At 42.7% G+C, this 576,716-nt stretch overlaps 8 protein-coding genes, 2 long non-coding RNA genes, 1 other non-coding gene and 3 pseudogenes across 20 annotated transcripts; 6 read left to right on the top strand and 8 right to left on the bottom strand.

The window, feature by feature from the left end:
• Nucleotides 1-21,010: 21,010 nt before the first annotated feature.
• Nucleotides 21,011-36,400, top strand: LOC125360596 (annotated as a pseudogene).
• Nucleotides 36,401-53,122: 16,722 nt separating this feature from the next.
• Nucleotides 53,123-115,429, top strand: Mtdh (metadherin). 7 transcript variants are annotated; one of them, XM_048359294.1, is made up of 13 exons: nt 53,123-53,864; nt 71,323-71,427; nt 77,669-77,753; nt 81,201-81,377; nt 82,722-82,787; nt 84,820-84,906; nt 88,576-88,665; nt 92,299-92,397; nt 99,442-99,566; nt 107,133-107,240; nt 109,615-109,755; nt 112,402-112,558; nt 113,537-115,429. In XM_048359294.1, exons 1-13 carry the CDS (start codon nt 53,484-53,486, stop codon nt 113,605-113,607), a joined length of 1,692 nt encoding a protein of 563 aa, XP_048215251.1. In that variant the 5' UTR covers nt 53,123-53,483; the 3' UTR covers nt 113,608-115,429. The 7 variants fall into 7 exon arrangements, with proteins under 7 accessions (XP_048215251.1, XP_048215248.1, XP_048215250.1 ...); XM_048359291.1 differs by having other exon boundaries at nt 84,820-85,056; XM_048359293.1 differs by lacking the exon at nt 92,299-92,397 and having other exon boundaries at nt 84,820-85,056.
• LOC125361064 lies at nt 79,244-80,132 on the bottom strand (annotated as a pseudogene).
• On the bottom strand, nt 90,484-94,778 carry LOC125361065. Its single transcript, XR_007212867.1, has 3 exons — nt 94,745-94,778; nt 94,384-94,388; nt 90,484-90,653 (listed from the first exon to the last, which is right to left on the bottom strand). It is a non-coding gene; the product is annotated as an uncharacterized LOC125361065 (long non-coding RNA).
• Nucleotides 115,430-140,235: 24,806 nt separating the features above from the next.
• Nucleotides 140,236-211,127, top strand: Laptm4b (lysosomal protein transmembrane 4 beta). Its single transcript, XM_048358744.1, has 7 exons — nt 140,236-140,530; nt 167,718-167,829; nt 192,024-192,097; nt 192,425-192,547; nt 193,791-193,889; nt 195,574-195,669; nt 210,544-211,127. Exons 1-7 carry the CDS (start codon nt 140,432-140,434, stop codon nt 210,622-210,624), a joined length of 684 nt encoding a protein of 227 aa, XP_048214701.1. The 5' UTR covers nt 140,236-140,431; the 3' UTR covers nt 210,625-211,127.
• LOC125360699 lies at nt 205,716-225,591 on the bottom strand. Its single transcript, XR_007212793.1, has 3 exons — nt 225,448-225,591; nt 213,120-213,124; nt 205,716-205,725 (listed from the first exon to the last, which is right to left on the bottom strand). It is a non-coding gene; the product is annotated as an uncharacterized LOC125360699 (long non-coding RNA).
• Nucleotides 225,592-235,008: 9,417 nt separating this feature from the next.
• Matn2 (matrilin 2) lies at nt 235,009-361,475 on the top strand. Of its 3 annotated transcripts, none has more exons than XM_048358619.1 (19): nt 235,009-235,134; nt 257,360-257,530; nt 288,388-288,957; nt 300,230-300,352; nt 317,057-317,179; nt 324,539-324,661; nt 332,242-332,364; nt 337,993-338,115; nt 341,619-341,741; nt 342,021-342,143; nt 348,313-348,435; nt 348,809-348,931; nt 349,605-349,727; nt 352,874-353,287; nt 356,181-356,333; nt 357,915-357,977; nt 358,374-358,451; nt 358,742-358,840; nt 361,184-361,475. In XM_048358619.1, exons 2-19 carry the CDS (start codon nt 257,386-257,388, stop codon nt 361,237-361,239), a joined length of 2,808 nt encoding a protein of 935 aa, XP_048214576.1. In that variant the 5' UTR covers nt 235,009-235,134; nt 257,360-257,385; the 3' UTR covers nt 361,240-361,475. The 3 variants fall into 3 exon arrangements, with proteins under 3 accessions (XP_048214576.1, XP_048214575.1, XP_048214577.1); XM_048358618.1 differs by having other exon boundaries at nt 358,317-358,451; XM_048358620.1 differs by lacking the exon at nt 348,313-348,435 and having other exon boundaries at nt 358,317-358,451.
• A 6,814-nt stretch (nt 361,476-368,289) lies between these two features.
• Nucleotides 368,290-370,877, bottom strand: Rpl30 (ribosomal protein L30). The gene is made up of 5 exons (XM_048358617.1): nt 370,773-370,877; nt 370,618-370,670; nt 370,106-370,251; nt 369,067-369,197; nt 368,290-368,393 (listed from the first exon to the last, which is right to left on the bottom strand). The coding sequence occupies exons 2-5, from the start codon at nt 370,636-370,638 to the stop codon at nt 368,344-368,346; spliced, it is 348 nt and encodes a 115-aa protein (XP_048214574.1). The 5' UTR covers nt 370,639-370,670; nt 370,773-370,877; the 3' UTR covers nt 368,290-368,343.
• On the bottom strand, nt 368,592-368,723 carry LOC125361119. Its single transcript, XR_007212903.1, has one exon. It is a non-coding gene; the product is annotated as a small nucleolar RNA SNORA72 (small nucleolar RNA).
• A 5,808-nt stretch (nt 370,878-376,685) lies between the features above and the next one.
• Nucleotides 376,686-396,170, top strand: Erich5 (glutamate rich 5). Its single transcript, XM_048358456.1, has 2 exons — nt 376,686-376,743; nt 395,771-396,170. Exons 1-2 carry the CDS (start codon nt 376,686-376,688, stop codon nt 395,878-395,880), a joined length of 168 nt encoding a protein of 55 aa, XP_048214413.1. The 3' UTR covers nt 395,881-396,170.
• A 5,914-nt stretch (nt 396,171-402,084) lies between these two features.
• Rida (reactive intermediate imine deaminase A homolog) lies at nt 402,085-417,449 on the bottom strand. Its single transcript, XM_048358455.1, has 6 exons — nt 417,290-417,449; nt 411,066-411,171; nt 407,074-407,128; nt 406,817-406,885; nt 405,514-405,569; nt 402,085-402,553 (listed from the first exon to the last, which is right to left on the bottom strand). The coding sequence occupies exons 1-6, from the start codon at nt 417,352-417,354 to the stop codon at nt 402,491-402,493; spliced, it is 414 nt and encodes a 137-aa protein (XP_048214412.1). The 5' UTR covers nt 417,355-417,449; the 3' UTR covers nt 402,085-402,490.
• Nucleotides 417,450-417,586: 137 nt separating this feature from the next.
• On the top strand, nt 417,587-449,707 carry Pop1 (POP1 homolog, ribonuclease P/MRP subunit). The gene is made up of 16 exons (XM_048358454.1): nt 417,587-417,651; nt 421,755-421,898; nt 422,994-423,161; nt 424,233-424,408; nt 425,085-425,333; nt 427,703-427,790; nt 428,679-428,866; nt 429,515-429,771; nt 429,896-429,989; nt 432,294-432,405; nt 433,293-433,412; nt 437,432-437,547; nt 439,090-439,281; nt 441,537-441,691; nt 446,566-446,919; nt 448,118-449,707. The coding sequence occupies exons 2-16, from the start codon at nt 421,757-421,759 to the stop codon at nt 448,764-448,766; spliced, it is 3,060 nt and encodes a 1,019-aa protein (XP_048214411.1). The 5' UTR covers nt 417,587-417,651; nt 421,755-421,756; the 3' UTR covers nt 448,767-449,707.
• Nucleotides 449,708-462,769: 13,062 nt separating this feature from the next.
• On the bottom strand, nt 462,770-462,849 carry LOC125361096 (annotated as a pseudogene).
• A 12,390-nt stretch (nt 462,850-475,239) lies between these two features.
• Nipal2 (NIPA like domain containing 2) lies at nt 475,240-556,772 on the bottom strand. 2 transcript variants are annotated; one of them, XM_048358931.1, is made up of 11 exons: nt 556,586-556,772; nt 535,528-535,596; nt 533,669-533,840; nt 514,977-515,036; nt 501,888-502,009; nt 494,615-494,711; nt 486,709-486,844; nt 484,589-484,677; nt 479,235-479,298; nt 478,050-478,144; nt 475,240-476,443 (listed from the first exon to the last, which is right to left on the bottom strand). In XM_048358931.1, the coding sequence occupies exons 1-11, from the start codon at nt 556,718-556,720 to the stop codon at nt 476,331-476,333; spliced, it is 1,152 nt and encodes a 383-aa protein (XP_048214888.1). In that variant the 5' UTR covers nt 556,721-556,772; the 3' UTR covers nt 475,240-476,330. The 2 variants fall into 2 exon arrangements, with proteins under 2 accessions (XP_048214888.1, XP_048214890.1); XM_048358933.1 differs by having other exon boundaries at nt 533,669-533,837.
• Nucleotides 556,773-576,716: the final 19,944 nt, after the last annotated feature.

Raw genomic sequence — 576,716 nt, 5'->3', positions numbered from 1 at the left:
AAGCTCCAGGACTGGCAACAAACAAAACAAACAAACAAAGAAAAAGGGCGTAATTTCACATGGTATGTTGAAAATAACAACAATGATAAGCCACTTGTTTCCGTGACACATAAGATGATGCAAAGCGAAATGAACTCCAAGTTAGGGTCAAGTTTTAAAGGGCTTAAGAGGACCCACTGAGTAGGTTTATCAGTATAGAGAATAACAACAATGAGCATTTAAAAAGTGTGCATATGCCAGATGCCAGAAGCTCATGCCTGTAGTCCTAGCTACTCAGGAGGCTGAAATCTAAGGGTGACAGTTCAAAGCCAGCCCAGGCAGGAAAGTCTGTGAGACTCTTATCTCCAATTAATCATCAGGAAACCAGAAGTGGCACTGTGGTTCAAATGGTAGAACACTAGTTGAACTGAAGATCTCAGTAACAGGCCCAGGCCCAGAGTTGAAGCCCCACAACCAACAACAACAACGACAAAATTTGTGCATATCTTATGAACCAGTAACTCAAAACCAATTCTTATGTCTGTGTGTGTGTGTGTGTGAGAGAGAGAGAGAGAGAGAGAGAGAGAGAGAGAGAGAGAGAGAACCCTAGTACGAAGACTTGAACTCAGGGCCTCCATCTCTCACTTGGCTTTTTCTACTCAAAGTTGCCACTCTATCACTTAAACAACAGTTCAACTTTCAGCTTTTTCCTAGTTAACTGGACCTACGAGTCGCACAGACTCTCTTGTCTGGGTGGGCTTTAAACTGTGATCCTATGATCTCAGCTTTCTGAGTGGCTAGGATTACAGATATGAGCCACCAGTGCCCGGCTTAAAACCAGTTCTTTAGAGGTGGTATGTCAGAGTGCAAGTCCCAAGCCAAATTAAACAGATGACTTATGGTATAGGTTTTAAAGAAGCTCTGTGAGCATAAAGTTAAAGGCATATGCTTGGGACCAGCCAACAGAAAGATGAGCCTGCAAGATAAAGAACAGTGGGCGGGGAATATGGCCTAGTAGCAAGAGTGCTTGCCTCGTATACATGAAATCCTAGGTTTGATTCCTCAGCACCACATATATAGAAAAGGCCAGAAGTGGCACCGTGGCTCAAGATGGAAGAGTGCTAGCCTTGAGCAAAAAAAAAGAAGCCAGGGCCAGTGCTCAGGCCCTGAGTTCAATCCCCAGGACTGGCAAAAGGAAGAACAACAACATCAGCCCAGAAATGAGTAGATGTTTACCTTCAATTATGATTTACATAAAACACTGGCTGCCAATTTTCTGTAGAAGTCAAACAAATGCAAAGTGTATCATTATTCTGTAAAACACAGAAGCGTATACCATTTCACTTCCCAGTTGTTGTAGTAGCTTTTTGATAGCTTCAAACAGATGATTTTTACATTTCATCCAATTTTTCTTTTTGGTTCTTTTGTGGGGGTTTTGTGTGTGGTACTAGGCTTTTCTGGCAGAGTCTGGCATCAGGGTCCTCTGGGGCACTAACCAGATGTTAGTCTCATTCATTGTACTGGCTTACAGACAGTTTGCAAACTCTGTGAAGGCTCCATCTGGTGGGAGAAACCAGCAAAGAAGCAGCAAGTATAACAATCAGGGAAATGCAAAATGAGAGCAACATAAAACGTATTTTATGAGCATGAAAAGGAGCAACCACCTCACTCTAGACCTGCACTGTCTAGTATGATAGGCAGTAATAACATGTGACCATTATATTTGAACTTAGTTTTAGTTTAGTGGTATGAGGGCTTGAACTCAGGGCCTCAAGCTTAATAGGCAAATGCTCAACCAGCCCTTATTTTCATATTGGGTCTCTCACTTTTGGCCAGAACCATCCACAGACCACAATCCTTCCATGTCCACTTCCTGAGAAGCTGGGATTACAGGCATGTACCACCATACCAAGTGAGCTTTTTTTTTTTTTTTTACTATGTATTCATCACTCCTAAAACAATACAACTTCTGTGTAAACCATCATGTTTTAAATTCTTTAGAGGGCTCTACCACTTGAGCTACCCAACCCCCCGTCTACCTATTTAACTTCGATTAAATTAAAAATTTGACTAGATGTGGTAGTCCATACCTATAGGAGGCTGAGGCAAGAGGGCAAAGGAAAAAATCAGCATAACCAAAAATAAGAAATGAATCTAGAAATTCAGGCAGGAGCAGCTCATTCAGGTTGGTGTGCCATGTAAATGAGCCTTCCCTTATGTAGGAGGGCCCCCAAATTAACTCTCAGTTCAATTCAGCATGCACAGAAAACAGGCTTAATTATGACTTACATAACATTCCAGTGGCAGCAAAAGAGGCTGTCAGATCAGCATCCATCAATCACTCGCAAAGATCTCAGAGAATGAGAGGGATGCCCTGCTAAAGAGAGGGTGGTCCTGAATAGAAGGTGGGAGAGACCCGCCTGAATACCAGGTCAGAGGACTGTTCTTCCTGAGAATGGAGGTGCCAGAGTCAGGGGGAAGACAGCGCCGCCCCTTTCACCTCCTCCAGCAGTGGTCCTTGGATGGAGATAGTTAAAGGTCAGAGAAGGCATGATCTGGAAGACTAGCATAGCGTTTTATAAAGGTCAGGAGGGAGAGCACGAAGCTGAAAATCACAGGAGAGGTGGAAGAGTTGGCTAACAATGGAATAAACTTGGCAGGGTGTAGTGGGAAGGGAGTAGGAGGACCCAGAGCTATGAAAGCCCAGAAGTGTAAAACAGGAAAGGTGCAGAGAGGGTAAGGGAAAAGTGAACCAGAGGCAAAGAAGGTGGATTTCACCTCTGTGGTGGTAAAGCCTCTCAAAGGAAAACCAGGTGAAAGGCTCTAGCAGGCCTAGGGTGTGGATGAAGCTAGTGGGGCTCTTGTCTGCAGTGTAAAATTTAAGAGGGTGCTCATAAATTTATTAACTAAATATTTTAGTGCAATTTTTAAAAAACCATGATAATACACATTTCAAAATGTTAAATACAAGCCAAGTGCCAGTAGCTCACACCCCTAATCCTCGCTACTCAGCAGGTTGAGATTTAAGGATAGTGGTTGGAAGCCAGCCTGGACAGAAAAGCCCTCATGAGACTCTTATCTCCAATTAACCAGTCAAAAACCAGAAGTGGCTATGTGGCTCAAAGTGGTAGAGCCTTGAGCAAAAGAGCTCAGGGACAGCCACCAGGCTCTGAGTTCAAGCCTCACAATTGACCAAAAAAAAAAAAAAAAAAAGTTAAATACAAGCTATTTGTGTTACAATCCTGACTCACTGTGCATCATTTCCACCCCGTTGTTCCTGCACCTGGTCTATCAAGTCCTCAACTGAGTGGGTTTATGAGAGTTAATGGTGGTACACAAGCAAACTGATCAAGGCAGGACTTTGTATATCGTCAAGTTTGGGGACCGTTCACATATGTAGGAAAACTAATTTATGACAGTTCCAACTTGCACATTGCACTCCAGGTACTGGGCCTTCAAGGGTGAAATCTGCTAGCTGAAGACTGCCCAGACAGGTTGATGATGTGGCAGGCTAAATGTTGCCTGCCTCCAGGATTTTTTTTTAATTTTTATTTTATTGTCAAATTGATGTACAGAGAGGTTACAGTTTCATACGTTAGGCCTTGGGTACATTTCTTGTACCGTTACCTCCTCCCTCGTTCCCCCCTCCCCCCTCCCTTTTTCCCTCCCCCCCCCCCCATGAGTTGTTCAGTTGGTTTATACCAAATGGTTTTGCAAGTATTGCTTTTGGAGTCATTTGTCTTTTTATCCTTTGTCTCTCAATTTGCCTCCAGGATTTCTATCCTGCAGCATTTACTGTAAAAAGCTTGCTACATGCAAAGGTTTCATGTCCAAATGCCAACATATTAGAGATCAGGAGATCAGCAGATCAATGTTTTTCTGTGTTCATCCTGGGGCTTGAACGCAGGTCCCTGAGCTTTTGTGCACAAGGCTAATACTCTATCTACCACTTGAGCCACAGCTCCACTTTTAGTGGTTAGAGATAAGACTCTCATGGATTTTCCTGCCCAGGTTGGCTTCAAATTGCAATCCTCGGATATCAGCCTCCTGAACAGCTAGGATTACAGGTGTGAGTCACCAGCACACAGCCCAGCATATCAGTTTTTGTTTTGTTTTGTTTTTTGCCCATCCTGGGCCTTGGACTCAAGGCCTGAGCACTGTCCCTGGCTTCTTTTGGCTCAAGGCTAGCACTCTACCACTTGATCCACAGCGCCACTTCTGGCTTTTTCTATATTTGTGTTGCTGAGGAATTAAACCCAGGGCTTCATGTATACAAGGCGGGCACTTTACCACTAGGCCATATTCCCAGCCCCCACCATATCAGTTTTAAGGACAAAAATATTCAGTCTATAATGCAAACCTGTTATGTTGAAACATGTAATCAATTACTACTTGATATAAAACACACTACCAATTACTACAGGTGTAATTATATGTATTAAATAAGCTCTAGATCTAATAGCTGCTATAATCTGAAAGCAAAGACAAATAAATGATACTTTGAGGTATCTGTAATAGAACTGAAAACATCATGACTCCTGCTAATAAGAAACTCTCAATTGCACTAGTTGTCTTATACATAATTGAAGAAAATACCAAATATCACTTAGAAGCTAACTCAAAGGGGCTTGTGAACCCCCATTACAGACCATGTTGCCACATCCTTTCCTTTTAGAAGTAAAGTGTCAGAGATGTGAGGCCAGAGGTAATATCCAGTCCCCCTACTCTCAGAGAGGGCAAAGAGTATCAGAGGAACACAGTGGACAGAGCAGATCTTGAAGACTTGACAAAATCACTTTATTTCGAATGAGGAGTGAGTCAAGCAAATGGGAAATCAGTCATTTCCGAATTTGCTAAAGAATCTGTTTGCTGGCATCAGAAATCTCTATGGAGCCAGGCACTGGTGGCTCATGCCTGTAATCCTAACTACTTAGGATGTTGAGATCTGAGGATCACAGTTCAAAGCCAGTCCTAGTCAGGAAAGTCTGTGACTCTTTTTTCCAAATAACCACCAGATAACTGGAAGTGGAGCTGTGACTCAAAGTGGAAGAGTGCTAACCTTGAGCAGGAAAATCTCAGGGACAGCAACCAGGCCCTGAGGTCAAAGCCCTACCACAGACACATCAGAAAAAGAAAGAAGGGGGGCTGGGGATATAGCCTAGTGGCAAGAGTGCCTGCCTCAGATACACGAGGCCCTAGGTTCGATTCCCCAGCACCACATATACAGAAAACGGCCAGAAGCGGCGCTGTGGCTCAAGTGGCAGAGTGCTAGCCTTGAGCGGGAAGAAGCCAGGGACAGTGCTCAGGCCCTGAGTCCAAGGCCCAGGACTGGCCAAAAAAAAAAAAGAAAAAAAAAAAAGAAAAAGAAAGAAGGAGAGAAAGAGAGGAAGGAAAGAGAGAAGCAAGGAAAGTGGAGAGGGAGGGAGGGAGGGATGGAGGGAGGAGAAACTTCTGTGTTTTGAGGCCACCACTGAGTCACATTTTTCTTCATCTCTGTACTGAGTTTCCTCATCTGTAAAATGAGACTGGTAACACACTTAGCATTTAGCATAGAGGATTATGGAGCCATTTAAAATCATACATTGAGGGCTGGGAATATGGCCTAGTGGTAGAGTGTTTGCCTTGTATACATGAAGCCCTGGGTTCGATTCCTCAGCACCACATATATAGAAAAGGCCAAGAGCAGCACTGTGGCTCAAGTGGCAGAGTGCTAGCCTTGAGCAAAAATAAGCCAAGGACAGTGCTCAGGCCCTGAGTTCAAGCTCCAGGACTGGCAAAATTCAATAAATAAATCATACATTGAAAGCTCTTATTACCACCTTTGAGAAGGTTTGTGAGATCAATAAATTATCCTTATTATATTACTTTATGTTTTCTTACTCCTAAATTCACACAACCTTCAGGTTCTGTTAGCAGCAACTTAGAGATCTGTTTCTATCTCATTCAAGGTACATACATTTGACAAATTTGCTAACTTTCCCACCTGGATAGCCCATGAACGAGGCTGAAAGAAACCCCAGAATTTAGATAACAGGAGGAGTATTTGGTGGGAGCCTCCAGTGAGTTGACCCCTAGAGTAGAAGATACCAAATAAAAGGGCAGAGCCCCTTTCTTTTCCCATCTATGCCAGAAGTCTTTTCTGTCTCTTATCACATCCCAGTCCCTGTCAAGAACGAGGTATACAATTTGTGCAGCACAACTCAAAATGAAAATATGAAACTTCTTTACCAGAAATTCCAAGATGGAAAAAGCAGAGCATTATAAATAAGTTGGAAAAAATAAAATAAAATAATAAAAACAAGTTGGGCTCACATAGCTCTGAAGCTACTGATGCTCCTGCCTGACCTGCTGGTGTCTCATTTCTCACTCAGTGCCTCTAAGGATGCTGAGATCTGAGGATCCCAGTTCAAAGCTACCCAAGTAGGAAAGCTCTGAGATTATTATTTCCAAATAACCACCACCACCAAAAAAAAACAAAAAACAAAACAAAGGGAACTGTGGCTCAAGTGCTAGAGCTCTAGCCTTGAATAAAAGAAACTCTGGGACGCGCGTGCACGCGCAACCACACACACACACACACACACTTTAAAAAGTTGTGGAGGGAAGATGGCGCCGCCACTGTAGGGAGGCACCCCAACTCACTCCAACTGAATAGTGAGCTTGGAACTCCAGCACCCAACACCCCATCAAGAACCCAGCAAACCCAGCAGCCAGAAGCAACAGAGAAACGCAGGAAACAAAAAAGAACAAAAAAAGAAGAGCCTATAACCTGCATGGAGCCGGAAAATCTCGGGGGCACCCCTCCCCCACCCGCTGACCCTGGCCCGAATAGGGCCAGGCTAGGAAAGGGGACACGGTGCCAACAAACGACAGCCGAAAAGTCACACCAGGAGCACAGAGTCCAGACAGCAAGAGCTCCATGGACCCAGACGGAGTGCAGACCACCAAGACAGACGGCAGCAGCGAAGGAACAGAGGTACAGGGACCAAGCTGGGATCAGACGTAAGCAGCAGGGGAACCCAAGGTGCAGACGGGGAGAGCCGGGGCTGCCACCACCAAACCACCGATCGCGACACTCCACCACCACAGCCCGGAAAAATCCACAGCAGCGCGGGACACACACTCAACCCAGGACCAGTAAGTTCCCTATTACCTCCCCTCCCAAATGAGAGACCAGCTCTAGCAGAGACCCAAACCCAACAAACAAGCTAGAGCTTCCTCCCCACCCACCCCCACCCCAAGGGAATAAAGCAGCTCCATAGCTGGCAGAGCTAAGACCTCTGGGAGGATGCTGGAACTAACAGAGGCAGAGCAGCGCCAAGGCATCCACCCCTAAAGCCCCAGCAAAGCCGCCGGAACCTGGCCACACTGGCCGCACCCCCTCCCCAGCAGGGGCCCGGGAACTGGTAGGCTTTGGAAGCCCAGGCTCCCTGATGAGCAACACCCAGCACAGCAGGGTCACCTGGGCCCGAACACAAGCCCCCCCTCACAGTGGAGGCACAGAGAGTCTGCAGGCACCAACCCGCACCCAGACACTTGATCCTGCAGGGGCCCACACATACCGCCCCCACACAGCAAACTCGCAAGAGGACACAAGCACCCTCCAACAACTCAGGCAACTCATCCCCAAATGAAGCACTAGAGTGCACACACACGTGCCCCCTGGAGGGCCAGCGTGGGCCAGCGTGCTAGCCCCCTAGCAGGAGGACCTCTTGCCCAAACCCCTGCAGGAGCGCACAAGCGGGCACAAATGAGGGTGGCCACCTCAGCAACAATCGAGAAGGTCATGCTCACCCATTGGGCAGTAAAGTTCAATAGCCAAACTCAAACCCAGAGCCAGGACACAAACAAGTCTCCCACTGACGGACCAGCGGGAACCAGCACAAAGCCAAACCAGGGAAGCCACCCACAGATCTCCAGATGTGTAAATCACAAAGAAATATAACAAATTTCATCAAAGGGCAGCCAACTCGCCAGCTCCAAAAAGCAGCACGACTGAAGAGGAGATGGAGAATTAAAAAAACAACTGAGGCTATGATAGCAGAAATGATGAAAAGCCTCAGAAACGAAATCAGAAAACAATTCCAGGAGTTTAGAGTGGAAGACTTGAAGGACCTCCAGGAAGCCAAGAAAGAAATGGAAGCAAAAATGGATACAGTACAAACCTCCGTTAAAGAAGACCTTAACATCCTGAGAAGTGAAATGCATGAAAAAATAGATTTAAAATACAACTCTTTAAAGGAAGAAATTTCCACAATCAGAGCTGATCTGGCAACCATAAATAGCTCTCTGACATCCATAAACTCCGCACTTGAATCCACAACACAAAGAATTGACCATATGGAAGCCAGAATCTCTCTCTTGGACGATGATGCAGCCGATAAGAACCAGACTCCGAGAAACGGTAAAGCTTCAGGGCAGACTAATCCAGGAGCTAGTGGACAAAGACAAGAGATATAATCTGTGCATAATTAAAATAGAAGAAGGAGCTGAATACCAGAGCAGAGGGCTTCAACATATTTTCAATGAAGTAATTGAAGAAAACTTCCCCAATCTCACAAGGGACCCCATCCAGGTAACCGAAGCCTATAGGACACCTGGCAGACCAGATCCTAGAAAAGCCACACCAAGGCACATAATATTCAAGACTTCAGATCTCAAGAATAAAGAGCAAATTTTGAATGCAGCCAAAGCAAAGAAAGAAATTTATTACAACGGGAAGAGGATCCAAATAACAGCAGACCTCTCCACACAAACCTACCACGTGCGAAGAGAATGAAAGAACACCATCCAAGTCCTACAGGCCAACCACTGCCAACCTAGAATAAAATATCCAGCAAAGCTGGAGTTCATATTCGAGGGGAAAATCAGATCTTTCCATAGCAAAGAGGATCTAAAGAAGTATGTGAATAAGAAACCAGCCCTAGAGCGAATTCTAAGAGGGGAATCCCACCCAACAGAAATCTTACAGGACACACAGACAGAAACAGAAAGAAACTACAATAGCCAGAGCCCAACAGAAAGCGCAGCTCACTAAAGACAAGAAAAAAAAAAGAGGAAAAACAGCCCAACAAGAAAATGGAAGGAGAAAAAACACTCTTATCCTTGATCTCTTTGAATATCAATGGTATAAACTCTCCGATAAAGAGGAGCAGACTGGCAGAGGATCCGCAAACAAAAAGTTGCCATCTGTTGTTTACAAGAGACCCACCTAACAGCAAGGGATAAAAACAGGCTCTGAATGAAAGTATAGAGCAAGATCGTCCAAGCAAACGCACCTACCAAACGGCAGGTGTAGCCATCCTGATCTCAGACAAGCTGGACTTTTCATTAAAATCAACTGAAAAAGACAAAGAAGGTCACTACATTTTAATACAAGGAGAAATCCAGAATCAAGACATCACGGTGATAAATGTATACTCCCCGAACAAAAGAGGCCCTACATATGTCAAGCAAATTCTCACAGAACTACAGAACAAGATAGACCCAAACACAATCATAGTGGGTGACTTTAATACCCCACTCTCTCCAAGAGACAGATCCAACACCCAGAGGATCAGCAAGGGAGCTGAGGACCTAAGTAACACCATATCCCAAATGGATCTTGACAGATCTATACAGAATCTTCCACCCTACAGAGACCCAATACACCTTCTTCTCAGCAGCCCATGGATCATACTCCAAAATAGACCATGTCATAGCCCACACAAAGAACCTCAGCAAATACAAAAGTATTGACGTCATCCCATGTATTATTTCTGATCACAGTGGATTAAAGGTAGCCCTCAATAACAACGGTTACCACAGAGGCTATACACATTCTTGGAGGCTAAACCCCACACTGTTATCCAACACTTGGGCCACAGACCAAATTAAAGATGAAATCAATGAATTCATAAACCACAATGACAATGAAAATACATCACAAAGAAACCTATGGGACACAGCTAAGGCAGTACTGAGGGGCAAGATCATCACCCTCAACACTCACATTAAAAGAATGGAAGCAGAGCTGGTGAATAATCTCACGATGAAACTAAAACAACTGGAGAAACAAGAAATGATCAAATCTAAAATGACTAGGAGGGGAGAGATCACAAAGATTAAAGAAGAGATAAATCTGATTGAAAATAGAAAGACCATTCAACAAATAAATAAGACTAAAAGCTGGTTCTTTGAGAAAATAAATAAAATTGACAGACCCCTCTCAAGACTTACAAAAAAAAAGAAGAGAAGAGACTCATATACGTAAAATCAGGGACTCCACCAGAAAAATTACAACAAGTACACACAATATTCAAACAATCATAAGGAGCTATTTCCAGAACCTCCACTCACTAAAAAACAATAATTTTACAGAAATGGATCAATTCTTAGAGAAATATAAACTGCCCAAACTAAACCAAGAAGAAATAAATCCACTAAATAAACCAATAACTTACAGCGAGATACAGGGGGTAATCAAGAACCTTCCAATGAAGAAAAGCCCAGGCCCAGATGGATTCACCAATGAATTTTATAAAACCTTTAGTGAGGAGCTAATACCAATACTCCTCAAACTCTTCCACGAAATAGAAACAGAAGGAGAAATCACAAACTCATTCTATGAAGCTAATATCATACTCATTCCCAAACCAGGCAAAGACCCAACAAAAAAAGAGAACTACAGGCCAATATCAATAATGAACACAGACGCAAAGCTCCTCAATAAAATATTAGCTAACAGGATCCAGAAACTGATCAAGAAAATTACACATCAGGACCAAGTAGGCTTCATCCCACAGTCACAAGGATGGTTCAACATCCATAAATCAATCAATGTAATTCACCACATAAACAGAACTAAAATCAAGAATCACATTGTTATCTCAGTCGATGCCCAAATAGCCTTTAACAAAATACAACATCCATACTAATTAAAAGCTCTGGAGAGAACAGGAATAGATGGAACATTCCTAAAAACAATAAAAGCCATATACAACAGACCAACTGCTAACATCATATTAAATGGAGAGAAACTTAAATTATTCCCCCTAAACTCAGGAACAAGACAAGGATGCCCACTCTCCCCACTTCTTTTCAACATAATGCTGGAATCCCTAGCCATAGCAATGGGGCAAGAGGAGGACATCAAAGGGATCCACATCGGCAAGGAAGAAATCAAGCTATTTCTACTCACAGACGACATGATCTTATATCTGAAGGACCCAAAAAACTCAGTCCCCAAACTCCTACACCTAATAAACCATTTTGGCAAAGTAGCAGGATACAAAATCAATCCACAAAAGTCATCAGCTTTTCTGTACACCAGCAATGTACAAGCAGGAAAGGAAATTATGGAAATAATTCCATTTACAGTAGCCAAAAAAAGAATAAAGTACCTAGGGATCAACCTAACCAAGGACGTGACTCTTACGGTCAGCTGATATTCGACAAAGGAGCTAAAGACATACAATGGAATAAACATAGCCTCTTCAACTACTGGTGCTGGGAGAACTGGGCAGCCATATGCAGAAAACTCAAAGTAGACCCAAGCCTATCACTATGCACCAAGATCAACTCAAAATGGATCAAGGACCTCAATATCAGATCTGAATCCTTGAAACTACTGAAGGACAGAGTAGGAAAGACGCTAGAACTTATAGGAACAGGAAGAAACTTCCTGAATATAGTCCCAGGGACACAACAAATAGGGGAGAGACTCGACAAATGGTACTACTACAAAATAAAAAGTTTCTGCACAGCTAAGGACATAACCACCAAAATAGAAAGACAGCCAACCATATGGGAAAGGATATTTACCAGCACAGCAACAGACAAAGGCCTAATATCTGTCATCTACAGAGAACTCAAAAAACTAAGCCCCTCCAAGCCCAGTAAACCAATTAGGAAATGGGCAAAGGAGCTAAAGAGAGACTTCACAAGAGAAGAGATAAAAATGGCAAAGAAACATATGAGGAAATGTTCAACATCCCTGGCAGTAAAGGAAATGCAAATAAAAACAAGCCTGAGATACCACCTCACTCCAGTTAGAATGGCCTGTACTCTGAACTCAGGCAACAACATATGCTGGAGGGGGTGCGGAGAAAGAGGAACCCTTTTCCATTGTTGGTGGGAGTGCAAATTAGTACAGTCACTTTGGAGAACAGTATGGAGGTTTCTCAAAAAGCTCAATATAGACCTACCCTATGACCCAGCCATACCACTCTTAGGCATCTATCCTAAACAGCAAAATCCAAGATATCAAAAAGGCATTTGTACTTCCATGTTTATCGCGGCACAATTCACAATAGCCAAAATATGGAAACAACCCAGATGCCCCTCCACAGACGAATGGATCCAAAAAATATGGTACTTATACACAATGGAATACTACATAGCGATTAGGAATGGTGAAATATTGTTATTCGCAGGGAAATGGTCAGAACTTGAACAAATAATGTTGAGTGAGACAAGCCTAGAACACAGAAAACAAAGGGGCATGATCTCCCTGATATATGACTGTTAACAAAGGGAGACAGAGAGACAGTAGAGACCAAGTCTGTGAATACTGTATATGTTCTTGATACATTGTATATTGCATATATGTCAACCTGACCTAGACAAGGGATAGAAAAACAGGTCGTGGGCTGGGGATATGGCCTAGTGGCAAGAGTGCCTGCCTCGGATACACGAGGCCCTAGGTTTGATTCCCCAGCACCACATATACAGAAAACGGCCAGAAGCGGTGCTGTGGCTCAAGCTGCAGAGTGCTAGCTTTGAGCGGGAAGAAGCCAGGGACAGTGCTCAGGCCCTGAGTTCACAGCCCAGGACTGGCAAAAAAAAAAAAAAGAAAGAAAGAAAAACAGGTCGTAAAATATCACAAGAAATGTACACACTGCCCTACTATGTAACTGCACCCTCTTTGCACAACACCTTGTAAAAAAATTTATGTCCAATTAATAAAAAAAAAAATATGGTACCTATATACAATGGAATACTACATAGCGATTAGGAATGGTGAAATATTGTTATTCGCAAGGAAATGGTCAGAACTCGAACAAATAATGTTGAGCGAGACAAGCCTAGAACACAGAAAACAAAGAGGCATGATCTCCCTGATATATGACTGTTAACAAAGGGAGACGGAGAGACAGTAGAGACCAAGTCTGTGAACACTGTATATGTGCTTGATACATTGTATATTGCATATGTGTCTACCTGACCTAGACAAGGGATGGAAAAATAGGTTGTAAGATATCACAAGAAATGTACACACTGCCCTACTATGTAACTGCACCCTCTTTGCACAACACCTTGTAAAAAAAATTTATGTTCAATTAATAAAAATAAAATAAAATTAAAAAATAAAAAAATTGACCTCTCAGTGGAATACAATAGCTCAAAAGCTATGTATGTGCAGGCTGGGGATATAGCCTAGTGGCAAGAGTGCCTGCCTCGGATACACGAGGCCCTAGGTTCGATTCCCCAGCACCACATATACAGAAAACAGCCAGAAGCGGCGCTGTGGCTCAAGTGGCAGAGTGCTAGCCTTGAGCGGGAAAAAGCCAGGGACAGTGCTCAGGCCCTGAGTCCAAGGCCCAGGACTGGCCAAAAAAAAAAAAGCTATGTATGTACATTCGTATGTACATTCATATAAGACTACTGTCGACATATTGTCTAATATCGACATGACATTTAAAGCCCTAGGCGAATTTTCTTTGGCGTAGGCCACGTGGCTACTGTATATGTTCTTGGTACATTGTGTATTGTATATATGTCTACCTGACCTAGGGAAGGGAAGGAAAAACAGGATGTAAGATATCACAAGAAATGTACACACTGCCCTTCTATATAACTGTACCCTTTTTGCACAACACCTTGTCAAAAAAATTTTTTAATTAATAAATAAGTTACACAAAAAAAAAAGTTGTGACTACAATTAGTAAAGATTCCACTAGAGGGCAATAGGGAGCCAGCCATGTGAGTCAGTTTCTCAGCTCACAAAACTAGAGCCTAGGATGAGGAATGTTTACTGAGAATCTTTCTCAAAATGATTTCACAATGTTAATCCCCAAAACTGAAGGTGTATTATAATACCTAATTAATGATAAATATCTGTGTCAACATAGAAAGATATGTGTTCTATGCTGTTTTTAAGTGAAAAGAAAACTGATTACAAAAACACTAACATGAAAAAGTAATTCATTTCTATCAAAGTGAAATACTAGAATATTAGAAGGGCAAGCAAGACCTACAGTCAAATAGTCTAGATTCAAATTCCAACTACTAGCTCTGTGACCTTTGGTGAGTTTATCTTTCTTGAACCTTATTTATAAAATTGAAATACTATTACTACCTTCCCGAATTGTTATGAAGACTAGATGAAGTATTAAAGGTAAAGAATACTTTTGGATATATAAGTTCTCAGCAGCTGTTATACCCTTATCATATATGATTCCTTTTCATTTTTCTGGTGTCCCCAGGGTTTGAACTCAAGTCCTCCTATTTGCTAGAAACAGACTCTACCACTTCATACATATTCCAAATCTTTTTTCTTATTTATTTAGATACAAAATTTCCCTATGTACCCCAAGTTGGGCTCAAACTCAGAATCCTCCTGTGTCTGACAGTGCCAGGATTATGGTTGATATATATCAGATATTTCAAAAACATTCCATATGTGGACACATACATTTTCTTTTTTAAAGCATTTTTTTTTGCCAGTCCTGGACCTTGAACTCAGGGCCTGAGCACTGTCCCTAGCTTCCTTTTTGCTCAAGGCTAGCACTCTACCACTTGAGCCACAGCGCCTCTTCTGGCCATTTTCTTTATATGTGGTGCTGAGGAATCAAACCTAGGGCTTCATGTATTCAAAACAAGCACTCTTGCCACTAGGCCATATTCCCAGCCCCAACACATACATTTTCTAGAAAGACATAAATCCAAACATTACAATATCTAGATAGTGAGATCTCAGATAACATTTTAATCCAAGTTCTTAATATTTGGGAGGAAATTCTTAAAGTAGTCCTGTATATTATTTACCAGGAACAATAACTATGACTTAAGTATCATGTTTCTAAGAAAGCTTTATTCAGAACTATGTATTTAATAACAAAAATATATATAATTGTCTTAAAAGTCTAAATTACCGGGGCACTGGTGGTACATGCCTATAATCCTAGCTACTTGGGAGGCTGAGATCTGAGGATCAAGCTTCAAAGCTAACCCAGGCAGGAAAGTCCATGAAACTCTTATGTACAATTAACCACCAGAAAACCGGAAGTGGTGCTCTGGCTCAGAGTATTAGAGCACTAACCTTGAGCAAAAGAATTCAGAGGCAGCATTCAGGCCCCGAATTCAAGGCCCAGGACCGTGTGTGTGTGTGTGTGTGTGTGTGTGTGTGTGTGTGTGTGTGTGTGTGTGTGGCATATCCCTGTAGTAGTCTTCCTTTTATTAAAACAATTTATTCCACTGGGCATCAGTGGCTCATACCTATAATCCTAACTACTCAAGAGGCAAAGATCTGAGGATCATGGTTCAGAGCCAGCCTCTACAGGAAAGTCCATGACACTTCTATCTCCAAGTAACAGTATTAAAACCCTGAGTTCAAGTCCTGGGACCAGCACCAAAAAAAATTTTTTTTAATTATTCCATTTCTAATCTCAGTAGAGTTTTTTAGTTTTTTGGTTTTGTTTTGTTTTGTTTTTGCCAGTCCTGAGGCTTGAACTCTGGGCCTGGGTACTGTCCCTGAGCCTCTTTGTGCTCAAGGCTAGCACTCTACCACTTGAGCCAGAGTGCCACTTCTAACTTTTTCTGAGTAGTTTATTGGAGATAAGTGTCTCACAGACTTTTCTGTTTAGGCTGGCTTCAAACTGCGATCCTCAGATCTCAGCCTCCTACGTAGCTAGAATTACAGGCAGGAGCCACCGGCACCCAGCTCATTAGTTACTTTTTTTTTTCTTTTTTTCTTTTTTTATTGGCCAGTCCTGGGCCATGGACTGAGCACCTTCACGGGCTTCTTCCCACTCAAGGCTAGCACTCTGCCACCTGAGCCACAGCGCCCCTTCTGGCCGTTTTCCATATATGTGGTGCTGGGGAATCGAACCGAGAGCTTCATGTGTAGGAGGCAAGCATTCTTGCCACTAGGCCATATTCCCAGCCCTTACTTTTTTTTTTTCTTGGCCAGTTCTGGGGTTGAACTCAGTGCCTGGGCACTGCCCCTGGCTTCTTTTTGCTCAAGGCTAACACTCTACCACTTGAGTCACAGTGCCACTTCCGGCCTTTTCTGTTCATGTGGTGCTGAGGAATCGAACCCAGGGCTTCATGCATGCTAGGCAAGCACTCTACCTCAAAGCCACATTCCCAGCCCCTAGAGTTACTTTTTAAAGAACTCTTATATAGGACTTTTCTCCCCAGTCCAATCCTACTCCACCAGCACAGCCCTGCTAGAAAATAGTGTAAGATAGGATCCTCCTGTTTGACTCCTACTTCCTTTCTTCTAACCACAAGCACCCAAACCACTGCTAGTTAGAAAAAGTAATTCCCCAGTTAAGTTGCTCCATTCCTCTGCCTCTCCACCATCATTTCCTTTTTTGTTCCCCTGAGATAAAAGAACAGCTCTTTGATCCACTCCACCCTGTCAAACCCCCTTCCTTTTTTATTGTCTGTTTGGCCACAATACAGATGTCAAGGGGATGGAAAACCTCTCAGCCCTTCTCTATAGACATGCCAGTTCCTTTAGAAAGCCAGATTTCAGTTTCAAAACCCAGGCACATACCAAAAAGTTGATAGAACTCACAGTAAATTAAACTACTTTCATTATTCAAATTCTTGGTATTATCTTTAAGTCTACTACCACTTAAGTGCTAACATAAACTAGATATTATCTCAAATGCTTTTTTTTCCCTACCTAAGTCCTAATGCTCAGCACTATGAACAAAATAAACAGCCTTGGAGAGCAACCTCTACATTTGAACCTTTGAAAGTAAAAGCCAAGGAATTCTCCCTGGAGAGGAATCAAAACTGAGGCTATTCCTCTCTTCTGTTTTTCAAAGTCCAGCACTTTGCTAATACTAGGAATTTACGAAAGCAGGTACTAGGTACTTCCTCTTTGCACCAAACAATTATTTTGCATTGGCTTAGTGATGCTGTTGTAGAGCTGACTCCATCTTGATTAGGGAAACATGGTAGGAAATGTTGGGGGGAAATAGAGCTGACTCCATCTTATTAAGTCAACCTGACCCCAAAATTCTACTTCTGTAAAAGGCTTGCTTGTTTGTTGCTTGCTCCACCCCTTGTGTCAAGCCCCTACATCTGTGCTATTCTTATACCTTTATAAACCCTGCTAACTGAAGGGTCAGGGCTCTCTCTCAATCCAGATCCACTGTACCAGTGACAGTTGTGAGTCCAAGCTCAAGCTTGCAATAAAAACTCTCATGCAAATGCATTAGAATCGGCGCCTTGGTGGTTTTGGGGGAACCCCAAATCTGGGCATAACACTGAGGGCTCGTCCAGGATCCCCCAGGCCCCAGGACCCCTGAACCAGAGAGTCTTACACCAATCGGTGAATTTTTGTTTGTTTGTCTTGATTTCTAATTTGGGTACTAGAATTTGTAAGGGTGGCATTGGCCTAAGTGGACACGCTGATGGGTCATCAACTGGAGGTCGTGGAAGACGTTCCAAGCCCTCGTTTTGGGGTTCGAGTCCCCCTTGTATTTTCTGAAGGGCAGCTTCTCCTCTCGAGAGTTATGCAATTGCATTTCCAATCCATGCTGGTGCTGTCTGTTTGGTGTATTGTTTTTTGTGTCCTTATCCCTGTGTTGTGTGTGGACTGCTAACGTGAGAAAAAGGGCACAAGATTTGAGTGTGGAAATTAAAAGAGGTAAACTAATTAGACTTTGTAGTGCAGAATGGCCCTTTGAGGTCGGGTGGCCGGCGGAGGGAACTTTCCATCTCGCCGTCATTAACGCGGTAAAGAATGTGATTTTCTTTTCAGGAAGAAATGGCCGCTCAAACTAAATTCCGTACATTTCTGGTTTGGCAGGATCTGATTAAAACTCCCCCTTCTTGGTTAAAACCCTATTTGCCTCCCCAGGGGCAATCGCCAGAGAAGATCTTGGTAGCCCGGGACCGCCCCAATAAGTCGCAACAAAACTAAACTAAAACTCCAGCCATGTCAGCACCCCCTGTCTGGCAGGATGGTGTTGACGAGGAACTAATTTTTCCCCCACCCAACCAGAGCAGCGGCTGTGAAGGGAAGGGGAACCCGAGGGAGGACTAACAGGGCTGCTTCTGTGATTTCCCAAGGGCCGGCAGACTCGACTGTTGTTCTTCCCCTGCCTGCTGCGGGACCCCCTGATGAAGCTGGTAACTTCTGGCCCTTTGTTACTAGTGACCTGTATAACTGGAGGACTCAAAATGCCCGGTTTTCTGATAACCCTAAAGACTTAATTAGCCTTTTAGATACTGTTCTATTTACCCATCAGCCCACCTGGGATGACTGCTAGCAGCTCTTACAGGTGTTCTTCACTACAGAGGAGCACGAGAGGACCCGGGTGGAAGCCCGGACATTGGTTCCGGAAGACAATGGACAGCCTTCTCTGAATCCTGATATTATAAACACCATCTTCCCGCTCCCTCGCCCCAATTGGGACTCTAACACAGCTGAAGGTCAGTAGAGGCTATGGGTCTATCGCCATACTCTAATGGCGGGTCTCAAAGCGGCTGCTCAAAAGCCCACTAATTTGGCCAAGGTTAGGAGATGTACAGCAGGGTAAGGATGAGAGTCCAGCTGCATTTCTGGAAAGGGTGATGCAGGCTTTTCACCAATATACACCAATGGACCCCGAGGTGCCTGAAACTAAGGCGGCTGTAGTCTTGGCATTCTTAAATCAAGCAGCTCCGGACATTAGAAGAAAGTTGAAGTAGAGAGACTAGGAGAAAAGAGTTTACAGGATTTGATGGAAGTAGCAGAAAGAGTGTACAATAATAGAAAGACTCAGGAAGAAAGGGAGGTGAGAGTGAGGACTGAAGGAAGAGCTAGAGCAGCAGAGAGTGCGAGACAGACTCGAGACATGGCAAGGATTCTCTTGGCTGTTACAACCGGCACCCCAGAAGAAAGAAGACGCCAACTGTGAGGCTTGATTCAGGACCCAGGTAAGGGTGGGAACCCAAGGGAATGGGAACGTTCCAGATTACAGACAGATCAGTGTGCCTATTGTAAAGAAACAGGGCACTGGGCCAAGAATTGCCCTAAGAATCCAAGAAGAGACTGTGACTCAGGCTCAAGGTGTGGTTCCTGCCGTGTGTTAGTCACAAAAACTGGACCTCAGTGTGGGCCGGGTATCCCACTCGTTCATGGTTATCCCGGAGTGCCCATATCCCTTGCTGGGATGAGATCTACTTACCAAAATAGGGGCCCAAATTCATTTTCATCCAAACCAGACATCCATATTGGACCCAAAAGGGCGCCCTATCCATGTCCTGACTATTGACTTAAATGACGAATACTGCTGTACAAACAACTATGGCCACCAGAGATTGACATGGACTATTGGCTGCAGGCTTTTTCAGAAGCGTGGGTAAAGACTGGGAGAATGGGATTGGTGAAACACAGGCCAGCGAGTTAAAATCTGGAGCAGACCCAGTCAGGGTCCCACAGTACCCCATGCCACTTGATGCTCGAATGGGAATAACTCCCCACATCAGGCGCCTATTAGAACTGGGGATACTAAGGCCCTGCCAGTCAGCCTGGAATACTCCCTTACTGCCAGTCCACAAGCCACGCTCAGCCGGTCCAAGACCTGAGGGAAGTCAATGAGGGTAATGGACATACATCCAACTGTTCCTAACCCCTATACTCTCCTAAGCTCCTTGCCCCCAGACCAGCAGTGGTATATGGTCTTAGATTTAAAGGATGCTTTCTTTAGTCTGCCCTTGGCTCCCAGAAGCCAGAATCTGTTTGCTTTTGAGTGGACTGATAGGGAGAAAGGCATTAACAGACAACTAACTTGGACCAGGCTGCCTCAAGGGTTCAAGAACTCACCTAGCATCTTCGAGGAGGCACTCCAGGAGGACCTGGGTGAGTTCCATTCTAATCACCCTAATATGACACTTTTACAGTATGTAGATGATCTCTTGATTGCCACTGAAAACTGTGAGGCATGCCTGCAAGGGACTAAGGACTTGCTCCAAACTCTGGGAAACTTGGGATATCACACATCTGCCAAGAAAGCCCAGATCTGTAGGCCTGAGGTAATTTATTTGGGATACCTGTTAAAAGAGGGACAGAGATGGCTGACACAGGCAAGAAAAGAGACTGTGTTAAAAGTACCCCAGCCGCAGAACCCTCACCAAGTGAGGGAGTTTTTGAGGTCGGCTGGCTTCTGCAGACTGTGGATTCCCAGGTTTGCTGAACTAGCTAAACCCCTCTATGAAGCCACCAAAAAGGGACAGCTGTTTCAGTCAACTGAGAATATGAATCAGTCTTTTTTGCAGATTTAGACTGCTCTTCTGTCGGCCCCGGCCCTAGGGCTGCTAGACATGACCAAGTCCTTCTACTTGTACATGGATGAGTGCAAAGGCATTGCCAAGGGAGTGCTCGCTCAGTATTTGGGCCCTTGGCAAAGGCCAGTAGCTTATCTCTCTAAGAAACTGGACCCCGTTGCAGCTGGGTGGCCACCTTGTTTGCGGATGATAGCCACTACTGCCTTGCTAGTCAAGGATGCTGATAAGCTCACTTTGGGATAAGAACTACGTATAACTACCTCCCCCCACCCCCCGCCCCGTGCTGTTGAAGGGATCCTGGAACAACCACCTCACCGCCAGCTCAGCAATGCCAGGCTCACCCATTATCAGAGCTTGTTGTTAAACCCATCCACAATCTTCTTCCAGGCACCATTTGGGTTGAACCCCACTACCCTGCTTCCTGACCCAGATGTGGGAGCGCCTCTACACGACTGTACCAACATCCTGGCACAAGTACATGGTATTGGGGCAGACTTGAGAGATTAGCCCATACCAGACACTGAACTCACTCGGTACACGGATGGCAGCAGCTTTGTCCAAAACGGCCACAGGTATGCAGGGGCAGCAGTGGTGACACAGACGGAAGTCATATGAGCCGAACCTCTTCCCACGGGGACATCTGCCCAGTGGGAAGAACTGGTGGCACTGACTAAGGCACTAACTTTGGGAGAAGGCAAGAGACTGACTGTCATTATGCCTTTGCCACAGCTCACATCCATTGGGCCATATATAAAGAAAAAGGGTTGCTAATGGCTGAAGGAAAGACTATTAAAAATAAAGAAGAAATTCTAGCACTGATAGCAGCCCTGTGGCTACCAAAGAAATTGGCTATTGTTCACTGCCCAGGGCACCAAAAATCTAAAGATCCTGCGGCACAAGGGAACAATTTAGCAGACAAAACTGCCCAAAGAGTGGCCCTCAAAATAGACCCAGCCATGGTCACCACCTTGCCCAACCCAGGGCAGAGACCGTTACCTGAAATCCCCATTTACACCAAAGAAGATTTGGATTGGATCAAAAAGCTGCCTATGACAGGAAGGAATTTCCTGAATAGAGTCCCAGGGGCACAACAGATAGGGGAGAGACTCGACAAATGGGACTACTACAAAATAAAAAGTTTCTGCACAGCTAAGGACATAGCCACCAAACTAAGACAGCCAACCATATGGGAAAGGATCTTTACCAGCACAGCAACAGACAAAGGCCTAATATCTGTCATCTACAGAGAACTCAAAAAACTAAGCCCCTCTGGGGATATAGCCTAGTGGCAAGAGTGCCTGCCTCCGATACACGAGGCCCTAGGTTCGATTCCCCAGCACCACATATACAGAAAACGGCCAGAAGTGGCGCTGTGGCTCAAGTGGCAGAGTGCTAGCCTTGAGCGGGAAGAAGCCAGGGACAGTGCTCAGGCCCTGAGTCCAAGGCCCAGGACTGGCCAAAAAAAAAACCAAAAAAAAAACTAAGCCCCTGCAAGCCCAGTAAACCAATTAGGAAATGGGCAAAGGAGCTAAAGAGAGACTTCACAAGAGGAGATAAAAATGGCAAAGAAACATATGAGGAAATGTTCAACATCCCTGGCAGTAAAGGAAATGCAAATAAAAACAACCCTGAGATACCACCTCACTCCAGTTAGAATGGCCTATACTCTGAACTCAGGCAACAACAAATGCTGGAGGGGTTGCAGGGAAAGAGGAACCCTCCTCCATTGTTGGTGGGAGTGCAAATTAGTACAGTCACTTTGGAGAACAGTATGGAGGTTTCTCAAAAAGCGCAATATAGACCTACCCTATGACCCAGCCATACTACTCCTAGGCATCTATCCTGAACAGCAGGTCCCAAGATATCAAAAATACATTTGCACCTCCATGTTTATTGCTGCACAATTCACAATAGCCAAAATATGGAAACAACCCAGATGCCCCTCCACAGATGAATGGATCCAAAATATATGGTACCTATACACGATGGAATACTACATAGCGATTAGAAATGGTGAAATATTGTTATTCGCAGGGAAATGGTCAGAACTTGAACAAATAATGTTGAGCGAGACAAGCCTAGAGCACAAAAAACAAAGGGGCATGATCTCCCTGATATATGACGGTTAAGGTAGGGGGTGGGGGAGACGGTAGAGACCAGGTCTGTGAAACCAAAAACTTCTTGTCAAATGGTATTTCCCACAGGTTTGTGTCAGAACCCTACATTATGTAACTAAAACCAAACAACTACTCAACATATAAAGGTCAAAAATTGACCTCTCAGTGGAATACAATAGCTCAAAAGCTATGTATGTACATTCATATAAGACTATTGTCGACATATTGTCTATTGCCGACATTACATTTAAAGCCCTAGGCAAATCTTCTGTGGTGTAGGCCACGTGGCTACTGTATATGTTCTTGGTACATTGTGTATTGTATATATGTCTACCTGACCTAGGGAAGGGAAATAAAAACAGGATGTAAGATATCACAAGAAATGTACACAGGGCTGGGGATATGGCCTAGTGGCAAGAGTGCTTGCCTCGTATACATGAGGCCCTAGGTTCGATTCCCCAGCACCACATATACAGAAAATGGCCAGAAGTGGCACTGTGGCTCAAGTGGCAGAGTGCTAGCCTTGAGCAAGAAGAAGCCAGGGACAGTGCTCAGGCCCTGAGTCCAAGCCCCAGGACTGGACAAAAAAAAAAAAAGAATGTACACACTGCCCTACTATGTAACTACCCCTTTTGCACAACACCTTGTCAAAAAATTTAATTAATAAATAAATTACTTTTTTTAAAAAGCTGCCTATGACACAGTGCTTGCACGAGTGGTGAACGGCTGACTGTAGGGTTATTCTCCCCGAGAAACTGGGGGAGCAAGTATTACTTAAGATGCACCGTTCCACTCATATGGGCACCAAGAAGATGCAGGACCCTATGAGACATGCAAAAATAAAAATCAAGGATGCTAGGCTGGGGATATGGCCTAGTGGCAAGAGTGCTTGTCTCTTATACATGAAGCCCTGGGTTTGATTCCCCAGCACCACATAGAAAATGGTCAGAAGGAGCTCTGTGGCTCAAGTGGCAGAGTGCTAGCCTTGAGCAAAAAGAAGCCAGGGACAGTGCTCAGGCCCTGAGTCCAAGGTACTGGCAAAAAAATTTTAAAAAATCAAAGATGCCATTTCCAAGAATGAACAGATTGTGGCCAAATGCAAAGCCTGCCAGTGGACAAACGCAACCCGGAAAGCACCAAACCCTGGGTCCAGACAAAGAGGCGATAAGCCAGGGACATACTGGGAAGTGGACTTCACTGAGGTAAAGCCTGGAAAGTATGGTTACAGATATTTGTTAGTTTTCATACTTTTTCAGGATGAGTAGAGGCGTTCCCTACCAAGCATGAGATGGCACATCTGGTAGCTAAGAAGCTGCTAGAAGACATCCTACCCAGGAATGGCCTTCCAGTAATGATAGGATCAGATAACTCACCTGGGTTACAGTTTTATACGTTAGGCCTTGGGTACATTTCTTGTTCCCCCAAGCTTAAGTTGCACCACTTCCCCCAAACGACATAATGGTGGTGGTGTTGGTTTTTATCGTTTTTTTGTCTTTAAGCCATGCAAACCTCTTCAGCCCCTTAATCTCACTTGGCAAGTTGTTAGCTTGGCAACCCGGAAATTCTGAACTCCACTTCTAAGATAGCCCCTCCAGGTACCTGGTTCCCTGACCTGACCTTTGACCTGGCCTACATGCTTAGACTAGAATGCAACGATGAATTCTTACAGGAACAAACTGCCTATATTCTAATTCAGTGATAATTCGGTTTACTGAAGCAGGAAAAAAAGATGCTTGCTGGGGAGGAGGTCTCACCTGGGGCGTGCGCTATATGATAGAACAGGACCCAGGTGCCTTGTTTGCTGTCCGCCTCTTCACAAGGCCTCATTCAATCTTGGGAAGCAGAATAGGACCAAACAAGGTCAATGCCCCTGAGTCAGACTGAAGAAGTTATAGATGAATGATCTTCACCCATCAGCTCCCTTTAAGGTCAAGATACCAGAGTCACTTTTGGGAAAATAGGATAACTTACAGGCATGGAAACAGTGGTAACAAATGTACAAAAGTGGAGACTTGCACTTGTGAGAGGTGCTTCTTTAACCAGTCTATGCAGAAAGCTGCAGGCAACCTAGCAGAAGGTGGGACATTCTATTGGAGCCATAAAACTGATGGTTTTATGCACCCAGTACACACCCCTCAATGTAAACGAAATAAGTCAAGGGTTTGACTAGGCTGAAAGAAAAGGGGCGATGTTGACTCCGTCTTGATTAGGGAAACATGGTAGGAAATGTTGGGGGGAATAGAGTTGACTCCATCTTATTAGGTCAACCTGACCCCAAAATTCTGCTTCTGTAAATGGCTTGCTTGTTTATTGCTTCCTCCACCCTCTGTGTCAACCTCCTACATCTGTGCCACTCTTGCTCGTTTGTTGCTTACTCTACCCCCTGAACCAAGCCCCTACATCTGTGCTACACTTTAACCTTTATAAACCCTGCTAACTGAAGGGTCAGAGGTCTCTCTCAATCCAGAGCTGTTGAGTCGGTGACTGTTGTGAGTCCAAGCTCAAGCTTGCAATAAAGACTCGTGCGTTTGCATCAGAATCAGCTCCTTGGTGGTTTTGGGGGACCCCAAATCTGGGCATAACAATGCAAGCAATCAGAAGCAATCAGAAAATGTGCATAAAGCTCATGTTGAGGATTTATTCATTTATCGAACACTGGCTTTGAACCACTGGGCATATGAAGGAGAAAAGGTAGACTATAGAAGGACTTCCCTTTCAAAGAGTTTGTAATCCACTCAGCCACATACATGCCTAAAAACAACATAATAAGCAAGTGTGCCAAAGTTTGGGAATTATTTACTTGTCTGTTGGTACTTGAATTTGAATGTAGGAGCTCACATTTGGTAGATATTGTTACTACTTGAGCTCTGACCCCAAACCTATTGTTCTGGGGCTCCTGGCTTTTGTGCCCCAGGCTGGCCTTAGACCATGATGCTGTTCTGTAGCTATGTTACACATATGCTCCACCATGCCCAACATAAATTATTTGGAGTTTTGTTCTGTTTGTTTTGTTCTGTTTCATTTTGCCAGTTCCAGGACTTGAACTCAGGGCCTTTAGCTCAGCTTGCTTCAGCCATGCCTCTAGCCTGGCTTTTGCTGGTTAATTAGAGATGGATTTTCAGGGATTTTTCTGCCCTGGATAGTTTCAAATCATGATTCTCAAACTCCTGCATAGCTCAGATTATAGATGTGAGGCACCAGAGCACAAAAACTTATTTGGTGGTTGTCTTTTTACCAGATAAAACCCCAGTTACATTTGAAGTTCATAAACAAATACATTCTTTAAAATTTAATTTATTTATTAATTGAACACACATTTTTTGACAAGGTGTTGTGCAAAAAGGGTACAGTTACATAGTAGGGCAGTGTGTACATTTCTTGTGATATCTTACGCCCTGTTTTTCTATCCCTTCTCTAGGTCAGGTAGACATATATACAATATACAATGTATCAAGAACATATACAGTAGCCACGTGGCCACGCCCAAGAAAGTTCACCTAGGGCTTTAAATGTAATGTCGATATTAGACCATATGTCGATAGTAGTCTTATATGAACGTACATACATAGCTTTTGAGCTATTGTATTCCCCTGAGAGGTCAATTTTTTACCTTTATATGTTGAGTAATTGTTTGGTTTTAGTTACATACTGTTGGGTCGCTGCCCCAATCCTGTGGGGAATACTATTTGACAAGCAGTTTTTGGTTTCACAGACTTGGTCTCTACTGTCTCTCTGTCTCCCTTTGTTAACAGTCATATTATCAGAGAGATCATGCCCCTTGGTTTTCTGTGTTCTAGGCTAAACAAATACATTTTTAGGATAAATTGTTGTAGGGAGCAGAGCTGACTCCATCTTGACTAGGGAAACATGGTAGGAAATGTTGGGGGAGTAGATTAGGTCAACCTGACCCCAAAATTCTGTTTCTGTAAATGGCTTGCTTAACTTGTTGCTTGCTCTACCCCTTGCATCAACCCCTACATCTGTGCTACATTTTTACCTTTATAAACCCCAATTTGATGACTGTTTGGGGTTACGGTGGCAGCTCCCGGGTCTTCACTGTGTCCCTGGCCGGTCAGGCTGCTTTTCACTATCGCAGTTTCAGCTCCCGAGTCTGTGCTGCATCCCTGGCTGGTCAGTTTGCTTTTTGCTTCCCCAGTAAATCCATCTGTTTGCTTGAGACTGTCTCTAAGTGGTGGACTCTTGGAGGGATGGGAAGTCCCCTCCCTCAAACCCCATAACATATCTCCCATGTTTCAAAAGCATTTGTGATTTATTCAAAATTCAAATTTAACAGGACATTATTATTTGCCAAAACTTGATCATTAACTTTGAGTCATATGGGACACAAAAAGGATTCTAGCAGGCTGGAGCTGGCTACATAAACTTAAGTTTCAAACCAACTGCTGAGGAAAGCTGTGGATGGCAACAGAAAACATTCCCCATGTGGGAGTGTGTGCCTGTGCCACTGAAATTAAGATGAGCAAGTAATTCCTGGTTAGGACAGCAATCAGGCTGCCTTATCTGCAGGAGGACAAGATAAGAGAACTGCAAAATACTACCAGTCTGCATGATCATTGTTTCTGGTTTTATTTTGTTTTCTTTGTGAGTGATCATGCTTCTTTTGAGATTGCTTGAAGGATAATATTTCTATTCATCAGAGGGACCTTACTTATTATTTTCCCTATATAAGCCATGAATACAGATTTCAATGGTTTGGACAGAGAATATAAATTATATGGGTAAGCCAGGTGCCAATGACTCACACCTACAATCCTAGCAACCCAGGAAGCTGAGGTCTGAGGATCAGGGTTTGAAGCTAGCCCAGGCAGAAAAGTCCATGAGACTCTTATCTCTAACAAACTACCAAGAAAAAGCAGGAAGTGGCTCTGTGGCTCAAGTGGTAGAACACTAGCCTTGAGCTCTTACAAAGGGGCTCAGGGACAGTACCCAGGCCCTAAATTCAAGCCCCAGGACCAGCAAAAGAAAAAATTATATGGGTATTTAAAGTTATGTACACAGATATTACTATCGGGATTAGATATGTAAAGTTTAAGAAATGCCTTATATACACAATGCCAGTGACTTTCAACAGTAGAATCCTGACATTCAAGGGATGTGTGTTCATTCCTGTAAGGTTCACCAGAAAGGAAATCTGCCCCATGGTTCAGGCAGAAAGGAGTTTATTGGGGGGAAAGCAAACTGCTGGCCCACACCCACAAGATGGAGGTGTGGAGAGACAGAGGGGAAGCAAGAAGAGAAAAAGAGGAAAGGAAAGAGAAAGGGACTGTGTTGAGCTGGATTATATAGGGAAAGGAGGGAGATATGGCCAGTTGGATTGGATGTGACCTCAGAGAAGGAGGTAACTGCCTCCAAGTGTGCCAGTTACCTAAGTAATGCAGGTACTGGGCGCAGACTTAAACAGGTGGGGGGCATCTGCATGGAGCCCTCCCAGGGGTCGACCTTACAATTCCATGCAGACTTAGTACCTATTTTGTGAAGCAGCAGGTGAGCTGGCACTTCCCATAGCTGGTAAATAGCTCAAGGAAGAAGTCAAGAGATTGCTGAGATTGAACTCATAAATGCTGAGCATTCTACCACTAGTGTTCTTCAACTTGGAAATAACTTTATACTGTAGGTATATATTATCATCTTTATTTAAGCATGAGGAAACTGAGTCTTAAAGATAATTTGTATTGAAAGTCAGGCAGCCAGAGCAAAGTTTTACCTCCACCATTTTATTTATTTATTTATTTATTTATTTTAAGTTTTTATTATAAAACTGATGTACAGAGAGGTTACAGTTTCATACGTTAGGCATTGGATACATTTCTTGTACTGTTTGTTACCTTGTCCCTCATACCCCCCTTCCCCTCCCCCTTACCCTTTCCCCCCCTGAGGTGTTCAGTTCACTTACACCACAGTTTTGCAAGTATTGCTTTTGTTGTTGTTTCTCATTTTTTACCCTGTGTCTCTCAATTTTGGTATTCCCTTTCAATTTCCTAGTTCTAATACCAGTATACACGGTTTCCAATATACTCAGATAAGATTACAGAGATAGTGTAGATACAATCACAAGAAGGTGATACAAGAACATCATCAATAGTAGAAGCTACAGATACACATGGGATGTTGAAAGTAGTTACAACTGTGATATAACAATCATTTCCATAAAATGGAGTTCATTTCACTTAGCAACCTCCACCATTTTTAACCACAATCCTATAAGTGGGTTTTCTGGAGACTGCATAATAGTGCCCAGTTATGTGCCTAGATCTGCATAAAGTGAAAACAGGAGGACAGTTGGCTTCTGAGTTTAAAACATTTAAAAAAATTTAAGCCTCTAAAATACATAGCAAAAATAATCAGTAAAACAATAGACTGTCCAAGGCATGCCAAGGAAGACATTGTTTCTATTCATAGTGAAAAGCAAATTTAGACCAACATATGGCCAAGAAAAGTATTACTAGCTTTTCAAGGAATGACAAAGTGGGCACAATACTTATAGACAGGCAAAAAGACTTAAGGTCCTTAGGGGAATATGAATGTGAATAGAAAAATTGTGGACAATGGAGAACAATCTGCTTCTTAGATTTCCTGATGTATGAAGTTTGGTCAGTTTCCAGTAGTAATAAGAAGATTCTGGAAGTGGTCCAGCTGGCCCACCAGAAGACCATCTGGAAGGAAAGGTAGTGCCTACCACACCAGCCATGGAATATTTGTTCATTTCTATGGTACCTGTGAAACCACCAGATAAAACTAGGGAGGATGGCACCAACTGTAAATCATTCATGACTCAAAAGGAACTAAAGCGTCTGCTGGAGATATCAAAGGAGACTGCAGACACAATGAATCAGGCTAAGAATGACTTATTACCAACTTTTAAAACATTGGCCTAGACTTCATCCCTAGTCTAATTAAGGCAAATGTTATCTTTTTCTCCTGAATGTAGCTCAGGAAAACTATCTTTATCATTCTGCTTGTATCTGACAACCCAGACACTAAGTCTCCGACTTGAATATATAGCTGTGAGGCTGAAAACTATTATCTCCCCTACACATTCTGCTGTGGGAGGAAATCACTTTTTATGCTGCAAGAGATTAGACTAATTTCTTCACTTTTCCTAAGAAACAAAGATAAACATTTACAAGGATTCCTCAGACACAAGACTTAAAATATTTAAGGACAGAAAGTGTGATTTATTTTTAACATCTTACTAGGTGCACAGGGAGGCAAAAGTGGGTTTGAATGATAAACAACCAGATTGTACAACCAGATTGTATATACGAACTCTAAACCCTTTAACATGGTATTAAGGGATAAAGAAATTAAAAGGAAGCTCCAGCTGTTTCCTCTCCTGCCACAGTCATGGATTGCATTTGTTGAGATGAAGTTCACAAGATAGAAGCAGCCTAGATCATCAAGTTCCAAGATAGACAAGCACATCAGCAAGTCACAAACTTTTGTCAAACTTCATGAGAGCAAAAGATGAACTTTTACAAAGTCACTAAGAATTAGAGATGCATTTCTTACCACAAAATGGCTGATCTTTTTTAACGACAGACAGAAATTTCCTTCATTCTGACATCTATGCATTTTACTAGTAGAGAAATAGAAAAGGTGGAAACATTTATGAGTTGCCTAAACATTAGTCATTGCTGAAGTAGACGTCTTGTCTTCTGGGTAGGAGTTGTATTCAAAACACAAGGACTTCTCAAAAGCAGATTGAGATTCACCAGCTTTAAATTTTATTTACTGAGTAACAATGAGGACTTTTTTTGTCAGTCATGGGGCTTGAACTCGGGGCCTGGGCACTATCCCTGAACTCTTTATTCAAGGCTAGCACTCTACCACTTGAGCCATCGTGCCACTTCTGGCCTTTTCTATATATGTGGTGCTGAGGAATCGAACCCAGGGCTTCATGCATATGAGGCAAGCACTCTTGCCACTAGGCCATATTCCCAGCCCCGAGAAGCCACATCTTGAAAGTCCCAGTTTTGGAATCTTTATTGGGACACTAGCAAGTGGCTAGCAGTCTGCAGGCTAGCCAAATGCAAAAACCTGCGGCTCTGAACAGAGCTTGCACCAAGCTTTTAAAGACAAAGGTTACACAGTGGGTGGACACCAAGCCTCAGCAAAGCCTTATACAGAAACACAGCACAAGCAGCAGAGCTCCCCGGGGCTAAACAATACAAGGTGTCTACATATTCCCCAAAGAAGGGCCATCCTGACTCTATTCTTAGAGCCAGGCATCTGCAATTCAAAAGATGGCTAATCTCACCTCTAGGCCTTGCATCTGGGTGAACAGCCTCCCATCTCATGGGGAGGTTCCAGGATGTCTGTGAAAGCAACAGCCACCTGCACCTGGCCAGTCAAGGGATGGCTGTGACTCAGTTTCTACATTACAGATTTACTATTCCATGATAGAAAATATCAGACAGCATTTCAGCAATCAAGTATTGTCTTAAGAAACTTTCACTAATGAATGAGTTAAAATTAAGAGGATATTGATAATTATTAAAAAAGAAACTTTCATTAATACATTATACATACAAACACAACATACATTGCATGAATGAATCACCATGTAAAATAGATTCATACTGTGTCATAGATAGAAGTTGGAAACACAGTTCTCTAGACTGCACAATGAGTCATTCATTCAATGAGTGTCATTTAAATGCAGATAGATAGATAGATAGATAGATAGATAGATAGATAGATAGATATACTATTGAGCCAGGTGCTGGTGGCTCATGTCTATGATTCTGTCTACTCAGGATTGCAGTTCAAAGCCAGCCCAGACAGGAAAGTCCATGAGACTCTTATCTCCAATTAACCTCCAGAAAATCAGAAGTGGCACTGTGGCTCAAAGTGGTAGAGTACTGGCCTTGAGCAATAGAGCTCAGGGACAGTGCCCAGGCCCTGAGTTCAAGCCCTACAACAAAAAATAAATTAAGTAAAATAAAAAGAATACGATTGAAGTGAGTACATTGTTGTGCTACTACCATTTAATCAGAAGCCTTGTTATGAGGGAAATATAGGTATCAGAAGAATTTCAAATTGATTTTAAAGGGTCAAAAATAAACTTCAAAAGGTACTATTAAATATTTAAGTAAAGGGCTTAGAGGTAGAGTGCTTGCCAAGCATGCATGAAGCCCTGGATTCCATTCCTCAATACCACATAAACAGAAAAAGCGGGGGGCTGGGGATATGGCCTAGTGGCAAGAGAGCTTGCCTCCTATACATGAGGCCCTGGGTTCTATTCCCCAGCACCTCATATACAGAAAACGGCCCGAAGTGGCGCTGTGGCTCAAGTGGCAGAGTGCTAGCCTTGAGCAAAAAGGAAGCCAGGGACAGTGCTCAGGCCCTGAGTCCAAGGCCCAGGACTGGCCAAAAAAAAAAAAAAAAGCGGGAAGTGGTGCTGTGGCTCAAGTGATAGAGTGCTAGCCTTGAGCAAAAAGAATCTCAGGGGCAGTGTCCAGGCCCTTAAGTTCAAGACAACTGGCACAAAAAAATAAATATCAAGTAAATTTAAATGTAGGAGAAATGAAAGTAGATCTGGGGGCTGGGGATATGGCCTAGTGGCAAGAGTGCTTGCCTCCTATACATGAGGCCCTGGGTTCAATTCCCGAGCACCACATATACAGAAAATGGCCAGAAGTGGCGCTGTGGCTCAAGTGGCAGAGGGCTAGCCTTGAGCAAAAGGAAGCCAGGGACAGTGCTCAGGCACTGAGTCCAAGGCCCAGGACTGGCCAAAAAAAAAAAAAAAAAAGTAGATCTGGGTAGCAAGAAGATGAAGATCAGGATTTAGATTTATTCATTATCAACCTATTCATTCAGAAAACATTTACAGAGAATCAGCCCAGAGCCATACACTGAGTGAGGCTCTGATAAAATGGAGAAATAGGAATGTTCTCTGCCCTGGGAAATTCATACTCTAAACAGAAGCATACATCTAGTTTCTGAGGTGTGATTGCCATGAGTGCTAAGAAGACAAGGCCAAAAGCACTGCTACATGGCTCACAATCTTTCAGCAGGCAAAAACTTGTGCCCATGGCTATATATGCTATCTCTTTTACTGACATAAAGGATATGTATGTAGCACACAATAATTATTACATATACAATATTGGAAGTTTTTTGCAGAAAACTGATTCTTATAGAAGGCTTTTACCAGGTCTCTTAAATGTGTTGCCAACATATGGTATAATTGTGGGAAGACACATAATATAATTCTAATAAGAGTTATTCACAGGTGGAGAAATTGGCCTATACAACAAATGGCAGGATAAGCCAATAAATCAAAACCTGGCAACAATGAAATGGGGGAGGGGACTAGAAAAGGGAAAGATATGTAGATCAAGAATGGAAAAATTGGGCTGGGAATATGGCCTAGTGGTAAAGTGCTTGCCTCGTATACATGAAGACCTGGGTTCAATTCCTCAGCACCACATATATAGAAAAAAAGACAGAAATGGCGCTGTGGCTCAAGTGGTAGAGTGCTAGCTTTGAGCAAAAATAAGCCAGGGACAGTGCTCTGGCCCTGAATTCAAGTTCCAGGGCTGGCAAAAAAAAAAATAAAAGAATGGAAAAATTGTCAGAACAGGGGGTCAGGGCATTTATGGCTTATGGCAGGATAAACAAACTTGCCTGATGACAAAATAGGAAGGAGTGGGGAGGGGAGGACTACAAAAACTAAAAAAAAAAAAAAAAAGCGCAAATAAAGAGATCTGGAAGCATGACTATTGTTAAGAGTACCTGACTGCCCAGAAAACATAAGGCTCTCAGTTCAAATACCAGTACTGGAAAAAGAAAAGACAGAAAGGAAGACTAGCTATTACCATTCCTCTTCATCATCTTTATTAATCTATTCTTCATTGTCACTGTGCAGAGTTAGCCATAGATGGCACTATCCCCAACTGCATAGCCAGTTGCAAAAATACTTGTGTTAATGTACAAATTTTGCACTAGCACAATTTTTTTTTAAGTATTGGAATCCAAAGATCCTGACATTTTTGTTACTCAACTTCAAGCCATCAGGAAATAGATCTGAAAATTTGTCAGTAAGAATGAATGAATGGGATTGATTTACTTCTATAACAGAAGAGAAACAGTGACTTCCGGTTGTTGAGTGCCTACTTTGTGACCCAAAGTCCTTATGCTAGAGATTTTCCTGATATCTCATTTAATTTTATAGATAGGGGCCTGAATCAATGGGATAGATAAGACCATAGGGTGGTCCTGGGGAAGGGCCATTAGTCACAGTAACTATTTCCAAACATTTTTTTTAAAGGCTTAGCAGGCAGCTCATGTCTATAATTCTAGCTACTCAGGAGGCTAAGATCTGAGGATCACAGTTCAAAGCCAGCCAGGGTAGGAAAGTCTGTGAGACTCTTATATCCAGTTAACTACCAAAAAAATCCAGAAATGGAGTTGTGGCTCAAGTGATACAGAGCCAACCTTGAGGGCTGGGGATATGGCCTAATGGCTAGAGTACTTGCCTCCTATACATGAAGCCCTGGGTTCGATTCCCCAGCACCACCTATATAGAAAACGGCCAGAAGTGGTGCTGTGGCTCAAGTGGCAGAGTGCTAGCCTTGAACAAAAAGAAGCCAGGGACAGTGCTCAGGCCCTGAGTCCAAGCCCCAGGACTACCGAAAAAATAAATAAATAAATAAATAAAACAGAGCTAACCTCGAGCACAAAAGCTCGAGGAACATGCCCAGGCCCTGAGAAGTCTGAGGACCAGCACCAACAAAAAAAAAGGGGGGTGGGGGGCTCAAAGGTATTAAGTCACATAGCTGAGCATAGAGTCGTGAGACTCTAGCTGATTCCAAAGCCACTCTTTGCACTTTGACCTTGTCAAGAATACTTGAGTAGGGCTGGGGATATGGCCTAGTGGCAAGAGTGCCTGCCTCAGATACACGAGGCCCTAGGTTCGATTCCCCAGCACCACATATACAGAAAACGGCCAGAAGCGGTGCTGTGGCTCAAGTGGCAGAGTGCTAGCCTTGAGCGGGAAGAAGCCAGGGACAGTGCTCAGGCCCTGAGTCCAAGGCCCAGGACTGGCAAAAAAAAAAAGAATACTTGAGTAGAGATGGGCAGGGAATGTGGCTTAGTGGTAGAGTGCTTGCCTAGCATCCATGAAGCCCTGGGTTGGGTTCCTGAGCACCACATAAACAGAAAAAGCCAGAAGTGGCGCTGTGGCTCAAGAGGTAGAGTGCTAGCCTTGAGCAAAAAGAAGCCAGGAACAGTGCTCAGGCCCTGAGTTCAAGCCCCAGGACTGGCAAAAAAAAAAATAGTTGAGTAGTGAGGTGACATGCTAAAGCAATGTAGGAACTCACTGGCAGCTACATACAACTGGATAGCAGTGAATATATTGAACAGTTAGGATCAGGTGAAGAGACACAGTGTGCTACCGCTTGACCAAGATAACCTCCCCAGGTGCCCAGCATGAGCAGGACAAAGGGGTCCACAAACAATAGGTGATACAAAAGCATCCCTTGATATTAAAGAGTTCCCTGGTTCTGAGGTACATCAGACCCAAGTGATAACCCTGGAAGAATGGCAAAGCAAGTAGGTGAGAGGTGACACTACATTTCATGAAGAAAAAGGAAATTGGCTGGGTACCAATGGCTCACACCCTAGCTACTCAGGAGGCTGAGATCTGAGGATCACTTTTGAAGTGAACCGGGCAAAAAAGTTCATAAGACTCTCATCTCCAAAAAACTCTTAGAAAAAGCTGGAAGTGGCACTGTGATTCAAGTCGCAGAGTGCTAGCCTTGAGAAAAAGAATCTCAGGGACAGCACACAGGCCCAGAGTTCATACCCCCAGACTGGCAAAAAAAAGGAAATCAGCTGTTAAAGAAGCATCTGGAGACTTTTCTTAATTGCCAGAGTGAAATGATGGTATATTTCCGCTTTAGGGAAAAGCAGTTGAGATGCAACAGATTGAAGACTGGGGCCACTGTGGTTGGTGTGGAAATCAGTGAACTTAGGATACAGAAATTTTTTCAGAAGCAAAATCTTTCTTACTCAGAAGAACCAATCACTAAAATTCCTGGTACCACAGTATTTAAGAGTTCTTTAGGGGGCTCGGGATATGGCCTAGTGGCAAGAGTGCTTGCCTCGTATACATGAGGCCCTGGGTTCAATTCCCCAGCACCACGTATACAGAAAACGGCCAGAAGTGGCGCTGTGGCTCAAGTGGCAGAGTGCTAGCCTTGAGCAAAAAGAAGCCAGGGACAGTGCTCAGGCCCTGAGTCCAAGCCCCAGAACTGGCCAAAAAAAAAAAAAGAGTTCTTTAGACACCTTTCATTGTACTGTTGCAGCATTTTGACCTTCCCGAGCAAATATTGGCCAGTTTCACAGAATTTGGGATAGAGGAGCAGTAGTGACTACTAATCCAGATGATTGCAAACTTATACAGACGGGATATTATCTCTCTTGAGAAAAGGGTTCACTACCTCCTAAATGTTTTGTCTGATGATCTAACAAAACATGTAGATCTACCACTTTATGTTACAGATGCTGAAATTAGAAGGTTGTTTGGGACAAAACCTAACATCAGTTGCCTTGAGAAAATTGATGCTTTTGAAGAACAACATAAATGTTGGGGAATTGACTACATTTTTGAAAAATTATATCTACTTACAGCAAAGTAAAGCTGGTATAGATGCAATCAAGTTACCATCAATATAATTTTGAACCAAGATCCTCAGATCTCAGTCCCCTGAGTCGCTAGGATTACAGGTGTGAGCCACTGTCACCTGGCTAGAATGATATCTTTTCATCTGGACATGCTACTGATCTAACCTCAATGGGTTTTCTGGGGGGGAAAAAAATAAAGGACCAATATAGGGAAAGCAACAGAGCCTGCTCATCCACTGATCTTCAGAGAACCCCAGACATATTTAGAGTTGACAGAAGCATAGAATCTTAGAATTTTAAAAAAAAAAAAGAAGAAGAATTCTGGGCCTGGTGCCAGTGGCTCACACCAATAATCCTAAGAGACTCAGGAGGCTGAGATCTGAGGATCATAGTTCGAAGCCAACCAAGGCAGAAAAGTTTCCATGAGACTCTTATCTCCAATTAACCACTCAAAAACTGGAAGTGGGGGCTGGAAATGTGGCCTAGTGGTAGAGTGCTTGCCTTGCCTGGCATACATGAAGCCCTGGGTTTGATTCCTCATTGCCACATATATAGAAAAAGCCAGAAGTGGCACTGTGGCTCAAGTGATACAGTGCTGGCCTTGAGCAAAAAGAAGCCAGGGACAGTGCTCAGGTCCTGAGTCCAAGCCCCAGAACTGGCAAAACAAAACAAAACAAATCAAAACTGGAAGTGGTGCTGTGGCTCAAGTGGTAGAGTGCTATCTATAGCTGTGAGCAAAAACAGGCTCAGGGACAGCACCCAGGCCCTGAGTTCAAGCCCCACTGCTGACAAAAAAAAAAAAAAAAAATTCTGTAATCACTGGTTTAGTCCAATTGCCTGACTACTGAAGGATTTGCTTCTACAACTTCCTAACAATTAGTACATCATACAGACTGCTGAGTACAATTAGCACTGTCTGAATGTTTGACATTAGATACAAGAGAATAAGACTTCAGAGTTCTACCAAAGCAAGCATAGGTCTGTGATTACTAGGGAAACGGATGTGGATCTGCCCGCCAATACAGACTTTTCTGATCTTTAAGAAAAGGAGGTTAGGGGCTGGGGATATGGCCTAGTGGCAAGAGAGCCTGCCTCTTACACAAGAGGCCCTGGGTTCGATTCCCCAGCACCACATATACAGAAAACGGCCAGAAGTGGCGCTGTGGCTCAAGTGGCAGAGTGCTAGCCTTGAGCAAAAGGAAGCAGGGACAGTGCTCAGGCCCTGAGTCCAAGGCCCAGGACTGGCCAAAAAAGAAAGAAAAGAAAAGGAGGTTAGCAAGTTCGACTGGTCGCGGGAGCGGAGAGCGGACCGCAGAGAGCCCTGAGCAGCCCCCCCTCACCCCCCCCCCCCCGCCGCCCCCGGCCTTAGTTACCATCACATCCTGGGAGGAGCGAGGAGCCGCAGCTGCCGCAGCAGGCCCCAGTCACCATTACCGCAACTATGAGCAGCGAGGCAGAGACCCAGCAGCGCGGCCCCCGCCCTCAGCGCTGCCCATCCCAAGCCCGGCACCACGGGGAGCGACGGCCCTGGGCAGCCTCACATTGGCGGCGCCTGCCGGCAGAGACAAGAAGATCTGAACATTTTAAGTGCTTGCTTTTTGCCCATTGGCCAGATAACTAGAACTCTCTGCATTATCTATGTATGCAGCATGGGATTTTTATTTTTATCTAAAGAAGTCTGTTTTTGGTAATGGCAAACGTTTTTGAGTTTTTTGTTTGTTGTTGTTTGTTTTTTTTAAAGCCTGGTTTTTCTCAATACACCTTTAAAGGTTTTTAAATTGTTTCATATCTGGTCAAGCTGAGATTTTTAACTTCATTTTTAATTTGTAATAAAAGTTTACAACTTGATTTTTTTCAAAAAAGTCAACAAACTGCAAGCATCTGTTAATAAAGGTCTTAAATTTAAAAAAAAAGAAAAAAGGAGGTTAGCAAATGGTTCACCCAATAACTCTTCAAGTAAGTCCTATCTAAAAGAAGCTAGTAAAGATATGCTAAAATTCCTAGGACTTGACAAGCTGGTGGCAAGTCCCAGTATCCAGTAAGCAGAGCATATGCACATCCAGAATGATCCTACACTGACCTTTTGGTTCTATGGTGCCAAGGACCTAGGTTCCAGATTATTTAATCTCTGTAAGGAGTCTTTGCCCAGCAGTCACAGCAAATCTGGGCATGCACAGATGCACATCTGCAAGCTATGCTTGTCAATCACCTGTTCATCAGAGTTCCAATCAAAGAAATGCCTACACCTAACCCTGACCTGAACGAAACTCTAGCCAAAGCATTAGGGCTCTGGAGCTCCTCTGAGCTTCTCTCAAGCCCACTATTCCCTCACTTGAATTCATCTCTCATAAGACAAAACAATCAAGGTTTAGTCTCATGAATTTCCAGTAGTACTGAAAATAAGCTGAGTACAGGATTGTAGTAAAGAACAACAAAAAAGTATAACACCAATGTACTCCAATTTGAAAGGGTAGTATTCAAATCTAGCTAAGAGTTTGCAGAATTCAATGAATTTCAATCACAAAGTGAAAAGATTTCTATCTTCCTGTATCAGGCTGGTTAAATGTCAATAATTTTGATTAAGGATGAACCCTAACAGACATAAAATGAAAGGCATGATTTACCCCATTGTTTCAGGAGACAAACTGTAGGAAAATGCTAAGCATGGCCATTTGCAACTTGGGGGGAATTATTCTGATAGGGAGCATCCAGGTCACACCTGATCATCTAACTCAGTGGTACGCAATGTGACACTGGGTTTGTGGGAATATCTGAGGCCCTTTCAGAATGATCCATGAGTAAGCTATTGAGCATGCTAAGAAATTTTAGCCTTTTTCTTTCTCATATCTCACCAATATAGAGTTTTCCAGAGGTTGCACAACCTGAGACACTACCACAAAGTGAATGCAGAAGCAGATACAAGAATCCAACTCTCAGCAAGGCACTGATGGCTTTTACCTATAATCCTAGCTACCTGAGAGGCTGAGAACAGGAGGGTCACATTCCCAGAATCTGTAATTCTTTGTAAACTACTTAATCTCAGGTCTCCTGCTGCAATATCAATGTTCTGGTGTCCATCAGCTGACCCTCTTAAAGCCCTATCAAGATACAAAGAAAAATAAGTCCAGTTGCTCTTCGAATGACCAGCTCAGCCTCTCCAGCTAGGGTAAGAACTTCCCAACAGGAACTTAGAGCCAATCAGCTGTTTCTTTTGGCTTCACTTCTGTCCCAATCTGCACTCTATTTAAAGGATCGAGAGTTAGATTTGAGCCAAAGAAATAGCTAGGAGGTGACAACAGCTAAGCCCCTAAGGTTTTAAATAGTACAAGACACTGCTTAAGGTGAAGTTCTCTAGGGTACTCTTCCATGATGACAGGACTCTTTCATGAAAGTCATTCTCTGTATCACTCATGCTTGCACAGGAGTCAAAAGGCTGGATCAGAGCTAAATTGGGAAAGGTAGAAGTCACAGATTTCTGTTATTGCTGAGTATGGGAAAATAACATTAGTTGTGTTGGAGAAAAGTGCATTTAACCAAACAAATGAGAGGAATATATGTATTTGTCAATTAGCATTTCATCGTAACCAAAGAATTACTGAACTATAATAAGTAATTATTCATCACAGGACCTAATAGTGCCTAGAACTTTGTGTGATGAACAGAACAGACAAATAAGCAAACAATTTTTAAAAGCTGGAGTAATTGCCAAGTGCACGCCCACCTAAACACACTGAGATTTGAAAATATTGAAAGCATTGGCCACAGGCCAATCTGGGACTCAAATGTGGGCTGGCTTCTCCTTTCTCAGAGCCCCAACATCATCTCACTAGTGGAAACTACTGGAAAGCGATTATGAAAATCATAGGTCTGCAAGAGCTTTCTTTTTTTCCTTTCTACTATGTGCTTTAATTTTACATAGTATGTGTTGGCTCTCTGCTAAGAAAGATGAGGTAGTAACATTCTTAACAACTCTTCCTACCTACATCTTTTTCCCCCTTTCCATTTTAGTTCTTATTGTTTATATTTTACTCTTCTAGGTTATAAACAAGCACATTGTGTTCTGTAATTTATGATAGTCCTGGTTATTTGGTTTCATTCTATTTTTTAAATACAGCCAATGCTCACTACCAAGGTGAGTATGTGAAGGGAGAGCCATATCAAATCCAAAGAAACTCTCATTTACCTTTGTTAAAATTGTTATCATAAAGGTGATATACAGAGGGATTCGTTTACCTTCCTAAAGACCAGTTAAACTCTCATTCTCCCAGCTCAGCAAAGGGCCCTGGAAGAAGAGAGGCCATGGAAGTCCTTCTGCCTCTTTCTAGAACCACAGAGGGAAAGAAGGTCTATTACATGTGAGACATTTTATTTTTCCTACCTATCTCTCCATCAGACTCCTTCCCAAAGTGAAAGATATTAATATCAATAATCACAGTTCTCAATATCAGACCTGAAGAACAAGTGTGAAAAAGGGGGGTATACCATGATCTAGTGCTTTCATTGGCCATGGGTTTTGTTTTGGTTTGGCTTTTGGTGCTAGAGACTAGACTGAGGGCATAGCACCTGACAAGCCTGCACTCTTCCACTGAGCTACACCCCAACCACCATCACATCTTCAGTTTGTGTTATAAACTCAGTTCTCTTTTGCTATGGTTTGGATGCTGCTCATAAATAGTTGTCTTTTTTTTTCTCCTAACAATTCTATTCTTTTGTTTTTAGTTATATGTTAGAGATTTGGGTCAAATAACTAAGGCTTTTCTTTTCTCTTGTTATATTTTTTTCTCCTATCTTACATATCTTTATTTTTATAGAGGCCTATGAAATGTTCATGTATAGACATAAAATAAAAAAGAAAAGTTATTGGGCCTTTAAGAAAACACATTACAGGGGCTGGGAATATGGCCTAGTGGCAAGAGTGCTTGCCTCCTATACATGAAGCCCTGGGTTCAATTCCTCAGCACCACATATATAGAAAATGGCCAGAAGTGGCACTGTGGCTCAAGTGGCAGAGTGTTAGCCTTGAGCAAAAAAAAGCCAAGGACAGTGCTCAGGCCCTGAATTCAAGGCCCAGGACTGGCCAAAAAAGAAAAGAAAAGACATTACACTGAAGAGACATATCATTAAATATCCAAATTATTCCTGAGATACAAGTGTCCTGTGAAGATACACAAGCCCATCAATGCTTGCCTTTGTTCATCCTCACAATATAGAAGTTTTTACCCATACTCATAATTCTTTTTGTAAATTTATTTTATGTATGTGGTACTGAGGAATTGAACTCAGGACCTCATGCATGCTAGGCAAGCACTCTACCACTAAGCCTCATTCCCAGCCTTGTGATTCTTTATAAAATATCCATTTAAAGATTATAGGAATCGGGCTGGGAGTATGGCCTAGTGGCAAGAGTGCTTGCCTCCTACACATGAAGCTCTCAGTTAGATAACCCAGCACCACATATATGGAAAACGGCCAGAGGGGGCACTGTGGCTCAGGTGGCAGAGTGCTAGCCTTGAGTGGGAAGAGGCCAGGGATGGTGCTCAGGCCCTGAGTCCAAGGCCCAGGACTGGCAAAAAAAAAAAAAAAAAAAAAAAAGATTATAGGAATCTAAATGCAATATTATAAAACTACCTTAAGAAAATCATGAAATCTTAGTAGAAAAAAATTTAATATATCAGATGACAGTGACTTGGACCGTCATAATAATGAATGTTGCTTCCAACCTAGACACTCTTAGAGTAGAAGGACTCAAAGAGGCAGCAGCCTTGGAGAATAAGTTTCATTGGATAAAATTCACATGCCAGTCCTACTTTTTTTGGTGCACAGCCACCATGTACTGTTCTTTAAACAATGCAACAACCCAACCCTGATCTCCTTAGCTCAACATCTTCCATATGGCCCCTAGTCTTTTAGACAGTACTGTTGCTGACATAACTTATCACACTATTCTACGCTGAAATACAGATGCCATTATTCAAATCTTACTCCCAATGTAGCAACCAGTTCAATCAGATAAACAGGTCAATTTTAAGTGGTTATGAGATAAAGAGGACTAGAGTTACAACATCCTACTTACCCCCCTCAGGACATAGATAGGAGACAGATTTTCAGAGAGTGTAGTTTTCCTTACTATCTTTATTGCTTAACTAAAAGAATGTTTCTAGTGGTAGACAATTCATGGCACTGAAACAAGAAATAATTTATCAGCAGTACCTAAAGACTACCATCAACTAGATGAAATACAATGAAGTTTGGTGAGACCTGGAAAACTCAACAAAACACAAGCATAGTACTTAACATCTTAAATCACAATGGCTCTACTATTACAGGATATGTGGATATGTCCCCCTTAGTCACTCTCTCCCTACTTGCTGATAGTCCCAAATGGATCCACATCAAGCAGTATCATGAGACCTCTCCCTACTAACCTGGGACCCCTAGCTGTTTGATGATCCTTTTCTCTGGTCCACATGGTCCCCGGCTAGAGCACAGTACTCTCTACACCCTGGCACATGATTTTCTCACAGGCTGCACTCTTCTTCCCCTTCCCAGACAGAGCTGAAAGTACACTGAACACTAGATGGGAGCAGCTCTTGTTTAAGCCCAATTTTTCCCTGTTAGGAGTCTATACCTGAAGATTTTACATCCATGAATTCAACCAACTATTGATGGAGGAGGGGACTGTAACTGTACTAAATATGTACATTTTCTCATCATAATTCCCCACACAATACAAAATAGCAACTGTTTACATTTATATTTACATTTAAATTGTAGGAAGTATAGGTAATCAAGATATGATTTAAGGTATATGGAGGATATGCTGAGGTTATACACAAATAGTATACCATTTTATATAAGGAACTTGAGCATCTTCCAATTTTGAGTAACAGCATCCCAGGATCAATTCCCACATGAATACCAGGAAGCAACTTACTTTCTAAGGCTCAATAGAGAAGTTCTTTCTTTTTTTAATTTTATTTTTGTTATTGCTTTGGGGTTTCTGAAATATGGTCTTGCTATGTAGTGTAGGCTGGCCTAGAACTCACTAATGGCATTGAATTTGTAATCCTCCTGCCTCAGCCTCTCAAGTGCTGGGATGATAGGTGATACACCCTAACACCCAAAGAGAATGAGGAACATGGGGTACTTTCAATACTTTCAGAAAGTACTGAAACCTACTATGCTGGGTTGTTTTATTTTTGAGCCAGTCCTAGAACTTGAACTCAGAGGCTGGGAACTGTCCTTTAACTTCTCCCCAAAAGACTGGCATTCTGCCACTTGAGCTACAGCTCCCCTTCTGGATTTTCTTTTTGGTGTCTAGTTGGAAATAAGAGTCTTAAGAATTTTCCTGCTTGGGCTGGCTTCAAGCTGTAATCCTTAGATCCCAGCCTCCTAGATAGCTAGAATTACAGGTGAGAGCTACCTGCATCCCTCCTCTTCCTTCTCTTCCTCCTCCTCCTCCTCTTTCTTCTGCTCAAACTCTGGGCCTGGGCTCTATCCCTGAGCCTCTTTTGCTCAAGGCTAGTGCTCTATCACTTCAGCTGAAGTGCCACTTTCAGCTTTTTCTGAGTAGTTTATTGGAGGTAAGAGTTTCATGAACTTTTCTGCCTGGGCTGGCTTTAACTGTGATCCTCAGATCTCAGCCTCCTGAGTAGCTAGGACTATAGGTCTGAGCCACTGGTGCCCAGCTTAGACTTCTTTTTTTTTTTTTTTTGGCCAGTCCTGGGCCTTGGACTCAGGGCCTGAGCACTGTCCCTGGCTTCTTTTTGCTCAAGGCTAGCACTCTGCCACTTGAGCCACAGCGCCACTTCTAGCCATTTTCTATATATGTAGTGCTGGGGAATCGAACCTAGGGTTTCATGTATACGAAGCAAGCAGTCCTGCCACTAGGCCATATTCCCAGCCCCCAGCTTAGACTTCTTAACAACAATTTCTCAACACTATGCTAGCGATGCATAATTTTGCTTTTTTTATTTAGAGTTGGAAGTTCAGTCCATCAACTTAATGCAATGAACTTTCATTTGAGACCGAGTCAACAATTGACAGGCAATATCCAAAGTTCCTACATTCACTTATTGAACAGAAACTAGTAGATATGATGGCATAGATCTGTAATCCTTTTGATCAGGAGGATTGCAAGTCCAAGGCCAGCAAAACAAAAACAAAAAAATGAAAATCACAACAAATCCACCAGAATCTGAATTTTAGCTGAGGATATTGCTCAGCCACCCTTGTACGTAAGGATAACCATATAACTCAGGTTTGTCCAACAGAAGCTAAGCAGAAATGCCCATGTAACTTCTGGTTTGTGTCTCCTAAGTGGAGTATAACCTTTAATTCTGCTTTGTGTCCCCCAAACTTTTGTCTGGAACTTTGACTTGGTGACAAGCCATCTAGGACCAAGCAAATAAGACCAATATTACAGGAATCCTTAGACTTCAAGATGTAAGGAGCACTATGTAGCAAAATTATTTAAGAAATGAATAAAACTATTCCATGGGAAGCGAAATTTTGATTTGTTTAAATTCTTGGTCTTCATTAAAGCAGCTGAATCTTTAACTGAAAGATCTTATCATGTCTATTCCAATTGTATTACATTTAGAATCTATGCTTGTGTTACTATTCATTTATCCAAAGAATTATACAAATTTGTGTACAAAAAAGGGTGATTACTTTGCTACAATTGATAGCATTAACATGCAATAGTAGAAAATGGCCATTTTATCAGCTCATTACAAAATTCAAATCTAGTAAACACTCCTATATTAGGGTTATACAAAATGCTGCGTACTTACAAAGAACAACATAGTGTGTTAGGGGGGTGTACTTGAACACTTAATTTCATTTCTTGGCCTTGTAAAGAAGCTAGGAAAAGAACTAGAGAAAAAAATTTCAGTTATCCACAATAAGCAAATGATTTCCTAGTGCTAAATCCTGTTAGTAGTTATAATCCAATTACTTTCCATCTATATTTAACAACATTTTGAGTTTCACTTTTAAAGCTGGCTAATAGCATGTCCAGAAGAGAGAATGAACATGTTCAAATGCTTCTGATATAAACTTGACATGAACTCTTTCCGCAAATAGACCACAAACAGGTGCAAAGTTTTGCTCCTCAGTAACTCAGCTATGAAAGTAGGAAAGTTTTGAGTCATTTTACAAAACTAAAAGATAAAGAAATGATCAGGAAAAGAGAAATGATTTTGAAATAAAGAGCACTATTGCCTAGAAGGCAATTACCTATCTGATAGGACTACCACAAATAAATAGTATTAGTCCCTACAATTTTTTTTAACCAATCCTAGGGCTTGAACTCAGAGCCTGAGCACTGTCCCTGGCTTCTTTTTGCTCAATGTTAGCACTCTACCACTTGAGCCACAATGCCACTTCTGGTTTTTTCTGTTTATGTGGTGCTGAAGAATCAAACCCAGGGCTTCATGCATGCTAGACAAGCTCTCTACCACTAACCCACATTCCTAGCCCCTACAATTTTTTTTTTTTGGATTGCCAAAGTGAGAGCGTAGTTTTCAAATAAATTGGAGACTGAATGGTGCTAGAAGAGAAAAAAAAATCACACAATTTCAGAGAACTCTCAAGAAACATCTGGGAGAAGGTATGATGACTTTCAAATTATGAGTAAGTCCTGACTGTCCTCGCACTTCAAAAGAAAGATCAGTAGTGATACACTAACTTCTCTCAACATCTCCATTTTCACAATGAGATAGAGCCCAAGTCACAAAATCCCAGTTTATTAGGTATCTATGATTTGTCCCATCTCCCTACTCCACAGGATTATTATGACTCGCTAGTACTGTTTCTCTTCATACCTTCCACCACTAAAGTTCAAATCTCAGACCATCGAAACAGCTTCTTTCCCATTTTACTTTCCAGTCACTATCCCTAATTTGTTAGCTCAACACATATTGGTCCTTAAGTAAATGCTAAAAGTGTCTCCTAAGATGATCATTTTGTTTTTGTTTTTTGCCAGTCCTGGGGCTTGGACTCAGAGCCTGAGCACTAACTTTGGCTTCTTTTTGCTCAAGGCTAACACTTTACCACTTGAGCTGCAGCACTATTTCTGGCTTTTTCTGTTTATATGTGCTGAGGAATCAAACCCAGGGCTTCATGCATGCAAGGCAAGCACTCTACCACTAAGCCATATTCCTAGCCCACGATGATCATTTTTTTAATAATAGTATAATTTTTCCCTGGGAAGCACTTTGTAAGAGTACTAGGATCACTGTATTTCATCAAGACTCATTTTGCTGACTAGTGGCATAACTGTTAAAATAGGCCAATCTATTGACCTATTTTGTTGTTGTTTCTTGAGCAACGGCATTTTTAACATACCTCATGGCTTCTACATTACTAAATTTTTAAATGTTTCATTACTGAAAGGAAAAACTTATTTTCAGATGCAATAAATAGGCTTTCCTGGAAGAGAAGAAAAAGCAACACCTGAATCCTCAATAGTTCACAAAAATGAGTAGATATTGTAAAGACTGAGTAGAAAGAAGCAGCTGTCCCTGCTGGAAAAGACCCAAGTGTTTATGTAAATTAGTGACCTCAGATGCTCAAAAACTAACAAAAGAACTGAGTGTGTCATCTAAAGTAAATTTTGTCAATTAGCAAATTCACAACCAACCCAGCCTTGCTATAGCTAATAAACTGGTTGGTGTTTGATAAAGATTACTGGAACTCAGTGACTTGATCTTTCCCCTCCCCTCCCATTCCCTTCTTCCTTCTTGCCTGCCCATCCTTCTTGCCCTCCCTTCCTTTTCTCTTTCCTTTTTTTTTTTTTTTTTTTGGTTTAGCATATAGTACAAGTGAATTCCAGGTATGATTACTATTTGAATAAACTCACTATGCTATGGCACTCTTTTCTTTTTTTTTTTTTGGCCAGTCCTGGGCCATGAACTCAGGGCCTGAGCACTGTCCCTGGCTTCTTTGTGCTCAAGGCTAGCACTCTGCCACTTGAGCCACAGCGCCACTTCTGGCCGTTTTCTATATATGTGGTGCTGGGGAATCGAACCCAGGGCTTCATATATACGAGGCAAACACTCTTGCCACTAGGCCATATTCCCAGCCCTGCTATGGCACTCTTAACCTTGATGAACCATTTTGTGAATATCCTGTGGGAGCTTCAATTGCTTCAGCACAGACCTAACACCATTACAAAAACAATAAAAATAAATTTTAAAAAAACAACGGAAAGCATAAAGTGGATTGGTAACATCTTTTGCAGACAAATGTTAGGATATCATTTTCTACAAAGCATAAAGATTATAATATAGACTACTTAATTACCTTAAAATAAAACTTCATTTACTTGATAACAGAAGTCACAGAAGGGGGCTGGGGATATGGCCTAGTGGCGAGAGAGCTCGCCTCGTATACATGAGGCCCTGGGTTCGATTCCCCAGCACCACATATACAGAAAATGGCCAGAAGTGGTGCTGTGGCTCAAGTGGCAGAGTGCTAGCCTTGAGCAAAAATGAAGCCAGGGACAGTGCTCAGGCCCTGAGTCCAAGGCCCAGGACTGGCCAAAAAACAAAAAACAGAAGTCACAGAAGTATCTTGTAGTCAAAGTAAAATCTATATGAATGTGATAAGGGGTGCAAAGCAGCAGTTACTTTAGGACTCTTGTTCCTAAGAGGCTGTTCCCTAATGCCTGATATATAGCTTTGTCTTCCAAATAGCTCAGACTTCAAACAGACCAGAAGATCTAACAGAATTAAGAACTGCTTAAAATTATACCCTAAGAAATAATGGGATTCTTTATTAAAACAGTCAAGTCTAGTAATGATGGTAAGAAATGAGCAACTTGGGTAAGAATTTGGAATAGAAAAGAAGTGGTATGTCTCTTACTTTAACTGGGGCTAAGGGATGATTATCAGCAAACAGAACCTATGTACGGAAACGAGTGACAGGATAATCAACTCAAGTTGCTATAGAATAACAATGCACACAGGGTGGCTTAAACAGTCATTTTCTCACAGTCCTGGAAATTGGCAGCCAAGTTCAAAGTACTGCCAGGGTTAGTTTTCATTGAGCCTCTCTCCTTGGCTTATAGATTACATCTTCTATGTCCTCACATGACTTTTCCTTTGGGACTCCTTGGGGAGAAGTGGGAGGGGAAGGGGAATCCAGAAAGGGGGAAGCAGGGAGAGGAGAGGAGAGGGAGAGAAAGATAGAGATGTCTCTGGCATCACTTATTTTTCTCCCAGTACTGGGGTTTTGAACCCAGGGCCTTGTGCTTACTAGAAAGGCACTTTACCACTTGAGCCACACCTCAGCCCTCTTCATGTTCTTATGAGGCCACTCCTGTCATATTATGGCTTTACCTTTATGACCTCATCTTAATCTACTTAAAGCCTCTATCTCCAAATATAGTCATATTGAAGAGTAAAGACTTCAGCCTATAAACTTGAAAGTAACACAAGTCAGTTCATAAGACAAAATCTGGGATTCTTGATATCTGAGGACAAGAATATCATAGGACTGGACTGCTAGTATACCTTGTTACAACATAAACTCCATGGGAACAGACAAGATGTTGATCTTGCCAACTCTGGTACTTCTGGGGGAATGGAGCTTTTGGCTCATGTAGTAGAGAGCCAACCTTGAGCAAAAAAAAAAGAAGCTAAGGGATGACCACAACCCCCCCCCCCCACACACACACACATCTTTTTCAGGTAAGCTCTCTACCTTGAGCTCCCATTGATATTACTGAGGAATAGCACCCTTAAACTTCATAGATGAACTATGGTTAGAATAAAATATTCCATTTTGGGGAGTGGGAGAAGAGTCTTGTATGATTCATCTTCAGTTCTAAAATTTTAACAAGGGGCTGGGAATATGGCCTAGTGGTAGAGTGCTTGCCTCATAAAATTTTAACAAAAGCTCACATCCATGGGCTTTTTCTTTATGCCACTTTAGACCCTATTCATAGCTGTTTCTCTTCTAGCATGTTCTCCCATCTGAAAAGCCTGAGAATTCTCAAAATCAAGTAGACTTTTTGTTTCATACTTCTCTCAACTGATGCCTCCTTTTGAGAAGAACACCTACATTTGGAAATATCCATCACTACATATCCAAGTTCATCACTCCCATGTTCTGCTTTTTATCTAATTGCAGGGTAGATACAATTATATTTTCCAATCTGTGGTATTTTGTTATGACAGCCATTGCAGAATAATACACGTACTAACTCCAAGAATTGACTGCACAGGTGTCAAGAGCAGTGGGCTGGATTCTAAGCTTAGCTTGCCACTCTGACTCTATAGGTACACTTAACCCTACTATGTACAAAATAACTAGCTGTAAGTAGCACTTCTTCAGTTCCCTTAAAACATCCAAACTGGGGTTGGAGGCATGGCTTGGATGTAGAGTGCCAGAAAATGAGCAAAAGGATCAGCACCAAGTTCAAGTCCTGGTCAAAAAAAAAATAGGCTGGAACTGGTGGCTCACGCTTGTAATCCTAGCTATTCAGGATGATCACAGTTCCAAGCCAGCCCAAGCAGGAAAATCCATGAGACTCTTTTTTTTTTTTCAAGCTTTTTTTATTGTCAAAGTGAAGTACAGAGGAGTTAGTTTCATAGTAAGGCAGTGAGTACATTTCTTATCCAACATGTTACCTCCTCCCTCATTTCCCTCCCCCCTCCCCCTTCATGAGACTATCTCCAATTAACCACCAAAAAGCTAGAAGTGTGGAAGTAGAGCTGTGACTCAAGTGATAGAGGCTGGGAATATGGCCTAGTGGTAAAGTGCTTGCCTCCTCCACATGAAGCCCTGGGTTCCACTTCCTCAGCACCACATATATATGGAAAAGCTGAAAGTGGCACTGTGGCTCAAGTGGTAGAGTGCTAGCCTTGAGCAAAAAGAAGCCAGGGGCAGTGGTCTGGCCCTGAGTTTAAGCCCCAAGACTGGCAAAAAACAAAAACAAATGATAAACTGCTAGCTTTTAAGCAAATGAAGCTCAGAGACAGTGCCCAGATCCTAAATTCCAGCCCCAGGACCAGCTGGGGGGGGGGAGGGGGCGGGAAGGAAGGGGGAAAAGCCAGCACTGGAGTGGGGGTGGGGACATCTTCAAACCAAGTGTTTAATTCATACATTTGTGGGCCATAGCTCAAGCATTATAATGGCAGGATCCTATCCTCAGGAAGTAATGAGAGTTTCAAAGATTTAGAGAAGCATGTTCATGATTGAATTGCATTTGATGGCAAAACAAAACCTGTAAATAGTCTATCCATAATAAAGTATATTAAATTACAGCAGAAGACATGAGAATAGAGACTGTTAAAGTTATAGTGAGAATATAGTGTAGACATGTATACATGTAACAATGAAATTCCCCTCTTTTATAATGACCATAAACCAACAGAAAATAAAATGATTGGGAAAATTAATGTGTGTTGTACAAACAACAAACTGCTTTGGTAATAACAGCAAGCTCTATTAAGAAATATGTGCCATATTTTAAAACCTTTTTGAAGTTTTATTGATGTACAGTTGACATAAACTACAACTACTTGAGTATACGGCTGATGTTTTGTAAAAAGTATATACCTATAAAATCAACATCTCAGTAAAGCACATAATCATCACTCCAATTCCTAGTACTTATTTAATACTTCCCTCCCTCATCTACTCCCACATCCTCAAATAACCATTGCTTTACTCTCATCATAGATTAGTTCACATGTTCTCATTTTACACAAGCGGAATCATATACTGAATTCTTTTTTTTTTTTTGGTATAGGTTCTTTCAGCCTAATTAAGATGCACTCATGCCATATTTATAGTTCATTTTTATTTCTGAGTGGTATTCCCTTATATGTGTCATTCGCAGAAAAGCAGTTCTTATTCCAAACCTGAGCTTCTCATCAGGGGTTTCAGACCCATTTTACATTTATCTTAACTTTGCTGTTTATTAGGGAACTTGGATTCTCAGTGTACTTAGATCAGAGCAGGTATTAACAGCATTCCTCACAGGCTTGCTTTTTTTCAATTTTTTAAAATTGTTTGCTTCAATTAAATCTTACCTAAAGTCCATCATGATGCAAATTAATAAACCTAACTTTGTGGAACTACAACTCTATTCTTGGTGATCTTTATCAGATGAGTTTTATCAACATACAAATGCTGACAACAGTATGTAGAAAAACAATAAATGCATGGCCTTAATTTTTGTTTGTAAAATACACATACAAGGAAATACAATGAGTATATGTTATTGCCAAATACAGTAAACATTGGTCCTCCATTTTTAAGAGTTACAGAAAACAAAAACAAAAAGGTTATGTCAGTGTACTAAATTGAAGCTTGTTGCTTGAAAGGATTTGCATATGCCTTTATTATTGCAACAGTTTTTTGTTGTTGTTTACTTGTTTTCTGTTTTCTTTTTAGTCTTGGAGATTGAACTCAGGGCCTGGGTACTGTCCTTGCGCTCTTTCCATCAAGCTTAGAGTTCTATAACTTTGAGCCACTGCTCTACTCCGGTTTTCTAGTGGTTAATTGGAGATGAGTCTCACTCACAGACTTTCTTTCCCTGGCTGGCTTTGAATGGTGATCCTCCCATCTCAAGTCTTCTGAGTAGCTAGGATTACAGGCTGAAAACCACCAGGGCCCTGCTATTTCAATAGTTAAATTCATAAACCCACAGATGTTAACTTAGAATGGTCAGACAAACTTGTTAGGAAAAGCATATCTGGAACAAAAACGGGTAGGATTATAAATCTTATTTTTAAAATATGAATGGAATTTGTTATTTTTAGAGTTAAAACAGATGCCAATAACAAATTCTGAGTCTTCTACAATTTAGTCTTTAGTCATAAGCCTGCATAAAGTTTACCAGGGGTAGTTCGTTTTTATTATTTACAGAACTCCCACCCACGCAATGACACTGCTGCAAAGTAGGTCAAAATTCTCCTTAGCTCATTTTTGGTATTCGATGCTAGTACTTAGTTCTCTTGCTTACATGCTAATTATTTAGTGTAGGACAGGAGGTTTCCTTATAAAATGAAACTCTAAAACCCCAAAGCATCTCCCAATCATCTTCATTAAAATCTGAAAAGCCCCTTCTTTTCCTTCCAGTGCTACATTCCGCAGTTGGTCAAAGCAGATTTCTCCCTCTTTTTTTTTAACTCGTTTAGCGACGTCACAGAAAAAGCTTTCAAAGGAAACACGAGGAAGATCCCTCTATAAGCAAATACCAACGAATGCGCTTCCTCTCATTATTTCCCATTACAGCTACAAATTAGTAGGGCAATAATAGCGCCGCCCACGAGTTTCCCGACTTTGAAATGTGGGACTAACCGCCGACAGCAGGAGGGAATGAATGGGCCGAGCGACGCCGAACCGCACCTCGGTCCGTCGGGCCAGGAAGGTGGATCCCACGTCTGTGAATTAACCAGTGGGCTTCAGCCTCCAGCTGACCCTGACCTTCGGGGAGAAAAGGCCGCTCCCACTCCCACCATCTACACACACACAGAAAACCGCCCGACACCTGCTTGGGGGCGACTCGACCTATCACCCCACGAGCCGGTTTCCGGCTCTTCACCCAGCGCCCCCGTCCTTTCCTCGAGAGCCCCACCCCGGCGCTCCCAGCGAGCGCCACGTCTCCCAGCTCGCGCCCCCAGCGGCCCCGCGAGGCTTGGCCCCGCTTTAAGCCATCCCGCCGCCCGTAGAGTCACAGGCTCCCCGGCCACGGCGTCTGCCTCAGGCCGGAACCAGCAAACGCCAACCTAACTCCTCGCGCTGCGCCCCGGCCCCGCCCACGTGACACTTACGGCCCGCCCAACGCGCTCACGTGACTACGCACTTTCCCCTCCCCCCTCCCCCCGCCGCTCCTCCGCCCCCGCGCGCGCGGCGAGGATCGCGGCCCGAGCCGCCATTGTTCCGCCGGGGGAGGCCAGCGGGGCCTGGCGCCGGCGCCGAGACGCCGCTTAGCGGCCGCCACTGGAGACACTCCTCTCTCTCCCACCTCTCCTCCTGGTGGTGGTGGCGGCAGCGGCGGCGGCGGCGGCGGCGGCGGCGTGAGGCTGACGGTGGGGGGGAACCCGGGAGCCTCCTCTGCCCTCCCCGTGGCAGCGGCGGCAGCAGCAGCGGCCGATCCCCGGCTCCTGCGCGGGGCGGCCGCGATGCGTTGGGCCTGAGGCGATCCGGCCCTCGCCGCCTCCCTCGCCTGGTGCTCGGCGTCTTCGCGCCCCGGCGTCATCCCGTGAGTCCTTCTGACGGGGAGGGAAGATGGCTGCACGGAGCTGGCAGGACGAGCTGGCCCAGCAGGCCGAAGAGGGCTCGGCCCGGCTGCGGGAGATGCTCTCGGTCGGCCTCGGCTTCTTGCGCACCGAACTGGGCCTCGACCTGGGACTGGAGCCGAAGCGGTACCCAGGCTGGGTGATCTTGGTGGGCACGGGCGCGCTCGGGCTGCTGCTGCTCGTCCTGCTGGGCTACGGCTGGGCCGCAGCTTGCGCCGGCGCCCGCAAGAAACGGAGGAGCCCGCCCCGCAAGCGGGAGGAGGCGGCCGCCGCGCCGGCCCCGGCCGCGGATGACCCAGCCCAACTGAAGAATCTTAGGGGCGAGGAGCAGAAGAAGAAGAACCGGAAGAAGCCTCCCGAAAAGCCCAAAGTGAGTAGGGGCGAGGGGCTGGTGCGGTGGGTCCGGCCTGGATGCCCCGGAGCCAGGAGGCCGAGTCTCCGCCTGGTAGGGAATCCAGTGTGAGGCGACAGGCGAGATGCAGATCTGCCAAAAGTGGAGGCGGTGATGGACGGACACGTTACTTGGGGAATGGGAGAAACTCAGGAAGTGTAAGGGCAGACGAGTGGGCAAGACCAGTTTCCAGGAAAGGAAGTTAGAAGATCTGGGGAGGAGGGTTACCCAGACTTCAAGTCTTGACCTTCCTTCTGGCCTACGGGGTAGGTTGTAAGGGGAGGGTAATGGGACCTTGGAGTGGTGTTAGGAAGTTCTGGGAAGACTGCACCTGAAAGACAGATTTCTGCCCAAGTCACATTGTGACAACGGCTAGTGGAGAAAATAGGGTGACCTAAAAACTCAGGCTTAGAGAGGATTAAAGGTGTCTATGTCTAGACGCGCTTCCATTTTAGTTGGGACTGGAAACGGGAAATGGTTGCCCACTCTTGGTCTAGTGAATGTGGTCAAATAGAGACCGGGAACAGCACTGGGCAAGAGGGAGTTAGAACCATAATATTCTTGTGAGCTATTTGGCCCCATAAAAAAAGAGCTAAAAGCAAGTTCTGTGAACGGGCTGGATTTCTAGAAAAAAAATCAAAAGGAATGACAGGGCAGAAAGGTGAAGATTGAGAGGTTTCAAGCAGCACGTGTGAAAATGAAGAGGCATAGCCTCCGCTTTTTCTTCCCGTACCCGTACTGGGCTTAAACTCAGAGCCTCATGCCCTCACTTGGCTTTTTCCACTCAAGACTGGAGCTCTACCTCTTGAGCCCCACCGTGCTTAGGGCTTTTTGCTGGTTAGTCTTAAGACTCTCTAGGTCAGAGTTCTCCCTTTCTCCTCTCTCACCCATCCTTAGATCACTGTGAGCCACCAGCCCCGGGCTACCTAAACATTTTGCATTGCCTTTTCCTATGGTTTTCCCATGATGTGTTTCAGGTATTTTTAAAGAGGCTTTACTGTTGAGAATGCGGAGGATTCTCAGTGCAGAATTAGAAACATCTTCTAACCTACTTTTCTATTAACTTCATTAAATGATCTTTTGGGTACAATGTAGTAGCCAATTTCAAGGCCTTAACTGTATGGAAGTACACTCTGGTGTGTTTTGTGGTTGGTGCAAGGTATGCCCATAAGACTTAGAATCAACAAGGAGACAAAGTGTAGACCCCCTTCTAAATAATAGTAATATCCATAGGCTCATTGGTGCTAATAGAGGCATGTACAGAGTGTTATTGAGGTTTGGAGAGTGGGAGATTTAGTTCCATTGAAGGGACTTAGGAAAGTTAGTGCAGGAAGTGGAGCTTCACACCAAACAAATGAGAATGTTGTTGGTAACCATAAAAAAAAGAAGGCCATATTAGAGATATGACAGGTCACAGTGTATTAGGCCTGGATGAACATTCAGCTTTTTGCCTACTGATTAAGAAGATACAAGATAGGGAACCTAGAGCATGGTGAAGAATTGTCAGTGTGCTATTCCTTTAAGGTAGAAAAGCAGAAAATTTAATCAAGTTAGAACATATATGAACTTCTGTAGACATTGTCGAGAGTTACTGGAAAGTAATGGAAATAATAGAATCCAGCTCCAAGGTAAAGAAGGTGATCTTGGAGATGGGGGAGGACTCCCAGACATTAATCTTAAAATCTTTGTGGGTATGGCAAGTTGTGAAAATTACAAATCCCTATTTAGGACGTGTAGAGTTTCAGATGGACTTGAGGCGAGGGACAGGTGCTCCAAGAGCCTATGTGAAGTACATCATAACATTCAAATGACTCATCAGAAGAAGAAACAGACTCTGGTGTACACTTGTACTATGAAAAATACCTATTAGATTTAGGACTTACCCTCCTTTTCATTTGAGTTAAGCAAGGAGGAAATGAATGAATAAACCTAATATAAGTTTTGAGGGGTAGAGAACGGGATACAGACTGGATGGCATAAGGACCGTTAATTGGGTGAAAAGATGTATTTTTATTTCTAACACATTCACACAAAATTGTTCTCTGTGTTTTGACCCACAGAATTGGTTTCACATTTGATTGTGAGACATGACCCCCAGTTACTAAAATGCAGCTTTCTAGGGCTAAGTATAAACTGCCATTTGTCTAGTTCTCATTATATGCCTTCCACCGTGCTACATATTTACTTGGAGAAAAACAATATACTAGCTATATAAACTGAAGGCAGGAAAAAGGAATACAGTATTGTCAGTTTCAGTGTGATGGAAATACAACAGTAGAGGCTCAATTTCTCCCTAGACAGCCTTTTATTCCAGTTATGGGAAAATATATACAATCAGCCTACCTATTTGTGGGTTCTGTATCCACGGATTCAGCCAAGGATCAGAATTATACCTTTACAAAATTATGACTATCCTAATTGTGTACTTTTTTTCTTGTGATTATCCACTAAACAATACAGCATAACTTTTTATAGCATTTACTTTGTACTAAGTATGATTACTCAAAAGATCACTTCAAGAGTATTACAAACCACACATAATTTTATTATATAGGGATTTGGGCTCTGCAGATTCTTGTACTTTTGGTAGTCCTTCAACAGATCTCCACAGAGATACTGAGGGAGTACTTTGCTGGAAAAATATAAATATAACAATACAATCCTCCTGGGGGCCCAGGTGGACAAAAAATGCCGAATCACATCATTTGCTTTTAAAGTGAGTAGGAGATTAAAGTAGTGGGGGAAGCCTGAGAAACAGCAAAGGCCGAGGGTTGGAGGAAGACAATCTGTCTGCATGGCTGGCTGGTAAGGGGAATTCTAAACTTGAGTAAAGCATTTAACCTTATCTATTAGCTTATCTTGTGTGCAGATTAAAGATCTCAAATGTGTTAAAGTACTGCAGGAGTCTCCCTTCCAGAATGTTTACAATATAGTAAAAATTCGTAGCTTCCCAGCCTTCCTCTGATCTTAAAAATTCAAAATCTCCAGGACCATATTTAAGGTCTCTTGGCTTCTTTTGTTCAGACATGGTCTGGCTAGTCCAGGCTGACCTAAAGGGGTCCTCCTACCTGAGCCTCCTCAGTACTTGGGGCTCAAGTTGTAGAGTGCATACCTGACAAGCACCAGGTCCTGAGATCAATTCGTATTACTGCCCTAAAAAACCCACAGTCCACTGTGGTGGTACACTGTTGAAATCATCCCAGGGCTTGAGAAGAACAGGAAAGAGGATTTTGAATTCAAATTGACTTGAGCTTCTAAACAAGGATCTTTAAAACAATGAAAATATTAAGTATAGTACGTCTACTAATTCATTTGTTCATTATCACATTCTATTATTTAAGTGGATTCAGTGATGTAACCTGAAGTTCCTATAAAAATATTCCATATATTTTCAGACCCATTTTGGCTAAACATAATTGTACTTTTATTCCATCATTTTTAGCTTTCTCTTGTATTTCAACTTTTGGAACCTTTGTTTTCAAATTTTGTTTCTATTTTTATTTTTTTAGTAAATAGAGTCGAATAGAGTCTAATAGAGTAAATGTATTTAGCTTTTTGAGCTCATAAACATAAACCATTATAAACATTTTTTCAAATTGTTTTATTAATTTAGTTTTTATCTCATGATAAAATCTTGCTATAGGACTTTCAGAATATGAATTGCAGATGTTCCACTTTTATGAGCGAGGGGGACACTTTTCACTGTTGGCATTTTTTAAAAAATCATTACCTTATATGTATGTTCTATGATAGTTCAATGTGGCTTTTAAGTAGGTAGTAAGACTTTTTTTACTTGACTTTCAGTCCAAGTAATGATTTTGTTGGTTTTGAGATATCAGATAACCCGCCTATTAACCATTGTGGCTTTGAATTTCAACTGGAAACCCATGTGCATCAAAAAAAGACTTGTTTATATATTAGTTATTTATAAGTTAGTTTCAATTTTTTCATAAATACTTGCCATAGTGTAATTGTCTATTTCTAAGCTCATTGAATTAAATAACTTTGGGGTGGTTTTTTTGTTTTGTTTTATGTTGAGTATAGGGCTTGAACTCAGGGCCTGGGCATTGTCCCTGAACTCCTTTGCTCAAGGCTAGTGCTCTTCTATATAAGCTAGTGCTCCACTTTGGGTTTTTGAGTGGTTTATTGGAGATAAGAGTCTCACAGGAACTCTTCTGCCCAGGGTGGCTTCAAACTATAATCCTTAGATCTCAGCTTCCTGAGTAGTTAGGATTACAGGTGTGAGCCACCAGCACGGGGCTGACTTTATATAGTATTTTATCTTGCTTCCTGTTGGATAACTTGCACACTGCTTAGCACTCAAAAAAGTAGTGTACTGGACACATAATTTAGTACTCTTATGTTTATTCTTCACACCACATAAATAAAAGAACTACCTCTTAATTTTAAAGTGGAAAATGGCTATGTGCCTCTTTTGGCCATAATTTTGTAAGGTCCATCCTTTTTATTCAATAAATTGTTCCAATGATAGGGATTTGTAGTCACTACTTTTGTTTCAGTTTTAATGACCGTGTCCTACTTTAGGGATTTTATTATCATTAGCATAACCTATTCTCAAAATACTCCAACTGGTTTTCCTGGTTCTAGTCTCTGCCAACGTTTTCTACCCATGCATGCCTGTTGAAGCCTAAACCTAACTATGTGGCTCTCATAGTTACATCTTTTCAGTAGTTTCCCATCACATGTTAAATAAATGATAATGGACTGAAACTTTCTCATGATATACCTTGGTTTGTCTCTCACCAGTAAGATAAGAAATAATTCTGGTTAGCTAGATTTCTATGTCTCTGTTTGAATTGTCTCTTAAAAGGCCTTTTCTACCAGTTTTTGTTCATGTGTTTTGTTTTGTTTTGTTTTGTTTTGCCAGTCCTGGGCCTTGGACTCAGGGCCTGAGCACTGTCCCTGGCTTCTTTTTGCTCAAGTCTAGCACTCTGCCACTTGAGCCGCAGCGCCACTTCTGGCCATTTTCTGTATATGTGGTGCTGGGGAATCGAACTGAGGGCTTCATGTATACGAGGCAAGCGCACTTGCCACTAGGCCATATCCCCAGCCCCTGTTCATGTGTTTTAAGACAAGGTCTTGGTATGTAGCCCAGGCTTAACCTTGAACTAACATTCTTTCTGTCTTCAGTTCCCATGTAGAGATATGTACCATTCTATGTGGCTTCTTCTTAAAAACACTTAGCCATCCTTTGAGGCTCTGCTCAGTGCTGCCTTTACTTTAAAGCTTTCTCTTGCTCCATAGTTAGACATGTGTTCCTTGTCACATTTAGCATAATATTTCATGTTTAGTGGAAACTACAGTTGCTATTTATAAAAATCAAATTGGTCGTTTAGTAAATATTCAAACATCTCTATATGGGCAGCATAGAGCACATTGCTAGTGGTTATATATGTAGGTGATACTATATACACAGTGATAGAGACCAGTATAGTTAATTTTCATTGCTTTACAGTAGTTATGTTCTGTAAAGTCAGTGTAAACATTGAGTTGGTAAGTATTGACTATATCTCCTAGGGAAAATGCAAGTTTGGGTTTCTGTAAACCGTTGGTCACATTATTTTCAGCAACCAATTAATACATGGCCTTGTTTTATGGGTGTTTCCATTTAAATATACCTTTTTTGGTTTTTTTTTGGCCATTCCTGGGGCCATTCCTGACCACTGTCTTCTGGCTTCTTTTTGCTCAAGGCTAGCACTCTACCACTTGAGCCACAGCGCCACTTCTGGCCTTTTCTATATATATGTGGTGCTGAGGAATCGAACCCAGGACTTAATGTAAACGAGGGAAGCACTCTACCACCAGGCCATATTCCCAATCCCTTAAATATACTTTATTTAATATTATTAATCCATTTAATTTTAAACTCATAGTACTGGAATTCAGGCCAAATGAAGCTTATCTAATATGCATATTTTCTCTATGTGGTACATTGCTGCCTTCTTGGAAATCGTTTAGGAACATTAGAGAGCTCTTCAGTACAATGATTGGGCACCATTTTAAACAGTGAAGTCACACGGACAAAAAATGCAAAATATGTGGCTCAAAGTAGATCTCAAAAGGCATGCTTGTTTGTAGTTATTAAAACTGAAATAAAGGCAGAAAGTTATCTTGAGCCTCAGGTGAGAACATGCCTTTAATTTTTTCGCAACACTACATACCCTCAAACACCTGCAGAAGTACTTTCTATATTGATTGTGGGGCTACAGTTAGTAAGTAGGCAAAATTGTTAATGTAGAATCTGAATAGTTAAGATCAACAGAGTCTAAGTGTATACTTTGTCCAATTGGAAGTCTCATGTTTATTTCAAAAATTAACATCTCCAAAACAGAACTTAGTTTCCTGTCTTCTCCTAGCCTTCCCTGTCTCTGTAAATTATCATTTGCTAGTTATTCAAGCCAAGTCTTCAGAATCATCCTTGGTTTTAACCTTCTCACCTCCTATCTAATCCATCAGCAAATTTATCATCTGATAAAAATATCAGATTTATCGTATGTGGGTGTGGGGGAAACAGATATAGAGAGAGGTGGTGGGGAAAGAGAGAAAGCTATTATGCTTTATTTTTGAGACCCAGGCTGACCTTCATTTCAAGATCTCTTTGTCTCTCTGCTTCAGTCTTGGAACTGGGATTAGAGACAAATCACTATGTCCACCTGCTAAGGAGCCTTTAAAAACAAATAACCAGGGCTGGGATGTAGCTCAGTGGCAAAGCACTTGCCTAGCAAATGCAAGGTCCTGGGTTAGATCCCCAGTACCAAAAAAGAAAAAAAAAAAAACCCAAACAACCATCTGCAGAAAATCAACACTTCGATAGCTTTTGCATTAAAAAAAAAAAAAAATCTCTTAGCTTTACCATAACTGTATGGCCCAGCACCTGATTTTGTTTCAAAGCTGATTTTGAGTCAGTTTCCTCTTATTTGCTATTTTTTTTTTCCACTCAGACTTGTTTTGTTGGGCTGTGGAGGTTGGAGGGCAAGGTAAGGGAGGCTTCCCTCCATGGTCTTTCCTAGGATCGCTGGGGAGGTTTAGGGGAAACCAGTCTGTTAGATGCCACTTGGCTAAGCACTACCTGCGCATGCACGTGTGTGCACACACACACACACCTCCAGTGTATCAGATTTCTACAATGTTCTCTCAGTTCTTTAAAAATACTTTCACAGTCCCATTGCCTTTACATGACCTAGTACTAAAGCTTCTACAGTAGTTTCCAGTATTCCTATCAGCTTTTTGACCTCACCTTAAAAATCACATTCCTATAAGATCCTTTACTGGGGCTGGGAATATGGCCTAGTGGCAAGAGTGCTTGCCTCATAATACATGAAGCCCTGGGTTCAATTCCTCAGCACTTCATATATAGAAAATGGCCAGAAGTGGTGCTGTGGCTCAAGTGGCAGAGTCCTTGAGCAAGAAGAAGCCAGGGACAGTGGTCAGGCCCTGAGTTCAAGACCCAAGACTGGCAAAAAAAAAAAAATCCTTTACTGATCTTATCACCCCATTTAAAATAGGCATCCTCTTCTATTTTCTATCCCAAGGCTTGTTAGGCTTCATCGCAGTTTGTATACTTTCCCGTTTATTTTTGGAGGGGCTTTTCTCAGAGTATTCTAGACTATTCTTGGACTAGATGGTGACCCAGTGGCAAACAATGCTTGACATATAAAAGCTTTGTTACTTATTATTTGTCAAACTAAATGCTGAATGAAGTGACTAAAGTGGCATAATTTAATTGGATTTTTTTTAATATCTAGGTAGTGGCTTTGTTGATAGTATTAAATTATATCACTTGCCACATGGGTTTTTCATGTGTGGGTATGTGTGTGAATACATCCCAAACCTTACTGGTGCTAGGCAAGTGGTCTACCCCGAAGTTATATCCGTAGGCCTTCTCCTTAACTTGAAGCTACTATTTCTCTAGTGTTAATTCTAAAAAGATTAAGAATCTTCAAATGATAGGTAAGACAACTATTCCTAATTCCACAGAAGAGGATTTTTGAGATTAAATGACTTATTGAAAGTCAGACAACAAAGTTTTTGTTGCTTTTGGTTTTTATTTATTTATTGTCAAAGTGATGTACAGAGGGGTTAGTTTCATATATAAGGCAGTGAGTACTTTTTTTTTTTTTTTTTTGTACTGGGGATTGAACCCAGGACATTGCACTTGCTAGGCAAGCGCTTTGCCACTGAGGTACATCTAACCCCATGAGTACATTTCTTACCAAACTTGTTACCTTCTCCCTCCTTTCCCCCTCCTCCCCATGAGTTGTACAGTTGGATTACAGCATATAGTTTTGTAAATATTGCTGTTGCATTGGTTTGCCTTGTCTCCCCCCCCCTTTTTTGTTTTTTGTTGTTTCTTTTTTGCTCGTCTTGGGACTTGAACTCAGGTCTTGGGCACTGTCTCTGAGCTGCTTTTGCTCAAGACTAGCACTCTACCACTTGAGCCACCACTTCCAGTTTTTTCTGTTTCTGTGGTACTGAGAAATCAAACCCAGGGCTTCATGCATGCTAGGCAAGCACTCTATCACTAAGCCACATTCCCAGCCCTATACTTAGCTCTTAAAACAATGATCTAGAACATAATATGGTTGCATATGCATAATATGGTTGCATGAAGATAAGTCAAAAAAAAGATGATAGGAGTTTTTATTTTTTAACTGTCATGCATTTATACTTAATTATGGAATGTATATTAGTATAATAATCTAATCAAAGTGATTAGCATTATCTTTTTAGGTATTATCATTTTTATGTGTTGAGAACCTTTAACCTCATTTCCTCTTGTTACTTTGAACTGTGTAGTTAATGTTTATAGACTTAATACCTTTAGTGCTATAGAATATCAGAACTGTTTTCATCCCAACTCTATTTTTGTGCCTATTATCTACCCTCTTATCCACCCCCTTCACCCTGCCCTTGCTAGTCTCTAATGAACTCTGTTTTGTTTTCTGCTTCTATTTTGTCAGCTCATTCACATTTTACAAATGAATGAGAACATGCAGAGTTTATCTGCTTTTTTGTGGCTGGTTTATTTAATTTATTAACATAATATTCTCCAGTTCTATTGGTGTTGTCATTTCATTTTTTTTTTTTTGTATAGCGGGTAATATTCCACTCTGTATATATGCTGAAATGTTGTATCCACTTGCTCATCAATGGACATCTCAGTTGATTGATTCCATGTTTTGGAACATGTATCAAAGGAATCACTTTGATTTCATTTTCTTAGGATATATATGCCCAGTAAAGGATTAGTAGAGCATATGGTAGGTCTAATTTCAACTTGTCTCCGTAGCTTCTTTGTCCATAGCCTCACCGGCATTTTTTTTTTCACCAGCATTTTAAAAAAAATCTTTTTGTAATAATTATTCGGTCTGGGTATCTTAACTACATGAGATCTCATTGTGGCTTTTACTTGCATTTCCCTAATGATGTTAGGGATGTTAAGTGCTTATATACTGTTGGCTATTTCTTTCTTTCTTTTTTTGCCAATCTTAGGCACTGTCCCTGAGCTTCTTTTGCTCAAGGCAAGCACTCTACCACTAAGCCACATTCCCAGCCTCCAAAGAGTTCTAAAAGTAGATTTTTTTTTCTCATTTCTATTCTAGTCTGAGACTTCCCTATTCTATCCAGCATTTCTCTTTGGTTTTGATGGACTTACAGTCAGATCAAGTCAAAACTTTACAACTTATTTCATTTTAACGTATTTCATGGCTTTTAAATTTTACTTTTAGAGTCAGAAGTTTCTGCTCAAACGTATCAAGGTACTTAAAAAAGCTTCAGAATATTGGTTCTGTTGTATGATAGGACTTTTTAAAAATCTTTTCATTTTATTTTGCCATAGTCCTAGTGTACATAAAAGGCCATTAATATTCTCATATTGGATATCAAGAACAAATAAATGCTTAGAACATTTTTTTTTTTTTTTTTTTGCCAGTCCTGGGCCTTGGACTCAGGGCTTGAGCACTGTCCTGGCTTCTTTTTGCTCAAGGCTAGCACTCTGCCACTTGAGTCACAGCGCCACTTAAAAGTATTTTTAAATGATTATTTAAGCAAGATCAAAACATTTAATAAGTGAAGAATTGGTATTGTTTGGCTAGTTTTTAGTTTACTTTGTTTTCTGTCCAATTCTACTAGTAGTTTTGAAACAATTTTGGACTTTGAGAAGGCATACATTAGGATCCAAGAAAAATGTGCACAAATATGTGTCAGCTTTATCACTCATACTCCTCAGTACCTGTCAGATATAAAAACCAATGTGTCAAAGTGCTAAAGCACTAGCCTTGAGCCCTCAGGGACAGTGTCTAGGCCCTGAGTTCAAGCCCCACAACTGACAAAAAAAAACTAAAAAAACAATGTGTTTCTCTCATATCATCTTTAGGAGAATTTTAGCCATGTGACAGGTATTATCAACTCCCTGTTCCATAATAGGAGCCCTGTGCTTTCTTGATGAAGTTAGTGTCATTTGATATCCTTGAATAGAGTTGAACTTTTGCTAAGTTGTTTAGAAAGCACGAAGATGTAAATGAAATACCTTGTGGTACATAGCAATATTTGAGTTGCATAGCAATGTTTGAATTGTAGGTCAGATTTGTTAAGATTGTTGTCTGTTAGGAGGAGTTTAAAACTAGGATTTTAAAATAGGTAAATTACTATGAAGCTATAATTTAATGTAGTTGGTAATCTATACAACATTTATCAGTGAAAAACAGTTTGTGCTTTCAAACAAACGGGCAAATTATTCCATCTGAAGTTTGTATCAGAACTCTTCAAAACTCAAAGAAATTGACTAAGGTAAGGTTTTGCTCATTAGTGAAGAAATACATGCGTTAGCAGAAGTCTGGCACTAGTCAGATATTTAGAAATTATTATTTTTAGGCTATCTTGTAGTCTAACATACAAGTTTCAGCTAAGCAAATTCGAAGTCTAATTAAATAATAACTTGTCTAACACATTTGGAATTCCAGTTCTGGTCTGTCAACTTGGCTTCAGAACCCTTTTCATAGAGGAAGAGTACTATTCTACATATTACTCTACTGAGTTTGCTTACTGAGTATTGAATGAGAAACTACTATGTAATTTTCTTAGAATATAGTAAAATTATAAGCAAGATTTTTTAAATTTAGTTTATTTTTTTGTTTATTCAAGCTCCAGTTGTGGAGCTTGAATTTAGGACCTGGGCACTGTTCCTAAGGGTTTTTTTTTGTTTTGTTTTGTTTCCTTAAGATTGGTGTTCTGCCTCTTGAGCCACAACTCTGCTTCCATCTTTTTCTTTTTTTGCCAAACCTGGGGCTTGAACTCAGGGACTGAGCACTGTCCCTGACTTCTTTTTTTTTTTTTTTTTTTTTTGGCTCAGTACTTTACCATTTGAGCCATAGCACCCCTTTGGCCTTTTCTGTTTATGTGGTGCTGAGGAATCAAACTGAGGACTTCATGCATGCTAGGCAAGCACTCTACCACTAAGCCACATTCCCAGTCCTAACTTCCAACTTTTTCTGTGTGTGTGTTAGAGATAAGAGTCTCATGGACTTTTCTGCCCAGATTGGCTTTGAATCATGGTCCTCAGATCTTAGCCTCGGATACACGAGGCCCTAGGTTTGATTCCCCAGCACCACATATACAGAAAACGGCCAGAAGGGGCGCTGTGGCTCAAGTGGCAGAGTGCTAGCCTTGAGGGGGAAGAAGCCAGGGACAGTGCTCAGGCCCTGAGTCCAAGGCCCAGGACTGGCCAAAAAAAAAAAAAAGAAAGGTAGAGCAGGGCCTAGTAATATAGCATAGTGGTAAATTGCTTGCCTCACATACATGAAGCCCTGGGTTCGATTCCTCAGCACCACATTTATAGAAAAAGCCAGAAAGGGTGCTGTGGCTCCAGTAGTAGAGTGCTGGCCTTGAGCAAAAAGAAGCCAGGGACAGTGCTCAGGCCCCAGGACTGGCAAAAAAAGAAAGGTAGAGCAATGCCGTATTTATTGCTGGGCTGGACCTTGCGGGTCTAGCACCAGGAATGCTGAGTACAGCATGTAGAACTCAAGTAACTGGATTGTTCCTGGCTCAGAATCTGACCAAGTCTGTATCAGACAGTGCCAGCAAGACCTTTCCAGTCCGGTTTGAGCACTCAGTCCATGTAGAACAGAACACCTACACTGCTAGCACTGTCCTGGATTTCAGTGAGCTCAGTTACTTTAGGCAGGAAGGGATAAAAGAAGAACGGTTTGGCAATGTGGCTTTCCGGTTCCAGTGCTCCTCAGACAGCACCAATGGAACTTGGAGTCCAGGGTTGGCAAATCCTGGAGTTCATCTTCTATGCATGAGGCCATAAGAGAACTTGCCACCTGCTCTTCCTCTTAGGGAGGCCACCCAGTAAGTAAGTGGGAGGTGCAGGACCCTGCTGACTGCTTTACTAACACTGTTAAGCTTCTTCCCAAGCAGCCAGGGCTTGATGGCTAGTCCTAGGTGTCTCCTGTACCAATGTACAGGAACATGCCTCAAGAAGGTAGGCAGGCCCCACATACCTGCCTAGTTGGCACTAACAACTTTGGGGGTACTTGGATATTTCTTTTACCCTGTTGGATTCTAAATGGCTCTAGGCTTACCTTGAGTGAGACCTTTTCTTCCAACCCCAAATTGCTGAAAAGTAACTTAAAAATAGTTCATCTAATTAAGTGGATTTTCATAATAGAGGTTTAACAAACCCAGGGGGGAAAGAGGTGGAACAATGTCCTACACTTTTTATTTAGCCCCTGAGAGAGAATGTATTTGCTTACCACTTGTAATCTATTAACTTCCAAAAAGAGTTTGTGTCTGAGCATTGGGTCCAGGACTAATGCCTGCCAGGACTTAGTTCTTGCTATTTCTAGTATAAAATTACTTTAATGCGTACATTTTGGTTAGTGGAGCTTTGCTGCTAGAAGAGAAGAAACTTCTTTTTTTTTTTTTTGGCCAGTCCTGGGCCTTGGACTCAGGGCCTGAGCACTGTCCCTGGCTTCTTCCCGCTCAAGGCTAGCACTCTGCCACTTGAGCCACAGCGCCGCTTCTGGACGTTTTCTGTATATGTGGTGCTGGGGAATCGAACCTAGGGCCTCGTGTATCCGAGGCAGGCACTCTTGCCACTAGGCTATATCCCCAGCCCGAGAAGAAACTTCTTGAGCAGTATGCTTTCATATACTTATTCAGTATTCTTTTTATTTTTGCCGGTTTTAGGACTTGAACTCTGGGGTTGGGCACTGTCCATGAGCTCCCTTTTGCTCAAGGCTAGTGCTCTACCACTTTGAGCCCAGCGCTATTTCTGGTTTCCTAGTGATTAATCGGAGATCAGAGTTTCATAGGCTTTCCTACCTGGGCTGGCTTCAAACCAAGATCCTCAGATCTCAGCCTTCTTAGAAGCTAGGATTGCAGGCATGAGCCACTGGCTCCTAGCTCATTCCATACGTTCTAACAAGAACTCTGTAAGACAAGTTCACAGTTTTCTCATGTTTACAAATGATGGAATTGAGTGAAATCGAGGAAAATTGTTTTTAGTTACAGTAGCAGATTTTGGTTTTAATTTTTAAATTTGTGTATGTGTGTGCATGTATACACATGTGAATGCACGTGTGCCTGTCCTAGGGTTTAAACTCAGGGCCTGGGCACTGCCCCTGAGCTTTTTTGCTCAAGGCTAGTAGTGTCCTACCACTTGTACCACAGTTCTGCTTCAGGTTTTTTGATGGTTAATTGGAGATAAGAATCTCTCAGACTTTCCTGCCTGGGCTGGCTTCATACTGTGATTCTCAAATCTCAGCCTCCTTAGTAGGTAGTATTAAAGATAAAAGCCATTGGCACCCAATGATGCCTGTTTATTTTTGTGCTAGTACTGGGGCTTGAATGTTAGGTTCTCCCTCAATATGTTCTGCTCATGGCTGGTGCTCTTCCACTACAGCCACGCCTCCAGTTCTGGCTATTTGCTTCTTGAGATAAGAAGTCTTCTGAATTAGTCTAGGCTGGGCTGGCTTAGATTTCAGCATCTTGAGTAGCTAGGGTTACAGGTATGAGCTACCAGCACCCAGCTCTGGCTTCAAATGTATAAGCTTTTTATAAATGTTTACCTTGGATACTACAGACTACAGTCTTTTGTAACTTTAAAATAGTTAACTAGTAAAGGCTGCTCAAATGAAGTAGTAGAAGTCTAAAGCATATCTGGTTATTCTGAACTTTTAAACTCCTTGAAGGTTAATTCCTTTTATGGATCCTTGTTCCCATAGTCTAAGTCAAAGATTGAATAACATTGAACAGTTTCATTTCCTTGGTATCAGCAGTCATGAAATGAGCTCCAACTCTCCTGCTCTATCTCCTCCCCGCCCCCACACACATACCTTCTGTTCTGATTGTCAGTTCATTCTAGTTTACTGACATCCTTGCTGCCACACATACATTGAAACAGTTGTTTATATTTTTTTTTAAGGATTTGAGCAGGACTTGGGAAGTCATAACAAAAAGGTAAACATAACAGTGTCTAACAGGAGTTTATCCATATACATGAAATGATTATATCATTCTTCTATACTGATTGATTGACACAAAATTTGAAAGACATCTTTGTTCTGCCTTAACATACAGACTGTATATTATATATATGAAATTAATTTTGATTGGTTCTAAAAAGGAAGACCTCAGAATTTAGAGCTAGGTTGCAATAAAATGCTAATCTGTAGAACCACTGTATAGAAAGATCCACAATCAGAGAAAACAATTTCATATGAAGCCCATATTGACAGTCATGGGGACAGATAGTTGGACTTGAAGTGCTGCCTTCAATCTGTATAATATGCTGTTTAGTGATTTTCTACTTTAAACACTTCTCAAGTGCTGGTCACTGGTGGCTCACACCTGTAATCCTAGCTACTTAGGAGGCTGAGACTAAGGATCTTGGGTCAAAGCCAGCCTGGGCAGGAAACTCCATGAAACTCTTATCTGCAATAAACTACTAAAAACAGATATGAAGCTATGGCTTCCATAGTAGAGTGCTAGCCTTGAGGGAAAACTGTGAGACAGCACCCAGGTCTAGAGTCCAAGCCCTACAGACCAGCACACACACTATACAAATGTGTATGTATATGCGTGTATGTATTACTCATTTTCAAAACAAAACATTCTGCTTTTTCTTCCTTTTTTTTTTTTTTTTTTTTGCCATTCCTGGGGCTTGGACTCAGGGCCTGAGCACTGTCCCTGGCTTCTTTTTGCTCAAAGCTAACACTCTGCCACTTGAGCCACAGCGCCACTTCTGGCCTTTTCTGTGTATGTGGTGCTGAGGGATTGAACCCAGGGCTTCGTGTATACAAGGCAAGCACTCTTGCCACTAGGCCATATTCCCAGCCTCCAAAACAGGACATTCTGGACCAGCTAGTGTAAGGGAAGGATAGATTTGTGTTGCTGTTTGATAGGACAGCCACTGTAGTACATCCTTTGTTTCTACTACTCATGAATTCTATTGACTTAACTCTTGGGATAGGAGGCTTATTGTTTAGTGGCATCAGATGTATGTGAACAGTTGTTAATTATTTCTGAAATCCCATTAGTGATGAGAGATGCATAAATCCCATGGGTTAAATGGAAAATTGAGATCTGCAATAGGCAACACACCTGCAGTGACAGACATTGAGTAGATTGATGTCACAAAGAAGGAGCTAAAACTGTCACAGGTGGGAACATTCCAGTACCTTTGGCTTGCTGATCCTTTCAAAGTCTAGGAAATAAAAATAGAGTGTTCCCAAGCCTCTACTAATAATGCTGTTGATCACTAATTAAGGACTCAAGGCCTTGTTTGGGAGGCTATATCAACATGGCATTGAATTTTCTGATACTTTTTTTTTTTTTTTTTGGTCGTGGGGGCTTCAACTCTGGCCCTGGACACTGTCCCTGAGCTCTTCAGCTCAAGTCGAGCACTACCACTTTGAGCCACAGCACCACTTTCAGTTCTCTGCTGCACAATTGGAGATAAAGAGTCTCTCAGACTTTCCTGCCTGGGCTGGCTTTGAACCATGATCCTCAGATCTTAGCCTCCTGAGTAGCTTGGATTACTGATGTAAGCCACCAGCACCTGGCTCTGATATAAGACCATTTTTGATTGCTCATTTTTTCAGTTTTTAGCATTTAGTAAATAAGATGATTGCATGAGTAATGTGGAGATGGTATAAAGTGACCATGATAGAGTTTTTTAAAAGTACTAGTTAAATGAAAATTTGCAGATAAAACAGTTCTGAGCTACCAGTTGAAAAGCTCAGAGACTGTGCAATAGGAACTGCAAGATTGTTCATTTACTGTTGTAAAACTTAGGCTTACCACAGGAAGTCTGAAAAGGTAAATGTACCTACAGAGGATAGTTGTGTACTAAGTAAAAGCATATAACAGGTGTCATGTGCCTCTGTAGTCTATTCTTGAGAAAGTGGTTGAAGCAAGAGGATTACTTGAGTCCAATAAATTTAGGACAGCCTAAGCAACAGTCAGATCCTCTATTAGAGAAAAGGAAGTACTACACAAGAGTATAGATAAGTTTGTGATACTGCAAGGTAGATTTTACATTGTTGATGTAGATCCAGCTCTAATTCTGTCTGCCTTTATGAGATTTCGTGACTGTTTCCATGCTCCCTACCCTTCCCCCAAGATGGATGTGCACAAATACAGAATGACAGATTAAAGAGGCAATATTAAAGTGGCAAAACAGTACAGAAGATAGAAAACCACATCAAGAATGAGAAAACTTGGCCAACCGTGGCTTACAACTGTAATCCTAGCCACTTGGGAGGCTGATATCCGAGGATTGAGGTTCAAAGCCAGCCTGGGTAGGAAAGTCCATGAGAGTCTTCTCTCCAGTTAACCACTAGAAAATCAGAAGTAGTACTGGGACTCTACCACTTTGAGCCCACTGAAGGGGTACAGAGACATGTCTATACCATTTGTTGCTTGCTGTGATACACCAAACCAGTTTATAAATATAAACTGCAGCAATCCTAATACAGCAACATGAGACATTTGAGCCACCTATAAGTGGCCACCAGTGGTGCAATGACAAGGAAAGACCAGAAACATCAGTCATAACACCACACCAACTCTTAAGAGAGCAATTACTCAAAATTCATGTCTGGTGAATCTGGGCCAGATTAAATCTCCTTTTAATTGCCTCTGTTTTGTTGCATTTGGTAGAGAGACCTGGGTGAGAACAGAAAATCTATGGTACAGAATTCTGTTTAAAAATTCTTTGTATCACAAAATCTTGTTATTAAGGACAATAGTCCAACGAATCCTAAATAATATTGCCATACCAAAACAACCTTGTTAATTTGGGACTCAGAGTAAAAACTGATTGTAATATACATTGCTTCCTGATTATAAATCTTTGGTTTTACCTGCCAAGCCAGTTTGGTTATGTGATGTTTTCTTTCTACTTATGCAGCCAAATGGTCGGACTGTTGAAGTAGCAGAAGAGGAAACTACTGTTAGAACTCCTCGAAGTGTAGCAGTAAAGCAGCCACCAGAGACAGATAAGAAAAATGAAAAGGTAAGTTTGAAAGCATGTAACATTATATAAGAGGTTTTTAGTAAAATATTTTCTGTTTCACAACATTACATGTGTATCTTCCATTTAAGGAATACTCTGAAGATAGGTGGTTGGTAAAAGTTTAAGGTTTCCTTTTTTAAAGCCTTTCTTTGGTGATACATCATTAATCTTAAACATTTCTGTGGTATTAGCAGATATTCATTTTGCCAAAAATAATTAATTTATGTTTAGATATCTTTTGTATGAGTAAGATGCCAGCTATAGACAGATAAATGCCCCCACACACTTTACCACTTAGTAAAAATGGAATAATGTTACCTTTGTTGATGATGTGCCTGTGATATAAAAAAATGCTTAGCAAAATTATCCAGTGGTATTGTCAAAATGGATTTCTGTTACAGTGAAAATCTAATTGTCTAAAAAACAGATTCCCATTACAATTAAAGTCTTAATCATCTAGTTGCTAGATTTTCTTTTTATAAAAAAAAATTCTGTGCTTAGGTGATTACTAAAAGATTTGTGTATTCTTTGTTTTGGATGTGAACTTTCCAAATAAGACAGTTTTATACCCCATTAATGGTACATTCTTGGTTTATTTGTTTTGTTTTTTGTTGCCAGTCCTGGGGCGTAGACTCAGGGCCTGAGCATTGTCCTTGGCTTCTTTTTGCTCAAGGCTAACACTCTGCCACTTGAATCACAGCACCACTTCTGGCCCTTTTCTATATATGTGGTGCTGGGCAATCAAACCCAGGGCTTCATGTATACGAGTCAAGCACTCTTGCCACTAGGCCATATTCCCGGCCCCAATGGTACACTCTTGGGATTTCATTAATTTTCAAGCTGATATAACTGACTCATACTTGTTTTAATCTTGTTTGGAAGTAGGCAAAATAAACAAGAAACTTGATTTATGTCAATAGATTTCAATATGGCATTTCATACATAAATACAATATACTTTGATCATAGCTCCTCCCCCTCAGCCTCTTTTATTTCCCTTAACAGTATGAAATGGTTGCTAGTTTCCTCCCCCACCTCCCCTACCCTAGAGTTTAAATTCATGACTTGCACTTTGTACACAAGCACTCTACCACTTGAGCTATGTCCTCAGCCCTTTTTGCTTTGGTTTCAGGAAAGTCTCACTGTTTTTGTTTGTTTTTTGGCGGGGAGGGATGGTGGGAGGGCAGCATCAGACTGCAGTTCTACTAGGCCTCCCACGTGGAATTACAGGCGCATACCACCATACATGGCTGGTTTGTTGAGGTGAGGTCTTATGTTACAGTTTTTCTTGTTCTTGTTGTTTTACAGTATTGGGGTTTGAACTCAGAGCCTATGCTTGCTAGGCCAACCACCTATATTATTATATACCTATATTATTTGAGCCATTCCCATAGCTGTAATGCTGAAGTTTCTTACAACTTGCAGTTTCAGAACATCTTTAAAGAATGAGCAGTTCTTCCTTCTAACCTGGTGAAATTGGTCTAGATTTAAGGCAGCTGAAGGTAGAATGGCTTGAAACAAAGGATAGTTGTAGGAAAGAACAAAATTTATGTCTGACTCTGACAGAAAAGTAAATCATAAATGACTTCCTTTAACAAATAAGCATATAACTAAAAGATTGTGAGATTATAGAGTAGATAGTTGAAATAATTAATACAGATTTTCCACCTGTTATTTCCTGGTTATAGACTCTTATAAACTCAGTCCTGCTTCCCTTCTTAAATGATCCCGAAAATTTTGATAGTATAATGAACTATTACTGGGGTGGGAATATGGCCTAGTGGTAAAGTGCTCACCTCATATACATGAAGCCCTGGGTTCAGTTCCTCAGCATATATATAGAAAAAGCCAGCAGTGGCACTGTGGCTCAAGTGGCAGAGTGCTAGCCTTGAGCAAAAAGAAGCCAGGGACAGTGCTCAGGCCCTGAGTTCAAGCCCCAGGACTGGCAAAAAAAAAAAAAAAAAAAAGAACTATTACTAATCTGTTTAAAGTTAATAGTCATTGTTTTGTTGGATTTTTTTTTTCCTTTTGGTGCCAGTTCTGGAGCTAGAACTTAGAGCCTGGACACTGTACTGAACTTGTCTGACCAAGGCTTGCACTCTACCACTTGAGCCACAGTGCCACTTCTGAGTTTTGGTTTGGTTTTTTTGTCAGCTGTGGGGCTTGAACTCAGGGCCTGGGCAATGTCCCTGACCTTTTTCCCTCAAGGCTAGTGCTCTATCACTTTGGAGCCATGGTGCCACTTTGGGCTTTTTCTGAGTATTATTGGAGATTAGAGTCTTACAGACTTTGCTGCCCAATCTAGCTTTGAACAACCATTCTCAGATCTCAGCCTCCTGAGTAGCCAGGATTACAGGTGTGAGCCACCTGGGCCTAGCTCAAATTTCTTCATGATAGGAAATAGAATAGTTGACATTTGTTATAAATGTACAGTATATTAGGCACCCTGCAATGTAAGATATGTATATGTATGAATATTTATATAGTAGAGACAATTTATTGGCACTTAGTAGCTGAACTTCCATAACTTTAAAGACATTACTAAAATGTGGTTTATAGGAAGCTAGAAAGATGCCTTAGTGATAGAGTGCTTGCCTAGCATGCATGAAACCCTAGGTTTGATTCCTCATTACCACATAAATGGAAAAAGCCAGAAGTGGTGCTGTGGCTCAGGTGGTAGAGTGCTATCCTTGAGCAAAAGTAGTTCAGGGACAGTGCCCAGGTCCTGAGTTCAAGCCCCAGGACTGGCCAAAAAAAGGGGTATATACAATCATTTCTCCTCAAAACAGATGCAAGGAGTTGGCATTATACCTGTTTTATAAGTGAGAAACTTAACACTTAAGTTACCTAAACTAGAAGGTAGAGTTAGTTCTAACTCCTACCCATGACTTCAAAGTGTATGTTTTTCTTGCCCTCTATTATTTATAATCAGAACTCTTCAAGGCAGATATTAACAGTCCTTTTTTATAGATAGGGGCTCCAAAGCCTAAAAGTAGAAGAATTTTGTGATTTGGTTTAATCATATGCAGTTGGGGGTCTTATTGGTTTGTTGTTTTTGTTTATGTGTCTGCCAGTCCTGGGGCTTGAAGCCAGGCTTGGATGCTGCCCCTGGCGCTTTTGCTTAAGTCTAGTGCTCCCACTTGAGCCATAGCTTCGTTGCCAACTTTTGGGTGGTTAATTCAAGTTAAGAGTCTTTGTCTTGTATGTAAGTTTATCTGATTTGCGGAAAGGATGGAGAATTACAGCAACAGCAGAACAAAGGGTGAACCAATGCAACAGTGATACTCACTCGACACTATATTGTAAGTGATCTTTACAACTTTGGAGGGAGGAGAGTTGGTGGGTGGAGGGGGTAACAGAAATACGCTTATTACCTTATTTATGTAACTGTAACACCTCTATACTTCACCTTTACAATTTAAAAAGAATCTTGTCTTTCTTGCCTGAGCTAGCTTTAAACTGTGATCCTCAGATATCAGCCTCCTGAGTAACTAGGATCAGAGGTAGGAGTCACCTGTGCTTGTCTAAAATAACTTTTAATAAATGGACTGCAAAGAAGCTTCAAGTAGCCAATAATAATAATACAAGTATAATGAGGAGGGTCACTATTCCTACCAAGAATCTGTCATCCATCATCATAAGATGATTTAATTAGATCTGATTAGTTGGTCCAAAAAAGTTGAAATAAAAAATGGCTTTTGAAATATATTTCTACTTTCATAAAGAAATGTTACAGTAATTCGGCAGAGGGGACCATAGCTACATTGGACACCAATGAAAGGGAGCTAAGCAACTCATGGATGGGAATGGGAAGGAAGGAATGAATAAAAAAGGGAACAGATGTTGCTAAACAAAAGGATTACATTACTTGTACATATCATCCAAAATAGAGAAAATGATTTTATTGATAAAGTTCATAGACTTCATAAGCTATGTAGAGTAGAATGATAATTTTCATCGCTGTGAAAGTTAAAATGTATACTGTGAAATATAAGTTATAGCTTAAACCCAATAAAAATGTTTAAAGAAAGAAAGAAACATTGCCTAATTATACAATCCTTGAAATAGAGATATTATACAATATTCTGTTTGACAGAATTATACTTGATATGGTAATAAATGTTTAGAGGACTTTGTGTTTAAATAAGGAGGGAGATCCATATAAAAAGTTTTTGCTAATTTTACCATGAGCACAAAGAACCAAGTTCCCTATGCTATGTCCCTCCTTATTATGTCCCGCCCACATTTTTCTTTTCTTTTGTTGGTCGTGGGGCTTGAACTCTGGTCCTGGGTGCTGTCCCTGAGCTGTTCAGCTCAAGGCTAGCACTCTACCACTTGAGCCACAGCACCACTTCTGGCTTTTTCTGTGTATACGGTGCTGAGGAATCAAACCCACAGCTTCATGCGTGCTAGGCAAGCATTCTACCGCTAAGCCACATTCCCAGCCCAGGAAAACAACTTTTAAGAAATAATTTTTATATACTCCTATTCTGAATCCCTTGTGGGGACAGTTTTTAATCACTTTTAAGAGCTCATGCCACTTGAGAGTGCAGTTGTCCTTTGGTATGTGTAGAGTACTGGTTCTTGATACCAAAATCTACAGGTCAAGCCAGGCACTTGTGGCTCATGCCTGTGTAACTACTCAGAAGGATCTGCGGTTCCCTATTTAAAGCCAGCCTGAGCAGCAAAATCTGTGAAACTCTTTATCTCCATGAGAAAACCAGAAGTGGCACTGTGGCTCAAAGTATCAAAATGCTAACCTTGAGCAGAAGAGCTCAGGAACAGCACCCAGGTCCTGAGTTCAGGACCTATGACCAACAAAAAAGAAAGAAAAAAATCTATGGGTTCTTTAAGTCCCTTTGTAATCTCATAATTGTATATAACCTACAGACATCCTCACATGTTTTAAATAATGTCTAGATTTTAGTATAATGCAAATGCTATGTAAACCGTTTTCATACTGTTTATTTAGAAAATAATGACAGAAGTCTATATATGTTCAGTACCGATGTGTTTTTTTTTTCCCCTCAAATATTTTCTGAAATTGATTGAATCCACACATGGGGAACATACAGATAAAGAGGGCCTAACGACATTTATAAGTTGTTTACTTAAAAAAGCACTGAGCTGTTATTTATTGCTTACTCACACTGTCTTAACTGATTACCCATAGAAAAGGCTTATAGTTAAATACAATATGTTTCTTTGCTGTAAACTTAATTACAATAATATACAATAACATGAATAACCAATCACAATAAGTAGCTAAATAAGAGAGAGAGGCCATGTGTATATGTTTATGAATATTAATTCTCATCTGGAAGAACTTACCTGTTTTATGGAGGGGTTTTTTTTTGCAAGATTTTGAATGGAAAAGGAGTTAAAAACCTATTCCATATTATTCATACCTTGCTTTGTGTAGGTATTTTATCTTTATTGACTTGTTAAATATATTCAAATCTTAGGGATTTTTCACATTGCTTTGAAGCTGACAACCTAAAACTTGCTTCAGTTGATTCATTTAATTTGTTATGCATAGTTTATCAACAATGTGTCAAAAATCAGTAATCCATACCTAATTTTCCTTCTGAACACTGGCAGTGGGTTTTAATTTTACTGCTCTTGAAAACACTGTGTGATGACACTTAATATGTACTATAGAGTAGGCATGTGTGAGAGCATAGGTTTTGGATCCAGATGGACTTAATTTGTAATTACAACTTAACTTACTAATTTAATGTGACTCAATATACCATATGTAAATAATATCCCTGTGTCCATTTTCTTAATTTCAAAATGAAAGTAATACCTTCCTAAGGTTTTTAATCAGAAAATAAGTTTTAAATACTTAGTAGATAATTCACACTCAATAACCTTATATTTTTGTCCCTTATTAGTTTTGTTTTTGTTTTTGTTTTTGCCAGTCCTGGGCCTTGGACTCAGGGCCTGAGCACTGTCCCTGGCTTCTTTTTGCTCAAGGCTAGCACTCTGCCACTTGAGTCACAGCGCCACTTCTGGCCATTTTCTGTATATGTGGTGCTGGGGAATCGAACCCAGGGCTTCATGTATACAAGGCAAGTGCTCTTGCCACTAGGCTATATCCCCAGCCCCTTGTCCCTTATTAGTTTTTAAAATCAAACTTACTGAAATCTTTTTGTTGTCAGCATCATGCATTTTATTGTGTATTTTACTAACTCCTACTTTTCAAAAACATAATAAGTAACATTCTATTTTACTTTCAGTCAAAGAAAAATAAGAAGAAAACAAAAGCAGATGCTAAAGCAGTGCAAAACAGTTCACGCCATGATGGAAAGGAAGTTGATGAAGGTATTTGAACTAGGGAAAAAACTAGAAAAGTTGTAATTTTTTAAAAAATACTAAGATGCGCTATATTGTAGCTGCATTTGTTTGACTGATCTTGTTTCCAGCTCTTCTTTTTTTTTAATACAAATATATTTTATTTGAAATAAAATGCTTACATAGCTTTCACTTAGGAACAAACCGTTGCTTGACTGTATAACAGAGCAAAACAAAGCTGAAGCACAACACCCTTCTGTTTTGACAATTATTTGAAGACAGGTAGGAAGACACTACTTGGTTTTTAAAAAACTGACCATCCCTTAAGACCTGGTCATAGAAGTGTAAACAATGTAAATGAATCCACCATTACCAGTTGTCATATCATATCTATGTTACCTGCATATTCTGAGATCATAAATGTACCTGCCAATATACCTGGGAAGGGTTGCTTATATCACAGTTACATGAGTTCTTGGCAGGTTGGATCAAAGAAGAGTAATTTGGAACAAGTTTTACACCTATTTAGAAGAAAATACTAGTATTCCCTTAAATAACAGGTTACAATAGAAAGATACTGCCTGGAAGTTATCCTTTTCACTTTGGTTCATTTTTAGTTTCTGTAGTTTACATAGCTGTCTGTTTCATTTGCTTATATTACAATCCTGCCACAAAATCTTAAAGCACAAGATACCTACTATTCCTTCAACATCTGCATTTTTCAAGTTTCATACTCTGTCACATCCACAATATGTCAGCACTTCTTGAAGAGGAAAACAGAAATATAAATGGGTAGAACTTTCCTAAAAATGTAGATGTTTTGAACTACAATGGTACTTAATGAGAAGACAATGCAAGAATGAAAAAAGAAAGAAAGAAAACATTCAGGTGCAGGGAATGTGATTTAAGTCTTTGGATTTAAAAACAAGATCCCTCAGATAAGTTGAGTATTGTGGAATTTCTAAACGTTTCCTCTGCGCCCCCTCCCCCCAATAGACCTGAAAAGCCCCAATCTAAACTTCTGCAAACTACGTTTGTGAGATGCTATAGATGATGATCAAAGCAGTCAGAGGGAGAAAGATGAATGTGTCTTCCAATTAGCTAGTTTGTAGCATAGCCTCTTTAGCTGTTGGTGGATCCGTTAAAAACTACTGGTACCAGAAGTGCTTTGAAGAATAGGGGTTAAAAACAACAACAATAATAATAATAAAAAAAACCCTACTGACGATATTTTCTGTTTAAATCAATAACTGGAATTCATGGCTAGGAAATTTTTCTAAATGGTAAAGTGACTCCAGGATAGATCTCTCCATTAAATGTAGCAGGGAGGAAAAAAAAAGATTTATACAAATAGATATAGTGATAACATAGAACTACAAGGTAGAGAACACACACACAAAAAAAAATCAAGACAATGCTATAGGTTCAACAGTATTCCATGAGGCTAGTTAATTTTGAAAGCCCTAGCAAAATATCACTCTTGTTTATAAATCACTTATTTATCACATGACCATGTTGAATCCTTTTCCTTTCATACACTGAAGAATCCTATAGTCAGCTTTTAAGCATTCTGCATTTCTTTACCAATCTTGTAGCTGAGTATCTTGTTCCAGTCGATTTTGGTGCGGGTAACTGGAAGCTGCCGGCGCAAGGCTTTGAATGTGGTATCTGACATTGTTTGATAGTTTTCACTAATTGCTGTCCGATACTCATTTTCTGCACTCTCTATGATTTTAATAAAGTCCTTGGCAGTTTGGACTTCGTTAGAAACAGTTACTGAATCTTGTACATCTTTATGACTTACCAACTGAACATTGCCATCTTCATAATAGTGAACCTGAATCTTTAGCACTCCAACTACCTGGGCTGTAGGTGGTGTGATTGTGAACTTCCACTCTGATCTCCAACAACCATTCCAGAAGTTTTTAGGCTTTCAATACATGCGATTATAGTCTGTTGCCCATCTATAGTTTTAGCATAAACAGTACAGAAGCCGTTGGAATAATGATCTTTCACGTAGGCTCTTAAAGCACTGTCACAGGATTCTCTCCAAGACTTCAAACCTCCATCTACTTCCTCTGGCTGGGGGTCACTTGCTTCTTTCTGTAAGTGATCAAACTTAAAGGAAATTTTGTTCCTTGGATCTAAAAATCTGCTATTACCCAGGTCACCGTGCTCTGTTATTAGGACCTGATCTTCATATCCTTCTATCTTCACAGGTGTGAATTGATCCATGTTATACTAGGCAGATGCATGTGCTGCCCCTTCCCTGAGGAGATTGTCATTATTAAGTAGTAGCCGAACATCATTGAATACTTCATTAAACTCTCCTGGGGGTGCATGGGTGATGAATTTAGCAGCTATGCGTACCTTCTCCTCATCTGACACCTGATCCTCGAAGTTGGCCATTTTGGGCTGCTCTCCCAGCTCTTCTTTTTAATGACCATAGAGTTTCATATCCAGTTCTGTGACATTTTGAGAAATAGTTTTATCATTTAAATTATCTAAATTAGGAACCCAGTCATGCTTTTCTTAATGAAATTTAGGTTGACCTCAAAATGTTGAGCATTTGAAAAAATACTCATTTTACTTTTGCGGGGAGTGGGGGGGCAGTCCTGGGCCTTGGACTCAGGGCCTGAGCACTGTCCCTGGCTTTTTGCTCAAGGCTAGCACTCTGCCACTTGAGCCACAGCACCACTTCTGGCCGTTTTCTATATATGTGGTGCTGGGGAATCGAACCCAGGGCTTCATGTATATGAGGCAAGCACTCTTGCCACTACGCCATATTCCCAGCTCCTCGTTTTACTTTTGTTTCCTGAAAGTATGATTTAAATTTTTTCCCATTGCCCATAATACATATATTGTCCCTGAAAGACTGTGTGCATCATGCTTCCCTTCACCCCCCACCCAGGTTAGTTGTGCGGCTTGAACTCAGGGCCTATGCTCTGTCTTTGAGCTGTTTTTGCTCATACTTTGAACCACAGCTCCACTTCCTGCTTTCTGGTGGCTAATTGGAGATAAGAGTCTTAGGGACTTTCTTGCCCGAGCTAGCTTTGAACCATGATCCTCAGATCTCAACTTCCTGAGTAGCTAGTATTAGAGACATGAGCTGTCTGTACCCAGCTTTGCAAAATTCTTAAATAAGCCATTTATTATTATAACCTAATAAGACCATTTATCAGTAATATATAATACTCTTCCTGCCTCTTCTACCCAGCAAAATAAAAAGATAATGTAAGATGACTTCACTTTTTCTAAACAATTCATGACAAATTAGAATTTTAAATTATTTGACTAATAACATTGCAAAAACACAGTGAGATTAGAATAATTTCTTAGGGTAGTTTAATATAATTGTATGCTTAGTATCTAAATTTATTATATCATGTGTGTCCCACCCATTTTTTTCCCCTCAAAACTACAGCTTTTTTTTTCCCCCCCTTACTGAATAATTTTTTTCTTCTCGGGCTATATCAGGAGCCTGGGAAACTAAAATTAGTCACAGAGAGAAACGGCAACAGCGTAAACGTGATAAGGTGCTGACTGATTCTGGCTCATTGGATTCAACTATCTCTGGGATAGAAAATACCATCATGGTTACCACCGAGCAACTTACAACTGCATCATTTCCTGTTGGTTCCAAGAAGAATAAAGGTATATTAGTGGAAGATAAGAGTGGTACATCAAATAAAATTCCTTTAAATCAGATGTACAAAATATCATTATGTCCAGATTGATTTTGAACTGCTAAAACCATAGTGCTGATATACCCTTCTTTGTGAAAGTATTGTGAACCATATTGGTTTACCTAATACCAACAGTGTTGTTACATTCTTCCAAATGAATGACTTTTTAAATTAAAATTTACCTTCCTTCATTGAGGAAGATAAGATTACATGAGAAAATGATGTTGCTTCTTTTCCTCATGTGCATTGCTTTGCCCTGACTCTCTTGCATTTCCATTTCTTACAGTGGATAGACATTTATTAAGTGGAATTATTTTTTACCATTCTGCATGTTGAACACTTTCATTCCAATATTAAAGAAGCATGTCTGGTTAGTGCAGGTTCTGTCTGGATTTCCTACCACCTCAGTTGTTGTAGGTATTTAAAAAAAGGAAGACCAGAACTTCCAACATGATTAAATTCTTCCAAGAATTCAGATACCCAAGCTGTCCGGTATTGGTCGCATCTTGGTAGCATCATGTCACCATCATTTTCCCCTGAATATACCAGCCTGCAATTGTAATTCTGTTACAATTCACTTCAAAGGATTAGCTTTATCTTTTTGTTAATGGTGTCATCTCTTATTTGCAGATCACTTTCTTTGCCTTGTTACATTTTTGCTTGATAACTTACTGGAATTTATTGCCATGGTACAGCAATGAGGTCTGCTTACCTGTTTTCATTATCACATATTAAATGTGCTTTAGTGATCCTTCTTTTCACTGTCATGTGCATGCCTTCCTTGTTCAAACATTCCTGTATCCTGTTTCATGCTAGTTTTTTTTTTAATACATTGTGATCATTATGCTTTGAAGTTTCAGAATTGTTCTATTTTTGTGCTAAAACATGTATTCTCACCTCTTGCCATATTTCCTAAGTTCTGATCCCAAATACTGGCAAAAGTTCTTGAGTTGATATGTTTGCTTCCAGGATTGTTGGAAAGGTAGCTGGTATTGAGAGGTGACAAAGTTGAATCCAATTTCAGAGCCCAGTTAGTTCTACTGTTTCTACTTTAAAGAATCCTTAATAACCATTGCAGAATAGCCAAATGTTATTTATTTATACTTGGGTAGTTAGTATGGTAACTATAGGGAACTCAATTCCTTGTAGACATGTGAAATGTGTTATAAAATTAACTTTTCCAGTGTCATAATTTGACACTTAAGTAGCTTTTTATAAGTAATAAGTAAATATAAATGTGTATGTTACTACTGGTTTTAAGTGCATAATAGCCTACTTCATATTAAACAAATTTTATTTCTATTTCAACCAGGTGAATCTCATCTAAATGTTCAAGTTAGCAACTTTAAGTCTGGAAAAGGAGATCCTACAATTCAGGGTGAGAGAAATTACATGTAACTTAAATTGAAGGCCTATCAAATGGAAACTTACACACATGAATAATGTGGAAGGAAAGAAAAAGGCTTAAAATTATTTTTAGTTACTAAAATAATTACATAATCTATGGAACATAAAAAGAAAAATATCACTCCCACTTCTAATAGTTTCTGATATGTGCATTACACACACTTACGCGTTTAGTAATTTATATATAATTTTTATTCTTGGCTAAAACACTTAAACCAATAGGGAAGGGTCTTTGTTTCACATGAGTATACTCTGAGCATATAAAGGACCTAACCTTCATATACAGGAAAAGGCATTAGTTCTTACAATTTAAAACTTTTTAAAGTGTTTAAATAGTTATTTAAAACTTTTTTTTTTTTTGGCCAGTCCTGGGGCTTGAACTCAGAGCCTGAGCACTGTCCCTTGCTTCTTTTTTCTCAAGACTAGTACTCTACCACATGAACCACAGCCCCATTTCCAGCTTTTTTCTGTTTATATGGTGCTTGAGGAATCGAACCCAGGGCTTCATGCATGCTAAGCAAGCACTCTATCATTAACCCACCTCCTATTTAAAACTATTTGACAGTGTTAAATATTTGTTTTTTTGTTTTTGTTTTGCCAGTCCTGGGGCTTGAACTCTGTGCCTGAGCACTGTCCCTGGCTTCTTTTTGCTCAAGGCTAGCACTCTACCACTTGAGCCACAGCGCCACTTCCAGCTTTTTCTATATATGTGGTGCTGAGAAATCGAACCCAGGACTTCATGTATACTAGGCGAGCACTTTATCCCTAGGCCATATTCCCAGCCCTGACAGTGATAATATTTAACAATAAGTGGACTATAAGGTTTTATGGTGTTTCACACATTTATTTATTTATTTATTTATGCTGGTTGTGGGGCCTGAACTCTAGACCTGGGTGCTATCTCTGAGCCCTTCAGCTCCAGGCTAGTGCTCTACTAGGTGAGCCACAACACCACTTCTGGCCTTTTCTGTTTATGTGGTACTGAGAAATTGAATGCAGGGCTTCATGCATGCTAGGTAAGCATTCTACCACTAAGTCACATTCCCAGCCCAAGGTATATTTTGTTTCCTCATTTATGACAATAATTGTAAGTAGAGTAGTATACCTGACATATAAATGCAAGTGTTGTAGGAAACAAATTTAGAAATGAGGAAAGCACCTTATTTTAGGTTTGTCTTTAACACTGTCAGCTTCCTATGTAGCCCTGGTTCTTAATCCTGATTACATATTGCAGTTATCTAGGAAGCTTACACTCCTACACAGACACAAAACAACGCACATACTTATCCACATCACTTGTGTGTAATTTGTATATTAGTATATATACAGACATAAACCTATGAGGCCTGGGGCCCCATCTCAGATTTCAAATTGGTATGGGTTAAGGCTGTATAGTGTAGTTTTTATAGGCTTTCTTAATGTGCATCCAGGTTTTAGAATCACTGCTTTATTAAGGAAAGAACATATAACTAAGTATAAGTCTTCATATTTTCTTATTCACTTTGTCACTTTTCATATGAGCCATTCTGTTAAGAGGGTGTGTGTGTATGTGATTCAGACCTTTTTGTTTTTCTGGTTTTTTGGTGTTTTTTTTTTTGCCAGTCCTGGGCCTTGAACTCAGGGCCTGAGCACTGTCCCTGGCTTCTTTTTTGCTCAAGGCTAGCACTCTGCCACTTGAGCCACAGCGCCACTTCTGGCCATTTTCTGTATATGCAGTGCTGGGGAGTTGAACCCAGGGCTTCATGTATACAATGCAAGCACTCTTGCCGCTAGGCCAAATATCCCCAACCCCAGACCTCCTCTTAATGTTTAAAAGGGACTTGAGGTAACCATACTATCAAGTTCATTTTTTTAAAGCTCAAGTTGTTTGAAAGACAGGAGCAAGAGTGGTAAAAGGAACGAGAGTGGTAAATGTAAGCCAAGGCACCACAGAGATTTAAAAATAACCCATTTTTAGCAAGTCACATTTCTTGTTTTTTCATCTTCATATTCTTTTCTTTAAGCTTCTTCAGGATTGAATGAAAACCTTACTGTCGATGGAGGAGGTTGGAATGAGAAGCCTGTGAAACTCTCCTCACACATCAGTGCAGGTGAGGAGAAGTGGAATTCTGTTCCACCGGCTTCTGTAGGCAAGAGGAAAACAGAGCCATCTGCTTGGACTCAAGATACTGGTGATACTAATGCAAATGGAAAAGACTGGGGAAGGAATTGGAGTGACCGTTCAATATTTTCTGGCATTGGTAAGAGCTGTTAGAACATATTTTATAAGTTCATTTTAATGTGCTAATCTGGTATATGTTGAATTTGTCAGGAATTGAACCTAGGCATCAATAGAAAAATTAGTCCTTCTATTCAGAAATACTAGTAATAACTATCTCAGCTCCTTTGCATGAAGTAGGAACTAAAGTGAATAATAAAATGATTGCTTTTTTTCCTATGTTGAATTTTTTTTTATTATTAGTGTTTGCATTATACAGCATTGTCACTTTCAGAGCATCTTCACAAACTTTTTTTTATCATATTTGCTTATCAGTGTAACTATTTGTATAATTGTGTGTTCTTAGTTATATGAATGGTATGTTGAGAAGACTTGATTGATTTCTATAGTTCTGAGTCTATGAAAATAGTAAATGGAAGTACAGTTTAAATCATCCATTCATAGAGCATTTTAGAACCTACAAATGCTTTTTTGTAATTACATTTTTCTCTGGACTTTAATGATAAGTACCGTTAGTTGAGAAGCTTAAATTAGATTAAAAACTAAATTTAATTTGGGGGGGACAGGTATAAGTGAGTATGTGTGTGTGTTGTGTGTGTTATAGAGAAGAAATCATGTTAAACATAGGAAACTGCAAAAAGATAAAGGAAAATCCACTGTTATACAGCTTAGTGACAGGTTTTATTTGCTTATAGTCTTTTTTTTCTACCCTGTGCATGGTTTTTGTTTTTGATGTAATTTGAATTTAGTATGTATTTTATGGTCCTTTTGCTCACCTACTTGGAAAATTATAAGAAAAAAAAATTTTTTTTTTGCCAGTCCTGGGGCTTGAACTCAGGGCCTGAGCACTGTCCTTGGCTTCTTTTTGCTCAAGGCCAGCACTCTGCCAACTTGAGCCACAGCGCCACTTCTGGCCTTTTCTATATATGTGGTGCTGAGGAATTGAACCTAGGGCTTTATGTATACAAGGCAAGCACTCTTGCCACTACGCCATATTCCCAGCCCCTTTCTTTGCTTTCTGTAAATATTTTTACTTAGTGGCTCTATAATAGGATTATATTGTGTTAAGAATAGCATGATACATTAGATACATTAGTTTGAAAATTGATTGTTTAGGATGAATTTCTGAGAATAATTTTGGTTAAAGGGAACATGAATGATTATAATACTTCATTCCATAGTGAAGTATTTTTAAGAGAGTTATTTCCAGTATACGCTTAACAGTATAAATGCTTTATAAATCAGTATAAATGCTTCATTTACTTGAAAGGTTGTATTTTTTTTCCAATTTGATTAGCAAAAATACATTATTTTGGTCAACTTTTTTGAATCATTAATGAGGTTGGATATTTTTTCTACAACTGTCTTGATCATTTCTATTTCTTTTTTTTTTTTGGCCAGTCCTAGGCTGTGAACTCAGGGCCTGAGCACTGTCCCTGGCTTCTTTTTTGCTCAAGGCTAGCACTCTGCCACTTGAGCCACAGCGCCACTTCTGGCCATTTTCTGTATATGTGGTGCTGAGGAATCGAACCCAGGGCCTCATGTATATGAGGCAAGCACTCTTGCCACTAGGCCATATTCCCAGCCCCTCATTTCTACTTCTTTTATGAATTGTCTGTTCATGTTCTTTGCCATTTCTCCTATGGTTTTATCTTTTTAATCAGATTGTAGTTTCTTGTGCATTAAACATACTTTTTTTCTATTGTGATATAGCAGATACTTTTGATAGCTTATTTTTTCAATTCAGGAAGTAATGCACACTAGAAGTTTATAGTTTGTAAATAGAAAAAATGCCCCTTTGTTCACACCCATTACCTTTGTTTTGATGATGCCGGTCCTAGAGCTTGAACTCAGGGCCTGGGCACTCTACCTGAGCTTTTTAGCTCAAGGCTAGTGCTCTACCACTTGAGCCACATTGTTCTATTTCTGGCTTTTTGGTTTAATTGAAGATAAAAGTCTCACAGACTTTTCTGCCAAGGCTGCCCTCAAACTGGTCCTCAGATCTCAGCCTCCTACATAGCTAGGATTGCAGGTGTGAGCCACTGGTGCACTCACCCACCACCACTTTCTTTCTTGTTTTGGCCAGTCTTGAGGCTTGAACTCAGGGCCTGGGCATTGAGCCTCTTTGTGCTCAAGGCTAGTGCTCTAATATTTAAGCCACAGTACCACTTCTAGCCTTTTTGAGTCATTTTGTTGAGATAAGAGTCTCTCAGGGACTTTTCTGCCTGGGCTGACTTCAAACTGTGATCCTCAGATCTCAGCCTCCTAAGTAGGTAGAATTACAGGCATGAGACACCGGTGCCAGGCCTCTTAAGAATGTTAAGCTAACACTCTTAAGATCAAACTTTAGGCGTTTGCTAATACATTCTTAAGCTTGCTCTCTGTTCTTTCTTTCCAGTAAAATGTCTAAAATATTGTGTGGAAATAGCAGAATTTCTTTGAAAGAGACATTCTCTAATTTCCTACTCTCACTTTTAGTAGAAAAGAAAGCACAAAATTTCTGTGCTAAAAACATCCTTTCATATTTGGTAAATGAAATTGGAGTATTGTTTTAACCTACTATAACATTTTGGAATATTTTCAATTTGCCTATAAGAGCCATGCACAGTTTCATAATTGCGACATAGGTTAAGTGGTACTTGCTTAGTGTTACTATAGATAAAATTAAACAGCAAATTAAAGTTCTTCCTTAGCTGAATCAGGACTGAAATAGAATTATATTAAATTAGGCTTTCTGGGGAAGGGGGCGTTGTCATTTAGAGGAGACAGGTGTTAATAATTACATGGAAGCATGTGCTTCTTAAAATATAGTCACATGTAGCAGAGTGATGGGGAATTTTTCTTAAAACAAAGTTGCCAGGTGATTGTGTCATTTTGTGACAGTATAGCATGTACTTAAACTGCTATGATACTGGATGATAAACTCTATAGGACCACATATGTGTCTGTCCATTGATCAGAGTATAATTTTGTGGTATATGAGTACACTCAGCTGTCTTAAAAATTAAGGTAATATGGTATTATATACTAAGTAGAATGAGCATGTAATAGTTCAGAGAGACCTATTAAATATGAATGTCTATTGTAGCATTTATAGACATTAAGTTATTTAACCTGTATGAAGCTCATATTTTAAGTGATTTGTGAGGGTTAGTTATAATGATCGTCAGAAAACAAACAAAGCTCAGTGCCTGGCCCAGAGCATTTGCTTAATTGGGATAGATAATAAGGTAGTTCGGTACAGTGGAAAGAGCATGGGCTTAGGAAATTGACAATTTCCAGTCATGAGCTCACTTGTTTTCTAGGTGTCAGCGAGTCACTTAATTGCCTGAAACTTCCTATGAGGGTTACCATAAAGATGACAAGTGTTTGGGTGTAAAGGGCCTAACAGTATAATAGACATTCATTAGCTATTGCTGTATTATTGGTTCTCATTCCTAAAGTTACCTTAAAATATTGTTACCATAGTTTTAAATCTGTACATATCTTTCAAATTTTATTGCAAATTAAAGGTTCCAAGTGACGTTCTTTATTTTAACAGCTGCTTGGTCTAGTGTGGATAGGGGGATGAATACCTCTGAACAGAATTCTGCTTCTTTTGCATCTCTCACACTTAACTCTGCTGTTTCTGGTATGTGAAAAAACAGTCTTTCATTGAGTTAACAAGAAAATATTTGTGTAAATTAATTTTAGCACTTTTTGAAAAAAATTATCACCATCAAGTACTATTAAAATAAATAGTAGGTAAAGTAGCAGAGCCCTAAAAAGAGTTGGGGGTAAAGGAAGCCTAACTTTATGTGCAAGTGGCTTAATTCCTTTCTACAGAGGAGTAAAGAAAATTCTGTCATCTAACATCACTAACAGCTTATTGGCACATAGACAAATACTTTGAAAGTCTTTATTTTAGGTAAGGGACCTTTTAGGTAATAGTCCTACCGTGCTTATTGTTGTGATTTGACATCTTATTCCTATTCATTTTCATTCATTATAAGTTTCTAAGTAAGAATTTCAGGCCAGGCATTGGCAGCTCATGCCTGTAATCCTGGCTACTCAGGAAGCTGAATCTGGGGAATCACTGTTCAAAGCCAGCCTGGGCAGGAAAGTCCATGAGACTCTTGTCTCCAATTAACCACTAGAAAACTGGAATTGGAATTGTGGCTCAAAGTGGTAGAGCACTAGCCTTGAAAAAGCTCAGGGACAGCACCCAGGGCCTGAGTTCAAGCCCCATGACCAACAAAAAAAAAAGTGCCACATTATCTAGAACACTAATCTAGAATACAGTCAACAAATATTTTCTGGAAAAGACAAGTATTTTAGGCTTTGTGGGCTATATAGTCGCTGTTGTAGTTCCTCAGTTTTGCCATGATAATTCAGTCAAGTCATCAGAGGAAATAGCAACCATTTAAAAACTATTATTGACTTTTAAGCATACAAAAACAGAGTGATTAGTTTGGCCCACAAGTTGCAGTTACTAAACCCTGGTCTTAGAGACCACATTTGAATTCCAAAGGTGCATGTTAATTGCTTCTCTCATTTGCTGACTTTGTAGTACAGACATTCTGCCCTTCATATCTTCCAAGAAAACAGCATAAGCTACTGAAGTAGTAGTAGGGTTATAGTTATGCTTTTAAACAGCTAGCATTTCTATATGTGTGTTGTGTCCCTTAAAAAAGCAGTATATGTATATATAGTATAAGTACTAATACTACTAGTATATATGTATATACTAGTACTACTACTAGTATTACACAGTACTACTAGTATTATATATGTATATAATTATAGACTATATGTATATATTGTACTGTATATAGTAGTATATGTGTATATATACATACTTGCAATATATACTACTTTTATAGGGTTATTTTATTTTAAATATCAGGAAGTTACATTAGTGAATTCTAATAAAATCATCTACATCCAAGTGACAATTTATAAATTAGTGAGGACTTTGAGAGGTAGAATTGTGTGTTAACCTTCTATGCTAATCATGTCTCTTTCCTTCTTAACTATTTCTTTATATTTAAAACCAAAAGTGAATATTAAAGTCAAGTATGAGCCAGGCGCTGATGGCTCACACCTGTAATCCTAGTTACTCAAGAGGCTGAGATCTGAGGATCACAGTTGGAATTCAGTCTGGACAGAAAAGTGCAATTTTTATCTCCAGTTAATGAGCAAAAGACTAGAAGTAAAGGAGTGGCTCCAGTGCCAGAGTACCAGCCTTAAGCAGAAAAGCCAAGCAAGAGTACGAGGCCCCGAGTTTAAGCCCCAGTACTGGCGCACAAAAATTAAAAGTCATGTACGGATTCTGATACACATGGAAATTTTGATTCAGAAAATATTTTAAGTATGTATATATGCATATCTGGTGGAGAAACACATTAATTTACATGCTAAAATGAAGTGAATGGCCATAGAGCAAAGAGTTCAACCTGGCATTTTTGATTCAGAAAATATTTTAAGTATGTATATATGCATATCTGGTGGAGAAACACATTAATTTACATGCTAAAATGAAGTGAATGGCCATAGAGCAAAGAGTTCAACCTGGCATCTATCAACTTACGTGCATCTCTCCCTCCAATCTTTATGTAAAGTTTAGTTGGATTACCATGGCTTTCATAGGTTTTGTTTGTTTGTTTGTTTTTGTTTTGCCAGTCCTGGCACTTGGGACTCAGGGCCTGAACACTGTCCCTGGCTTCTTTTTGCTCAATGCTAGCACTCTGCCTCTTGAGCCACAGCACCACTTGTGGCATTTTCTGTTTATGTGGTGCTGAGGAATCAAACCCAGGGCTTCATGCATGCTAGGCAAGCACTCTACCACTAAGCCACATATATTCCCAGCCCTTTCATAGATTCTTAAAGGACCTTGTAACTTCTCCATTTCATCCCTCGCCCACACCCACCCCCCCCAAAAAGAAACAGAACAAAGTTTAGAAAATACTCTGTTCTCTTAAGCCTAATTCTCTAAAACTCTAGCAACCTTCTTGTCTCCTTGGCTTTTCTCTGTCTCACTGTAATTATTTATTCCTCCTACATTTCTTGCTCAGAAAGTTCAGACTTATTTGAACAGACATTTTCTAGTTCTCTTTCATAGGCATACCCTGGAATATCCAGAACTAAAATAACCAAGTTTTTGTGTTTTATTACTTTTTATTAAGAAGAAAAACTTAGCTGGGTGCTGGTGGCTCACATTTATAATCCTAGCTACTCAGGAGGCTGATATCTGAGTATTGTAGTTCAAAGAAAGCTAGTCCTGGCAGGAAAGTCCATGGGTATTTTTTGTTGTTGTTTTTCTTTTTTGTCAGTCATGGAGCTTGAACTCAAGGCCTGTGTGCTGCCCCTGATCTCTTGCTCAAGGCTAGCACTATACCACTTTGAGCCACAACTACACTTCTGGTTTTCTGGTAGTTAATTGGAGATAAGAGTTTCAAAGCCGGGTATGGATGGCATATACCTGTATTCGTAGCTACTCAGAAAGCTGGGATTTGAGGATAACGGTTCAAAACCACCCTGGGTAGAAAAGTCCCTGTGAGACTCTTATCTCCAATTTAAAACAACAACAACAACAGAAGTGGTTCTGTGGCTTCAAGTGGTAGGTAGCATGTCAGCCTTGAGCACAAAAAGGCTCAGAGCCAGCTCCCAGGCCTTGAGTTCAAGACCCAGGATGGGGGGGAAAAATCAGACTTTCTTGCACAGGCTGGCTTTGAACCATAATCCTCAGATCTCAGCCTCCTGAGTAGCTAGGATTATAAATGTGGATCATAGGATCATAGGTGTGAGCAACTGGAACCTAGTTCTGTGATACTCTTATCTCCAGTTAACCACCAAAAAGTGGAAGTGGAACTGTGGCTCAAGGTGATAGAGCACTAACTAACCTTGAGCAAAAAAATAGTAATAATTCAGAGATGGCACCTAGACACTGAGTTCAAGCCTCATGATTGACCAGAAAAGAAGAAAACTTTTTTCTCATTTAAAAAAATTTTAGATAACTAGTTTGAAGTGTATTTCAAAAGATAAAATCTAATAGATTGGTACTAAGAAAAAGTATTTGTAGTCAGTAAACTAGATCTAGTCGTTATATCACATTTAATTTAAAAATATCCTCAAATTTGCTTTTCCTTTAACTCTAATGTCTGAATTTTTTTTTCTTTTAGGAAAAATTAAAAAAAGTCTCCGTGTGCAAAGTATAGAGCTATTGTAATGAAACATCATTAGGAAATTCCATTTTTAATTTTTTTGCATTCGTTTTTTATTTAAGGGTCTACTGCTGAGCCAGTTTCTCAGTCTACCACTTCTGATTATCAGTGGGATGTTAGCCGTAATCAACCCTATATCGATGATGAATGGTCTGGGTTAAGTATGTCCTTTTCAAAATTATCAGTTATTTTCAGAATTTTCTTTTTAGCACCCTGAATTCATGCTTTATGTTTTACTTTTAATTCTAACTTATCAAGCCTTTAGAGGTCATAGTAATATAATTTAATATCAAATGTACTTCTTGAAATCTGATTACAAACTTTACAGAATTAAAACATTTTCATAATGATTGAGGCAATATTTAAACGTGAAATTTTCTTATTGCTAATCTAGTTCTTTTTAGATTTTTTTTGTTTTTAATGAATGTTCTGTCTCCTCTAGTTGTGGTATTAAAGAGGCAATAGATTATACTGGAATGGCTTTGGATTTGTGAAGTGTGAGTGTCTTGTAATAGTATATAATCAACTTTGTTAGCCTCATTTCCAGTACAAGCATAAGGAAGCCCAAGGCAAGAGTTATTTTTTTAAATAATAGGAGAGAAACAAGAATATGTTTTTCATCTTCAGAGAGCTCACAGCATTTTCATTTAAAAGTATATGATTTTTATTTCAGAATTTGTTCTTTTTACTATGTTCTTCTTTCCTAAGCACCAGAGCTTCAACTTAGGGCCCTTGTACTTGCTAGATTCTCCACTTACTGCTGAGCCTTAGTTCTAGACCTTTTTGTGCTGATTATTTTTAAGAAAGAGTCTTGCTTCTTCCTCCACCACTATGATCTGCCTGTTTGTAGAATTCTCATCAGAATTTTCAGAGAAACGTATCACTGTACTCAGCTCTCCTTTGAGTAGTCTCATGAGCTTTTCTGTCTAAGCTGGCCTTGAACTACAGTCGTCCCTCTACCACCCCCCCCCCCCCAAACCCCCGTCTCAGTGTCCCAAGTATTTATTTAGGATTTACGTGTGAGCTGCCTGCAGTCAGTCCACTTTATTTCCTACTCTTATTTTTTAGTACTTATATAACTACCTATGAGATTTCATACCATTTTTATGTTTTTATATATCAGTTTAAGAATAAACAAAAGGAAAAAGAGAAGATTAATGTTTAGAAAGATCTTTACATCATATGAGTTGTGCTCATCTATAGATTCTAGATTAGTCACTGATACAGAATCTAGATTAGTCAAGCTGCAAAATGCAACAAGTAATTATCTATTTCTGTAAGTTAGGTTTTATTAAGTTATTGGATAAAAATAAAGCTCTATATAAAGTATTCTCTAAACCCATAGGATGTGAAAGTACTAGTTTGGGGCTCTATATGTGCTTTGGGAAAAATAACCGGCTATTCTGAAGAGCAGAATTGGGGATTATTGGAGAATTGCAGTGATTGCAGGAAAACAACATGAGATGGTGTGTTGAGAATAAGGAAACCTGAGCAAATGGGATCCAGGCTTCCCTGCTGAGTGAATGGCTCCACTTTAATTCTCAGATTCCTTGAATATGGTAAAAAAAAAAAAAAAAAAAAAAAAAAAAAAAAAGATTCTGTACTTACAGAAATAAGTATCAGGAATAATACATCTTTCTCAAGTTTTTTATATTTGGCTATCTTTTAAGTCTAAACTTTCTCTTTAGTCTCTCTTTCACTATAAACTTTATGTTTTGTGTTACTGTTTTTAGTGGAGCTATTTTTTTATTGCTCAGTAATTTAATTAATCTATATTGTTAGAGTCCATAACTTAATATTTATGATGGTCCAAATCATTTTACATTTATAATGTGATATGATTAACATATTGTCTCTTTGATTTGAGGTATAGACGTTATTTTGTGCCAGAAAGGCTCTCAATTTACCCAAGTTCTTGAATATGAGTAGAAGGGTAAGATGTTAAAATATAGTTGGCAAGACATCAAAAGACTGAACCATGGAAATTGTGGTTCAAAGCTAGTTCAGGCAGAAAAGTCTATGAAGACATTTACTTTTCAATTAACCACCAAAAATAGCTAAGAGACAGACCTAGGCCCTGAGTGCAAGCCCCAGAGCCACCCATAAGATTTTTTTTTTTTTTTTTTTGCCAGTCCTGGGCCTTGGACTCGGCCTGAGCAGTGTCCCTGGCTTCTTTTTGCTCAAGGCTAGCACTCTGCCACTTGAGCCACAGCGCCTCTTCTGGCCATTTTCTATATATGTGGTGCTGGGGGATCGAACCCAGGGCTTCATGTATAGGAGGCAAGCACTCTTGCCACTAAGCCATATTCCCAGCCGCCCATAAGATTTTTATAAAAATCAGTCTTTTAATATTCTTGTAGGAGTTAAACTATTGGCTACAGTTATTCATCAAAAGGCCAGCTAAGCCTTTTAAATAATCCTTTCACTATTTCATTAGTTTGGTTGTTGTTGTTGTTTGTTTTTGCTTTCCCTGGGGCTTGGACTCAGGGCCTGAGCACTATCCCTGACTTCTTTTTGCTCAAGGCTAGCACTCTACCTCTTGCCACAGCACCACTTCTGGCTTTTTCTGTTTATGTGGTGCTGAGGAATTGAACCCAGGACTTCATGCATGGTAGGCAAGTACTCTACCACTAAGCCACATTCCCAGCCCTTCATTAGATTTTTATTCCTGAAGCCCATCTCTCTACCATTTTAAGAAAATGGGCGGATGTGAATTCCTGTCTGATTGCCTACTTTTTTCCTGTTTCTTTTCTGACAAGCAAACTAATAATGGACAGCAGTTTTCCAAATCTGAGTTTCTTATCTGTGAGCTTTAAACCTTGTAGTGGTGCCTCTGGTGTTTGTCTCCTAATAGTTCTGTTAATGAATGCTTGATATGAGTTATTTGTTCCACACATCTACCTGATCACTTTGCCCATTTTTTGTTTTTCTTCTTTGCCAGTCCTGGGGCTTGAACTCAGGGCCTGAGCACTGTCCCTAGCTTCTTTTTTTTTTTTTTTTTTGCTCTAGGCTAGCACTCTCCCACTTGAGCCACAGTGCCACTTCTGGATTTTCCTATATATTGGTGCTGAGCAATCAAACCCAGGGCTTCATGTGTGCGAGGCAAGCACTCTACCACTGGGCCATATTCTGAGCCCCCAAACATATTACTGATTAATTTTTTTTAATTATACGAAGTTTGATCATACAAATGGTCTTAAAGTATCAATTATGATGATAAAAACAATAGCTACTACTAATTGAGCATATACTGCATTACTTGCTTGAACTATTTACGTATATATATTATATATACATACATATGTATCTTAAGTGATCCTCTCAGAATTTCATTGGTATTTAGCCCATTAAGATTAAGAAATATAAGCAATGCCTAGCATGCATGAAGTCTTGAGTTTGATTACTCAGTACTACATACACAGAAAAAGCTGGAAGTGGCACTGTGGCTCAAGTGGTAGAGTGCTGGCCTTGAGCAAAATCAGCTTAGGGATGCTGCCTAGACCCTGAGTTCAAGCCCTAGGACTGGCAAAAAAAAAAAAAAAAAGTAAGCAAATTGCAATGTCAATAAGTTGTAGAGGACTGTGCATATGAACATCTGTTTGAATGTGAGGTCTATGCTTTGAACTTTTGTGCTAATACTGTGTAACACTGTGAATGCCTCTCGTGGTACTGAATTCATAAATATATGGGCTTTGTTTTTGCACGTTATATTTGCAGTCACTTTTTCCTTTCCCTAATTTTCCTCACTGAACTATAAATTGTATATGGTTTTTAGTTTTGTTTAGCCGGTAGTGGGGTTTGAACTCAGCGCTGGGCACTATCCCTGAACTTTATCACTGAAGGCTAGTGCTTTTCTACTTTGAACCACCGCTTCACTTCTAAAACTAGAAGGGGGTTAATTGGAGAGTAAGAGACTCACAGACTTTCCTGCCCAGACTGGCTTCGAACCAAGATCCTCAAATCTTAGCCTCCTGAGTAACTGGGATTACAGGCATGAGCCACTTTATCACTGAAGGCTAGTGCTCTTCTACTTTGAACCACAGCTTCACTTCTAAAACTAGAAGGGGGTTAATTGGAGAGTAAGAGACTCACAGACTTTCCTGCCCAGACTGGCTTCAAACCAAGATCCTCAAATCTTAGCCTCCTGAGTAACTGGGATTACAGGCATGAGCCACTGGCACCCAGCTGAATTGTAATGTCTTCTACTGGTTTAGCAGCTACTTTCTATTTCACAACCCCTGTGATGGAATCTAACACTCTTCTTATTTGTTATGATTATATCCTTCCATCCCTAATTAGACAGAGTGTCAGCCAGCTGCTTCTGGGGATAGATTCTTTCTCACTTGATTTTGGAAGTTATTTAGGTCCATTTCTACTATATAGTAAGTAATTAAAATAATTTAAAAATAACGAGTAAATAAAATTCCTGTAATTCAACAAAGGTACAATTATTTTTAATGTATCTGTTACTTTCTCACACAAACTTGGGCTTTTAAAATGCTGTGTGGTTTTGGGGTGGCTTTTTTTTGTGGGGGTGTTACATTATATTGTCAGGCAAAATGTAGGTATTCAAACCTTCATACAGATGTGTCATAATAGCATCTCTTTAAGCAAAAATAATGCATTAGAAAAATAGAAAATAAACATAAAAGAAAGGGCTGGGAGGGGCTGGGGATATGGCCTAGTGGCAAGAGAGCTTGCCTCATATACATGAGGCCCTGGGTTCGATTCCCCAGCACCACATATATAGAAAATGGCCAGAAGTGGCGCTGTGGCTCAAGTGGCAGAGTGCTAGCCTTGAGCAAAAAGGAAGCCAGGGACAGTGCTCCGGCCCTGAGTCCAAGGCCCAGGACTGGCCAAAAAAAGAAAGAAAGAAAGAAAGGGCTGGGAATGTGGCTTAGTGGTAGAGTGCTTGGCTAGCATGCATGAAGCCCTGGGTTCGATTTCTAGGCACCACATAAACAGAAAAAGCCAGAAGTGGTGCTATGGCTCAAGAGGTAGTGCTAGCCTTGAGCAAAAAGAAGCCAGGGACAGTGCTCAGATCCTGAGTCCAAGACTGGGGACTGGCAAAAAAAGAGAGAGAGATAGGAAAAAAATGAGTTCTAAGTAATAGTTGTATATGCTACTGTCTCAGGAATAATTTAACAAAAAAGAATCAATTTTTAAAATAGATTAAAGTGTATATTAAGGAATTTAGTTTTTAGAACTAGAAGGAAACTTTTTACTTTTTATTGAGCAATGTTAGGATGGGATGTCAGTAGTGAATATTATAGAAGTATATTCTATATACACATGAAAATAGTATAATGAGACCTGCTAAAAGCTCTTAAAAAGAGGAGTAGGAAGGGATTTTAAAAAGCAGTATAGGGGGCTGGGGATATGGCCTAGTGGCAAGAGTGCTTGCCTCATATGCATGAGGCCCTGGGTTCAATTCCCCAGCACCACATATACAGAAAACGGCCAGAAGTGGCGCTGTGGCTCAAGTGGCAGAGTGCTAGCCTTAAGCAAAAAGAAACCAGGGACAGTGCTCAGGCCCTGAGTTCACGGCCTAGGACTGGCCAAAAAAAAAAAAAAAAAGAGTAAAAAGCAGTATAATCCGGTACTGGTAACTTGTACCTGTGATCCTAACTACTACTGAGAGGCTGAGATCTGAGAATCACAGTTGAAAGCCAGCCCAGGCAGGAAAGTCTATGAGACTCAACCACCAGAAGTGGCACTGTGTGTGACTCAAAGTGGTAGAGTGCTATCCCTTGAACAAAGCAGCTCAGGGACGGACAGTGCCTAGTCCCTCAGTTCAAGCCCCACAACTAACACCTCCCTTCACCTCCACCCCCAAAAAAATCAGTGCATTCTAAGTGAAAGAAATGGATTTGGAAATCTAGAATAAAATTCATTTTGTATCTGGGATGATTGAAACCCTCAAAGCAACTCTCAAGATACTTTTGGGTGTATCAGATAAAAGAGGTATGGAGTAATCTGAGGGAAGAAATTGCATATTCTATCATGACTTGGTAAATTTGAAGAAAGCATAAGGATGGGAAGATGTATATATAAATGATAGGAGGTAGAGTATAATTTTAGTCCTGCCATTGAAAAAGAATTCTGCACCCTAGAAATCAATGACATTACAGATAGGAATAAGGGTGAAGATTCAGGAGACGAATAGAGAAAGAGAGTGAATTAAATGACTAATTAGTATATTCTCTGGACTGTTTACAAATTAATCATGTACCTAGCAAAGTTTGGATAAATATTTACCATTGTAAATTATTGTTACATTGTTTTGGCTTTCTAGCTCTTGAAATAAGCTTGGAAGGGCTGGGAATATGGCTTAGCAATAGAGTGCTTGCCTAGCATGCTTGATGCCCTGGGTTAAATTCCTCAACACCACATATATAGAAAAAGCTGGAAATGGCGCTGTGGCTCAAGTGGTAGAGTGCTAGCCTTGAGCAAAAAGAAGCCAGGGACAGTGCTCAAGCCCCAGGACTGGCACCAAAAAAAAAGGGGGGGGGGAAGGGGCTGGGAATGTGAGTTAGCGATAAAGTGCTTGCCTAGTGTGTATGAAGCCCTGGGTTTGATTCCTCAGTACCACATAAGCAGAAAAGGACAGAAGTGGTGCTGTGGCTCAAGGCTAGTGCCTTGCGCACAGAGAGGCCCAGGATGCCCTGAGTTCAAACCCCAGGACTGGCCAAAAGAAACTTGGAAAAAGAACAACCATTTAAAGTTAGTTTAGAAACTGCTGTAATGGCCAGCACCCACCTGTAATGGTGGCTCACACCTGTAATCCTAGCTACACCGGAGGCTGAGATCTGAGGATCACAGTTCAAAGCCAGCCTTAGCAGGAAAGTCCATGAGACTCTAACTCCAGTTAACCACCAGAAAACCAGAAGTGGTGCTATGGATCAAAGTGGTAGGAGCACTAGCCTTGAGCAGAAGAGCTCAGGGACAGTGCCCAGGTGCTGAGTTCAAGCGCCATGACCAACACAAAAAGAAAAGAAATTGGTATGGTGAAGTTGCCTGTAATTCCAGCACTCAGGAGGCTGGGGCCAGGAAAATCTTGAGTTTGAAGCCAAACTGGACTAATATAATGAGACTATGTCTCATATGTGTATAGCTTAGTTGAACATAAAGAATTTTTAGTTTTTGTATTTTAGTTTGTGGAAGAAATTATAGATAAATAATTGATTGACACTGTTAAATTTTAGATGGTCTATCTTCAGCTGATCCCAGCTCTGATTGGAATGCACCAGCAGAAGAGTGGGGAAATTGGGTTGATGAAGAAAGAGCTTCACTTCTAAAGTCTCAAGAACCAATTCCTAATGATAAAAAGGTGAGTCCAAGGGATTCGAGTGGGTATTTACTTATTAATGAAACAAGTAGTGGGCAGTGGCTAACAACATCAGAAACAATAGAATGGTTAGGACTGAAAAATGATGCTGGATTTGCTGATAATTTGGAGCATTTTTATTAAAAATCTTGTATTGGAGGGTGAGAGCATAACTCATATGCCCAACAGTATGCATGAGAACCTGGTTTCAGCAAAAAGAAACCTTAGAAGCCATATTTCAGAAAGTTGAGTGAATAAGGGATTAAAATGTAGGAAAAGCCAACATAACTTTTTTTTTTTAATTGTCCCTTAGTTTTTTCACTCAAGGCCAGAGCTCTATCACACAGTTCCACTTGCAGCTTTTTTGGTAGATAGTTGAAGATAAGAGTCTTGTAGACTTTTCTGCCCAACTGGCTTCAAACCCATGATCATTAGGTCTCAGCCTCCTAGGATTACAGGTGTGAGCACCCAGCTCCAGTGTAACTTTAAAAAAAAAAAGGGGGGGGGCTGGGGATATAGCCTAGTGGCAAGAGTGCCTGCCTCGGATACACGAGGCCCTAGGTTCGATTCCCCAGCACCACATATACAGAAAATGGCCAGAAGCGGCACTGTGGCTCAAGTGGCAGAGTGCTAGCCTTGAGCGGGAAGAAGCCAGGGACAGTGCTCAGGCCCTGAGTCCAAGGCCCAGGACTGGCAAAAAAAAAAAAAAAAACAGTTTGGCTAGAAATGGAAGGACTTTGTACTGGGGAAGTGGTTGTTGTTTAATGGCAGAGATTTTAATGCAAGTTTAGTAAAATGAAAGAGCCATTCAGTACGATATAGTACTCGTACTCTTGCAAGCAGCCATAGTTGATGTCGAAATTGAACTTTTAAAAATCTGATATTGGAATGAATTTGTAGTTTGTCAAATCTTGCTTTAAACACATTTCTTACTTTCAAAAAAGCAAAGTATCTTAGGTGAAGTGAGAGAAAAAATAGCATAGCTGCCTTGTAGGATTGTGTGCATGTATGTTGATAGTGGGGATTAAACTCAGGAACTAAACCCTGTCCCTTAGCTTTTATGCTCAGGAACAGTGCTCTACCACTTGCTCCACAGCTCCACTGTAATTGCCTCCTAAAACAAGTACAGGGTGAAAAGAAGCCACGTAGACTCAAGTGAATGGATTGTTAAAGTGTACCTATCAGCTTTGGACACCCAAGAAAAGGAGAGGTACTAATGGGAAGAGAAAGGAATATGAGTGTAAAGGGGTACAGTTAATAGGCAATTGAAAGTTAAGTTGGGAATACATGTATTACATTTATATAGTGATGTATTAGGAGTTAAAAGTAAATGAATTACACTGGAGGTGTAGCTCTGTAGTAGAGCGTCTATTAAACACTTGTAAGGACCTGGATTTGATATTTTATTCCTCAAGGAAGGGTGGAAAGACCCTTATCTCAGAAGTGGCACTGTGGCACAAAGTGTGTAGAGTGAAAAGGCTCAGAGACAGCATCCAGGCCCTGAGTCAAGCTCCACAACTGACAAAAGAAAATAACTTATTTCAGCCTTCTCATTAACAAAAATAATACTTTGCCATGGGAAGCTACATTTTTTATATTGTTGGATTCTGGTAGACTGAGGAGACTAGAAATTGAAAGGAGTCCTTGTGGCCTGAATATCTTATATCCTTCACAAGGATGCATTGATATGTAAACAGTATTTTAACTTTCACAAACTTTTACAACACTAAGAAGACTAAAGCAGCGGACGTGGGCTGGGAATATGGCCTAGTGGCAAGAGTGCTGGTCTTGTATACATGAAGCCCTGGGTTCAATTCCCCAGCACCACATATACAGAAAATGGCCAGAAGTGGCGCTGTGGCTCAAGTGGCAGAGTGCTAGCCTAGAGCAGAAAGAAGCCAGGGACAGTGCTCAGGCCTTGAGTTCAAGCCCTAGGACAGGCAAAAAAATACAAAAAGGCATCAGACTCTTCCCTCCCCCCACTCCCCACCAAAAAAAAAATCATAGCCCAGTGCTGTAATACTAGCTCAAACCTGTAATCCTAGCTACTCAAGAGGCTGAGATCTGATGATCAAGATTCAAAGCCCTGTCATGAAAGGCCATGAGACTCATCTCCAGTTAAACACCAAAAAAGTCAAAGTACAGCTATGGCTCAAGTGGTAGAACCTTAGTCTTGAGCACAAAAGTTCAGGGATAGCTCCAAGCCCTGAGTTCAAGCCCCATTACTGGCCCCAAAAATAAACCCCCCAAAAAAAACCAGAATGTGGTGCTGGTGACTCACACCCATAATCCTAGTTATGGGAAGATGAGAATGAAAAGATCATGTTTTGACACCAGCCCAGGTACTGAAAGTCTTTGAGACTACTCCATCTCAGTGGGAGAAGCTGGGTATGGTTGTATGTGATAGTCATCTCAGTTAAAATAGAAAGGAGCCATGGCACAGGATTATACCAGGCAAGAACCAAAACTCAAAAATCTCAAAAATAGCCAGTGTAGCAGGCACAGGTGGCTCACACCTATAATCCTATCTACTAGGGAGGCTGAGATCTAAGGATGACAGTTTGAAGCCAGCCCTAGCAGAAAAGTCCATGACACCCTTATCACCAGTAGACTACTTAGAAAAAGCCAGAAATGACGCTGTGGCTCAAGTGAGAATGCTAGCCTTGAGCACAAAGAGGCTCAGGGACAGGGCCCAGGCCCTGAGTTCAACCCCCAGGACTAGCCACAAAAAAAAAAAAAAAAAGCCATTGCAAAGAACAGATGGAGGGGAATGGCTTATCAGTAAAGCTCTTGCTAAGCAAGTGTGAATCCCTAAGTTCAAACCCCAGAACTTTCATAGAGGTTACTCTATAACTGGCAGTCAGCTTGGACTAAAAATTGAATAGTCAGGTTTATGCCTGATTGATTTATTTTTCCATTTGTTAGTAAGTAATTTCTGTAAGCTATTTGATGATTCTTGAGATCATCAAAATCTTCATGACTGTGATTCTAAGCAAGTAACTGAGAAATAGATGAAACAGATCATCCTTTACTGTGATAGTCTAGAAATCTAGGTTGTCATCTGAGTATACATAAGAAACTTTTTTTTTCTTTCTCCTCTTCAGCACTTGGCAGATTTGAAGTGAATAGTCTTTTGTCACTTGCCGAAAGCAATGGAGCTAATCAGTCATGCACTGAAACCTTTAAAATTGCATACCAAAACAAATCCTACTCTTTTATTTTAATTTACTTTATTGTTATATAGATGATATATACAGGGGTTATAATTACACTCAGGTAATGAGTACATTTCCTTTTGTACAGTTCACTCATTCTCTCCCAGTCCCTCCCTCCCATATATTTACAAAGAGGATTTCACTGTGACACATGTATACAATGTATTTCAGTGGTTCTCTAACCCCTCTGTCACTCTCCCATTACCCTCCTCCTCCCTTTCTACTATAGTTTCACCATATTTCATTGTTCTCTGTTAACTTTAATTACTTTCAAAGAAACACTAAAAAGGAAATAAAAGCAATATCCTATACTCTTCACTGAGATTTCCCCCATTCTTAGCCTTTTGAAAAACAGCACTACAAGATCACAACTAGGATACTGACATTGATGCAATCAAGTGATAGAACATTTAGCCACCACAAAGTTTCTTCATGTTGTTCTTCTGTGTAGCCTTCCTTTCTTTGATGCTAATCCTGTCCCTTCTCTATCCCCTTTCCATCTCTGTAATTATCTTATTTCAATAGTTTTTTGTTTTTTGTCAGTTGTGGGGCTTGAACTCAACGCCTGGATGCTGTTGCTGAGCTTTTCTACTCAAGGCTCTACCACTTAGAGCCACAACTCCACTTCCAGTTTTCTGGTGATTAACTGGAGATAGGAGTCTCACAGACTTTCTTTCTTAGGCTGAATTTGAACCATGATCCTCAGATCTCAGCTTCCTGAGTAGTAGGTTTACAGTCATGAGCCACCAGCATTCAGCTCAGTAGTTTCATGTTAGATTGGTATAGTGATACATGTAGTCCTAGCTCTTTGGAAAACTGAGGAAGTTCTACTGAACCCAGGAGTTGAAGGTCAGCCTGGGCAACATAATGAAGACCAGTTTCAAAAACAACAAAAAGGAATGCTCTATCACCTAGTGTAGAACCTTTTAGTTACTGATATTTGTTTTGATTGTGTGTGTGTGTTTGAGTTTTGTTTGTTTTTAAGCTTCTTTAAGATTTCTGAGGTACATACAAATGGGTTAATTATGATAAATGGGTTAATTATGATATATCCGTACTACTTTGTTTTTTCATTCAGCAGATCTGGAGAGTTCATCTAGTTTGAACATATCACTAATTTGTCCCTTTTTTGTATACTATTAATATTCTGTAATCAGACTGTATCCAAGTTTGTTTAACCATTCTACTGTTTATTCAACTTATTTATTTAGCCAGTCTTGGGCTTGAACTCAGGGCCTGGGCACTGTCCCTGAGCTTCCTTTGCTCAAGGCTAGGCACTATACCATTTGAGTTACAGCACAACTTCCAGCCTTTTCTGTTTATGTGGTACTGAGGAATCGAACTGAAGGGCCCCATGCATGCTAGGCAAGCACTCTACCACTAAGCCACATTCCCAGCCCTTAAGTTATATTTATTATGATGAAAGCTACTAAATACATTGTTCCTTAGAGGTTTTTGTGTGAACCTAAGGTTTCATTTCTCTGGGATAGAATTACTCAAGTGTATGATCACTGAGTGTGGGGCACGCCCACCTGGATGTCTTGCATCTAGCTGGCCCCGCCTCCCAGCCTTGGAACCACATGTAGCCAAGATGGCACCTGGTGATGAACCCTGAGGCATCCTGTGGGCTGTGATGTAGATGTAGGCCTCCCCTTAGGGAGGTCCCTCGGAGCTCCACCCTGATGGACAGCTCAGGCATCAAATCCCAGCCCCTACGTAGGTACATGTACCCCTCCCCTTCCGCTGCCCTGCGGCCCCTTTAAAAGAACAGCTCATTGCCACCATTAAGTCTTAGCGCTGACTGGCTCCCAGGCTGTCTGTGTGTCCTCCGTGGAGAGGGGGGCTGGGTAGCAGTCTGTCAGCCCTCTTTTCCTCTTCCTGGCCCGTCCACGTGGGGTGTGTTTTGTCTCTCCTGCAGGACGGGAGAGCCGGGAAGCTAAAAAACCCCGACAATTGAGTGGTATGATAATTGTACATTTAATGTTTTTAAGGAACTTATTTTAGAAACTTTTCTAAAATAGCTATATTTATTTTCACTTCCCATACTTACATTTGTTTTTTCTCATATTTATATTATCATATGGAAATATTTATTCTCATGGGCTGTATATATGAATTTTTTTCTGTGTTCTCACTAGCATTTGCAGTTGTCACTATTATTTTACCCATTCTAATAAATGATAAATCATTGTATTTTTCATTTTGCCTCCTCAATAGCTAATGGTGTTGAACTTTTTTATGTTTTTGCTTTCTGCCATATTTAGCTTCTTTGAAATGTGTGTGCATGTCTTTCACATGTTTTCTAAATAGATTTCTTTAACTGTTAGCAGTGTTCTTTTTTTTGTTTTGTTTTGTTTTGTTTTTGTTTTGTTTTGGCCAGTCCTGGGCCTTGGACTCAGGGCCTAAGCACTGTCCCTGGCTTCCTTTTGCTCAAGGCTAGCACTCTGCCACTAGGCCATATCCCCAGCCTCAACAGTGTTCTTTATATAGTCTACATACTTGTTCTTTGTGGGAACTACTGTATGTTTTTTTTCCATGTGAAACTTTTCTCTCACTTTCTCCCATAAAAGTCACTACATTCTTTTAACAGAGTCAAAATAAGTTTTACAAGGCAAGCACTCTACCACTAGGCCATATTCCTAGCCTCTCAAATTAAGCTTTAATACAAGTAACTTGGGCTGGGAATATGGTCTAGTGGTAGAGTGCTCGCCTCATATACATGAAGCCCTGGGTTTGATTTCCTCAGCACCACATATATAGGAAAAGCCAGAAGTGATGCTGTGGCCCAAGTGGTAGAGTGCTAGCCTTGAGCAAAAAGAAGCCAGAGGCAGTGCTCAGGCCCTGAGTTCAAGCCACAGGAGTAGCCAAAAAATAAAAATACAAGTAACTTGGCTGTGTGTGTATCAGTCATGGGTCCTGAACTCATTTTTGCTCAAGGTTAGCCACTACCACTTTGAGTCACAGCTCCACTACCAATTTTTGAGTGGTTAATTGGAGATAACAGACTCACGGGGATTCTGTGTGGGCTGGCTTTGAACCAGGATCCTCAGATCTCAGCCTGCTGATTAGCTAGGATTATATAGGCATGAGCCACTGGCACCCAGCATAACTTAGCTTTTTTTTTTTTTTTTTGGCCAGTCCTGGGGCTTGAACTCAGGGCCTGAGCACTGTCCCTGGCTTTTTTTGTTGTTGTTGTTCAAGGCTAGCACTCTACCACTAGAGCTGGAACACCATTTCCGGCTTTTTGTATATGTGTATTGCTGAGGAATTGAACCTAGGGCTTCATGTATACAAGGTGAGCACTTTACCAGTAGGCCATATTCCCAGCCTATATCTTAGCATTTTTTTCTCCACAATAAAATCAGAACTACCTATTGAATAAATTTTTTAAAATTGTCATTGCAAGGAAGGATTACAGTTACATTGAACAGTGTCACTGCTTCCCTCTGAAACTTTTGTTTTGGGGTTGGTTTTGTTTATTTTAATGATAATACCAAAGATTAAACTCAGGGCTTCAGTGCTTACTCGACAAGTACCCTACCACACATGGAGCCATGCCTCCAGTGCTCATTTTGATTTTTGAGGCAGGATCTCTATATAGTTCAGGCTGGCCTACAATGGGCAATCCTCCACCCTCTAACTCCCAAGAGTTAAAATTACAGATTACAATTACAGATATGTAACACCATGCCCAGCCTTCCAGTAAAATTTTAAAACGATGAAGGTTTACACAGCTGTCATTGTCTTATGAGTGATTTAAGGTAAGGGGGCCACTATACTAGATCTGGTCTGTTGTTTTGCATATCTGTAATCCCAGCTACTTGCAAAGTAGAGATGGCAGGAGATTTTTTGAGTCCTTCCTTGATGTGGGGATTACCTGAAAAAGCAAACTGGGTTTAGTGATACACTGTAATCCCAGCTACTTGGGCAGAGATAGAAGTATCTCAGCCAACGCCAGAAGCAAAAGACCCTGTCTGAAAAATAAGAGTCAAGTGTACAGCACTTACCTAGCAAGTTCAAAGCAAGACTAAACCTTAATGAAATGTCATAGTAATTTTTGAGTAATAGAAATTTAATACATCAACCCAGGTGCTGGTGGTTCATGTTTATACTCCTAGCTATACTCAGGAGGCTAAGATTCGAAGATCATGGTTACCATGAGATTCTTATCTCCAGTAAACTACTCAGAGAAAACCAGAGTGGTGCTGTGGCTCAAGTGGTAGAGAGCCTTGAGCACAAAGAGGCTCTGGAACAGCGCCTAAGTCCTGAGTTCAAGCCCTAGGACAGGCAAAAAAATAAACCAAAAAACAACGAATATATTGATTCACTTCATGGTTTTTGTTTTTATCATTAGATTTCAGATGATGATAAAGAAAAGGGAGAGGGAGCTCTTCCAACTGGAAAATCTAAAAAGAAAAAAAAGAAAAAGAAGAAGCAAGGTGAAGATAACTCTGTTGCACAGGTGAAGTACCAAAACAATAAACATTATGCATACTACTATAAATACAAAAAGATGGTGTGTACAAATGCTAGTAACTGGGGCTGGGAATGTGGCTTATTTAGTGGTAGAGTGCTTGCTTCGCATGCATGAAGCAGTAGGTCCTATTCCTCAGCAACACATACACAGAAAAAGCCAAAAGTGGTGCTGTTGCCCAAGTGCTAGGAGCTCTGGCCTTGAGTAGAGAGGCTCTGGGACAGAGCCCAGGCCCTGTGTTTAAACATCAGGAATGGCAAAAAAAAAAATTGCTAATAACTATAAGATATCAAGTTTACTGGAAAGCATTTTTAGTCAGTCATTTTAAGGAGGTTTTTTTTTTTTTGTTGTTGTTGTTGTTGTTTTGCCAATCCTGGGCCTTGAACTCAGGGCCTGAGCACTGTCCCTGGCTTCTTTTACTCAAGGCTAGCTACCACTTGAGCCACAGTGCCACTTCCGGCTTTTTCCTTATATATATGTGGTAATGAGGAATGGAACCCAGGGCTTCATGTATACTAGGCCATATTCCAAGCCCAGAAGCCTTCACTGTTAAAACCTTACATACATAGTTCCAACACTATCCTGGTAAGCTTACATACACATAATTTAATTACTGTCTAAACTCAACAATATCTTAAGTATTACAGAATGGCAGTGTTGAAAGGTAACTTTAAAAATCATCCTAATCAGTTGTTAAAACATGAAAATCTAAGCTGGATGCTGGTGGCTCATGCCTGTAATCCTTGAGGATAACAGTTCAAAGCCAGCCTAGGCAGATCAGTCTGTAAGATTCTTAACCTCCAATTAACCACCAGAAAACTGGAAGTGGCGCTCTGGCTCAAAGTAGTAGAGTGCTAGCCTTGAGCTATTATTGAAAGAAAGGAAATCTAAGTCAGGTACTGGTGGCTCATACCTATAATCTTAGCTGCTCAGAAGGCTGAGATCTGAAGATTGCAGTTCATTCAAAGCCAGCCTAGGCAGAAAAGTCTGTGAAACTCTAACCTCCAGTTAACCACTAAGTAATACTTCCCATGCCTTACACTTTGTGTGCTCTTGTTAAAAAGCAACAACTGTTCATATGTATGTGTATACTAACATAATACAGGATGTTCCTATTTTATTCTAGTTGATATATTTACTGCATGTACCTAAACAGAATGTAATTTAGAATTCTTTGTTGAAATCTTTTAAAATGTAAGTAGTTGTACAAAGATATGTATGTGTGTGTGTATGTTGGTCCTGGGACTTGGACTCAGGGCCTGAGCACTGTCCCTGGCTTCTTTTTGCTCAAGGCTAGCACTCTGCCACTTGAGCCACAGCGCCACTTCTGGCCATTTTCTGTATATGTGGTGCTGGGGAATTGAACCCAGTACTCCATGTATACGAGGCAAGCACTCTTGCCACTAGGCCATATTCCTAGCCCCCTGACTACTTTTTGTTCAAGACTAGCATTCTACCATTTGAGCCACAGTTCCTTTTTTTGGTAATTAATTGGAGTAAAAGTCTCATAGATGTTCCTGCCCAGGTTGCCTTCAAACCCTGATCCTCAAATATCAGCCTCCTGGGGCTGGGAATGTGGCTTATTGGTAGAGTGCTTGTCTAGCATGCACAAAGCCCTGAGTTCAATTCCTCAGCACCACATAAACAGAAAAAGCTGGAAATGGTGCTATGGCTCAAGTGGTAGAGTGCTAGCCTTGAGTAAAAGAAGCTCAGGGACAGTGCCCATGCCCTGAGTTCAAGCCCCAGGACTGGCAAAAAAAAAAAAAAAAAAAAAAAAAATCTCCTGAGTAGCTAGGATGACAGGCGTGAGCCACCCATGCCTGGCTTGAAATGGCATTTTTTTTTTTTTTTTTTTTTGCCAGTCCTGGGCCTTGGACTCAGGGCCTGAGCACTGTCCCTGGCTTCTTCCCGCTCAAGGCTAGCACTCTGCCACTTGAGCCACAGCGCCACTTCTGGCCGTTTTTTGTATATGTGGTGCTGGGGAATCGAACCTAGGGCCTCGTGTATCCAAGGCAGGCACTCTTGCCACTAGGCTATATCCGCAGCCCGCTGAAATGGCATTTTTAACGTTTTATTTCAGGTGTCTGTTTCACTAAATACTTCTAATAGAATACATATTAGTTTCTTTTCTGAATTAGTCTATTACATTAAAATGTTTCCCGTTTTGCAAAGTGTGGGTGTAATATTTTATTCACAATTGATAGCAACTCCCTAGAGAAGCAGAAGTGATGAACATATGCTTCAAAGGTGACTTGACAATTTCTGAAATGAAGTTATTTTCTGACATTTTCAGAACAAGAAAAATAGTAATTTGTAAAGAATGAATATGTTTAATCACCTAATAGACTGCTTTCCTTTGTAGGACACAGAAGAAATAGAAAAAGAGATTAGAGAAGAGCTTCCAGTGAATACCTCCAAAGCCCGTCCAAAACAGGAAAAAGCATTTCCTTCGAAGACCGTAAGCACTAGTGATCCAGCTGAAGTACTTGTCAAAAATAGCCAGGTAATTTTTAAGGATTAACGTTTTGTTGGCTTGAGAATTACCTCATAATTAATTTCTATTGCTGAGCTAATCATTTCAAGTACACTGATCACAAAACCCTAAGAGGGAGGGAGGTAGGACCCATTAAGTAAATGAAGCCAAGGCCTTGTGTAAAATGGCCCTTCTCGTACATTGGTATTTTTCATAGAGAGCATTTCATTTGAAAACTCACTAAAATTATATTTAGAGATTGAACTGGTTAAATTATGAGCATGCTTTGAGGAAATAAGAGGAAAGAATCTGAATAGGCTTAGTAATTATCTGACATTTTGATGTTATATTTAAATCATCTTTAGAAGTCATCTTGTACAAACAAAATTTGAACTCTTCTGTGATTTTAATAAGTAAAAAAAATAGAGAGGGCAAAGGATTTAAAATACGTGATCTTTGTATATAAAATAAATGCAAGGGCCAGGTGCTGGTGACTGATGCCTATAATCCTAGCCACTCAGGATGCTGAGATCTGAGGATCACAGTTCAAAGCCAGCCCGGGCCAGAAAGTCCATGAGACTCTTATCTCCAATTAACCATCAGAAAACCAGAAGTGGCACTGTGGCTCAAGTGGTTAGAGCACTAGCCTTGAATTGAAGAGCTCAGGGACAGAGCCCAGGCACAGAGTTCAAGACCCACAACCACCAAAAAACAGATAGATAGAGAGAATGCAAGAAACATTAAGACAAAGTAATAGAAATTTGACTTCTGATACCTCGAGTAGGTAACAAGTAGTTAGCTTACCTAATAGCAGTTTTTTTTTCCCTCTCTCATTTTTTGTTTCTTGTGGTACTGGGAATGGAATTTGGGGGCTTTGGGCATGCTAGGCAAGTACTCTACCACTAAGCTAGCTACATGCCCTGCTCAATACCACTTATCTTTTTGTTTTTGTTTGTGCTGGTCCACCAGGGACTGGGTGTTATCCTTGAGCTTTGTGCTCAAGGCTAATCCTGTACCACCTGAGCCACAGCTCCACCTCCAGCTTTTTTGGTTGTTAATTGGAGGTAAGAGTCTCATGGATGGGGCTGGGGATATGGCCTAGTGGCAAGAGTGCTTGCCTCGTATACATGAGGCCCTGGGTTCAATTCCCCAGCACCACATATACAGAAAATGGCCAGAAGTGGCGCTGTGGCTCAAGTGTCAGAGTGCTAGCCTTGAGCAAAAAGAAGCCAGGGACAGTGCTCAGGCCCTGAGTCCAAGCCCCAAGACTGGCAAAAAAAAAAAAAGGAGTCTCATGGACTTCACTGCCTGGGCTGGCTTTGAATTGCCATCCTCAGATCTCAACCTGAGTAGTTAGTTACAGGCATGAACCATTGGTGCCAGACTTAGCTTATAGTCTTAAGGAACTACAAATACTAGCCCTTTTTGGGGGGAGGGGAACAGTCCTTGGGCTTGGACTTAGGGCCTGAGCACTCACTCTCTGGCTTCTTTTTGCACAAGGCTAGCACTCTACCTTTTGAGCCACAGTGCCACTTCTGGCTTTTTCTGTTTATGTGGTGCTGAGGAACCAAACCCAGGGCTTCATGCATGCTGGATAAGCTCTCTACCACTAACCCACATTCCCAGCCTCAATACTAGCATTTTTAATATTACTTAGTCATAACTATGCAAAGGTAAATTTACCTACTTCTCCCAGGCTGGGAAAAAGAAGCAAGGCTCAAGAATCTAGGTCCTACCCCCGAGCATTCTAATTTCATTGCCAGATCGGATAAACATATCTGCCTGAGTATCATTTGTTGCTGAAACACACAGAATAGGAAGCAGAAACCATTACTATTCTGCACATCCCTCCCTATTGGGAAGGAAATAAGAGGGTATCAGCAGCTGATAGTTCAGAAATTTGCTATTTTCTTTTTTCCCTTTCACGAAAAGTTTTGAAGCTGGTAATGTGGCTTAATGGTAGAGTGCCTAGCATGCTCATGAAGCCCTGGATTCAACTCCTCAGTACCATATAAACAGAAAAGGCCTGAAGTGGTATTGTGGCTCTAGTGTTAGAAGCTCAAGGACAGTCCTCAGGCTGATGTTCAAGCCCGAGGACTGGCCAAAAACAAAAAGTTTAAATGAATTCAGAATTGGTAAGCTGAGTTGCTTTAGAAAAAAAGATAAAAAGATTGCTATAAATAATGAGATTGGAAAATAATGAAAATCAGTTAAAATGGAATCTGACAGTATTTATAGTTTTACATCTTTATATCCATATTCATGGGTGTTCCAGGCAATGGTTATTTAGTTATAGCACTAGAGGGCAGACATGAGTTGTTGTTTTTCTGCTGATAAATTAGTTGGAAACCATCTTAGTATTTACTTGTTATTTGCCTCTTAGCCAGGCGCTGGTAGCTCACACCTGTAATCCTAGCTGCTCAAGAGGCAGATCTGAGAATCACAGTTCAAAGCCAGCCCAGGCAGGAAAAACCTGAGACTCTTATCTCCAATTAACCACCAGAAAACCAGAAGTGGAGCTATGTCTCCCAAGTGGTAGAGCACTATCCTTGAGCAAAAGAGCTGAGTTCAAGCCCACGATGACAAAACAAAGCAAAAATAATAGCCTCTTAATGTTTTGATACTTAATTTATAAGAAATTTTATTTTAATCTGAGGCAATTTTATTTTAAAATAGCCTATCAAGACACTTCCACCTGCTGTTTCTACCGAGCCATCTGTTAGCTTATCAAAAAATGATTCTGACAAGAGTTCTTCCCAAGTGCCACCGATGCTACCGGAAACAGATAAATCAAAGTCAAATACCAAGCAAAATAGTGTGCCTCCTTCACAGAGTAAGTAATCGTCCTTTTTTTTGGCAGGGGAGAAGGGGTCCTTTGTTTGGTTTTGGTTTTTGTTTTGGTTTGGTTTTTGCCAGTCTTGGGCCTTGGACTCAGGGCCAGAGCACTATCCCTGGCTTCTTTTTGCTCAAGGCTAGCACTCTGCCACTTGAGCCACAGCGCCACTTCTGGCCATTTTCTATGTATGTGGTACTGAGGAATCGAACCTAGGGCTTCATGTAGATGAGGCAAGCACTAGGCCATAGTCCCAGCCAAAGGGTTTCTATACTTCCATGCTGTTCATATAAGTGTGAAGGTTCTGATCTTATAATTCTAGTGGGTTCCACAAGAAACCATTCCTTCCTCTTCAAATGCTAGCTTGCTTGAAATCAAGTAGACTTCATTGCTAAAGTCACAGAGAATGAATGGCTGAAAAAGGCAGACTTTGATCTGCTTGCTTGCCTATCTCCCAGTCCCTTTGCACATCTTCCTAAACTATAAGTTGTTTCGCTTCTGATTTTCCCTCCTTTTTTCCCTTCAGCTACCTCTAGTGACCACTTTATCCATTTTTCTCTTGTGTTCGTTAGCTCAGCCACATTAAACAGTGTCTAGCTGGCACCATGGCATGCATCTGTACGATTATTCTAGCTACTCAGGAGGCTGAGGCAGAAAGAAAGGACTGCTGGTATACAGGAGTTAGGGATCAACCTGAGCAATATAGCAAGATCCTATCTCAAAAACAGGTAGTTTCTCTAGGTCAAAATAGGTTACGTACAGGTCAGTTCCCTGTGTATACACCTGAAAATGCATTGAGATTAAGAGAAAAAGGGAAGCAGATATAAACTAACTTGAAAAAACAACTAGGAATTCAAAACTTAAAATTTGAGGATTTTGAAACATTTTCTCATAGTTACTGCCTTTATATTGCTAAAATGTAACAATACTTATACTATTCTCCTGCCTTTTTTGTCTCCTTGCATATTTTTCTTTTAGCCAAGTCTGAAACTAACTGGGAATCTCCCAAACAAATAAAAAAGAAGAAAAAAGCCAGACGGGAAACGTGAATATTTTTATTTCCTGAATTGGACATGTGTTTGCAAACACTGTCTTGAAGATTATGCTGTTTATGCAATAATTTGTGAACATGTACAGAGTTTTATATAAATTTAAACCAATTTTTAAAACAAAACTGTGAACTCAAACACCATAAAAATGGAATCAAAGGAAAGTTAATTTGTGAAATTAAGAGGTCAGCAGAACATACTACAGTGCTGGAAGACACTTGGGAAAGTCTTTTCAATTGAATGAGAGTGATCTTAATTTAAGAATATTATCCTGGTTTTACAACAGTGCCCTGTTTACAACAGATTGTGCCCTATCTCATCTGCAGCTGAAGAATAATGGATTCTGATTAGAGAGGGCTGTCTATAAATTAGTGGGCAGCTCCTTGGATCTTATGCACGAACTTGTACCATTTGAATCTGTTTTATGCTTAAATCAAAGTGCTTTGATCAAATGCTTAATCTGCCATATCTTTGCATATTTGTTGGTAGCAATTTGTATCAAGGAATCACAAGTGCAAATAAAAAGTCACTTATCATTTAACTAAACTGTCATGGTTTAGTTTACAATTTTTTAAAAGTTCTTAATTAAAACATTGAAAATGCAATTGACACTTATGGCTTATGAAGTTATTTTTGATAGTCTTACATTACTTGAATTGTTCAAAATACAGTATATTTTAAATTAAGAAAGGTAAACTATATGTATTTGTTTTATACATTTAAAGCTCAGACTAACAAATGTTCTTTTTATGATTTGAAATTCTTCAGACAAAATCCAACTTAGTATTTTTCCTTTCCCTAGCAATTACTTTTTTTCAGTACCAACCCTTATTAGTTGCTGATTTCTTTTTTTACTTAAAAATGAAATCTTTCACAGACTTAAGTATATGATGGATAATGAAAACCTAGAGACAGCTTTAATTGACATTGTCAAGACCTCCAGTTATCAGGAATACATTTTTTTACTGCCTTAACCTGTAGTATGTAGAATATGCATCAATTTCTTGAAGAAGATTCATGTTTTTATAAGAATTTTCATGTAATTATTGCAATTGTGGTCAGATAAGGAACATTTTCTGCTTGAAACTATTGATTTAAATGATGTGTGAGATGTTTTACCATTTTCAGGCACTGTGTAATTCTATTGTAATAAACTGGCAGGTATCTTTGTAATTATAAATAGTGCATGCTCGGCCATGTACACTGTAAATAGCCTTTACCAAACGTGTTTGACAAGGACCATAATTAACATCACTTAGTGAATTTGTGATAAAGAAAAAGCCATGATTTATCTGATGTGATTGGCTTAATTGTTTTTATGTGGCAACAAGAACGAAATTGTTTAACAGCTGTAACCAATGGTACTGATCTATCCATCCAATGTCGTCTTTATTATATATGATTGTGGTTTAATAGTATTCCATTGTCAGACTAGGGAAGCGAAAGAAACAAAATGATTTTAGTTGTGCTGAAGACTGGCCTTATTAATGGACAGCTTTCCTCATAAGCAATTATTAACTTTTAAGGTGTTAACATCTGTTTCAGGAACATGGCAGTCTGTTTACATGTCATAAGTTTTGTTTAATTTTATGGTATTTCTAAATTGATTTGTTTAAATAAATTCAGCAAATGGATAGCATTGTTTTTATTTGCTTTAATATGGGGGTAAATAATTGCTGAAGTGCCAGGAATGGATTTCTTCAAATGACATTATTCTGTTACTTTACATAGTGTTTCCTACGTAGATCTAAGGTTCCTAAGTTGTCAGCACTTTGTAAAGGTATCAAAAAGAAGAATTTGATATAAAGAGTCTTTAATTTTGGAGTGTGCCAAAAGGTCTCTCTGTTGAACTCTCTCAACTCTACCTCACCATTTCTTTGTCTTAGAATTCTGATTGCTATGTCAAATATGGGACTTTATCCCTCCCATTCAGTATCTCCCTGTTCAACCACTTATGCCAGATGTTAAAGTCATGATTTGTTGAAGTGAGATACATTGTGCAGATGGAGAAGCACACTGATGGATTGGGTTGGATCCAGTATGGAGATAATCTCTGGCACTTCTCTCTGGCACAGGAGCCGAGAACATGAGTTTTGTGTATTGAAGAGGTAGCAACTATGACTGAAAACTCCATTCTCTACCTGCATGAGGTAGAAACATTTGTACAGTATACTCATTACTCTTTCCCTGATCATAGGATTTTGATGCAACATCACAGCAGTTTCTGGTACCTGAACTGGTTTCTATCGTTACCTCACACAGCACAGAAATCTAAGTAATTCAGAAAGAAGGGAAGAGGCTGGGCCTAGCCTATGATGGTGTGGATTAGATGCTGCTAGACTGCCGCCTTCAGGCCTTGCCAGTCCTGTATTCCTTTAAGCAAACAAAAAGTCTTCCTGATCCTGGCTTGCTCCACATGCAACTGGAAATCCTTCCTGTTCTCAAGCAGGAATTTGTGGTTTCAGACTTCTCCAGACTGAAATCCTACCTATCTATATACCCTGCATTGAGTTAAACAACAGTTGAGAGAGTCCAAAGCAAAAATAGAAGTAAAATGTGATTAATGTAACTTACCATGTTTACTTTGTGCATGCATTTTATTGGGAAGGGAAGTCAGAATAATTTATCCGAATCTAATGCTATTATTTCACAGGCTAATCCAGTTTGTATTTGGGTTAAAATACCAGAGGGAAATATTTAACTACAGAGTTTAGTTTTTCTTAATTAAAAACAGTCTTCTATTAATGTAGTGTTACATATCTTTCAAATTTTAGGATTTAGGTTTAAGATGTCTAATAGATGTCTTAAGATTTTCCTGTAAACTCATTGCACAAACTGGAATTACTTTCCAAAAAGCTTAGGGAATGAAAATGTAATTTGTTAAATGCATTGAGTATTGTAAATAAAACAAACCGTTTTTGTTTTGTTTAAATTGCTCGTTCTAATTCTCTTTGGGGGAAGGGACTTCGTCATCTTATATCCTTAGCTAGTCAACAGGCAGCTACTTTGCATTATTCCTGGTTTTTCCTGTTAAGTAACATGCAGATTTTGCCACCGAGGAGTCAAATATCTGGAGGTAAGCTACACAGTGTTCTTGACAGGAAAGTCTTTTTTTTTTGGCCAGTCCTGGGCCTTGGACTCAGGGCCTGAGCACTGTCCCTGGCTTCTTTTTGCTCAAGGCTAGCACTCTTGCCACTTGAGCCATAGCGCTACTTCTGGCTGTTTTCTATGTATGTGGTGCTGGGGAATCAAACCCAGGGCTTCATGTATACAAGGCAAGCACTCTTGCCACTAGGCCATATTCCCAGCCCCAGGAAGATCTTTTATCTCAAGTCATCGTAGCAGATGTAACTGTTGCCAGGTAGAATATAATATATCATTTAGAGATTCCTTTTTAGGTTCAGAAAATGAGACTAGGCTGGGTGCTGATGGTTCACACCTATAATTCTAAGTACTCAAGAGGCTAAGATCTAAGGATCATGGTTCAAAGCCAACTTAGAGCCCTTAGACCACTCCAGTTAACCACTCAAAAACAGGAAATGGAACTGTAGCTCAAAGTGGTAGAGCACTAGCCTTGAGCAAAAGAGCTCAGGGACAACACCCAGAACCTGAGTTCAAGCCCTGAGACCCACAGAAAAAAAACGAAAACTTTATATGATTCAGGGTTGTTTTTTTTGTTTGTTTGTTTGTTTTTGCCAGTCCTGGGGCTTAGACTCAGGGCCTGAGCACTGTCCCTGGCTTCTTTTTTGCTCAAGGCTAGCACTCTGCCACTTGAGCCACAGCGCCACTTCTGGCCGTTTTCTGTATATGTGGTGCTGGGGAATTGAACCCAGGGCCTCATGTACACAAGGCAAGCACTCTTGCCACTAGGCCATATCCCCAGCCCTATGAATCAGTTTTTAAATTGTATTCCCAAACAATTTATGTAGCATATTTAGAAGATTTCCTCTTGATGTATAAAGTTCAGGCAAGCAGTCCAGGACTAGTATAACGCTTTGCCAGAGATTGGGGTCCAGGTCCCTCTATATTACACCACATCTTTCTCAACACCAAATTTAGGTTTCAGGATTCTATTACTGAGGGAAAAAAAAAATACTTGACATTGCTGGCAGTCTCTGTCATTTTCACAGTCTTTATCTGCTACGCCCATGTATTTTTGAAGTCAAGTTTTCATTTAGCTAAGCAGAAATCGTAAAGGTTCTTAGATGCTATTCAGATAGTCAGTTGTGGTCCTATATACACATGGATTCCGGGAGAATTTTCTGCTAATCTGCCTTAAATTCTAGGCTGAGAACAGTACCTCCAAGTGTGGCTTACAACAGGTTGTAGAATAATCACCCTGTCACATAATCTAGCCAGGTGCCTGGGGCTCATGCCTACATGTAACCCTAGCGATTCAAGAGGCTGAGATCTGAAGATTGCAGTTCTAAGCCAGCCCAGGGCGAAAAGTCTGTGAGACTCTGATCTCCAATTAACCACCAGAAAGCCAGACGTGGTGCTGTTACTCAAAGTGGTAGAACACTAACTAGCCTTGAGCGAAAAAGCTCAGGGAACAGTGCCCAAGCCCTAAGTTTAAGCCCCCCATAATCTTTAGAAATGATAAGCCAGGCACTGGTAGCTCACACCTATCGCGTAAATACTCAGGAGGCTGATATTTGAGGATCTTGGTTCAAAGCCAGCCAAGGCAGGAAAACCAGAAAAATCTCCAGTTAACCACTGACAAAAAAAATGTGACATCGCATTTTCACTCTTCTATTCCTAGATGATTTTGACAGAGACCTTAAAAAGGGAAGATCACTGACAAGGCCTATATCAGAATAGGAAGTAAGGCCCTTTTCAACAAGTTCAGGAAATGGCTGGAATTGTGGCTCAAGTTTTGAAGTGCCTGCTTCAATGCAAGGCCCCAAGTTCAAACCCCAGTACTGGAGAGGGTTTATTGGTTTGAAGGCTACTCTAGAATGTGTAACTTGACAAAGGTCTCATGGGGTGCTAAAAGTGACCAGGGTATCAGGAAAGGAAACCTCTAGCCTAGTCTTGAGAATGTCATAGCCTCATTACTAACCTTTCCTCAAGCCTTTCCACTGGTACATGCTATGAGGATGTAATAAATCCATTAAGCACAATAGCAAAATATTAGTGTACAAGCACATAGGCAGCCTTTCCATAAAGGAGAGTAGACAGCAAGACTCTCCTTTGGTGGTCAGATGCTGTAGCAAGTACCTTCTAGAGTACCTGTGAGGTAGGGAGCCTGAAGACATTCTGACAAATGCCAAAGGAGGTTGTGTCCTAATAGGTCCTGTTTGAGACTTCACATAACATTTTAAATGATTTTTCTCTTCTAAACTGCCTTTAATAATTAAAAATGATAGATTACTGGAAAAGTTTCAGCTATTCCCATGTCTAGTCAAAATTGAACTGGCCAAAATCATGGAAAGTGAAAGAAAACTTTCCTGAACACTGGAATTAAGAAATAAGGCATCCCAATGCCAGAAATGTGGGCAGTTTGTTACTAGCAGGACAAAGGTCCAAGTGTAGGCTGACAACAGGAGATCTAACATTCTATCACAAAATTAAAAGTAAAAAAGGTATATGATTGTAATGTTACTTTGACGATGTGTCTAACAAACGCTGGCAGGGATGCAGAGAAAGAGGAACCCTACTGCATTGCTGGTGGGAATGTAAACTAGTACAACCACTCTGGAAAGCAGTCTGGAGGTTCCTCAAAAAACTAAGCATAGAAATACCCTATGACCCCGCCATACCACTCCCAGACATCTACCTTGAGCAACAGGATCCAGTATATGACAAGGATACCTGTACCTGTTCATCACTGCACTGTTGACAATAGCCAAAATACAGAAACAACCCAGATGCCTCACTACAGATGAATGGATCTAAACAATGTAGTACCTTATATACAATGGAATTCTACACAGCCATTAGATATGATAATGGACGGCATTCACAGGGAAATGGACAGGACTAGAACAAATCATGTTGAGTGAGACAAGTCATGAACAGAGAGAGGAATAGCTCATGGTCTCCCTGTTATGTGAGTGTTAGAATCAAATTGCAAAGAGACATGACAAAGCAAACAGGACCCAAGATACCAATACACAGACCTAAAAAGGACAGTGTTGGGAGAAATGCACCAAATAAGACCAAAGCATTAGTTCATATGTACTTAAAACAATATACAGACTGAAAAGAACTGCAAAGATAAACAAAGGACCTCTCAATTAGTCCTATAGTATTTAGAGGATCCTTTATTCTTTACATATGGTGTATACACTACACATCTGAGGGAAGAGGGAAGATGGGAGGAAGGCACAGAATGAATGGAAAGTGGGTGAAAAAAATACAGTACTGGGGGCCCAACGGCGCAATGGACATTAAAGAAAGTGAACTAAGCAACTCAAGGGCAGCGGGGAGGGAGGTGGGGGTGAAGGGAAATGGAACAGATTATGCTAAGCAAAAGGAAAAATGTACATAGCACCCAACCTGGAAGAAGTTGTTTTATTAATGTTCATAGAGTTCATAAGCATTGTAGACCAGAATGATGGTGTCCATCATTGGGAAGGTGAAAAAGATGAAAGCAAGGGGGGGGGAGGGAAAGTGTGAGAAAAATGAGGAAGAGGGTAACAAGTATGACCTCTGTACATCATTTTAACAATTCAAAAAATACAGCCATTCACTGTTTACATTTTTGGTGGTGGTGGTGGTGGTGGTGGTCCTGGGGCTTGAACTCTGGGCCTGGGCACGGAAGCTTCTTTTGCTCAAGGGTAGTGCTCTACCACTTGAACCACAACATGACTTCTGGCTTAACTGTTACTTAGAAAATCCAACGGACCTTAGGGGAAAAAAAAACTAGCACCGAAAAATATCAAAATACAAAAATTAATGAATTTTACTGGGGCAGACACCTTAAATGGAAAACAATTCAGTTACATTGCATCTTAAACCATATTTAAAGAGAAATTTCAAGAAAAACAGAACCAAATAAAGACAATAAAAGACTACCATTATTTGAAGAATACAAATACCAAAATATCTTAATACACATACTTGAGTGCAGTTCCAAGTAGAAGCCATCAGAAAATTTTCACAAATATTTCAAAAATATAAACAATAAGCTGGAAGTAGCATTGTGGTCCAAGTGGCAGAGTGCTAGCCTTGAGCAAAGGTTCAGGCCTCAGGACTGGCAAAAAAAAAAAAAGAGAGAGAAAAATAAGCCAGGTGCTAGTGGTCATTCACACCTGTAGTTCTAACTACTTAGGAGGCTGAGATCTGAGGATCATAGTTCAAAGTCAGCCCAGGCAAAAAAAAGTCTGTGAGACTCTTATCTCCAATTAATCACAGAAAAAGCACTATGGCTCAAATGTTAGAGTTCTGAGCATAAAGGAGCTCAGGAACAGGGCCCAAGCCCAGAGTTTGGGCTCCAGGACAAGCAAAGAAGAAAGGAGGAGAGAAAGGAGGGAGGGAGAAAGGGAGGGAAGAAAGAGTCGAAGGAAGGGAGGAAGGAAGGAAGGAAGGAAGAAAGGAACGAAGGAAGGAAGGAAATAGAAAAATAAGCTGGATGCTGGTGACTCACAATCACATAATCCTAGCTACTCAGGAGGCTGAGAGCTGAGGATCCCGATCTGAAGCCAGCTTGGGCAAGAGATCTGCAAGACCCTTATCTCCAATTAACTATCAAAAAAGCCAGAAGTGGGGGCTGAGAATGTGGCCTAGTGGCAAGAGTGCTTGCCTCCCATACATGAAGCCCTGGGTTCGATTCCCCAGCACCACATATATAGAAAATGGCCAGAAGTGGCGCTGTGGCTCAAGTGGCAGAGTGCTAGCCTTGAGCAAAAAGAAGCCAGGGACAGTGCTCAGCCCTGAGTCCAAGCCCCAGGACTGGCCAAAAAAAAAAAAGCCAGAAGTGGAGTTGTGGCTCAAGTATATAAAAACTTATGTAGCTTCTCCCACTCATTGAGTGTGGGCTAGGCACAGTGGCAACCCTCCAGAAAGCACAGTGGGAAAAGAAGCTGGGAACTGACCAGAGCATTAACCTTGAGCAAAAAAGCTTAAAGTCAGTACCTGAGCACAGAGTTCAAGCCCCAGGACAGGAACCAATGGCACCAATGGCTCATGCCTCCAATCTCAGGAGGCAGAGATCTGAAAATCTGAGGCCCAAAGCCAGCTAGGGCAGGAAAGACCATGAGACTCTCTTTTTGGTCATCATAGGGCTTGAACTCAGGGTCTTGGCATTGTCCCTGAGCTTTTTCACTCAATACTAGAGTACTACCACTTTGTGCCACAGCAGGACTTCCAGTTTTGTAGTGGTTAATTGGAGATAAGGGTCTCAAGGACTTTCCTGCTGGGGCTGGCTTTGAACCATTATCTTCAGATCTCAGCCTCCTGAGTGGCTAGGATTATAGGAGTGAGTCACCACCACCACCCAGCCCATGAGACTCTTATCTCCAATTAACCGCCAACAAGCAAGAAATGGAACTATGGCTCAAGTGTTAGAGCACCACGGAGAGACAGTAGAGACCAGGTCTGTGAAACCAAAAACTGCCTGTCAAATGGTATTTCCCACAGGATTGGGTCAGCGACCCTACACTATGTAACTAAAACCAAACAACTACTCAATATATAAAGGTCAAAAATTGACCTCTCAGTGGAATACAATAGCTCAAAAGCTATGTATGTATGTTCATATAAGACTACTGTCAACATATTATCTAATGTCGACATTACATTTAAAGCCCTAGGCGAATTTTCTACGTGGCTACTGTATATGTTTTATTTATTTATTTATTTTTTTTGCCAGTCCTGGGCCTTGGACTCAGTTCTTAGTACATTGTGTATTGTATATATGTCTACCTGACCTAGGGAAGGGAAAGAAAAACAGGGTGTAAGATATCACAAGAAATGTACACACTGCCCTACTATGTAACTGTACTCTTTTTGCACAACACCTTGTTAAAAAATTTTTGTTTAATTAATAAATTACCAAAAAAAAGTGTTAGAGCACCAGCCTTGAGTGAAAAAACTAAGGAACAGTGACCTGGCCTTGAATTTAAGTACAACTTAAGGCACCAAAAGAAATGGAATAGGGGCTGGGGATATGGCCTAGTGGCAAGAGTGCTTGCCTACCATACATGAAGCCCTAGGTTCGATTCCCCAGCACCACATATACAGAAAATGGCCAGAAGTGGTGCTGTGGCTCAAGTGGCAGAGTGCTAGCCTTGAGCAAAAAGAAGCCAGGGACAGTGCTCAGGCCCTGAGTCCAAGGCCCAGGACCGGCCAAAAAAAGAAATGGCATAACATTTTATTTTATCCCAATAACTGATTAGATGTGAACTTATATTTTCAGGATCTAGGCTGAGGGAACCAACTCTTAGAAGAGTCTGGAAATCCTGCAGTAGCTAGAGTCCTTCATACCACACCAGAATTTGAATGCTAAGCATCTGGGACCAGGAGAGCTGACACTATGTGCTATGATGTGGCTCAGCTGCCTTTGAACACCTCTTCTACATAAATCTCTACGCCATACCACATCCAAAGGAGCAGAATAGAGTGTTGCCAAGATAAGTTACCGGAAAGGGAATTGGAATTTATACCCAACATTTATTATCCTCATTTCTTTGGGGTTATAAAACTTAAAAGGGAAGAATGACCAAGTGGCATTTTTGAAGATAATGAGGCCATTTAAAGTCTCCCACTCTCTCCTTGTTCCAACCTGAGACTCAATTGAAATTTATTGAACACTTTCTGAAGGAAAAAGGAAGGTGAACTCAGCCAAGTTTAGATCTGCTGCCAGAAATTTATTCTAATTTGCTCTGTATAAATGATTGAATCTGGCTAAGCATCCTGGTATGTGTATGTCATTCTAGCACTTGGGAGACTGAGGCAGAGAGGACCATGAGTTTGAGGTTTGCCTGGCTACATAGCAAGATTCTATCACAAAAAACAAACAAAAAAGTGACAAGAAAAAGAAGGAACAGATTACACTAAGCAAAGGGAAAGAATTATGTACATATCACCTGACCTGGAAGGAATTGTTTGTATTATTAATATTCATACAGCTCATAAGCATTATAGACTAGAATGATGATGTCCATCACTGGGAAGGTTAAAAAAAATGATGAAAGGGCTGGGAATATGGCCTAGTGGCAAGAGTGCTTGCCTCCTACACATGAAGCTCTTGGTTCAATCCCCAGCACCACATATATGGAAAACGGCCAGAAGGGGCGCTGTGGCTCAAGTGGCAGAGTGCTGGCCTTGAGCGGGAAGAAGCCAGAGACAGTGCTCAGGCCGAGTCCAAGGCCCAGGACTAGCCAAAAAATAAAAAATAAAAAATGATGAAAGCAAATGGGGGTTGGGGGAGGAGAGGTGGGAGAAAAATGAGGAAGGGGGTAACAAGTACGACAAGAAATGTATAACTGTAACCCCTCTGTATATCATCTTGACAATAAAAAAAGAAACAAGTATCCTTTGCTACATCTTAATAAACATGTACTTCAATGCCAAAAAAAAAACAGTGACAATGTGGTACAGTGCTTGCTTAGAACAGGCAAGGCCCTAGGTTTGACCCACAGCTGAGAGAGAGGAAAGAGAGAGACTATTGAGTTTGCCACTGTATCTCCTGCATGACAGCCTGATGTAGGTAGGTCCTCACAAAATGTTTATTCATGACCACATACATAGATGCCAGAGGTATCCCATTTTATAGGAAGTGTGTGACATGTGGCACCTCAGTTTCTAAGGACAAAAAGCCACCCTTTCCATCTGCAGTGTTGATGACCTGCAACAGTCCACAGATTCCTATTCCATTGCAGCACTAGTTTTGGCAATTATGGAGTCAAACCTAAGTATCTATCAGTAGATAAATGGGTAATGAAAACAGAGTTTAAGCTGGGCACTGGTGGCTCATGTCTGTAATCCTAGCTGCTCAGAAGGCTGAGATCTGAGGATTGTGGTTCAAAGTCAGCCACAGTCCACGAGACTCTTATCGCCAATAAACTATTCAGAAAAGGCCAGAAGTGGTGCTGTGGCTCAAGTGGTAGGGTGCCAGCCTTGATCAAAAATAGACTCTGGGGGCTGGGGATATAGCCTAGTGGCAAGAGTGCCTGCCTCGGATACACGAGGCCCTAGGTTCGATTCCCCAGCACCACATATACAGAAAACGGCCAGAAGTGGCGCTGTGGCTCAAGTGGCGGAGTGCTAGCCTAGAGCAAAAAGAAGCCAGGGACAGTGCTCAGGCCCGGAGTCCAAGGCCCAGGACTGGCCAAAAAAAAAAAAAAAAAAAAACGAAATAAAAAGAGACCCTGACAGCACCCAAGCCCTGAGTTCAAGCCCCAGGACTGGCAAAAAAAAAGGGGTGGGGGGAGGTCTATACAACATACACAGTGGAATACTACTCAGTTTTTGAAAGAGATAAAATCCTGTTACTTGTAGCAACATGGATGAATCTGGAGAACATTAAACAAAAGCCAGGAACAGAAAAACAAATACAAGATGATGTCTCGTGGGATCTAAGGACTCAAGCCACATGCTGCTGCGTCCTCCCTCTCAGAGCCTGTCCTACCGCCACCACCATGCCCAAGAGAAAAGGCTGAAGGTGATGCTAAAGGAGATAAAGCAAGGGTGAAGAATGAGCCACCGAGAAGATCGCCAGGATGTCTGCTAACGTGCTCCTCCAAAGCCAGAGCTCACACCTAGAAAAAGCCTCTGCAGAGAAGGGAAAGAAGGCACCCAAAGGAGGGAAATACTGATGCTGGCAAGGATGGCAATAACCCTGCAGAAAATGGAGGTGCCAGGCTGGGAATATGGCCTAGTGGCAAGAGTGCTTGCCTTGTATACATGAAGCCCTGGGTTCGATTCCCCAGCATCACATATATAGAAAATGGCTAGAAGTGGCGCTGTGGCTCAAATGGCAGAGTGCTAGCCTTGAGCAAAAAAGAAGCCAGGGACAGTGCTCAGGCCCGGAGTCCAAGGCCCAGGACTTGGCAAAAAAAAAAAAAAAAAGAAAATGGAGGTGCCAAAACAGACCAGGTCTGGAAAACTGAAGGCACCAAGGATGCCAAGTAAAGTGTACATATTTTGTTTTTTGCCAGTCCTAGGGCTTGAACTCGGGGCCCGGGCACTGTCCCTGAGCTTCTTTTGCTCAAGGCTAGCACTCTACCACTTGAGCCACAGCACCACTTCTAGCTTTTTCTGTGTATGTGGTACTGAGGAATCATCCCAGGGCTTCATGTATGCAAGGCAAGCACTCTACCATTAGGCCACATTCCAGCACATGTGCACATTTTTGATAAGTGTGTACTTCTAGGGCCTGCACGGTTTCAAATACTGTTTTTTAATCAAGTTTTCTAAAAAGTGCAGAATTTTGTTTTACTTTTTTTTTTTAAGCTATGTTGTTGGCACAGAGAACACTTGTTTTGAGGAAAGGAGCATCTGTCACTGATAGAATGTCTCCAAAGCTGGATAAGTAAGCTAGTTCTGAGAGGCTTCCTGTTGGCTCCTAGGAGGAGGAATTCCCTCGTGTTGATACACAGCCACCTTGGCACAAACATCCTGTGATGTGGGAAAACTCAGAGTAACTTTTGTCTTCCTCTGGCTCCATCATCAGTAAAGGGTTAAATTAAAGCGACTCTGTTCTGAGGTGTTAGTCAGTTTGTTGTTTACATTAAAATATAAATGACCCTGAGCATGCATAAAACCCAGGCTTGTTTATGCTGAAGCTGTTGAGCTGCAAATTCCTTAACAGCCCTAAAGTCAGACTCCCCACCACGCTTGTAAATTCCTAGAACAGAGCTATCTTAAAGTCAGGCTCCACTCTGTGCTATGCCTGGCCTTGGGAAAGACTGTCAATCACCCCATTTGGCAGGACAGCTTGTAAAAACCCAGACAGCCGGGAAACTCCCTTGATAACCTTTGACCGTCCTAGAATGCCCCTAGCCCCGAGCCAATCAGCCTTTGGTCCGTACCCTAATTCTGCCCAAACACCTGGTTGCTGTAAATTTCGTGGTTTTTGCCCTTATAAGCCCTGTAAAAATCCAGCTCAGGGCTTCCTCCCTATCTCTGCTGCGTCTGTGTAAGGGACGAGGCCCGAGTTGCAGCTTGCCTGAATAAAGCCTTGCTTTTGCTTTTCGGAACATCTGGCTCTCGGTGGTCTTCTTGGTAGGTTTCTCTTGACTTGGGCATTACAATCAGCATAGACTTAACTTCCTTAAAACTGGAAACCAGTTGGGACCTTGACCCTCCCTGCCCCCCAGGGCCCGACCTGGTTTTTCCAATGTGCCAGGCAATCTGGACTTTGCAGTGGCATCATCAAGATGGTGTTCCTTAAGAGAACAGTGGTTTCCTCTTCTAAATTGTGGATTTTCGGGTTGAGAATTCTGCCATTTTCATTTCATTTCCTGAAAGTCAGGGTCAGCTAGTGAAAAGTTGTTAAACAACATGCTTACTGTGAAATGTCAACCCTCACTCTAAACTTCCCCTACTTAGAGCTTCAAATGAAGAAGTCACTGGGTTTTATAATGGCTTTTTGATCTTCCTAGTCCATTCAGGAAGGGAGTTTGAAAGCTGTTGTATACTGTTGGGGGGAAAAAAAAGAAAGAAAGAAAGAAAAGAAGATTGTCTGGCTATGTCCTGTGTGAAATACCATGAATTTTTTTTTTTTTCCGTCCTGGGGCTTAAACTCAGGGCCTAGGCACTGTGTCTGAGCCTCTCTGTGCTCAAAGCTAACACTCTACCACTTGAGCCACAGTGCCACTTCTGGCTTTTTCTGTTTCTATGGTGCTAAGGAATTGAACCCAGGGCTTCATGCATGCTAGGCAAGCACTCTTACCACTAAGCCATAGCCACAGCCCCAATACCATGATTGTTTTTGAAAAGTATCTTTAATAAAGCTGGACATAGTTTGTCCTGGAGAAAAACGACCAAATACTATTTGCCAAAGGAGCCAGGTGCTAGTGACTCACTTGTAATCCTACTCAGGAGTCTGAGGTCTAAGGATCATGATTCAAAGCCAAATCAGGTAAGAAAGTCCATGAGGTTCTTATCTTCAAATAACTACCAGAAGAAAACCTGGAAGTGGCACTGTAGCTCAAGTGGTAGAATGCTAGCCTTGAACAAAAGGAGCTGAGGGACAGAGCTCAGGCCCTGAGTTCAAGCCCCAGGACTAGCAGGAAAAAAACAAACAAGAAGTGTTTTTTCCCCTATTGGGAAAACAGTACAGGCTGCTAAACATTTTCATGAACAAAGTACCCTCTACCCTGTTAGAAGTTCAGCTTGGGAATGGGGCAAATCTATGTAGCCGGGCACTTGGCATAGGGAGGAGAAACTGGTTCATGCAATCTAACATGGTTGACTCAGTAAATAAAAAGACTTCCCTGACATTTGCTGAATCTAATCTAATCCTTCCTTTCTAAAAGGAAAGGAAACTGAAAAGGAATCTTTGTTGTTGGTTGCTTTTGATATCATAGCAGAACAGAAACAAACTCAGGCCAAAAAAAAAAAAAAGGCATAATCTGCCTTAGACTATAAAAACAAAAAGGAAACCAGCTGGGCTCTGGTAGCGCAGGAAATTGAGATCTGAGGATTGAGTAACCACCAGAAAACCAGAAGTGATTCCCCAGGACTGGCAAAAATAATAATAATAATAATAATAATATACAAGAAAACCAGAAGTGAACCTGCGGCTCAAAGTGGTAGAGCACTAGCCTTGTGCAAAAGAGCTCAGGGACAGCCCGGGCCCTGGATTCAAGCCCCACAACTGATGAAAAAAGGAAGAAGAAAGAAAATCTGCCAAGAATTCTCACAGGCAGTGTGGTCTGAGAGAAAAGGAGGGAAGGCCACCTTCTCACAAGGCTTCCTTCCTGGGCCTCAGGGTCCCGAGGAGCCAACACTCAGCTTCCTGACATGTCAGTCAGGTGAGCAGGGAAGCTTCTGGCAGTCAAGATGATCCAGCAACAGGCCTGCAGGTCACTAAACTAGAGGATCTGGTCTTGGGGGGTAGTCAAGGGTTTCCCCTGACTTCCTAGAGTCTCCACCCTCATGGCAGGAAGACAAGACCTCCCAAATGACCTGACTCCCTTTATGGCCACCACCTCCCACCGGAGTCATGGACAATATTACGGGGTTAGAAATGTTATGGGGTTCGAGGGAGGGGATTTCCCGTCCCTCCAAGAGTCCACCACTCAGAAACAGTCTCAAGCAAAAAGTTGGATTTATCGGGGAAGCAAAAAGCAAACTGACTGGCCAGGGACACAGCACAGACTTGGAAGCTGCCACCCTGACAGTGAAAAGCAGGCTGACCGGCCAGGAACACAGTGCAGACTCGGGCGCTAACACTGTGACCCTGAGCTGTCCTCATGTTGGGGTTTATAAAGGTAAAAACATAGTACAGATGTAGGGAGTTGACACAGGGGGTAGAGCAACAAAGCAAGCATGGAACAGATGTAGGAAGTTGACACAGGGGGTGGAGCAAATAACAAGCAAGCAAGTCATTTACAGAAGCAGAATTTTGGGCCCAGATTGACCTAATAATCAAGATGGAGTCAACTCTATTCCCCCCAACATTTCCTACCATGTTTCCCTAATCAAGATAGAGTCAGTTCTACAACATACAATACCTACAGAAGCTGGTCTTCTTCACTTGTCTGTCTCTCTACTAGTTGTGGAAGAAATGCTAGGGGAGGATAAAACTAGACCTGCCATGAATTACTGATGTGACTTAGGGTATCACTTGACCTCTCTGGGCTTGAGTTCCTCAAATGTAAAATGACTGATTCAAGTTATCTCCAAATAATGCCTCTTTTCTTTCCCTTTCTCCCTTCTTCCTTCCTTCCTTTTCCACCCTTCTTTTGCCTGTCTGACAGCAGCCGTGTCTCCTCTGCTGGTGGCTCACGCCTGTAATCCTAGCTACTAGGAAGCTGAGTTCTGAAGAAAATAGTTCAAAGCGAGCCCAGAGAGGAAAGGCCATAAGACTTGTATCCCTAATTAACCACCAGAAAACTGGAAGTGGTGCTGTGGCTGAAAAGGTTGAGTGCTAGCCTTGAGCAGAAAAACTCAGGGACAGCACCTAAGTCCAACTACATAAAGATTCTTTTAGCCAAGCACCAGTGGCTCACCCTGTGATCCTAGCTACCAAGGAGGCTGAGATCTGAGGATCTGAGGTTTGAAGTCAGCCTGGGCGGGAAAGTATACAACTGTTGGCCCAAGAGCCTCCTCTCCCATATCTTAGCATGCTCCTTTCCTAGGCAACATGAGGCCCGTTTAATGAGGGCAGTAAATAATCAGCCTCCACCTTCCTTTACTTTGAGATGGCACTCCTTTGGGGCAGCTACAACCATATAAAGCAACAAGATCACTTTATTTTTTTATTTTATTTTTTTGCCAGTCCTGGGCCTTGGGACTCAGGGCCTGAGCACCTTCCCTGGCACTCTGCCACCTGAGCCACAGCTCCCCTTCTGGCCATTTTCCATATATGTGGTGCTGGGGAATCGAACCGAGAGCTTCATGTATAGGAGGCAAGTACTCTTGTCACTAGGCCATATTCCCAGCCCCAACAAGATCACTTTAGAGTGACCTTCAGGCCTGAGCAGCTGCAGGCCCCCTGATCTACCATTTGGTAGATTTATGGCAGTAGCCATTATGGCTACTGCTGTAAATTCTAGCCTGCCATGATGAAGCCCCTGGTCCACAAGTCCACGCCAAGGTTTCAGCCTCCTAGGTTATATAGGTCACCCCACTTCTCCCTTCTTCTCACTTCTCCCTGTGAGAAGGGGTCTTGCTGGTCCTTTTGCTGGCAATAAACCTTTCCTTTGTTCTTCTGTACTTGGATGTCTGTGTGGTTTCTGGCAAAGTCTAATATATCCTAACATTCATCTCCAGTTAACCACAAAGAAGCCAGAAGTGGCACTGTGGCTCAAGTAGTAGAGTGCTAGCCTTGAGCAAAAACAGCTCTGGAACAGCGCTCGCTCAAGCCCTGAGTTCAATCGCTACTACTGGCGCGCGCGTGCACACACACACACACACACACTTTTTTTTTTTTTGGTCCATCATAGGGCTTGAATTCTGGGCCTGGCACTGTCCCTGAGCTCTTCAGCTCAAGGCTGGTGCTCTTCCACTTGAACCACACCACTTCCCGTTTCTTGGAGGCTAATTGAGATAAGACTCTCACGGACTTTCCTGCCTAGGCTGGCTTTGAACTGTGATCCTCAGATCTCAGCCTCCTACTGAGTAGCCAGGATTACAGGTGTGAGCCACCAGTAAACAGCACTATTGTTTTATTACTGAGACACAACACTCAAACTGTTGAATCTCAGAATTCAGGCACAGTGCCATATGGAATGCCACCACTCAGGACCACTAGAGGGCCCTGGAACAGTGCTATGGCTTCAGGAAGCCAAGGTGATAGGTTCCACAGGCTACCTAGAGAATGGGTATTTTGAATCATTCCCTGGACCCCAAAAGATGGGACACTCCCATGTGTGTAAGAGCCTGATCAGGGCAGCAGTTGGAGTTAGCACAATTGTTTTCATTCATGCCTTCAAACTGGGGCAAATGGCATTTGTGAAATAATCTATCACAGCAACCATTACACTCCCTCTCTTTGAAATATCTAGAATGGCTCCTGAGACTAGCCTGATGGACTCTGACCAATACAGATCTATCTGATTGCATTCCAAAATTTTAAATATTGATATGGAGTGCCATATTCATGTCACTATTAATCAGGATCTGTTGTTTTATTGTTAGCCACACTATCTATCACTAATGATTCCCTCTGCCTATCTCAGTCCCTCTCATTATTTTGAGTTTCTTGGAGGGAGGCATGAGTCTTAGGAACGTTGTTTCTTCCGTTCTGGCCCAGACCTGACCAATGCCTGAATGTATGCTTTAGTAACTAGGTGATTAATTACAGAGGCCTTTGAGGGCATCAATCATGATTCTTGACTTATACCTTGGCTGCAGTATGGGTCTAAAGCCAGCTTCCACACTCTGACCTTCACAGTCCTAACCCCAACTGGGACAAGATCCAGATTCTTTAATGAATCATCTGGTATATTACTTATTTTCTTCCTATAAAATTGGCATTTATCAGAGTTTGTGAAACAACTCCTTATGATCTGACAGAGACAAAAGACAGCTCTCAAAATATTTGGTTATGGGGCTAGGAATTTGGCTTAGAATTTGGCATGCATTGAAGCCCTAGGTTCCATTCCTCAGTACCACATACACAGAAAAAGCCGGAAGTAGTGCTGTGCTCAAGTGGTAGAGTGCTAGCCTTGAGCACAAGAAGCTCAGGAACAGTGCCCAGGTCCTGAGTTCAGGCCCCAGGACTGGCAAACAGTAATATTGTTAAGCTCACATCTGTAATGGTAGCTATGCAGGAGGCTGAGATCTGAGGATCTCAGTTCAAAGCCAGCCTGGGCAAGAAATTCTGTGAGTCTATTATCACCAATTGTTGTGCCGTAAAATATACTTTAAATGAGATATAAAACTAGTCATGAGAAAATAGAGAAGCCACATCTTGAAAGTCCCAAGTTTGGAGTCTTTATTGGGATGTTAGAGGTCTGCAGGCTGGCCAATTACAAAAGCCTGCAGCCCCAAACAGAACTTGCACCAAGCTTTTAAAGACAAAGGTCACATGTTGGGTGGACACCAAGCCTCAGCACTGCATACAGAAACACATCACAAGGAGCAAGGCTCCCCTGGGGTTAAACAACACAAGGTGTCTACAGAGTCCCCAAAGCAGGGCCCTCCTGGCTATACCCAGAGAGCCAGACATCTGCAACTTAAAGATGGCTTGTCTTACCTCTAGGCCTTGGATCTGGGTGAACAGCCTCCCATCTCATGGGGAGGTTCCAGGATATCTGTGAAAGCAACAGCCCCCAGCACCTGGCCAGGCAAGGGATGGCTATGACTCAGTTTCTACATTACATAGGTGTGCACACGCACACACACACATACACACACACAGCTGAAAGTGGAGCTGGTTCAAGTGATACAGCACTATCCTTGAGCAAAAAAACCTCAGGGGATGGGGCTGGGAATGAGGCATACTGGTAAAGTGCTTGCGTAGCATGCATGAAGCCCTAGATTTGATTCCTCAACACCATATAAACAGAAAAAGCCAGAAGTGGTGCTGTGACTCAAATGGTAGAGTGCTAGCCTTGAGTACTCTCCCTGAGTTCAAGCTCCAGGACTGGCAAAAAAAAAACAAAAAACAAAAAACCAACCCAAAACCTCAGGGACAGGGACCAGGCCCTGAGTTTAAGTCCCAGGACCCAGGATGCAAAAAGAGAGACAGACGGACAGACAGACAGAAAGATAGAGGAGTGGGAGAGAGAGAAGGGACAAATAGAGAGAGGAAGGAGAGTGAGAGAGAACCTATCATCTCAGAGCCAACAACATGGGCCTATGACTTGTAGTTTAACCCCTTCCCCCATGAGGGCAACCAATAGGTTAATGCTCAGTAGTCACTCTCTCTTGAAATTACTTTTTTTTCTGCCAGTCCTGGGGTTTGAACTCCAGGCCTGGGCACTGTGTATTTCTTTTGGTCAAAGCTAGAACCACTTGAGCCACACACAGCGCCATTTCTGTTTATGTGGTACTAAGGAATTGAACCCAGGGCTTCATGCATGCTAGGCAAGCATTCTATCATTAAGCCCCATCTCCAGCCCTGAAATTCTTACTTCTTTTTTTTTTTTTTGGCCAGTCCTGGGCCTTGGACTCAGGGCCTGAGCACCATCCCTGGCTTCTTCCCGCTCAAGGCTAGCACTCTGCCACCTGAGCCACAGCGCCCCTTCTGGCCGTTTTCCATATACATGGTGCTGGGGAATCGAAGCGAGAGCCTCATGTGTAGGAGGCAAGCACTCTTGCCACTAGGCTATATTCTTCTTAAACAAAAGATACCTCATTTTCATTTTGCACTACATCCCACGAATTATATAGCTGGTCCTATGTATCTCTTCAGTATGTCCTTTCAGCCTGATGAAGGGGCCAGTCTAAAAGCCCAGGTATTCCATTTTTACCCCAACTTAGAATGAACTCAAAGTGACCCTGGTCGATGTAGTTTTGCTGGAATTTAGCACAAACCAGAAAACCAAGTGTGCAGAACTGCCCGAAAAGGGAGTGACAATCATTTCCCAACACCTGGGCTGGCTCCTTGGCAGCAGTCACAATAGGTAATATCTAAAATAATTAACAATCAGGGCTGGGGATATGGCCTAGTGGCAAAAGTGCTTGCCTCGTATACATGAAGCCCAGGGTTCAATTCCCCAGCACCACATATACAGAAAATGGCCAGAAGGGGTGCTGTGGCTCAGGTGGTAGAGTGCTAGCCTTGAACGGGAAGAAGCCAGGGACAGTGCTCAGGCCCTGAGTCCAAGGCCCAGGGCTGGCCAAAAAATAATAATAATAATTATTAACAATCAACTAAGTAACAGCAACAGAGCCATGGTGAAATTCTCCTTGTATGAGCCGATTGTGATCTAAGGTCAGGCATAGCCCTGTGGTTTGCGGTTTTTCCCTATAAAATTAGCCTGTAAGATCAAGTCCGCGCTCCTGTTCAGGAGTGGCCCTGATCGGTCAGTTCTTTCTTGATGCTTGGTGCAAAATAAGCTTTACTTAACTTTTGCATTTTATCAGACTCGTTCCTTTGTTCACGGTCTTAACACCTATCACTTTTAATAATTATCAAACCGTCAATAGTTTATCTACTTTTTCTTTAGAAAATACTTCAATGATCTTACTATTTTGTTTGTTTCGTCTTTGTTACCAGTCCAAGCAATGTCCCGGCTTCTTTTTGCTCAAGGCTGGCACTGTACCTCTTGAGCCACAGCACCACTTCCAGCTTTTTTTCTATATATGTGGTGCTGAGGAATTGAACTCAGGGCTTCATGTATACAAGGCGAGCACTGTACCACTAGGCCATATTCCCAGCCCCAGATCTTACTATTGCAAGGCATGAAAAGCTTTTTGTTTTTGGATACCCTTCCCCACAGACACCCATTTAACACTTCTTTACTCCTCTTTTAACTCTGCCTCCACTTCAAATGTAAACTTCCAGCCATTGAACTATTCACTCTTTGCTCTTTCTATGTTAATAGGTCTGCCACCAGCTGTCTTGCATATCCTGCTTCTGTTCTGCCTGAGGAAGTCTTTATTCTCTTATTTTTCTCTTTTCCCAGGCTAACCCAATTTATCAAGTCTGAAGCTAGATACCACCTCCTAGGCAAAGAAACTGAGTCTTGAGGGTATTGGGATAAAGAAAGGGCAGAAAATGAACTCAACAGACCAACAGACTTTTGTTTGGGGTTGAAGTCTGAAAGGGTCACTAGAGTCTTCTAGCTAGACTACAGAGATAATGGATGCACTCACTCTCTCACAACTGAGGTCTCCTCTTATTAGGCAGAGAGAGTAAAGTCTGCAGGGGTCTGTCGCTGGTCATGGGAAAGGGGACAAGATGGGAACGAGATTTAATCTCTGCCCAGAGATTAAATAGTCATAGAGGAAGCTTCAGTTTTTAGGAGATAAGCCTACAACACTTAGGGCCACAGACCACAGGCTATCTCTTTTACAACTGCAGGGTAAGTTTAGGAAAAGGGAAGAGGGTGGGAGATCATTCAGATTCAGGCAGATTTGCCACCAGGGCAGTTTTAGTCATTTTCCATCAACCTCCAGAAAGCCTTACCTGATCTCCTTAACATGGACTTGTGGACTCCCACAGTACCCTGAATTCAACACAGAAATGAGGTAGGATAGATAAGGAGACAAGAAAAATTGTTACTTCTAACAAATACCAAATGGACTAGGCTCAGAAATAGAAACCAGGAAGTAAACTGAAAAAGCTGTTAAGCTCCCCTCCACCCCCCATACATCCTTTCAAGGATTAGGAATCCAAAGTGGGCCTTTGAATATGCCTTTTTTGGAATGGTAAAAAGCTGCCAACTCTTCATGAATAAGAAAGAAGCATATTTGAGGAAAGGAAGCCCTAAAATTCACCTATTGTCATTTTGGATAGGCCCAGACACATCTCCATATTTTATTACAATAAACAGTCCATTGTCTAATGTTTGGGGTTGCTAGATGACATGACCACATATATTCTCCTAGCTAGAAATTATAAAGGTTGCAGATTAAAAACATCATTTTCAGTCTTTTGTTGTGGGGCTTGAGCTCAGGGCCTGGGTGCTGGCTCTGAGCTCTTTCAAGGCTAGTGCTTTACCACTTTGAGCCACAGCATGGTTTTCTGGTGGTTAATTGGAAATAAGTCTTATGGATTTATGGACTGGCTTTGAACCATGATCCTCAGATCTCAGCCTCCTGAGTAGCTAGTGTTAGGAAACCTGAGTCACAGAGGATTAGGATGAAGAAAGAGCAGAAAGCAAACTCAATAGACCAGATCAAAGCACTCTTACCACGTATACATGAAGCCCTGGGCTCGATTCCCCAGCACCACACATATAGAAAACAGCCAGAAGTGGCGCTGTGGCTCAAGTGGTAGAGTGCTAGCCTTGAGCAAAAAGAAGCCAGGGTCCCTGAGTCCAAGACTGGCAAAAAAAATAAAAGTAAAATTTAATGGCCTTCTAGAGGGAGGCCATGATGACCTGAGTTAAGAGACAGCAGGCATATATTGGGGGCAAGTGTGATGCGGAAACTGAGTCATAGCCATCCTGGCTCCTGGCCAGCTGTTGGGGGCTGTTGGTGTCACAGACATCCTGGGGGTGGGGGGCGCTGTCCTCCCAGCTCCAAACCCTAGAGGTGAGACAAATTGCAGATGCCTGGCTCATTGGGTTGAGTCAGGAAGGCTCGGGAATATATAGATTTATTCTGTTGTTTAGTTCAAAGGGAGCACTATTCCTTGTGCTGTGCTTCCATGTAAGCTGTGTGTAGGCTTGGTCTCCGCCCAGACATATAACCTTTGTCTTTAAAAGCTTGGTGCTGTTATATATCTGTAAATCTTGGGAGTTTTTATTAGAGCATTAGCAGTCTGTAGGCAGCCAGTTGTTACAAAGGCCCTTAACACTATCAGGAAACAGGCCAGAGAGGGAAGAAAGAACAAAAACCATACCAACAAACCAGTTCAGCTCCAATGGAGAGCTTACTTGAGAGGCCATGGTGCCAGGAGACAGGATACAGGACAGGAACACGAAGACATGTAGCATGGCATGATGGCACCTGGGCTGATCTGACCCTAAATAGGATCAGGCCGAGGGCAGGGTCACAGGAAGCTCCCAGTCCCAGGCACTTGACAGGACCACCCCTGTCTCTAGGGATTGAGGAACACCCATCACCTGGGGATGGGACTTCCCTTCCTCTAGGATTCCAGGCACACCCATCAAGACAAGATGCCAGATAGTACAATTTGCCTTATGGCTAATGATGGTGCTAGCCAGATCTGACCTCCACATTACAGTGCTAGCTCAGTTCAAGGCTGCAGGTTTTTTTTTTTTTTTTTTTGGCCAGTCCTGGGCCTCGGACTCAGGGCCTGAGCACTGTCCCTGGCTTCTTCCCGCTCAAGGCTAGCACTCTGCCACTTGAGCCACAGCGCCACTTCTGGCCGTTTTCTGTATATGTGGTGCTGGGGAATTGAACCTAGGGCCTCGGGTATCCGAGGCAGGCACTCTTGCCACTAGGCTATATCCCCAGCCCTGCAGGTTTTTTTAATTGGCCTGCCTGGCAGACCTCTAGTGTCCCAATAAACACTCCAAAATTGGGACTTTCAAGATGTGGCTTCTCTATTTTCTCATGACTGCACTTATATCTGATTTGAGGGATATTTTACTGCACAACACAAGGGTAGAAGGACTTAAGTAGGGTTATGGGTGGGTGACAGTGTCTCAGGTAGCTTGAAAGTTGCAAGGAATTTCAGGACTTACCTTTAGAGTTCTTAGTAATGGCCTGGGGTTCCAGGAGCCTATTGTGTAAGTTGAAAGCATCCATCCCAGATGACCATGTGGAGACAGTCACATACATGAGAAGGAGGTTATCAGAGGGGTGACAGCTATCTTCCTCATGGCAGTGGGAGCAAAATGGTGTCTGTTCCTATCCAAGCACATCGTTGCAACAAGGGACTAGATAGAGGTGGGAGGTACTCTGTATGCACAGCTAGGTCTGGGCAGAGAGTGCGAATGCCAACCTATTCTGGGAATGTTCTACGGCAGAGTGGAGTTCAGGTTTAGTTGGAGGGAATCCCACTGATGCAGCTGGGGGCAGAAAAAAATTTAAACCAAACCCTTTTGTTTCTTGCTCCAAGTCTGATACAAAACTTTCACATGGGGGCTGCAAATGTGGCTTAGCCGCAGAGTGCTTGTCTAGCACAGCACGCATGAAGCCCTGGCTTCAATTCCTCAGTACTACAAACACAGGAAAAGCCAGAAGTGGCTCTTGACTTAAGTGGTAGGGTAGAGTGCTAAGCCTTGGGCAAAAAGAAGCCAGGGACAGTGCTCAGGCCCTGAGGTCAAGCCCCAGGACTGGCAAAACAAACAAACAAAAAACTTTCACAGGGGCTGGGGATATGGCCTAGTGGCAAGACTGCCTGCCTCATATACATGAGGCCCTGGGTTCGATTCCCCAGCACCACATATACAGAAAATGGCCAGAAGTGGCGCTGTGGCTTAAGTGGCAGAGTGCTAGCCTTGAGCAAAAAGAAGCCAGGGACAGTGCTCAGGCCCTGAGTCCAAGTCCCAGGACTGGCCAAAAATAAATAAAAAAATAAAATTAAATAAAATTTAAAATAAAAACTTTCACAGGGGCTGAAAATCTTTTCTTCTTCTTCTTTTTTTTTTTTTTTGCCAGTCCTGGGGTTTGAACTCAAGGCCTGGGCACTGTCCCTGGCTTCTTTTTGCTCAAGGCTAGCACTCTACCACTTGAAACACAGTGCCACTTTTGGCCTTTTCTATATATGTGGTGCTAGGGAATTGAACCCAGGGCTTCATATATATGAGGGCAGGCACTCTTACCACTAGGCCATATCCCCAGCCCGGGAAAAACCTAACCTTATCTGAGATTCCTGGCTTTCACTGTAGCCAGCTACTAATTTTGAATGAGGGCCTTCAAGAACAGCTGGGAGGAAGTAAACTCCCACTTGTAGTCCCATCAGTCCTCCCAGCACTGTATTTTGACTTGCAGAGATCCCATAGCAGCATTTTGAGAGCTTCAGTAATGATTAAAAAATGCTACCCAAGCACACCAGGATGCCACTGACACACATTCGATTTTCTGGGAAAAGATTACTACTGTTGTAACCCAATCAGCAAGAAAACAAAGGATACCATAGTTAATAAGCCAAATTGAGTCTTTATAGTCGCCTCCACAGACCAGCGGCTGCTCGGGCTTACAGGCTTCCCAAATCATGCAGCATGAGACTGAGTTAGGCTTTTAAAGACACAAACCGCATTTCCCCCCCTTTGTGCTGCAAAGCTTACACAGAAAGGAAATAAGGCATTGTTAGTATATTTAGATTTACTTCCTAAAATAGTGGGGCAGCTGGGACAGCTTGGGGGATTTTTCTGCAGAACTTGCTGAACAAACACTTTTATTTGCAAAACCTGCTTGAGCAAGCAACAGTTCTGGGGTCCCGGGGCCTTTCTCCTTGGGGAACAAAAATTGGTGTTACTTCTGTCAGGCTTCAGGCCTAAGGAACCTAACGACCACCACAGTCGTAGATGGAGCCCGGGAGTTGTTCGGAGTAGGTTGGGCAGAGGTTCCCTGTACTGCAGCAGACTGAAATCACACCACGCGGTTTCCCTCCCTCTAGTTTTGCAAGGTAACTGTTAGGGATTAGAGTAGGGGAGAGTAAGAGTGACTCCATGTTAAATTCACTGGGAACTCACCCGCCTTTGAGAACTCAAAACAACTGACTAGCTTGTTGCTCAAATGTTATCTCCAGTAACCTCATCCCTGTTGGAAAACAGCCAGTTTTGGTTAAGTGTTAGGTTTTTATAGTAGGTAGCCGGTAAAGGAGAATGCTACACTATATTCAGGCAGGACAGAAAAGTTTATTACCAAATTGCTGGCCCATGGCCAAGATGATCCCAGGCCGAGGGAAGGGGCGACCCCCACACGCCCCTGCCTTATTTAGGACAGGGGCAGGGGGTTGTGGCCAGGTGGATTAGGATGTGACCTCAGGGAAAGGGAAGGTAACTGCTTCCAGGTCTGCTGGTTACCCAGGTAACTTGGGTGGAGACTTAATGAGGTGGGGGGCATCTGCCTGGAGCCTTCCAGGGACAGACCTTACAGTGAGCACCTCGGATTCCAAGAACTGTCAAAGCTACCCAAGCTGTTCGGATAGTCACCGCTTACTGTACTAAGATTGTGTAGTCTGCTTGACCACCGGCCGTTGTACAGTAACCACAGTGCACTTACAGGATCGTTTACCTGACAGAAGTGGGGAGAACACAGCCAACTGCGCTCCGTACGAATCCATGCAGAACAATCGCAACCAAGGCTAGATGAAAGCTGGGAGACCACAGGAGCTTTCCACCTATTTTATTTACTCTGAGCTCGTGGATCCCGCAGTGGGCCGGATCCCGCGGTGACGTCACGACCCCGGGCCGACCACGTGACCCAAGAGGCCCCGCCCCTCCATCTTCTCGCTCCTCCCTCCTCCCGCGGGCGCCGCCTGCCTGGAGCTCAGCGTCCCGCCGCAGCAGTCGCTCGAGGGCTCCGGGGCAGCTGGCAGGCGAGCACGTCGGCGAGTCGGGTCGGGAGCCGTAGCGGCCTTGGAATCGGCAGCCCACAGCGCAGGGGCTCCGAGGGGGATCGCGGACCAAGCTCTCGCAAACTTGGGACGTGCGTTCCGCGCGCCACGGCCAGAGCCATGAAGATGGTCGCGCCCTGGACGCGGTTCTACTCCAACAGCTGCTGCCTGTGTTGCCATGTCCGCACCGGCACCATCCTGCTCGGCGTCTGGTACCTGGTGAGCGCGGCCGCGCCCGGGAACGCACCTGCGGGGCCCGGAGCAGACGCCGGGACCGCTCCCCCTCCACCCCGGGCCCCGCTCCCAACCTCATCCCGCTCCCTCTCCGCCGCGGCTCGCTCCCCCACCGCCGGGCCCCTTCCACCGCCCTTTACCTCAGGCTCGCTTTTCCCCACCACCCCTGGGCCCACTCAGTCGCCCTCACTCTCCGGCTCGCACCGCCTCCCCCCCCATTCCCGGGCCCGCTCCCTCTCAGCCACCCGCTCCCTTCGACAGCTCTCCCCTACCACACACTCCATTGCCCGTTCCCCTCACCGCTTCCCCACCTTCTCTGGGTCCGCCCCCTTTAGGCTCGTCCCCCCCCCCCCTTCCCGGCTCGCTCCTCTACCTCCGGTGCTCTCCCCTCCTCCCTCACTCCCCCCGCCACATTCCTAGTTCGACCCCCCCCCCCGCCCTCCTGGCCTGCTCCCCTCATCCCCAGCCCGAGGCCCCGCTTTCTGACGCCGCTTTCCGCGCCCCGAAGTTGCCTCCTGGGTCAGCCTCGGGGTTGGACGACGCCGGTTATCGGCCTAAAGTTGTATTATTAGAAACTTAATTCTCTGGGCGGATCTGGCCGCGGTTCCTGGAGCTCGGCCCACCTGTGGCGGAGGGGCGGGTGGAGGCGGCTTTGGAAGGGGCGCCGGGTCGCGGAGCCCGACGGGCTGGAGAGAGGGCGTTCGGGGGAGAACTCCAGTCACGTCTACACAGCCTAGGTCCCTTCTTTTTTTTTTCCTCCCCTGGGTTTGCATTTTGGTGCGTGCACATGGCCGTGCCTGGGGTTCCTGTGGGGGTCTCGGGTGCAGACGTGGCCTGCCCATTCTTCCCGTCTGCATCTCCCCACATTTGCCGGGCATTCGCGTGTTTGGATCTGAGTTGCTTGAGTTGGCAATTCCGGTTCCCCCTCCACCCTTTTGTGAGCTGGTATCCCGCAATGCTTGTGGCTTTATTTCGTTTCAGGAGGCTCTGGGAAGCCATTTTTACACCCACTCACTTCTTTCCTGCCCCTGGACGGGTGATCTTTATACCTTAACAACCTGTTTAGGTTGGTGCTTGTCAGCTCTTATTTGTCATGATTCATAGGGGCAGCCAGAGGGGGGAAAAAGTGGGTGTGGCCTTGTCCTGTGCTGCCCTTGGGTAAGTGTTGGCAACCCTAGACTGCACCAACCCTGAGTCCTCTGCATTTTGGATTTTGTGACATCATGATGGGGGCATTAGACCTGAGGTACGTTGCAGTGAAAAACATTGCAATATAAGGAAATGCCTTAAAAATGATAAAGAGCATATCAAACTTTTAAGGGAGAAGTCATTTATTTCAGCATGAGCCAGAGATAATTTTGTTTGCTCATTTAATTTCAGTAATTTTTCATATAATCACAGCGGATTGCAAACTCCTCGATTGTGCTACTTTAAGCCCCCTCTTTGGCTCTTACTGTATAGTTCATAATTTCATGTTTCTTTTAGTCATGACCACAAAATAGAAAATTTTGGCTTTACAAGCTTTCAAACAGATCTTTGGTATTTGTGGATTCTTACCATGCAGTGTGAATGCAGACTGAGCAACACGTTATTATCTCTCAACCCTAACTTTTCTAAAAGCCAAGCAAAATTAAAGAAATTTAAAATCATAGAGGATTATAAGTAACCACATAATAGTACTTTTATTGATGATCAAGGCAGTCTCTTCTATACAAATGGCCGGAGGTCTCCTTGAAAATGTTTGAATCTGCAGACTTGCAAGTACACTGATGAATGTAATTTGTAAAATCTAGGGCACTGCATTAGGCAAATGTACTACAGGATATACAGGAAAGATAAATCTACTTGAGCCCTGTTGTTGGCAGGGATCCAAGCAGATAGCATTGGTGTGATGAAGGGGAGTACTCCACATGCTTTGTCTACTGTGGGAACTTGGTCTTTGTGGGAAGTGATAGTTGGTGTGCCGGTATGTTTTAGCATTTGAAATATGTGGCCTTTTGAAAGATAAATGGAGAGCTTTTTAGTAGATGAGAAGCAGAACACTGCTTTACATAAACCCAGTATTTGAGAGGCCTGACGCAAGTACTTGGGGGTTTTTATAAAAATTTATGGATTTCACAAAAAAATTTAAGATTAATGAATTTCCCTCATATAGTGACTCTTTCCATGAACATTTTAAAAGGCAGAGCAGGCTTCTGAAGAGCAAGGGAAGTACACACTTCATACTGTGTGGATGAAATGGAAATTTAAGAGTCCATACCAGATAATTAAAGTGATCCTTTCTCCCTCCCTTCTCTCCTCTCCCTTATCTCCTCTTTGTGCCAATCCTGGAGCTTGAACTCCACGAGTGCCTTGGCATCTTCCCTGAGCTTTTGTGTTCAACTAGTACCACTTATACCACAGCTCCACTTCTGGGTTCTTGATAATGAATTCCCTGGTTTGACATTGAACCACGATCCTCAAATCTCAACTTCCTGAGTAGCTATGATTATAGGAGTGAGCCACCAGTATCCAGCTATGTCTTTAATTCTAAAAAAATCATTACCCAACCCAAGGTTGTCAAGACATTATTTTAATGTTTTTTTTCCAAAAGTTTTATTGCTTAGGTAGGTGTTTTGTATTTAGATTTGTGACCCATTTCAAATTAATATGTATGATTTTGTCACTGGATGCAGATGAGGGTTTGTGAAGTTTCCCTCTAAAAAGTGGTAATTCTTCACTTAAGATCTTTGGTGCAAGTCAGCTTTATTGAGTAGGCAAATGAGCAAGCAAAAAGGCAAGTAGGCATGCAGACAACCAGAAATGCACCAGGAGAGGGTCTCTAAAGGAGACACATCCAGTTCTTGGTTGGGGGGAGGCATTTATGTGGTGGAGGCTGGGGTCTGATTTAAAGACCTTGTTTTTGCTCTCAGTCACTCTGGGTGGTATAATTTCTTGGAGTTCCTGGCTCTTGGTTGGGTCCTTCCTCCCTTTTGTTACTCTTGGGGGGTGGGGGAGGACATTTCTCTCAGGAAGGAATATGTCCTGCCAAACAAGTAAGTGTTCTTGGGGTGAGTAATTTGTCTCTCAGGAAGGAATGCATCCTGTTGTCTCTCTTTGAAGCAAAGAAAGTGTTTCTGTTTCTAAATACCTTGTTTCTAAATTGCCTTCACCAGGCTTCCTTTTTCTTAATTTATCCTGCCTCAATTTGAGGTTGGAGCTGATTTTTTTTTTTTTTTTTTTTGCCAGTCCTGGGGTTTGAACTCAGGGCCTAGGCTCTGTCCTTGAGCCTCTGTGCTCAAGGCTAGTGCTCTACCACTTGAGCCACAGCGCCACTTAAGGCTTTTTCTGTGGTACTGAGGAATCGAACCCAGGGCTTCACACATGCTAGGCAAGTACTCTACCACTATGCCACATTCCTAGTCCTAGAGCTGATTTTTATTTACTTAAAAAGATAGCTTAATCTAAAGAGATTGAATTATTATGTCACCTTTAATAAATACAAGCTTGTGTTTTTGGTGGTTTTTTTTGTTATGTAATGGGATTTGAACTCTGGGCCTGGGTGCTGTCCCTGAGGTTCTTTTGAGCAGGGAGTGTTCTACCACTTGAGCCATAACACTTCTAGCTTTTTTGAGAAGGGTTTTATTGGAGATTGGGTAGGGGTGGGGTTCCTGCCATCCTCAAATCCAGCTAGGATTATAGGCATGAGACACAGGTGCCTGGCAAATAGATTTTTAGGAAGTAAAATGCTTTATCTTTTTCACTGAGAAGGAAGATCCTCTTGTCCTGGTTCTGGAAGGATAGTGAGATGAAGGAATACTCTTGAAGCAGATTCATGGCTATGCGATCTGGAGTTTCCTCTCCCCAGCAAAACTTAGTATAGCCCTCTCTATCTGAAGATGTGAGGGTTTCATGTTTTGGGACTCAACCAGGTTGATAGAAAATATTCAGGTGGGGTAGGAGAAATTGCAACTATACTAAATTTGTGCCTGCCTTTTCCCTGTCATCATTCCTAAACTGTTAGCACTGGATACAAGTGGGGGTGAGTCAACTTTTTATAAGTAGAGACCCTTCACTTAGGGTCGTGGGCTTTAATCACAGAAAAAGAATTTGTGGACAAGTCACAAAGGTAAGAAAACTTGGCAGAGCTTTATTGAGTAATTAAGCAGTCAAACAAAAGAAAGGCAGGGCACACTCCACTGTGGTTGCTCTCAAAGGGAGACAGACACACACACAGCTCCTTGGCTGTTAGGGATATTTATGTGATAGGCAAAGATAGGTGTTTTATATTTCCTGTAGTCACTCCTGGTGTTATTTTCTGACTTTCTGAATGTTTTGGGTGTTCTTTCTAGGTAAAATGCATTCTGCCATGAAACAGATTCTTATCCTTGAGAGAGGAAAGTGTCCTGTTGTCTACCTTTTGGGTAGTAGTTTGCTTAAGTTTTGGGGGAGCATTTCTCAGGAAGGCATACATCCTGCCAGACAAATTCTTGGGGTGAGAAATGAATTTTAGGAAGGAATGTATCCTGTTGTCTCTGAAGCAAAGGTAGTGCTTCTGTGTTTCATTTGATCCCCCTGCCCCCCACCCCCCAGCTGAGGACCAAAGTCAGGGCCTTTGCCTCACCAGGCAGGTGCTCTTCCACTGAGCTAAATCCCCAGCCAAGTGCTGCTGTGTTTCTAAATACCATGTTTCTGAGTTGCTTTCACTCGGCCTCATTTTCCTCAATTCATCCTGCCTCATTTTCCCCTAAATAACTTTGGTCCCTTAATCTTAAGGGAAGTAGATGAATATCTACTGCATTTGCTGTAAGATTACCATAGCTCATTTTCCCTAGTCTATCCTGCTTCAAAACCATACCCTAACACTGTTTACATCACATTTTTACATCATACTAGTTATTATAAACAAGTTAGATGTGTGTTCTTGGGGAGGCAGGATATGCTAGGTTTATATGCAAATACCACACAGGATTTAGGTATTCACGGGGTGTGAAAACACTGAGGTCCACTGCATTCTGTACCTGAATCTACTAACGGCTCCCTCCCCCCCAAATTTGCCCATACTGTGTTTTTTTTCTGTTTAGACTCCCCAGTGCAAGCCTTTGTTCTCACCACCTTAATCTCTTCCTTTGTTCTATCTCCATGTCCTATTGATTTTTGCTCTATGTTCTCACTACCATTTCCTTTGCTTGGACTCTCAGTAGCTCTATTGGCTGCTACAACACAATGGCTCTCCCTCCTTGAACAGGTATTGTGTAATATTAGGGTCACATGTCCATTCCCTTCTCTTACCTAACTCTTCCCCATAGGTGATCATAGTAGTGGCTGTGGCAGTTGTAAGCAGTACTGAAATATTTTAAAAATCATTATTAACTATTACCTCTAGTTGCTTAAGTTTTGAATCATTATGATTTGGTAAGCTTAAGTTACATGTCCATCCCTGAAATAGACATTGGGACTAGAGATACATGGCTGGGATATTCTGATGAATTTTAATGGGATTAACTTTACTCAAAACAGGCCAAGAGAATTACCAGGAGATGGAAAATACCTGAGATAGTGAAAATGTCCTAGGCTGAAATCTACACTCCTTCCAGGAGGGGACTTTTATTACCTTCATAAACTATGCCTACTGCCTACTTTTCCTTTGAAATTCCATTGTTTTACATGTGATCTGAACCATCTGTCATTGACATCTGCTATTCAACTTCCTTTGTAGATGGTCTTTTTTTGTTATGGTATTTTAGGGAGTTAGTCATTCAGCAAGAAGATAGTGAATGCCTCTATCCATTATTCAGCTAGTAGGCATAGATCAGATTATTAAGGATATAAGAGGTCAAAATAGCTGGTCTCATTGGTTTTGTAACTGGTCTTTCAAACTATTAACTTGGCTTCATACTGAGTAGTTTACTTGGAATACATCTGATGAGGTCTCTTTTGTTGTTGTTTGTTGTTTTTTTGCCAGCCCTGGTACTAGGACTCAGGGCCTGAGCACTGTCCCTGGCTTCTTTTTTTTGGCCAGTCCTGGGCCTTGGACTCAGGGCCTGAGCACTGTCCCTGGCTTCTTCCCGCTCAAGGCTAGCACTCTGCCACTTGAGCCACAGCGCCGCTTCTGGCCGTTTTCTGTATATGTGGTGCTGGGGAATCGAACCTAGGGCCTCGTGTATCCGAGGCAGGCACTCTTGCCACTAGGCTATATCCCCAGCCCCCCTGGCTTCTTTTTGCTCAAGGCTAGCACTCTGCCACTTGAGCCACAGCGCCACTTCTGGCTGTTTTCTGAGGAATCGAACCCAGGGCTTCATGTATACAAGGCAAGCACTCTTGCCACTAGGCCATATTTCCAGCCCAATGATGAGGTCTCTTTTTGTATCTCGATAGTTCTGGTGTTTATAACTACTGATGTTTAACTGGGTGCAGGACAATGAAACCAACATCCTACATTTGTATAGTGCTTAACATTTAGTGATCTTCCATGCTTGTGTCTACTTAGAGCACAAAAGAACCCCTGGATCAGGTTTTAGAGGCGCTGGTGTGCTCATTTGAAGTTCAGAGTTTGTTTCTAGCAGCCAGATTCTATGATCTGGCCTACAGGTCCAGGGCCAAAAATGAGCTGACTCATAGTACTTGCTTGGTCCTATTGCTACCATGAAAGACTGACATAATAAGCTGAGGAGGTTGAATTTGTACAGAATCAGCCTACAGGCTGTGGGGAATCATTGAACACGTAATTTGGGACTGGAGTGGAATGATAAAAATTTTTGCCAGTCCTGGCACTGTCCCTGAGCTTTTTTTGCTCAAGGCTAGCACTCTGCCACTTGAGCCACAGCACCACTTCTGGCTTTTTCTGTGTATGTGCTATTATTGAGGAATCTAACCCCAGGCTTCATGCATGTGAGACAAGCACTCTACCACTAGGCCATATTTGCAGCCTGATTAAAGTGTCTGACTTTTGGATGGCTCAAAATAAGGGTGTGTCCCACCCTTTGTGTGGGAGAACAGGTACCAGTTTCCAGCCCAAGTCTTATCTGCTAATCTGTGGAAAGTATTGATGGCAGTGTTTTATTACTCGAGTCAGTTTGTATAAGGATACTAGATTTTAAAAGTTTGAAGATTTAAAAAGGATTTAGAAAGAATTTCAGCAAAATGGTTAAATAGGGAGAAATGGAGAAGACAGACATTAAAACATTTTCTGCTCCCCATGGTGGAAATGAATGTTGTTTTTTTTTGTGTGTGTAATTTATTTATTACTTAAAAAAAATTTTTTTTTGGCCAGTCCTGGGGCTTGGACTCAGGGCCTGAAGCACTGTCCCTGGCTTCTTTTTGCTCAAGGCTAGCACTCTGCCACTTGAGCCACAGCGCCACTTCTGGCCGTTTTCTGTATATGTGGTGCTGGGGAATTGAACCCAGGGCCTCATGTATACGAGGCAAGCACTCTTGCCACTAGGCCATATCCCCAGCCCTAATTAAAATTTTTTTGACAAGGTGTGCAAAAAGGGTACAGTTACATAGTAGGGTGGTGTGTACATTTCTTGTGATATCTTACACCCTGTTTTTCTTTCCCTTCCCTAGGTCGGTAGACATATATACAATATACAATGTACCAAGAACATATACAGTAGCCACATGGCGGAAATGAATGTTAAAGATTCAATACTTGATTTTTTTTTTTTTCAAGTACAGAGTCCCTTCTCTGCCTATAATGGATCAAGGACACTTCTATAAAATACTGGTTGGTGAAGAGTTGAGGGGATTAAGCTTTTATTGCCAAAAGTTATCACTAAACAGGGATTAGTCTTTTTTTTTTTTAAGCTTTTATTGCTCAAATTTATCACTAGGAATTGTTAAGCTAGTCATAAGAACATTTTATTTTTAAATTATTTCTTGGTGGTAGTGGGGTGGGGTTTGAACTCAGGACCTTGTAGCTGTGGTTTATAGGCATGAAAAACTGTGCCCAACTTGTTATTTGTGGGGGCCTTCCTATCTTTTTGCCTCAACTGTACTCAATTACCATCCTATCCCTCCATCCCTCCCTCCCTAGTAGCAGGGATTACAGGAGTGAGCCATTGTTTGACCCTACCAAAACATTTAAAAGACAAACTGTCCAAGAAGAAAATTACCATCAAAACTGTTAATATCACCACCCAGAGATTCATTTAAAGTTAACTTGTCTGTACTACAGTGGGTAACGAGATTTACATTACAAGGCATAAAATGTTTAAATTGTATTGTATGTCTGTAGTCAACTTTGAATCTCCAATGGAGAGTCCAATTCATTCTAACTTCACTCTTTTGGGGGTAGCTATTATTATTTATAAAGGTTGCTAGTAGGAATGTGGTATGTACTATAGTGGTTTAATTCATTACTTTCTCATCTCCCTCTACTTCTGTAATCCCATGGGAATTGTTTAATAGCCATAAACTGGTAGACACAAATATTAGACTTTTTTAGTCTTTTTCTGGTGAGGTGGTGCTTTCACCACTTGAACTGTTCCCACTTCCTCGAGTCACTCCTTCCTTCTTCCCTCCCTCCTGTCCTGGGGCTTGTACTCAGAGCCTACTTGTTGCCCTTGAGTGGTTTTATTCAAGGCTAGTGCTCTACCACTTGAGCTGTGACTCCACTGTATGCTTTTTGACGGTTAATTGAAGTCTCATGGGCGTTTCCTGCCCTGCCTGGGTTTGTTTTGTTTTTTTGCCAGACTTGGGCCTTGGACTCAGGGCCTGAGCACTGTCCCTGGCTGCTTTTTGCTCAAGGCAGCTGTCTGCCACTTGAGCCACAGTGCCACTTCTGGCTGTTTTCTATATGTGTGGTGCTGGGGAATCAAACCCTGGGCTTCATGCATAGGAGGCAAGCACTCTTGCCACGATTCCCAGCCCTCCTCCCCACCCCCCACCTGGGTTTGAATTGAACTATGATCCTCAGATCTTAGCCTAGGGAGTAGCTAGGAGATTACAGGCTAGAGCAACCAGCTCTTGCACTAGTCACTCTTTCATTTCAAAGTTACTTTTCTGTGGGGTAATGCAACAGTATAACAATAAAAGCTGATTTGGCTGCCATTAGGTTAATTCATTTACTTGTATTGAGGGGACTTCATTTTCTTCTGTTTCTCTGTTTTGTTTTGTGTTTTTTTTGGTCTATCCTGGAGTTGAACTTGGGGCCTGGGCACTGTCTCTGAGCCTCTCAAGGCTAACACTCTACTACTTGAGCCACAGCACCACTTCAGCTTTTTCTGAGTAGTCTCATGGACTTTTCCTGCCTGGGCTGGCTTTAAAGAACCGTGATCCTCAGATCTCAGCCTTCTAGTATGTAGGGATACAAAAATGCGCCACAGACACCCTGCTCCTTAGGGATCTTAAATTCTAGGATCCTACTATTGGGCTAAGCCAAAGGCTTGTATCACATTTGGCTTTTTTGGCTCTGGCTTCTTGGAAAAGAGATCTGATCTCAAGCTCCCTAAAATTGAATGCCTGCTTTCAGTTAAGTCTTGAAAGACTGATATATAAGCCAGGAGACAAATTTGTTAATAGTGAACAAATAAGATTTATCATTAAATACTTTTTTTTTTCCCCAGTCCTGGGGCTTGAATTCAGGGCCTGGGCACTGTCTCTTGAGTTTCTTTTTGCTCAAGGATAGAGATCTGCTACTTGAGCCACACACAGCGCCACTTCCAGCCTTTTTTGTTTATGTGGTACAGAGAAATCGAGCCCAGGTCTTCATGCATGCTAGGCAGGCACTCTAGCTAGCAGGCACTGCTGAGCCACATTTCCAGCCCCCTGAAATGAATACTATCTTTAGCCTACATGCTCTTTTCCTTTAGTGGATGCTAGTTATAATGGTAGAATCACTTGAATATTTACATACTTTTCATGAAGACCACATAAAAACATATTTTCAGGGCTGAAAATTCTGGCAAGGATAGTAAAAGTGGTTTGCATCTTGGGTAGTCTTTTGTAAGCATATCAGTTTTTTGTTTTCCAAGCAAAAGATGGGTTTATTGGGGAAGCAAAAAGCAAACTGTGACCAGCCAGGGACAGAGCACAGACCTGAGAGCTGAAACTATGCCCCTGAAAATCGAGCGGGCTGACTGGCCAGGGCCGCAGACTTGGGAGCTGCCACCATGCCCCTGCATATCAGTTTTGATACTCCCCCATCTAGCCTTGCTGGCCTGAGTGTCCTTTTTTTTTTTGGCCAGTCCTGGGCCTTGGACTCAGGGCCTAAGCACTGTCCCTGGCTTCTTCCCGCTCAAGGCTAGCACTCTGCCACTTGAGCCACAGCGCCACTTCTGGCCGTTTTCTGTATATGTGGTGCTGGGGAATCGAACCTAGGGCCTCGGGTATACCGAGGCAGGCACTCTTGCCACTAGGCTATATCCCCAGCCCTCCTTTTTTCTTTCTAAGGTAGTGTTGCCTTTTTGAGCATGCATTTGTCTCCTTTAAAATCTTAGTGTTTATTTGTAATATCTATGTTTTGTGCATAGATAAAGCTAGTGTAACAAAGTGGTGCAAAAATTCTGTGTTTAGGTAATCTAGAAGAGATAATTGTTTCATCTGTTAATAATTGAGAGAGCCAGCCTTGTTCTGTGAGGTTATCCTGGTATCCAAGCTGGTGGGGCAGTGCTACCATAGTTTCAAGGAGGCTTATTTGCTCATTCTCATTTGTATGGTTGGACACAGCTCATGAGCACTTTGTTTGGTTCTGGTGTGCTTACAATACAGGGCAGAAAAGGCACCTGGAAATGATCAGTGTTATTTTCTGAGACTACAACGGAAGGTTCACAGCTGCTTTTTTCTCAGTAGCCAAAATCAAAATGTCACTTAGCCTGTAGGGATGCTAAGAGATGCTATCTGTACCTGGGTAGTTAAACCCATGATGAACTTGAACAAGAGAATGAATTTTGGGCTACTTTTGCCACTCCTGTAGCTTGAACTATGGGCCTGGGCGCCATCCCTGAGCCTCTAGTTGGGCTCAAGGCTAGTGCTCTATCACTTGAACCACAGTGTCACTTTCCAATTTTTCCTGAGTAGTTTTTTGGAGATAAGAGTCTCACAGATTTCCCTACTGGGCTGACTTGGAACCATGATCCTCAGATCTCAGCCTCCTTAGTAGCTGGGATTACAGGCATGAGCCTGGCTCAAAAGAATTTTTTTTTGGTCGGTTGTGGGACTTGAACTCAGGGCCTGGGGCTCTGTCCCTGAGCCTCTCCGTGCTCAAGGGAAGCGCTCTACCACTTGAGCCCACAGTGCCACTTGCAGCCTTTTCTATTTATGTGGTACTGAGGAATTGAACCCAGGGCTTCATGCATGCTACACAAGCACTCTACCACTAAGTCACCTTTCCAGCCCAAAACAATGGATTTTGAGGAACTGACTTTTGCCACCTAAGGGTAACATTTTTTTTCTTTTCTTTCTTTCTTTCTTTTTTTTTTTTGCCAGTCCTGGGCCTTGGACTCAGGGCCTGAGCACTGTCCCTGGCTTCTTCCCGCTCAAGGCTAGCACTCTGCCACCTGAGCCACAGCGCCCCTTCTGGCCGTTTTCCATATATGTGGTGCTGGGGAATCGAACCTAGAGCTTCATGTGTAGGTAGGAGGCAAGCACTCTTGCACTAGGCCATATTCCCAGCCCAAGGGTAACATTATTAATTAATTTTGGTTAATCATGAGACTTGAATTCAGGGCCTGTGTGCTGTCCCTGAGCTCTTTTTGCTCAAAGCTAGTGCTCTACCACTTTGAGCATAGACCCATTTCTGGTTTTCTGGTGGTTAATTGGAGATAAGCATTTCATGCATGGACTTTCCTGCTCAGGCTGTCTTTGAATCATGATCCTCTTATCTCACCCTCTTTGTGTGTGTGTGTGTGTGTGTGTGTGCCCAAAACAATGGATTTTGAGGAACTGACTTTTGCCACCTAAGGGTAACATTTTTTTTTCTTTTCTTTCTTTCTTTTTTTTTTTTTTTTTTTTTTTTGGCCAGTCCTGGGCCTTGGACTGAGGGCCTGAGCAATGTCCCTGGCTTCTTTTTGCTCAAGGCTAGCACTATGCCACTTGAGCCACAGCGCCACTTCTGGCCATTTTCTTTTTCTTTCTTTCTTTCTTTTTTTTTTTTTTTGTAATTTATTTAGTTAGACAAAAAATTTTTTTTGTAATTTATTAATTAAACAATTTTTTTTGACAAGGTGTTGTGCAAAAAGGGTACAGTTACATAGTAGGGCAGTGTGTACATTTCTTTCTTTCTTTTTTTTGGCCAGTCATAGGCCGTGAACTCAGGGCCTGAGCACTGTCCCTGGCTTCTTTTTGCTCAAGGCTAGCACTCTGCCACTTAAGCCACAGCGCCACTTCTGGCCATTTTCTGTATATGTGGTACTGAGGAATTGAACCCAGGGCCTCATGTATATGAGGCAGGCACTCTTGCCACTAGGCCATATTCCCAGCCCCCAGTGTGTACATTTCTTGTGATATCTTACACCCTGTTTTTCTTTCCCTTCCCTAGGTCAAGTAGACATATATACAATACACAATGTACCAATAACATATACAGTACCCACGTGGCCCACGCTGAAGAGAATTCACCTAGGGCTTTTTTTTTTGGCCAGTCCTGGAGTTTGGACTCAGGGCCTGAGCACTGTCCCTGGTTTCTTTTTGCTCAAGGCTAGCACTCTGCCACTTGAGCCATAGCGCTACTTCTGGCCGTTTTCCGTATACGTGGTGCTGGGGAATTGAACCCAGGGCTTCGTGTATATGAGGCAAACATTTGCCACTAGGCCATACCCCCATCCCCATTGCCTAGGGCTTTAAATGTAATGTCGACAATAGACAATATATCAACAATAGACTTATATGAACATACATACATAGCTTTTGAGCTATTGTGATCCACTGAGGTCAACTTTTGACCTTTATATGTTGAGTAGTTGTTTGGTTTTAGTTACATAATGTTGGGTCACTGAACCAAACCTGTGGGAAATACCATTTGACAAGAAGTTTTTGGTTTCACCGACCTGGTCTCTACTGTCTCCCCCTCCCCCACCTTAACAGTCATATATCAAGGAGATCATGTCCCTTGGTTTCCTGTGTTCTAGGCTTGTCTCACTCAACATTATTTGTTCAAGTTCTGACCATTTCTCTGCAAATAACAATATTTCACCATTCCTAATCGCTATGTAGTATTCCATTGTGTAAAGGTACTATATTTTTTGGATCCATTCGTCTGTGGAGGGGCATCTGGGTTGATTCCATATTTTGGCTATTGTGAATTGTGCAGTGATAAACATGGAAGTGGAAATGTCTTTTTGATATCTTGGGACCTGTTGTTCAGGATAGATGCCTAGGAGTGGTATGGCTGGGTCATAGGGTAGGTCTATGTTGAGCTTTTTGAGGACCCTCTATACTGTTCTCCAAAGTGGTTGTACTAATTTGCACTCCCACCAACAATAAAGAAGGGTTCATCTTTCCCCGCATTCCCTCCAGCATTTGTTGTTGCCTGAGTTCAGAGTACAGGCCATTCTAACTGGAGTGAGGTGGTATCTCAGGGTTGTTTTTATTTGCATTTCCTTTACTGACTTTACTGGCCATTTTCTATATATGTGGTGCTGGGGAATTGAACTCAGGGCCTCATGTATACGAGGCAGGCAGTCTTGCCACTAGGCCATATTCCCAGCCCGTTATCTCAGCCTCTTGAATAGCTAGGATTACAGGTGTGAGTGTGCCCCCTCTGCCCAGCTTGGGTAACCTTATTTTAAAATCCCTGAGTCACCCCCTCTTGCCCAGGGAGTACCATAAATTAGCTCCCCAAGGGCTTTAGTTCTGGTTTGCAAGACAGGGCTGTGCTTGATTTTCAATTTTCTTTTTCTATATTGATGTTAATCTAAAAAAATAATTTTAAGGAAGTCTTTTGGGAAAGTGTTATAAAGCAGCCAGGTATGATGGCTCACAGCAATTATCTCAGCCACTTGGAAAGTAGATAGTGGGAAGGGTATGGTTTGAACCTAGGGCAGGTTAGCTACAGGGAAGGAATGCTGAAGCTGACCCTCTGCTAGTACACACTAAGAGACTCCCAGGGGTTCTGTATCCTCTCGTTCAATTACGGATCAATCTGAAGTTAGGACTTCTTTTTCCTTATGGGCAGGGAAACTCTGGGACAGGGCACTATCCCTGAGCTTCTTTTAGTCAAGGCTAGTGCTCTTATCACTTGAGCCACAGTGCCACTTGAGGCTTTTTCTGAGTGTTTTATTGGAGATAAGAGTCTGACTTTCCTGCCCAGGCTGGCTTTGAACCACAATTCCCAGATCTCAGCCTCCTGAGTAGCTAGAATTACAGGCATTGAACCAGTACCAGTTTTTGTTTGTTTTGTTTTTTGTTGTGTTGGGTTTTTGGTGTTTGTTTTTTTTTTGCCAGTCCTGGGGCTTTAACTCAGAGCTTGGGCAGTGTCCCTGAGCTGCTTTTGTTCAAGACTAGCACACTACCACTTGAGTCACAGCATGGCTTCTGGCTTTTTCAGTTTACGTGGTACTGAGGAATTGAACCTAGAGCTTTCATGCATGTTAGGCAAACACTCTAGCCCTAAGCCACATTCCCAGCCCATCACCATTTTAAGTATGTATCTTTTTGGACCATGTCACTCCTCTTACTCTGTTTTTTTCTCTCCTGTCCCCACCCAAGAGTTGTGTAGTTTATTTTCAACTAGTGTCTAGTGAGTACCACTGCTGGTTTGTAACTTTTCTGCCAGTATTATCCAACTCAAAGGGCCATCAAGAATGACTTGTTTTAAACAGTCAATTCTTAAAGTTTGATACCCTAAAATTGTTTGTGTAATAATTTTTGTCAAGGGTTCCAAAAGTTTGCTTTCTAGTGTTGATAACTTCATCTTTCCTCCGAAGTCTTCATTCCCCTCTTCCCCTAGCTGCTAGCGTAATAATTGGTTTTCACTCTGCCAAAGAACGTCCTGTTTGCTTTTCCTCCCCACTGGCCAATAGGCAGCCATAATATACCTTGTAATACTTAGCATAATTCCTGCCACATCTGTATTGCTTTGTAGATAGTTTTGTACATATCAGTGAACGAGTGTTAAACATTTGTTCTATTATACATTGTACCGGCTTATAGAAGCCATTTACATGGGTGATGAACCACAGTGTTTCCTCTTTAATCCTTATGGACCAGTTGTTAATCTCTTTGTGAAACCTAGGTTCCAGCAGTGTTGGGCATATAGCAGTAAAGTGTCTTAGGCAAGTAGGTTTAGGTAAATTGAAATTACCACTTTCCCAAGAAAAACATGATTGTTTGAATTGAGATAGGGAATTTTATTTCAGTATAACAACAGGACCATGTGAAAAAGGTAGTGTTGTTGTTTTGCTTTTTTTTTCCCCCCTGAGGGGAAGCTTTTTATTTGATGAGTATCTCTTCAAGGATTGGCTGGCACATAGGAGAGCTATATCTCCTTTAATTTTCATACTACTGAAAAGGTAGTACTCATATTCACCACCTACTTTATGGATGATAAACTCAGGATTATCTGTCTCATTTTACTTCATCCAGACATGGTACATCTGAAGTCCAAGTCCTAGAGAAAGGTAGTTTTCTTTTTTTTTTTTTGGTCCAGTCCTGGGGATTGAACTTGGGGCCTGGGCTCTGTCCCTGAGCTTCTTTTTTTGATCAAGGCTAGCACTCTACCACTTGAGTCAGAGTGCCACTTCTGGCCTTTTCTGTTCATGTGGTACTGAGGAATTGAACCCAGGGCTCATGCATGTGAGGCAAGCATTCTACTGCTAAACCACATTCCCAGCCCCTAAAGAAAGTTTTTTTTTGTTTTTATTTTTATTTTTATTTTTTGCCAGTCCTGGGGCTTGGACTCAGGGCCTGAGCACTGTCCCTGGCTTCTTTTTGCTCAAGGCTAGCACTCTGCCACCTGAGCCACAGCACCCCTTCTGGCCATTTTCTATATAGGTGGTGGTGGGGAATTGAACCCAGGGCTTAATGTATAGGAGGCACAAGCACTCTTGCCACTGGGCCATATCCCCAGCCCCTAGAGAAAGTTTTAACTTGAATAAGAAGGCACATTTGAAGCTGGGCACTGATGGCTCATGCCTGTTAGCTAAGCTACTCAGGAGGCTGAGATCTGAGCCTCACAGTACAAAGCCAGACCAGTCAGGAAAGTCCACGAGACTTTTATCTCCAGTAACCTACTTAGGAAAAGCCAGAAAGGACACTGTTGTTCAAGTGGTAGAGTGCTAGCCTTGAGCCAGAAGAGGCTTAGGGACAGTGTCCTGGCCCTGAGTTCAAGCCTCAGGACTGGCAAAAAACATTTGAATTTGAACTCTATAAAATTTTCTTTAAAGAATTTTGAGTTGAGAATTCAGACTTGGATGTCATTTCATTCTCCCATTTAAGAAAAGCCCAGAGGAAAGGTTCACTTACCATTAATAGCTTTGGGGAAGTATTGAAATACTAGAATATAAAAATTGAAAATTAGCCAATTATCTAAAAAGAGCACAGCAGATTATTTTTTTCATTTGTGTTGGTCATGGGCTTGAATTTAGAGCCTACGTGCTGTCTTTCAACTCTTGTGCAAGGCTAGTGTTCTACCTGCCACTTGGAGCAGTAGTTCCTCTTCTGGTTTTTGAGTAGTAAATTGGAGATTAGAGTCTTGCAGACTTTCCTGCCTGGCTTTGAACCCGTGATCCTCAGATCTCAGCCTCCTGAGTAGTTAGAATTACAGGCATGAGTTATACACACCTGGCTAAATAGGCTTGTTTTACACCATTTTTATTAATGACTGTTGTGCACATACAGAAAAAAATGCACAGGGGGCTGGGAATATGGCCTAGTGGCAAGAGTGCTTACCTTGTATACTGAAGCCCTGGGTTCGATTCCTCAGCACCACATATATAGAAACTATCCAGAAGTAGCGCTGTGGCTCAAGTGGCCGAGTGCTAGCCTTGAGCATAAAGAGGACAGTTCTCAGGCCCTGAGCTCAAGACCCAGGACTGGCAAAAAAAAAAAAAAAAATCTCAAAACTTATATTTACTGTTGTTGAAACCAGGGTTTTAGACCCAGACCTAAAGTCCAGGAGTCCCCAGTTAGGTCCTGCCACTCATCCCTAATGTAAGGTCCACCCCCAGGAGGGCTCCATGCAGATGCCTCCTCCCCCCATAATGGCACACTTGGAGGCAGTTATCTCCCCCTTCTCTGAGGTCACACCCTAATCCACTTGGACACATACACCCCAGCCCCCCTGCCCTAGATAAGGCTTCGCCTGAGAGTGACTCTGGCCTGCCACACGTGCCTTGGATTTAGCAGCAGGCCAGCAGTTCTGCTGAATAAAGTTCTCTCTTCTGCCCCAATACCACGTGGAATTCTCCGTAGTCCTTTGTCTACTTGAAAATCTCTTACATCCATATCCCACATAGGGAAAGGTAAGATTTATTACATGGCAGCCATGGGAAGACAGCACTTTAGTACAGTTTCAGTCATCTTTAGAGGTACAGGTGTTGGCTTCATGTTTAATAGGAGAATTTGGAGTTAGAGGTGAGAGAGGTATGCAGAGTATGGCCTAGTTGACCATTAGCTCAGTCTTTGTCCTAAGAGGAATTCCAGAGGTTATTACTTAATTATGGGAACAAATTAGGAACAACTGGTTTCCTGATATTTTGAGATCCCTGTCTACATTTACCCTGGATGGTTATCGGTAAACGGGTGATTACAAAGGGACTGCAGCAGAGAATGGCTCAGATCAAACACAAAGTTTAGGGACTTTGAGCTGATTCACAAGGGCTAGCAAAAAGCATGTTTTGTTTTCCTCTTACATTACCATTAAGTGAATGTCCATTTATCTATCGCATGTTCTGATGATTCTCTTAGAAGTTGCCATAGATTATCACATGCATCCTTGACTTTAAAAATAATGTATCATAATGATTGCTTTTGTTCTCTTCCTGCAGAATGTATCATAAGCATAACTACTTTGAAAGGTTCACTCGAATGTCTAGAGCATCTGTGGCATATTTGTGTTCTTAATCTTGGAGTATTAGCTTCTTATAATGTGTATTTTGGATAGTTTCTTGCATTATGTGTTTTGGGCATTGTAGTTAAAAGTTGAAGAAACAATTTGAAGCATTGGGTGGTGTTATCTTTAAAGTTAACTGCAGGGGTCTTAATTACTTAGGGATCCACTTAATCCAGTTTGAAGATTCAGGGGATGTGATGTAAAGCTGTGCTGCTTTTATCTGTATGTGCCTGTCCTTTTTTAGTATTTGCTACTTTCATGATGACATCCCTTTATGGCCTTAGGGTAGGCAGTGAGGTGTTCTGTTGACCTCTCCCCCCAGCAGGTGCTTACTCCAACTTTGGACATCCTGTACTGGGGATCTTAGCTCTCATCTCTGATTTTTATCTTTCCTAGAATCAACATACCCTCAGGGATATTTATACCTTCTAGTTCTGAGTACAGGCATTCTTTACTACTCATTAGCTCTCACCATTCCTTTTTATAGACATATATTTTGTGAAGGCTTTTTGATTGCCCTCAGTGGGAATGTTGGTTTGTATTACTTGGTTCTCCATTACAAGAAGTGTCAGATTACTGAGTGGTTATAATTTTACCCTTGACAAGACTCCCTTGTTCTTATTTCCAGTACTGACTTGAATACTTGGCCAGATTTGCTTGTTATTGACCATCTTCTTACGTCATGATTTCTTTTTAGCAATTTAAGTTTAATCAGTTCTGGGGCTTGGACTCAGGTACTGAGCATTGTCCCTGGCTTCTTTTTGCTCAAGGCTAGCACTCTACCACTTGAGCCACAGCACCACTTCTGGCTTGTTCGGTTTATGTGGTGCTGAGGAATCGAACCCAGGGCTTCATGCATGCAAGGCAAGCACTCAACCACTAAACCATATTTACCCAGCCCTTTACAATAGTTGTGAGTTTAATTTTTTATTTGTTTGGTTTGAAATGGTCGAGATCCAGCCTAGGTCCTTGTGCGTGCTGGGCAAGGGCTCTACCCCCCTGTCCTCCCAAGTCCCTAAAAGTGATGATGCTCACATTAGACACTCTGGAAAATAACAAAAACTGCACAAGTATTTGCAAACCTGTTTTAGCCTGTATGAACATATTACTGTTTTTAACCCCTCTGGTTCTTATGCTATCAGGAGAACTAGACACAAATATAAGAAATAAGACCCTTTTTTTATGCTCCATCATAAGGGAGGCATATCAGGGAGAAAGTTCTAAATGCTGCTTGGCATAAGAGAGAAAAACAGCAAAGGTCCATGGGTTTTTCAGATGGGACCTGATTCTCACTTTGGGTTCCTGAAGATAATATGCAAGGTCACCACTTAAGTAATTGGACAGGTGTTCAATTTTTTTTACATAGGGAAGTAATCATTGTCAAGAACAAGAGAAAAACATATGACAATACAGGGAATTTGTATATGACAGACCACAATAGAGAAAGAAAACCAAAATATTACATGTAGAGGTGGAGTTTCAATTGGCCTAAGCTATTCCTTGTCATGCCTCTTCATTTGTCATATCTTAATCCATTTAAGTATCTGCCTTGGGGTATATGACTTCTGCCATTGTGGTAAAGGTGACTGTGACTACTCTATAGATGTTGCCTGTCCCATCTGGGAGGAATGCACTAATACTTTTTTAGAGCAAACCAAGTTACTTAAATCTCAGTATATTTAGTAACTAAATATTGTGTTATAGTGAGGTCAGGCCTTTTTTTTTTTTTTTTTTTCTGGTGCTGGTCCTGGGAGTTGAAGCCTTAGGGCCTGAGAACTGTCCTTCACCTTTTGTACTCAAGGCTAGTGCTTGCCTTGTATACATGAAGCCCTGAGTTTGATTCCTCAACACTACAGATATAAAAAATGGCCAGAAGTGGCACTGTGGGTCAAGTGGTAGAATGCTAGCCTTGAGCAAAAAGAAGCCAGGGACAGTGCTCAGGCTCTGAGTTCAAGGCCCAGGACTGGCAAAAAAGAAAAGAACATAATGGGCTTTTCTAAAAGCTTGGGTTGGCTCTGAACTTTGATCCTCAGATCTCATCCTCCCGAGTAGGTTGCAGGTGTAAGCCACCAGTTCCTGGCTAGAGGTCAAGGGATCATATTTTTCTTTCTTTCTTTCTTTTTTTTGCCTTCCTTCCTCCTTCCTTCCTTCCTTCCTTCCTTCCTTCCTTCCTTCCTTCCTTCCTTCCTCCCTCCCTCCCTCCCTTCCTCCCTCCCTCCCTCCCTCCCTCCCTCCCTCCCTGCCTCCCTCCCTCCCTGCCTCCCTCCCTCCCTCCCTCCCTGCCTCCCTCCCTCCCTCCCTCCCTCCCTCCCTCCCTTCCTTCCTCTTGCCAGTCCTGGGCCTTGGACTCAGGGCCTGAGCACTGTCCCTGGCTTCTTTTTTGCTCAAGGCTAGCACTCTGCCACTTGAGCCACAGCACCCCCTCTGGCTTTTGCTGTATATGTGGTGCTGAGTAATTGAACCCAGAGCTTTGTGCATGCTAGGTAAGCACTCTACCACTAGGCCACATTCCTGCCCCCATATTTATTTTTCATTTAAAGTGTTTATTTGGAAAGATAAAAAGAGGGGTTACAGTTACGTAAGTCAGGCAAAGAGTACAATGCGATTTTCTCCATCGCCCTCTCCTAGTTTTTCCCTTCTATCTCACTCAAGTTGCATAGTCATTTTCAAGTGTCCTGTGAGTACCACTGCTATAGTTGTTTACCTTTAGTCTCTATTTCTGTGCCTCCCCTTACACTCCCAAAGGCAGATTGTCTTGGTTTAAAGATGTCTTTAAACCAACAAGACAAAAAGAAAATGAAGCAAAAAGGGGAAAAAAAAAAACCTCATTTCCATTTCCTGGACTTCATTTCAATAAATTTTTTTTTTGTTGGCCAGTCCTGGGCCTTGGACTCAGGGCCTGAGCACTGTCCCTGGCTTCTTCCCGCTCAAGGCTAGCACTCTGCCACTTGAGCCACAGCGCCACTTCTGGCCGTTTTTTTTTCTGTATATGTGGTGTTGGGGAATCGAACCTAGGGCCTCGTGTATCCGAGGCAGGCACTCTTGCCACTAGGCTATATCCCCAGCCCCTCAATAAATATTTTATATGATCAGATGCACATATGCATTATGCCTTTCTGTTTCTCTCCTAAAAGTTTCTTCCTTTTGTCTGTGTGAATGCCTAAAGATAATTTATTTTGTTCCAGGATATTTTAGTTCTACGATCCTCATATGAGTCTGAGCTTGGCTTACCTCACTTAACATGATTTGTTCTAGGTCTGTCCATTTCCCTGCAAATGACATTTTATCTAATGGCTCTGTACAATTCCATTGTGTATAGGTACCACATTTTTTTGGATCCACTCATCTATTGTGGGGCATCTGGGCTATTTCCATGCTTTGGCTATTGTGGGTAATGCAACAATGAGCACTATGTGCAAGTGTCTATCATATCCTGACTTGTGATAGTCAGGGTAGATACCCAGGAATGGTATGGCTGGGTTGTAGAGAAGGTCTATGTTTAATTTTTTTGAGAAACTCCCAAACTGCTGTCAGAGTGGTTATATTAGTTTACATTCCCAACCAGTAGTACAATAAGGTTCCTTTTTCCTCACATCCCCGCCAACATTTGCTGTTCCATTTCACAATGTTGGCCAGTCTTAATGAGATGAGATCTCAGAGTTGTCTTGATTTGTATTTCTTTTCTTTTTTTTTGGGGGGGGGGGAGTGGGTAATGGTAGTGGTTGTGGGGCTTGAACGCGGGGCTCAGGCTGTTCCTGAGCTCTTTTTCTCAAAGCTTTATCTTTTTTGGTAGTTAGTTGGAGATAAGAATATAATGGGCTTAAGGGATGGCTCTGAACTTTGCTTTACCACTTTGAGCAGCAGCTCCACTTCAGCTTATGAGTGGATAATCTGAGATGTGCCTTTTCTGCCTGGGCTGGCAGAAACAACAGTCCTCAGATTTCAGCCTCCTGAGTAGGATTACAGGCGCGAGCCACCCACACCAGGCTTGCATTTCCTCTATGGCCAGGGAATGATGAGCATTTCCTCATGTGTTTCTTTGCCATTCTTACCTTTATAGTGAAAGCTACAAAAGTTGGAAGAAAGTGCTGGGATGTAGCTCAGTGGCAAAGCACTTGCCTAGCAAGTGCAACGTCCTGGGTTCAATCCCCAGTACCAAAAAAGAAAAGACCACCCCCCCAAAAAAATAAAAAAGTTTGAAGAAGAATCAAAGATGACATTAGAAAATGGAAAGACCTATGTTCATGGGTAGGTAGAATTAGTATTGTAAAAATGTTCATACTGACAAAAATCATCTATATATTTAATGCAGTTCCCTTCAAAATCCCAATGAAGTTCTTAGAGAAAAAACAATCCAAAAATTCACCAGAAATTCATATGGAACAAGGAAAGACCTAGCTAGAATAGCCAGAGCAACTATAAGCCAAAAAAATAAAAAAGTAATGCTGGTGGTATCACAATCCCAGTCCTCAAGCTGTACAACATAGCTATAATAAGAAAAACAGCTTGATATTGGTACAAAAGTAAACCCGAAGATCAGTGGAACAGACTAGAAGACCTGGAAATTAGACCATATGCTTATATTTATTTGGTATTTGATAAGGGAGCCAAAGATAGACAGTGAAAAAAAAAAGCCTCTTCAATAATTCATGTTGAGAAAACTGGGCCTCCATATGCAGAACACTAACAATGGGTCTTTTTTTGTGTGTGTTTTTGGTTGGTTATGAGGCTTGAACTCAGGGTCTGGGTTCTGTCCCTGAGCTCTTTTGCTCAAGGCTAGCACTCTACCACTCTGAGCCACACAGCTCTACTTCTAGTTTTCTGGTGGTTAATGGAGATAGGAGTCCCCTTCCCTGGGCTGGCTTCAGACTGTTATCTTCAGATCTCAACCTCCTGAGTAGGAAGAATTACGGGCGTTGAGTCACCAGTTCCTTGTATGGATCTTGGATCACTTTTGTCACTGTGCACAAATATTAGCTCAAAGTGGATCAAAGACCTCAATGTCAGACCTGAAACTTTGAAACTCCTGCAACAGAGGGAGAGGGAGTAGGAGAAACACGAGAACTCGTAGGCATAGGCAGAAACTTTGAAGAGTTCCAGGGGCACATAGGAGAGAGACTTGACAAATGGGATTACATCAAACTGAAAAGTTTCTGCACAGCAAAGGACACAGTTTCTAATTTAGAAAGATAGCCAACAGACTGAGAGGTCTTTGCCAGCAGTACATCAGACAAAGGCCCAATATATAAAATATACAAGAGGCTCAAGAAACCAACCCCTCCCAAAGCTAATAAATTACTCAATGGGCAAAAAAGCTAAAGAGGTCAAGCTATTTTAAAGCCATTGTTAGGTGCTTACTAGCTTGTTAAGTCTTTTTTTCCTTAGTCTTATATTTCCTACCAATCTTGTTGACCATGTAGTATTTGAAGACTGATATGGTGAGCTCTTATGTTTTCTTGCTTCCCATCATTTGCTGCCCCATTGGTTTGGAAGTTTGCACTGTCTCACTACAAATACAATGAAATTTGGATCATATAACTTCGGGTTTTTTTGCTATAGTTGTTATTATACTGTGAACATTATTTTAATGTTTTGCCATAGATTTCTGTGGATTCTGTTACTTAGTTTTAATATCATTTATCCTTTTAAGCTTTTGTTTGTATTGGTGTCTGCAGTGGTTATATTTAGACTAGTTTGCATTAATTTCTGATTATTTGATTGCTGTGGGCTTAAGTGTTTGTAAGCTTCTTTTATTGAGGCTTTTAGAAATTAAAGTTGACAGCTCTCTACTTCTTGTGGTTTACATTCAATCTGCAGATCTCTTTCTTTGAGATCTGATGCATGATTTAAGAGTGAAAAGCACTTGGAGTCCCTGGAGAATGTACAAGGCCTAACACTACTTAAGTAATTGGACAGGGGTTGAATTCATTCACATACAGAAATGATCTTTGTCAAGAACAAGAGAAAAATATATGACAGCACAGGGAAAGTTTGTATATGACAGATCAAAACAGAAAGAAAACCAAAATATTGGAGCAGTAACTGAAGAACATAAATATGCTTCTCTCTCTTCTTTTTTTTGGGGGCGGGCAGTCCTGGGCCTTGGACTCAGGGCCTGAGCACTGTCCCTGGCTTCTTCCCGCTCAAGGCCAGCACTCTGCCACCTGAGCCACAGCGCCCCTTCTGGCCGTTTTCCATATATGTGGTGTTGGGGAATTGAACCAAGAGCTTCATGTGTAGGAAGCAAGCACTCTTGCCACTAGGCCATATTCCCAGCCTGCTTCTCTGTCTTCTACATTGAGATTAACCGTGGCCATTATGTAACCTGCTCCTGGTAATCTGCCTACCTTCCTGGTTTTCATTTGTGGTGATACTTCATTCTTATTCAGAATTGATGGTGGGGTGATTTCCATTTCCTCTCACTGTTCTTTAGGTTTGAACTTGACCTTTGTCTTGTGACCACATTTAGTAACTGTAATGTCTAGGTCTGCTCTCCATGCTTTTGTGCAGAAGTAGGTCCTCATGCATCACTTTAGTATTCACTTCATCCTTTGTATGCCCAGTTCCCATTCAGCTGTTAAGGTCTTACATAATAATATCCATTGGCACATAGACCTCCTGTTAGGAAAATGTCTCCCTTCAGTTTAAAGAGCACAGTGTCAAGTTATTTGTGATGGGAAAAGAGTTATCTTTGTGTTCCATCCCTGGGTGATCTCACAAAAGGGGGTACCAGAAGAGGGCATTGGCCCTAGGTCTGTACTTGTATATGAGTACCGAGGGACTTGAGGTTTGGAGTACATATGATTGCTTTAAGAGCAGTAAGGCACAGCCAGGCATGGGGACCAGGACCCATTCTGGAGAGAAAGGAGGACACACAGAACCACTAGTCAGAACTCTGTTGAGACTAATGTGAGGTGTTAGGCTGAGTGGGGAGAGCAGAGAAGCATGTCAGGACACAGGCAGGCAAAATGGGAAAACAGGGCAGGCATAGCAGTGAAACTGAATAAGAAGCAGAGTGCCAGACATCAAGTGCAGCAGCTAGCAACATTGTGCAGGAACTTGTAGTATAAGATGCCTAAAATCAACCTCATAGTCCTCCCAACAACCTTGAGAACAACAGTTCTGCACCTGGCTCAAAGTTTTAGTCTTGTTTCTTCCTTTTCTTTCATCTACATCTAGTCAAGTTCTATATATCTAGTCAAGACTAGTCAGTGTCTAAGGATTCTGTTTCCATGTCCAGTCACCTTCTGGGCCATCCCTGAACACTGTTGCATTGGGGATCGAGGCTCCTAACACATAAGCTTTTGGGGGGATGTTTCAGATATAAGCCGTAACACTTCCCTCTCCTCTTTAAAGTTTCATCCATGAATCCTAAATGTGTGTTTGCAAATCCATTCCTGTGTTGTGCATATTTCTATGGAGTTTCATTGATCTTCACTTCAGTAAGCCATTATCTTCCACATGACTTTTTCAAAGTTAAAATGTAAAGGGAGGCTGGGAATGTGTGGCTTAATGGCAGAGTGCTTGCCTAGCATACATGAAGCCCTCCCTGGGTTTGATTCCTCACTACCACTGTTGGGGTGAGTAGAGCTGACTCCATCTTGATTAGGGAAACATGGTAGCAATTGTTAAAATGAAGTTAAATATTAGGTCAACCTGACCTCAAATTCTGCTTCTGTAAGCGGCTTGCTTAACTTGCTTGTTGCTTGCTCTACCCGCTGTGCCAACCCCTCAACACCCTACATGTGTGCTACACTTTTACCTTTATAAGCCCCAGCTTGAGGACTGTTAGCCTTTGCAGTTTCAGCTCCAGAGTCTGTGCTGTGTCCCTGGCCATGTCCCTGGCCTATCGGTTCACTTTTTGCTTCCCTTTTGCTTGAGACTGTCTCTGAGTGATGGACTCTTAGAGGGATGTGGAATCTCCTCCCTCAAACCCCATAACACCACATAAACCGAAAAAGCCAGAAGTGGGGTTATGGTTCAAGTAGCAGAGTGCTATTCTTTCCTTTTCTGTCTCTCTTTCTTTCCTTTCTTTCTTTCTTTCTTTCTTTCTTTCTTTCTTTCTTTCTTCCTTTCTTCCTTTCTTCCTTTCTTCCTTCCTTCCTTCCTTCCTTCCTTCCTTCCTTCCTTCCTTCCTTCCTTCCTTCCTTCCTTCCTTCCTTCCTTCCCTCCCTCCCTCCCTCCCTCCCTCCCTCCCTCCCTCCTCCCTCCCTCCCCCCCCCTCTCCCTCCCTCCCTCCCATCCTGGGGCTTGGACTCAGGGCCTGAGCACTGTCCCTGGCTTCTTTTTGCTCAAGGCTTGTACTCTACCACTTGAGCCACAGCACCACTTCTGGCTTTTTCTATATGTGGTGCTGAGGAATTGAACCCAGGGCTTCATGTATGTGAGGCAAGCACTCTACCACTAGTTCACATTCCCAGCCCCAGCAGAGTGCTATTCTTGAGCAAAAGAAGCTCAGGGACAGTACCTAGGCCCTGAGTTCAAGCCCTAGGATTGGCAAAAAAAAAAAGTAAAGGGAATGAAATGCCAAAATGTGATAGTTTGTCAAGTAGCATTGTCCTTTCTGAATACTATGTTGCTCTTGGGGGACTAATCTGGACCCTCCCTTAAAAGCCTTTCATGTGCTCTGGTCAGTTTTTTTTCCCCACCCCCCAATATGATAACTGTTTAAAGTGTGTTGTAAAGTGTCTGAAGTCTTTGGAGAACCAAGAGATAGTTGGAATAACCATTGGAGAGTAACTGACTTTGGCCATATACCAATGTGCTAGACAGTCATGCATGCTGCTGCAATGATGACTCTGCCACCAAGTAGCTTTGCATTCGTTCCTGATGCTCTTTCCTAGATAGTCCTACAGCAATTATGATCTGAACCTGTTAAGTATGTGGTAACTGGAAAGCTAGGGTTTTTGCCCTTTGTTCATTGGGAGTTGTGTGTTTTTCTAGCCACTGGTGTTAGGGCCTGTGTTGCCCCAGTTGCTCACTGAGCTGGGTGAGTGTTGGTAGATGAAATCCCTCTCATTTCAGTACGCTAAGCCTGTGTTGTGTCCTTGACAGTGGCTGAGAGGGTTGGCTGTGCCATCTGCCTTGGGGACTGTTGGCCACTCCCCCAATGGGCAGCTGTAGTACTAATTCCGTGTTTTACCATAAGCTACTTGGTGAGCAATGTCCTAGGGTTCCTCACATTTTCTTTTTTAATTGCAGATCATCAATGTTGTGGTATTGCTGATTCTCCTGAGTGCCCTGGCTGATCCATATCAGTACCACTTTTCAAGTTCTGAACTAGGAGGGGACTTTGAGTTCATGGATGATGCCAGTAAGTACATCAGATAACACTTGCACATATTTTAGGATTCTGAAGGGCAGAGAATGTGACTGTCCTTTCCATTAGATTATAAATATTGATTCATGGGCGCATTTGAGTTGATATTTTAACTTTGCTATCTTTCCATCATTACAAATCAAATCAATGAATACTTATGCACTGTCTGTGTTCTTAGTGTAGGAATCTAAGTCCAGTCCCTTTTTTTTCCTTTTCTATCTTATATTACGTTATCTACTTTTTTTTTTTTTTTTTTTTTTTTGGCCAGTCCTGGGCCTTGGACTCAGGGCCTGAGCACTGTCCCTGGCTTCTTCCCGCTCAAGGCTAGCACTCCGCCACTTGAGCCACAGCGCCGCTTCTGGCCGTTTTCTGTATATGTGGTGCTGGGGAATCGAACCTAGGGCCTCGTGTATCAGAGGCAGGCACTCTTGCCACTAGGCTATATCCCCAGCCACGTTATCTACTTTTTAAATTACTGCTTTGTTGTACACACACATCCCTGTGACTTTCCAGGGCTTGAACACCAGCCCTGGCCACTGTCCCTGAGCTTTTTTTTTTTTTTTTTTAATTGTTTTAGAGATGATATACAGTGGGATTAGGTACATTTCTTTCCTTTAGCTTAGTATCATCTGTTCCCTCATTCTCTTTCATCTCCTCTCTCCCATCTCCGTCCATGAGTTGCTTGGTTCACTTTCGTCAATGTCCAGTGCAAATTTTCACCAGTTTGCCACTGATTCTGTGCCCTCCCCCAATCTTGCCTCAGACGTGCATGTGTATACACCGTATATGAGATAAAGAACGAAAAGAGAAATTAAGCAAAGGTCCTTCGTTTCCATATCTTTGGAGTTCATTTCTGTATGTGTTATTACTTTATATCCGTATGTGGAGGTGCTTGGTTATTACAACTTGGTGCTTTTCTCCTAGGACTATTCTCTTTTGGTCTCACTATATATGGGTGTCTAGGATCCTGTATAATTTGTCATATTCTATTGTGTTTAAATCTAACTTCTGGGCTGGGGATATAGCCTAGTGGCAAGAGTGCCTGCCTCGGATACACGAGGCCCTAGGTTCGATTCCCCAGCACCACATATACAGAAAACGGCCAGAAGCGGCGCTGTGGCTCAAGTGGCGGAGTGCTAGCCTTGAGCGGGAAGAAGCCAGGGACAGTGCTCAGGCCCTGAGTCCAAGGCCCAGGACTGGCCCCCCCCCAAAAAAAAGTTTAAATCTAACTTCTACATAGTATAGTCCCTGATACTTTTTGCTCAAGAGTAGTACTATACCACTTGAGCCATAGCTCCTCTTCCACTTCTGACTTCTTTGGATAATTGAGATCGTAATCTCACTGACTTTCCTGTCAGTGCTGGGTTCAAACCACAACCCTTAGATCTCTGCCTTCTGTGTAGCTAAGATTATAGGCATGAGCCACCAGCTCCCAGCCTCCCCCCCACCCCCTTTTGGCTAGTCCTGGGGTTTGAACTCAGAGCCTGAGCACTGTCCCTGGCTTCTTTTGCTCAAGGCTAGCACTCTACTACTTGAGCCACAGTGCCACTTCCAGCCTTTTCTGTTTATGTGGTGGCTGTGGAATCGAACCCACGGCTTCATGCATGCTAGGCAAGCACTCTTATCACTAAGCCACATCCCCAGCCCCAGCACCCAGCTTTTTGTCTTACATCTTTTGCCCACCATTCACTTAGGCCTTTTGGGGAGAAGGAATAAATATTAAAAGGATAGTGCATATCTGTATTCTGATATGTTGTAGAATTTACCTTTCTTCTAAGAGGTTGTCATGTTCTCTGTTGTTTAGTGAATCTGGAGCCATTTTTCCCTATGAAGAAAGAAGTGCTAGGCTAGATATGGGTAAATGGAAAGGTGGTGCCCAGTCCTTGAGATGCCGGCAGCCTGAGCCTTCCACACTCAGTATGCTGTGCTTGACTTCATTTTTATTGGCTTTGGGGAATATAACTTGAGTTTGAAAAAAGAAAAAAAGAAGCCATGTGCTGATGGTGTATACATGTAATCCTAGCTAGTCAGGAGGGGTAAAATCTGAGAGTCATGGTTTGAAGTCAGCCCAGGTAGGAACCACGAAAAAGCCAGAAGTGGGAGCTATGGTACAAGTGATAGGGCATAATAGCTCAAGGATAGTGCTTAGGCCCTTAGTTTAAGTACCAGTACTGGTATAAAAAAAGATGGTTGGAAAATAAAGTGTGGGATAGTAGCTCAACATGCAGATACCATATAAAATTCAACAGACAAGTGAGAAATGAGGATCCAAGGTATTTATTTATTTAATTAGTTTGATGGCAGTTGTCTTGGGGCTTGAACTCAGGCATGGGTGTTGTCCCTAAGCATTTGTGCTCAAGGCTAGTGCTTTACCACTGAGCCACAACTCTACTTACAGCTTTTTTGTGTGTGTAGTTAACTGCAGATGAGTCTCACAGTCTTGACTAGCTGGGCTGACTTGAAATGAACTATGACCCTCAGAACTCAGCCTCCCATAGTAGCTAGGATTATATAGGGGTGAGCCACCAGCTCCCAGTTAAAATAGTAATTGTTTTGTAATTTCTTAATAATTCAAAGCTGAACTTTCTCTTTCCTGTTCATTTATTTGGAGATTGAATAATTTGTAACTTTAAGATTATCATCAATAGCTAGCACTGGTGGCTTTATGTCTGTAATACTAGATACTCAGGAGGCTGAGATCTGAGAATCATCGTTCAAGGCCAGTCCATGCTGGAAAATCTGGGAGACACATATCTCCAATTAACTACCACCAAAAAAAAAGCTGTAAGGGGAGTTGTGGCTCAAGCAGTTTAGTTGCTAGCCTTGAACACAAAAGCTTAGAGATAGTGCCAGCCCTGAGTTGTGCCAGCCCAGGACTGGCACAAAGAAAAAAAAGTTAACAGCAGCACATAGTTGAGAAGATATAGAAGAGTACTTGAGGGGCTGGGGATATGGCCTAGTGGCAAGAGTGCTTGCCTCGTATACATGAGGCCCTGGGTTCGATTCCCCAGCACCACATATACAGAAAATGGCCGGAAGGGGCGCTGTGGCTCAAGTGGCAGAGTGCTAGCCTTGAGCAAGAAGAAGCCAGGGACAGTGCTCAGGCCCTGAGTCCAAGCCCCAGGACTGGCAAAAAAAAAAAAAAAAAAAGAAGAGTACTTGAGTGAACCTTTTTCCAGACCGTTTCCCTTTTATACTTCCTTTCCATAGTTTTGGTCTCTTTCAATACTTTTTTTTTTGGCCAGTCCTGGGCCTTGGACTCAGGGCCTGAGCACTGTCCCTGGCTTCTTCCCGCTCAAGGCCAGCACTCTGCCACTTGAGCCACAGCGCCGCTTCTGGCCGTTTTCTGTATATGTGGTGCTGAGGAATCGAACCCAGGGCCTCATGTATACTAAGCAAGCTCTCTTGCCACTAGGCCATATCCCCAGCCCCCCCCCCCCTTTTTTTTTGTCTAGTCCTGTGGCTTGAACTCTGCTTAGACATTGTCCCTAAGCTCTTTAGCTCAAGTCTAACACTACCACTTTGAGCCACAGTGCCATTTTTGTTTTGTTTTGTTTTGTTTTGTTTTCATGGTTAATTGGAGATAAGAGTCTCCTGGACTTTCCTGCCTTAGCTGGCTTTGAACCATGATCCTCATCTCAGCCTCCTGAGTAGCTAGGGTTACAGGCATGAGCCACCAGTGCCCAGTTCCTTTAATAAACTTGTAGCTCAAAAGTCCATTGTGTTGGATAAGACATTAGGTTGTTAAGTGTGGATAGAATAAATGTCTTTGAGCTGGCTATAGTCACTTAAAAAAATTATGCAAGCTTATTTACAGAACTAGGGTGTGAGCACAAGGCCTCATGATAGCTAGGCAGGTGCTCTGCTGCTTTTGTCATGCCCTTACCCTAATTTTGCTTTAGTAGATCTTCTGGCAGGGTCTTGTGTTTTTTTGTGTTTTTTTTTTTTTTTGCCCAGGGCTGGTCTCAAACTAATCTTCAGGCTGGGAATATGGCCTAGTGGTAGAGTGCTTGCCTCGTATACGTGAGGCCTTGGGTTCGATTCCTAAGCACCACATATAGAGAAAAAGCCAGAAGTGGCGTTGTGGCTCAAGTGGTAGAGTGCTAGCCTTGAGCAAAAAGAAGCCAGGGACAGTGCTCAGGTCCCGAGTCCAAACCCCAGGACTGGTCAAAAAAAACCCAAACTGTAATCTTCCTACTGAAGGCCTCTACCCTCCCATATAACTGAGATTATAGTCACATTGCTCCATTCAGTTTGTTGGTAAGATAGGTTGTCACTAACTTTATGCCTAAACTGGCATTAAACCTTGATCCTCCTGATCTCTGTCAGGTAGCTGAGACTGTAGGTGGGAGCTCTGTGTATGGTGACAACTCGCAGAAGACATTATTCAGAAAGAGCAGGGATTTTCTTTTTTGTTGTGATTTCTTTCCAAAATGATCTGTCAAATATATATATATATATATGTATGTATACACACATATGTGTATATAAATATATAATCTCAATGGGGCAAATTGTAGAATCCATTGGGATAGAGGAAGAAAATACAGAAATTTATTTTCAATCCAGTCCTTGACGAGATTTCTATTATAGTAGTACTACGATAATACATATGTATCTGAAGTACTTCAAAATTCCTTTCTGGGAAGTAGACTTTATGGGGTTTTGTTTGTGAAATTGTAGTGATTGGCAAGAACTGTCACAGCAACAGTCAGTGCTGGGCAAAGTACCAGACAGCACCTTTTCCAAATGAATGCTGATTCATTCTGCAGCAGATTTGATTCTACTCACTGAGTTAGGTAGACAGATCTGGCCTAAGGAAGGGAGTGATCAAGAACTAATGGAGCAGAGTCTTGGAGCCTTCATTCAATGCCTGGCCCTGCTGGGATTCAGAGAGCCCTGCACAACTGATCCACATCTCATCCAGCAAGATGAGCACTGGGACCCCACCCTTGCTCCAGTGTCTCACCATGCAGAGTTCGCTGAGCCACCACCTGGCCTTGGCCATATCTGCCCCGGACACTGCCTGTTCTGCTGTTCTCTCTCTCTTTGTGGAAGCCTACACTGGGGGCCACAGAGAGGTGATGAACGCCGGTGCAGGCCTGGCCCTTCCCCTGCCTCCCCCTGGGAGACCTGGCACAGTCACCAGACCTGGAAACCTTCAAGGCTGTCCTGGGTAGGCTCGATATCTGCTACTTGCCAGGAAGGAACGCCCCAGTTGTTCAAAACTGCAATTTCTCAATCTGCAGAATGAGCACCCGAACATCTGGGCATGGGGCTACCCCTCCATGGCCCAAATCTTTTATGCAGACATTCTGGCTGACAAGCCAACATCAAGTCTCACTGTTCAGGGACTACACAAGAACAATCATTGATGATAATCCTGGACCTGACCATCAAAGATGGCACCCAGGATGACTGGAAGCCTACCTGCTCCAGTGAGCCAGGGAGAGGAAAGAACAAGTCCAGCTGTGCTCAGGGAAGCTCCAGATTCTTTCTGGCTCTATATCTGAAATTCAGAACTGGTGGTGAACAAATTCTGGCATTGAGAAATCACGAAAACATTTGTATCTTACCTGGGCCAGATGAAGAACCGTCGTATCCTCAGCTTCTCCAAGATGGGTGCTATTACCATTCGGGTCCCATGAAATTCTGACATTATGGCCAATTGGAGGCACACCTAGGGCTGTTGCAGCATGTCCAGGAGCTTCATGTAGAGGATGTCATCTTGTTTGATGGAAACCTGTTCACCATCCTCAGGAGTCTGAAGCCTCTGAAGACTTTGTCTCTGAGTTCCTGTACAATGACAGACAATGACCTGAGGCTTCTGTCCCAGTGTCCCTGCACCAGGCAGCTCCAGCACCTGCGGCTGAGGAGTTTGCGCATGGACCACTTCAGTCCTGAGATGCTGCAAGCCCTGCTATTGCGAGTGGCTGCCACTCTGGAAACCCTGGCCCTAGAGGATTGTGCCTTCACTGATGCCCACTTCTTGGCCATCCTACCTGCTCTGAAGGAGTGCTCCCAGCTCAGCTTCTTCAGTTTTTGGGCAAACTGCATCTCCATGGCTGTCCTGAAGAATCTCATGAGCTACATGGCCAGGCTGAGCCATTTGAGACGAGGGCTCTATCCTGTTCCTCTGTAGAGCTACCGTCCTCAAGCCAGGGGACTAAGAAACATTGATCCTGAGAGATTTGCCCAAGTTTGGGCTGGCTTGGCCCAGGCATTGAGACACACGAGACACATATGGTCCCAAGAGGTACAGTATGTAACAAATTCTGTTGTTGCCACAAAAAATGCCAATTCTATAGCTTGGCATCCAGTGGTTCCTGGGTGGTGACAGAGGAAGATTTTCAGGACCTTTCTGCTCTGTGTGTATAGTCAAGCACCTCTCTCCTGGAATCTCTTCTTAGCATCAGAAATAAAATCTGGGACACAAGTGCATTCTCCAGGGACCTAAACTCCAAAGTTCAGTGCGCTGCAAGAGATAGCATGTTTGGTCTTTAGCTTTTCAGTTCAGTCCTACCTCTGGAGCCCCAGGAGTTTCTGTGTGCTTGTGGGGTTCATGTGTCCTGTGCAGACTCCATCAGGAATCTGGAGTGAATTCAGCCTAGAAAGAACTTGGACACAATTTTCTTTTCCGAATGGTTGTAAGCAAACTTGTAAGTTGTGGGACAATCATTTACTGTCTATAATTTACTGTATCAATCAATCAAAAACTAAAAACAATGATAAAACCTGAAAAAAAAAAAGAACTAATGGTTATCCATAGTCACCTGTTTTAGGATAAAGGGTTGTCTTTTCCATAAGTGTTCTGCGTAAAATTGATTAGAGAAAGAAAGATATCTCAGAATATAGCCAAAAGACCAGTCAGCAGCTGAGAATCTTCACATTAGATAGAAGCATTACATAGATTATAACCACAGTTAATCACTTCACCTACTCAAAATGGCAGCATTAGCAAGGTAACCATACCTGTTTGTATGGGTGTGGAGTAGCTGGAACTTTCAAATTGCTGCTGGGAATGTAAATTGTATAACCACTTTAGGAACAACTAACAAATGAATATCACTACTGTGATCCAGTAGTTCTCCATTTCTTGATATATACAGAAATGAATGTGTTTACAAGCCATATATAAAACTGCTCTTCATGGTTTTATTTGTACTAAGTCAAAAATTGAGTTTTGAGCATAGCTCAAGTGACAGTTCTGGGTTTAATCACCAGTACTAGAATAACAAAGCCAAAATTTGGAAGTAGTCCAGATTGCTGTCACTAGTATAATGGGCAAAAATGGAGGAACAATACAAACAAAATGAATTGTGGGAATTGATATATTTCTATGCATGTTTGAAAGTTATTTTTGTTTGTTTTTTTTGTTTGGGGAATATTTTTTGCTACAAGGTCTTGTTATATAGTCCACACTGTCCTTGAACTCAAAATTCCCCTGCTTCAGTCTCTTTTGAGTTGTAGGGTTTCTGATGTTTATTGATGATAAAAATAGGAAATAGGTGAAGGATGGAGGCAGTGATCTATCTACCTGAGCAAAGCTGTACTTATGGTATGGCATTTGGCACCACAGAATAAATAAAGCTCTGTGGGAGAAAGTTTCTCTGACCTGTGGTGGACTCCAAGCCTCTTGGAATGCCAAAGGCACACAGACATTTGCTAAGGCATTTTCTGTGTTTGATGGTGGAAAGAATGAGACTCTCCTCCCCTGAACAGAGAGTTCCTGGGGAGACTTGTTTGCCCAGCTGCTCCGAAAAAGGCTTTTACAATAGGAAGGGAATTCTATTGTCATAGATAATTAGCATTGCGGAAATAGTAGCTAGGTGACAATTAGAGTTTTTGCCTTGACTGGTTGGATCTTTCCTTCTGATAACCACAGCAATGCGTTGATATGTATTTCTGTTTCATTCTTGAAGTTATGAATTGATTTCTAACCCTATATAAACCCCTGGCCCTCCTAAAATAAAGTGTGCATTGGTTCATTCACCTTTGCATCCTCCATGTCCTGATTTTCCTCCTCCCGGTTCAAGCCCCCTCCAAAAGGCTATTACAGTTATTAGCCCACACACAGGGCTGCAACAGAACTCTCTTTGCCCCTGCATTCTGGAAGTGCCGTAGGCTAAGTATCCCCTCTGTTCACCCAGATTCCCACAACCTTGAAACAAAACTAAGTTGAGGAAGCTGAGCTAGGTGAACCATTCTAGCCCTTTCACTCTTTGTCCATCTACTCTTTCATCTAAGTTATGAGGTGGTTGATGTATTCCATACCTTGACTACATTTGTATAACCTTTTCTTGTATGTATGTGTACACAGGCACACACTTAAAATTATTGTTGTCATTAAGTAGTTGTACAAAAGGTTACAATTCCATAGGTCAGGCTTTGAGTACAGGCTTCTTAGTCATTGTTATTCCTCTTTGGTTTGCTGCCATTTTCTCTCTTCCTTCCTGAGCCTCAAGTTACAGTTTATTTTTTCTTAATTTATATTCCTGCCCCTCTCCCTCAACATAGTTCTACTTGCTGGTATTTGTTTTGATAAATAGTGCTTTTATTGTTCAGGGGAGTTATGCTTTTGGGTTCCTCCCTTAAACATCCCCTCCTTTAGTTGGTTTGTTTGTGCATAAATGTGGAGTCCTGTATATATGATCATGCATAGTTGTATTTTAGATCCAGCTTCCATATAGAAGAGAAAATGTGCTATTTGTCTTCCAGAGCCAGGCTAGGTACATCCATTTCCCTTCAAATGTCATATTAGTACTATTGTTTTTTGTTTGTTTGTTTGTTTGCCAGTCCTGGCCCTTGAACTCAGGGCCTGAGCACTGTCCCTGGCTTCTTTTTGCTCAAGGCTAGCACTCTGCCACTTGAGCCACGGCACCACTTCTGGCCATTTTCTGTATATGTGGTGCTGAGGAATCGAACCCAGGGCCTCATATATACGAGGCAAGCACTCTTGCCACTAGGCCATATTCCCAGCCCCTACTATTGTTATTTATAATAGACAGTAAAGTTCCATTGTAATGTACATACCACATTTTCTTTATTTTTTTTTTTTGGCCAGTCTTGGGCCTTGGACTCAGGGCCTGAGCACTGTCCCTGGCTTCTTTTTGCTCAAGGCTAGCACTCTGCCACTTGAGCCACAGCGCCACTTCTGGCCGTTTTCTGTATATGTGGTGCTGGGGAATCGAACCCAGGGCCTCATGGATACGAAGCAAGCTCTCTTGCCACTAGGCCATATCTCCAGCCCCCATACCATTTTCTTAAGCTGTTCATTGTATGGCCTCTGGGGCTGTTTCCTTAACTTGGCTATTATGAATACTACAGCAGTGAATATGCATGTGCAGTGTCTTTACCATATCCTGACTCAAATGCTCTGGGTAGATGTCCAAGAGTAGTATGGATAGATCATAGAGGAGTAGATCTGTGTTAGTTTTTTGAGGAATCTTGAAATGGGTTTCAAAAGTAGTTGTTATTGGTTTACATTCCCACTAATACTGTAATAGGGTTCCTTTCCCCCCACATCTCTGCCAGTATTATTGTTTGAATTTGTTCTTGTTCCGATTATCAATGCTGGCCAAACTTACTGGCTTGATAAAATCTCAATATTGTTTTGATTTTCATTTCCTTTATGGCTAGGAATGTTGAACATTTTCCTCCTGTGTTGGCCATTCTTCAGAGAAGCCTACATCCTTTTCCTTTTTATTGATTGGGTCATTCATTTGCAGGGGAGGGTTGGTTTCTTGAGGCCTTGTTTTTAAAGTTAATTTGATGAATAGGGTCCAAGAAAATTTTCTTGCAAAAGTGTAGGTATGATATCGCTAGGAATGTAAGAGTCACTTGGATTTTTCATGAAGGGTAGTGACATTTGGTGTGTAGGACAGCAGCCCTTCTCAACCCTGTACTTCCTGCGCAGAGGCAGGCTCACTGTCTTCATCTGATCCCATGGCTGGGCTCCACGTTGGCTGAACTCCCAAAGCCAGTAGGCAAAAGAGGCCTGTTGATGACTGACCTATATGGGTCTGACTCCTGGCACATACAGCAGCACGATGGAGGTAGATTTGGAAAGGCAAATGAAAAATGTTCTGCAGTCTTTCAGCAACTGGTCTGCTTGTCCACTTAACCATTCATTTTTTGGTGCATATATCCTACTGTTGCCTGTATAGGTTTGCTAGGATTCTTTTCAAATTAGAGCTGCATTGTAAAGCAGGCTCATTTAATTTAGGAAACAATGTGAAGTCATCATACTCTGTTCTTGGGTTAGAGAAGCTACTATGCTAATAAGTATAGTCCTGTTGCTGGCCAGAAGTGGTACTGATTATAAACCCCAGTATCATTAGTACTATTTCCCCCTTGGTATTGGACATGATCACAGGGGGTGGGTGGGTGGCCCACAAATGAAACGCTGGGCCATTTTGTTCCCAAGTTCTACATTGAATTAGTTTGATTTGCCAAGTTCATTGCCTGTTATTTCACTGGGGAAGAGGTGCTCTTGATTGCCAAGAGATGAGTATGTAGTAGTTCATTTTATCTTATTATTCTATGGTTTTTGTTTTTTGTTTTACCCCCTTGGCCAGTCCTGGGCCTTGGACTCAGGGCCTGATCCACCGTCCCTGGCTTCCTTTTGCTCAAGACTAGCACTCTGCCACTTGAGCCACAGCGCTACCTCTGGCCATTTTCTGTATATGTGGTGCTCGGGAATTGAACTCAGGGCCTCATGTATACGAGACGAGCACTCTTGCCACTAGGCCATATCCCCAGCCCAATTTTTTTTTTCTTTTTTGAGTGGTGGTTACTGGGCTGGGGCTTGAACTGGGGCCTGGGCACTGTCCCTAAACAACAGGTCCATTTCTATCTTTATTTGTCTGTTTGTTTAATGACAGTCCTGGGCCTGAACTCAGGGCCTGAGCACTATCCCTGGCTTCTTTTTGCTCAAGGCTAGTACTCTGCCACTTGAGCCACAGTGCCTCTCCTGGCTTTTCTGTTTGTGGTACTGAGGAATCAAACCCAGGGCTTCATGCATGCTAGGCAAGCACTCAGCCACATTCTTAGCCCTATTTTTGCTTTTAAGGAGTTATTTTAAAGTTGTTTGCATGTAAACTATATTCATGTTTATTTTCCCTGTTGATTCCTCAAGAAAACTATTAGCACTCATAAAATTTTCCTCGTACATATCAAAAGGAAATTTTTGCATTTTGAAAGAAATCATACTTTAGTAATGAGGTTGAATTAATTGCTGATGATCTGATGACCTTTATTTTTATTTGTGAAAAACTTGTTTGTGAGTCATCTTTACAAATTTTAGTCATATTTACAATCGCCTTACAGTTGATCACATTAAGTCCATAGGTAATAGAACCTTAATTTTTTTTAAAACCTTATTTTTTTTGTGTGAAAAGTATTTTTATAATTTATTTTCTATTAAAAAAATTTTTTTGACAAAGTGTTGTGCAAAAAGGGTACAGTTACATAGTAGGGGTGTGTGTACATTTCTTGTGATACCTTACGCCCTGTTTTTCCTTCCCTTCCCTAGATCAGGTAGACATATATACAATACACAATGTACCAAGAACGTACACAGTAGCCATGTGGCCTACGCCAAATAAAATTCGCCTAGGGCTTTAAATGTAATGTCGATATTAGACAATATGTCGACAGTAGTCTTATATGAATATACATACATAGCTTTTGAACTGTTGTATTCCACTGAGAGGTCAACTTTTGACCTTTATATGTTGAGTAGTTGTTTGGTTTTAGTTAGATAATGTTGGGTCGCTGACCCAATCCTATGGGAAATACCATTTGACAAGCAGTTTTTGGTTTCACAGACCTGGTCTCTACTGTCTCTCCGTCTCCCTTTGTTAACAGTCATATATCAGGGAGATCATGCCCCTTTGTTTTCTGTGTTCTAGGCTTGTCTCGCTCAACATTATTTGCTCGAGTTCTGACCATTTCTCTGCAAATAACAATATTTCACCATTCCTAATCACTGTGTAGTATTCCATTGTATATAGGTACCATATTTTTTGGATCCATTCGTCTGTGGTGGGGCATCTGGGTTGTTTCCATATTTTGGCTATTGTGAATTGTGCTGCGATAAACATGGAAGTACAAATGTCTTTTTGATATCTTGGGGTTTGCTGTATAGGATAGATGCCTAGGAGTGGTATGGCTGGGTCATAGGGTAGGTCTATATTGAGATTTTTTGAGAAACCTCCGTACTGTTCTCCAAAGTGTACTAATGTGCACTCCCACCAACAATGGAAAAGGGTTCCTCTTTCTCCGCACCCCCTCCAGCATTTGTTGTTGCCTGAGTTCAGAGTATAGGCCATTCTAACTGGGGTGAGGTGGTATCTCAGGGTTTTTTTATTTGCATTTCCTTTACTGCCAGGGATGTTGAACATTTCCTTATATGTTTCTTTGCCATTTTTATTTCTTCTCTTGTGAAGTCTTTCTTTAGCTCCTTTGCCCATTTCCTAATTGGTTTTTACTGGGCTTGGAGGAGGGGCTTAGTTTTTTGAGTTCTCTGTAGATGACAGATAATAGGCCTTTGTCTGTTGCTGTGCTGGTGAAGATCCTTTCCCATATGGTTGGCTGTCTTTCTATTTTGGTGGCTATGTCCTTAGCTGTGCAGAAACTTTTTATTTTGTAGTAGTCCCATTTGTCGAGTCTCTCCCCTATTTGTTGTGCCCCTGGGACTATAGACTATATTCAGGAAGTTCCTTCCTGTGCCTATAAGTTCTAGCGTCTTTCTTACTCTGTCCTTCAGTAGTTTCAAGGATTCAGGTCTGATATTGAGGTCCTTGATCCATTTTGAGTTGATCTTGGTGCACGGTGATAGGCTAGGGTCTACTTTGAGTTTTCTGCATATGGCTGTCCAGTTCTCCCAGCACCAGTAGTTGAAGAGGCTATGTTTATTCCATTGTATGTCTTTAGCTCCTTTGTTGAATATCAGCTGACCGTAAGAGTCACGTCCTTGGTTAGGTTGATCCCTAGGTACTTTATTCTTTTTTTGGCTACTGTAAATGGAATTGTTTCCATAATTTCCTTTCCTGCTTGTCCATTGCTGGTGTACAGAAAAGCTGTTGACTTTTGTGGATTGATTTTGTATCCTGCTACTTTGCCAAAATGGTTTATTAGGTGTAGGAGTTTGGGGACTGAGTTTTTTGGGTCCTTCAGATATAAGATCATGTCGTCTGTGAATAGGGATAGCTTGATTTCTTCCTGGCCGATGTGGATCCCTTTAATGTCCTCCTCTTGCCTTATTGCTATGGCTAGGGATTCCAGCACTATGTTGAAAAGAAGTGGGGAGAGTGGGCATCCTTGTCTTGTTCCTGAGTTTAGGGGGAATGATTTAAGTTTCTCTCCATTTAATATGATGTTAGCAGTTGGTCTGTTGTATATGGCTTTTATTGTTTTGAGGAATGTTCCATCTATTCCTGTTCTCTCCAAAGCTTTTAATAAGTATGGATGTTGTATTTTGACAAAGGCTTTTTGGGCATCGACTGAGATAACAATGTGATTCTTGAGTTTATTTCTGTTTATGTGGTGAATTATGTTGATTGAATTAGGGATGTTGAACCATCCTTGTGTCTGTGGGATGAAGCCTACTTGGTCATGATGTATAATTTTCTTGATCAGTTTCTGGATCCTGTTAGGTAATATTTTATTGAGTAGTTTTGCGTCTGTGTTCATTAGTGATATTGGCCTGTAGTTCTCTTTTTTTGTTGGGTCTTTGCCTGGTTTGGGAATGAGTATGATATTAGCTTCATAGAATGAGTTTGTGATTTCTCCCTCTGTTTCTATTTTGCGGAAGAGTTTGAGGAGTATTGGTATTAGCTCCTCACTAAAGGTTTTATAGAATTCATTGGTGACTCCATCTGGGCCTGGGCTTTTCTTTGTTGGAAGGTTCTTGATTACCCCCTGTATCTCGCTGTAAGTTATTGGTTTATTTAGTGGATTTATTTCTTCTTGGTTTAGTTTGGGCAGTTTATACTTCTCTAAGAATTGATCCATTTCTGTAAAATTATTGATTTTTAGTGAGTAGAGGTTCTGGAAATAGTTCCTTATGATTGTTTGAATATCGTGTGTACTTGTTATTTTTCCGGTGGAGTCCCTGATTTTACGTATATGAGTCTCTTCTTTTTTTAATAAGTCTTGCGAGGGGTCTGTCAATTTTATTTATTTTCTCAAAGAACCAGCTTTTAGTCTTATTTATTTGTTGAATTGTCTTTCTATTTTCAATCAGATTTATCTCTTCTTTAATCTTTGTGATCTCTCCCCTCCTAGTCATTTTAGATTCGATCATTTCTTGTTTCTCCAGTTATTTTAGTTTCATCGTGAGATTATTCACCTGCTCTGCTTCCATTCTTTTAATGTGAGTGCTGAGGGCAATGATCTTGCCCCTCAGTACTGCCTTAGTGTCCCATAGGTTTCTTTGTGATGTATTTTCATTGTCATTGTGGCTTATGAATTCATTGATTTCATCTTTAATTTGGTCTGTGGCCCAAGCGTTGGATAGCAGTGTGGGGTTTAGCCTCCAAGAGTGTGTATAGGCTCTGTGGTATCCTTTGTTGTTGAGGGTTACCTTTAATCCACTGTGATCAGAAATAATACATGGGATGACGTCAATACTTTTGTATTTGCTGAGGTTCTTTGTGTGGGCTATGACATGGTCTATTTTGGAGTATGATCCATGGGCTGCTGAGAAGAAGGTGTATTGGGTCTCTGTAGGGTGGAAGATTCTGTATAGATCTGTCAGATCCATTTGGGATATGGTGTTACTTAGGTCCTCAGCTCCCTTGCTGATCCTCTGGGTGTTGGATCTGTCTCTTGGAGAGAGTGGGGTATTAAAGTCACCCACTATGATTGTGTTTGGGTCTATCTTGTTCTGTAGTTCTGTGAGAATTTGCTTGACATATGTAGGGCCTCTTTTGTTCGGGGAGTATACATTTATCACTGTGATGTCTTGATTCTGGATTTCTCCTTGTATTAAAATGTAGTGACCTTCTTTGTCTTTTTCAGTTGATTTTAATGAAAAGTCCAGCTCGTCTGAGATCAGGATGGCTACACCTGCCGTTTGGTAGGTGCGTTTGCTTGGACGATCTTGCTCCATCCTTTCATTTGGAGCCTGTTTTTGTCCCTTGCTGTACGATGTGTCTCTTGTAGACAACAGATGTCAACTTTTTGTTTGCGAATCCATTCTGCCAGTCTGCTCCTCTTTATCGGAGAGTTTAAACCATTTATATTCAAAGAGATCAAGGATAAGAGTTTTTTTTCTCCTTCCATTTTCTTGCTGGGCTGTTTTTCTCTCTGTTTCCCCCCCCCCCCCCTTGTCTTTAGTGAGCTGTTCTTTCTGTTGGGTTTTGGCTATTGTAGTTTCTTTCTGTTTCTGTCTGTGTCTCTTGTCCGATCTCTGTTAGGTGGGTTTCCCCTCTTAGAATTCGCTGTAGGGCTGGTTTTTTATTCACATACTCCTTTAGATCCTCTTTGGTATGGAAAGATCTGGTTTTTCCTTCGAATGTGAACTCTAATTTCGCTGGATATTTGATCCGAGGTTGCATAGTTAGCCTGTAGTACTTGGATGGTGTTCTTCCACTTACTTCGCGCTTGGTAGGTTTGTGTGGAGAGGTCTGCTGTTATTCGAAGCCTCTTCCCATTGTAGAAAATTTCTTTCTTCGCTTTGGCTGATTTCAGAATTTGCTCTTTATTCTTGAGTTCTGAAGTCTTGAATATTATGTGCCTTGGGGTGGCTTTTCTGTGGTCTGGTTTGCCAGGTGTCCTATAGGCTTCGGTTACCTGGATGGGGTCCCCTGTGAGATTGGGGAAGTTTTCTGCAATAACTTTATTGAGAACATGATTAAGCCCTCTGCTCTGGTATTCGGCTCCTTCTTCTATTCCAATTATGCGCAGATTATATCTCTTGTCTTTGTCCATTAGTTCCTGGATTAGTCTTCCCTGAAGCTTCACCTTTTCTTGGAGTGTGGTCATTTTCTGGTTGTTGTCAGCTGCTTCATCGTCCAGGCGAGAGATTCTGGATTCTATATGGTCTACTCTTTGTGTCATGGTTTCAATTGCGGAGTTTATGGATGTCAGAGAGCTATTTATGGTTGTCAGATCAGCTCTGATCGTGGAAATTTCTTCCTTTAAAGAGTTGTATTTTAAATCTATTTTTTCATGCATTTCACTTCTCAGGATGTTAAGGTCTTCTTTAAAGGAGGCTTGCATTGTATCCATTTTTGCTTCCATTTCATTCTTGGCTTCCTGGATGTCCTTCAAGAATTCCCCTCTAAACTCCTGGAATTTTTTTCTGATTTCGATTCTGACGATTTCCCTTATTTTTTTTTTTTTTTTTTTTTTTTCGGCCAGTCCTGGGCCTTGGACTCAGGGCCTGAGCACTGTCCCTGGCTTCTTCCCGCTCAAGGCTAGCACTCTGCCACTTGAGCCACAGCGCCGCTTCTGGCCGTTTTCTGTATATGTGGTGCTGGGGAATCGAACCTAGGGCCTCGTGTATCCGAGGCAGGCACTCTTGCCACTAGGCTATATCCCCAGCCCTCCCTTATTTCTTTTAACATGGCCTCATTTGCTTTTTTATTCTCCATCTCTTCAGTCGTGCTGCTTTTTGGAGCTGGCGAGTTGGCTTGCTCTTTGATGAATGGTGTTATATATTTTTGTGATTGGCGCATCTGGGGATCTGTGGGTGGCTTCTCTGGTTTGGTTTTGTGTTGTTTCCCGCTGGTCCACCGGTGGGAGCCTTGTGTCTTGGCTCTGGGTTTGGGTTTGGCTTTGAACCTTGCTTCCCAATGGGTGAGCGTGACCTTCTCGGTTGTTGCTGAGGTGGTCAGTCCCCCTGCTCTTGGGGGCCAGTAGGTTCTGTGTCTTTCTCTGCGGGACAGTGTCCTGGCGCTGTGCTGTGCTGACCCTAGCATGCCCCCGTTGGGGGTTTGCTGGTCGCTGATTCTGCGTGGCGTGGAGGCTTATCTATTCTTTGGTTCTTTTTTCCACTCTGTATCTGGGTCAGAGGAGTTCACCTCTCAGGCAGTTCGCCTTCCTGTGTGGACCGCTCCGGGGCCGGTGTTGTTGAGGGGCGGCCCACCCACTTGTGCGGAATGCGCCAAACTGAGTGGGCACGGGCCGATGGACAGCTCTGCCCTCCTGTGTAGGCCACGCCTACCAGAGCGAGCCCCGGGTTGTTGGGTTGTGCTTGCACCCTCCCGTGAGTCTGCTGTGTGGGCGGTATGTGTGGGGCTCGGTGGGATCAACTGTCCGCGCGCGGGTTAGCACCCTCATACTGCGCCTCCACTGTGAAGGGAACACATGATTGTGTCCAGGTGTCCCTGTTGTGCTGGTATTGCCCACCAGTGCCTGTGATTTTAGTTGTAAAAGTCCCCAAGGTCTAGGCGCCTCGGGTGGGGCTTGCACTGCCAGCCGTCCCCTGGTCCCTGTTGGGAAGGGGGCAGGGCCGGTTCGGCCAGTTCAGGCTCCTGGGTGGCCTTGGGCTGCTGTGCCCTTCCCCTGCTAAACTCCTGTGACTCTCAAGTGCCTTATGGGAGCTTCCCGCCTGATTTGGGGGTTCTTTGTTCCCTCGTGGTGGGGAGGGGGAGGTAGGGAGATCTAGCTTCTTTGTAGCGTTTGGAGCTCTGATAGCTGATTTCCCGTTGGGGGAGGGTGTAATGGGGGACTCACTGGTCCTGGATTGTGTGTGTGTCCCGCGCCACCGTTGGTCCTTCGGGTGTGGTGAAATGTCGTGGTGGCGTCCCCGGCTCTCTCCTTCCACATTGCTGGGTTCCCCAGTCACTTACGTCCGTCCATTCCCGGTGTGGGCCCAAACTTCCCATTGCCGCCTTGGCCGTATGTCTTGGTCCGCACTCTCCCTAGTGTTCGTGGAGTCCCGCTGTCTGGACACTGCGCTCCCGGCAGTCGGTCTGCCGATCGCTGGGTCCCCTTTCCCAGCCTGACCCCATTCGGGCCAGAGTCGGCTGGTCGGGGGAGGGTGCCCCGTAGATTCTCCGGCTCTGTGTAGCTCTCCTTTTTTACTCCTTTTTGTTTTCCTGCATTTCTCCTCTGCTTCTGGCTGCTGGTTTTGCTGGATTCTTGATGGGGTGTTGGGTGCTGGAGTTCCCAGCTCGCTATTCAGTTAGAGCGAGTGGGGGTACCTCCCTACTGTGTCGGCGCCATCTTCCTCTCTCTCTAGAACCTTGTTAATTTTTTTTATTTGATTTGATTGTTAACTCATTGCTGAAATTTAAAAAGTATACGGGCTGGGGATATGGCCTAGTGGCAAAAGTGCCTGCCTCATATACATGAGGCCCTGGGTTGGATTCCCCAGCACCACATATACAGAAAATGGCCAGAAGTGGCGCTGTGGCTCAAGTGGCAGAGTGCTAGCCTTGAGCAAAAAGAAGCCAGGGACAGTGCTCAGGCCCTGAGTCCAAGCCCCAGGACTGGCCAAAAAAAAAAAAGTAACAGCCCAGGTTGTTTCATTCCCAACATTCAGCAGCTCTTCTGTACATGAAATACAGTAGAGATTTGAAATGCTAGGAGTAGACTTAGTCATAAAGCTTAACCTTTTGATGCACATACTGTCTCTGAAAGTGACATAACCTCTGAGCCCTACTTTTATCATCTTGAACTCAGTAGGAACAATGACATCTATCTCAGAGCTAGGAAGAATAAAACATTTATGCAAATTCCTTAAAAATTAAGAAGTATAGGTACTTGAGTGCATAGATTTTTATGCTCCTTAGAAACCTGTTCTGCTGTGTTTCTAGTGATAAACATATGATCCCCTGAGTAAATAAATGTTCAGTTTCCATTAGATACATTTTTTTTTGGCCAGTCCTGGGCTTTGGACTCAGGGCCTGAGCACTGTCCCTGGCTTCTTCCCGCTTGAGTCTAGCACTCTGCCACCTGAGCCACAGTGCCCCTTCTGGCTGTTTTCCATATATGTGGTGCTGGGGAATCGAACCGAGAGCTTCATGTGTAGGAGGCAAGCACTCTTACCACTAGGCCATATTCCCAGCCCTAGATACATTCTTGTTCAGAAGGAATATAATGCAAGTAAGAGATAAGTTTTCTAGTAGTCACATTTATTTATTTATTTATTTATTTTTTTATTAATTGGACATAAATTTTTTTACAAGGTGTTGTGCAAAGAGGGTGCAGTTACATAGTAGGGCAGTGTGTACATTTCTTATGATATCTTACAACCTGTTTTTCTATCCCTTGTCTAGGTCAGGTTGACATATATGCAATATACAATGTATCAAGAACATATACAGTATTCACAGACTTGGTCTCTACTGTCTCTCCGTCTCCCTTTGTTAACAGTCATATATCAGGGAGATCATGCCCCTTTGTTTTCTGTGTTCTAGGCTTGTCTCACTCAACATTATTTGTTCGAGTTCCGACCATTTCCCTGCAAATAACAATATTTCACCATTCCTAATCGCTATGTAGTATTCCATTGTGTATAAGTACCATATTTTTTGGATCCATTCGTCTGTGGAGGGGCATCTGGGTTGTTTCCATATTTTAGCTATTGTGAATTGTGCCGCGATAAACATGGTAGTACAAATGTCACCCACTATGATTGTGTTTGCGTCTATCTTGCTCTGTAATTCTTTGAGAATTTGCTTGACATATGTCGGGCCTCTTTTGTTTGGTGAGTATACATTTATCACCGTGATTTCTTGATTCTGTATTTTTCCTTGTATTAATATGTAGTGTCCTTCTTTGTCTTTTTGAGTGGACTTTAAAGAGAAGTCAAGCTTGTCTGAGATCAGGATGGCTACACCTGCCGTTTTGGTGGATGCATTTGCTTGGTAGATCTTGCTCCATCCTTTCACTCGAAGCCTGTTTTTGTCCCTTGCTGTAAGGTGGGTCTCTTGTAGACAGCAGATGTCAACTTTTTGTTTGCGAATCCATTCTGCCAGTCTGCTCCTCTTTATCGGGGAGTTTAAACCATTTATATTTAAAGAGATCAAGGATAAGGGTGTTTTTTCTCCTTCCATTTTCTTGGTGGGCTGTTTTTTCTTCTTCTTCTTCTTCTTTTTTTTTTTTCTTCTTGTCTTTAGTGAGCTTGTGTTTCTGCTGGACTTTGGCTATTGAAGTTTCTTTCTGATTCTGTCTGTGTTTCTTTTACGATCTCTGTTGGGTGGGGTTCCCCTCTTAATATTCGCTGTAGGGCTGGTTTTTTATTCACATACTCCTTTAGTTCCTCTTTGGTGTGGAAAGATCTGGTTCTCACTTCGAATGTGAACTCCAGTTTCGCTGGATATTTGATCCGAGGTTGTAAATTGTTATTCTGAAGTACTTGGATGGTGTTCTTCCACTCACTTCGAGCTTGGTAAGTTTGTGTGGATAAGTCAGATGTTATTCGAATCCTCTTCCCATTGAAAAAAGTTTCCTTCTTCGCTTTGGCTGAATTCAGAATTTGCTCTTTAATCTTGAGGTCTGTAGTCTTGAATATTATGTGCCTTGGGGTGGTTTTCCTGGGGTCTGGCCTGCCAGGTGTCCTATAGGCTTCGGTTACCTGGATGGGGTCCCCTGTGAGATTGGGGAAGTTTTCTGCAATAACTTTATTGAGAACATGATTAAGCCCTCTGCTCTGGTATTCGGCTCCTTCTTCTATTCCAATTATGCGCAGATTATATCTCTTGTCTTTGTCCATTAGTTCCTGGATTAATCTTCCCTGAAGCTTCACCTTTTCTTGGAGTGTGGTCATTTTCTGGTTGTTGTCAGCTGCTTCATCGTCCAGGCGAGAGATTCTGGATTCCATATGGTCCACTCTTTGTGTTATGGTTTCAATTGCTGAGTTTATGGATGTCAGAGAGCTATTCATGGTTGTCATATCAGCTCTGATCGTGGAAATTTCTTCCTTTAAAGAGTTGTATTTTAAATCTATTTTTTCATGCATTTCAATTCTCAGGGTGTGGAGATTTTCTTTAAAGGCGGCTTGCATTGTATCCATTTTTGCTTCCATTTCTTTAAACGAGGCTTGCATTGTATCCAGTTTTGCTTCCATTTCTTGTCTTCCTGGGTGTCGTTCCAGATTTCCGCTCTAAACTCCTGGAATTGTTTTCTGATTTCATTTCTGACGGTTTCGATCATTCCTGTTAACATGTCCTCATTTGCTTTTTTATTCTCCATCTCCTCTTCAGTCGTGCTGCTTTTTGGAGCTGGCGAGTTGGCTTGTCCTTTGATGAACTGAGTTATGTTTCTTTGTGATTTGCGCATCTGGAGGTCTGTGTAGATCTTCCCTCCCTTCTGTGTAGGCGTGTCTACGGCAGCAGGTGCTGTAGCTGTGGCCCCGCCCACCAGTGCAGGGTACGCCTACCAAAGCGGGCGCTGTCGCCGGGGGCCCCGCCCTCCTGTGCGCTGTGCGTCCAGTGCAACAGGCACTTAGGCGGGATATGCCTCCCAGAGCAAGTCCTGGGTTGTTGGGTTGTGCTTGCGCCCTCCCACGAGTCCATTGGGGGGGGGGTACGTGTGGGGCCCAGTGGGATCGACTGTCCGGGTGTGGCTTGGCACCTTCAGACCTCACCTCCGCTGTGAGGAGGGGGGACGTGATCAGGCTCAAGTGACCCTGCTGGGCTGGTATTGCCCACCAGCGCCTGTGGTTTTAGTTGTAAGAGTCTGCGAGGTCCAGGCGCCTCAGGTGGGGTTTGCACAACTGGCTGTCTCCCGGCCCCTGTTGGGAAGGGGGCGGGGCCGGTTCTGCCAGTTCAGGAACCTGTGGGGTGTTGGTGCTGCTGAGCCCTTCCCCTGCTAAACTGACTTCCCAGCGCCTGATGGGAGCTTCCCCGCCTGATTTGTGGGTTCTTTGTTCCCTCAGGGGTGGGGGAGGGGGGAGGGAGGGCACTCACTTTTGCTGCTTTGTGTGTGTGTCCCTCGCAGCCGTTGGCCCTCCAGGGGTTGGCTAAGTGTCGTGGTGGCTTCCCTGGTTCCCGATTTCTGCCGCGCTGGGTTCCCTTGTCCAAACCCGGTGTGGACCCGAACTTCTCGTCGCTGCCGGTGTGTCTTGGTCCGCACCCTGCCTTGTGTCCGTGGGGTCTCCCCCTATATGAATTCTGCGCTCCTGGCAGCCTGTCTGCCGATCGCCGGGTTCCCCTTTCCCAGCCTGACCCTGTTTGGGCCAGGGTTGGCTGGAGGGGGGAGGGTGCCCCGGTGAATCTCCGGCTCCGTGTAGGTTTTCGGTTCTTCTTTTTTGCTCCTTTTTGTTTTCCTGCGTTTCTCCACTGCTTCTGGCTGCTGGTTTTGCTGGGTTCTTGATGGGGTGTTGGGTGTTGGGGTTCCCAGCTCACTATGCCGTTGGAGCGAGTCGGGGTGCCTCCCTATTCTATCGGCGCCATCTTTCTTCTCTAGTAGTCACATTTAGAAAGACCAAAAAAAAAAACAACGATTAAATTAACTTGGTTATATATCTAAATATTAACATTTCAGCATGTAATCAGTGTAAGAGTCATGAATGAGATAGTTTACGTCCTTTTTCTCTGACAACAGTCATGGATGTCCAGTGTATGATCATCTTACTGTACATCTCAATTTACATGAACCTCATTTGAAATGTTCAGTGCCCATAAATGCTGGTGCCTACTGTAGGGGCATTTCTCCTCTAGATGATAGACTTGTCAGCAAGATAAAATCCTTTACCAAGAAGGTTACTGTTTTGGAAAGAAACAATATCCTAGCAACAAGTAGGAACAAGGTTATTAGTGATAGTTATAGCACAGTGAGGCATAATAAGTGGAGGAATGGCTGTGCTAGCTAGAATACTTACTCTGAGGTGCTAACATTGCAGTGGAGTGGAGACCTGATTAATTAAAAAGGGGGCTCTGATCATGGGAAAGAAAATGAAGGTGCAAATACAAGGCCCTGAGATAGTGTGACCTTGCTGCCAAATGGTGTGGCTGGATTGTGTTAACCATGGGCGGGGGGGGGGGGTAGCCGAGCAAAGATTAGATAAGTAGGCACAATTGAGAATAAACTGGGACATCATGGCCATGAGAAGAACTTGAGATTTTGTTTTAAATAAGTTGAGAAGTTAGGAGACGGTTATAATTGTAGTTTGGAAGAATGTAGGAATTTATAAGTTGTTACTTATGACCAAAAACATACACCTGAATTAAGGAATTAAGACTCAACTCAAAGGTTGGTTACACAACCAACTTTTTTTTTTTGGCTATCAGTAACTAGTGTCTTCCATTAATAGTCTCGTATCTATGGTCATTTATGTGATAGAGTACTTTTTTTGAGTACTTTTGTCTATTAGCTTTCACATTCTCAGGTTCTGAAAGAACTCTAGAAGTTTAGACACCATAAAGTGTTTTTTTTTTGTTGTTGTTTGTTTTTGTTTTTTGCCAGTCCTGTGGCTTGAACTCAGGGTCTGAGCACTGTCCCTGGCTTCCTTTTGCTCAAGGCTAGCACTCTGCCACTTGAGCCACAGCGCCATTTCTGGCCTTTTCTGTTTGTGGTGCTGAGGAATGAGCCCAGGGCTTCATGCATGCAAGGCAAAGCACTCTACCACTAGGCCATATTTCCAGCCCCACCATGAAGTTTTATTTATTTGTTTGTTTTGTTTTATTTATTTATTTATTGGTCAGTTGTGGGATTTACTTATTAGTCATTTGTGGGGCTTGAACTCCTTGTGACCTTTGCACTGTCTCTGAGCCTTTTTAATCTAGCCTGCCATTCTACCATTTTGAGCTATGGCTCCTCTTCTGGTTTTCTGGGGGTTAATTGGAAATAAGAGTCTCAAACTTTCCTGTTCAGGCTGGCTTTAGAACCATGATCCTGAGAAGCTGAGATTACAGACATGAGCTGCTAGGATCCGGCAAAATTTTCATTTATAATTGGCTTATAAACAGTGGATTTGTAAAGATTTTTTTAAATACCAAATTCGAGAGACACAGGGTAAAAAAAGAGAAATAACTACAAAAGCAATACTTGCAAAACTCTTTGGTGTAAGTGAACTGAACAACTGGGGGGGGGGAGGGAAAGGGGGGGAGGGAGGGGGGCATGAGGGACAAGGCAACAAACAGTACAAGAAATGTATCCAATGCCCAACGTATGATACTGTAAACTCTCTGTACGTCAGTTTGATAATAAAAATTTGAGAAAAAAAATAAATGCTTATTTTGTAGATCTAAATCTTAATTGTCTTTTTTTTTTTTTAAACCTTTCTACAGACATGTGCATTGCTATTGCAATTTCTCTTCTCATGATCCTGATATGTGCAATGGCTACTTATGGAGCATACAAGGTAATCATCTATAATACAAGGTCAGGCCTTTTCATCTATCCTTTCCACATGCATCAGTATAATTATTTAGAGCAAGCTAAAGTAGTCTATTTTCTGTAAAAGTTTTCAGAAACCTCTCACTTGTTACACAGTACTAGAAAAACAAGAGGAACTATTGTTAAACTCCCACACACACACTCAGTCTTGTTACTATTGACTGACACTTGACATGCCAGTGGCTAATTACCTTCAATTCCTCACCAGTTCTTTAGATTAGTAAAAGTTTTCTTCGAGCAAATGAAAGTTTTGTGTTATTCACCGTGTTAAATTTTGTTTTGTCATGTTTAGCAACATGCTGCCTGGATCATCCCGTTCTTCTGTTACCAGATCTTCGATTTTGCCCTGAACACCTTGGTTGCAGTCACTGTGCTTGTTTATCCAAATTCCATTCGGGAATACATTCGACAGCTGGTATGTAGCCTTGTCAGGAATTGTTTTTGTCCCAAGTGAAACCTGGTTAGGTGTAAAGGGCATAGGTCTAGAAATACCTGCATATATACTAGTTTGCAGATTTTTGCATCTTGAAAAAAGTTAAAAAGATCGGTGTGGGCTGTGTAGCAAGGCCTTCTTCACCTTATCTGTATTGCTTAAGAGACAATAATGAATGGGAATGTTGATCTGATCTGGAGGCCCCTGTTAACAAGCTATTATTGGAGAAGGCTGCAGATGCACTCCATCTCAATTCTAACACTGTTCTGTTTATCTGCTTATACTGGGTCTTAACAGTTCATATAGACCCCAACTTTTTTTTGGCCAGTCCTGGGGCTTGGACTAAGGGCCTGAGCAACTGTCCCTGGCTTCTTTTTACTCAAGGCTAGCACTCTGCCACTTGAGTCACAGTGCCACTTCTGGCCATTTTCTATATATGTGGCGCTGGGGAATTGAACCCAGGGCCTCATGTATACGGGGCAAGCACTCTTGCCACTAGGCCATATCCCCAGTCCCAGACCCTAACTTTTTGTACAGACCATGTCCACTGTTTTTGTTGGTTGTGAGACTTGGGCTCAAGGCTTGTGCTCTGTCCCTGAGCTCTTACCCAGTGCTAGTACTCTACCACATTGAGCCCACAGTACCTCTTCCAGTTTTCTGGTAGTTAATTGCAAGTCTTGTGGATTTTCCTGACCAGATTAACTTTAAACCACTATCTTGAGTTCTCAGCCTCCTGAGCAGCTAGGATTACAGATGTGAGCCACTTTTCTGTAGTAAAATCAGTGCCAGCATTGTTATGGAAATGGTTACATATTTCCAACTTAATCTCATTTACCACCACCACCATTATATGCTAAGAATTGAACTTAGGCCCTTATGCATGCTAGATGCTAGCTAGGAAAGGGCCACTGGCACCCATCTGCTCCATTTTCTTCAACATTGAAGCTTCTTTATTACGTACCACTCATGCAAAATCCTAACACACAGAATTGGGCATGTAAGGTAGTGAGTACATTTCTGACCCAACTTGTTATCCCCTCCCTCATTTTTCTCCATTTTCCCTCCTCCCCATATCTCACCCCCTCCCGAGTTGTGCAGTTAGTTTACAACATATTGTAAGTATTGCTGTTCCAATTGCTTTTTGATAGCATATCTGAATTATTACCTATGTACTTAACCTTGAATGGCTACTGAAACTTTCTAATGGTGCTTCATTCTTTGTCAGCCTGCTGATTTTCCCTACAGAGATGATATAATGTCGATAAATCCTACCTGTTTGGTCCTTATTATTCTTCTGTTGATCAGCATTATCTTGACATTTAAGGTAAGTACAGAGATTTAACAAAGGGGTTGCCAAATACAGTTCTTTGTGGTTAGCTCCTTTCGCTTACCATGTTTCCGTTCAAGATGTGCCACTGTTGCAGTATACTATTTCAATGTATGGGTATACCACCTTTTGTGAATCTATTTGCCAGTTGATAGACATTTGATTTGCTCCCACTTTTTCACTACGAACAATGCCTCTTTGCACAGTCACATGCAAACATTGTCTATACAGTGTGTTTCCCCTGAATATGGAATTCTAACTTCACCTGATAACTTGGATTAGAAGGTATGCCTGAGTTTTCCAAATTGCCTGAACCATTTTACATTCTCGCCAGATTGGATCAAGTTTTCAGTTCCCCTGCATTTAATCTGGTTATTAACTGCCAAATTTTAGAACTAGAACTAGCAAATTTTTAAATAGTTTAGTTCTAGTGTAGTTACAGATGATTTAAAGTATGTCAATATTTAAACCTCTTCTATGAACTTTATTTCTAACCTTTTTTTTGTTTGTTTGTGGGACTTGAACTTAGGGCCTGAGCACTGTCCCTGAGCTCTTTTGCTCAAGGCTAGTACTTTACTACTTCATTTATTTATTTATTTTGCCAGTCCTAGGCGGTGAACTCAGGGCCTGAGCACTGTCCCTGGCTTCCTTTTTGCTCAAGGCTAGCACTCTGCCACTTGAGCCACAGCGCCACTTCTGGCCATTTTCTGTATATGTGGTGCTGAGGAATCGAACCCAGGGCCTCATGTATATGAGGCAAGCACTCTTGCCACTAGGCCATATTCCCAGCCCACTACTTTACCACTTTAAACCAGCGCCACTTCCCCAAGTTTTTCAGTGTTTAAGTGGAGATAAGAATCTCATGGAGACACTCCTGGGATTACAGGTGTGAGTCACCAGTGCCCAGCTAACTTGTTTGTTTTGTGTTGGTCCTGGGACTTGACTTAGGGCCTGAGCGCTGTCCCTGGGCTCTTAGGCTCAAGGCTAGTACTCTACCACTTTATCTACAGTTCCACTTCTCCACTTTTGCCTTTTTGGTGGTTAATTGGAAATAAGAGTCACACACTTCTTGTGGCTTCTTATCTGATAGGTCTGGCTTTGAACCATGATCCTTTAGATCTCAGCTTTCTGAGCAACTAGTATCACAGGTGTGAGCCACTGGCTCCTGGCTAAGCAGTGTTCTGTTGACATTACATTTTGAGAAGGAGTGTTTCAGTATTTTCTTTTCAGGATATGAAATGATTTTGTATGCTGTGAACCTGTTTTATTCTTCAAAAAGATAATACATGTAGATAAAATCATAGATAACCACATAATTAAGATAAGGCAGAAAGATTGTGAGTTTTCAGGACAGTCTGACTCAAATGCTTCACCTCAAAAATTATTGCTAAAGAAACTGGAAAAGTGTATGCTAAGTTGACTAATGTGATCTGTTAGTTTGGGGGATAAGATGTGTTTGTAGTGAAGTCATTGTTACTTTCCTTTTTAAAAGAAATTTATCTTCTTTCAGATTAGGGCTGTATAATGGAAGTTTGTGCCAAAAAGTTCCGATACTCAGCATTTGCAATTAAAGGGCTGTTGGTTGGTTTCGCCGAACTAACGTGTAATTTGTGTAAACAAAAAAATTTATACTGTGTGTAGTTTGAAATTTTAAAACCCAGTGTCCACTATTTAATTTCAGGGTTACTTGATTAGCTGTGTTTGGAACTGCTACCGCTACATCAATGGCAGGAATTCCTCTGATGTCCTGGTTTATGTTACCAGCAATGACACCACGGTAAGTGTGATATCACAAGAGGTGAGATCTCCCACCAGCTAGTGTATAGTAGTTCTTAATGTTTCTAGTAGACTTGGTACCGGTTTTGTTTTATTTTGTTGCCAGTCCTGGGCCTTGGACTCAGGGCCTGAGCACTGTTCCTGGCTTCTTTTTGCTCAAGGCTAGCACTCTACCACTTGAACCACAGTGCCACTTCTGGCTTTTATCTGTATATATGTGGTGCTGAGGAATCGAACCCAGAGCTTCATGTATACGAGGCGAGCACTATACCACTAGGCCATATTCCCAGCCCCTTGGTACTAGTTTTGAAACACGTTTAACAGCTATTTAGTCATTAGAGTTAAATGCATTTCATGCTCCTTATGATTAGCCGGCTCAACTTGTAGTTTGTGTGTTTGTTATCCATCACTGGGCTTGAACCTGTGGGCCTGGGTGCTGTCCCTGAGCTCTTCAGCTCAAGGCTAGTGCTCTACCACTTGAGCCACAGCACCACTTCCAGTTTTCTGGTGGTAAATTGGAGATAAGAGCTTCATGGACTTTCCTGCCCAGATTGGTTTTGAACCATGATCCTCAGATTTCAGCCTCCTGAGTAGCTAGGATCACAGGCAAGCCACTGGCGCCTGACCTTTGTGGCTTATTTTTTGTTTTGTTTTGTTTTTTCGGCCAGTCCTGGGCCTTGGACTCAGGGCCTGAGCACTGTCCCTAGCTTCCTTTTTTGCTCAAGGCTAGCACTCTGCCACTTGAGCCACAGTGCCACTTCTGGCCATTTTCTGTATATGTGGTGCTGGGGAATCGAACCCAGGGCCTCATGTATATGAGGCAGGCACTCTTGCCACTAGGCCATATCCCCAGCCCCTTTGTGGCTTATTTTTAAAAACTACTATACACTGTATTTTTTTTATTGCTATGATTTAAAAAAAATTAAAAGAATGAAAGGATGAAAGAGGTTTCAGTCTATTTGGCTTGCTCCATTATGGTCCTGTGCTAAAAGAGTGAGCCATGTCAGCAGGACTATTCATCTCAGGTCACCCAGGAAATGGAGGGAAAAAAAGATCCAAATACACCCTTGCTTGGCACTGGTGGCTCACACCTGTAACAAAAAAAAAAAGGAGCCAGTGGTCCTTGTTCATTCTCTTTGTAAGTTTTCTGAGTAACAAGGTAGTACATTTCCTTTTCTCATTCATTCATTCATTCATTTATTGCCAGTCCTGGGGCTTGAACTCAAGGCCTGGGCACTGTCCTTGAGTTTCTTTTTGCCACTTGAGTCACAGTACCACTTCTGGCCTTTTCTGTTAATGTGGTTTTGAGGAATCGAACCCAGGCCTTCATGAATGCTAGGGAAGCACTCTGTCACCAAGCCACATTCCCAGCCTCAAAGTAGTACATTTTCAATAGTGACTACTGAGATTACTTTTAAATCATAAATGAACTGATGGGGTGTATGGAGTCCTGCACAACAGTTTTGATAGAGTCTAGGGAAATTTATTCCGTAGCCATTTTGCATCATTCAAAGAGGAAAAACAAAGCTTTGTATAAACAGCTAGTACAAATGGTACCATCTGTAGTCAGATGATACTTCATCAACATAGCTTCTGAGTGCTTACTTGGCCAACATTGTTGTCTTTGATGGCTTCCTTGCCTTTCCAGTATAGTAAAAGATGTTCTAGGCTTATCTTGTATATTGTTTGCCTCAGACCTTGAGTTAGCCTTTCTCTAGAAAGTCTACTTGTAGTTTGTGGGGAATGTTACTTGAAGATAATCTGGACAATTTAAAGGAAGGGACCCTATATTGTGGCTCTTTTTAAAATAATTAATTTGTTGTCAAAGTGATGTACAGAGCAGTTACAGTTTCTTATGTAAGTCCGTGAATATATTTCTTATCAAACTTGTTACCTCTTCCCTCATTTTTCTCCCACCATCCCCCCTCCCCAATTCACTCCCCACATGGCTCTTTTCTCAAGCTAAATAGATACATGTTGACCTCTGTGGAAAGCTACTAGAGCTCTTGTTGGTAGAAAATAAATCTGCCTTTTTTTCCCCCTTCTCTCAAGCGGTACATATGCTGTTACACAGATCCATGTGTTCTCAAATTCTGCCAAGAGGGAGGACAGATGAGGTGTTAGTAGATACTAGAGATGTCTCATAGGATTAATCCCTCCAGTGTTTCAACCAAACCAAAGTAAAGATCTTGAAGAAAATGCCTTTGGCATAGGGTTACAATGTCTTAGTACAAAATACCTTCATTGTAAATGACTTTTTGGCACCTTTAGGCCATGAAAATCAATGTGCTGCTTTTATTAAGTAGACATGTCCAGATGGCTTAACGGTATTCTTTGCAGTATGTAAGAGGTGGTGTTATTTCCTCTGAGAGTTTAAAATATCCCAAGGTGGTGCCCTTTTGATGCACTGCAGTGCTCTGGTGACAGCAATCTTGATGCCTTAAGAGAGAGAGAGGCTCTCTCCTTTAAAACAGTGATGTGTAAATCGCATGGTATATACATAACTCTCCCTACTGTCATTACAAAGTGTCCTCCAGAGAAAAAGTACAGTAACATAATAAACCTGAAGCCACAGGAAAAGATTTCTTTCACTTAGATTTGGTGAATATGAATGTAGTAGGTCCAATTCCTATGGAATGAGGGTGCTTTTTTTTTTTACTTTTTTGTCAGATGTGGAGCTTGAATGTAGGGTCTGGGCACTGTCCTTGAGCTCTTTTGCTCAAGGCCAGCACTTTACCACTTTGAGCCAGGCACTACTTCCAGTGCTCTGGTAGTTAATTGGAGATGAGTCTTTGACTTTCCTGCCCAGGCTGCTTTCAAACCGCAATCCTCAGATCACAGCCTCTTAAGAGGTGTGAGTCACTGGCTCCTAGCTAGGATGCTTTATAAGTGAGATTAATATTTAACCAAAATGATGCCTGAAGTTGTGAATCCAAATAAAAGAATTATAATCTTATAAATAAAAGAATTATAGCACTATAGGAATTTTTTTTGGAGGGGGGGGCAGTCCTGGGCCTTGGACTCAGGGCCTGAGCACTGTCCCTGGCTTCTTTTTGCTCAAGGCTAGCACTCTACCACTTGAGCCACAGTGCCACTTCTGGCCGTTTTCTATATATGTGGTGCTGGGGAATCGAACCCAGGTCTTCATGTATACAAGTCAAGCACTCTTGCCACTAGGCCATATTCCCAGCCCCATATAGGAAAATTCTTAACTGTTTAGGATAGGCAAGAAAAATTAACTTTAATGTCATGTTGTAGGTAGATTAACATAATGCAGGTACATTGTTCGGCTTCAGAACATTTCATCTAGTTGGGCTTTCTTTTGAGTCTGACTGATACAGAAATATAGTTAAGAAAAAAGTCACCAGCTCCAGTGACAAGTGTTGGGAAGACCACCAGGAGAGACCACACAGACAGACATAGAGAACAGCAAATAGACAATTTAGTCCTGGCTGGGACTAACTACACTGGGCAGTTGGGTGCCCAGAAGTGAAGCTCCGAGCAAGGTCTGATGGCCCTTTTTAAAGCAGAAAACCCATCTCCTTACTTGCTCAGAGAGTCAAATTTGCAAAAATAAAAATTCACAAAAAGAATTGTAGCTCTTAGCCCAGTGCCGGTTGCCAGTTGCTCATGCTTTGTAATCCTAGCCACTCAGGAGTTTGAGATCAAAGCCAGCCCTGGCAGAAAAGTCCCCATGAGATTTTTTTTTTTTCTTCCAGTCCTGGGCACTGTCCCCAAGTGCCACTTCTGGCCTTTTCTGTTTGTGATTCTGAGAAATTGAACCCAGGTCTTTATGCATGCTAGGCAAGGACTCTACCACTAAGCAACATTCCTAGCCCCTCCCCCCTCCCCTCCCCCCAACTCCAGTTAGCCATTCAATAATAAAGTGACACTGTAGCTCAAGTGGTAGAACACTAGCTTTGAGCACAGAGGCTTAGGGACAGTGATCAGGCCCTAAGTTCAAGTCCCACAACCTACCAAAACTGTGTTTGTGTGTGTGTGTGTGTATACACACACACGTATACATATGTCTTTAGTTTATACCTCCAATACCAGAAATGATGCAGTGATGAAATGCATAGTCTAGCAAATGATAAAAAGTAATGCTGAGGGGCTGGGAATGTGGTTTTAGCCGTAGAGCGCTTGCCTAGCATGCATGAAGCCCAAAGTTTGATTTCCCCAGCACCACATAAACAGAAAAAGCCAGAAGTGGCGCTGTGGCTCAAGTAGTAGAGTGCTAGCCTTGAGCAAAAAGAAGCCAAGGACTGTGCTCAGGCCCTGAGATCAAGCCCCAGGACTGGCGGAAAAAAGAAGTAATGCGGATTATGCCTGAAATAGCAGTGTAATATACTTAAAAAGAAAAGGTGACCTCAAAATCTTCAAAAAAATGTGCACTGTCTGGTAGGTTATGGGAAATTTCACAGAGGTGTATTTGGCTGGCCTTTCTGATTGCTAACTCTGTATGTCATTTGTCTTGTATGTGCAATAGCTTCATTCTTCTATTAGAGCCTGGCTGTCCTCCAAGAAAGAGTTCACATTCATGTTCTTCCTAGTACTCTTCCTAGTTCTCTTTGAAATGCTGTGATTTATTGTGATGTGTTAACACTTTTTTTTTGCATGCATTCCACTTAGTATAGTACACCTATCTTCTACACACCTGGAAATGCATGGATGCTTTTCTCAGGACTTGGTTGTCTTCTTGGAGGAGTTATAGTTTTCAAGATTTCACTAGTCAGGGGATATGGCCTAGTGGCAAGAGTGCTTGCCTTGTATACATGAGGCCCTGGGTTTGATTCCCCAGCACCACATATACAGAAAATGGCCAGAAGTGGCGCTGTGACTCAAGTGGCAGAGTGCTAGCCTTGAGCAAAAAAAAAAAAAAAAAAAAGCCAGGGATAGTGCTCAGGCCCTGAGTTCAAGGCCCAGGACTGGCCCAAAAAAAAGATTTCACTAGTCAGAGGAAGAAAGTGGGGGAAAGGGAGAGGTTAAAACTTTGGACAGATGCCGGTAGCTCATGCCTTGTAATCTTAGCTACTAGGAGCCTGAGATTTAAGGATCCTTGTTCAAAGCCAGCACAGGGAGGATAGTCCATGAAGCTCCTAAACTACCAAAAAAGCCAGAAAATGAAGCTGTGTGTCTCAAGGGGTAGAGTGTTTCCCTTGAGCAAAAGAAACTCAGGTATAGCACCCAGGCCCTGAGTTCAGGTCCCAGAACCAGCCCTCCACCCCTACCCACCCCCAAATTCAACCTTTGTACCACCAAGGCATCAGCTATTTAAAACTGTTAGGGAGCTTCCTATAATGTATCTCCTGTCTTCCTAACCTGCCTAGTGTGGACACAGTCCAATAGACTTCCTGTTGCTTGTAATATAAAAAGCATCAAGGGTGAGATTGGAGTAGATACTCCCTGAGATTTTTGGGGGGAAATGTAATAATAGTTCTCATAGTGCCTGACATTAAATCAGCTCTTAATTCTTTACAGTATTCTTCCATAAGTATAATGGTCTTTGTTTAAGTGTCATGTTTTTTCTGGAAACAAGGAATATGATTTCTTCTTTAGTCATATGACTCAAATGGTTGTTACTGATTTTTTTTTAAGTTTTTATTATAAAACTGATGTACATAGAGGTTACAGTTTCATACGCTAGGCATTGGATACATTTCTTGTACTGTTTGTTACCTTGTCCCTCATACCCCCCTCCCTCCCCCCGGTTGTTACTGATTTTAATATCAGATATATGAGACATTGGATTTTATGTTTTAACATTTTAGGAAGGGTTTCTACTAATGTATCTTAAGGGAATGATAAAAAAAAATGTATAAACTATTCATGCAGCATAGCTTTTATAGCAAAGCAAAAGCATCCAGCCTAAGTTTGGTTAAAAGGGATATATCCCTGGGTAAAATGTTTTTATTGTTGTTTAAGTTATTATAGGCAGTATGACAGCAGAGGAAAGGCTTGAAAGGCTTAATGCTTTAAGAAGCAGAATATAAGGGTTGGGAATGTGGCTTAATGGTAGAGTGCTTGCCTGCCTAACATGCATGAGGCCATGAGGCCATGGGTTCAATTTCTCAGCACTGCATAAACCGAAAAGGCCAGAAGTGGCACTACGCCTCAAGTGGAGTTCTAGCCTTTGAGCAAAAAGAAGCCAGGGACAGTGCCCAGGCTCTTGAGTTCATGGCCCAGGGCTGATAAAAAAAGGAAGGGGAAGGGAAAAAAAAAAAAAAAGCAAATGATAGAAGCTTGTATTATGGTTATAGACATAAAGAGACAAAGCTTGTAGACACAGATTGGACTTTAATAGATAATTAAACAGTTGATTTGTGGTACTACAGGAAGAAATCTTTCCTTTTTCTTAATGCAAGGGAAGGAGAGAAGGCAGAGAAGAAGAGGAAATAGGGAGCAACAGGAGGTTCTGTGTTTCCCTGGAATGCTGTTAGAGTGGGGAAGAGATGTGTACAGTAGGTGGCGTAGTACACTTAGATTTTCAGGCTTGGGGGACATGGCAAAGCAGCAGCTAGTTATTTTGCTCACAAATCTTAAGTTTCCAATTAACAAACCATATAGTTTGGTTCATGACACAAAGCTCCTAAAATCCTTGTTATTTTCTGAGTAGTAGGAATGTCTTTTGTTATAATTAGCCAACTTTTTCCGTAAATATATTTTAATTATTTATTTGTTTTGGTTTTATTTGCATACGATGAAACTTGGGGTCTTGTACATGCCAAACAAGTATTCTACCACTGAGTTACATCCTCAACCACCAGATTAGGCAATGGGTAAATGATCTTCTGGATAGTTTTAGGAAGGGTATGATGACGTCTCTGTAAGTCTCTGAACACCACGACTTACAGTGCTTCTAGGTGGTGAACAGGGATTATGTCTCCAATTCCATGGGGACAGAGCCTCCTGCGTAGGGCTCTGCAAGACATCCCCTTCTGTCCCCTTATTCTTCCAAATCTGTAAAACAAACCTGTATATGTATTTCCTTTCATGTTTATGAGCTGTCTGAGGAGAAGGGGTCACAGTGGACCCAACTTGTGTGTAGCGAAGGCGTACAGAAACATGGGTAGCCTTACTGCTTGAAGAAAGTCCACTACTTGGAATTCCTACCTGAAGTTGTGGCAGCCCCAACTCATCCAGAGAGCTGGAGAATTGGTCAGTGTGGGAAGAAAATCTTACACAGTTGGTATTAGAAAGGAAATATTTCGACTATGTAGGGAAGTAGGTTTTTACTGTGTACCATTTTCCCCCCTAAATCTCCAGACAGCCTATCGTTTGTCACCTGTGGGGTCGTTCTGTTTTGCTGTATGACAGTTACAACTTGTGGGATACTATTTATAGTTGAAGTTTTCCTTTATTTAAAATTTCTTTTTATTTTTAGAAATAAAAGCAGGTTCCAGATTATCCTTCTAATAACATTAGTTTCAGCCACTTGCACCTCTTTTCTTGAAGCTAGAGAAGGGAGTGGAGTTGAGAGAACTTAGCTGTGGTTGTCTGTATGCTCTGTGAAGCAAATTCGAGGGGATGTGACTGATGTGTAATCAACAGAGGAAGCTCTTTAGTACCTGTGCTTTTAGGGGTACCATGTCCCTTGCCCCCCACCCCCTACTTTATAAAGGAACAAATGACATACTCCCCCTGCTCCCCACCCCCTCCACTAATAGTGTTATGTGTACCCACAGGAGTGCCCTGGAATACATACCTAAGCTTTCAAGTTGTAAGAACCATTGGTTTTATAGAAGGTTCTATCCTCCTTCCATTGCTAATGAGGCTCTTTAGATCCTGAGGCTGTTCCACTCTCATCATGTAACAAGCATACCTTTGTACGTCTGCCTTGGTGTTTAGTGACCATGATTACTATGCTCTTCCTTCCTGTGATAGACACTGCTGGGTTAATGTAGTCAGGCATCCTCCTGCAGTGGAGTCAAGTATCTTCAGCCCTTTTCTGCACCCAGTGTGTGCCCAGCCAAGGATGGGTGTTTTGGTGCTCATCATTAAGCGGTGAAGGGCTAGAGGTAGTAGTATTTCAACCATTTTAGTTGGATTTTCCAGTTGACACAGTTCTGTGTACACCTTCTCTGTGGGCTGAGAAATCTGACTGCAGGGGACATGAATGTGGTGCCCCTTTCCTCTTTTTAGAGGGAAAATTACCGAGAGCTGGCCATTTCCAAACAAACCACTCTCTATCTCCACAGAAGCATATAGCATATATTCTTTCATAGTTCATAACACAGGATTTCAGATTTTTTGAGAGGAGGCTGTCGTATAGGTTATTAGTTCTTACTAGCACTATAGGTACTTGATCATTTGCCTTCCCTGAACACAATGTTTCCATTAAAACTGTCATCCTTGAAGTTAGTGAATGCCTTTCTACCATCTTAGTCAAATTATTCAGTTTAAGATAAACATTTAATGTAAACTCTGCTTGTTTTTTAAATATGGTAGATTATAGTCTACTGGGATGTAATCATTAATGAAAAAGATATTTGGCTACTTGGGGTTAATTTATTGCATGCTTTTTCTTTTCTTCTTCTTCTTTTTTTTTTGTTGGTCATGGAACTTGATCTCTGGGCCTGAGCACTGTCCCTGAACTCTTCAATTCAAGGCTGGTTCTCTACCATTTGAACTACAGTGCCACTAATTGGGGTTAATTTAAATGGACCCTTGGAAGACTTAAATGCCTGTACATTTTGGCAATTATTTGGGGTAGATGCATTCTCAGTTGGCAGAGTCATAGCTTTCAAGATCAGAAATAAGATGTTTCTCATAGTTTCTAGTTAGGAAAGGCAGACTAGTGCACTTTTGGATTATGTTTTAGTATGGAGGTTGGGTTTTAAAGGCCTGAAACATGTTACTTAAGTAATAACTTGAAATAACATACTGCTTTCCACTCCCTTTGTTTATAGTGTATTCTGCCCTTGTCCAGTGCCTGTAGCCCTTCCTTATGTCAAGAAGCCCTTGTCTGGAGAAGAGGGCTTGTTCTCAAAGGTCCTATAAAGCCTAACTAGGCAAAGCTGGGTGCTGGTGGCTCTGCTTGCAATTCTACCTACTCAGGAGGCTGAGATAGAGGATTGAAGGTTGAAAGCCAGCCAGGCAGGAGAGTCCATAAGACTCTCATCTCCAGTTAAACAGAAAACCAGAAATGGCACAGTGGCTGTGAGTTTGAGCCACTAGGCAAGTCCACCACTCCCTTGGTGTGAGTTCTACATATCCTACCCAGGAAATAAATACAAAATTTGTGATATAGCTGGATGCTGTGGCTCACACCGTGGTCCTCGCTGTTTAGGAAACTAAGATCTGAGAATAGAGATTTGAAGTCAGCCTGAGAAGACAGATCTGAGACTTACTTTCTGACCAAAAGCCCAAAGAAGGGTGTGTGTGGCTCAAGAAGCAGTGAGAGCACAGCACAAGAGTTCAGGCCCCAATAGCAACACACACACACTCAGCTCCACTTCAGGCTTTTTGGTGGTTAATTGGAGGTGAGAGTCTCAGGGACTTGCCTGCCACAGCTGGCTTCACACCACAGTCCTCAGATTGCTGTCTTTGGAATAGCTAGGATTACAGGCATGACCCACCAGCACCCAGCCAGATGGATAGCCTTTCCATCTGTGTGGAAGGTCACCTGTCCTTACTCCAGAGCTGAGATGGTGCTGAGACAAACCCCCAAGGCTCATACTTAATTTGAATTTGGTTGTGTTGAAAATTGCCTGGAATGAAGCAGGCTGTTGTGCAGGTTGTTGTAGTTGTGGTTGTGATACGAGCATGGGTTTGTGTATATCTGCTCTGAGTACCTTCTACTAGCCAGCAGTGATTTTAGATTGAAGTAGGATGTGTTCTTAGTCCTCAGAGATTTAGGAGGAGGTGAGGATTTATTTAGTGTGAGTAAATTATAAATAATTCAGTTAACTGAAAACTTACGAAATGTCAAAAGAATTGAGCTTTCACCAATTTTGTTGTATTAGTCTACTATTAGTTGACCTTAGACTCTTTCCTCATAGGTATAAATATTTTATTGACCCTTGGAGAAAACAAATTGTTGACATGGTTCTCAGTGCTAATAGAGTGGCAGTCTTTACCTGTAACCCTTCCTTTCTTTACCCCTAACCTTTTCTTTCAGTCAGCACTAGTATATCAGCATTATTTAGATAAGGAGGTGGTGTTAATCAATTCCATCTGGAGAACTTTTGAAAGTAGTGCATAGCAAGTAAGTGTGATGTGAGGAATATTTAACAGTCGGCATTTACTGTGGTGATAACAAAAATACGATAAACTGAACAAAACCAGGATGCTAGCTGTTTCTGTGGCAGGAAGACTTCTACTTGACTTTTGTAACACAGGTGGAAGGCAATAGAATAATTCAGAGGAGAGGGTATCAATATATTAAAGTACTGATTGACAGGGAAACCCAAGTTTTTGAGGATAGGAGTAAATTACCAAACTCATTGTGAAAGACTTATATAACAAAACAGAAGGCAAATTTGCACCATTTAAAAAAGTTGTATGGGGGCTGGGAATATGGCCTCATGGTAAAGTGCTTGCCCTGGGATCGATTCCTCAGCACCACATATATAGAAAAAGCTGGAAGTTGCTCTGTGGCTCAAGTGGTAGAGTGCTAGCCTTGAGCAAAAAAAAAAAAAGAAAGAAGCCAGGGACAGTGCTCAGGCCCCAAGTTCAAGCCCCAGGACTGGCAAAAAAAAAAAAAAAAAAAAGTTGTATGAATGTTTTGGAGAATTTGTCTTGAATGTTGAGTTTTGCTCCAAAAGATGGGTTTTAACTGTGTCTCTGTATAAAAATGTTCTTTTCTGGTTGGTTTGTTTTTTTAAAAAACTGTGTTTTTTTTGTCTTTTCTTTTTTGGTACTGGGGATCGAACCCAGGAGGTTGTACTTGCCAGGCAAGCACTTTGCCACTGAGCTACCTCCCAGCCCCAAAATGTTCTTTTTTGGTACTAGGGATTGAACCCAGCACTCAACTACATCCAAGGCCTGATTTTATTACTAAGTGACTACATTGTACTTGAAGATTTTTTTTAAAAAATAATGATATGAGCCAGCTGTTTATTTAACAAGAGATCATGGAACATAATGCCGAAGTTTCAGTCATGTGAAACTTAATGTTTCTTTATTTTTTTAAAATTCCTTCATGGGGCTTGAACTCGGGCTTGGGTGCCATCCATGAGCTCTTTTGCTCAAGGCTAATACTCTACCACTTAGAGCCACAATGTCACTAGGGGTTTTTCTGATGGTAATTAGAGATCAATCTCACTTTCCTGCCCAGGCTTTTCTTTGAACCATGATCTTCAGATCTCAGTCTTTTGAGTAGCTAGGATTACAGGGATCAGCCACCAGTACCCAGCTTGAAACTTAGTTTATCTAGTATTTATCATAGTTATATCAGATTCTTGTAAGTTACTATCACACATAGTAACTGATATTGCACATGCAGCGCACTGGAGGTTCAATCCCTAAGCGATAAGCAGATGCAGAGGAAAGCTCCTCTCTCCTCTCTCCTCTCCTCTCCTCTCCCCTCCTCTCCTCTCCTCTCCTCTCTCTCCTCCCCTCCCCTCCCCTCTCTCCCCCTCCCCTCCCCTCCCCTCCCCTCCCCTCCCCTCCCTCCCCTCCCCTCCCCTCCCTCTCCCTCCCCTCCCCTCCCCTCCCCTCCCCTCCCCTCCCGCCAGTCCTGGGGCTTGGACTCAGGGCCTGAGTACTGTCCCTGGCTTCTTTTTGCTCAAGGCTAGCACTCTGCCACTTGAGCCATAGCACCACTTCTGGGGAATCGAACCCAGGTCTTCATGTATACAAGTCAGGCACTCTTGCCACTAGGCCATATTCCCAGCCCGAGTACAAACTTGTAGGGTCTCTGTAGTGTAACTTCTGGACACAACTTGCTGAGGTTGTACCCATGGTATTCTTCATACTTGACCATTGCCTGTCTTCCAGCTGCACCCCACCACTCCCGTAAGCAGTCATCATTATAGATAACTAACTCTGCTTTCTCACCTCTAGGTTGTTCTCACTTCTCTGTACTCTGCCTGTCCACTGCCCCTTAGCGTCCTGAAAGGCCTTGCTTGACTGACCCCTGCCTGACCTGGTTTTCCCTGTCTTCTCTTCTTTGTTTTATTATATATTTTTTGCCAGTTGTGGGGCTTGGGCTCAGGGCCTGGGCACTGTCCTTGGCTTCTTTAACATCCTGTCACACTCCCATACAGATCACATTCCATTTTGCTTGCCCTGTTTCCTGCTAAATTGTAAGCTTCTTAGTAAAGACTGTTAGGTCTGCATTGCTGTTGCTGCTCGCCCTGAGCACACACATGCTTAGCATGTGGGTGGGTCACAGAAGGTGGCTAGCTCCTTTGTGGGGAGAATCTTGCAGCTACCTCCTTGCTTTAGGTGGGGCATCCTGGCCTGAGTGCCTCTGTGTGTGTGTGTGTGTGTGTGTGTGTGTCTGTCTGTCTGTCTGTCTGTCTGTCTGCACATGCATAGACTAGAGGCCAAAACTCAGGGCCTAGGTGCTGTCCTTGAGCTTCTTTTTTTTTTTCTTTCTTTCCTTTTTTGGGGGGGCAGTCCTGGGCCTTGGACTCAAGGCCTAAGCATTGTCCCTGGCTTCTTTTTGCTCAAGGCTAGCACTCTACCTCTTGAGCCACAGCACCACTTCCAGCTTTTTCTATATATGTGGTGCTGAGGAATCCAACCCAAGACTTCATGTGTGCAAGGCAAGCACTCTACCACTAGGCCATATTCCTAGCCCCCCTTGAGCTTCTTTTGCTCAAAGCTAGTGCTCTTATCACTTGAGCCACAGTGCAACTTTTTTTTTTTAAGTACTTTGGAGTTAACAGTCTCATGGGCTTTTCTGCCCTGGGTATCTTCAAACTGTGATCCTCGGATCTCAGCCTTCTACCTAATTAGCTAGGGTTGTAGGCATGAGCTACTAGCACCCATTTTGGAGTGCATTTTTTTTTAATATATATCTTTCCCTATTCTAATGGGCAACATTTGAACATTTGCCCTAAGTTCTATCCCTTCAGTAATGCCTAAAGTATTTAGGACACAGGCACAATGTTACTGCCTCTTTGGGGAGCAAAGGCCAAGGCCATACGGCTGGTAGGAATACTGTGGCCACTTGCTATTTATTACTGGTGGGATGAAGTGCCAGTTATTCATATACTGCGGCTCCACAAGTAGAGTACACTGAGTTAGTAAGGGTGAGCAGGGCTACTGCATGTGTGAGGTTAGGAGGGAGGACTGGAACTTAATTAAAAACATTGAGTGTTCTGAGGTTCCTAGAAGATGTATGAAAACTTATGACACAGATGAATATGTGTATCGATAGCAGAAATCATAGCAAGAGAGTCTTGCTCTTAATAATATTTCTCTTCCTATGTAGTACTTAAGGCAGGAAAGGTTTAATCTTCTCACTTCAGAATTCCTAAAGGGAAGGAAGGATCTTTACCTCTTAGGCCCTACTAGATGTATTATACAGTCATCTGCTAGACAATGATCATTCTAAGTTGATTGATTCTGTTTAGTTTTTTACTCTTAAGAAAGGCAACAGGACGGGGAATGTGGCTTAGTGGTAGAGTGCTTGCCTAGCATGCACGAAGCCTTGGGTTGGATTCCTCAGCACCACATAAACAGAAAAAGTCAGAAGTGGTGCTGTGGCTCACGTGGTAGAATGCTAGCTTTGAGGAAAAGGAAGCCAAGGACAGTGCTCAGGCCCTGAGTTCAAGCCCTAGGACTGCTGCGCCCCACCCCCACCCCCCAAAAAAGGTTAACATTAGCTGGGTGCTCGTAGCTCACACCTGTAATCCTGTTACATACTCAGGAGGCTAGAATCTAAGGATCAGAGTTTAAAGCCAGAAGTGAAGCTGAGGCTCAACTCAAGTGGTGAGCACTAGCCTTGAGTACAAAAAGCTCAGGTACAGCTCTTGGGCCATAAATTAAGCCCCAGGATGGTCCCCCACTCCAACACATATGAAAAGCCAGCACCATCAATATTTTCATAGTTTTCTTACTTTACTGGCTCATAAATGACTAGAAACGATTTTTATGTGTATGTGCTTGAGGTAAATGTGGAATTTAGTGCTGTTCTTCTTAGCTCTTTTATACAACTATTTATAGATATTACTACCATTTCAGGTGTGCCAAAGCAGCTTTCATACCTCTGTTCCTCAGAGTTGCCCTATTTTACAGATGAAGAAACAGAGTTTAAAAAACTTGTCTTTCAAGTCCAGGCTGAAAGCAAACCTTTTCATTCCCCACTGAACCTCACAATTGGTTCCTGTGTGTGTGTGTATACTCATGCAGTACTCATGCACACACTCACACAGGATTCCTTTTTCTTATGCCGTGCCACTGTGCCTTCTGACTCTCACGCATGGCCCTCAGGCACCATAGACACTGGAAGAAAGGAACAGGAAAACTTGGGGCGCTGAAAGTCATGCTCCTCAGTTGCCTGGGGTGGGGGTAGGAGGATGATTGCCAGTATTGGGTCTTGAACTCAGGGCCTAGATGCTGTCTCTGAGCTTTTCTGCTCAAGGCTAGTGCCCTACCACTTGAGTTTTAACTCCACTTTTGCCTTTTTGGTGTTTAGAGGTAAGCGTCTCGTGGTCTTTCCATCCTGGGCTGGCTTCAAACCACAATCTTCAGATCTCAGGCTCCTGAGTAGGATTATAGACACGAGCCACTGTTGTCTGGCCCCAGTTGCTTTTTTTATTTTAAAGATTCAAGTCTCTTGTTAAGATGTCAGTGGTAGACAGTTGACAATATGGAAAACAATTGCGTAGAGTTGAATTATGCATTGAAGTTAAGCTTCAGAACGGGAGTGTACATGTACTTTAAAACACTGACTCTGCTCTTCGCCTCTTCTCCTCCTCAGGTCCTGCTGCCCCCGTACGATGATGGCAATGCTGTGACTGGCGCTGCCAAGGAGCCGCCACCCCCTTATGTGTCTGCCTGAGCTGGTGGTGGAAATGGGAGCAGCAGCGTTACAGCTTTGCGGACATCCGAATAATAGCTCTGTATGCTTCCATCATAGATGAGCTGTTTGTCTTGTCAAAATACCATGTTTTACAGTTTAGTTTCGTTAAGACCTTCCCTAGTTTCATACCTGTGCTTTTAGCTTGAGCTCTGGGGTAGTGTAACCTGTAGGGTTCTTTCTGTAGGGATGGGGTGTAATTTGGATCCATTAGTTTTCCCCAGAAATATAGATGAGTCTACTTTTTGTACTTGCTCAGCCTTAAAGCTGGGCAGTGGGTCACTTGTTCCCTTCTCTGCCTCTTGAAAGTATAAAGCAAAAGCAAAATTATAGGTAATGCTTTTTCTTAAACTATTCTAGTATCCTTACAGATCCTCAAAAAAAGAGGAATGTTCGTTGTTCAATCATTGCTCTAATTAGGTAAATTGGCACCCTCATATTTGTTTGAAAGAATGTTCCTGCTTTTCTTTATGACTTCACTTCAATGACCCTTTAAATTTGCTGGTCAGAGATGGTCCCCATGGGCTGAATAAGAAGCATTAGGCAGTACTGGATTGTGACAGCAGAAACTTGCTGAGTCCTAGGTGGTCGAGTTTCTCCTCTTGTTAGAAGGGAACTGATGTGTGTGGCACTGCCAAGAAACCCAGTGCCTCTTTCCTTTTGGTTTTCATCCTACCCGATGCTCTCTTTACTGAGTGTCCTAACTTGACCCACATTATCAAGGGGAATTACCCACAAGTGTTTGCCTACACATACAGAATCACATTTCCTTTTCTTGCAAGGCCCGTTCTGCTACTTTGAATTTCCAGGTATGCCTAATGTTGTTCAGGCTTCAGAAAAGATGAAGACAGTGATTTTCTTTGTGGAATGCTCTTTTTCTTAATTGCTTGAACTGCAAAGGATTTGTATGTGTTTTTATTAAAACAAACACCAGTTCTCTTGCTTGCTTGTTGTTAAATGTGCTGTAAATGAAGGCTTTTGCAATTAAACTGACATTTGTCCACATCCAAGAAAATAACCTTTGTCTCTGTGGTGATTGTGTTCCTTCCTGTTCACACAGGGTCTCGTTGCATAGTTAGTACATGACAGCTCAGCTGGCAAGCTATGGCTCATTTCATACAAAACGGCTTTTCAGTGTTCTTGTTTTATTTTTGTGCCAGTCCTGGGGATTGAACTCAGGACCTATGGCTTTTGTAAAAATAATTGTCCAAAAAGGACCTGTGTGTGAATGAGTCTTGAGGCATGAATTTAAGGCCTGGGCATTGTCTGTGAGCTTTTTCACTCAGGGCTAATGCTTAACTTTTTTTTTTTTTTTTTTAAGATTTTTAAAATTTTTTTTTCAAATTTTTATTATCAAACTGATGTACAGAGAGGTTACAGTTTCATACCTTAGGCATTGGATACATTTCTTGTACTGTTTGTTACCTTGTCCCTCATACCCCCCTCCCTCCTCCCACTTTCCCTCCCCACGCAACCCCCCCCCCCCCCGCCCCGTGGTGTTCAGTTCACTTACACCAAACAGTTTTGCAAGTATTGCTTTTGTAGTTGTTTGTCTTTTTTACTCTGTGTCTCTCAAATTTGGTATTCCCTTTCAATTTCCTGCTTCCAATACCAGTATACACGGTTTTCAATATACTCAGATAAGATTACAGAGATAGTATAGGTACAACCACAGGAAGGAGATACAAGAACATCATCAATAATAGAAGCTACAGGTATACATGGGACGTTGAAAGTAGTTACAACTGTATAACAATTGTTTCCATAACATGGAGTTCATTTCACTTAGCATCATCTTATGTGTTCATAAGGGTATAGCTATTGGGCCTTGTGATGCTCTGCTATGACTTGCCTAAACTTGTACTAATTATTCCCAATAAGGGAGACCATAGAGTCCATGTTTCTTTGGGTCTGGCTCACTTCACTTAGTATAACTTTTTCCAAGTCCTTCCATTTCCTTACAAATGGGACAATATCATTCTTTCTGATAGAGGCATAAAATTCCATTGTGTATATGTACCACATTTTCCTGATCCATTCGTCTACTGAGGGGCATCTGGGCTGGTTCCAGATTCTAGCTATGACAAATTGTGCTGCGATGAACATTGTTGTGCTGGTGGCATTACTGTGATTTTGTTTGTGGTCTTTTGGATAGATACCCAAAAGTGGGGCTGCTGGGTCATAGGGGAGTTCTATATTTAGCCTTCTGAGGAATCTCCATACTGCTTGCCAGAGTGGCTGAACAATGCTTAACTTTTTTAGTGGTTGATTGGAGATGAGTCTCGTGAACTTCTCTGTCTCATCCCAGCTGGGTTCGAGCCATGATCTTCAGATCTTAGCCTCCTGAGTAGCAAGGATTCTAGGCAATGCCACTGGCGCCTGCCTGGTTTTTAGTATTTTGTTTGTTTACAAAATCAGACTTTTTAGGCCAAGAAGAATGGGAGATGAACAGTCCTCAGCTTAATACAGTTTCTAACCCCACCTCTACAAAGCTCTGGTGAGTCGCTGTTTTTTTGCATAGCTTTGAACAGCTTTATCAATAGTATCTCCTCTCCCTTAGCCCTCTTCACCCTCTTTCCTGTTTTTCTTTCTTTCTTGTAGGGTCTAGCCAGCCTCAAACTTGGGTTTTCTGCTTCCTAGTGCTGGGATCATAGATGTATGTCGCTGTGTGTAGCTGTAGTAGTGCTTTGTTTAAATTAACCCTGAATTTTACAGTCTATATTGAATTATGGAGTTCAGTTCATCTACTAAGTTTTTATTTACCATGCAACAGTGCTTTTTTTGTTTTTGTTTTGTGCCAGTATTGAGCCTTGAACTTAAGGCTCATGTGCTAACACTTGAGCCACAGCTTTGGCTAAAGGACATAAGAATTTCATAGACACTTCGTCTTCCTCCCTGGACCGGCTTCAGATCTGGATCCTGAGATCTCAGCTTTCTGAGTTGCTTAAGTTTTAGGTGTGAGCCATGAGCCACCAGCACCTGGCAATACTGCTTTTTTTTTTTTTTTTTTTTTTTGCCAGTCCTGGAGCTTGAACTCAGGGTCTGAACACTCACTATCCTATCCCTGAGCTGCTTTTGCTCAAGGCTAGCGCTTTTCCACTTGAGCCACAGTGCCACTTATGACATTTTCTGTGTATGTGGTACTGAGGAAGGGAACCCAGGGCTTCATGTGAGGTGCCAGACTTTGAAGTCAGGCCCCACCACGTGAACCCCATTTTAGAATCGAACCCTGAGCCAATCAGATTTGTACCTGTGTGCTAATCTTGCTTGCACAGCTGATTGTTGTAACCTTGTTCTTTGCCTTTATAAGCCCTGTGTAATCACAGCTCGGGGCTTCCTCCTAACCTCCGCTGTGTCGGTGGGTAGGACGAGGCCCGAGTTGGCAGCTCGTTAAATAAAGCCTTGCCTTGCTTTTGCATTTCGGAGTGTCTGAATCTCGGTGGTCTTCTTGGGGGTGGTCTTGCAACTTGGCACAACATTTGGGGGCTCGTCCGGGATAGCCCCAGAGACCCCGAGATCCCAGACTCCGAAGGTAAGAAAACAGCGCTGTTCATTTGTCTTGTCCTGTAATGTGCCTGTTTGTTTGTCTTGCTTTTGCTTATTTCTTGAAGGGGTTGTCGAAGCAGATGTACTTACTTGACAATCCTGGTGAGACCGGAGGATGTCCCAGACTCTTCACCCTTAAAGGGGGATCTCTGGAGCCCCGCTTTCAACTTGAATTCACTCTTTCTGCATCCTTGCAGGGGGATGTGTGGGCCAACTTGGGAAATCTCCAGTTTTTCTTGTTCTTGATCTTGCCTATGTTTTTTTCCTTCTGTATTAATTGTTTTGGTTTCTTTTCTTTTGTAGCCTTTTGGACTAAACATCTGATCAGAGCTATGGGTAACGTTCTATCTTGGGGTCCTCCATCTAGCCCCCTAGATTTGACTCTAGTTCACTGGAAGGAGATCAAGGAGATAGCTCAGAACCGAGGTGTGGCCCTTAAGAAGGAAAAGTGGATTACCCTGTGCAAGTCAGAATGGCCCACCCTTGAGAGAGTTAATTGGCCACCTGAGGGAAGCTTTGACATCATTAAGATCAGTACCTTACAAAGCCTAATCGAAGCCCCTCGTTCAGGCTATATAGACCAGATTCCTTATATAGACACCTGGAAAGAACTAGTTGACAGGGACACTCCAGCTTGGGTTCGGCCTTTCTTACCAACTCCCTCCTCCACTCCTTCCCCTACCCCAATATTCACTCAAAAAACACGGGGTGCCAAGAGAGAACCTAAGAGGGGAGAAAAGAAATTATATCCACCTGTCCTCCAGGGAGGAAGCACAGAGGAGGAAATGCTTCCCCCTCCATACGCCCCACCCCAGTTAACTCTCCAAGAGGAGGACTCTGAGGAAGATGTTTCAGCTGTGCCCTCCGCCCCGGAGGGCCCCGCTCAATCAACTCGCCGGCGCCAAAGAATTACATCTCTTCACAAATCTACTACCCTTCCCCTACGCCCTATAAGTCCTGTGGATGCGGACGGTCGACAACAATTCCAATACTGGCCATTTGCTACTAGTGATCTTTACAATTGGCGTGCCCAAAATGCCCCCTTTTCTGAGAAACCTCGGGACTTAATTCGCTTGTTTGAAACTATACTTTTCACTCACCAGCCCACTTGGGATGATTGTAGCCAGCTTTTACAGGTACTTTTCACCAATGAGGAGAGAGGTCGTATTCAAGAAGCGGCCCGGAGACTTATCCCTGGCCCCAACGGAGCACCCATCACGGATCCTGCCTTGATTGATACCTATTTTCCCCAGACCCGACCAGCATGGGACTACAATACGGCTGAAGGTAGGGAGCGACTCCTTGTCTATCGCCAGGCTCTGCTGGCAGGTCTCAAGGCGGCGGCTCGCCGACCTACAAATATGGCCAAAGTTTATGATATCAGACAGGGAGAAAGTGAAAGTCCGGCAGCATACCTTGAGCGTCTTATGGAAGCCTTTAGTCAATACACCCCATATGATCTTGAGACCCAGGAATCTGCTCAGATGATTATGTTTGCCTACGTAAATCAAGCCGCACCAGATATAAAGCGGAAATTGCAGGCTCTAGACAGGCTTGGGGAAAAATCTATTAGGGATCTAGTAGCAGTGGCGGAAAAGGTTTATAATAAGAGAGAAACAGGAGAACGAAGACAGGAAAGGAGTCTGGCTAGGATTTTGGAACAACAACAGAAGGAACTCAGGGAAATCCTGACCTCTATGCAGGCAGGAAACTTTAGACAGTCCTCCTCTCCAAGTAAGGAGCAAAAGCCCAAACCCCAACCAAGGATGGGGAAGAATCAATGTGCTTATTGCAAGAAGGAGGGGCATTGGATCAGAAACTGCCCAGAGCTAGCCCAGGAAAAGGAGGAAAAACATAAAGTAGGATCAAGAGTGTTGTCAACCTTAGAGATGGCTGAGGACAGTGACTGAGGGAGTCGGGGTTCAGATCCCCTCCCTGAGCCCAGGATAACATTAAAAGTGGAGGGGAATCCATTCATGTTCATGGTAGATACGGGAGCAGAAAATTCAGTATTACTAGCCCCGAGAGGGCCGATGTCCACTAAAACAACATGGGTCCAAGGTGCAACGGGCACTAAACCCTATAAATGGACTACTCAAAGAACAGTGGACTTGGGAGCGGGCCAGGTAACCCACTCGTTTTTAGTCATCCCTGACTGCCCCTATCCATTGCTTGGACGTGATCTCTTAACGAAAATGAAAGCTCAGATACAGTTCACAGACAGTGGGATTTCTGTGACGAACTCAAGAGAAAAGCCTGTTAGTATACTAATAACTAGCAAGTTAGAAGAAGAGTATAGGCTATACCAGCATCTCAAGCCCGAGTCTCCAGAAAATGAGTGGCTACGGGCGTTTCCCCAAGCATGGGCAGAAACTGGGGGAATGGGACTGGCAAAACATCGTCCTCCAATTTTTGTGGAACTTAAAGCCGGAGCTGACCCAGTAAGAGTTTGCCAGTACCCTATGTCACTAGAAGCAAAGAAAGGGATCACTCCTCACATCAGAAAGCCCACCCAGTCAGCCTGGAATACTCCATTATTGCCTATAAAAAAGTCTAATTCCAATGATTATAGACCAGTGCAAGACTTGAGAGAAGTTAACAAGAGAGTAATGGACATTCATCCAACAGTCCCAAACCCATATACCCTGCTGAGCTCCCTGTCACCGAGCCATGTGTGGTATACTGTGTTGGATCTAAAGGATGCTTTCTTTAGCCTGCCCTTAGCCTCACAGAGCCAAAGCTACTTTGCATTTACTTGGCACGATCCTGAAATCGGGATAAGCGGTCAATTGACCTGGACCAGGCTGCCTCAAGGATTTAAGAATTCGCCTACAATCTTTGATGAGGCGTTACATGAAGACCTAAGTGAGTACCGCTCCCAAAATACTGAAATAAGTCTATTGCAATATGTAGATGATTTGTTAATAGCTGCTCCAGACAAGGATAGTTGTTTAAAGGGAACAGCTAGGCTCTTAAAGACTCTTGGCAATTTGGGCTATAGGGCCTCCACTAAAAAGGCACAAATTTGTAAACCTGAAGTCACCTATCTGGGCTTCATATTAAAAGAGGGCAAGCGTTGGCTGTCAGATGCACGTAAAGAGACTGTGCTAAAAATTCCTGTGCCTAAGTCAGCGAGACAAGTCAGAGAATTCCTGGGAACGGCGGGTTTTTGCCGGCTGTGGATACCTGGGTTCGCTGAGATGGCCAAGCCTTTATATGAAGCCACCAAAAACCTCCCAGAATTTCATTGGACTGAGCAGATGCAAAAAGCCTTTGAGGCAATCAAGAAAAGCCTTCTAGAAGCCCCAGCCTTAGGCCTACCTGACGTGAATAAACCATTCACATTGTTTGTGGCCGAAAAGAAAGGAATAGCAAAAGGGTGCTCACCCAGCCAATTGGGCCCTGGAGACGACCGGTCGCCTATTTGTCAAAGAAATTGGATCCTGTCGCCACTGGGTGGCCTCCGTGCTTAAGAATAATAGCTGCAGTAGCCCTCTTGGTACCAAGAAAGGGGGCTACTGACAGCTGAAGGAAAGGCCATTAAAAACAGACAGGAGATTTTAAGCCTCATCCGGGCCCTATGGGAACCAGCAAAGATTGCCATTATGCATTGCCCGAGTCATCAAAAGGGAGTTGATTCGGTGACTAGAGGGAATAATCTGGCTGACCAGGCAGCTAAGGAAGCAGCCCTCCATCCCAGAGCAGAAGTATTGACTGTAGTAGACCCAGGACCACGAGCTTTGCCTCCTGTACCCCAGTATTCCCAGGAAGACTTGGAGTGGATAAAAAAAATTCCCATGACCCACAAAACCCTGGACAGAGAAGGAAACGATGACTGGTGGAAAACTGGTGAAGGGAAACTTATCTTGCCACAAAGGCTAGGTAAGGGGATCCTTAAAAGAATCCACCGAGCTTCTCACATGGGAACCCGAAGAATGCAGGACTTGCTCCGACATTCCAAAGTAAAAATTAGACAAGGAGATCAACTTATTGAAAATATTGTTAAAAATTGCAAGGCCTGTCAGCTTACCAATGCCCCCAATCAACAAGTTACTAAAGGAGCTCGCTTCCGTGGGGATAGGCCAGGCGTGTATTGGGAAGTAGATTTCACAAAAATCAAACCTGGAAAATTTGGATACAAATATTTGCTAGTTTTTGTAGACACCTTTTCAGGATGGGTGGAAGCCTATCCAACAAAGCATGAAACTGCGAATATAGTGGCTAAGAAGATCCTGGAAGAAATCCTACCCAGGTATGGCTTCCCATCCACCATTGGGTCGGACAACGGACCGGCTTTCGTTTCAAAAGTAAGTCAGGGAATAGCCGCTGCACTGGGGACAGATTGGAAATTGCATTGTGCTTGTAGACCCCAGAGTTCAGGACAGGTAGAGAGAATGAATCGGACTCTAAAAGAGACCTTAACTAAATTGGCCTTAGAGACTGGCGCAGACTGGGTGTCACTCCTTCCTTTTGCTCTACTTAGGGTAAGAAATTCTCCCTATCAACTTGGCTTTACTCCTTTTGAAATAATGTACGGGTACCCTCCGCCCATTATCCCTAGCCTTCAGACTGAATTGCTCACTGATTTGGATGATATTGAATTTTTGTGTAAACTTGATTATTTGCAGCTCGTGCACAAGAAAATGTGGCCCCAACTCAAGGCATTATATGATTCTGCTTCTGTCCCTATCCCCCATTTATTCAGGCCAGGAGATTGGGTGTTCGTCCGGAGGCATAACTCCAAATCCTTAGAACCACGATGGAAGGGACCCTACGTGGTGCTACTGACTACTCCCACGGCCCTTAAAGTAGATGGCGTCACCACTTGGGTCCATTGCTCCCACGCCAGGCCAGCTGACCCCTTTGCCCTGGATGACAACTACCGTGATGGAACATGGGAGGTCTCCAAGCACCCAACTCAGCCGCTTCGCCTTCGCCTCAAGAAAAGAAAGTTAGACTGAATATTGTTATAATTTTCTTTTTGCCTTCTTTCCTTACTACCCTGGCTAGTGTTGATGTCATTTTGGCAGCTCACTCCAAAGTGAGGTGACCCCCTTATTTTAGGTAGTTTTGAGCTTGCTCAGGAATACGGGTATAGCCACCCGACCCTTAGAGCACAGTTGAGAAGTTTATGTATTATTTTGTTGCTTACATTTGGATACTAAACACTATAGAGCTAATGGTAAGTCTGTATAGCTGAAAGTTAATTTTCAGTTTGCAGCAATCCTGCAGTCCCTTGGAAAAGTAGACTAAGGTTACAGGTTCCTGGCTAGGTAAGGTCAACGCCCCTGAGTCAGCCTGAAGAAATTACAGAAGATGGATGATCTTCACCCATCAGCCCCCCTTTAAAATCAAGGGACCAGAGTTGTTTTTGGGAAGATGAGGCAGGATAAACTAGAGACATGCAGAACAGAGGTACAGAGAATATTCTTGTAAGAAATGGTGACAGGCCCTTTGGTTACTACATTGGGTCCTACTGGCCCATGCCTTACCTCTATATCATCCCCTAGACATGCAAGCCATTGAAATGGACAGAATGGAGCCATGATTGGCTCCCAAGGTACCAAAAAGAAAAAGGGGGAAATGAGGTGCCAGACTTTGAAGTCAGGCCCCACCACGTGAACCCCATTTTAGAATCGAACCCTGAGCCAATCAGATTTGTACCTGTGTGCTAATCTTGCTTGCACAGCTGATTGTTGTAACCTTGTTCTTTGCCTTTATAAGCCCTGTGTAATCACAGCTCGGGGCTTCCTCCTAACCTCCGCTGTGTCGGTGGGTAGGACGAGGCCCGAGTTGGCAGCTCGTTAAATAAAGCCTTGCCTTGCTTTTGCATTTCGGAGTGTCTGAATCTCGGTGGTCTTCTTGGGGGTGGTCTTGCAACTTGGCACAACACATGTATGCTAGGCAAGCACTCTACCACTAAGCCACATTCCCAACCCAATAGTGCACTTTTAATGAGTATTTGAGCAATTGCTGCATTCCAAAGGAAAGCAAAATGAGAGAAGAGTAACTTTTAACCTTGAGAATGAAGCTTAGCTTTCTTTTTAAAAAAAATAGTATTTTATAAACTAAGAAATCATGTTTCCACCCAGCACTAGCACTGGTGGCTCACACCTATAAAAGCTGGAAGTGGCTTAAGTTGTAGAGCACTAGTTTTGAACACAGGCTCAGGGAGAAAAATCTCACCCTGAGTTCAAGCCTCAGGACCCACAAGAAAAGAAAAGCCTGTCCCCCTGAAGCTTTATACCCATAATTTTCACACAAAATTAGGCACATTACATCTTATTCAGAATAGAAATGACCTATCTAGTTTCCTGATCACTGTGGAAGGCACATAGGATTAGTTACTTGATTGTGTACCCCTAGATTTTCTGTTTTTGCAGATGGCCTATGGTCAAATGTAGAGAACGATTTTGTTTGGCACTCACTGGCTCCATATCCTCTCAAGTTGTCATTTATTTCCCAGACCCACGCAGGGCTGGTAATTTTGGCTGTCCTTGGCTCTTTCGTTAACAAGCTAAGTTCGAGAGTGGCCTCCACATTTTCTTCATTATGGGAGATAATGTTTGGGTTCTATTGGTCCTGCAGAGCACTTTACATGCCAGCAATTCTCAGTATCTACTATCTCATTGCCAATCCATACATAAAACTTTTGTTGTTTTTTCCCCTTTTTACAGAGAACAATCCCCCAGAATTTCTTCTGACTTACAGGCTACTTTATTGGTAGGGATCATTAAGGTTTTTTTCCATCTTGAAACTTCCTCTACCCCTCCTCCCCCACCATGCCGCCCTTATTTATTTAGGTTAGGCCATGGAGCCCAGCACTGTGAAGTTTATAAGTAGACCCATTGGTGATAGCCCATGTAGGGAGAGTGTTAGGTCTTTTGCTTGGTTAAAAAGAAGGGGAAACAGCCCTTTGACCAAGGTTGTGGTCTGTCCACCCTTGAAACAACTCCCGTTGAACAGGCTAATCAGGATGTGAAATCAGAAGAGGTTTAAAGCTAATAATAACTGCTTTCTGCTTTTCTTGGGGGTGGGGGCAGGGGCACTTGGGGCTTTGAACTCGAACTAGATGCTCTCCTTGAGCTTCTTTTGCTCAAGGCTAGTACTCTTACCACTAAGTCATAGCTCCACTTCTGGGTTGTTTTTTTTTCTATGATTAATTGGCGGTAAGAGTCTCAGACTTTCCCCCAGCTAGCTTTGAACTGTGATCCTCAGATCTCAGCCTCCTGAGCAGCTAGGACTATAGGCATAAGCCACCAGGGTCCTGCTAAATGTTTATTTGAGGTAATCATCACTTAAGGAAAAAATCCTGGTGTGCAAACTAAGTTATCATAACAGGAAAACTAGGCTATAAAAACATTGCTTTGTTTTTTCCTTCAAAAGAAGGTGTATTAGTTTTTGCAACCTGTCTGGAAACTAACTTGGATATCATACTGCAATACTGTCTGCCAGTAAGTAGGCCCAGGTTCTGGAGGGGACAGGGCAGGTATCTTTGCCAAGGTATTGAAAATGCAGCTCAAGGAGGAACTGCTGATGTAAAAGGCATTTCGGACCTCATCTCCAGACCCAGCAAGTCTCTAGACCAAAAATGGTGCCGATGGCTGTGTGAAATGGGCATTGGCAGCTCAGATACATGTTCTAAAAGGGAAGGAAGAAGGAGGCATTCTGCAGGGATGTCTCCACACCCATAGAATGCACGTCAAGTGTTAGTACACTGGCCAACTTCCCAGTGGAATGGTTTACGGTGTGTGGATGCCTGCCAGATCTGTCTGGCTTCTTGTACCCAGAGGCGTGCGTGCACACATTCTGCTGACTAGCTCCAAGACAGCAAGAGGGAGAAGCTGTTGCTTGGCCAACCCAGAAAATGTTCCCCTTGCGTGGAATCCCTGTTAGGAAGAACAACTGCTGCTTTAGGAAGAAGAGTTTGGCTTTTAAGCAGTAGCATGGTGGACTCAAGCTATTTGTTTCATTTTATTATACTTTTCAATCCTGTAGTCAGCATTTCTTCACTATTATAAATAGGAAAGATAATAAATTGATATGGTAAGTTTATTTCAGTTCATGATTGACTTGCTTTAGGGCCGTAAGGAGCTGTCACATTGTAGCATTGGGCACATGACAGCAAAACTGCCTAGCTTACCATATGCCCTGGAAGCGAGAAGGGAGAGACTGGGCCCCACTATCCCCTTGAGGTCACTTCTCCAGTGACCTAACAATGTAACAGGCCCCACCTCTTAATGCATCTACCATCTCCCAGCTGCCAAGCTAGGGACCTGTTGTCCCTTAACAGTCAGGCCTTTGAAGGATTAAGGTCAAGATATTGCTGCAATAAAACTTAAAAAAAAATTCTGGCAGTACTGGGATTTGAATTGAAGGCTTTGTACTTGTTAGGCAAGTGCTCTAACACTTGAGCCATATCACCCTCCTCTGGCCTGTTTGCTTCATTTTTTCAGATAGGTCTTGCATTTTTCCCGCCTCTGGTCCTGGAGTTTGAACTCAGTCCCTAGGGCCCTATCCCTGAGCCTCTCTGTGCTCAAGGCTAGCACTGCTACCACTTAAGGCACAGCACCATTTCCAGCTTTTGAGTAGTTTATTGGAGATAAGAGAGTCACAGATTTTCCTGCCCAGCTGGCTTTGAACCATGATCCTAAGATCTCAGCCTAATGAGTAGCTAGGATTATAGGTGTAAGCCACCAGCTCCCATTAGGCTCTTGAATTTTTATATATGAGTTAGCTTGAACTTCTATTTGTGGTGGAACGGCAGGTTTGAGCCACCACACTTGGCCTAAAGGTCATTTCAAAACTAACCCAGGGGCTAGGGGCTGGGAGTGTGGCCTAGAGTGGTTGCTAGCATACATGAAGCCCTGGGTTCAATTCCTCACATAAACAGAGAAAGCCAGAAGTGGCGCTGTGGCTCAAGTGGTAGAGTGCTAGCCTTGAGCAAAAAGAAGCTTGGGACAGTGCTCAGGCCCAAGTTCAAGTTGACCCAGGACTGGAAAAGAAAGAAAACCTAACCCAGGGTAGATTGGGTATAAATCACCAGCATTGAGTGTCTGGGCCTAGAATTGAATGTCCTCTTTACAGCTGCTCCACTGAATGTATGGTTTGGCTTACACATCCAGGATTGTGCCATCTCTGCCTGGCATGCCTGTGAGTTTTGCTACATCGAGAAAGTTATAACCAAGGGAACACTGTCATTCTGGGGTCCTTCTGACAAATAAGACTTCCATCGGTGGTATCTCTGAAGACCAGGAGCAGGGAGTCTGTTCTTGTGACCAGAAACTAAGTCCTACAGTCCCATGTGGCAGGGACTAGTATGTGATGTTACCTTTCACCCACATTAAGTTTAGCTAAGGGATTTTTTTTTCCCTCTGCCAGCACAAAGATAGGAAATCAGGGTTTCTTTCTTGCTTGATTGGTTCTCTTAACATTATGAGCCACACCTCCATTCTAGCTTTTTTGTTTTTGTTTTTTTGGCCAGTCCTGGGGCTTGACCTTGGGCCTGAGCACTGCCCCAGGCTTCTTTTTGCTCAAGGCTAGCATTTCACCTCTTGAGCCACAACACCACTTCCCACTTTCTCTGTTTATGTGGTGCTGAGGAATTGAATCCAGGGCTTTATGCATGTTAGGCAAGCACTCTACCGCTAAGCCACATTCCCAAGCCCCTCCATTCTAGCTTTTTTTCCTCATTATTTTGGATATGGAATCTAATGGACTTCCTCTTCCTTCCCTCCCACTCCCTTCCCCTCTTCCTTCTCCCCAGGCTGGCTTAGATACTCAGCTTTCTGAGTGGCTAGGATTACAAGCCTGAGTCACCCACACCTGCCTTCCCAGTTGGCATTTTTCATTCATCTGCACCACATGGAAACATTGTTCTCCCTTTCTCCTGGGTCTCCCCATTGCCTCATGTTTAACTGTTTTGGTAGGTATACTCCCCATCACTTCACTTTACCTAATTTAGGATCACAGATCTTTGGCTTGTCCTTCTCTCCTATTTCTTATTTAATTGGTCTCAGTCTTGTGGCTTCTGAGAATGACATTTGTTATTTACTGAGCCCTTCTTAGGTGTACCTGGTCATAAATCAACTCTTTAATCCCTGTTTTATAAGAAATGAGGGACTGGGAATATGGCCTAGTGGCAAGAGTGCTTGCCACATATACATGAAGCCCTAGGTTTGATCCCTCAGCACCACATATATAGAAAAAGCCAGAAGTGGCGCTGTGGCTCAAGTTGGCAGAATGCTAGCCTTGGGAAAAAGAAGCCAGGAACAGTACTCAGGCCCTGAGTTCAAGCCCCAGGATTGGCCAAAAAAAAAAGTGAGGTTTCCATCCTGGAAAGCATACAGTGAGCTGCAGAGCCAGGGCAACAGGTAACAGTTTCAGAATTCTGTACATTTAATCTCATTTGCCTAGAAACAGTTGATTTGTACTAATCCAAATTAACACATCCCAAGATGGAACACAAGTCAGGGTGCATGTTTGACTTGTCAGTTTCCTATTTGGATCGGAAAATGCTTTGCAGATACCAGTTTTTCAATCTTACCATACTGGAAAGAAGATCAACTGAGGGTGGGCATTTTAGAATGCTTGTTTTAAGTAACAAAATTTCCTTTGAGGAAATTAGACACCATTCATTCAGTTACCTGTGCCAGAACCAGTTCTGGAGCTTGAACTCAGGTCATTATTCTCTTGCTCAGTTTTTTTTTTTTTTTTTTTTTTTTGGCTTATGGCTGGCACTATGCCAATTGAGCCACACCTCTGGCTCTAGTTTTTCACTGGTTCCAGCTATCTCATGGAGGGGGGCCGAGAATATGGCTTAGTGGTAGAGTGCTTGCCTTAGCATGCGTGAAGCCCTGAGTTTGATTCCTCAGCACCACAAAAACTGAAAAAGCTGAAGTGGCGCTGTGGCTAAAGTGCTGAAGTTAGCTTGGAGCACAGAGAGGCTCAGGAATAGAGCCCAGGCCCTGAGTTCAAGCCCTAGAACCGTCAAAAAAAAATAAAACCAAACCAAAACCCAAGCACCAACTATCTCATGGACTTTTCAGCCCAGGTTGGCTTTAAACCATGATCTTCCGATCTCAGCCTCCCGTGTAGCTAGGTGTGAATGACCAGTGTTGAACCTACGCACCTTTTAATGCTGCACTGATTTATCTTTGTTGAGATTTCAAGCATTATAACTTAGGCTAGTAAGGACAATGATGTAAATTGTGACATAACTTCCTTGCTTTTCCCCAGAGCCTCTATCACTGTTTCTACACCTATGATAGTGTAGTGTGGAGGTCAGATCTACCAGCACCATCATTGGCCACATGGGAGTTACACTATCTGGCATTTTGTCTTGATGGGTGTGCTTGAATTCCTAGAGGAAGGGAAGTCCCATCCCTAGGTGATGGGTGTTCCTGAATCCCATGAGACAGGGGTGGGCACTTGGCCTATAGGTTATTGAACCTGTCAGTCAAGTGCCTGCCATTACACTGTGCCACATGTCTCTGTCTTTGAGTCCTGTGTCCTATCTCCTGGCTTGTCTCCAGTCACCATGGCATCCCAAGTCATTTCTCCATTGGAGCTGAATTGGTTTGTTGGTACTGTTTTTTTGTTCTTGTTTTCCTCTCTGGCTTGTTTCCTGACAATGTTAAGGGTACTTGCGGGCTGCAGGCCTTTGTAACTGCCTGCCTGCAGACTGCTAATGCGCTAATAAAGGCTCCAAGATTCAATCCTTCAATTGATCCTTCTCAGATAACTTATTATATAACAGTAGAGGCAAAAATCTGACAAGCAAGCACACAGAGCAGGCATGATATTCCCTTTTTATCCCTAGCCCAGCAGGCCCTGAACTGAATTCAGGTTCATGGCTGGCAAAAGAATGTGGCTTAAGGGGCTGGGAATATGGCCTAGTGGCAAGAGTGCTTGCCTCGTATACATGAGGCCCTGGGTTTGATTCCTCAGCACCACATATACAGAAAATGGCCAGAAGTGGCGCTGTGGCTTAAGTGGCAGAGTGCTAGCCTTGAGCAAAAAAGAAGCCAGGGACAAGTGGTCAGGCCGAGTTCACAGCCTAGGACTGCCCCCCCCCCAAAAAAAAAGAATGTGGCTTAATTAACAGGGTGTAACTGAAAATTCAAAGAGCTTCTAACAGGATGTGTTCACCAAAGTGAGGCAGGAAAAGAATGTATGTAACTAAAATGTAATTAACAAGAGCTAAGCCATCTGCCAAAGCAGGAATCTTTAGGAGGGGCGGGGATTCTCATATTAACAGAGAAGAAGCAAACTACTATGATAAAAAGCAAATTTTTCTCACACAGTAATCCTTAGCTCTCAGCCTCCTGAATAGGAGGATTACCTCCTAGGACTACTTATACTTGGTATGGATTTTTAATTGTTATTATAAAGGTGATGTACAGAGGTGAGTTAATTTAAGCAGAAAATCCAGTGTGACTTGGATATCTCGTAGATTTTAATAATGAAATCGAAAAATAAAGTCAAGCCAGTCACTGGTGCCTGGTTTTCCCAATGGCCCACTACCATCCCTAGCTACTCAGGAGGCTGAGATCTGAGGATCATGGTTCAAAGCTAGTCCAGGCAGAAAAGTCCATGAGACTCTTAATTCTAATAAACAACTCAGAAAAGGCCAGAAGTGGAACTGTGCTCAAGTGGTAGAGTGCTAGCCTTAAGCAAAAAGCTCAGGAACAGAGCCCAGGCCCAGAGTTCAAGCTCCAAGACTGACAAAGCAAGCGAGAAAGGATAAGAGGGAGGGAAGGAGGGAGGGAGGGAGGGAGGGAGGGAGGGAGGAAGAAAAAGTCAACTTGAGCTTCTAGAAGCCTTCTGTTTCACTAAGTTAGGAGACATTTATGGTTTTCCCAGTGGCCCACCACCATCCCTAACCAAGCCATGTTTTAAAACTGATTACTGTCACTTTTTCTTTTGTCTGATATCCCAGTTGGTAAGAAACTCATGGAGTCTATGTGTTATTTATTATTCTGTCAGTGCTTAGTGCACATCTGGCTAATAGGAACTCAAAAAATATTTATTGAAATAAAACAAGCCCGTGAGAACAATTAAAGCCAGCTGTAACCCCACCTCCAGTGCATTACAAATTCTTGAGAAGAATTCTCATTGGAATTTGACCCCCCCTAGAGACAGCTTCTCCTGGGGAGCTAACTGGGGGAGAATCATTACTATAGATCATGCAAAGGGAAAAGTCACCCCACAGACAGACCCTGATGAGGCCTCAGCTAGATGTGTGCTTTCTGAGTATGTTGAGTGTCTCTGTGGGGGGGGGGGGGAGGGGGAGGCCTTTTCTAGAGAGTTGTAAAAATGGTAGGCAACATACAGTTAGGCAATAGAAGGACCAATCTGTGAAAAAAAGATTAAAGGAGCAGTAAGATGAGAGGCCAGTATTCTGCTTAAATATAAAATCAAAAGGAAGCAACATTCTTAGTTCTTACTGTGCCAGTGATCCGGTCCCTTTTATGTGTGCTTACAGCTCTGAATACAAACACTGCTAGATGTTTCTTCTCTTAGAGCTTTCTCTTTTTTCTTTTCCTAGCAAATCATGGGAGCATTGAAGCAATAAATGACTTAAGTCTAACCCCTGTGGAGTCCTGAAACCTTATATACAGGAAAATGCTGAACAGCTAGCATGCAACTTGATATAGTTGACATGTCTGCATACTTACTGGACACTTGAAATGCAAACAAAATCCCCATGAAACTGTGATAAAGCATGTCAGTTCTTCTTTTACACAAGATTCCTGTAGTTTAGCAATGTCAATTCCTCTACACCAAAGTACCATAGACATTAGTCGGGAACATTCTATCAGCGAGGCAGTACCTGCAGTGGGAAGCACCTGTAAGAGGAGAGATTACAAACCTAGAAATGGTAGCAGCAGCTGGGCGCTGGTGGCTCATGCCCATGCCTATAATCCTACTCAAGAGGCCGAGATCTGAGGATTGTGGTTCAAAGCCTGGGCAGCAAGGTCTGTTCTTATCTCAAATTAACCACCCAAGACCAGAAGTAGAAGTTACTGTATGAAAGGAAATGTACCCATTACCTGACTTATGTAATTGTAATCCCTCTGTCCATCACCTTTATAATAACAGTAAGGTAAATTAGCTTTACATTAAAACAAACAAACAAACAAAAACAATTTGCCCACTTAAGCTAGGTGCTGGTGGCTCACACCTGTAATCCTATCTACTAATAAGGCTGAGATCTGAGGATCATGGTTCTAAGCCAGTCCTGGCAGAAAAGTCCATAAAATTCTTACTTCCATTAAAACCACTCAGAAAAAGCCAAAAGTGGCACTGTGGCTCAAATATTAGAGTGCTAGCCTTGAGCAAAGGAAGCTCAGGTACAGTGCCCAGGCCCTGAATTTAAAAAGAAAAGAACCTCAGTACCACTACACACACACACACACACACACACACACACACACACACACACACACACACACACGACTAAATCACTTAGAAAGAAGAAATGCAACTTCTGTACAGTTGCCCCTATGGATCCCTGGGTGAACTCAGGGAGTGGTTGCTGTCCATGAGCTTCCTTTTGCTCAAAGCTAGAGCTCTACCACTTCTGGCTTTTTGAGTAGTTTTATTGGAGATAAGAGTCTCATAGATTTTTCTACCTGGGCTAGCTTTGAACAATCCTCAGATTTCAGCCTCCAGAGTCGCTAGGATTAGAGGTGTGAGCCATCAGCACCTGACTGGAGTCCTCACTCTTGCTAGGTAAGTACCACTTGAGCCTCGCCTCCAATCCTTTTTGGTGTTATTTTTTCAAATATTCTTTCCCAAGAGCTGGTCTTGAATCACTATCCTCCCGTCAGTATTTGCCTGTACAGCTGCACCCCTATTTGGAATTACAAGCATGCACCACCACACCAACTTGTTTGTTGAGATGCTTGATTCCACTAACATTTTTGCTCTGGCTGGCTTCAAACCACAATCTGCCTGATTTCCACTTTCCAAGTTACAGGGATGATAGGTATATATTACCATATCCAGCCCTATTCATTGATTTTGGTGCTATTGCAAATGGAGATGTTTTCTTAATTTCATTTTAAGTTGTTTGATATGAAATAAAGATGTTAAAAACACTGACCTTGTATCCTGAAGCCTCATATTAGTTCTCACAGCTTTTTTAGTGTATGCCTGCATATCAGATCAGATCTCTGCAAATACAGTTTTACTTTTTTTCTTTCCAACAATTTTCATTTTCTTGCCTTAATTCAATCTTCTTGTATAAAATTGAGTAGAAAGGAGAGAGAATCTCCTTTCCAATCTTAGATGAAAGTTCTCACTCTGTTTTTCTATCTTATGCCATGGAGTGTAATGTGGATTGATGGATTTCTACAGATTCCTCTTAGGGGGACCAGGCTATTTCTGGTTCATGGGATGTTTCGTCAGGAAGGACCTCTCCCCCACCTCTCTTTCTCTCTCTCTCTCTCCCTCCCTCCCTCCCCCTTTCTTCTTTTTTTCTCTCTCTCTGCTCTCGCTCTCTCTCTCTGCCAGTCCTGGGGCTTGAGCTTAGGGCTTGGACACTGTCCCTGAGCATCTTTTAAATTTTTTAACTTAATTTTATTGTCAAGGTGATGCACAGAGGGTTTACAGTTACATAATAAGGTAGTGACTACATTTCTTGTCATACTTGTTGCACCCCCTTCATTTTTCTCTCACCTTCCCTCCCTCCCAGCCTGCTAGTTGTACAGTTCCTTTCCAACATATTGTCTTATGGGTATTGCTATTGCATTGGTTCACCCTTTATTCTTTGTCTCACCATTCTAATGTTCCTATTCCCTTCCCTAATTTGGATAAACATATATACAATACCCAGTGAACCAAAATCATATACAGGAATAACAGGGGATAAGCCATAGGAAATTCACATAGTACATTAAAATAACAACAATAAAATCCTCATTTCCATATCTTGGAATTCATTTTGCTTAGTGTCATCTTATATGCTCATATGTACATAGCTGTTGAGCTATTGTGATCCTCTGCTAGGACTATCCTAGACATTTTTATGTTTATTTAGTAATTGTTTGGTTTTAGAGACGTAGTGTAAAGTCACTGACCAAAACATGTAGAAATACCATTTGAAAAGATATTTGTTATTTTACAGACACATTCTCTGCTTTTTTATTTTTTCCCCTAACATCCACATATCCAGGAGACCATGCATCTTTGTTCTCTGTGTTCTAGGCTTGTCTTGCCTGAGCATCTTTTTAGATTCTTAAGCCACAGCACCATTTCCAGCTTTTTCTGTTTATGTGATACTGAGGAATGGAACCCTAAGCCACCTTCCCAGCTTCTTTCTCTCTCTTTCCTTCCTGCCATTCTTTTTATGCCAATATGGGGAATTGAACTCGGCCTGGGTACTGTCTCTTAGCCTTCCTCTTGGGACTAGAGCTTGTACCATTCGAGCTACAGCTCCACTTGCAGCTTTTTTTTTTCTGGTTAAATGGAGATGAAGGACTTTCCTGCCTGGGCTGGCTTTGTACCTTGATCCTCAGATCTTAGCCTCCTGAGTAGCCAAGTGTGAGCCACTGGCACCTGGCTAAGAAGGGCTTTTAAATTTTGTCAAGTACATTTTCTGTGACTATTAAGAAGATCATGTGGGCTTTGTCCTTTGATTTGCTGATTAGATGTGTTACATTTGTATATATTTAAAGACTGTCCTGCCATATAACTTTGCCCTGTATTTAGGCTGGTTTTGGGGAAAAGCAGTGTTTCTGGTAACCTTTCCTTAGGCCCAGCCAGGAAAGCTGAGCTTAGAAAGTTTTAATTCTTCAAAACTTTGGTTATTGCATCCTCTTCTCATCAACTCTGTGTGTGTGTGTGCGTGCGTGCGTGCGTGCGTGCACGCACACACATGCATACACACTGAGTCTGGGGCTTAAACTCAGAGGCTTGGTTCTGTCCCTGAACTTTTTTTGCTTAAGCCTGGCATTATACCACTTGGGTCATAGCTCCACTTTCAGCTTCTTGGTGGTTAATTGGAGGTAAGAGTCTGTCAGATAAGAATCTCAGCCTAGCACTGGTGGCTCACACATGTAATCCTAGCTACTCAGGAGGCTGAGATCTGAGGATCTTGATTCAAAGCCAGCCTGAGCAGGAAAGGCCATGAGACCCTTATGTCCAATTAACTGCCAGAAAATTGGAAGTGGAGCTGTGGTTCAAAGTGGTAGAGCACTATCCTTGAGGAAAAGAGCTCAGGGACAGCGCCTAGGCCCAGAGTTCAAGCTCTATGAACAACAAAAATAATGAGCCAAAAAATGTATTATTTATAGCTAGCTTGCATGTAGCCAGTGATTTTCTGGCACTTTACATACTTAGGAATTGTTCTGCCAATTCTTGTTTTAAACGAGTCAAGACTTTGCTGTTGCTTCTCCTGAGGCTGTCTACTAGTGAACGTGCTCTCACTGTGTCCTATTTTCTGTGGTTTCTCCGCAGAATATCACAGTATTCTGTCCATTCGATGGCTTCATACCCAACAGACCATACTCTTAGACGAGAATATGAAGGCTTTCCCCTGCATCCTTGTCTCATTCTTGGTAGGCGGCCTCATCATTGATTGCACAAGTGTGGACAAGGTCAGAGTCACAACAGCTGCATTTCTACACTCAGGACTGCCTGGTTCAATTCATGATCACAAAACCATGTTGAGGCCTTCTTGAGAAAGCCTTTTGTTAGCCAGGCACAGTGGCTCATGCCTGTCAGCCCAGCTACTTCCGAGTCAGAGATCAGGTGGATTGAGGTCTAAGACCAGACCAGGTCAAAAATGTAAGGCTGTATCTGAAAACTGAAAAGAGCTGGAGCCTGAGGTCAAGTGTAGACTGCCTGCCTAGCTCAGCTCCTCCCCCGCTACAATAAAAAGGAGAAAATAATTTTTGTTTATCTAAACTATTTTAACTTAGTACAATTTTCTTAATACTCCCCCTGTCTTTCCAAGATGGGATCATGTTTCTTTAGAAATAATTTCTATAGGGATAAATAGTACTATCAGTTGACCAGCTCTATAGGAGCCCCTCTGGACATAGAATTAGCTCTCAGTATTGGCAGAGTACCCAGAAGGCTGCATTGCTTTTCTAGAAGTTTCTCTATCCTGAACTGCAGTAGAAATTCAGCTTCTACTTTACCATATTCCTCTCACCTCCCTACCTCAGCAGCTCTAGCAAATGAGCAGCTGACCTTCCCTTCCCAGGAGATTCCCTGCCTTTCTACTTAAGGGAGGAGAAGGCGCGCCCGCAGCTTGTCACTGAGAGGTAACGCCAGTGATGAACTTTTGCACTTTCATAGTGCCACTCACCCACTCAGCGCAAGTTTCATTTTAGGCTCTTAGTGAGCCAAACTGCCCTTTAGTCTCTCACCCTTTGGCTCTCTTTGTGTTTCCAGAGTCTTATTTTCATCCATCATCCAGGCCAGATAGCTAGGTCTCAAGAATTCTAGAGTAAAACAAGCTCTAATGTTTCCAGGGAACAAATGGATGCTTTTGCTAAATCCCACATTTGAGGATTGCCCAAATCCTTACTGTTCAAAAGACCCGACATGGAAGCAGAACTGAGCTGACCTGCGGCCTTGGCTACCGAGGGTGAGAAAAAATTTTAAAGACTTTTTAGTTGTAGGAGCTCTCAGCTACTACACACCCTCATTCTTGCTTGCTTGTCCAAGCGCGCAAACGAGAAGGGAGGCTCTTAACCCCACACTTCTCAACAAGCTCCTCTGCACAGGCACCTCCTGGCAAGATGTCTGGCAGAAAAAAAAAAACAGAAACCTCTTCCTTCCTTCCTTCCTTCCTTCCTTCCTTCCTTCCTTCCTTCCTTCCTTCCTTCCTTCCTTTCCAGTCTTGGGGCTTGAACTCAGGGCCTGAGCACTATCCCTGGCTTCTTTTTGCTCAAGGCTCTCACTCTACCACTTGAGCCACAGCACCACTTTTGGATTTTTCTATATATGTGATGCTGAGGAATCAAACTTAGGGCTTCATGTATACAAGGTAAGCACTCTACTACTAGGCCATATTCCCAGCATGAATAGATCCTTTTCTCAACTGCCATCATTACCAACTTGCACTTAGCCTACTACATAACCAAGGTAACCCAGAAGTTAAATCACTGTTTGCTCTGACTTCATTTTTGACCTTGTTCTTGCCCCCATTTTGTTTGTTTTTGCTGACCTCAAGATCATTCTCCAAGGTAGAATAATAGCTCATTTGACCAGTTGGACTTGGCCTCTGCTGTCCTCCATACAGAAATTTCCTATTCTGAAGATTTCCCTTATTATTCCCCAGAGAGAAACACCCATTTTCATTGGCATACACCAAGAGTCACTGGAATCCGTTATTAAATCACAATTTCCTTCAAATCTTCAAGGATTTCCAGATTGCTATTGTTTTCTTGGTAAGTCACAGGCTCATGATGGTGTCTTGGAAGGGGGTTACACATCTTAAATGTAAGTTTCCATAAAGGAACTCTCCTTTTCCTAGGGGATTTTCACTGGCAGGGACTCAGGAAGAATTTTCTTTGATGGGATCCAAGACTTGAGAGCTGAGACATTTGCTGAAGACTGTCCTTTGCTTTCTGACCTCTACCTCCCTCCTCCCAAAGACTTACACAAGCTCTTTCGGTGGATACCAAGGCACCCAGTGAACTAATGTGCGAGAAGGGGTGGGGGGCCATGAATCCCAGATTCTTGGTATTGGGATGCCAACGATGGCCAGAATGTGTTAACTCCATAGTCTTGAAGTAGTTGTACAAAGAGGTTGCATTTCAATTCAACATGTCCGTTTATGAGGCCCATGAACCTTGATTAGTATCATTCTATCTCTTCCAACCTTACCCACACCCCTTCAAGTTTGGCTGGGATGTTAGTGACCAACTCTTGGGAGTTTTTCTGAAGAACTGATTTCATACATGGCATTTATATTCATCTTCCAGAAACCAACTCTATCATCAAATATGAATGTTGGCTAGTTACAAAATCCAGGCAGCCCGAAGCACTTCAAGGACCAGCCTCTTGCATATCGTGAGGATTTGATACTTGTTCTTCCTCTGGCTTGTTCAAACATGCACGGGGTGTGCTGGGTTAGTGGTTTGGGGCTAGAATTTTAGAGTTTCATTGAGAGGTGTCCTGGCCTGTTGTGCAGATAGCCCACTGTGCCCGCCAGCTGGGGTGGTGGTGGGGACCAGCCCTTCTCCCACCCATCAGTCAGTCCTGCCTTCTATGTCCCTGCAGGGCCCCCTAGGGGGTAAGCGGCCCCCCACTTGACGAAGCTGTAAACGTCTCCCCTATAATTTCTCAGGTCTTGTCTGAACTAGACTTTCACCACTGCTTAGGGTAGGAATCTTGTCTCTTCTCCATCCTGGCATCGTGGCCTGGTCCTCGGCCAGTAGATGCTCCGTTAATATGAACTGGGGCGGGGGGGGGGGGTGGGTGGTGGTGGTGGTGGTGGGGTCAGCTGGGCACTGCCAGGACAGCTCCTGACACTCGTCACCCATTATCCCTCCTCCCACCACTTTATCCCTCCTGCGGGGAAATGACCCAAGTTGCCAGCCCCGCGCCCCAACCCCCGGCCCGCCCTGGCTGGAAGGCCCACTGAGGAGCCGCGCGGATCTGGGGGCCGCCGGCAGGGTGCGGCCGCGCGGGTCGCCTCCGCCTCTCCACGCCTTCCCCATCCCCGAAGAGGAGTCCCCCCTTCCGCCGGCCCGGCGCCGCCCCCCCCTCCCCCCGCGCCGGCCCGCCCGCCCTGGCCCCGCGCCCCGCCGGCCGCCCGCAGCGCGGGAGCGCCCTGGGATGGGACTCGGAGGCGGCGGCGGCAGCGGCTGCGGCTCGGGCGTCTCGGAGCCTCGGCCCCCCACGATCGGTTCCCGCGGGACAGCCGCGGCCCTCGGCCGGGCGACGCGGCCCACGGGGCATCCTGCGGCGCGGCGGTGGCTGCAGGTGAGCGTGGGGGTCCGGGGCGGACGGACGGATGGACGCGCACACGCGGGGCGCCCTCCCGGCGCTCGACCCCGCGGCTCCACGAGGGTCCTGTGCGTCCCTTGGGGACACGGGGCGAGGGGGGACGCCGGGAGGGGGCGGCTGGGCTCTCTTTTTATCGGGACGCTCGGGGCTGGGACCCCCAGAGCGCCCCACGGGGGCGCTGTGCCCTGCAGGGGGGAACCCAGGACCCCGGCTGCACCGACGCCGGGGATGGGGGACTTGTTGAGCCGGTATCCAACTGGTGGAAAATGATTCTGTGTGTCCCTTGCCTTCCCCGAGATGGTATTTCAGCGTCAGGGTTCTGATTTCCTCCCTGTTCTCTAGAGCAGCTTCCCAGTATTTTAGAAGAGGGCGGGGGTGGGGGGGAGAGATGGGGGAGGGAGGGTCGTTCTCGCTGTTGGTAGAAGTGGGGAGGATAGAAAATGGACACTGGTAGGGTCTCCAGGACTGGGTGCATGGGGACACACTCTCACGGGGAGGACAAACCCAATAGGAGCTCTAGATAAATCACAATGACAACTGTGGCAGTGCCCACCAGCTTACAGGCTGGGATAGGCACAGCACCCAGCTACTCAGGCCCTCAGTTTCCTCATCTGTCCAGTCAGTTGGTGGGTTTAAATGAGATAGGACAAGTGAAGATAACGCCAGGAGCCTGTTAAGGTGAGGTGGTGAGCTCCAAAACAGCAAGGGGTTGACAGTGAATTCAGACACACACACACACACACACACACACACACACACACACACACACCCCTCAGGAAGAATGCCTCCCATGGCTACCCATGCCACAGGTGTTTAACTGGAGTTTTCCATGCAAAAGGCTACTCCTGTAGGGTTCTCCCTGTTTGTTTTCAAGCCAAGAGCTTGACAAAGCAAGATACCAAGGTGGGTTTCCTCTGCCTCTGAAGTTCAGCCCCTAGAAACACCTGTGGAGCCAGGTGCTAGTGGCTCACATCTGTAAAGGATTACAGCTACTCAGGAGGCTGAGGTCTGAGGATTGCATCTGAAGCCAGTCTGGGAAGACATCTGTGAGGCTCATCTCTCCAGTAAACTACCCCCAAAAAGCTGGAAGTGGGGCTGTGGCTGAAGTAGAACAGCTCTAGCCTTGAGCAAAAAGAAGCTCAGGGACAGTGCCCAGGTCTTGAGTTCAAGCTCTAAGACCAGCACCAAAAACAAACAACCAACCCCCCCATGGAGAAGGTAGATACCTGTACCTCTTCACCTCCCAGTTTTCTTTCCACACTTTCATTCCTGCCCATAGAGTTCAGTCTCCTAAGTTACCAGGTCTAAAAGAAAAGAGCAACAAATCAGGCCTCCAGGGGATTTTGACTCTGATGCTGGCAAATTAGACCCACCCTGGCCTGAAGGTACCAGAGCAGAGTGCAAATCTGCTTCGGATAATTGTCAGGTCCTAAGCTCCCATCAGTTAACACAGCTTAGGTCTCTGTCAGCCAAAGACAACTGAAGTGAGGTCTGAGATTTAAAGGGAAGAGACATTGCTCTTTGGAAAAACAAGAAGGGAATAAGAGAGCCAGTGGAGGACTGGAGAAACATCCCAGTTTCTCTGGAGGTAGTTCTCCTAGGTACCTACAAAAAAAGGCCAAAATTGAGGTTGGGCTGGGGAAAGAGAAAGGAGAGAGACCCAAGTCCAGGTAAAGCAGACCTGGTAGGCAGTGACAATGGAGATGGTAAGATTGGAGGGGAACCAAGGTGCGGTGTGGGAGCAACCAAGTCAGCAAAGGCATCTCTGGGTCTTGATCTGCAGCACGTAGTCCTTTCCTAGGGTTTCCTGTTTTCTACAAGAGCTAAGGAGGGCTCCCCTGATTTGTGCGGGAGTACACATAGAGTGATTCAGGGGTGGGGAGGGAGACTAATGTCCAAGGAGAGAGTGGAGCCCATCTTTACTGTTGCTAGGAAACAGTGCCAGAGAGGCCCTTCCAAGAGACCAGTGGCCACTTGGAGCTTCAGCCCATGAGGTCATCCTTGAACTCTGCCATGTGGCTCAGCCACCACGGGCCGAAGGAAGCTCAGAGGCAGGACTGGGCAGAATTCCAGAGGCCTTGGCTGCTGTCAGGAGTTGGTGGTAATGACTGTGACAGTGACTTTGATGGTGATGAGAGGTAGTGGGAGTACCGCCTGAAGCACATTGCTCTCAACACCTGAAGGATCTGGGTTCCAGTTACAAACCTCATACCTGTAAGGATTTTGAAAAGCGACTTAATTCTGTGCCTCATTTCTCCATCTGTAAACAAGAAATTGGATGTGTGGAAAAATGAATCTAGTTACAACGTATGACATACCTAAGACAGTGCATGGCTCAGAGTAAATCATTATTAGCTATGCTTATTATTCCATTGCTTTTGGTTAAATCATTTGTCAGATAGGTATGATACTATCATAAGATTGTTTCCAGTGTCAAATGAAATAATGTCTATGAATGTTTCCGACACTGTGTAGGCTGCCATACATATTCATATGAGTTGACTGAAACTGAACTATTTGCAAAATATCTGCACTTAAGTCAGTGGTTGCATTGCGTAGTCGAGTGGAAAGTTCTGAGCATTGCCAAGAAACCTTGGTTTACCTGTGGTTCCCACTGCTTGATGGAACACTCAGTGTTCTTTCAGGTGATTGTGTTAGTTTCCAATGACTGCTATAACAAATTGCCACAAATGTAGTGGCTTAAAATAAATTTATGATCTTACAGTTCTGCTGACCAGAAGTCTGAAATGGGACTCATGGGACTAAGATGAAGTGTCAGCAGAACTGCATGCCCTCTGCAGGCTTCAGGGAAAATCTGTTCCCTTAGGTTTTCTGGATCTAAAAGCCAACTGTATTTCTTGGCTCCTGGTCCTTCCATCTTTGAAACCAGTAAAAATGTCTTCCAGCCAGGTGCTGGTGGCTCATGTCTATAATCCTAGTTACTCAAGAGGCTGAGATCTAAGGATTGGCCTGGGCAGGAAAGTCCTGGGGCTTGAACTCAGGGCCTGGGCACTATTCCTGAGCTTCCTTTGCTCCAGACTAGCACTCTGCCATTTGAGCCACAGCACCACTTCTGGCCTTTTCTGTTTCTTTGATTCTAAGGAATGTAATCTAGGGCTTCATGCATACTAGGCAAGCACTGTACCACTAAGCCACATTCCCAGCCCTTTGAGATTATTATCTTCAGTTAACCACAAAAAGCTGGAAATGGCTCAAGTGGTAGAGCACTTGACTTGAGCACAAAAATTCAGGGACAGAGCCCAGGCCCAGAGTTGTAGTCCCAGGACCACACAAAAAGTCTTCCAACCTCTTTCTCTGTCCCTCTGTATGTCTGTTCTCATCTCCTCCCCCTCTGTTTTCTTCTTTTCTCTTCCCTGTCTCTCCTCTCTCTTCTGGCCCCCTTTGCTCGCCCTCGTTACTATCTTTCTCTTGCAAAACCCCTTGTAATTACATTGAGCCGACCTGGAAAAATCCAGGCTAAGTTCTTCATCTCAAACTCTAATTCAATCACCTCAATAAAATCTTTTTGTGAGACCCAGTCTTTTTCAAGCTCAGAAGTTATTGCTAACCATACTTTTTATACTTTCTCCCTTTCTTTGATTCATCTTGACTTTTGTCCCCAGTCTCTCATGACAGGCTTTTTCTCCATCAACAGCATTTGCTGACTTTTCCAGCCCAGAAATTTCTAGCTTGCTCTCCATTTCCAGTGAAATACAAAGTCAGAATGCCTCCACCCATGGCAAGATCTCTGCTAAGAAAATCCCCACCTAATGGTGTCTGACTACCCTGAGATTTACCACAGAGGGTCTGTGTTAGTTTCCTACTGCTGCAGTAACAAGTTATCACAAAGTCCGTGGCTTAAAATAACACAAATTTAGGATGTCAATGTTGTGGAGATAGAATTCTGAAATGATTCTCAGACTGGGACAAAATCAAAGTGTTGGCAGGCTGGAGCCTCTGGAAGCTCTAGGGGAGAAATCATTTCCTTTCTGTATCCATCTTTTCACAGGTGTGAACCTTTTTTCTGCCAAGGGCCATTTGGATATATTTATAACATCACCATGGGCCATACGAAATTATCAATACAGGCAGACAACCACAGGCAGCCGATGAGAAGTATATGAGAAGCATAACTTGTCTGTCCTATTATACCGAGTAATTAGGGAGACTTACAGGGCCCACTGGCCATTTGCTCCTCACCCCTGTAAACTGCTTGTGTCATTTGTATGTTGTCATTAACGCATTAGCAGCAGGCTGCCTGTTAACATGTCATACTGTCACCTCTCTGGTTCTTCAACTTCTGGTTTTTTATGTTTTATTTTTGGTGCCGGTCCTGGGCTTGAACTCAGGGCCCGAGCACTGTCCACGGCTTCTTTTGGCTCAAGGCTAGCACTCTATCACCTGAACCATTGCACCACTTCTGGCTTTTTCTGTTTTTGTGGTGCTGAGGAATTGAACCTAGGGCTTTATGCATGCTTGGTAAGTACTCTACTGATAAGCCACACTCCCAGGCCTGGCCCTGAACTTTTTGCTCAAGGCTAGCACTCTACCATTTGAGCCATAGCTTCCCTTCTGGCTTTTTCTGCACCCAACTTCAACTTCTATTTTAAAAATACTTTCGTGATCATGGTGGTATCACCTGAATAATCCAGGATTATCTCCTATCTTTTCTGCTTTCTGTGCTTTTGGGCTTTTTTTCCCCCCCTTTCATTTCTTTATTGTCAAAGTGATGTACGGAGGGGTTACAGTTTCATATGTAAGGCAGTGTGTACATTTCTTATCCAACTTGTTTCCTCCCTCATCCTCCCCCTCCATCTTTCCTCCTCCCTACCTATTTTTTTTCTTTTTACGTGTGTGTGTGTGTGTGTGTGTGTGTGTGCGCGTGAGAGAGAGAGAGAGAGCGAGCGAGAGAGAGAGATTGAGAGTTGAATTCAAGGCCTTAAGCTCTCACATGGCTTTTCTTGTTCATGGCTGGGGCTTTACTACTGAAGCCACACCACCTTTTCTAGGTTTTTACTGTTAGAGATAAGGGTTTTATGGACTCTTATCTGCCCAGTATGGCTTTGAATCTTTTTTTTTGTTGTTGTTGTTTGTTCTTTTTTTTTTTTAATCTTTTGCCAGTCCTGGGGCTTGGACTCGGCGCCTGAGCACTGTCCCTGGCTTCTTTTTGCTCAAGGCTAGCACTCTGCCACTTGAGCCACAGCGCCACTTCTGGCCATTTTCTGTATACGTGGTGCTGGGGAATCGAACCCGGGGCCTCATGTATACGAGGCAAGCACTTTTGCCACTAGGCCATATTCCTAGCCCCTGTTTGGTCTTTTTTAATAACTTTTATTTAACATGCATTACAGAAAACATATAAGCAAAGTGCAAAGCATTACTGCCACAAGCAGTTCAGTTGGACATGACTGTCTAGATCCTCCATGTACACACACCAATCCCTTTTAGGTAACTGAGATCGCATGGTATGTCTCATGCTTTTCCAAATGTTACGAATTCACCAATTCAAAATCCCAAAGCTACATGAATATTTTGATAACCAAGAATAAACTACACAAACTCAATCTGTTTAGTAAAAAGAAAATTGCAATCCTGCTTTTCTTAGGGATAAAAATTTCACTGAAGACAAAAACAGCAACAGGCTTCTAGACAGAAGTACTGGCAGAGTTACAATTAAAATGCTGCATTTCCTTTATGCTCAATTTAAAATGAGATATAAAACAAGATATACTAAGCAATTTTTAAGCTCATTAGTAGGTTTATAGTATACTATCAAAATATTAGCAAGAATGTTTCTACTAAGTGTATGTATCCTTATGGTACAACCAGAACCACATACATCAATGGCTCTAATCAAAGTGTGAATCTAAGCACACATGCATAGCCTCTCTGTAGGTTCCTCTTCCTCCCCTGTTGCCAGCCTCTAAATAAGTCCTGCCGCCACTGCCCAGAGATGGCACAATCTATCCAGGATGGATCTGCTGAATGTAACCGACTATGTATAAGTTAGCTAATTCACTAGTTCTACTTTTTACCATACACTGCTCACCTCAGGACACAAAGATTAGATGGTCTGAAATAATGAACTTTGTGTATGAATATAAGTACTTTACTAAAAATGAACATCTTCTAGATGTGGTGATACTAGCAGAGCCCTTCTCTTATCTTCCTCTTCTCTATCACTCTAGATACTAACTCTGAGATAAAGACTTAATATTAACTTCACTCCCAGAAGACAGTTTTTCCTGCAAACTAACAAAAGGTCATTTATAGAGGGATTTTCTACTTCTTTTGGCATTAAGACTTAACCCTTAATACTTAGCAATATTAACTAAAATACACATATAGAACAAAGTCTAGACAACACGAACTAACAGAATAGGCACAAGATAGCCCTCTCTTTGCACACTTCTTACCTTAACCCCACCCCTGCTATGGCTTTGAATCTTGATCCTTAGATCAAGTCTCCTGAGTAGCTAGGATTACAGAGGTAAGACCTCAATGTCTGGCTTATCTTCCTATTTTAAAGAAGACTTATAAGGTTATCTGGTTAGTAACCTTAATTCCTTTTGTCACATAGCCCTACATTTCCAAGTTCTAGGAATAGCTATGTTTCCATTATTCTGCTTATTCCAGAGTGTGTTTTATGCAGCTTCATTCTTATGAATACATCCCCTTCTAGGAGATGCACAATGGCCCATTTAACAGAAAGGCTATGGGAAACTTTCTCCAAAGCAAGTTTCTCAGTTCTGATCACTCTTTCCCTTGGTCCATGACAGGATCTGAGAATGGAGTGCCTTGTTTGTTAAGTTCTCCATCATAACAACATATAAGAAGATTCACAGGGCTCTGGGAATATGGCTTAGTGGTAGAGTGCTTGCCTTGCATGCATGAAGCCCTGGGTTCGATTCCTCAGCACCACATAAAGACAAAAGCCAGATATGGCGCTGTGGCTCAAGTGGCAGTGCTAGCCTTGAGCAAAAAGGCAGCCAGGGACAGTGCCCAGGCCCTGACTGGCAAAAAAAAAAAAAGATGCACATACCATAGGGAATAGCTCAGTGGAGTTTTACAAATTGAAAATTCGTGTAACTGCTTCCTAGATCTGACCCCACAAGCTCCTCTTTGACCCTAACAGTATGTATCTTCTGAAGGTACCTACATACTTTTTAAACTTTTACCTTCTGTAGTCATAGATTAGTTTTGTTGATTTGTTTTCATTGTTGTAGCATTGGGATTTGAACACATGATCTGGTGGTTGCCAGGCAGATGTTTTTCTGTTTGAACCATGTTCTCAAGCCCTTTTTGCTGTGGTAATTTTTCAGATAGGTTCTTATATTTTACCTGGACAGACTTGGACTTCATCCTCTTATTTATGGTTCCTTTGTAGCTAAGATAACAGTATGAGCCACTCCCAACATTTTATTGGTTGAGGTGGGATCTGGTGAACTTTTTTGCCTGGGCTTGCCCTTGAACTGCAATTTTCCCAGTGTCAGCTTTCCAAGTAGCTAGTGTTATGGGTTTGAGCCACCAGGCTTGGGTCAGTTTTGCTGATTTTTAACGTGGGTTTAAAAAAATTGAAATATGCCTACAGAAGAGTATATAAGTCAAGGATGCAGCTGGATTAATTTTCATGATGCGAACATCTGTGTTATCCGTTTGACCTATAAACAGAACAGTCCAAGCACTCAGAGTCTCTCTTCAATACCCTGTGAATAGCCACTGCCCTAGTTTCTGTGATGGTAGGTTCATTTTTACTCAGTATTATGTTCATGAATTTATCATATTATGTGTGAAATGGTAACTCATTCTTTTATTGCTACATACTATCCCATTGTATTATAATTTATTTTGTTAAGGGTCATTTAGATTGTTCCCATTCATACTTCATTTTTAAAGGTGACAACCTATCCATACTTTATTTAGCCAGAACAAACAAAGAGGCATTGTGTGGAGCAACAGGAATGGAGCACTGATTCTGCGTGCGAGTGCGTGCGCGCGTGTGTGTCTGTGTGTGTGCGCGTGCCTAGATTCACTCCTGTTGGGATGTGGAAGTCACAGAATTTCTGAACAGGAGCCTAATAAGAATGATGTTGTGTTGGTGAGGTGTAATTTAGCCCTGATGTCAGATAGTACCACAGGATATACTTGGACAAAGTCAATTAGTTAAGAGTAGGTCCAGCTGCACATTACAGAAAAGATCTAGATAGTAAATATTTAAAGAAGGCAGTTTAGTTGGGTGTGGTGACTCAGGCCAGTAATCCTGGTTACTCAGGAGGCTGAGCTCTGAGAATCGAAGTTTGAAGCCAGCTCTGGAAGAAAATTCTATGAGACTTTTATCTCCTATTAGCTAGCAAAATGCTGGAAGTGAAGATATGGCTAAAGTGATAGAGTTCCAGCCTTGTATGAAAAAGTTAAGCAAGAACATGAGGCCCTGAGTTCAAGCACCAGTACCTACACAGGAAGGAAGGAAGGAAGGAAGGAAGGAAGGAAGGAAGGAAGGAAGGAAGGAAGGAAGGAAGGAAGGAAGGAAGGAAGAAAGGAAGGAAGAAAGGAAGGAAGGAAAGGAGAAGGGATGGGGAAGGAAGGAAGGAAGGAAGGGAAGAAGGAGAAGGGATGGGGAAGGAAGGAAAGAAAGAAGGAAAAAGAAAGAAAGAAGGAAGGAAAATAAACAAAAAAGAAGGAAACTTATTTGCTTCCCTTCCTTCCTTTTTGCTGTTTCTGGGGCTTGAACTCTGGGTCTGGGCTCTGTCCCTGAGCTTCTTTTGCTCAAAGCTACACTCTACAACTTGAGCCACAGTGCCACCTCTGTGTTTTTCAGAGTAGTTGGCTTCAAATAAAGATTCTCAGATCTTAGCCTCCTGAATAGCTAGGATTATAGGTGTGAACCACTGACTAACAGAGTTGGCTTCTGTTTCTGTTGAAGACAACTGCTGGCTGGGTCTGTAGCCAGGGTGTCTGCATTCCAGGAGTTAGGAAGAAATAAGACAGGAAGGTCACCCTCATCAGACTCCCAATGTTAAGGAAACTGCAGATGTTTGCATCTTGTCCTCCACTGACTGGCCTACACTTAGTTCCTTGGCAGGGATGAGAGAAGAAACTTGGACTTATGGCCTTTTATTCTAGCATATTACATGAACATTTGGAAAGTGGGGGTTCTGGTGCTAAAGAGGAAGGGTGAGAAAGCACCCAGCCATGACTACCAGCTGTCTCTGCCAAGGCCTTTGCAATCTCTGGTGTGAATAAAGGCCAGGCCTAGGGTTGTGATGTAGGAGACCTGAAAAAGGAAAGGGACATAAAAGACATCTTTGATAAAACAAACAAACAAATGAAAAACCCAGGCTGGGCCCAGTGTGTGACTGGCAAAGGAAAAGATATGAGAGGCCTGGCATTGGTGGCTCAGGCCTGTAATCCTAGCTACTCAGGAGGCTGAGCTCTGGGGATCAAAATTCAAAGCCAGCCAAAAACCACCCAACCAGTTAACCAGCCAATTAACCACCCCCAAAAAACAGAAGTGGAACTGTGGCTCAAGATGGTAGAAAGCTAGCCTTGAGCAAAAAAAAGAAAAAAAAAAAAAGAAAAACTCAGAAACAGCACCTGGGCAAAAAAAAAAAAAGATATAGGAGTAGTTACTATGTATGCTGAGATGTGAGACAATGGGTTTTCCCAAAACGTTATTCCTTGAAAGAAAAGAAATTACCTTTTGGTTAAGCCCCTGCAAGGTCTCTGAAAGAATAGGGAGCTCTATCAGCTGTTTTGTACAAAATAGTTTGGGAAAGACAACAGCGACCTCAATTGTGACTGTTTTGGCTACTTAGCCCCAAGTACAAGTTTCAACTACTCAGACTGTCATTAGTCTTGAGGGTGACATTTCACTGTTGTGAGAGCTGGATAACACAACCATCCTTGTAAAGGTTATTTTTTAAAGTGCAAACTAATGAGTGGTGAAGTTGTAATTATGAGATTGTGAATTTATGTCTTCATAAAAGATGAAAGTATAAAAATATTCAAAACTAGGTGTCCATATGTTATATAAATGGAGACATATGGTCTAAAATTTCTAGTGACAGCAACATATATGGATTCAAAAGGAGCTGTATCCCAAACAACTTAGAAGGGAGGATGCTCCAAGCGTCAATATCGTTTGTGCTAATAAGACATCGATGTTAGAGAAGAGAGGAAGACATTTGAAATCAAAGTTTTATAAAATAAGAAAGTGACACTTCTAGATGAATGTATTTTACAATTTAAACTGTTTTAAATAGGTATGCAGCTAAACTGACACATTACCATAAGTAAATGTTGTTTTGTTTTGTTTTTTTCCTGTTGTGGAGCTTGAACTCAAGGCCTGAGCACTACTGTCTCTGGCTTCTTTCTGCTCGAGGCTAGCACTCTACCACTTGAGCCACAGCACTACTTCTGACTTTTCCCATATATGTGGTGCTGAGGAATTCAACCTAGGGCTTCAGGTGTATGAGGCAAGCACTCTACCACTAAGCCATATTCCTGGTCTCCATAAGCAAATGTTTGATAGTTCACACATATTCTTAAAAATTTTTGTATTCACTGAAGGACAGAGTAGGAAAGACGCTAGAACTTATAGGCACAGGAAGGAACTTCCTGAATAGAGTCCCAGGGGCACAACAAATAGGGGAGAGACTCGACAAATGGGACTACTACAAATTAAAAAGTTTCTGCACAGCTAAGGACATAGCCACCAAAATAGAAAGACAGCCAACGATATGGGAAAGGATCTTTACCAGCACAGCAACAGACAAAGGCCTAATATCTGTCATCTACAGAGAACTCAAAAAACTAAGCCCCTCCAAGCCCAATAAACCTATTAGGAAATGGGCAAAGGAGCTAAAGAGAGACTTCACAAGAGAAGATATAAAAATGGCAAAGAAATGCTCAACATCCCTGGTAGTAAAGGAAATGCAAATAAAAACAACCCTGAGATACCACCTCACCCCAGTTAGAATGGCCTATACCCTGAACTCAGGCAACAACAAATGCTGGAGGGGGTACGGGGAAAGAGGAACCCTTCTCCATTGTTGGTGGGAGTGCAAATTAGTACAACCACTTTGGAGAACAGTATGGAGGTTTCTCAAAAAGCTCAATATAGACCTACGCTATGACCCAGCCATACCACTCCTAGGCATCTATCCTAAACAGCAAACCCCAAAATATCAAAAAGACATTTGTACTTCCATGTTTATCGCTGCACAATTCACAATAGCCAAAATATGGAAACAACCCAGATGCCCCTCCACTGATGAATGAATCCAAAAAATATAGTACTTATACACAATGGAATACTACATAGCGATTAGGAATGGTGAAATATTGTTATTCGCAGGGAAATGGTCAGAACTCAAACAAATAATGTTGAGTGAGACAAGCCTAGAACACAGAAAACAAAGGGGCATGATCTCCCTGATATATGACTGTAAAGAAAGGGAGACGGAGAGACAGTAGAGACCAAGTCTGTGAAACCAAAAACTGCTTGTCAAATAGTATTCCCCACAGGATTGGGGCAGCAACCCAACAGTATGTAACTAAAACCAAACAATTACTCAACATATAAAGGTCAAAAATTGACCTCTCAGGGGAATACAATAGCTCACAAGACTACTGTCAACATATTGTCTAATATCGACATTACATTTAAAGCCCTAGGCGAATCTTTCTTGGGCGTGGCCACGTGGCTACTGTATATGTTCTTTTTTTGGCCAGTCCTGGGCCTTGGACTCAGGGCCTAAACACCATCCCTGGCTTCTTCCCGCTCAAGGCTAGCACTCTGCCACCTGAGCCACAGCGCCCCTTCTGGCCGTTTTCCATATATGTGGTGCTGGGGAATCGAACCTAGAGCTTCATGTGTAGGAGGCAAGCACTCTTGCTACTAGGCCATATTCCCAGCCCCCTGTATATGTTCTTTTTTTTTTTTTTTTTTTTTTTTGGCCAGTCCTGGGCCTTGGACTCAGGGCCTGAGCACTGTCCCTGGCTTCTTCCTGCTCAAGGCTAGCACTCTGCCACTTGAGCCACAGCACCGCTTCTGGCCGTTTTCTGTATATGTGGTGCTGGGGAATCGAACCTAGGGCCTCGTGTATCCGAGGCAGGCACTCTTGCCACTAGGCTATATCCCCAGCCCCCTGTATATGTTCTTGATACATTGTATATTGTATATATGTCTACCTGACCTAGAGAAGGGATAGAAAAACAGGGTGTAAGATATCACAAGAAATGTACACACTGCCCTACTATGTAACTGTACCCTTTTTGCACAACACCTTGTCAAAAAATTTGTGTTCAATTAATAAACAAATTAAATTAAAAAAATTTGTATTCAAGCCAGGAGCTAGTGTCTCAAGCCTGCAATACTAGCTACAAAGGAAGCTGAGATATGAGGATTGTGGTTCAAAGCCAGCCCAGGTAGGTAAGCCAATGAGGCTCTTATCTTCAGTTAACATTGCTCAGGCTCTGAGTTTAAGCCCCAGCACCAGCACAAAAAAAATAAACTGAAACTGAAAAAAAAAAAGTAAAGAAATAAGAGTTTCCCTGTGACTTACTGGATTTGGGTCATTGGATCCAGGGACTAGAAAGCGCTTGGTCTCCTTAGAGAAAGAATTCAGGGAGGACACAGGGTAGATTTAATCAGGAGAAGATTTTTCAGTGAACACAACAAAAGTGTGCTCTCCAAATGGGATGTTGGTGGGCTCAAGAAGGACCATGAGCTTTTATTGTGGTGTGGAGATATGGGGGTGGTTAGTCTTGGAAAAGGGGGTTAATGGGTCACTAACTTCTGGAGACTGGGCTGTGTGCCCGGAACACCGCCCATACACCAGGCAGAGGAGTTCTTGAATGGTCAGGTCAGGAGAGGTTGTCATTTTCCATGGGACTGTTTTACAGGGACTGTGTCTCAGTAGATCCCAGTTGTATGTCACGGGTTGTTTTGCTAATGTCAGTGTTCCAGAATGTGATCCCTCACCAGTTTCCAGGCCATCCTTCCCAGCCATCAGGTTGCTGTCGATCTCATCAGGGAAGTGGGGACCCTTCTATTTGAGTCACTTACATGTAGACAAATACAGTATGTAGAGGAGGTTATGGGTTTGAATTTTGTGGGTGACATGGTGTAGTCCCAAGGAGTAGTGCTCAGTTTAGGCAGGAAGATAGACATGTTAACAAGAAAAATCGAGGAAGAGCAGACACAGACAACGAACTTGTAGTGGAAAAGTCAAGCCTTAGGAAAACTGAAGAACACGTTCCTGCTAGGTGACATATGAGCCAACCACTGTGAACTGAATGCTGTCTTGATTAATACAGAATGGAGACAGTGCAAGCCAACGGAGCAGTGGGACAAAGGCATCTAGTTTAGGAATAAAATCTGAGCTGTGGCAGAGAGCCTCAAGTGGAAGTAGAGATCACCATGTTGGAGAGGCTGAGGGTTCCATACGTAGGCCTGAATGGTAATGTCTGTAGAGTGATGCCGTGCACAGATTCTAGATGGAAGAGGGACAAACAGTAGGTGAAGGAGGGAAGTTGAGGGAGGGCTCTATTCCTGAGGGCAGGAATAGAGAGGGCTACGGCATTGACTACCACCATGGGAAGTGCCCTAGGTCTGCCTGGGGGATGTGCACAGAGGTGGGAAGGTAGAGTTGACCGTTACCTTGGCCATGAAAGGACTTGTGGGGGAGAAGGTGACTTCATGGCTGGACGGACTCTGTTGGAAAGCTGACACCCCCCCCCCCCCTGCTTTTTTTGCTGGGTGGAAGTCATGGGTGACCATTTCAGGCCAACTTCAAAGAAAACCAAGGTCTAATATTTACAGCTGCCTGGGTGTGATGAGTGGCTGAGTCCTAGCAGAGGGCTTCCCACGTGCCAGCCATGTAGAGGATGGGAATTCTGGGAATAGGTGAAAGACAGAAAGATAGCCTCAGTCATTGTACTACAGCATCGCGTGAGTCTCTTGGAAGCAGAGTTGGAGATGCAACTCACTGTTGCTGATGGAAAAGTCTGAGGACAAAGCGGCTTGGCTGATGTCTAAGAGCTTACAAGCTGGGGAAACCTTCTCTTTCTCTCCCCTCTACTTCTTCCCTCCCTCTTTTAAAGCAAGTAGACTGACTGCCTGAGAGGCAGCAAGGGGTGGAATCTTGGTTTTGTTAGTTCACTATCTGTGTAACCTTGGAAAGGGTCTTTCCATCTGTGAAATCCTAGTAGATGGAAGTCACACACCACATCCATAAAAGTAGGACTTCACAGACCTTCCAGCTGGATTGTAGGCTTCAAGTGAGATGGTAGGTAGTTCGAAATGGCCAAAATTACCTGTCTGACCCCTCGTAGGTACTTAGGCAATATTAGTGCCCCCCCCCCCTTATTGTCTGAGTTTGGGCATGTTTCTGCCTCTTTCAAGATAGAACAGTCTCACTGCCTAATGGTCTGGGTTGGGTTGAGAAACACGCCTTCCAGGTCCTGCCTCTTATTTTATGGCTAATTAGATTCCAGAGAGTTCGCACAGGTGCCCACAGCACCCACTATGGGCTGTGGAGGGATCCTGTTAGTTTGTTCATTTCCAACAGTGCTATGTATAAGAGCCTATTGCTGACAGGCCCGGAACACTCTTCTCTCTCTTCCCCCAGCCCTCTGGTAAAGCTAAATGAAAAGACTCGTGCCATGGAGAGGAAAGGATCTGCTAAGACAAAAATCAAAGCCTTTGCATTATTTAAAAATATTCTTTCCATGCTTCATGGAAGCTGTTCAGATTGAATTAACCTCTTATTTCTCATCACCATAATTCTCATATGTTCATAGATAAGAAAGGAGCTGTTTTCAAATGTCATTTCATTTTCCACTTAGAGTGGTTCCTGTTCTCCCAGTGCTGACAGCTGTATAAGCCAAACAAGAAGCAATCATTGGCCAGGGCATAGGCACTGACTTATTTTCTCTAGTTTCCCAACCACTGTGTGTTTAAAAAAGAAAATATATCTTGTCTGATACCATACTGGTTTTGTTTTGTTTCGTTTTTGCCAGTCCTTGGGCTTGAACTCAGGGCCTAAGCACTGTCCCTGGCTTCTTCTTGTTCAAGGCTAGCACTCTACCACTTGAGCCACAGCGCCACTTCTGGCTTTTTCTATATATGTGGTGCTGAGGAATCGAACCCACGGCTTCATGTATATGAGGTGAGCACTTTACCACTAGGCCATCTTCCCAGCCCCCCATACTGGCTTTATGTTAATAGTTATGCAGTATCTTTTTTTCCATTCCTTTATCCTTCCTTCTTTCCTTCCTTCCTTTCTTCCTTCCTTTCTTCCTCCCCCTCCCTCCCTCCCTCTCTCCCTCTCTCCCTCCTTCCCTCCCTCCCTCCCTCCCTTCCTTCCTTCCCTCCCTCCCTCCCTTCCTTCCCTCCCTCCCTCCCTTCCTTCCTTCCCTCCCTTCCCCTCTCACTTCTCCCTCCTCCCTCTCTCCCCCCTCTCTTTCTTTCTTTCCTGTGCCAGTCCTGAGGCTTGAAATGAGGGTCTAGGTGCTGTCTCTGAGCTGTTGTACTCAAGGTCAGTGCTCTATCACTTGAGCCACAGCTCCACTTCTTGGCTTTTTGTGGTTAATTGGAGATAAGAGCCTCACAGACTTTCCTGCCTGGACTGCCTTCGAACCATGATCCTCAGATCTTGGCTTCCTAAGTAGCTAGGATTATAGGTGTGAGTCACCGGCAGCTGGCTCATTTCTTGATGTAGAACTTCATTTTTGAAGTTTAACTTTCAGAATTTTGACAGGTATATATCTCCACCATTACCATAACATAACCTGTTTCATCACCCCCTGAGTGTCTGTCATGCTATAAAGACATAGTGGATCTTTTCCCACTTTTAGTTCCCTGACCCATAAATCTGCTCATCATGTCATACACTTTTGCACTTTATTAAATGTCAGATAACTAGATTTGTTATTTAATGTTTCTGCATCTGCTTGTTCTCATTTAGCACAATTATTTTAAGATTCATGCAGTAGATCATGTCTGTAATAGTTGAGGAGGATTCCATCATATGGCTGTATCATAATTTGTCTATCTGTTCATCAGTGTATGGACATTTGAGTTGTTTTTGGGTTTCAGCTTCTACAAATAAAGCTTCTGAGTGCAAGTCTTTGTGTATGTGCTGTCTTGTCTCTTGGGTAAATACCTAGGATTGAGGCTGCAAGTAGGGGCTGAAGTGTTTCTAGGGGGGGAGACTCAGTGCTACCGCATGGGTGGTCCTGGCATGCAGGGGCAGCTGGTCACGCTCCTGGGTCATTAGGTGAAGGTCTGCTTAACTTTACAGAAATGGATGAATTCTTTTCCACAGACACTGCACCACCTCCAATTCTTATCAGCAGTGTCTGAGGATTCCAGCTTCTTTACATTCCTCTCAACACTGGGTTAGTCGGCAGCAACTTTTTTTTTTTTGTCATTACTATCCTAGTAGACTCATGGATTTTTTTTTATATGTATGCATGCATGTATGTATATATGCAAGCACTCTACCACTTGATCCATGCCCACGGTCCCCTTTGAGACAGGGTCCCTGTAACTTTCCCCCAACTGACCTCAAACTCAAGGTCTTTGTGTCTTTAGCTGAGATTACAGGCACACGCAGCTTTGTTATAGATTTAATTTACACACACACACATACACACTCATTTTGGTTGTGGGGCTTGAACTCGGGGACTGGGTGCTGTTCCTGAACTCTTGAAGAGCTCAACTACAGCCATAGCGCCACTTGCGGTTTTCTGGTGGTTAATTGGAGATAAGAGTCTCATGGACTTTCCTCCCTGGCTGGCTTTGAATGGGAATCCTCAGATTTCAGCCTCCTGAGTAGCTAGGATTACAGGCGTGAGCCACTGGTGCCCGGCTTTCTTTTTTTTTTTTTTTTTGCCAGTCCTGGGCCTTGGACTCAGGGCCTGAGCACTGTCCCTGGCTTCTTCCCGCTCAAGGCTAGCACTCTGCCACTTGAGCCACAGCGCCGCTTCTGGCCGTTTTCTGTATATGTGGTGCTGGGGAATCGAACCTAGGGCCTCGTGTATCCGAGGCAGGCACTCTTGCCGCTAGGCTATATCCCCAGCCCTCTTTTGAACATTTTTAAGTGTTTGTTTTTTTGTTTTTTAAAGTGAGTTTACTTAGTCTGAAGATAAAAATATCATATAAATAATTTGCAAATATTTTATGCCAATTTGTGATTTGACATGCTATTGCCTTTTGAAAGGGAAAAAATTATTTATTTATTGTTGGTTATGGGGCTTGAACTCAGTTCTGTCCCTGAGCTCTTTCAATCAAGGCTTAAAGCGTTACCACTTGAGCCACATAGTTTCACGTTCAGCTTTTTTGGTGATCAATTGGAGATGAGTCTTATAAGTTTTCCCTCTTGGGCTGATTTTGAATTGCTATCCTAAGTTCTCAGCCTTCTGAGTAGCTAGGATTTCAAACATGAGGTACTGGCACTCGACCTAACATATATATTTGTAGTAACATGCTACTTTTCTTTATTTTTTTTGTAATTTATTTATTAATTAAACAAAATTTTTTTGACAAGGTGTACAAAAAGGGTACAGTTACATAGTAGGGCAGTGTGTACATTTCTTGTGATATCTTACACCCTTTTTTTCTTTCCCTTTCCTATGTCAGGTAGACATATATACAATACACAATGTACCAAGAACATATATAGTAGCCACGTGGCCTACACCAAAGAAAATTCACCTAGGGCTTTAAATGTAATGTTGATATTAGACAATATGTCAACAGTAGTCTTTTTTTTTTTTCTGCCAGTCCTGGGGCTTGGACTCAGGGCCTGAGCACTGTCCCTGGCTTCTTTTTGCTCAAGGCTAGCACTCTGTCACTTGAGCCACGGCGCCACTTCTGGCCGTTTTCTATATATGTGGTGCTGGGGAATTGAACCCAGGGCCTCATGTATACGGGGCAAGCACTCTTGCCACTAGGCCATATCCCCAGCCCCAACAGTAGTCTTATATGAACGTACATACATAGCTTTTGAGCTATTATATTCCACTGAGAGGTCAATTTTTGACCTTTATATGTTGAGTAGTTGTTTGATTTTAGTTACATAATGTTGGGTCACTGACCCAATCCTGTGGGAAATACCATTTGACAAGCAGTTTTTGGTTTCACAGACCTGGTCTCTACTGTCTCTCTTTCTCCCTTTCTTAACAGTCATATATCAGGGAGATCATGCCCTTTTGTTTTCTGTGTTATAGGCTTGTCTCGCTCAACATTATTTGTTCGAGTTCTGACCATTTCCCTGTGAATAACAATATTTCACCATTCCTAATCGCTATGTAGTATTCCATTGTGTATAGGTACCATATTTTTGGATCCATTCATCTGTGGAGGGGCATCTGGGTTGTTTCCATATTTTGGCTATTGTGAATTGTGCCGCGATAAACATGGAAGTACAAATGTCTTTTTGATATCTTGGGATCTGCTGTTCAGGATAGATGCCTAGGAGTAGTATGGCTGGGTCATAGGGTAGGTCTATATTGAGCTTTTTGAGAAACCTCCATACTGTTCTCCAAAGTGGTTGTACTAATTTGCACTCCCACCAACAATGGAGAAGGGTTCCTCTTTCCCCACAGCCCCTCCAGCATTTGTTATTGCCTGAGTTCAGAGTATAGGCCATTCTAACTGGAGTGAGGTGGTATCTCAGGGTTGTTTTTATTTGCATTTCCTTTACTACCAGGGATGTTGAACATTTCCTCATATGTTTCTTTGCCATTTTTTTTTTTTTTTGCCAGTCCTGGGCCTTGGACTCAGGGCCTGAGCACTGTCCCTGGCTTCTCTTTGCTCAAGGCTAGCACTCTGCCACTGGAGTCACAGCGCCACTTCTGGCCATTTTCTGTATATGTGGTGCTGGGGAATCGAACCCAGGGCTTCAAGTATACGAGGCAAGCGCTTTTGCCACTAGGCCATATCCCCAGCCCTTCTTTGCCATTTTTATTTCTTCTCTTGTGAAGTCTTTCTTTAGCTCCTTTGCCCATTTCCTAATTGGTTTATTGGGCTTGGAGGGGCTTATTAGTTTTTTTTAGTTCTCTGTAGATGACAGATATTAGGCCTTTGTCTGTTGCTATGCTGGTAAAGATCCTTTCCCATATGGTTGGCTGTCTTTCTGTTTTGGTGGCTATGTCCTTAGCTGTGCAGAAACTTTTTAATTTGTAGTAGTCCCATTTGTCGAGTCTCTCCCCTATTTGTTGTGCTCCTGGGACTCTATTCAGGAAGTTCCTTCCTGTGCCTATAAGTTCTAGCGTCTTTCCTACTCTGTCCTTCAGTAGTTTCAAGGATTCATGTCTGATATTGAGGTCCTTGGTCCATTTTGAGTTGATCTTGGTGCATGGTGATAGGCTTGGGTCTACTTTGAGTTTTCTGCATATGGCTGCCCAGTTCTCCCAGTACCAGTAGTTGAAGAGGCTATGACCTAACATATTTTTAAATGACTTGTTTATCATAGTTTTATTATAATAATATTCATAAGCAAACATAAAGGTTAATGTATATGAAATGGCTGACTATACATTAATAGTGCATACTTTCTGCTGCTAGCTTTTAAATATGAAAAGATCATAAGAATAACAATGTCAGAAAGCTAATACTGTTTTAGTACTCTATGTACCAAGCAGTATATGTGAAATGTTATCCCCAATTTAAAGATGAGGCAACTAAGGTAGAGAAAGATGAGTAACCTCCCCAGGATTAGAATCATTTGGTTTTACTCCTTTTTACCTTCCTTATCATTCTCTCATGTCTGGTACCTTTCACTTAGCAGTGCTGACTTGGAAATGTGAACACATCTTAAAATCCACAATAAACAGTGGTGTTTGTTTTTTGGAAATGGTAATTATGCACCTCATATTTTAAATGATCAGGTGCTAATGTATCGGGAAGGAAGTGAGACTTGAATGTACTTGGATGCATTTTGAAATAACAAATGTGTAGGGCTGGGGATATGGCCTAGTGGCAAGAGTGCCTGCCTCATATACATGAGGCCCTGGGTTCGATTCCCCAGCACCACATATACAGAAAATGGCCAGAAGTGGCGCTGTGGCTCAAGTGGCAGAGTGCTAGCCTTGAGCAAAAAAAAAGAAGCCAGGGACAGTGCTCAGGCTCTGAGTCCAAGCCCCAGGACTGGCCAAAAAAAAAAAAAGAAATAACAAATGTGGACTTTGTATTTGCCTAATTTAGAGGAAAAGGAGCAGCATTGCAATAATTAATCACATATAAATAGTGACACCCAGTATCAACAGTCAATTAGGTGATAAATACCAAGAAGGCTTGAAAGTAATAGGTTTCAAGCTTAGAGGAAAAGGCAAAATAGTCTTAATGTTGTTGTTTTTCCCCTTTTCTTAAAGGAGTCAAAGTTAAAGCTATGAAGAGGGACTGGTCTGGTGTATTGGTTATTTAAAGGGGAAATCATTATTATAATGTGCACCAGTGAATCCTCTGTGAGCCACGTGACAAGAGCAAATTAGATCTCTGAGTTACACAGTAAGATTTAAATCACTTAGTACTTTGAAAGCACTTGGCCCAGTGTCTCACACATACTAAGTGCTGAATAAATGCTCACTACTTTTAATATAATTTTAATATATAATAAAAAAATGAGCTGGCTTTACACAGCCAGTGAGTGAGAACGCATACTCCGAAAGATGACAGGCTGCTTCATCACCAGTCAGTTCCTGAAAGCAATTTGTTGACATTTACTGAACTATTCCGGGCTTTTGTTTTGTGTTGTTGTTGTTGTTGTTCTTAACATTCAACTTAATCAGTTTTTGTTTTTTTCATTTACAAAAAGTTTTGTTTTAGGAATTGGTCTTTGCCCTGCCCCTGTCCCTGCCCCTTGCCTCTCCTGCCGCTCACTGTAAAATAGCTCTGGCCTTTCATGAATGGAGCCCTGACTAATTAGCTAATTTGGCTTTCAACTAATTGAATTTTCTGTTAATTCATGCATTGGCAATCTGGCTTGGCCACCCTGGGCTTGGATCTTGCTGTGACCTGCTCACTGTACATGACCTTGAACGAGCTAGTTAACCTGCTTGGGCCTTCTGGGAATATAGAGAGAATATTAGGTAACTGAATGAGCTAATACATATGAAGCACTTAGAGTAGTGCCTGGAATGTGGGCTCGATCTAGGACAAAAGCCAGGCTCTTAGCCACTGCATCATACTCCCTTTAATAAATGTATGTGGGAGGCAGGGGGAAAATGGCTCCCTGTGTCAGCTACACATGAATTTCATTTGCGCCATCTGCTCCTAATAGACTAAAGGAATATTATTACCTGTAATTCTAAGATACAGTTGTTTTCCCTCACAAATTCAATATGCAGTATGTCACAATGACTGTTAATAATCTATAATGGTTAAAAACATCAAAATTGGGCTGGGAATATAGCCTAGTGGTAAAGTGCTCGTCTTGTATGCATGAAGCTCTGGGTTTGATTCTTCAGCACCATATATATAGAAAAAGCCGAAAGTGGCACTCTGGCTCAAGTGGTAGAGTGCTAGCCATGAGCAAAAAGAAGCCAGGGACAGTGCTCAGGCCCTGAGTTCAAGCCCCAGGACTGGAAACAAAACAAGTCAAGATTTTTTTTGTTTGTGTTAGTTGCTTGTGGCTCATGCTTGTAATGCTACTCAAGAAGCTGAGATTTGGAGGATCAAAGTTTGAGGCCCATCTGGGCAGAAAAGTCTACGAGACTCCATCTCTAAAATAAGTAGCAAAAAGCTAGGCTGGAGATGTGGTTTAAATGGTAGACCATCAGGAAGCCCCAAGTTCTACTCTTGTACTACTCCCCCCAAGATAGTTTTTTTTTCCCTCTCCAATTTTTCTTGCAGGCTTTTTAAATAAAATGGTTCTGGGAATGAAACAAAGAGATTTGTACATGTTAGGCAAGTGCTGCCCATTGAGCAACATCTCCAACTTGCCACTTGGTCTCCATTCTGGAGACCAAATGATTAAAAAAATTTTTCTACCATGCATATCCTGCTCAGATACTCAAGAACCTACCAGTGGGGCCACCGAAGTGTTATAGGGCCAAACACAAAGATGGTATTTGAGTACATTTGATTACAAGTGGCATGTGTAGGTCCCCGAAAGGCAGATGGGTGGGTCTGCAGCACCCAGAGTTCAGGGAGACATGGAAATCTCACTGGCCCTTTTCTATGTTGTTATAGCCTTGCCCTTCTTCGTCCTCTTGAAGATGGAGAAGATGGCCGTGGGATGCTTGCTGCTGCTTCTTGGACAGCTGCCCTTCTTCCTGCCCACAGCAGCCAGAGAGCGGCCCCACCCCAGGTCCTTCTCTAGAGGCAGACACGCTCGGACCCACCCCCAGACGGCGCTCCTGGGTGAGTGATGGTTGCTCTGCAGAAGCAGGTGGCCAGGTGGGGGTTTGTAGGGGAGGGTCATGGGCCAGATTGTGGCTGTGCTAGGGGCTGGGGTTGGGGCTATGCTATACTGGCTTTTCCAATTTAAATTAAATCCCTTCTGTGGTAAAGTCTTCCATTTAACCTAAGGTTCATGACTCTTCTCCAAGACACAGGGCAGGATTTTTCATTATAAAATGACCTTGCTACACTTATCTGGACAGGTTATGAGGAAATTTTTTATTAGACCTGTCCAGATAAATCTATTAGTAATGACCTCACACACCCGGCAGCAGGAGACAATCGGAAGGTGGAGGGGATCTTGTGGTTGAATACAGACAAGCTGGAACTCACCGGGGCTCTGTCATTCCCGCCCAGTGGACATGTTTTCTTGAGGAGAAAGAAAATGTCACAAAATACATAGAACACAGGTCAACTGGCTATCCTCAGACTTGGCACTGCCAGCTCTACATATAGATGTAACAGGCAGTTGGGCCAAAGGCAAGATAACTTGCTTTCTGTGGGTTCAATTCCTGCCTCTGTTACTTACCAACTGTGAGCATCTCAACCATGTAACCTCTCTTTGAGACTGGCTTGTCTTCTGTAAATCAGAAATGTGAAAACGCAAACACTAGCCTGGAACACTTTCTTTTTGTGTGTGTGCTAGTCCTGGGGCTTGAATTCAGGGCCTAGTTGATGTCCCTGAAATTATTATTATTATTATTTTTGCCAGTCCTGGGGCTTGAACTCAAGGCCTGAGCACCGTCCCTGGCTTCTTTTTGCTCAAAGCTAGCACTCTATCACTTGAGCCACAGCACCATTTCTGTTTTTGGGTTTTTGTTGTTGTTGTTTATGTGGTGCTGAGGAATCAAACCCAGGGCTTCATGCACGCAAGGCAAGTACTCTACCACTAAGCCATATTCCCAGCCCCCCTGAGATTATTTTTATCCATTTATTTATTCATTTTGCCGGTCCTGGGGCTTGAACTCTGGGTCTGGAGACTGTCCCTGAGCTTCTTTTGCTCAAGGCTAGCACTCTACTATATCAGCCACATTGACACATCTGGCTTTTTTGAGTAGTTTATTGGAGATAAGAGCCTCACTGACTTTCCTGTCCCAGCTGGCTTTGAACCATGATCCTCAGATCTCTGCCTCGTGAGTAGGTAGGAGTATGGATGTGAGCTACTGGTGCCTGGCCAGATTTTTTATTTTTTGCTCAAGGCTAGTGCTCTACCACTTGAGTCACAGCTTCTCTCTAGGCTTTTGGTGATTAATTGAATTTAAAAGTTTCATGGACTTTCTGCCTAGACAGGCTTTGAAGCATAATTATCCTCAGATCTTAGCCTCCTGAGTAGCTGGAATTATAGGTGTGAGCCACTGGCACCGAGCTGGAACACTTTCATGAGGAATAAATAAGGTAGTGCCTGTGAATTCTTACCATGTAATACATGATAGTTTCTGTCCATGAAGAGCTTTGAAACTGTACTGTATAAGTCTAGTTTGTTGGGCTACTGTTAGAATCTGACCCTCTGGGAAGTGTACTTAGGGAGAAATTATGATCAGAGACAGAGACTGGAAGAGCCCTCCTCTGACAGGTCACAATTTTTATCAGTTGAATAAATGATGACCCCAATGACACTGAGCCTCCTGTGACATTAATCTCCTGAGAGACCCTCTTCTACCGTCATATAGCCAGAAAACTCCTGTATTGTTTAAAGCATTAAATAACAAACAATTTTAAGGTGTTAACATTACATATATTTAATATGTAAAAACCACTGGAAAGACTCTATGATTCCAAAATCACCAGCAGTCATTGTGTAATTGGGTTTATTTTTATTTTTCTGATGCTGAGAGTCAAACCCAGAGCCTTGTGTAGGCAAGCACACTACCACTGGTCCCCTTTCCCAGCCCCCACAGCCGTGTTTTTGGTGGGGTTGGTCTAAGGAAGACTACTTCCATCTGAGAGGCTCCCAAGAATGGAGGAGCATGGTCTCCAAGTTCTTTCCAGGCAGTGGTGGTAGCAGGTGGAATGAGAGTAGCGGGCTATGCTGTGCCTAGAGCCTGTAGGTTTCTCTCCCTGTAGATTAGTCTTTATCAGCAGCACACATTCCCTTCCCTATTCCTCCCTTGCCCTGCTCAAGATAACATTAATGAGAAGAAACTAGAAGGCACATTGCCCCATCCTTAATTACTGCCTGCTGCATCTGTGTACATTTGTTCTCTTTGTTGCATTACCATCCAGTGAGAGAAGGGAGGTGGACTTGTTGCTAAGGCAACTAGTGGGGGCATATCTGCCTTTTTGGAAACAATAATCATCCTTGCCCAAATGCTTACTGTATCTTGATTCCCCTCATTCCTGAGAAAACACAAACCATGCTAGCTTTCTGCCTACTTGCTCTTCTGGTTTTCTCTCTTCCAACTTTTGTAGACATAGACATTCTTTGCTGAGTCTACTAATCTTGTTCATTTTAAAGTCTACGACCTATCCTTGAGTCCTTTCCCTTTGCCTGGAATAGATTCTTCTTTGAGCAGTACTACCCACACAGAATTCATGTTTTGTTTGATGAGAGCAATTTGTTGTAATATGGCAGTAGATTGAAGAAGTATGTAGGAGGAGGCTGGCCCCTTAGTCTGGTCAGGGAATGGCATAGGAGCTACACTGCCCCTCTCCTGTGAGATGGCTACAGACACTGCCTGAAAGAATCCCAGAGCTGCCTGGAAGTGATGGCTCACACTTGCAACCCTAGCTACTCAGGAGGCTGATATCTGAGAACCTCAGTTCAAAGCCTGCCTGGGGAGGAAAGTCTGTGAGACTTTTATTTCCAAATAAATGCCGGGAAAGTGGAAGTAGAGCTACAAATGAAGGTGGTAGAGTGCCGGCCTTGAGCAAAAATTGCTCTAAGGGCCTTGAGCTCCCAGGCCCTTAGATCAAGCCCCACTGACACACAAACTGACACACAAACAAAAAAGAATTCTAGCTTTTACTATTAATTATTTTTCAGTGTTGAGGATGAAATTCCATCCTCAGTCCTGTAGCTTCTACCCCTAACATGCTGATTTCAGCCTGTTGGCTTGTTGGCCAAGACTTTTTGTGCAAACCATGAAATCCCATCTGTATTTAGAAGTGCTGTTGCTGCCACCAATAACACATAGGTCTGGTTGATCTCTAGCCCTGGTTCTGGTCCTGCTCCCAGTTCAGTGTACATTGAACATCTGGGTGGATGCAACATATGGATGACGGATGGTTTCTTTATGATTCACCTCATCCATCCTTTGGCCTTTTTTCAGTGGGGGAGCATTCTAGGATTTGAACTCAGGATAGTCATTTGGGGCAGGGTATTACTAACTTCCTCATAAACGATCCTGGAGCTGCAATTCTCCCAATCTCCACTTGTGGAGGAGTTGGGGTTATAGGCAGGAGCCACCTCCATGGATTCAGTGTCTTTGTAGAAAGAGATCTGAGAGTTGGCTTATTCATCTGTGGAGGGAGGAGGTTGAAGTCAGCGATACTCTCAGTGAGGACACATGATGTCACTCATTCCTCTGCCTTCCCACAACCCCTTCCCAGTGGCTGCCTGAGGAGGCCTTCCACTTGCTGTCACTCTCTCCAGGTAGTACTGCATTCTGGAGGCCAAAGAGGGAAAGGTTTGGGGACAGAAGAAGTGGAGCTGAAGGACTAGGCAATTGACCTGTAGTTCTCAAATTCCCTGTGCATCAGAAGCTTTTGGAAGGTTTGTTGGAAACCAAGTTTGGGACCCTATGTCCAGAAAGTCTGCATGAGTAGGTCCAGGTCAGGACTTGAGAAGCAGCTCTTGCTAGAGACCTCAGTTTGAGAACCATTGCAGAAATCTACAAGGTGGGGTAGAAATGGGCAGGAGGAAAAGATCTTAGGAGGACATGCAGTGGGAGTTTGAGCTAGGAAGACAATTCCAGATGAGTAACATCTGCAGGGAATATTGCAGCTGAAGAATGAACTAAATGCAGGCTGGGTCCATCCTTCTGAAGCTTTGAAAGTAAGTTGCTAGTATTTTCCTACCCGGGGCGGGGGGGTTGGCAGAGATAGACCCCATGTCTGATAGGGAGCCAGCCTCTTAACAGCACAATAATCAAGCAGCTGGTGTGTGTCTTTATCACCAGAACTGCTTATATAAATTCAAGTGATGGGGCTGGGGATATAGCCTAGTGGCAAGAGTGCCTGCCTCGGATACACGAGGCCCTAGGTTCGATTCCCCAGCACCACATATACAGAAAACGGCCAGAAGCGGCGCTGTGGCTCAAGTGGCAGAGTGCTAGCCTTGAGCGGGAAGAAGCCAGGGACAGTGCTCAGGCCCTGAGTCCAAGGCCCAGGACTGGCCAAAAAAAAAAAAAAAAAATTCAAGTGATGGGTAGCACTTTTTGGTGGGGGGAAGGTGCCAGGCTTGGAGCTTGAACTCAGGGTCTGGGTATTGTCCCTGGGCTCTTTTTGCTCAAGGGTAGTTCTCCACCATTTGAGCCCACAGCTCCATTCCAGCTTTCTGGCTGAGAGTCTCACAGACTTCCCTGCCCAGGCTGGCTTTGAACCTCTATCCTCAGATCTCAGTCTCCTGAGGAGCTAGGATTACAAGCATGAGCCACCGGCGCCTGGCCGTATCACATTGTTTTAAGTAGAGCAGAGACTTGTGAAGCCCTTCTCCCTCTCCTGCTCTCTTTAGTCCCCCACTGTCATGAGTCCTTTGAGCAGATTGCAGTCAGCAAGGCGGACTTGTGAAGGGACGAAGCATCGTGACTGTGGCTCAGCATGGACATGCTGTTCCCATAAAACACATTTTTTTCCCCCTTGCCTACACTGTTTTGATGTACAAACCCACCTCTCTATTATCATTAATTTTTTATAAACTGGATGAAATGAAATTCTTCATTCCTATCTTGTGATGAATGCTTGGAGAACCCAGAAAAGTACAGTCTCTGATTTCCAATAAGCCACAAATTTAAAATCTTGCCTACCCAATGAATAAATAACTTGATTTCATTTGTTTTCCTCTTACAGACTCTGTCTCACCCCTTCTTGTTCCCTTTTTCTTCTTTATTAAATTCCTTGTGGCTTACCTTCCTTTTCCGTAACCTTCCTTTAGCTCTTCCTTTCAAAGTGCAGTACTCCCTTCCTCATGGCCTTCTTGTTCCAGATGTTCTGGCCTCTGCTTGCTCATGGTCTGCACATGCAAGCTGTGTGTGTGTGTATGTGTGTGTGTAGGGAAACAGGGTGAAATGTTCCTCAGTGGGTGACATAGCCACTGTTCTTTTCTTCTTTGGTGGTGGTGTTTCTGTCTTCCCAATGACAGTGAAAACAATCGTATTAAGGACTGACATTTTTTGTGTGCAACTTTGTTGTTGTCATTGTTTTGCATCTACTATTTGCCTGGCACTGCTAAGGCCGTTCATACTTCATTCTGTATAAGTACTATTTGAGAGGAAGGAACTGAGATGTGTGGAAGTTAAGAGGTACTAAGTAGCCAATGTAGAATTTGGGAAGCCAACTTGCTGTCTCCTTGGCTCTAACCCTTGTCTCCTACTCTGTACAAACCCCACTGTTGCATCCAGCTGACTTGGACCGCTCTTCCTTGTCTCAGTGGGAGCAATCCTAATCCAGGGTGGGATCTAACACCCTCATTGTATATTCACAAGCTTGCCCTCTGTCCCAGCACTGTGCTTATTAGGCTGTGTAGCCATTTCCTGTTAATTGCCTGTGTGGCTTGTTGTATTGGCACTGCCAGGATGCATTCAGTAAACGCCTCTAGAAGGAGTAAATGATCTAGCAAATGGACAAAGAGGACTGAATTAGAGGGGAATCGCTTAGGCTGCTGCATTTTCCTAAGCTCTAAGAACATAGCTTGCCAAGAAGATATAAGGGAGTTTAGATTTGGGTGTGGGGTCCGTGCATGCATACGTGTGTGTGTGTATGTGTGTGTGTGTGTATGTGTGTCTGTCTGTCTGTCTGTCTTTCTGTCGATGTCTACGTCTGTGTCTCTGTGTGTGCATAACCTGGTACTGGAGCTTGAATTCAGGACTTGTCCCTTAGTATTTTTGTTCGAGGCTAGCACTCATACTTTGAGACACACTTCCACTTCTGTTTTTTTTTTTTTTGACAGTTGTGGAGCTTGAACTCTGGGCCTAGGCACTGTCCCTGAGTTCTACCACTTGAGCAACAGCATCGCCTGGTTTTCTGGTGGTTAATTGGAGATTAGAGTTCATGACCTTTCCTGCCCTGGCTGGCTTTGAACCATGGTCCTCAGATCTCAGTCTCCTGAGTAGCTAGGATTATAGGCTGGGCCACTAGCACCAGGCCTTTTTTTGTTTTGTTTTGTTTTTTGAGGACTGATTGGTGATAAGAGTCTCATGGACCTTTCTGACCAGGGTCTGGCCTTGAAACAAGATCCTCATAGTTCAGCCTCCTGAACTGCTAGGACTACAGGTATAAGCCTGTGGTGGCTGGCTAGACTTATTTCTGAGATCTTCTGGATGAAAGGGAGTAAAGAATCAAAGTATTGAATGTCTTGTGCACAGAGGATTAGATAAACCAGGAATCCCAAACCCTCACCTTTTCTAGGACATTGTGGAGGTGCTTGCAGGACATGGCCTGGAAAATAAATACTTTCTCCCTTGTTTGTTTATTACAAGTGAAATATTTGCATCCAAGAAAAATCTGCCTTGGGAACAGTTGGGAAAGCATTTTTTATTTTTTATTTTGCCAATCCTGGGACTTGGGATTCAGGGCCTGAGCACTGTCCCTGGCTTCTTTTGAGCTACAGCACCATGTCCAGCCTTTTCTGTTTATGTGGTACTGAGGAATCGAACCCAGAGCTTCATGCATGCTAGGCAAGCACTCTACCTTTGAGCTACATTCTTGGCCTGAGAAAGCATTTTTAAAACTAGCATACATTGATTATACAGGGAGAAGTTTATTGTGACAATTTCACCCATCTTTACAATATATGCTAATGAATCTTACTCTCTTTGTCAATCTCCCTGCCTCCTGCCCTTTCCCAAAACAATTCCAACAGGTTTCATGAGAGAAGTTTTTCCACTTAGAATTATTAGTGTTCAGCAGTATATACAGTCATACATTACATAGTAGTAACAGGAAAATGTTCTGAGAAAGATGTTATGAGGGGATCCCCTGTTGTGGGGAATATTCTACAGTGCGCTTACACAAACCTAGGTGGCATATCAACTCAGGTGGTATAGTTCACAACACACCCAAGCTGCATGGGATAACCATTCTTGTATAGTCCATCATCAGCCGGGAATGTGGTATATATGTTGTTGTGTGTTATTGCACTATATTGTACTTCTGGCAATGTTTATACTTTGGGCTATGTTAATTGAAATGAATGATTAAGGTAAGCTATATTTGCCTTTTTGGTTAATTCATATAGAGCTTGTCATCAGTAGAAAAGAGTTCACTTCAATTAATCATTCTTGTCCTTTTTATTATTATTTTTTTAATGCCCATTCTGGTCTTGATCTCTGGGCCTGGGTGCTGTCCTTGAGCTCCTTTTGCTCAAGGCTAGCACTCTTATCACTTGAGCCACAGAGCCACTTCCAGCTTTTTCTGGTGGTTAATTGGAGGTAAGAGTCTCAAAGACTTTCCTGCCCAGGCTGGCTTTGAACTGCATTCCTCAGATCTCAGCCTCCTGAGTAGCTAGGATTACAGGTGTGAGCCACTAGTGCCTGGCTCTCCCCACCCCCCCCAAGATCTTTCTCTCCTTAACTCAGGGAATTAGGATCTTGCAAATTTGGTAAGATGTTTTCTATATCTTTCTTTAAGCTATCACTGCAGATATTAAAAGAATATTTCATGCTCTTTTGTAATGTTTATAAAAAATCATCATCTCTTAAAAATCCATATCTAAATATTTAATGATGATTAAGTACTGAAAATGCAGGAAAGGCTAGTTAAAAAAGTTTCATGAACAATCAATCTATAAATACTTTATGTATTCTTGACAGGAAATGCAATGGAGATTGAGTTGTTTGTTAGAGTGGCTGTAAGAATGCACCAGGGCCTGAGTGGTTTAAACAATAGAAATGTATTGTTCTCACAGTTCTTGGGGGCGGTGAGCTTCCAAGATCAGGCATTGCCAGGATTGTTTTTGTGAGAGCTCTTGGCTTAAGAATGCTTGTTTTCTTCCTGTGTCTTCGCCTGTTTTCTTCCCTCTGTACCTTTCTGTATCCAAATTTCCTCTTCTTATAAGGCACCATTCACTTTAAAACTAGGGCCTGCCCTAGTGACCTCGTTTGACCATAATCTCCTCTTAAAGACCCTCTCCCCAAACAGAGTTACATCAGAAGTTACTAGGGATGAGGACTTCAGCACACAAATATAATAGAGAGGCGACAAGTTAGCTCCTTGCAAGTCTCTGCTTCTCACTTTCTCAGTTTGCGTGGAACAGTCTGTCATCTTCTGACATGCTCCTGTGTAGCCTGTTTTTCCTTTCTGACTCACTTTCTCATCCCATTCTGGGGTGATATAATGGTTACCAACACACACTGGGGAAGCATGTTCAGACTTCAGCAGGGTGTTACTTACTAATTTACTGTTGCATGTCTGAGTCATAACAGCAGGTCCAGCAAACAGTGGGGTGCACAGCCAGCATCCTGGGGTTGCAGATGGGAAGGGAATATAATCTAGCCAGGGGTGAAACCAATTCCAGTAAGGCTTTACAAAAGCCAAGGAGTAGAACCACTGGCTTAGAAATCTCCTTTCAGTACATCTCCCACAGGCTGATTTGTAGGAAGAGATGAAAGGCAGGCAGTGTGTATCTTTTGGCTACTCAAAGGACAGTGGAGTCGGGCGGAGGCGCGGGGGGGGGGGGGGGCAGAAAGTTGCTCTCATAAGTCCACAGCCAGCCAGTGCATTAGAACATCAAAGAGGGAGAGAGATGGATGGCCAGATGTGCCAAGAAGTGAGGCACGAGAAGGTCTGTGGGAAACAAGATGAATGTATGCTTTGGACAACTTGGGCTCTGAGCCGGAGGGGCCTTTGGCAAGACACAGTGGATTACTCAGCGCAGGCACTGGGCCATGAGAAGTTCTGCAGGATGAGCCTAGAGACCCTTAAAGTTTGGTTGGACAGTAAATTGCAGAGGAAGCCCATCCAAAGGGCTCAGACCTGGCAAAGGCTATGTGATAGGGCCCTTTCTCATAGATGCTGGAAAGGTACTGTTAGGTTTTTAAAGTAGGTAACCGGTAAAGGAGAACGCCACGCGGTATTCAGGCAGGAAAGAAAGTTTATTACCGAACTGCTGGCCTGTGGCCAAAATGATCCATGGCCCGAGAGAAGGGAGAGAGAGAGAGAGACCCCCACCCAGCCCTGCTTTATTTAGGGCAGGGGCAAGGGGTGTGGCCAGGTGGATTAGGAGGTGACCTCAGGGAAAGGGGAGGTAACTGCCTCCAGGTCTGCAGGTTACCCAGGTAACTGGGTGGAGACTTAATGAGGTGGGGGCATCTGCATGTAGCCCTCAGGGAGAGGACCTAACATTCCAGCCTTTTAATAGTAATGAAAAAGGACGAAGACTCTCTCTGGCTGCTTCCTGCTGGCAAGGGGCGTCAGCATTAGGGGTAAAAGGCAGAAATGTGGCTCTCCTGGAGAAGGCGAGCAGCAGGGTCCCTTGGTGGTAGATGCCAGTCCTTGAATGAAGCCTGGAAGAAGTCTCATGAAGCAGGGGCTGGACAAAAAAAAATTAAGGCAAAAGGAAGAGTTTAGGGCACAAAATTAAAAATTGGATGACTTGGACAGTTCTTATACTCAGGCATGGACATTAGATGGACAAGCTACTACCTCTTGATCCCCCGGCTCTGATTAATTTTGAAAGGGTGAGACAAAGTGACTCCATTTAGGATGCGATCTAATTCTCCTCTTACTCCTCTCCCTGATCCTTGTTCCCGGAACTGGCTGAGTCCCAGTGGTCTAGGTGCTTGTTGCTGGGATGGCTTGCCCCCGTTGGCATTCACTGGGTTTGAACTCAGGGCCTGGGCACTGTCCCTGAGCACTTCTGCTCGAGGCTAGTACTCTACCACTTGAGCTCCACTTCCAGCATTTGGCTGGTTAGAGATCCGTCTCTTCAGCCATGCTTCCAGCCTGGCTCTTCGCTGGTTAGTTGGGAGATGGAGTGTGAGAGAGATTTTCAGCCCGGGCTAGCTTCGAACTGCAATCCAAGGCGTCTTTGCCACAAAAGCCCTTTTTTTTACTTCCAATTAAAACAACAAGGAGACCAAGGGGACTAGAGCTTACCTGTAACTTGTCAAGAACTGACCAAATACTTGCCAGAATTCTGCAATGACAAAACTCAGTAGATGTGATGAGTTTTAGCACAGATATATAGCTAGATGAACACATTAACAAATGACATTTACACAGACATACACACTGTGCACATAGGTTTTACAGCATGCAAAAATGAATTTCAGCATTAGAGTCTTTTGGAATTCCAATAGTAAATGACTTCTTTTTTTTTTTGCCCAATATTTTAGAACCACGTGGTCGGTTAGAAAAACAATTTTGCTAGCAAACAACAATTTTCAGATTATCAAATGAAGAAACCATATTTTGATAAACGCCAGTGGGATGCCATGTTGAGGGGGGTGGCAGGACACAAACACATTAACAGAGAACACGTGGCATAGCATAATGGCGCCTGAGCTGATGCCTGTTAAACCCAACATCCACCACGTGGTCAATGCTAGAGAAAAGGACTTTTAGATATCTTTGCTGACAAAGCACATTGGTGGTCAAGCCCCAGTTTTAGAGGTCTGTGAAAAGAGGCAGCTTTGTGAGCAAGGCACACAACGATGGTACGACTTGGGAATTTTATAAAGTAAGCAAGTAAGCAGGAAGATGAGAGAGAGAGGGAGAAAAAGGAAGAGAAAGAGAGGAAAAGAGAAAGAGAGAGCCTGAATATAAGTGACTTCTAACCATTTACCATTGTAGTGGCAAAAACTGTATCTGAGCGAGTATTTCGAGCAGGCCTCATTGCACTGTCAAGAGGCGTGCTAGCAGAGTCTTCATTGTAGTGGCAAAAACTGTATCTGAGTGAGTATTTCGAGCAGGCCTCATTGTCAAGAGGCGTGCTAGCAGTGTCCTGGCTCGGGTGTGACTGTGATGCAAAACCCAAAAAGCATGGGAGGGAGGCGCCTGGTGAGTGAATGAGCTTACCGGGCAGAAGCGGCAGAAGCTGCGGACGGAGCGGCAGAGACCCCAAGCAGCAGCAGTTTCACTCACCAGGGTAGACAAGTGGTGTGGAGGTGGAGGTGGATGTGGAGGCCAGCAATGATATTAGTGAAAAGTGCCGCGTGGCTACTCGCAACAGTTCGGTTCGCGGAAAAAGGGCCGTCAGGACTGGGGATACTCCCAGAAAAAGAAGAAAAATAGAGGGGAATTCCGCCTGTCCTGACTCTTAAGCCCTTCCCGAGTCACGGCACCATATATGTTAGGTTTTTAAAGTAGGTAGCCGGTAAAGGAGAACGCCACGCGGTATTCAGGCAGGAAAGAAAGTTTATTACCGAACTGCTGGCCTGTGGCCAAGATGATCCATGGCCGGAGAGAAGGAAGAGAGAGAGAGAGAGAGAGACCCCCACCCAGCCCTGCTTTATTTAGGGCAGGGGCAAGGGGTGTGGCCAGGTGGATTAGGAGGTGACCTCAGGGAAAGGGGAGGTAACTGCCTCCAGGTCTGCTGGTTACCCAGGTAACTGGGTGGAGACTTAATGAGGTGGGGGCATCTGCATGTAGCCCTCAGGGAGAGGACCTAACAGGTACCGAGAGAATCTGTGCTCTGTGAAGGCAGAGACTTTTTTTTTTTTTTTTTTTTTGCCAGTCCTGGGGCTTGAACTCAGGGCCTGGGTACTGTCCCTGAGCTGCTTTTGCTCAAGGCTAGCACTCTACCACTTGAGCCACAGCGCCACTTCCGGCTATTTCTGTTAATGTGGTACTGGAGAATCGAACCCAGGGCTTCATGCATGCTAGGCAATCACTCTTCCACTAAGCCACATTCCCAGGCCAGGCAAGGACTTTTGACTGACACACTCTTTCTTCCCTTCTTGTCTTCATCCTACAGATGCCATATATTCTGGGAAGGATTGGGATGAGAGGTTGGGAGTTTGGAAAATGAGTGGACTATCTTAGTGAAGGAGAGGTATTTTTGCTTGTTTTGTCTGTGGTGAGGCTTGAACTTAGTGCCTGGCAACTGTCCCTGAGCTTTTGACTCAAGGCTCGTGCTCTAGCATATTGAGCCATAGCGCCACTTCTGGTTTTCTGGTGGTTAATTGGAGATAAGAGTCTCATGGACTTCCCTGCCTGGGATGGCTTTATTTTTATTTTATTTTATTTTCATTTTTGCTAGTCCTGGGGCTTGGACTCAGAGTCTGAGCACTGTCCCTGGCTTCTTTTTGCTCAAGGCTAGTACTCTGCCACTTGAGCCACAGCGCCACTTCTGGCCGTTTTCTGTATATGTGATGCTGGGGAATTGAACCCAGGGCTTCATGTATACCAGGCAAGCACTCTTGCCACTAGGCCATATCCCCAGCCCTGGGATGGCTTTAAAACCATGATCCTCAGATCTCAGCCTCCTGAGTAGCTAGGATTACAGGCCTGAGCCACCAGCACCTGGCAAAGGAGGAGATGTTTTCATCTGTTTGGGGGTTAGAATGTTAAAGGAGGTGCCCTGTAGCCTTGGGGGCCAGGGTACAGTTGACTGAGACTCCAGAGGACAGGTGAAACTACAGGGGAGCTCCATGTTCTTGCAGATCTGAGCTACATCTTACCCAGTGCTCTTCTTCATCTGTTGGTGTGACAATGAACCTTTGGTTTATTTGATTTTGTTTTTGCCAGTCCTGGGGCTTGGACTCAGGGCCTGAGCACTGTCCCTGGCTTCTTTTTGCTCAAGGCTAGCACTCTGCCACTTGAGCCACAGCACCACTTCTGGCCATTTTCTATATATGTGGTGCTGGGGAATTGAACCCAGGGCTTCATGTACGGGAGGCAAGCACTCTTGCCACTAAGCCATATTCCCAGCCCGAACCTTTGGTTTATTTTCTAATGTTGAACCAATCTTTGCATTACTGATACAGATAAACTTCGCTTATCATTCTAGAGGTTTGGAGCAGTATATTTTGATTCGTAAATGAGAGTAGCCAGTATTCCCTGTAAGTCCCCCTCTTTACACTCCCCCCTCCTTTTTACACTGGGTTTTTGTTTGTTTTAGTAGTCTTGGGATTTGAACTCATGGGTTCACATATCAAAGTTAAGTTAGCTTCATGAAAATACATGATTTTCATAAAAGAGAGATAGTTTGTTTCTTAAAGGGTTGGCAAACTTGCTTGTAAAACTCTCTGGACTTGTTGCCTTCTGTAAGGGGTTATATTTAACAACTGATTGTTGTGCCAAGTTGCAAGACCACCCCCAAGAAGACCACCAAGATTCAGACACTCCGAAATGCAAAAGCAAGGCAAGGGTTTATTGAACGAGCTGCCAACTCGGGCCTCGTCCTACCCACCGACACAGCGGAGGTTAGGAGGAAGCCCCGAGCTGTGATTACACAGGGCTTATAAAGGCAAAGAACAAGGTTACAATAATCAGCTGTGCAAGCAAGATTAGAACACAGGTACAAATCTGATTGGCTCAGGGTTCGATTCTAAAATGGGGTTCACGTGGTGGGGCCTAACTTCAAAGTCTGGCACCTCAGATTTCTTTAAAAGTCATCAGTCTAGTTGACTTTTCTATGATTTTTAGTCTATTTTGGTCATTTGTATTTTCCCTTAAAAAGTGTCCCATGTAGCTACATTCTCGGATCTGTTGGCATAAATTGCAGTTCATAACATTAAGCTATATTTTAAAAGGTGACGTGATATTCCTTAAAAGTGACTGGTACTTGTTTTCATAGATCACAAAACTCTTAGCAAAACTCTGAGACAACCTTGAGCCAGAGAATGGGTGTGTGTATGGAGGAAGGGACTCGATTGGCTCTGAGTGTTCCCTAATAATTTTCAGCATTTATAGAAGAGCGTGACAGTTTTTTAAAAAGCATTTGTTGTTGCTTATCTCTCTTGTCCACACAGAATCCTTGAGACATAGATTTAGATTTAAAATGTGATCAGAGATGTTAATTTACCCACAATATACAGATGAACCTAGAAGTCACTTGTAGGTCATTATTTCAATTGGATCATCTAGTTGAGAGATTTGCAGCCCACACATCCCTAGAGAGCCCTTGGATAGGTGCCAGTTAGTCCATCCCCCTCCCCTCCCCTCCCCTCCTCTCCCGTTCCTGCCCTTCCCACTCCTTCCCTCCCTCCCTCCCTTCCTTCCTTTCTTCTGTACTGGGGTTTGAACTCAGGGCCTTGTACTTGGTTTGCTTGTTCATAGCTAGCATTCTTCTATTTGAGCCACATCTTTAGCCCAGCTTTCTGCTAGTTATTTTGGGATATTGTGGACTTTTCTGCATTTATATATGTATGTATGTGCATGTACACATGTATATACATATATGTGTGTATGTGTATATATATGTATATACACATACATATAATGAAGTCTCATAGACTTCTCTGCATATATGTATAAATATACATACATCTATATCTATTTATCAACATATACATATATATGCAAATGCTGTTATACAAGTGGATGATGGCAGTAGAATTGGTTAATCTCTGGAGTGTAATGAAGAATTTAAGATTGATTAATAATATATCAAGTTTCTCAATAGCAGCGGGTTGCTTGAAAATTCTAGATCCAGCACAGCCTGCAGAGTACCTTACAATTATAACTGGGGAGCATTCATGTGGATAAAGTCCTGCAGCTTGTTTGTTTTTGTTGCCAGTCCTGGGGCATGGACTCAGGGCCTGAGCACTGTCCCTGGTTTCTTTTTGCTCAAGGCTAGCACTCTACCTCTTGAGCCACAGCACCACTTCCAGCTCTTTTCTATGTATGTGGTGCTGAGGAATCGAACCCAGGGCTTCATGTATACAAAGCAAGCACTTTACCACTAGGCCATATTCCTAGCCCCCTGCAGCTTGTATTCTTGTATAGTTGTATACACACACACACACACACACACACACACACACACACCTGTTATTCCTATGAAATCAGCTGAGTTCTGAAGTCAGGCTCACAAGATTAGATTCCTTGTTATATACTAACTGTGTGGCCTTGGGCAAATGGCCCTCACCTCTGAGAGCTTCAGTTTCCCACCTATGAAGTGGGGACAACAGGTTGTGTAAGGAGCACTAAGTGAGCACATCTGATGATCTATAACCATTGATTAGCAAGTCTTAGCTGTCATTGTAGATTTGGATAGAGCCAGCTATAAAGGAGAAGTCTCTTTATTTAACTTCTTACATTTATAACCATACCACCTAGAACTGGAGAGAAAACAACAACAACCAGACACCATGTAGTCCAACTCATTTTATGGGAGAGGAAGTTGAAAAGTAGAGATTACAAATGATAGTGTAAAAAACAAGTTCTGTGGCACGTGTCAGCTAGCTGGGGGCAGCGTCGAGATGGGTTGCAGGTCTGTGGATTCCCCTCTGGGGCTGTGTCTTCCAGTGATGATCCCACAGAACCCCTGAAGCAATGTCAGTTGGGGAAAAACATAGTAACAACAGTAAGGGACCACTGGATCCTACCTTAGGACAACCTCTGGCCTAAGTACTTTCCAATTCATTGTCATGACAACCCTGTGAGGTTGGCATCATTATTGTCTCAGTCTTGCAGAAGAGGAAATGGAAGGTTCCAGGGCCCAAGTGACTTGCCCAGTGTGGAGGAGGTGTGCGGTATGTGGAACAAAGAAGGCTTGGAAAGTTAGGAGAATGCGCCACTGCTACATAGCATGACATGGCATGACCCGCCTTCCCATTTGTAGAAAAAGGAAATTGAATCTAGTCTTTAAAGCCCCTTTCCAGCTTCAAAACCTGCAAATCCTAAATGCTTGGTCATTACTGAGTCTTGAAGAAATACCTGTACAGCTCCAACTCATTAACTTGCTGTCTGATTAACTAGTCTTCATCTTAATGATCAATGGCAAGAAAAGCCTTATGTAGAATAGCCTAGAAACCAAAGTCAGCAAGGCTGTGGAGATTCCTGAATGTTGTTTCCTGCTTCTATGGCAACCCTAACATTGGCTGTCAAGCTTAATGGAGTCAACTACAGCAGCTGGAGCCGAGCATTCACTCAAGTACTGTGAGTGATGAGAACACAAGTCGCTGGCCCAGTAGTTTTCCTTTTGTGTAATGTACTGTCCCAGAGTGTTTAGGGCGTTGAAACTAAAGCCAAGTATAAGTAAGAATGGAGGAAATAAAGCATTGTATCAGTGGAGAGAGGACAAATTCCAAGCATTGAAGAATGTGTATAAGCCAAGCAACTGAGGGAATCACTGTAGACAGAGGGGAAAGACAGAGCTGCCGAGGATTTAGGGGAGCAGAGAAAGGTTGGCTCTACTTTTACAAATTTTTGGGAAACAAGCTCTTCCAGAAGAGGACTGAAAATACCCAGGGTTTGTTTTCTTCTTTAACAGGAATCTATTGTGGATGGACAAAGCAGTAAGCAGGAAGCTCTGCTGAGGACTGAGGGAGTGATCAGAGCCAGTGCAGGAAGCCAAGTAGAAAGAGATTAAAAACAGTGAATTAAGTGCTTACATAATTGGTGGAAATGTTGAAAGAAGGGAATCTGGGGTCTACCACACAAACATCATAGGAATAGAGGTGGAGCTACTCTCATCCTAACCTGCCAAAATGATGGTAAACTCTCAGTGGAACACCAAGTCTGCTGCTGCAAGTCATTGTCTTCTACAGCCTCTACTTTGCTTCAACCTTTGCAAGCCTGTCTGATTGGGGCCACCTAATTCTTACTCAGAACCCTTGCTGCAAAGGAGTCTGGGAAATGTTTTCTGTCTTTAACTTCAGCAGTATTGGAAGACTCATAGGAAGAGGTAGGAGTTCATATTAAATCTATATACTTCATTTAAAATTTGGATTAACTAGAGAGAGGAGTTGGACACCTAAGAGAGATGAATTATAAAGGCCCAATTATGGACCTCGACTCTTGCCTCTTCCACCTGAAAATCTTCCAGGTAGACTCAAGGAGTTCAATTCCTAAAGACAAAGAAGTTCTATTAAGATGCTTTCTGATTTGTTTATACATAAGGAGTTGTTAATTTACACCTGAGTCCAGGCTAAGAGCTTAGATGGTCAGGAATGCAAGAGTAGAGGGAAGAAGGACAAAACAGAGAGAATGGCTTTGGATTGGTCCAGATGTGGACCAATGAAGTTTGGGCTGAGTCAGGAGCTCCTGCATGTACTTGAAAGGAGGACAGGCACATAGGAAGCCTTCCAGTGGTCCCCAGTTGGCTACTTAATGATGTCCAAATTTATGGGATAGGAGACATGTAAAGTTCATGTCTTGTCCTTCAGGGTCCAGCCATTCTGTAACACCTGCTGTGATCTGTGTGCACCCTGTTCTATCAGGCTTCAGGCATTTGCTCACACTTCCCTTTGCTGAAGTGCCCATCCAATCCTCTACCTGGCCAACACCTGCTCTTCCTCTCATAACATAATATTATACTACAGTGCTCATCACCGTGTTCAGGAACTGCCCTCTCCCTCACATACTGTCTTGGATGAGTGCTCTGCTCAATTTCAGCTACTGCTGCTGTTCATGTCTTTTCTTTTCTTTCTTTCTTTCTTTCTTTTTTTTTTTTGCCAGTCTTGGGTTTGAAATCAGAGCCTGGGCATCTGAGCTTCTTTTGTTCAAGGCTAGCACTCTACCAATTGAACCACAGCATCACCTCCAGCTTTTTTTCTGTTGATGATGAGGTACTGAGGAATCGAACCCAGGGCTTCATGCATGCTAGGCAGGCACTCTACCTAGTGCTAAGCCACATTCCCAGCCCCTGCTCATGTCTTTCACACATCTTCCAAATGTTATCTCTTCCATAAGGCTGTAACTTCCTCCTTGGCTAAAACTAGTTTCCATACTGTGTCCCCAGCATCTAGCACAAAGAGGGGTATTTGGTAAGTGTAATGTCTGTGCAAATCAACCAAAGAGAAATGGTGCAAGAAGTGTCTTTAAGAACACATTTTGCCTTTTCCTGGTCCAAGGCTGTGGTGCCTGCCATTTCTAAGTCACCTCTGTGCATACCTGCACCCCCCTCTTTGCAGGGAAGGAATGCAAGCTCTGCATTCTACCAGGAGTCTTTCAAGCCTTATCCTGGCTCCGACCTTATAACCTTGCATTTCTCTTCATAATCTCTGCTCTTTTCTTGGCTCCTACCTGGTAACCTTGAATTTCTATTCATAATCTCTGCTCTGTTCCTGGCTTGCATTTGCTAAACTATCATAAGGTAGATGAGCCAATCAAGTGACTGCCTCATCTTCTTAAGTTAAAACACTCTGTGGGTCCCACACTGTTTTTTTACTTTGCAGAAAGCAGAACTCACCTCATGGCTTCCCGGTACCTTCTGGACTGTCTCATGTGCAGGATAGGGTGTTGAGTGTGTGTGCATATATGTCATGTCTCAATTTCAGAAAAAAACCCACCAGGATTTGATAGTATTAAACACTCTTGAGAGAGGACATGAGGGGCTTTTTTTTTTTTTTTCCAGTGAGACTTGAGCAAACTGCTTTACCTTGCAAGGAAATTCAATCCATTGCAAACTATTTTCTCCAGGGCTATACTGGGGCAGCTTTCTCTTTTGGCTTTCTTATAAAGAAAATTGTCCAGGGTTCTGGAAACCAGAGTTGCTAAACCTCATAAGATGCCTCTTTTCTTTCAGCTCATGTAACAGTTACTAGAGGAGACTGCAGTGATGTGGCATATTTTTCCTTCCTTTCATTTTTTTTCTTTTTTCCATTTTTTTTCTGGCCTGATGCTACACACTCTCCAAGGGCCTGAGAACGCTGTGTTTCTGAAGGAATTTATGACAGTCGGCAGGGACAACTGAAATTTGACCTTGTGTGGGCCCAGGATTCCACTGGGCCTCTCTCACACATGCCTGCTACCCAAAGATGGCACCCCCATTCACCAGAACCTCTTAAGGTGACAACAAAAAGAACTCATGACATTGCCAAGCAGATTTTATGTAGACTTCCTATTGTGTCTCTGTGGCAGAAAGAATCCATCCAGTGGTGTCTCCCCAGCACGTCCATCCCTTTGCACACTTGGCTCCAGTACTCACAGAGCAAATTAAGCAATATCAAAGCCCAACTCTTGTCTGTGAACTTGGGTTCTACTTGCAGGTAGAAAGAACCTCTTGAAGGTTGGAATTCAGACCACATGTTGATGTTCCTGAAAGAAGCCATTGGCCATGCACCTTAGGTGATTGCAAATCTTTTGCACTGGGACAAAGATCCTGAGAGGAAATACCTCAAGTCGAGAGAAGGAAATGAGCGTGTCTGGCAGGTCAGGGAGCCTTTCCCCAGCCAATTCCAGGCAAGAATTGTGAGGATGGTAGAGGTAGGGAGGTGGGGAGAGAAGACCACTGACCTTAGGTCACTCTTGTAGTACATTCTTACTCTTGCCCGCAGTAGAGAATATGTCCGTACCTATGTGTATTTGTCTTGGCTCTTGAAACAAGTGTCCTTATTTGTTACTCCAAAGTACACCCTATAGTGATTGTTCCTTGTGACCCAGGGTTAGGCTCTTTGGGAAAGCATGTATTATGCGAATTGAACCATAGTGTGTCTCATTGTGTCTTGCTGTGCCGTTATCTGTACACCGTCACTCTGAGCACTGTGAGCCTCCTGGGACCAGGCTTGTGTCTTCTGCATGTCATTGCCCCTTGCAACACCAAGTATTATCTTTTGTCCATGGTGCCTTCAGTTCACTACCTTCTGCATATAGCCCACACCATACTTCAATGAAATGAAGATGAATAGAGCTCTAAGAAAGATGCTAAACACAGGGCTGAGTGTTCAGCTCAAAAGGCAGCTGGGAATGCTGCAGTGGAAAAGGTGGTTGGCAGGAATTGAAGGCAGGCAGGCATTGCAGGGTATAAGACAAGTTGCAGGGAGTGGTGCACTGGACCAGGAGACTAAAGAATTTCTGAGTTCATTGTCCCCTGAGCCAGTGACTTCAGCATAGTAGCTTTGTTGAAACAACTTCCCGAGGCTTATTTGTCCTGGGAACTTTCCACCTTTCAGACCCAGCTGTTGTGACTCAGATCAATGACACCAAAACACTCATTCATAGGAAAGTTCTAGTATGAAGAGAGAAAGACTAAGGTCTCTTTTGCTGGGAGAGTCTCTCTTTCTCTCTGTCCAGGAAGGGTCATTGGGGCGAAGGTTGGAGTCTAATGATATAGTGTCTTCTAGATGGCAGTTTGGTGTCTTTCACAAGCCTCTCCGGTCTGTAGGTGGTGGGAACTTAGGGGCTGTGTAGATGGGCACATTGGCATCTGGTAGCTGGATTTCCATTCTAAAGCCAGGGTTAATTGGGAATTATTTGCCATAGGTACTTTGGCTGTGGGATCAGGGAGATCATATACAGGCTCTGATTTGCCGTCCTGGTCCCTGATTTTTATCTTGTGAGCAGCTATCAATCCATGTGTTTCCCTTCCTGAGGTTTCCTTTGCACAGTGCCTGGCATTTATACCAAATAGACTTCATCCTGTTAGTCATGACTTGTTATTGCAGCCCTCAGAAATGTCTTCTGGTCCTGATTCTGTCCCTCTGCTCATGACTCTTCCCGCACTGTACGTAGAGAGAGCCATAAGTGCCCTCCCCCCGCCCTGCCCCATGCCAAATTTGGAAAAACATCTGGAGAGTGTTACTGAGAAGGAAACAATTTGCTAATGAGTCTAAATTGTGTCCTAGACCCAAGAAATAATCCAGGGTGTCTCTCTCATATAATAGAATCAGGTTTTCAGGCTGCTCCCCAGTGGTCCATTTGGAAGATGTGAATAGAGCATGACCGGTAGAAAGAGAGCCACAGCTCCTCAGCTCGTTGTACACTGTCTGGCGTTGATGTAATGCAGCAGCTGGCCAGTGACTAATAAGGGAATTGGAGAGAAAAGGACTGCTTGTGGCTTTTCCAGGCCTGGCCAAGGTCCATGGCACCCTAATCAAGTGCCCTAAATACAGGGGAATTGCAGGTCCAAATTACCTCTGAGATAGCAATCAAGTAATCTGCAGGCTCTCACAGCTAGTCACATCATGCTCACTTAACGGGGACAACAGAGGCCGTATGATGGATCTGTGGGCCCATGTACAATGGTGGGTAGGAAGCTGGTGGTCTTTGCACACACACACACACACACACTCTCTCTCTCTCTTTCTCTCTCTCTCTCTCTCTGCTTGAACTCAGGGACTCAATTTTCAGTTTTCACTCATTTCTTTTTCCTCATTGCTGGTACTGTATCACTTGAACCATAACTTCTTCAGTATGCCATTTTGCTGGTTAATTGAGCCTCTGATCTCAGCCTCCTGAGTAGCTAGGCTAACAGGTGTAAACCACCAATACCTGGCTGCTGCCTGTCTTTGACAAGCCTATATACCAAATACTCAAAGGATGCAATTTCCCTATATTCAAATGCTAGTTTTACATTCTTTTCTTTCTTTCTTTCTTTCTTTCTTTTTTTTTCGCTAGTCCTGGGGCTTAAGCTCAGGGACAGTCCCTGAGCTTCTTTTGCCCAAGACTAGCACTCTATCACTTGAGCCACAGTGCCATTCCTGGACTTTACTGTTTATGTGTTACTGAGGAATCAAATGCAGGGCTTCATGCATGCTAGGCAAGCACTATACTGCTAAGCCACATTCCCAGCCATAGATTTATATTCTTATAATGGAGGATTCATGTCACTTTCACAGTTTGAAGAGAATAAGCTTTACATAGTGCTTCATTTCTCCCATGACCCCATGCTTACTCAGTCATCCTGTCATAAATGTGGATCTTTCTGGAAGCTCATGTACAAACTGTTGACATGGCCACCTTTGTTTGGCTGCTCTTCTTCTCATTGAAATGTGCTAAATGTATATTTAGACAATGTTTCATAAGTATGATTCTCTAAGTTGCCTTTAGACGGTTTCCTAGAAACAAGTGAAATTGGTGATGGGACTTTTGTTGTTTGAGTATCAGACTCTAAAGTTAGGTGGGCAAAATGATTCCAGTTCCCATGCCAGTCCTAAGAGATGGGCTGTAGACTGCAGTGTTGAAAAGGATCTTTACACTGAGCTGTGTGTGAGAGTCCACAACTGATCAATAAAAATGTCTTCCAGGGCCAAAACAAAAAGGGAAAAGGGGCATCACTACACGTGTTCTAAAGCCTGGGTACCTGTACTAATGGCTATTCAGCTATTTTCTGTCTCTCCCTCTGTCATCACAGTCATAAAAAACAGCTCTGCCTCTTATAGCTCCTACTGAGGGTGTGTGTGTGTGTGTGTGCACGCGCGTGCGTGCGTGCGCACACACACAGATGTGAGCCACCACCACCCAGCTATGAGGTAATTTTTTTGTTTTTTTTGCCAGTCCTGGGGCTTGAACTCAGGGCCTGAGCCTGTCCTTGGTTTCCTTTTGCTCAAGGCTAGCACTCTACCACTTGAGCCACAGCTCCACTTCCTGCTTTTTCTATATATGTGGTGCTGGGGAAATGAACACAGGGCTTCATGTATGGGAAGCAAGCACTCTACCACATACCATATTCCCAGCCCATGAGGTAATTTTTATCTCTGTTTGTGAAAATTTGTTTGGCGGTACTGGGGATTAAACTCAGGACTCATGCTTGCTAGGTCAACTTTCTACCACCTGAGCTACATTTATGAAAACTTAATCGTGTTTAAATTATGTCTGGTAGGATTTCTGGTTATACTTAGGTAATTTTTTTTAATGCTCTGATTATTCTGAGGAGAGCAGTTGAAGCTCTTGGCTCACCTGTACTTTCTTCTACTGTCCCCTTGTCAGTGCTGGCCATGTTATCCGGGTGCATCATCCCCCCTGGCATTCAAATCTTTTCTCCAATGTCCTTGTTCCCCACTGGTCACAGTCATTTGCTTCTCTTATCTTGTCCCAGTAATTGTGGTAACTACAGTCTCTCCTGATCTCAGTTAAACTTGACTCCCATCTTCCCAGTTACCCCTTCTGCTTTCCAACTCTAATAATTCTGTCATCTTCTCTGAACTCCCAGTCCATTGCTGCTGCCTATCTTTGTTCCATCCTCTCCCATCTCGACTTTCTCCATTCCTACTTTCCCAGCTCTTATACCATTAGAAGCCGCTGTAATCACGCTGCCATTTTTCCCCTTTCCTGATCCATCTTGATAACCCTAAATGTAGCTTTCCCTGACTTCCCCCATCCCTGTGTAGCTGACTGTGGTTATAACAAAACATACAGACTGGATCACTGTTTCCACTTAAACCCCATGATCATCACCTACAAGTAGGCCTTTAATCATACTCTTCCTAATCTATTTATTCTTCCACTGTTCCAGAAACTTCCTCCCCCCACTCATATCATTAAACTTTTCATGGTTCTTTTAGTAAGTGCCCACAAAGCCCTTATGGAAACTATGCTTATGGAAACTATGCTGGGAACTGATAAGAAGCATCTCATTTTCTGAGATTACTTCCTTGGCCATTTGCCTATTGTCCAGACCACATTCTTATACTTTTCCACAGTCCTTCAAAGATCTCTGTCCTCTGTCACACTGGCCTATCCTTTATTCTCTCCCAGGAACTTAGACCTACTGAACTGGCAACATATACTTGCCAAGAGAGTGAGGAGGTGAACGAGAAAAAGCCCCCAAGTTCTGGGTGCTGCTGTTCAAAGAGGCTAACATCTGTTTTCATCATTTTGTGAAGTTAAACTACAAATAGACGTTTAGTGAGGGAAAAGCACTTGGCTGGAGCCATGCAAGTTTGGGCTATCACTCTGAGGCTCTGATTGCAGACAAAGGAAAGAACTGACCCAGAGAGCAGGTGCTGTCTTGCTGCAGCTTGAGGATTCTGGGAACAGAAGGTGTAAGCATAAGAAGGACAAAATCTTTCCATATTCAGTACGAGTGCTTGGTGAAGAGCGTGGGCCCTTAACCTCTTACGCTAGCACAGGCACACACCATGAGTTCACGTCCAAGCTCCTCTGCTTCCCAGGCAGAGGGAGGTCTAGAACAATTTATTCCACCGCTAAATCATTGTCGTCCTCTGTGAATGGGAGGTGATGTGTGGAGAAGAAGCAAGGTCTAAGCAAGGTCTGGCCAGAGTGAATGCTCAGGACTATATTCTCTTTGAGTTTCCTAACAGTCTTCGTGTGAGACTCCTTTTATAAAAGAAGTCAGGCACTGGTAGCTCTACAACTATAATCCTAGTTACTCAGGAGGCTGAGATCTGAGGATCACAGTTTAAAGCCAATCTAGGCAGAAAAAAGGTCCATGAAATTCTTATCTCAAATTACCAAAAAAGCCACAAGTAGAACTAGGGCTCAAGTGGTACAGTGCTAGCATTGAGCATAAAGAAGCTCAGGGTCATGGGGCTGGGAATATGGCCTAGTGGCAAGAGCGCTTGCCTCCTACATACGAAGCTCTAGGTTCGATTCACCAGCACCACATATATGGAAAACGGCCAGCAGGGGCGTTGTGGCTCAGGTGGCAGAGTGCTAGCCTTGAGCGGGAAGAAGCCAGGGACAGTGCTCAGGCCCTGAGTCCAAGGCCCAGGACTGGCCAAAAAAAAAAAAAGCTCAGGGTCAGTGCCCAGGCTCTGAGTTTAAGCCCCAGTACTGACTAGCAGAGGAAGAGGAGACACACACACACAGAGACAGACAGACAGACACACTCTGGGGGTCTAAAAAGTCTAGTTGTTCAAGACTATTTGGACAGAAAGTGGCAGAGGTTGGACTTGTGCTGAGATCAAGGGACTCTTATAGTTTCATATAGGATTTCAAGGCCTCTCCTGATGAAATTATCTTACTCTGGTTGTAGAGATCCACCTCCCCTCCTACTCTAAATATGCACTGGCTTCCCCAGGCAGATGACACCTGTACTAACTTTACCTAGAGCAGGGATGCTGACTGATGATAGGCCGTGGCCCTAAGAAGGGGAAAGGGCTCTGAGGGTGCACAGGGTTGTTCTGCTGGGGTAGAAATGTTAGTTAAAGTAGTCCTGGCTCAGATTCCTCCTATACTGGAAGGGTGAGAGACACCATTTCCCCAGTGCGTGGACTTTGACATCACGAGGACATGATTGGAAGTACTGTTGACAGAGTCCAGATCATTCCTATGGCGAGAGGGATGGCATCTTGTTATGTGCCCACACACTTGCTTACAACCACTGCTGGAAGCCTTTGCTACAAGGGGCCAAAAGGAAGATTATTGTGTATTCTTGCCCCAGACTAAAAATACAATGAAGAAGAGTCTATTTTCTTTTTCTTTTAGGTTGTTTTTATTGTATTATCTTTAAGTGCCTGTACAAAGGGGCTTCAATTCCACATGCCAGTTTATGGGGACAATGCACTTTGATCAATTCACCCCTTCCATCATTCTTCTCCATCTCTCCCAACCCCATGCAACCCCCCATTTTCCCAGTGTCATCTTCACATGTGTACATTGAATATTATGACTGCGTTTGTCCACCTTTCCTCTCTCCATTTGTCTAAACTCCCACTCTGAGTCCGTTTTTTGGAAACATCTCTTAGCATACTTTTGTGAGGAGGCTGCAAGAAGCTGAAAACATTTGTGAGCACTCCCAAGTATTTTGCAAAAGCTTTCTTTAATTCTAGCTATATCAAGAATTTTCTAAGAGCATCTACCAAAAGACAGTGGAAAAGGTACCACTATTGTCTGACTATAGTGAGCAGAGAGAGAATCATCTCTTTAAGAAGTTTCATTTTTATAAAGTGACTTGGACTCTGAATGAGCCCATCCAATCCCAGGATTTATTAGTTTTTGCTTCTGTGAACCAGAGTTCAATGGCCATGCTTCCTCATTCAGGCCCCCCAATCTATGCATTTGCAGGACCCACGCCTGCCCTGGAAGTTTTGGACTTCATCGTTGTCAACATCTTTCCACCCCATGCCTTGTTTTACCACCAAGGATTTACTTCATTCTACGAATGTCTGATGAAGACTTGCATGTCATTCAGAGCTGAATGACACTAGTTTCCCCACCTTGCAGAATCCATAAAGAATTAGGAGATCAAGGTTCCCAGGACGTCTTGCAGAGATTTCTTTCCTAGATGAGTCGTTTTCAGACTGTGGTTTCAGAATCAGTAGCAGTGACTTTACCCTGGAACTGTTAGAAAAACATATTTTTCGGTGCCACCTCTTACCCTTGGGGTCAGAAGTTCAGCGGTGGCACATGCACAGCGGAGCTTGAGACGCAGCGAGATAGGCCTTCCAGGAACAGGCTGATCCGGCTTCTGAGCTCCAGGGACCTGAGGTTTTCTTGAAGGAAACCCAGTAGTTTGGGCTGCCAGGGGTCGATTTTCAGTGCAGAAGCACAGCTCCCTGGAAGCCTTTGTGTGAGCTGCTGGGGACTGATCCAGTTTAGCACACAGCTCCACTCTGACCTTCCAGATTTCTCTTCCAGTTGTTGGTGATACTTGATAGGATATAGCTATAATGATCCATAATAAAAGCTCAGTGAGAGCAGAACCCCTTGCTTCCAAAGATATCCAGAGAAAGAGTTTCCGGGCCCACTCTATGTACCTTCTTTCCTTTGGAGAAGTCTTTCATTAATAGTTTCTGTATGGCAGGAGGTCCCTGTTCTTGAAAGTAGAGATTGCTGACAGAGTCTCAGACAGGAACGATGGGCTAGCCTGGGGTGGCCTTGCACTGTGATCTTCTTTTTGAAATGGAAGATCAATAACTATTTGCTTACTGGAACCAGGATCCTCTTGATTTCAACCTCCAGAGTAGCTAGGATTACAGGTGTGAGCCACCTTACCCGCCATCATAGCATTTCCTTAAATTCTTACAACTACTCAGTGAAGTGAGTGGGTAGTAGTGTTGGTTGCCATAATTTTTTCCTTTCTCTGAATTACAAAGGCTTTTCAAACTCTCGGTGCCTGTTTTGTCATCAACCCAATGAGTGTGACTCTCAAAGGTTTGTTTTGCTTTTTTCCCCCCTCAATAGCTTGAGAGTGAAACCAGGCCATTGTGATGAATGTGTTCTGAGAGAAGATTATAGATCATGCTAGGGGCTGGGAATATGACCTAGTGGCAAGAGTGCGTGCCTCATATACATGAAGCCCAGGGTTCGATTTCCCCAGCACCACATATATAGAAAATGGCCAGATGTGGCGCTGTGGCTCAAGTGGCAGAGTGCTAGCCTGAGCAAAAAGAAGCCAGGGACAGTGCTCAGGCCTTGAGTCCAAGGCCTAGGACTGGCAAAAAAAAAAAGAAAAAAAAAGAAAAAAATAGATCATGCTAGGAATGTCAGGGTTTATGTTGACCTTATTTCTGGATCTTTTCAGGCAATTTATGAGTCTTCTGTTTCAAGAAGCTCACTTGAGACGGGTCTAGCCCCCAGTGCTGTACAGACGTGACAAAAGGTGGCTCCCTGCGGGCTACCAAAGGTGTTGGACTTGTGAAGTAGAGATGACGAGGTGTGTGTCCTGGCACCAGTGACCACAGCCTGGCAAGCTGGCCTGGATAGGATGACTTCATGAGCCTTCCCACTTCTCATTTTTATGACTGGCTGCAGTGTTTCACTTTTGGCTTTCTCTCTCTGCCAGTCTCTTTTTCTTGCAGCTGTGGTGTTTGGGACTTACGGAAAGCATTTGGGATCACCTTTCTAATCCTTTCTAAATCCTCATTTAGTCTGGGAATGAGGAGGAGAAGGTGAGAGAAAGAAGATTAGTCCCAGTGAGAAGCGTCATGTTACTGTACTTTTTGCTACTATAAAGAAATACCTGTGGTTGGGGAACTTTATTAAGAATGTAGGTTTATTTGGCTCATAGTTCCGAGCCGGCGTGGAGGAGCAACATCTGGTAATGATTTTCTTTCTGGAAGAGTTTGTTCCAAAGTGGCACTAAACATCAAATGGTAAGAAACAGGTAGCCTGTGTGGATGTGTCCCATATTTCTTCCTACCTCTTATACAAAAGTCACCAGCATTCAATCACAGGAGCTCTACCCTCATATCTAATCCTAAAGGCCCACTTCTCAACACCATGGTTGGATTAAACTCCTACTCTCTTAATACCTCACATTTCAAGATCTCAATTTCAGTGTGTGTGGGGGGAAAGTACTCAACCATATCCACATCATACTCCACATCACCCACCAGAGTCTCTTGTCCCAGCAGTGTTGTCTTTGTCCCGAAGCAGAAGGATGAGCTTTGTCGACAGAGGTGGAACTTCCCATGCTGCTCAAGGCATAGTGAAGCCATCATGATGGAGAGGGAGAGGGAGGGGACACAGCTAATTGTCCTTTGATGTGCTCTTTCATTTCCAATACCATCTCCCAGGTCAAGTCTGAGTCCTCTCAACCAGGTGGTGCCACAATAGTACCTATCACTTTGGTGGTGTGGGCCAGGTACCTTCATGGCACTAGACAACTGAAATGTGTGTGTGTGTGTGTGTGTGTGTGTGTGTGTGTGTGTGTGTGCGCGCGCTAGGGATGGAACCCAGGCCACTTCCCTATGAGAGATAGAGGTACATCATCAGATGCCAAGATACTCACCTCAACATCTGGGACCACAGGAACCTGTTTCTCAGTCTGAATTTAAAGGCCTTCTGTAATTGGCTTAGCTTCTCCACAACTAATTCCTGCCTCTGCTCCTGGTTTTGCCTCTGATGCAGTCATGCTTTGTTGTCCATGGCACTCCACCATAGGCTCTTGTCATGTACTACCTCAATCCAAACAAAGCAGCTCCTGCTTCACCTCCTTGCCCTTGGCCAATGACATTCCCTTTCTCTAATGTTTTGGGGTTTTTTTTGTTTGACACTCCCTTTCTCTAATGTTTTTTTTTTTGTTTTTATTTTTTTGCCAGTCCTGGGCCTTGGACTCAGGGCCTGAGCACTGTCCCTGGCTTCTTTTGCTCAAGGCGAGCACTCTGCCACTTGAGCCACAGCGCCACTTCTGGCCATTTTCTGTATATGTGGTTCTGGGGAATCGAACCCAGAGCTTCATGTATACAAGACAGGCACTCTTGCCACTAGGCCATATTCCCAGTCCCTCCCTTTCTCTACTGTTGACTGTGAGAGTCATGGTTCCATCCTGTTCCATTCTTCTCTATTCTAATCGATAATCCTCCCAGATAGACTACAAGCTCTTTGACATTGGATTCTATCTAAAATTCCCACCCCCACCCCCACCCCCAGTCCTGGGACAGGAACTTTGGGCCTGGGTGCTGTCCTTGAGCTCCTTTTGCTCTACCACAGCACCACTTTTGACTTTATCTGTGATTAATTGGAGATAAGAGTCTCAGAAACTTTAGCCTGGGCTGTCTTGGAACTATGATCTTCATATCTCAGCTTCGAGTAGCTAGGATTACAGGTCTCCTTGGGACCCTGCCAAACCATGTGGCAAATGGTAAAATTTTGATCCTCTTTAGAAGTTTGCTTACCTCCAAACTACATCAGTAAGGCCAGGCATGGTGGGGCATGCCTATAACCTCAGTCTCTCAGGAGACAAAGATACAAGGATTGCATCCCAAGCCAGCCCTGGGGAAAAGTAAGAGAACCTATCAGAAAAAATAAACTAAAGCAAATATGATTAAGGACATGGCTTTAGTGGGAGAGTGCTCGCCTAGCAAGTGCAAGACCAAAAAAGAAAGAAAACCAAATGCCTGTGGCTCATGCTACTATCATAGCTACTCAGGAGGCTGAACTTTGAGGATTGCTGTTTGAAGCCAGTCTGGGCAGGAAAGTCCATGAGACTCTTTTCTTTCTTTCTTTTTTTTTTGTCAGTTATGGGGCTTTACAACTCAGGGTCTGGGTGCTGCCTTGAACAATTTTTTTTAAGGCTAGTGCTCTACCACTTTGAGTCACAGTTCTATTTGCAGTTTTCTGGTTGTTAATTGGAGATAAAAGTCTCACAGACTTTCTTGCTCAGGCTGGCTTGGAACTGTGATCCTCAGATCTCAGCCTCCTAAGTAGCTAGGATTATAGGCATGAGCCACCAATGCCCAGCTTCCATGAGACCCCTATCTCCAATTAACCACCAAAAGGCCAGAAGTGGAGCTGTGGCCCAAGTGGTAGAGTACTAGCCTTGAGCAAGCAAGTTGATGGACAGTGCCCAGGCCCTGAGTTCAAGTTATAGGATTAGCACAAAAATAAATGCAAGAAGGAAGAGAGAGAGAACACAAAACTGCACTGGTGACTTTCTAGAAAGTAATATGTTCATTTATCTTGCAAAAAAGAAATCTTGTTTGTAGCCGGGGTTCATGTTTATCCATTCATTTATGCACATAGATACTCCTGAGTGTGGAGGAACACCTGGTGAATTCTTGAGTTTTCTGTTTTGTTTTTTAATTCTCAGTACTGGAGTTTGAAGTGAGGTCCTTGCACTTGTTAAGCAGTGCTTTACCACTTGAGCCATATCTCCTGTCCTGTTTTGAGTTAATCATTTTGCAGATAGAATCCAGCCTGGAGCTGTCCTCAGGCCACAGTCCTCCTGGTTACGCTTCTTGGGTAACTATGATTACAAGTATGTACCACCAAGTCCAACTTGTTGGTCAAGAGAGGGTCTTGCTAATTCCCTGCCCAGGCTGGTCTATGGATCGATCGCGACCTCCAGAGAAGCCAGAATTACAAGCACAAGGTACCCTGCTCATCCCAATTATTGAGGTTTGAATGGTGGTTTTTAGTCTTAGGGTTTCCAACAATAGCCAGGCTGTGTTGGCTCTCTTGTGATGCCCGGTCCTTTGCTCTTTCTCCAGAGAGCTCCTGTGAGAACAAGCGGGCAGACCTGGTCTTCATTATTGACAGCTCCCGCAGTGTCAACACCTATGACTATGCGAAGGTCAAGGAGTTCATCGTGGACATCTTGCAGTTCCTGGACGTTGGTCCCGATGTCACCCGAGTGGGCCTGCTCCAGTATGGCAGCACAGTCAAGAACGAGTTCTCCCTGAAGACCTTCAAGAGGAAGTCTGAGGTGGAACGAGCCGTCAAGAGGATGAGGCATCTTTCCACAGGCACCATGACGGGGCTGGCCATCCAGTACGCCTTGAACATCGCCTTCTCAGAGGCAGAGGGGGCCCGGCCCCTGCGGGAGAATGTGCCCCGGGTCATAATGATTGTGACAGATGGGAGGCCTCAGGACTCAGTGGCTGAAGTGGCTGCCAAGGCCCGGGACACCGGCATCCTGATCTTTGCCATTGGCGTGGGCCAGGTGGATCTCAATACGCTGAAGGCCATTGGGAGTGAGCCCCATGAGGACCACGTCTTCCTAGTGGCCAACTTCAGTCAGATCGAGTCGCTGACCTCTGTGTTCCAGAACAAACTGTGCAGTAAGTCCTGCCCTATGTGGCTCACGTAGGGGCACCGGTGGGATTTATGCACCCATCCCTCAGGTGTTCAAGCTGTGCTGCCAGCTCCCAGGGGCTGTGCCACAAGTGGGGATGGTGGATGGGGAGACTCAGCAGACACCAAAAATAGTGCATCAGTCTTCTGGGACTTAGACTTGGGCCAGGGAGACGGATATTGAGCATGCAGTTACAGGAATGGGAAGTAACTATAACTTTAACAGTATAATGGAGGAAGAATTGAGCTCATGGGTGGTACTGACAATCCCAGGGCCTAACTGGAGAGCCAAGGAGCTCAGAAAGATTTTCCTAGAGAAAGGACCTCATGGAATTCCACTTACTCAAATAGTAGAGATTGGGAAGATTTGAAGCCAGACTGACTGAGCAAAGAGTTCTTAAGACTCCATCTCAAGAAATAACCCAGGCATGGTGGTGACCCTGCATCTGTGATCGCAGCTATGTGGGAAGTGTAGTTAGTTGGGTCACAGTCTGAGGCTAGCAATGGACAAAAAGTTATTTTTTCCTATCTGAAAAAATAACCAAAGGGGGAAAATTAGCACCTGCCTAGAAAACTCCAGACCCTGAGTTCAAAATCCAATACTGGAATTCGGGGGATGGGGTGGAGATGGGACTGGGAGGCAGCACTGGAATACAGTGTGGTCTCCTTGCAGATGGCGTGGACATCAGGGAATTTTTTCCATGAGATGCTGCTGGCCGTAGGTGTTTTCTCAACTGACAGAGATTCAGTGTGGAGAGGACAAGAGTGTGGTCCTGGCTCTCCCCCTGCCCGCCGCCCCCTCCCGTCCCAAGATGGCAGATAGCTCTGCCCACCCCCAGCTCCTTCTGAAAGAAGGCCCCTTCCTATTCTGGAGCTGTATTTTCTGTGTTCTTTCTTCTCTCCTTTGCTTTCTAACCCTCTGTCCATGTGGCTGTTTCTCCCTTCCTTGCTACACTCTTCCTGTGACCTTCAACCCTAGCTCTGCCTCCACTTTTCTCAGCAGGTCACCTTGGTTTCTCCTGTCTCCTGCCTTCTCTCTCTGGGAGGGTAGGGGCTGAGGAGGCCACCCCAGACTCCACTCTCAATTCTACCACTTAGAAAATGGGCAGCCATGTCCCATCCTGTCTTACCTACCTCAGTAGCCTTCATATCCTCCAGCTACCATGTTTCCTTGATGGGGAAATAAAGGGAATACATTTTGTGTGTGTATAATGCCAGGGCTTGATCTCAAGATCCGGTGCTTCTGGGCTCAAAGCTAATGCTCCACCACTTGAACCACAGCTCCATTTTTGACTTTTTGGTGATTAATTGGAGATAAAGCTCTACCACTTTGAACCATAGTTCTGCTTGCAGATTTTGAGTGATTAGTTGGAAATAAGAATCATACTGGGCCTTTTCTGCTGGGCTGGCTTTGAACTGCAATCCTTATATCTCAGCCTCCTAAGTAGGATTGCAGGCATGAGCCACCAGTACCTGGCTAGACATACTTCTTCTTCTTCTTCTTCTTTTTATTATTATTATTATTTTGCCAGTCCTGGGCTCTGGACTCAGGGCCTGAGCACTGTCCCTGGCTTCTTTTTGCTCAAGGCTAGCACTCTGGGGCTGGGACTATGGCCTAGTAGTAAAGTGCTTGCCTCGTATACATGAAGCCCTGGGTTCAGTTCCCCAGCACCACATATACAGAAAATGGCCAGAAGTGGCGCTGTGGCTCAAGTGACAGAGTGCTAGCCTTGAGCAAAAAGAAGCCATGGACAGTACTCAGGCCCCAAGTCCAAGGCTCAGGACTGGCAAAAAAAAAAAAAAAAAAAAAATCCACTTGACAGTGAGTACCAGTAGCTTGTACCTGTAACCCTAGCTACTCAGGACGCTGAGATCTGAGGATTGTGGTTCAAAGACTGGGCAGGAAAGTCCATGAGACTTTTTATTATTATTATTATTATTATTATTATTATTATTTTTTGGCCAGTCCTGGGCCTTGGACTCAGGGACTGAGCACTGTCCCTGGCTTCTTCCCGCTCAAGGCTAGCACTCTGCCACTTGAGCCACAGCGCCGCTTCTGGCCGTTTTCTGTATATGTGGTGCTGGGGAATCGAACCTAGGGCCTCGTGTATTCGAGGCAGGCACTCTTGCCACTAGGCTATATCCCCAGCCCCTCCATGAGACTTTTGTCTCCAACTAATCACCAAAAAACCAGTAGTGGAGCTGTGGCTTAAATGGTAGAGCACCAGCCTTGAGCAAGAAAAGCTCAGGGACTGCACCTAGGACCTGAGTTCAAGCCCCAGTACACACACACACACACACACACACACACACACACACACACACACTTACCAAGTCTAACCTCAAAAAAGCAGAGACTCATTTTCTGTTGACTCAAGAGTCAAAGGTTTACTTAAAAAATCAATGCCATGAGGGAAAAATAAGCTTTTCCTTGCAGCGTCACTTGGAAAGTGTTCAGCCAGGCCATTTCCCTGGCGCCGTTCTTAGGGAGCTGCGCTGCTGCCTGAGTCAACTGGAAACCTCAATCCAGAGGACACGCTGCAAGGGGTTTTAAGGTTTATGACTTCAAATGACTTCTGCAGAATTTATGCTCCCCCTTTCCTGGAAATATTAAGAAGTAGGTTCTGTAATACTTTTGACCGTTTGTGCACAGTAGAAATTTTAATGGAGGAGCATTTTGGAGCTATCAGCACATGGGAAGGTAGATGAGAAAGCAGAAGGGGAACGACTCGATCCCCCTCCCCCCTCCATGTTGCTGCAGCGCGTGGACTTGTCCAAGGAAGATGCTTCTTGGGGTGCTTCAGGGCAAGGCAGCAAAATTAAAAGGTTTGGGACTGGGAATGTGGCTTAGTGGTAGAGTGCTTGGCTAGCATGCACGAAGCCCTGGGTTCAATTCCTCAGTACCTCATCAACAGAGAAAGCTGAAAGTGGCACTGTGGCTCAAGTGGTAGTGTGCTAGCCTTGAGCAAAAGAAGCTCAGGGACAGTGCCCAGGCTCTGAGGTTAAGCCCCATGACTAGCCTTTTTGGCTGTTTCCCTCCCCCCCCCCCTATAATCTTTGTTTTAATCTAGAAGCAGATACGAAAAAACATTGGTGTTACTCCATTCACTTGTGTGGGCCGAGCAATGACTCCCCCGACACTCTTCCATCCTTACTGCGGGAGGCACAGCTGCCTGTGGGGCAGTGCCAAGCTCATCCAGGCAGCATCATCAACAATCTCGAAAGGTTGAAGAGGCCCCAGGGCCTCTTTATCCACAGTGCGGTAAAGACCACAATAACTAACATCTATTCAGCACTTTCCCTATGTGTCTACATCACAGCGGGTTCCCCCTCCCTCTTCCCACTTAGCAGCTGAGCAGGTTTGTCCAGCAAGTTAGCCAGCATGGTAGGACCAGGGTGCCAAATCTTGGCTCATTTTTCTCCTTCACATGGTAGGAAGTCTCCAGTCCTCTCTCTAATTTTTTTTTTTTGTATTTTATTCTTAAGTAGTTGTGCAGGAAGTTTGCAGTTCCATATCAGGTTCTGACTACAAGACATCTTGACCAATGTCACCCTTTCCATCATCATTCTCCCCCATTATTCCCCTCCCCCACCCCTACCCTCAAGCCCAAGTTTTACATAATATACATTGAATACAATGAGTGCATTATCTCATCCACTCTTAAGGTGAGGGGTCATTTTCTGATGGCAGCTGCCACAGTCTGCCTTGCAGGTAAACTTGCTCTGTGTTTGGCATTCACCTGTTTGGCATTCACAGGTCACACTGTGAAAGGAGCCTCTGTAGGCCTGAGGAAGAGAAGGCGGTAGCTGGATGGCACTGTGCAGATCCTTTGGGCTCCTTGAGCCTCTGCTACAGCATCTGGAAGGGAGGTGTGTGAATGGGATTATAAACTGTAGAGCCCTCTCTACGAAGTGCTCTGTGTGTATTAGTATGATCAAATACACAGGATCAGCAAGCAGCGGGCTTCAGTGTGACCTGCACTCCTGTGGCCAGACAATAGCGATCACTGTCTTCTAAGTTGCAGGTGACAGCTCCAGGCTTTGGGAGTCTTGTTGGTTATGGACACACTGACTGGGCTTTAGATTGCTGGGAGGAAGTTCTTGTTCTGGAATGATGGGATGGTTGGCACAGAAACTGTGCACTTCAGAGGCCTTGGAGTGGGACAGGGGACCTGGGCCAAAGAATCTCTAAGTGTAGATGACCCCAAAAGAGCCTTAAAAACCAAGTAGCAAAACTAGTCACTAACATGTATTATTATTAATGTATACATTTGCTCTTTTGAACAGTTACCTTGTGTTAACTATCTTATTCACAGGAAATTCCCTATTGATTAGCCAGGTGCTGGTGGCTCAGGCCTGTAATCCTAGCTACTCAAGAGACTGAGATCTGAGGATCACAGTTCCAGTCCAGCCCTGGTGGAAAAATCCGTGAGACTCTTATCTCCAATAAACTACTCAGAAAAAGCTAGAAGTGATGATGCTGTGATAGAGCACTACCCTGGAGCACAAAGAGGCTTGGGGACAGCATCCAGTCCCTGAGTTCAAGCCCTAGGACCATTAAAAACAATTCCCCATTGTAGCTGGGCACCAGTGGCTTATGCCTATAATCCTAGCTACTCAGAAGGACTGAGATCTGAGGATCTTGGTTCAAAGCCAGCCCAGGTAGTGAAGCCTATGAGACACTTATGTCCAACTAAACACCAAAAAGCTGGAAGTGGAGCTCTGGTTCAAGTGATAGAGTCTTGTGCAGCACAAAAACTCATGTACAGAGCCTAAGACCTGAGTTCAAGCCCCAGGATGGGCTCAAAACAAATTCCCATTGCATAGAAGAGGAAATTGAGGCCCAAAGGGGTTAAATAACTTGTCCAAGGTCACACAGCTTTGAGTGACAGAGCAAAGGTAGGAGCCAAGGCACTCTGTTTCAGAAGGTCCATCCCAAATATGGAGAGCTACCCAGACTTAGATGAAGAATAGTAGTTTTCTGGACAGAGATATATGGGAGAGTGATTGCAGTAATCTAGGCAAACGTATATTATTTCATTCATTCATTCATTCATTTAGTTGGTTGTGGGGCTGGAGCTCAGGGCCTGGGTGCTGCCCCTAAGCTCTTTTTGCTCAAGGCTAGTGCTCTATAACATTGAGCCACAACTTCACTTCCCAGGGTTTTTTTTGGTGGTTAATTGGAGATAAGAGTCTCACCAACTTTCCTGCCCAGGCTGGCTTTGAACTGCGATCCTCAGATCTCAGCCTCCTGAATATGCTTTATTTATTTTTTAATTCAAAAGCTAGTCCTGACTCTCTCCTTTGATTTCACTACCCAGTAGGAGGATCCTCCTGATTCTGAAATGCATTAAGAGAGCTACTCATGGGGAATGGAGGCCTCTTTGTCCTTAGGAAGGATAAGTTGTTGGGGAGAAGGGGTGATGGCACAGTACTGCAGGGAGTACTGAGCAACGAGGCTACAGCTGTAGGCTGCAGGAGACAGGTGGTGTCCAGGTATGATCATGCAATCAGGAATCCATTAGGCTTTGGAGGCAAACGTGTGGGTGAGCCTTTTGCTAGCACAGTGGCCCTGGGCCTGGGCACAGCAAGCAGCTTTATACTGACTGGCAGTGACTTCCCACACCAGCGACAGCAAGGGGAAACCCTAAAGTCCCATTCCCAGGCTACCCTAGAGACCACCAAAGAGACTTGAGAGCCAGATTTACTGTGAATTGAGGTTCTGTCTAGAAAATGACAAAACTCCCCACATCCTGGGTTCCATTTTCGCCGCCTGGTGAGAGAACAGTGCTCTTTGCATCCTGGTGACTCATTGCAAGTGGGGTGGGGCTGCTTTCCATGAATGGCTTGGTGCCTGCTTTATCAGCCTTACTTGGCATTTTGGAGCCAAGAGCAAGGCTATTCTAGCCTAATAGCTCCACCCCACCCAGGCCAGGCACAATTGGAGGCCCTAATAGTGCTTGGGAGACACACCTTTCAGCAACCGTCCTGGGCAAAGTCTACTCTGTTGCACCCCTTTGAGGCACAGTTGGAAAGGCCAGCTTTGTATACCCAGAAATTTTTTTTCTTTCAAGACCCATAGTCAATCCACCATAGTGAATACTCTTTTAGTCCTTCATACATTTACTTAAAAAATTATCTTAAGCCAAGCATGGTGGCACATGTTTATAATTATAATCCCAGCACTCAGAGACCTGAGACAGAAGGTTCACAAGTTCCAGGCCAGATTGGGCTACATAGTAAGGTGTTGTCTCAAAGTAAAATAAGAATATTATCTTCTCCTCAGCCTCCTTCCTGGCTGCCAGGAGGTGTGGTAATTCTCTGCTCCATTTTCCCACTGTGGTCATGTTGTGTCCAGTGCATGAGTCTCAGGAACCGAGAACAGAATCCTTTGAAGTAATGACTCAAAATAAATCCTTTGTCCCTTAAAAAAAAGAATATTATGAATATTATCTTCATATTTCCTGGTTAAAAAAAATACAGTATTGCTGAGCTCTGGTGATGCATGCTTGTAATCCTAGCTGCTCAAGAGGCTGAGATCTGAGGATTGTGGTTTGAAACGAACCGAGGCAGAAAAATGTGTGAGACTCTGTCTCCATGTAACCAGCAAAAAAATCCAGACTGGGAGGTGTGACTTAATTGGTACAGTGTTAGAGGGTCAAGTGTATTTTGGGGTTTTTGGTGTTTTTTTTTTCGGTCATTTGGCTTGAACTCTGGGCCTGGGTGCTGTCCCTGAGCGCTTCAGTTCAAGGCTAGCGCTCTCCCCCTTGAGCCACAGCGCCACTTCCGGCTTTCTGGTGGTTAATTGTAGATAAGAGTCTCATGGACTTTCTTGCCTGGGCTGGCTTTGGACCACGATCCTCAGATCTCAGCCTCCTGAGTAGCTAGGATTACAGGCATGAGCCACCAGCATCCGACTCAAGTGTATTTTAACATCTCTGAAATTGAGGTACATTTTAGAGTCTATGAAATACAGCCCATGAACCAGATGTCAGTGGCTTATACCTGTAGTCCTAATTACTTGGGAAGACTTAAGATTGGGAGGTTTGTAGTTGAGGCCAAACTTGGCAGAAAAGTCCACGAGACTGCACCTCAGTGGAGGAAGTTGATGTATTAGCTCAAGCCTGACATCCCAGGTACAAAGAGGAAGACTAACATAGCCAGAATATGGCCCAGCTGTGTGCCCAGGTAGACATAACCAGTGCAGAAAAGGCTGGTGGCATCGTTCAGCAGTAGAGCAACTGACTAAAGAATGTGAGGCCCCCTGAATTCAAACCACAGCATTGCCAAACAAAATAAAACACCACTGCCCGTGTATGAACCAAAGATGTTGCGATTGGTGTTGAGGGAAAAAAAAAATCAATGTAGGCAGGATGAACCTAAATTTGTTAAATAAAATACCACCATACTTTTCCTTTGCTATAAAATAGTTAACAGGCAGCTGGGTGCTAGTGGCTCACACTTATAATCCTAGCTACTCAGGAGGCTGATATCTGAGGACTGCAGTTTAAAGCCAGCCTGTGTAAGAAAGTCTGTGAGAGTCTTATCTCCAATTAACCTTCAAAAAAAGCTGGAAGTAGATTTGTGGCTTGAAGTGGTAGAGTGCTAGCTTTGAGCTGAAGAGTTTAGGAACAGAATCCAGGCTCAGAGTTCAAGCCTCAGGGCCAGTACAAAACAGTAAACAGGTATTTAGTGCCCAGAACTGCTACCCACATTGGCAGCATGGTTAATTGAACCCTCACAAGGCTCTTCTTGAAAGGGTGGTGCTATTTGTATACCCATTTTATATAAAGATGCTAAGAAAATTGCTCAGGGATCCTTCCCTTCCCCTCCCAAAAAAGGATGTTTATTTCACACCGTAGGGAAAATGACTGATTGGATTTAATTTACAAATTTTCCCTTATGTCATTTATGTCCTAAAAGGAACTAAAAGACATAAACTCTTAACAGTGCATTCTAAATTGTACTGCTATAAAGCAAAGCACTTTTATATTCCCCTGCTTCATTCATTTCTCACAGTATTTCTTATTTGATGTAAGGAGACATACAATTAAGATGGATGTCATCAGCTAACTTTTTCCAAGGCAGGATGAATGGGGTTGTTCTCTTATTTGAGCTTCAGAAAACAATTCTCTGCCTATAGATATCATCTGTGTTTATGAGAATAATTGCATAACTGGCTCTGTTTACATGGATGCTTGTTAATTTTAAATATGTTCAAGTTGAATTATATTGAATAAGTTACAAACTAAGGTGTGGAGAACAGGCATCGCTAGCTCACAGCTGTAATCCTAGCTACTCAGAAGTTTGAGATCTGAGGATCCATGTGCTAAGCCAGCCCGGAGACTCTTAGCTCCAGTTAACCGCCAGAAAACCAGAAGTGGAACTCAAGTGGTAGAGCACTAGCCTTAAGACAGAAAGCTCAGGGATAGCCAGCCCCTGAGTTCAAGCCCCAGTGCACGCGCATGTGTGTGCACACACACATATTGTAGAGAACAATGAGAATTGTATGAGCGCTAGACAGACTTCTGCAAGAACCGATGTATCTGAAAACTGAGATAACTCAGAAACTAAATGCAGAAACATTTTAAATTGACTGACACATAAAAGTTATAGCAACATGAAGCATATGCATGCATTGTTACTCCAGATTTTTGTATACATTTGCATGTTTTAAAAACCACATCATGGGCTGGGGATATGGCCTAGTGGCAAGAGTGCTTGCCTTGTATACATGAAGCCCTGGGTTCGATTCCCCAGCACCACATATATAGAAAATGGCCAGAAGGGGCGATGTGGCTCAGTGGCACAGTGCTAACCTTGAGCAAAAAGAAGCCAGGGACAGTGCTCAGGCCCTGAGTCCAAGGCCCAGGACTGGCCAAAAAAATAAATTAATTAATTAAATAAAATAATAAAAACCACATCATTCTTCGGACTTATGATCCTGGGCAGCTGTTGGTTCTTTAATACATCCTCATTTTACTAGTAGATTGTCCTACTCCATTGCTACCTATGCATAAAATCTAGCTCCTTTCTAATTTCCCTGCCTGCCAAGTGATATTAAGTTGAATTGGATTTTTCTGTTTTTGTAGAAAACAGTTGAATAAGGATCATCCTAACACCATTTCTCTTTTTTTTAATTAATTTATTTATTAATTGAACACAATTTTTTTGACAAGGTGTTGTGCAAAAAGGGTACAGTTACATAGTAGGGCAGTGTGTACATTTCTTGTGATATCTTACGCCCTGCTTTTCTATCCCTTCTCTAGGTCAGGTAGACATATATACAATATACAGTGTATCAAGAACATATACAGTAGCCACGTGGCCATGCCCAAGAAAGTTCGCCTAGGGCTTTAAATGTAATGTCGATATTAGACAATATGTCGACAGTAGTCTTATATGAACGTACATACATAGCTTTTGAGCTATTGTATTCCCCTGAGAGGTCAATTTTTGACCTTTATGTGTTGAGTAATTGCTTGGTTTTAGTTACATACTGTTGGGTCGCTGCCCCAATCCTGTCGGGAATATTATTTGACAAGCAGTTTTTGGTTTCACAGACTTGGTCTCTACTGTCTCTCCGTCTCCTTTTGTTAACAGTCATATATCAGGGAGATCATGCCCCTTTGTTTTCTGTGTTCTAGGCTTGTCTCGCTCAACATTATTTGTTAGAGTTCTGACCATTTCCCTGCGAATAACAGTATTTCACCATTCCTAATTGCTATGTAGTATTCCATTGTGTATAAGTACCATATTTTTTGGATCCATTCATCTGTGGAGGGGCATCTGGGTTGTGTCTATATTTTGGCTATTGTGAATTGTGCCGCGATAAACATGGAAGTACAATTGTCTTTTTGATATCTTGGGGTTTGCTGTTTAGGATAGATGCCTAGGAGTGGTATGGCTGGGTCATAGGGTAGGTCTATACTGAGTTTTTTGAGAAACCTCCATACTGTTTTCCAAAGTGGTTTTACTAATTTGCACTCCCACCAACAATGGAGAAGGGTTCCTTTTTCCCCCGCACCCCTTCCAGCATTTGTTGTTGCCTGAGTTCAGAGTATAGGCCATTCTAACTGGAAGTGAGGTGGTATCTCAGGGTTGTTTTTATTTGCATTTCCTTTACTACCAGGGATGGTTTTTTTTTGTTTTGTTTTGTTTTTTTTTGGCCAGTCCTGGGCCTTGGACTCAGGGCCTGAGCACTGTCCCTGGCTTCCTTTTGCTCAAGGCTAGCACTCTGCCACTAGAGCCACAGTGCCACTTCTGGCCATTTTCTATATATGTGGTGCTGGGGAATCAAACCCAGGGCTTCATGTATGGGAGGCAAGCACTCTTACCACTGGGCCATATTCCCAGCCCCACTACCAGGGATGTTGAACATTTCCTCATGTGTTTCTTTGCCATTTTTATATCTTCTCTTGTGAAGTCTCTCTTTAGCTCCTTTGCCCATTTCCTAATAGGTTTATTGGGCTTATTTTTTGAGTTCTCTGTAGATGACAGATATCAGGCCTTTGTCTGTTGCTGTGCTGGTAAATATCCTTTCCCATATCGTTGGCTGTCTTTCTGTTTTGGTGGCTATGTCCTTAGCTGTGCAGAAACTTTTTAATTTGTAATAGTCCCATTTGTCAAGTCTTTCCCCTATTTGTTGTGCCCCTGGGACTCTATTCAGGAAGTTCCTTCCTGTGCCTATAAGTTCTAGCATCTTTCCTACTCTGACCTTCAGTAGTTTCAAGGATTCAGGTCTGATATTGAGGTCATTGATCCATTTTGAGTTGATCTTGGTGCATGGTGATAGGCTTGGGTCTACTTTGAGTTTTCTGCATATGGCTGCCCAGTTCTCCCAGCACCAGTAGTTGAAGAGGCGATGTTTATTCCATTGTATGTCTTTAGCTCCTTTGTTGAATATCAGCTGACTGTAAGAGTGCGGTTTTATTTCTGGATCTTCAATTCTAATCCATTGGTCTTCCGATCTGTTTTTATACCAATACCAGGCTGTTTTTGTTATGATGGCCCTGTAGTAGAGCTTGAAGTCTGGTATTGCTAACACCATTTCTCTTTGACCCTTTATCTGTGTGTTGCTGATGCTGTTTGTCTGTGCCTGTCTTGTCTGAGACCCTGTGTCCCCTATACCTCGGGACTGCAGCTTGTTTCTCTTTGGGTCCTTCCTTCTCTGTATGGCAGAGGCTCAGGGTTTTCTGGGTGGAATGAAGTTTGGGAAAGGCGGCACTGTTCTCTGACTCTCTGTGTCTTCCCTTTCAGCGGTTCACATGTGCAGCATCCTGGACCACAACTGTGCCCACTTCTGTATCAACACCCCTGGCTCCTATGTCTGCAGGTGCAAACAAGGGTACATTCTCAACTTGGATCAGAAGACTTGCAGAAGTAAGATTGCTTTGCTGATGTATCTGTCCTGCTTTAACTTCTTTGATCCAAGCTCATTTTGTTCATTTGTGGTCTCTCACCCATTTACCATTTTCCTCGGGGCTGAAACAAAGTTTTGTATTTTGTGTTGAATCTCTAAACCCCTTTCTGGAATTGTACTAGTTTGCATTCCCACCAACAGTGTAATAGGTTCCTTTCCCTACCTGTCCCCCCATATCCCCACCTTTTGTTATTGCTCAAATTTTTGATGCTAGCCAGTCTTACTGGGATGAACTAGAATCTCAATGTCATTTTGATTTGCATTTCCATAAAGGCCAGGGATGTTGAGCATTTCCTCATATGTTTATTGGACACTTCTAAGTTTCTCTTTTGGGTTGTATTGGGGTTTGAACTCAGGGTTTTATATTTACTAGTCAGGACACTCTAGCACTTCAATTGTTTGCTTTGGTTGTTTTCAAATAAGATCTCTCACTTTTGTTCCTCCCATTTATCCCTCTTGAGTAGCTGAGAGGACAGGCACATGCTATGACATCTCTGTTTTTTAAAAAATTGAGATGGGGTCCCATGAACCTTTTGCTGGACATGGCCTCAAACCATGGTCCTCTTACTCTCTATCTCCCAGTAGCTCCTATTATAGGCATGAACCACCCTGCCTGGCTCCAAGCTTCTTCTTTATGGGGAGCTACTGAAGAGCCTTTTTAACCACTGTGTTTATTAACTGTACCCCAAGGAGCTGTTTCCATCTTTCATTTTCTTTTCTCAAGCATGGACTTAAGATGAGTTATTCACCTCAGCTGGGAGTGATTATTCCTATTTCTGTTTTAGAGGTGTACAGGGATCCGGTTGCTTTGGTGAGAGATACTTATATTGGTCTCCTAAATTTAACCCCTCCCCCCCCCAAAAGGCAAATAGAAAATGGTAGAAATCACATCCTTCTCTAGCCAAGCTCCAAAGACTACACATTATACTGGTATTTCAGCCAGAATAAAGGAACGCCCTTTAAGAGACAGTTACCCATATCCTAAGTGTGTGCTCTTACTTAAAAAAAAAAAAGTGAGTATAACCACTGTTCTAATCCACAGACAACTAGGCCACCAAAACAAGGCCTGAGGGAGACCTGCCACATGGGAACCAATGGGAGTCAGCTAATCTGACCAATAGTTCATCCAAAGCATAACTGTCATTATACCACACAGCAAGCAGATAAGAATGAATGGAAAGCAGTTTGCACAAATGGCTGTGATTAGTATTGCATTGATAATGCCAAACCACATTTTCCATTTTCTTCTCAGTTTTTAGTTTCAGGGTTCAGTGGTTGATTGGCTGACCATTCCTCAAGATTAGTGTGATTCCTTCCAGTTCTGTGGCTCTGGGCCCTTGGACTCTGGAGGCCAAGATGCTCTCTGGTCTTGGGGGGTCCTCTCAGAACCCAGATTAGGCCAGGTTAATCACAGATTAAGTGCAGTTAGAATCATCCTTGTCTCTTCCACTTGAAGATTTAGTACTTCTTCAAGCTCCATAATGAAAGTTCTCATAGAAAATACTCCTGGGTTTAGCAGACTTTGCAGGAGCAAGAGCAGACAGGCAGGAGGAGCCTGGAAGAGGTCGTTCTCACAACACCCCACACTGCTTGGCAAACAACCAAATCTCCTCAGGTACTCTCAGCCTCCCACCATCTTTCCCACTCCCTTCCTGCTCTTCCTTTTTCTGAGCACAAGAATTCCTTTGCCTACCTCATGCCCCAAAGCTCGGTGGGCATCTGGGCAGCCACCCGGTGCCATTTCCCACACTGAAGATTTAGCCAAGTCAGAATTGACACCATGAAACAAACTCTCCCACAGATTTTGTGAGCTGTATTGGCCAGTCAGTCTCCCTGGGTCTGCCACAGACCATGATGCTCCTGGCTCCTGGGTGGAGGCACAGAGGAATTGAAGCAGAAACTGCTGGAGAAGTAGAGAGGCCCTTGTAGAGAGCAGACAGGAGCCCAGTACAGTGGCTCTCAGACTTTGGGAAGCAGCTCCTGGGCTCTCCTCAGAGATTCAGACTTTCAAAGCATTTCTGACCTACTGTTATCACCCTTTGAGGTTCTCTAGTCTCCAGAAGCAAGAGGACTTGGGGGGAGGACCTAGGAGTAGAGACAAGGAAAAGAGTTAGAACAGGGCTCAGCCTTCTCTCCACCAGCCCACAGTCACCCTGAAAGCAGTGAGCTGTATGACCTTCAGCACAAGAGTTAATATATGTATATCTCTCTCTGTGTCAGTCACAGAGCATGCTTAGACTCCTCTGCATTTCTGAAGTTGGTACCTCAGTGGCTCCGGGGGCCTTTATGGTCTGCAGATCTCCACTTGGATCTTGCCATTATCCTCTGATGGCTATTTCAAACTGGGTTGCTTATTTAAACGTCCTGATTTGCAATTTCCTCACCCACTAAATAGGAAGGGTAATAACCTCCCCACAATGAATACTTTCTTTGTTACTATGCCCCTGTTTTAGCTCCTGTGTTTGGACTACAGAAAGTTAAAATGGTGCTCTTGGTGGACCTCTATTTACAAGCTGTTTTCAGGGACCCAGCCCTGTAAGCAGCAGCAGAACTTGCCTGGGCCTGGGAAAGAAAGAGGCCCAGTTATTTCCTTTCTTCTTTTCCTCTCCTGGATGTAGCTGGATAATCTCCCAGACACAAAGGAATGTGAGTTATACCTCTTCACTGGAAGCACCTCCTCCTCCCTAAGAAGTGCTTCCCATTCATTCATTCTTTCATATACTCACTGACCTGTTGATTGATTCTTTTTCATTGACCACATGCTTACACACAGAACACATCAGGCAGCATGCAATGCACTGGAACTTGAACTGTGAATAAAACAGCAAAGGGTCTTCTATTTTCAAGCTTGTATTCATGCACAGGAGTGAATCAAATAAATCAGGAGCTACAATCACCAAAGTCCCAGGGTCTGGGACCTGAGGTCAGGCCTAATCAAATAAATCAGAAGCTACAATCACCAAAGTCCCAGGGGTCTGGGACCTGAGGTCAGGCCTAACCTTAGCCACTTTTCAAGTATCAAGTTCCAGGAGCTCCTCTGAGTGCTTTGTTGTTTGTTCTCATTTAATTCTCCCAATGGGCTCTTAAAGTAAGTTTTATCATTCTTATTTTACAGATAAGGAAAATAAGGAACAAAACCTTAGATCATTTACTCAAGGTCACATGGTCAGTGTGGATGGTGGACCAAACATCATACAAACGATATCCTGGTACTTAGCCACCATGTGATATTATTTTATGTCCCTTGAGGATCCCTAGATGGTACCCAGAAAACTTTCTCTACATTCAGGACTAACAGATTCCATGGAATACAGATTCTGAGGAAGTACAGAACTAATTCACCAGGATAAGCACTCACTTAGCTATTATAACCCCCTTAGGTGACTGCCTTCACACATACACACATACATACACACACACACACACACTGTGGTTAGATATGGAAAATATACACATCACCACAATTTTCTAGTTATGCTTTGCCTGTGTGGAGGAAAACTCTCGACTTGTAGATACTTTGGGTGACAATGGACAGTGGCTTTCTGACGTTTAGCTCCTCCCTGTCCCTCCACGACTCCAGAATTCTAATCCCTCCCTCCTCACATCCCAGATGGGTAACAGCTCTTGAGAACCAAGTCAAGCATCACATAGCACCTGGATCAGTGGTTGTGCTAACATCCTGGTCTCTATCATTTCTGCTTCTGGCCTTGTATCTGCCAACCTGAATTTGTATGTATTCCAGAAAATTATCTCCTTCCTCATCCAAATAGAGAGAGAGAGAGAGAGTCCTTCAGTTGTTGAAGAGTGTTATTTTTCACCCATTCCCACTAATTTTCTCTTTTTTCCGAAGCAGTATAAAACCATTTTTAGGTGCCCAGGCTTTAGGACTGTTCAGTATCCCGGTAACCAACCCTCTGTGTAAACCAGTTGTTTCAAAAGTACCTGTTTACTCAAAGACTAAAATCAAGTATGTTAAAAAAAAATTACCTTGGTTGGAAATGTGGCTTAGTGGTAAAGTGCTTGCCTAGCATGCATGAAGCCCTGGGTTCAATTCTTCAGCACTACATAAACAGAAAAGGCTGGATGTGGTGCTGTGGCTCAAGGGATAGAGTGCTAGCCTTGAACAAAAGGAAGCCAGGAGCAGTACTTAGGCCCTGAGTTCAAGCCCCAGGACTGGAAGAAAAAAAAGAATTTTATGCACAATTTGGAATGTATTGGAAGTCAACATTATAGATTCCTTCTGCTTTTCTAACTGTATTTTTTTTTTGGTCTTTTCTTTTTTCATACTAGGGATCGAACCCAGGACATTGCACTTGCTAGGCAAGTACTTTGCCATTGAGCTACATCCTTCTGCTTTTCAAAGCATCTTCACCATCCAATATTGGTATATGAGCTATATTGAAAAACATTAGTGTAATTTCAAAACAGTGGAAGTTTATGTGTTTCCTTTCCCCTCATTTAAAAAAAAGCAGGAGCTAGAGGTGTGCCTCAAGTGATAGAATATATAAAGCCCCAAGTTCACATCCCTCCAAAAGTGGAGCAAAGTTGTCTCATGAAGCCTGCCCTTCACATGCCCAGCCTCTAGCATTCCTGGCCCTTGTTGTGTTGTTTTGTTTTTGCCAGTCCTGGGGCTTGAACTCAGGGCCTGAGCACTGTCCCTGGCTTCCTTTTGTTCAAGGATAGCACTCTGCCACGTGAACCACAGCGTCACTTCCAGCCACTTCTGATTATGTGGTGCTGAGGAATCGAACCCATGCATGCTAGGCCAGCACTCTACCACTAAGCCATATTCCCAGCTCCCTTGAATTGTGTTTTTATGAGGCGAGCATTTTACCACTAGGCCATATTCCCAGCCCCTGAATTGCATTTTTATTTTATTTTTTGCCAGTCCTGGGGCTTGGGACTCAGGGCCTGAGCACTGTCCCTGGCTTCCTTTTGCTCAAGGCTAGCACTCTGCCACTTGAGCCACAGCACCACTTCTGGCTGTTTTCTATATATGTGGTGCTGAGGAATCGAACCCAGGGCTTCAAGTATGCAAGGCAAGCACTCTTGCCACTAGGCCATATTCCCAGCCCCCTGAATTGCATTTTTAAAATAAGGATGCTCCCTTCCTTTTTAGAATATTTTACTTATCTGAAAACTAATAAATGTAACATTTATAAAACTTCATTTGGCAGAAATGTAAACTTCCTTGTATAGATTTTTCTCTCTCTTTTTTTATTCTGTCTCAAGAGTCATACCAAATGCATTTTATTGCTCTTACTTCTTGGAAATGTTCCTGACACTAATTTTCCTAAGATACATAAGTGATTTAATAGTTTTTAAATCAAAGTTAAGGAACATGACCTAGAAAAAGTCACACAGTGTCAAAGCAAGAAAGGAAAACAGCTAGCATTCTTCTTGAATTTAGATGCAGGAATACTTGACCAAATTTTAATTAAATAGAACTCAACAATACTATATTAAAAAGAAAGCAGCAAGGGGGCTGGGAATATGGCCTAGTGATAGAGTGCTTGCCTCGTATACATGAATCCCCGAGTTCGATTCCTAGCTTGTTTGGGGACACAGAGTGGATGAGGGAAGGCATGCAAGCTGTGACAAATGGTGGAAAAAGGAGGTTCTCAAGCTGAGTTCCAACAGTGTCCTTTGGTGAACGGAGATCTGCACACACATATCAAGGGCAAAGTAACTGTTTAGTAAGTAGAAGCTGGCAGTAGTGTAAGCCATTCATTCATTCCCTGTGGAAACCGTGGGTCAGCCACTTACAGGGAATTTTCTTGTACATTTGAGACCCAAGAAACACTAAGACTGGCTTTGTTTTTGTTTTTTGTTTTTTTGGTCAGTCCTGGGCCTTGGACTCAGGGCCTGAGCACTGTCCCTGGCTTTGCTCAAGGCTAGCACTCTGCCACTTGAGCCACAGCGCCACTTCTGGCCATTTTCTGTATATGTGGTGCTGGGGAATTGAACCCAGGGCCTCATGTATTTGAGGCAAGCATTCTTGCCACTAGGCCATATCCCCAGCCCCTGGCTTTGTTCTATATATGCTTAAAGAGATTCCATTTTTGACTTCTCAGTTCCTTCAGTTCAGTGTGGTTGTTTCTTAGGCCCACAGAATCAACTAGAAGACTACAGCAGCCCTAGAGAGGGATTAATGGCATAAGAAATGGATAGTGGGTGGGGTGTTATTATTGAGACAGATTCCTTCACAGAGGAAAGCTGGATTTGAGGGCAAACTGCAGAGTGGGGCTGGGGAGCGGGGAGGGGAGGGAGAGGCCACACAAGTGGTTGGGTGCAGCGGGGATGGAAAATTCAAGGTTAAGGAAAAGCCTGGGGTGGACAACTTTGGTGATAGTCATTGACCCTGAAAATGGAGGAGACCTTGGAGAAGGGAAAGGGAATGTTGAAAACCAAGGTCAGGGTGTGAGTGCGGGGGCAGCTCCCAGGCAGAGTGTGGAGGGAGAGCGAGGCACACGAGGCTGCCTAGCAGCCCAGGGCAGGGCAAAGACCAGCAGCTGCTATGAGAGCATGCGCAGGCGCAGAGGGCTTGCAGAGCTCCAGCGCTTCCTCCTAGCCCTGGTGAGCCCAGAGGAAGCTCAGAGCCTATCCCATTCAGTTTAGTGTACCATCTGCCTGAGACAGGGTGTGTGCTTCAAAAAGCAAAGGAGCCCTGTGGGAGACCTGAACTGAGTTATAAACCTGAGTGGAGAAATGCCAGTTGTGAAACAATTGGACACACGGGGGAAAGGAGCCTGAAACTTGTACAGCTTCTGCTTTGCTGTTTCCACAAATGCAGGGCCCCAGGATGACAGCCTCAGCTTTGCAGGGGAATGGAGGTTCCATGTCTCCCCCACAGCGTGCTGAATCTCAGGCACCAGTTTTCTCAAGCCCCCCCTCCCACCAAAGGGTTCTGATGCTCCCTCTGGTCTGAGACCATGGACCTAGATGTTTCCAACCAACTCTCCCTGGGAATCCCGCTCTGGAGGGTTTATATTAAGAACATAGTGATGTGACACCCATTAATTGAACTGCTGGAAAGCACTGCTCTATAAGAAGATATTATTCACATGTATTTATTATTTCAATCAAATGTTCTTAGTTTTTAAGCTTTGTTTTAGGGAGTTCCTCTCCTCTCCTTTTTCTTTTCCCTTCCCCAAAGAAAACCGAAATCTTGTTAGTGAGTAAGGGACTTAACTGAAAGAAAATTTGACATTGAGAGAAAGGAGATAGGGCCCAGCTGGAGCCTGCCTGAGAGACAGGTTTGTTTTCCTCTGTGACACTGGGTTCCTTTTGTTTCTTCCAGCAGAAAAACAGAGGCCAATGACTCACATTTACGGTTAAAAGTCTTTAAATCCAGATGGCAGCTGTCAAAATAAGATCAGTGCTTTTCAGACATGTGGAAAGAAAGGAGATGGTCCCTCAAATGCAAGCTTGGGTTGGCCTGTCTTTGTGGATCCCTGACTCCAGAGTGGGCTTCTGGTGGGGTGGTGGAGACCTCAGTAAAGTCACAGCCCTAATAACATATTGCTCTTCTCTCTTGCTGTGCTAAACAGTTTTTGATTTCTACATCTTTGAGTTAAATAACAGTGTGAGCTATAAAAAAACAAACAGTTTTCTAAAGGTATTCATTTGCTTTAACGCCAAAGAAGATATTAAACTGCCATTGGTGCCAAAAGCACACATTGTAGATTCAAATTCTGAAGAGTCCATAAAAACTGTATCAGCCAAGCGGCCAGGGTTGGCCAGCTCTGGGGTTTGCCCAGAGCTCCTCCAACTTACCCAGAGGAACATGTCCCAAATTCTCTGGGCAGAGGCTCAGCGCCAGCAGCGTCCATGACCAATGAGAGAAGGCACTTCTCAGTTGTATCTGCCTCTGGGAGACAGGAGTGGGTTTTAGTATAGCTTGGGGCTCTTAGCTAGCAAATTTGCACTGATTGATTTCACCTGTGAACACTGAGCCACTGCACCCGCCTGCACTTGAGAGTTTTACCTCGTAAAACTCAGCGGGATGGGAGGAAAGCCAGGGGGTGGGTTATGTTTACTGTCTGCTCTGTGTTAATGATCACCCCTCTGGCAGGACATAGCTTGAATTTGGCCAGATCTTTTGTTGTGTATTTCAAAATTGCCTACTCTGCCATATTAAATCCATGTAGCAAACTAAATGTAGCCAAAGACACTTTTAAAATATTTTTGAATCTAATATATCTCTATCTGCAGTTTTCCTAGGTACCTAGTAAATGGAACCTGTAATGGAATTGAAATGTGGGCAAACTTGGGTTGATTCCCCTCTCCCCTGTTTGAGTAGGTCTGTGCCACCAGGACCTTTCTCTGTCCTGCCCCAAACATAGGCAGGGAAGTGGGATAACATTTGCTGAATGCCTACTAAGGCTTGAGTCTATCTGTATTATCTCATTTAACCCTAAAAATAACATATATTTACCATTTACTTAACCTCCATGAAAACGGAATCTTTTCCTTTTTCTTTTTTTTCCTTTTGCCAGTCCTAGGGCTTGAACTCTTTTTCTTTTGCCAGTCCTAGGGCTTGGGCTTTGTCCCTGAACCTCTTTGTGCCCACGGCTAGTGCTCTACCACTTGATCCACAGAGCCATTTCCGGCTTTTTCTGAGTAATTTACTGGAGATAAGAGTCTCACGGACTTTGCCGCCCAGGCTGGCATTGAACCACGATCCTCAGATCTCAGCCTCCTGAGTAGCTAGGATTATAGGTGTGAGCCACTAACACCTGCTGAAAACTGAATCTTATGTCACTTTGAATCACAAGATCATCTGGCAGGGGCCAGATCTGCTCCAAAGCTGATGTTCTTTCCCCTTGCTTGCCTCAGCCTTATCCTTTCTGAAGAGACTTAATTGCCCTTCTCCAACAGTGACTCCTGTCACCCCTCTGTTTCCCTTCTGCCTCCTCAGATCCTTGGCCTCAGTCAGTGAACCCACCATTTTGTCACATGGTTTAAACAGAAAGCTTACCTCTCAACACACTACTACTACCCTTTCCTGTTAATAAGGTACACTGGACTGTATATTTTTACTTATTTTGTTTCTTGTTGGCATCTCATCAGTAGTGTGCTGGTAACTATTTTACCACCAGTTCTGTAGAAGAAAAAACTTTGATTTGCAGTGTTTGCTCATTTCCATGGTGTAAATACTTCCACCATGGTTGTTTCAAGCTATCCACTTGGTCCCATTAAATGCAGAATTGTAAAGAAATGTCTATCATTTGTTCTTGGGATCAGGACAAGCTACATCTAGCACACCAGTAGTTCCTTCACTAGACATTCGCCCGTATGATGATAGGAACTTATTTTGTGTTGAAGAGCCAGACTAAAGCCATTTTGAAGTGAGGCCCCACTTTACCACACAAACCTGAGATAAGCAGGCCCCGTGAGCAAACCCAGGACAAGCTTATTAGGGCCCAGCCGGTCAAGAACTCTAACCGCCCCCAAAATGCCTCGAGCCCTGAGCCAATCAGATTTGTACCCGTGTCCTAATCTTGATTGCTTGAATACCTGATTGCTGTAACTTTGTTTTTTGCCTTGCTTGAACACCTGATGGCTGTAACTTTGTTTTTTGCCTTTATAAGCCCTGTGCAATCGCAGCTCGGGGCTTCCTCCTAACTTCCGCTGTGTCGGTGGGTAGGACGAGGCCCGAATTGCAGCTCGCCTGAATAAAGCCTTGCTTTTGCATTTTGGTCTCGGTGGCCTTCTTGGTGGTCTTCTCGAGACTTGGCATAACAGTGTGTGTGTGTGTGTGTGTGTGTGTGTGTGTGTGTGTGTGTGTGTGTGTGTGGTCTTGTTTATTCACTCTCTTTTCTCAAATGCATTGATGAGTTTCCTGAATGAACAAATAGGCTAGCTAGTTAATTCAGTGATTCACAAATATTCTTTGTCAGTCCAGGGGCTTGAACTCAGGGCCTGGGCACTGTCCCTGAGGTTCTTTTGCCACTTGAGCCACAGTGCCACTTCTAGCTTTTTTGGGGGGTGGGGGGGTTTGGTCGTAGGGCTTGAACTATGGGCTTGGGTGCTGTCCCTAAACGCTTCAGCTCAAGGCTTGCGCTCTACCACTTGAGCCAAAGTGCCACTTCTCACAAATGTTCTTTAACTGACCACATGCCAAGCACTATACTAGATATTTGAGCTGGAGTGCCTAAACAAGGCTAAACCTTCCTGAAGACAGGCTGTCTATATTATGTGACGGGGGAATAGCCATGAAATAATCAGTTGCAAATTAAGCATTAAATTATAATTGTGATGAGGATTATAAAGCTAAACCATAAGGAAAGACTTGACCCTTCATGGCTAACATCCTCTAAGAACATGCCCTTTAAACTGTATCTTTTTCTTTTCTTTTTTTTTGGCCAGTCCTGGGCCTTGAACTCAGGGCCTGAGCACTGTCCCTGGCTTCTTTTTGCTCAAGGCTAGCACTCTGCCACTTGAGCCACAGCGCCACTTCTGGCTGTTTTCTGTTTATGTGGTGCTGGGGAATCGAACCCAGGGCCTCATGTGTACAAGGCAAGCACTCTTGCCACTAGGCCATATCCCCAGCCCTTTAAACTGTATCTTAAAAGGTCTATAAGAATAGGTGAAGGGCTGGGGATATAGCCTAGTGGCAAGAGTGCCTGCCTCGGATACACGAGGCCCTAGGTTCGATTCCCCAGCACCACATATACAGAAAACGGCCAGAAGCGGCACTGTGGCTCAAGTGGCAGAGTGCTAGCCTTGAGCGGGAAGAAGCCAGGGACAGTGCTCAGGCCCTGAGTCCAAGGCCCACGACTGGCCAAAAAAAAAAAAAAAAAAAAAAAAAAAGAATAGGTGAAAAGGAGGCAAGACACTAGTTAACATGAGAATTTTAGATAGAAAAAAATGGAATATGTAAAGGTCCTGAGGCATGAGAATGCTTGGAGAGTAGAGAGGAAAGAGTACAGGGACAGAGAAAACAAGAGAAGGTCTAAGCTAAGATTAGAGTGGTAAGAAGGCAGATCATATAGCATCCCGATTCCCGTTAGAAGGTTTTTACTTCTTCTTGAGCAGTAGGAAACCATTTAAGCAGAGGAGAGACATAAACTCTGGCCACAGGATAAACTTGGACTGGGAAAGCTCACAGAAGACCAGGCAGGAGGCTACCACGGATGTCTGGGCAAGATATGTTAACTTCCTATTGGGCAGGGACACCTCTGCTGAGGAAAAGTGAGAAGTGGACCACCTGGACCTGAGAACTGACTAGATTTGGGGCTGGGTGTCGCCTCTCCTGCTTGTTACTCTGTGCAGGAGGTAGAGGTTTAAAGTGTTGTGCTCTGAAGCCAACCTGGAAAAAAAAATGCATGAGACCCTTCTTGGAAAATAACCAAAGCAAAAGGGGCTGTAGGCATGGCTCAATAGGTAAGAGTGCCTGCTAAGCAAGCATGAGGCTCTGAGTTCAAACTCTAGTGCCACTTAAAAAGAGGAAGGAGGGGGAGGAAGGAAGGAAGAATTGACTTAAGGATTGCAGGAGATAAAGGAGGCCATAACTTCCAAGTTTCTATGGCCATCTTTAATTCCAAGGTAAAAATGAGCTATTCTAAAGTGTCTCTCATTGTCAAAGGGAAATGAAGGAACATTTTAGGGTCCTTCCCAGCTGTCTCCTTCCTGACCAGTAACATTCTTTTGGGAGATAATGTGCCAGGGCAGAAGGAAGGAAGCAGTCAGGTCAAACCTACTATAGTAGAAAATGTGTGATGCCTTGACTTAGGAGAGATGACCCTGAGTCTAATGGAGCTTGGGGTACAGGTAAGAGGGATGAACTGGGACACCGGAGAGCCCTGTGTATGTGTAACACAGCCCTGCCTGTGTTAATCCATTCGCATATTGGTGAAGAACTACAACGTGCCAGGAACTGTGCTTGGTTCAGGGCTGCAGCAGCTTGTGAGGTGTGGGCTTCCGGAACACACTGGTAGTTTTCTCAGGGTCTGTAGCTGGGGGCAGGCACCCAGATGTGCTTGGCCTCTAAGCCCACTTCTGGTGGGATTACCTCCTGCTGAGGAGGAGAGGCACAAGACCAACTGGCAGTTTAGTTCCCATCTTCCTCATCTTCCCAGGGCCCCACTTCTACTGGAGGGAGTGTTTTTAGATTTTGGGTGGCAGAGCATGTAGGCCTTTGTCAGTGTTCCTTTAGCAAATGAACACTTGTGGACCACTAATTGAATGCACTTGGATACTATGCTAGGCTCTGAAGAATCAAATGGAGTTGACTAGCTGTGCTCTACCTGGGTAGGCAGTCAGTCCTTCCAGTCTGGGGGTGGGAGAGATAAATCTGTAAGTGCAGGAGGGAGCCATATGTATCATGCGCTGGAGGCCCTGGAGAAGGAGCCTTAAGCCCAGGCAGTCCTGGAGGATGTGACACCTGACTGATGTCGTGAGTCATGATGGAGGTCACAGGAAGAGAAGAGGAAGGCTGTGTGCGTTCAGGATAAGAGAACTGTGAAGCCAAAGCCTTGCACATCTCTCCCCCCCACTCCCTGCTGGGTTTTATCACTTTGCAGTGGAATCTTCCCAGCCTATGAAAAAGAAATGCTGTTTTTCAATAGCACAAGGAATCAGCCAGAAACATCTGTACTTGTTTCAAATGGAAGTGACCACTGCCAGGAAGACAACAAAGCTGTTTGGTCAGGGCCCAGCCTGTGTTTACTGCTCCATCTTTATTTAATTAGATTAGGCCCTCAATAGTTTCCCTTGAGTTGATACAAATCACCCATGGTTGTTAATCCCCAACATTCTAGAAACAGCATGAAAAGACTTTCCACAAGGAGCCAACTGGCAAGCTCTGCTATTGGTGGGACAATCCTGGAATTCAAGTAGAAACTGTAGGTCCTGCTTCACTGTGCACCCTCATGCATTCTTTTTGTCACTCCAAGAGGGGACAAGAGTAGCCACTGCTCTGCGTCTTGTTTCAAGGGGGGACTTTGGGTCTTGGGATCTCTGATAATGATGAACCACTGACTCCTGGTTCTTGGCATCTGTCCCTCAGAGGATCTGGGGACTTCTTGACTGTTGGGCTCACTAACTCTCTCGTATACTGGGGACTTTGGGGGAGCTTTACAAACACCAAGCCAGTTTTTCTGATATGATAGAAGGTGTGTGCCTTGACATGAGGACTTCCTTTTCTGTTTGTTCTTTTGTTCCTTCCATGCTGAGGATGGCTCAGGGATGGTATCATGTTCTACCTGGTATTTGGTATTTAGTTATTTGGGTGCATCTGATAGCCATTCTGGCTTTTACTTCTTCGAATGGGGCCAACCGGTTCTGTCTCAAGACATTTGCATTCACCGTTTTTGGGACTGGAACTAGACTATCTAGTTTATCAGCACCAACTTTCTAGTAAAATACAAGCCACATCACAGCAATCCCTTGTCGGTTTTATTTTGTATATTTGATATTTTACCTATAATGTGCCTAGGATCTGATCTTTCCATTTTGTATTCTGTAAGTCTCCTCTTCATGGGTGACCTTCTTCTCTTGAAATTGAGTGTTTTCTGATATTATTTTATGGAATAAGTTCTCAGTGCCTTTAGTTTGTATCTCTTCTTCTATACCTAAGAAACATCAATTTGGTATTTTAATGAAGTCTGAGAGGTTTTGCAAATTTCGTTTGTTCCTTCTTTGTTTGGGGAGGGGTTGGTTGTAGGGCTTGACTCAGGGCCTGGGTACTGTCCCTGAGCCTCTTTTGTACACAAGGCTAGCACTTTACCACTTAAGCCACAGCCTATTTTTTGCCTTTTCTGAGATAAGAGTCTCATGGGCCTTTCTGACTGTATTGGCATTGAACCACGATCCTCAGATCTCAGCCTCCTGAGCAGCAAGTATTACAGGCATGAGCCACCAGCACCTGGCTATGTGCATCTTTTGAGTGTTTTTTTTCCTCCATGTCTTTGATCTGATTCCTATGTTTTTTTATCTTCAGCTCCTCATGCTCTACTTTTAGCTAGATCTCTTCTATTAGCTAGGCTTTTGACTAAGTTTTTTTATTTGGGTTATTGAGCTCTTCATTTCCAACATTTCAGTTTGATTTTTAAAATTATTTATTTATTTATGTTTGTTGGTTGGTTGGTTGGTTGGTTGTGGGGCTTGAACTCAGGCCCTGGGTGCTGTCCTTGAGCTCTTTTGCTCAAGGCTAGTGCTCTACCACTTTGATTCACAGATCTGCTTCTGGTTTTTGAGTGGCTAATTGGAGATAAGAGTTTCCTGGAACTTTTCTGCCTGGGCTGGCTTTGAACTGTGATCCTCACATCTCAACTTCCTGAGTAGCTAGGATTACAGGTGTGAGCCACCAGTGCCTGGTGACCTAAACATTTTTAATGTGGTAATGTAGAGTTCATATCCAAATATTTAATTCCTTTAATAGAGATGTTATATAAATAGCTTTTTTCTTTTTATCAACTTGATATTTTAAGATAAAAGCACCTATGTGCCATAAGATCTAGGGGATGATATTGGGTTCAAGAATTTATTAAACTTTCTGTGTAATTTGGCTTTATACTTGCTGTAGCAATACCTTTTAGCCATATAAACTTCTCACTAATATATTCAGTCCCTTTAGTGCTGTCTGGTTTTCCCATTTTCATGCTCAAATAAATCCTAGGTAGAGGTGGCTGTTTCATGACACCTGTGTTGTCCCTGTGATGGGAATGTGTGATGTCTGCACTGTGGGGACCAAGGAAAGGCAGTCACTGAGGGTTGCAGAGGTTTTTAACCTCTCCATCCTTCTATATATGCGTAGTGCTGTGGACGTTGATGCCCACCCGGACATGCATTCCTGCACTCAGGAGCCAAGGCTCAACACTTCATGCATATATATAGTAAATATTTGACCAAAATAAAACCTCGATTACCCATCCATCTATTTCTCCCTGGTAATCTTTCTTACTTGTCCCTAACTAACTTCTCTGACTTCTCCTTTTTTCCTCACTTATGGCTGGCATGAATGAATACAGCATAAAGAGGATTGTCAAAAACCTTTCCTGAAGGAAACCTTTTAGTACTATAAAGGCTATAATTGATATCACTCTGTCCCCAGAATTTAGAACACAGCTTGATAGGTGTTGAGTAATTGTCTTTGAATTAGAGTCATAATACTTACAAACTGTTTGGTGAAAATGAACTGAACAACTGAACAACTCATGGGGGGGAGGGGGAAAGGAAAGAGGGAGGGAGGAAGGGGGAATGAGGGACGAGGTAACAAACAATACAAGAAATGTATCCAGTGCCTAATATATGAAACTGTAACCTCTCTGTAATTCAGTTTGATAATAAAAAAATATAAAAAAAAAACAAAAAAAAACCTTTCCTGTAGATAAATGAGATGAGGAAAACTCTCAACGGGAACTTGGGAATTAGGGACTTAAGCTTTCAGTAAAGTAGCAGCACTTACCATGCACCAGATGCAGAATGTCAAAGGCAGTGCCAATTACCTCTGTACTTCTGGGAGACCATGATTACAGAGCCCGGAAGTACACAAAGGGTAGGAATAGAGCCTGATGCCAGCAAGTGTCAAAGTTTGTTCATGACAAAATAGTTCTCAAAAGCCTTCAAAGTGGGCTGGGAATATGGCCTAGTGGCAAGAGCACTTGCCTCCTACACATGAGGCTCTGGGTTCGATTCCCCAGCACCACATATATGGAAAACGGCCAGAAGGGGCGCTGTGGCTCAGGTGGCAGAGTGCTAGCCTTGAGCGGGAAGAAGCCAGGGATGGTGCTCAGGCCCTGAGTCCAAGGCCCAGGACTGGCCCCCCCCCCCCAAAAAAAAGAAGCCTTCAAAGTGTTTTCAGAGCCACTGGAAAATATAAATTGATATTAAAATTATTTAATGTACTTCATAAAGATTAAGAAAAATTCCAGCTTTGATTCCAGCTTCCAGCTTTACCTATGTAGCCAAGGCTGACCTACAGCTCTTGATCATCTAGTCTATGCCACCAAGTGCTGGGATTACAGGTGTACACTCTCATGCCTGGCTGATCTTTTTTGTTGTTGTTGGTCATGGGGCTTGAACTCAGGAACTGGGTCTGTCCCTGAGCTCTTTCACTCAAGACTAGCACTCTACCACTTTGAGGCACAGTGCTACTTCCAGTTTTCTGTGGTTAATGGGCGATAAGAGTATCATGGACTTTCCTTCCTAGGCTGACTTTGAACCGTGATCTCAGCTCTCAGCCTCCTGAATAGCTAGGATTATAGGGCATGAGCCACAAGTGCCTGGCTGATAAATGTTTTTGTATACACAGAAACTCACCAAAGGGTGAAAAGTGGTTGGTTGCTTCAGGATGGTAAGGACAAGAGAAATTTTCTTTTGTGTATTTCCTACATATGATCATATTGAGTTAAAATATTTTTGTTTTGTTTTTTTGTTTTAGGCCAGTCCTGGGGCTTGGACTCAGGGCCTGAGCACTGTCCCTGGCTTCTTTTTGCTCAAGGCTAGCACTCTGCCACTTGAGCCACAGCACAACTTCTGGCCATTTTCTGTATATGTGGTGCTGGGGAATCGAACCCAGGGCCTCATGTATATGAGGCAGGCACTCTTGCCACTAGGCCATATCCCCAGCCCGAGTTAAAATATTTTTGCAAGTTACTGTAGCAAGTGCTGCAGATACTTCTCCAGAGCTGTGTTCTAATGATGCAATTTTGCCTCAGTCCAGGATTTGTGTGCCACGGAGGACCATGCCTGTGAGCAGCTCTGTGTGAATGTGCCTGGTTCCTTTGTCTGCCAATGCTACGGTGGCTACACTTTGGCTGAGGACGGGAAAGGGTGTGTGGGTGAGTATCCTTTTGCCTTACTTACCTTGTGAGGGAGGACGGGGAAGCTCAGGAGGCAGAGAAGGGGGTTACTTTCCTCCCATATTCACAGTCATTCTCCTTTGGGTTTCGACACAGTGCTCTATTCTTTGGTATAGTTAGGGGAAATTGAACTTTTTGGCAGTACTGAGGGTTGAACTCAAGGCCTTGTGCTTGGTAGGCAGGTGCTCTGTTGCTTGAGGCATGTCACATGGCCTTTTGCACTTCGTTTTGTTTTTCAAACAGGATCTCGCAATTTTTGCCTTGATGAGCATCAGACTGTGATCCTGCTATTTGCCCCTCCCAAGTAGCTGGGATTATACATGTGAACCACCATACCTGGCCCTGAACTTCATTTTTGATTGAAATCAGCTTTTCAGAGCCTCAGCAAAAGGCAAACATAGTAATCTATGTAAATATAAATGTCTGTTATATTGCTTGGTGGATTTTCCTCAAATTTCGAACATATATTTGAGGTGGCCTGAGTTAAATGTAGCTCGTGAGTTTCACTCAGTGATGGACAAGGATGCTGAGAGATACATCAAAGATGGTGGCAAGCCTTCCTCCCTTGCATTGGGCATTTGGTTCAGTGACAGGTCCAAGTGACCACCGAGAGCCCAGCTATCTAAAACATCATTTTAAGACATAATTTTGAGAGAAAACAAATAGTAGCCTGAAACCAAGGCCCAGGGAAGGTGACTCTGGGGCAGTGCTTGGAACTGCAACCACCAACTTGCAGTCAGCTGAGCGCCTTCTCACTTCAGTAGCTCCACATCAAGTGGTCAGGTAAGCTATATTTGTATAGTAAGGGGTGGTGGTTCTCTTAAGCACCCTATATATAGATGGCTCCTTCCTCTTTGTCTACAAAGCCTTTGTATGCTCATCTCATTCTCCTTACACTAACAAACAAGGCAAACAAATCACTATAGATAGTTGACTGTATTCCTAGAGATGTAGTTCAGTGTTAGAGAGCTTGCTTAGCATGTGTAAATTCTTGGATTCTATCCCTGGTATAGAAAGAATATTTATTGTGTTGTTTTTTTAACCATACTGTTTCCTCTAGAAATATCTACTTCAAAGCATTTAGTAGTGTCAGTCAACTGAATGCATAGTATTTTTGTTGTGGCCTTCTCTTTCCCTTCCTAGTTGTTAAGTGGATAGAAACAGTGGGAGCTACTGAGTGAGGACACTGGGCTATTGTGAGGAAAGCCTAGGGTCAGCTTCAGGAAGCGGAGGAGGCAGGGCTAGTTGATCGGTGAGATAATGGGAACAGAAAGGGATTTTAGAAAAGATTCATTCTTTTTTTTTTGCCAGTCCTGGGCCTTGGACTCAGGGCCTGAGCACTGTCCCTGGCTTCTCTTTGCTCAAGGCTAGCACTCTGCCACTTGAGCCACAGTGCCAATTCTTACTTCTGGCCGTTTTCTATATATGTGGTGCTCGGGAATCGAACCCAGGGCTTCATGTATACGAGGCAAGCACTCTCTCCGCTAGGCTATATTCCCAGCAAGATTCTTTTTTTTTTCAGGCAAGGGGAATTTGGAGTTTGAGGCTAGAGGAACATGTCAGAACAAGTAGAAAACACAGCCCCAATATGACAGCAATGTCATGTTTCAGCAAGGCCAAAGCGAATAGAACTTAGAGCAAAAGCCATAGAGCTGAATAATTGATTCACTTCAGCAAATATTTCTAAACTCTCTGCTGTATGTCCATCAAACATGAGGGATACAAAGACAGCGAGGAAGCTATAGATAATGATCCAGAAAATTGATTGGGGAGATCACATAAAGAGTAGATAGCAGGGCTGGGAATATGGCTTAGTGGCAAGAGCGCTTGCCTTGTATACATGAGGTCCTGGTTTCAATTCCCCAGCACCACATATACAGAAAATGGCCACAAGTGGCGCTGTGGCTCAAGTGGCAGAGTGCTAGCCTTGAGCAAAAAAAAAGCCTGGGACAGTGCTCAGGCCCTGAGTCCAATCTCCAGGACTGGCAAAAAAAAAGAGTAGATAGCAGATAAGGAATGGGTGGTTTTGTTTTTTTTATTTTTAAAAAAAAGTAGAGATAGCAGGTATAAACTATTTAATTTTTTTTTTCTTTTTTGCCAGTCCTAGGGCTTGAATTCAGGGCCTGGGCACTGTCCCTGAACTTCTTTTGCTTCAAGCTAGCACTCTACCACTTGAGGTGCAGTGCTACTTCCAGCTTTTTCTGTTTATGTGGCACTAAGGAATTGAACCCAGGGCTTCATGCATGCTAGGCAAGCACTCTATCACTAAGCCACATTCCCAGATCTAAACTATTCAATTTTAAAGTTTGGAATGGGTACTCTTGGTTCATATTTGTTTTTTGTTGTTGTTGTTTGTTTTGGTTTTTTTTTTTGGCCAGTCCTAGGCTGTGAACTCAGGGCCTGAGCACTGTCCCTGGCTTCTTTTTTGCTCAAGGCTAGCACTCTGCCACTTGAGCCACAGAGCCACTTCTGGCCATTTTCTGTATATGTGGTGCTGAGGAATCAAACCCAGGGCCTCATGTATACGAGGCAAGCACTCTTGCCACTAGGCCATATCCCCAGCCCTTGGTTCATATTTGTAATCTTAGCTACTTGGAAGGCTGAGAACAGGAGGATTGTAGTTCAAGACCAGCCCCAAGCAGAAAAGTTCATGAGTCTTTTTCGGAGCCCACAGCTGGATACAGTGGCAAGTGCCTGTTATCCTAGCTATGATGGGAACCACAACATAGGTGAATCACAGCCCAAGTGCACACCTAAGCAGGTATAATCAGCAAAGCACAGAGCTGGAGGCATGGCTCAGTGGTAAAGTGCCTCTCTAGCGTAAGTGCCTTAGTTCAAACCCTAGTATGACTAAAATGAAAAATAAAAGGAAGACGGGTGCTAGGGGCTCTCAACTATAATTCTAGCTACTCAGGAGTCTGAGAACAAAGCTTTATGTTTTGAAGTCAACTAAATCTGATAAGTCTGAGTTTCCATCTCCATTTAACCAGTAAAATGCCAACCTATAGAACACTAGTTTTACTCTAACAAACTCATTTTACCCTAATTTCCTCTGTGGATGCCCCATCCCCACATACAGTCATATTTTCAGGTATTGGGGAGGGCATAACAGCCCATCCCCCTCTCCTTTGTTATAAAAACCCATAAGACATCTTCTCTGAGTCTTTTTAAAAATTGTTTTGTTTGTTTTTGTGCCAGTCCTGGGACTTGAACTTAGGGTTTGGATGTTGTCTCTGAGCTTTTTGTTAAATTCTCAACTCCACATTCAACTTTTTGGTGGTTAATTGGAGATAAGTGTCTCATGGATTTTCCTGTCTGGGCTGTCTTTGAACTGTAATCCTCATATCTCTGCCTGCTGAGTAGCTAGGATGACAGGCGTGAGCCGTGGGCACCTGGCTCTCCTGAGTTTTTCAATCTGGCATAAATGCACTCATTCCATGGGAGAGAGAAATTTGGTAAGCCTGACTCCATGTGTGTTTCTAATATATGCTCAGCAACTAAATTTGTTCTTCAGTTTCTCAAAACAATGCATCTGGTTATTTTTTTTTTGCTTTTGTTTTTACTTCATTATTAACAAGCTTTAAAATCCAAATGTTACTCCTTAAAATATGTGGTTTCTACAGATTGATCCCTGCTGAGAAAACTTTAGACTATGAGCCCATTGTAAATCAGAAATGTCCGTCTTATTTTTTATTACCTCGCACCAAGTATCTTTTATCCTTGAAGACAGCTGAATGATTTCTCACACTTTGGACAGAGGCTGATCATGACAAGGCTGACTTCCAACTCTGGGATCTTAGCACTTTGTGATCTAGGGCGACGGCCAGGGCATTACTGTGCTCTTTCCATTTAGGAAGGAGTATGGAAAAATGTCAGGCAAAAAAATGACTGAGAGAGGGTTTTGCTAAAGGAGATGCAGACTTGCAACAATAGAGCCATTGCTGAGTTATACCCTAAGGTCACTTCTATACATCTGCCCCCTAACTTTGGCCTCTTTTTCATAATTTTGCAACTCAGAAAATTATGCAATGAACTCAAGACATTTGGTGAAGGATGTCAGAGCAGAATGGATTAGAATTCCCCAAGGCCTTAAAACACTTTAAGGTTCACATGCCCAGAAATTGGTTCTTCTGTGTCCAGATAACTGTATTGCTGATCTCATCTGATGTCCCCAGCAGCCTGGCCCTGAAGTACAGTAGAGAGATGTGACACTATGGAATTTTATAGGCCAGGGTTTTAGGACCCAGAAATGCCTGAATCCTGCCTTTCTCCTCCTCAATTCAGAGAGCTATGCACACAAAGAACAAAAGCAGCATGAGAATCCAAAGGCCATCATGTCCTGAGAAAATGACTGATTCATAGAAAATGTTATTGAGTGGCCAAGAATGTGGCTTAGTGGTAGAGTGCTTGCCTAGCATGCACAAAGCCCTGAGTTCAATTCCTCAGTACCACATAAACAGAAAAAGCCGGAAATGGCACTGTGGCTCAAGTGGTAGAATGCTAGCCTTAAGCAAAAGAAGCTCAGGGACAGTGCCCAGGCCCTGAGTTCAAGCCCTAGGACTGGCAAAAAAAAAGAAAAAGAAAGAGGAGACCCTAAAAATCTAAAAATGCAAACTTACTTTAAGCTATCCCCGGCAGGCAAGTCTATGAAACTCATATCTCCAGTTAACCAACAAAAAGCCAAAAGTAGAATCATGGCTCAAGTGATAGATCACTAATGCTATGAGAAAAAAAAGCTCAGGGATAACACCAAAGCCCTGATTTCAAAACAAACCAAAAAGGGGCTGGGAACATGGCCTAGTGGCAAGAGTGCTTGCCTCATATACATGAAGCCCTGGGTTCGATTCCTCAGCACCACATATATAGAAAAGGCCAGAGGTGGCGCTGTGGCTCAAGTGGCAGAGTGCTAGCTAGCCTTGAGCAAAAAGAAGCCAGGGACAGTGCTCAGGCCCTGAGTCCAAGCCCCAGGACTGGCAAAAAAAAAAAAAAAAAAAAAAGCAAAACAAAACAAAAAACCTGCTTAACTTTTCTTTTGAATACACAGGCCACTATTGGATATTTGACAGCATTCTAAGGAAAGGTGAGCTCTGAATGTATGGCTCAGTTTGATGCTTAAGCAAAACCTTTGACTTCTCTCCAATCTAAATTATGGGCCAGCAAAATTATGGGTTGTCACTCTGAGGGATGGAAATTGCTGGGTTTAGAAATTCTACTACAAGAGATGAAAGAGAAGCTCAAGAGAGAAGTACAATTCAGGGTTTCTGTCTTGTTAGTTAATGACCTGACCATTCATAATTGTAACACCATCAACTTGGAAGAAGTTTCAAGTCAGACTAGCAGCTCTTCTCTTGGACAGGACACTAAAATGTGAGCAGCCAGAGCTAGTCCCAGATGACAGACAGAAGTCACTCTCATCAGAGGATGCGAAGTTGACAGAAGACACTCTGACCAGAGGATGGGAAGTTCTCAAGATGGTGGGCAAACCTCAGTAGGAGGAAGTTGAAGTTGGGGATTCCCACCAATTGACACAGCTGGATCAGCTCCTGACATACAGACTGTGGGATGTGTCAGGGCTTGCTATTCCTTAATCTCAGTGTCCTTAACATTACTATTCATTTGTCCGATAGTCTCTCATTCATTCTTAAGAGTTGGGAAATGAACTTTTAGAAGGATTGCTGCTAACTCAAAGTATTGAGCTGGAGCTAGTCCAACAATGGCTAATATCCCATGACATTGAGGCCTTGAGACAACACAAGTATCTTGCTCCCACCATAGCAACTTTTGTATTCAGCCCATAAATATTAGGTGCTGCTAGAGCTGAAATTAACTGAAACTTCTTTGTGGGGGAGGCAGTCCTGGGACTTGAACTTAGGACCTGGGTACTGCCCCTAATCTTTTTTGCTCAAGGCTAGTGCTCTACCACCTGAACCACAGCACCACTTTTGGCTTTTTTTTATGGTGAATTGGAGATAAGAGTCTCATGGACTTTCCTGCCTAGGCTGGCTTTGAACCTCAATCCTCAGATCTCAGCCTCCTGAGTACCTAGGATTACAGGTATGAGTCACCAACACCCAGACAAAACTTTCTTTTTGAGACAGTATTACAATCCCAGGCTGGAACTAAAATCACAATCCTGCTGCCTCAGCCTCCCAAGTTCAGCAGTTACAGTTGTGTACTACTACACTTGGAATTTAAACGTAATGAAGCCTGAGAGCAAAAGCATAAACACAACACAGACTATTACTCTTTAAAAAATTTTTCCCCTTTTCATCTTTTAATTAGTATATCAAATACAACACTATTTTCTCCATATACAATTTTCTTTTTCTATTGATTGTTTGATTGCCAGCCTAAGGCTTGAACTCAGGGCCTGGGTGCTGTCCCTGAACTTCTTTTACTCTAACATTTGAGCCACAGCACCATTTCTTGCTTTTTCCGAGTAGCTTATTAGAGATAAGAGTCTCACAGACTTGCTTGCCCAGTGTGGCTTTGACCCACAATCCTTAGATCTCAGCTTTCTGAGTAGCTAGGATTACAGGTGTGGGCCACTGGCACCCAGCTTTGCTTTTCTTTTAAAAAAAAACTGTCCCTTGGTATGAAGTTTCAGGTTCAATTTTATCTTCCTGTTTACAGTCACATCATAATAACAACCTTAAAGTTGCCTAATGTCGCAGTGGAACTCCTAGTCGTCACCCACAGAGCTTCTTCATCTGCACATTCCCCTTCTCAGTCCATGACGGCCCCTTCCTTAAGGATGCTCACTCCACAGTCCCCAGAGTAGACTAAAGAAAGGCGATGCAGGAAGAATAGGAGCAGAAGGCATTAGATCCTCATGATATAATGCTAGGCTTACTTCCTCTTCTCTGGATTTTAGTGGGTTTTTTTCGTTGTTGTTGATTCCCTTTTTTTTTTTTTTTTTTTTTTGGCCAGTCCTGGAGCTTGGACTCAGGGCCTGAGCACTGTCCCTGGCTCTTTTTGCTCAAGGCTAGCACTCTACTACTTGAGCCACAGTGCCACTTCCGGCCTTTTTCTATATATGTGGTGCTGAGGAATTGAACCCAGGCAAGCACTCCATCACTAGACCATATCCCCAGCCCCCATTCTTTAACTTTTGATTATAATTTTATATATATTGTTGACTTTATTTTCTGAAGCCAATTGCCTGACCTAGACTCTCTTTTTTTTCCAAAGGCCTTGAGTTCATATTCATTTATCTATACTTTGGGGGAGTGGCAACAATATTAATACTGATTTATAAGAGTTGAAGACTGCTTCTATTCTTCTAGTCCTTTTGTCTCTGTGTTCCTAATTACACACTGATTATGTTGTTTTCTGCAGCTGTGGACTACTGTGCCTCGGAAAACCACGGGTGTGAACACGAGTGTGTCAATGCTGAGAACTCCTACTTGTGCCGCTGCCACCAAGGATTTGCTCTGAATCCAGATAAGAAGTCCTGCACAAGTAAGTGGTACATATGCGTGTCCATACTCAGGCACGCACACACACACAAACACACACACACATACACATACACTGGCAGGCACGTACACACACGTACACACTAGGGATTAGTGCTAGGGGAGTGTGGCTGTGAAAACACCAGGCATAGATTATCTTAGCAGTATGTCATGGGGACCTGATACCTTCTGTTCCCCTTTCTCCTGTATCAGGCCTTTCTAAATAATCCTAAAACCGCAGCCTACTTTGATTCAACATCACTGTACCAGATATTTGATGAAAGAATCATTGTTGGAGACCACATGTGGGCAGGTTCTTCCAGCAGCCACTCAGCTGAATGTGCTGACTCTCAGACCACTTTCCTTCCTGCTGCTGCCTCAGCCTGGCTGTGCTCTGTCATTTTCTAACACGGCCTGAGGAGAATTTTCATTGAAGCTTTGTGGCTTGAGGACTCCAACTCTGATTCCACAAAGAAACAGAAAATTGCTGAGCCAAAAAAGCTGAATGTGCTTTTCCTTCAGGGAGAATTGGTAGAAATAGGTAGAAGGCATTTTCCAGCTAAACTATTTGATTTTGGTTTAAGATTGTTGTGTGTGCCAATCTTGAGGCTTGAACTCATTCAAGGCCTGTGTGCTGTTACTGAGTTTCTCTTGCTCAAGGCTAACACCCTATCACTTGAGGCACAGCTCCATTTCCTACTTTTTTTATGCTTATATGGAGACAACAGTCTCATGGACTTTCCTGCCTGGGCTAGCCTCCTATTACAATCCTCAGATCTCAGCCTCCTGAGTAGCTAGGATTACAGGTGTGAGCCACTAGAGCCCAGCTGAGTTATTTTTTCTATTTGATTCTAACTATACACATGAAGACAAGAGTTAATTTTGGCTTGTAAAGTTGGAACATGAAAATCTATAAACTAAAGGTGATCACTAGTTTTAGAACAGAACCTCAGACATGCTTTTTAAAATATACAAGTGTGCAGGAACACATTAGGAGCTGTGTGTGGGTTATTATTCTGCTACAGGCAAAGTTATTTAGGAAAAGCTTATGCTGTAGATATTAGGACCCAGGGGTAAGATTTTTATAGCAATTTTGAATAAGATAAAGCATCTCAGACACAGTCAATGAAAAAATAGGATTTAGGGGCTGGGGATATGGCCTAGGGCAAGAGTGCTTGCCTCGTATACATGAGGCCCTGGGTTCATTCCCCAGCACCACATATATAGAAAACGGCCAGAAGTGGCGCTGTGGCTCAAGTGGCAGAGTGCTAGTCTTGAGCAAAAGGAAGCCAGGGACAGTGCTCAGGCCCTGAGTCTAAGCCCCAGGACTGGCAAAAAAAAAAAAAAAAATAGGATTTAGGGTCACAAAAACTTTATGTGCCTTCATTCTTTAAACATACATCCATTAAAAAATAAAATTTGGGCTGGGAATATGGCCTAGTGGTAGAGTGCTTGCCTCGTATGCATGAAGCCCTGGGTTCGATTCTTCAGAACCACATATACAGGATAAGCCAGAAGGGGCACTGTGGCTCAAGGGGTAGAGTGCTAGCCTTGAACAAAAAGCCAGGGACAGTGCTCAGGCTCAGAGTCCCAAGCCCCATCACTGGCAAAATAAATAAATAAAATAAAATTCATCTATTATATGAAACAGAATACAACTGCAGTTTTTTTAAGCCTGAATTTGTAAGACACAAACATATCTCTTATACATTAATCTCTTAATATCAACAGCTTATAAATGTCAGAGCTGGAAGCAAGTGGGGGGGGGGCGCTGTATGTTAAGACTAAAGGGTGTAATTAGCCAAAAGCATACAGCTCTGGAGCCCCAGCTATGAGCTAGTAGAAATGAAGGGGCAAAGACCTTGGCTGGGTCTTGAAGGAGGAACCATTCCCTGGCAAAGAAGAGTGAGGTGGGACTTCTGGAGAAGGAAAGAAGTGCAAGATAGAAGCTAGAGGGGGAGTTTAGTTCTCTGGACTCAGCATGTCACTGGTCCATGGTTGTTTGTTTTGTGGATGGAGAGAATGGGCACATGTGTGGACAGCTCTGTTACCAGAACCCCTTCCTTCTGAACACAGTGAACTATGAGATGGCAGCCCGGCTTGGTTGTGGCCTGGGTGCTGTGGTAGCTGGGCTAATGAGCCAGTCCTCTCTATTGAGACAGACCTTGTGCTCTCACTTTAAATCCCACCACCTCTGCCTTTCCCTGGGTGATCTTGGACAAGTTATTTAATGCCTCCATTTCCCAAGTTATAAATAGCAACAGTGTCTACAGTATTGTCTAGTTGTCTAAATAAGGTAATTCATAGAAAACATTTAGCAAACTCCCTGGTGCTGAGTAGGTTCTTTTTTTTTATTTGTTTGTTTGGCCAGTCCTGGGCCTTGGACTCAGGGCCTGAGCACTGTCCCTGGCTTCCTTTTGCTCAAGGCTAGCACTCTGCCACTTGAGCCACAGCGCCACTTCTGGCCATTTTCTGTATATGTGGTTCTGGGGAATCGAACCCAGGGCCTCATGTATACGAGGCAAGCTCTCTTGCCACTAGGCCATATCTCCAGCCCCTGAGTAGGTTCTTATAAAGAAATGATACTGGCTTCAAAGACTTTCAGTACTTATTGAGCATATACACATGCTGGGCTGAGCTTACTGATGTATACAATAATCAAGACTTACAGTGCTATGAGTCATGTAACAGATGGCCCACAGTGTGATAGGAATTAAGGGCAGGAGACAAGTTGGACTTGAAGAGGTACAAGTCCTGCCTCAGTGGGGTAAGGAATGGAGGGAAGCACCATTGTGTCCAGTCTATATGGATCTGTCCCTGATTTCCAACCCCAGCTCTATTTCCCAGATCTGCACCGTCTCCCCACTGGCCCAGTGTCTCCTATCCGTTGGGGAGTGCAGGATGCCAAATCTGAAGATGCTGTAGGCAAAGAGGAACTCTGAGTCTTGGAGTCTGATGGTGGAAGTAGATAGAGCGGCACAGGGCCCAGGAGAGGGGGTTTGGCTGGGAGTCAGGCCAGGGCTCCTTAAGCTGGAAGGTCTCACCAGCTGGGCTGGATGCCATTCCTTCAGCTATCTTTGGGCCCTGTCAGAATCTGGCCACCTCCACTGTGTGGGCAGAGCAGAGCTCCAAGAATGCCGAGGGCTTTGGGCAGGCAGCTCTGTGTCCTAGAAGGAATGCCTTCTCCTTGGACCAGGGGGCAGAATGGAGCCAGACCTGCAAGAGGGTTGGCAAGAGACCAGATGCTCTATGTGCATACAAAGTTGTGAGAGAGGAAGTAAGGCAAAGATCACTTGCAAGAACTGAGGCACTAAAGTATTGTGAATCAGTGGCAGGGATGAGAACAAGAACTGAGAAATAAGCATGATGCTGGTGGCTCATACCTGTAATTCTAGCTACACAGGAGGCTGAGATCTGAGGATGGAAATTTGAAGCCAGCCTAGGCAGGGAAGTCTATGAGATTCTTATCTCCAATGAATCATCGAAAAGCTGAAAGTAGAGCTGTGGTTCAAGCTGTAGCATGCTAGGCTTGAGAAAGAAAGCTGAGAGACAATGCCCAGGCCCTGCATTCAAGCTCCAGTGCTGGTGCATGAACATGTGCGTGTGTGTGTGTGTGTGTGTGTGTGTGTGTGTGTGTGTGTGTGTGTGCGCGCACTCCCACACCAAAAAAAAATAGAACTGAGAAATAGCTGAGTGCTGTGGCTCACATCTGTAATTCTAGCTGTTCAGGAGGCTGAGATCTGAGGATCCCAGCTTGAAGTCAGTCTGGACAGGAAAGTCCATGAGACTCTCAGTCTCCAATTAACCACCAAAAAAAACACACACACCCTTCAAACAACAACAACAAGCATCCAGAAGTGGAGCTGGCTGAAGTGCTGGAGCACTAGCCTTGAGCAAAAAAGCTCAGTGACAGCACCCTAGTCCATGAATTCAAGCCTCTGGACTGGCAGAAGAAAAAAAAAGGAGAGAGACAGAGAGAGAAACAGAGATGGAGAGACAGAGACAGAGAACTGAGAATAGGAACTTTTCCCAGGCACTGAGTTCAAGCCCCACAAACGACAAAAAAAAAAGTGCAACTCTTGACAAGGACAGAAGCACAGGGTGGAGAGGGAAGCTGAGAGCCGCCGCTGCCTCCCTGGTAGTAATTACCAAGGCAGTTCAACTTCCAGCCAAGGCAGCCTACCCACTGTGAAGATGTTGAAACCTTTTTTCTGGTCCAATTTCTTATATACTTGCAAAAAAATAATATAAAAGACACCCCATTCCTTACAGTTTGTTCCCTATGCTTAACCAAAAGTATACTTGAAAGCTAATCCAATTAGGAATTGTGCAATCATTATCCTGAAAGGGTCAGCAGAATAAGTCAAACTTGATTAATTTATGACTAGACCAAAATAAGGCCAAAACTTAGGCTCTATAGGCCTATGTAATATAATTTAAAATATAAAATATATAAGTGATATTTATACATGTATTTTTGAATGCATCTTTTTTTTTTTTTTTTTTTTGCCAGTCCTGGGCCTTGGACTCAGGGCCTGAGCACTGTCCCTGGCTTCTTCCCGCTCAAGGCTAGCACTCTGCCACTTGAGCCACAGCGCCGCTTCTGGCCGTTTTTCTGTATATGTGGTGCTGGGGAATCGAACCTAGGGCCTCGTGTATCTGAGGCAGGCACTTTTGACACTAGGCCATGTCCCCAGCCCCTGAATGCATCTTTTTAAATTTTCATTTTCTTATTTTTTTATTTTTGCCAGTCCTGGGGCTTGAACTCAGGGCCTGAGCACTATCCCTGAGCTTATTTTACTCAAGGCTAGCACTCTACCACTTAAGCCACAGTGCCACTTCTGGCCTTTTCTGTGTATGTGGTACTGAGGAATGGAACCCAGGGCTTCATGTGTACAAGGCAAGCACTCTACTGCTAGGCCGTATTCTCAGCCTACTTCTGGCTTTTTCTGATTATGTGGTACTGAAGAATTGAACCCATGGCTTCATGCATGCTAGGTAACTTAACTACTAAGCCACATTCCCAGCCCAAACTGGAAAAAAAAATTTTAAATTGGTTATGTGGCTTGAACTCAGGGCTTTGGGTTATCAAGTAGTTGTACAAAGGAGTTACAATTCCCTAAGTCAGGTTATGCATACAGTGCTTCTTGTTCAGTGTCACCCCCTCATATATTCTCCTGCATTTTCCCTTTCCTATTCCTACCCTCTAGTTTCCTCGTTCACTTTTACATAATGTATGTTGAATATAATGACTACATTTGCTCAACCTTCCTCCCTCCATTCCTATAACCTCCCCTGCTCCCCCTCCCCACCCCCATCAATAAACATGTTTCAACTTTTTGGTGTACATTTGGTAAACAGTACATTAGTTGTTCAGATGAGTTATTTCTTTGGATTCCGGCTTAAGCCATCTGTCCATCCCAGTGTGAACGTCTTCTAGAGGGAGGGAGTAGCACACGGCTGCTGCCATCAACTCTCCAAGTGTTGGTGAGATTTTTCACTGAGCTAAAGATCTGTACCATGAAACTCTTCAGTGACAGTAAGTACCATCACTTTGTTAGACAGCCATCCCCTCCATCCAGATTGAAACTTTTTACATCATCCCAAACAGAACCTCTCCAACTCCCTTTTCTCTGACATCTATGTACATGCTAGTCCCTGGCAACCCTTCTCCTTTTTCTGTATATGAACTTGACTATCCTAGAGTAATTCATACAAGCAGAGCTAATACTATTTGCTCTTTTGTGACTGTCATCAGGGTTCATCAGTATTGCAGCATGTGGCAGAATTTCCTTCTTTAAGGCTGAATGTTCCATGTTATATGTATGGCACATTCGGTTTATCCATGAACACTTTGCTTGCAAGTGGATTTTTGCCTACTGCCATGAACATAGGCAGCAAACATCTGTTCAGGCCCCTGTATTCAGGTCTTTACGGGTATATACCTACAGGTAGAAATCTGGATCATATGATAGCAAGACTCTTTACTCTCCAGCCAAGCCTCAGAAAAAACACCATTAGGTGTCTGGGATCATTTTTACCAGAGAGGTAGACAGGCCTAAGTTCACTGCACAAAGATTGAGGAAACTGTGAATCTTTTATTTTGTATGTACATTTTATATGTAAATGTATATATATATATACATTGTTATTATAAATGTGATGTACAGGGGATTACAGTAACATAAGTCAGGTAAAGCATACATTTCTTTTTGGACAATGTCATTCCTTCCCTCACTCTCTCCCAGTTTTTCCCTCCTGTCTCCACCCACAGTTGTAGAATTCATGTTCAGCATAGTGTCTAGTGAGTATCACTGCTGCATTTTTTTTGCCCTTTGTCCCTCCATTTCTGTGGAGACTATGATAGAAAATGCTCATAAGATAGAAAATAGTGGCTGGGAATGTGGCATAGTGGTAGTGTGCTTGCCTACCATACATGGAGCCCTGGGTTAAATTCCTCAGCACCACATATACAGAAAAAGCCAGAAGTGGCACTGTGGCTCAAGTGGTAGAGCGCTAGCCTTAAACAAAAGAAGCCAGGGACAGTGCTCAGGCCCTGAGTCCCAAGCCCCAGTACTGTCAAAAACAAAACAAAACGAAACAAAAAGATAGAAAATGCTATTTATGTCAGCGAAGTACACGAAGGGCTTTAAAAATAGAAGTTTTTAAAGTCAGAATATCTTCTTATTTATTTATTTAGTCAGTCGTGGGTCTTGAACTCAAGGCCTGGGTTCTGTCCTTGAGCTCTTTTGCTCAAAGCTAGCATTCTACCACTTTGACCCACAGTGCCATTTCTGGTTTTCTGGTATTTAATTAGAGATAAAAGTCTCACAGACTTTTCTGCCTTGGCTGGCTTGGAACTGTGATCCACAGATCTCAGCCTCCTAAGTAGCTAGGATTATACACATGAGCCACTAGCACTGGGCTATGCCTTCTAGTTTTTAGGCTATGATTTTGTGTCTTACTGTTTATGTGAGGAACTTCAGTGGCTTACAGTTGAATTAGGGAAGGTTTAATCATCGTAATTGGCCTAAGTCTTAAGGAACATTAGTGCTCTCAGCCTGTAGACCAGCAAGTGCCGTCCAATTTTCAGTTTAGTGGCTCTTATGGGAACCCAAACAAAGACAGCATGTTCACAGATTTGTGTGTTGCATAAACATTTTGCAAGGCATCGAAAAGATTTTTCTTCCAGGGAGACAGTATCCTTGCACAAGTAAATAGCTTTTTTGAGATATCTCTCCCTGGCCTAAGTCTCTCTCTTTTGGGAGCTGGCGGGGTGGGGGGGAAGGGGAGGGCAGTTACTATCCTAGGGCTTGAACTCAGGGCCTGAGCACTATTCCTGAGCTCTTTTTGCTCAAGACTAGTGCTCTACTACTTGAGACACAGCTTCACTTCCAGCTTCTTTGGTGGTTCATCGAAAAGAGAGTCTCAAGGACTTTCCTGCTTTGAATGAACCACTGGAGCCCAGCTCTGGCCTTGGTCTTTGAGGCAGACATTTTACCCACTTAGGCGATAATGAGGACAGGACATCCCTATGCTAGTTTGTGTTCTTATGTGTTTTTCCCCTCTTTTCTTTCTATCCAGAGATAGACTACTGTGCCTCTCCTAGTCACGGATGCCAGCATGAATGTGTCAACACCGCTGATTCTTATACCTGCCGCTGCCTGAAAGGCTTTACTCTGAATCCAGACAAGAAAACCTGCAGGAGTGAGTCACATGGGCTGGCAGAGAGGGGCTTGTTCCACCAAATGATCCTCAGTTAACTTTTTCTCTCCTGACAAGTCTTAAGCAAACTGTCCTTGTGCTTAGCATTTGTGTTTACTAACATTATTCTGCTCTTTGTTTTGACTTTTACTTTACTAGATCCTATTGTGGGAACTTTTTTTTTAGAGATAGAATAGACTGGATCTGGCCATTGGATTTATTTAGCCAAGTAAGGGACAAAATTAAGCTTTCTCCTCCTCCTTACCCCCAAGAAGTGTTTGGTTCCAGAGGTGAGCTGCCAAATTAGCTGATTTTTTTTAGTCCTACAAGATAAGATATTTTCTGGTTTCGAAGATGGGGAACAGGGAGTGTTTTTTTGGGGGGGGTGCGCGCACACATGTGCACTTGCTCTCCACAGCCCTAGAGCTTGAACTCAGGGCCTGGGTACTGTCTCTGAGCTTCTTTTGCTCAAGGCTAGCGCTCTACCACTTGAGCCACAGTGCCACTTCTGGCTTTTGCTAAGTTGTTTGTTGGAAATAAAAGTCTTATGGTCTTTCCTTCCCTGGCTGGCCTTGAACTGTGATCCTCAGATCTTAGCATACTAAATAGCTAGAATTATAGGTGAAAGCCACCAGTGCCTGGCTGTCCTTTTTGATAGGAAAGAAGAATAAAAAGAAGACTCTGATATTCCCAACACTCAAGAGGTACAGAGAGTCAAAAACATGTTTTCCAAAACATTGAGGGGCATAATGAGCAAGGGGTACAACTACCATCTGGACCCCAAACCATATCTCTTTTTTTTTTGTCCAGTCCTGGGCCTTGGACTCAGGGCCTGAGCACTGTCCCTGGCTTCTTCCCACTCAAGGCTACCACTCTGCCACTTGAGCCACAGCGCCGCTTCTGGCCGTTTTCTGTATATGTGGTGCTGGGGAATCAAACCTAGGGCCTCGTGTATCCGAGGCAGGCACTCTTGCCACTAGGCTATATCCCCAGCCCCCAAACCATATCTCTTTAAACCAGACTGTTCCTGAGACACACCACCAAGGAAGGTCTGTGTAGACAGAGGGGCTGGCTTTTTCTTACCAGCAAACCCTGGCCAGCTCAGGGTGCTTGGTGCATAGGGGCATAGCATGTATACTGAATGGATGGATGGGTGAATGAGGAAGCACTCACTCGGAGATCCTCATCCTAGAGAAATGGCTACTATTATTTGAAATCCTTCCTCTTGTTAGAAAGATGGCCTTTGTACAGGATACAAGTTGTGAATCCTTCCTTCCTTCCTTCCTTCCTTCCTTCCTTCCTTCCTTCCTTCCTTCCTTCCTTCCTTCCTTCCCTTCCTTCCCTTCCTTCCCTTCCCTTCCCTTCCCTTCCCTTCCCTTCCCTTCCCTTCCCTTCCCTTCCCTTCCCTTCTCTTCCCTTCTCTTCCCTCTGTCCCTCCCTCTGTCCCTCCCTTCCTTTCTCTTTCCCTTTTTTTCTTTTTGTCAGCCGTGGGACTTTGGGCCTGGGTGCTGTCCCTGATCTCTTCAGCTCAAGGCTAGCATTCTACCACTTGAACCACAGCACCACTTCTGGTTTTCTGGTGGTTAATTGGAGATAAGAGTCTCACAAAGTTTCCTGCCAGGGCTGGCTTTAAACCATGATCCTCAAATCTCAGCCTCCTGAGTAGCTAGGATTACAGGTGTGAGCCACCAGCACCCAGCTATGAATTCTTTCATGAATTCTCTTTCTATGGCCAGTCTATACTTAACATATGCTGCGTTGTTGGTGGGCTCCTGACCATGCCATCTGTAGAATTTTCTGGAACTTCTACTTAAAGATGGGTTCCTTTTCCCATGTGCTGCTTCTTCCTGTCCTTGCTGGTGAGGTGTGTGTGGCAGTGTTGGGTTGGATGGACTGTGTCTTCACAGCCTTCACCATCTGCTTTTTCTAGAGAGCACTTCAGGCTGTCTATCACAGTACAGACCAGTCACTCATTCTAATAAGTATTAGACCTTGTATGGTGGCAGATGGTTGCAGTGCCTATATTTTGAAACTGAGTCTCTTCTAAAGGTAATTCCCACTGCTCTCTCCCTGGAAACATCCAAGCATTAAATAGGAACTTTAATTGAGAGCATTAAAATGTGAAGACAATTAGATGGAATATTTTCCATGTGACCACACATGTCTACAACATGTTACAGGGCCAGCTCTGGCTTGGCCACTGCCCTCTAAGCTGTTGTCACCTTTCTCTAGGGGTGAGTGTGTTGGGGGTGGACTGAACCAGAGAAAATCAGTCTCAGATGGACCCAGATATTGTGGCTCTAGAGCTTTTATGTGGAGGTTAATTACATCTGGTTCAGTTTAGACACACATGGTTGTAAGCTTCCTATGTGTTTCTGGTGGAGGGGAGAAAGGCGAGTGGCCATTGGTAGAGACTCTGCATCTCTAGCCAATGGCTTAAGATTCCCCTGATCCTGCCCCTCCCTCCACACCTGGTCTAGGCAGGCACTGGGAGGAACAGAAGCCTCCAAGGCAATGATTACCAAAGTTTGCCAGAGGTGAGGATGGCAGTTCAGCCACTTGCACTTGATCCATAGACTGGACCATCTGTTTGTAGGCTGTGGCAGTAACCAAATGTCTCTAATCCTCATTTGTGTCAATTCTTCCCATGTCCCTCCTCATCATTACATTTTTCTATTGTCTAACTCCTGAGATCAGCCTCTCAGAGCTACCATGACTGAATGCCTGCACCTGGTCAGCAAATCACAGAGACAACTGGAAATGGAAGCGACAGCTCAGGGCTTCTGTTACTGGAATGTTATATAGCAAAAGGAAGCCAGACAACTGGGCTTGAAATCTATGGTTTATAAGCTGGTGGCTAGTGGCTCATGCCTGTCATCCTCTCTACTTAAGAGGCTGAATATGAGGGTCTAGCCCATGCAGTAAAGTCCATGAGGCTCTTAGCTCTAATTAACCATCAGAAAGCTGGAAGTAGAGCTGTGGCTTAAGTGGTAGAGTGCTAACCTTGAACCAAAAAGCTCAGGGATAGTGCCTGGGCCCTGAGTTCAAGCCCCAGTACCAACTCACACATACACAAAAGTTGGGGGTTTATGATCAGGAGCCTGAGATCTTTCCAGTGATCTGAGCATTGCAGATGTTGAGCTTAGGATACAGCCATTTCTATGTAACAGGAGGCTGGTGGATGTGAGCCATTTTCAAGTCTAATAAGTATTTCAAAGGAACCTGATGTCATCTCATTAAACTGGAAACAAGAGTTGAAGGTAGAATCATACTGAAGAGAAGGCCCTGATTTTGACTTCCTTCTCATTTGGGCTGCTTCTCCTGATATACAGCACTGGCATTTATTTCTGATACCAAGTGTGAAGGAGGCAAAAATGAAGCATATAAATTGGGCTGTCTAAGGCCAGGAGCTGGTGGCTCACGCTTGTCATTCTAGCTACTCAGGAGGCTGAGATCTGAGGATTGCGGTTCAAAGCCAGCCCAGGCAGGAAAATCCATGAGACTCTAATCTCCAATAAATTACCCCCAAAAAGACAGAAGTAGTGCTGTGGCTCAAAGTGGTAAAGCACTTGAGCAAAAGAGCTCAGGGACAGCACCCAGGCCCTGAGTTCAAGCCCTATAACTGATAGGAAGGAAAGAAGGAAGGAAGGAAGGAAGGAAGGAAGGAAGGAAGGAAGGAAGGAAGGAAGGAAGGAAGGAAGGAAGAAATTCAGCTGGCTGTTTAGGTGGAGCTCAGAGCTGAATCACATTTGGGCTACTTTCGACCTGGGTTTCTAGGTTCGGACACCATGTTACTGGGGATAACACTAAAAAGCCAGTGTGAAGTCCCCAGGTTGGACTGAGCCAGGAGATGTGACATCTAGTCTGGACTGTGTCAATCATATCAGCTGTATGTCAGCTGATTTCTACTTGTCTAGATTTGTGTGTGTGTGTGTGTGTGTGTGAGTGTGTGTGTGTGTCTGTGTGTTGGCATCTGGGTTTGAACTCAGGGTCTCTCATTCTCATTTGGCTTTTGCACTGAAGGCTGGCACTTTACCTTCTTATTTGGCTTTTGCACTCAAGGCTGGCACTCTACTACTTGAGCCACAGCTCTTCTTTGCTGGTCTAATTAGAGATAGGAATCTCACAAACTTTTCTGTCCAGGCTGGTTTCAAACCTTGATTGTCAGATCTCAGCCTCCTGAGTAGCTAGGATTACAAGGGTAAGTCACCAATGCCTGGCCTGGACTTCCATTTTCCAAATGAAGGGACAGGACCCTCTGCTTCAACTGATTGCTTTAAATAGATCTAGTTTTTCTGGAACTTACTCTGTGCCATTCAGATGGTGTTATAATTTCCTGTTTGCACTCACTGCTCATTTAGGTTCCAGCTCTCTTGTGAATTAGCACGCATAAAGGCCATTTAAAATCTGAGCATAGTGGTATACTTATAATTCCAACTAGATAGGTACTCTGCCATTTGAGCCATACTCTCAGTACTTTGTACTTTTTGTTGGTGGTGGTGGTCATGGGGCTTGAACTCTGGGCCTGCTCCTCAGCTCAAGGCTAATGCTTTACCACTTGAGCTATAGCACCACTTCCAATTTTCTAGTGGTTAATTGGAGATAAAAGTCTCACAGACTTTCTTGCCTGGACTGGCTTTGAACCTCGATCCTCAAATGTCAGCCTTCTGAGTAGGTATTATCTTAAATTATAACTCCTTTAAATAACTGAGTATTTTACAAGATTTGCAACATACTATGGGATGGCACTGTCAGATGTAATCAAAGACAGACGTTCTCTACGTGCCTGAGGCCTACGGATCAGGCTGAGGAAGAGAGTGATTGGATTTTCTCAGCTGTTCTATCTTTCTTGGAAGGCATGGCTGGGATGTGTGGCCCTCATCTCTCAGCAATTTGCTAATCAACACAATCAGCTCAACTCAGCTGAGCCTCAATCTGGTCTTTGGCTATCAGAAGGGGATGGAAACAATCCTGAAGTATTCACAGAGCATCGCAGGCCTCAGGTTCTCTTTCAGTGCACCATCTTCTCTGTGTCCCACACAGCACTTAACTTTCTAGATGTTCCCTTCCCCCCTGCAAGACATTCTCAGAGGCTATGTAACCTCCACCTCCGCACCACTTGGGGCACCAAGTAGGGCCTTCATTGCTCCTTGCTGAGGCTTGTGGGGTTTGGCACTGAGCAGCCCCTGTCCCACCAGCCTCTGATGCAGCCCTCACGCTCTGGGCCTTGTGCTCATTGCTTCCGGGTCTTTGTGGCCTGCTCCCTCCATGCCTCTGCTGTCTAACTCCTCTCCTTGTAGCCTCCAGTTGGCTGTCACCTCCAGGATGGCTGTCCTGACACTTCAGGGTCATAGTAAGCAGTTCCCATGTGGTCCAGTGAGTCCTTTTCTGTGTCTACCTTCTCCCTGTGCACAGATCCCTGAGAGCAGGATCTGTGGTCCTATTTGCCTTCCCATCCCCCACATCTGGCTCAGAGCCTGGCACTTGGCTGGCAAGTTAATTAATTAACTAATTAATGATTGCTCTCTCAGAAGCAGCACCTGCCAACTCTTTCCTTAGAGATGGTGGGAGCCCCCAGCGGGGGGTAGGGAGGTCCAAAATCTGAAGGAAGGTCCACCTCTCTCATCTCAGGGATCAACTACTGCGCGCTGAACAAACCAGGCTGTGAGCACGAATGTGTCAACACAGAGGAGGGCTACTACTGCCGTTGCCGCCGCGGCTACACCCTGGACCCCAACGGCAAGACCTGCAGCAGTAAGTGAACTCCTGGGGTGCGAGTGCTGTGGAGGGTGGGGGTCTACCCATGGTCTCCAGGCCCTTCCTGATTTCCTGACGGCCTGATAGACCAACAAACCTAAGCTTCCTATCTCCACTTTTGTGGCGAGGGTGGACTGTTAGAACCACCTACCTCATAGGTTGGGTTGTGAGCAGTTACAAGAATCAATAGGTGCTTGCTTGCATGGTGGCCCATGCATGAAATCACTGCACTTGGGAGGCAGAGGTAGGAAGATGGATGGCAGTTCTGAGGTCAGCCTAGACTACAATGCAAGATCCTGTCTCAAAAATAAGTAAATAAAAATAAACAAATGAGTAAAAACTAAAAGATTACAGCTCACGCCTGTAATCTTAGCTACACAGGAAGCTCAGATCTGAAGACTGCATTTCAAAGCCAGCCCAGGCAAGGAAGTGTGAGACTCATATCTCCAATTAACCATGTAAGAAGCTAGAAGTAGGCCTGTGGTTCAAGTGGTAGAGCTCAGGGACAGGGCCCAAGCTCTGAGTTCAAGCCTCAACACACACACACACACACACACACACACACACACACACACACACACACACACACAAAATCAACATGCATGACATACTTAGAACAGTGCTCCTAGGCATAGCACTCAATAACTGTTCACTACTATTATTCACTACTATTAGTAACTACTATTACTATTAGACTTAAATTCAAACCTAAGCTCTGCCACATTGTACGTGTAACTCCTCCCAGCTTTGATTTCCTATCTTTCAAAAGTGAAGACAATGGTAGCACAGAGCCCCATGGGGGTGGCTGTGGGACTCATTTCAACTTCTTAGCCTAGTGCCTAGTGCAGGATAAACATTCAGGCAAGGGTAACAGTCCACATGGAGGGAGAGGCTGTACCAGACACTAGTGTGGAACCTCAGGCTGGGATAGGAGGCCCTCATGGATGGAACCCAGGCTGATCTGAAGGCAAAGCTGAGGATCATGGAACTTTTCTTTATTTTCTCATGTCAGAGCCTCAGCAAAGCTCCATTTGGTGATGTAAACACAGAGGAACTTGCTGGCCTTGCCAGCTGGACACTTCTGGCACTTTTTATGAGGCACCGTCTCCGTGGTGGGGGCCAGAGGGTGGGAGCGCGTGGGGCTGTGGTAGATCTTTGTGGCCCTGGCATGCTTGAAGCTGGGTCAGTGACACGGCTCATGGAGAAGGGTCCCTTTGTGTGGCTTTCCACCCAGCACACCACACATCTGCTCCAGCTGTGAGGACAGAGCTAGATTGTGAACAAGACAGTGCAGCTGTTGAGCATTTGGACCTGACACTGCAAGGAAGGAAAGTTTCACCACGGATGTGTCAGGTACAGAGCCAGCCTCAGAATACTTCCTTGCTCTCCATATATATATATATATATAATTATCAAACTGAATTACTGAGAGGTTACAGTTTCATACATTAGGCATTGGATACATTTCTTGTACTGTTACCTCGTCTTTCTGTCCTCAGAAGGAACGCAGTGCCTCAGTTCGGCTTTTGAAGGGCCAATCTCAGAGGCAGCTGGAACAGAAGTCAGAGCTCTGATATGCATTTGCCTCTGGGTGTTTCTGGTTCCAGAAGCCCGTTGGGGAGTATGATGAAGTCCTCCATTCAATGAGGAAGTGCCTAATGGCAATGGATCTGGGCAAATCATGTCTTTTCCAGAAGTGTGCGCTCTGCCAATGGCTATTCTGACAGGGGTTCTGGGGCCGGCTGAACGTGACTCGGCTGACTCAGCCACTAAGTTGCCACAACCTGCCTACTTTGCTCCTAGCATTGCTTGGGGAGCCCCCAAAGACCCTGGAAGAGGAGACTGAAATCTCAGATTCCCTCTGAGATTTAGAAAACTCTTAGAAAGTATAAACCAAGAGGTTGGAGGCATGACCAATGAGCAGAAGCATCAGATTCTAAGTTTGAACTCTGGTCTTAGACAAAAAAAAAGAAGTGTAAACCAAGCCATTTCCATCTAGGAGTCCTCAGGGAGAGCCAGGGCCTTCCCTTCCCCTAAGAGCTCATAAGTCCCACGATGTGACAGCAGTGCCTTTTATGGCACTCACTTGGTGTAGACACAGGCAAGCACTTGCCAAAAAACAACTCTGTTGAGTCACCCAGCAGCCCTAGGGGCTATCTATGTTCTTACCCTGTTTCAACAAGAAATCTGGGCCATCAAAAAAAAAAAAATCACAATTTCTGGGGGTCCCACAACTGGCAAATGACAGAACTAGAATGTGAACATGGGCCTATGGCTCCTGAAGTCCTGCCAGTGTTTGCAAGAGCTGCATCCACCAGTGGAATGTTCCAGAAGGTGCCAGTCCCAGGCCTTGTAGTGAAGAGGCTTACTTGGTGGGCCCACACAAGGCCTTTAGTGTCTGTCTAGTCTCTCGGGGTACACTTTCTCCATCCAGGAATCTGGGAGGCAGCCCACAGGGCTGTCTGTGGGAACCGTCCACTACAACTGTGTATTCACTGGCCTTCGGCCCTGGCTATCCCGGGACCAGCTGTGAGGTGTTCGGGTGCCAGGATGGCCCACACAGGCAGCCCAGGCTTTGTTTTCTGAATATGAATGTCCTGAAGATGAAAGCTTTTTTTTAAAAATCACTTTCTCTTTTTATTTTCAAATAGAAACGAAACTACACAATTCTTATTTGCACTGATTGGTAATAATAATAGCTATGCTTTAAATGGTTGCTGCCTGGCAACTACTGTTAGGAGGACTTAGTGTGCATCTCCTCCTCTGGTTCTCATCATTGCCATCTGCATTTCTCCAGTCCAGAAATAATGGCAGAGAGGACTGGGAATGTGGCTTAGCGGTAGAGTGTTTGCCTAGCATGCATGAGCCCTGGGTTTGATTCCTCAGCACCACATAAGCAGAAAAGCCAGAAGTGGCACTGTGGCTCAAGTGGTAGAGTGCTAGCCTTGAGCAAAAGGAAGCCAGGGACAGTGCTCAGGTGCTGAGTTCAAGGCTCAGGAAAGGGGTAGGGGCAGGGAAAGGGAGGAAATGGTGGCAGAGAAGCTAAGTGACTGCCCACTGTCCACAGCTAGGAAATGGTAGATGGGGGAATTTGATGGCAGAGAACCCTCGCTCTCAAGCACTGCCCCATCACTCTACAGCTATTCTCATGTGCTATTCTCTTCCTGGGCCTCCTTTCCCTCTCTGAAATGGGAACCACACCTGCTCCCAGCATCTCTCAACATGGAGATAAAGGCAGATTTGCCATGCCAAGGCCCTGGCCCAGAGTGCTGGTGTCACAATCGCCCAGGACAACATTCCCAGTCACTGCAGTTGTACATAAACTTCACTTTTCAAACAAGGACGTGGGAAGACAAAGCAGCAAGAATGATTTTCAGGGAGGCCGGGGGCGTGGGATGGAAAGGAACCTTCCTTTCCGGTGGCTCACGTTGCCTGTGAGCAGGCTGGTGGGACATTCCCCTTCAGTTCTCTTCATGCTGTTGTGTGTGTGACCAACGCAGGGGTGGACCACTGTGCACAGCAGGACCACGGCTGTGAGCAGCTGTGCCTGAACATGGAGGACTCCTTCGTCTGCCAGTGCTCTGAGGGCTTCCTCATTAACGACGACCTCAAGACCTGCTCCCGTGAGTCCCCCTTGCCCCCCTCTGGCTGGGAAGCTTTTTCAGTGGTAGTAAAGGTGAGGCCATTTCAGGGGAGAGCAGGCCGGGCCTGGTCTCCTTTCCCTCTGCAGAGCTCTGCTCTGTCTGGGGAAATGAAGGGGACCCCCTACCCCTGCCTCCAGGAGGTGGAGGCTGCACAGCTCCAAGGGTAGAAAACTGCCGGTCACTTGTCTTCCATCACCCTGCTCCAGAGCTCTGGCTGACAGCGGCCCGGGGCCCTCACCTGGACTTTGGTTTTTGCAGGAGTGGACTATTGCCTGCTCAGTGATCACGGTTGTGAATATTCCTGCGTCAACACAGACAAGTCCTTTGCCTGTCAGTGTCCCGAAGGACATATGCTCCGTAGCGATGGGAAGACCTGTGCAAGTGAGTCTCACTGTGGTGGAGGTCTGGTGTCAAATAAGACATGGCACAGGTGCTCTGGGGGAGTGGGGTTGTCGTGACCACATGCAGCAGCCTGTGTGTCTTTTCTCTGGATGTTGCTGAGCCTGAGTGAGTTTTGTGAAAAGAAGGAGCTCAGGGACAGTGCCTAGCCCTGGAATTCAAGCAGTAGGACTGGCAAAAAAACAAACAAACAAAAAACCCTAAGCAGAGCCCAGGTTCTTAGCATGATCTGAAGTTTGAATATGACTTGTCTTCTCTGAAATTCATGATGAAATTTGATTACCGTCATGGTGTGGCGACATGGAGCCCTTCAGAAATGATGAGATTGTTAAGATGGGTCGCTGACTTAATCATGGGAGTGGGTTAATTCTCAAGGCACTGATGAGTTATGAAGAGAGAACAGGTTGTGATTGTTAGAAAGTGAGACCAGCCTCCCCTTTCCCTCACTTTTGTATAGTCTGGTGCTCGTGCACTTTCTTACCAGGGGATGAAGCAGAACAAGGTCCTCACACATATCTGGACTTGCTGGCCTCCAAAGCCATGGGCTTTCTCTACCTATCATCTTTCTGATCCTCCTGTCTCAGCCTTCAGCCCTATAGCTACAGAAGATGCGCTTGCAGCTCCCTCCAGCCAGCCAGCCTTGCACATAAAGAATAATGATGAATAATAACGAAGGCCCCTGGCTGGTGGCCAATAGGCTGCATGCCAAGCTAATAAGCACTCCAGGGACAGACGAGGAAGCTGCTGCAGCTCAGATTAAGGAAACGGCCTGAGGTCACCTGCTAGTAAGTGAGAATTCAAGTTCTGCTCTGGGTGACTCCAAAATCAGTCCTGGGAGGAGGAGAGGTTCTTGTTTTTGTTTTTGTCTTTTTTTGCCAGTCCTGGGCCTTGGACTCAGGGCCTGAGCACTGTCCCTGGCTTCTTTTTGCTCAAAGCTAGCACTCTACCACTTGAGCCACAGCACCAGTTCCGGCTTTTTCTATATATGTGGTGCTGAGGAATCGAACCCAGGGCTTCATGTACATGAGGCGAGCACTTTACCACTAGGCCATATTCCCAGTCCCAGAGGAGATGTTCTTGAGGAATCTTTTGCCTGCCCTGTCATCTCAAAGCACATGGCCAAGTTGCCAGGATGTTGCTTGCATACATATTCTCTTGTGGCTTGTCTTAATGCCTATCTCCACTTGAATATATATGATTGGCTGGTTGGGTGCTGGTGCTCAGGCCTGTCATCCTAGCTAGCCAGAAAGCTGAGATCTGAGGATCTTGGTTTGAAGACAGCTTGAACAGGAAAATTTGTGAGATTCTTACCTCCAGTTAACCATGCAAAGGTCAGAAGTAGAAGTTTGTCTCAAAAGTGGTAGGGTGCCAGTCTCCAGTGAAAAAGCTCAGGCTCTGAGTTCAAGGAAGAACACCACCACCAACAAAAATGACTGGGTTTGGTGTTATATACCTGTCACCCCCAGCTACAGTGAGAAATGTTAATAGAGGATCATAGCTCAGGCAAGCATGAGCATGCCTGGAGGTGTAGCTCAAGTAATAAAGCACCTACCAGTCAAATGGAGATCCCTGAATTCAAACCCTTGTACTGATACACCACACACACACATACACACACACACACACACACACACACATTCTCTCCTTCACTCAAGAACACTTCTGTATTTGCTGCCTGTCCTACAGTCCTTTTCCCAAGTACAGCAAGAGATCTGAGCATAATCATTTGAGAGAAGGGATTTGAAATAGAGTGAAAAGACCATAATTGACCTTTTTCATCCAATAAACTACCAAAAAGCCTGATGTGGAGCTGTGGCTCACATGGTGGAAGACTAGCCTTGAACAAAAACGCTGAAGGACAGCACCCAGGCCTTGAGTTTAAGCCCCAGTCAGTACTGTCACAAAAACAAAGAAGTATGTTCTGGTATTTCTGTATGAGCCCTAGTGAGGGAATCACATGGGTCAGAACAATGCTCCAAAGAGTACATGAGAGATAGGCTTTACCCCCAGAGCAGGCTCCTCACAGAAGACTCTCTGTCTGCACTACAATGACTCAGCCTGATATCCTTGTTCTGTAATAGCGGGCTAAGTTTTCACTGTGGTCACAGCAGCTCAAGGTTGGGATTTGTTCCCGAGTCCTCTGCCAGATGACATGGAGCCAGCTGACAGGACTGTGCCTTTTTGGAAAAGCCTGCTGGGTAATGGATGCATTTCCAGCTCAGGTCAGCCTGCCTACCTAGCTCTGTAGTTCACGGAGCCTCCACTCCCAGCCATGACCACGTGATCTGAAGAGCCTTCACTCACCTTCCAGTAGAGAGCCCAGGTTCTTAGGTCCCTGAGAGGAAATGAGCACTGTCGCACAGAGCCTGTTCTCCCTTCTACTCGGCCTCAAGGGGTCAGTGGGTGGGTAGCCAAGGCCCCCTCCCTCACTAGAAGTTTCCCTGAAATGGACTTTAGACCTGGGCACTCCAGCACCAAGAAGGTCTCTATAACCCCGATGTGCAAGAAGTGATAGCCCACTGACCTGTGGGCTCTTGGAGGTCAGAGGTCAGAGGTCAGAGGCCAAATCCCATCTGAGTTCCCAGGGTTTGGCCTATAGGAGATGCTCACCAAAGTGAATGACTGAGTGAATGGATGGAGGGTAGCCGTCTTTTTTTTTTTTAATAGAAACTTTAAAAATATCTTTTGTTATTACAAAGGTGATGTACAGAGGGGTTACAGTGACATAAATCAGACAAAAAGTACATTTCTTTTTGGACACTGTCATCCCCTTCCCTTGTCCTCTCCCAGTTTTCCCTTCCATTCCCCATGCACAAGTTGTTTATAGTTCATTTTCTTTTTTTTTTTTTTGTCAGTCCTGGGCCTTGGACTCAGGGCCTGAGCACTGTCCCTGGCTTCTTCCCGCTCAAGGCTAGCACTCTGCCACCTGAGCCACAGCGCCCCTTCTGGCCGTTTTCCATATATGTCCTGCTGGGAAATCGAACCGAGAGCTTCATGTGTAGGAGGCAAGCACTCTTGCCACTAGGCCGTATTCCCAGCCCCTATAGTTCATTTTCAACATAGTGTCTAGTGAATTACCATTGCCGCATTTCAATGCCAGCCTGAGCAAGAAACTCCATGAGAGTCTTATCTCTAGTAAGCCACCCAAAAAAGCCAGAAGTGGAGCTGTGGCTTACATGGTAGAGCACTAGCCTTGAGTAAAAGAGGCTCAGGGACAGTGCTCAAGCCCTGAGTTCAAGGCCCAGAACTGGCACCAAAAAAAAAGGAAAAACACAGGAAACATCATGCTGTTTGTCAGCCTTTTTCTTACCTTCTTGAAGCAAACACCGTGGCCCTCCCCCACTGGGCCTTCCTACTAAAGGAAAGCCACACTCTCGCCAGATAATGCCTCAATGATCCTGACTGGGGTATCTGGGGTTCAGTGGCCTCGGGGTCACCTGACTCCATTGCTTTTGCAGAGAAAAGCCCAGCTGAAGCTAAGAGAGCAGACAGAGCCAGGGAAGCTCCAGGGTGCGAGTGTGTGCAGGAGGAGAGGGGTCTGTCTAGATTATAGCTTGGCAAGCCTGGCCTAAAGAGCTACAGCTATTGTATAATCTTGGAAAATGGAGGATTCGTTTTATAAATTTACACTGGGGAACAAAACCAAGCTTCCTTCCATAGCTAGCCAGTTGTCTGTGTTATAGATCTCAATCTCTCTTGCTTGCTCTCTTTTTCTCTCTCTGTTTTCTTTCCACTACGTGAGGAGCTCCCCAAGCCTGGGGAAATGGTTTGCATTAATAATGAGTCCTGAATGGGGCCAGAGAAGTCTGTGCTCCTGGCAAGCCAGAACACTTTGTGTTCAGATCTCATCTGCAGTTACAATTTCAGTTAACATTTTCCCATTGTTCAAAGATTTTGGCAGCAATTCTGCAAAAGAAAGGCATGCAAAATTCCCTTCATGTTTGAAAGCTTACTCTTAGATATAATAATACTATGCAGTCAGAAAAGAAAAACACAAAATAGCAAGCTGTTATTAGCCTTTCCAAACCTGTTGCAAATGTTATTATTATTATTTTGCTTTTTGCCAGTCCTGGGGCTTGAACTCAGGGCCTGAGCACTGTCCCTGAGTTGCCTTTGCTCAAGGCTAGCACTATACCTCTTGAGCCATAGCGCCACTTATGGCTTTTTCTATATATGTGGTGCTGAGGAATCGAACCCAGGGCTTCATGCATGCTACACAAACACTCTATCACTAAGCCACATTCCTAGCCCCCTGGGCATGTATCTGTAGGAATGTAGTCAGCATACAGTAGAGGCACCTGCACACCCATATTTTCACAGTGCTGTTCACAATAGCCAAGCTGTGGAATCGGCCTAGGTGCTCACAAATGGATAAAGAAAATGTAGACAATGGAGTATTATTTACCCATAAAGACAATTAAAGAAAAATTAATGAAACTGGAAATTATATTAAGTGAAATAAGAAAGACTGAGAAAGACAAATATCACATGTTCTTTCTCACATAGAATATATACCTACAAGGAACAATATAATGTAAGCCAGGCGCCGGTGGCTCACACCTATAATCCTAGCTACTCAGGAGGCTGAGATCTGAGGCTCTCGATACAAAGCCAGCCTGGGCAGGAAAGTCCATGAGACTCTTATCTCCAATTAATCACAGAAAAAGCCAGAAGTGGCACTGTGGCTCCAGTAGTAAAGTGCTATCCTTGAGCAAAAGGAGCTCTCTGAGACAGCGCCCAGACCCAGAGTTCAAGCCCCAGGACTGGCAAAAAAGAAAAAAGAATGACACAGTGTAAAATGGGCATGTTTGGGTAGAAACTAGTGAGAAGGGAGAAGATGAGGTAGAGGTGAATGTAATCCAGGTACTTCATATTCAGGTAAGAAAATAGATTAATGAGCTGAGCACTGGTTGGTGGCTCATGCCTCTAGTCTTAGGTATTAAGGAGGGTGAGATCTAGAACATTTTAGTTCAAAGCCACCTTGGCAGAAAAATTCCAATTCCAAAATAATCAGCCAAAAAGCAGTGCTGGAGGGCTGGGAATATGGCCTAGTGGCAAGAGCGCTTGCCTCGTATACATGAAGCCCTCGGTTCAATTCCCCAGCACCACATATACAGAAAATGGCCAGAAGTGGCACTGCTGCTCAAGTGGCAGAGTGCTAGCCTTGAGCAAAAAGAAGCCAGGGACAGTGCTCAGGCCCTGAGTCCAAGGCCCAGGACTGGCAAAAAAAAATCTTTGGGCTGGGGATAGGGCCTAGTGGCAAGAGCGGTTGCCTCGTATACTTGAAGCCCTGGGTTCAATTCCCCAGCACCACATATACAGAAAATGGCCAGAAGTGGCGCTGTGACTCAAGTGGCAGAGTGTTAGCCTTGAGCAAAAAGAAGCCAGGGACAGTGCTCAGGCCCCGAGTCCAAGGCCCAGGACTGGCAAAAAAAAAAAAAAAAAAAGCAGGGCTGGAGGTGTGGAAGTGGTAGAGTGACAGTTGTGAGCGGGTACAAGAGCCCAGGACGGAATTGTATTATCGCAGACAGAGGGGAAGAAGGAGGAGGGAAAGGAGGAAAAGGAGGAGGAAGGAGGGAGAGGAAAAGGAAGAAGAAAAAATGAAAGAGTGTGTAACCCTAGGCAAATGATTCCCATCTCTATCCATCATCTTTTTCTCAAGTTTCTCAAAACTCTTTAGAAGAGCAACTTGACTGACACTATTTGAAGAAAAAATGAGTCATCAGAATAATTACTCTCATTTTTCAGACAGGAAAACTAAAAATTCTAAAGAGGTTAAGTGATTCTTCTAAATCATATTATATCAGGGATAAAGCCAAAATTAGACCACAGGACTGCTAATCTAAATTGCAGCTTAATCTCCTAAGTAATTGTAGCAACAGTGTTTCCATCTTGATCTAAGAAGCCATGTCTGCTGGAAGCAGTAGACAGACTGATTGCATGCAAACCAGATGCTGTAGGAGCTGCTGGCAGCTGTAGTCAGGAAGATTGAATTTTTAGCGCCAAGTGCAGCCCAGCCACTAAAATCTGATCATCCTTGATCTTACCCCTCCTGCCCCTGTGGCGTTAGAGTCCAGTGTCTGAGATGGATGGATCTTCCACATAAAAGTTACGTTGACTCGGTTGTTTCCCTTGGCTCTGCTCTCCTCAGGGAAAGATGTGTGCCAAGCTGTGGCCCATGGCTGTGAGCATCTTTGTGTGAGCAATGGCGAGTCATACACTTGCAAGTGCCTGGAGGGATTCAGACTCACCGAGGATGGAAAACGCTGCAGAAGTAAGCACTAAGTCCCCCCAGAGGGGAAGGTCTCCATATGCTGTCCCTGGCCTTCCTTTAATCCTCCAAACCTTCCTTTCACAACCTCTTAACCACTGTCACAGATGCTAATTCCTAGCGTGGGTACTGCGGTTGCACGTTCTGTGGGAGGTCAGGCCAGTGGGTTGTGGTTTGTCAGAAGTTTCTCCGAGGAGGTGAAGAGTCATCAGGCTCCTGTCTGCAGTCCACTCTCTCACACGTGGTCCTTCCACACTAGCCATGTGCTCGTCAAGCGTGCCTAACTCCTCAGTCTGAAATGTCTTTTATGGACTGTGAAGGCATCAGTGTGTGAATCAGTTTCTTCCTGCTTCTGTCATTCTGCTTTGATTCCCAGAACTGGACCCCTGTGCTTTGGGGGACCATGGCTGTGAACATTTGTGTGTCAGCAAGGAAGACTCCTTCGTGTGCCGGTGCTTTGAGGGGTATACCCTCCGTGAGGATGGGAAAACCTGCAGGCGTAAGTTTCCCTGAGTCTTTGACAGTCATCCACGACAAGGATTTCTGTGCTTTTTCTTCTTGGTAGATCTTATAAGTCAGAGCACAGGCTGGGATGGCAGATGGGCTTAAGGGATGAAAAGTCTGTGAGACTCTGACCTTTCATTAACCAGCAAAAAGCAGAAAGTGCAGCTATGGCTAAGTGGTAGGATGCAAAAACAAACAAACAAAAAAAAGCTCAGGGACAGTGCCCAGATTCTGAGTGTAAGCCCCAGGACTGGCACCAAGAACCCCCCTCCCCCCAAAAAAACAACTATAAAGTTTCCATCCAAGATACTTTTGGGGATTTTTTTAATGTATGCTTTCTTCAATCTCCCCCTTTTAAAGAGTGGGGGTCCAGAAGCTGGGAGCTGGTGCTCACACCTATAATTCTAGCTACTCAGGAGGCTGAGATCTGAGGATTGCAGTTCAAAGCCAGCCTGGGCAGAAAAGTTCCCAAGAGACTCTTCTCTCCAATTACCACTCAAAAACCAAAAGTGGTACTGTGGCTCAGTGGTAAAGTGCTGGCCTTGAGCACAAAAAGCTCACAGACAGTGCCTAGGCCCTGAGTTCAAGCCCTACAACCAACAAGAAAAAAACAACAGTGAGGGACCAGCTTATTTTTACCCTAATGGGATTGTGCCCTCCCCCCTTAGGGAAGGATGTCTGCAAATCCACCCAGCACGGCTGCGAACACATTTGTGTGAACAGCGGCGACTCCTACGCCTGCAAGTGCTCCGAGGGCTTCGTCCTCGCTGAAGATGGAAGGCGCTGCAAGAGTAAGTGGCTGGAACCTGGCTTCCCTTTGGTTTGGTAACAACTGCTTTTCTGGAGTATTTTTAGGCAACAAGTCCCTCCTCTCCGCAGAGTGCTGGTGGCTCACGCCTGTAATTCTAGCTACTCAGGAGGCTGAGATCTGAGGACTATGGTTCAAAGCCAGCCCGGGCAAGAAAGTTCATGGTTGTGGGGCTTGAACTCAGGGCCTGGGCATTGTCTCTGAGCTTTCTCACTCAAGGCTAGTGTTCTACCACTTCATTCCATGTGCACTTATTTATGTTTTTAGAAATAGTAAGGGACTAGGTTAAGATAAACATGACTTAGAAAGAATATGATGGTAAATTGGCTTTCTTGCCTAGCAAAAAATAAACTGAGGGGCTGGGAATATGGCCTAGTGGTAGAGTGCTCACCTCGTATATATATGAAGCCCTGTGTTCAATTCCTCAGCACCACATATATAGAAAAAGCCGGAAGTGGTGCTGTGGCTCAGTGGCACAGGTGGCCAGGCCCAGGCTGAATATAGAGATGTAAGCAACAGCAAGGCTGGGGCAGAGGAAATTTTGGACGTACCCAAATCTGAAATGTTAGAACTCTATGAAAACTATGTTCTGAGAACAAATCAGCCTCTCTGGCTTAGCTACTGAAAAGAAACTGCCCACAGAAAACAGGAGTGATCAGCCTGCAAACAGTGTAGTCAGCAAGTGTGGCGGTCCTCCTTCGTGGGTCTGGACACAAAGGGTCTGAGCCATTCTCATCCTGCTCTCCCTCTCCCCCATGTTCATGATTCTCAAAGAAGCCTCTGTGCACCCCAGTATGGTAGAGGCCAGAAGGGTTAGTTCTGTTTGGAAAGAAAAGGGTGTATGGGGAGCAGGGATGGGGGACTAGGAATATGGCCTAGTGGTAGAGTGCTTGCCTTGCATACATGGAACCCTGGGTTCGATTCTTCAGCACCACATATATAGAAATAAGCCAGAAGTGGCGCTGTGGCTCACGTGGTAGAGTGCTAGCCTTGAGCAAAAAGAAGCCAGGGACAGAGCTCAGGCCCTGAGTTCAAGCCCCAGGACTGGCCCCCCAAAAAAGAGAAAAAGGTGTACAGGAAAAGATTCATTTTTCACTGTTAAAATACAATTTCAGGGGCTGGGAATGTGGCCTAGCGGTAGAGTGCTTGCCTAGCATGCACAAAGCCCTGGGTCTGATTCCTCAGCACCACATAAACAGAAAAAGCCAGCAGTGGCGCTGTGGCTCAGTGGCAGAGTGCTAGCCTTGAGCAAAAAGAAGCCAGGGACAGTGCTCAGGCCCTGAGTCCAAGCCCCAGGACTGGCAAAAAACAAAACAAAACAAAAAAAAAAAACACAACGATTCCAGAATTTCTGAAATCTGCTGGAGAGCCACATGCATGCCACCTGAGTGTTTCTGATTAATCCAAAATAGTTTATGAATGTTCCTGAAGCTCTGAATTGGCCTTTCCCTCTTTCACGCTTAACAAATCGATATACTGAATAATGAAAAGAAGTACTTGATGGAGAAAGAGAAGAACACACCTCCTCCACATAGAGAGGGAGGAGAGGAATGAATGACAGAATGACATTAACATTTTATGAGTAAACTTTTTTATTTTGATGGTCGTGGGGTTTCAAGTCAGGACCGCGAGTTTGGTAAGCAAGTGTTCTAATGTTTGATCCACAACCCCAATCCTACGTTAGCATTTAGGCTGGCCAAGCATTTAAATATTTTTGCATGTGTACGTCTTTGCTTGCTCATAATGTTGTGTTTCACTTTGAAAGATCAGACAGCTGCTTGCTATATAAAAGAGAATGCTAAAATAACATACTATAGACTGAAATGAGATCACCCATTTAGGAATCTGTAAATTTTTTTATTAGACAACCCTAAATAACAAAGTTTCTCCACATACAAATTGCTTCAGTATTTGCATAAAGTTTTTCCTCTCTCTTTTGCTGTCAGCCTTGTGAGTTGCTCAAAGGCTCTGGTATAGAGAATGTGAATTCTTAAGGTGGGGGTACGGTTCAAGAGGTAGAGTACCTGCCTATCAGTAGTGGGCCCTGAATCAAATTCCAGCACCACTAGAAGGCGGGGGGAGGCATACTTTTTAAAGTCTTATTAGCCCAACAGTGCCACCTTGTTCTTTTGTGAGTGTGTGCCAGTCCTAGGGCTTAGTCACATGACCTGGGAGCTGTCCTGAGCTTCTTTTGCTCAGACAAAAGTGCTCTACTACTTGAGCCACATTTCCACTTCTGACTTTTGGGGGGTAGTTTATTAGAGATTAGAGTCTCATAGATTTTCCTGCCTAGACTGGCTTCAAACTGCAATCCTCAGATCTCAGCCTCCTGAGTAGGCTTGGATTGCAGGTTTGAGCCACCAGTGCCTGACTCTACCTCATTTTTCTATTATGTCACTAAATATTTTGTTCCAGGCATTAGGGGCACAGAAATGAATGAAATCTAGTCCATACCAAGGAAGAGCTCACAGACTGGAAGAAGAGACAGACATGTCATTACATAATTGCTGTGTCACGTGGAGTATGACAAAGTACACTATTAGACTTAAGCAGCTTGGTGACAGGCATCCTGTCTTGGTCCCTTATTGCAATCCTTCGGTATTCTCTGCCTTGTACTAAGCCGATGCTCAGCATGCAAGTCTTTGCCAGAATGCATTCAGGGATGGAATATTGAGAGAAGAGCTGGTGTAAGCTGGGTTACTGGGGATGCTCTTTGCAAGAGGTGATGGATGACTGAGAAGAATGTTAAGCATCTCCTCATTGTCAGTCAGAATGCCACCCTCCTCGAGTATGTGATAGCAATTGTGTGGGTGTACTCAAACCCTCAGAGTACTGTACATACAGTCTCTCCCAGTTCCTGGCTGTTGATCAGGGCACTGCGTTGGCTTGCCTTGCTTCTCAGATCATTTGTATATCTGGTATATAGTTTTGCTTGTGAAGATTACAATTTTACTAATTTGATGATCAAACCAAAAATGTGAAAATGATTGTTGCTTGTGACCCTTTTAGCACTTCTTGTCTTTTCCTGTGTATTGTCTAACAAGCCAAGTGGTTATGCTTCCAACAGGAGTGTAATTCTACATGACTTGTAGTGATCTCTCCTTGTCGTCTGTCCTTTTGTTCCTGTAGGATGCACTGAAGGCCCCATTGACCTGGTCTTTGTGATTGATGGATCCAAGAGCCTAGGAGAGGAGAATTTTGAGATTGTGAAGCAGTTTGTTACTGGAATTATAGATTCCTTGGCAGTTTCCCCCAAAGCTGCTCGAGTGGGGCTGCTCCAGTATTCCACACAGGTCCGTACAGAGTTTACCCTGAGAAATTTCAGCTCAGCCAAAGACATGAAGAAAGCTGTGGTCCACATGAAATACATGGGCAAGGGCTCCATGACGGGCCTGGCATTGAAACACATGTTTGAGAGAAGTTTCACACAAGTGGAAGGGGCCCGGCCCCTCTCCACACGGGTTCCCAGAGTGGCCATCGTGTTCACGGATGGACGGGCTCAGGATGATGTCTCCGAGTGGGCCAGTAGAGCCAAGGCCAATGGTAAGAGGGACTGGAGATGGGCTTCACAACACTCAAGGCTCGGGGTTCTTAAATTCACTCAGTGGGCACAGTGGCATAGGCTTCCTGAAACCTGCCCTTGGATACCTTTAGCAAACTGCCACCTAGAGGCCCGAGTGGGACTGCAGAGATAGATGCTAAAGTAGCAAGGAGAAAGTTCCAGCTCCATATTGTGATTCCCTACCAGTGTGACCTCCGCTGGGGAGAATCATTCCTGCACCTGCTGTTTAACCACAAGGACACAGCAGCTCCCAGGCTTGTTTGCTTCTGAATCACCTGAAGTTGTTAGAATATAGATTCCTGGTGGGAACTTGTACTGTAAAAGTGTAGAAATACAAACACAGTTGTGTGTGTATGTGTATGTGCATATGTGTGCATTTGTATGCACAGGTGTGCCCGTTCTGGGGCTTGAACTCAGAGCTTGGGCACTGTCCCTGGGCTTTTGCTCCAGGCTAGCTTTCTACCACTTGAGCCACAGCTCCCCTTCCAGCCTTTGGGTAGTTCATTGGGAATAAAGAGTTTCATGACTTCCCCTGTCTGGATGGCTTCAAATTGCAATTCTCAGATCTCAGTTTCCTGAGTAGCTTAAATTACAGGTGTCAGCCACTGGAACCCTGCTTGTTGATGTTTCTTACCTCACCATTTATTCCTTTCCCAAGAGTGTGTGGACTACAAGAAGTGGCAGCTCTGAATCATCTGGGTAAATCAGAAAACTAGCTGTTCACATAGACTAGCTTGCTAGAGCTCATGTCTAGCTCCTTACGGGTTCCTTTAGTCTGCATTCTTCTTTCTTTTTTTTGTGCCAGTCCTTGTGCTTGAACTCAGGGCCTGAATGCTGTCCCTGAGCTTTTTTGTTCAAAGCTAATGTTCTAGCCACAGCCTCGCTTCTGGCTTTTTTTGGTAGTTAATTGGAGATAAGAGTCTAACAGACTTTCCTGCCTAGGCTGGCTTCCAAAGTCAATCCTCAGATCTAAGCCTCCTGAGTAGCTAGGATTATAGGTGTGAGCCACCAGCACCTGGATGGTCTTTATTCCTAAAATGTACTGGGGGAAGGCTAGGAAGGTGGGTTAGTAGTAGAATGCTTGCCTAGCATGCATAAAGCCTTGGGTTCAATTCCTCAGTACCACATAAACAGAAAAGGCCAGAAGTGGTGCTGTGGCTTAAGTGGTAGAGCACTAGCCTTGAGCACAGAGAGGCTCAGGGACAGTGACCAAGCCCTGAGTTCAAGCACCAGGACTGGCAAAAAAAAAATTGCTGGAGGACTGTTTTTGTTCCTAGTGATGTGGTTAAGCCTTTTACTTGACTCACTGAAACTAATTTACTTTATTCCCTTATTAAGACTCCCACAAATTCCCCAAAGGTTGGTGACAGACAAGCCAGTATTTGTTTTTTGAGTCACAAAGTTATCTGCAATGATATTATCTCATGAATTTAATTACTTTTGCATGTAACTAACATAATCTTAAAATAATAGTTATCCTTTTTAGAAGTTGCATGCAATGTCACTGGGTTCCCAGACACCAAATATGAACTTGACTGAACTTGGCTACTGGCCTTCTACAGACTCAGAGCAAGGCATAACTCTTGCTCCTTGGCTTTAAGAGCCATTTTTAAATGGCTCATTTTAAAATCTAGTCTAAAAATTAGCCAGAACAACAACACTGAAAAGTGTTGTAAGTAAAGCAGAACTTAGTGTTTATTGTTTTACTTTCAACTGAAGGAAGAAAGTAATGATTAATTTGATTTAGAGAAACATTTGGAGTAATTGCATTTCCTTTTTGAAACTGAAGGTTGACACCTGAGTTTGTTCTTTCTCTTGCCTGGGGATTTCCAATCGTCTGCAGATTCTTCTCTCCAGCTTAGTGTCTTTATGCAAGATGATGTCCTCACGAGGAGAGGTGGGCAAGAAGGCAGCACCACCCGGCTCTAGTTACTTAACATTCTGACTTTTTTTGTATATATGTCAGTCCTGAGACTTGAACTCAGGGCATGGGCACTGTCCCTGATATTTTTTTTGCTCAAGGCTAGTGCTCTACTACTTGAGCCACAATTCCACTTCTAGCTTTTTTTGGTGCTTAATTGGAGATGAGAGTCTTATGGACTTTCCTGCCCTGACTGGCTTTGAGCAGAGATCCTCAGATCTCAGACTCCTTAGTAGCTGGAATTGCAAGTATGAGCCACCAGCTCCCAGCTACATTCCTACTTTTGAGAAATGGCAATTTAGTTATAAGTTCATAACCTCACTTGCTTCTTAGAATTCTTCTAGAAGATATTCCCAGGTGAGTAAGCCATAAGCCAGTGGCAGCTTCCTACTTCTCCAAGCTAATTCATGGTAGAGTTGCAGTTTGTTGCTGGGCGCTGGTGGCTCACTGCTGTAATCCTACCTACTTAGGAGGCTGAGATCCAAGGACTGCAGTTTGTAGCCAGCCTGAGCAGTAAAGTTTGTGAAACTCTTGTCTCCAATAACTTATCCAAAATCCAGAAGTGGAGCTATGGCTCAAGTGGCAGAGCACTAGCCTTGAGCATGAAAGCTCAGAGATAGTGGCCAGGCCCTGAGTTCAAGCCCCAGAACCAGCAAAAAAAAGGGGGGAGAGGGGCGGTGCACTTTGTTAAATAGGCCTCCTCAGAGCTGAGCAGCAGGTTGGTGCCTTAGCTTCCAGTCTCTTCAGATGTCTCATTTCTCTCTAGGGTCCCATAGAGAGATATCTTTTATTTACAGGGCCAAAATTGTGGGGAAAAATGCAAAGAAATGCATGTTGGTAGCATCAACTTTGCCAGTTTTAAATCCTATAGCTGATTTCGGATGTAATAGACACAACCTTCGGACCTTGGTAACACAACTCTTTGTCTTGTTCTAATTTGCTCTGGTCCCTAGGTATCACTATGTATGCCGTTGGGGTAGGAAAAGCTATTGAGGAAGAACTGCAAGAGATTGCTTCAGAGCCCACTGACAAGCACCTCTTCTATGCAGAAGACTTTAGCACAATGGGCGAGATAAGTGAAAAACTGAAGCAAGGCATCTGCGAAGGTACTGTAGCAGGTACCCAGGAAAGACCTTATCCAGTATCCAGCATAAACCAGGAGGGAGAAAGCCTCCATCTGTTCCTTCAACATGCTCAGAAAAAGCAGGGTACTCAGGTTCTTGGTCCTCAGGCCAGGGATACCTGGAAACACTGTAACCACTAACAAGAGCAGGGAGAGAGAAGGAAAGGCAAACATGGTGACTACCATTGCTTGAGCACTTGGTCTGGGTGTTTGACAGTCCAGGGATATTTCATACTCATCAAGACAGAGAAGCAATCATTTAAGCAAAAAACAATCATACAAATAAAAGTGACCACTGGGCACTGGTGGCTCATGCTTGTAATCCTAGCTACTAAAGAGGCCAAGATCTGAGGATTATAGTTTGAAGCTAGAAAACCAGAAGTGGAGCTGTGGCTAAGAGGAGTAGAGCTCTAGCCTTGAGTAAAGAGCTCAGGGTCAGTGTCTAGGCTCTGAGTTCAAGCCCTACAACAACAACAACAACAAATAAATAAAAGCTAGGTGCCAGTGGCTCAGGTATGTAATCTTACTCAATAGGCTGAGATCTTAGGAACGAGGTTCGAAGCCAGCCTGGAAAGGAAAGTCCATGAGACTGATTAATCAAAGAAAAAGCCAGAAGTATTGCTGTGGCTCAAGTGGTCTATAGAACACTAGCTTTGAGCAAAAAAGGAGCTTAGGGAAATTGCCCAGGGCCAGAGTTTGGGCCCCAGAATCAGTAAATAAAAGTAAGTTCAGGGGCTGGGAATATGGCCTAGTGGCGAGAGTGCTTGCCTTGCATACATGAAGCCCTGGGTTCAATTCCCCAGCACCACATATACAGAAAATGGCCAGAAGTGGCGCTGTGGCTCGAGGTAGAGTGCTAGCCTTACGCAAAAAGAAGCCAGGTATAGTGCTCAGGCTTTGAGCCCACACCCCAGGACTGGCAAAAAAAAAAAAAAAAAAAAAAAAAAGTGAGTTCAGGTGTAACTTCAGGAGGTGCCTGTCATCGGAGCCCTGTGGGAAATGTAAATGTGCCTTCCTATGTGCACTGCATTACAGGATATTAGACTGTCCTGTACAGTTCAGATTTTGTCTTGTATGCTTTCCCAGTTCATTGAGTCAAGTATGCATATATATAGCAGTTCTGCCATTTTTCTTTTTACTCCTGGCCCAAGTTCATATGCCCGTGAAAGGCAGGCTAGGTGATGTGTACTTACTCCTCTGAAAGGAATAAGTCTAGGATGAAGGGAGACTGGGAGTGGTAGATCACACTCTGCCCCAGTACTACTCATTCCTATTGAAATGGCCTCTGGTAGAGCTGCAGCCGTCACAAATGTTTCTTCAATACCTTCCCTATGCCTTTTTTTTCTCCTTTACCTTCCAGACATGAAATGCAGGAGGTATTTTTTTTTTTTCTCTTAGAAGAGCAAACTGCTCTAAAGTGACCAGAGATGATGACAGTACCAATTGCTTTTTTTGATTCTTTGGTGTTATCCAATAAAGCCAAAAGATCCTAGGTGGTGGCAGGTAAGTAAACAGCTTTCGAAAGTGGGCATGTTTGTCACTGCTTTTGGCTCTTTTCTCTTAGCTCTAGAAGATTCGGATGGAAGACAGGACTCTCCAGCAGAGGAATTTCCATACCAGCCAACAGGTAATTCCTAAAAAGCAGTGCTTGCAGAACTTTTAGAGGATGCCTCCACTATAATTTCCTTCCAGATTATAACTGTGAGGAAATAAGACTTATATGCTGCCAATTAAGGCTTTCTCCCCCCCGCCCAACAGATTGGAAGGATTTACTCCATACTTTAAGCCATATTTGGTACCTAGCATCTCTGCTGACAGCCTTCAGTATACCACAATATGTCCCCCTCCCCCAAAAAAGCTCTGTACCAAGTGCTAGGAATACTATGCCTTTCATATTCTGCCAATGGCTGCTTTTGAGCATAGTAGTGTTAAGCTGGTTTGACTTCAGTTTTCTTTATTTTTACAGACTCTGAGCCAGTCACCATAAATATCCGAGACCTACTTTCCTGTTCTAATTTTGCAGTGCAACATAGATATCTGTTCGAAGAAGACAATCTTTCATGGTCTACGCATAAACGGTTCCATTCAACCAAATCTTCAGGTAATTCCAAATAAAATATTGTAAGATAACTGGATAATACCTTTTCCGCTTTTCAACAAACTGGGCTTAAAGGAAGATGTAGAAACAGCATTATCCACTAGAAACATCTTCTAGTGTTAGAAGCATACACAGCCCTTTTCCTGTGTGTGCTTAACTAGACCTGGTGATATGGAAAAAGCTGAACACTTCTCCCATTATGAGTTCCTCTATATGCTGATTCAGTCCTGTTATTATGTGTCTGGGACATCTGGTGACCCGTTGAGGTGAATACTTCCCATCTGCTTTCCCAGGAATCCCTTTGGAAGAAAAACAGGACCAGTGCAAATGTGAAAACCTCATCATGTTCCAGAACCTTGCCAATGAAGAAGTAAGAAAACTAACCCAGCGCTATATCCTTTTCTAATACTGCACTTGTATGGCATTCAGAGAACACTATTGAAACTTTCTTGACACTATGTGGGCTTAGCAGTGACGTCAAGAACAGTGAACTGGGGCTGGGAATATGGCCTAGTGGTAGAGTGCTCGTCTTGTATACATGAAGCCCTGGGTTCGATTCCCCAGCACCACATACATAGAAAACAGCCAGAAGTGGTGCTGTGGCTCAAGTGGCAGAGTGCTAACCTCAAGCAAAAAGAAGCCAGGAACAGTGCTCAGGCCCTGAGTCCAATCCCCAGGACTGGCAAAAAAAGAAAGAAAGAAAGAACAGTGAACTCCAGGAAAGAACTTTTCTTATTTAAAAAAAAAAAAAAATGGCCTGATAGGTGTTTCAGAGCCAAAGTTAACCCATGCTTAATGACAACGATTAACCATTTAGTTGCCACCTACTGTTCTGGTAGACTAGCATTAAGGCAGTCAGCCAGGCAATATGTAAAGTTAAAAAAACAACAACAACAGCAACAAAAAGCTAACTCTCTCAGTGCTCAGTGGATATGATGATGTGCTTGGTATGGCTTGTATGATGTCCAAGGTGTGTGTGTGTGTGTGTGTGTGTGTGTGTGTATGTGTATATATATATATATATATATATATATATATATATATGTGTCTAGGCAAAGAATGTAGGATGAGGTAGTTTCAAATTCAATCTAAACCCCAAAACTTTAGCCCTAAGCCACATGGCAGCCACTTGCAGATTTTTGGTTTTTTGGCAGCAGAGTTCTTTTGTATCAGCACTTTTAAAAGATGAAACATTCTATCAAGGGAACAGCAGGTCCCAATGATTCATTAAAACAACATTATAACTGAAAAGAATGCTTTGGAGTAATACAGAAATGAGGCTTTGGTGCCTTTACACATCGATCACATTGCCAGTTTCTCTGAACTTAAAATTACAGTAAGCTTACCAAAGCTAGCTAATGTGTTTCAGCATGCATCAACTAGTCTATAGGGAAATGGATTACTTCAGAGCCACCTCTGTGCCAGTGAGCTTACATAACAACAGCATGGAGCAGTTCTTTAGAAGCTGGAGATAGGGCTGGGATGTAGCTCAGTGGCAAAGCGCTTGTCTAGCAAGTGCAACGTCCTGGGTTCGATCCCCAGTACCAAAAAAAAAAAAAAAGAAAACACACACACACACAAAAAATAAAAGCTGGAGATATCTTCCCTATGTAGTATAACATAATCTTTTTTTGTAATTTATTTATTAATTAAACACATTTTTTGACAGGGTGTTGTGCAAAAAGGGTACAGTCACATAGTAGGGCAGTGTGTACATTTCTTGTGATATCTTACACCCTGTTTTTCTTTCCCTTCCCTAGGTCAGGTAGACATAATACAATACACAATGTACCAAGAACATATACAGTAGCCACGTGGCCTACGCCCAAGAAAGTTCGCCTAGGGCTTTAAATGTAATGTCGATATTAGACAATATAACATAATCTTTTTGACAGTAGGCTTTCATTTTGCCAGGGTGACAGCTAGAAGGCATTAAGAAGTTTACTGGGAAGACAAAATGCTTATTTAAAAGCCTCTTTCTCTCCCTTTCTGACCTTGTGTAAGATCTACTTCACAAGAAACTATAGTTAAGTGTAAAGTGCATGGGTTAGAATCCCTAAGGCCACTATTCTCTGCCCTTGTAGGGGATTATGGGTAAAAACCTACTCTTTTGACTTCATAGTTCACTTTCTAAGGCCCGATCCTTTCATCTTCTCTTTATCACATCCCCAACATTGTCAGTTCTCCCTCCCAGAGAGTGCTGTGGCAAACTAATTCATAAGTAACAGGGGTGTGAGAAAAAAAAAAATCTTAAGAAAAAAAGGACAAATTCAAATTGAGCTGGGTTTGATAGTTTTTGTTTTTGGCAGATCCTAGAGCTTGAACTCAGGGCCTAAGTGATGTTCCTAAGCTTTAAAAAAGCTCCAGGCTAGATATCTACCCCTTGAGTCACAGCTCCATTTCTGGCTTTTTGGTGGTTAATTGGAGATAAAGAGTCTCATGGACTTTCTTACCTAGGCTGGCTTCAAACTATGATCCTCAGATCTTAGGCTCCCAAGTACCTAGGATTACAGGCATGAGCCACTGGCATCTGGCTTGGCTTTGATATGTTTAAAAAAGAAGTTAGCTTGACTATATTTATCTTGCAAGTATATGTAAATCATAAAGTTCCAAGTCAGGTTTTAAAATACATAAATAGGAAACAACCTTTTATATGATGAACTTAGTAATCACATTGTATTTGAATATAAGTTGAAATGAGCAATTCAGACTCCTCTTCCTTAATTGAGATGTACTAGAAGAAATGACAGAGAGAATGGAAGCCTTGGAAAACCGCTTGAGATACAGATGAAGACTAGAAATGCTCTACATTTGTTATTATATCAGAGATTACAGTGAAAGCTGCTCACAACTCCATGGTTCAGGCTGTAGTTGTCTATGAAAACACAACCAGCACGGAGAAAGCTGATACTCCACACAACAAAGACAAAATGTAGACACTAACTTGTATAAAGTTTATTTCAGACAAAACATCCTGCAGAATTCTAAGATGGGTTTACTGTAAGAATAAATAAGCTATGCAAGGTATTTCATAATGTACCACGGGATATGATTTTTTTCTGCCTCATCCTGCCTTAGTGTCGCAATTTCATCTAACTTCAAAAGTTTAGAGTCTTACTTCTGTACAATCTTGGCCATAGGAAATGCTTTCTGTGTGCACATGTGGTGGTGGTGGTGGTGGTGGTGGTACTTGGGATTGAACTCAGGGCTTGGCTTCCTGCTCTTGCTTGGATTTTTGCTCACAGCTGGTGCTCTACCACTTGAGCCATGACTTTTCTGGCAAAAGTGCAATTTCTTTTGTACTTACCTTGATATATGTATATGGTTGTAAGTATAAAATCATAGGACCTATGTACTTGTGTAACAAGTTAATTTTTTTATACAATATTAAAATTCACCACTTTAGAGAATGGCAGTCCATATAAAATTTTTACTTTATTTACAGACAATCTGAGGCTGGCCTTGAACTCTCAATTGTCCTTCCTTTCCTCCCAAGTGATAAAATTATAGGTGTCACAAGGCCTAGCCTTAGTTAAACTATATATGCAAGGTATATGTACATAAAAATTGCCACCATAAGAGAATAATGTTTAATTTCACTAGTAACCAGGAAAATGCAGGCTAAAACAATACTTTTTTTTTTTTTTCCTTCTAATCAGTTGTGAGGCTTGACCTCAGGGCCTAGATGCAATCCTTGAGCCTCTTTATACTCAAGGCTCGCACTCCAGGCACAGCGCCACGCCACTTCCAGTTTTTGAGTGCTTAAATGGAGATGAAGAGTCTCATGGGAACTTTTCTGCCCAGGCTGTCTTCAAACCACGATCCTCAGATCTCAGCCTTCTGAGTAGCTAGGATTACAGGTGTGAGCCACTGATACCTGGCAACAATACCATTTTTTAGCCTATCAGCTGAGCAGAAATGAATACTTGACTAGTGGAAATAGAAGTATTTGTATACTACTAATGAGAATGCAAATTGGCCATCTCTTTGGAGAGTAAATCTGCCTCCACTAAAACTGAAAATGCATGCCACCCTGTAACTACAGCAGCTGAGTCTACAAATACTTAACTAGATATTAGCACACGTATACAAGGGATCTGCAGAAAAATGTACTACAAACTGTAAAAGTTACATATCAGGAACAATCTAATCATCCAGGTGCTGGTGGCTTATACCTATAATCCTAGCTACTCAGAAGGCTGAGATCTGAGGATCACAGTTGGAAGCCAGCCTGGACAGGAAAGTCCATGAGTTTCTTGCTACCAGTTAGCCACCAAAACAAACAAACAAAATAAAAACACCAAAACAAAACAAAACAAAAAACACAAAACCCAGAAGTAGAGCTGTAGTTCAAGGGACAGTGCCAGCCTTGAGACAAAAAGAAAAGGGACAGTGCCCAGGCCTTGAGTTCTAGTTCTAATACTGGCAAAAACAAAAGTTATTAGAGGAAGAACTGACATATAGCATGTTATAGCCTAGGCCGTGGCATGGGAATTCTCAAATATACTTAAGTAGACAGTAAAACTCCAAAATAAATGTTTTAAGGTTTAATATGCCACTTCTGTAAATTAAAACATAGCACAAATGTCATTAGCCCTTCATATGCATATTTACAACAGGAAATATTTCAGAGGGCTTAAAACCAAATGAGAAAATTAAGTGGGAAAGAAAGTTAAGTGACTTTATATCAGTTCAACAAGGTACTTGGAGCAAAAAGCACTGCGAAGTGGCAGCTTCACTAAGAAAAAATAAACACAATGACATCCTTCCCATGGAAGCCAACATATTTTGGGAGTCCAAAGGATGTTTTACAAATTAAACACCTTACATCTGCTTATATTGAATTATTCAGAAGCTAGGTACTGGTGGCTCATGACTGTAATCCTAGCTACTCAGGAAGGCTGAGATCTCAGGATCATAGTTCAAAGACAGCCCAGGCAGGAAACTCCATGAGACTCTTATCTACACCGCACGTGGAGCTGTGGCTCAAAGTGGTAGAGTGCTAATCTTGAGCAAAAGAGCTCAAGGACAACACCCAGGGTCTGAGTTCAAGCCCCACTACCAAAAGAAAAAAAAAATGCAGAATACGTGTTTTCATCAGAATGTCTTCCCAAAGAGCAGAATGGTTAATGAAAACATCTCAACCTCCTCTGAAAGTTATGTCTTCCCAGGTATAAACATTGTTGAATCAAAATACTAAATCTTGAATAATGAAGTTGATCCTGAAGACGGGTTTTCATTAGACAGAAATACTGATTTAAGTTGATATGAATTTTGGTGACACCTGTTCAGGGCACTGCTTCTGGTAGGTTTAGTTCGACTTCACTGTTGTGTTCAAGCGCCCTCTAGTGGCTCGACTCACCTCTTGACAGCCTTTCCCTCTAGTGGCTTGAGTCAGCCCCTTGACAGCCTTGTTTAAACTATTATCAACACATTTCTACCAGATGGGAGCTGGGAAGACACATGGGAAACAAGCCTCTAGCCAGTCCATCAAAAAATAATTTTTTCCCAGTCCTGGTGCTTGACCTCAGGGCGAGGGCACTGTCCCTGAGCTGCTTTAATTCAAGGCTAGCACTTGAGTGACAGCGCCACTTCCATCTTTTTCTGTTTATGTGGTACTAAGTAATGGAACCCAGGGCTTCATACACACTAGGCAAGCACTCTACCAAGCCACAGTCTCAGCCTATCTATCAAAATTTACAAATTGGGGGAGGGGAATGAGGGAGGAGGTAACAAACAGTACAAGAAATGTATCCAATGCCTAATGTATGAAACTGTAACCTCTCTGTACATCACTTTGACAATAAGAAAAAAATTTACAAATTAATCCAAGGTATCTAAGTTTCATTTAAAATTAGAAGTTTTTTCATTTTTGGGTTTTTTTTCCCACCTGTATATGGGTGTTGTATTACCATTTACCATAACTTTCCCATGCCTTGATGTCATCTGTAAAACAGGGCTAATGGTACTCTTTGGCTGTCAAAAGGACTAAGTAAAGTTGGAAGTATACCTAAACACTTTAAATACTTAATATTAGCTATTACATTTACAATGATATTTAGGACAATGAAACTTCTGCTTTGGCTTGTTTTTTATTTTCTCCTGGGCATGGGCTTGAATTCCTGGATACTGTCCCTGCCTGATCTCTTTGTGTTCAAGGCTAGCACTCTACTACTTTGAGCCACAGCTCACTTCTGGTTTTCTGGTGGTTAATCAGAGATAAGGGTCTCATGACTATTCCTGCCTGGGCTGGCTTTGAACTGCCATCCTTAAATCTCAGCCTCCTGAGTAGCTACAGGCAGGCAGGAGCCACCAGCACCCTGCTGACTTCTTTAACACATCAATGTACCAGATGCTGAAAAACTATTAACAAGGTAAAAATAAATTCTGGAGTAGGGTTAAGTGAATTTGCTCACACTTGTTAGTTACCCTAGCTACTCTGGAGGCAGATGTTAACCTACCTGTGAAAAGCATTCCCATTGAACCTATTTTGGGGATATGTAGTATCTCAACACCAAGCAAGCAACACCTAACATCTTACAGGACTGAATGGTACCTGGGCAATCTAACAATACATATTGAAGATGTATGCTTTCTCCGAACTCATTCAAGTGTATTTTATCCAACCACTGTACCACTTTAGGAAAGACCCTTACCAAAGCTCTATTCAACTTTTCTCAGCTTGTGATAGCTTTTTTTTTTTTTTTTTTAAACTGTTGTGTGTCCATACTGGGGCTTGAACACTGTCCCTTAGCTTTTTTTGCTGAAGGCTGGCTTTCTACTACTTGAATCACAGATTCATTTCTGGATTGAAGAGTCTCAAAGACATTCCAGGCCTGGGCTGGCTTTGAATTGCCATACTTGGATCTTAGCATCCTGAGTAGCTAAGATTAGAGATGAGCCACCCGCAACCCTGTTTATGATAGCATTTTATTTATTTATTTTGCCAGTCCTGGGCCTTGAACTCAGTGCCTGAACACTGTCCCTGGCTTCTTTTTGCTCAAGGCTAGCACTCTGCCATTTGAGCCACATGGTACTGAGGACTCAAATCTAGGGCTTCATATATATGAGGTACGTGCACTCTTGCCACTACGCTATATTCCCAGCCCCCACAATAGCATTTTAGATGTGAAACATTTCACTTAATCCAACTGCTTCTAGCTTTGGTAAGTTGCAAGTGAGTGTTTAACTTCAATGACTGTCCAACATACTCTTAACACAAAACAACAAACATCAAGACAATTAAGATTAATTAAAAAATCTAATACAGCCATACCCCAATAGCTCACACCTACAATTTTAACTACAAAGGAGGCTTAGATCCTCCAGGCAGAAAAGTCAAGACTCCAAAATAACCAGCAAAAAGCAAGGATAGAAGTTGGGTGCTTGGTGGCCCACACCTATAATCCTAGCTACTCAAAAGGCTTACATCTGAGGATCATGGCTTGAAGCCAGGCCCAGACAGGAAAGTCTTGTTAGTAATGGGACTTGAGCTCTGGCCCTGGGTGCTGTCCATGAGCTTTTTTGCTCAAGGCTGGTATTCTACTACTTTTTCTGGTAGTTTCACTGACTTTCTTGCTTGAGCTGGCTTTGAACCGCAATTCTCAGATCTCAGCCTTGAGTAGTTAGGATGACAGGCAAGCCTCTAGCTGTCTTGAGATTCTTATCCGAATAATCCCAAAGAGCTGGAAGTGGAACTATGGCTCAGTTGGTAAGGGTACTAGCTTTGACAGAGCCCAGGATTTTGGTTCAAGCTCTAGTACCAAGGAAAAAAAGCTAGACTGGGAGTGTAGCTCATGGTAAATCACCTATGTACCCACCAAGTATGAAGAAGAGTTTGAACTCTAGTACTGCTAGAAGGGTGTGTATGGAGGGAGCATCCTTAGTTAAAAAAAAAAAAAACACCCAAAAACCTAATATAGAAAATGCTCCAGAATCTTAAACATTTTGAACATGGACACGCCTCAAGTGGCAAATTCTGTACCTCAAAAGTGTTTAGGCCCAGTGCTCACCTCTAGAATCCTGGCTACTCAGGAGGCTGATAACTGAGGATAAAGTTTGAAGCCAACCTGGGCAGTAGTCCCTTAGATTCTTTTTTGTCTGTCATAGGGCTTGACCTCAGGGACTGCACACTGCCCCTGAACTCTTTGATCAAGGTTACCACTGTTGGTTGACAGAATAGTCTCACGGACTTTCCTGCTGGGGCTGGTTTTGAATGCGGATTCTCAGAGCACACCTCCTGAGTAGCTAGGATTATAGGCATGAGCCACCAGAGCCTGGCTCCATGGCTGTTAAACTACCAAAAACAAAAAACAAACAAAAAAAAAACCAACCAACAACAAAAAAGTCAGGTAGAACTGTGACTCATGTGGTAGAGAGCTATGAACAAAAGCAGCTTAGGAATAGCTCCCAGGCCCTGAGTTCAAACCTCAGGACTGGCACCAAAAACAAATGCTAGGGACTGGGAATATGGGTTAGTGGTAGTGTTTGCCTAGCATGTATGAAGCCCGGGGTTCGATTCCTCAGCACCACATAAGCAGAAAAAGCCAAAGTGGCTCTGTGACCTAAGTGTTAGAATGCTAGGCTAGCCTTGAGCAAAAGGAAGCCCAGGACAGTGCCCAGGCCTTGAGTCCAAGCCCCAGGACTTGGGGGGGAAAATCCTGTTTAGTTTGTACTTTTATTGAACTAGTCAGTGTACAGGTTAACCCTTGGTTGCCTCCATACCTCAACCCATTACCAGGGAAACCAAAAGACTTCATAAATCTCAAGTGTGTGGGAGAGGAGAGGAAGAGGACTATCATGGCTGATTCAAAATAAAACTACATTCATTACATATTACACTTGTATTACACAGTTTTCACAAAAAGCCTTGCTGTCACCTTATGTAAAACTGGTACAAAATTGCCCCATAAATAACCACTACAAACAAAAATATTACAATTTTTAGTCCAGATACTGGGGCTTGAACCTGGACATTTGTGCTATCTCCTAGCTTTTTCACTGAAGACTACCACTTGAGCCACAACTCTACTTTTAGCTTTCTGCTAATTTGTCTCATGAACTTTCCTGCCCTGGCTGGCTTTAAACCATGATCCTCAGATCTCAGCCTCCTGGATAGCTAGAATTACAGGTGTGAGCCACCACTGCCCAGCATACTTTTTACTAATAAAAATAAGTTATGGGGCTGGGAATGTGGCTTAGCGGTAAAGTACTTGCTTAGCATGCATGAAGCCCTGGGTCCAATTCCTCAGCAACACACAGGCAGAAAAAGCCAGACGTGGTGCTGTGGTGCAAGTGGTAGAGTTAGCCTTGAGCAAAAAGAAGCCAGGGACAGTGTTCAGGCCCTGAGTCCTAAGCTCCAGGACTGGCAAAAATAAATAAGTAAAATAACATACAGAAAAAGCCAGAAGTGGTGCTGTGGATAAAGTAGTAGAGTGCTAGCCTTAAGCAAAAAAAAAAAAAAAAAAAAAAGTCAGGGACAGTGCTCAGGCCTTGAGTTAAAGCCCCAGAACTGGCACCCCCCCAAAAAAACCCCAAAAACCCATAAAACACAAAAAATACATTCCTCGTGATAAGGTATTATATAAACTTAAGCTTAGACTTAGGTCCCATCTGTGAGATGCCTCATTATGTATAAGTAAAGATGCCCAAATAAGGAAATACCCTCTTTTAAAACAATTTCTGGTCCCTAGCATTTTGGCTAACAGCTTCTTAGTGCAATTTCTCTAGAAAAATGGAAAATATAAGCCTTGGCACCAAATCCAGCTGCCTTCTCCCAGCTAAACCACCTTCAGGAAGTGTTAAGGAAACAAAGAGATACAAAGAACAGGACCAAAATGCATACAATGTTTTTAAACCAGCTCTGACAAGTTTTATTAAAGAAAAATTAAGCAGTTTACTTTTCTCCAGTTTGTTCTGGCATGCTTCTAATGATATCAGAATCACCTAGAAGATAAAAACGGCAATTTTACAATTCACCTAATGCTAATGGCTAACCACAGACTCCTCTACATTGGCTACATTCTTTAAACAAGTTTCCACATTAGCACCGACTACCTATCATTTTTCTTGAAGTCAAAGATAACTTAGAATCTGAACCATTATATGATCACACAAAAATGATTACATGATAAATCAGACAAGGTTTATCACCAGCATTTATAAAACCAGGCCCAGGGGAAGAACTAGGTCTGGGGACACATGCGTGGTCTTAGTATAGCGAATGTTTAGCCTGTCCTGATTATTACAAAATCAGAACAGCGAGAATATTCGCAGCATTTCATTGGTTAAGAACTCAAGGCTGGAATATAAAACTATATGGCTTCATAGTCCCTCTCTAACTTTACTTTTTTTGTTCTAAGACAGCAAGTAGCTTTCTTCTACCTCCACTGATCATTCCACCTTTGTAACTTCATATTCTAGATACTACAAATGAAACCATAATCTCAAAATCATCTTATTAAAAAGCCAAGGACACACTGACCCATATACAAAATAAAAGGACATCTCTCACTTCCAAATTCTCATGATCTTAAATCGGGAACCAAAGACATTTGTATAACAAGGAACAGTCCTATAATGTTAGAGAGAAAATGATTCTGTCATTTGAAAAACATACCTGGATCAATGATAGCCAGTGTGCATACTCTGTAGTATTTCCCACATGCTGTGCCCAGTTCAATATTATTGCCACTGTAGTGATGGACACCAGTTTTGGCCAACATAGCATAGTATTCTATTTCAGATTTCCTGTGGGAACCAAAAACAAGGCAAATAAATACCATACCAAGTGATTGTCACACTACTTACACCCCCTACTACTCCAGCTTGAAAGCATAGTTTGAAATAATATAAACACTCCACAACCACTGATATCCCACTACCACTGATATCCCAAATAAAATGTCATGGACAAGTTATACATTAACATTTAAAAAAAAAATCAAGGGGCTTGTATTCTTCAAGTTTCTTCAAAGTTTACAATTGAGTTTTTACTTTACTCATTAGGTTCAATGTCAAACTAGCAAAAGCAAGAATAAACAGGCTCAGAAAATTTGACACTACAGGGTCTTCTCTGACACCCTGGACCTCCACAGGCTAGCCTGAATATATTACATACAAAGCATATAAAGGCACTGGGAATATAGCCTAGTGGTAGAGTGCTTGCCCGCATACATGCAACCCTGGGTTCGATTCCTCCACCACGTATGTAGAAAAAGCCAGAAGTGGCTCTGTGGTTCAAGAGGTAGCATGCTAACCTTGAGCAAAAAGAAGCCAGGGGCAGTACTCCAGCCCTGAGTTCAAGCCCCAGGATTAGGGAAAAAAAAAAAGCATCTTAGACGAAAAGAACACCCAATTTCCAAAATTTGGGCACAAAATACGTGTAAAATAATGTTTGTGCTTCCTTCAAACGTGGAGCTTCTGTTTATCGATGCTGTCACATTTCTCCCCAAATGCTCATAGAAGACTATGTTGGGATAGGGGAGGATTTCGAGGGCCAAAGACTAGGCCAACAGTGATTATTCTGCAAAGGCTCTACTTGAAATTAAGTTTCCCCGAAAATCGAGTTCATGCTACTCAGATTATATTCCTGGATATTCGTTCACGGCAGATTTACAGTCGGAGACACAAGCTGGGGTCCCTTCATATTAAATTACCTCAAGGCTGGGCAGTTGTTGGCGAGGATGACCAATTTCCCTTTACCCTGTCTGATCATCTTCAGGGTCTGCTTGTACCCCAGCACGTACTTTCCACTTTTCATAACAAGTTGGAGCCTAGAATTGATTGACTCCAGAGACTTTTTCTACAAAGCAAACATTTAACAGACTTTAAGCAAATCGCCCGCGAACCAGATTCTGCTTTCTGGAGCTGAATCCCTTTACAAAACCTCCACCAAAGTCACTGAAGCTTCTCGGTTCCCTGTGGGACCATCTACATGCCCGCATGCTCCCATCCACTAGCCGCGGCGGGAGCCCCGTGCTCCCGCCTGTCCGTAGCGGAGTGCAGAACGCTACTGTCTGTCAGCCCCGAATACTCTGATCAGCCCGCCCCGGGGTGTCCCGTGCTCCGATCTGTCCGTCCCGGCCGGGGTGCTCCGTGCTCCCGTCCGCCCGGATAGGTCTCATCCCTCCACGTGAACCGGCTTCCGGCCCGGGCCCGCTCCACTCACCGTCTTCTTGGCGGCCACCATCTTCCTGCCTTAGGTGCGGGAGGGCTCCCAACCTAGAACACAGAGAACAGGACAGAGGTTTTTAGGATCCGAAGATGCAAGGGGCAAGGCGCCCCCCGCAAGGCCTAAATCTCCACCCGCCGGAGCCCACTCACCGAAAGCAGCTCACAAGATGGCCGGGTGGCGAGAAAGGAAAGATTCCCCACAATGCAAAGGTCTTTACGGCAGGAGCCGGACGCCGGAAGCGGAAGTGTTCGCAAGTGGAAGAGGCGGGGACAGAGTCCTGAGCGGCCGTCGGTTGCTATGGGTACCAGTGATTTAACGTGGTGCTCGGGCCGTGGTCTCCCCATCTGCTGTGGCCCTAAGGTTCTCCAAGTTGTTTCTCTGAAGCTGCCCGCTGCGGGCCGTGGAGGACCGGAGCGTGGGCGCCGTGGGAGCCGGTGAAGCCGCCTGAGGGGATGGTGGGAGGGGCGGTGAAAGGGGCGGTGGCGTTCGAGCCTTGGCCTTGCGTTGCAGAGCTCATCCCGCCCGTAGCGCGCCCTGGAAGGACGTGGTGAGCCGCATCCCGCCTGCTTCTCCGACCCCAGAACCTGCCGGGGCCATAATTCCACGAGCGCCCAGACGCTGGTCCACAGACGTGTGTGTGTGTGTCTGTGTCTGTGTCTGTGCCTGTGTGTCTGTGTCTGTCCTGGAGCCTGACAGGGCCTGGACACTGTCACTGAGCTTTTTTGCTCAAGGCACTTCGGCCACAGCACCACCATATTCCCAGCCCACAATTGATGGCTTCTTTAGGAAGGGCGCACGGCGAGTGTGTAGCAGAGCTTCCATTTAAATCCAAGGTAGGGGCTGGGAATATGGTCTAGTGGCAAGAGTGCTTGCCTCCAACACATGAAGCGCTCCGTTCGATTCCCCAGCACCACATATATGGAAAACGGCCAGAAGGGGCGCTGTGGCTCAGGTGGCTGAGTGCTAGCCTTGAGCTGGAAGAAGCCAGGGACGGTGCTAAGGCCGAGTCCAAGGCCCAGGACTGGCCCCCCCCCCAAAAAAAATAAATAAATAAATCCAAGGTAGTTTGATTTCAGCTTGAGGTCTTAGATGCTTTTCGAGTGTGTGTGTGTGTGTGTGTGTGTGTGTGTCTGTGTGTGTGTGTGTGCTTTTGCTGGTCCTGGGGCTTGGATTTAGGGTTTAAGATTGTCAGGTGTTTAATCACTTTCTTTCAAAACTCTGTGTGTGTGTGTGTGTGTGTGTGTGTGTGTGTGTGTGTGTGCTTGTGCTTGTGCTGGTCCTGGGGCATGAACTTAGGGCTTAGGATTGTCAGGTGTTTAATATTCAGTTTCCTTCAAAACAAGGAACAGTTATTACTTCCAATTTAGAGAATTATTAAAGCTCTTGAAATCACGTTTCTGAGTGTTTTGTTACACGATACTATGTTTCTCAATACCTTAAAGAAAAGATTACTTACTCCCAGAGATCTAACTTGGCACGGTTGTGCTCCAATAAAATGTTATTTCCAAAACCATGCAAGTAGCTAGATTGGGTCTATCAGCCAGGGTTTGCTTAGCTTTGTGTTAAAAGATTACTCCTATTATTAAAGTTAGCCAGGCATTGATGGCTCATGTCTGTAATCCTAGCTGCTCAGGAGGCCAGGATGTGAGAATCACAGTTCAGAGCCAGCCAGGGCAAGAAAACCTATGAGAATCTTACCTCCAGTTAAGCACCAAAAAATCTGGAAGTGGAACTGTGGTTCAAGTGGTAGAACACTAGCTTTGAGGAAAACAAAATGAAACAAAACTCAGGGACAGTGTCCAAGCCCCAGGACCAGCACCAAAAATAAACGAATAAAGTTACTTCAGGTCACATGGAGAATACCCATTCTGAAGAGATGTATGTAGAAATATTTAGTGACAAAGTATAACTAACATTTTTATCTTCAAATGGGTTCAAACAAAACTAGTCATATGGATAGGTCAGTAGAGCAAATGCAGAAAAATATTAACAAAGCAAAGTGTTATTGAATTAAAATAGAAAGTATACAGGTGTTCAATGTCCTTGCAACTTTTGCAGGTTTGAAAGTCTGTACTAAAACATTCAGAAATGTATCGACCATCCAGATGTTAATACCTCAGGGTGCTAGTCTATAGTATTTCAACTGATTTTGAAAGAATAACAGCAAGCAAATATGATACCACGTATTTATCATGTCTTTCCATTGGCTTTCCTTCACCAAAATCACTGTTCCAAGTTTCCGAAAACTCAGCATGCACCTGTACTGATTATGCTTTCTGGTTTTTACTTGCTATGAGAATTAAAAGTGACAAGCTACATTCCTTGTGAGATGGAGCACAGGCGGATCTAACAAGTTTCTCTGATTGTCATTGGTTCAGTGTGCTGGCCCTTACTGTCAAGCAGTGAAGAGAATCATGAATTACTTATGATTAATGTCCAAGTTGAGTCTATTACACTCTTCATAAAGTGGGCTGGGAATATGGCCTCGTGGCAAGAGTACTTGCCTTGTATACATGAAGCCCAGGAGATTCCCCAGCACCACATATATAGAAATGGCCAGAATTGGCACTGTGGCTCAAGTGGCAGAGTGCTAGCCTTGAGCAAAAAGAAGCCAGGGACAGTGCTCAGGTCCTGAGTCCAAGGCCCAGGGGAAAAAAAAGTTTATTATATACTCTTCATAAAGTATCACTGATTACTCAAGAAATAATTTATGCAATTTCTTGATAAAAACACTGGTGAGTCATCAGAGGTGAAAAGATTAGCTATTTGCCTTTGAGACATTAAACATCCAGGTGCTATAGACCTTTAAAACCACAGTATCAGTTATGATTGGATTTTATCAAGCTAGTTATTAAAGGAGACTGAGTAAGACACAACAGGCAATTGTTGAAGAGAGCAGTCAGAAAGCAGTAAGGCAAGCATTGTATATCAGCCTAAAGGTTTGCAAGCAAGAGAAGAAACAAGCTCAAGGAGAAAAGCAACTAATTTTTCAGTTCAGGAAATGAAGACGCTAGGAGGGCAAGACCCAGATCTACATGTTCTGGTTATGGGAGAAATTGCACCAGTTCACCATGAGAGCACATTGTAAACTACAAGACAGGACTTCAGTTTTAGCTGGTGCCATATCTGAGTGTTTAATACACCTTTTTACCATCCTGTAGGCTTGGCTACTTCTGGAGAGATTATGTAAGTCATATAGAAACACATTACCTTCCTTGTTTCACAATAAAATGAGTTCTTTGATATGATACAATATGGAATGCAATGTCTGATGGAGATTTTGATGCTTCCTTCTCTGATGTGGGTTTGCTGTGTTGCCCAGTCTGGTCTCATACTCCTGGGCTCCAGCGTTCCTCCTGCCTCATTCTCCCAAGTAGATGGGACTACAGGTACACACTAGACTGTGTTAAGGATGTATAATGCCTTGATGGAAGCACTCTTTTTTTTTTTTTTTTTTTTTTTTTTTGCCAGTCCTGAGGCTTGGACTCGGTGCCTGAGCACTGTCCCTGGCTTCTTTTTGCTCAAGGCTAGCACTCTGCCACTTGAGCCACAGCGCCACTTCTGGTCATTTTCTGTATATGTGGTGCTGAGGAATTGAACCCAGGGCCTCATGTATACGAGGCAAGCACTCTTGCCACTAGGCCATATCCCCAGCCCCTGGAAGCACTCTTAATACAGTATGCCAGCAGAGCTACGATGGTAGGAAAAGCAAATCTAATCCAGTATCCACTAGAGATGATCTATTGTCCCCCAGAAGGCCCATTCTGTCTTCCATGAGATGGCGTCTGGATCCCATACATCACAGTATGTTACCATTTCACATACTTAAGTTGGTTACTCTTGATATTGTTGGTGAATTGGGTGCTTAGCCAGGTAAATCAGTGCAAGAAATGTGTTGTTGAGTACATGCAATTCCTGTCCCTGGAGTTGTTTTATTCCTGAACCTATTTCTCAAGCATGGGCCCCTTTAAGGTCCCAATTGTTATTGTTCACCTGATCATAAATGCCCCCTCTGAATAGTACTGAAGTCACCATGGCTTAGCTGACAAATTATCCCTGAGGAGAAATGAGGTAAGAGATAAATAAAGAGATAACTAAATTAAAGAATGACTGGCTGATGAAGAGGGGACCCTGTGTTAGCATGGGATTGTTAGGATTTAGGGAATTTCAAATTACCTGTTTAGTAAAGGGTGTGTTATCACACCTTTTTGGAAAGAAGCTTTATAAAGTTTTCACTAGCTAGATTAAATGCAACTTGAATTTTAAAAATACATTCTCAGCAGAAGTCTGCTGTGCACTGAATTGTGTCCTCATTTCCAAACTCATGCTGAATTCCCTAATTCCCAGTGTGGTGTCTGGAGACAGGGCAATTAAGGTTAAATAAGGTCAGAAAGGTCCTTAAACCAATAGGTCTATGACCTTATAAAAAGGAGTTTATTAGAATACAAATAGATACAGAGAAAAGACCAAGTGAAACATACTGAAAGGATAGCTTCTACCAACCAAGGAGAGAGGCCTCAGAAGGAACCAATATGATGACACTTTGATTTTGGATTTATAACTTCCAGAACTGTAAGGAAATAAGTTTCTTTTGTTTAAGGCACTCAGTCTGTGGCCAGCTGCTATTGACTGGAGTTTGCTATAGCAGCAATTACTGATGATATAACTTATGCTTACATTGAATAATGTTAGAATTCACAAGTGTTTACTGATATAAATGATTAGCTGGAGAAAAAGGGAAAGTGCTTCCTTTAGAATGCCAGTTGACAAATATAGAAGGAATAGAATAATAAGAAAAAAATGTTAGCCATCATAGTAATAATGGATCCATGCTGCAAAAACAATGTGTGCTTAGGAGTATGATGAGAATCAGGAGAGTAGCTTGGTCCTGGTAACCTCTCTATGAATTACAAAGAGTGAAACAGTGACAGTTACATTGGAGAATCTGGAAGACACACCACCTCAGCTAACTGACCAAAGTAAGTGTGGTGGTGGCTCACATCTGTAATCCCAAATACGTAACAGGAGGAGGTAGGAGGACAGGGATAGCATAGACTGGCCAGTCAGGATAAAACAAAACAAACCTAAAAGCAAAATGACTGGGTGTATATTTCAAGTGCTACAGTGCTTACCTAGAACCAGGCCTTTGAGTTTGCCCCCCAGTACTGCTAAAAAGGAAAAGTTAAACGTTCCCCACAATAGGACAAATTGATACCTTGTTTCTCCACAGAAATGCACAGACATTGCAGTCAAGGATACCTCACCTGAAAGCAGTCATGAACAAATGAGACTACTCCAAACTCAAACTCAGGAATGTGCAATAAAAGGATTGGTCTGTTTTAAAAATAAAAAATGTCAAAGGACTAGAGGACAAAGCAAGACTCTGTGTGTGTGTGTGTGTGTGTGTGTGTATGTGTGTGTGTGCGCGCGCGCGCACGCGCATGCAGAATAAAGAAGACTAAAAAGTGGCAGGGTAACAGGAAGGGTAGTTCTAAATGGGCCAGTTGACACGAATCGAATATGAAGGCTAGGTCAAATAGTTTGGTATCTATGTTCAACTTCCTTGTGGTAACTAGTGGAGTTATGTAAGAGAATAAGACCGATCACGCATTTGGTCCACCAATCAGTAGCCAGTGGCCGCAGCGGCCGCCTCCCCTCGTTGGCTATTTAGCGATGGATGGTTCCGATGATCTCTCCCAGCGCCTAATCTCCCCAGACGGACATCATCCCTGTCACTGTCAGGGGGAGAGGGGGGGCTTCCCCTCTGCTTTTCACTGCCCTCGACCGTCTCCCCACCTGCCTCTTGCGTTCTCCTGGTTCCCTCTCTCTTCGGCTTCCTCTAGCCCCCAGCTCTCTGTCACTTTGGCCTTCCTGGGTCCTGCCACCTGCGCCGGGCTCACCGGGGCGTCCAGGTGCGCCCTGCCGCCCAGCGCCCCGCAGCGCGCCTGCGCTTGGAGCCCGGGGGAGCGGGACTTCAGAGAGCCGGAAACTTCGGCGGTTCCCGGGGCTGTGCGCACGGGATCGAGGATCCGGGATCGGGGACTCACGCCCGCGCATCCACGATGGGCTGCTCCAGCAGCGCCCTCACCAAGGCTGGCGACAGCAGCAGGGTCCGCAGTGGCGGTGAGCAGGGGCCCGCGCCCTACCTTCCTCCATCGGGGCGCGGGAGGTGCGGGTGTCTGGGCTGAAAGGTGTGACCCAAGTCCAGCCCGGAGCGAGCTCCTATGAGGCAGGGAGAGAGCGGATCCCCGCGGGGAGCGCGATTCTCCACGGTGTCCGGAACTCTGCACCCCCAGAGGATGCGCGCCCTGCGCGCGGCTCCACGCCGCGTGACGGACGGTGCTGCCGGGCGAGCCGCCACACTCCCTTCCAACATTTGAGAGTTGAGTTGTGGAGACCCCGTCCCGCTGCTTTGCCAGGAGCGTTCGGGTGGAAAGGACACGCAGGATGGAGTCCAGAAGAGATCCCGCCCGTGCCCTGGAGCGATCACCAGAGCCTCCCCCGTCCCTGGCAAATATATATATATATATATATATATATATATATATATATATATATACACATACATAAATATATATATACATAAATATATATATATATTTTTTAGGAAGTATGTGGGATAAAGGCGGTTATCACTGAATCTTATAAAGCAATCTACGTCTGTGGCGGGGGGGGGAGAACCTCTTTTCCTTCAAGGGCCATTTGAATAATGACAACTTCATTCTCTTGCAAACAAAATTACCACTTCAGCCAGGCACTGATGGCTAGATCCTAGTTATTCAAGAGGCTGAGATCTGAGGATCGCAGTTCAAAGCCAGCCCCCATAAGAAAATCTGTGAGACTCTCTTTATCTCCAGTTAACTACTAAAAGCCAGAAGTGAAGCTGTGACTCAAATGGTAGAGCTAAGTAGCCTTGAGCACAGAAGCGAAGCTCAGGACAGCACCCAGGCCCTAAGTTCAAGACCCAACACTGGTGTACACACACACACACACACACACACACACACACACACACACCAATTCAGGTAGAAGAGTGAAGGGTCAGGGAAAGCATAGAAGAAGCACACATACTTTACCTGTTTGTCCTGTCATGGAACAAATGACTTTGCAGGCCAGACTCTCCTGGTTCCTGTATGCAAAGTACCTCTGTGTGTGGCTGGATGCTGGTATTCCAAGTCGCCCTCTTTTTGGCGGTTGTGAGTGGAAGGGGCAAAAGCATGAGAAACAAGTGATTGTGAAAGTTTCTTGTGATGATTTTTTTTTTCATTTAGCCCACTTTATTGAACAGAAGTGTCACCATGATTTTATTTTTTCTCTCACAATTACATATTTAAGTATATACAATACATCTGTACATCACCAGCGACATTATAGGGCAGTATTTGTATTAAAACCACATCCACTGTAAATAATGTTCTTTATCTCAAATCATTTTTATCTTACTTGCTGAGTTTTTATTTGCATGATAGTTTGTGAATTACCAAAATACAACTTAAATTCTGTTCTAAAATATTAATAATATTTATTAGTTGATTGTTAATCTGTTATAAAAGGATTCACGCATAGGGAAAAAAAGGACTATAATTCTATATACGTGATGATTATTTCTGTGAAAGGAGTATGAACAAGTTTATGAACTAGAGGATGACTTGGTTTTTCAGCCAATTCCCTTGCTACATTTTGAATGGCTAATATTTTGGACAAAAATTGAATGTTGGGCTGGGAATATGGCCTAGTGGTAAAGTGCTCGCCTCGTATACATGAAGCCCTAGGTTCGATTCCTCAGCACCACATACATAGAAAAAGCCGGAAGTGGTGCTGTGGCTCAAGTGGCAGAGTGCTAGCCTTGAGCAAAAAGAAGCCAGGGCTCAGGCCCTGAGTCTAAGCCCCAGGACTGGCAAAAAAAAAAAAATATATATATATATATATATATATATATGTATATATATATAATGTTAAGTGAATTTCTTCAAGCTACTTACTTCACTGGCTTCCAGGCCAAGTTTAGGGGGAAATTGATAGTCTAGTTATTGCTTTTTACAGGCTTCTCTTACTACCTGCCATGCCTAAGATATCCTGGCAGTAGTCTCCTGGTTTAGAAAGCAGAGACTCGGGCTGGGGGGGTCTCAGAGCATGTACTTAATATGAGTAAGAACCTATGTTTTCTCGCAGCACTTAAAAAAAAAAGACATGAAGCCCTGGGTTTGATTCCTCAGTGCCATATATATATATATATGGCCAGGGATGGCTCTGTGGCTCAAGTCGTAGAGCACTAGCCCCACACCTGGCAAACAAACAAACAAACAAGAGAAAGAAGAAGAAAATCATAAGTTTTTTGCTGGTCCTGGGGCTTGAACTCATGCCTGGGTGCTGTCCTTGAGCTTTTGTGCACAAGGCTATACCACTTGAGCTACAGTTCTACTTCTGGCTTTTTGTGATTAACTGGAGCTAAGAGTCTCACAGACTTTCTTACCTGGGATGGTTTAAAACTTCAATCATCAGATCTCAGCTTCCTAAGTAGCTAGAATTACAGTCATGAGCCACTGACACCTGGATCATTATAGTTTTGGTTTTTTTTTTTGCCAATCCTGGGGCTTGAACTCAGGGTCTGGGCACTGTCCCTGCCTTCTTTTGCTCAAGGCTAGCACTCTACCTCTTGAGCCACAGCACCACTTCCAGCTTTTTCTGTTTATGTGGTACTGAGAAATCGAATCCAGGGCTTCATGCATGCAAGGCAAGCACTCTACCACTAAGCCATATTCCCAACACCCTCATAGACTTTTTTTTTTTTTTTGCCAGTCCTGGGGCTTGGACTCAGGGCCTGAGCACTGTCCCTGGCTTCTTTTTGCTCAAGGTTAGCACTCTGCCATTTGAGCCACAGCGCCACTTCTGGCCGTTTTCTGTATATGTGGTGCTGGGGAATTGAACCCAGGGCCTCATGTATATGAGACAAGCACTCTTGCCACTAGGCCATACCCCCAGCCCTCATTATAGATTTTTTAAACCGATAAAAAGATAAAAACAAATACTTTAGGAATTATAATTCTTGGGGGAGAGTAATAGTAGCCAATTAGCAAAGTCTTTTATTAAGAAAAAATTATCACTACTATTAGTAAATATTCATGTTAGGTATACTGTATTTAAAAAAATTCTTGCTTTCATTGCTGTTCTAGGTTTCTAAGGTTCTGGTAGAAATGTTGAACTTCTGGGGCACCAGTGTTAGTGTAAAGAAATTGCTCTGTACACACTTTGAATCACCCACAGGCACACCGCTTCTGAGGGGAGGGGGGCAGTTGCTTCTGTAACTGGATACTGTTGTGTATTCACCAGCATTTCAGCTCCATTATCTGGGAGTCCTGATAAATAATTCATTTTTGCTGCTGCAGCTAAAAACTTACTTTAAGTTCTAGATACAATCCCAAGCCTGTGTGTAAATGCTTTTAGATTAAAACAAAAGTTCAGGTTCATTGAATGTATGCATGCATGCATGCATGCATGCATTTACTGTATTCTCCAGTGCCTAACAATGCTTGGCATATAACAGGCCCTCAGTAATTAGTTGCTAAATGACTTCATTTAATTCTTTTTTTTTTTTTTTTTTGCCAGCCCTGGGGCTTGAACTCAGGGCCTGAGCACTGTCCCTGGCTTCTTTTTTCTCAAGGCTAACACTCTACCACTAAAGCCACAGAGCCACTTCTGGCTTTTTCTATATATGTGGTGCTGAGGAATTGAACACAGGGCTTCATGTATATGAGGCGAGCACTCTACCACTAGGTCATATTCCCAGTGCCCTTCATTTAATTCTTATAGCAATGCTATGACTAAGTATTCTGATAATCCCAAATTTACAGATAAGGAGTAGATAATTTATCACAAGTCACAAGGCTCCTTAGAGTCAGAGCAGGGCTTTGAACCTAGTTTTTAGGCCCATTCACAAAATCCATGATACTTTTTTGTTGTTGTAGGTTGTGGGGCTTGAACTCAGTCTGAGCACTTTCCCTGAGCTCTTTTGGTTCAAGTCTATAGCTCTACCACTTTGAGCCACAGCTCTACTTCTGGTTTTCTGGTGGTTAACTGGAGATAAGAGTCTCACAGACTTTCCTGCAGAAGCTGACTTTGAACTATGATCCTCAAATCTCAGCCTCCTGAGTTGTGAGGATTACAGATGTGAGCCACCAGTGCTCATGAGACTTATATAGTGCACATATATATATATATACATGTAATATATAGTGTATATTCGATACACAGCATTAAAAATTATTGCTTTTACTGCTGTTCTAAGGTTTCACGACTCTTATATAATATATAATATTATATACTTACGTTTTTTTTTTTTTTAGTCTGGCCTTTCTCCAGCCTGGACCCTCCCATCCCTACTTCCTGCACAGTTTGGGATTACACAGTTTGCTGCCCCTGCCAGCAAACATTTATTATTTTGAATTGTGTATGTGTGTGTATTTTTTCCAGAGGTTTGTTTGGATTTGTAGCTTTTGTTATTGTTGTTATGTGTGTGTGTGCTAGTCCTTGGGCTTAAACCCTGGGCCTGGACCCTGTCCATGAACTCTTCTGCTCAAGGGTAATTCTCTACCACTTGAGCCACAGCTCTACTTCCAGCTCTTTTCGTGCTTAATTGGAGATAAGAGTCCCACATCGTTTTCCTGCCTGGGCTGGCTCCAAACCATGATTCTCAGATGTCAGCCTCCTGAGTAGTTAGGATTACAGGCTTGAACCACCAACACCTGGATGGTTTGCAGGGTTTTTTTTTTTTAGACCCAGTTTGGTCTTGAACTTGTGATCTTCCTGCTTCAGCCTGCCTTCTTTCTTTCTTTTCTTTTCTTTTCTTTTCTTTTCTTTTTGCCAGTCCTGAGGTTTGAACTCGGGGCCTGAGCACTGTCCCTAGATTCTTTTTGCTCAAGGCTAGCACTCTGCCACTTGAGCCACAGTGCCACTTCTGGCCGTTTTCTGTATATGTGGTGCTGGGGAATTGAACCCAGGGCTTCATGTATGAGAGGCAAGCACTCTTGCCACTAGGCCACATTCCCAGCCCCTCTTTCTTTATTTTTTATTAAATATTTTTTATTGTTATTATAAAGATAATGTACAGAGAGGGGTTACCATTCATAGTGAGACTTCCTTGTTTATATATCGCAAATATTATTTCTCTTATATGTGTAATAACATAAAATGTACTCTACCCACCTTGGGCAGCTTGTTTGATGTTTTTAAACCTAACAGTATGAAGGTATTGTTCTCCTTTTCACACCTGCAAACTAATCGATTGTGTGAGATATTTAACCAGCCCCTTACTAAGGGACATGTGATATGCTTCCAGTCATTTCCTGTTGCAAACAAACTCTCTGTGGAATCCTTTGTGCACACATCATTTGAATGTGTCCAAACATATCTGTAGGACAGTTTCCCAGAAGCACGATACCAATTCAAAGGGGGTGGACATTTATAATTTTGACAGAAAACTGCCTCATTTCTTTTCATAAGAATGGTACCATCTTATTATCCCAACTACAAAATCGTTTTTCTAACTTGAAAACTTAGCCAGGCACCGGTGGCTTATACTTGTAATCCTAGCTACTCAGGAGGCTGAGATCTGAGAATTGGGGTTCAAAGCCAGCCTGGGCAGGGAAGTCCCTGAGGCTCTTATCTCCAATTAACCACCAGAAAACCGGAAGTAGAGCTGTGACTTAAAGTAGTAGAGCACTAGCCTTGGGAAAAAGAGTTCAGGGACACAGCAACAGGCCCTGAGTTCAAGCCCCAGAACTGACAGAAAATAAAAAGAAGGAGAAGAAAGGAAAAGAGCAGAAACAACAAAACTCAACAGACCAACAGGCTTTATTCCCAAGGCAAACCTTTATTCGGGCAGGGCAACCAAGTCTCCTTCAGCCTGGCTGAAGGGGGAGCTCCCCACTTACAAGTAGGGTCCTTGTAAATATCAGGCAGGAAAAGTGAAGTCAGACAGGGGAAGAGGGAAGCAGGGTGTGGCAGAAGTGAGATAGGGGTGAGTGAGCAATGTTATTTTTATTTTTATCTTTTACTGGTCCTGGGCTTTGAACTCAGGGCCTGGGTGCTATCCCTAAGCTTCTTTTGCTCAAGACTAGCACTCTACCACTTTGAGCCACTTCCAGCTCCACTTCCAGCTTTTTGATGGTTAATTAGAGTCTCACAAACTTTCCTACCTGGGCTGGCTTTGAACCACAATCCTCAGATCTTAGCCTCCTGAGCAGCTAGGATGACAGACATGAGCCACTGGTGCCCGGTATGAACAATGTTATTTTTGACTGAGGAGTTCCAGGGTCTCTACAGCATTGCATCTGTGAGCGTCTCCAGGGTCATCAGCTCAGACTGGGCCTTGGTCTGAGGCTCCCAAACTGCAAGGAATGTTTGTTCAGGGGGAAGGGGAGGTGACATGGTTTAGCAGGATGGGCAAGCAAAGGCATTTCTAAGACATGGCCCTCAGGGGAAAGGTGAGTGCTTTCAAATGGCCTCATTATCCTTCAGCCTCAGTTTCTCAGCCTGTAGGAATAACACCCAGTGTGTCGAAGTGCCTTGAACCTCTAGGAAACAGCCAGGCAGGATCTCCATTGCCCAAGCCCTGTGGGGTCACATTCCTCCATTTGTCACACTGTGTGTGACAGGACATACAGAGCCAGGAAACGCTGGGACCAGCATCCCACAGTTCTGTTGCTTCTAGCAGTTTCTCTCACTGACATCCAGCATCTGCCTTCAGCCACCCTGGCTTGCAGAGTGCTCCCTAAGCCACTATCTTCCTGTTACTTTCCCCACTCTGATCTGTGATGATGCTGGATCTTTTTTTCCCCTTTGAACTGATTTTTGGGGGGCTATTTTTGCTATTTTTCTACAAATCTGATTAACAGCAACAACAAATAACCCACTAAATTTCATTTGATAAACTTCTTTTGCTTGCACTGGAGTAGTGTCTGTAGAATACATGGTTCTAAGAAACTCTGTACACTTCATATTTGTGTGTGTGAGCGTGTGTGGGTCTGGGGCTTGAACTCAGGGCCTGAACACTGTTCCTGAGCTTTTGCGCTCAAGGCTAGCACTCTTCTATTTGAGCCACTTCTCAAGTTTTTTTTTTTTTTTTTTTTTTTTTTTTTTTTTTTTGGCAGCTAATTGGAGATAAGAGTCTCACAGACTTTCCTGCCTATGCTGGCTTTTTTCCCCCCCTGAATAATTACTTATTTATTGTCAAAGTGATGTACAGAGGGGTTACAGTTTCATACATAAGGCAGTGGGTACATTTCTTGTACAATTTGTTACCTCCTCCCTCATTTACTATGCTGGCTTTGAACCACAATCCTCAGATCTCAGCCTTCTGAGTAGCTGTGTTATAGGCATTAGCCACCAACCCCTGGCCCGTCGTTTATTTTTGTAGATAAAGTTTTATTGGAACATAGACATGTCCCTTTTGGTATGTGGTATCCATGGCCGCTTTGTTACTATAGCAAGGTGGGAGAGCTTAAGAGAAATTTCCCTGCCAGGGGGAAGATATCTTTGGACCAGTGTCTGCCATTGGGTCATTGCTGCTACCACAAGGGCAGACAGCGTGTGTGTGCACATGCACACACACACACACACACACACACACGCCACACCACACAGTGATTCTGTGTGCTCATCTGCTTTGTCTCTTCTAACTAGCGCCATTCTGCCATTTACTGTTTGCTTGGGGGTCCTGTTAAAACTCAGGTGTGGCTCAGAGGCTCTGGAGTGGGGTCTAAGGTCCAGAGCAGCAAAACAACAACTCCCACGGAATGCAGAGAGCACCATTTGCCTTGAAAATCAACTAAGTCAGCTGGGTACTGGTGGCTCATGACTGCAGTTCTAGCTCCTCTGGAGGCTGAGATCTAAAGATCATGGTTAGAAGCCAAGCCCAGGGCAGGAAGTTGGTGAGACTCTTAACTATAATTAGACATCCAAAAATACTCTCTTGGACCTGTGGCTCAAGGCTCAAAGCTCAGGATCAGCACTCAGGCCCTGAGCTCAAGTTCCAGGACCAATACACACACACACACACACACACACAGACAGACAGACACACACACACACACACACACACACACACAGAGCTCCTAAGTCCTCAAGGTGAAATCAAACTTCCTTGGGCTTAAATGGGAGCTCTGTCACCCACTGGTTGTGTTCGCCTCCTAGATAAGGATGCCATCATTGGCTGGGCACTGGTAGTTCACATCTGTAATCCTAGCTACTCAGGAGGCTGCTATCTTAGGATCATGGTTCAAAGCCAGCCAGGGTGGGAAAGTCTGTGAGACTCTTACCTCCAATTAACCACCAAAAAATCTGGAAGTGCTCCTGTGGCTCAAGAGGTAGGGTGCTAGACTTGAGCAAAAGAAGCTCAGGGACAGTGCCCAGGCCCTGAGTTCAAGCCCCAGGACTGGGACCAAAACAAAACAAAAAAACAGATGAAAAGATGCCATCATCTTTTCTGGGTAACAACAGAGCTGCTTTGTGGTGTTCTTGGGATGACTAGGTGAGCTAATCCATGCAAGGCTGTGGGCACAAGAACCCAGTAAATGATAGCCACAGTTTTCCCTAGAGATGCCGGATGTGTAAGGCCTGGTTCTGCTCATCAGGTGGCATGTTTTAAAATAAGAGTTTTTCTTACAGGAGTGTGAAACAAAAGGTGCTGAAGAGAATTGGAGAAGTAGATGTAAAGGAGGCAGCGGCACAGATGGAGGCTCTGTCATTCTCCCCCAGGCAGGAGCCCCTCACTCACCTGCGTTCCTCAGCTAGTCCACAGGCAATGTCTTGTTCTTCTCTGCTGACGTTTTAACCTTGTTTGCCTTCAAACTCATCTCATGCACTTGTGATGAGCAAAAGGAATTTTAACTACAAATTCAGGTTGTTCTATCAGAAAAGGAAAGGAAGTGGGCATCAGTAGTTCATGCCTGTAAGCCTAGTTACTCCAGAGGCTGAGATCTGAGGATCACAGTTCAAAGCCAGCCTGGAGAAGAAAAGTCAGTGAGATTATTCTCTCTCTCTCTCTCTCTCTCTCTCTCTCTCTCTCTCTCTCTCTCTCTCTCTCTCTCTCTTTCTTTCTCTCTCCAGTGCTGGGGCTCAACTCAGAGCCAGGGACTGTCCCTGAGCTTCTTTTGCTCAAGGCTAGCATTCTAGCTCTTGAGCCACAGTGCCACTTCTGGCTTTTACTGTTCTGTGGTACTGAGGAATTGAACCCAGGGCTTCATGCATGCTAGACAAGCACTCTACCACTAAGCAACATTCCAAGCCCTATGAGACTCTTATCTCCAATTAATCATAGAAAAAAACTGGAAGTGAAGCTGTGTCTCAAAGTGGTAGAATGCTAGCCTTGGGCAAAAGAAGCTCAGGGAGGCCAGGCGCTGGTGGCTCATGCTTGTAATCCTAGCTACTTAGGAAGCTGAGATCTGAGGATCAAAGTTTGAAGGCAGCTCCAGCAGGGAAGTCCATGAGACTCTTATCTCCAATTAGCCATCAGAAAACTGGAAGTGGTGCTGTAGAATGGTAGCCTTGAGTGGAAAAAGCTCAGGGACAGCATCCAGGTCCTGAGTTCAAGCCCCATGACTGACAGAAAACCCCACAAAAACCTCAAGGATAAGGCTCCAGCATCCTGAGTTCAAGTCCTAGGATGGGCACTAAAAAAATAAAAAAAGTGGGAGGGGGGAGGAGTTTTGGTTTTTTGCTATACTTTTATGCAGGTTGGTGCAGGAAAGGGACAGTACTGCCCGGGAGAGTAGCTATAGTAGACCCATGATTGTTGGAGGGGCAGGAACATGGTGAAATAGTACTGTGGAGGAAACAGAAAACTGTGGAGGAAAAGGTAAGACAGTGGGAAGGGCAGTCTCCTCTCCAGAAGGCCACATACAGGGCTTAGACGAGGACCCCCTCTGCTCTCCCAGTGAGGGATACCAAGATCTTCTCCTTGGGTGGAAACCTTTCATTTCAAATGAGGCCAATGAACTGAGTTGAACAGCTTCCATCATAATATGAATTTCAGGTATGTTAGCTCCACTGCTAATCCCTTAATCCTGTCTGCAATGTGCACTCATTCTTCATTTCTTTGTGTGTGAAAGCCATGGTGCTTACAACGGGGTGTTGTTCATTCAGCTGTCACAACAAATTTGTGCATGGATGGATCCACAACAGAATGCCAAGAGATGATGAACACCAGCGCATTAGGTCTGCAGCAGTGGATGATCTGATGAGGGGTTTGGAAAGCAGATATGTCTGCTTTCTCATGTGGGGTCAGAAATAAAAAAGCCTAGGTCCATAGGATTTATCACATAATAATATAGCTCAGCTCAGGCACAGAGTATCTCCTGTACGTAGACAAAAATAAAAAAATTAGCTCTCCACTTTTTAAGTTAAGGTACTGAAAGAAACATTGCTCATGCTTGTAATTCTAGCTACTCAGGAAGCTGAGATCTGAGGATTGCAGTTTGAAGCCAGCCTGGGCAGAAAAGTCCCCCGTGAGACTGATTTCTAATTAACTACTCAAAAACTGAAAGTGGTGCTGTGGCTCAAGAGGTAAAGTGCTCACCTTGAGCACAAAGAGACTCAGGGACAGTGCCCAGGCCCTGAGTTCAAACCCCACAAGCGACAAAAAGAAAAAAAAGAAAAGAAAAGAAAATATAGTCTGTTGCCTACTTTGAGGAGGTATGCTGGGGATCCACGGGTTCGTGGGGACAGGAAGGTATGGAGACAGTGGGTTTCCTGGTTTCTCGTGTGTGTGTGTGTGTGTGTGTGTGTGTGTGTGTGTGTGTGTGTGTGTGTGTGTTACTAGGATTTGAATTCACAGTTCTATGCACCCCAGCCACATCTCAACCCTTTTTTCCTTAGGTTGTTGTTCAGGTAGGGTAGGCCTCATGTTTTTGACCTGACTGACCTTGAATCCTCCCAGCTACGTCTCCTGTGTAAGTGGGATTACAAGTGTAAACCAACACTTCAGCTTATTTGTTGAGAGGGGTGGAAAGGTATTTCAATAACTTGTTGCCTGGATTGGCTTCAAACTTGAACCTCAATCCTCCCTCTGTCTGTCTCCAGAGTACCTAGGATACAGGTGTGAGCTACCACTCCCAGTAAGCTTCTATGAGTTATTTTTAATTTTTTTTATGCTGGTCCTGGGGCTTGAACTCAGGGCCTGAGTGCTGTCTCTGACCTTGTTTTTGCTTAAAGCTATTGCTTTACCACCCAAGCCATAGCTCCTCCTCCAGCTTTTTCCAAGATAAAGCGTCTTATGGACTTCCCTGCCTGGGCTGGCTTTGAACCATGATCCTCAGATGTCAGCCTCCTGAGTAGCTAGGATTATAGGCATGTACCACCGGTGCCTGGCGAATTGCTTTTTGTTTTTTATTGGTATTATAATAGTGATGTACAGAGCAATTACAGTTACATAAGTTAGCTAATGAGTACATTTCTTTTTGGACAATGTAACTCCTTCCTGCACTCCCAATTTTCCCCCCTGCTCCCACCCACAAGTTGTATTGTTCATTTCCCACACAGTATCTATTTTTTTTTTTTTTTTTGGCCAGTCCTGGGCTTTGGACTCAGGGCCTGAGCACTGTCCCTGGCTTCTTCCCGCTCAAGGCTAGCACTCTGCCACTTGAGCCACAGCGCCGCTTCTGGCCATTTTCTGTATATGTGGTGCTGGGGAATCGAACCTAGGGCCTCGTGTATCCGAGGCAGGCACTCTTGCCACTAGGCTATATCCCCAGCCCCCCAAACAGTATCTAGTAAGTACCCTCACTGCATTTTCTGTTTGTGCTTTTGAGATCTACTATGTCTCACTATGTAGCCCAGGCTATCCTTGAACTCAAAAATCCTTTTCCCTTTGCTTGCTGAGTGCTGGGATTTTAAGTGTACACTCCCATGCCTGCTGGATCTGCTTGCATAAGAGATAATCTGTAGGTACCTATAGATAAGTACCAAGTAACATTTCATAAGAGAAGTAGCTATTTGTATTTCCATGCAGAGAGAAACACAAGGACAGCAGAAACTAGGGCACCCTTGTTATCTGCTATAATCCTAGTGCTCATCCAGAGCTGGCCTGCTGTAGGCATTTATGGATAGTTGATGAATAAATGAAACCAAATGGAATGAAACACGTTTTGTGTAAAAGCTATCAGTGTTGGAAGGGGTGACATTAATCAAGATACACTGACATGTTGAATTGAAACCTCTGTGTACAACAACTTAAAATAATGAAAATAAAATAAAGGATTATCAGTGGCATTTACTGATGTCAATCAAATATGGCTGCATCATTGTTAACATTATAGATATGTCCATTATTAATATAATGCTTCAGAATTTGCCATGGTAATAATATAGCTTTTTAGAAAAGCATTAACAACTCCTACTATGTGAGTGCCCTACCCCCCCCCCCCACCTTTTTGGCAGTCCTGAGGCTTGAACTCAGGGCCTGGCACTGTCCCTAAGCTTCTTTTGCTCAAGGCTAGCACTCTACCACTTGAGCCACAGCACCATTTCTAGCTTTTTCTATATATGTGGTGCTTATGAATTGAACCCAGGGCTTCATGTGTACGAGGCAAGTACTCTACCACTAGGCCATAGTCCCAGCCCCCAGACCCTTTTTGTTGTTACAGTTCAATATTCCTCCTCCTCTTGCTCTTGCCCTCCCTTCTCCTCCTCCTCTTCCCCTCCTCCCTTGTATAACAAGAAACCCACATAGCTGTGTGTTGGGTTCTGGGGTACTGACACTATGGGGAGCCAGCGGCACATACCACCTCTGTGTCAATTCTCACAGCAAGCCTGAAAGGCCAGCAGTTCCCATTTTACAGATAAGGAAACTCAGGTCTCAGCCTGGCAGGACCTTGTCATGATTCCACAACAAAGGAAGTGGAATTCTCGGCCCAGGTGAGAATGCCCTGCTTCAGCTGAGGGGAAGGCAGGGAGATGAAACAAACAAAAAGGAATCATCCTTCTCTTAGGAGCTTGCAGGCAAAATAATCCTGAAGGCTATGAAATCTGGAGCCAGAAAGTTTTAGTGGTTATTTAGTAGACTTTATTGATGTGTGCTCTGACAGATGGTAGAAAAACATTTGTGTGTCAGCCCTATCCAAACTTGACACTGTGTCCATGGGCATTAATGTTGTTGGCAAAGCAAAAGGTGACAGCTTCCTTAGAATTTATGGCACCATTTGTGGAGAAGTAAATTTTTCACCAAGCTCTGTGTGTGTGTGTGTGTGTGTGTGTGTGTGTGTGTGTGTGTGTATGTGTGTGTGTGTTCTGGGACTTGAACTCAGGGCCTGGGCACTGTCTTTGAGTGTTTGTGCTCAATGGTAATGCTCTACCACTTGATCCATAGTTCCCCTTCTGGTAGTTAATTGGAGATAAGAGTCTCATGGATTTTCCTGCTTGGCTTTGAATTCTGATCCTCAGATCTTAGCCTTCTGAGTAGTTAGGATTACAAGCATGAGCCACCAGCATCGGGGCACAAAGTTTTTCTTTCTTGGGGATGGGGGTGGGGGCAGGGAGGGGATTGGCTTAGACTGATAGCATAATATATATATACATATATATATATACTTACATACATAGATACATACACACATTTATCTATTTTATGGTACTTGGATTTGTACTCAGCACCTTGTGCTTTCTAGATAGGTGCTCTACCACCTAAACCACACTCTAACCCATGACACATACACACATATATGTACATATATATATATACACATATATATTTTAATATACTGGAGTTTGGGTATGCCACGCATTTCCCTCAGCTTTCTGCTTTACAGGAGTGGTGCCTGTAGAAGGCAGCCTTGTTGAGCAGGTGGATGGACACAGGGATGTGGCCACAGTTCCTTCTCTTCAAGACTGGGATAATTGGGGCTGGGAATATGGCCTAGTGGCAAGAGTGCTTGCCTCGTATACATGAGGCCCTGGGTTCGATTCCTCAGCACCACATATACAGAAAATGGCCAGAAGTAGTGCTGTGTTGTGGCTCAAGTGGCAGAGTGCTAGCCTTGAGCAAAAAGAAGCCAGGGACAGTGCTCAGGCCCTGAGTTCACAGCCCAGGAATGGTCAAAAAAAAAAAAAAAGACTGGGATATTCATGGTAAAGGTCAGAAAATGTAATTTGGTAGACATATGTGATTATGGTAACATATTCCTGTGCTAACTACTTGAGATAATTACTACTAGAGCATCCTTTGGACCCTCAAAGCTGTCTGGGACCTGTATCTCCCTGTGAGGCACACCTCCATTTCCAGGTTTTTGCTGGTTAATTGGAGATAGGAGTCTCATGGACTTCACTGCCGGGCCACTTCAAACCACAATCCTCAGATGTTAACCTCCTGAGTTATAGGTACGAGCCACAAGCATGTGTGTATATTTTTAGGGGGGGGGGCTGTTGGAGATTGAGCCCAGGTCATTGTTTATGCCAAGCACATACTCTACAACTGAGATATACTGCATGTACCAAGTATGAAGATTTACCCTTCCTTCCTTCCTTCCTTTCTTCCTTTTTTTCTTTTTTTTTTTTTTTGCCAGTCCTGGGCCTTGGACTCAGGGCCTGAGCACTGTCCCTGGTTTCTTTTTGTTCAAGGCTAGCACTCTGCTACTTGAGCCACAGCGCCACTTCTGGCTGTTTTCTATATATGTGGTGCTGGGGAATCGAACCCAGGGCTTCATGTATATAAAGCAGGTGCTCTTGCCACTAGGCCATATCCCCAGCCCCCCTTCCTTCCTTCTTTTCCTTTCTTCCTTCTTTCCCTCCCTCCCTCCTTCTGACTAGTTCTTAATATGGTCTGGGATTCATGAGCTCAAATAATTCTCCTTCCTTAGCTTCCTGCATTTCTGAGACTATAAGCTTATGTCAGCATGCACTGCTTCTTATTTCAAAAAAAAATTTTTTTTGGCCAGTGCTGGGGCTTAAACTCAGGGCCTGAGCACTGTCCCTGGCTTCTTTTTTGCTCAAGGCTAGCACTCTGCCACTTGAGCCACAGCACCCTTCTGGCTTTTCCTATATATGAGGTACTGAGGAATCGAATCTAGGGCTTCATGTGTATGAGGCAAGCACTCTACCACTAGGCCATATTCCCAGCCCTCTTATGTCACTTTTTATAAACTCTTCTTTTTTCTTTTGCTGGTCCTGGGGCTTGAACTCCTGGCCTAGGTACTGCCCCTGAGCTTCTCTTGTGCAAGGTGAGTGCTCTCTCACTTGTGCCACAGTGCCACTTCCAGCTTTTTTGTTGTTTTTGAGTAGCTTATTGGAGATCAGAGTCTCAAGGAGTTTCGTGCCTGGGCTGACTTCAAACTGTGATTCTCCAATTCTCTAATATCAGCCTCCTGGATTTCAGCCTTTTCAGTAGCTAGGATTACAGGCGTGAGCTGCAAGCTCATGGATATAAACTCTTTTTAAGAATTATTCTTGCTACTTTTGATGCTTTCAGCGTAAAGTCTAACCTCAATAGCGCCACCTACAGGACACTCTGCAATCTTACCCAGCCATGTCCTCTTGCCAAGCCAGGTTCCCTTGTGCCATTCTGGACCTCACAGAAGTTCCATACACTAGGGTCTTGTGAGGTCTTTGTGAGATATCTCACCACTCTGTGAGTGGGGCTGTAACAGCACTTGACATAGGCCTTTTTTTTTTTTTTGCCAGTTCTGGGGCTTGAACTCAGGGCTTGGGCACTGTCCCTGAGCTTTTTTTTTTTTTTCCTCAAGGGTAGCACTCTACCAACTGAGCCACAGCACCACTTCTGTTTCTGTGGTAATGAGGAATGAAACCCAGGGCTTCATGCATGCAAGGCAAGCACTGTACCACTAAGCCACATTCCCAGCCCATTTGCCAATCCTATGACTTGAATTCTGGGCCTGCATGCTGTCCCTTAACTCCTTTTGCTTGAGGCTAGCACTCTACTACTTAAGCCACAGCACCACTTCTGGCCATTTCTGTGATTTCATTGGAGTTAAGTCTCACAGACTTTTCTGCCCTTGCTGGCTGTAAGCTGTGATCCTCAGATTTTCGGCCTCCTGAGTAGGTAGAATTACAGGTGTGAGCCACCAGCACCTAGTTTAGGTCATTGTTTTTGTTTTTTGCCAGTCCTGGGCCTTGGACTCGGGGCCTGAACACTGTCCCTGGCTTCTTTTTACTCAAGGCTAGCACTCTGCCACTTGAGCCACAGTGCCACTTCTGGCCATTTTCTATATATGTGGTGCGGGGGAATTGAACCCAGCCAGGGCTTCTTGTATGGGAGGCAAGCACTCTTGCCACTAGGCAATATTGCCAGCCCTAGGTCATTGTTTTGTTTTGTTTTTTCTGATGGTTCTACAGGACTTTATGATACCAGAGCAGTGTGAATTTTTTTTTAAATCTGTGTTTTGTGTGTGTGTGTGTGTGTGGTGGTCCTGGGGCTTGAGCTCAGGGCCTAGAGACTTTTTATTCAAGACTAATACTCTACCAGTTGAGCTATAGCTCCATGTATGGCTTTTTGGTGGTTAATTGGAGATAAGAGTCTCATAGACTTTACTGCCTGGGTTAGCTTCAAACTCAGATGTCAGCCTCCTGAGTAGCTTAAGACTATAGGGGTGAGCCACACAGCACCTGGCTTCTTTATCTTTTATATAGTAGTAGAGATGCTCAAACCCCTCACCCACCCCCCAAAAAAGTTGTAAAGTGCAGTTTGATTGAAGTTTTTTTTTTTTTTTGTTCTTCCTTCCCTTCCAACATTGCTATAGTCATACCATAATAAAGACTCACAGCTTTGTTGGGTGCCGGTGGTCATGCCTATAATCCTCACTACTTAGGAGGTTGAGATTGAGGCTCAGGGTTTGATGGCAGTCCAGATAGACAAATTCACAAGATTCTTATCTCCAGTTAATAAAAAAAAAAAGACTAAGCTGGAACTGGAGGCATTAAATCTGCTTCTTGATATCATTTACTTTCTCAAGAGAAAAGCTAACAATTTGTGTTTTCACCTTTCTATTTATTTTCAACTGAATGATCCAAAGGCTAATTCTAAATTTTTTCCACTGCAGAAGAAAGTGACTCCTGCATCGCCCAACCCAAACCGTGTGCAGTGGGAAGAGAATCCATGTTTCATGGCCGCATACAGAGGGAGGGTCGTCCCCCACTAGAGAAGCCCAAGGCTTCAGTGGTGCCTACAGCTAATGGGGTACAATCCCACCATGAACAGCCACTGACAGAGGAAGTCACCCCTGAAAAGGACACCACAGAACAGTCAGGACCCACAGAGGAGCCTCAGCCTCTAGAGGGACAGGAAGATCCTGAACCATCTCAGCCAGCTGGCAAAGAGGATGCTCTAGAAACAGAAGAAAAGAAGAGCCAAGTGGACAGAGTACAGGAGGCTCAACCTTTAGAAGCAAATGCTGAGTCCGAACCTTTAGAAACAGAAGCTGGGGATCAGCCTTTGAGGACAGCCGAGGAGAGGGACTCTCTTGGAGCTCAAGAAGCTCCTGAAAATCCACAAACCACTGGAGTCCTGAAGCTAGAGACAGCTGAGAATGTTCTGGAAACAGCTGTAGAGTTACAGTCTCAAGCAATGGAAAAGAATGAACAATCTCAGCTTCCAGGCACAATTACCAAGGAGAACAACTCTCCAGAAATAGTAGAAGAAACTGAGTTAGTGGAAATGGTCAAGGACCAGACACTTTCAGAAACATTGGGAAAAGATGAGCAGTTGCATGTTCTAGAAACAATTCCCATTAAGAATGAGGCACCAACAATATCAGACGGAAGTCACCTTGTGCAAACACCTGTGATAAATGAGTCACTCCCTGAAACTCCTGAAGGCTCTGGAAGCATGGAGAAGATTCCACCTGAAGGGGTCCTTGAAAACAAGGAAGAGCCGGCAGGAAATCCAGAGACAGCAGCAAATGTAGACATTGCCAGAGAAATTCACACGAATGCAGAGGAAGAGCATATTGAAGGTGAAACTTAGCTGTCAGAGATTCAGTTTGTTTAGATGCGCTTTGACGAGCTTTGGACAGGGTGCCTGGCACAGTCACTAAAGTCTGTTAGGTGGTCAATGTTCATTTGACCCAAAGCAAAAAGACTTCTGTATTTGGGAAACAGCCATTCTACCAGTGATCTCAGTTCAGCTTTCTAACACTTTTTGTTGTTGTTGTTAGGGTCCTTTGGCTTGAACTTAGGGCTTGAGCACTGTAGTTGAGCTTTTGTGCTCAAGGCTTGAGGTCTACCACTTGAGCTACAGCTCAGCTTCCAGCTTCTTGTAGTTAATTGGAGATAAGAGTCTCATGGACTTTCCTGCCTGCGCTGTGATCCTCAGATCTCAGCCTTCAGTAGCTAGGATTACAGGTGCGAGTCAACACCAAGCTCTTTCTTTTTGTTAACTTCTAAATAGTATCTTTTAAGTAGTTGCATAAAGGGATTTGATTTTAATTCAGCATATCAGTTGAACAGTTTTCCTGAAGTTTATAGTCCAAACTTTTCTTTCTTTTTTTTTTTTTTTTTGCCAGTCTCGGGGCTTGAACTCAGGGCCTGGGAACTGTCCCTGAGCTTCTTTTGCTCAAGGCTAGAATGCTACCACTTGAGCCACTGCGCTACTTCTGTTTTTTTTTCTGTTTATGTGGTATTGAGGAATTGAACCCAGGGCTTCATGTATGCTAAGCCAACACTCTACCAGTTAGCCACATTTCCAGTCAAATTTTGCTTTTTCTTTTCTTTCTTTTTTTTTTTTTTTTTGGCCAGTGCTGGGGCTTGGACTCAGGACCTGAGCACTGTCCCTGGCTTCCTTTTGCTCAAGGCTAGCACTCTATTCCTTGAGCCACAGGGCCACTCCCAGCCTTTTCTGTTTATGTGGTGCTGAGGAATGGAACCCAGGGCTTCATGCATGCTAGGCAAGCACTCTACCGCCAAGCCACATTCCTAGTCCCTCTAGTCCAAAATTTTAACCTAGAGTTTGATAGTTAAATAGAACTAACCAATGAACGCTAAAATTTCTAGGTTTTTCCAAGTTCTTCAGGCTCCATGTATGGTCTGAGTATCTTTCTTGACAATACCAGGAAGAACAAGGGCTGCCCCTGTTGGAAAGCCACATAGCAGTATCATTTTTTTGTTCATGGTGAGTGTCTCTTAAAATCTCCTTTGGTTACTTTTCCAGGTGAGACAGGAGAAAAGATGGAAACAGAGATGGAGAACGAGAAAGCAAGCGGAGGGGCTGAAACAAAAGAGGAGGAAACAGAAGCTGTGGATCTGTCAGCAGCCCCATAGATCGGGGTGGTGAAGGAGAGGTGTGCTGTCCTCTGTTACAGCCTGTGGTTATGGATCTCACCTTTCTATAGCTCCATGTTTTATAGCAGGACTGTGCTTAGATGTACACTGCTGGAACCATGAGAAGGATGTAGACTTCTTGGCTGTATTATTCCATAAAGCTAAGCTGGAGACAGGTTTCTTAGTTACTTAGGATAATTATACACTTACTAGTCAGAGCCAGTAAAAACTGGGATATATTTTCATTTAGGAGTGTAAGGGTGACTCATTTATTGTGGGAATGGAATAGAAAAATGAGCCCTTGAAAAGAAATCATAAAGCTTTAGATCTAGATGGTTAGAGAAAGAAGTTAGTGCTTTTTAGGGAACTCACAATAGTGAAGTCATAGAGTTGTGATGATGATGGAATTAAGAATGAAAACCACCAAAAGTCATAGGATAAAATATTCCTATGATTTGTGGCTTATTGTAGTTAGTAGGAACTTTTGAAGCTGTACTCTAAATACTTTCTCTTTCTAAGGCTACCCATTACTTCAGATTCCTAGACAGCATGGCATAGTATAAAGCATTTTGGTGCTGTTAGATTAGACATCTTTCACCATGAAAGGCTCCACATTTTCCATGTGCTGGTAGTTTTACTTATCTAAAGCATTTCAGTGTTATCCATTTGATTAACATTAAAAGAATTTATTTTTAAATATAGGTCGGAGGCAACAACTGGCCAGGATTAAGTCCTAGAAGTATCACCCACACAGACTCTTCCTGAGCCTTATTCTGTTTTAGATGACTCAAACTTAGTGTTATTTTGGAAGTAAATAGAGCTAAAAAAATCAAGATTTTAAAAACATTTATATTTTGTTAAAATGATATATCACAGAAATAACTTTTTTTTTGGTTGGTCTTGGGGCTTTAACTCAGGGCCAGGGCACTGTCCCTGAGCTTTTATTGCTTTGGGCTAGTGCTCAACCATTAGCTTCCAGCTTTTTGGTGGTTGGGATATGAGTCTCACAGACCTTCCTGCTAGGGCTGGCTTTGAACTGCCATCCTTAGATTTCAGCCTTCTGAGTAGTTAGGATTACAGGTGTGAGCCACCAGCACCTGGCTAGAAAGTAATTTTTTTTCCAATGGAAACTGTATTTTTATTGTTATTATAAAAGTGATGTATAGAGGGGTTACATTTGCATAAGTCAGGTAAAGAGTACATGAACTGATTTCTTTTTAACAGTACACACAAATCTTTTTGTTTGGGCCTTGCATTGTTTTGTGTTACTGACTTTATTGTTTAATATTTTCACAAACACTTCTTTAAAACTTGACTCAGCTTTTATGAGATTCTTATCTCTAATTAACTATTAGAAAACCGGAAGTAGTGCTGTGGCTCATGTGGTAGAACACTAGCCTTGAGTGAAAAAGCTCAGGGACAGTGCCCAGGCCCTGAGTTCAAGACCCATGACAACCAACAACAACAATAAAAAGTGATGTTTGTCTCTCTGAACCTGACTTACTTCACTTAGCATAATTTTTCTAGGTATATCTGTTTCCCTGCAAATAATATAACATTTTTCTTTCTAGCAGATGAGTAAAACTTGTCTCTATCTGTATCCAAATATCTTCTTGACTCATTGATCCATTGTAGGGCATGCCTTGGCTGTCATGAATAGTGCCATAAAGAGTATGCATGTTCAAGTGTTAGAAAGTAATTTATTTATTTTTTTTTTTTTTGGCCAGTCCTGGGCCTTGGACTCAGGGCCTGAGCACTGTCCCTGGCTTCTTCCCGCTCAAGGCTAGCACTCCGCCACTTGAGCCACAGCGCCGCTTCTGGCCGTTTTCTGTATATGTGGTGCTGGGGAATCGAACCTAGGGCCTCGTGTATCCGAGGCAGGCACGCTTGCCACTAGGCTATATCCCCAGCCCCCTAGAAAGTAATTTTTTAAAGGACTTCTTCCAAAGCCAATCCAAGGGATTTTTAGTAAATCCCTTGCTGACTTTGTGACTAATAATATAATAAACATGTCCACTCACTGTTAAGTGCCTTAAATTCATAGAAAACAGAATCAAATTCTGAAAACATTTGGTATATTACTTTTGTAAATATGTATTTTAAGGTAAGTGCTTAGGTAAATTAACTAGACTCTTTTAGATCAACTTTCACATTAAAATGCTACTAAGATGGCCTGCGATTAATTATTAAAAATACAGGGCACAGAGAAGAGGGTATCATTTTTATTCTGATTTGAGTATTAGCTTAATGCATCTTATTTTAAAAAGCTTGGATAAATAACAGGAAGAGGTTCTTCAGTAGATACTTTCTTGCCTGTAAAGTAGTGGCTGGCTTGTAATGATTTCATTGAGAATAAGTACTATTTTTTTTTAAATGTAGTGTTAAACTTAGGCATTTAGCTCTTTAGGAACACAGGAAGTATTCTATTTGTTGAATCAATAAATGAATAAATAATACCAAGGTTCAAATCTACATTTATTAGAAAACAATACATTTAAAATATGAATTTGTGGGGCTGGGGATATGGCCTAGTGGCAAGAGTGCTTGCCTCGTATACATGAGGCCCTGGGTTCAATTCCCCAGCACCACATATACAGAAAATGGCCAGAAGTGTCGCTGTGGCTCAAGTGGCAGAGTGCTAGCCTTGAGCAAAAAGAAGCCAGGGACCGTGCTCAGGCCCTGAGTCCAAGCCCAGGACTGGCCAAAATAAATAAATAAATAAATAAATAAAAATATGAATTTGTGTGACACTACCCCAATTCTAGCTGGAAGATGGAGGAAAATTCATTCTCATGTGAAGCATTCTTAAGCTCCATTAGTAACTTTATGTTAAGTGTAGTTACAGGGCCTGGGTGCTGTCTCTGAGCTTTTTTTGACCCCCAAGGGTAGCACTCTACTACTTGAGCTTCCATGTTTAGCTTTCTGGTGATTAATCGGAGATAAGAGTCTCATGTACTATCTTGATGGGGCTGGCTTCGAACCCTGATCCTCAGATCTCAGCCCTCTGAGTAGCTAGGATTACAGGTATGAGCCAGCAGCAACCAAGAAACATTCCATTTTTCTAAAGCCCCAGCACTGCATGGAAAGTCATAGGCCTAAAAGTGATCTTTCCAAACATAGCTCTACCACCAGCAGTTCAGTGAGAAGACAAAAGTAGTTGATTTCAACTAATTGTCAATGAATCAGTATAGATCAAGTTCAAGTTTCATGGATATCAGTTACTAAAACCTTTCTTGTTTTGGTAAAAAAATAAGTTTTGTGTAGGTACTCTCTATACACAGATGATTATTTAAGTAATAATTGTAAGAAATGATTTATTTTTCTTAGTAATGGATGTATACATTTTCATTTCATATCAAACAACAAATTTTAAAAGATGAAATCTAAACATTACAATTAGTCAAGAACATCACTGTTGATATGTTCATGTGTATGAGGAACTGTCATATATTTCAGTCGTCATCTTGTTATAATTAGTTAAAACAGGGATATTATTAGAATGTCAAGTCCATTGAGCATTATGTTTTCCTCACTGGAATCACTGGAGATAACAGTTATAGAGAAGGTTCCCGTACTTGCTATATAGCAGTGAATATAAGAACAGCACTACTATGGCTTATAAGTAATGGACGGGCAGTTTACTGACATGGAATGTTTGCTTTTAAGTTTTCTTGCGGTGCTGGGAATCACCAGGGCCTAGTATATACTAGGCCAGTGTTCTAATACTGAGATACATACTCAGCCTTAGATTTGTTCTTAAGGTTTTCCAATTGCTGAACCAATGGAAGACTTGAGAAGAGATTGTAAGCCCTTTTGAGGGTAGGAGAGGTGGTTCATACTGATTCATTTCCTCATAGGGCCTACTACAAATCTGGTATTCTATACTTGATGACAAATGTTCTTTTCTCTTAATCATGACAACACACGTAATTAAATATAATTGGCTAGGGGAAAAATTACAGCCAAAGCATTAAAAAAAATAAATTTGTTTTGTACTGGAGGTTCAACATTTATACTTTGATTGAATGAGTTATTACAAGTAATAAAGTGGCTGGGGATATGGCCTAGTGGCAAGAGTGCTCGCCTCGTATACATGAGGTCCTGGGTTCAATTCCCCAGCACCACATAAATAGAAAATGGCCAGAAGTGGAGCTGTGGCTCAAGTGGCAGAGTGTTAGCCTTGAGCAAAAAGAAGCCAGGGGACAGTGCTCAGGCCCTGAGTCCAAGGCCCAGGACTGGCCAAAAAAAGAAATACCACAGAAATAAACAAACAGACAAAAAACAAGTAATAAAGTGTCTGAAAACCTATTCCTCCTTATCTGAATCATTACATAAACTTATAAACTGTTTTGACCCATTGTGTTCCTTAGAAAGAAAAAGCAAACTTTAAATTATGTACTCTCAAAGATAAGGACTAGGAAAAGAATAAAGAAATGTAGGTATCTCTTCTTAGATATCTTACACTTTGAAGAGATGCTGTAGGTGGAAGTAGGTTTGAAAAGCCAACATGCAGTACTTATTTTTTTGTCACATATATAACAAAATCCAGTGCCTCTTCTATGAGGTGGAAAATAAGAGTCAAAACCCTGACCCAAGCCATTAACAAGTCAATTAACTTGATAACCTCCATTTTACTTCCAGCTCTTTCATTTTCTTATTTTTGTGGTAACTGGGCTTGAATTCAGGGCCTGGGTTCTGTGCCTGAGTGTCGGGGCCTCTGAGGACCCCTTTTCCCTTACCTCCCAGGGAAAATGCCTGAACCCCAAAACTATGAAAGAGACTCAGCCCTACCCCTCCCACCGGCAGAAGGAATAAGGCGTATCTTTATGGACTTTGCTGAGTTGAGGAGAAATGCCGAAATCCCCTTCCCCGCCAGCCCCCTTACGTGTCTGACGCAGGAAGAGAATCCGGGGGAGACAGCTTGATGGTTGAATGGGTCTCACCAGCCCAGGGGGCGGGCAGAAGAATTTATTACAGTGACAAAGGCGGAAGGGGAGGGACTTGGGGTGATTAACTGATTGGATGAGCTGGGCTGCCTATCAGGTGATGTCATGAACCTTCCTCTGTGGGTGGGGACTATAGCCCCACCATGGGCTGGGCCGCCATTAGACATGTGGCCAAGCCGGTAGGCCAAGCTGGCTTGCTTCTCTTTCGGTTGAGGCCGGAAGGTGGGAGGGGCTCCCTCCCACACTGCCCCAGGGCTGGTTGAAGGGCAGTGAGAATCCCCAACACCTGAGCTTTTCTGCTCAGGGCAGGCACTTCTGGTGTTCTGGTGGTTAATTGGAGACAAGGTAAGACTCTTACAGACTTTCCTGCCTAGACTGTCTTCAAATTGCGATCCTCAGACCTCAGTCTTCTGAGTAGCTAGGATTACAGGTGTGAGCCACCAGTGCCTGGCTCCTCCTCTTTTTTTTTTTTTTTTTTTTTTTTAATAAGGAGGATAAAGGGTTTGGGGCCCACAGTTCCAGTGGTTTCAGTTATTGATCACTTAATCTGGCTGCCTCTGGGCCTATGATAAGGTAGAACATCACAGCAGGCGCTCATAGTAAAGGAAGTTGCATACATCATGCTGCTCTAGAAGCAAAAGAAAGAGACTGGGGACTCATTATCTCCTTCAAAGGCACATGCCTATGACTTCACTTCTTTCCACTCCTACAGGTTCTACCATCTCTCAGTAGTTGGGGGTCTCTGGGATAGGTTCAAGATCCAAACTACATCAGAGTGATTTAATTCATTCATTTCAGAGTGATGTATCAGAGTGCTACATCAGAGATGAGTGGAATGAATTTCCTTTTTTTAATCTATATAATTCTGTACAAATTTACTCTATAACAAGATGGTACTAGTGCAACTGTTATTTTAAACTGGGGAAAAACTTGAGAGTCCAGTGGATAGTGAGTACCTGTGGTCCCAGCTGCTCAGAGGCTGGGGCCAAAGATTGCTTGAGCTCAGGAGTTTGAAGCCAGCCTAGACAGCACAACAATATCTACCTCACTTCCCAACAAACACACACAAAAGACTTTAAAGAATGGACAAAGTGATTACACGTAACCTGTATAGCCTAAATACACCTGTAAAAATGTAACGATCAACAAAGTGAGATGAAACGGCTGCGAGTGATCTTCGTGGTTTCCCCTTTACTTTTCTTAGGCAATATACTTTCAAGTATAAACTATAAAAAAGGCAAAAAAAATTCACACCACGGGAGATTACATGCTTATTTATTTCCATTAGAAAAATATTACTCATATAAAATTTTGATCCACTTCCTTCTCCTTTACCTGTACCATTCAAGTTTGAGTACTTTAATTTTACTCACCAAATATCTAACATGCATATTTCATATCATTAAGTGAATAACATCTTTTCTTTTATTTTTAGTTACATGAATAACTATGTAATTAGTGTCTCTCTGTATATGTGTAATTAGCCATATGAGTACAGAAAAGTGTAATTTATAGCATCAGTAACTTCATCATCTAATCTTTCCTATGATAATGGCATTTCTGCAATAAACAGATATTTTAGTTACACTTCCTGACATCCACTTGTGAAAATTAATATGTTAAAGATATGATGAAAACCTCTGAGTAAAGCACACTGAGGCCACTTATAGCGAAGCTGTAGTGAGAGGCCCTTTGACGGCTATGGCTTCAATTTCAACACGGGCTCCCTGTAAGGAAGACAGAAAGAACATTTCAATCATCTGTACACACTAAGACAGCTAAAACTGGGCACTGGTGGCTCATGACTATAATCCTTGCTATTCAGGAGACAGATCTGAGGATTGTGGTCTGAAGCCAGCCCAGGCAGGAGAGTCTGTGAAACTCTTATCTCCAATTAACTACTAAAACAAAAAAAGAGCTGAGCACAGCACCTGCTAAAACACACAACTAACAGCATTCACATTTTCAAAGAAGGCAAGGGATAGAGATAACTCACAAAGAAGCCACATCAGAGCTGGGCACTGGTAGCTACTTGGGAGGCTGAGATCTCAGGATTACAGTCAAAGGTAGGCAAAAGTCCATGAAACTTTTATGTCCAATTGTCCATGGAAAAAGCCAGAAGTGGGGGCTGGGGATATGGCCTAGTGGCAAGAGAGCTTGCCTCGTATACATGAGGCCCTGGGTTCGATTCCCCAGCACCACATATACAGAAAAAGGCCAGAAGTGGCGCTGTGGCTCAAGTGGCAGAGTGCTAGCCTTGCGCGAAAGGAAGCCAGGGACAGTGCTCAGGCCCTGAGTCCAAGGCCCAGGACTGGCAAAAAAAAAAAAAAAAAAAAAAGAAAAAGCCAGAAGTGGAGCTGTGCTAGCCTTGAGCACAAAAGATCAGGAACTGCTCTTAGGCCCTGAGTTCAAGCCAGAGAGAGGAGAGAGAGGAGAGAGGAGAGAGGAGAGAGGAGAGAGAGAGAGAGAGAGAGAGAGAGAGAGAGAGAGATCAGGAACTGCTCTTAGGCCCTGAGTTCAAGCCAGAGAGAGGAGAGAGGAGAGAGGAGAGAGGAGAGAGGAGAGAGAGAGAGAGAGCGAGAGAGAGAGCGAGAGAGAACTATAACAGGCCAGATTGCCATGATAGGCACCTGGACTCATTTGATTTTCACAGCATCCTAGTAGATAAATGTTCTCCCAATGCACTAAATGATACACCAAGACTTACAAAGTCTAATTTATGGGCCCCAAGTCACAAAGGTAACTAGCAGAGGTTTAAACTCATGTCCTACAATTCCAGTTCTGAGCTTCTTCTACTATATCCAATACCTGAATAGTTTTATGTTAATGATTATTCCAAGCAACAACAAATGAAAGCAATAAACATGGCTTGCTTAGGAGATCTGTTTTCTTTGGTAGGACGTGATAAGTGGAAGCTAGTAAGAACTCCTTTTTGTTGTTGTATTTTGGTTGGTCTTGGGGGCTTGAACTCTGGGCCTGGGTGCTGTCCCTCAGCTCTTCAACTCAAGGCTAGCACTCTACCACTTGAGCCACAGCACCACTTCTGGTTTTGTGATTGTTAATTAGAGATAAGAGTCTCACGGACTTTCCTGCCCAGGCTGGCTTTGAACTGTGATCCTCAGATCTCAGCCGCCTGAGTAGCTAGGATTACAGGCGTGAGCCACCAGCACCTGGCAGGACTGCTACTTTATAGGCAGGAAAACTGTGTGCTAGGAGGGAGGCTAGAACACCCAGACCAGAACACAGAAGCATGTGTACAATCAGTTTAGGGAATATTTTCCAGGGGAAGGCCTAGAGTTTTTAATTACACAAATAGCCAAGTGAAACTTTCATTGCAGAATTGAAAAAAACACCCAAAAATCTGTGGCTCAAATTCATAGTTCCTTAAGGAATATTACAAAAACGCAGATGCTTTCATATTTTTTCTTAGTTTAAGCATTCTGATTCTATTAAGTTCATGTGTTGCCTTAAAAGATTTCTTTTCTTTTTTTTTAGACTTTTTTTTGGCCAGTCCTGGGGCTTGGACTCAGGGCCTGAGCACTGTCCCTGGCTTCTTCTTGCTCAAAGCTAGCACTCTGCCACTTGAGCCACAGCGCCACTTCTGGTCATTTTCTGTATATGTGGTGCTGGGGAATCGAACCTAGGGCCTCATGTATACGAGGCAAGCACTCTAGCCACTAGGCCATATCCCCAGCCCCAAAAGATTTCTTTTCTTTTTTCATTCATATAATAAATATGAGTGTTTACTTTTAGACTGTAACTTCCTGGGAAGTAGGGACTGTATCCTTTTACTTATGTATTTATTTTTTGGTGGTTCTTGGGTTGGAACTTCAAGTCTCACACTTGCTAGGGAGGTGCTCTATAGTTAAGCCACACCTCTCCCCCTTTTTTGCACTGATTATTCTGATAGGATCTTTTTTTGGGAGGGAGGGGTGCAGTTCTGGGCCATGAACTCAGGGCCTGAGCACTGTCCCTGGCTTCTTTTTGCTCAAGGCTAGCACTCTACCACTTGAGCCACAGCGCCACTTCTGGCCGTTTTCCATATATGTGGTGCTGAGGAATCGAACCCAGGGCTTCATGTATAGAAGGCAAGCACTCTTGCCACTAGGCCATATTCCCAGCCCCTTTGATAGGATCTTGGTTTTGTTTTTATAGGTTTTTTGGCCTATGCTTGGACTGTGATCCTCTAATTTTATGCTTCCCACCATATCTGAGATCACAAGCATGAGCAGTTTCTTCCCACTCCCAGTTTCTTCTTTTTTATTTTTTTGCGCTAGTCCTGGGGCTTGAACTCAGGGCCTGAGCACTATCCCTGGCTTCTTTTTGCTCAAGGCTAGCACTCTACCACTGGAACCACAGCACCACTTCTGGCTTTTTCCATATTTGTGGTGCTGAGGAATCGAACCAGGGCTTCACATATGCGAGGCTAGCACTCTACTACTAGGCCATATTCCCAGCCCCAAGTTTCTTCCTTTGAGATGGAGTCTCTTGGACTTTTGCCTGGGCTGGCCTCCAATCTCAATCCTCTTGATCTCAGCCTCTCAGCTAGAATTATAGGCTTGACCCATGGCATCTGGCTCCTTTCCTTTGTTTTTAAATTTCCTTTCACAGTGCTTAGTTTTTTTATATTCTGAAAATAATGCAGCCATTTAAAATGGTACATAGGAGCAATTTAATGTATACTTACTACGGGTAAGGCAGCAACCTGGTAAGCAGCTCGAGCTGGAAAGTCACTCTTGAAAACTGAATTTAAAACAATTTCATTTTAGTTTCCACACAGTATATTCCTGTTTAACACTATAAACCCTTCATGGGCGAGTCAGTTCTTAATACAATGAACATTTCAGAGGTTCACATTCATATTTGTTTGATAAACTATTTTGTCACTTGGTTCTTAGGATACTTGGTACTTTTTCAATTATTTTAGGTTTGGGGGGGAAAAAGGATGGAAAACATACCCTATAATAAATCTTGTTTAATGAGAATGGAGTTTGGTCTTTAAAGTACTATTTATAAACCAGTCATCTAAAATAGGGATGGGCTCTCCACATTCATGAAGTTTGGCTTGTTCTTTCTCACTAACTTTGGTCTTCTCAGTCATTTCTTTGAGAGAGAATACCTCATTATTGCTTTGTGCATGCCACCAGGTGAAAGGGACACCTGATTTCCTCACTATGACTGCACTGACAGATGGAGCTGCATTTACTCTGCTTCTAACAGGCCAGCATAAGTGCCTTACAGGAGGTAGTAATTCACTGAATTAGTCCAACAACCCTAAAGGGTAGCCCAATAAGGCGGTGTATTCGTCTCGATTTGCATAGAAATATCATGTAATTAGTTAGTGATTCTGACGGAGCCAGAGAAAAGATAATGGCTACTGCAATAACATTACTGTGGGCACTGTCCCTGGCTTCTTTTTGCTCAAGGCTAGCACTCTGCCACTTGAGCCACAGTGCCACTTCTGGCCTTTTCTATATATGTGGTGCTTAGGAATTGAACCCAGGGCTTCATGTACTTCAAGCACTCTTGCCACTAGGCCATATTCCCAGCCCCAAGCTGGCATTTCTTTAGCAACTCCTGCCACTTGTTTTTCTTTTCTTGTTTTGTGACAGGGTCTTACTCTGTAGCCCAGGCTGTCCTTAAATTCTCTGATCCTCCTGTGTCAAGTAAGTACCACCATGTCTGGCTTTCTGTAATTTTCTTTTATTTTTTTGGCCAGTCCTGGGCCTTGGACTCAGGGCCTGAGCACTGTCCCTAGCTTCTTTTTGCTCAAGGCTAGCACTCTGCCACCTGAGCCACAGCGCCCCTTCTGGCCGTTTTCCATATATGTGGTGCTGGGGAATCGAATCGAGAGCTTCATGTGTAGGAGGCAAGCACTCTTGCCACTAGGCCATATTCCCAGCCCTTTCTGTAATTTTCAATTGATAATGGACACTCATTTATGTTAACAGATCCATTTCTCTTTAAAACAGGAATGATAAATTACTTACATTGTTTGTAGATTTCATTGACAGTACTGAAGTCATTTATATCAGCCAGCAAGACAGTTGTTTTTACCACTAGAAGATATGTACATTAGGTTTAGCCATTTGGTCTGACATAAACATGACTTACAAACAAATAATAATAATAATAATAATAATAATAATAGTAATAATAAAATAACAACCCCCTCCACCAACAAGAAAAATCAGAACAACAGCAGAAGAAATAGAAATTAACAATGAAGTAAAATCCAGCTGCTCACCATTGGTGAAGTCACAGCCTGCAGCTTTCAGAATTTCACCCATGTTTGTAAGAGCCTGAGAAGCACAGCAAGAAAAGCGAGAGGCACTGATGTTATATTAAAGCCTTAATTAAATTCTAACAATTCTATCAATTGCCTCTTGCTAGAACTCCATAAGTAACTTATGTTACAGAAACATTTACCTTACTTTTTTGAGGATGCTTCTATAACAGTCCATTGTTTCTTGGTTTTCCTTTAATGCTATGACTTTATTTTTGAAACATAGCGGAAAAAGTTGTTTCCTTTTGTGAGTAAGAAGACTGAAACAAAGCCCCTCTACAGGGCCATGGTATGTCACCTTTTCAGTCAATATCCATGAAACTGACACAAATAAGCTCTGGACTCCTCACTTTGTATCACTTCAAGGATAAGATAATAAACACTAAAATGTGTGTGTGTGTGTGTGTGTGTGTGTGTGTGTGTATGTGTGTGTGTTTGTGTGTGCTGGTCCTAGGGCTGAAACTCAGGGCCTAAGGGTCTCTAAGATTTTGTGCTCAAACCTAGTGTTGTACTACTTGAGCCTATAGCTCCACTTCCAGCTTTTTTGGTAGTTTATTTGAGATAAAAGTCTCAAGGACTTTCCTACTTGGGCTGGCTTCAAACTGTGATCCTCAGATCTTAGCCTCCTAAGTAGAATTATAGGCATAAGCCACCAGTGACTAGCTTAAAATGTGTATTTTGTTTTTAAAACAACGTGAGGTCAACAGTTTCCTTTTCCTCAAAAAATATTGAGTGAGCTAGGCAATGCTGGCCCATTACTGTAATCCTAGCTACTAAGGAGGCTGATTTGAGGGTTATGGTTTGAACACAGCCTGGGAAGGAAAGTCCACGAGACTCTATCTTCAATTAACTTTCAAAAAGGCAAAAGTGGCAGCGCAATTTGTCATAGCGAGAATCTGGAACCAACCCAGATGCCCCTCCATAGACGAATGGATCAGGAAAATGTGGTACATATACACAATGGAATTTTATGCCTCTATCAGAAAGAATGACATTGCCCCATTTGTAAGGAAATGGAAGGACTTGGAAAAAATTATACTAAGTGAAGTGAGCCAGACCCAAAGAAACATGGACTCTATGGTCTCCCTTATTGGGAATAATTAGCACAGGTTTAGGCAAGTCACAACAGAGGCTCACAAGAGCCCAATAGCTATACCCTTATGATCACATAAGATGATGCTAAGTGAAATGAACTCCATTTTATGAAAATGATTGTTATATCAGAGTTGTAACTACTTTCAACATCCCATGTGTATCTGTAGTTTCTATTATTATTATTTTTGTTTGTTTGTTTGTTTTTTGGCCAGTCCTGGGCCTTGGACTCAGGGCCTGAGCACTGTCCCTGGCTTCTTCCCGCTCAAGGCTAGCACTCTGCCACTTGAGCCACAGCGCCACTTCTGGCCGTTTTCTGTATATGTGGTGCTGGGGAATCGAACCTAGGGCCTCCTGTATCCGAGGCAGGCACTCTTGCCACTAGGCTATATCCCCAGCCCTGTAGTTTCTATTATTGATGATGTTCGTGTATCACCTTCTTGTGATTGTATCTACACTATCTCTGTAATCTTATCTGAGTGTATGGGAAACAGTGTGTACTGGTATTAGAATTAGGAAATTCAAAGGGAATACCAAAATTGAGAGACAAAGGGTAAAATACGAGAAACAACAACAAAAGCAATACTTGCAAAACTGTTTGGTGTAAGTGAACTGAACACCTCAGGGGGGGACAGGGAGAGGGGGGAGGGGGGTATGAGGGACAAGGTAACAAACAGTACAAGAAATGTATCCAATGCCTAACGTATGAAACTGTAACCTCTCTGTACATCAGTTTTATAATAAAAATTTAAAAAAAAAGGCAAAAGTGGAACTGTGGCTCACTCAGTAGAGTACTAGCCTTGAGCAGAGAAAGCTAAGGGACAGCAAAGCACCTAGGCTCTGTATTCAAACCTCAGCACCACAATAAAGCAAAACAAAAAATAAAACACTGAGTGAATTATGTACATATTTGACTCCAGGAAAATATTAGTTTTAGTTTTACCCGAAACTTAACTTATAAATGGAAACATTCAGTACCCCTTCCACTTTGTGATACTATGATATTTCATTATATTTTTGTGCTAAAGAAAATCTTCTAAATCTGTACTACATGTTAATGTAAAAATTTTCAATAATAAATAAGCACATAAAGGGCTAGAAATGTGGCTTAGTGGTAGAGTGCTTGCCTAGCATACATGAAGCACTGGGTTCGATTCCTCAGCACCATGTATGCACAAAAAGTCAGAAGTGGCGCTGTGGCTTAAGTGGTAGAATGCTAGTCTTATGCAAACAGAAGCCAGGGACTCCATTCTCAAGCCCTGAATTCAAACCACAGGACTGGGAAAAAAAAAAAAAAAAAGAAAAGAAAAAGAAAAAAGCAACCCTTTCCCCACAAAGCACATAAAGTAAAAGGAATCTCCCTTCCCCATTCCTTCCTGGCAATCACGACTAGTAACTATCATGTCCTTCTAGATACAATGTCGGGGTGCATGCCAGCCAAACCATTCTTCACTACAGACTTGCACCTGTGGTAGTACACTGTGCATACTGCTCTTTGGTCTTGATTTTTTTTTTTTTTTTTTTGGCCAGTCCTGGGTTTGGACTCAGGGCCTGAGCACTGTCCCTGGCTTGTTTTTGCTCAAGGCTAGCACTCTGCCACTTGAGCCACAGCGCCACTTCTGGCCATTTTCTGTATATGTGGTGCTGGAATTGAACCTAGGACCTCCTGTATACGAGGCGAGCACTCTTGCCACTAGGCCATATCCCCAGCCCTGTTTGTTTTGTTTTTGGTGCCAGTCCTGGGGCATAGACTCAGGGCCTGAGCACTGTCCCTGGCTTCTTTTTGCTCAAGGCTAGCACTCTACCACTTGAGTCACAGTGCCACTCCTGGCTTTTATCTGTATATGTGGTGCTGAGGAATCGAACCCAGAGCTTCATGTATACGAGGTGAGCACTCTACCACTCGGCCATATTCCCAGCCCTGGTCTTGATTTTTATCTTACCATGTAGCAATTGATTTTCTCTATCTTCCTAGTGTGACTTATTTAGTCGGTTCCTTACAGATGGTCATTTAGGTTGTTCCCTATCATTGGTTATTACAAAAGACTCACTGAAAATATTAAATTATAATTTAAAGCTAGGTGCCAGTGGCTCAGTGGTCTGTAATCCTAGCTACTCAGGAGGCTGAAATCTGAGGACTGTGGTTGAAAGCCAGCCTGGACAAGAAAGTCCACGAGACTCTTACCTCCAATTAACCACCAGAAGTGGTGCTGTGGCTCAAAGTGGTAGAGTAGCCTTGAGTAAAAGAGCTCAAAGACAGTGTGCAGGCCCTCAGTTCAAACCCCATGAGAGACAAAAATAAATAAATAAATACAGTTGTATTATTGGATTAGGATTAGAGTCCCCATTTCTTCTGTGGCAGAGAACAAGCCCACAGGCTTGTATATGCTCTGAAAAACATTCAACTGAGCAACATCCTGAACCCCTACTCTTTGAAAAACCAAAACCAAAACCAAAACCCAAAAAACCATGCTACATGCAATCTTTAATATTTTTCTCTTACTAACAAATGCTGTGGTGGTAGTGGAAGGAATCAAAGGTCAGTGGCCCTGAAAAGAAAATTTCCCAATCTACGTGGAAGTGACAAACATGTTATTTGATTTGATAATTTGGGTTTAAAGTCACCTTAGTGATAAGAAGGTGGGATATTTCTTACCCTCCCTCTCTTTGCTTAGCAAATGATTTATTACAGCTCCAACTCTTTCCGGTAAAATACTGTCTTAAATCAAATAGTAGCTTAAAAAGGATTGATCTGTTACGTTCGTTTAACATCAGGCAAGTGGATCATTAATACTCTCTGATATGAAAAACAAAACAAAACAACAGAGAAAAGGGAATCTGAAATGTGGAGAATGACTTACTTGTTTAGTTTCTTCCACAACTCCTCCTGGTACAAGCTTTCCACTTGAAGGGTCCATGCCTACCTGTCCTGAAATGTACAGGGTCCGGTCGACTAACACAGCATGACTGCAATAAACAAAATGCATATATATATATATATATATATATACACACACACACACACACACAATATACTATACCATGTACTATAAAATCCAATGTCAAAAGAGTAATTTGATGACCTAAAAAAGCACAACTTGTACAATGTAAAATTATAAATTGGTCTTCATTAAATGAAAAATGTTGATCAATAAATAGTTTTAAGTAATGGAAAGACAAGTCAGATTGGGAGAAAAATATTTGCAAATATACATCTAAGAAAGGACTTGGATCCAGACTTCATGAAAAAACTCATACAGATTAACAATATACAATCCAACAAAATACAGGCAACTATGTGAACACCATTTGTTTAACATCCTTGGTCTACCTTTTAGTATCTAAAAGCAAAGAATTGAAGAGTATATGAAAGATGCTCAACATTATCAGTCATCAGAGATACACAAAGCAAAACCTGAAGACAGCACTGCACACACCACTAATAAAACAAGTATTACCAGGGGCTAAGAATGTGGCTTAAGGGAGTGCTTGCCTAGCACACATGAAGACCTGGGTTGGATTCCTCAGTACCACATAAACAAAGAACTGGAAGTGGCACTGTGGCTCAAGTGGTAGAGTGCTAGCCTTAAGTGAAAGAAGCTCAGGGACAGTGCCCAGGCTTTGAGTTCAAGCCCCAGGACTGGCAAAAAACAAACAAAAACACAAGTACTGCCAAAGATGTAGAGCAACACAAATCCTTCAGTATTGCTGTTAGAAATGCAAAATAGCACAACACCTTGGAAAACTATTACTCAGTTTCCTAAAAACTTAAACATACAGCCCAGTAGTTTTTTCCCCCTGGCAACCAACTAAGAGAAATAAAAACCTATGTCTAAATACTTTACATGGGGCTGGAGGCATGGGTCAAGTGGTAGAGATTCTGCCTAGCAAGTGCAAGGCTCTGAGTTCAAATCCAAATACTGCCACAAAGATTTTTCTTAAAGACCTTATATGATTTTTTTCTTTTTGCCAGTCCTGGGACTTGAACTCAGAGCCTGAGCACTATCCCCAACTTCTTTCTGCTCAAGGATAGCACTCTACTACTTGAGCCACAGCACCACTTCTCGCCTTTTTTGTTTATGTGGTGCTGAGGAATCCAACCGAGGACTTCATGTATGCAAGGCAGGCACTCTACCGCTAAGACACATTCCCAGCCCCCTTATATTAAGTTTTAGAACATCGTTCCCATGATAACAAAAGAAAATAAAAATCCAGATTACTGATAACTAGAGATTAATACTGTTTTCACATATATGAAATCTGAGAAAAGATGAAATATTAATACTAAAAAGTAGACTGGCTTTCTGGGGCTAGGGTGTAGAATGAGCACAAACAGCTCTTAGAGAATATACAATTTCTATACATTTAACAAAACTTAGGAAACTCTTCACTTAAAATGATGACTATTTTATTAATATTATTTTTTGCCAGTCCTGGGGCTTGAGCTCAGGGCCTGAGCACTGTCCCAGGCTTTTTTTAAAAATTAATTAAATTTTGTTGACAAGTTGTGCAAAAGGGGTACAGTTACGTAATAGGGCAGTGAGTACATATCTTGTGATATCTTACACCCTCGTTTTTCTTTCCCTTCCCTAGACCAGGTAGGCATATATACAACACTCAGTGTACCAAAATCATATCCAGTTGGCTTCTTTTTCTTAAGGCGCAGTCTACCACTTGAGCCACAGTGCCACTTCTGGCTTTTTCTATATATATGGTGCTGAGGAATGGAACCCAGGGCTTCATGTATGTGAAGCAAGCACTCTACCACTAGGCCATATTCCCAGCCCCCGTATGATTATTTTAATAAGCAAAATATTTCAGTTCAGCAGGGGCACTTAAAAAAAATAATGAGTCAGGTCTGTGGCTCCTCCTGCCTGTAATCCTAGCTACTAAGGAGGCTGAAATCTGAGGATCACAGTTCAAAGCCCACCTGCACAGAAAAGTCTGTAAGACTGTTATAACCAGTGAAGCACCAAAAAAGTGGAAAGTGAAGTTGTGGCTCAAGTGGTAGAGCACTAGCCTTGAGCACAAAAAGCTTAGGGACAGCACCCAGGCACTAAATTCAAGCCCCAGGACAGGCACCAAAAATGGCACCATTTTCAGATGAGCCATTGCTTGTTGAAGAGTCAATAAAAGATGTTAACAATGGCCTTTCTTTTGAGTTGTACTTGTACCTCCCTCCCTTTGTGTAGTTTCTCCCCCCCCCCTTTTTTGCTATGTTCTTCAGATATGTCTCACTTTTTGCCTGAGGCTAGCTCAAACAGAGATCTTCTACAACTATGATAACTGGCTTTCACAACTATACTGGGCTCCAGCCTTTCTAAGAGGCTGTGAAGGATCCTGACAGGTAACAGCTGCTTCTATTCTTACCTGCTCAGGGTGTCTTAGACTCTAAGCTCCTTGAGGGTAGGGATAGTATCTTACCAAGTTTCTGCTGCAGAGCCTAAGTGATTCCTTGTACATACTACACATGCTATAACTATGTCTTTATATTTTGTTCTCCAATCATTGAAGGGCATCAGCAGTTTTGTCTGTCAATAATCTATCTTTTCAGTGGGACCTGTTGGGGTCATAATGTATGATTTGGAGAGCTGAAATAGTATTAGAATTCACAAAGTCTAGAAGTACTTAAACTAAAACAATGCCACGAATATAAAAGGGGGTTGTTTGTGGGAGATACTGGTGTAAGGGTAGAAAGTGAGGGTGCTGGGGGCATTTTGTGATTATAGTCAAAGTTCTTTATGTGCAAGTATGTAAATACAATAATTAAACCTTTTAAAGTCTATTTAAAAAGGAAGGAAGTGGAGGGATAAGAAAGAGTAATAGAGGGGCTAAGTATGGCCAAAGATTTTATTTTCATATATGAGCACACCACAATGAAACTTAAAAAACTAAAAGGCTAGAGCCAGGTACTGGCACCTCAAGCCTACAATTCTAGCTATTCAGGAGGCTAAGATCTGAGGATAGAGATTTAAAGCCATCTCAGGCAAGAAAAATACATGAGACTTTTATCTCCAATTATGAGCAAAAAGGTGGAAGTGAAGCTGTAGTTCAAGTGGTAGAGTGCCAGTGTTGAACCAAAAACTAAGGGATGGTGCCTAGGCAGTGAGTTCAAGCCCTAGGGTCTACATTTAAAAAGAAAATTAAGAGGCTAGGAGTTCTTCCCAACTATGGGTTTTTCACCTTTGTCCTCGGATAGCTACCAAGTTTGTTAATTAGTAACCTTTTTTTTTTCAGGTTAGACAATATTGTTACTTAACACAGTTAACTGTTCCTGAAAAATAGGCCATCTGCCTTAGGCCCTTTGAAAACAAAGCACCTTCAACTCTCTCTGCATTTGAAACATAGTTTAAGCCTATAAGTATTATCCTTTATATAAAAAAAAACTTAATGGTGGCAAATCAATTATTCTTAAAATATGAAAAGTAGGCATTGCAGCCTTAAAACAATTTGAACACTTGGAGTTCTCTCTCAGAGATTAAAAAAAAAAAGATTTTCTTCCTTTTTTTGTGTTGGTCTGAGGGCTTGAACTTAGGATCTGGGCACAGTCCTTGAGCTTTTCTGCTCAAGTCTAGTGTTCTACCATTTGAGACACACTCCACTTCTAGCTTTTGGTAGTTAGCTGGAGATCAGAGTCTCAGGGACTTTCCTGCCTGGGCTGGCTTTGATCCTCAACTCTCAGATTAATGGGTAGCTAGGATTACAGGCATGAGCTACTGGCCCCCGGCTTGGATGTGTGATTTCTGAGGATAAGAACTCTAATATCCAAAGACAAGTTGTAAATTTCTCAAAAATTACAAGTGTAGGCTGCAAAGTAGTTAAAACTTTCCAAAACATTTTAATAATTCACACACTATAATCTATGTTGTATTTTGTGTTTGGATGGTATGCTAGTAAAATGGATAGCAATGCAGCAGGCCAGTGATGCTGAAATCCCTCAAGGCTCTGTCCAGTAGGTGCCTGAAATGTGCTGAGCTGATTGGCTAATCTGATACAACACCCTACTCATCCAGGTGCCAGCCACTGAAAATTCAGCTCAACACACTGAATCCTTTCTGGAGAGGACCCAGAAGTGTTCAAAAAGCAAGCCCCATGCACAAAAACTTATTTCCAAATGGCTCTTCAAAGTCAATCAGGGATATTATGTCAAGTTCTCTTTCTGGAATAAAGAACACAACATTTCTAAGTAGGTTAGGGGAGATGTAAACTCTTTTAGTAGGCTTCAGAACAAAGTGTCTTTTATAATCACTTGATTTCTTGTTTTGTTAGGAAGCAATAAAAATGGTCTAATTGCTACCTCTACAATGATTGTGCTTGAGGGATTAAAGCAGAAGGAGTAAAAAAAAAAAAAACAAACTTCTACCTAAATCATTACCAGAATTCTCTTCTTTAAAAAAGGATCTCCTGTTATTTCAGGCTCAGAAGCATTCTATGGCTCCTCATTACATACAATATAAACTTCATACATTGAATCTTAGAATCATGATGCTAGCCCTGCTAAAATCTAATTTTCAGTGGGTCACTTTCATATTTAATCCCTACAATAATCTTAAGAGATCAAGTTATGGGTATGTCCATATAGAAGATAAAGAAGCAAACTAAAAGAGGTGAAGTGACTGTGTGAGAAGTGAACCAAAGTTTTTTATTTTTATTTTTTTCCAGTCCTGGGGCTTGGATGCAGGGCCTGAATGCTGTCCTTGAGCACAAAAGGGCTCAAGGACAGCTCTCCCACTTGAGCCACAATGACACTTACGGCTTTTTTCGAGTAGTTTGAGAGAAGAGTCTCACAAGACTTTGCTGCCCTGGTTTGGCTTTGCATTGCAATGACATCTCAGCCTCTTGAGTAGCTAGGATTACAGGCAGAAGTCACTGATGCCTGGCTGAATCAAAGCTTTAAGTACTAAGCCCAGGGGTAGGAATGTGGCTTAGTGGTAGAGTGTGTGCCTAGTATGCATGAGGTCCTGGTTTACATTTACCATATTAAGAAAAAAATAAATTTAAAAATTCAGATATCCTATGTAAAAAATACTAAATCCAACTTTTTAGGATATTTCCCCAAAGGGTCAGCCATATCCAGGCAAAAACAAGCCAGGTGTGATGACACACCTGTAAGCCCAGCTAGCTATATATACAGGAGGCATAGGAAGTAGGAGGATAGAGGTCTAAAACAGACTCGGACAAAAAGAGAAAAATAACTGAAAAAGGTAAAAAGCAAAAAGGGCTAGGGGCCCAGAGTCTGTGTGGTAGAGCAGGAGGCTATGAGTTCAAACCCCAGTGCAGTATGTATATACATACACACACATCTCAGAAAATTATCTTCGTTGTGATTTCGATTTGGTTTAATTAGTGGGAAATAAGCATGGGCAATAAATTAATAAATACCGTAATGTATTTGTATACCTGTAAAACCCAGGACTTGGGTAGATGTGCAAGGATTTGCGTCAAAAGAACCCAGCAGTCCACCTAAGGGACAAGCACCCCTGTTGACGGGTGGACTATGCGAAGCGAAGGGAGCCAGGCTCAGAGAACCATACATTGTATGATTCTATTAACGCTGTCAGGAACTGAGAAGAGAATGGGGTGTGGGGTGTAGGGGGGAGAAGAGTGCGAAAGGACAGGGGACTTTTTTGGGAGCAGGGGTGATACAGAAACTCTGAATTCAGGAACTTTTGATGGCTGCACGACTTCATGGTAAAAACCCCGAAGTTGTCCATAATGGAAAGCACCTTTTAAAAAATGGTTTTTAATATTATGTCTATAAAATGGCTTTAAAATTTTATATCTGTGTCACCAAAACACAGAAACAGAAGGGGCTAAACCGCAATCCCGGGTCCTAGAGCAAAGTCTTGGGGCGCACGCTCCGGGGTTGGGGCTCCCCACGAGCAGTGGGTCTTCGAGAGGGTGTGTTGTGTGTAGGTGGGGGGCGGGGGGGAACTCTTTCCAGATTCAGTTTGCTCCCGCGTTGCAGCGTGGTCTCAAGAATCCCGACACATTTGCTCGGGCTCTGGCCTGAGCGACCCCCAGTCCGGACCCCCGCGACCCTGCACGCCCGGGGTCCTGGCAATGCTCCCACAAGCCACATTACCTGTAGGGACCAACGGGTTTGGGGCCTTTCGCGGAGCTGATCACTTTTCGGATCAGAGACGACATGACTAAAGCTTCTCTCGCAGCCAATCCAGCGGAAGAAGCCTGAGCTACAGCGCCCCGTTCTCCACCGCACAGACTGACATAGCCCGCGCCGCGTCCCGGTCCTAGGAGCCGCCGCTGGGGAGGAGGGGCTCGCAAGGCATGCTGGTAGCTGTAGTCTGCGCGCGACGCCCGGCCACGTGCAGGAAGAGGCCAGGCCGGCGCACGCGCCTTTCGCCTTGCTCTCCGCGCCGACCGCCGCTGAGAGGACTGGTGCAAGCTCGGGGTTCCCATTCTGACTCTGGGACCTCCTCTGGACCGGTAAGGCGTGAGGCCCTGGTTTTCGCTGGGGTCCGAGAGTCTTGGGGATGGGGAGTGTGAATAATGGCGGTTTCCTGCTAGGTGCCTGCGTCCTGGCCGGTTTCCCCTGCGCATCTTCGGTCCTCGGACCGCCGACCTCTTCCCGTTCGCGGTGCCACGGGCCGCTCTTCCCGGTCCGAGCGCTCTGTGCCCGGTGCCCTGCGGCTCCGTGTCGGTCACTTCCCTGCCCTGTCCTGTCGGGCGGAGGCCATCCTGGGGACCGTGTGCCGCCCTGAAGGAGCGAGCTGGGCCCCCACCCCCCCGACCAGACCACGCGGGGACCTGGGCGTTGTCCTTTCTCCCGCCCCTCCCGCATGCGTTACAGGTTGCCTTCATCGAGCCGAGCCCCACGACTGGGGTCTGATTTCAAAAGGAAAGCAAGTGATTTTGGTCTAGAATAGCCTAGAATCAAGCCCCCGACACCTGGGCCAGTCTGGGTGGGACACATGCTGCGTCAGCGGGGTTTCACCGGGCTGAGTGTGCCCATCCTGTGACTATAGGCAGTATTGGCATTCATGCGTGCCAGTATGCATTTCAGCATCTACATCGTGAACCTGAACTCTTGTGTATGGCAGTCTGCTAAGTGCTGCTAAGTGATGTCAAAGAAAAAAGGAAAAAAAAAAAAGCTCTGACCTTCCTGCTTTCAAATGTGCTGTAAGAAGTCTTAAGCAGAGCATGATGGCTCACTTCTCTAGCTACTCTGAAGGCTGAAGATTTTAGGATTACGGTTCATAGATAGCTCAGGCAGGAAAATTAGTGAGACTCTTATCTCCAGTAAATGGCCAAAAAGCCAGAAATGGAGCTCAAGTGGTAGAGTACTAGCCTGGACAAAAGCTCAGGGACAGTGCCCAGGCCCTGAGTTCAAACCCCAGTATTCACACCCACCTCCCCCAAATCACCTTGAATCCCCCCCCCCCCTGCTTTTTGTCCCACATACTGGTATAAGGTTTTGCTTTTCTACTTGTAGTTTAAGAACCTTTATTTAGATCATTCACTGCTTAGGAATCCAACCTGGAAGAAAGACCTTCCTGCCTGGCCTCCTCCAGCCTATTTGATTTTATACTCTTTTACATCATTTACTTATTCTTTTGGTCCAATCTTTACTCCTGTGTTTATTTCTGAATACTGTTTCACCGCTGTCTACTAGATCCCAGCAAACTCTAATCTTGTATTCCTGATTCTTCCTTATGACAACAGGAATATTTTCATTAATATTTCTATTGGGCTGTACTGCACAATTCAGTATGTTGTTACAGGAGGTGCCATTCACTAAGTATTTTGTGTTTTAAGAATAGTGAGTAGAATCAAGACTGCTTGGTATGAATTTCAGAGGAATCCCTGCTCTACTTGAGAGCACCAGCAAGCACCAGCAAGCACCTTCCTCCTGGAATTCTGAGAATAAATGGAATAAGGAATGTAGAACAGTTGCCAGACACAAAGTTCTCAGCTCATGTTAGCTGTTTAAGATACCTAAATTCCGAGAGAAAAGCATACATATCATTTTTTTGTTGGTCGTGGGACTCAAACTCAGGGCCTGGGCACTGTTCTCTGAGCTCCTTTGCTCAAGGTTAGCACTCTACCACTGAGCCACAGTGTCACTTCCATTTTTTGTGGTTAATGGGAGATAAGAGCCTCACAGACTTTCCGGCTTTCCTGCCCCGGCCAGCTTTGAGCCTCAATCCTCAGCTCTCAGCCTCCTGAGTAGGTAGGATTACAGCGTGAGCCACCTGCAGCTGTCAACATCCTTACACCACAGGGTGTCTGAAACTGTTAGACATATTATAGGTACTCAAAGGTTTGTGGAATTTGGCTAAACTGGATAACTAGAAGATGCTTTTTTTTGTAAACAGTTTACTATGTAGTTCTGTAAGTAGAAAGCTCTCCTATTAGAAATAATTCAACTTGTGTAAAATACTCCCTGTTAAAGAAGATACCTCTTTTCTTAAGACAGATTTTATGTCAAGCAGGGCTTTTTAGAAGTAGAAGAAAATGGAGACCAGTTGGCTAGTTCCTCAGTTGTCAAATTGTAGGTCATTGTAACAAGTGATAAATCTGGTCAGCTGTATGAGAAAACATGATACTTTTATTTAAAGATTTGGAAGAAACCTTTTTGTAAAGTCCAGCTTATGTCTAGTATGCATTACCATGTTGATTAAGTGAATGATTATGAGTACAAAGACAAAAAATGAATGAATATGGAAATAAACAAATGATGATGACTAGAAGTAGGTATAAAATTGACTTGGAAGATACTTTCTGGAAACTGGTTTAAGTGAAACTCTCAATTTTTATAAGGATGCCTTCTATATTCGTTCTGTTCTGCTATTGGAATTGTTTGAGGACTAATGCTAGTTCAGTTTTCTTAGGTTTTAGTTTAAAACCAATATTCAGAGACATGACATCCCAAGGTACCTACCATAATCCCCCAGCATCTACTTGTATCAAGATAGGCTGGGAATATGGCTTAGTGGTAAAGTGCTTGCCTCACATACATGAAGCCCTGGGTTCAATTCCTCAGCACCAAGTATATAGAAAAAGCCAGAAGTGGTGCTGTGGCTCAAGTGGTAGAGTGCTAGCCTTGAGCAGAAAGAAGCCAGGGATAGTGCTCAGGCCCTGAGTTTAAGCCCCAGAAAAGAAAGAAATATCAAGATAGTCTCTCTGCCTCCTGGTGTTTCCATGCAGGGCCTTTCAGATTTCCCTTCAGGCGTGTGGTGGGTTGGTTTCTCTACCCTTCTGCTTAATTGATAATGCCATTGCCTGTGTTTGTCCCTAAATTGATGTGACTAGACACTCTCTGGGTTCAAAATATTTCATAATGCCATGCAGAATAGTTGTGTTTAAATAGTTACATGCAGCTATACATATTGTTTCATAAAAATTACTTTTTAGTTTTTTATGTTACACTTAGTGCAATACAATGTATTGTAGGGTATGTGTTGATAAAAGTTAATGTTTCTAGGAAGTAACATTGTTAATGCAGTTCATTTCAAAATAGAAAACAGGTACTTAAAAGGGAAGTAGCCACTAAAGGGCGGTGTTAAGTTAGTTTCAGGCTGGGAACTGCTGAGTAAATCAGGCTTCACTAGACTGTTACCCTTGATGCTTTTTACTTCAGGTCAAAGTTATTACCTATTGCTGCTACAAACCAAAGGTCGCTCCTTTCACTAGTAAAATGAATACATAAAAAACTCACTTTCATTGTTAGCATAGACTCTGGTGGTTCTTCACCTAAATCCAGATAAAATGTTTTAAATATTAAAAAAACTAAATTGTTATTATAAAGACGATGTACAGAGGGATTACAGTTACATAAGTCCCCACCCACAAGTTGCATAGTTCATTTTCAACATAGTGTCTAATGAGTAATACTACTGTATTTGTTAACCACTTGTCCTTCTGCTTTGTACGTGTGTGTGCACTTGTGTGTGAGCGCACATGTGTGTGCATGTGTGTCCTGGGGCTTAACTGAGGGGCATGGGTGCTATTCTTGAGATTATTTTTCTCAAGGTTGGCATTTTACCACTTAAGCCAGAGGTCCATTTTGGTCTTTTGTGAGTAGTTTATGGTGAGATAAGAGTCTCATAGACTTTTCACCCTGGCTGTCTTCCAACTATGATCCTCATATCTCAACCTTCTGAGTAGCTAGGATTACAGGCATGCGCCACTAGCCCCCGCTGTCCCTCCATTTAAAGTATTTTTAAAAATCATCCATACTTTTCTTTCTTCCACCAGACTTTATGCAGTGCCAACATTTGTACATGACTTAATTAATTGGCAATGCAAACTAGACTGTGCCAGTAAGTTTCCTCCACTAATAAACTTATTCTTTCAATTGAAATGTGTTTTTGGTATTAATACCACTCATGACTTACTTGAAATTTCCCCTTTTTAGGAATTTATACTGTAGAGTAATAACAGTAACATTTTGGCATCATCAATCTACCTGTAGTAAATGCAGATTTACTACACTGAAGAATTAAATTTTGAGTTATATATGAATATTTATTGCATTTATTGTTTTGAATGAGTGTTCTCTTTAACGGTGAAAAATATTCCCTTTCCAGAAATGTCTACTGCAAAGGAAAGAAAACATGCAAAGAAAATGAGAAACCAGCCCACCAATGTCACTCTGTCTTCTGGCTTTGTGGCTCAGAGAGGTGTAAGGCACCATAATGGAGGGGGCAAACCTTTCCAAGCTCAGCAGCAAGGTAATATGCACATGGTGTTCTCGCCATGTCCATTTAGATGGAATTGCCTTTTCCGACTCTTTGGTAGTCATCCAATGAGTAGTCAATGAACTTATGTAAGCAAATTCAGCAGACTCCTCATTCTTCTCAAATTTTGCTTAAAGTCCCAGTGATTTGAAGGATCAGTTTATATAGAAGCTTGCTTTGCATTCTTTCTTTAACAGTGCTTTCTGACTTGAGTACCAGATAATTAGTATAAGACCAGATATACAAAATTATGTGGATTGTAGTAGTATTCAAGGGAGTATCATTCAGGCTTCTATAATGAAGTACCCAAAACTAGTAGCTTCTAAATAACAAATTTACATTTTAAAGTTCTGAGGATAAGTCCAAGATCAAGCAGCAGATCCAGTATGGAGAGGGCTGTTTTCTGATTTGTAGATGGAACCTCTTTGCTGCATCTTTAGATGGTAGAGTCTCTTTCACAAGGACACTGGTCCCTTTCATAAGGGCTTCCATGATCTGATCACTTCCCAAGGCTTTCATGCATGTTCTCACATAGTCACTTTAGTTGGTAGGATTTCAACATTTGAATTCGGAGACCTAAACATTCAAACCATAGCAAAGAGATTAGACTGGAAATTCCTTTTGTACTGTAAACATATAATGGAGAAAATTTCTTTGTATTTCTTAAATTCAGGGATCTTTATTTGCCATATGGACATGATCACCTCCTGTGTTGTCTACTAGCTTTGACCGTGGACAAGTATACAGAATGACCTCCTTACTCAGTATCCTCTTTTTTTTTTTTTTAAGCTGGTCCTGGGGCTTGAACTCAGGGCCTGGGCACTGTTCCTGAGCTTCTTTTGCTTACTTCTGGCTTTTTCTGCCTATGTGGTACTAAGGAATCCAACCCAGGGCTTCATGCATGCTAGGCAAGCACTCTTATCACTGAGTCATATTCCCAGTCCCCTCAGTATCTTCTTTAAAAAGAAATAGGAATAGCTACCATATAGGTGGCGGTAGGATTGAAAAGCAAATTGGTTTTCCACCCTAGTTCTTATATCTGGTAAGAGTCTGGTATTTATTTTTGTTTTCTTTTGGAAAATATTGTAGAGTCTCATTCTGGAAGTTCAAGACAGCGACAAACCAAGATGACTTCCCATTCACTTCCTGAGCCTGATATGAATGAGCAGTCTTCCTCTAAAGTCATGTTTAAGAAAAAGGGAGGCTGGAAAGCAGGTCCAGAGGGCACCTCTCAGGAGATTCCCAAGTATATAACCGGTGGGTATTTGTCAGGAAGTACGGTCTGATGCTGTTATGAGCTCTTTGATTCTAGGCCAACCAGTTATGCCAACAGATTGCTCTCTACACTGTCTGGCTCTGCCTTCCTCCCCTCCCCTCTGCCATCCACTTGGGCCCTTCTCACCTTCAGCCTGGTCTTTGGGTATAATTGCCTTAGGTCCTTTGGCTTCCCTTTCTCTTAGGAGTGGGTCATGCACGCTCTTTAGCATGGCATTCTCCAAAGACAGAAGTAACTTTACTGTACTCTGCAGCAGCCAAGACCCTTATTTCCAGGCCCTTGCTAGCTTCATCTTCTGTCACCCTCATCACTGCTGACATGTAAGCCCTTGTCCCTTGCACACTCCTTAGATGTGCCTCCTAGTCTCTCCATGCATTCCTGGATAAATTCACTTGAAAAATTTCCAGCACTGTTTGTTTTTTGTTGGTCTTTGAGCTTCATCTCAGGGCATGGATGCTGTCCCTGAGCTCTTTTGCTCAAGGCTAGTGCTTTTCCACTTTGTGCTACAGTACCACTTCCTTTTTAAAATCATAATGGTTGCATGATTGGAAAATTCAGAAAATATGATGGAAAATCCCATGGAATCAAAACCAATGTTAATTTCTTTCCTGTGATTACTGCACTTTAAAATGATTGTGATCATATTGCATATGTATATGTATATACTGTAGATATACAGATATATACATATACTACAAATTTACATACATATGATACACACATACATACATACTGTATATATGTGTATATGTAGACTTATATTACATATAGATTCCTGTTATTAAAAGTCTTTTGTAAAGTTATTTTTTTCTGATCAGATAAATGAAACAGAATCTTTAAATCTTTATAGAAAACTTGGTGTTAGAATTTAATCAATCAATTAATTAATAATGTAGTGGAGATTAAATAAACCAATGTTTATTTAATGGGAGTCAGGCTGGTGGCTGAACTGAAAGCTCAGGTACTTTAGATTTGTCTTCCCTATGAAATCCACCAAGCAAGTGGCTTGATTCAACACTCATTTTTAGTAACATTGATGCTTCCTTTGACAGCTTCCACTTTTGCTCAGGCACGAGCTGCTGAAATCAGTGCCATGGTAAAAGCTGTGACCCAGAAGTCTTCTAACTCGCTGGTGTTCCAGACTCTACCACGGCACATGAGGCGGAGAGCGATGAGCCACAACGTCAAACGCCTTCCCAGACGGTTACGCGAGATGGCCCAGAAGGAGGTGGGAGTTTCACTCAGTGCAGATGTTTAAGTTAGTAGTGCCTAGAGGAGACTGAGAAGTGTTGACCCAAAAGAACTCACTAAGATTAAAATCAGAAATGCTTTATTTTCAGTGTTTTAATAGTTTTTGCCAGTTTTTAGTTTAATTGCTATCTAGCCCTCTTTATTCTTCCTACAATTTAGCAGGCTAAGTATTATAGCTGCTTTTAGAATTTGTGGTAGCATTTACCATTTGTCTGTAGCCTAACTAATTAAAATGAGTGAGCTTTCTCCATTTTTTAATTTTGATCTTACAGTTTTTTGTTTTGTTACAGGTTAAGGGTTAGGCAGGTTAAACAATAAGAGGCATTTGATTTATTTTTTGTTCACTATTAATAGCCACATTAAACTTAGGTTTACTGAGTTACCATTTTATAAATATTCTGCTATTCCTATAGAATGAAGCTTGGGCAGTGTGTGAGTGTTAGCATGGTGCCTCTGTCTTAGGTTTTCTTCTCTCTAAAATCATTGTTCCATTGTGTTCACTCTCTCTGTTCCATTGTCTCCATTCTTACATAGGAGAAACCAAGTTAGAACTGAAACAAACAGGTCTGCAAAATACTGTTATTTGTTTGAATTGCTAACATTTTGTCATGAGATGCTTACAAACCAGAATCTGCCTCTCTTTCATGTTGCAGGCAGAGAAGGCTGTACATCAGAAAAAAGAACACTCAAAAAATAAAAGTCATAAAGCTCGAAGATGTCACCTAAACAAGACACTAGAGTTTAACCGTAGACAAAAGAAGAACAAATGGCTAGAAACTCATATCTGGCATGCCAAGCGCTTCCACATGGTGAAGAAGTGGGGCTACTGCCTGGGAGAGAGGCCGACGGTGAAGAGCCACCGGGCCTGCTATCGAGCCATGACAAACCTTTGCCTCCTTCAGGTACACCCTGCCAATGGACTTCATTTTTATTTTATTTTAGATTTCCAATACCAATTCTTTTAGGAGTTTGAATATGGTTTTGGCTAATGTAACCTTTTCGGAATAAAAAATGTTATTTACTAATATCTAAAGTAACATATACATATTATTAAAAAAGAAGATAGAGTCAATGAAACTATTAATGCAGATAACTAAAAAAATGTCCAAGAAGGAAATATTCGCAGTATTCCATAGGAAATTAAAAAACATGTATTCACAGAAGTTTGATTATTTTTGTATTAATGACTACAAAAATACTATTGGAAATGGTGACATCAGGCTTGGAAATCCAATATCAAATTTTTTTAAAAGTTCTTCATATGCCAGAGTTCAATCTGCGAGTTTATCCATCCTAAAAATAACAAGTGAACAGAGCTGTTCAGGGTGAAGAGTTGTCAAATGCAGGTCTGTGTGGCAGGTAGATTTGAGTGCCAATTTGAAATGGGTTGTGGGTTACAGCAGGATAAACTGTATGTGCACTGGAGCCTGGGAACTGGTAGAGGCCCTTCCTCATGGCCATTTACCGAGATGAGGCTTGTGATGGCTGCCACATTGGATGTTGGTGTCCTGTTTTATAGTCCCAAGTGAGTGGGTTACATAGTTGTTGTGCCGTGATTTATAATTTCATGTGTCTTGATGTTTCTGATATGATTTAAAGATGTAATTGTTTATTGACAAATTATTTACAATTTATGTCTGAGAAATGATAACTTGAGTTGCTTTGCTAGGTGCTAGAGATGAAGCAGCTGAAAAGTTAGTATTGGAGATGGGCACCAGTGAAGTTACTCACCAAATAGGGTTAAGGGAAAATTGCATTTCTATAAATGTTTCTGGAAGGAACAGGAAGACTTCAGGCAATGCATATTTTTGTAATAAATAATCATCCTTATATAAAGAGAAGTAATAGGTAATAAGTAAATATTTTTGAGTGCTTAGTATCTCCCTAGCCTTGTTTTAAAGCCTTTTTTGTATTTGTTCATTTAATCCCACAGTAGCATGAATTAGATAGTTACCATTATTTCCATCTTGTAGGTGGAGACAGGTACAGAGAGGTTAATTTACCCATGAGTATATAACACAGGCAATTGATGGTGAGGTTGTTTTTTGTGGATTTTTTTGGCCAGTGTTGGGGCTTGAACTCGGGGCCTTGGCACTGACCCTGGCTTCCTTTTGCTTAAGGCTAGCACTCTACCACTTGAGCCACAGCGCCACTTCTGGATTTTTCTATATATGTGGTGCTGAGGAATTGAACCCAGGGCTTCGTGTATGTGAAGCAAGCACTCTACCACTAGTCCATATTCCCAGCCCTGTGAGGTTCAGTTTTGAGCCAAGTCATCTAACTCTATAGACAGTTATTCTCTGCTGTTACCTAGTTGTACAAATCTGGGTGAGATTTATCTGACATCTGTTAACTGAGAGTGAGTTTATTGGCAGGAAGAGTCCTAAGGAGTCCTAAGTGCTAGTGATGGCAGTGATTAATCTGTCTTTGTCAGAGTCACAGCTATGATTTTTCTTTTAATTTCAATTGTCCAATTTACTGAAATTGATCAAAGGTGCTATGTCAGAGAGTCTGGTTTGGGAATCAGTGAGCCTGATTTGAATGCTGGCTCTACTTGATTATATGGCTTTGGAGGAATAACTATCTTTGTGCCCTAGTGTCCTTATCTACAAAATCAGGGAATTGTAATGTTGGTTTGTGAGGTTGGGAGTGCTGTTAACTTGCTAGTTCAACATTGTCTTCCCTAACTCAGTCCTGTCTCTTCCTCTTACACTGGTAAAGTCTTAACTTTCTCTCTTTTTTCCTTGTACATTGCCCAGCCAGAGGCTCATATTATGATTCAGATGGGGCAAATTACTTGTAACACTGTGCCTGTGGGCTCAGAGATACCTAATGTTGATTACTTCTGTTAGATAACCAAAGTGAGCAACCTTAACAATACTGTAAAATTTATTACAGTCTTGCTTCTTTTATTCTGGTTTCTTACCTCAGATGGGTTTTGGGAATGGATGTGTTTATTGAGAAGAAGCAGTTTTTTTTCTGCCCTTCTTCAAACTTGTAAACTGGATAAAATACAGCTTTGCTGAAACGTAGAACCCTGTAATGTATATCTTCAAGGGAGATTCATTTTTATTTGAATCAGATTGGTTTTAAGAACATATGCAAATATAATAAGAATGGCTAGGTTTTAGATTTTGATTTGGGGAAAGGTAGCTTTGATCATTTGTATGGGTCTTAGACTTCTATAGGTTTCCTGATACGGCCTTTTGGCTTCTCATCAGTTTTGCCCCATGTAGATTCTAAAGGGCTTAATTATGTTTCTTCTATGCAGGATTTATCCTACTACTGTTGTCTGGAGTTGAAGGGCAAAGAGGAAGAAATACTAAAGGCACTTTCTCAGATGTGTAACATAGAAACAGGTAATCTTGCTGTCAACCTGAGTCCTGTTTTTAGCCTTTATGTATTTATTCATTTTACAAATAAGGGCCTACTATAATTTTTGGAAGTAAATGTACATAAATATGTATATATATTTATGTAAACATAAGTATACTTATTATGTTCCCAATAAGTATGGAGAATAATATCTTATTCATGATAAGTTGGGTGGCATTTAAATTTTTATAACATTGTTGTAAAATGACAGAACCATTATTCTGCTGGAATGAACTTAGGCAGGAAAGATCTCAAAACTCTTGTTAAATCATCCATTTAGTAAATCTTTTTTTTTTTTGTGCCAATCCTGAGGCTTGAACTTGGCTTGAGCACTGTCTCTGAGCTTTTGCTCAAGGGTAACATTCTTTAACACTCAAGCCTCAGCTCTACTTCCAGCTTGTTTTTTTCCTAGTGATGAATTGAAGTAATTGTCATGCAAGCCAGGTGCTTGTAATCCTAGCTACTCAGGAGGCTGAGAGCTGGGGATCACCATTTGAAGTCAACCTGGGCAGGAAAAATTCATGAGACTCTTTTCTTTAATCACAAAAAGCTGGAAGTGTAACTATGGCTCAAGTGGTAGAGCACTAGCTTTGAGCAAAAGAATTCAGGGATAGTGTCCAGGCCCAGAGTTCAAGCCCCAGTTCCAACACACGCACAAAAGAAGTCTCACAGACTTTCTTGGATTACAGGTGTGAGCCCTGGCAGTTGACCATTTAGTAAATCTTTGTTGAGCACTAATTGTGTGCCAGGCTTTCCCCTAAGCTGTGATAAAAACCAGTTCTTCATCCCTCATCATGATAAATAGTACTGTGACCGTCAGGAAATAATATTGGGGTATTAGCATTTGGATCATGTCACTGTTTTTGTGTCAGGACTGACATTTGCTGCAGTTCACTGTTTGTCTGGAAGGCGCCAAGGGAGCCTCATGCTTTACCGGGCAAATAAATATCCTGGAGGAATGCTTGGGCCTATTACATTTATTTGGAATTCTGCAAGGATCCCTGGTGACACCTGTGAGAACAGGCAGCTGTGGATCTGGCTTCATCCTGCTCTTAAACAGGTATAATCCTTTTGGTTATGTTTCCATCTTTTTGTTAAATCCTTGATGATCACTGAAAATCAGTGTCGTAGGAGGTTCAAGGAGATAAAACTTCGTCTGATAGTTTAGTATTAGAATATAAAGGGGAAAGTTGTGTGTATATTGAATGAAGCAAAGCAAGTTCTTAAAATGTTCAATTTTTTAGACTTTTACTTAAAAATACTTAGCAAAGAAGATGTGTTCAAGGTATACCATGTGATGATTTGATACAGATATATATTGTGTAATGATTACTATGTCAAACCAATTAACACATTTATTACCTCACATTATATATTATTAGACCTTTTCCATCTTCTCGAAGGAGGCAGAGCTTTTTTTTTTTTTTATGCTCAAGGTTAGCACTCTGCCACTTGAGCCACACAGTGCCATTTCCGGCTTTTTTCTGTATATGTGGTGCTGAGGAATCAAACCCAGGGCTTCATGTATATGAGGCAAGCATGTTACCACTAGGCCGTATTCCCAGCCCCTATAAAAGCTTTTTGATTATGACAAATTTGGCTTGATTTGTGAATGGATAAAAATGTGAGTTTCTAAAGGAAAATAGTAAAATTGCAATGACGCATTTAAATGCAAAATTTTAAAGTAAATATTTAAATGTATCCTTAGGATGTTTTAGAGGAAATAAAAACAGTGTGCCTGTGTATGGAACCCATCAAACCAAATGTCTGCATCCCTGACCCACTTCCTACACCAACCCAAGAAAAAAGCCAACCAGAGCTGGCTGATAAGAAAAGTGGCAAGAAAAGAAAAAGGAAAGATGATGAAGAAAATTTGAAACCAATTAAAAAAATTATTGGTGATGGAACTAGAGACCCCTGCCAGCCACGTTCTTGGATCTCTCCAGCCACAGGCATCATAATCAGGTATGAGTTGAATCCACTGTGAACCTACTGAATATTTTCAGTGGAGATTCACCCCATTTTTGCCTGTGACACAGATATCATATATGAGGGACAGTTCCATTTTGTGATCTTTTTTCTCTTTCAGCGATTTGACAATGGAAATGAACAGATTCCGGCTGATTGGTCCCCTTTCTCACTCCATCCTAACTGAGGCTCTTAAAGCTGCTTCTGTCCACACTGTAAGACTAAATGGGACTGTCATGTTTTATTTTAGGCATTTTTCTTCACTTAATATATAATTTGATAACCTGTTGGATCATGGCTTTTAAATGCTTATATCCCACTTATTACGATTGATTGGTTGACTTTTTTTTTTTTTTCCCTTTCCTGGAGCTTGAACTCTGGGCCTAGGCACTGTCCTTGAGCTTCTTTTGCTCAAGGCTTATGCTCTACCAACTAGAGCCACAGTGCCCCTTTGACTTTTTTGAGGATTTATTGGAGATAAGAGTCTCATGGAGTTTCCGCCCAGGCTGGCTTTGAACCCTGATCCTCAGGTCTCAGTCTTCTGAGTAGCTAGAATTATAGGCATGAACCACCAGCTCTTGGCTATTCTTACCTTTTATTTCTAGAAGACCAAATCCGGGTAGATGTGTTCTTATTTGCATAGCCTGTTGCATTTGTGTCTTTTACAAGGGTCTTAATCTCTGCCTCATAGGTAGGAATTCAGGTATCCCCAAAATTCCTGAGTTGTATGTGAGCTTTTGAGTGCTTGACTTGTGAGATGCATATTTCTGTAATCCTTCAAGAAGGTTAAGAGCAGCATGTCTGGCTTTGCACTCGTTATAGAATGTTTTGCAAGGATTCATGCCTTCCAGTGTGTTAGTCACAAGCCATATAAAATGTGAGTGAATAACTGAATTTGTGCCTTTATTTAATTTTATTTAACTTAGAATTAAACTTGAGTGGCTTTTTGGCTGCTGTATTGGACCATGCAGTTCTAGAGCATATAGACTAGATTCAGAATCGTCCCATCTGTGCTTAGATCCTGCTCATTTCCTTGCCCTACTGAAGTTAACTTCTCAGTGCTGTGCCTCACAGGTGTCATGTGGCCATATAAGATAATGGAGCTTTGAGCTCTTAGAAGAACGAGGCTTTTATAAGCAGAGACAACTTTTGGCTGTCATTGCCTCACACTGTTGTCTCTGGCTTAAATTACTGACGTAGCTGCATAAATTATCTCCTTTATTCCTTTTTTCTGGCTGTCCCCAGGCAGGAGGCAGAGGGATCTTTTATCAAAATTTTCATTTCTTTTTTCTTGTGCTGGGACTGGAACCTTTGGCCTTGTTTGTGCTAGGCAAATACTGTACCACTGAGCTATACCCTGAGCCCAGCTTATTCTCTTTTTGCTGCTTCCTGACTCAGTGGTTTTAATACCTTCTCCTACTTAAGATAAAACCTAAACCCTTCAGTGGCCTGTGCACGTTTTCTCACCTCTGCAGTTGCATCTCTCCTCACCCCTGCACTTTGGCCACACTGGTCTTTCAGGTTCTAGATGAGTCTCACTTCTTGTCTTCGTTAGTACTTCTGTACCTGATTTCTGCCTGTTGAACATTTTGTCCTCCTGTGGCTAGATCTTCATCATTGTTCAAGTTTCAGTGTGTCTCAGCCCATGTCTGTTACCTCCCTCTGGCAATCTTTCTTGGTCCCTCTTGTTTTTTCTGAGCATTTTCACATTTCCTCAATATCTGTGTACAGATTGGTCTGTGTTTTGCCACATCCACCTCTCACTAAACTGGAAGTTTCATGATGACAGGAGCATGACGGGTACCCTTGTTCTCTCTGTCCCCAGTGCACATAGCAGCTGGCATGGAGGAGGTGCTGCACGGTAGCTAGTAAGCTGTGGAGCCGATATTTGAGTCTTTTTAGTTTGGTTCTAGAGCCATGTTCTGTTAGGTAATCAGCGTCTGTCTGCTGAGTGTCTTCTCTAGAGCCTAGGACCTCATCTTGTATCTTGTGTATCAGTTCTCCTGGCATTACTTAAAATGCTCTTTAAAGCTTTGCTCTATTTCTAGTTTTGTCCATAAAGATGTAAGTGAGGTGCTATGTACAGTAACATATCCTTTATCTGATGGTTTATTTGACAGGTACTGGGTTGATTGTCCTTTGGTGAGGAACATTTTATTGGTTAAATTAGAGGTGATGAAAATGGTGATAGTGGGAGAGGCTCAAGGCCTTTCTTACTGGAATGTGTGTGAGAAAAATGGAGTGTGAAGTAGCTTAATTAGGTTGTCTCTGAGAATCATGGATGTATTTTCTAGTATGGGAACTCTTAAAGTAAGTAAGTCTGTGTCCATGTATCTAATTAGAAGAGTACTTATTCTGATACTAATTACTTTGTGAATATTGTAGCAACCTGCCTACTACTCATAAAACAGTCTTTCCCACATTCAGGAACAAAAGGGCTGAGGCTGGTCTTATGTCCCTAACATGGTTATTAAGTCTGATTCATATTTCTCTGCTGAGGGGGAGATGTTGTTTTTCAGGAGGAAGAGGACACAGAGAAGACACCTCATCGCTGGTGGGTAGACACCTGTAAGAACCCAGAGAGCGTTTCCCTTCATCGAAGACAAGAAGCTGTGTTTGAATTGTTAGGAGGTATAAAAACGGAATGCTGGGCTGTCCTGGGGAGGAAGGGAAATATGTTCCAGCAGGTTAAGAGAGTGTTTAGCATTGGGCCGCTGGTAAGTGCTGTTTGCTTTCAGTCTTGCTGCTAAGATGTAGCAAGAGAAGTCAGTAAGAGAGAGGTGCTTGAAGTTAGTGAATACAGCAGTACATACCTGCTTTTTAGGAAACAAGGCAGCAATGAGTTAGTATTCTAAAACCCTGGCATTCACGCATTAGATAAATGTATATGTCAGATACCGACCTGAAATCAGTGCTCAGTACCCATGTTACAGGATGGACTTAACAACTCCTGTAGTTATCACCAACAGAAGTGTATGTATTTATGTTGTAAAATAGCCTTTTGCATTCAAGTCCTCATGCTTGCTTAATTGGCTGTTGCTCCACTACTTGAGACATGCCTTTAGGGTAGCTCTTTGCCAGTTATTTTGGAGATTGAATCTTGTAGATTCAAGCCTGCACTGGCTTCAAACCATGATTGATCCTCAGATCTCAGTCTCTCAGTAGCTAGGATTATAGATGTGAGCCACTAGCACGTAGCTAAAAGGCCTTTGTTATATCAGTGTGGTATTTTTTGCAAGAAATTTCACTTCTTAAATAATATAGTATCAACATGAAAGAAAGGGAATGCATATTTAGTATATTTCAAACCCTAGTCTGTCTGTCTGTCTGTCTGTCTCTCTTTCTCTCTCTCTCTCTCTCTCTCTCTCTCTCTCTCTCACACACACACACACACACACACACACACACAGCCCAAGAAAAGTTTGATTCAGAATCTAAAAGATTTGAAAAAACCGGTACACTCATGTGCTTTGTGACTAGCTTTCTACAAGCCTGTTGTTTGCTCACTTGTGTTACAGGGATAACATCACCAGCAGAACTTCCTGCAGGTACTATTCTGGGCCTGACAGTGGGGGATCCTCGAGTAAATTTGCCTCAAAAGTGGTCCAAAGCTTTGTCCAATCCAGAAAAATGCCAAGGTAACGTGTTTGTAACACCCATGGTTTTCTTTACTATGCTGAACATTGCAGACCTCCCTACTACTTCTGCAGTAACTTCTTCTGAAAAACCGGGAGGGAGGGGGTCCTTCATGTACCCTTTAACAGGGTGATTGTGATCAAAGGGCATGGTGTGGGGAGCATCTTTTAGTTGCAAACCATGTAGCTGGAGCCTTGAATTTATTTTTTTTTCTCAGTTCTGTTATTTTTTAGTATGCAGTAGAGCCTGTGTGTGTGCATACTGGATTCTTGAAAATGACTGGTGTTTCAGAATTTTAATTGTGAGGAAGGGAAACGCACCCGCAGCTGGTCTTGTGCTCAGTGGAAGCCTCTGTCTGACCATACAGATGATCCAGGTTCGAATCCTGGCAAGGCCATCCCAGGTGCTGAAGTATTGAATGCTTTGGTTTTGACTGAGTGGAGAGTCCTGAGAGAGCTGTTTGGCTTTGGTGGGATGGGAGGAGGGTGGAGAGGGAAGCTAGCCAAAATTTTAGTCTGATTAGAGAGCTTTAGCAATTGTGTTATTGTCTCATTGTACTTACTGCCACTTAAACACCATGAATTGAAAGAATAATTAAAATTAGCTTGTAAATTTTGGAAGGAAAAAAATACAGGTACATATAATAATTTCAGAACATTTAAAAACTCTACATACAGTTAGATAGGTTACTTTGGGGGTGATAAACCCTGCTGGAACTTCACATGGAAGGCAGATGGATGAAAGGACTTTGAAGATGACAGGTAAGTTAGTTAATTGGGGATCCTAAGCCTTTAATCAAGCAGTTGTTGCCTCTTTGTTTGCTACTTTAAAGCGACTGTGATCTAGTGCAGCTATAAGTGTTGCAGTGTACACTATGCTATTAAATGTGGCTGTCATAATCACCTTAATACCACTTTTCTTGTCACTGCACATCTTTTTTTTTTTTTTTTTTTTTGCCAGTCCTGGGCCTTGGACTCAGGGCCTGAGCACTGTCCCTGGCTTCCTTTTGCTCAAGGCTAGTAGCACTCTGCCTCTTGAGCCACAGCACCACTTCTGGCCGTTTTCTATATATGTGGTGCTGGGGAATTGAACCCAGTGCTTCATGTATATGAGTCAAGAACTCTTGCCACTAGGCCATATTCCCAGCCCCTGCACATCCTTTTTTTTTTCCAAAAAGAAAAAAAAGAGAGGAAATTTCATATTGAATCCTTTTTAGGTCTTTCACTTTAATAAGAGTCAGTTTAAGAAAAATTTGAGTCTGTCTCAAGACACATGATTTAATATCCACTCTAAAAGTTTATTCTCTTGTTAGTCATTGGAGTTTTTCATTAAAACATATTTTAAGATGGGCAGTGGTGGGTCTGGGGATATGGCCTAGTGGCAAGAGTGCTTGCCTTGTATACATGAGGCCCTGGGCTCGATTCCCCAGCATCACGTATACAGAAAACGGCCAGAAGTGGCGCTGTGGCTCAAGTGGCAGAGGGCTAGCCTTGAGCAAAAAGAAGCCAGGGACAGTGCTCAGGCCCTGAGTTCAAGGCCCAGGACTGGCAAAAAAAAAGAAAAAAAAAAGATGGGCACTGATGGCTCACTCCTGTAATCTTAGCTACTCAGGAGCCTGAGATCTGAGGATTGTGGTTCAAAGCCATCTGAGGCAGGGAAGTCTGTGAGATTCTTATCTCCAACCACCAGAAAACCAGAAATGGCGCTGTGGGTAGAGCACTAGCCTTGAACAAAATTGCTCAGGGACAGTGCCCACTCCCCAAGTCCAAACCCGATGAACTGACAAAGAAACAAAACCTACTTTAAGTACTGTAATTTCTTTTGACATTATGTTTTATTTGGTATAAGGGCTACATAAAGAAGCAAACTTTTTTTTTTTGCCAGTCCTGGGCCTTGGACTCGGCCTGAGCACTGTCCCTGGCTTCTTTTTGCTCAAGGCTAGCACTCTGCCACTTGAGTCACAGTGCCACTTCTGGCCATTTTCTGTATATGTGGTGCTGGGGAATCGAACCCAGGGCTTCAAGTATACGAGGCAAGTGCTCTTGCCACTAGGCCATATCCCCAGCCCCAGAAGCAAACTTTTTAAGGAATGATTAAATCAATAGTACGAACTTAATATCTCATTTAGGAGAAGTCAAAACTCAGGCATATATATTACATACATACATACATAGACATATATATGCAAAAGTATATTTGAAAGTGAAAGAAAAGGAAAGCTGTGGAAGAAAGTAGCAGAAACCCTGCAGCTGGAGAGAGAAGACTAAAGTGGAGTTCCAGATTGCAGGGATTTGAAAAGAGAAGATACCTGAAAAACTTGAAGCGATAATAGATTCTGGATGCTTTGAAAAAGTTAATCATTTAGTGTTTAAGTTGGAATTAAATATTAATCATGTATTTGCAAATTTTTTCAACTTCATTAGCATTTTACTGTGTAAGTAACTGGTTTTCTGAGTAAGATTTCAAAATTCGAATCCGGTTGGGGATATAGCTTGGTGTGGTATGCTTGCCTAGGATGCATGGGGTCTGAGTTTGGGTCCCAGCCTTACAAAAACAAAACAACCCCCAAACCCTCCAAACTAAATCTGTATTGTACTATTTGATGCTTTACTTGCTGCCCTTAGCACTTACAGATTTGTTTTGATTTATTTCCGTTAGTCCTTGTCTGCCAGAGGGGAATTTGTTGTACTGTTGAACATGAGGGCCAACAGAGTAGTTGACTGGTAGTATACATTTTAGTATGTGTGAGGGCCTGAGTTCAACGCCCAGCACCAGAAGAAAAGCAAGGGGGAAGTAGTGGAGAGAGAGGGAGAGAAAACCAATTGGAAAAAAAAAAAAGCTTAACTTAACACTCTATAGGTTTATTTTCTTTCTCTTTTTCTTATTAATATAGACTTAAGTTTTTTTGGTGTCTTTTCACGCATTGATACCTCATTTCTTCCTAGCACTTAGTAGCAATAGTATTCCATCATTTAGAATATTTGAAGATAAGATAGTGCTTTTTAAAAATTTCCCTGTGTCATTATACCCTGAATACAAGTCATCTCTTGTCTGCCTCTCAGGCTAATTACCTCATTTCTTTCCTTCTAGTCTGTGGCAGGGCTCCGCAGTAAAGCATTCTGGGTAGAGCAAGATTGTTAGGAATGAAGGTCATTTTTCCTAGACAGGGGAACCTTTGAAGCACATAGCTTTAATACTACAGACGCTATGTGTTTGTGTCTCTTTGAGGAAGAGCGGTGTATTGAAGCAATTGCTGTTATGAGCCACTTTCTTCTCAGATCTGTTCACCAATTTAATTTTCTCCATCTTTGTTCTTACTGAAATCTGTTCACACTGTGGCCTGGTCACTTCCAACTTATTACTATTTTTCCCAGCCATCAGATCCATCCAGGTATGTGCTTTTGAGTGATATTTCTGTGTTGGCATTATGCAATCATATCCAAAACTTACAAATTGCTAATTTTTAAAATTCTTCAACAAAGTTAGATTTTGAAGATTTTTCCTCCCCTAGTGATTAGATGAGTGCACCTAAGAAGTGTTCAATATATCAATATTTAAACATAGATGTTTTTGCTGGAAAGTTCTTCCCTTTCTTCAGTAGCATATGTTTTGTTCAGAGGGATGAAATAATAGATTTCACAGAGAATCATCATAAAGGAATGGAGACATATTTTTACAGAAAGGAATAACTATTTCACTAAAACTAGGTCATCAGAGATGAGCTAAGAGGCAGAAGATGATAATTATGTTGAAAGTGGAATTAGGCAGTTATCTAGAGCAGCTTAATATTGTGATATTTACATTTTACACATGAGAAGTAACTATCAGAGGAAAAAATTTTAGCAGCCTTTGCTATTCCATGGGCTGTGAGAGAAACAGAATAACCTACTTATTTTGTCAAATAAATCCTAGTTAAATAAATGTCTGTATAATTCTTTTTTGTCATGAAAGATTGTAGCATTAGAAGTGGCTATAATTGATATAAGGCTATGGTTTGAAGGCTGTTTCTTTTTCTTCTTAGATAAGGAGAAGGTTAGACAGCTGCTTCTGGAGGGTGTGCCTGCGGAATGTGCACATAGCTTTATCTGGAACCAAGATATCTGTGAGAGTGCCACAGAGAATAAAATCTCAGATCAGGTAACTAGTAGTGTGAGGTTCACTGCTAAAATCATGAATGCCAGGTGAAAGTCATCATTCTAGGGGTGCTAAAGGTGATTTTGTACCTTATAAAGTGCTGTAGACTATTTGCAAGTAGCTTATTGAATCTTTTTTTTGGCCTTTCCTGGGGCTTGGACTCAGGGCCTGAGCACTGTCCCTAGCTTCCTTTTGCCACAGCGCCACTTCTGGCCATTTTCTATATATGTGGTGCTGGGGAATTGAACCCAGGGCTTCATGTATACGAGGCAAGTGCTCTTGCCACTAGGCCATATTCCCAGTCCCCAGCTTATTGAATCTTTACCTATGATCCATATTGTGATTTTGTTTTGTTTTTAGGGAAGAGAGACTCTAGAAAAAAAATACAAAGCTGAAATGTTTTTCTTTCTAATATTTCCCTTAAGGATTCTTGTTTTTTTTTTTGTTTTGCGTGTGTGTGTGCGCGCACACACGCGCACACATGCACATGTGCATGTTCTGAGGCTTACTCAGGACCTGAGCTTTTTTGCTGAAGGCTAGTGCTCTACCACTTGAGCCACAGTGCCACTTCCACTTCGGTCTTTTTTGGTAGATAATTGGAGATTAGAGTCTCACAAACTTTCTTACTGGGACTGGTTTGAATCATGATCCTCTGGTCTCAGCCTCCTAAGTAGCTAGGATTATAGGAATGAGCCACCAGTGCCCTGCCTATTCTGTTTTTTTTTTTTTTTTTAATTTAAAATTTCACAGTGATTGAGCTCCCACGATCCTGGCATTGTACTAGATGCCAGGATAGATGAGTAGGATATGGTTAAGTACAAGATCCTGAGGAAGCCTGAGGAAGCAAGAATGAGCCTAGACTTAGGAGACTGAGGCTCACTTCCTAGATGGAGGAGCTGGTATTTGAATTTACATTCAGGGTGAAAGTCAGGACTTTTAATTCAAAAGTGACTTCTATTTAAAAAAAGCAATGTTTACACTTCTTTGTTTTTTAAACTGTTAATGTTAACTATAACTGTATGCCTCTCATATAGTTGGACTGGCAGGTGCATGCCACAATGCCCAGGGTTTTTCTTGTTGTTGTTGAGATGAGCGTTATTTTGCAGAGGCTGGCCTTGAACCAGATCCTTCTGTGTACCGGGGATCACATGTTTGAACCACTATATCTAGTTCACAAAAATAAATCTTAATTAAAAATAAACATAGTACATTATCATTTATAACTTTGAATCTGTTATATTCGAGCCCAAATTTAGCAAATTGAAGATAATTAGAATTTTCTACCAAAATTCTTGTGTAGAGAAGTTTTTTTCTTTTTTAATTTACAGAAGAAATATTCTGTACTTAAAATGGCTCACATTTATTTATTCAGATCCTTTTTTTTCGACAGTGCTGAGTTCGAACTCAGGGCCTTGTGCTTACTTGGCAAGGGCTTTCCTTCCAGCCAAAGAATATTTAGCCCTTTAAAGCTGCTTGTGAAGAGACCCAGTAGGATCTCCTAGAGTCCTGGGGTTGCTTGTCTTGAATTATTTTCTTCCACTTTAGGACTTAAACCGGATGAGAAATGAATTGCTGGTACCTGGATCACAGCTTGTTTTAGGTCCCCAGGAATCCAAGATCCCTATCCTTTTGATTCATCAGCCAGGAAAAGTGACAGGGGAAGACCGACTGGGCTGGGGAAGCGGCTGGGACGTCCTGCTCCCGAAGGGCTGGGGCATGGCTTTCTGGATCCCATTTGTAAGTTCTGTTTTTTGATTCCACCTAAGAGTTGAAATGTTAAAAACACATTTTTTTTTTTTTTTTTTTTTTGCGGAGAGGGGGAGTAGTCCTGGGGCTTGAACTCAAGGGCGTAGGCACTGTCTCTGAGCTCCTCTTGCTCAAGGGTAGAGTAGAGCTCTACCACTTGAGCCACAGCACCACTCCAGCTCTTTCTGTTTATGTGGTACTGAGGAATTGAACCCAGGGCTTCATGCATGCTAGGCAAGCACTCTACCACTAAGCCACATTCCTAGCCTAAAAACACATTCTTTATAGAAACGAAGTGCTAAGAATATTTCAGACTTTATGTACACTTTATAAGTGGAATAGTGTATTTCTGTCCTTAGAAGTAGAATCCTGGATACAGGATACTGAGGACTTATTGGCCCTAGAGCCAGATTCTCATTAATAAGGCATGTGCTGAGATATTTTGAAGATATGAGAGATTTTCGCCTAGGTATTTTAGTTGTATTGTTATAATTATGAACACAACAGTGGTATAAATCAACTGTATTATGTCCTTACATGCCTGTATTATATACACCTGTACACTTGCCCACCCTTCCTTCTGACTGGTACTCTTTTTATTTATTTATTTATGGGTTAGTTCTGAGGCTTGAACTCAGAACCTGGGCACTGTCGCTGAAATGCAACACTTCCGGCTTTTTCTGTTCATGTGGAATCAAACCCAGGGCTTCATGCATACTAGGCAAGCACTCTACCACTAGGCCACATTCCAAGCCCTGGTACCCTTTTTAGATTTTAGTTTTGGAAGGTCTAAAGGTTTTGAAGTGATTTTTTTAAATAGTAGCAGCAACAAAACATTGAATTTTTAACCTTAAGAAAATAGTTGTAGCAGGTATTTTTTTTTTTTTTTTAGTGTTGGTCCTGGGGCTTGAACTCAGGGCCTGGATGCTTCCCCCTGAGGTTTTGTATTGAAGGCTACCACTCTACCACCTGAGCCACAGCTTCACTTCTGGCTTTTTGGTGGTTAATTAGAGATAAGAGTCTCACAGGCTTTTCCTGCCCAGGCTGGCTTTGAACCACAGTCCTCAGATCTCAGCTTTCTGACGAGTATAGGCACAAAGCTACTGGTACCCAGCAAGAGATTTGTCATACTTTTAAAGCAGCCTTTATAGATGTATAGAATTTAGTTTTTGGCTTTAAAATGTTAATGTTAACTATACCCATATGGTACTCCCATTTATTAACAGCACCTAAAAATTTTATTAAAACCTTACATATACTTTTTTGGTTAGTTTAAATATTACTTTAATGCTAGACATTATAAAAGGCATTTTAGGTGATAGCAATTATACCTACTGTGAGGGACATTCAGTTAATCATTTAGAAGTGGGAAGATTGTAATTTTTTGATTACGAAATGTTTCAAGCAGATGATAGTGATATAACGAATACCTGTGTGCCTTTAGCTTAAGAGAATATGGGTTCACTGGTGGCGATCTGGTGTCTTTTTCCAGTCTCATCTTCCTCCTTTCTAAAGCAATCACCAGGGGCTGGCAATGTGGCTTAGTGGTAGAGTGCTTGCCTTGTATGCATGAAGCCTTGGGTTCGATTCTTCAGCAGCACACTAACAGAAAAAGCCGGAAGTGACACTGAGGCTCAAGTGGTAGAGTGTTAGCCTTGGGCAAAAAGAAGCTAGGGACAGTGCTCAGGCCCTGAGTCTAAGCCACAGGACTGGCAAAAACAAAAACAAATAAAACAACCACCAAAGTGCACATTTTTATAGCTTTATTAAATGTTCATGCCCCATAGTACATTGGACATGGAATGCTTTTGCTTTAGTTTTGTTTTTGTGTCAGTCCTGGGGTTTGAACTCAGGCCTGGGTTCTGTCCCTGAACTCTTTTGATTGAGGGTAATGCTCTTCACCACTTGAGCCACAACTCTGCTTCTGACTTTTTGGTGGTTAATTGCAGATAAGAATCTCATGGATTTTCTTGCTGGGTCTGGTTTCAAACCATGATCCCTGGATCTCACCTTTCTGAATAGCTGGGATTATTGGTATGAACCACTGGCACCCAGCTGGACATCTTTTTATATATAAATATATACACACATATAGATATTATAATGTGTATGACAGTCCTGTTGTCCCTCTGTATTTATTCGTTTTCTTTTGATGAGCATTTTGATTGTTTCCCATACAGACAATTAAGCAATGTCATTTGTAACTTGGTAAGTTGACATTTAGAACATTTGGATCTGTCTTTCAGATCTATCGAGGTGCCAGAGTTGGAGGGCTAAAAGAGGCCATGGTGCATTCCCAGTATAAAAGTTTGCCTAACATCCCAGGAGATTTTCCAGATTGCCCTGCTGGGGTTCAGTTTGCTGAAGAACAAGCTAAGAATTTCCTTGAAAAGTACAAAAGGTAAGGAATTACTTTGTCTAGCTGGTGACGTCTTGGGGGGTGAGAAGAGGTGATGGTTGGCACGGACTGGCAGTGTGGGGATGGCTCGGAGGATTCCAAGTGTATAATATGGAGCTTTTGTGGGCTTTCCCCTGAGTTCTGCACTACCAAGAAGTTCCTAAGAACATGTTATCCAGGCAGGAGCTATTTGATGCTTGGCTTGTTGAGGCATGTCCAGGTTATACCATCTTCTCTTGGTTATTTGCTGACTTTGCTAGTGGACTGAGTACCTCAAGAGTGGACATGCATTTCAGAAACCTAGATGCTCACTTCTGACCCCTCCCCCATCTCATGGAAACCATGCTTTGGGGGCTCTGGTAGTTCATGCCTGCAATCCTACCTACTGAAGAGGCTGAGATCTTAAGTTCACAGTTTCAAGCCAGCCTGGGCAGGGAGGTATGTGAGACTCTTACCTCCAATTAACGACAAAAAGCTGGAATAGGAGCTATGGCTCAAGTGGTAGAGCATTATCCTTGAGCACAAAAGCTCTGGGACAGTGCCTAGGCTCTGAGTTCAAGCTCTAGGAGTGGCCAAAAAACAAAAAAGTAATGAAATTGGTAAGTTGAAACACTTTCTAAACTTGTGTAACCCTGTCATCAGTGAGATAAGCACTGTCTTTGTATTTTAGCTTCTATTCATCTAGACTTTTTTTTTTTTTTGTCTTTCATTGGAGAGGAAAGGATGAGGGCCGTTTATCTTCTTTTGGCTCCTGGAAGCACAGACACTGTTCTCCATTATGGCATCTGCAGTGTCTAGCCAGTGCTGTGTGCAGTAGGCCTTGATAATTTTCATTGTTGTCTGATGAACCAGAGAATAATTGAATGTTGTAGTTCCTTAACGTTGGGCTCCACAAAGGCTGAATTGTGTTTTTTTGTTGGCTGCTGAAACCAGACAGTCCCAGTGTCTGGCTTCCCAACCATTAGTTGAATGATGGACAGATGAATGATCGAGCCGGTAAATGGTGATGCATTCCTGGATTATCAACTTGCTAGCTTTGTTTTTGAAACAGGGTCTTGCTATGCAGCCCAGGCTGGCCCTAAACTCTTGATCCTTTGCCTCTTCCTCCTCAGTGCTGGGATTACAGGTATGCACTACCATATCTGGCTTTTATGAGCCATTTGAGGACAGCAGTTCTACACTGTATGTTTGTATAGACAGTCAAGGTCCTTTATGTGTTTGTTGATTAGCTGATGATAGAATTTATTTCTGTTTAGACTTTTTTTTTTTTTGGCCAGTCCTGGGGCTTGGACTCAGGGTCTGAGCACTGTCCCTGGCTTCTTTTTGCTCAATGCTAGCACTCTGCCACTTGAGTCACAGCGCCACTTCTGGCCATTTTCTGTATATGTGGTGCTGGGGAATCGAACCCAGGGCCTCATGTATATGAGGCAGGCACTCTTGCCACTAGGCCATATCCCAGCCCCTGTTTAGACTTTTTTTTTAAACTCAGGGCCTAGGTGCTGTCCTTGACATTTTTTTTTTTTTCTTAAGGCAAAAAGGATATTGCTCAACCTCTTGAGCCAAAACTTCACTTGAGGCCTTTTGGTGGTTTATTATTAGAGATAAAGCATCTCATGAACTTTCCTACTGGGCTGGCTTCAAACTATGAATCTCGGATCTCAGCCTCCTGAATAGCTAGGTTTACAGATGTGAGTCACCATTGCCCATCTGTTTAGACTTTTTAATGCATGTATAATTGCCATAGATACAAGTTTTTAAAATAAAAGGATTGTACTACATGAACTAATTTGAAACCTGCCCCTTTCATTTAATGGTGCATTGAGGCTAATTTCCCACATCAGTAAATAGGACTTGAAACTGCATATTCACAAACTTTTTTGGTCTAGAGCCAAGTGCTAAGCAGTTTAGGTTTTGTGGACCTTTTGGCTTCTGTGACAGCTGTCTCTGCCATTGTCATGGAGGCAACCACTGATGACATAGAAATAAATGAATGTGGCTGTGTTCCAATCACTTTATTTGTGGATACTCAAATTTGAATTTCATAACATTTTAATGTGTCACAAAGTATTATTTTCATGCTGTTTTTTCAACCATTTAAAAATATAAAAATCATTCTTAGCTTACGAGTTATACCAAAATAGAACAGGGGCCAGATTTGTCCTGTGAGTCATAGCTTGCCAGCTCCCAGATAGAACTCGGAGTGATTCCTTGGGATTTGCAGGGTGGAATTTTATCAGTGGCCCTGTGGGTTATTTCCGATTTCTTATTGTGTGCTGCTCTGAACATCTCCCTGTAAACATCTCTGAATGCTTGCCTGACTTATTCCTCCCTTTGTCGTATATTTTATTTAGAACCTATTCTAGCCTCTGGGGCTATAGCAGGGACAAGACCAACTGTGTCTGTATTATTGGTGGAGTCCTGTTTCCAGGCCTGCATGGGGCTTTGGGGTCAGATAGGGAGGCTGAAATTCAAAAGCAAAGGTCGAGAGCAGGGAAGAGGAACTGGTCCAGTGCCCAGGTGAAGGGGTGATCAGTTCTTCCTTTTTAATAGGCTGCAAGAGGCCCCTGAAGTTTGATACAGATCTAGGCAGGTGTGACTGGTGGTGAAGTAGGGGAGTGCTCTGATTGTATCTTCTTCATCAACAAAGTGGTGAGGTTACAAGCTATTAGCAAGAAGAGGAAAGAAGTTGGCAGTTTTTTTTTTTAATTGTTGCTTTTTCCTTTTTAGTTGTTTTCTTTTTGTTTGGACTCAGAACCTTGCACTTGCTGTGCATGTATTTTACCACTTGAGCCATATCTCAGTCTCTTGTGCTTTTTTTTTGTTGTTGTTGTTATTTAAAATAGGGTCTCACCGTGCCAAATTTGTTATTGGCTGAGATGGAGTCTTACAGACTTTTTGGCCAGGCTAACCTTGAGCTTTAAGTCTCCCAAGTATCTGGGATTATAGGTGTCAGCCACTCTATCTAGCTGGGCTGTCAGATTTGAGGAGAGGCATATTGTGAATATTTTGAGCTTTAGGTCTTGCTAGGTAGAAGCTCTACCACTTAAGCCACATCTGCAGCCTAAAAGCTTTTCCTATTTTTTTTTGAAGAGTCTTACTGAGTTTGCCTGGGCCCAGCCTGGATTGTGGTCCTCTTTTTTTCTGCTTCCAGACCCTCCAATTTACATTTTCTGAGTAGTTGGGATGACAGGTGCATACCACCTTGCACAGTTCTTTTTTTTTTTTTTGCCAGTCATGGGGCTTGAACTCAGGTCCTGAGCATTGTCCCTGGCTTCTTTTTGCTCAAGGCTAGCACTTTACCACGTGAACCACAGCGCCACTTCCGGCTTTTTCTATATATGTGGTGCTGAGGAATTGAACCCAGGGCTTCAGGTATACGAGGAGAGCACTTTACCACTAGGCCATATTCCCAGCCCCCTTGCACAGTTCTTGATTGAAGTGTGGGGGGGTGGTGGTGGGAGGGGTGGCAGATATCTCACTAACTTTTTGCCTAAGCTGGCTTCAAACCATGATCTTCTGATCTCTGCCTACCTCCTTAGTAGCTGGGATTATAGGCATGAACCACCTAGCTGAGACATATCTGGTTTTAAGAAGGGATTGTGTACTTGAGGGCTCGTGCTGTACAGTTGCTGTGTACTGCATTTAGGATTCAGTATTTAGGAAGCTTTGTCTCCCTTGCTCTCACCACCCTGAGCCTTTACTAGTTTTTTAATGTAGATCAGATGGTAGGTGAAAAATGGTATCTTATTGGTTTAAATATGTCCTGTTAGCTAGTAGATTTTGTTCATTTATATTTGTGCTTCTCTATTGTTTTTTCTTTTTCTTTGTGTGTGTAGAGGTTGATATTCTTTGTCTGAGCCAGCAGTATTGGGGTTGGGGTTGTAGATAAGGCTTTCTATATGCTAGGGAGTGTTCTACCACTGGCTTTTATTCCCAGTCCTGCTTGGTGGATTTTTTTTTTCCTTTTTTTGTACTGGAACTTGAACTTAGGGCCTCATGCTCTTGCTTGGCTTTTTCTCTCAAGACTGGCACTTTTCCCCTTGAGCCACAGTTCCATTTCCAGTTTTTTGCTTGTTGTTAATTGGAGACAAAAATCTTTATTTTTTTTTTTGGTTTTGTTTTGTTTTTTGCCAGTCCTGGGGCTTGAACTCAGGGCCTGAGCACTGTCCCTGGCTTCTTTTTGCCCGAGGCTAGCACTCTACCACTTGAGCCACAGCACCATTTCTGGATTTTTCTATATATGTGGTACTGAGGAATCAAACCCAGGGCTTCATGTATACGAGGCAAGCAGTCTACCACTAGGCCATATTCCCAGCCCTGGAGGCAAGAATCTTAAGGACTTTTCTGCTGTAGATAGCTTCAAACCTTGATCCGCAGATCTCAGCTTCTTGAATAGTTAAGACTACAGGCGTGAGCCACCAATGCCCGGCTGCTTTATTTTATTTTATTTTTTGGCCAGTCATGGGGCTTGAACTCAGGGCCTGGGCACTTTTGAGCTTTTTTTCACTCAAAGCTAATTAATTCTCTACCGCTTTGAACCACAGCTCTACTTCCAGTTTTCTGGTGGTTAGTTGGAGATAAGCATTTTACAGACTTTCCTGCTCTGGCTGGCTTTGAACCTCCATCTTCAGATCTCAGACTCTTGAGTAGCTCAGATTATAAGTATGAGCCACCAACGCCTAAATGTTTTATTGATTTTTTTTAATACCAAAGAAAATAAACGAGCTTGGATAGTGGAGGTAACTATTGTTCTTTATTATGCATTTCTTAGAAAGCCTTTTTATGTGTTTATTGATTAAACGTGTGCTGGTGGCTATAATTATTTTCATTGTCTATTCTTCAGTTCAAAATGGGTTCTCTGTTTTATTTTTCATTAGACGCCCTCCTGCCAAACGTGCCAACTATGTTAAGCTTGGCACCCTGGCCCCTTTCCACTGTCCCTGGGAGCAGCTGACACAGGACTGGGAGTCCAAAGTCCAGGCCCAAGACACATCCCCTGTGGCTCTCAGTGGTGAGGGAGGTGACAGGAGAAGACCCGGGGCGCCTTGTGCTGACACGCCTGAGAAAGCGCCACAGCTCTCTGATGAAGCAGGGTCCTCCACAAGTGACCCCAGGGAGCCAGAGGTCATGGAAACTGAGTGTCAGGACCAGGAAGTGGGGGAGAAGGTTCCAGACCAGAGTCCTGGAGAGAACCACACTGCTGCCACCAAGAGTCAACTTTGTGTGCTTAGGTAAGTAAGTGTAAGCGACTTCTGGACACATTTTGCATTGACCAGCCCACAGGGTATGAATGTTTTATTTATTTAATTCTTTTTTTCAGTGCTGGGGATCTAACAGTAAGTTCAGTAAGTTAAGCACAGTCATGTTCAGCAAGCACTCTTGTCACTGAATTACACTCCACACCCTGCCTTCAACTTCTTTTTTACTTTTTTACGAGGCGAGCACTCTACCACTAGGCCATATTCCCAGCCCCTTTTTTACTTTTTTAGTCATGGGCCTTGAACTCAGGGCCTGGGTGTTATCCCTGAGCTTTTTTGCTCAAGGTTAGTGCTCTCCCACTTTGAGCCATAGATCCACTTCCTGATTTTTAGATGGTTAATTGGAACTAAGAGTCTCATGGACTTTCTTGCCTGGGCTGGCTTTGAACTTTGATTCTTAGATCTCAGCCTCCTGAGTAGCTAAGATTACAGGTGTGAACTACCAGTGTAGTTCACTGGTAGTTGATGGCTACCATCAACTTCTTTTTTTTTTTTTTTTTTTGCCAGTCCTGGGGCTTGAACTCAGAGTCTGAGCACTGTCCATGGCTTCTTTTTGCTCAAGGTTAGCATTCTACCACTTGAGCCACAGTGCCACTTCCGGCTTTTTCTATACTTGTGGTGCTGAGGAATTGAACCCAGGGCTTCATGTATACGAGGTGAGCACTTTACCAGTAGGCCATATTCTCAGCCTCTACCATCAACTTCTTAAACCTTTAATCTTTTAGTTTCAGTATTACAGACACAAGAAGGAAAAAATTCTTACTAAAATATATTCAGGTTATATCTTTTTAGTTTTTAAAAAAAATTCTAGTGTTAGCTGGGCATCAGTGGCTCACGCCTGTTATCCTTGCTACTCAGGAGGGTGAGATCTGTGGATTGTGGTTTAAAGCCAACCAGGGCAGGAAAGTCCAAGAGACTCTTATCTCCAGTTGATCACCAGAAAACTGGAAGTGGCACTGTGGCTCAAAGTAGTAGAGCACTAGCCTTGAGCTGAAGAGTTAGGGACAATGTCCAGGCCCAGAGTTCAAGCCCAACGATTAACAAAAAAACAACAACAACAAAACCAACTTAGAGTTTTGATACTTGCGCATATGTGGTGTAAAGAAATTAATTGTAGCAGTGCCTCGTCTTATAATTGTATCCTGAAATGTATGTCTCTGACTTTCTGTAGGAGTAGAAAGTTACTGAAGCAACTGTCAGCCTGGTGTGGGCCCAGCTCTGAGAACAGCCGGACGGCTCAGTGGGCTCCTGGCAGAGGCCAGCCAGACCTGAGCAGAGCGGCGTGCCTGTCCGTCCTGGCCCGCTTCCCCAGGGCCCTGGCCTGGGTCCGCTTGTCCCTGCTTCAGAAGGGCAGCCCAGAGCCGCACACCATGGTCTGCATCCCCGCTGAGGAGGATTTGCTCCAGCTAGGGCGGGATCGCCACTACTGTGGGCCCCAGGAGCCCAGGCACAGTGATCCCTTTAAGAGCATGATTGTAAAACAAAAGGAAAAGAAGAAACTACTGAAGAGGCAAGATGGAGGACTCGCTCCGTCTGAGGCGCTGGCCGAGGGGGCCCCTGTGCAGGAGGCTCTGACATTGGGCTTGTGGTCAGGCCCCCTCCCTGGTGTGATTTCACACTGTTCCAGAGTCCTCCTCGGCTTTGTCACTCAGGGAGATTTCTCCATGGCTGTTGGCCATGGAGAAGCCCTGGGCTTTGTGAGTGTGACAGGCCTACTGGATATGCTGTGCAGCCAGCCGCCGGCTGCGAGGGGTCTGGTGCTGCTCAGGCCGCCCGCCTCCCTGCAGTACCGGTTTGCAAGAATTACCATTGAGGTGTGACTGGTTCACTGCTGGCGGCACTGATCGATTGTTCAATCGATTGATGGATAGTAGCTCTGTTTGCCAAGTCACAGTGGGAGAGTCTGCCTTCCCTTCTTTTGTTCCAAAATATCATGTGACATTGCTTAGACACAAGAATTCAAAAGCATACCTTATACAAAGGATGAAATGTTGATACTGTTTCAGTCACCTCATTTGTTTCTGTCTTTCCCTGTCCTTGCTGTAGTTCTGTAAAATTGTTTGGCAGGTGTAGCCAGATGCTTTTGTATCTCTTAGTCTTGCTCCAAAGTGTCAAGAATTCTACCTTTTATTGTTCCTCCCCCTTTTTCTGTTTTGGTTAGGGACAAAGAGCTGTGGGGTCTTTTTGAAAAAAACTTGATACTTGTGATAACTCGCAGTGGCTATTTAATGACTTGGTTATCATTGAAGAGGAAATGGAGTTAGGTCCTTTACGAGCCATGCTCACTTGTGTACAGAAGTCAGCATGTGAACATCTTATTGCCATAAGGAAAAAAGACCTTGTTTTCAGGTAGCTCAGTATATCTCAAGAATGTTGGGCCAGAATTAAGATGACGGTTTGTGATGTTATGCCCCATGACTTTTTTGTTGCCCAACATGTAATCCTGGTAATTACTTAAATTCCTTTATATAAAACCTTTGAGTTTTTGTTTTCTGCCAAGAATAGCTCAAAGCCATAAAGGAGCATTTCTCCAAAGATACTCAGTGAAATGTGTTACCTTGGAAAAGATTTTCTAGGTCAGGGTGATTTGGGATACCCTGGATTAATGAGCAAAGTTAAGTATTTTTAAAGGACTTCTGGAACCTTTCATGTGATAATGTGCATGGTGAGTGTGTAGGAAGTAGGTCATGTGTTGTATAGTACTTTGTAAATCTTTGTGCTGCTGAAACTCCTTAATAAAGAGCCCTTGGTGGTTTCAGTATTTGGGACACATCATCCAGCTGAGGCCTGGAGAGAGGCAGAAAAGAAATCTCATCCTGGACTGGGAATCTGGCCTCATGGCAAGAGTGCTTGCCTCGTATACATGAAGACTTGGGTTCGATTCCCCAGCACCACATATATAGAAAAAGCCAAAAGTGACACTATGCCTCAAGTGGCAGAGTGCTAGCCTTGAGCAAAAAGAAGCCAAGGGGCAGTGCTCAGGCCCTGAGTTCAAGCCCCAGGACTGGCAAAAAAGAAAAGAAAGAAAGCTCATCCTGCCCCAGAGAAAGAGGACGCTCATCATACCTTTTGTTCATGTGAGGAAACACATCTCTGGCAGAGCCTAAGTGATTGTGAGGCATTGTTTTATGTCTGTGCATCGGGTTGCACCATAGCATTTCACAGGAGAGGTCTCAGGCATGGGGAGTTGGGGAAGGAGACACAGCAGGCCTTCCAGTAGCTAGGAAGCACCTTGAGCCAAGATGGCTGGTGTTTCTCTTCTCCCCAGCCTCTGAGCATCTGTGTCTAACCCAAATCAGCTGAAAGAGTGTAACCACATGGTGTGTGCAAACAGAATAAATGAAAATGTCACCTGATGCTCACTTGTGCATCTTTCTTGGACCCTTTCTCGTTTGTTTTCTAGGCTCTAAGCTACTTTTCATCTGTGTCTTAGCTGTCTTGATGACAAGTCTGCGCATGCCATGTAGCCACCTTCCCTCACTACAGGGGACAGGGCACATTGGCAGCCCCTGCTTGGTGGGGCCTGTCAGACAGCATGTGATGAAAGGATGGGTTAGCATCTCCCACAATGTACGTCTGGGAGCTCTGGTCCTGGAAGAAGGCGTTCTATTGATCATTGAATTGAGGAAGAGCTCTCCCCCACAGCTTCCTGTTGCAGCTTCACACTGAGCATTTACAGCCAAGGCTCAGCATGTCTGCAGAAAACAAATCTGGTTTTCAGACACACTTTTTTTCACATTAGTTGTTGAGAACACTAGTTTTATGGAATATACTTGGGAAAGCAGTCTGCTTACACACAGTGAAGAACCCAATCTCTCCTGAAAAGGACTTGGGATGGCTTCACCTTCATAGCAATTGAATTGCTTAATGTGTTCCTTTTGCTTCGGCCAGGTGTCTGGAATTGCACTAGGGCCACATAGCTACCAAGTAAGGAAGTACATAAAAGGCACTTGTAGTTGGGCACTGTTGGCTCATACCTATAGTCCGAGCTACTCAGAAGGCTAAGATCTGAGGATCACAGTTCCAAACTAGTCAGGCAGAAAAGTCCCTGTGAGACTCTTGTCTCCAGTTAACTACTCAAAAACTGGAAGTGGCATTGTGGCTCAAAATGGTAGCACACTAGCCTTGGGCAAAGAGAGCTCAGTGTCCTCTGTCCCATAAGGGACATCATTCTACATCATGGTGTCTACTCCATTATTAGTTTCAACTTCAGGAATGTAAGACCATATCTTCTTTGATTATCCTTTCACTGCAGGTTCTGACACAGTGCTAAACCTATAACGTGTTGAACAGTTTTGTTGAATTAATACATTAACGAGGAATTTGTATTAAAATAGTTTTACTGCATCTTGGGCATGTGTTGCAATGAACATATCCACCACTAGATGGTGCCAAGATACCATAAATAGTTCTGGGAAAAATCTGTCAGAATCAAAGAGATCAGGGTTCCCCATATCTCTGCCAGTTTCTCACTAAGATGGGGGGATGCTGGAGAACAGTCTGACCAATGTGTCATCCTGGAACCAACAGGAATGCACAATCTCCAGCCCTGTCCCCCCAGGCCTGGGGAAGAAACTGCAAGAACAAGATCCCCAGGTGACTCCCGTTCGCTGGAGCCATGGGTAGTGTAGCCAGAGGTGTCCACACCTGGTTATTACCAGAGCATCCCCCAAACACGCAGGTGCTGGAGCCCCAGGAGAGCCCGGCTGAGCAGGGCGGCTGCGGAGCGGCCCTGTAAGCTGTGGCTTCACAGGAGTTCCCTGAGTGAGCATGGCCACATGAACAGGAGAGGCCATCTTTTGTTTTGGTTTTCTATTTGAGATTCTGATACTTTCAGCACTGACTTTTCACAAATCTGAATGTCACTGATTTTGGGGGTGGTATGACTTAGGGCCTAAAGAATATGTTTTTAAAAAGAGCAAAAATAGAGCAAAGAGAGCTCAGCAAGGTTCTAGACCTTTCTTCCTTCTTGCCCACCCTCCCTTCCTCCTCTTCCCTCCCCTCCTCTCCTCTCCTCTTCCCTCCCCTCCCCTCTTTCTTTCTCTCTTTCTCTTCCTATCCACAGCCAGGCCTAGTCTTTCTCCCCACATGAGCAGGCATCACTTTCCGTAACCTGGCCTCTCTACCATGCCCTGGCTTCGCACTTGCGGGCCTTGGCTGCTGAGAGCTCTGGGTAGCTGGGATGGGGGAAGGGGCTCTGCCTCTCAGGCAGGCAGGCACTGGGGGACCCGTGTCTTAGCTGCCAGGTCCCCGCTCTTGGTTGGTGCTTGTTGATGATGGGGCTCAGGCAGCCAGTAAGGGAAGCTGGTGTCTGCTGGCCTCTGGTCTCATCAGATCCTGCAGTCCGTCTGCCCGTCCACATCAAGCACGAGCTGTGAGGTCTCCATGCCAACTTCTGTCCTTGGGTCTGGGAGGGGCTGGGGCAGCGGTGGCGACACCCAGTCTCCCGAGGGGGAAATCCCAGGTGTCAGGACACTAGCTGTCCCCAGGAGTAGAGTGACCAGAGAGAGGACAAGGGCCTCCTGGGCACCCTCCCCAGCCCCAGGCTAGAGGGGAAGAGGGCGGGGAATGGCTCCTGGAGCTGGCACAGGAGCTGGCAGGCTTGTCCCTTGTCCCAGTGTCCCCCTGTGGAGAGGTAAATGGCTGGCAGGAAGCCAGCCTTCTGCCTGGGCCAGTGAGATTTGGGATTTGGGGTTTTATATTTCCAGGGCCAGCTCCATTTCCATGGCTGTCTGACGCTGCTCTTGGCTGCCGCACGTGGAGAGAGGGGAGCTGAGGTGGTGCCCAGTATGAGCTGATGAGGTTGGGTCCTAAGCAGAACATGGTGAATATGTTCCTAAGACTGGATGAGAGTGGAGAGTGGAGAGCAGGTGCAGGGGGCAACCACCTCTATTGGGGTGCCCCATGTCCCAGCACAAGACCTCCTTCATCATGGTTGTCCAGAGTTCTTCAACCTTGCTCTCCCTCAAGTAAGGCAAAAAACAAGACATGACAAAACAAACAGTTCTCTACCAGCCTGGCACGGGGAATGGCTCTGTTCATTCAGCCAGCAGGCATGGAAAGTTGGGGTGCTGAGCACTCACCACACACCAGGGCACTGTGTGTGATAGCCCATCTGATAGTTAGGGTCACACCATCAGTAAAGCTTAGCTATCTTCAGGCTGATTTGCTGGTAAGACAGACGTCCTAGTCTGGGCCTAAGTCAGCTCCCTTCAGAGTCTGAGACCTCACCACCCCACTGGCATTCTGTCACTCGTTCAACATCTCTACTGTGTTGTTTGTTCTGTGCTGGGCACCCAAAGGGCCTGGTGCACCCGCGAGTCAGACGTGGACTCATCCTTGGGCAGTACAGGGACAGCAACTCCGTGTTTTGGTGCCATGAGTGTCAAGGGTTTTGGCTGTCGGTCTGTTACAACAATCTGGTCTTTCTCATCCTGTTTTTCTCAGAAAGATGGCCCAGGAGTCTTGATAGATTTATGTCCTTTGCTCTCCTCTCTCTCATTTTGCCCTGATACACGCTGCTGATATTTATGACTTGAGCTCCACCCATCCCATTCATCTTGCCCTTGTTAGGCGAGTAGGAAAGGCCATGATTACATCTCTCTGTTGGCGGCTCATGTTGAGAGCATGGGCCAAAGGCAAGACAATAACTCTCTCTCTCTCTCTCTCTCTCTCTCTCTCTCTCTCTCTCTCTCTCTCTCTCTCTCTCTCTCTCCTCCCATTGGGAGAGGAGCAGATACCCTCCTGAACTGAGGTGCCTTGGCTTCTCCTGCCCTGCAGGGTGGGTCTTCAAGGCCAGTGCTCTTTGGGTTCTCCTTGGCCTGGCCCATAAATCTCCAGCCTGGCTCCTGGGCCTACATTGTCTGGCCTGCCACGCGGCCCCTCCCCCACGCGGGGATTTGTGGGCACAGTTAGTCCCAACTGGAGATTAATGTTAATCTCCCCTTCACGTGATCTCACGCAGAGTTATTTGTTCCATCTGTCACAACCCCCCCCCCCCCCCCACCTCCCCAGGGCAGAGTTCGGGCTTTTTCTGCCTCCTAGGAGAGATCTCTACCGGCACATGGTGACATCTGCGGCATCTGAGACACAGGCTGTGGAATGGCAAAGGCCTGAGCGGGGGTCTTCACTCACCTGCAGCCTCATTGGCCATGGAGGGAGCTGAGCCCCAAAGACGGGGTCTTGTGTAAAGTCTGGCAGTCGCTCAGCTGCTTCATTCTGTAATGCGGGTCGACTTCTGCATCTCCTTTCCTCTCTTGAACTGCCCATTTCCCTCAGTAGTTCTTCCCTGGGCATTTCTTCTTTCAGCAGGCTTGGCTGCAAGTTCTGTCTAGAGACTGGGCAAGTACTTAAGTGTTCTCATACCCAGTATTCTCCATAATAAAGTGGAAGTGATTTTTTTTTTTTCTGATAGTTCTGGGACTTGAACTCAGGGCCTGGATGCTGTCTCCAAGCCTTTGTGTGTTCAAGGTTAGCGCTCTACTACTTTGGGCACAGTGCCATGTTCAGCTTTTTCTGAGTAGTTTATCAGAGATAAGAGTCTCATGGACCTTTCTGCCTGGGCTAGCTTCGAACCATGATCCTTAGATCTCGGCTTCCTGAGTCGCTACGATTACAGGTGTGAGCCCCTGGTGCCTGGCTGTGGAATGACAAATAATATTAGTGTCCACATCACCATCCTGAAGTGAGACTCAAATGGAGTAATATCAAGCTAAAAACTTTGTGTTTATTTGTTATGAACTTGCTGTGTCCTAGCCATGGAACTCTTAGCTTGTTTTTTTAAAATAAGGTTGGTTTTTAGTCTTCCTTAGATTTCCCTGTCACCCTCATTTTATGGAAAGGGAAACTGAGGCTCAGTGACAGGAGGTAACAGTCCAAGGCCACACAGCTTGGAGCGGTAGAGGGACATTCGACATCTGTCAGCATCTTAACCCACATGCTATTGATGAGATTTTACCACATCCTATCTTGTTCCCCTTATCTCTAGCATGTGAGCTGCCACGAATAATCCCTTGGAAAGGAAGAGTTTAAAGAATCAAGGCCAAAATAACTGTGGTTATTCTCGGAGGCTTTGTAGAAGTGGGGTGGGGGCTGCTGAGCTTGACCTTCCTGGGATCAGGGTTTTCCTCCAACATGGGTTGAGGACATGCAGAGAACATGCAGTTTTCAGAAATCACCTCGGGGTGGCGCTGTGCACTGCATCTCCCAGAGGTCAGGAGACCGATTCAGTCCAGAGACTGATGAGTGTGTTACCCCTGAAGGCACATTCAGGAAGGGACAAGGCTACAGGCAGGGAAAAGGAGGAGCCTATGTCCCTTTGGTTCAAGAGGCATTTGTGGGGGTCCCGCTGTGCTCTAGGGCCTATGTTCAGAAAACCCAGCAGATAATGTCCCTGCATTGGCACAATTGATTACAAGGAGAATGTGATATTCTTTTTTTCTTTCTTTTCTCTTCTTGTCTCCTCTTTGTTTTCTTTTTTTCTCTTTCTTTTAATGCTAGCACTGGGGTTTTAATTCAGGGCCTCACACTCTTGCTTCATTTTTCTTTTGCCCTACTATTTGAGTCACAGCTCAATTCCAAGGGAACATGACATTCCTTCATAGCTTTAAATAGATCAAAACCAGACTTTGCTTTACCAAGAGCAAATGAGACCCTCATGCTTTCCCAGACCCTCACTCCACCCCTGGCTGCTCACTCAAACTGACCTATCCCCCAAACAAAGTAGAATCCAGTTCTTCACAAATGTCCTAAAGATGAGTAAAGGGCCCTCCACATTAGGTATATCCTGTCATTTGTATCCAATCCCCCTCTCACCTAGGCTGACTACCCCCCCCAACTTGTTTAACCCAATCGACACTCTCTATTGTTCAAAATCTGTCCATGCTGTTTTTACTGTGCTGTTTTCTGAACCTTACAGAACAAACCTCTCCCCTGACTGTACTCTCCATAATGATGCATCAGCCATGTTAAGTAGCAATATATCTGCTTACACATCTGCCCTGATAGATTGCACTGTCCCTGAGGGCAGGGCCCCGCTTAGCCTCAGGCCCAGTGTCAGCCAAATAGTGCTCATGGTCAAGTGAAGTGAATGATTTGACTAAGAATGCATACATGATTTTTAACCATTGGCACCTAATTGAGTCCTAACAAAAGTCCTATGCTCTCAGTGTTATCTGCAGTGTTTTAGAAACTCGTGACATTGCTGCTGTGACAAGACACAATGAAATCCCAATGGCAGAACACAGGGGCTGTGTCTCTTCGCAGTTGGATGGCCTTCTTTCATCTGGCTGCTACTTTATCTGGAAGAATCCATCTCTGTCCAGGCCATGCTCAACAATTGCTCCCCACACCTAAACTACACAGGTTTACTGCTCAGAGTTCCGGGGCGCCGAGGATGGTGAAATTGACCATGTGCATACACTTGCTTTCTGGTGAGGGTGCTTTCCTGGCCTTCATGTGTCGGAGAGGCAGGGGGATGGGTGGAGAGGGGGGGGGGTCCTGATCTAGAGGTCACTTCTGTTTATAACTCAACGTCTGAAACTTGCTGTGCAGTCCAACTTGAAGGCAAACAGAAATGTTAGGAGCGCATGGGTACTGGACAAACCCATCACACACTTCTACAAAACCCTCTGACTCACCCGTCCGTGTCCACACACAACACGAGTGCTACATAGCAATTGACCCACATAGACACATAGAGCCTGCAATACTCATGTGTGCAAAAAAAAAAAAAAAAGAAAAAGGAAAAGACACAAAATAATCCTCATGCTGGGAAATGAAAAAACAAAAGCTCTTGCATTTCTTAATCTACCCCAACCCTGTTATTCTTCAGTAATGTATTATGCGTAGAATTGGGAAAAAAATGTTTTGGGAGAAAAGTTGAAGAGCAGCACGCCTCGCAGGGGTGACAAGGAGATCAAGTTCTAGTTCTTTCTGAGGTAGAGCCAGGCAGTTCTTGGGTGGTTTACTGAGGGAGCAGCCAGCGAGTCTAATCTTTGCAAGACGGAGCTGGAGGCAGAGCCCATGGTGTTTCTTCTCTGAAGTTAGGTATTTCTAGCAGCAGAGGACCCAGGGGGTTGGCCCTACCTACAGCCACCCGGTTACCCAGCGCTGTCCTCGCCGCCACAGAGGTTAATCTGGGCTTCGGGGAATTCAGCTGATGACATTTTGACATTCCAGAGACTGGAGGTGACAGGTGGGAATGAAAGTGTTTGAAGCCATTGTAATAATAAACATGCCTTCAAGCACAGAAGACAAAAGGCCAGATCTGAAGCTGTCATTGTTGGATGTCATCTCCAGTGTGTCCTTTCCCTGGGCCTGCTCAGGGGATCACATTTCCAGGGAGCCTGACATTTTTCTCCGGGAGTTCAACCGACATTGCTGAACATTCGGGGCCCGGTGGGTGAGGCGAGGGCACGCGGCTCTGTCCCTTTGTCACTGGTGAGCAGACTAGCACAGCCTCTGTGAAGCCCTGGGCCTCTCTTGCAGAGCACTGTAGCTTCTGCCTTGACTCTTGGCACTGTCTCTAGGGAAAACCAGCTGTCACTCAAGCAGCCCTAGGATGCTAACTCAGAAAGCAGAGGTAAGAGGATTGAGGTCCAAGACTGATTCAGCAGGAGACTCGATCTGGAAAATGTAAACAAAGAGACGAAAGGCATGGCCCACCTGGCAGAGCGCCTGGCTAGCCAAGTGTGAGTTCAATCCTTAGTACCGTGCCTTGGTGTAGCGGCCTGCATGGGTGCAACAGAGCCAACAACAGCCAGTACCACTTTGACAGTGAGGCAAGCGAGCTACCTTGGTCAGGACCCCTGCAGCCTCAGTGCAGCCTCGATGATTGCCATCTTCACGGATTCCCACCTACCACCCACCCCCCCGAGGGAATCTGAAGCAGCCAGACTATCTCTCAACTCTGATGCACAGAAATGATTACTATGTAAGTCGCTATGGTTTGGGGTGATTTGTTACGCAGCTTTAGCTAACTAATACAGACAGGGATTCAAATGGTAGAATTTCAGACATCAAAGTCCTCCCAGTATTGAGCCACCCTCTCCAAGCATCAGGCTAGTACTGGGTGGTCTGTGAGCATATTAAACTCATCTTACAGCTATTCTTGCCTCATGTTACTCTGGGAGGCTAGCCCCCTCCCCCACCTCTTTGGAAACCTTGGCATTTGCTCTCCACTCCTCCCGTCTGGGCCCCAGCCCTTGGTGCCATCAGCATGAAAGTCCTGTTTGCTTTCAGCTTTCTTCCCCGGGTCCCGGGCTCAGCTGCACTGGGGAGGACCTCAGGAACACCGACAAGCCACGTCCCTTTGGTGCTCAGTCAGGGCTGTAACTATTCTGAGAAGACAGGAGTGGGACAGATGGATCTGCTGAGGGAAGAAGCTGAAAACGCGGAAGAAAAGGTTCAAAACCTGTAAGAGGAACGAGCTTGTGCTGTTCCTAACTTGTTTTATGCAAAAGGGCCCACTGATTGGAGCAGACAGCAAGGGCCATAAAAGTAGTGAATCTGACCTTTGCCCATTCACTCATTCATTCATTCAGGTGACCATTTGCTCATCCAATCACTCAGTATCACCTGGTGGGCACGGTGACTGGCAGGTAGCAGCGGTGACAGTCCTGCCCTTGGGGAGATGACATTCTGGTTGGGAAAACTGACAAGTATCAGGCTCAGCTGCATATTCAATAGGAAGATGCACTGTGATGTCTGGAGAGAGCAGGTGTCAGGAGATGGTTGCCATTTTAGTTAGTGAGTGAAGAAGAACTTGCCGAGCAGGTGACATCTGAGAAAAGGTGACCGAGGCAGAGGCTGGCAGAGGAGCTCTAGGTGCAGAGGCCCGGATCACAGTACGGGGAGCTGTCCAGAGATGGTAGGCAGGGAGCAGTGTGACCGGAGCAGCAGGAGCAAGCTTTGGGGGACTGAGGTCACAAGGAAAGGAGAAGAACCTTAGCTTTTATTTGAAGTGAATGAGGGAGCCATAGGGTCCCAGTCCTCCCAAGAGTGTTGTTGTTGTTGTTGTTGTTGTTGTTGGTGGTGGTGGTGGTGGTGGGGTGTGTGTGTGTGTGTGTGTGTACATGTGATGTGCACATTGTACAAGTTCCCAAGTCCTGTTGCTAAGCAGTTCTTGAGCTGGGCTGTTATCTTTAGCACATTGATTTGACCTCCTTGCTATTGTTTTATTTTTTAATCTGTAGGCCTCATCAGAGATAAATCTTTGGGGTCCCTCCGCCTCCCTGAGCCTCTCTGTGACTCAAGATGCCCCCCACAGAGGAGGCCAGGACGTCCCTGCGCCCCATCTCTGCCCTCGCCAACCAGCCCTCTCGTGAGTGATGACGAACCTTCATTTACAGTGCAGGTCAGAGTTTGTCTGGGGCATTGGTATTATTAGAAATAGATTTCGTAATGCTCCAAGCTGCGCCCTGACTTGTCCAGTCAAAAACTTCAGCAGGAAACCATTAGGAGTCTGCTAATCTTTTCTTTTAGGTCCAACCACAGCGACACCATCCCAGAGTGATGGGGTTAGGTTTTATTTATTTATTATTTTTTTTTATTGTCAAGATGATGTACAAAGGGCTTACAGTTACATGCTTAAAGTAGTGAGTACATTTCCTGTTGTACTTGTTACCCACTCCCTCATTTTTCTCCCATCTTTCCTCCCCCAAACCCCTTTTGCTTTCATCATTAAAAAAAAACAAAAAATCTTCCCAATGATGGACATCATCATTCTAGTGACAATGCTTATGAACTCTATGAACCTTAACAATGAAACAATTCCTTCCACGTCGGTGATATGTACATTTCTTTCCTTTTGCTTAGTATAATCTGTTCCTTCTTTTTATCTCATTTCTTCTTCCCCCGCTGCCCTTGAGTTGTTTAGTTCATTTTCATCAATGTCCATTGTTCTGTTGGGCCCCCTCTACTGTATTTTTTCACCCTCTTTCCACGCATTCTGTGCCCTCTTCCCAGCTCCCCTCAGATATGCACATGTATATACCATATGTGAGATAAAGAATATAGGGTCCTGTAAATACTATAGGACTAATTAAGGAGAGGTCCTTTGTTTCCTTATCTGTGGAATTCTTTTCAGTCTGTATATTATTTTAAGTACATATGAACTAGTGCTTGGGTCTTACTATTTGGTGCATTTCTCCCAAGACTGTCTTTTTAGGGCTTGCTGTGTATTGGTATTTTGGGTCCTGTTTGCTTTGTCATGTCTCTTTGCAATTTGATTCTAACACCCACATATCAGGGAGACCATGAGCTATTCCTCTCTCTGTTCTTGGCTTGTCTCACTCAACATGATTTGTTCTAGTTATGTCCATTTCCCTGAAAATACCATTATTTAATCATTTCTAATGGCTGTGTGGAATTCCATTGTGTATAAGGTACCACATTGTTTGGATCCATTCATTTGTAGTGAGGCATCGGGTTGTTTCCATATCTTGGCCATTGTGAACAGTGCAGCAATGAACATGGAGGTGCAGGTGTCCTTGTTGCATCCTGGATCCCGTTGTCACGGTAGATGCCTAGAAGTGGTAGGGCTGGATCATAGAGTATGTCTATGTTTAGTTTGTTGAGGAACCTCCAGACTGCTTTCCAGAGTGATTGTACTAATTTACAATCCCAGCAGTGCTGTAGGGTTCCTCTTTCTCTGCATCCCCTCCAGCATTTGTTGTTGCCTGAGTTCAGAGTATAGGCCATTCTAACTGGAGTGAGGTGGTATCTCAGGGTTGTTTTTATTTGCATTTCCTTTACTGCCAGGAATGCTGAACATTTCTTCATGTGTTTCTTTGCCATTTTTATTTCTTCTTCTGTGAAGTCTCTTTTTAGCTCTCTTGCCCATTTAGTGATTGGTTTACTAGGTTTTGGAGGGATTTAGTTCTTGGGCTCCCTGTATCTGATGGATATTAGGCACTTGTCTGTTGCATTGCTGGTAAAGATCTTCTCCCAATTGGGCGGCTGTCTTTCTAGTTTAATCTTTAGCAGAAAAACTTTTAATTTTAATGTAGTCCCATTTGTCAAGTCTTTATCCAATCTGTTGTGCCCTTGGAACTTTGTTTAGGAAGTTCCTGCCTGTGCCTATACATTCTAATGTCTGTCCTACTCTGTTCTGCAGTACTTTCAGAGTTTCGGGTCAGGTGTTGAGCTCATTAATCCATTTTTGAGTTGATGTTAGCACATTGTGACAGGCTGGGATCTACTCTGAGTTTTCTGCATGTGGCTTCCCAGTTTTCCCAGCACCAGTAGTTGAAAAGGCTTTGTTTTTTCCATTGTATGACTTAGGCTTGTTTGTCAAATATCAGCTGGCTGTAAGATTGTGGTTGTATTTCTGGGTCTTCTTTTATTTATTATTTTTAAAGTTTTAAAATATTTATTTATTTATTTATTTTGCCAGTCCTGGGCCTTGAACTCAGGGCCTGAGTGTTGGGGCATCAGCTTGGCATTGAGAGGAGCGGTCCTGAGAGACTGCCCCCTTCTCCTGCTTTGGGGCTGCGTGGCTGTTAGCCACTCCTACCTTTTCCCCGGGTCCAGAACTGGAAAGGCGGTCCAAACCAGCCCTGCCTCCCATCTGGCTCGGAGCACATGGATATCATAATGGCACCGAGCGGAGCACAAGGGGGTGGTTCTGTGGGCTGTGATCTCCGCCTCTGGGGGAAGTTCCGTGACATCACTGTGATGGACAGCTAATCAGCCTATCGCTAATATCCAGTTAGTCCCTCCTCTTCCTGCCGCCATTACTGTCATATAAACCCCTCCCCTGAGTAAAACCGGTAGAATTCCCAGAAGTTTTCCCTGAGACGCCTGCGCATGTCCCGTGTGGTTCTTTAAGTGTGCGAGGGGAGGAGGGGCACCTCGCGACTACGCACACCCCAAGGCTATCACGTAGACCTCATTCCAGCTTTGCCACTTGCGGGACGGGCGGCTTAAGCGTGAGGGTGAGGGGACTACACAGGAGGTAATAAGGCCCTGCGCTGAGCACTGTCCCTGGCTTCTTTTTGCTCAAGGCTAGCACTCTACCACTTGAGCCACAGTGCCTCTTCTGGCCATTTTCTTTATATGTGGTGCTGAGGAATCGAACCTAGGGCTTCATGTATACGAGGTAAGCACTCTTGTCACTAGGCCATATTCCCAGCCCTATTTATTATTTTTAAAAGATCTCCTGAGAGGTGTGTGTGTGTGTGTGTGTGTGTGTGTTTGTGTGTGTAGCACACTCCAGGTGTTCCTCAGTAACTTCTACCCCTCACCTCCCAACCTGTCCTGTGTCTGCCTCTTCAATTGCAGTGGAACAGGCTCAAAGCGGTGCAAGTTAAGAGCTTGGCAGCATAGAAAAAGACCTCACACTGAGGTAGCTGGACTCAAGTCCACATCCCACGTGCTATGTGACCTAAGGTGAGGCCTGTTGTCTCCTGATGTGTTTGGCTGTGAAGGGAGGATAATAACCAGGACTTCTTGAGGTCAGCAGGTCTGGAGATGGTGCATGTAAAGTACCTCCTGTGGGACGGGGCCACATAGAAATCTACTATTGCTGGGGACAGAGAAAGGAAGGCTTGTGGGAAGTACTGGGAATGTCCTGACTTCAGGGTCTCCTGAGAACAGGTCATATGGGCATCTGTACAATGGGGGCACCCATTGTCCCCTAGAGGGAGCCCCCACTGCTCCCTGCAGGTGGTGTCTGGGGGTTCCAGGGCCCCCTGGGCTGGAAGAGTTGCTGGCCCAAGGTCATCTGCATCTGGGATGCTCAACTGCTGGGCTGGATCTTGGGTCCTCGGGCTATGCAGGACACAGCCCTGTGTTCTGTGGGGTGTGATCCTTGGGGTGTTTGACTTGGTGAAAAGCAACCTGTTCCTGGGCTGTTGGTTTCTAGTAACAAACTATAGAAATGATCCCTGAAAGTATAGTCTTTGGGCTGTTGGTTTCTATAGCAGCATAGGGAAGAGGAGCAAAACAATCAGGCAGCTATGCTTTCAAAAAAAATAAACAAACCACGATTTGGGAACTTAGTGACTCCCATAGACATTTATATGTAGAATTCAGAGAGATGCACTGGAGGTAACAAATGTTTACAAGCATCCCTCATTTTATTATGTGTCTCCTTACTGTGCCTCATCGATACTGTGTTTTTATAAATCAAAGACTTATTACAATCCTGCTGGGCATACTTCATGTCTCTGTCTTATACTGGCAATTTTCTGAATATTTCAAATCTTTTCCTCATAATCATCTTGGCTATGATGGCCTGTGGTGAGTGATCTCTGATAGTTCTAGTATGGTCATTTTGGAGTACCACAAGCAGCACCTAGTTATGAGAGGCAACTTGATCCATACAAGTTATGTGAGTTTTGCTTGCTCTGCCAACCAGCTGTCCCTTAGCATTCCTCCTTTCCTGGGCCTCCCATACAATAATGTTGAACTTAAGCCAATTAACTACCTCAAAAGAAGTGGCAGGGAAGAGCTGCACAGTTTGGTGTTAAGCAAAAGCTAGACACGATTAAGTTTAGTGAGGAAGGCACGTGGAAAGCTGAGACGGGCTCTGTACCCAACACCTAGCAGGTTGTGAATGCAAAGGTCATGTTCTCAAAGCAAACGCACCAATGCTAGCAGTCCTTTAAGGCCAGGCCTCTTTCCTTTTTATGAATGCCGAGAGAGGCAAGAAAGTGGCCTCGGAAGTTTGAAGCTAGCAGGAATTGACTCATAAAGTTAAGGAAAGCAGCACCTCCATAGCATAAGTGCAGCAGTATGTGCTGAGGGACAGGCTGAGAGAGTTTTCCAGAAGATGAGGGACAGTAGCTGATGGAAGGGGCAGCATTCAACCAGTGTTCAGTGCAGATGAAACAGCTTTCTCTGTTGAAAGGGTGACAGAGGTCAAGATACGTTGCATTCATAAACTGCTTCATTCCATGGCAACTCCTTTGTACAATTACTTAACGATAATAAAAAAAAGTTAAGAAAACAAAAACAAAAGCAGCTTTCCATTGCAGAAAGAGATGTCATCGAGGGCTTTCCTAGGCTGGAGAGGAGCAGTCAATACCTGCTTCAAAGCTGCCAAGGGCAGCCGACTCCCCGGTCAGGGACTAATGAAGCTCCTGTCTTGAAGTTGAAGCCAAGAATCATTTAGTATTCCAAACATGCCAGAGTCCTTAAGAGCCCCATCTACACTGCCTGTGCTCTCTAAATAAAACAACGAAGTCTGGACAGCACATCTGTTTACAACATGGTTTCTTAAATGTTTTAAGCCTAAGATTGAGAACTACTGCTCAGAATAAAAGATTGCTTTGAGCACCTGATGGCTCACTGATGAGGCACGTGGCCACCCAGGCACTCAAATGCACAAGTAGACCATTAGTGTTGTTTTCAAGTCTGCAGCCCATGGGTCAAGGTCATTTTGACCTTCAAGTCCTATTAGTGATGAAACCCATTTTGTAGGTAGTGATTTCTCTGATGAGTCTGGGTGAAGTAAATGGAAAGCCTGGAAAGAAGCCATGGAGCACAGTGGTGAGTTACGGGAGGAGGCTGAAGTACCATATCAGCATGGATGCCAGCCCTCAGGGATCACGCTGAGGTCTTCGAGCTCTCAGACATGGTTCAAAGAGCAGGAGAATGAGAACTGGAGGGGAGCCTGATGTGGTGTGTGGACTGCGGTGCTCTTGAGATGCACTTTCAAGGGGTTGACCAGTTGCTTCTTATGGACAAGCCAAAGGAAGTGGGATCCTGGGATCCACTCCATTGAAGATGCTGGACAGTATGGAAATGGGCAACAAGGAGGACTCAGAAGATTCTAGAAGCTTAGTTGACAGAGCAACAGCAGGGTTTGTGAGGACTGGCTCCAGCTTTGAAAGACATTCTACAGTGGCTAAATTGTGACCTAACAGCACCTCATGCTACAGAGAAATGCCTCGAGAAAGGAAGAGTCACTCCATGCAGCAAGCCTCACTGTGGTCTTAGCTGAAGAACATGCTACAGACACCTCATGTTACAGAGAATCCCCGGTCAGTCCCTGCCACCAAGAACACAACTACCCGAATGCTTACATGATCCCTAGCTTTTTTTCTTTTTTATTAACAACAGAGTGTTTTAAAATGAAGATATGTACACTATTTTTTTACATACAATGGTATTTTACATGAATACTAAGTCCCCCAAAACAGCACAAGGTCAAAGCCCAAGGAGATAAAAGTCCTTGTAGCAGTTTGCTACATCTGCTGGTACGAAGTCACAATCTGGGAAGCTTACAAACAGAAGTGGATCATTTTACGCTCTGGAGTCAAGATGTCCGAATTCAGGATATTCTTGGGGTTTTAGAGGGACAATCTGCTTTTGCGGGGCCCCAGACAGTCCTTGGTGCTAGCATTCTACTCATGTCTTCAGATAGCCATCAGTCTCTGTGTGTCTGTGTCCAAATTTCTGCTTATAAAACCACTGTGCAAGCTGGGCGCCGGTGGCTCACCCCTGCAATCCTAGCTACTCAGGAGGCTGGGATCTGAGGATTGTGGTTCAAAGCCAGCCAGGGTAGGAAAGACTTTTATGTCCAGTTAACCACCAGAAAACCGGAAGTGGTGCTATGGCTCCAGTGGTAGAGTGCTAGCCTTGAGCTGAAGAGCTCAGGGACAGCTCCTGGCCCAGAGTTCAAGCCCCACAACCCACAAACAACAACAACAGCAACAAAACCCACTTTTGCTTCCCCTAGTAAAGACCCTACGTGCACATAACAACCTGCGCTGAGGTTATGAGGGATGACTCCAGTGTCTACTTCCAAGGAAGGGATACAATCAACTCTAGCACTTCCTGACAGTGGCGTGCTGGTTGGGCTTTTCTGTGACTCTGCTTCACTTCTCTAGAAACCATCAGGTTTTCATCCTGATGGATTTAGAAAGATATTATGTAATTGTCAATTTTTAAATGATTAAAATTAAATAAATCCTCTTTGCTGTTTCATTCATTCATGGGAAAAAAAAATCAGTTCACAAGCTTGGGTTTGCTCATAGCAATTTCTGTGGATTGGCTGGCAGTCCATGTCCATATCCCTGGTCATGGAATTTTTTTTTTTACATTATTAACTCAATTCCTCCCTCACCCTCCACCCACAGTTTGGATTGACAGTCCTGGGGCTTAGTTTAGCTTCTGTTCCCGAGTTTCTTTGCTCAAGGCAATTGCTCTACCACTTGAGCCACAACTCCATTTTTAGCTTTTTTTTGATAGTTTATTGGAGATAAGAGTCTCATGAACTTTCCTGCCTGGGCTGGCTTTGAACTTTGATCTTCAGATCTCAGCCTCCTAAGTAGTTAGGCTTATAGGGGTGGGCCACCAGTGCTCTCTACTAACTTTGTTACCTGGCAAAAGTCGGTCAGGAAAAATGAAGCTGTTCTCATTGCTTTTGAACTGAGACAGCACAGTGAGCACATGCGCTGTGCAAAAGGGCCAAATACCAATTTGCAAAGACCTATCGCCGAGGCCATAGGCAGAAGGATTGCTATCAGGCCTTTTCTCCCACACACGCTGGACATGGCAGTGGCTTTCAGAAAGGACTTGTGGGCCAACGTGTGGCTAGGCTGGAGCACCTGGGCCTGTCCTGCCTCATCAGCTGGTTTCTGCCTCCCTTCTCTGTAGCATGCATGTTGATCTGAGGGAAACAATGACATCTTGGGGCCAGGCATAAGCCCCTCTTTCCAGTTTTCTGCTTCTCTTCCATCTTCCTTCAGACAGAATTAGATCTCCTTTCTCAATGAGATACCAGGGTCCTTGCAGGTGGCCAGCACTTAGCATTCTTGTCTCCCTTTCACCAGGGCTAACAACGAAGACTTGAGGATTAACCTTATAGGCCCCAAGAGTAAATTTGCATGCAACAAAAGACAGAGAATTCGAACCATGGAAGAAAGAAACCCTCCCACCCCTTGCTCTCTGGTGTTCTCCAGAGGGGCTTCCAGCCCCTAGGCTGCGAATCAGCGGAGCACGTAAACAGGAAGTGTCAGGAAGCTATTTTTATTTGGTGCCTTCTTTCCTTTGCCTGGCTTTAGTGGAAAATGTGTCTGGATTCCACAAACCTCTTCAGTGAACAACAAATACCACCGGGGGCCGTGCCAAGGCTGTCATTCCTCTGCGTGGTTTGGACGCCCTTCTCTGCGGAGACCTTGAAGCCCCAGGCCAAGCCCGGCAGGAAACAGGTGGTTTGCTTTAGAGAATGTGCATAGAATGGACAGGAGGCCACCCTGGGCCTGGCCACCCTGGGCCTGGCCACCCTGGGCCTGGCCACCGAGTTCCACCCGCTTCCACAGGAGCCTGTTCTTCCTCCACAGTGGACAAGAGGGGAGGATCTTGTCATGCCCCGGACAGCAGCTGTGGCCCAGGCTGCCACTGTGAGACCCCCATGTCACAGGGAGAAAATAATGGTGTACTTCCAGGCTCTCTAAGGGTGCCACCCAGTTCTGAAGGGCTGAGCTGCTGAGCCCCAACTGGGCGTAGGAAGTATGGACCTGGCTTGAGAACCTGGTGTTAGTGATATCACTTTGCAGCCCATCTCTTAAATTTCTGGGGTTTTCTCTGCTTAGATTTACACTCCTGGAGGGACAGAGTGGAGGTTGGATGTGTGTGAGGGCTTTTGTGGGGCCTCTTCCTGCCTAGGTGAGCAGAGGCATGGGTCTTTCCACACTGGAAAGAATCCCCATGCTGTCACCAGCTCCTTCAGTGCCCTCTCTGCACCCTCATTTCCAGTCATGCCAAGGAAGTCACTCCAAGTCTGCACACACCAAGGAAAAGCACATGAGTATAGACAGAGAGAGAGAGAGAGAGAGAGAGAGAGAGAGAGAGAGAGAGAGAGAGAGAGAGAGAGAGAGAGAGAGCACCGAGGCTGGACCAGGGACTTCCTGTTGTTCTTTAGGGCTTACCTTCTTTCTCCAGTTTGAAGATACTCCCCCCTCTCCCCTCCCAAGCCCCCATCGGATAGTTCTGCACTGCAGCTGGACAGACTGCCCTCCTGGTATTCAGGAAGCATTTCTCAACTAGCTAGCTCCTTCCTTTCCCTCTCTGGTGCCAGAGGCCCCAGCGAGTCCTGTGAGCATCAGGCTCTTTTGGTGGTCTGGTGAAGCCTCTGGCAGGATGGAGGAGGGCTGGTGGTTTAAGCAGGCCCCTGAGCTGACAGGGTGAATAGCACACAGCTGCACTTCTCAGAGACCTGGGCCCCAGTTGCTCTCTAATACACAGTAAACCTCCTGGCCACACACTCCCACACCCTCTCAAGACCCTTCCACTGCTCCTGATTTTCATTCACATCTTTGTATTCATACTGTGGCTTAAACTCATGGCCTAGCCCTCTCACTCAGCTTGCTTGCTGGTGCTTTACCACTTGAGCCATGTTTCCAGTCTGACTTTGTGTTGGTTAATTGGAGATGAAGTCTCATGGACTTTTCTGCATATGCTAGCTTTGAACTGTGATCCTCTAGGTTTCAGCCACCTGACTAGTTAGGATTGCAGGTGTGAGCCACCAGTACATAGCTCTTATTTTAATTTTGTTTGAGATCTTTAGAATTTATTTATTTGATTCATTAATTTTTTTATTGTCAAAGTGAAGTACAGAGGGGTTACAGTTACATACACTAAGGCAGTGAGTACATTTTTTGTCAAACTTGTTTCCCTTTAATTTTTATAAATATATATTAGTTATTCAGGAAGGGGTATCACTGGACATTCCATTGTGACATTCCATTGTGTACAATGTATTCCAATCAATCTCACCTGCTCTATGATTATTAGGTGTGAGCCACCAGTGCTCAGATATGTCATTACTTTTGCAATGAACCTTTATCCATAGAAGAGCACATCCATACATTTTTAGGAATTAGGATTTAAATGTTTCTTATGGGGCCACCATTTAACACACTACAATTCCAGGCCTATCTCCCCCCTCCCCCCACTCCCCGCTCTGGTCCTGAAGCTCGAACTTTGGGTCTTCTTTTGCTCAAGACTAGCTCTATCACTTGAGTCACAGCTCCACTTCTGGCTGGCTTTGAACTACAATCCTCAGATCTCATCCTCTTGAGTAGCTAGGATTATAGGCAGGTGTGAGCCACCAGTGCCCAGAAATTCCAGTTCTTTTGAAAACGGTTCCCTGGCCTAAAGTAACCTTTTATCATCTCTTAATTCCATATCCTTTGTTCAAGTGTGGTGAAGATTTACTGTGATGTGTAGGGACTTTGTGAACTTGTTTGTATTGGGGTTTAGGGCACAAGATGAGAGAGGTAGTCTTGGGGCATGCCCTTACAGAGAACACCTGTTCTAATCATATAAGGCACTTTGGCACGATCAGTAAGACTTAGATGTTCTAGGTTCATATCCTAGCTCTGTCATTTGCCATATGAATGACACTGGGTTTGGGGGCTAGTTCTTCTTGCTATGAAAAGGCACCTAAGAAAATAACCCCAAGGAGGAAGGAATTATTTTGGCTCAAGGGTTCAGAGATTTCATCCATAGTTGCTTGGCTCCATGACTCATTCTGGACTCATTCTTGGTAGGGCAGAACATTGTTTCAGGAAACAGGAGGCACAGCAAAGTGGCTTTCTCATGGTGGACAGGAAGCAGAGAAAGATGGGCCAGAGAAAAGACAGACCCATCAAAGCCACACCCTTCAGTGGCCTACTTCCTTCAACTGAGTCCTACCTTCGGAGTGCATTTAGCTTTGAATCCATACATGCATTAGTCCACGGATGAACTTTGGTCCCTTACAGTCTAACCATCTCTCAAAAGCCCATCAGTAGCACCTAAACCTTTAAGACATAAGCTGTCAGGGAGCACTTTGGGATTCAAATCTTTTTAAGTCACTTCACTCCTTAGCCAGGGTTAGGACCCACTGAGGTGCCTAGAACACAAGATTCTATAAGTTGCTCACTCTCTGGCCCTGCAAATGCACCATTGGCCATCTCTCCATTGGAAAAGTAAGATTTTTCATGAGCTGCCTTAAATGGTATGCCTTATTCCCTACCTTTGTCCTAGTTTTTTTTTTTTTTTTTTTTTTCCTTTTCAGTACTGGGGATCTACCACTGAACTATACACCCATCTCTAGTTGTCTAGTATGTGAAGTGAACATAAGGATCTCTTGGGAGAAACATTGTAAAAATTAAATAAGTAACCCAAGTTAAATTGAGCACTGTGCTTGGCCCATAGTAAGGGCCTAGTCATTGAAAATCCCTCTCTGTTAAGACGGTAAGTTTCTGAGGAGTTGGTCCATCATGTTGAATTCATTTTCCTAATAATGATAAATTACCCAAACTTCCTTCAGTAGGAGGATGGATACACTGGTTTAGCTGGAGTATTACTGTGCACTGAACAGAAACAAACAAACCATTGATATGGAGGGAAGTCAAATGCTTATCACTAAGTCTAAAAATGTTGCATCATGTATGATTCCAACTGTATGACATTCTAGAAAAGGGAAAACTGGAGACATTAAAAAGATCAGGGGTTGTAGAGGTGAATGAGGTGGATAGGCAGAGTGAAAATTACTTTTTTGTGAAGCAAAACTACCCTCTATGATACTGTAGAATGGATACAAATCATTTTATATTCAGAACACCCACACAATGTACAGGACCTACACAGAACCCTCAATTGTAAACTTGGGACTTAGACATTGATAGAAAAAGATGTACCACTCCAGTGGGTACAGAAAACATCTCTAAACCAGGCTAATCATGTTAAATATAGTAGGAGACCAGTTATGTTTTTGGTGAATTAGTATTTGAATAAGGTATTTTGCAATTTGGTGAGTAGTTTAGAATCATGCAAGTATCCTAAGTTATGAGTCTCTGGATCAATAATTGTTTAAAATTTTTATTGTTATTATAAAGGTGATGTACCGGAGTTATATAAGTTGAGTAATGAGAACATTTCTTTTGGACAATGTCACCCCTTTCCTCACTCTCTCCAAGTTTTCCCTCCTGTCCCACCCACAAGTTGTATAGTTCATTTTCCAGTGTCTTGTGAGTACCACTGCTGCATTGGTTCACCTGTTGTCCCCCCATTTCTGTGCCCCTATACCCTTTCAAAGGCAGATAAATGAACAAACAAGAAGAAAACAAAAACAGCAACAAAGTAAAAATCCTCTCATTCTTATTTCCTAGAATTTCAATAAATATTATTTTATATTAGAGGCATATAGGCATTGTGCCTTTGGGTTCCTCCACTAAGAATATCCTCCTTTGGTTGGACCAAGAATTCTTGACCTGATTCCTCTCCTTGTTTGTGCATTATGCTCAGATGGTTTAGGTGAGAGGCTTTGAACAGATGGAGAAGAGCCCAAACCTCAGAACATTTCCGAGGTTGCTTTTCAAATGATCACCATGAAGGGAAAGGCTTTGGATGTGGGACATGTGCGTGCTGGAAGGATTGGCGGATGGCTGGACAGCAGCAGCTCTAATGTTCAAAGTGGCTCTGGTCCACGAGAGCTAGCCTCAGCAGGAGTGGACCAGCTCCTCGGCTGCACATACGCCAGCCCCTTGGGAAGGAGATTCTTTCCTGGAACGTGGAGACTATCTTGCATCTTGCCTGGAACTGAGTGAAATTCTTGGCAATGCCTGGCCCAGCTGGGTGCACCACTTACTTGATACGTCATTTATTATTTGAAATACCATTTATTTGATAGTAAGGACGCTATTCTTCTTCTACATTGTGGTGGGGACCCATTAGCTCTCAATAAAGACCTCCATTGAAGGAGGAGTTTCCTCTCTTTCTAGTAAATGGTTTCTTTGGTTGGGCCACAGCTCCTGTAACTTATTTGTTCTCCTGGCACAGGACAGCATGCTGTGTGGTACCCTCAGGCTGGTGAGAAAGGGGACAGACTCAAGAATTCCTGGGTGGGAAGACTCCTTGCATTTACCACAATTGCTAAAACACTAATAGCCACAAACTGGTCTATATTTGCCTGGAAACTGTGTATGTGTGTGGAATTTTATTTTATTTTTTTACTTCAAGATGGCCATAATAAGAGCCAGACTGTTGATGAGTTTAATGATTCGAAGCAGCCTCAAAATTCCCCACACAGTTATGCTGGGTTAAAGTTTGAGGTCTTAGTCTAATAGGACAAAATGCGTGGTGTTTATCTAGCAACCTCACTGAAGGACTCGTAATCTCTGGTGCCAAACACATGAGTTAGGCTTGTCGTTGCTCAGTTCTAGGATTGCTTTGGTAACCAGCCACAGAGTTTATGTAAAGCAATCCGGTAGGGTGTTCGGAGGTCCATTTTAGGAACTGCTGTATTTGTGTCCATCCTATCACTATTAAATTGGCAAGCCTGAGGCAGCCTTTGGAGGGACTGAGTGTGTACAGTCACCATTCCTGGATGCCCTGAGTGCTTGGCAAACAAGCGTGTGCAAGAAGGCTGCTGGCTTCAGGAACCTGGCTTAACATTTCTGTCCATGCAAGTCAGGCCTACCACTGTACCTGTTTCCTTTGGAGCCAAACTTGCATATTATCATTTATTTTTTTTTTTGCCAGTCCTGGGGCTTGAACTCAGGACCTGGGTACAGACCCTGAACTTCTTTTGCTCAAGGCTAGCACTCTACCTCTTGAGCCACAGTGCTACTCCTGGCCTTTTCTGTTTATGTGGTGCTGAGGGCTTTGTGCATGCTAGACAAGCACTCTACCACTAAGTCACATTCCCTTCCCATCACCATTACTCTTTTCTAGCACTGAATTTGCATGAATCTAATTTTTACCTGTACTGTCTCTGCTATAGAATAGACTATTTAGATCTGTATATGAGTGTATGTAGTGGGGGGTGAAGTCTACATTCTGAGTAATTGAGACTTTCTTGTGCAAGACCATTCTACCACTTGAGACACAGTTTCACTTCCAGGTTTTTGGTGGTTAATTTAAAGATAAGAGACTCATCGACTTTCCTGCTCAGACTGGCTGTGAACAGCGATTCCCAGATCTTAGCCTTCTGTGTAGCTAGAATAATAGACAGGAGTCACCAGTGCCTGGTTCATGAGAAATTTTTCATTTTATTAGTTTTCAATGGACCTGGTAATCGAAGTATTATAGTAATAGACAAGCAAGTATTTAAAATAAAAAGCAAGCAGATGGTAAAGGCTTCTGCTATTACAAACTTGGGAGTGTGGGACTGAAGAGACTTTTTCAGTGGTTTGTGGTGTTCGCAAAAGAATCACTATTTTCCAAAGAGAGAAACTTGGACCCTGGGCATAAACTCATCACTTGCATTTTTATCTTATAAAAGAAAAAGATCTTAATGTAAATATCAATGTATGATCAATGTTACACTCCTTTCCCATCTGGTTTGTCATGATCCATAGAGTGTCATTTAAAAAAAAGTCTTCAATGTTTAAGCCAGAGACCAAGATTTTGGCAAACTACAGTCCATGGACTAGTCACCTGCTTTTGTAAATAAAGTTCTTCTGGAGCACAGCCGCTCTCATTTGTTTACATGTTGTCTGTGGCTGCTTTGTGCTACAGCAACAGAGCTGATGAGTGGGGACAGACAAGTTGTAGGGACAACACAAACCCCCCAAATATTTACCCTCTGAGACTTCACTGGAAAACGTTGCCAGATTCTGGTCTAGACAAATAGTCAGGGAGCCAAACACTGGCTAGGACCCCAATTACAATGCCAGCAGAAGGATTGGCTTGGTTTTGGTTGTTGTCCTGTATTCAGTACTTCAAAGAAGAAAAAGAAAAACCTACAAGCTGGTAAAACAAAAGCTACTATTTACCTTACCTTGGGAAAACCATACAGAAAGATTATGTGTGAATAAACTTTATACACAGCCTAGATTTCTAAAGCATTGCTGAACTATACAAGCCAATGTCATCTTGACTGTGTGTGTGTATGTGTGCACATGCATGTGCGCGCCCGCCAGTGGCTTGAACTCAGAGCCTAGCCTTTTCCCTCAAGGCTGATGGCTCTACCACTTCAGCCACACTTTAACTTCCAGATTTTGGCTGATTAAATGGGGGAAAAAAGTGTCATAGATTTTTCTGGCTGGTTTTACTCAGATTTTACTACTGAGTAGTAGGATTACAGGTTTGAGCCAGGTTTGGCTCTCTCAAAACTTCTTGGTGGCCATTAACATACTGGCCTCAATGATGTGTCTGAAAAAATTCCTCAAAACATAGCACTCTAGCTACAAATGTAGTCCTACTTCAAGTAAAACTCCTCATTGTAACTGCTTCCCAACCCTTTTTTTTTTTCCTTCTGAGATTCACAGAAGGTAGCTTAAGGTCTGAGCTTGCCAGCCCCAACATGCAGTAAAGTAACAATTCCATAACTTCCGTAGATAAATGGATGGGACACTTTCCACAGTGACAGAAACTGTGACCAGGAATTCAGAGGCCAGATATGGGCTCTGGGTTATTTTTCATACATTGCAGATGAACCTCAATCTCTCTTCTCCTTTGTGTCCAGCTGGTTACTTTAGATTATAATGAAGAACAAAACTACAGACCTGTTAAGATTACCATCTCGCACTGGGCATTTGTAGCTCACACCTGTAATCCTAGCTACTCAGGAGGCAGAGATCTACACTGTGTTTTGAAGCCAGCCTAGGGAGGAAAGTCCATGAGACTCTTGTCACCAATAAACTACTCAGAAAAAGCCAGAAGTGGTGCTGTGGCTCAAGTGGTAGAGTGCTAGCTTTGAGCAAAAGAAGCTCAGGGACAGTGGCCAGGTCCTGAGTTCGAGCCCCAGGACTGACACACACACACACACACACACACACACACACACACACACACACACACACGGATTACCATCTTGCTAGCTCAGAGTTAAACTCCCTGCAATAGACAATTGGCTGGAATGATTTTGGACTGACATGTCAGGACACATCTGAAGGTATCATAAAAGACAGGACTTATTTGGTGACACTGGAGAGAGGCTCTTCTCATTTCAATATCAGATAGATTATAAACCACAGATAGCATTATGGAATCTACCTGGTGAAATATTTAGACATGAGATTAATTGTACCAAAAAAGTCTTGGGTTTGAATACATTGCTACACTCAGGTCCATAGATTTAAGCAGCAAAAGTCCAGTTCTTTAATCATAATTCTTCTTTCACACAGAAGAAATGGCATGGACTGGGGATATGGCCTAATGGCAAGAGTGCCTGCCTCATATACATGAGGCCCTGGGTTCGATTCCCCAGCACCACATATACAGAAAATGGCCAGAAGTGGCGCTGTGGCATAAGTGGCAGAGTGCTAGCTTTGAGCAAAAAGAAGCCAGGGACAGTGCTCAGGCCCTGAGTCCAAGCCCCAAGACTGGCCAAAAAAAAAAAAAAAAGAAGAAATGGCATATAGTGCAAATATCACTAGGCTCTAACTATGAGTTTGGGAATTGTGTTGAAGTTAAAACATATAAGGGGACCTGATAAATGATAAGATCTGTGACAAAGGTACAAGGCATATAGATTTTCTTCGGTTTCAATGCAAGTATAAAAGGATCATCTGGCTGAAGAAAACATCACCATCACCTTGCACAGGGACTGGGCTAATCTCTGTATTGCTGCGATTTTAGTGTGTATGCTGCATGAGAGAGTACAGTTCTGTTTTGCATTTTTCCTCTTTTTACTTTGCTGGTATTGGGGATTTGATCTCAGGGCATTGTGCTTGCTAAGCAGGTACTCTGTCACATTATCTATGCCCCAGTCCTTTTTGTTTCTTACTTCGCTTTTCTGTCTCCCAAGTAGATGGGATTCCAGCTATGTAGAACCATGTTCAGCTTTAATACTTTCCTTTTCTTTCTTTTTTTTTTTTAAGGCTTAGGTCATTTTAGGCTCAGATCTTTTGAGTTTTGTTATTCCATCACAAATGCCCCTTATAAATTCTTATTTTTAAAGAGGCTCTCTATTTTCAAAGGAGGATTTTAATAGGAGTAGTTTTTTAGAAGAGATGACTTATCCTAATTTAGGGATAGAAAGGGGAGCTTGTTGCAGAAGGCTCATAAAAGGTGTCCTGGAAAAAGGAATGTCAGACCTTTCTTTCAGGATGAAGGTGGTAGGCTTAAGATCATTTGAAAGCCAAAAAACTGCCTCTACAAGCCACATGGGAAAAGCAACTTATGCCTTCCATGGCCAAATATTGCAAACGTGCATTTTTGCATGACATTCCTGCTTGCGCAGCCAGGCTGTAATTAAGACCTCGCTGGTTCGATGATCACTAGGGAGAGGTCCAGGGTGTGGGAAACACCTCGGATTACATTCCATGAAAACACTGGACTGTCAGTTCTTAGGAAGGGCCTGACTGTCCATATTGAGGAAAGAGCTGAAGTGAAGGCTCGCACATGTCAGCATGAAATAGCTGCTGACACAAGCTGAACATGTGTAGCTTTTTAAAAAGGTGGTATCGAGTAACAGGCCAACAGCCATCCCTCTCGGCAGTTCAGGCCTCTTTCTTCTCTCCACTTTGGCTCTTTGTTGAGTCACTTCCATCAGGCAAAGTTCCATAGGATAAGCCAATTGAATCTGGTTGTACTTTGTCCAACATTTGTTTCCCTGTGGAGATAATAATCATAAAAAAACTTTCAAGCTCTTACAGAAGAAAAAGTCCTAATAATTTCTCTTCAATCTAGGCCACATTTTATTCCTTAAAAAAAAAAAAAAAAAAACAACCAACATCATGTGGTCACCCTCTAAATAGAAAAGATAAACGTCAGGGAAGAAAGGCCCCCGGAACCCCATGTTGACTGATAAATGGGCATGCTCTCCCTCACGTGTGAGAGCGCAGTCTGCCCACCCTGAGCTCGGCAGGAAACTGGTCAGATTTATGAGAGGTATTCGCCTATCTCCAACCTTGCTTCTCAGAGTCTAGTCTTCTTTTCCGTGTCCAGTCTAAAGCATATAACAGTTCGGAAAAACAGACTGGAGCAATGGCTTAAAAAACTGTTATAGATCTGATCCATGAGGTTTTGTGAAATGGAAAATACAGTTAAAAGCAAGTAAACTTTATATTTTACCCAACTTTATTTCCTACCAAGGCTATTTTAAAACATGGCATCTGTGGTGCACATTACTACCATGAATGTCAATTCTTGCATTGTACTCTCAGTCTTAGAGAGAAACGACCTTAATGATTTTTGCATCAAAGGCATGATGCTAACAGAAGAAGTGCTTGGAGTATTTCCACTTCTGCTTGAAATCCATAGTCACCCCAAATCTCTAGCAACACTGGGTGATGTTGAAGTTGGATCGGGGAAGCAGTAAGGGCAAAGTGGTCTGTTTCATTTGCTCTGGAATTTGATTCTGTTGTCTATTTGCCTGAGTAGCTACTTGTCAGTAGGGAATGAGAACTAGAAAGATGCTCTATGCTAGCCTTACCTAGATGAGAGAAATAAGGGGGAGGGAGAGAAGTGATTCAGGGTTTGACATGATGTCACTCTTGGTACCATGGAGCAGAAACCACACAATATTCCCCAGGAGCAATGTTCCTGAGGCCTAACCTTCCTCAGTGCCTGATGTGCAAGCCACCTCTCACATTCCTCCTCTCCTCTCACACTTTTAAACATGGTCACTTCTTTCATGACCCCAGTGCTCTGTGCAAGACTGACCTTCTATCAATTAATATTTGCAACAAGGACATAATCTTTGGCTTCTTCATTAAATGTACATTTTTGAAGCTAAGAATTATATTTTAGCAAGTGTGGTGGCTCAACCCTCGAGTGCTAACCTGTTGGGAGGTGGAGATCATGGAACTGTGGTTGAGGCCAGGGTGGGCATAAAAGCACAGGAGACTGCATCTCAACTAATGGCTGGGCACAGCGTCACATACTGGCTATTAGGGGGAGTACAATGGCTGGGTCAGTGGCATACATTCATTATCCCAGTGACTAAGGGAAGCACAAATAGGAGGATGGTGATGGTGGTCCAGGCTAGTGTGGGCATAAGGCAAGCTCATACACTGAAAATAATCAATGAAAACACCAAGTGGCTCTAATGGTAAGGTGGCTACTTACTAAGGGTGAAAGCCTGAGATCAAACCCTAGCACTGCAAAAAAGGAAAGACTCTTTTTATATTAATACTCAACATAAAAATATGTCAACAATGTTTCATTCACCAGGCTAAATGTGTCTATTATAAGTTAGCAAGCATATATATATTTACCAGGAACATTTCCAAAATCAACGTAGGACTGTTGCAGAGGTTCCTTTTCTCGATTTCTTGTCACCAAAAATACACCAAGGAATGACAGAAAGCACCTGTAAGGAAAATATTAATCAAGAACACAAGAATTCTGAATCAAGTCTTGGTAGTAAATAACTGAACTCTATATTCTACATAATGACATAAATTCCATCCATTTTGTTTATTCTGTTTCTTATGGTAAGCTGCCTAGAACTTGTCTTAATTGTTGTAGCCAATAATATTTATACCCAGAACCAAAACTTGGGCAGCTTCCAATAAATCTCTGCCCCAGGTTTTTACCATCTGGAGGCTAATTCAGGCTCCTCTGGGTAGACACTAGGTCTCGTTTTCTATCCATGCATGCCCAGACCCATTACTGGCAGGCAACATGAGTGAAAAACAATTTATTCTTTAATTTTCTAAGAAATCTCATTGTCCTTGGCCATAAGAGTAGTCATAGTTTCCAGACCCCAGAAGTTTGGCCTCACCCAAATGTCTTATGAAACTGGATTTTCAAGATAGATGGTTTCCTATGCTGCAAATAGTCTAGGCTCAAGTTTGCATAACAATGGTTATGCTGAATACCAGATCAAGAGGCAGCTAAGCAAGCATGAATAGGGTGCCAGTTGGAGCCAATAGACGCTTCTGATGTATTGTCAAGGCTCTGCTCTGTTTGCCAGCAATGCTAACAATGAGGTCCTCCAATCTCTGGGAGCTGTGGAGCTGGGCACTCTAACCCAAGGAAGGGATGCTGCTCACCTGAAGCTCTTTAGAGGCTCAAACCTAGAGATCTGCACCAGCCCTGGCCTTTTGTTCAGTCACGTTAGAGGCAGCCTGGTTCTCAAACAGATCTCATCTAGAGGCTCCCAAAGGCATGGTGGGGTCTGTGGAGGAACTAAAAAGGCCAGTGGGATTTATCCTGACTTTGGCAGGAACTTGAAAACCTCCAGTGTTTCAGGCTCCTCAGAGGGAGACCCAAATCACAAAGCCAAAGACACTGAACGTTGTGTAGAGTGTTAAGTTGAAAAACATGTTTCCTTTAGGTGCTCAGGAAACCAGTTTTTCTTACATTATTTTCTAATTTTCTATACTTCAGATACAATGCCAAAAATGCTATATAAAAGTAATAGTTTCACATACCTTACCTATGAGACATGTACTCACCCCAAAACATATATAAACACGGTGAGAAAAGCAGCACCAAGGAATTCCTGGTAAAATACGATACCTGTGTAAGCAGAGAAAATTAATTTTAGGGTAGGAGCATGTATAATAGTTGCCTTGTTTTGTTATGCTAACACATTGTTTCTAAGTATGGCTACTTTGCAATGCTCATTCAGTAGTTTAGTAGTTTAGTTTAAAAGCATTTGTAGCTGGGTGCCAGTGGCTCATGCCTGTAATCCTAGCTAATCAGGAGGCTGAGATCTGAGGATTGTGAGTGGTTAGAAGTCAACCTCAGCAGGAAAGCCCACAAAACTCTTTTTTTTTTTTTTTGGCCAGTCCTGGGGCTTGGACTCAGGGCTTGAGCACTGTCCCTGGTTTCTTTTTGCTCAAGGCCAGCACTCTGCCACTTGAGCCACAGCGCCACTTCTGGCCATTTTCTGTATATGTGGTGCTGGGGAATCAAACCCAGGGCCTCATGTATATGAGGCAGGCACTCTTGCCACTAGGCCATATCCCCAGCCCCCACAAAACTCTTAATCTCCAAAACCAGCCAAAAGCTGGAAGTGGAGTTGTGACTCAACTAGTCACAACCAGAGAGCACTAGCCTTGAGTGACAAAGTTAAGAGAAAGCACTCAGGCCCTGAGTTCAAATTTCCCTACCAGTGCAACAACAACACACATACAACCCAACAAAAACCAGTATTTATGTGCCATGTTTTAAAATTACTTTAAAAGATTTACATGGATTTGCAGAACTCATTCATTGTGATTGCCATTATTAAAAAAAAAAATGTAGTTTGCCTGCAGAAACTTCTTCTCCAGTGCAGGATTTCCCCCCAGAATCTTCAGGAGAACAAAGCCATTTTCCACCAGGGATTTTAGGTCTGGGGTCAGCAAGCCTTGTCTAAGAGCCTGGGTAGAGCTGAGGCCATTCATTGACAAGGCAAGCCTGCCTCAGGCCAGCTGCTACCTCTGCTGTGACTCTTGGCTGTGCTCTGTGGTCGGTATGCCTGGCCACACAGGCATTGGAGGGCAGCACTCTAGCAACTGCAGGTGTGGGTCTCAGCTTCATTTCCCTCAGCCAACCTCTCTCCCATCTCCTTCTAGTTCTCCTTCTAGGCCATGGAATACAAGCATAAATCATATGCTTTGAGGAGCTTTTCTTTTCTCTGTTGGTTTCAATCCTTTCTTATTGGTTTAAGGTTCCAAAGCCTTTGTAGAGCTTTTTATCAAATATCTTTAAATTATAACTCATTGGAATTAGGTTTTGTGCATGTGCATGCGCTGTGTGTGTGTGTGTGTGTGTGTGTGTGTGTGTGTGTGAGAGAGAGAGAGAGAGAGAGAGAAAGACGCAGAGAGAGACAGAGAAACAGAGAGACAGAGCTATTTAGCTTTTTTAGGCAGACAGTGAATATTTGTCGAGTGTCTCTGTGAGCCACTGCCATAGATGAGTGGACAATCATGTCCCCAGGTGAGAAAGCTTCTGCCCTTCCCCTTCTCCTAGAGAATGAGCAGCTCACACGATGAAGCCATGTCTAGCTCTAAGAAACAAATAAGCTACATCTTAGCAATTATTGTAATGTTTTCATATTATTGTAAGCTGATGCTCCAGGACATTGATTTCTGCAAGGAAAACGTTGTCATTTCTAAATACTCATGCTTGAGTAAAATAGCAATAAACTTATTTACGTTTTAAGAGTTTTGTTATCAGAATGGGTTTCTAGAAGTAGAATCTCAAAGTATAGAAAGTTTCAAAGCATAGAAAGATTTTTATTTAAAATATCATAGTACAATATACATCATATTTACCACCCTAACCTTTTAAGTGTAAAGTAACTGGTGTTAAACTATTGGTGTTGGTTGTTGAACAACTAACTTCCAGAATCTTTCTCTACTAAAAACTCGAGAACTCTGTTCTCAATAGTGAACTCCCATTTAATCCTTTTTCATAGTCCCTGGAAACCTCCAACTTTTTGTTTGTTTGTTTCTGTGAATTTGAATATTTTGGGTATTTCAGACAAATGTAATCTTACAGTAGTTTTCTTTTCTTTCTTTCTTTCATTGCCAGTCCTGGGCCTTGAACTCAGGGCCTGAGTACTGTCCCTGGCTTCTTTTTGCTCAAGGCTAGCACTCTGCCACTTGAACCACAGCGCCATTTCCGGCCATTTTCTATAAATGTGGTGCTGAGGAATCGAACCCAGGGCTTCATGTACACAAAGCAAGCACTCTTGCCATTAGGCCATATTCCCAGCCCAGTAGTTTTCATTTTGTGAAAATGAAATTTCATTTAGAACTATGTCCTCAAGTTGCATCCATGTTGTATTGTGGCATGTATCAGAATTTCCTTCTCTTGAAAGGCTGAATAATAGATCACCATGTTTTGTTTATATAGTCATCTGTCAATAGTCGTTTGGGTTGCTTTTACATTTTGGGTATTATGGCTAATGCTGCCATAAACATAAATGTAAAAATATCCTTTTATGATCTTGCTTTCATTTTTTGGATATTCTCTCAGAAGTATAATTGTTAGATTATATGGTAATTCAAATTTTGAGAAACTGCCGTATTGTTTGCCATAATGGCAGCAATCTTTCACATTTTATCAAAGATGCATAGGAGTTAGGGTTCTAGTTTTTCCACATCCTCTCTACACTTGATGCTTTCTATTTAAATTTTTTTTAATTGTCTTACATTAGTTATATGGATGGGGGGGTTCACTGTGATATTTTCTTGAATGTTTACAATTTCACCCCTCTATCACTCTGTTCATTCCTAAAACAATTTCAACAGGTTTCATAGTTCCATTTGCATAAATACAATCTATGTTGACTATATTCCTTTTCTTTCATCCTCCTTTCTAGCTCAACTACCTTCTACTGGTTCCTCTCCCCACAACAGACCCTGTTTCTTTTTCCCAGAAGCCCCAACCCTCTATAGATTAACAACTCTCTTTAAGGTTCTTTATTATTTTTTTTCACTTCTTTATTGTCAAAGTGATGTACAGAGGGGTTACAATTTCATACGTAAGGCAGGGCTGGGAATATGGCCTAGTGGCAAGAGTGCTTGCCTCATATACATGAAGCCCTAGGTTTGATTCCTCAGCATCACATATATAGAAAAGCCATATGTAAGGCAATGAGTACATTTCTTATCCAACTTGTTATCTCCTCCCTCATTTTCCCCCCACCTCTCCTCCTTCTTTGAGGTTTTTTTTAATGCTATTTTTATATAGAGTTGCAATGTTCTTCAAGATTATCCACCCTCTTATCTTTTTCCCTTTCCCCTTTTCCTCCTAAGTAGTTCCATAGTTAGATTCCTGTTTTATGTTTATCCATATGTATGATTATGCATATCACTGTATGATGTTTTATACTTCTAATAGTAAATGGGTATGAAGTGATATCTGTGGTTTTGATTTGCATTTCCTGGATGGTGAGTGATGGTGAATGTTTTTTCATGTTTATGGGCCATTCAGTGTTTTCTATGTAGCAACTTCTAAGTCTTCTATTCTACCTCTTGAACCACAGTGCCACTTCTGGCTTTCTCTGTTTACATGGTACTAAGGAATTGAACCCAGGGCTTCATGCGTGCTAGGCAAGTACTCTACCACAAAGCCACATTCCCAGCCCCTCTTCTAGCCATTTTTAAAACTGGTAATTTGTAGTTTAGTTGTTGACTTGTAGAACCCAAGAGTAGACACATTTTTAAGGCTCATGTTGTTAACTATGAAACTCAGCTCTAGGAGAGTGGTACTTCATACCCAAGACCACAAGGAGCCTATGATAGAGTAGCCTTGTCCACACTGGCTATTGCAATAACAAACAAACAAACTCTCTATTAAATGAGTAGGAGTATCTCATTTTAACTTTATTCTCTACCTTCTAATGGGAACAGGATATTAGTAAAGAAGTTTACTTCCATCCCTCAGGTAATAGCAATCAGATAAACCGTTACTACTCTCAGAAAGTCTCAGACCTTCTAACGTATCCATCAGTAACTCCATGTGCCAACATGATGACCCACCCCTCTTGTCCACCTAAAGAGCCTGCTCAGGAAACCTCACAGCTTCCCACATCTTTCTGTATATTAATAGCTACTATTAAAAAAATCTTTGGTTATTGGTATCTTTGTTTTGTTGTTTGTGATTTTTTCTATGTTTCAATTTTCCTATTTTCTTTAAGTAGTTATACAAAGAAATTTCAATTGAATCAGTTTATAAGCACATGCATCTTGGCCAATGGCATCCCTTCTATTGTTCTTCCCCACTTTTCATTTATAATTTTTTTGCCCTATTTTCATTTTCTAGTAATTCTTGTTCAATGTATAGATTTCTTTTCATTTTTTGTTAGTTGTGGGCCTTGAACTCTGGGCCTAAGCACTGTCCCTGAACTCTTCAGCTCAAGGCTAGTGCTCTACCACTTGAGCCACAGCATCACTTCCATTTTCTAGTAATTCTTTAACACACCAATATGTACTTTCTTTTATCACAGAGCATAATATTAAAAATGGTGTCTTGTGATGTAATCTTTTCTTTAAATACAGGGTTCAATTTTGAGAAACAGAAAATCAAATACCTTAAAAACTTGCCCGCTGGCAAGAAAAGCGATTTCTATAACATAAAAAATAATGTAGATTAAGAAATAGATAATCCATAATTCGCTTCAACATACATAAGCTTTACATTGAGAAAAGAACTCTCCAGATGAGAAGGTAGTAAGTACATGAAATAAGCCAATGAACTAGGGTATATGAGTATCAGATTTAGAAATGATCTACTTGAATATACTTTTGGTTGACTATTTTGGTTAGGCCCAAATTTCATATTCATGCTTCTTTTAACACTATTGTATCTGTAATATAAAAAACGCATTAAAATATAAGAGGTGCAACAGCAGAAAACAGAGTCCAAGAAAGAAAAGGATTTAGTTTCTATCTAAGAGGGCAGATAGGAAAGAGTTCATAGAATTGTTATGTTTGGCCAAGATAAGCATAAAAGGGATCTTTCAATTACTTTAGTTATTGGAAAGGGATTATTGGCAAAGGGAAGATCCTAGAAAATGTAACAAAGAGGAGTGTTCACTATTTGAAGACTAGTTTCAGCTCCACTCTAAGGAAGTATTTTTTAATTGACGATGGGACTGAGCTGTCTCAGGAGACAGAGAACATCAAATAGTGTAGTCTGTTCTAGATGATGTCATAGAAGAAATTCAGACACTGGGCAGAGGTTGTGGGGATATGGACTCCACCGTTCCTCATAAGTCAAAGATTCCTTGGTTTCCTTATTTACTGTGAGAGAAACTTCATTTCTGCTTGTGCTGGGGTGGCAGCACTGCCATAGGAAAGCCAAGACTCACCTGCAATGATGGCACTGGTTGTAAAGAAAATATGGTTAACTGGCACCACCGTGGTTGTAGTGTAGAGTTTCGTGGCTTGGTTCAGGAACCTAGAATAGAAGGCACTTACTGAAGCTGGGGCTTAGAAACGCTCAGCAAAACGTTAACAATAACCTCAAGAAATACATGTTCTTTAGCTTCAACTACAAAGGGAAAGGAAGTGCAGCGAAAGGGCATTTCCAATCAGCAGTCATAGCTTATATGCATCTGATGTATGAGATCAGATGTCAGGTTTTATGGTCTGTTTAAACCAACAACAGTAACAATGAAAAGCAATTAATCATATTCTGAGGCCACAGAAGTTTGAGTTGGAAGCGATTCAGGCTGCTGGACCAGTATCATACTGGGGTTGATTCATTAGAATAGACCTTAGAATCTGTTAAATATCATATCTGGGGAATTGTATAGCTATCCATTGACATGCCACGTGCCAAGAAAGAAGACGGAGAAGCAAAGGAATGTTTAATGTTTCAAAAACAACGCTCAGTGCTCCAGCTGCAGCGCACATGTGGGAGCTCAGCTTCTCACTTTGGCCACCATCAAGAGTCAGGTTCCCACACTGTGTAGTGCTGCTCTGTGGAGGATCAAACTACTTTCCGAAGCGGAGATGTACATGACTATCACCTAGGCACTTAAGAAAAAGCCCAAATGCTTGGGTTCTACTCTAGAGCAACTACAAAAAAACAAAAAACCAACAACCCATACAATCAACAAATGTCTTGGGTCAATCCCAAGTATATATGCATACATACATGGATGTAGGGGCATATAACTATAGGGAGATAGGCATGTAACATGCATGCTCACCTGTATATCTAAACCTCCTCAGGCGAGGTTGATAAACAATCGGGGCCAAAGACCACAGTTCTACAGTGATGGGAACAGGGAGTAAAATAAGGGTGACAGGGTGTCATCTACCATCCATTGCTTCTGCCTGCCTTATAAATTCATGAAGCATAGCCCAGGGATAATGACCCTGACCAAGTCCTAAGAGATACAGTTGCAGTATTAACTAATACAAAAGAGAAAAGAAACAAAATAGCAAGATTCACACACTGTAAGCACAAGTAGTCTTATAAAAAAAAGGACAGATAAAACAATGGCAAACACTGGGTTTTAGGCCAGAGGGTGTGGCTCAATTGGCAGAGTGCTTGTCTAGGAAGCACAAGGCCCTGGGTTCAAACCCTAGTAATAACCGCCCCCCCCCCCCAAACCAACCAAACCAAAACAACTACAACAAAAAGGTCTGGATATCTCCAGGAGCCCTCTACAGCCTCTATCTAGCCAATAATGATGGTACTTCTGTCACCTACAGAAGGAACCACTCGCATTCTCTGTTTGAACTCTGACTGCCTAGCTGGCAAGGGGGTAGTGCTTTCACATAGCACTGTAGGGTGAACAGAAATCTCCTTGGCTAACGTAAGGAAGCCCAGCAGGCAGAGGCATAATCACAATGTGAAATGGGGGTGTGTGTGATTATAGCAGATGGAGATGGAGGAGGGACGAGTGCAGAACTTGAAAATGTTCCATGTCACCACTATTAGGACCCAAGAGAAACATAAAACAATCCTTCTGCAATCCTGTGGGTGCAAAGGAGATTCTGGCCAAAGATGCAAAGTTCTGGAGAAAGGATTTTCCTCCCGGCCAAATGTCTGGTTTTGTCCATCTCTGGGCAGTTAATGAGCATGAGCTAAGAAATGAAGGTGAAGGGTTCACGAATTTCCATATTTAGAATGAAATTCTGGATGTGGACTTGCCCCTTTGATTTATTGCTAATGACAACCTGTGTACGATGGCTATTAATTACAAGCAGAAGAGCATCAGGAAAGCATCAAAGCGCACTTAGCTGGATTATGGCCGCACTTTAGAACACACAAGACATGAAGACAAGGCTTAGTAAAAACTTACTATTGGATGCAAAGAAGAAAGCAAGGCATGTTGGCTGTGGATAGGCTGAAGGCCCTTCACCTTTAGAAATCCATTCTATCTAATGTTAGTTGTCCTCTAAAACCAGGAGAGAGTAATGCCCAGAGAAGCATAAATATGCTGAAAGAGTAGTGGGTGTGTGGAAGCTAACTTACTTGACTTGGAAAACACAAGATGCTATCATGATGATAAGCATGATATAGAAGATTGGATAAGTTAGTTGCATTTTATCCGTCATAGAAAAAGTGATCATGCCTGACACGGCTTTTACCGAAATAGCAGTCACTGAGGCTGTAAGAGAAAACAAAAACACAAATAAAGTACACATTTGACCCAGATTTACAGATACACAGCTTAGGTTTACTTATTGGAGTAGCAAAGGTGTCAATTTTATGCTTACAGAATGAAAACAACTGTGATTGGTACAGAGTAGAATTTACTGCTCAGTATGTTAAACTGAAAATCTGCTTTGATCATCTAGAGCTACACTGTGGGACTGGTGCTTTCCACCTTGGGGGCCAGATGCTTATTCCTAGGCCTAGCTGTTGAAAGGATGCGGTGGGGATTTTAACGACTATTGCATGGCAAAATGATAAAGGAGATGTGAGACAATTCAGATCGTCAGTGCAGCAGAGAAAAGTCTGAATGTGAACCTTTTTGTTAGTAGATGCCCAGAAGTTTCCATAAAAACACTTTTTGAGAGACAGCAATGAGAAACAAGAGCTGAGTATTCATTTCTGAGTGAACTAAAACCTATTTACAAAGCAATAGCTATTTTTTCTGTGCTGAAGAGGGATCCATCCCTAATAAGAACAAATTTTTCACAGGTTCCAAATAGCAATTAAGAAAAACAGACTTGAGCAGGGCTGGTGGCTCACGCCTGTAATCCTAGCTACTCAGGAGGCCGAGCTCTGAGGATTGCAGTACTAAGTCAGCTTGAGCAGGAAAGTCTGTGAGACTCTTGTCTTTAACTGTGCGTGCATGTACACGTGAGTGTGCATGCACACATCCACACATCCACACCAGAGAAGTGGAACTGTGACTCAAGAGCATTAGCAAAAAAGCTCAGGAAAAGCCCAGGCCATGAGTTCAAGCCTCAGGTCTGAAACAACAACAATGTTTAAAAAAGCAAGAAAAATGGTCTTGATAGTTATATTAAGATAAAAGCTGCAAATATTTTCTTCTCACATTTCTCTGTGAAGATCATGTACTTTCTGTCTCAGGTCCCTTAAAGTTATGTTACAATTTCATAGTTCGGCTGAAACCCATGGAAAGTTCACAAATAATTTTTACATGGCATCAAATTATTATAAATCACAGGCAATGTATGTGAAGGACATATATTTCCTAATTTGGTCATAATATATCTGGTTAGTTTTATATGCTCATATAGGAGCACAACATATAAAATATATGATATATAAATATACAGAGAATTTTTTTTTTTTGCCAGTCCTGTCTCTTGGACTCAGGGCCTGAGCACTGTCCCCGGCTTCCTTTTTTTTGCTCAAGGCTAGCATTCTACATCTTGAGCCACTTCCGGCTTTTCCTGTTTATGTGCTGCTGAGGAATTGAACCCAGGGCTTCATGCATGCTAGGCAAGCACTCTATGGCTAAGCCACATCCCCAGACTGAGAGAATATGTTTTAAATACATGAACATTAACTAGGAATAAACTTCCTTTTCCAAAACCTAAAAATATGATTTAATTTGAAGGGGACAAGGGCACACTTCTAAATCAGGCATTTTCTTTCAGTTAAAATCATAATTAGCAGAGAAGACCAGGTGACAAATTCTATCACTAAACCCCCAGTCTGAACCAAGAGGTCCTTATACAACCAGGCCCTGCTACACCTTAAAATGTCTTTTGATCTGGTCTTTTTACATATTTCAGATGTTATAGCTGATGAATCATGACAACAGTCATATCTTGGCTAATCTAAGAATTTAAAGTATCTACAGAGATCTATGTGTCACTTGTTAGTTTAAGTTTGTTTGTCAGCTCTTCAGGGACACTGATTTCCTCTCCAAACATTGTGCCTGAAACTGGAGCACAATGTTGGCTATAGTTTTATGATCTGAATAGCTGAATCTCCCCAGGGGATAATTAATGGAGAAGGAGTTGAACACACTGTTCCATTAGCCCAAGAACCTTAGCACTACAGAAGACCTTAAAGGTCATCTAATTTAGCCAGCATCTGATTTAAAAAAACCAACAAAAAAAACACACTTAGAATTTTTTTTTTTTTATCCTGGAGCTTGAACTGTGAGCCTGGGCACTGTCCTTGATCTTTTGTTCTCAAGGCTAGTGCATTACCACTTGAACCACAGCTCCACTTTTGGCTTTTTGGTGGTTCATTGGAGATAAGTCTTGTGGACTTTCCTGCTTGGGCTGGCTTTGAATAACAATCCTCAGATCTCAGCCTCCTGTATGGCTAGAATTATCGGCTTGGTCCACCAGTGTCCAGCAGAAGTTAGAATTCTTTATTGGACACTATTAATTTCTATACTTAACCATTTATTTATTATTTTTTTTTTTTTGGCCAGTCCTGGACCTTGGACTCAGGGCCGGAGCACTGTTCCTGGCTTCTTCCCGCTCAAGGCTAGCACTCTGCCACTTGAGCCACAGCGCCGCTTCTGGCCGTTTTCTGTATATGTGGTGCTGGGGAATCGAACCTAGGGCCTCGTGTATCCGAGGCAGGCACTCTTGCCACTAGGCTATATCCCCAGCCCCACCATTTATTTTTTTGAAGCATGCACTAACACCTGCTTAATTACCATTTATTGTAAGTCAGGGAGGGATTTCTAGGTTGGTGTCAAGTACTTTAAAGTGTTTTTTTGGAGGGAAGATGGCTGACAGTTAGGACATTTAAAATTGCAATGTAATACCATTTCAGTGTGGCGTGCATAAAAATAGAAAGTACTGCAGTTACAGGGAAAAAAGACTAGAAGAAACTACAGTAAGATAAAGTCAGTTGTTCTCTATAGCACTGAGAATCTGAATAAATTATTTTCTTTGGACAAACTTTAAATTCATTAAAAAAATCTATGTAAGTGCATATGCTCATTTAAAAAATTCAGAAAAAATGCAGAACCATCTGGAAAGAACAACGAAACTCACTTACAATCCCAACAGTCCCAAAGCACTGTTGCTGTATTTGTGAGGAAGGAAGTATCACAGTGTGTGAGTCACATGGCATGCACCACTTAGGAACCTGTTTTGATTGCCATTATTTGCCATGAAGTTTTCTTCTAAGGCCTGACTTTTATTGGCTGTAAAGACTGTCTTTGTACAAATACATAATGTGTTTTGACAATTGCTTATTTTCAGACATATAAATCGACTCTATTCTTTCTTAATATTAGAAATGAAGCTGCAATGAATGTCCTTGAACATAAACCTGTCCATCAACTCTGCCTATTTCCTTGGGAAAATCACCTTGAGGGGAATTGCTGTGCTGACAGCTACTGTGAAGCTTCTGAAATAACCGGCACGCGGCCTTCCAGGCAATGCCAGTCACTGTCATAACTATGCTACAGTGCTCCAAGACAGGAATTTTTTATGGCTTTTCTTTGTGACTTTCTCCATTTTCTTAATTATCAACAACAACAATATCAACAACAATAAATGCATGTTCTTCTCACTGTTACGGCATCATTCTTTCCCCCAACATACTACTGAACCCATTTAAAAACTGAGTTGTCTCCACTGGTCCTTAGGTGGCCATCCCAAGGACCTCCTTTATCTTACGGCTGGGTCCTAGACCCATGTCTTCTGATCAGTCATTACTGTTTCATTTGCTAATTTTGTTTAAACAACCACAGTGTGCTAAGGCTAGAGCAGGACTTCCTGGCTCTCCTAGCTTCCTGATTGGAGAAAGGACTATGCTTATTGACTTTTGATTCCTGTAGGAAACCCAGAGTCTTTAACTATATTCACCACACTGTGCCACAGAACTCAAAACAATACCATATAAAAACACCACCACCACCAAAACCCCCAAAGCCACTATGCTTCCCCCATCTGACTGAGATCCCATTGAGAAGAAAGCAACAAGATTAGAACTTTGAAAAGAGTTAAGAGTAAAAACTTCTGAAATGTTCTAATCATGAAAATTGGTCTTTGTGGCGATGGATATATTAACTAGCTTGATTTAATTATTCCATTGGCATCCATATCACAACACCACTTTGTACCCAGTAAATTGATAGAATTATAAATAGTCAGGTTAAGCATTTAGATGTGGAGATGTGCAAAAGAGAGGCAATCACAATCCTTTATGCTCATTGTCCTCGTGTTCTCTTTCTCTTTAGTGTCCTCGTTTAAGCTACCACAATAAGCTGCACAATAGCAGCAATAAAGAAAATGGGAGCATTCATTTCCACTTGTGTTTTGGGTATGCTTTCAGTCATAATGGAAGTATGCTGTGTTTTCCATTTTACCTAAAACCATAAATATTTTTCAGAGCTACTACATGACTTTCACAACCATTTTTTTTCTTGTAAAAGTCATTAATGATCATTGTAAAATACTCAAACAGCAAGATAAACACAACGAAGGGTTGGCATCTTTTTTCCCCCTCATTTCTTACTGCAATGCAAATACTTGTGTCCTTCATTCAGCTCCTTATTAGGAATAAACCATAAACTTGCATATACCTTTAAGGCCTCTATTAAGATAATTACATGGTATTTCATTTTTACACATTTTCCAAGCTTTGTTAGAATATCACTGAAAGCTAAAGTTTGTACAAATTTAAGGTGTACAGCTCTATCACTTTGAGCCACAGCACCACTTCTAGTTCTCTGGTAGTAAACTGGAGATAAGAGTCTCATGGAATTTTCTGCTCAAGCTGGCTTTGAACAGCAATCCTCAGATCTCAGCCTCCTGAGTGAGTAGCTAGGGTTACAGGTGTGAGACACCAGTGCCCAGCTACAGCAATCTGATAGGCCTGTACATTGGGAAATGATGATCAGAATCAGGTAATTTATATAATTATCTCTCTGTGTGTGTGTGTGTGTGTGTGTGTGTGTGTGTGTGTGTGTTGAGAACATCCAGTATCTATTTTCCGTATATTCTGAATATCCAGGACAATTATTAACATTAGTCACCAGTTGTATATTAAATCCCCAGAACATATTCATCTTATGAATCAAAGTTTGTATCCCTTGACCAATGTCTTGGTATTTTCCTTTTGTACACATTATCATGATAAACTATAATAATGAATTTCTTAAAGAACTGTCCTCTTAGTTAATGTTTATTGTGTGTTCTCTGTTGTGGGTCTAGGTAGCGTATGTAGTATAAACAAAAGCCTCTGTGTCTGCATGGGATTCATTGGGCCAGAAAGACAATCTCATAACAATAACAACTTTTGTGGTCAATTATGTAATCAGCTTTTGTAAATGACACACAGGCACTGGAAAGAAGGTGTGGAATGTAAGTACAAATTGTGATAAGTGTTACAAAGGAAAAGATTCATTCTCATTAAGATGATTTAGTCATGAAGCATGATTTGCCCTGAGTTCCATTTGCTAATATTTCATTTGGGATTTTTGCGTCAATATTTGGCAGTGAAATTAGTTCATAATGTTCTATATTTGTGCTATCTTGTTCAGAGTTGGGATCAGTATTATCTGATTATGTTTTAAAAAATGAAAACTTTCTTTTTATATCCTTAAATAGTTCCAACAATATCAGAATAATTTGTTCCTTAAAAGTTTGAAGACATTACTTTTGAAAAGGTCTAGGCCTGGTTCGTTTTTAGAAGATGGCTTTTTGACAACTCCTTTATTTCTTCCAGTTATGTTCTTTTAACAATAAATAATGTATAGCTGGGTGCCTGTGGCTCATACCTGTAATCCTAGCTACTTAGTAGGCTGAGTCCTGAGGATGGTGGTTTGAAGTCAGCCAGGACAGGAAAGTCTGTGAGACACTTATCCCCAATTAACAACCAAAAAGCCAGAAGTGGAGTTGTGGTCAAGTGATAGAACTCTAGCCGTGATCAAAAGGAGCTCAGGGACAGCTCCTAGTCCCTGAGTTCAAGCCCCAAGACCGGCACACACAAAATCATAATTTAAGTTTCTTTTTTTTTTTGGCTAGTCCTGGGCCTTGGACTCAGGGCCTGAGCACCTTCCCTGGCTTCTCAAGGCTAGCACTCTGCCACCTGAGCCACAGCGCCCCTTCTGGCCGTTTTCCATATATGTGGTGCTGGGGAATAGAACTGAGAGCTTCATGTGTAGGACAAGCACTCTTGCCACTAGGCCATATTCCCAGCCCCTTAAGTTTCTTATAAATAAAAAATATGAACGATTTCATTGTGTTAAATATATACACATAACTGTACAATCTTTCTATACATTTATACCTCATTTCTATTCTTTAGTATTGTGATTTTTCTTTTTTATCTGAAGGAGGATCTATTTTATTATCTTTTAAGAACTGATTATCAGTTATTATTTTAAGAACTGATTGAAGGCACTTATCAATCTATTTCTATATTATATTTTCTACTGCACTCATTTTTGCTTTTGTCAGTTGCTCCATTCTGCCTTCCTTGGTTCATGTATTTTTCTAACTCCTTGAGCTGAGTGATCTGACTTACACTTAAAGCATTTAATTGCTTCTAAATACATTAGTCATTAACTATATGTTTTAATGTTAAATGTTTTCACAATAATTTTTTTAAATACATGCTGTAATTAAATTGTGGTTTCTACTTTGCCCAGCTGTAATTTGAGAGTACTGTTGTTAACATTTCCAGGTGGTAGGATTTTGCTGGTTTCTATTTTTGTTATTATTTTCTGTTTTTAGATTATTGTGTTCTGCGCATGTGCTGTGTACTATTTCAACTTCTGGAATAAATCAAACATTGTTTTTTGTAGTCAACTATATAAGCAACTTTTGCAGATGATGCATAGCCACTGGATAGAAGGTGTATTCTCTATTTTCAGGATTTTTAAAAGGTGTTGATTTCTATCTTAGCATTTTTATATATCTCCTTATCTTCTAGGAGCTGAGAATAGTCTCCTATTAACCTTGTATTTTTGTTAATGTAGTTTTGCATCTTCTTACAGATTTTCCATAACATATTAATTATTTTTAAAGGAAAGTAACTGGAAGAAAAAAATAGGTACTAGGCCAAGAAGAAAAAAAATCCTTATGCATATTTTAAAAAAAGAATAGCTGAGGCTATAGCTCAAGTGGTAAGACTGCCTGCCTAGTAAGCGTGAGCCTTTGGGTTCAAATCCCAGGAGAGAAAAAGAAACAAAACAAACCCAAACAAAAGTCTCTTCCTGTACATGGCCTGAGGTGAGCTGTAAAAATGGTTTGCTACTCACCTGACCTAGCTAACTTTAAGAACACCATTATGTTAACAACACCCAAGAAATGGTTCAGGCTCTCAAAGGTGTGGATATATGCAAAGCCACAAGAAGCAAGGTGTGCCATTCAGGCTTTACAGTGGAGTTGGTGGGTGTGCTTAGGCCAAACCGTGAGAGAGGCTAGACACGGTCTGTGGCCCTGAGAGAGTGCTGAGTTTCTGCTGCACATCCTTACAAATGCAGTAATGCTGAGCTGAAGAGTTCAGATGGAGATTCTCTGGCCATTGAACACATCTAGGTGAAGAAGCCACCCCAGACACGATGCTGTCCTAACAGAGCTCGAGGTGGATTATCCGTTACATCCACAAGCTCCCCTGCCACACAGAGATGATCCAAAAGAGAACAAATTGTTCCTAAATCAGAAGAGGTGGTCGCACAGAACACAGAGATTTCTCAGAAGAAACAAAAACGTATGGCACAGGAACAAAATTTCAGAATAAAAGCCAGGAAAAGAATGTTGGTTGTCTTTATCAACAAAGCTTTAGGTGCTCTCACAGATATATAAAAAGAATTAAATACATATCAATTAAGTAGTGGGCCTGCAAAGCATAATTTATGTAATTTAGACTCTGTGTTTTTCTGTTGGGGCATGGGAACAGTGAGACAGGACTAGAATGCTCATTTATGATTTAGTCTGGGGCCAGACTAAATTGACAAGAACATAACCCAGGCCCTTACCCAGCAGTGCCACCAGAGCCAGCAGGATTGCAATGTGCGTCATTCCTTTTCTTTTGTAGAAATAGAGGAGGATGCAGAAAACTAATATTTCTAAAATCTGCAAATGAAAAAGAGTAAGTTATTCTATAGAAAGTCTGTTGCCTGCCACGCTGTTCTCATAAGAGTTGGAGGGGATTAGGATTCCTTGGGATGATTATAAACAAAGGGACAATGAAAAGGGCCTAAGCCATCCAGACTATGTACCACGAGTGATGCCTAAATCACTGTAGCTCTCCAAGCCTAACTCCCTGTAACATCTGCCTCATTTGTCCAACTAGCTACATTTAACAGACAACACCATATCAGCATGGGCAACATTTATTTTTTTCTAGTCTTAGAGTTGAACTCAGGGTCTGTGTACTGTCCTTGAGCCTTTTTGCTCAAGTCTAGCACTCTACTACTTTAGCCACAGCTCCACTTCTGGCTTTTTTTAGTGGTTAACTAGAGATAAGAGTCCAATGGACTTTACTTCCTTGGTTGGCTTCAAACCAAGATCCTCAGATCTCAGCCTCCTGAGTAGCTAGGATTACAGGTGTGAGCCACCCTGCTGCCTGGCTAACATTTGAGTCTCTGAAGACAGAGTCTTGCTATATAGTCCAGGTTGGCCTCAAAGACACAATCCTCATATATCAGCTTTGTGTGCTAGGATTGCAAGTGTGCATTTCCAGCTCAACACTTAACTCTTGATTCTCTATTTCCAACTGACTCCTTCTGGGGCCTTTATCCCCTCAGCGAGTGGCCTCACTATAGGACAGTGGCACAAACCTGAGCCCCTACCTTCCACCATCTTCTCTGGATGAATGAAATCAACTTCTGATTTGTGTCTGATTTTACTCTTGCCCCTCAATAGTTGGCCAATAAGTATTTGTGGAATCAATAACTGGATTATACCTTAAATTCATTAGGAACAACTTAGCCAACTTAGACCTCATGTGAAATGAAAGGAGACTCTTAAAAAAAAAGTAATTTCAAATTTGGTTTTAGGTTAACATTCCAAAACATTTTTGGCTCCTTTTAGTCCTACCCAAAGCCAAACTTCTGTTACATTTTGTGAAGAGATGATATCTCCGAACTGAAATCATAAGTATGAAGGTTTACTTTCCTGACAGCAGAGAAGTAAAAGCACTATTACTAACTTTTTTTTCTTAAAAGCTGTTGGGAGTTAGGCGAGTGACTCCATGTAACAAGGTTACGATAAGAATCCTGACATCAGATAGTGACACCATCCCTCAATGGCTATTTCACATTAAGTGCCTGTTATTTCACATCAGTGCTGTGCTCGGGTGGACCACCAGAAAGCATTTTGGATTTGCAAACACATAAATACTAATAACCACTTTAAAAAATGGCTGGAGTGAGGGACTTGACTGGTTCCAAGATGATATTCTACTTAGAGTCTTCTCTGAATCACCTTCAATTTCTGTTGGAACGTTTTGTGTGTTGGTTTGTGGTTTCCTTGAATCCTCAGTGGGTTTGGGAGGCTGCAGGATGTTATCTTTCTCATTTAAAAACCTGTTCATTGAATATGGAAAATTAGACCATTCTTTGGACTTGTCTTCTAGCTAAATTAAACCAGTGATTTTTTTCACTTTTCTTTACAGAACTAATTTGCCAGGCCTTTAATTTAATTGAGCCATGCTACAAAAGCTATTAAGGTGCCACCACTTTGCTTTCCCTAAGGCTGCCAGTGAGACACTGGGATGCTGGGTGTCCCAGATTTGGTCCACCTTGCTAGGTTAACAGGAAGACCCTCGGCCAGGTGTCTGCAAGTCCAGACTCCCACTTCTCATCTGATGCAGAGCAGCCCTGTGTTCACTGCTGGAGGACAGAGCTCTGCACCCATTGACATGCTGACTAGTAATTAAAGGGAAAGGGGAAAAGGGAGGGAAAAGGCAGTCATTACCAGTTCTAAAGAAACACGGGGAACTTTAAAGACTTTTCAGACCCCATCTCTGTGGTTTCAGATAAATAGAACACAAGTTCTCACTATTCACCAAACTGCTCTGGTTACACTGGGTCCCGCCTTGTGCCAAGAGGTCACATAGCTCCCAGGAACAAAATATTCAAGCAGAATGAATTAATGTCAGCTCTTCCACTGCAACATTTTTTTTTCTTTCTCTGAAAATACCGATGTTAAAGAAGTTGGGCTTTTGCAGGCTGAAGAAGAGACTGTGTCGCTGACTGTGCTCTGTGAGGTCAGGGACGACAACTCTGCCTGCGTGTGCCTGCTCCTGCACGCTATTTTCAAGTCGGTAATTGTATCAATTTATCAAATCCTCACCACCAGCTTAGGAGGTAGTTGTTATATCTCCATTTTACAGATGAGGCTCGAAAGACTAAATGATGCAGCCCTCGTGGGCAGCATGAGGTCCATGCTGAAATCTCCAGAACACGGGACTATGTTATCCCATATGGCAAGGCAATTTGTAGATGCGATGAAGAGGATAGACTTGAGATGGGAAGATTATCCTGGATAATTCAGGAGGGCCCCTTGCAATCACATAAATCCTTCCGACTAGCTGTAATGTGGGAAGGATCCTCGCTGAGCACTGCTGGGAAAGGCAAGGAAACAGGTTCGTCTCTGGAGGTTCTGGCAGGGAGTACCGCCCGCCAACAGCCAGTCCACTGAGACCTGGCCTAGAAAGCTGCAGGGTAATAAATGTGTGTTGTTTTAAGCCACTTGCTTTTGGAGAATTTGTTACAGAAGGAGGAAATGAATGCACGTTTTGGTTCCTGAAGTCTTTGCAGAGGAATAGAATCTTCAGAATGAGTTTCCTGACTTGAGTTTTCCTTTACTGGATTGGCGCTCCAGTTTAATTAGACTTAGTTGCGCAGTTTTCGGTGGTAAGAAAAGACATTGGCCAGCTGGGGGGATAAAGTGGTAAAAGAGACACAATGGATGATCCATTTCTGGTGCCAAAATATGAATCTGGCTTTACCTCCTCTTCACTCACCAAGCTTCTTCTTGTCAGCACAGTCTTTGGTATGGCAACTTTGTCCAAAAGAAGTGCGTTGAACAAAGGTTCTTTCTGAGTCCAAGTTTGGACAAAAAGATTTGATCCTTGGTCTATTAGTTCAGCGTGTGCTCCCACCTAACCTCTCCAGACGGGGGCAGGGTAGCTTTGAATTCTGGCTCTTCCTCTTGCTGTGTATGTGACCTTGGACCAGTGACTGACTTCTCTAAGTCTTGGCCTCCAATCGCTGAGAGGCAGGGGAAACTGTGGCAGGTAGAGCTGTTAAGTGGGTAAAGTAGAACACAGTGAGAGCCGCACATACGCCTGGCTGCTCAGTGAGTTCTGGCAGCTGTCCTGCCAAAGCCTCTCGTTAAGCAGGGGTGAAAGTGCCATGCACATCCAGAACGTCCTGCAGGAGAACCTCGCCATGGAGAGACCTTGATATCTTGTACACATTGCTTCCCTTCATTCATCTGATGGTGAATATTTTAAGCAGCTTTGCCAGAAATGCAGACTTAATAATTAGCTTTGGGGTACTGACTGGCTCCGAATGACAGACTTGGTCTTTGCTGCTGCTTTAATTTTTGCTCTATGTGGATTATTTTGTGAAGGACTTTATGTTTGCAACAGAGATCTCCATTTGAATAATTTGTTGGACAATCTGGGCGGGCAAAACAAAACTGATCAAGCCTGCCAAAGAAGATGCAGTAATTGAGACTTAGGGCTGTGTCTCGCACACGGGCTCTGCAGAACATGTTAATAGGTATCACTAACAAAACTCCTTCAAGAACAAGGCCATGGTCAAATAAGCATAGGCATGCAGGAACACCAAAAATCAATTACCCACTTCTTTCCATAGGATTTGAACTCTTAACTTGCTGACAGTAATGGATTCTTCAAACAGATCATGTTATGCAGTATCTCTGCTGGGCAGTTTGATCTTGAAACTCCACTTGCTTTCTACTTTTGCCAGGTATCGGTAGGGGACTGGTCATGGATGGCAGACAGGCCTGGAATGTCTGTGCTAGTGCTAACGAAGGGCAGTTTGTTCTTTCCAGCTAGGAAACACTGGGTTCTAATCAGTTGAATAAATTAAAGAATGGATATAAAAGTGACCTGGGAAAATGGCAAAAATATAATTAATTTCAGACTATTTTTGTGAAAGTAGAAAGTTGAGTAAAAAGTAGTTTGGGTCACGGCCAGAAGCGGCGCTGTGGCTCAAGTGGCAGAGTGCTAGCCTTGAGCGGGAAGAAGCCAGGGACAGTGCTCAGGCCCGGAGTCCAAGGCCCAGGAATGGCCAAAAAAAAAAAAAAAGTAGTTTGGGTCAGGTGCTGGTGGCTCACGCCTGTAATCCTAGCTACTCAGGAGGCTGAGATATGAGGAACAAAGTTCAAAACCAGCCTATGTGACAAATTCTGTGAGATTCTTATCTCCAGCAAAAAGCTAAAGGCCCTGAGCTCAAGCCCCCAATACTTGTATGCACATGTGTGCACACACATACACATATACACACACAAAGTAGTTTGGGGCTGGAGATGCAGCTCAGTGGGAGAGCACTTGCCTAACATGTGCAAGGTCCTGGGTTCAATCTCCACTAACACCTGCAAGAGAAATGTATTATTCTTTTTGTTTTCTCTGGTGTCAAAATAAGTCATATCATCATCAAGCAATTCAGTTTCTTCCAGGAAATAAGACTTGATGCATCTTTAATCTCCAAAGGATTTAACTCAGGGAATTAATTTTCTGATCACAGGCTATATCACTCTTTTACTGCAACAAGAATTTGTTTTGCCCTGAGGCAAAAAGAAATAATGTGTTGGTAAGACTTCAAGTCTGGCCTATCATGAGATATTCAAAAAAGTATAAAGAAGTAAATCACAGAGATTAAAACTCCATGTAGTGCTTATTGTTGATCGATGAGAGCTGTGAAAGCTAAGGCACTGCATTATCCTGGAGAGGTAACAAATAAATAAATGGGGAAGGAGAGATACAAAGTCTGAAGGCTAAACCAAGTTGGTAAGCCCAATACTAAAAGCTGAGTGGGGTGAAGGGGAAAGCAGAAGTGTGGTACCAGATCCATGAGAATGAAAGTCCAGCCAATAATACAATAGGGCCTGGGATTTCAATAGGTAGGGCTGATTGACAGATGATCCAACAGGAGGAATGGTTGGAAGCTGGGAAAGTGGGCGGAACCAGCAAGACCTGAATAGCGTTTGGGTGCTGAATGGAAGAAGGGAAACGGGAAAGTTTATTAAAGGGTACATAGTATATGAAGATACAGTATTTTTTTTTTGTAGTATTGGGGATTGAACTCAGGGTCTTGAACTTGCTAATAAGCAAGTGCTCTACTGTTTGAGCCACACTGTAGTGTGAGGACTTTTTTTTTTTTTTTTTTTTTTTTTTGCCAGTCCTGGGGCTTGGACTCAGGGCCTGAGCACCGTCCCTGGCTTCTTTTTGCTCAAGGCTAGCACTCTGCCACTTGAGCCACAGCGCCACTTCTGGCCGTTTTCTGTATATGTGGTGCTGGGGAATTGAACCCAGGGCCTCATGTATATGAGGCAAGCACTCTTGCCACTAGGCCATATCCCCAGCCCTTTTTTTTTTTTTTTAAAGTAGACAGCTGGGTACCAGGGGCTCACATCTGTAAATCCTAGCTACTTAGGAGGCTGGTGTCTGAGGATCTTGTTTGAAGTCAGCCCCAGCAGAAAAGTCTGTGAGACTCTTATCTCCAATTAACCACCAGAAAACCAAACTGGCACTATGGCTCAAAGTGCAAAAGCTTAGGACAGTGCCAGCTCCTGAGTTCAAGCCCCATGACTGATACAAACACAAAAAGAGGAAAAAAAGAGGAAAAAATATATTTGTAGAATATGAGCAAAGAGTAAAGAGGGAGAAATGACCTGTGAATATTTCTGTTCTAGTGGTCAGACTATACAGAGATGTAAGATTTATATAACTCTTGTCACATAGACCTTCTGTGATCTCCTGAGTTAAATTTGGAGCAAAGTTCACCAATAAACATGTCCCTGTAAATAGCATTTATTTATTTATTGATTGATTGATTGATTGATTGATTGCCAGTCCTGGGCCATGGACTCAGGGCCTGAGCACTGTCCCTGGCTTCTTTTTGCTCAAGGCTAGCACTCTGCCACTTGAGCCATAGCACCAACTCTGGCCGTTTTCTATAGATGTGGTGCTGGGGAATCGAACCCAGGGCTTCAGGTATATGAGGCAAACACTCTTGCCAGTAAGCCATATTCCCAGCCCTAAATAGCACCTTTAAAGACTTGCATGTGGGCTGGGAATATAGCCTAGTGGTAAAGTGCTCTCCTCGTATACCTGAAGCCCTGGGTTTGATTCCTCAGTACCACATATATAGAAAAAGCTGGAAGTGGTGCTGTGACTCAAGTGGTAAAGTGCTATCCTTGACCAAAAAAGAAGCCAGGGACAGTGCTCAGGCCCTGAGTTCAAGCCCCAGGACTGGCATAAAACAAAAAATATAAACAAAGACTTGCATATAAAATAGGACTGTTCTACTTTGCGTGGCCTTTTTGTGTTTATTTGAAGTACAAGTGGAACTCAGGGCCTCATACTTGCCAGATGGGTGCTCTGCTGCTTGAGTTATGCCTCCAGCCCTACTTTTTGCTAATTATTTTGGAGGTAGAGTCGAGCACACTTTTCTGTCTGGGCTGGCTTCAAACAGCAATCCTTTAAATCTCAGTCTCCAGAGTAGCCAGGATTACAAATGTGAGACCCTGGCATCTGGCTTATTTTCTCTCCCCGCCTCGCCAGTCCCCAAATGACAGAGAACGAAAATAGACAGCTTTCTGAGGCTACTTCTAATCCTACAAGTCTATGATTCTGGATGCTTTATTCTTTTTATTGAGATCACTGTTTTACTAACCTATTTTTTGGTTAAATGCTCAGCTAGACTATCCCACTTTTCTTATTACTACCTGTTCTTTCTAGAATTTTCTTTTCTGCAATCTTGGATGAATTCTGTAATGAGTTACCTCTCCACTATCTGACCACCTCCTCCCCATCTCTCAGCTTTACACCACTGCCACTTGCTCCTCTCAGTCTGTTCCCTTCTCAAGTATTTTCAAAGATGCTTCTACTGTCAACTGAGTAATTCAAATACTTCAATATCAGTCAAGTATACCTAACTCTTAACCATTTGGTGCTAAGAAGAAAAGATTGCATCCATTTTTCAAACATTTGCAGATAAAGGTGATCTGAATAATACACTTCAGGGATAGTAAAATAGTTTGCATTCTTACCACATATAGCAGAAACTGCCAGCCAACAAAGTAATATTGTACTGTTCTCGCAGAGATAGCTTGAGTTATGTTTGGAGCAAAGTTCACCAATAAATATGTTCCTGTGAAGGCCAATGTTATACCTTGAGAGAAAATGGGAAAGACAAATCAAATTGAAAAGGGATACTTCAAAGCTTCTTGTTGACACAAACATTACCTCTAGACGCACTGTCCAATTAAAATACATTTCATCAAAGGCCTCCAAAATAGAAGTCAGGCTTTCAAGATAAAAGCTAGGGAATTAATAGATGGGGCAGGAAATAACTTCTGACTTTTCTCTTTGTTCTAGATGAATCCTGACCCCTTCAGAGAAGCTTCGTCAAAGGTAGAGAAGCTCAAAGTACATGCACATAGAGGTGTGAAAATACATCCATGTTGACTGGTTCCATGTGGGCCAAGAAGTATATAATGGATGTAGTCATGGATCTAGATCCTAATCTAGAGCTAGACTGCAGAGCTCAGAGGACGAGAGAACTCATATACCATGGATCATGGTATATATTACTCATCTCTATAGCAGCAATACCTACTTTGCTTTTGTACTTTGAAGCTCTGGTATGAGCATCTTAATGGTTCTTTTTTTTTTTTTTTTTGGCCAGTCCTTGGCCTTGGACTCAGGGCCTGAGCACTGTCCCTGGCTTCTTCCCGCTCAAGGCTAGCACTCTGCCACTTGAGCCACAGCGCCGCTTCTGGCCGTTTTCTGTATATGTGGTGCTGGGGAATCGATCCTAGAGCCTCGTGTATCTGAGGCAGGCACTCTTGCCACTAGGCTATATCCCCAGCCCCCGTGGTATGAGCATCTTAATCACTGCCATTGATAAGAGTCTTTTTAGAAGGTAAAACAATGGTGACAATAGAATTCTACTCATCTACCAGAAAGAATGTCTTGTATTATTCATAAAGAAATGAAACACTGGGGAAAAATTATATTAAGTAAAGTAAGCCAGACCCAGAGAAATACATGGATTTATGTGCCAATAAATCTATAAGTAACCACACTGGGTGGTATACAAGCTGTTGCAAATGAAGTAACTGAAGTATAAACAGACTCTATGGAGAACCCAAATAGTATAATTCTTTAGAAAGACTAAGTCAAAGCCCAACGAACTAAGTACCAGGAAATGGGTACTTGCAAGAGATGGGGTAGGGCCAAAGAGAGTGGTAAACAAATGAAGGAGAGGAGGGGGGAAAAGCAGTCAAGAATTTATTGTATATACTACAAATTTAAGAAAAATAAGGAAATAGGTGGGTTGAACTGGGGTGAAAATGTAGAAAGGTTGACATAGATCAAAATGCATTGTATACATAAATGGTTTTGTTAAAAGGCAAAAAAAAAAGATCCAATACATATCTTAAACAATTAAGAAAAGTGAGGGAAGGGTGGTTGAGAATGTTGAAAGGGGTGACATTGATCAAGATATACGGTTTTCATAAACTGTTTTGTTGAATGGCCACCTCTTTGTACAACTACTTAAAGATAATAAAAATAAGGGGCTCAGCATGTGGCTTAGTGGTTGAGTGCTTGCCTAGCATGCATGAAGTATGTATGAGGCCCTGGGTTTGATTCCTCAGTACCACCTAAACAAAAAAAATAAATGAAAGAGATTAAATTTAAAGAGATAATAAAAACATTCAAAAAAGAAAACACTTTGCCTGGAAAAAAAGAGCAAAAACAATGGTGAGGTCTCACCTTTATGTGATTTTATTGATATAATATAGGATCTAGAATTCCAACCATAGCCTAATGAAAACAAATCATACCATCAACCATTTTTGTTTTCATGTGGCACTAGGGTTTGAACTCAGGGTCTTATTTTTGCTAGGCAATCATTCTACCACTGACCCATGCCCTTAGCTCTCCCCTCCCACTGCTTTTTCTTTAGTTATTTATTATTATTATTTTTTTTTTTGGCCAGTCCTGGGCCTTGGACTCAGGGCCTGAGCACTGTCCCTGGCTTCTTCCTGCTCAAGGCTAGCACTCTGCCACCTGAGCCACAGTGCCCCTTCTGGCTGTTTTCCATATATGTGGTGCTGGAGAATCAAACTGAGAGCTTCATGTGTAGGAGGCAAGCACTCTTGCCACTAGGACATATTCCCAGCCCAGTTATTTGTTTTTTGATAGGGTCTTGAATTTTTATTTATTTTATTTTTTTTGCCTGAGTTGTACTGAGCCACAGTCCTCCTACATAGGCATCCAAGATAGCTGGGACCCATTTGCATGACACTACTCCTTGATTATTGGCTGAGATGAGATCTTATTAATTTTCGCTCAGTTTCACCCTCAACTGTTTCCATTCTCGAGTTGCGGAGATCACAGGCATGAGACACCAAATTGAGCCTCCTATCACTGTTTTAACATTATTTTAAACCATGGAGGGGCAAGCCCCTGTGGCTCATGCCTGTAGTCCTAGCTGAGATCTGAGGATCACAGTTTGTGATCCAGCCCCAGCAGGAAAGTATGTGAGACTCTTATCTCTAATAAACTACTCAGAAAAGGCAGGAAGTGGTGCTGTGGCTCAAGTGGTAGAGTGCTTACCTTGAGCTAAAAGAAGCTCAGGGACAGACAGAGCCCAGGCTCATGCCTGTAATCCTAGCTACTGAGGAGGCTGAGATCTGAGGATCCCGGTTCAAAGCCAGCCCCAGCAGGAGAGTACATGAGACTCTTATTTCCAATTAGCCTCTAGAAAACTAGAAGTGGAGCTGTGGCTCCACTGTGGTAGAGCATTATCCTTGAGCAAAGAGCTCAGGGGCAGTGCTGAGGCCCGGAGTTTAAGTCCCACAATCAACCAAAAAATAAAACTGAAACAAAAACAATAAATAAATACAACCATGGAGGTAGGGAATGTGAATGGGAAGGGGCAGCTACCAAAAGAGGGGTAAATGGAGGACTTCTGAACAAATGCTGAAAACACCATGTTTACATGTAATTAGCAGCCTGAGAAAAACTGATATAAGTAGTATTTTTCAGACATTTGAAAACACAATTCAACTTGTTTCATCCTGGGGATCAGTGTTGTGGATGTAATTTACAACCAACACTGCTTTTACCCTGAAACCAATTTACCTTGTCTATAAAAGCTCACAGTTTGAAGGCACCAATTTCCTATTCCTCTGCGCCACATGATTTAGGTTTTGACCTCTAGTTTCTGAAAACAAATAGTGCCTGATCTTTCACACAAGCTAGACAACACCTATTCATGCTATTATAAAAGTTACAAATAAGTTCCTTCTAATTTATTCTGTAGTACTTTATACAACAAGGTTATGTACATAATTTCTAAAGCTATTTCTAGTGAGAAGTCTGAAAGGGAAAAACAGTATACATTATTAAACATCGTAATAAAAGTGAAATAATGAAAACTATATATAAGGACATGGGGGAAAATGATCAGCTAGTCATGTTCTTTCTTTGGAAGAAAAAGAAAAGGTTATGTAAAATGATTCCACATCATTTTCTCAGAGGGTTAGGTGGTAGGTAGACATAAGCTGGGAGCCAAGGAACTGGGTAGTGCTTGATACGTGCCAACCAACTTACTGATCCTGAAGCCTAAAACAATCAGCTGCACAAAAGCTACCTAGATCACCTGATCCATTTTTTAAAAAGAAAAGAATATTGCTTAAAACAGGGTTTTAAACTTGGGAGGATAAACTAGCACAAATCCATTGAAAACCTTGATTTTATTTTTACTTTTATTATTATTATTATTATTGTGTGTGTGTGTGTGCTGGTCCTAGGGCTTGAACTCAGGGCCTGGGCTCTGTCCCTGAGGCTTTTTTTTTTTTCCCCTCTCAAGGCTAGTGCTCTACCACTTGAGCCACAGTACCACTTCCAGCTTCTCCTGAATAGTTTATTGGAGATAAGAGTCTCATGAACTTTCTTGCATGGGCTGGCTTTAAACTGTGATCCTGAGTGGTTAGGATTATATGTGTAAGCCGCCAGTGACCAGCAAAAGTCTTTATTTTTTATTAGCGTGTATTATTTGTACAAAGGGATTTTGTTGTAATATTCCCATAAATGCATACAATGTATTTGGTCATAGTTTTCCTTCTATTACTTTTTTTCCCCTACTCCTCTCCCCCACCTCTTTTGCGCCAGTACTGGGGCTTGAACTCAGGGCTTTGTGTACTTGTGGCTTTTTCACTCAAGGCTGGTAGTCTACCACTTGAGCTACACCTCCACTTCCATGTTTCTTTGGGTCTGGCTTACTTCACTTAATATGATTTTTTTTCCCAAGTCTTTCTATTGCCTTATAAATGAAGCAATGCCATTTTTTCTAATGGAAGCATAGAATTCCATTGTGTATATATACCACATTTTCTCGGTCCATTCATCTACATAAGGGTATCTGGGTTCATTCTATATCAGCTATGGTAGATAATACTGCATTGAACACAGTGGTGCTGGTAGCTTTAGTGTGGCTTTGTGATCATTTTGGTAAATGCCCAGGAGTGGGATTGCTGGGTCATAGGGGAGCTCTATGTTTAGCCTTTTGAGGAACCTCCATACTGCTTTCCAGAGTTGTTGAACCAGTTTACACTCCCACCAACAGTGTAGTAGTGTTCTCTTTTGGCCACATGCCTGCCAGCATCTGCTATTATTTGTTTTCTTGATAATGGTCATTCTAATTGGGGTGAGGTGGAATCTCAATGTAGTTCTAATTCACATTTCTTTTATGGCTAGAGATGTTGAATATTTCTTCATGTGACTACTGGCTATTCTTATTTCCTCTCCAGAGAAGTCTCTTTTTAATTCTTTAGCACACTTATGGTGTGGTTGTTTCTTTGAGGGCTTATTTGGGGTCGGGGGACTACTTTTTTGAGCTCTAGGTATATTTTAGATATGAGGCCCTTTTCTCGTGTATGGCCAGTGAAGATCTCCCAATCGGAGGGCTATTTATCTTGCTAGCTATGTCCTTTGCCATGCAGAAGCTCTGCAGTTTTATGCAATCCCATTTATCCAGCCTTTGATTTGTTATGTTTCTGGATCTTTATTTAGAAAGTTTTGACCTATGCCAAGGAGTCCTAATGTATATCCCATCTCTTCCTGTAATATTTTCAGGTTATCTGCTCTTACCTTGATGTCTTTGATCCATTTGGAGTTGATTCTAGTGCAGGGTGATATACAAGGATCTACCTTCAGTTTCCTACATGTCTATAGCCAATTCTACCAGCACCATTTGTTGAAGAAGTTGTCTTTCTTCCATCTGATGATTTTGGTTCCCTAATCAAAGATTAGGTGGCTACAGGACTGTGGGATCATTTCTGGCTCTTCAATTCTATTCCATTGATCCTCAGTCATGTTCATGTGCCAGTATGAAGCTGTTTTTATAACTATGGCTTTATAATAGAGTTTGAAGATTGGTATTGATATTCCTCCAGCAGTTTTCCACTTTCTTAGTTCTGCTTTATTTCCCTTTTTCAGGTTTTTACAGTTTTCATCATAGAGGTCCTTCACACCTTTGGTTAATTTCTAGGTTGGTTTTTTTTTTTTTGAGGCTATTACAAAAGGAGTTGTTTTTCTGCTCACTCTTTTCATTGTTGGCATACGGAAAAACTACTAATTTTTGTGGGTTAATTTTAGACCCTGCTACTTTGCCAAAGTTTGGGATCAGTTTAATTAACTGGGAAGAGACGTCTATGGGGTTCTTTAAATACAGAATCATGTCATCTGTAAAGAGGGAGAGTTTAACTTCTTTCCCTATTTGGACCCCCCTTTATGTTTGTCTCGCCTTATTGCTCTGGCTAGGAATTCCAATACTATACTGAAGACGAGATGAGAGAGTGGATATCTTTGTCCTGTTTCTGATTTTAGACAAAATGGTTTTAACTTTTCAACATTAAGTATAATGCTAGCTGTATGTTTGTCACATATAGCCTGTACTATATTGAGGAATGTTCCATGGATTCCTAGTTTTTCTAGAGCTTTCATCATAAAGGGGTGTTGAATCTTGTCAATGCCTTTTCTGTATTGAGATGATCATGTGGCTCTTGTCCATGCCCCTATTGATATGTTGAGTTTCATTAATTGACTGGTAAATATTGAAACAGGTTTACATCCCTGGAATGAATCCCCTTTGGTCCTAGTGTATGAGATTTATTATTATTTGTTGAAGTCGGTTGGCCAGAATTTTATTGAGAAGTTTTGCATTGATGTTCATTAAAGAAATGAGTCTATAGTTCTCTTTCTTTGATGGGTCTCAATTTGGTTTTGGGATGAGTTCACCAATCTTTCTTCTCAATCACTTTCATTTCAGCTTCTATGACAACTGCAAAAGTGGTATTGGCTAGCTGCTAAGATTTGTATACTTGCTTGTTTCACATCATTTGTACTTTTTATGTGTTTTACTGTCTCCTTTATGAGTCACAAGCCTATTTTCATAAGTATTTAGAAGTGTTGAAGATAGTCATTCGCACTTTATTAAATAAAGTCCCTTGGAATCTATTTATATCCACCTTCTTCTAAAAGTGACGTGAGATGTCATTTTCTGCTATTCTCAGTTCAGTGAGGGCACACTATTTCTTCTTTTAGAAGACACAAACTTCATACCCAGGAAACTTGCTACCACTTGAGTCATACTTCCAGCTTTTATGCTGGTTAATTAGAGATATAAATCTCTCAGATTTGTCTTCCAGGGGTGGCTTCTAACTACGATCCTCAGATTCCAGCCTCCTAAGTGGCTAAGATTATAGGCATGAACCATTGGCCCAGCTAGAAGTCCATTTCACATTTTTGTTTATTTATTTGTTGGTTCTGGGGTTGGTACTTTTGGCCTCATGTTCTTGTTAGTTGTGTTTGCTCCGTTTGTGTTCTTCTACTTGGGTCATGCTCCCTTCCAGGCTTTCTGGGTTTTTTTGTTTTGTTTTGTTTTTTGTTTTTGGAGATGGAGTCTGGCATAGTTTTCTTCCTGGGTTAGCCTTAAACAGAGATCTCAGCTCCTCAGTGTCTCACTGGTGCTCAGCCTATTTTACTTTTTATTCTAGTCCTGTTTTTGTTACATTCAACTGCCTCTCGTATGAACTGAATTAAGCAGCAAGGCAGCTGAGGGCAAAGCTAGGGACTATATTCACATGCTGCTTGACATGAATGGACTTCCACAACTGGGAAGAGAATGAGGCTAGACAGAAGGCACTGAGGTCTCTGACTGGTTTCAGATAATCTCTGGCCCTAAAGGTACTTTAGGGCTGCTTTCCTAAAAGGGTGGTCACTGAGCACCACTCTGATAGAACTAATGTCCCCATCCTAGGATAGATGCCTGTCTATGTGCAGCTACTATCTGGTAAAGGAGAGATTGATCCAAATTCAAAGCCAGCTTGGGGAAAAAGTTAGCGAGACTCTCCCCATCTCAATCAATAGCTAGGCATAGTGGCATGGGTTTGTGGTCTCTGCTTCATGGGAGGGATAGGTAGAAGGATCATGGTCTGAGGTTAGTCCTAGGCAAAAACATGGATTTTATTCAAAACTATAACTGAAGAAAAAAAAGAAAGGATTGGGGCTGTGGCTCAAGTGGGAGAGCACCTGCCTAGCAAGCTTGAGGTTGTTCAAATCTCAGTACCACCTCCTTCATAAACACCTCACACAATTAAAAAAGTCTAAAAAGGCTGAATATATGTAGAAAGAGATAAGTTAAACACACTTAAGTAGTTCTTTTACTAGAAGACTTCTCAGAGCAAGTGTCAACATTTACCATGGATTACCAGGAAAAGAGAATGTGGTTGTCCTATTTTCTGACGGTATCTATTGCCCTGCAGTTATGTTTCAAGGAATAGCTTGTACTTCGGGAGACACTGCATATGGCTGTAAGAACGCACTCTTTGTTTTAGGAAACTACTGGTGTTGTGCTGCAAAAGTCTCCTGTAGACACATTGGACAGCAATCAGCCATAAGTAGGATTCCAGGGACCAAAGCCTAGAATCAGGTTCCTCTGGGTGCTCCAGTTCACTGGCTCCTCCAGCCTGCTGAGTCTCCCCCCCACTCCAAACTTTGCATTACAAGATAGTGTGCATGCTTCCTCCTCAACTGACATTCGGTTTCCCAGGCCACTCTATCCTTTACCTAAAACCGGCATTCTTCAAGAACTTTGTTCCCACCTTCCAGCTGGAAATCAACTATGCATTCAGTCAGCTCTATCTATGTACTGCCTATTTCTGGCTTCTGCAATCTGATCTATAAGAGTTTTCAGAGTTTTTCAGTATTCATCTAACTTGACTCCAAACAAGATTGTTGTCCCATTCTTTTGGTCACACAGCATGTCTCTTGGTCAGTGCAAGTCCAGTGATTACTTCTGTGGGGGGCCAGGAGTCACAGAATACACCAGTCTATTTGGGAACACTTTCCAGAACTACAGTCATTCTGACAGATGATCCTCAAAGAAGTCCCAAACTGAGAAGTCTCACTAATGCCGTGAGTTCAATAGTCCTGGACCTGCCATCAAAAAAGGCTCCAAGCCGGGTACTGATGGCTCATGAAAACAAAACCAAACCAACAGTGTAACAAATTTAAAAAGGGCTCCCAGTCCTTAGGCTGCTCTGAAATCAAAATGGTGTCTATCCTCTCAACTAGAAATGGCCCTCTATTTGACTGGATTACGATTGGGAAAAATAGACTCAACTACCCATTATTAATACCTCACTATTAATCTCCCAACTTCCTGAGGAGGCAACCCTTTGTAGCTGATTTGAAGTCATCAAATTGGTCTCTGGGGGGTGCTGATGAGCTGACTGTAATTTTTATTTCTATGGTGACATTAACTGGGCTTAAAACTAGCATCTCACTGAGTTAGATTTGATATTTTTGATGATGGGAGGGAAAAGAAAGAGGAAAATACTATGGTTTTTGGCTGGTTAAAGGGGAGACAAATCTGGTACTTTTTAAAGGAAAAATAATCATTAAAATAATTTAGAATTATTAATCCACTAAGAATCAGAGCACAGGCCAATGTCTGTCATTGAGTTAATAATAGTTGGCGATTCCTTTCAGACATAGCTTTTGTGAGATCATTTTTTTTTCCTGAGGCCAGTGGTGAAAAGCGTCATAGCCACAGAGCAACATTTGGCAATGAATTAGTTCAGCTTGTTTCCACATGGCCCCCAAATCTTCATTTGTTCCATCATGAAAAACAAACTTTCATTTGCTTGAAGTAGGGGAAAATAAATGATTTTCCTTCTCACATTTTGACAATTTAATTTTTAGCATGCTCATATGTTAGTCTTTAAAACACACCGCTAACTACTCTTTTCCTTGTTTGGTTTTAGTCTCTGTAAAGAAAAAAAAATGCATTTTTTCCCCTTTTTAACAGAAAGAGCTGAATTTTTCTCAAGGAAAAAGCAATAAAAGCCCAAAGAAAACAGATGTGACTTAACACAGTACTGAGTATGGATGAAGTTCTTCTCTGGCTGCTCAGTGTATGACATGAGTTGCTAGGTTTCAGGCAGTGGTCCACCTATCCCATTGCGCCTGAGTGATAGGAAATGAGTGACACAATTCAGTTTTATTACTGTGACTCAGATTCAAGGTAAGAACTGATCACTTTTAACTGGTAGTGTGAAACAAATGTGACTTGTCTAAAAGCATCCAGTTAGAAAGGTAAAAACACAACCCCTAAACGACCCAGAGGCATAAGAAGTGTTACCTGAATTACTGAAGTTTGGAAAATAGTCTAAGTTTCCTGGGATCAGGGTGTAGTAGTGGGTACTGGTGATTGCTATGGTAATAATAAGAACAGCTACATTTCTAAGCATTTATTATGGGATAGGCCCTATTTTAAGAAGAGTTTTAATACCTGAACTCATTTAATCCTGTGAGGTAGGTAATGGTTTCTTCATTTTAAAGAATTAGAAATTGAAGATTAAAGAGGATATTCACATAACTTTGCAAAGGCCACACTTAAGATCCAGCTCATTAGGCTGCCATTGTTGGGATGCTGCCCCATCACCTGCAAGTTACATGATTTGGGCAAGTAACTTCTTCAAGTAATAGATGTTAAGTGAGAAAATTCACGTGAAAGCCAACATAGTAACTGGCAAGAGTGAATGTTTAACATTCACTACTTGTTTTTAAACTAGAAAAAAATGACCAAAAGCTCCTAAATAATTAGTTGGATGTTTTATTGTATTTATTTTTTCAGATCTGGGTTTAAACTCAGGGCTTCACACTTGCCAGACAGTCATTCTGTCAATTAGCCACACTTCTTTGCACTGTTAACTTTTTCAGATCGAATCTCACTTCCTGTTCAGGTATGTGCCTGGTTCATGATCCACTTGTTTAGGATTCTCACATAGCAAGGATAACATGTCCAGCTCTTAAGTGAAAATGAGTATCAAACTTTTCTGCTTGTGATGGTCTTGGGCTGCAATCCTGCTAATCTCAGACTCCTGAGTAGCCAAGACTGCAGGTGCTTGGCCCTCCCTCCCTCCCTCTCTCCCTCCCTCCCTCCCTTCCTCCCTCCCTCCCTTCTTCCCTCCTCCCTCCCTCCCCCCTCCCTCCCTCCCTTCCTTCCTTCCTTTTTGTTTATTGGGCTTGAACTCTGGGCCTGGCCTCTGTCCCTGAGCTCTTCAGCTCAAGGCTAGCACTCTACCACTTGAGCCACAGTGCCACTTCTGGTTTTCTGGTGGTTAATTGGAGATAAGAGTCTCAGGGACTTTCCTGCTTTGAACTGCAATCCTCAGATTTCAGCCTCCTGAGTAGCTAGGATTACAGCTGTGAGCAACTGGTACCCAGCCTTGACTCTTCGTGTGTGTGTGTGTGTGTGTGTGTGTGTGTGTGTGTATGTGTATGTGTGTGTATTAGTTTTAGTATTGCCTCTTTGGAATTTCTTGGGACCAAGAGAGAAGTTAGTCATGAAGTTCATTCTAAATCTGAATCCGTGAGTGTGAGTTTAAATCATATCCTTTAATTTGTTGAACTAATTCATTGCTTTTTGTAATGCTTAGCCGATCTTGGATTTTTAAAGTTCATAATTAACTCAGCTAAGCATAATGATATTTCTATTATTTTCCTTCGCTATAGTTATGACATTAATTTATGTTTCTCTTTATCTTTCCAGGCAGCAGCTATAGTCTAGTAGTAAACAGAAACTGACATTACCATTCTGGACTTTGGTTAACACTTCTTGTGTTAGTCCCTCTGTAGGGCCTCTTCAAATCTTTTTCTCCAGATCTTCCTGTCCTGTTTGGTTGTTAGAACCAATTTAAGTATTACTTCTGCTGTGATAATTTACTCTGCTCTTCCCAGCCAGAAGAGAGAGCAATCTCTCTTTATTCTAAACTAGTGGCTCTCAATTTGGGATAATTTTTCACTCAGAGGACATTTAGTAACACCTAGAGACATTTTTAGTTGTTAAAGCCGAGGCAAAGGGCACACCAGACATCTAGTAGATAAAAGATTGCAGAATACTAAGCACCCTACAATGCAGACAATAACTCCTTCAATGATGAATTATCTACCCCCAATGTCAGGAGGGTTGAGATTCAGAATACTGTTCTAAATTGAAGACTCATGTCAGTATGCTACATTTTACTTAAGAATCTCTGTAGTTTAACATGAACTGGAAATTATTTGCAGATAGGGATTCTGTAATAATAACAATAATAATTTTTTTGTGCTGGTCTTGGGGCTTGAATTTAGGGTCTGGGTGATGTCTCTGAGCTATTTTGCTCAATGCTAGTGCTCTATCACTTGAGCCACAGCTCCAATCCCCACTTTTTCTGTAGTTAATTGGAGACAGGAGTCTCAAGGACTTTCCTGCCCAAGCTGGCTTTGCACCACGATCCTCAGATCTCAGCCTTGTAAGTAGCTAGAATTATAGGCATGAACCACTGGTGCTGGGCAATAATCTTTTTATCACTAATATTCAAGGCAACTAGCAAAGCTTGCATTATACCCATCTTTATTATCTTTTAAAACTATATTAATTTAATCAGTAATCAAACATTTGCTACAAAAGATGGTAGATGGTAGATTAAACAGATATACAATCTCCTTAAAACATTTGGTAAACGAGAAATGGTAAAATCTAATTTTTTAATTTATAAAACTCATGTGTTGGTCATTCTTATTTCTGATTTTATATGACTTCTCCAAATGATTCCATAAACCACAACATATAAAAAATAATATGCTGGAAAGGATACAATTCACATATGAATGCATTTAGAAAAGCATTTTAACCATGAAAAATGTGACAATGTTGACTAAAAATTCTACTAGCAGAATCAAACCAAGGAGGGAAAGAAAAAGTGGAAACACTTTTAAGACATGAAGCTCAAGGGAAAGAAAGATGAGTAGGGAAACAAATGCTTAACATACCAACACTAGCGTCACATTTAGAGCTCATATTAAAAAAAAAATCTCCCTACGAGAGGATAGGCATTGTTTTATTTAAAGTGCCTAAAGTATCTGAATTCATTTTCACATGTCAGCAGCAATTCAAACAATGTTTGTTAAAAAGAAAAAATGATTCTCTATCACTTTTTTTTAACCAATGGTATTTCCAACAAAAGCAAGAAGAATAAATGAGAGCTTCACTACAGAACAGAGGTCTTTTATACAGCTAGGAAATCTACTGCTATTTTTCCATTAATAACTATTCCCAAATAAAGAATTTGAAGAGTACACTTTGGTGTTACTTTTAGAAAGAGCTAAATTACAATAGGTAGTCACTTGGTACATTAAATTTTATGGTTTTCATTTTAATGAAGTAGAAATGTAACAAGGTAGCAAATAATGTCCTTCCAAGTAGGAAGGTCTATTAGCTAACACAGATGTCTTCATTGTATTTTATTATGTCTATAACAATTTTATAACATTAATAACAGCAATATTACAAAAGGCTAACTTGCTGTGGACAGTAACAAGAGCAATGAGCACAATGAAAACACAAGCATTTGTGTGAGAACATAGTACCTCCAACTCAGGATGAGCTTTGATGTAAGTGAGATGTACATCTATTTCAGTAATTTTTTCCTGTTTTAAAAGTATACATGTTTATGGGTAGTGTGACCCATTTGTTCATCAAGCAGTGCTATAATTGCGTAAATTAAATAACTACTTACCTAATAAATCAGAGGCTCGCAGATTTTCTTTCAGGAACAAAACAGAAATAATGGCACTACCTATAAAGAAAATGGCCATTAATGGTAGTTCCAATATAAAAACATGTATGATACAGTACCAATGAAAGGATTTAAACATTTTATGCCTTTATGTTTCACTAGCTGTGTCCTGAACATAGACACAAGCAGTGTGGCTGTAAAAATGTCTCCTTCCCTGCTCCCCCCCCACCCCAACCCCATGTCTGAAGGAACACGGAAACCCATCTTGTTTCCATGGACCTCGGGACAATGTATCTAGGATAATCCTTGGTGTACTGAGAAATCTTTTTTTTTTTTGCCAGTCCTGGGGCTTGGACTCAGGGCCTGAGCACTGTCCCTGGCTTCTTCCCGCTCAAGGCTAGTACTCTGCCACTTGAGCCACAGCGCCACTTCTGGCCATTTTCTGTATATGTGGTGCTGGGGAATTGAACCCAGGGCCTCATGTATACGAGGCAAGCACTCTTGCCACTAGGCCATATCCCCAGCGAGAAATCTTGATTAAAGTTTATTGAATGGCTAAATGAATAAATGAGAAGGGAGAGGGGGAAAAGCAAGGAAAGGAGGGAGAGTTAAATAAAGGGGAGAAGGAGAAGACAGGAATGGAGAGAAAAGAAAAGGAAAAAGGGCAAGAAGAAGGCAAAGAGTACAGGAAGGGTTGGAAAGGCAGGAAAAGACAGGAAGGAAAAAGAAAGAAGAACGGAAAACTTTCCACTATGTTCCATACTGAAACCTGGTACCTCACAGAACCCCATTTACAGTCCCCATTTCAAGGAGACTTCCATCCACTTATATACTAACACTGGAGCCCAGGAGGCTTCTTTACCTGCCTTTCCTTCACAGTCCACCCACAACAGCCTGTTGGCTCTTAGTCTTCAGTTCACGCTTCCATTCTCCACTTCACAGGCCCTGACTGCCCAAGATCAGACCAGCTTTGCCTCTGACTTAGACCTTCATAATAGTGTCCCTCTGGACCACCCATTTTTCTCCCTTTCCCAATACTGTTTAAAATGCAAATCTAATGTAAATCTATGGGTTTAAAATCTCTTTGTGTCTTCTTGTAATTTACAGGGCAAAGGCTGCACACCTGAACATGACAGTCAAAGAAAGCCATGAGTTTTCTCCTGTCATTTTTCTCCCCACGTTTGCCCTCTATTTCTTTTATATTCTTTTATATTATTGAAATAGGTCAGTACAATCTCTAGAACCTAGCATGTACTTTCATGCTCAATGATTTTCTTTTCTTTCTTCCTTCCCTTCTGAAGCATCATTCATTCATTCATTCATTTATTGTCCAGGTCCTAGGGCTTGAACTCAGGGCTTAGGTGCTGTCCCTGAGCTTTTTTTTTTTTTTTTTTTTTGCCTAAGTCTGGTGCTCTACCCCTTGTGCCACAGCTATACTTCTGACTTTTTGGTGGTTGGAGATAAGAATTTCTTGGACTTTCCTTATCTGGGTTGGCTTTGAGCTCCTGGCTGTCAAAGGCTTTTTTGTATGTACCAGTCTGCCTGTTGTGGGATCAGTTCTTAGCACAAGATCACCTGTGGATTTCCCAGGCTCAGCTGACTATTCTACCTTGGGCTGGGGCCGACACACACACACACACACACACACACACACACACACACACGTTTATTTTGTTTGCCCAAAAGACTATGGTTTCCTTTATGTCTTATTCTTCTAAGATTGCTAGTGTGTAGCTAGTATGTAGAACACATCATGTGTTTTGTAAGTGTTTATGGAGTCCACATAAAGTAGAAGCTTTTGTGGGGGACCAGCCCCACACTTCCTGACCTTGTGATACTTTAGACCCTCTTTGCCATGACTTGGGCGCTGTCATCTCCACTTGGCCGAGCCATGGTCACTGCTATGGCCTCAGGGAACTTCAGAACAGTTCCTCTATTGGCTCATTCCTCTATGAGTGCAGGCACTGGAGAACTCAAAACTTCAAGAATTAAAAAGAGATGCACTATATAATTTAGATTTTATTAAAAATTACTAGCTGAGTTTTTTAAAAAGCAAAAATAAAGGAAAGAAAATTTTAGGAGGCTGGTGTTCTTATTTCCCTTTAATTCAGATCAAACTATAGTTTATTAATTCTCAGTTACCATATTAAAAACAATTTGCTCTGTCACTAAGAATTCAAATGATGTAATTCCTTAGAAAAACTCACAGTCCAACAAAATGAATAACAGGAAACTGGCACTTGAAAGGCGGGGGTAAAAGGGTCAAGCGGTGGGGAGTATATGATTGAAGAGAGGAGGGAAGGGGAGAATGCAGTCATAATATTCAATGCATAGCCTGTGAAACTAAGAAAATTGAGGGGACGGGATGGATTAGGGGGAATGGAGGAGATTGATGAAAGAGGTGACTTTGATGAGGATGTATCATACTTAGAAACTGATTTGTTGAATGGTACTTCCTTTGTAAAGTGACTTAAAGATAATAAAAATACAATTAAAAGAGTTGATCATAATTTTAATGTCTGTATAATACTCCACTAAGTTGTTGCTGCAGTTATATTTGAGCATGGTGACATCTGGTATTCTGGCAGCTTATTTAAAACATAGCCACAGTTTTACATCAGAACCCTTCTCTTAAGATAAGCTGGAATGCTCTTATATTCTTTTCCAGTTTGTTTTTCAACTAAGCGCTTTCTCCTTTGAGTTAATCTTGGTGCTTATAAACTTTTCCTAGGAGGATATTTATAGAAATGGGAGTTTCAAACAGCATGAACAAAGCATGAGAAATGTTCACCAAACGTGCTTAATTAGCGTGCTTAATTGAATGGTGTGGCTGCAAACTATTAAAGCAAAACTTTCTGCAGATAAACTATGTGGCTATAGAGCCTATTCAAGCAAGTTGGGAACAATATGAAAATGTAATGAAAATTTTTATTTTCAGGTTTAGAACAAACATGTTTAGAAGAGGTATAAACCCCAAGATACCCACAAACTACCCCTCTCCCCATCATTGACTTGCAGTAAGGAATGTTTCCAAGTGGAGGAGTTAGATTGATTAGTGGGGGACGGCCACACTGCACACACCAAACGCACTACACAGCGCAGGCTTGAGGGCGATGATTTCAGTGAGGCATTCTGGGAAGATGGGAGACATCACTCACACGGAAAGAAGAAATTTTAGTGTAGGAGACCCCTACTACAGGTCCTAGTCTGTGTGATCTGGAGACAGAAATGCACATTGGCTGGATGCAAATTCACCCTGAGCCACTCAACAAACACTGCTATCACAGCAGAGCACAGGCACCACATTTTCTTATTCTTAGTCCAGAGCTCTTTCTAGGATATCCCAGTCCTTGCTTCTTGTGAAGTCAGAAGACATTTCCCTTTCTACGTTTTTTTTTTTTTTTTTTTTGCCTGGGTTCTGTCCCTGAGCTCTTTTGCTCAAGGCTGGCTGGCGCTCCACCACTTTGAGCCACCGCTCAGGGTTTTTGAGTGGTTAGTTGAAGATAAGAGTCTCACAGGGACTTTTCTGCCCGGGCTGGCTTCCAACCATGATTCTTACATCTCAGCCTCCTGAGCAGCTAGGAGTACAGATGTGAGCCACGGGAACCCGGCCCTTTCCACTGTTTTATAAGTAAGTGTATTTACTTTCAGAAGAGGGAAGGGAAAAAATGGCACATGGGAAATAGTAAAGCAAGAAGAGCATGATTGTAATACTTGAAATATATTACAGGTACCAAACTATATAAATTAATATAACATAACTATCAGAGCTTTATGAAATGTTATATGCTAATCTTTGTTTCTGGAAAAAATTGAGAAGTCTAATGCACTTGTACATTCACTTGATATATTTTTTTCCTATTCTAAGAGAGCATGAGATTTTTTACTAAGTGTTAAGATGAGTATAAGACATTTATCTATTGATCTAGTAAAGTAATAAGAAAGAACAGTCTACCATGATAAGTTACTTGTAATATGCAAAACACGTGTGAAATCAGAGCTGCGCTGAACAAGGACAGCATGTGAACAGCAGTTAATAGCGTGACTCCATAAACAAGGAAAAATAAACCGGAGCCCCACCATCACCTTTGTAATCTGTCCAACCCAATTCTCTCCAGTTGTTAGTATAGCAAAAGCTATTTCCTGCTGAACACAGGAAAGGGGGAAATTATTATGTTTTTCTTCCTATAAGGAAGTTCAATACACAGAAATTGCAAGAGTCTTTCAAGATCTAAACACTACAACAGAACGCATCTGCAAACTAAACAGTTGTGTAGGAAGCATGATACTGCAGTTATTTCTGAGGGTTTATTTCAGCAGGTATAGCTTTGTGTTTGAAGTATGTTTGGTCTTAGGGTCATCAATGCCTTCGGAACACATACCGAGAGAATGGTCATTAACAATTCTTTTTTTTTTTTTTTTTTGGCCAGTCCTGGGGCTCGGACTCAGGGCCTTAGCACTGTCCCTGGCTTCTTTTTGCTTAAGGCTAGCACTCTACCACTTGAGCCACAGCGCCACTTCTGGCCATTTTCTATATATGTGGTGCTGGGGAATTGAACCCAGGGCCTCATGTATACGGGGCAAGCACTCTTGCCACTAGGCCATATCCCCAGACCCTAATTAACAATTCTTGAGGAAGAAAAACAGGTGTAAGGAAAACTAGGAGGGAAAGGCAGTCTTAGGCAGTAGGAAGGTTGATAATATGCTCTTGAATTCAGACAGGCTCTTTTCCTAGGCAATACTCATGGCTCACACTCTGCCACAGAATTGTTATTCTTGGCAAGTGGGAAATGTTTACAGAGTTTGACACCTTCCCCCCACAAGCTTATCAACAATTGATGTTAGATGATGCTACTGCAGTTGCCAGGGGAATCATCTTATCTTGAGGCCTAGATATAAGACTTGTGAAAGGGGCCTGAGCTGAGCTGTCTTCAGCTCCTTATTTCATTATCCTTAAGGAAATGCTCAGTTGGAAAGAGTGAGGCTGATTCACAAGGATGCTGCTGTGAAGCCAAAAAAGACTTCCTGCTCCTGTTGCTCAAAAATCTCACTGTGGGTGAAAAGAGAACCCTGGGGCCCTGGATTTGTAGAGGATGCTGGGGCTGCAGGGTGCTGGGCTGGGAGAGCTGAGCACTTGGGTTCTAGTTCTGGGTATGTCAAGAATAATCTGTCGCACTCTATACAAGTTAGCATGTTACCTCTTTGGTTTGATTTTTTTTAATCTGGTGAGACGAAGCACATGTGCTTTGTGGTTTCCAATTACTCATTTTGCTTGACTATGTTACAGAACAAGCTGTGTCCTTTGTGTTTTCTTCAAGAAGCTCGGAGAATTTGGGGGTGGGGGAGGGAAGCAAGAGAAAAAAAATTCCAAAATGGCCAAGGTCTGTGTATTCAGCTGTGGCAGAAAGCACTAAGATTAAATGCAATTCCTTCCTTCCTTCCTTCCTTCCTTCCTTCCTTCCTTCCTTCCTTCCTTCCTTCCTTCCTTCCTTCCTCCCTCCCTCCCTCCCTCCCTCCCTCCCTCCCTTTCTTCCTTTTTCCTTTTATTTTAGTCAGTTCTGGGGCTTGAACATAGGGCCTGGATACCTGAGCTCTTTGGTTCAAGGCTAGCACTCTACCACTCTGGGCCATAGCACCACTTCCAGTTTTCTGGTGGTTAACTGGAGATGAGAGTCTCATAGACTTTCCTGCCCAGGCTGGCTCTGAACCACAGTCCTCAGATCTCAGCCTCCTGTATTGCTAGGATTACAGGCATGAGCCACCAGCATCCAGCTTATTAACTTTATTTACTCAGTGATGAATTATGTTATACCACAAATAGGAAAGATAAATGGATAAAAGATGAGTCACACACATTAATAATTAAGAAAGGAGAGTAGACAAAGCAGAGGGAAGAGTCCAACTTCACAGTAATAACAGAAAAGCAGGATAAAGCCAGGTGCTACTTTGCACATACAATTTTGAGGCTGAGTGCTGACAAGGAAGAAATAAACTCAGTACTCCTCTACATGGTTAGTGTCATTGTGAATTGATAGAACCCTTATGATGGGTGATTTCACAATTCCTCTCAAGAGCATCAAATTTCAAATTCTTTGATCTAGTAATTCTACATCTGGAAATCTGTCCTTAGGCAGAATTCCAAAAAAAGAGGAAAAAACAAAAAGGAAAAGGAAAAGGAGACTCAAGCCCATCATTGCAAAATTATTTTTCAGAGTGGAGAGGAATATTACATAGTCAGCAAAAATATTATAAAAAATTATATGGTAATATTAAAATATCTATGATATAATATTAAAAAAACAGAAATGTAGGCTTAGGCAGCAGCTATGATGCGCCAGTACTAATACAATAATGGTGGCTAAATGCTCTACTGAGAATTTGGCAAGGAATAGCTAACTATGCCTCTCCTCCAATGTCCCTAGGAGGCAAGTGTTACTATACTTGCTTTATAGATGAGAAAATAAGGGCAAGAGAGGCTTAATTCACAACACAGTAACTCCAGGGCCAGGCGCTGGACCACAAGGCTCATATGGATTTTTTTTTTCTCAAAAAGGTGTCAAGACATATAACTTGAATACAACATTTCTATTAGACAAGAAGTATACATTCTAGCCTGGTGATCTTCATTGATACTATGTATTGTATATTTGAAAACTGGTGACACAGTAGATTTTAAATATGCTTACCACCAAAAGGTAAGAATGTGAGGTTATAGTTAATGGCTTGATTAGATCTTTCTATGGTCTCTTTCTGCAATGTATATACACATATCAAAACATGACATATGTTGCCTATAGTTATTACTTGTTAAATGAAAACTTTTTTTTTTGGCCAGTCCTGGGCTTGGACTCAGGGCCTGAGCACCGTCCCTGGCTTCTTTTTGCTCAAGGCTAGCACTCTGCCACTTGAGCCACAGCGCCACTTCTGGCCGTTTTCTGTATATGTGGTGCTGAGGAATTGAACCCAGGGCCTCATGTATACAAGGCAAGCACTCTTGCCACTGGGCCATATCCCCAGCCCCAAATGAAAACTTTTTAAATAGTTAAAATTAATAAACAAAACTAACTTAAAGATACTATACCAAAATACAAATGGAGGCTCTGTAGGAGCCCTGGGGTGCAGAGGGAAGACATTAGGAATAGCATACTTTGTATGGGGAAAGGACATGAAAGTCTTTAAGTATTTTGTCTCATGCAAACCGTGATCCCATGATGCCAGTTATGAATGCACTTGCTTAGCCTTGAAGTTCCAATGCTCTTTGTCAGGAAGAATATCATCAATGATTACAGCGGACTGGCAGCTCTAGTGAGTGATCTCTCCTTTCTGGGTCACTCGGCTTAGCCATCAAAATGGAGATATATTCTGGTCAAGGCTAACATAAGATAACCTGCATGTGAACATTATGATTCTGACTCCCAGATCAGATATAGTTAAAGGTCAAGCAGACTTTTCTGGAGCCATCAGCCAAACCAGTGTAGGTATGGGGGAGCCAGTCCCATATATACATACCTATGTGTGTGTCCTGTCCTGGCTTCTTCACGCTTCCTAATTTACTTAGAAGTCAACTTTAAATTTTCCCTGCAGTCATTCCCTCTGTGACATCTGACATCACTCGGTTCATGAGGCTCATGCCAGACCTGCTATTATTATGGAAGAGTTAATTTGGTCAAGATGATGCTCAAAGATCCCCAGAAAGAAAAGAGAGGAGAGAGAGGTGAAACAGAGGAGAGGGTGAGGAGAGGGGATGGAAGAAGGGAGAGAGGGGAAAGGAGAGAGAGAGAGAGAGAGAGAGAGAGAACAATGACGACGTTAATCTGGTGCACTTTTTGTGTAGTTGAGTTAAACTGAAAAGGCAGAAGTTTGCATGTCAGTATTGATCTTTGTGTCTGTAAAATAAACAAGGACATTCCCCTTTTTGATAGGTGCATTTTACTTAAATTTCTTCCCCCTAAACTAGTGATTTTTTTTTAAATTCAAAAGGTTTAATAGCACAGAAGAGATTTCAATGATTATTTAAATGTACATGGCATGGCTGTTTTTAAGATCATCTTGTTCACTTTTATTTATTTCCCCATATTTTACCCTTTACTAGCTCTGTGTGTGTGTGTGTGTGTGTGTGTGTGTGTGTGTGTGTGTGTGTGCGTGCGTGCTAGGGATGGAGCCCAGGGCCACCTACAATTAGGACAAGTTCTCTGCTACTGATCTATAGTACAGCTTTCTTAGTATCACTTTTTTCAAAGACTATATTTAATGTGCCAGGCATTGGTGGCTCCTAGCTACTCAGGAGGCTGAGTTTGAACCAGTATGGGCAGAAAAATCTGAGAGACTCTATCTTCAATTAATCAGCAAAAATCTGAAGTAGAGGTGTGGTTCTAATGGTAAAGCACCAGCCTGTGAGTAAGAATTCAAGCCTTGGTACTGGCACAAAGAAACAAATAACAACAACAAAACAACACAAAAGAAGATATATTTCATGTATTAAGGATATAATTCTTTCTGATTCAGTTGGGAAGGAAACAATCTTTGTTGAAAGGCGGTGAGTTGTAGTATGAAGGTATGGGTATGTGAAATCTCATCTATTATCCAAATGAAAATTTCATTTTTTCCTCCAGGGACATCCCCTGCTTAACCTCAGTGATTTTTAAAAGAACTAGACTATCTGCTTATAAAATAGGAAATTAGAATATAAAATTGTAAAAAAAAAATAGTATCAAAAGCCCCCAGCCTATGACATGAAAAGAACATATTTACACAATAATGCTACAAACAGAATCTTACATGTAAATATCTGGCTTGTGGTTTCCAACCACTTATAATGGCAACCTACTGCTGAGACGAACCACAAAATCACTTTCATGTCAGTCGCCATCCAGCCCCAAGCACGTGAATGTAGTGCGCTCACAGGTTCAGTCTGCTTTTGCTGTGTTGAGGCTTTGCTCTGTAATCATCATTCTATATTAGCTGTAGAGTTTTAGGGGGAAAAAAATCACAGCAATTAAAATGCACTCCACAGAGTTAGGATTTGAAGCCCTGAGGATGTGACAATTTGAAAAAAAAAAAAAAGAAGAGTCCTCTGACAGAGAGAAAAGTTACCCTGCTATCCCTGGTGGTAGGAAGGAAAGTCTCGAGAAATTCATTTTGATGAAAAAAAATTTTCTACTGTCATTTACTGAAGATAATAATGACATAATCTTTGTTTGGTGGCAATTTTCCTAATTCCGGAGAGGAAAAAGTTTACCTGGACTAAGAACAATAATCCTTTCTTCTCTACATTTTTCTTGGCATGCATTAGTGATTAAACTTGAAAAGACTCCAAAGGGAGGGAAAAAAGTAAAAATACCACCACTGACAAGATTAATTCTGCATTATAAATTTAATAGCACATTACTTCATCATTAGCAACTTCTCTAGAAATACTTTGTGGCATTCTCAAAAATTAAAGATGGGCGGAAAAGATGTTTCAAATAAAGCTTTAGGCTTCAAGAATGCTTTCTGCTTGAGTCTGTATGAGCAGACATAAAATTAAAACATCAGACTTTTGTTTCACATAGTTTATGTAAGCTGATTTTAGGTAAATATGCCGAAGAACCACTGCGGCAAGCCACTTTGGAAAGAGTTCTTTGCTGCACTACTTTGCGCATTAGAATCAATGTCCATGTGAAAGTGTTGCTATTTACAAATGTGCTTGAGGGCCTAGAGCTGCAATGACTTGGTCAGAGCTGGCACTCAGGGCACTGCTCAAAGATTCATGGCATACACAGGTTTGTCTGAAGCTACAGGTCACTTGCTCCTTGGTCTGTCTGTGCTTCCTTCCATTTGTTTCTAAGAAAAATCTTGGAGACCAAAGTTTCTGCTTGACAAGACTTCTTTGGAATTCCAAAAGGCCTTTCTAGGGCTTTCTGGCTACACTGTGGCCACCATTGAATGGATTGGAGATACATGTAACTTTGGGCTTTGTGACAGTCCAAAGGAGATACATGAAAAACGTATGTTCATATCATGAATTTCACGGTGAGCAGCAGCTAGAATATGAGGGAATATTAGATATGGAGGAGACATCACTCACAGAACTCACTCATCCTTTCATTCTCTCAGTGAAGTTAACTCCCAATCTTAACCCAAATTAGCCCCATTACAGGGGAACAACTTCTCTTAGGAAATTATTCTAGGCCCAAGGAGACCTTACCATGGCTAATTTTATCTTTCCATATAAAATTCCAAGTATTTGATTTCATAGAATTTGTTCTGAATGCAAGCTACTTGTTGCTCACTTCTATTCAGCTTGCCCATGGCTAATTTATGTGTCTCATCCAGTACTTGACAGATTAGACGCTAATTCCATATTAGTTTCTTACCATCAACTATTTCAGCTGAAGCACTGCTAGAATTTAACTTAGAAAATGTGTTTTGAAAAGTATTCTCTGAACTCTTGCTACTTACTAGACATAAGTACATGCAGAGACTCAGACCTGAAAAGTATCACTGCCTCCACCCTCTCTGCCTCTCTACCTTGCAGCAATCTCCCTCCACACCTGGTCCCTTCCACCCCTAGCCAAGTTGATTGCACACTGAATGAGGCTGCCCATGAACCTCAATGCCATCTGGCTTCCTTTGGATTGTTGATAACTTGGTTACTTTTATCAGCTTTAAATGTTTAGACATAGCATAGATCAAAGTCATAGGATAAGCAAAAAACAGATGGCAATTCAATTAATTAAAGAATGTGTGCCCTTTGGAGATGCACACACATAACCTAACCAACTCAATAGGATTAGAAACTAAGTAGTTATATGACAGTGAACATTCACAAGTGCCCTGCAAAGAATTTCTAAACACTAGGGAAAGTTGTAGCATAAAAAGTGTGGATATAGCCAGGTACCTGTGGCTCACACCTGTAATCCTAGCTACTCAGGATGCTGAGATCTGTGAATCACAGCTCGAAGCCAGCTGGGCCAGAAAAGTGCCCCCAAGACCTCTTATCTCCAATTAACTACTTAAAAACTAGAAGTGCTGTTGTGGCTTAAAGTGGTAGAGCACTATCCTTGACCAAAAACAGCTTAGGGACATCACCCAGGCCCGAGTTCAAGCTCCATGACTGACTTGCGCGCCGTGCACATGCGCGTGCACACATACACATACACACAGACACAGACACACACACACACACACACACACACACACACACAGCGTGGATACTATTTTGCTGCCTATCTATAGATACCCTACTTCATTTGGAAATGCTTTCCTTTTTGTGCCAAGTTGGTTAAAGTTTCTAGAACTGTTATAAAGGGAATCAGAGTAGCGGGGGTGGGGTGGGGAGGTTGTTCAAGGATAAGGTACATAGTTCCATTTTGAGTTTTCTGCTGAGCTCTCATTGGTGGCAGCACTAATTTACATTCCCATCAAAAGGACATAAAGCATTCTACTTCTCTGCATTCTTGCCCACATTTGTTTGTTTTGTCCTTTCCTTTTTGGTACTGGGTATTGAACCCAGGAATGTTGTACTTGCTAGGCAAGTGCTTTGCCACTGAGCTACATCCCAGCCCCTGTTTTCTTGATGATAGTATTCTTAGGGTGAAATGGAATATCAGTGCAGTTTTAATTTACATTTCCTTATGGCTAAGGATACGGACTATTTCTTGTTGTGTTTTTTAGCCACTTGTATGTCTTTTTGTGAGAGCTATCACATTCATTTGGCCAAATTATTAATTGGATTGTGTGTTCCTTGGGTGTTTCATTATTGGAGCTCTTTATATTTTTTTGCATACTGATCCCTCCTGATGAATAACTAGAAAAGATTTTCTTCCATTCTTTGGGGGAGTATCTTGATTGTAGTAATTTTCTTTTCTTTTTGGTTTGATGTAATCCCATTTATTAGTTCTTGGTCTTACATTTCAGGTGTTTAGAGTATTAGATCTATGTGTAGATCCTCAAGTGCTTTGACTATGCTTTCTTTAGTACTTTTAATATTCCAGGACTTACATTAATATCTTTGATCCATTTTAAATGAGGTTTTATACAGGATGAGAGCTAGTTTCAGTCTTCTAGACTCTAGTTTCAGTATTCTACAAGTAGATATCCAGTTTCCTTAGCTCCATTTGTTGAAGAGGCTGTCTGTTCTCCAAAGTATGTTGTCTGTGTCAAAAATCAGATGACTATAGTTGTGTGAGGCTATTTCTGGATCTTATATTCATCTCAGATGGTTGGTGGGTCTGTTTTTTGGCCAGTACCATGCGGTTTTTGTTACTCTGGCTTGGTAGTATAAATTGGAGGCATTGTAATACTTTCATATTATTATTTCAGTTCAGGATTGCTTTGACTATATAGGGCCTTTTGTGCTCCTATTATGTATTTCGGATTGATTTTTCTATTTGTGCAACAAATGGCAATGGAACTGCTTTATAGGCATTGCATCAAATCTATACACTACTTTCACCTATAATCATCTTCGTTAAGAAATATTAATGCTGCCAATTTATAAACACAAGTTTTTTCCCCCATCTTCTAGTGCTTTCTTCTATTTCTTCAAGGATTTATCATTTACATGGCAAAGGTCTTTCACATCCTTAGGTTTATTCCTAGATATTTACTTTTTTTGAGGTTATTGTGAATAGGATTGTTTTCTTGATTTCTTTTTCAGTCTGTTTCTTATTGGTATGTAGAAAAGCTGCTGAATGATATACAGTAATTTTGTATCCTGCTAATGATTTTTATATACAAAAGTGTTTATCAGTAGTTTTTTTGTGTGTGGAGTTACTGGGATATTTTAAGTATATGACATGCAAAAAGGATTAATGTGATCTCTTTTTCCCCCTTGTAACACTTTTTAAAATGTCCTTTTCTTGTTTTATTGCTCTAGTTAGTAATTCAAGTACTAAACTGACTCAGAGTGAAGAGAGTAAATACCTTTGTCTCCTTCTTGACCCCAGAGGAAGTGTTTTCAGCTTTTCCCCAGAAAGATGTTGGATATAGGTGTTTTTTTGTTTGTTTGTTTGTTTTGGTATATAGTCTTTATTATACTGAAGTATGTTCCCTTCTATTCCTAATCCCCTCAGGGCTTTTTAATTTTAATCATGAGAGGATGTTGAATTTTCTCAGAGGCTGTACCTGTTGGAATGATCATGTTATTTTTGTCCTTCGGTTGATGTGCTGTTTCTTGATTTATATGTTGAGCCATTCTTGCATTCCTGGAATCAACTTAATCATGGTGTATGATATTTTTACTGTGTTGTGAATTGGATTTACAAGTACTTTGTTAAAAAGTTTGCATCTATATTCATCAAGGAAATTGGTCTATCTTTTTTTTTTTTAATTTTATTGGTGGGGCTTGAGTTCAGGGCCTGGATGCTGTCCCTGGGTTCTCCTGCTTAAGGCTAGCACTCTACTACTTTGAGCCACAGTGCCACTTCCTATAATTTTTTTTCTGTGCCTTTATCCCATTTTGGTATCAGGGTAATACTATCTTTATAGAATAAATTTAGTAGTGTTTCTTTCCTTTCTATTCTAAATAATCACTTAAGGGCAAGTGGTGTTAGTTCTTTTAAAAATCTGTTAAAATTCATTGGTGAATTGATTTTATTCTGGACTTTTATTTGCTGAGAAACTATTACTGCTGCAGTCACATTGCTGGCTATAGATCTGTGTGGGTGGCTTCTATCCTCTTTCAATTTTGGTCAATATTATGTATCTAGAAATTTATCCATTTGAGATTTTCCAGTTTATTGAAATGTTAAGTTTTTGAGGTTTTTCTTAATGATTCTCTGAATTTCATTGGCATTTTTTAATTCCTTTTCTTATCACTAGTTGGTACAGGGTTCACTTAAATATTTCTGTGGTATTGGCTTAGTGATTGTGAAATGCTTCAGTTTTGTTTTTTTTTTTTTGCCAGTCCTGGGGCTTGGACTCAGGGCCTGAGCACTGTCCCTGGCTTCTTTTTGCTCAAGGCTAGCACTCTGCCACTTGAGCCACAGCACCACTTCTGGCTGCTTTCTGTGTATGTGGTGCTGGGGAATTGAACCCAGGGCCTCATGTATACGAGGCAAGCACTCTTGCCACTAGGCCATATCCCCAGCCCCTTCAGTTTTTTTTTTTTTTTTTTGATCATGGAAAGTTTTTTTTTTTCCAATTTTTTATTATCAAACTGATGTACAGCGAGGTTACAGTTTCATACGTTAGGCAGTGGATATATTTCTTGTACTGTTTGTTACCTTGTCCCTCATACCCCCCCTCCCCCCTCCCCCTTACCTTTTCCCCCCATGAGGTGTTCAGTTCACTTACACCAAACAGTTTTGCAAGTATTGCTTTTGTAGTTGTTTGTCTTTTTTTACCCTGTGTCCCTCAATTTTGGTATTCCCTTTCAATTTCTTAGTTCCAATACCAGTATATATCTTCAATAAGAACAATTTTGCAGGATACCCTATTTTAGGTGAGCAATTATCTTTCCTTATGGCTTGGAATCATAATTCTGTGCCTGCCTAGCTTTAATGTTTCTGCTGAGAAATCTGCTATTACTCTGATAGATTTGCCTTTATGGGTGACTTGGCATTTATCTCTGGCAGTTTTCAGTATTGTTTCTTTTATCTCTATGCTTAATATTATATGACTTGAAGAGGTTCTTTTTTGAAAAGATTCTTTTCTTTCTTATCTTTTTGGGTTCCTCAAAGCCCACATACCTAGGTGATCATCTGTTTTTCAAGATTTGGAAAACAGATTTAATTTAGTGACTATTTTTTCCGAAACACCTCTAGCTTCTAGCTTTTCTTATTCTTTTGCCTACGATTTAGAGGTTTAGTCTTCTTTTAGTTTTCCAAAGGTATTGCATGCTCCATTTATACGTTGTTTGTTCCAATAAATATACCTAGACTTCAAGCCCCGATACTCTATCCTCAATTGATTAAGTCTACTGGAGATGACTTCAACTGAGGATTTTTTTTTCCCTAGTCATGGGGCTTGAACTCAGAGCCTGTGCACTGTTCCTGAACTCTGTCACTCAAGGTTAGCACTCTACCTCTTTAAGCCACAGTATCAGTTCTGGTTTTCTGGTGGTTAACTAGAGATAAAGTCTCACAGATTTTTCTGCCCAGGCTGGCTTCAAAATGGGATCCTCAGATCTCAACCTCCTAAGTAGCTAGGATTACAGGTGTGAGCCCCTGGACCCTGGCTCAGAACAGTTGTTATTTGGCTTATTGAGCTTTTGATTTTCTGAATTTGAGTACAATTTTTCTATAATTTCTACTTTTATTAACTTGCTATTTCATGTCCTGCACTGTCTTCTTAGTTAGTCTAGCTCTTTATTTGTGCTCTCTTTGAATTCCTTCAGATATTTATTCCTTTAAAAAATCTGATCACTCATAATTATTTAAAAATATTTAGATTTCATCTATTTCATTATCATAGTGTTTGTTACTGCAGTTGTTGAGATTTGGAGTCTTGATGCCATAATTTTTCATTTTTTGGATTTCTTGTGTTACTGCATTGGGGTTTGTGCACCTGAGGACAAGTCTTTGGTAGGAAGTTTTAATCATCTAGTTCTTTTGAGTTGAAATGTCATCAGTATTCAGTCAGTACAGAGAAGTGACAAGGATAGGTAATGTTTCTTATCGATGGGTTTGAGTATGGCTCAGTAGTTAAACATTCATTCACGTGCTTTAGGTATTGGGCTTGAATTGAAATTTGTTTAGATAGAGAAAAACTAGCAGGAATATCTTGTAAAAGTTGTCTGTTTCTGGGCTGCATTCACTATAGAAGCTTTCCTTTTTTGTATACTAGAGCTGTTGTTGGCTGCAGGAAGCTTTATAGTCCATCAGTGGGGGAGTTTCTACCTCCTTCCATGAGCTTCATTTGTGTTTCCAGATACATCAAATTTCTAACTCTACTCCAAATGTGTCAGAGAGTGGGGGAAGCAAAAAAAAAGGTTCTTTGGTAAAGGCAGAAGTAAGGAACTAAGGCATTCTGTTTTTGTTTTTGTTTTTTGTCTCAATGCTTTCATATCTAGCAGTTTACCTCTCTGTGGAGGAGAGGAGGCTGTAAAAATTCCATGATTTGGAGGATCTGGGATAATGGCTGTTATTCTTGTCTAGCCTCAAGCACATGTTGGAATGCAGCTCTTAAAGATGGGTCTCAGTGATTTTAGACCTTATCCAACAATCTCTTTCCTTGTTGGGAAAAGGGGCTATGGAAATCACATGATTTAAGAGGCCTGAGCTGGAGGATCTCAGTTCTACCTGGCAGCAAGCACAACCTGGAATAAAGTTCTCAATGATTTCAAATCCCACCTAATGGGTCACTTGCCTGTAGTGGGGAGTAGTAGAAAGAAATGAGCTGATTAAGAGTGCCTGGGCCCAGGATTCTCAGCCCCACATGGTAGCCAACACACATTATCATGAGGCACAACCTGGAGCTGAGTACCAGGCCAACCATGAGCTTTGGGGTCTTTTCCACTGAGACAGACAATGGGACTTACTAATCACGAGGGAGAATAGGACTTCTAACTGATATGCTCTTCAATGCCCACTGTACATTCTCACTGCTGGAACTTCTTTGTGTGTCTACAGACTTTCTAATCCTTTATGAACATCGTTTGTGGCTGTCTCCATCTAGAAACTGTCTCAAGAGCTATGATAGTTCCTTGTTTTCAAGTTTCCAGAATAACTCCTACTCAAATTAAAGGGGCTCTTAAGATGATGTCTTGCCATAGTTCTCTAAAATAAGGACATAACAGAATGTCTTTCTTCACTAAAAGCACCTGTCCATACTGGAGTAATACCTATCTCTCTAATTCCTCTCACTTGGTTTAAGGCTTGCTGATTCATCCTGCAGGTGGAACTTTTAGTCTGTAACTAGCTGATTGTGTTTTTATTTTTTCCTTCCCCCACCAGAGAAGCTGGGGATGGAGTCTGGGATTATTTTCTTTTCTTTATTGCCTTTCTGTATTTCCATGCTTTTCAGCTGTCTAGCCACCTCTTCTGTAATTCTTAATATTTTTCTCTCTTTCTCTCTCTCTTTCCAGAATATTGTCTTGCCTGTTAACCTGACTCTGCTCATTCATACAGCCATACAGCCAACCTTTTTTTTTTTTTCGGTTGGTCATGGAGTTTGAATTCTGGGCCCGGGTGCTGTTCCTGATCTCTTCAGCTCAAGGCTACCACTTCCAGCCACAGCACCATTTCCAGTTTTCTGGTGGTTAAATGGAGATAAGAGTCTCATGGACTTTCCGGCCCAGGCTAGCTTTGAACCACAATCCTCAGATCTCAGCCTCCTGAGTAGCTAGGATTACAGGTGTGAGCCACCAGTGCCCGGCCCAGCCAACCTTTAATCAGCTATCTTGCTATGCTCATCTCTCTAATTAGATATTTTATCAGTGTTTTCTGAAATCTTGAGAAGAAAAAAAAATTAGAATGCTCACAAATGTGTTACTACATATAGCCCATTCATGAATGTGCTATATTCATATAACCCCACTTTTCTCATTTTACGTGCACATTCATGTAATCCACTTTTCTTATTTTATTAAATGTTAAAATAATAAATGACAACATATACTTTTGCCACTTCAGAGTCATATCAGTACAGGGATTTAAACTAAATAATTTATAGGAAGAAAATCAGTGTTCATTATAAAATATTCTACCAACATACATTATGAAAGGAGTTTAAAAATACTTTAAAGCCAGGCACCAGTGACTCACATCTGTAATGCTAGCTACTCAGGAGGCTGAGGTCTGAGGATCATGGCTGAAACAGTTTGAGCAGAAAAGTCCATGAGACTTTTATCTCCAATTATTTTTATATATATGTATATACATATATATGTTTAATTATATACACACATATGTATAGTTTAGAAAGGGAAGATCATCCAAAATTAAATGAAATTCTTTTTGAATACACATTATTTAAATGTAAGCTATACTTTCTTTGCAAATATGACACATTAAAATTGGATATGTGAGCACATGATTTAGTTGATCTAGTTGTTCACAATGACTATCAAGTTGTTTCTATTTCAATGAAGACTCTAAATTCACAGAAATTTAGCAGCATGCTGTTTCCATAGCAGCAGATAAAAAATAAAATGAAAAGATTTTATTGATTTTTTTAAAAAGCAGGATTTAGAGAATTTAGTCTCCTTTTAAGTAATGATAGTATTCTTTCTATCTCTTAAAAGTCTTTAGCAGTATTTCATTTTGCTCTTTCCTCATGTATTTCTAAGCCATATAGATTTTAAAGGTTAATAGTTGTGACATTACTATGAATGTCTAAAAATTATTAGCCATTTCTCAAAATGCACATTCTTATGATAATCAACATTTAATTTTAGTATTATAGAGATGATAAATCATGTAGTTAATATTAGGATAAAATACGGTAGCTATGTTTAAAATACGACATTAAAAATGCTTTTAGGTAGTCCACTGGTGGTTAAAAACACAACTGGACAATTTAAGTTTCTATTAGCTGATGAAGACTCAATCCTTGAGGATCTAGCATTTGAATGTAAACAGCTACCACATGCAAGTGTCTTCATAGTTAATGTGGCCGCATGGCAGGTAAGTGAAATTGGAAGCATAATTCCATGTGACTCTGCTAAGAAAACAGGGAATAGAATTTCTTATTTTGTGTTGCACGTTATATGGCCAATTATTCAAATTTCTTAACGTCTTTATTTGTCAAAATGTGGAAAGGTGGCCCACCTGTAACAGACATACAGCCTAATGGTGCGATGAGTGTGATGGGGGCAACTCCATAGGCTGCAAAGTTCCCAATCTCTCCCACTGCCATCAGTAGGACTCCACCCCACCAAAGCATGCTCCTAAAGAAGGGCTTCGGGTGCTCTTGCTGTGCCAGCTGAAGATGAGAATATTTCTAGGAATAAAATAAGAATGTAAATTTAAAAAATCTGTACCCAATTAAAACTTTCTTTGAAAATTTGAGTCTTGTAAATTTGCACCATGCCTAATTTTTTTATTTAATTTATTTATTACAAAGCAATTATTATAATTTCCTATTTGTCCCAAACATACGAATGGCAGGAGCAACTCATATTTATGTAGCAATTTATAATATGAAAACTATTTTTTTAATTTAATGCTGGGCTTGAACTCATGGTCTGGGCACTGTCCCTGAGCTTTTTTTTTAACCACTTGAGTTGCAGCTCCATTTCCAGTTTTTTTGGTAAGTTAATTGGAGATAAAAGTCTTACAGACTTTCCTGCCTTGACTGATTCTGAACGGTGACTCGATCTCAGCCTCCTTCCTGTAGGAGGATTACAGGCTTGAGCCACAGGACTCCAGTTGAAGGCTATTTCTGGTACATGAACATGGTGTTATCCTTTATTGGTTTGATTCTACTTCAAACCAACATAAAATTTTTATTTGATTCATGATTTTGCTTAACATTAACATTTTATTCCATTGTTAGCTTAGCAATTTTTCTAGGTCTCTAATTCAGTTTCAGTTAAACCTCCCATTTTATATTCTATGTTCTTTCAAGACTTTTAGTCTACACAGACATATCTAATAGTATTTTAAAGAAAGAAAATATCTGTACTCCTATACAGTGCTTCTAAAAAATACCTGTATCCCATTTGGGGATAAATGTTATGTCAGAAAGCAAGTACTAAAAATCAAATCCAGTGATTAATCCACTGAACTTAGTTGCCATGTTGAATAGAGTCTATAAATACTTGCTTGAGGATAACAAAAAGATTTAATTTCTTTTAAAAATAGATAAATGAGCCAGGTACTGGTGACTCATATCTGGAATCAGCTATGCTGGAGGCAGAGATCAGGAGGCTCACAGCCTGAGGCCAGCCCAGGCAGAAAAGATTACAAGACCCTCATCTTAAGCATTAGGTGGGCATGGTGTGTGTACTTGTCACTCCAGCTACATAAGAGACTGATATTGGAAGGATTATAATTGTACATCAGCTCAGATAAAAGCATTTGGGAGACTCCATCCAACACAAAGAGTTGGCCGAGGTGCTACATGCCTATAATCACGTCTACAGCAGGAAGCATAAATAGAAGGGCCAAGGGCTGGGAATATGGCCTAGTGGCAAGAGTGCTTGCCTCCTACACATGAGGCTCTCGGATTGATTCCCCAGCACCACATATATGGAAAACGGTCAGAAGGGGCGCTGTGGCTCAGGTGGCAGAGTGCTAGCCTTGAGCGGGAAGAAGCCAGGGACAGTGCTCAGGCCCTGAGTCCAAGGCCCAGGACTGGCCAAAAAAAAAGAAGGGCCACAACTGAGCTTTCCTGGGCATAAAGAATGAGACACTCCTGTAAACAACCAGAGCAAAAAGCGATGGAGGCATGCTCAAATGGTAGAGTGCCTGCCTAGCAACTGTGAAGCCTTGAGTTCAAATCCCAGTAACCACCCAAAATATTTTGTAAAAAAGTAAAAGAGGAATGCAGTACAACCTGGATTATATTTTTTTATACTACAGATAACACAATATAATTTTCTATTTTTTTCTTACAGAGGAAAGATTCACAAAGATTCAGGGTACCCATAAAATCAAACAAAGAGTAAGAAAATGTTTTTCCTTACCTGGATATTTAGAGAAATGCTGATGACCAAGTTTCCTAAAATGGCTAGCAAAACTCCAAAAAGGTGAGTCTGTAAAAACAACAACAACATTGTCTTTGAAAGATATTTAAAATAGTGCTTGCAATATTTTTACTTGGGGGAAAACAGACAGATTTAGGTTGATATATTAATGCATTCATTCATTCATTCAGCTTTATTCAACATCAATTTGTCAGGTTTGGAATATGAACATGGTTTAATCGTGATTATTTTTTGACTTTGAGTCAAACACTAACTTTTAGAAAGAACTCTGTTCTTTACTGAATTTTCTAGGATTTGGGTCTGCCTTATCCCTTAAAGTAAATGATCATTGGATTTTTTTCTCAGTTAGATAATTCTTACTTATTTTTTTCTGTCCATTGGGGGTGAGGGGAGGCTCTTATATATTCTGAATGTCTGTGGCATTAAAGAAATATTATTGAATTCGAAGTTAAAGAAAAATCTGAGACATGAATCTGTTATTTTCTAATTTCCCTTTCCAGGCTTCCATAATAAGGCAATGTTGGATGTTTCCGGAAACCCCTTGACCTCTAAAGCTCCAGCTCTCCATCCACCACCCTCTTGTCAAGATCCTACACTATCTTTGTGCAGCTGGACCCCGGCATTCTGCTCTCACCCCGCTCCTCACGGCACTCGTGATATGTCTCCTCTGCCTCAGGTGCCTGGCACCTGCTACCCTTGTTCCTGACACCCAGAAGGTGTGGCTCCCCCAACTCCCTCAACACGCCCAACCCACTCCAATCAAACTTCACACGCGTGGCCTCCAGAGGTCCACTTCCTTGAAGACATCTCAAACCACATCGACCCATTTTACTTTCTTAGACTCTAAGTTGGGTGGGGAATGTCAGACCCTCAGGCTTGGAGAAATCATCTGGTACATGACAGGACAAACACTTATGCTCCTTGTCAGCTGCCTGCAACTGTATGCCTGCATTGATAATTTTGTATAGCCCATGAATGATGTTGTAAAATATCCAAATGGCCCTTGGCAGAAATAGGGTTCCTCAACCTTGTAAGCTGTATGTTCCTTATTTCTTCTTTGATATTATCATGTGTACCATTAGGCTCCATAAAGAGAAAGCAATCCTCTTTGGCAGGAGAACCAAGTCTTAAGCTTCTATTGAGTCTTCTGAATCATCTCCTGCACAAAATTGGGGGTTTAATGAATACCAGCTTGAAAAGTATGTAATAGTTTCAACAGGAACTGCAGAGGTTAAATAAAAGTTCCTACACATTGCTCAAGGTGTTTACCAAAGACAGCTCATGAATTATTTGATGGCTTCAAAAGATGCCTTTGCAGCTCCCAGTTAGGTACAAAGATACAGTGTCTTCTTTTAAGTGTAAATTAGCAATGATACAGGGATATTCCCTCCTTCTTTCTATTCTACAGTGCATCAGTGCTAGCTAGCTTCCAATCCCAAAGCAATTTGAATTTCAAATGAACGCTACAACCACAAGAAATCCTTTTCAGAATGCAAAATGTCTTTGAAGTTTCAGAGCTTCATTACATGAGCTGAAGTGAAATTCTGTATTAAAAATGAAGCTGAAAACTTGTTTCATATATGAAATATAATATCCATTGTCTTTAATCAGTTTAGGATTTTTCCTAATAAGTGCACTTGGCAATAATTTTGGTTGCTGTCCCTCAGGGGGAACAATTGTATCACAATACCAATACCATGTGCTCTTTCCACACTTTCTACTTTCAACCTAATGCATTTGGCAATAATTAGGAAAATAATCAAAAGAAATTTGACACTGAATGGATAATTATGAAAATCTCCCATAAATGCAAAATAAATTGTTGAATAGAAATAACTGACTTCAAAATTCTTTAAATTATTCACCAAATATTTCAAATCACATCAGGCTGGGTGTTTAAAAACTGGTGGCAAGACTTAACAATGATTCCTTGAATCTGACACCAAAATTAAAAATAGATCACATGCTTTTTAATTCCAGCTACTTGGTAAGTGGAGACAGAAGGATGGAAGTTGAGCTCATCAAATTAGCAAGACCCTGTATCCACAAATAGGAGCTACTGATAGGAGTTCTGTGTTCCAAGACGGGCCCAGGACTAAAACACAAGTCCTTATCTGAAAAATAACTAATGCAAAAAGGGATGGGGAAGTGGCTTAAGTGGTAGAATGCTTGACTAACAGATGGAAAGCCCAGAGCCTAAACTCCATTACTGCCCAAAAGCACCGCAAACTTTTGTGAATCAAAGGATACTATCAAGAGTAAGAAGGCAACTATCAAATGGGAGAAAAGATTGGCACATTACCTAAGTAGGGATTGATGTCCAGAATACTGTACATAAAAAAAACACACAACTTGCTGAGCACTGATGGCTCACGCCTATAATCAGCTACTCAGGAGGCTGAGATCTGAGGATTGAAGTTCACGAAGCCAGTCAGGGCAGGAAAGTCTGTGACACTCTGATCTCCAATTAGCTTCCAGAAAAGCTGGAAGTGGGCTGTGGTCCAAGAAGTAGAGTGCTAGTCATGAACACAAAAGCTCAAGGACAGTACCCAAGCCTTGAGTTCAAGCCTTGAGACAGGCACACATGCATGTGCACACACACACACATGCACACACACGCACATACACACACATACATGACTCAACAACAAAACATCCTGGTTTTAAAATGGGCACAGGATTTAAACAGATTTTTTTCAAGGAAGATATGCAAATGACTGATAAGCATATGAAAAGATGCTCATCACTAAGCATTTGGGAAATGCAAATCAAAAGCATAATGATATGCCAGTGCACAACAAGGAAGATGACTATAATAAAAATTTGAAGAGTGACAAGTCTTAGCAAGTATGCACACAACTGGAACTTCATGCACTGTGTAAATGGTATGACCATTTTGGTGCATACCTGGCCATTCCTCAAAATGTTAATCATGAAATTTCCACTTGATTCAGCATTTCCTTTCCTAGGCATGTATACAAGAGGCATGAAAACATATGTTCATATACAAACTTGTGTAAAGGACTATAACAGCATTATTCATAATAGGCTAAAATGGAAATGAGCAAAATATCTGTTAACTGATAAGTAGATGAACAAAATGTGGTATAGTCACACAGTAAAACATTAGTCCCTTTTTTTTTTTTTTTAAAGCATTAATGGAGCCGGGTGCTGGTGGCTCACACTTGTAATCCTAATTACTCAGGAGGCTGAGATCTGAGGATTGTGGCTTGAAGGCATCTAAGGAAGGGAAGTCCGTGAGACTCTTATATCCAATAAACTATTTTAAAAAGCCAGAAACAGCCCTGTGGCTCAAGTGGTTAGAGTGCTAGCCTTGAGCAAAACGAAGCTCAGGGACAGTACCCAGGCCCTGAGTTCAAGCCCCAGGACAAAAAAAAAAAAAAAGCTTGATAGACTTATGTATGCTGATGCTGTAAAATGAATCTTGAAAAAGTTCATGCTGAGCAGAAGGATCCAATAACAAAAGAGCATATATTATATGACTTCATTTGTATAAAGTATCCAGAATAGGCAAAATGATACAAATAGAAAGTGCATGAATGGCTTGCTGAAAGGGGAGAGAATGACAACTAAAGGGTGACAATTTTATTTATTTATATTCTATTATTTACTTATATAGTATCCCCCCCAATAAAATGCTATATGTATAATTATTTCCACTCAGTCTTTTCCCTCCAAGGGATAAACAATTTTTGGCTAAGTGGTATAAAATATATATTCCTTTCACTCCTAGATTTTTATTATATTTGTTTACTACATTTTTATTTTTTGCTCTTCTTTATTTGGAATTTTAAGTCACTTGTTTTTCTCCCCATCTAGCAATATACACAAGTACAACTATACATTTCCTTTCCATAAGTATACCTCCTGTTTTAGCTGCATGCATAGTTTTGACATGTATAAGTAGTGTTGTTCTTTCTAAATGTTTTCTAACTTTCTCATTTTTTAAATCTGAGCTTTTTATTCAGATAGGGTGTTGATTACTGTGTTGTTACTAATTTCTAATGTTATGATCAGAAAATACGTTGCATGTAAATCAGCATTCTTTATGATATGGTATATAGGGTAAAGTGAAATTCATTTCATAGCTTGGAAGTGTGTGGTTAAGTTTTATCAGCATTTCCCACATGCTTAATGACAAAAGCATTAAAGTGGGTTAAAGCTATAACGACTTGATATGTAAGAGAGACACGCACATGTATGTTGTATGTTCTGTGTTTTCTCCTGGGGCTTGAACTCTGGGCCTGGGCACTGTCCCTGAGCTCTTCAGCTCAAGACTAGTGCTCTACCACTTGAGCCACAGCGCCACTTCCGGTTTTCTGGTGGTTAATTGGAGATGAGTCTTACGAACTTTCCTGCCCAAGCTGGCTTTGAACCATGATCCTTAGAGCTCAGCCTCCTGTGTAGCTAGGATGACAGACATTAGCTACTGGTGCCTGGCTGTATATTCTATTTTTAATTAATCCATTGTTCAAATCTTCAATGCCCTAGTAAGATTTAAATTGCTTAATCTATCAATTTCTGAGAGCTGTATTAAGGTCTGTTACAACTATGGATTTATCTGCTTTTCCATTTAAATCATTTATTTTGCTTTACATGTTTTAAGGCTATAAAGTTAGGTATATATAAATTCAGGATTGTTTCATCTTCCCAATTAATTGTCCACTTTGTCACTATGTATTCGCTTAATCTCAATAATGTTTTCATTAAAGCCTATTTTATCTGATTTAGTAAAATGGACCTAATTTCTTTTGATATTTCCTTTTCCCTCATCAGTTCACTTTCAACATTTCTGTATAATTACACTTAATTTTGGGGTGTATGTGTGTGTGAAAATGAATTTCATTGAGGGAGAAAGCATGGTTGAGCTAGGACTGCACCCAAAGTTGGGATCTCAAGATGCAGCTACACTTAATTTTTAAAATAGAATTGTACTTGTCTTGTAAAATGTTCTAAGTGGTTTTTTTTTTTTTGTCAGTTGTGGGGCTTGAATTCTGGGACTCAGTGATGTCCTTGAGCTCTTCAGCTCAAGGCTAGCACTCTACCACTGAGCCACAGTACCACTTCCATCCTATAGCAACAAAACACTGTAGTTACTAAATCTAGTGAACTGATATATACACTATATCATGGTTTTCATTTAGGGAGTGAGAACATTACTTACTCATTTTAGTAGTAGCATTTTAAAAGAATACAACCTACATACCAATAGTCACCATGTTATACAACAGAGCTCTTGAACTTATTCCACCAACCGAAATTTTGTATTCTTTGACCAAGATTTCTCCACACACCTTTACCCTGGCAACCACATGGTACCATTTAATTTTAGTTGGAACTCTTTATACTGAAAATAGTGGATTTATCCAGTCAGTCCAGACTTCCTGTCAAATGGGAAGTTTAGCCTATTACATTTACTGTGACTATCAGTGTATTTTATTTCTGCTATCATTTTAATTGTAGTGATCTTACCATTTCTTTACCCCTCAGTCTCTCCTTTCCAATATCCTGTTAAAAGTGGCTGAGTTTTCTTTATTCTCTTTTTCTTCCTTTTAGGAAGTTCTTATTTCTAATCATTTACTATTAAAGTTTTGGGTTTTGTTTTTTTAAACTTTTCATCGTAAGCTAGACACTGGTGGCTCACACCTATACTTCTAGCTACTTAGAAGGCTGCAATTTCAAGATTGAAGTCAGCCTGGGCAGACATTGGGATACTCTTATTTTCAATTAACCAGCAAAAAAGATGGAATGAGAGGTACAGCTCAAGTGATAGTATAGCGACTATAGCATAAAATCCAAACAATAGTGAGAGGCCCTGAGTTCAAGCCCTAGTACTGACAAGAACTTTTCATCTTGAAATAACCATGGATTTAGAGTATGTTGTGAAATGTTGTACGAAAGTAGGTCCATGCATCCTTCTAGCCACACCTTCTTTGCTAACATCTGTACAACTAGAGAAAAATATCAACACCAAAGAAAAATCTGATCTTCCATCAGGTTTGTGAGCACTTGTTTGTGTGTGTGTGTGTGTGTGTGTATGTGTTGTGCAACTACCACAGTCAAGATATTCCTAAGTGCCATCCTCTATATCTCTAAACACACTATCCTTTCCTCTTTACCTGTCACCCACAGCAACCACTAATCTGTTCTCCATTTTCACAGTAGTTGACAAATCTTACACAGATGGAATCATGAAGTATGGAAATGTTTGGAACTGATTTTTTTCCCCCTACACTCAGCGTAATTTCCTTAAGGTTCATCCAATGACAATGCATCAATAGTTCATTTTCTTCTCGTTGCTGAGTAGCATTGCATGGCATAGATGTGGATGTATCACAGTTGGTTCAACGATTCACTCACTGAGTGGTATTTGAATACTTTCCAGTTTAGGGCTGTTATAAATAAAGCTGCTATGAACATTCACGTACAAATTCTGCATGAAAACAAGTCTTAATTTCTCTGGGATAAATGCCCAAAAATGTAATTGCTAGGTTGTATGGTAAGTCCATTTTTAGTTCTGAAAGGGAAGGCCACACCATTTTCCAGAGTGGTTATACAATCTTATAGTCCTAGCCACAATGTATGAGCGATTAAGCTTTTCCACCAATTTATCATGCATTCTTGACAGAAATTCTGAAGTTAATCAACAATTCTCATTCTCTTGGATATTCCTAAAACTTCCACTTGCTTCAACAACAGTCTCCTTTCCTTTATCTTAAATGTTGTTGACTAGCATTAGATGAGTGGATCCAAAAAAATGTTATACCTATACACACAGAATTTTTTCATTGGAGATATATTTTATATTTGAAGTGTTTTAAAAGAGTAGATAAAGTACATCAAACAAGAAACAGAAAAAAATAAGGATCGTTCAAAATGTCCTAACTTTATCATCTTGGCTCCAAATAAAAATAACATTTTTATCATGGGTTGATATATTCAAAAGTTAGAATTCAGGGGGACAGTCCCCTAACTACTGGCCCATAGGTTTACTTTGTGAAATTATACCCTAAATAACATTTTAGGTGAAACCTCTAATAAGATGCATCATCTAAAAGAGATAATCAAAATCATCCTTCAGTATAAAGGAAGTTTCTTAAGATGAAGGGAGTTTTTTCCCTTCCTTCCTTCCTTCCTTCCTTCCTTCCTTCCTTCTTTCCTTCCTTCTTTCCTCCCTTCCTCCCTTCATTCTGTGTGTGTGTGTGTGTGTGTGTGTGCATGTGCATGCATGCATGCGTGTGCTAGCACTGAGGCTTGAACTCAGGGCCTGGGTGTTGCATGTTAGAGTCTTTGCTCCAGACTGGTGCTCTACCACTTGATCCACAGCTCTACTTTCAGCTTTTTGGTGGTCAATTGGAGATGAGAGTCTCACAGACTTTTCTGCCCAGGCCAGCTTTGAGCCATAATCCTCTGATCTCAGCCTCCAGAGTAGCTAGAGCTAGGATTACAGACATGGTTTGAAGGGGTATTTTCTAAAAACCACGTCTCCTTGAACTAAAAACTGAAATCTTAAAAAATTTGTTGGAAAAAGGCTGATACACAACAGAATTTTACACAATCATTAGAAAGAATAATATTATGCCATTTGCAGAGAAATGAATGGACCTACAACAAATCATGTTAAGTGAGGGAAGCCAAGCTCAGAGACAAATGGTGCATGTTTCCTCTCATATGTGGAAGCTAGATGAAAAATACGTGGGGACATGATAAATTATACAGGACTCTAAGGCCTCAGTACCTTGGAGCTGTCCCTGAGCCTTTTTGTTCAAGACTAGTGCTCTACCACTTGAGCCACAGCTCCATTTCCAGCTTTTTGGTGGTTAACTGACAAGAAACTCACAGTCTTTTTTCCCTGGGCTGGCTTTGAACTGTGAACCTCAGCTCTCAGCCTCCTTAGTAGCTAGGATTACAGCATGAGCCCAGCTTTTTAGTGCTTAAAAATATACGTATTGTCACGGACATACAGTAGTAACTACATACTATATCCAGATAGAGGCGCTGGTAAATGTGCTTTAATGACCACAAAATCCTTACCTGTATTTAGAAATATCATTTGCAAACAGTGGACAGGGACTTACAGATTTTTCATGCAATTTAAAGATGTGTAGACACCATTATTACTTATTCAGTGTGTTATCTGTTTTCTAACATTGTAGAATTAGCAGAGGCTCCCTACTTGTTCCTCACCAGTTTAATAGTCTGAAGACTAGTGAGAAAACAGAACAGCGATCCAGGGAAGGAAAATGATGTATGAAATCACACAGCTAGATAGAAGATACATTTTGGCTCAAGGGACCACGGTTAAAGCAAAGTCACTTTTCTTGGCTGCAATTGATAACCTTTTGTCTAGTCAATGTTAATGTACTATATTTTTAAAAAATTAGAAACATTTGTTTCTTTATCTCAGGGCATATGAAATAAAAGCAAAGATAATAGGAGACGAGATTGTTTCACTTCTTAATAATGCAGTTGTAAGCGCAGGCCAGAAGCACAGAGGAAAGCCTTTAAGTTTTAGCATTCACTCTTGTCACCACTGAAGCTTAATCGCTCGCCTTTTCAGGATGTCTTGGCAAACAGATGGAGGCAGCCACAGCAAACAATTTATCTAGCATGAGGTTCAAAATATCAGCATGATAACTTTTTAGTTGAAATAACAATCTTCTATCCTCCAATTTTTTTTTGGTGCCAGAATGTTTAGATATTTCACACTGTCCTGCATTATTGTGTTATTGACCTATAATCGATGAGTGAGGAGTCTGGCAGATGGAAATGAATATAATACAGGAATGCTTGGAATTAGCAATAGTCTGTCCCAATTCTGGCTTTGAACTCACCCAATTCCTGGCTCTGCCTTCAAAACATGAACTCAGAATGAGACCAATATGGAGCTAGTACATGGCTCAAAGGAATATCAAATACAGAGCAGATTTTGAAGCTCAAAACAGTTACATTCAACTATGACTGAGATAATGCTAACTTCTGTTCTAGGCAGTAAAAACATGCCTGACTAAAAATCAGAGATTAAATTTCTAGTCTAAGCAATATGGCAGGTTGAGTGACATAGGTCAATGAATCACTACAGGAATGAACTTAAAGGCCTGTGGAGTAAGTTCATACATTGGAGAAACAGGCATTCAGTATGCCCCAACAAACAGTAGATTCCTTTTTATTAGTGTATATTAATTGTACAAAGGGGTTTCATTATATTTCCATATATGGGAATAATATACTTTGATCAAACTCACTTCCTCCGTTATTTTATTTTCCCTTTCTTTTCCTTTTAAATTGTTTTTAGTGGGCTTTAGTATGCTGTTTTCATACATATGTAATGTAAATGTATTAAATAACATAGAATATATTATTTTTATATACAATATTTAGGTATTATTCATACTATATGTTATATTTATATAATAATAAACTGCCATATAATATATATTTATGTTACATGGATTATAGTATATATAGATTATAATTACATACCATTTATATTATATATAAAAATATTCTTTGACTATCTTCACCCCCTTTCCATATAATCTTTCCTTTTTCCCTCCCCTGTCCCATTAGTCCCCCCAAACAGTGTCCTTTTTACAATTGTATTGTATTATTATTAACTTTTTAGATTTAAATTCTAAATATGAGAGAAAACATGCAACATCTGTCTTTCTAAGCTTGGCTTATGTCACTTAACATGATAATCTCCACCTATTTGCCTGCAAATAACATAATTCCATTTTTTCTTAACGGTTTTGTGTTTATTCACAGAAATTGTATTTTATTTATCCACAGTAAGTTCTTAGGAATGCAATAGAGTTGCTTTAGATTTTCCCCTCAGTGAACAGGTAGACACATATGTAGATCAGGCCTAGGTTTGGAAGGAAAAGGAAGACCTCTGAATTCTCAGAAATATATCCATAAGCATTTATGGGTAAAAATTTACAATGTATGCCACTGATTTCAAATTACTATCTATAGCTATGTACACACAGACACACACACACATCTATGATAGAGAACGAATGTGTTTTTATACTTTTAAAAGCTAACATGTTTTAACAATTAATGAATTTCAAGGAGATGGACATAGGTACTGATAGGTTTGAAAAATTTCAAACTAAGAAGTAGAAAATCTTGCAAAAGTGGAATCAATAAAATTAAAGAGAATATGGGTCTACTTAAAATAGCTAAAAGTGAAGGTGATAATAGAAAAAGGAATGAAAAGGAAGCTGGTAGGACCAAGAAAAGATGTCAAAAAGAAAAATAAAACCAGTGCACAAGTTAAAACCACATGCAGACTCTGCTTTTAAAAAAACACCCTACACTGTGGAGGAAAGGATATGAAATGATCAGAGAAGGTGGTAGGTAATGGTTCACAGCTCAAGGAAACTCATGTCAGATGTTATTCATCCAGTCATGCATCTATTCAGGATTCACTCAGCAACTGCTAAATATTAGGTCCTATGTCTGGAATTAAGGATGCCATGTATCTTCAAGAAGTCCAGAGAAAGGATAAACAAACAGACCACAGCCTGTCAAATCGGTAATAGAGATATGTTCCACAGAACCTGCAGGGATAAAGGACAAAGGACAAATATGTCTCTTCTGGGGAATGTACTCATGAGACATTCATTTCTGTACCAGTGGCTTAAAACAACAATATTTATCTTTTCACAGTTCTGGAGGCCAGATGTTCGAAGTCAGTTTTGCTGGGCTAACCTAAAGAAAGTTGAGAAAGCCAAGATCCTTCTGGAGAACCCATTCCTTACCTCCTCTAACTTCTGCTGGCTCCTGGCTTCCTTGGCTTGTGACTGCACCACTTTAATCTCCGGCTCTGTGACCACTTTGCTTTTCTCCCTTGTGTGAAATTTCCCTGTGCCGCACCATTTTATAAGGATACATATAAAGACATACAGGGTCCACCTGTGGGATCCAGGATAATCTCTCTATCTCAAGATCTTTTCCTTAATCACATCTGCAAAAATGTGATTGAAATGCTATGCAAAGCAACATTCGCAGATGATGTGGGACTGTGGGACTAACATGTGCATATATTTGTGTGTGGCAGGGTGCCATTATTCAGCCTACCTCAGGGAGGATGTTAGCTAAGTCCCACCAACTCACACACCAATGTGAGTGCATTCTGGCCAAGAGCAGTACAATGGTACAAGTACAGTGGCCTAAGTGCAGCAAATCTTCAGGTATCCTGAAGAACCTTGAAGCAGAGGATCACAGAACAGCTGATTGCAGAGGCAGGCAGTAGGTAGTAGTCTTTATGTGCCATGAATCCATAAGCAGGGCTAAGCTAAGGCACGATGGACTATAAACCAGATAAGAGAAGGCTTTAAAATAACCCATCTTCCAGCAATGTTATGTTAGTCAGCTTTCTATCACCATGTAAAAATACTTCAATCAACTTAAAAAGAAGAAAGGTTAATTTGGGATTATAGTTTCAGTCTATGGTCACTTAGATCTTGTGCTTTGAGCCTGTGACAGCACAGGAGGTCACAGGAGAAGTCTGTGGAAGAGGAGGGACTAGGGTCCCAAGCGTCCCATCAAGGACACATGCCCAACGAACTAACTTCCTTCTGCTAGGCCCTATCTCATAAAGGAGCTTCTACCTCCCAGGAGGGAAACAGGCTTGGGACTAAGCCATCAATATGTGAGTCTTTGGGGGACAATTGAGACCCAAACTATTTCCAGTATGGAGGATAAGATGGCAAGGAAGGAGACCAGGCGTAGGAAGTCCAATTAAGAGACTACTTTAGACCACAAATAGGAGAAATGAAGTTAATTAATTACAACATGGCCTTACAAAATAATGCTCCTAACAGTGAACACTGACAACAGTCAGAAATACGGTAATGTATTTAGATTACTGGATGGATTGGACTGATCTTACCGCTACCCTGTGTCATGCTTTGAGATAACTGTGTTGTTTACAGTACTAATCCAAACAGAGTTAAAACTACAATCCTATACATGGCAAAGGAGAAAGAAATTTCAGTCAGGAAAAGATTTTAAATTTGTTATCTTGGTTATTGCATGCTATAGGCTATTATGTTCTAATACTGCGCAAGTCTCATGACATTAGATCTAAATCTGGTGATTAAAAGCCAAAAGAAAAAGGTCAGGGTTATATAACACCATACATTGTTGCTATTCTGCAAGCTGTTCCATGCCAACTTCTAATCAACCTAAAAACATAGTCAGAGAAGCCCAGCATACTGCCTTCACATACAATTAAGAGCTATTACATTTTTTGTCTTTTACTAGAGAACACAGTTGCTCACATAATTGTATGTTACTCATTTTAAAAAACGGAACTCCCTGAAGGATATGCTTTAGTTTTACTTAGAAGCCACCATGGTTTTTTGCTTCTGAGAAATTTAACTTTGATCAGGATAAATTTATGAGAAATGAAGTATATTTAATAATATATCCCTTGGGGAAATTTTAGCAGTTTGTCAAAAGTTAGAGAACAACAATAGTGAAGAAAAAGGTGAGGTTCTAGTTAAGGAAGTCTTTAAACATGTTTCTATTACAAAAATATTTTGTGAAGGAAATTTTTGAAACAAGAAGGAGGTTAGGGAGGATAGATCCTAAACACAATGAATGCTATTATTTACATCCAGATCAACGGAGGATTCCATAACTTTCTCCTTCTGCAAGAATATATCTATAATCATAATTTAAAAACCTGTAATTCTTCACTTCTGAAGAAGCATGTTTGTGGGCTGCCTATTTGTAGGCTAAGCCTAGGTTTGGTATAGCTTGTTACCCTAAAGCTAGATGCTAGGAGCTCACTCAACTGGCAAGGCCTTCCTCACGCCTGTTTGGTTTTCCAGAGAACATTCTCCTTGGGGAAGGAACAGTACATGCCTGGAACTCCAGTGGTAGTTTGCCAGCAACTTCTTCCTGGATATCGAATTTTATTGTCTCTATCAGGTACTAGCCACCAGATAAACACCTGTCTTAGATTTACTGGGGATCATGACATTGCCATTCACCACCTGATCTCTACTAGAGACTCCTGAGGGCTTTGTCACCCACAAGACCAGATCATTCTGCAATCAAGTCAGGAAATAAGTTCAAATTTGATACACATCGATGGATATTGTGACTTGAGCTCTTCACTATACCTTCTGAGTCCTGGAAAATTGTTCTCACTCCACGGGTCCAATAGCCAGATCCCCCCCAAACCTCCTGGTCAACACAACCATGACAACCACAGACTCATCAAAGGGTCTCCATGCAAATCACTCTCACTCTCTATGTTATGGCAAGGGCAGCTGTTTCTAACGGGAAGTCTGCCTGGGTTTTGACAAGCAGACTTCATTTCTTCACTATGGTGACACAGGCAGTCTGTCACAACACAGGTGTATCACAATATTTCCTCTTCTGCTCTGGATCATTTACATGTATACACTCACATAATATACTGTTAGTCCTGGAAGTAAGTGCAAAGATAACATAGAAATGGTGACTTCACCTGAAACCATTCCTTCAAATGTTGTTCTTCCAGTTAAGTCTTTTTAATTTTAAAAATTATTGTAAATTAACAATGTATTTAAGTTAATAATTTATTGTAAATTAACGATATATTTTTATGGAGTAAAAGTAAGTTCTGGTATATGAACACAATATGAAATAATTAAATCAGCTAATATAAAATTATATAAAATATAAATATAAAATTAATAAAATATATATATCACCTCAAAGCTTATAATTTTTATGGTGAGAATTTATGTTTATTTTTAGCAATTTGAAATGTACCATACACTGTTATTAACTATATTTACTACTTGTGCAACAGATCTAAAAAAAAAAAACCCTCACCTTATTCTTCCTGACTTTGTATTTTTTGAACATTATCATCTCCCAGTCCTTTCATCTCTCAACCTGTATAACCACAATCCTGTACTCTTCTTCTATGAGTCCTATTGTTTTACATTCCACATCTAAGTGAGAACATGTGGTATTTGTCTTAGCATAACCTTTCCTGATTCTATGTTGTAGAAAATTTTAGAATTTCCTTCCCTTTTAAGGCCTAAAACAATTTTGTCCCATCATCTGTCAATGGACACTTGGGGTGATTCCATACTTGGCTATTATGAATCGTGCTACACTGAACATGGGAACGCAGATCACTCTTTAACATTTCAAATCTTTTGAGTAAATACCCAGACATAAGATAGCTGGATCATATGATAATTCTATTTTTAGTTGTTTTTTCAAAGGAAGTATTTCTAAAGCGCTCTCTCTCTCTCTCACACACACACACACACACAGACACAAACACACACACCACAAAATATGGCTATATTTTAAAGATATTGTTTTTTAAGGAAGTATTTCTAACGCTCTCTTTTTCACACATACACACACGCACACGCACACACACACACACACACCATAAAACATAGCTACATTTTTTTTTGGTTTTTTTTTTTTTTTGGCCAGTCCTGGGCCTTGGACTCAGGGCCTGAGCACTGTCCCTGGCTTCTTCCCGCTCAAGGCTAGCACTCCGCCACTTGAGCCACAGCGCCGCTTCTGGCTGTTTTCTGTATATGTGGTGCTGGGGAATTGAACCTAGGGCCTCGTGTATCCGAGGCAGGCACTCTTGCCACTAGGCTATATCCCCAGCCCACATAGCTACATTTTAAAGACAATTTTTGTTGTTGTTGTTTTGTTTTTGGTCCTAGGGCTTGAACTCAGGGCCTGGGTTCTATCCCTGAGCCGCTCTGTGCTCAAGGCTGGCACTCTACTACTTGAGCCACGGTGCCACTTCTGGCCTTTCTGTTTATGTGATGTTGAGGAATTGAACCCAGGGCTCTTCCACTAAGCCACATTCCCAGCCCAAGACATTGTTTTTTAAGGAAATATTACTAAAGTTCTCTCCCTCTTACACACACACACCACAAAACACAGATACATTTAAAATATATTGTTTTTTTATGGAAGTATTTCTAAAGCTCATCGTCTCTGCTTATATATATATGTATATATATACACATCACAAAATTCATCTACATTTTAAAGACATAGTGTATGTTTTATGATTTCATTGATATAGTTATATCAACACTGACCTATTGAGAAGGGCTCTCTGATTTCTGCTCATAGTTTTTATCAGGGACTGCTGGTTGCAAAATCAGGCCTTTTTTTTTTATTAACTTATCCATCATTCTCCCTTTGATTTTCCCATCGATAGGAAAAAATAGATGCCTTTCTATAATTTCCATGGCAGGGAAGAGGGAAGTCTAGAACACAGAAACAAATCACTGCTTAGCCAGGCCCTGGTAATTCACATCTGTATTCTAGCTACTCAGGAGGCTGAGATATGAGGATCTCAGTTTGGAGCCTTTGGAGCCAGAAAAGTTTGTGGCACTCTTATCTCCAATTATCCACCAAAAAGCCGGAAATGGTGGTGTTGGTTAAAGAGTAGAATCCTAAACTTAAGCAAGAAAGCTAATAGACAGCTCCCAGACATTGAGTTCAAGCCCTAGAATACACATACACACACACACACACACACACACACACACGTCACTGCTTAAAGATGATGCTAATGAAGATGTTTCATAAATTAATCCTATAATATTTTAAGGAGATTGCAGTGTAGGTCTCCTTCATAAGGACAAAGCAGATTAAATGAGAAAAGGTATGCAAGTTGGGATACTGACAGGGAAGTTTCTGGAAAAGCTGAGAATAACATCAGCTTGATGGTTGCCCATGAAGATGGTAGTTCACAGAAGGAAAACTAGAGTCTAGCAGTAGGAACTGCTGTTTGTGCCCCATAGCACCTCCTTCTTTTGATTATAAGACCCCCTATTTCATGGGAAAACCAGCTCTTCCAAAGACTAGTAAGTCACTCAGGCCTGGGTAGATTGATAAGGGACAAGACCTGGACCGAGCCTTCTCCAGTCAGATGAGAGCACCTGTTTATTCATTAGCAGGTGAAAAGGAATGAAGCTCCTCCCTCTTGAAGTAAAGTATGTAGTCAGAGAAGAGCCTGCTAACTGTGAGACCAACTCCTGAGGAACAAACATTGAAAATAGCATCCCAAATACCATATCATTACAGCCCCTGAATCAAGGTTTGCCTGAACCCAGATTTCTTCCAGCTTTTTATTTCATCCAAATGAATTAATTTTTTTTTTAAAAAAAAGCCTTTATGTGAAAGCCTCACAATTTTCAAAGCATTCTTGGTAGGGAAGTCTAGTTCAAAAGCCAGAGGAGAGACAGACTCCTCTTACAAGCTAAAGAACTTAGGTCAAGCTTCAACACTCTTGAAAGAAGGAAAGAATTTGAGAATTGCAAAGAGGTAAGGTCTTGAGACTTATGAGCCAGTGCTGAGGTATGATTCGCTGAGCTCAGGGTGGACATTTGAAGGAATCACACAACTAATCAGAACCTTTAGAGGGTCGTGGAGTGAATAACTAAATATGTGCCTACATTTATAGTAAAGATTGTCAGTGAGCACTTCCTGGTTCATGCCAATGAGGACAGTACACTGCAATGTGAGTTATCATGGCAAGGCGAGGAAGACAAAAAAAATGAAATGAAACCTATAAGCACAACACACAGTGAGACGGAAGGATACTCTAGGAGAGGAAAACAAAGGCACAATGCCTATCTGCATCTGATCATATAAAAGAATATTTATCAAAATGAACTTCAGGAAACAGAAACATGCTCTTTTTATTCCTTCTTTTTGTCTTGTTTCTTTACCAGTCTTTGTGAGGGTAAGGGGGCACAGAAATAGAGGGACAAAGTATGAACAAATGCAGCAGTGGTACTCACTAGATACTATGTGGAAAATGAACTAGACAACTTGTGGGCGGGGACAGGAGGGAAAAACTGGGAGAGAATGAGGGAATGGGCGACATTGTTTAAAAAGAAATGTATTCATTACCTGACTTATGTAGCTGTAGTCTCTTTGAATATGGCCTTTCCAAATATAACAATAAAAATTTTGAAAAACCCAATAAGGACACACACACAAAAAAACAAAGCATTACTTTTCTTAGGAGGGAGGTAGAAATAACCAGCAATGTCTACCTAACTTTTTTTATTATGTGGAAGGCTTGATACTTTTTCCTTCACGAGAGTCCTATGAGACTACTGAAAAAAAGAGATGATAGTGAATCAAAATCAATAAAAGGGAAATTTAAAACTCATGGTGACTTTTCCTAAGCACAGCAAGACAAGCCATATTCATTTCTCTCTAACCACCAAATTCGTTTTAAGCCTCAGTCTCTAGCAATGGCCTTCAGGCACAGGATAAAAATAGCTCTGCTGTTAAAATCTATCTACTATATAAGATCTTGGAGCAAGTTATTCAACACAAATACCCTTATATGAACAGTAAGGGCAATGTGTACTTTACAAAGTTGTTGATGGGTTCAAATGAGATAACAGCTATAAGTATCAGAAAAGTAAATGTATAACAAGTGTCAGTCTCTTCACTTTGCCTGCCAATTTATATCAATTTTCCTTTAAATATGTTGACTTTAAAAACAAATCATTCAGAATCACAAGTTCAAACAAAGGATATAAAGTGTCTGAATTTGCACCTAACCTTACAAAGAATAAACCTTTCTAATAAGGTCCTTTGTGAATTTACTTATTTATTTAGTCATACATATATAAAGAACCAGTAACCAAGACCCTCTCTTAGAGTTTTTCCTGCTAACTCTCATTTCAATGTCTCCCATTTAATTTGTTTTGATTCTTGTGCTCTTCATTCAAAACAACAACAACAACAACAATAACAACAACAACCAACCTTCACTGGCTCCAAGTGACTACAACAAACTTGAAGGCAACTCTAGGACCACAACAAAGGCCCCAAGTCCTATTTCTACCTCACAATTGGTCTCCATTTTCCAGGAGAGCCGTACCACCACTGACGTGGATTATAGGATTGAAATGTTTGGACAAACACCTGCTGAGGTCAGGGGGACTGCTCCTTGGTCCTTGGGCTCTTCCCTTTTCTCCACCTGGATATTCTTAACTTGAAGCCAGCCCTTTACATATTCAAGTGTTCAGCTCAAAAATTATTCTTTTTTTTTTTTTTTTGGCCAGTCCTGGGCCTTGGACTCAGGGCCTGAGCACTGTCCCTGGCTTCTTCCCGCTCAAGGCTAGCACTCTGCCACTTGAGCCACAGCGCCGCTTCTGGCCGTTTTCTGTATATGTGGTGCTGGGGAATCGAACCTAGGGCCTCGTGTATCCGAGGCAGGCACTCTTGCCACTAGGCTATATCCCCAGCCCTCAAAAATTATTCTTCATAAACACATCTCCAATGGCCCTGGCTGAAAGCCACCTTGCTCTGAATTTCCCTAGAACATTGTATCATTCACATGACACCACATACTCTTTGATTTGGAGTTGCTTATATCTTCCTAGGTACCTAATAACACTCCTGGAAGGCTGAGTTTGGGTCTTGGACTATGCTAAATACCCCTACAGTGCTTTGTAGACAGTGGTAAGCTCAATAAACATCCTAGGAATGTTATCCTTTTGTACTGAAAACTTGGGGATCTAACAAAGATAATACCCTTGCAAAACTTTAGGGCTCACATCTAAACTTGTGTATCAGAGCTTCTTACCAAGTAAGGTAAGGTTCCCCAGTAACAAAAGGGCAGCGGCTCTTCAAGACTTCTTCCCACTGAGCAACTTGCTTTCTACTAGCTTTTAGACTTCCTCATCTGGTGGGAGATTTTCTCCTCTGGGAGCGCTCATGTTTCTGCCTTAGACAACATAGCTTCAAAGTGGCCTTTGTTAAGTATACATCCATCACATGAGAACATTTCAAGAGAGACAGTCTTCGTTGATAGAGTGAGGTTAATTGCTTGCATCTGATGGTAATCGCTCTGAAAGGCACGGAGAGTTGGGCTATTAACAGACACTGTGCAAATATTTCAGATGTGATAAAAACTAATGTAAATAAACAAATACCATTAAACCCTATCAGTAACTAAGGCAATTTTTATGACTGTAGGAGTCCAAATTTATATACATATATATATATATATATTTGAGTCATTTCTTGTCGAGCTATCTCTATTCATTTAGTGTTAAAAAGGTTGGACTCCAAATGTTTGTTGAATGGATTTTAGAATCAAGTTTTGGGGGAGGAACACAAAAGTGCAGTGTAAAATGATATTTATTGAAATGAATTCCAGGAAATTAAAACAAAAGGTTTTGCTTTTCTTTTTGTCTTGTTTATCTTGGGGTGGGGCAAGAGAAGTACAGAAATGGAGGGACAAAGAGTGAACAAATGCAGCAATGGTACTCACTAGATACTATGTTGAAAATTAACTTTACAAGTTGTGGGATGGGGGTGGGAGGGATAAATTGGGAAAGAGCAAAGGAAGGGGCGACATTGTCCAGAAAGAAATGTATTTATTATCTGACTTATAAAACTGTAACCCCTCTGTATAGCACCTGTAATAAAAGTCATGTTTGGCTTTGTTTGAAACAAAAGGAATTATCCTTTGAATAATGAAGTGGATGGATAAAATACCCCAGTCCCATAAGATACCTTAAATCGGCACAATAATAGCAATAGTTGGTGCCAGCAGAAAAATCAATTAGCTTATTCTGGATACACCTTTCCTAACCTGCACAAAGTGGTTCAGTTGAAGGCAAGTTAAGCTTTGCCAGCATTATTTGCCTGGAATATATGTCACATGAACATCTATGTTTGGGAAAGCCAAGACAATCAAGAATTCCAGGAAATGTTAAAGAAAACGAATACCTGCAGAGGTTTTCACTGTGAAAACATTTTCCTCTGTTTTGAATGACACTATGGTAGGCCACATGTACAAAGTTTCTAACATCTTTACTAAAAGAGAATAATTCATTCTTAAATTTATATTGGGAATATTTCTAGTGTAAGTATAGCATAACAGAGGTGCTGCAAGAAGTTCCTGTGGGTGGAAGGAAAGAGATGTGGGATAGGTTCCTACCTCCCCTGCTTTTAAAATATTCTTGGGCTAAAACAGAGCAATAATCTCCCCCTTTGCTGGAAACTAATAAGGTGGGCATGCTTATTTATTCTTTCTTCAAATAAATTGCCATCTGAGTTCAGAAACCAAGAGTCAAGACACTTCATGCATAAAAGGAATCGAGTCCTTTGATTACTGGTTAAAATTTCCTACTTAGACCAACAGCAACAAATATTTCATGATGATATTCATGTAAAATAAAGAAGATCCATGGGTTTGTTCAAGAGCAAGAACAAAGTAACACTTATAAAAACAGGACTAAGACCAAATCCAGGGCGTGAAGCTCCTTTGTCTCCACTGGAAAGAATATAAATGCTGTTAAGAGACGGAACTGGCCAGATTTTTTTTTTTTTTAAGCTGTTAAACCTAGCCAAACCCAAACGGACAGTTCCCAGCCCCTTTGATCCTCTCGAATGTATATCCCCAGCGGACACTGGCGAAGTTTGGGCGGACAAGGTTTTCCCGGGGGGGGGGGGGGGCGGCGGGGAGGGCCAGGCAGCTGCAACCAGAGAAGCTCGGGGTCGGGGCTCGGTAGCGCGCGCGCGCGCGCGCGGGGCGGAGACGCGGGGCGGAGACGCGGGGCGCACACCCCGGGCCTCTGCACCCAGCGGACATTCGGACGACCTCAGCGCCTTTCCTGCGTCGGAGAACTGGGGCGCTTTTTTCTTTCTTTCTTTCTTTTTTTTTTAACTGTGAAATGATTCTGGGGGCGAAAATGAGTGGCGATTCACTCCACACCCCTCGAATGAATCCTCCCGGGAGAAGAGGGCGGGCTCGGGCGCGGGGAGGAGGGAAGGGCTCGGGCGCCGAGGCCTCGGGATGCCCTTCTCCCAGGCCCTGGAGGAGCTGGGGGGAACCCCCCTCCCACTATTCCATGTGGGGGGACTGGTTAGGTCCAAGTGTGGCAACGTCAGCGAGCGGCCGGGTGTGCGGCCCAGGGCTGCGGAGGCCCCGCCTGGTCCCCGGGTGCTGGGGACAGCAGGGGACGGCAGCCCTTACCTGGTTCCTGCGGTACCACGCGCCCGACAGCGAGCCATTGCCCGCGCCCGGCACCCAGTACGAGAAGTTCCGGGACAGCTCGTCCAGGACGGCCGAGGCGTCGTCCCCGGGGCCCGTGGGCACCGGCGCCGCCATTGGGTCTCGCTCGGCGCGCCTCGGTGCGGGCTGTGGCCGCCACCCCGCCCGGCTGCCGCGCCGCAGCCACTTCCTGCCGGTGCGCGCCCTGCCCTGCGCGCCGCGGCCACCTGGCTCCCGCCCCGGCGTGCCCGGCCCTGCCCCGCGCAGCCCCGCGCTGCCCCGCGCCGCCCCGCCCTGCGTCCGCGGGCCACACCGCCCGGACCAATCCCCGCGCCCTCCTGCGCCCGCGGTCCCTGAGAGTTAGATGATCGCCCAATCCCTTCCTGATCTCTTAGGGAGCCAAGGGATGGGAGATCCGAGCTCCTAGGAGACCCCAAAGCCACGACCAGCACCCATCTCTTGTTTTGTTTGGGATCTTATTCATAAATGCAGAATTGTTTTGCACACGGAGAAATCATGAGTTAACCAAAAACAATTGTGAGCGACAAGGGAGAAAAAGATCCCAGCAGTTACATCTCAGTGCCAGCAGTTGAGTCTTAGGAACTATTCATGGAATAGAAGAAGGAATCCCCTCTTCCTCCCCCCTCCCCCACCAGTAGTGGAGGATCCCCCCAAGATGTATTTGGTGACAGGGTGGGGTTTCCTTCAATGAAACCCCAAGAAATCACTGAAAAGATGACAGCTACTGTATATAAATTATTCAGATGGAAGACACATGTTATGAATCATAAGGGCTCTAACCAGATATTCTGGTTTTGCCTGTTTTCAAATTCTGTGTCATCACAAATGATCTTTGGTATTATCTCTCACTTTGAGAATTCTGGTACTGTGGTTATGGCGTCTACACAGTGCTGAGATTCTGCCTAAACAATAGGCTCTAACCCCCATGACTTCCTGAATAGACCTTCAAGAAAAGACAGGACAGGTGCTGCCTAGCAGGATACAGGGAGGGGGCTGTGATTGCTTTTTGAGGGAAATGTGCAAATGAGAGAAGAGAAACAAGACAAGTTATTGCACAGACTCTGTAGTTTATTGAGCAACTGAACTGTCCCGTGAGCAGCTAATAATGGTAGTTAACTGTCCCCAGCCCCCCTTTTGGGGGGACTGGGACTGGGACTTGAGCTCAGAGACTACCTGTTCTTCCTTAGCAGTACCATTTTCCCCTCAAGAATGCCACTCTACCACTTGAGCCATAGCTCCACGTATGGCTTTTTTTTTTTTTTTTTTTTTTTTTTTGCTGGCTAATTAGAGATAGCAATTTCACAGACTTTCCTGCCAAAGTTACCTTCAAACCTTGATCCTCAGATGTCAGCCTTCTAAGTAGTTAGGTGTGAGCCACTAGTGCCCTAACTATTCCCAATTTTAAAAGGCTGGTTTATTTCCAATAAATAGTTGAAGAAAAAGTATCCATTTGCCCTATTTCTTAAAACATCACACTAGTTTATATTGACCTTATTAAATGCATCTTTCTCCTGAAATTCTTCAGAGTACAAGTAACAGAATTGCCCAAATAAAAGTTCCTTAAATAACAAGCTCTGTTGTCTCAGAGGGAATGTTTCTCTATGCTGTTCTACTATACTGTCACTTACATTTTTCTGCTCTGTGGTGCCTGACATATTAGCCCATATTCTTTTTTTTGGGGGGGGGCAGTCCTGGGGCTTGGACTCAGGGCCTGAGCACTGTCCCTGGCTTCTTTTTGCTCAAGGCTAGCACTCTGCCACTTGAGCCACAGCGCCACTTCTGGCCATTTTCTGTATATGTGGTGCTGGGGAATCGAACCCAGGGCCTCATGTATATGAGGCAGGCACTCTTGCCACTAGGCCATATCCCCAGCCCTTAGCCCATATTCTTTATTTTTTTTTTCCAAATTTTTATTATCAAACTGATGTACAGAGAGGTTACAGTTTCATACGTTAGGCATTGGATACATTTCTTGTACTGTTTGTTACCTTGTCCCTCATGCCCCCCTCCCTCCCCCCTTCCCTCCCCCCCCAGGTGTTCAGTTCACTTACACCAAACAGTTTTGCAAGTATTGCTTTTGTTGTTGTTTCTCTTTTTTTACCCTGTGTCTCTCAAATTTGGTATTCCCTTTGAATTTCCTACTTCCAATACCAGTAAACACGGTTTCCAATATACTCAGATAAGATTACAGAGATAGTGTAGGTACAACCACAGGAAGGTGATACAAGAACATCATCAATAATAGAAACTACACATACACATAGGACGTTGAAAGTAGTTACAACTGTGATATAACAATTGTTTCCATAACATGGAGTTCATTTCACTTAGCATCATCTTATGTGTTCCTAAGGGTATAGCTATTGGGCCTTGTGATGCTCTGCTATGGCTTGCCTAAACCTGTACTAATTATTCCCAATAAGGGAGGCCATAGAGTCCATGTTTCTTTGGGTCTGGCTCACTTCACTTAGTATAACTTTTTCCAAGTCCTTCCATTTCCTTACAAATGGAACAATGTCATTCTTTCTGATAGAGGCATAAAATTCCATTGTGTATATGTACCACATTTTCCTGATCCATTCGTCTATGGAGGGGCATCTGGGTTGGTTCCAGATTCTAGCTATGACAAATTGTGCTGCGATGAACATTGTTGTGCTGGTGGCATTACTGTGATTTTGTTTGTGGGCTTTTGGATAGATACCCAAAAGTGGGGCTGCTGGGTCATAGGGGAGTTCTATATTGAGCCTTCTGAGGAATCTCCATACTGCTTGCCAGAGTGGCTGAACCAGTTTACATTCCCACCAACAATGAAGTAGGGTTCCCTTTTGGCCACATCCCCTCCAACAGTTGTTATTATTAGTTTTCTTGATATATGACATTCTTGCTGGGGTGAGATGGAATCTCAATGTTGTTTTGATTTGCATTTCCTTTATGGCCAGTGATGTAGAGCATTTTTTCATATGTCTCTTGCCTTAGCCCATATTCTTGCTTTAGGAAGAAAAACTATTTTCACAGTTCCCCCAGGAGCCTCTCCCATCTCATTGGCTGAGATTGGGTCACATGCCTACGTTCTACCTGCAAGGGAGGCTGGGAAAATGAATCTTGGGCATTTCCAGACTGGAGAGTGGGAGGTGAACTCTGCCAGCAGAAAGAACAAGGATGGGGTGTGAGAGTGACAGAGGGAACCCGCAAAGCCTGGCACCATCACTCTTTAGTATTTCTCTCAGCCAGATTGTGAGTCCTCATAGTCTCTAACAAGCAAAATACTACACATATTGTGTCCCTTTCCTGTTTGAACTGCTTTAAAGCATCCCTTCTGACCCTATAAAATTCACACATTTGAAACCTGGCATATCCCACTCCCATACTCTGCTCCACATACTCTTTCTCACAGCTTCTTCATCTTGATTTTAAACCTCTTATTTTGGAGGAAGATGGGGTTGGGGTACAGAAAAGATACAATGTGTAGGCCTCCCATTGTGTTGTTCAACAGATTCCAAGATGCTGCTACCCTGGCTGCTGCTGTCCTAGTGTGTGGGGGTGGCTGGAATGAAGAATTCGTGACCAAAGTTCCTTCCCACACAGTTCACCAGGAGGCGGCAGGAATGCCTGTGTGAACTATTTTGGTCTCAGAAGTGTAGGTGGAGTGGTGGAGATTGTTCTGTGCTTTCTATGGCCTTCGCTTCTTGTGTGCTTCTTCTGAGGATATTGAATTCCTTGACAGGATGTTGAGAGTGTGTGACCAACTTTCTGTCCCCAGTGCTGCAGGTTAATTCCAAGAGTCTCATTCTGATGCCACACCATTTTAAGCAAGACTTCACCATGAATGTGGAAAGCAGGGTTATGTTTTTTGCCAGGCTTGCTTAGACTCGACCACTTGGAGCATTCAAGGAACTTAAAGGTGTTAGCAAAGGTCAGTCAACATCAGTGGCACACAGTGTCAACTGATTATGCATGATGAGTGTATGAGAGTCTAAAGTGAAGATTAATTCAGGTGTCTCAGAGTGTACACAAAAAACCAACTCCAGGCTAGAGACTTTATTGATAAAGGCAAACCTTTTCGTCTTTAGAATAACTTATGAGACAATCTTTTCAAAAGGCAGTTTGGTAGTTGTTCAGAGACAAATGGTGCCTAGGCTCAAATCTTGAATCCACTGTTTATTTGCTTTGGGAATTTCATTTAATTGCTTAATATCTCACCTTTCATTCAGGGAGATAAGGAGGAAGGGAGACAACAAGTAAGGAGCATAGAAAGTATTCAATGCTTGATGCTACTATTTATAACCTTAGGATAGGTAAGAAGTTCATAAACAAGTATGAAGATACAAACCACAGAAGAAAGGATTGATAAACACAATAACAATAAAAAAAATACATCAGCCACGACCCAGTGGCTCACACCTGTAATCCTAGCTACTCAAGAGGCTGAAATCTGAGGATGAGGGTTTTAAGCCAGTCCAGGGAGAAGAGTCCCTGTGAGACTCTTATCTCCAATTAACCTCTCAAGAAAACTGGAAGTGGAGCTGTGGCTCAAAGTGGTAGAGCACTAGCTCCAAGTTCAACCCCCCATGACTGACAAAAAAAAAAAAAGATTTATCAGCAGGCACCATAAAGTGTGAAAAACTGAAAACAAACAGAGCCTTTCTCTGTCACACTTAGGACCAACAAATTTTACACTCCAAATATAGATTAACTCCTACAAGTCAATAAGAAAAAATAACCCAAAGGAAAAATAAGGCAAAAATACAAACAGGTATTTTTCATAAGTAAAACAATATAAATGTCTATGAATCATACAAAATACTTGTATCTCACAAGTAGACAGAAAAAAATGCAAATTGAAACCCCAACAAGGACCATTTTCTACCTGCTGGTTGGGAAAAATAATAAATTTTTAGAAATGTATATGGCATCTATTGGTAAGGACATGGAGTGACAGAATTCAATGCTGATGCTAATTGAAAAGAGTTTGGCATACTGGCTTGGTTCCTTTAGAAAGAAAAATTACTTCCCCCAGGAGACTTCCTCTTGTTTAGTTAGAATAGAAATGTACCTTGAGCATATCCACAGAGAAACTGCTGTACACAGACAGCAGGAAAGGTATACAAGGAAAACAACACTTTTGTAATGGCAAAACAAAAACAAAACTGGAAACAGCTCAAATGTCCATCAACAGGAATAGGAGGGAAATGAGTTTTGACACATTTTTCCCGTTTTCATTTCCTGGAGTTCATTTTGTTAAATATTTTATAGGATCAGAGGCATACAGGCATTGCACCTTTGTGTTCCTCCCCGAGAGCATCCTCTTTTGATCTCACTGTGTGTGAATGCCTACAGTCTTGTATGACTTAAATGTCCCAGTGTATTTTAGGTCTAGCTTCTGAATTTTGACACATTTATGCAATAAAATACTATACAGCAAGAAAATTGCCTGACCCTCAGCTACGTGTACCCACATACACGAAGACACAAATGTAATATAGGGCTTAGTAAAGCAAACTCATAGGTCATATACAGAATGATTGAAATGCATGTAAAATTAGACAGTACATTGCTTGGGAATGCATCTACAGGCAGGAAACCTAAAGAACAGCAAGGGATGACAACATAAACCTTGGCTAGTGGAATTGGCCATGTTCTGTTTCCTAAAGTGATTGGTTACATGGGAACTCATTCATCACCACCACCACCACCACCACCACCACCACCACCACCATCATCCTTTTAGGCCATATATGCTCTTTTCTAGCTACTTTTCATAGCTATTACAAAAGACTAATCCAGAAAAAAACACAAGGTAATTTGGCTGGAAGTACCAAATTGGTGGACTTGGATTTAGGTGCCTTGGTTCTGCTCCTTATCAATGGTATGACTTTAGGCAAATTCTCTGAGATTCAGTTTCCTAATTCTTAAATGATAAACTCTGAGGCTGTTGTGAACATTAAGTAATAGGTTAAGTGAATAAGGAATGCTTTGGCACTCAGCTCAGTTCATCAAAGGTCTACCGGGTTCTAGGAGCCCTGGACAGGAAGTCCCATAAGCATGGGCCTCACCCTCTAGAGCCAGGCAAACAAGTAGACTTGAGGTTACACATTAACTTTGGGATCAGAGTGGGAGAGGACAATGAAGTGCAGCCAGCTCAGGCATGGAAGCTGGTGCTTCTGGGAAAGTTACCAAGAAAAAAATCACGGCTGTGGTAAATCTTGAGATGAATGAGCCAAAGCAAGAAGGGAGGTGAACAGAAGGATAATGAGCCAAAGCACAGGAACAAGAAACAATGTAGTTGCTAGGCACCCATGGCTCATGCCTATAATCCTAGGTGTTAGTGAGGCTAAGATCTGAGGATTGCAGTTCCAAGACAGCCCAAGCAGGAAAGACTGTAAGACTCCTATCTCCAATTAACTATCAAGAAGCTGGAAGTAGAGCTGTGGCTCAAGTGGTAGAATGCTAGCCTTGAGTTCAGGGACAGTTCAGGTCCAGGTCCTGAGTTCAAGCCCCAGCACTGACACTCTCTCTCTCTCTCTTTCTCTCTCTCTCTCTCTGCCGATCCATATAAAGTCCACATAAAGCGATTCCATACTGGCATTGTGTGAGACAAGATACTGGTGTCCTTCAGTATCCACATGGGATTGGTTCCAGGACTTCTGCAGATTCCAAACTACAAAGATGTTCAAGATCCTTGTATTAAAAGGCACAGTATTTACATATGATCTACACATATTCTCCTATATACTTTATGTGACTTCTACATTGCATATAGTGCCTAGAACAATATATGTGCTATATATATAGTTGTTAAACTCTATTGTTCTGAGAATGACCAGAAAAAGTCTGTGCATGCTCAGCCCACCAAAGATGGTCAGTTTACAGTTGGTTGAGTTCAAGGATATAAAGACATAAGAATGGCTGATAGACACATGAAGAATTGCGCAACATCTCTGGACATAAAAGAAATGCAAATCAAAACTACACTGAGATTTCACCTTACCCCAATTAGAATGGCCATTATCAAGAGAACAAATAATAACAGATGCTTGCCAGGATCTGGCCAAAAGGGAACACTACTATACTGCTGGTAGGGATGTAAACTGGTTCAACTCCTCTGGAGAACAGTATGGAGGTTCCTCCAAAGACTAAACATACATCTTTCCTATGACCCAGCAATCCCACTCCTGGGCATTTACCCAAATGACACAAACAAGGCCATACTAAAGCTACCAGCACAACCATGTCCATTGCAGTATTGTTTACCATAGTGAAGATATGGAATGAACTCATGCCCGTATGTAGATGAATGGATCAAGAAAATGTGGTATATATACACAAAGGAATTCTATATTTCCATCAGAAAGAATGGCATTGCCCCATTTATAAGGAAATGGAAAGACTTGGAAAAATTCTATTAAGCAAAGCCAGACTCAAAGAAACATAAACTGCACATTTTCCCTCATTTGTAATAACTAGAATATTCTTAGCAGAGGATCATAATGGCTCAGTAGCTATGTGCATATAACCATATAAAATGATGCTTATTGAAATGAACTCCAAGAAATGGAAACAAGAAGGGATTTTTTTTGTTAAAAAATATAGTTTGAAGTTTTTTCTTTCTTTTTTCCCCTTTGGTTTATTCTCTTTTGTCACTGTTTTTTATTTCTGTATCCTTTGTCTTGTATATAAGTTTATCTGATTTGAGGAAGGAAAAAGAAATCACAGAAATGGTGGGACAAAGGATGAACCAATTCAACAGTGATACTCATTAGACACTATGTTGGAAATGAACTTTACAACTTAGAAGGGAGGGTAGTTGAGAGGGGGGAAGTTGGAGGAAATGAGGGAGGAGGTAGCACTGTTCAAAAAGAAATATACTTGTTACCTTACTTAAGTAAGCCCTCTGTATATCAGCTCTATGATAAATGTTTTTTTTTAAGGATGTGCAGTTCAAAAACTGAAGGCTAAGAATATCTTCTTTTTTTTGGCCAGTCCTGGGGCTTGAACTCAGGGCCTGAACACTGTCCCTGGCTTCTTTTTGCTAAAAGCCAGCACTCTGCCACTTGAGCCATAGCGCCACTTCTGGCCTTTTCTATATATGTGGTGCTGAGGAATTGAACCCAGGGCTTCATGCATATGAGGCAAACACTCTTGCCACTAGGCCCTTCCTAGCCCCAGGCTAAGTATATCTTAAAGGCAAGAGTGCCCTAAAATAAAGACAAAAAGCAAGGCCAAGAAATCAAGGCTCTTACTTGTTGGACTGTCTAAAGTGGACTTGACTCAGTGTGGAAATATGGAATCACTGTAGGCAAGGAAGCAGCAGAAGCAGAATAGTGCAGTAGAAGATCCTTTGCTAAAGGTCAGGTGTGGCTTAGATATGGGGAGACAAGTAGAAGAATGCCACGGTTCAGGTGAATATATGTGAAAAAGTTTTGTGAGGAGAGATTTAAGAAATGCTTTGAAAAGCAACAGGCACAACCTATTAATTGGGGGTTAAAGAGAAGAAGGGAGAAGGAAGAGTCTAAGATGTTGTAGTTGGGGCTACCGGGTACAAAATCAGCTCTATTTATTGAGAGATGGGAGAAAGAAGAGCCACTTTTCAGGGAAAGGATGCCTTTGGATTGGTCCTTATTGAATTTGAGGAGCTTCTACAGGAAAAGATGTGCAGAATACTCAACAGCACAGAGTAGAGAGCAAGTCCTGGGAAATAGATTGGCGAGTCACCAGTATGCAGGTGGCTGACACTGGCCAGAGAGAGCATATAGCTGACTTCTTTAGAACAGTGGTTGTATCTAGCCCTGCTACATAGTAAATATTTTAGGTTTTGTGGACCATATGGTCTCTGTCACTACTACTCAGCTCTGTCTCTGCAGTGTGAAAGCAGCCACAGACATCATGTAAATAAATGGATGTGACTGTGTTCCAATAAAACTTTATTTATAGACACAGGAAGCTGGCTGGATATGTCTCATAGGCAATCATTTGCCAACTCCTAGAGCAAGAGCCAAGCATGGAGACAAAGACCAACAAGGACCACTTGAAAGGTAAAGAGAATACATTTGTTAGGGTTCATGTCATATGACTGACAAAATCTCAATTCAAAGGGAGAGTCATAAAGTCATAATTAAAACCTGGGAATGCGAAGTGGAGCTACCACTCTTGTCTAACTGCTACCTTAACAGATACTGTCTTCAGAGGCTATCCTACATATCCTCCCTCCCTCCCTCCCTCCCTCCCTCCCTCCCTCCCTCCCTTCCTTTCCTTCCTTCCTTCCTTCCTTCCTTCCTTCCTTCCTTCCTTCCTTCCTTCCTTCCTTCCTTCCTTCCTTCCTTCCTTTCTTTCTTTCTTTCTTTCTTTCTTTCTTTCTTTCTTTCTTTCTTTCTTTCTTTCTTTCTTTCTTTCTTTCTTTCCTTCTTTATCTTTTTTTTCTTTTGTTCCTTCTTTCTTTCTGCCAGTCCCAGGCCTTGAACTCAGGGCCTGAACACTGTCTCTGGTTTCTTTTGCTCCAGGCTAGCACTCTAGCACTTGAGCCATAGCACCACTTCCAGCTTTTTCTGTTTATGTAGTGTTGAGGAATCAAATCCAGGGCTTCATGCATGCTAAGGCAAGCACTCTATGGCTAAGCCACATTCCCAGCCCCTGTCCTAGCATTCTCAAGCTACTGAGATTTTAGGAGTTGTATACTATGCAGCAAGACTCATTGATTTAAGGTATTTAAAAAACAACAACAGCTTCCGATAGAAAATTCCAGGTGGAAAATAGTTGAGTGACCCTCCTAGAGTGAATCACCAAGGACAGGGAGATTTAGTATTAAGATTGGTCCACCAAGATCACGTGCCCATTCTATTCAGGACAATGGGGGCACTACCTAGATGGGGAGAAGGGATGCTGAACAGACAAAGCAATTGCCAGTATTAAAGAAAGTCAGTGTAGAGTAGCCATGGAAAGAGAGAGTTACAAAAATAAGGGTGTGTTGAATAATGCCTGCATTATTATCCTCATTGGCTGCAAGAAGGATAATGAGGCAATAAATGAAATCTGTTTATTGGGTTTTTTTGGGGGGCTGGTCATTGATGACCTTTTCCTGAGCAGTTCCAATTGAGTATTGGGCTGACCAATTGATTAGAGATAATTGTATTATTCCAGAAAACTTTAAGGCACTATAGAAATGTCAGTTACTACTAAAAAGGCCCTGAGATAAGGAGTAGTTTAGGAATCAGATAGGGTAGAGCCAACAGTTTTATTTATCTGAATATCACTTTGAAGCCGTGGGAGGCTTGTGGGAAGTGGAATGTTGGGACCAGGCCACTCTTGAGGCAGATTCTCAGAGTGAGGAAGAGCCCTTAGGGTGGAACCAGAGCTGAGCGGCCAAGCTAAGTCCTGCTATGACCCGCAAGGCCTGCAGCAAAATTGTGTTTTAGGGAGTGAGACTAGAAAGCAAGATCCAAGCAATGTGGAATTGAAAACATCAGAGTTTAGTGAGGGATTATTGGAGGGAGGTGGGAGAAGAGGAGAGAATTGATAAGAGTATTTGGTCCCAGGCCTGGAGAAACAAGAACAGACCCAACCCTGAGCCCAATTATTTAATGGATAAAATTTTAATCTAGTGCCCACCCTTCCCTCTAAGACTCTGACCTTCCTTTGACTTTTTGTTTCCAGGTCTCTTTCCTAATCCTTCTGCAGCCCAGTCCTCCCACACTCTTCCCACCTTCCTTAATTGACTTCTGAACCCTGAATGCTTCTCCAGACTGCATCCCACCCAGACAGGATTCCAACCTCTCTCCCTCCACCTCATCTTCAATCACACTATCTCATTTCTCATTCGTTTGCTCTCAGAGACATCTGGGAATGCATCCATGCCAAGGTATTAATGTAATCAATCTTCTCCTGTTGATATTTGCTTTCTAAGTAGATTCTCCTGTGAACAGTTCTTAGCCCAAAGGAGAGTTTCTGTCATGGTAAGAATTTGGGAGGCTGGGTGTGGTGGTACATGTTGTATTCCCAGCACTCAGGAGGCTGAGCCAAGAGAAGCATGGTTTTGAGTTGTGTAGACTGGGCAATATAGTGAGACCCTGTCTTAAAAAGCAGAGCAAAGCAAAACCAAACAAAAAAGAGGGTCTTGGAGTAGCATGAGGAATAATTGTTCTTGATATCTATGATAAAATAGGTTTGGTACTGGTAAGGCTGGTGAACTGGAGAATGTACTGAAGGAAGTGAGCTATAAACTTTCATTTTAGAAATAAGATGTATGTAATATGGAGGTCAGATCTGGCCAGCGCCATCATTGGTTGTTGAGGGGTGTCACATTAACTCATCTCAGATTAGTTAAAGAGAGCAGAAGCCAACTCCATTTTCACTAAGATCTCCCCCGCCCTATCCAGGGAAGTTCCCCTTGGCTGTGATAAGATTGTGTAAACTGCTTGTGCACCTGAGTAGTAGAAAGCTCAAGGTTAAACCTGTGCCCTCCCATGAGTAGGAGTATCCGCCTTCATCATGTGAGCCCCACCAAATCCATGCTCCAAGTCTAACTAACATGATAGGTTGGTTCAAACAGTTGCTATGAGGCAGATTGTAATTCCATTGGCCACCTGCGGGTGACCTGGCATGCTCTGTAAGTGTTGTAACCTCGTTGGCCACCTGCATGTGGCAAGCTTGACCATGTGGTGTTTGCCTTTATAACCCGACCCCCAGTGTGGCCCTGGTCTCCTGGTCCCAGCTTCTGAGTCTGGGCTGCTGCCCTGGCCGGCCAGCCTGCTTTTTACGGTTGCAGTCCCAGCTCCCTCCTGAGTCTGGGCCATGACCCTGGCTGGTCAGTATTGTTAGCATTTCCCTAGCCTCAGGTCCTCAGCTCCTCCCACTAGCCCCCAGATCCACCCATACCTAATGAGCCACTCCTACTCACTACCCAACTACTTCCCCTTTACCCCCAGAGAGAGAAGCTGCTACCTGGATAAGGTGCAGACGCCATGTAGTTCCCTCTCCCGTGGGAACTATGGCCCCCACTAATAAACCTTCTTATGAACCTTCTGTCTGTGATTATCTCCGCATGGTCCTCTGGGATGGCTGATACTTATGCTTTCATTGGTGCCAAAACCTGGGATAGGCTCCCCGGTGGATTTGCTCCCCCATTTCTGGGGGGCCCAAGCTGCCTCTGGGACCTATTCTGCTGTCCTAAGCCCACCCAGACAACCACCGAGGTAACTTCTCCTGACTGAGCGCTCTATTTCCATCCACCACGACAATCTACAAATTCGCCCTCACACCCAGGGTAAGTGATCATCTAAACGAGGACTCGGATCCGATTTTCCGATTTACCGTAGGGCCACAGGGCCATGGCTTCTGGGCCACACCAAAAATCTTGGGCGCCAAGTTCCGAGCCCCACTCACTGACCATAGCATAGGGCCACAGGGCCACACTCCGAACTCGGTCCGAGACACAGTGATTGGGGTGACGATTCCATTGCTGATTGTCTCTCACATTTCAGCTGACCAGAGTAATACAGAGGACGCTTGGTATTTAACTCCTCAGCTCCGCTAATCACTTACCATGGGAGGGGCACAATCTAAAAGCTGCTCAAATTTGAGCTCAATCTTACAAATTTGGAATATTTCTACAGGACATAACTTCTATGAGTGCTAGGGCAGATGGAGCGCTCTCTCTCTCTCTCTCTCTCTCTCTCTCTCTCTCTCTCTGCCTCTCTAAACTCTGCCTGCCTGGCTGTGATAGGATGGGCTGGTACTAGCTTCCAAAGGTACCAATATTTAACATCTGCTTTGAAAGACACAAAGAAAGGTCTTCTGTTCTTATTATTGATGTTTGTTAAGCTTGGAGATTTGGTTAAGTTCTGCTTGTTGTTGGCTAAATAGTGTTTTCTCTAGCATTGACCACGTGGTGGACAATAGAACTGGTTTTAGCAAGTGCCATTTTGGTTCCATCAAGGTTCCCAAATCTCTTGGAGGTGGAAGCCCACCCATCCCCCAGGTAATGGGCGTGCTGAATTCCTCGAGGCTGGGCAGGGATGAGGAGACTCAAGCTCCGGGCAATCCTGCCCCCCACCCTGAACTCTGTAACTGTGGCCTTGCAATTCAAATGCTCTGAGGTGAAGGTGTCTTGCTGTGAGCCTGCTAAGGCTCTGACAAGCTCCGCTGACATTAAAGTTGTCACCCTGCTTAAACCAGTAGAGCACCAGCCTACAAAAGCCAGAGTACTTAGAGTAAGCAACCAGGGAATACTGGGAGATTTCAAATGTCTTTAACCAGTCTGTGTAGAAATTTGCAGGCAACCCAGCAGGAGGTGTGACAATCTATCCAGGGGACTCTGAGATGCCACTACAGCCTCACCCAGATCCAACTCATCTCTCCTGCCTGCCTCCATCACACATGACTAACAAAGCATGCTGATTCGGGATGGAAGACACAGCCACTTCGGATCCGCTGAAGTTGAGACTTTTACATTGTCCTGACCCTTTGCCCTCTTAATTGTTATTCATTTGTGCTCTCTTCCACCTGCCAGTAAGGTTAAATGATATGCCTTGATTTGAAGGTACATGGATCTCATTCAGTCTGCTGTTCTCTAAGTGTTACAGCAGAACTCTGGCAAGTATTTGTTGGTCAATTCTTGACAAGTTACTGGTAAGCTCTACTCCTATTGTTCTACTGTTGCTTTAATTGGAAATGAAAAGGGCTTTTATGGCCAAGACTCCTTGGATTGCTGTTCGAAGCCAGCCCGGGCATAAAAAAAAAAAAAACAAAACCCTCTAAAACTCCATCTCCCAACTAACCAGCAAAGAGCCAGACTGGAAGCTTGGCTCAAGAGAACCAGCTAAATGCTGAAAGTGGCACCGTGACTCAAGTGGTAGAGCACTAGCCTTGAGCAGAAGTGCTCAGGGACAGTGCCCAGGCCTTGAGTTCAAATCCCGTGAATGCCAACTGGGACAAGCTATCAAGCAATGAGCACCTAAGACCTTCAGAACAAGGTCAATCCTGACAACGAGGAACTATGGAGAGGAGTAAGAGGAGATGAAGTCTCATCTTAAATGGAGTCAATTTAAACTTGCCCTTTCAAAATTAATCAGAGCCGGGAGATCAAGAGGAATAGTTGTTTACCCACCTAATGTCCATACCTGTCCATTTTCCATCTGGACAGAAACTTGCATTCTTGCCTTTGTTACTTGCTATTTGTGTGTGTGTGTGTACATATATATGTGTATATATATATATATATATATATTAGCCTCTGACTGGTTACTCCCAACCAGTCCACTATCCCTAAACACTTCCTTCCTGCCTCCAGTCCAGTTATTCCTCCTTCCTTGTAATGGGCCACAATTGGGTTTATGTTCCAAATGGAACTTTTCTGGCTTGTGCCCAGGGTGTGTTCTCCCTCCCATGTTGTTCATGTTAACTGGTCCTGTTAACTTGTCAGCCTTTTGCCTAACCTTTTCAAAAGTCTCTTTTAACAGGATAACATCCCTCACCGAGGTCACCACCTGGGAACTTGCAGTTCAAGGCCATGCTCTGCCCAGCACTGGTCTGGACCCTGAAGACCCCAGCCCCAGGGACTCCTTGATGTGCCCAAGCTGCAGGAGGTAGCCAGAGGAGACCATGACACCTATTGGCCCTGATAGCCATTCTCATGGAAATGATGAGGACTTTTACCAACCAAACTGGACGGTACCAGGCCAAATGACGAATTAGGGACCCCTGACTACTTTGCCCCATTATAGCAGGAAATAGCTCCAGAAGAAACAACCTCCGCCATACTCCCGGCGTGGTACCCCTCCTCTGTTATTAAAAACAACAAATGGGGGAATGTTAGCATTTCCCTAGCCTCAGGTCCTCAGCTCCTCCCACTAGCCCCCAGATCCACCCATACCTAATGAGCCACTCCTACTCACTACCTAACTACTTCCCCTTTACCCCCAGAGAGAGAAGCTGCCACCTGGATAAGGTGCAGACGCCATGTAGTTCCCTCTCCCGTGGGAACTATGGCCCCACTAATAAACCTTCTTATGAACCTTCTTCTGTCTGTGATTATCTCCACATGGTCCTCTGGGATGGCTAACACCTATGCTTTCAAGTATACTTTTTACTTCCCCAATAAATCCATCTTTTTACTTGAGACTGTCTATGAGTGGTGGACTCTTGGAGGGATGGGGGATCTCCTGCCTCAGACCTCATTACATTGTGGTCCCCTCCCTTGGGGGGACCCCATTGCAATGTATAATTTGAGTTGATAACTCAACAGATTCTGATTAGAAATCAAAATGCACTCAGGTACAAAATAGAGGACTTAAAGATGTGTATACTACACCCTCCAGAGTATGGTATCTCATCTCCAGTTTATAATCTAAAAACACTATTTCTTCTATTTCAAGTTGTGTAATGTAGGGAAAGCATGTGCATTTTAAAGGATTTTTTTGAGTAGTACTAGGAATTGAACTGAGGGCCTTAGTATTACCAGACAGGCATTCTGCTACTTGAACCCACCTATCCAGCCCTTTTAGCTTTATTTATTTTGGAGTTTGGTCTTGCATTTATGCTTGGGCCAACCTACACCTCCTATTTATGTTTCTCAGGTAGCTGGGATGTCAGGTACATACCATCATACCAATCATTGGTTGAGATGGGACCTTACTTTCTGCCTGGGCTGGCTTTATACTGCAACCCTCTAAATCTCTACTGAGTAGCTGGGATTAGAGAAGTGAGAACTCAGTGTCTAGCTTAAATTTGCATTATAAGGCAGCAGAAAGTTGGACTAAAGAAGCTAGATTTACTGTGAAGTCAAGATTTCCACTGATCAATTAAGATAGTCCATGAAAGTAAGTGGAGCAGTCAAGGTTCTCCAGAGAAACAGAGCAAATAGAATAGCTAGGTAAATGATTAATGTATAGATCTATAGATGAGGTATAGCTAGAGAATGAGATAGATATAGATAGATGATAGATAGGTAGGTATATTAGTACTTACACACAAAAACATTTATTATAGGGAGTTGACTGATATGGTCATGTAGGATGAGAAGTCCTTAAGATCTATGACTGGCAACCGGGAGACCCCATAGAGCCAATGTACTTTCAGATCTGGTCTGAAAGCCTAAGACCTAGAAGAGCTGGTGGTGTAAGTGCCAGTTCAAGAGTGACAGGCTTGAAATCTAAGAATAACTGAGTTTTCAGTTCAAGTCTAGAGGCAGGAAAAGACCAATATCTTGGCTGGAAGTCAGACAGGAAGAGTTCTTCTTTTTGTTCTATTTGTTTTTCAATTGATGAATGCAGCCCACTTGTATTAGGAAGGGCAGACTTCTCATTTCAGTCTATATTTAAATGTTTAAATCTCATCCAGAAACACCCTCATAGAAACTCCTAGAATAATATTTGGGCAAATTCCTGGGTACCCTATAGCTCAGTCATGTTGCTACATAAAATTAACCATCATTGTATACTATTCAAGAAAGGGAATAAAATAAATAATAATACTGATGAAAATGGCTTATGACACTAGATGTGAGAAGTATGGCAAACAGAAGTTGCAGAGATGCCAATTTGATAATTTCCTCCATTTTTGCTCGGTTTGGACTTTGATCTCTGTGGTAATCCAATTTAGACTTAGACTTAGGTTTCCGTGACCACTCTACGTGAATAGAATTTATTTTCAGCAATAGAATTTGTTTCTTCTTCTTTTCTTCTCTTTCATTATAATCATTGTTATTATCATCAACTTCCAACTTTCCTTGAGCGCCTGTTGCTCTCATGCTCACAGAGTCATGTGACATGGACATCAGGGAAGAAGGTAGATCTGTCATTTGCTCTAAGTGGTTTAATTTCAGTTTAGCAGAGTGAATGTGTACAGAAAAGAACAAATATGGCTGGGTGTGGTGTTGCATGCCTATTATTTCAGGAAGCAGAAGCAGGAGAATCATGAGTTTAAGCAGCTTCAAACTCCTAGTGAGTTCAAGTGAGTTGATACTTGTCTCAAAAAAAAAACCCCAACAACTTTCCAATACTAACATTTATAAAGTAAGTATGAACAAGATAATTAAGTGCTAAAGAAAGACGGACATTATTCATAAACTGCAGGAAAAGATGTGATTGACAGGTTGGACATGTTCTGGAAAAGCTTCAAGGAGACAAAAGCAGGGCCTTGGCAGGGCTTGAGACACATTGTGACTAAAACAAGTGTCTGGATGGAGAGAGAATGTGACCGAAATATAGAATGCCCTGGTTGGGAGTAGAAAGTGCAAAATGTGTGTGCAGGGACAATGAGTTGTGGCTTGGTTGACACCTGCACCACCAAATATCTTGCTGCCTGGAGCGCAGCCTCCGGGAACAGCTTTAGGCCCAGATTGCTAATTAGAATTTTTCCCTATGTGTAAAAAATTTTCCAGGATCAGCATGGAGTGTCATCTGCTTCTTTCCCTCCCAAACACGGCTTCTCAAGCCTGCCTAGCCTGTCAAACACCAAGGCTGCTCCACCAACTCACACCAGCTCCATAAAAACTCCTCTCCCGGATTTGCATGTGCCTGAAAGGAAGCAAGGCAAGCAAAGCTCTTATCTGCATGCACGGAGGCATGTGCCCTTTGGATTCTGTTTGTCCTGCTTATTTGCAGTCAGGGTGGTGTGTCTTAGATGGTAAAGACAGCAGGAAGGTTCTATCATTTTCTCTGCAGGGCCCCAGCTCAGGGCTGTGGCTTTTTGGACTCCCCACCAGTTGGAAACATGATGGAAGCTGCACGTGGGATGAGAGAGAGTACACATTGCCTCCCATCAGCCAATAGGGCAGCCTCCTACCCCATCCTCCCCCCACCATCTGCTTCCCTGAAATTCCTCCTTTTCAGTTCTCAGAGGCAGTGTGGGTTGTAAAGAGGATCCCATGCTATGAGAAGCTACACATGTTTTAGTTCTGGTTCTACCACTAACCAGCTGTGTGACCTTGGGCAAAGCCCTTTACTTCCTCAAGCCTTGTTTTCTCATCTGGGGGAAGAGAACATTGGATTAGGTCATCATTAAGAAAGTTTCCAACTCTGTAGGAGTTGGTCTACAAGAAATCTATCTTCTTCATACTGCAGCTAACACTTTTCTTCTTCCCTGGCTACTTGGGGAAAGAAAGGAAAGCTCTAGAAGGTACTGGATTCCAACCAACTAGAATATCACTATTAATCTTGGCATGGGTATCTGGGTAGCTGTGGCATAGAGATTTCAGGCAGATCTGGGTTTCAACCTGTGGCTTGTCCCTGACCAGCTCTATGGCCTTGGGCAAGTTATTTTTCTTCCTTAAGCCCCAAATTTATAGGAATAATAATAGCTCCTGTTTTGTAGGTAATCACAACAAGGGCTCCACAGACAAGGAATTGAGAGTTCTTAGCCGTGACTGAACAGAGAATAAATAGGCATTTAATCACAATTAAAAAATAACATGTTTGTTAGCTTTCTGTTACTTAAATAAAACAGCCGAGATAATTAACTTATTATAGACAAGGCTTATTTTGGCTCACAGTTGTGGAGGTTTCAGTCTACGACTCTCTAAGCCCATGGAGGATTTCGGCCTGTTGTTGAGGCAGCACACATCCCGGCAGAAGCCTGGGTCAGAGCAAAACTGCTTCTATCATGAGCCAGGGAACCAAGAACAAGAAAGCGATGGAATCTCAGGACCCCTTTCAGGAGCACACTCCCTGACTGAAACCGCAATAGGACTCAACCCCTTTCTAAGGATATTTGGTTAGGGATTAGGCAATGTTACATGAAACTCATGGAAGAAGTATGTTAACTTCATGGTAGATGCTCGCTGTGAGCACTCTTTAGGGTTATTTTTTTCCCCTGTGAAGTGCAGGCATTTCAGGTACTCAACTGACCCTCACAGTGACAGCTGCCCAGGACCCAAACAAGTGACTACCCTAGGACCAGACAGGAGCCACATCTTTGGGGCTCCTATGTATCACAGGATGTGAATGATATTGTGGTTGCTCTTCAAGTTCCACTGGGGTGATGGCAACAGCAGCTTCAGCTCCTGCAACTTCAGCCCTGCAGAGTCCACCGGAGCTGTCAATCAAGTAGCCACTTCCTCAAGGATTCTTTTAGCTGTCAACCATCTCACAGTGGTTCAGCCGCAGACACCCCAACAACCCTTATTCCAGTTGTGGGAACCACTATCACTGTCATGGCTGTGGCTGAAGTGCTAGTTTCTGTTTTGACAGGCTTTCCTTCTGTCATGGCAGCTCCAGACACTCTGCAAGGTTTAGGAGGCTTTCCTTTAGCCATGACCATTTCAGATGAGCCTTAGATGACAGCTTCAATAATACCACTGTGGATGTCCCTGCATCTGGAACAGTAACACCGTCCTTGACCCCGACAGCTGGAGCAGGCAGGTGGGCTGTGTCTCAGCAGACAGGTATGACTCTGGAAAGTTTGTGGTTAGCAGAAGGGAGGCTGTGCACAAGTGTGATTGGCTCTCTAAGCAGCCTTCCCCTCACTCTCTTGGAGAAGTCTGGGAGACATCTCTTAAAAAAATTAAATTGTTATTATAAAGATTATATACAGAAGGGTTACAGTTACATAAGTCAGGGAATGAGTACATGTCTCTTTGAACAATGTCACCCCTTCCCTCACTCTCTCCCAGTTTCCCCCCTCCCAACCCCACCCACAAGTTATATAGTTCCTTTTCATCATAGTGTCTAGTGAGTACACCCTTTGTGACCTTTGGGAGACCTTCTGGCTGGGCAACTGCATCTCTGGTACTGTCAACTTACTCCTCCCCTCCATTAAAGAGTCTCCGGTGTTTTATTGCCCACTCATGCTCTTTTTCATGGGTAGAGTGGGCTGAGCTGGTAACCCAGGGAGCAGACAACACCCAGGGCCTCAGCCCTAGGCACACCAACCACAGTAACTAGAAAGTAGATGAAGAACTCCAGAGAGCCGCTCAGAGAGGAGACAGTGAAGAGATGAGGCTATGAAGAACCATGGAAGGGCAGAGCAACTGCAAGGTGGTAGAAAGCTGAGGCTGCACAAAGAGAAAAGTCTGCAGACAGACAATATGGCCATAGGGTTACAAACCCAGGCTGCTAGAGGCCTTCCAGAAAGCTGGTGAGAATTATTTGCTCTGGCTGCTGAG

This window comes from Perognathus longimembris, chromosome 12, assembly GCF_023159225.1.
Source record: "Perognathus longimembris pacificus isolate PPM17 chromosome 12, ASM2315922v1, whole genome shotgun sequence".
NCBI classification, from domain to species: Eukaryota; Metazoa; Chordata; class Mammalia; order Rodentia; family Heteromyidae; genus Perognathus; species Perognathus longimembris.
Note: the sequence above shows the minus strand (reverse complement) of the source record. Positions and strands in the feature narration are given on the sequence as shown.

Bases quoted from the DNA above. Each gene is read 5' to 3' on its own strand.
- Mtdh (XM_048359291.1), top strand. From the start codon at position 53,484: ATGGCTGCACGGAGCTGGCAGGACGAGCTGGCCCAGCAGGCCGAAGAG. The intron at 81,378-82,721 runs GTATATTAGTGG...TATTTCAACCAG, and splicing joins TGGTTCCAAGAAGAATAAAG to GTGAATCTCATCTAAATGTT. The intron at 99,567-107,132 runs GTGAGTCCAAGG...TTTTATCATTAG, and splicing joins CAATTCCTAATGATAAAAAG to ATTTCAGATGATGATAAAGA.
- Laptm4b (XM_048358744.1), top strand. From the start codon at position 140,432: ATGAAGATGGTCGCGCCCTGGACGCGGTTCTACTCCAACAGCTGCTGC. The intron at 192,548-193,790 runs GTATGTAGCCTT...ATTCTTTGTCAG, and splicing joins GGGAATACATTCGACAGCTG to CCTGCTGATTTTCCCTACAG. The intron at 195,670-210,543 runs GTAAGTGTGATA...TCTCCTCCTCAG, and splicing joins TTACCAGCAATGACACCACG to GTCCTGCTGCCCCCGTACGA.
- Matn2 (XM_048358618.1), top strand. From the start codon at position 257,386: ATGGAGAAGATGGCCGTGGGATGCTTGCTGCTGCTTCTTGGACAGCTG. The intron at 257,531-288,387 runs GTGAGTGATGGT...CTCTTTCTCCAG, and splicing joins CCCCCAGACGGCGCTCCTGG to AGAGCTCCTGTGAGAACAAG. The intron at 341,742-342,020 runs GTGAGTCCCCCT...TGGTTTTTGCAG, and splicing joins CGACCTCAAGACCTGCTCCC to GAGTGGACTATTGCCTGCTC.
- Rpl30 (XM_048358617.1), bottom strand. From the start codon at position 370,638: ATGGTGGCCGCCAAGAAGACG. The intron at 369,198-370,105 runs GTAATTTAATAT...TGGTTCCCACAG, and splicing joins AACAACTGCCCAGCCTTGAG to GAAATCTGAAATAGAATACT. The intron at 368,394-369,066 runs GTATGTTTTTCA...TTTATCTTCTAG, and splicing joins ACTGGCTATCATTGATCCAG to GTGATTCTGATATCATTAGA.
- Erich5 (XM_048358456.1), top strand. From the start codon at position 376,686: ATGGGCTGCTCCAGCAGCGCCCTCACCAAGGCTGGCGACAGCAGCAGG. The intron at 376,744-395,770 runs GCGGTGAGCAGG...TTACTTTTCCAG, and splicing joins CAGCAGCAGGGTCCGCAGTG to GTGAGACAGGAGAAAAGATG.
- Rida (XM_048358455.1), bottom strand. From the start codon at position 417,354: ATGTCGTCTCTGATCCGAAAAGTGATCAGCTCCGCGAAAGGCCCCAAA. The intron at 405,570-406,816 runs GTAAGTAATTTA...TTTTAAATTCAG, and splicing joins CAATGAAATCTACAAACAAT to TTTTCAAGAGTGACTTTCCA. The intron at 402,554-405,513 runs GTAAGTATACAT...TCTTCCTTACAG, and splicing joins AGGTTGCTGCCTTACCCGTA to GGAGCCCGTGTTGAAATTGA.
- Pop1 (XM_048358454.1), top strand. From the start codon at position 421,757: ATGTCTACTGCAAAGGAAAGAAAACATGCAAAGAAAATGAGAAACCAG. The intron at 421,899-422,993 runs GTAATATGCACA...AAAATATTGTAG, and splicing joins TTTCCAAGCTCAGCAGCAAG to AGTCTCATTCTGGAAGTTCA. The intron at 432,406-433,292 runs GTATAAAAACGG...CTTGTGTTACAG, and splicing joins TGTGTTTGAATTGTTAGGAG to GGATAACATCACCAGCAGAA.
- Nipal2 (XM_048358931.1), bottom strand. From the start codon at position 556,720: ATGGCGGCGCCGGTGCCCACGGGCCCCGGGGACGACGCCTCGGCCGTC. The intron at 533,841-535,527 runs GTAAGGAAAAAC...TTTTATTCCTAG, and splicing joins GCATTTCTCTAAATATCCAG to AAATATTCTCATCTTCAGCT. The intron at 478,145-479,234 runs GTGAGTACATGT...TTTTCCTTACAG, and splicing joins GTGTTTATATATGTTTTGGG to GTGCTTTCTGTCATTCCTTG.